General features: G+C 34.2%; 2 protein-coding genes across 22 annotated transcripts; one reads left to right on the plus strand and one right to left on the minus strand.

The window, feature by feature from the left end:
• Positions 1 to 23,535: 23,535 nt before the first annotated feature.
• EPB41L2 (erythrocyte membrane protein band 4.1 like 2) lies at positions 23,536 to 304,936 on the plus strand. Of its 21 annotated transcripts, none has more exons than XM_031964261.1 (24): positions 23,536 to 23,665; positions 145,222 to 145,700; positions 147,614 to 147,820; positions 182,393 to 182,494; positions 194,465 to 194,507; positions 220,061 to 220,136; positions 227,317 to 227,535; positions 230,803 to 230,890; positions 235,244 to 235,396; positions 235,896 to 235,993; positions 246,117 to 246,289; positions 254,964 to 255,130; positions 256,427 to 257,068; positions 260,005 to 260,037; positions 262,267 to 262,413; positions 263,836 to 263,937; positions 266,386 to 266,553; positions 267,760 to 267,813; positions 268,030 to 268,584; positions 270,671 to 270,793; positions 273,124 to 273,222; positions 274,551 to 274,631; positions 286,997 to 287,107; positions 303,597 to 304,936. In XM_031964261.1, the coding sequence occupies exons 2-23, from the start codon at positions 145,236 to 145,238 to the stop codon at positions 287,099 to 287,101; spliced, it is 3,900 nt and encodes a 1,299-aa protein (XP_031820121.1). In that variant the 5' UTR covers positions 23,536 to 23,665; positions 145,222 to 145,235; the 3' UTR covers positions 287,102 to 287,107; positions 303,597 to 304,936. The 21 variants fall into 21 exon arrangements, with proteins under 21 accessions (XP_031820121.1, XP_031820122.1, XP_031820126.1 ...); XM_031964262.1 differs by lacking the exon at positions 23,536 to 23,665 and adding an exon at positions 83,982 to 84,323; XM_031964266.1 differs by lacking the exon at positions 23,536 to 23,665 and adding an exon at positions 125,044 to 125,210 and having other exon boundaries at positions 268,030 to 268,356.
• Positions 304,937 to 315,096: 10,160 nt separating this feature from the next.
• Positions 315,097 to 331,233, minus strand: SMLR1 (small leucine rich protein 1). The gene is made up of 2 exons (XM_023503205.2): positions 330,992 to 331,233; positions 315,097 to 315,672 (listed from the first exon to the last, which is right to left on the minus strand). Exons 1-2 carry the CDS (start codon positions 331,116 to 331,118, stop codon positions 315,524 to 315,526), a joined length of 276 nt encoding a protein of 91 aa, XP_023358973.1. The 5' UTR covers positions 331,119 to 331,233; the 3' UTR covers positions 315,097 to 315,523.
• Positions 331,234 to 576,716: the final 245,483 nt, after the last annotated feature.

The following is a 576,716-nucleotide window of genomic DNA, read 5'->3' on the forward strand; positions in this document are numbered from 1 at the left end:
CACCACTCTTGAAAGAATTCCTCCTTTATCTTATCCCTTTACCCTCTTATTTCTTTCTAAGTTTAGGAGACTTTTATACCTAACTTGATATATATGTTATTCTCTCTTTAACCTAGTTCTGATGAGAATAAGATTCCTATTTTGCTTCCTCCCCTCCTTCACTGTAACTGTTTTTCTATTCACACCTCTTTGGTATGAGATAATTCATTCCATTTTACCTCTCCCTAACCAATTTTATTTTTTAGGATAATCTCATCATGATTAACTCAAACTCAAACTCTCTATCTATGAAAGAATATATTCTTTCAAACTACTCTAGTAATGACAACAATTTTAAGTTACAAATATCATTTTCCATGTAAGATAGTAAACATGTTAACCTTATTAAATCCCTTATGGTTAGTCTTTCATATTTACCTCTTTGTGTTTCTCCTGATTCTTGTATCTGAAAATCTAATTTTCCATTGAATTCTGTCTTTTCCTCAAAAGTGTCTGAAAGTTCTTTAATAAATCAAATATTCATTTTTTCTTTGCATGATTATACTCATTTGTGTTGCTATGATATTCTTAGTTGAAAATTTAGCTCCTTTGCTCTTCACAATATTATATTCCACTCCTTTTAGTCTTCTAAGATAGAAGCTACTAAATTTTTCATTATTTTGACTGCAACTCCACAATATTTGAAGTTATATTTTAGTCGCTATTTTCTCTTTGACCAGGGAGCTTTGGAATTTAACTATAATTTTCCTGTGAGTTTTCATTTTTGAAATGTCTTTCAAGTAGTTAATAGTAGATTTTTTTTCCTAATTCCTACATTATTCTCTGGTTCAAAAATTTCAGGGCACTTTTCCTTAATAATTTCTTGAAGTACAATATCTAGCCTCTTTTTTTGATCATGATGTCCTCCCAGATCTGTTTATCCACATCAGTTGGTTTTCTGAAATATTTCGTGTTCTCTTCTATTTTTTATTCTTTTGATTTTGTTTTATTCTTGATGTCTTATGAAGTCATTATCTTTTCCTTGACCAATTCTAATCATGAAGTTATTTTCTTCAGTAAGTTTTTGTGCCTTTTTCTAATTGGTTGACTTTCTTTTTAAAAATTTTTTGTATTATTCATTTTTGTTTTCATTTTTTTCCTCTCTCTCTCTTATTTGATTTTTAAACTCCTTTATTAAACTCCTTTATAAACTCTTTTTGGATTTGTGACCACTTTACATTTTTCTTTGAAGCTTTATAAGTAGCTATTTTGACTTCAATGTCTTCTGAGTTTGAACCCTAACTTTCCCTGTCACCAAAGTGATAGAGATATATGGTCAGATTCTTTTTCTGCTATTTTCTTATTTTTAACAGCCTATTTCCTGACTGTTAACTTCTTCCTGTTATTTTTCAATCATGTCCAACTCTTTTGTGACTTCTTTTGGTGGTTTTTTTTTGGGGGGGAGTTTTTGTCTCTGTCTCTCCCTCTCTCACTCTTTGGCAAATATCTATAATGATTTGCCATTCTCTGAGTGCTGAGCCTGGAGTTAAAAAGATGAATTTTCAAGTAAGTTTAAATCTAGTCTCAGACACTTAGTAGCTGTGACTATCTATAAAATGAGCTGAAATAAAAAATGGCAAACTTCTTCAGTATCCTTGCTAAGAAAATCCCAAATGGGGTCATAGAAAATCAGGATGAACAATAAAACTTCGTTAGAGTTGGGCTGTGCTCCTGAGATTTTAACGAGAATGTCTCAGGCTTCAGGTTTTTCCTACTGTCTTCAGAGCTCTATCTGGGAGTCTTTTTGGTTCTTCCAGTGCACTATGATCCAAGGCCAGGTGTGGTCACTGTTTGTCTATCTTACGCTTTGGTTTATGAGCAACCTCAATATCTCCTTTCTGTTCTTGAGCTGGGACCAAAAACCTCTCAGTGCTGCTGTCACAAATGATCTCATTCCCCAAGGGCTGGGAAATACACTAATTCTCCTGCATTCTCCTGGAACTGACCACAATTAGTCTTCAATGTTAGGGAACTGAAAGCAGATTGCACTCACAGATGTGGGCTTACACCTGGGTCCTGCATCTAATACCAGCAGAGCCCCCCCTCCCTGATACCTCCAGTCTTTCCCTACTTAGCCTTTTAGCCCCACCACCATGGGCAGGGCAAAAGTCCCAGACACCTGGGTTGCAGCTGTCATAGCTGTTCCTAAGGCTTGTTGTTTTGTTGATACAAAGGTATCTCCACTTTGCTCTGTCCAGAGTCTTTCCTAACATCTTCCCAAGTTGTCTTACACTAGACAACTGCTTTATTCCAACTTTTTATTATGTCTGCTATTATTCTAAAATTCAATTTGAGGCATTATTCTAAATTATTTGTGGGGAAATTCATCAGAGCCAGGTAATTTTCTGCCTTATTCTGCCATCTTTCCATGATCTTCCTAGTCTTTGTAAATCTTTAAGGGCTTCATAAAGGCTAACTATTATAGGTCTTGAGAACTTCAGGGAAAATGAAAATATTTTCATTTTTTATTTCACTAATACTTGGAATATTGCATAAACACCTTAGAAACACAACAAATTCACGTAAATATTTAACTGCTTATTTGGAAATGAAATAACATAAATATCTTCATTTCCCTCCCACCCCATAATTTTTCTCTAGGGATAGAATAGAAAATATGACATAAAAAATGATCTCTCACCTCACCGGGGCCCAGTGTGAAATCAAAAAAGCTGAATTCTGTGGTATATTTTTTCTGAGGGATCCAAATATTATTTGTGGAACTGTACACTATGTGTATTATTCTTAACATATTCAGAAATAGCCATGAAAATATCATGCATTAGACTATAGAAGGGAGAGATCTGTGTTCTAATCAAAGGATCAAAGATTCTGATGTATCTCATAATCTTAATTAAGTTAACAATCAATGAACATTTATTAAGTACCTATATGCTAAGCATTGTATTATCTTAAGTATACATTTTATATACTACAAATATATCTTTAGATGTGCATTAAATCATATTTCTCCTGAAATGATTTCGTATTCAAAGAATATTTTTAAAAGTTCTAGGATCAATCTGAGAACTTTTAACCCTATGGGAAATGATGTATTTTCATAGCCATGCCTTTTAAGGTTTAGACCATGAAAGTAGTGTTTCTAATGAACGTGTTTTCTTATATGTAAACAGCAGGATAACTTCTACTTAGAACTTTAATAGTTTACAGGTGTTTTGCTACTTTGCCTTCAACTTTTTGATAATTATTAAAGTACTCTGTTGGTTAAACAAAATTTCTCTCTGCTTAAATCTGATGTTGGGAGTCCATAAGTTGTTATACAAACGTATTTTAAGAAGCTATAAAAGGGCTGTTTAAATACAGGACTCTGACTTTTCTATGATATTAAGAAGAAAACAAAATTGGTGAATTTTTAAGCACAAAAAATGAAGAACACTGGCAAGATTATATTTCATAGGCATATCTTTCTCCAAATACTTAGAAATTGACCAGTGAACTTTATCTGCTGAAAACTCCTACTGACTTCAAAGAAGAATTTCCCTATGAAGAAGGGCAAAGATCAGTCTCATTTAACTGTCAAATCCTAGTCTATTTGTGACAAACAGAATTAAACAATTCAATTGGATTTGAAGTAAGATCAAGGTCAAGGATAGTCTTCACTCTTCTGAAAGAAGAAAAAAGATTAGATTTGTAGGTCAGAGAAATGAGGGATAAGCCTTTCCTTTGATCAATTTTTAAAATTCATTTAAATGCAATAGGCCCTTCTCAGTTGGAAGAGGGGTCAGCAAAAAGTGAATAATAAGTGATAGAGGTAATGGAATATCCTAAACAATGAGAGAATCCATGGATGAAAGAAACTGGGAAAATAAAAAAAGGAACTAGAGAAAAGAAGTGGTGGAAGGGAGATGTGTTGTTTGTTTTAGGCTGAGCAATATCTGAGTTCTGAAGACATGGAAAGAAAGGACTCAGAATACTGAGAATAAATAATAGGGAAGAGTTTTGAAAATGGGTACTTTTTTGTGCTAAATCTTTGATTCTCTCATTTTTTTTTTCTGCCAAAGGGCTCTTCCTTTGTAGCTTCAGTTTTCTCTCTACTAACCATGGGTTTTCATATTTAATTGTGGGGGTATCACAAATTATGATTTATTATCGGCCAGTGCTTGATTTGTATACCTATTTTATATATCTATATTCCTAGGGTGGCATAAAAATTTCTTCTGTGAAAAGGAATCACAAGTGGAAAAAGTTTAAGGAGCTCTGGTATAAATAACAAAACCTTGCTTGGTTTTTACAGAACTTTTGTAGTAGCTAATAAACTCATGAGGGAACTAGTTGGTACAGTGGATAGACATCTGGCCTTATTAATTGTGTGTCTCTGGGAAAATCACTAAGCCTTGTTGACTTCAGTTTCCTCATCTGTAAAATGGACTGAAGAAGAAAATGGCAAACCACTCAAATAGACTAATAGACTAGAGACAGGATGTCATAGACAGAGGCAATGTAGTGAATGCCTAATTTTGAGTCTAGTAAATGGTCTTTTAGTATGGTGAAGAAGAAAACCATGGGGGGAAGCAAGACTATGAAATTATCTTAATAAAAAATTCCAGGGGCAGCTAGGTGGCACAATGGATAGAGCACCAGGAGAAGCTGAGTTCAAATTTGACCTCAGATACTTAACACTTCCTATTTGTGTGACCCTGGGCAAGTCACTTGACCACAATTGCCTCAGGGGGAAAAAATTCTGCCTCTTTAGGGATATCTCTATTGTTCAAACATTTAAATATTTTATTCTGAAAAATTTTAGAGTTCATTTACTATATTTTTTATTTAGAATTAATTTTTCATCCGATGCTATGGGAATTCTCTTTATTTAAAAAAAAAATTCCCATTCAGTTAAAAAAATGGAAAAAAGGAAATTCTTTACTTTTCCAAATCTCTAATAATCATGTACCCCGTGCTCCTCTGGAAGGATAATGAGGATCCTGTGGCAGATGATATAGGAAAGCTTTCTTTCTTTTGCTAGGGTAGGAATGTTTTAAATCTCAGACTTTTGAAATCACTATTGCTAATTTCTTTGATTAGAGGTTCTGAGGTTTTTCAAAACTGTTTTCTTTCATAATATTTCATAATTTATATTGGTAATTTCTTTTCTTCTTCCTTTCTTCTGTGTATGTATACTGCATATGAATTTTATTTTAGTGATTAAGCTCTGATCATATGTAAACTTTTAAGGCACATATAAATGAGTTACTAGTATTATTATAATCTATGATACGTTATAGTAAATAGACTAAAGTCTGACATTCTTTCTGAGGCTTGATCTCAGAGGGCAAGACTGATTTACTTCTGTTGTGTGATTCAAAGATTTGAAAAATAATATATAAAACTGGTCAAGTGACTAAAATAATATAATTAATGATATATAATATAACACACGTACATAAATATAATACATGGGCAATTTCCCAGCATGCTTTTCTTTTAAAATTGAATGTATAAAGAATAATAGATTATGCATTCATTCCCTGAATTAGAGTGCTCTCTAAAACTGTCATTGGCAATTATGAAATATAGGCTTTTGTACAGGAAATTTGAGAGAACATGTATTTTTGAAAGATAAAAATTGCTTTGCTTTTAACACATTTGTTTTTCTTTTTAAAAAATTTTTTGCAATTATTTTCCAAGATGGTATTCATTTGGATAATAATTATAAACAGGTTGGAAATACAGAATGAAAAACCTTAAACACTAGGTAAGCCAGCCCCAATAAACAAACTCCACATTAAATACAATTGACATGCTTCTCATTTTGTCATTTTGAAGCTAACATCTTTGAAATGGTACACATTTTGGCATATGTTTTGAGCACATATATGTCTATGAATCTTTATAAGAGTTTATTTTGATAAAATTGGCAAAGGAAATATTTTAATGAAAGTCTTACAGTTGGAGCATAGGAATAGGAGCTATACTTGTGATTTCATTGGTTGGTGAAAACTTCCTCTAGTACTACAGGTTGATATCTTCTCTGCAATTTAGCAAGCATCAAAGAACACAAACATTTCAGTATACAAAAAGACCTAAACTGAACTCTTGTCATCTATGGATATATTTCTGTGTACATATGTATATATGTACATGCGATAAATTATACATACATATGAATAATATTAAAATTTAGTATTTATTCTGTTTGTAATTTTGTATACTTTTCCCCTTGTAGTTACTTTAAAATACTTTGTTAATGTTTTCTATTTGTATATCTAACATTATTCGCTAATCTATGACCCGTTTATACAAACTCTCCTTATTATCCATCACAGAGAAATCCTCTTTTTTGTAGAAAACATATATAATCCAACAACATAAATGAACATGTTGGCCATGTCTGAGAATGGTTATTTTATTCTGGAATTAGTTCTCTGTCAAGAACTAGGAGGCATGTTTTAATATCAGACTTTTGAAATCACTATTGCTAATTTCTTTGATCAGAGATTCTGAGATTTTTCAAAATTGTTTTCCTTCACAATATTTCATAATTCATATTGGTAATTTCTTTTCTTCTTCTCTTTCAGGCAGTCAAGGTTAAGTGAGCAGGCCAGGGTTCACACATTAAGTGTCTGAGGCTGAATTTGTACTCAAACCTCCTGACTCTATGGCAGGTGCCCTATCCACTGTACCACTTAGCTGCTCCATGGTTATAATTTCTTATGGTGCAATAATATCTCATTATACTCACATCCCACTGTTTGTTCTGTCATTGCCCAAATGGTGGTGGAAAAAGTAATTTCTTTTTTTCTTTTTCTTTTTTTTCCTTTTTTTTTTTAATCTCTCAAAACAGCCCAGAGATTTGATATGATGAGAACCCATCAATATTACCATTCTCTCTCAGGTGAAAACAGGAAAGTATAAAGAAAATCAGCTAAACTGAAGGATGATCACTCACAGGTTAAACTTGGAAAAGGAAATAGTGACAAGAGAGATGATTTTATTATGAGCCTTAGGATAACAAGAAAACTACTTCATAGGATTCTTGCTTATCTCATATTGCATTGTGCTGAGCTTTTGAAAAAAAAAGACCACCATGAAGAAAATTGTATATTATCTATCAACATATCTTTTAAAGGAAGAGTAGGTAGGGCAATTTTATGAACAATTCAGTAAGATGGCATATATATATAATAGACAGATAGATATACACATATATATATCAATATTCAATAACTTTCATGTCAAGGATGGTGCAAAAGACATTTGAAAATACATCTCAGGATTAAGTAACAAAAGACACCAAAATTTTATAAGGAAGAGAAGGAAAGGGAATTATTATTTATTAAATGCTGACTATGTATCAGATACCATGGTAAGTACTTTAGTAATATATCATTATATATAGCACACTATGAATTTGCAATTATCCTCTTTAAAAACTGAGAAAACTGAGTCAGACAAAGATTGAGTGCCTTGCTCAGTCAAACTATTGCTCTGCTTATTGAACTCTCCCTTCCTTCTTCCCTCCCTTCCTCCCTACTTTCCTCCCCACCTCTCTCTCTCTTTTCTCCCCCCTCCCACTCTCTCTTCTTCCCTCCTTTCCTCCTTCCCTCTTCCTCCTTTCCTCTTATTCTTTCTTCTTCCCTCCCTTCCTTTTATTCTCCTTCCTCCCCTCCCTTCTTCTTTCCCTCTCTCTGTCTCTCCCTTACTCCCTCTCCCTCCCTTCCTCTCTCTTTCTCTTCTCTCTCTCTCAGTTTGTCTCTCTGTCTCTCTCTCTCTGTCTCTGTCTCTCTCTTTATCTGTCTCTGACTCTCTGTGTCTCTCTCTGTGTGTCTCTTTCTCTTTCTGTCTCTGTTTCTCTGTGTCTGTCTGTCTGTCTCTCTTTCTTTCTCTTTCTCTCTCTCTCTCTCTTTCTCCCACTCTCCTTCCCCCTTCCTCTCTTTGTCTCTCTCTGCACACAATATATGTGTATATAGTGCATAATATACATATCATACAACACTGTTTACATATGTATATACATGTATCCATCTGCATCCACATACATGCACACATATGATCAAATATCGCACTCATCACAATTGTGTTTTATATATATATATACATATATATATATATTGCTCTGTGCATAAATATAGCATACACACAAATAAGTATACCCATAAATGTTTCATCCAATATATTAAGAATACTTTCTTTAAAAAGGATTTCAGGAGGTTATAACTCTAGAGATGGAAGGAATATTTTACAGTTGAGAAACCTGAGGATCAGGGACCCTAAATCATTTGCCCAGGATCACACAGGTGGTAACTTGATCAGTAGCAGCTAAATAGCTGCAGTGGCCACTATTCCCTTCCTCTAACCTTGTGAACTCCTAGATGACAGTGACTTTCTCCAAACTTTCCTGTCACTGCTTTCATATCATCAAACATTTTTCCTATTTTGGTCTGATTCTGTGGCAGGAGAAGTAAAGAGCAAAAACTGTAGCTGAAGAGATTGTTTCCAATTGTGGCTAAGAGAGGGGAAACTCATTAGAGAAAAATCTTATATGGAACCAATGCCTAAAGGACAAAATATTGTTATTTTCCTTGGCTCTCCAGCTTATGAAGGAATGGAAGGAAAAAAAAACCTCATGGGAAATCCACATGGCAAGAAGCATGGGATTCCAGGAAAAATACATAACTTCTAGGGAAAAGATAAACATTTTACCACATAGTCAAAATATTGACATTTGCAATAAACATATTTCTAAATTCTTGATTTTCTTAAAAATTCCAATTACATATAAAAGTAATAGCTCATATTAATATAACAGATGACATTTTGCAAGGCAATTTCACAACAATCCATTGAAATAGGTGATGCTAGTATTCTATTGTGCATATGAAGGGACAGCTAGCTGACAGTAGATAGAGCACCAGGTCTGGAGTCAGGAGGAAATGGATTCAAATTTAGTCTTAGTTACTATGTGGTCCTGGCCAAGTCATTTAACCCTGTTTGCCTCAGTTTCCCTATTTGTAAAATGAGTTGGAGAAGGAAATGGCAACCACTCCAGTGTTTTTGCCAAGAAAACCCCAAAGGAAGTTGTGAAGATTTAGGTGAAAGTACAACCTCAATCATGTAAATGAAGAAACTGAGGTTCAAGTTTATAAATGACAGAGCCAGGTCACATGATCCCAAATCTTTCTATTTTTCATAAGCTATAGTGGAACTGTTTACATATAGATGAAAAGACTTATGTTGTCATGACAAAGAGTTCCTGTGACCTTTTTTTGTGGCTTTGTCTTTTCCTTTCTCTGAAAGCTCTATTTCCTTATAGACCTATCACATCTATGGTTACTACATGTTATCTTGGTTCTTTTCATTATCGTTTTACCAAACACTGCAGCTGCACCTTCATCAGGTCATCAGAGCAAAAATCTAGGGCTGGAAGGGATCTTCAAAGATTATTTAGTTCAACCCTTTCACTTTATAAATGAGAAGACTAAGGTGACGATTGGCCCATGGTCAGACAGGTAGTAAACATCAGCAGAAGCATTTGACCACTGACCCTCTGAGTTCAGAGAAGCTGCTCTGTACACTGCGCCACATTCTCTGCTTTCATTTCAATTTTGTGAAAGTATTTCCCCTTTGTCACACCACTTCATCCAGCAGATGTTTAGATGTCCTGCAAAGTCAACAAAGCAGGCCAGGAAAATTTCTATAAGGCTTGGATGCTAAGCCTTTAAAGTAGAGCTTTTTTCTTTAGTTAAAAAAATGGTTTATTTTATTTTTATTCCTTTTATTTTTTATATTATTTTTTAGACCACTATGACTTCTCAGTGATAATCCTCAACCCTGCAATGGAATAAGAATGGTCAAGCAAAACAAATAAACACATTGGTTTGGGATTAAAAACATAAGTTTTATTCTGCACCTTACTTTCACCATCTCTTTATAGATAGGAAGGAGACATGCCAGATGTTTTCTCTCAGTTCCTCTGATAAATAGAAAAGTTAGAACTTGGAGACAGTCATGGCTAAATGAGTCATACAAATCAATAATTTCCAAGTCTTTTTGGTGGTGCATTGTATCAATAAAAAGTGTATAAGCACACATTACCCAGGTTCCTTTAAAACTGAGCTTAAGCTTCACTTGTATGAAGTTTTTCTTACTTTCTCCAGGTCCAAGTGCATTAACTGTATTAGCTATGAAGACAATTTCGAAAGCCTCTTAATTTTTTTAAACTATAATCTATGACCAACTATAATCATGACAATTATTTTCCTGCTACTGTTTGCTTTCTTTTTAAGGCAGAGTTTCCAGGGGTATAGGTCACTGACCAACTTGTTTTCTCCTTCAATTTACACACACCAATTACATATACATGTGCAGCCAGATTACCAGACATATATCCTTTGGGCTACTTGAACCTTACTGTCATCCAGACTTTGGAAATCTCTGCTCCTTGGAATTAAGTGGCAGCAGGTCATATTTAAAATGAAGTTGACTATTGATTCTGCCTTGGAGTTTGTTATTAATTATGGGTTGAAGAAAAAACTGGTAAAAACAAAACAAAGCAAAATAATATTTGTACGTTATTTATTCACACTAATAATGCAATGCATTCTAACATATGCCATTAGCTTAATAAAGAGTTTAGGATTGAATTGATACTAATAATCTTCTCCTAACTTTCTAAAGGGCAACCTGTTTTTGGGGATGTAACTTTATACAACTTTTTATAATGTTCCATATAGAGAATTAGTGTCCAATAGTGGGTGCAACCACAGTGGAGGTTAGGCAGAGCAGGATAGAGTGGGAAAAGTATTAGTAACAGAATTCTTCTATTCCTATACCCGGAGTCAGGAGACTTGTGTTGAGTCTCAGTTCTGCCACAGGTTAGCTGATTGGCTCTGGGAAATTCACTTTACTTCAGTTTTTACATATGTAAAATTACAGAGTTGGAGGTAGTGGGGTAGAGTGTTAAAACAGAAAACTTGGCTTCAAATGACAGTCTTACTGTTTACTCTGAATGTGTTTATTTCTCTAAGGTTAGATTTCCTTTGTCAGTTTGGTATCACTGATTATAGTTTTAGAGATCAATAGGACTTAATTACAGATTAATATGACTAGAACATTTTACCTCAATATCAGCTTTCATATCAATCAGTAAATAGATTAAAAATGATATATTGAATGTTCACTGTATGATACACTATAGGGCATAAATAGAGAGATAAACACATATAGGCATTCTCTTCCTCTTCTCTTCCTCATTTCCCTCCCCTCTTCCTTTCTGTCTCTGTCTCTTTCTCTCTGTCTCTCTGCCTGTCTCTGTCTCTGTCTCTGTCTCTGTGTTTCTCTCTGTCTCTGTCTGTCTCTCTCTGTCTCTCTCCTCAAAGATACTTAGGATTTAATCCTAATCCAGGCGTATGAAAAGTTAGAAATTGGAGACAGTATAAGGAGTCATATCAACCAATGATTTCCAAATCTTTTTGGTGGTGCACCCTATCAATAAAAAAGTGTATGAACATACAAATCCCAGGTTCCTTTGAGCCTCATCTTAAGCTTCACTTCCATAAAGTCTTTCTTGTTCCCACTAGCTTCGAGTGCCTTCCCTACCAAAATAAATGTAATTTTGTGTGTATATGTATATGTATATTATATTATATAATGTAAATACATATTATATATATCAGGATGTATATATATCACATATATTTTAATATAGTATGTATATGTTTATGTATTGGTATATGCATATCATATGTGCTTGTATATTTATGAATGTATATGTGTAACTATATGGAGAAATATGCTACATGTATCTACATGTAGATATCTCCATCTATCGATCTAACTAGACTACAAGTTTTTCAAGGTCAGAATCTATTTTACTTTCATTTTTGTTTCCCCAGATCCTAACACAATGCTTGGTATATAGTAGGTATGTAATAAATGCTTGTGGACTGCCACTTTCTACTGACTACCTGACTCCTCCCACCTAAACTTCCTTGGTGCTCTTGCCCTCTCTGTCATCAAGCATCTTGTAGGATGTCACCCCCTGCCTAGCTGCCTTAGCTCCTGCCTTGACTTCCATCTCTCCTTCTACCACCAATTTCTTCCCAACCTTTGGAGGGAGAGAAAACCAAGATCCACAATGCTGCCACAACAGTGCCAAACAGATCAAACACCTGTATCTGAAACCTGCTCTGTCAGAGGCAGAAGATCCTCAGCCCTTCTTGTCTTCAGGCACTTTAACTGGTTTCTTTATCATCTTTTGGTTTGGTGGGTACTACCCATCTTGAGGACCCCTGATGTAGATAATAAATGCTTCAGGTATTAAGAGAAGGAAGAAAACACTGTCTTTTTAACATCCACTATAATGTATGACATCTTTTAGCTTACCAATGGCTTTACCAATGGCTAGCCAACCTACTATTCTACCAAATTGATAGAATTATTTCATTTCTCCTAAAGGCTCATAGTATAACGATTTCTTTTACAAGCTAAGAATTGCTGCTTCAAATTTGATAACTTTTTTTTCAGTGTTCCAGTAGGCTTCTCAGGATATATGTGGACCACTCAAGGTCTTACACATTTTACAAGATGTAAATGTGACAACTGTCAGTCTGAAAGGGGTAAATCCTTATCACCTCATTTTCTATGACCTTCCCTTTATATCCTGTCATATAAACATAGTGAGTTGAAGAGACTCAGTGGATCAGGGGTTTCCTGATCAGCCCTTCGGTACACCTCCTTTTTTCTAGATGAGTGAACTCAAGGACCAGATTCAGTGATTTACTCAAGTCACAAAGGTGGTAAATAGTGGAGATAGGAGCTGAATCTTGGTTTTCTAACTCCTAATCTCACACTAGATCATGCTCCTTATGGATTAACTAACATCTTAAACAGATGACTCCTATTTTGTTCCTATTCTGGAGCATTCTAACCCTATTTTGCTCCTGAATTCTGGCTCTGCATCACCAATTACCTATTGGATCTGTCATCCTGGATGTCTCAACAGGATCTCAAATTCAACATTTTTAAACTAGTTTTTGATCTTTCCTCTTGAGACACACTTCTAAATTTTCCTTTTTTATTGTTGAGGACACCATGATCCTTCTAGTTAAAGAGATTCCCATCTTTGGAGTTATGCTTAACTCCTTCAGTTCCTTCCCTCTCCCCTCCTCCTTCTAGCTGGACAACATTTTCACATTCACTGTTTCCTTTCCACATACATAATCACCTCCTTACCTAGCAATAAACTATTACAATCGGGCTCCTAATTAGCCTCTCTGCTTCTAATCTAATCTCCTTCCTAATCCATCTTCTTTTTAAATCTTTGTATCTCTCACAGCTAGCGCTGTGGTTCAGATTTAGAAGTGTTTATTACATGTTTATTGGATGGAATTTAATTAAAAGATATGAAATGGGGCAATTAGAAAAAGGGAGACGCGAGATAAATCAAGAGTCACTGTATTCAAGAGAATTTGTAGGAGATGGTAGTCAATAGTGTAAAATACTGGAGAAAAATTAAAGAGACTGAAGAATGAAAAAAACAATTGTTTTTGGCAATTAGAAGGTTGCTGGTGACCTTTTAAGAATTCAGTTTTAGTAAGATAGGGGCAGAAGAAAACAGATTATTGGAGGTTAAATTATAAATAAATGGTGAGGAAATGAACTTTGTCCATGGAGGTAGACCTCATTTGGTGCTAGGTAATGAAGAGAGAAATCAGATGTTAAATCAAACAGCAGTTTTAAATGAAAGCTTTTTTTTTTTTTTCTATGAGAGGACTGAAGATAAGGATACAGTAGAGAAGAGATGGAAATTACTAGATAGATTATTTGTTGTCCTAAAAATAATTACCAAACTAGATCACCTTCTACTAAATTTTTTAAAAATAGAGGTCATCTGTTGTAAGCTTCTTCTTTATCCCCATTGTACTCTTTTAAACTCCTTGATATCATTTCTCTTTCTTTCCTCCTTTGCTCAGATCTCTGATGAAGTGGTCACTTCTCAACACAAACATCTTTATTTTTACCCTCCTGCAGTTTGTCTTTTCTTTAATTCCTTTTCTCTCAAATCCCTTCTATCAATTATAGGAGCTCAAAGATCCCATCACCTCAAATTAATGTTTTCCAGACAGAGACATAGAGAAACAGAGACAGAGAAACAGAAAAAGACTTAGAGAAATTAGAGACAAAGACAGAGACAGAAAGACAGAGCAGAGAAATGAAGAAACACACAGATAGACAAAGAAAGAGAGACAGAAAGAGACAGAGAGACAAAGAAACAAGGACACACACATGTATACACACACAGAGAATAGACATATCAACATCATTCTCTCTATTCCTGTTATCTCCTCAAGTCCTAATAGAATGAGGGTTGGACCAGATAGTTTCTAAAGTTTCTTTCTACTTTAAATGATCTTTTTTTGGCTTTAGACCTTTTTAACAGTAATTCAACTTATACTATTCTCTCTAAGATTATTAATCTTTTTTCAGCTGTCATCATTTTTAAACCTTTTTGTAGAATTTAATATTATTGATAATCTATTAGTTACTCTCTGTTTGCTAGGTATTTGTGAAATAGTTTTCTCCTGCTTCTATTTCTATCTTTATGAACAGTTCATAGGCTTTAAAATTTTTTTTTGTTTATTTCTGATCCCCTACTTTTAAATATTTCTCAAATATAGATCCTGGGTCCTTTTCTTTTCTCTATAAGCTTTCTAGAACTTGTTGATCTCATCAGTTCCTTTGAATTCAATTTTCTCTATGAAGATGATTCTCAAGTCCCAAATCCAATCATAATCTTTCTCTGACTGTTGAATGCCTCCAATCTCACATGCATCCTCAAATCCAATTGAAAGATAATTTTTTTCTTCACTTTTAAACCCAACTCTCCTTCTACCTTTCTAATACCTGTTGAGAATATGACCAGCCATCTAGTGAACAATATTTTCTTTTTTTTTTTTTTATTGTTTTTTTTTCTTTTTTTTTTTTTTAACGTGATAGTGAACAATATTTTCTATGTTATAGTCATTCTTTCTCATTTCCCATACCTCTATAACATCTCTTCCATACATTGCCTTATTTCCATTCACATGAACACTGGAGAAAGATTCAGATTGTCATGACCTTTGCGAAAACTAATAAAACAGCCTCCTGATTGCACTCTTGGCATCCAGTCTCTCTCCTTTCCAATACCTCTTTCACACTGTTGCCAAAATAATATTCCTAAAACAAAATAGTCTGGCTATGTCACAATCTAACTCAGAGGTTTGTAATCTCTAAGATAAAATATAAACTGCTCAGTTTGGCATTTGAAGCCTTTCACAATCTGGTTCCAGTTTATATTCCCAGATCTCTTACACATCATATCCATTTTTGCACTCTACATTCTCTGAGGTCGGCATTACATTTCTTGCTAAGTATTCTACAAGAAGCCTTTTCCAATTTTTTTCCTTGTTAGTGAAAAGAACTCCAATATGGAATTTCCTCTACCAATGCATATCAACAATAGTTCTGGAACTTAATAGTCTTAGAGAGCTGCCAGGGCAAGGAGAAGTTAATTGATTTGTCCGAGATGCCATAACTAATGTATATCAGAGTAGTCTCCTTTGACTTTATATCCATCATGATGCACGATTTTTTGCATTATATAAAGAGGTACTTAATAAATATTTGCTGGTTTATACTGGATTTAATTGAATTGGACTTGTACCATTTTATAGCTAAAAGGGACCTGAGTCATCCATCATCTCATTCAACTCTCATTTTACCAATGAGGGAACTAAAACCTAGAGGAGTTAAGTAACTGCTAATCACACTGCTAATAATTTTAGGAGGTGAAATTTGAAGTCAGTTTTTCTGACTCCAAATTTAATGATATTTCTACTTGGCAATTAGCAATGGAATAGATGGCACATGAGGTCCTTCACACCCAGCACTATGCCTGGGACAGAATAGGTGTTTAGTAAACACTTTTTGATTAACTGATTATGATAGAAAGACGGAATAATGGAGTAAAAAGGGCATTACACTTACACACAGATCATTTGACTTTTAATCCCAGATTGTAGAGGGCCGCAGATAGTGGGGAACTCTGGATTCCCAGAGGGAACCTGCTGACAATGTGTGATTTGGTTCCCCACTCTTCCTGAGAAGTCAAGGAGGATATGGCCACCTGTGTTCTACTTGAAGCAAGGGATACTTACAGTAAAGAGAGGCATTTACATAAAATAGCAGGGTGCTTATAGTTAGCACTTGCACAGTGTGCTGTGGTGATAGAATGGTTCTCTAGTTCACACATACATAGTGTGCTGTAATGATGTAATCATACCAACGTATTTAAGGGCTGAAAGTACTTGAAATAAAGACTCCATCTTTGACCATCCTGGTGGCTCTCCTGCCTCCTTCACACCTCCACTAAGACCAAGGCTGGTCCTGAGATCCTCCAGAAAGCTAGTCCAGACACTACATATGACAATGTGGGACACAAGAATCACAAGAAGCATAAGAAATAAAGAAGCAGCAGCACTTGAGAGCTGTTCATGAGTAGGATCCTCCCAGAGTTCTTTCGGTAACCTGTGGGAAAGGAAAGGGAAAAGAGACCTGGTAAGGCTTTTTTAGTCAGGGTAATTAAATCAAAGGACTGAGTCAGGAGACTGATGAAAGACTAAAATGCCTATTCTGACTACAATCCTCTTCTCCATTTGAAAGTTTGCCTCTATGACATCTCACAAGATTCAACATCTGATATAGTGCTTGCTGTTTGCACTCTCTAGCATGTGAAATCAGATATCTTAGCATGTGGAGTGAGATAACAGTCAATGCCTTACTGATTATGCTGTGGGGGAAAAATCCCGTTTCCATAAAACAAACAAACAAAAAAAAACCGGGGAATTGTTAATGCCTAAGTGAAGGGACAGGTCAATTCTGAGAGCCTCTACAGCTGTGGATCATAACACTTGAAGGAGTTGAAAAGAAAGCCTTTGCTGATGCAGGTGTTCCTTGTGGATTAGGAATGAAATAAATTGGAGGCAAGAGGGAAGAGAAGAGAGGTTAGAGACTGTAACTGCCTCTCAGTCTCCTTGTATCATCATCATCATCATCATCATCATCATCATCATCATCATCATCATCATCATCATCATCATCATCATCCTCCTCTCACATGAAGAAATCCATTCTACAGATCTGAGTTAGCCCTCCAGCAGCTACTGGAGGGTGGCTCCCATATCACAACACCAGATCTTCCAGGAAGACCCACTATGTAACATTGATGATGATTTTTCAAAAACTCACTTATCTTTTTTGAGTCTCAATGTTCTTATCTACAAATAGAGGATACAATTTAGCCTTATTTTGGTATTGCCTCAGAAACTGGAAAAGAATTTAGAGATTTTTTTTTTAAGCCCATCCCTACCTTCTACCCCCATTTTATAGATGAAACAATTGATCTTGGGTGATTAAATGTTGTTCTCAGATGTTCTCAGAGCAAATAGGAAAAGACAAGCTAGATTAGACTCTAGTTTTCCTCAGTCACAGATTAATATTCTTGTTTCTACATTATACTGCATTTTTATGTTTTGTAGGGTGGTTTAGAGGGAAGTAATATGTAAATATGATATATTAACTTCTCAGTATTGAATTCAAGCAGTCAAATCTGCTTAATGGTTGATTTAAGTAATGGCACATGGAAGATATCATTTTCTTTCATAAGGTCAATGATTAATTGTACAAATATTAGGCTGGGTGCTTTATGGGAGCTGACAGACTGGAGATGGATGTGTGGTGGACAGAAGGAGGGTGGAGTAGTCTATCTACAAAGATTGGAGGAATGGTAGGATAGGTGAGTGAAGATAAAGTATTTCAGTGTATATATAGATGGAGATATGAGTTTAAGGGTATTGGTTTTCTAGTAAGTTTCTTGGGTAAATGTTCTCTATGTGGGAGTAGCCTCTGGCTTTTTATGAACCTAACTCTTTTTGGGGACTTTGGTCTGGGTGTGACATCAGAGAAAAGATAATAAAACCAGTTGCTCAGAGGGCCTTGGAACTCTTCAAATAGATTTATTGGGAGACAGAAACAAAGAGGAAAAACTCCAAAAGATAGGGGGAAAGAGTCAGAAAGGAAAGCACTATTCTGTTTAGAAATAAACAGAGTAATTCCTCAGAAGTTCTCTGAATTCGTGAAATAGAGTTCAATCTAATGACCTTACTTCTATGGTCCTAAGAAATTAGGGGGTAAATTCACAGGGAAAGTTGATGCTTTAAGAGGGAAGACATGAGAACCTAATCTCTCCCACAACTCCTGGGATTTTGGGGGAAAATAAAAAAATTGTGGATTTTTCTTTTTGTTCCTTGTAGAGTTTTGGTACTTTTAACATTACACACACACACACACACACACACACACACACACACACACATACATACATTATTTTTCTTCTGGATGAGTTCAGCCTTTGTTGTTCTTTCATTCAGGATTCATGGTCAGGCCAAGTGGCCTTTGATAAAGTGAGTAAAGGGAAGAAAATGGATATAACCAATTAGTTGAATGGGAGAGAATATCACAGAAGGAAGGTTGAGAGAAAACAGGACCATTACAGTCAGAGCAGTAAAGGAGTTATGTTTGGTAGAGCGGGTTAAAATGGTGTTTACTATTCCCATTACCCTGGATAGGAACAAGCTAAGCTACACAGCTTGGGATGGAATTCTTCCTTCTTTCTCTTTCATCTTCCTAGGCAGGACAATAGGCACAGAAGCTGAGGAAGAAGCAGAGACATTTTGAATGGGAACCCAAAGACCTAGGTTTGAATATTGACTGACACTGATTCTGCAATTGTGGACAAATTTTGATCCTTAGTTACTTCACCTGTGAATGTACATAACACTTGTAACTACTTAACTCACCAGATTATTTTGAGGAAAGTGATTTGAAAAGCTCAAAATAACGAGTTATTATTTTAACCTTTCCCCCTTTTCTTTCCCTACCAAAGTCACAAAACTCGTCAAAGTCAGAAAGATTGGGTTATGTTCAGTGGTTAGAGAATAGATATATAAAAATTAGATTTTGGAAGGCTTTATAGATAATAGGACTTGATTTGAACCTAGAAAAATTGGCAGGATTTGGATAAAAAGAGGAAACTTTCCAGGCCGAAGAAGGTAAGAAGATCTGTGGAGGCAAGAAAATATAATAGTATAGAAAGAATAAGGTTCTTAGTAGGGGATGTTGTGAAATAAAGCTGAAATTAAATTGCAACTATATTTTGAAGAGGGCTTTTCTAGTCAGACTAGAGATTATAACTTTTTCCTGCCAATAATGGGGAGTCATTAAAGGTTAATAAAGAGGATTGATTGTGAAAGTGGTATGGTAGGAAAATTATGGTGGTAGTTTATAGGAGAGATTCAAGGGGAGAGGGTCCGAAGGTAGGAAGTCTGGTAAGCAGGATATTGCAATATTCCAGGTATGAGGTGATGAGGTGGAAATGATGAAGAAAATAACTCCAATTATGAGATCAAACTGGAATAGACAATGGAAGAAATATTAATCATGGACAGCTTTGAAAGCTTTCCTATCAAATGACAGTGAAAGTAAGAAATAAATGAAAGTTTAATCTGAATACTTAATAAAGAGGAAAGTAAAAGAATAAAAGGGTAGACAACTATTTACAAAGTAAAAATGAAAAGCAGTTGGAAAGGTCAGTGGACAAAAAAATTATTAAAATTATCCAGAACAAGAGAACTGTTCGGTTCTGCACACATATATTGTATCTAGGGTATACTGCAGCTTATTTAACATGTATAGGACTGCTTGCCATCTGGGGGAGGGGATAGAGGGAGGGAGGGGAAAAATCGGAACAGAAGTGAGTGGAAAGGATAATGTTGAAAAAATTACCGTGGCATGGGTTCTGTCAATAAAAAGTTATTTAAAAAAATTAATGGTCAGATTAGGAGGAAATCAAGGAGAAAAGTGCCCATGTAGGATACTGATTTGGTTTTTTTTAAAAATGTATTTTATTTATTTTATTGAATATTTCCCAATTACTTAAAAATTTTAACAATATTTTTTAAAATTGAAGTTCTAAATTATTTCCCTCCCTATCTCTGTACTCTTGAAAAAACAAGAAATTCAATATTTCTTATTTATATTACAAATATATGTTAAGTCATGTAAAACATATATCCATATTAGCCATGTTGCAAAAGAAATCACAGACAAAAAATAAAGCAAGAAAAAGAGTTTGTTTCCATTTGCATCCAGAATTCAATAGTCCTCTGTAGGGGGACAGCATTTTTCATCATGGATCCTTTGCAATTGTCTTGGATTGTTGTCTTGATCAGAGTAACTAAATGTCTTACAGTTGATCATCCTTGCAATATTGCTGTTACTGTGTGTAATTTTTTTTTTTTGCCTCTACTGTCTTTACTTCACATGATTTCACATGTTTTCCCAAGTTTTTCTGAGATCATGCTGCTTATCATTTCTTATATTTCTCTATAGAATGATTGCAATATTCCACATCTTGTTCAACTATTCCTCAATTGATTTCCAAATCTTAGCCACCAGAAAAGAGCTGCTGTAAATATTTTTGTACAAATAGGTCCTTTTCCTTTTTCTTTGCTCTTTTTGGTAATAATTTGGAGAAAGGTCAGCATTAGTAAAGAAAAGAATCTTTGACTTTGACTGAGGAAAACTCCATAAAATTTTTAGTTAAAGGAAGTCCTTAGCAGAGGTAAGTTTTTGTTAGAGTTAAGTGGTTGGAAACTACATTGAAAAAGGAAAAGGGATGAACTGGATAAGGAATAGGAAAGAATCGATAGGAGATAGTAAAATTTGTTATTGAAAATGAAGGTTCAGAAGATTTAATTTAGATAATTTAAATCTTTGAGGATATCCAGTTCAAACTCTTATTTCACAAATGGAAAAAAAAACTGAGAACAAGACACTTAGGCAAGGTCACTGTATAAATAGTTAAAAAAAAATAATTTATGGGACATCGAGGTGGTGCAGTGGATAGAGCACCAGCCCTGAAGTCAGGAGGACCTGAGTTCAAATATGATCTTAGACACTTAACACTTCCTAGCTGTGTGACCCTGGGCAAGTCACTTAACAATTGCCTCAGCCAAAAAACAAAACAAAAACAAAAAACCTCACATTTTAAAGTTTGTAAAGCAGATGCTATTATTATATCTAGTTTTCCTTACCTAGGTTATGTTACAGAGCATCTAAGGTAGCATTTGAACAAAATGTCTTTGTGATTTTAAAGCTCTTGTTCATTTCTAGATTCACATTTTTTCCCACTATACTGAGATGAACTAGGAACCTGGAGGAAGGAGTCAGTCCCAAAACATTTATTAAGTGACTACTATGTTCTGTTCAGCATTGAGGATCAAAATGAAAAGAAAGGCAACATTTCCTGCCTTCAATGAATTCTCTTTTAACTGGGGCAGATAAGATAAAAATAACCAGGAAAATTCAAGAGATAAACAAAGGAGATTGAAGGCAAATTCAGAGGAAGGTACTAGCAGCTGTGGGATATAGTAGGTGATCTGAGTCTTGAAGGAAGCCTGGAGGACTTCAAGAAGTAGAAGTAAAGAGAAGAGCATTTCAGGTATGGAGGACAACCAGTCAGAGCCAATGCATGGAGGCAAGAGGTGAGAACTGCAAATAGGCCTGATGTGGTTGTATGAAACATATAGCTAAATCCATATAGGTATATGGGTATGGGGAGGTGACAAAGTGATTAAAGTGCAAGGCCTGGAGTCAGTAAGGTTCCTCTCCTTGTGTTCAAATCTGGCTTCAGATACTTAGTAGCTGTATGACCCTGGGTATATTACTTACCCCTGTTTACTTCAGTTTCCTCATCTGAAAAATGAGCTGGAGAAGGAATTGTCAAATCACTCCAGTATCTTTGCCAAGAAAACCTCAAATGAGGTCACAAAGAGTGACACTTATAACAAAAGTATAAGAAGACTAGAAAAATAGGAAGAGCAGATAAATTTATTTATTTATTTTATTTTTTTTAAATTTTTTATTTAATAGCCTTTTATTTACAGGATATATACATGGGTCACTTTACAGGATTAACAATTGCCAAACCTCTTGTTCCAATTTTTCACCTCTTACCCCCCAACCCCCTCCCCTAGATGGCAGGATGACCAGTAGATGTTAAATATATTAAAATATAACTTAGATACACAATAAGTATACATGACCAAAACGTTATTTTGCTGTACAAAAAGAATCAGACTCTGAAATATTGTACAATTAGCTTGTGAAGGAAATCAAAAATGCAGGTGTGCATAAATATAGGGATTGGGAATTCAATGTAATGGTTTTTAGTCATCTCCCAGAGTTCTTTTTCTGGGTATAGCTGGTTCAGTTCATTACTGCTCCATTAGAAATGATTTGGTTGATCTCATTGCTGAGGATGGCCAGGCCCATCAGAACTGGTCATCATCTAGTATTGTTGTTGAAGTATATAATGATCTCCTGGTCCTGCTCATTTCACTCAGCATCAGTTCGTGTAAGTCTCTCCAGGCCTTTCGAGCAGATAAATTTAAATGTTAAACAGAGGACATCACATTTGATCCTAGAAGAAACAGGTATACAGCTGGAGTCTATTGTGGAGGAGCCTTACATAATTAGGAAAGTCACTTTGGTAACTCAAGGGAGGATGGATTGGAGACCAAGTGAGAGAGAGCGCTTTTGCCCTAGTCCAGGTAAGAGGGAATGAGAGCCAGAATTAGATAGATAGTGACAAACAGGAGAAATATCTTGAAGATAGAAGTAAGAAGCCTGAGCAGCTAGATTGGATACACGGGGTGAGAGTGAGAAATCAAGGATGATACATCCTGTGGTTCGCCTCGCAGCCTGAGTGATGAGGGCGATAGTGGTACCTTCCCAAATTCAGAAAAGGAGGCATGATCATGAATTCTGGTGTGGACATCCTGTTTAAGAGGTGAAACTGCAGCTCAGGAGGCTGAATGTTATAGAAATGGGCATCAGGAGAAATGGAGATAACTCCAGCTTTGGAAGGATGAAGAAATAAAGGGCAATAATAATAAAAAAAAAAGGCCAGAAGGGCGTATCCTATAAAAAAGAACATCCCAGGGAGTTGTAGTACCGGTGGAAAGGATACCTTTGGTACCCTGAGACTCGGATTCAGATTGTGAGCATCTCATTCCCTTTCTGCGAGGCTCGTTTTACTCCTCTGTAGAGTGAGGAGAGGGCTGATTCTAAGGTCCTTTTCGGCTCTAGAAAGCCTGCGATTTTTGAAACGGGGAAAAAAAGTTTGTGCCCGCGCATCGCAGAGCCTTGAACCGCCACGGAGGGCGTTCTGCGCGGAGGGGAACGGGCCGGGGAGGGGGGGGGGGGGACGCAGCCCCGAGCTCGGGCTCAGCCTGGCTCCGGGTTTCCGTGCCAGCGGCGCGTCCCGGAGGGGCTGGCGCTGGGGGAGCGGGAGGGGTTTCCGCTGCAGGGGGCGGGACTGTTGTGGAGGGCGGGGCCGAGCGCGGACTCTCCTGACGGCTCCAGCCAGGGAATTTCAATTTGAAACCTGCGGGTGGGAGGACCGAGAGGAGGAGGAGGAGGAAGGAGAAGGAGAGGCAGCGGGGCGGCGGAGCCGGGCGACTCGGGGCGCAGGGACTGGGCCAGCTCCCGGCAGGCATCGTGCGGGGTAAGCGGCCGGGAAAGGAGGGAAGAGCCGGCGCCGGGGCCGACTCGTGGCTCGCTTGCCCGGGGGCTCTGATTTCCCCTCGCGCTGCGGCCGGGAACGGGATCGCGGGCAGGAAGCTGCGGCGGCCGGACGGTCCCCGAGGGGGGCGGAGAGAGGGACGGCGGGGCTGACTGGGGGATGTTCTCGAGCCCTGTTGCTCCAGGCCGGAGCCGCCCCCCGCTTCCCTTCCCCGCTGCGGCTCCTCTCGCTCCCTCCCTCTTTGCCTGCTCCTCCGGAGCCTCCAGAGGGGGCTGGCGGCGCGCGTCTTTCAGAAGCTCGGGGGCGGCCAGGCGCGCGCGGCGGGCACCGGGGCCGGGGCACTGAGGGGGGCCTGCGGGCGCCCCGGAGTCCTGGAGGGGAGGAGGAGGAGCAGGGGGAGGAGCAGGGGGAGGACGTGCGCTGCGCCCCAGCCCCGGGTCCGGGCGCGGGCGGGGGGCGCCAGCTCGGCCCCTCCTGCCTGCGCGCTCTAGCTCCAGGCTCGGGAAGCCAGCAACTTGATCTCGTTTTGTGTGTGTGCGCATTTTTTGTCCCTTTTCTCTCTCTCTCCCCGTTTGGAGGGGAAACTTCCTTCCTGTGCTCCCCGCGTTGGCAAAGAATTACATCTGTATCTTCTTGCAACCCTTTCCCCCCCCCAAAAAAAAAAAAATCTCCCGCACAGGGCAGGCTGCACACGTAAGCGCTCTCCCCCTGCACCCTTGCACAGGCACACCAAGAACTTCCCTCTTTGCACACACACCCACATATACGCGAAAGCCCCTTGCTAGATGTGTAATCCACTGCGTAAGATATATGTATGTGGGCTCACCTCTGTGCGCGTGCAAGGAGATTGGGGGCTCACGTTTGCAAGGAAAAAGGGGGGCTCTTGTGTGTATATGTGCGTGTGTGTGCCAGGAGAGGGGGCTCTTGCGTGTATATGTGTGGATCTTCAAGGAAATGCGCTTTTCTGTGTGTACAAATGTGTGAGTGAAAGGGGGGCTTCTAAAGCTTGGGCCCAGGGGAATCACAGAAAAGAGGAGAGATACTGCAGAGATAGCAGCAGGAGCTGCAGCTGTTTGCCACCCTTCACCCGTGCCTTCCCCTAGCTTACTAGCCAGGGGACGGACCCAGACTCCCCTCCCTGGCTAGAAGTCTTTACTGCTTTGACCCTCCCTCACTTAAGACATAGCCAGGGGCTTCTTACTCTTCCTCAGTCCTTGGATGGAGATTAGAAGCAGCATGGGGGAAAGAGGTTGAAGAAAAGAACACATTTAAAACGAAAAAAAATTTTGTTTTTTAGGCATCCCCATCCTAGGAAGAGAGTTATAAAAGAAGACGGACTTATTTGAGGAGAGGGGATAGCAAAAGGGTTAATAATGGCAAGCTTTTTAAAGTTAACAGCTAGGAAGACGTTGGAAGGTCTGGGCTTGAGGTAGTCCGGTAGGAATTCTGAAATTGAAGCAATTAGTGTTTGCTTCATTTGGAGTAAAAAGAGTGGAGTTCAAATTCTCATTCTGCCATAGAACCATAGGCAAGTAAAGCTGTCTGTGGGATTCACTTTCGTTAGGAGGTGCTTTCCTATCTGATTCTAATTCTATATTATTTTCAATAATCTAAATTTTTAAAAAAATTTGTTAAATTTATCCTTTTCAGTCTTTATGTACTTAAGGGCAGTTTTATACCAGTCTGAGTCCTCGTGGATTATTTTCAGTCCAATAATCCCAGGATACCAAATTGGAAAAATGTTGTCCGCAGTTCTACTTGGTTTCCCAATAGCAGGGATATTTGACTGTGGTGGGGCATAAATCATTATGCTTCCCCAAACCGCCTGACCTCTTCTTGAGGTCAGAATTTTTTATATCTTTTATAAGAGTTCTTGCACAGAATAGTGATATTATTTTGGGGACTATCATGAGTGTGAAACTTTAATGATTTCATCATTTGTATTTGCAACAATCATAACTTCCTAGTTTTCAGCAGTACTTCCATTGGAAAAGGGAGTGCTTTAAAAGAGAGCATGTATAGGCCTTCCCCCCCCCCCTCCCCACTCCATCTGTTGATTTTCCCATTGCACCAGCTTCTCTTTATTGGAAAACCTGAGTTCTAGTCCTAGATTTATCATAAAGCTGTCTGTGTGACCTTGGGCAGTTATTAAACCTCATGTATGAAATGAGCTGATTTGGGCTGCCTGATCTCCAAAGTTCCAAGCTAACTTTTTTTTTTTTTTTTTAATTTTTACTCTAAACATTGTAGAAAGTGTAAGAGCTCTCTTTCTCTTACCTCCCCCCCTCTCCTTTCTCTCTCTCTCTCTCTCTCTCTCTCTCTCTCTCTCTCTCTCTCTCTCTCTCTCTCTTTCTACTCTTTTAACCTTTTTTCTTACTTACCTAAATATTTTCTTTTATTTTTCTTTCTTGTTTCTCTCTCTCTCTTTTTTTTTTTTCTAGTCCCTTCTTCCCATTTTGCTGTCTGAGTCTTCCATTTTATTCTAAGAATTATTAACGAACAGTACTTATGTTCTACAGCAGCTTTCATGAATTTGACACATGAGGGGAAACTGAGTACTCTGTACATGAGAGTTCTAATTCTTTAAACATTGTCCAGAGAAACTAATACTGCTAGATCCTATTCACTTTCCCTTTTCAGCCTATTCTCTGGGCAAAATCACTAGACTGCTGTTTGGGCTACTGGTGGGGCTGAATTGCAATGCAATCTTGAATTGTGATAAGAGCCAACCAAGCACATCAATCAGACTCTTAAGTCTGACACCAATTTGAATAGCTAGACTGTCACCTTTCTGTGCTTTGCTCCTATAGACCAACTTGAGACCCCACCCTTGCAAATCTCTCTGATATCTATTCTCAGTCACTCTTTTGGCCTGATTAGAGAGCTATGTATGTTGTAATACCTTGGAACAATGGAATGGATTTAGGACTAATTTAATCCTACCCAGGCTCACAGTCACTTCTTGGGCAGATTTCCCACTGAAGTCAGTAGTGGTCTTGTGTGCAGAAGGACTGCAGAGAACAAGAGACTGCTCATTTGGAGTAATGGGGAAGACAGTTTCTTTCCTTTCTAAAACATCCCCTTTTTAAGAATGACCTAGACATAATGGCTCTTTAATCTTTACCTCTAGTCCTGGTAGTTAGAGCACTGTGTGCAAAGACTTTCAATGGAAAATGTCCTGGTGGGTAACCAGCTTAGAAAACTTCTGAGATCTATGTTAGAATTGAGGCTAGTTTAAAAAAAAATTTAAAAGAACCAAATGGGAAAGTGGGAACATGGTCTCTTAAAGAGAGAATTTCAGCAAAAGAAAAGCTTGTTCATATAAAACCTATTGCTGATTTTAAGCTAAAGATGTAGTGTTGTATCTGTTTGCATGTGTTGTATGGAGAGGTATGTTTATGTGTATGTGCATATGCATATAAATATATGTATATATATATAGATATGTGTGCATGTTGATATAGGTATACATATAGACATTGTGTATATATACATGCACAAATCCCTTTAATGATATTATCCATAAAATTTCATCCCCATGAATAGTTGCTGCTTTTAGATTAGGGGTTGGAGAAGAATATTGAATGACCTTCTCAAAGAAATAACTTAGCAGTTATAAAAAGAGAATATTTAGCTACCCCTTTCTTCCTGACTTCAGTCAGCATTTATTACTTTTACTCTCATGAGACTGATTATGTATGGACCCCACTATTTATTACCCACAGAACATGGTAAGATAGACAAAGTTTTTAGGGTAGCCTTGACCTAGCTTCCGGACATGAGGGTGGCTTTGGGTTTTTGCATTTTCACATTCTTGTGGTTTGCTGTTTCCAAATTACCAGCTTTCAAGAAAGAGAGTTCAGAAAACTACCAAATTACCAGAATATAAAAATAGATTTTTAAAAACCAGAATCATGTCTACGTGTACTGCCCAACCACTTGCTTTCAACTAAAAATACTTGCTTGCAGTGATGACAAAGCAGTCCCTAACCAAAATATTTATTGGTAAAATCACTCTGTAATTAGTAATATTGCGTATCCTTATGGGTAACACCAGGTTCCCCTTTAAATCACTGCTATCCTGTTACTGTGGCTTGAAAGCTACAGAGTATGTATCTGTGACATTCTGTTCAGAAGGCTGAATGAAATTGGTCTACAAAGCTTAAGGAATGCAGGTTTTTGTCTTTTCATACAGCCAAGAACTGTGTATTTTTTAATTGTTTGACTTGGGCTCTGTCACCACAGTGGGAAAACAGGAGCAGATTTTCTTTACCCTAGAACTAAAGCAGCTTGTTTAAAAGCAATGTTTGTGAAACTTTGTGAGTGTGAATGAATTTCCAGTTTTTTAAAAGGAAAGAAAATAGATAGTTTGTAGTTGTCCTTTATAGCGTAGACAGTGCATTTGGCTTTACTTAAAAAAAAAAAAAAAAGTTATTATTTATTTCAAGATAATGGAAATGTGTCTTCCACCCTTTCATTTGGAAACTTATTTTCAGTGACCTTGTTTGTTTTTTAGATTTAGAAGGGCATAGCCACTGGTTATCCTTACCAATGAAAACAACAATAGCCAAAGAAACAAACAAACCTCAAATATTTATGCTGGAGCCTATAGTCAGTAGATATTAAATGAGTTTTGTTTTTACTATCCTTTCTCAACTTTAAATAAAAAATTTCAACCTGGAAATTGTGAGTAAGCAAGAGAACCTTACATATGTCCCTCAAAGTCCAAGGTGAACTTGGCATTCCATGCCAAATTTTCTTACCCCAGATCTCTCATATTTACTTCTTCTGCCTATTAATTCTTCTTTTCATCAGGTATTAGCCCTGGCCCTGATTTTTCCCCTTGGAAGTGATTTCAGTCTCCTTAAATTTTCATTCAAGGTTTATTTAGCCTTTCCTTCTTTCCTTCCTTCCTTCCTTCCTTCCTTCCTTCCTTCCTTCCTTCCTTCCTTCCTTCCTTCCTTCCTTCCTTCCTTCCTTCCTTCCTTCCATCCATCCATCCTTCTTTTTTTCTTTTCTTCCAATAGTTATTTATATTCATGTTTTATCTCTCTTTTTAGATTATAAACTCTGCTAAGTCTGAAACTCCATTTAAAAAATCGTTTTACTGTTTTGCCTCTAGTAAGAATGTATTAATAATAGCTAGTATTATAATTTTATGTTTTAAGATTTGCAAAACACTTATGTGAACTCATTTGATCCTTACTACAACCTTGGGAGGTAGCTGCTAACATTATCCCTATTTTATAGATGAAGAATCTGAGTTTGTGAAAGATTAAGTGACTAGCTCAGGGTCATTAAACTAGTAAGTCTCTGAGGGTGGATTTGAAATCTGGTTTCCCTAACACCTAGTCCAACTTTACACATGCATATCTGCCGTTTGAATGCTGAATTCAGTAAAGCAAACATGTTGAATTGGTTAAATTTGGACTTGATATATTTAGTGAAATGTCCACATTTTCACTTTGCTAACATCCTATGTCAGATATGTTATTTTGATTTCACTTCTTGTATGTTAACCTCTTCCAGAAGGATACTTCTATGATTAATTATATCTTTATTGTTTTTCAGTCAGTTTTAGTCATCTCCCAATACTTCGTGATCCCATTTGGGGTTTTCTGGCCATTTCTTTCTCCAGTTCATTTTACAGTTGAGCAAACTGAGGCAAATATCGTTAAGTGACTTGTTCAGGTTCACCCAATCAGTAAGCATCTGAGGACAAATTTAAACTCAGGGAGATGAATTTTCATAACTACAGACTCAGTATTTTATCTACTGTACCACCTAGCTACCCCCAAATTAATTTAGTTTTAGATTTCACTAATATCCTTAGGTCTTCTTCCAGATGGAAACAGTTGTTTTCCAAAGTTTCAAGATCTCAGAGCTGAAAAAAGTTTGGAAGTCATCTAGTGTGTTAATTTTTTATGGATGAAAAAAACTGAAGCCCAGGGAGATATTCCTCTAATTGTTGTTATAATTAGTTATAGTTGGCCAGACTTCTTGATTTTGAGGTCTCTGTTCTCATTAGGCTGTTTTAATTAATTGTATTTGCAGTTAATTTTCTTTTATAATTATATTTATTCCTATTAAATGTTATTTTTGTCACTGGCTACTCTACCAAATTTTCAGTTATACTGAATTCCAAATTTGTCCTTAGGTGAAACTTTATTGGTGAATGGTGATTGTAATTGGTATGGTGAATGTAATGATTGATAACTTTGATTGAAATTAATTGGACTGGCCTCAGGAGCAAATCCAGTTGGGTGTGTTTTAAAATAATTGCCCTGTCAATCTGCTGAAAACTAACATTTATTGAACATTTTTATTTTTTATGTAGAAGCAGAATTGCTGTGACTTGAAATGGCAATTTTCTCCATCATTTTTTATTTCCAAATAGAGTCATTTGTAAAGAAGAAAAAAAAAAGCATTTCAATAAAACCAACCAAAGTTGCCCCATTACAAATGATGTTGACTCTTAGGATTTTAGATAATATACTTATTAAAAATAGCCTTTCTTTGCCTGTGCTTTGTAGTGTTTGTAACATAAAAGTTTTAAAACATAAATAAATGTGCTTTGTTAAATATTGCCCTTATTTTCAATTGTGTGTATGTATGTGTGTGTGTAAGTTTTATAGAATATTAGGGAATTTTTGATTTATATGACATGATTGATGCCACTTTTCAAGTTTTCTCTACTTTTGTGGGCCATCCATCAATAGCATGCATATGGCAGAAATTTTTGTTCTTGGTTCAAATAATCCTATCTAGAATACTGTCTTGCATGTTCTAAAGGAAGATGTTAGATAATTATTCTTGCAATCTTATTATTAAATACACCCAAGCCCTTGTTATATTATAGATAAGAATGAAATGATTTGATGTGCAAAATTGTATTTATAACTTGTTGCTTTTATCATTAATAAAGGCACAATGAATAAAAACTATGAGGGGAAGAGTTTTACTTCTGTTTCTAGCCTTTTGAATATTGTTTTAAAATGTTACTTCTTTGAGGATAATCTTCTCTTTACTCAGGGTATAGAAAAAATGTTAATTGAATGTCTTGAAAAACTCTGACTAGTTTGTTACATCTTTTGTTACCCTTTACATTTGAGGAATATAGAGCTGGAAGGGGCCTTGTCATCTGGTCCAATTCCCTTATTTTTCAAGTGAAGAAACTGGTATATCTGAAATAGAAAACTCAGAGGAAATTGAGTATTAATTTGTAGGGTTTCATAGTAAATGGTAATAATAATAAAAAATAAAAAAAATATTCTCCCCTTGGTATCATGTCAATGACCAGTATTAGACTTCTCTGTACTTTGAAGACTTTTGCTGTGTCTGTTATAGATGTAAATTGAAGAGCCCAGGTTATCATCACTCTTTGTTGTCTTTTCTCTCAATTAAGGAACTGCACAATCTCTTCCTTGTTCCTTGAACCATTGTTGGATCATATATACCCATGTAGTTTCTTGCTTTCATTTGTTTCAGGACTAGATCATACTGGATGAAGTGCTTTAGTTTGCCCTCATAGTAATGTTTCTGCTTTTCTTGCTACAGGAGTTTTAAAATTTCATCATAGCTGCTCTCCTTGTCCTAGACAATAAAATCTTTTAACTTTTTTATTTCATTTTTTTTGAGGAAAACTTGTACAATGCTACTTCATCTTCAGTTTGGAACAGTTTTCCATATGGTTGTTTATCATTTGCAACTCTTATTTTGATAATGTTTTATTTTTTTTGATCACTTGCCTTTTGGAGAATGGCTCCTTTAAAAGAGAACTGATACCACATATATACATCTTGGATGGCTGATTTTAGTCATTGATACTTCATGCAAAATTTTTTTTCCATTCAGCAATTGATTTTGTCTTCATTGATTTTTGTGTGCAGAAGTTTTTTTTTTAATTTTGTGTAATGAACAATTGTCTATTTTGTCTTTTATAATTCCTCTAACTGGTGTTTGAATAAGAAACATTTCTCTAATTGTTATAAAAAGCACCCACTTCTGTTCTCTTAATTTTTTTTTATTGTTGTTATTCTTTATATTTAGTTTTCATATCCATTTTAAGCTTCTAGTATGTGGTGTAGAATGTTAGTATAACCTTAATTTCTGCCAAACTTAAATTTTCATGGTGTTATCAAAGGAATCGTTCCCCTATTAATTTATTTCCTCAGATTTATCAAACACATCTCAATGTTTCTGTCATTTGCTTATCTTTTCTCTTTCATCAATCTGCATCTAACCAGTGCTAAATCACTTTTAAAGATTTCTACTTTATAATCTAGTTTTAGGAATGATTATCTTAATGACCTTTCAGTTATACTTTTTATTTCTCTTTTAAGATTCTAGACCTTTTTTTCTTAGAAAAGGATTTTGTTGTTTTGTTTAATTCTATAAAGTTTCGCTTCTGTCATTTGTCTAAATATATGTTATGAGGAAATCATTTTTATTTTTTTACATGGCCCAACCATGAATGGTGAATATCTTTTCAATTATTTATCTTTCTTTGTTTCTGTAAAATGTTTTGTATAGTTATTACATGGGTATCTAAATAGGTTATAATCCTTGGTAGCATTGTTGTTTTGCATTTTTTTAGTTATTTTGATTGAATTCCTTTTTTGTAATTTCTGCTTAGGGCTTTTAAAAATACTGCATAGAAATGCTGATAAGTTTTGTGGATTTTTTTTAGTAGTCTGCTAACTTACTAAGTATTTTAATTGTCTCAAATAGCTTTTTTCTCTGATTTCTCTAGAGTTTTCTTCATATGCTATCCTGTCATCTATAAATAGGAATAATTTTGTCTCCTCTGCTAATATCTGTATCTTCATTTTGTTCTTTTACTTTTTTTTGTTATAGTTAATGTGTCTAGAACTAGGTCAAATTATAGTGGGAAATGAGGGAAATGTTTATTATAATGGTCATATCTATAAAGAAGGTTGGACACATGAGCATTGCATTCCAGACCTTTATCTCGGTTAAGAGTGTGTTTTAACTAAAATTGTTCCATTAGTCTTGAGGCAAGAAAGAATTTTTCATAGTCGAAAGTACAAAAAAACCCAGAACCTTGTGTTTTCTTCTCTTTAGTAAGTTTCATTCATATATTAGTTGTTGTTCGATCTGTTTTGTGTTGTCTAAACCTTTGATTTATAATATGCTTTAGTGTTCAGATGAAATGTATTAATGAGTATAGCATTGCTACTTCCTCCCATATCCTATACCCTCCATTTCAAAAGATCCTGATTCTATCATTTTTTCCACCAATCTAGACTGAATGCCTGCTACACTAGTTAAATTAATCATGTAAATGAGTTGTTGCACCTCTATTTCTTCCATCCCATTAAATTGCAGTATGCAAAAGTGCCACCTTTTGGTGATGAAACAGATAAAGCTAACAAGACCAGGCCTCTAAGAGACACACACCCCTTTGCAGGACTTTTCTAGTTTGTTCTATCTACCCTAAATGCGCTTATACTTCTATTAGTAGAGCTGCTGGGGACTCGGGGACCCTCTTCATGTCATGATGAAGACAACTTTAGAATGATAGCTAAGTATATAATACTTTAAGGTTTGCACAATTCTTGACACATCTCATTTGATCATCACTAATAATCTTATGAGGTAAGTGCTGTTATTTCCCCTCTCTTACAGATGAGGAAATCGAGGCAGAATTAAGAAGTATCTGAGGCTATATTTGAATTTTTTTTTTTTTTTGGCATTTCTCTCCTTTCTTTGGTTAAGGCATCAAAAAGATATGAATGAAAATATCATTTTGTTTCTTTTTTTTCTGTTTGCTGTTGTCTACAGTGTAGAAAGGTCTGGTTTTTTTTGTTGTTGTTTGTTTGTTTTTTTTGTAATTTCAACTAAATAGTGAAAAATTCTTTCTTGCCTCAGGGACACAGAGCCAGCATAGGGATGGAAATGAGACTGGGGCTTCTACCTTTAGATCCATCAGCCTTCTTTTTCTTACAATTCACACTTACTTGGTAGATAATGGAATTCCCCAATCTTTGCTTTTCTGAGAGGAAAAAAGTGGATGCTTGCTGAGCTTTGGGAAGTTGCAGTGCCGTCAAAGTCTGATTGCTCTTACAGCTGGTACATCTTTTAGTTAAGAAGGTGGGTACAGCAAGGGTTTCCCAGTTTGGAGACTTTTATTAATTGTCTTAATGATATTTGTGCTGTCTTTGCATAAACACAAACCCTTACTTCTTAGGTTTCAGAGTATATGGGGTGATCATGTACAATGTTGTCTTATAAAATTTGTACAAAATTGATAACTTATAAAATTCAATGAAAGAAGATAATATCATAGTGCCTGGTACCTAGTAGATGCTTGGTAAGTATTTATTGACTGCCTGTAAGGGAAAGAATTTATCACTTAGTATGACTTTAAAGTATGTAGTAAAGTGCCTGGCACATAGTAGGCACCTAATAAATGTTTATTCATTGATTGATATATCACCTAATGATCAATCTGCTGGTGGCAGTATAGAGCATTCTGTAGAGGCACAGAAGATAGAGTGTCAATCCTGGACTCAAGAAGAATTCAAATCCCACCTAAGAGACTTAACCAGCTGCCTGACATCACTTAATCTTTGTGTGCCTCAGTTTCCTCAACTGTGAAATGGGGATAATAATGGCAGCTATTTCAGAGGTAGTTGTGAGGATCAAATAAGAATAATATTTGTAAGTGCTTACCACCGTGCTTAGCGCATAGTAGGTGCTATATTAATGCTAGCAGTTATTAGTGAAACTAGGAAGAAGTCATTATTAGGAAACAATGCATTCACTTCCATAAGAAAAAGGAAATGGGACAGTGGCATAAACATTCAACTGTGTTTCATTTTTGTCCTTAGACTTGGAGTTCCTTTGCGTCCTGATGATCTTCCATCTTTTCTAACTGTTCCAAAATCTTGTAGTATGAATGCAAGTATAAATCCAAAAAAATTCTTATTTTTTAAAAAAGCTTTTTATTAATAATATAGTGGAAGAAATAAAGCATCGGGAAAGGTTACCATAGGAAGTGCTAAAATTGTTTTTTTTTAGACTGCTCTTGTGTGGTTGGCATGTTATAGAAAGAAAAAATCTTGAGTACATACACAAAATTAATGAAAGTACTTTTGAATAATCAATAAGCATATCAGTAAACTCCTTATCTTACTTTTTTAAGATTAACTTTATGTGCTTTAAATTGTTCAGAGATGGTAAATGTGGTTGCTTTCCTTTTATTTTCCCCATTTTTTCAACTAGAAAAATAAAGGTATGGAAGATATTCCTAGGTGTATTAAAGTCTGCAGTAAAGAGGTTGATTTATAAACCTGCATGTGTAGTACAGATGTGGCTCAAATTTCTGGCCACTTTTCTTTTAATTGAAGTTAACTCATTTTCAGCTCTCATGTTTCATTACATTCTTAATTTGAAAACCTGCTGAGCGGGCGCCAGGGATAGGAGTCTCTCCTATCTGTTGTCTGTTACTTGTTATGTTTAGTAGTTTCAGTCGTGTCTCTTTGTGACCCCTTTTTGGGGTTTTCTTAGCAGAGATACTAGAGTAGCTTGCCATTTCCTTCTCTAGATCATTTTGCAATTGTGGAAATTGAGGCAAATAGGGCTAGTCACACAGCTAAGTGTGTATATCTAAGTATATGGCCACATGGAAACTGGCAGGTTGACCTGGTGTATGTAAGACTCTTTATTTGTTAAATCTTGATGCTTTTATTTAAAAATGTTTTACTGATGCCTTCTTTATCTGTGATTTTTAAATTTTTTTCATTCCTCTCTGAATATTACCTTAGAAGAAAAGAAGCAATTATGCAATTGTAGTAGGCAGACAGTGTATTTAGCATTTTGCTTCCATAGTTCTTCTCTGTTCACTAATTTCATCCTTGTCTTTTCTGTGGGGTCAAAATTGTAAGGTGTTATTTGTTAGGTATTTGCTCATTTCTTACCAGTAGGGAGAACTCTTCCCTACACAGTCTCTACATCTGTAAAAAGAGAAGGTTGAACTAGAAAACTATAAATCTGTGCTCTGATCCTTGCATCTTGAAATATTTTATATTTACTAAAATAATAGATATTATAGAGTGCTAATTGTCATACAAGTAACTTGGATGCCATGGTTTGTTAAATGTTTGAATGCCATTTAGTCAGTGAAATGAGTTTTTTAAAAAAAAGTGGTATAACCCTGAAAGTTCATCTATGACCAATGTAATAATAATTGAAAACCAAAAAGTCTTGCTTCAAAATGAAAAATAAAAGTCTGTGCTTAGAATCCAGCTATTGTTTGTGTTTAGATTTTCCTCAGAACACTTTGTCTAATGACACTGTATTAGAGACAGATCAGCTGAAAGTTTTTCACAAATGAATTTTTGAGTCTTTACTTGAAGTTCCCCCCTGAAGGGTGGGAGATTTACTTATATCTGGAAGTATAAAGGGGAGAAATATGAATTCTTAAACAGTCTTTATTTAGGTGGGAAATGCAAACATCAAACAGTCCTAATTTAGGGAGAAAATGCAAGTATCTTAAACAGTCTTTATTTAGGATGGGAATTGCAAGTGTTTTAGTCTAAATTTGGGGAAATACTAGTATCTTAAACAATCTTAAATAGTGTGTACATGTATTAGTTCCACTCTTATGATCAAAATTTGAAATAATTTAATGAAGTAAGCGATTTGTCTGATCACTTGTTTTTGAAGTTTCACCAAAGCATTTTTAAAAAATTTGTGTTAATTCAAAGAAACATTTATTAAGTACCTATATTTATACTAGTGGAAATATTAAAATAAATTAGATGGGAGATTAGATTGGGAAGGAGCGGAACATGTTCCTTATAGGATGGTAGGTGAAAAAACATTCTTTTCAACTTGGGAGTTTAGGGAATCCTTGTTGAAGGTGTTGGCATTTGAATGAGAATTTCCCTTTAGTTTGTGAACTCTTTGAAGATTGGGACCTTGTTTTTTACTTAATTTGAATTTCTAGCACTTAGCACACTGTACATAGTAAGTGCTTAATAATTAAGGTTGATTGACTGAGGTGGTCCTTGAAGGATAGGTAGGATTGCTATAGACAGAGATGGGCTACATATGTAGGACAACAAATAGTTTGGTTTGGAAGGTAGAATACATGTATTGTGATTAAAAGGTTCAATTAATAGACAGATTTCTTATTACTTTTTTGGCATTTGATTCTGGTATAAAAATTTAAACTTCACAAATGCAGAATGATTAAAAATTAATGAATAATTAAATTAATTATGTTGGTTTTGGCATTCATTTTCCATTAATTCATTTTGAAGAAGTTAAACTGATTCTGAGTGATAGAGATTTCCATTGAAAATTATTTAGCAATATAGATGTATAGATATTGATATTGTTGTAAATTATAAACTCCTTGAAGACAGGGACTGACTTTTGCCTCTTTTTGTATCCCTAGTGCTTAAAGGCACATCGTAAGCACTTAATAAATATTTATTGATTTAATTGATTGATAATGGATTATATTGACATAATTAAATTGATAATGGATTGAAAGTGCTCTTCATTTCCACTTGATCCCTCCACTTATGCTTCCTTGTACTCTCTAGGATCTTGTGAATTGTTCCCCTTCTTCCCCTTCTACTTCCTGTCTGAAAATGTGCTCAGATAAGTTTATCTTTTTTTTAATTAATGCTTTTTATTTTAAAAATATGTGCATAATTTTCAACACTGACCCTTGCAAAACTTTGTATTCCAAATTTTTTCCCTCCTTTCCCCCACCCACTTTCCTAGATGTCACCTAATCCAATATATGTTAAGCATGTGTAATTATTCTATACCTATTTCCACATTTGTCATGCTGCACAAGAAAAATTAGATCAAAAAGGAAAATAAATTGAGAGAAAAACAAGCAAGCAAACAACAAAAAGGTGAAAATACTATGTTACAATCCACATTCAGTACCCTCTCTTTGTATGCAGATGGCTGTCTCCATCACAAGACCATTGGAACTAGCCTGAATCATCTCATTGTTGAAAAGATTCAAGTCCATTGATCATTGTATAATCTTCTTGTTGTTGTGTACAATGATCTCCTGGTTCTGCTCATTTAACTTAACATCAGTTCATATAAATTCTCTCCAGACTTCTCTGAAATCATCCTGGGGATTGTTTCTTATGGAACAATATCTCCTTACATTCATATACCATAATCAGCCATTCTCCAACTGATGGGCATTCACTCAGTTTCCAGTTCCTTGCCACTACAAAAAGGATTGCCACAAACATTTTTGTCCGCGTGAGTCCTTTCCCTTTCTTTATGATCTTTTTGGGATACAGACCCAATAGACAGAGACACTGTTGGATCAAAGAGTATCACAGTTTGATAGCCCTTTGGGCATATTGTTCTCCAGAGTGGTTGGGATCAATTCACAACTCCATCAATAATGTATTCGTTTTCCCACACCCCTTCCAACATTTATCATTATCTTTTTCTGTCATCTTAGCCAATCTGAGAGGTATGTTGTATTACCTCTGATGTGGTACATCAGACTTGTCTTAATTTGCATTTCTCTAATCAATAGTGATTTAGAGCATTTTGCCCAGAGCAGTTTATCCTGAAGAATTGATTTGTTTGACCCCAGTGGGAAGAACATTGGACTGGGAATTGCAGGTCCTCAATGAATTTGCTTTTTAAACTTTGACAGATCCCATAGCTCCTTTGAATCTCAGTTTTTCATTGTCTGTGAAATGGGAACAACAATATTAGCCCTGATTATTTCACTGGACTGCTATAATAATCAAATGGGCTGATATGTATGAAAATGCTTTTAAAATTGTAAAGTAAAATTAATTGTAAATCTAAGATGATCATTAATCTTCCATTAATACCTGGGGGGGAAGTAGTTTATAGTCTTTGTTTTCTATACTTTGCCTGATCTATTTAACCATTTATAAGATGGCTTATGTCCTCACTACTATAGAAGACATTCGCCTCCAGTAACCTTCCTCATTTTTGGATTTGCAGACTTGCTAATTTTTATTTGATTGTGACCTCCTCTCAATGTTTCTCTATACTCCTCCCTAACTTGAAGCTTTTCCTTCTCTTGAGTTTCAGAAGCCTTTTCTTTCTCCAGCTGTTTCTGTGTCTTTTTATTATTTCTTTCTTCTCCTAACCCATAAATGTGGATTAGATTTTCCTCAGAACACTTTGTCTAATGACACTGTGTTAGAGACATATTAGCTGAAAGTTTTTCATGAATGAAAAAGTCAAGACTTGATTGAGTCAAGACTCAGTCTCTTGAACTTTCATTTTTCTTTTCTTTTATCATCCAAGCTCTTCTTCTTCTTCTTCTTTTTTAAATAACTTTTTATTGACAGAACCTATGCCAGGGTAATTTTTTACAACATTATCCCTTGCACTCACTTCTGTTCCGATTTTCCCCCTCCCTCCCTCCGCCCTCTCCCCAAAGATGGCAAGCAGTCCTATACATGTTAAATAGGTTGCAGTATATCCTAGATACAATATATGTGTGCAAAACCGAACAGTTCTCTTGTTGCCCAGGGAGAATTGGCTTTAGAAAGTATAAATAACCTGGGAAGAAGAACAAAAATGCAAGCAGTTTACATTCATTTCCTAGTGTTCTTTCTTTGGGTGTAGCTGCTTCTGTCTATCCTTGATCAATTGAAACTAAGTTAGATCTTGTCTTTGTTGAAGAAATCCACTTCCATCAGAATACATCCTCATACAGTATCGCTGTTGAGATATATAATGATTTCCTGGTTCTGCTCATTTCGCTCAGCATCAGTTCATGTAAGTCTCTCCAAGCCTCTCTGTATTGTCCTGCTGGTCATTTCTTACAGAACAATAATATTCCATAATATTCATATACCACAATTTACTCAACCATTCTCCAATTGATGGGCATCCATTCATTTTCCAGCTTCTGGCCACTACAAACAGGGCTGCCACAAACATTTTGGCACATACAGGTCCCTTTCCCTTTTTTAGTATCTCTTATCCAAGCTCTTCTTATTCTGTTGATTTCCAAATTACATCTTCCTTAAATGGATCAGTTCCAAGTCTGGGTCTCTATCTCTGACCCATTTTCTTATTTCTTATCAGGCATTCATCTAAACTGGGTTTGAAATTTTAACCTGAATGGTTCCCCATGCCTGACCTCACATTTTTGCTGAGTGCTCCTTGGTATCTCACATTGCTGACTTTTTCCATTCCCTTGAGGGTTATTTAGAACATCACCCTGCTATGTTTGGATGATAATCTTGCATGACTAGTTTTCTCCTTGATAGTCCTGCTATCATTCTTCCTTCTTTCCTTAATCCATTCTTTGTATTACAAACAGGTTGATTTTCTTAAACTATTGATTTCCATACTTGAACCTGGGTTCAAAACTTTTAGTGGTTCTCTGCCCACTGTACTCTGATTCCTAATTATTTCTCCAACTTGACTTATCAATGGGGAAGCAGTGTGGTTTGTGTAATGCATTTAGTTGCTAAATTGTTCAGCAAGTGACAATGGACAAGTCACAAATGTTCTACCTGTAAAATGGGGTATGACAATATTTATAATACCCACTCAGCAGAATTTATTGTGAAGCTCAAATGAGATGATTCCTGGAAAGCATTTTGCAAACCTTAAAAGTCTCAAATAAATACTGTATTTATTATTGCCACTTCTGTTCTCTTAAAACAAGGTCTTCTGCATATCAAAATACCCGGGTTCTCCTACTTTTGCTACTTACTAACAATCTGACATTTCCTCATCTGGAAGTTTTGGACTAAGTGATCATAACTAACATCCTGTGACTTGAGACTTTTTGTTAATAAATTGATTTTTATAAAATATTCTTTAGCTTGTTAACTATGATTCTTTTAACCATGGATTAAATGGAAAAGCTAAAAACATTGTTTCATAGTATTACTAAACATAGTTTTTAGAATCCAAAGATTTGACTTATTGGATGTGTTGGATAGATATATTAAATAGATGGGGACTGATAGGATTTAGAACTGGAAGAAACTTAGATATCCTTTAGTCTAACTTCTTCATTTTCCAGATATGAAAATTTAAGAGAGACTTGTTTGAAGTAATAAAATACAGATGGTAAATAATTGACTAGTAGTTGTACTAGTAGTAGTAGTTTTCTTCAAAAGGTGCTTCTATTGTTCTTTCTCTTATGTTATACTTCAAAACCCTGGGTGGTAGTAATTATAAAATGGTGGCATTGGGGGGGATTAACTGGCATGCATGAATTGATAGGTTGGCAAAGTCTCATTAAGTACAAAATTGTCTTTACTAAATATTCAGTTTTCGGAACGCAGACTAGTAGCATATAGTGATAGAATGAGGATGTTTGGAAATGTTAGTACATTTTCCCTTTATGTCTTAAATATATGAGGAACATAATTACTCCAAAGCAAGTCTTCTGTAATAAACATACCAAGTAAGCATGGTGTTCTTTGTGACTGGCTTGAAAATTCACTTTTAATTTTCTCACCTGTACTCTGACATCGTCCAAGAAAATTCCATTACATTGTTTCATTTTAGGTGCCAGCTCATTGGCCAACTCTTACTCATATCCTTATGAAACTTCATCATACATCATCCATACAACCATCTTCCCTTCCTGTCATAAATTCTTTGAGGATTTCTTTAATTCCTACTCTTCTTTGGAGTTGCTGAAGTGTTTTTTGCAAATCTTTTTCATTTTTATTCTGTCATCTTTTTTCTTTTTAATTCATAAATATTCCTGGGATGATTTTGATGAGTTATATATCCTGCCAAATTTTCTTTAGGCCAAGTTTACTTTAAACTGGTCTTTGTTATGAGATACTATTGTTTGTAGTTATGTCATCCTCTTTCCTAAGATTTGCTAGAGAAATTTATATTCTAATCCCAAGTTATTTTTGGTGGCCATTTCCCCCTGTTTGACAAGTTAACCTAGATATTTACTAACCCCAATGCTTTTAGGCTTTTTTGTAGTAGCAGTTAATTTATGTTGCTTTAAATTCTGGATTAAAATTTTAATGATGGGTGTTGGGGTCATTTCTGTTGTTCACTTTTCATAGCCAATAGATTGCTTTAATAATCTGAGATTAGATTTTTACAAATTTTATGCCATATTTTTTCTTCATTACTCTTTCTCTTGTGTATTATAAATTTTGGTTTAAGCTGTGATGAGTTGATAGTCCAAGCATGGACAATTGACTCAGGGATAATAATCAATATGTCAACAATACTTCTTTTCTTGTCATTTACGATGTAGTCAATTTGTCATGACTCTAAAAGGGAAAAAACTAAAACTTTATAGGAGTGTGTTTAATTTTTTAAGCTCATTTTCTTGGACAGAAATTAGATTTGTATAATCTGTGGTGATGTGAATGATGACTTTTTATTTTTAGTTCACTTTGTACTTTATATAGTATCACTATTCGTCACTCATCCTTTTATTTTGGGATTCAAGATTTTTCTAAATATCAGTAAATATATCAAAATATTATAGATAGAAAATTGTGGGAGATTATTTTGAAACACCAGACCCTGAAATTATTTTTTTAAAACAAAATATTATGAGAAAAAAAATGTGAGCTCTGGATAGTGGCAACTCACTTTAATGGAAAATTACTCAAGCCTTAAGTTTAATGCTTTTTAAAGATTTACTAAATTCTTTTAAAGGGGAAATAATAATGCCACTGAAGTGGAAAATGTGGAAATATGTGAAACTTCCAGATGTTTGACTTAAAGTTGGACTCTGAAATTGCCAAAAGAGGAGGGGATATGAGGTGTAGTAGGAGACATAAAATTTCTGCCACATCATCAAGTTGACAGCAAAAATAAAGTTTCCTTTTCATTGATTCAGTGATGCTTCTGCCTCAGAAATTTTCTCATGTGGGAACTGTGACATTTCCATTATTACCTATCACTATTAAAACCCTATTCTATATCTGTCTCATGATATTAAGCAAGGAAAAGAGTTGACATTTTTTCCCCTATAAAATTCTAGAATGGGGGGGGGGGGAGAAGCAAAAAAAAAAAAATTCTAGATTGAGGGGAAAAAAAGCAAAAAATTCTAGAATACGACCACTGAGGTTAAAGCTGGAAAGGACTCTGAACTCATATTGTCTTAACATCATTTCTCAGTTGAGGAAGCCACGGTTGGAGTGGTTATAAAGATTGGCTTCAGGCCACATAGATAGTAAGTGAGAAGAGTTGAGATTGGAACTCAGGTTTTCTTACTACAGATTCTTCACTTTCCCACATGATGCTGATACTTTCTTCTATGCTGTCTGTGTGACTTTTAAGCAAGTAATTTACCCAACCTCTGCAAATTTTTCATTTAGAAGATGGAAAGTGCTGGATTAAATGGCCTCAGGCAACCAGGTCCTGTGGTTCTAAAGCTCCTAAGTCTTGTCTCATTACTTCTTTAGCTCTAGTTTAGGGAGAACCATTTCAGTTTGTATGGCCCTGCCAAGTTCCTTGAGGACGGTAGGACCTAATTAAACTTGCCCAGAAGTTTTCTGGCTTTAGGTCCTTTTTTGTTTTTCTCATCATATCAGTGCCCTCTAGAAGCTTGGGAAGACATGACATTGAGACTTGTGCTTATTCAGTTGTTTGATCCACAATTGGGGAAAATGGAGAAATCTTGTTTCAAGATTGAATAGAGCAAAGGGGACCCTAGAACAGAGGACAAAATCTTCCAAATAGCAACAATTTTAGATTTCATTGGTAATTAAATTCCTAGGAGTTTTAACCTCTGATAAACATTGATTAATTCCAAAATGCTTTATTGGTTTTACTTAAAGTGAAATTTTTTTTTTAAAGAGAAGTGCAAATTTCTCTTATCAGTAAGTTAGTATATATATATAGCAGGTAAAACCTTTATAGGATCAGAGATTTAGATTTGGAAGGAACCTTAGAGTTTGTTGAGTCCAACTTCTCTCATTTTACAGATCTGGTTACTGAGGTGGAGCCAGGTTTAGGTGGCTAGGATCATACTAGATAAACCATAGACTAAGGCTTACTATGTGCCAAACAAAAAGCAAGACAATAAAAAGCTCTTCTAGGAGTTCATATTTTAATAGGGGAAGATCAGCTAATAAATAAATAATTAAATAGATTTGTTAACTGCATGCTGTGTTCCAGGCATTGTGCTAAGGGCTGGTGATCCAAATAAGAAAAAGAGTTTCTGCCTTTGTGCTTATAGTCCAATAGGGGAAGATAAGACATAAAAGGAAGATACTGGGGAGAAGAGCAAACTTTTATGGTGGGCAAATAAGGGTTTGAACCAAGTTTGGAATAAGTGTAGTTAAGTATCTGAGAGTCACTTTGAACCTAATTTTTCCTGTCTCAAAGTACCTAGTCTATATCCATGACCCTAGTGCTACTTTAGTTGGTTGGAATGGTTAGGGAATGAGATGGTCTAGTTAATTTGTTTGTATCCTTGTTGACAATCTTTCTAATATTGTTACTTCCTGTAGTATTTCATATCCTTGCATCGTTGAGTTGTTGAGTATTTTGCTTTTTTTGGGGGGGAGAGGAGGGATTTAGGTCCTCCAGGCAGAGTTGTCAGTCACATGAGCTTCACAACCCTTCTGAGTATGGTCCAAACTAGATTGAAATGTAATTGAGAAATATATAACAAAATAAATTAAAATACAACAAAACATAGAAATTATATTTTAGAATAAGTCAACATAATGCCACAGGGATGCTTAAGTATGATTTATTGGCCTCTATTGATATTTGACTTTGGTGTACAACACTATTGCCTTAGATATTGATAGTGATAATGGCTAGTATTTATATATTGCTTTAAAGTTTGCCAATTAGGTGTTACTATTGTATCCATTTTATAATTGAAGGAACTGAGTCACACACAGAGAGTTTGGCTCAGTCATGCCACTAAGGAAGGGGTATGAAGAATATTTGGGACTTCCTGAGTTAGTCCTGTGCTCTATCCAGTGTGCTATCACCTTTGTTGGCCTGAAACTGTAGTTTCTGCAAGATACATGCTGGAATTTGTTTCTAAATCCCTGATTTTTTTTCTTTTACCATTTATCACTTTCTATTAAAAAAAATAGATTGCAGGAAAAAAATTCCTGATATTTGTGTGTTCTGGTATCTGGATTCAGCTAAAAGAAGAAATTTTATCTTACCATATGCAAAATCTCTAAGGAACATTTTATAACATTGAATAAAAAGGCACGTCAGCTGAAAAGATTTACTATTGAAATTTTTGGATTGGTTTCTCCACATATAATGATTATATGACCAGTTTGAGGAGATTTTCTATTTTTTGCTATATCTAGACACCCAAAGGGGAAAAATGATAGTTGCTTGAATAGAATGCCTCTTGGGTGGGAACTTTATTTGGTGACATGGGAATGACTCCAACATGTGTTAGGCAAAATAAGGCTTGTGATTTTGGGGGACTCAGATATCTTACTATGAATGAGAACTCAGTTTGTGTTTTATGATTTACTAAGGCAGTAAAGAGAGAACCTCTTCCTCTCCTACATAAAACCTTATTTATTTATTTGATTTTTTTGGAAATCAGACTGGACTGGAAAGTCTTCCGTAACTTGTAGTTGGATATATTATTTGTTTGCAAAGGAGAATTGTCTTCCAGATTTTCTAAATAATTCCATCTGTTTGATGGAGTGGACATGGTTATTTGTAGCCCTACATCTGGGATGTTTTGAGAAGATTTTGGAAAATGAGAAACAATGAAAGAAATTTCAATGATAATAATACTAGATCATTTTATATAATATTTTAAGGCTTTCAAGTCACTTGGCTCACAACCACCCAGTAAGACATACAATGTTAGTGTTAGTTAGATGGGGGAAATAAGTGATTAGAAAAATAATTGAGGTAAAATTTAAGACTAGAGGCTATATCTTTCAAGGGGAGGGAGGGATAAATGAGATTGATACTGCCTAAACAGCTTAAACTCAACATGTCTAAAACTGAACTCATTCTCTTTTCCTCTAAATCTTTCTTCTTTTCCATTAATTGCTATTACTGTTACATGTAGCATCATTTTCCCAGGCAGCCAAGCTTGTAACTTAGGTAATATCCTTGATTCCTCACTGTTTCATCTGTCCATATCCAAACCATTATTAAGTTCTGTTAATTTTACCACTCTGATGTGAGCCCTTATCACCTCACATTTGGATTACTGCAGTAGCCTGCTTCAAGGCTCTTCCCACTCTAGTCCACTTTCAACTCAGCTGTCATATTGATTTTCCTAAAGCTCAGGCCTACACATGTCATGTCCCCTTTGCCAGTAATCTTCAGTGACTCCCTATCACCTCCAGGATTAAATGTAAAATCCTCTGACATTCAGAGTCCTTCATGACCCTGATCCCCTCCTGTCCTGGTCTTACACTTTAGTGCACAAACTCTTTGATCTGGAGATACTGGTTTCCTTGTAGTTCTTCAAACAAGACACCCTATTTTCCAATTCTGCATTCTCTGTCCTCCAATCCTGGAAGTCTCCCCCTTCCTCTTTTTCCTTTCTTCCTTTTTCCTTTTCCTTTCTTTCTCCTTTCCCTCTTTTCCTTCCTTCCATCTATTTTCCTTGTTTTCCTTTCAGTCCCTGCTAAAATCTCATCTTCTCCAAGAGGCCTTTCCTGATTCCCCCCAATTCATTCCTCTTGTTTATCTCCAGTTCATTTTGCAGAACTTGTTTTTACCTAGTTTATGTGTATCCCCCATTAGATTGTAAGCTGCTTGAGAATACTTTTACCTTTTTGTTCCTAGGATCTATTAGCAGAGTCTTTGGCACATCACAGCTTCTTAATATATGCTTGTTAATTATGAGTCTCAGTTTTCACATGTGTAAAATGAGAAGAGGGCTATCCAAAGGATTCTCTTAAGGCTCAAGTGAAACATGCAAAGTATGTTTTACATTTTACATCTTGTAAGAATAGGAACTTGCCTGGGCCTTAAGGAAGGAAACTATCCCCACCGATGCAGGCCTCACATCTTTTCAGCTGATGCTGTTAGTGAGACATTAAGTGACTTGACAGCCGAGGCACAGCCAGTAGTACATCAAAGGATCATCGAAGCTCCAAGACCAGTTCTCTCTATGCACTATGCTGTCCTACCTCTCTTTTATATAAAATATCAATTTATTATAATTTTTGAATGTGTGTTTTGCCTTTTAAAAGTTTAGTTTGAACATATGAACAAGAATCGGGCTATTTCAGGGAATCTTTCTGTGAATTTTGTTGTAATAGCCTGAGAGTTAAGAGACTCCTTTCCTGTCTTTATGACTTTGGATTATTTATTTGACCACTTTTGATCTCACCTTCTCTCATTTACAAAATGAAGTGGTTAGGCTGTTTGATTTTTTTTTTTAATGTCTTCCCTTTACAGTTGATTCCATGATGGATGAGATTATTATGTTTTTTGTTTAATATTAGACTCTAAAACCTTTCCAGGATCAATGAACTATGGTTGAAATAGTTTATAGTTAAAATTCCCTTACTTGTCAAATCACTATCATTGTAGGCTGTGCAATAAAGGACTTTCAGTTTGCCAGAGTATGATTTCTAAAGTAAAGTTGTGAAATAAAAATGTTACAGAAGAAAGTAAAGAAAGGAGGTTTACTTTTAAACCTTTGCCTTAGGCTACAGCAGAGTATTCTACTAGATAAAGAAAGTCAACTTTGTAGTGTTGGATCAGCATGCTACAGGCTTGTTTCCTTAAGCTTTATTTCCTCTTATTTGAGTAAATAGTTGGGTTCCATCTAGTTGAAAAAGCATTACTTATTTTGTGAGGGATTACAAAGAAATAACATCAAAATGCTTTGTATTGGGTTTCTGTTAGAGTGGTCATTGGCTTTACATTTTTGTAGAGCTCTTTTCTAAACATGGTTAAAATAAATTGGATTTTTCTTTTCCTTCAGCATAATTAAATTGTCATTCTCAGAAGCTACAGTTCCTTTTAAATTTGGTAGTGGTTTTTTTGGGGTCAGAATCAGTATTTCTCAGTCATGTTCTATGCTTAAATAGTTATTAACATGGGGGTCTACTTTTTTGGTGATGGTATTGGCTCTGAATTGTTAATTCTTGAATTGTTTAAAGGCTTATTGAATGGTGGGCAGCCCCACAAATGATACAGCTGCATGCCAGACTAATAAAAATGAAACACTGTTCCTTAAAACCAATGGTCTTCGAAGAATAGAAGGCCAGATTATAGAATTTTGAAGGGGCTATGTTCCAAAGCCCAATTAAATGATTGTATTATACCCTTTTGAATTCCTTGGGAGCAATGACATTTTTTTCCTACTTCAGCGTTATGTATGGTTGAGTAGGGAAATAAACTCTTTCAGGATTCTTACTGGGTACTTTTAAATATCCATGAAAAATGTAATTTAAAAAAAAGTGTTCCAAAAATTCATGGGGAAAAATATTCTTTATTAATGCTTCAACTTTGAAGATAATGCACGTTGCCATAACTAGTGAATGAAGTTCTTTCTGTGAATTTTCCAGATGGTGGCAACCACAGGGAGATGTGATTCATGATTTCTTTCCCATTCAAGGCATTAATGAATTGTGAATTACTGTAATTTAAATCAATACTGCTTTGCTCGAATGAGAAAATTCTCTGATAGTAGAACCGTGATCCTTGTTTTCTGTTGTGTCAGAAAGAACAGTGTCTTTTCCGTCTGTATGTTGTTATTATAAGAGAAATCTATAAATGTCTGACAAAACAACAAATCCATCATGAAAGTAGTCTATACAAAATCTTTAAAAGGAATAATTAAAATTTATTTATTTATTTAAAAATTTCCCCTCTCTCCCTTAACTGTCTTCTTCCCCAAGCAATCTAAGTTATATATGGAGAGTTATTTTAAACATATTTCCATATTAGGCATGTTGTGAAAAAAAAATCAGGACAAAAGAGAAAAAACCAAGAAAGAAAAGGTCAAAATAATCTGTTTTAATTCACATTCAATCTTCCTAGTTTTCTCTCTAGACTGCATTTTCTATACCAAATCTATTGGAATGGTTTTGGATCACTGTATTGCTGAGAAGAGCCAAGTCGATATCTGATTGTCACACAATCTTGTTAATGTGTACAATGTTCTTCTGGTTTTGCTTACTTCACTCGGCATCAGTTCATGTAAGTTTTTCAGACTTTTATGAAATCAGTCTGCTCATTGTTTCTTATAGAACAATAATATTTCATTACATTCATATATCATAATTTATTCAGCCATTCCCCAATTGATTGATGGGCATCCACTCAATTTCCAAAATAATATTTTTAAAATGCAGGCAATTGTAGGTTTTGGTCTTCTGACTCTCAGGTGCATTGTTCTTTCTGAGTGCTCCTTACTATACTCCTCTTTCAGAGCAGGCAAGAATAGTTTGAAGCTAACATATCTGAAGAAATTTAAAAGAAAATTGAAATATATGCCTCACTGCTGATAACTAATTTAAAAAAAGAAGTCAATACTTAATTTTAATGCCATATAAAAGAGTATCAAAATTATTTTGTGTTATATTGGAAGAAATGGATATTGATCAGTATTTTTAAAAATACTTCAGTATAATGCTTCAAAGTTTATAAACTATTTCTGCTGAGGTGGGTTTGGTAAGTAATTATTATTGTTATTTCCATTTTACAGATGAGAACCTGGGAACTTTTTCTCTTCTTAATATACATAGATTTCAGTTGGAATTTTTTTTAATGGGAAATGATCTGTAGTTAAAGGCTTAACTGATTTGTAATAGTACTAAAGTCATTGAATTGTTCCAGAATGAAAAATAGGAATTCTTATATTCTGTTAAAACTAATTTTTTAGACCTTTGCTAATATTTATCACAGAGACTTAACTTTTTAGTCATCTGGATTTTCCTTATGTAATATATTTCTTAGAGTAAATCTTTTTTAAAATGACATTGTTGAGGATAAATCTTGTGCCCAATTGCCCTTCTTGATATTATTTCTAAGAATAAGAAGATAAAAATGGCATTAAAGAATTGAGAAATGTAAGCATTAAAAATAAAAACCCTTTTAATGAAACTTTGTGATAATATAACTTGGGGATGGAAACTTTAGAATTTAAGTCAATTTCTAAAAGTCATTATTCTTGCAAACATAAGTGGCACTAATTTTTCTCTCCAAGTGTATTTTAGAAATTTGAATCATATCTTTTTTTAATTTGGAATTTCATAGATTTAGAGGTAGAAAAGGAACCTGGAGATTTTGTCATCTACTTTACCTACTTTACATACATACAACCCACTTAACATACTTCTGAATTTCCTGGAGAAGTGATTTCTCATAGTGAAGTTACTAACAAGCATCACCTCTGGGGTTCTTTTCTTTTTGAAAAAAAAGTCTTTCTTATTTGGGGTCAGTGGGCCTAGGTTTGGCTCTGGAGAATTAAAAGCTCATTTTGGCCAGTGGGTAATGGAAAGATGCTTGGTTAGGTTGTGGTGGTTACTAATGAATTACATTTAAGAAGTGAGGTAAAATATTAGCAGAAAAGGAGGTAAACCAGCCATATAATGATAATTAGAGATAGTCAAGGAACAATCTTCATGCCCAGTGGTGACTGTAGCTTATCAGGAAAGCTCTAGGGAGACTCCCCATCAAAGGCAGTCTGCCCTATGTGTTGGGCATCATTCATGGGATTTATTGACCAAGCTTGGACATCACGTAACTTAAGTGTTCTTCATTTCTTCTTCTTTATTTTTCACAAAGATGAATTTTTTTTGACTTATGAAGATAATATTTTTAACATTATTATCAGTCTCCTCTTTGTTGTGGTCCTCCTCCTCATAAGCTAATATTTATATAGTACTTACTTTGTGCTTTATAGACATTATTTTATTTGATTCTCACAATACTTCCAGGGGGGTATTGCTATTATTATAATACCAATTTTACAAATGAGGAAACTGAGGCACAGGGTCACATAACTAGTAAGTGTCTGAGGTTGGATTTGAATTCAAGTCTTATTATTATTAGAATGTAGAAATTGCATGTGAGTTGTAGGGTAATATGACAAGGTACATTATTCTGCAAAGCATTATGGAATTATGTCCAAGAAATTACTAAATTGTACATAATTTGATCTGAGATAAAGAAAGAAAAGGGTATGGCATGTATAAAAACAATCCATTTCTTGTTGTGACAGAAAAGAACTGGAATCTAAGGGGATGCCCATCAATTGAAGAATAATTGATGCAATTGTGGTGTGTGAATGTCCTTGGGAAGATTTTTATGAACTGATACAAAGGAAAGTCATCAAAATCATTTACAAATAACAATGCTGTTAAAATCAAGTAGCTTTGAAATCTATAAGAACTCTGATCAACCCATTGCTTGTCCAGAGCACCAACAATTAAGCTTGCTGCCCACTTCCTGACAGAGGGACTGGATTTCAGGGTACAGAATGAGACACATTTTGGGACGCATGCAAAGACGATATTTCTTTTGCTTGACTGTGTGGATTTGTTATATGGTTTCTCCCACCCCCATGGTGAGGGTAAATGAGAGGGAAATATTTTTTTAATTAAACAAATAAAATTAATTTTTAAAAAGATTACATTGTACTCTCAAACATTTCTGACAGTACTGTGGTGATTACAGACCTTTGTCCAATATAGCAACTCATGTCATTTCCTTCAGTCACAAATATTAGTTCTTAATGATTTGACATCTTCAAACCAAATAAGAATGGCTCAAATAGTTCATTTCAATTTCAATTTCCCTATTAGATGTTTTTATTATGGTAGTCCCAGTATAGAGAATAGAGATAAAATAGAGAGACAAAAGAGATATCTTACAGTCTTACCCTAATAAAAAGAGAAGACTAAATTTTGATTTGAATTATAAGAATTTGTAGTCATGAGAGTGAAAGGTATAGTAGGCACTTTATTAGGTAAATCTTATTGATTAATTTATGTTGGAGTGATGTGTGAGAAAGTTGGGAAAGATGAAGCAAGTGATTTGAGTATCATGTTATAAGATTTTAATCTTTAGTTATTTAGGTATTAGTCATTTACTTGTTAGTTATTATCAAGTATCTTCTGGGCTAAGCTCAGGAGATAAAATTTTGGGAAAAATAGACCCCAAAACAAAAGCTGTTGCCCTTAAGGAACTTACAGTTTAGCAAGGGAAAATAACATGTAGAAAACAAAAAGAAACTGAAAAAAGGGAAGGAGGGAAGGAAAAGTACTGTTGGAAAAGTATAAGGGAGCAGAACCAGCCGGGTGAGAAATTCACTTCAATTCAATAAAGACATATTAGTCACCCATTGTGTGCCAAGCAATAGCCATATATTAATTGCCTACCATGTGCTAACTGGTGAGACAGTTGAGGCAAAGAAAGCTAGCTCTTGTCTAGGAACATATAACCAAATAGGGGAAGACAAACATAAAAGCAGACAGGAAGGGGAGGACCAGGAATATCTTTTCAGCAGCATTGAATCCAGAAAGAGTATAGCAGATGCAGAGTGGAGGGAGCTCCAAAGTCTAATTTCTCCCCTCTATTATCTAGGGCTGCACACTCCAGCCCTCCAATCAGAGAGGAGAGAGGCTGACCGAGATGGTGTCCGAGGCTTGCATTAGCAACACGGTGATGAGGTTAGATGTGCCGAGCTCTTTCTGGGAGAGAGGATTTGGAGTTCAGGTAGGACCGCTGGCACAGAGGGGAATGAGCAGTAATGAATTTTAGACCTAGGCCTAGGGGAATCATTGAAAAGTTTTTGAAGAGATTAGAGATATAATTCAGTGTGTGCTCATTGGATATATTAGGTGGACTGGAGCTTTTAACCATTAAGGGCTTCCGTTTTTTTTTTTTTTTTTTTTACACCTTCTTTCTCTGAGAGCACTGCTTATTACAGGTATGCCCAACGCAGCAATCAAGATTACTTATGCCAATTATAAGTGATCATCCTTTGAAGTTGTTTAGTGGAGTGTGAAGAATCTTTTGTCCCTGTTACTGGTGGGAAAGTGAAACCAGTAAGCAGGTTAGACAGATCCATTCTCGGTGGCTCTGGGATTTGTGTTTAATATCCATATGGAACACCTCCTTGTTCTAAAATTAGTGCATTTTCTCAGAGGGATCAGAACACCAGATATTCCTCGTAGGGAAATATGTTTAGGTATTTTAGAGTGGTTTTTAAAATTTACTTAAAATTGTGCTGTGTCTCTTGCAGGATGAGTATTTGATAAAAGTAAGATAAGATTCCTGTCCCAAAGACACCTTATAATCTTGTCGAGAGAGATAATGGTTCATGAAGAAAAACAAATCAAAATATGATAGACTTACATGAAGAGTATACAATTCTCCAAGAATACATGCCCTCATATGGCTTCACACTAATGTTAAGGATAAGTTTTTTCAGAGTATTTGAAAGTTCCCCTTTTTATTGATAATAGCTAGGTATTTATATGATATTTTAATGTTTGCCCCATGCTTGACATATAATATTCCATTTGATTCTCATAGTTGTGTGAGGTTGGTATTGTCATTATACAGATGAAGAAACTGAAGTTGAGATTAGTGGTTTGTCTAGGGTCAAATTACAAGGTGATCTCTAAGGAAGGATTTGATTTAAGATTTTTCCTGTCTCTAATCTAGCACTCTCTTCTTTGTTCAATTCTAGCAAATTGTGGCATGGTAGAATGTGTGCCAGTCCCATTCCAGCTTGGGCTCCTGCCAGCTTTAAAATGTTGTGATTTTTTTTTTTTTTAACATTTAATAGGTGGTTTAATAGCTCTTTTCAATGTTTTTGTTTGTGGGAGGTTAATTATCTAAGAGATAGTTTACAGGAGTTATCCTTAAAGTACTATTGATCAGCTATAGAGATGAGCCATTATTAGATAAGGATATTGATGAATATGTAAACTTTTGAGAATTTGGAGGTTTTAGAGATTTCTAATGATAATCCATTTTTTTGATCTATGATTTCATGGATATATGGAATTCTTGTTTTATATGTCAGTTCTCTGGAGTAGTCTGCAAAGTCTTAGAGATTTGCCTGGAATACTGAGATGTGACTTATCCAGTATCAGTTTATGACAGGAATGGGATTGAACTCAGGCCTTAATGAGTTCATGTTTATTTAACATTGTACACAAAGAACTTTCTCTCCAGCTGCTTTATAAGTTGTCTACTCCTTCATATCTTCAAAAATTACTTTTTCCGAGCAGCTAGGTGGCTCAGTGGATAGAGCACCAGTCCTGAAGTCAGGAGGACCTGAGTTCAAATCTGGTCTCTGACACTTAATACTTCCTAGCTTTGTGACCTTGGGCAAGTCACTTAACCCGAATTGCCTCAGCAAAAAAAGAAAAAAAAAAAGAAAAAAGAAAAAAAAGAAAAAACGGAATTCCTTTTCCCACTGATGGTAGAATCCTATTATACTTCCCTTTCTCCATACACACTTGAGTAGGCCAAAACCCATCCATTGTCTGATAACTTTTCTGACCTTGAGGCCACTCCCAAATTGTCTAGGTTGACATTTGAACAGTATGGATGATTTGTTAGCAGACTCCTGTTTACCAGATCAGTTTTCAAAATTTCTACCAGCATCTCCTCTGAGAACCTAGTGCTTCCTCTCCAGGAAGAAGTCTCTCAATATAAGACTTAGTCACAGAATTATGAGTGGGAAAGTACTGAAGGGGCCATTGAGTACAATGCATACTGTAACAAAAATCCCCAATTAGAAAACACAGTCTGGATAATCCTAATTTTTAGGAAATTTTCTTCTTAAGGTTAAGCCTAAATTTGCTTCTGTTTAACTCTCTTATTCTTAGTTCAGATGTCTGAAAGGTCTGAATAAACAAATAAAAATCACAAATCTTTACCAAACTGTTCCCACCAACCATATGTCTACATTCAGCATTATTTTAATATTATCATCATTATTCTTACCAGTAGCCTAGGTTATATAGTGAATTGATATATCTGTTCTGGAAAACAGATTTTAATTATGCAATTAAGGTAACTAAAATGCCCATAATCTTTGACCCAGAAATTCTAGTTATATATTCCCAATTTTGTTATTGAAAAAAAGAATTAATAGCAGTGCTTTTAAAAATAGTAGCAGTGTACTGGAAACAGATTAGATCATTATGATTTGGGAATGGCTTAAACAAATTGTGCTTTGTGAATGTATGAAATATTACACTGTTAGAAACAATGAAGATAATGAATATAGGGAAGTATGGAAAATTTTATGTGAATTGATGCAAACTGATGTAGGCAGAACCCTCCCCCGCCCCCAGTGACTACCACAATTCAGATGGAAGAAACAACTGCCATAAAAGTGTGAAATTATAAAATACAAATCTAGACCTGACATAGGGAAATATGAAAAGGTATCATTCCTATGTCCAAGAAATCCATAGAGTAGAAATTTTAAGTAATGTCAGATTTTTTGATTTGTTGATTGGTTTTGATGAATTTTTTTCTTTCATTCTTTATTAAAAGGGATGATTCACTGGAACTGGAGGTGGTGGTGCTGGTGGTGGTGGTACAGAGGTAAATGTAGGCAGTTCAAAAATAGAAGATATTATTAAAATCTCTTAAAAATAAATAACATGGAGAAGCATAGAATGGCTATTGGATAGCCATTCTTTCAGTAGTAATATTTGTTGATTAGTGGTTATCTTTTTTTATCTTTGAGGTCCCTTACTCTATGAATGAACCATGATACTACCATCAAATTTCTTTATTCAAACATGCCTTTCAAACATTTCAAAAACTGCCATATGATTTAAGCAGACGTCCAATTTCCTTTTCTTTTTCCACTCTATTCTATTTAAAGTAAATGTTCTAAGTATAATGATCAATATTATATAATAACATATTCCTTTCTAAGAATCATTGTGTGGAAATAAAGAATACTTATCAATATTTGGTCTAAGAGCTATTCTTTTAAGTTGTCATTTGTTTAATGTTATGTTTGGAGAAGAGTTGAAATGTGGTAGACTATATCCATCTTTTGGGTTTGTACTACCTGCTTTCTCAACTCATAGCAGCTTCTTAGAATCCTTTGTTAATTTACAAAATTTTAATTTTAATGTACAAAATTATTAGTTCAAATGGAAAATAATCTAAAATGTTTATGGCATCTCTGGTGGCAAAGAACTGGAGATTACAGGGTTGCTTATCAATTGGGGAATGTTGAACAAATTGTGGTATATGATTGTGATAGAAAACTGATGTGCTATAATTTATGATGAGCTCAATGATCTTAGAACATGGAGAGCAAAATGATTAGAATCAAGAGAAGATTGTGTATAATAATAATAGTATTAAGAATGACTAAGCAAACAAATCATTTTGACTTATAAATACCCAAATTAACTATAAAGGATATATGAAAAAAGATACTATCTGCATCCAGAATAACAACTGATGAATATATATATATATATATATATATATATATATATATATATATATACACACATATATACACACATACAGAGAGAGAGAGAGAGAGAGAGAGAGAGGAGAGAGAATGATTTTACACATTTATATCTATTTGTGTATAATGATAGCCATATCTAAGGTGATGGGGAGGTAGAAAAAAAGGGGGGGGAAGAAATTTACGAGACAATTTTGTTGTGTGTTTAAAAGGAATAGCAATTTGTACACAGTTGATTTGCAGTTTCATGTGCAATCATCTGTTTTTATTATCCTATTATAGAAATGTTTGCTTTATTCCATAAATTAAAAAATTAAATAACTTAACAAAGAATTCTTTGTTAATTGGAAAACTCAGATTGTAATGAAATCTTTCTTCATTTCCTACTGAGATGCTAATAATATTTTTCTCCTCCAAATTGACTTGTATTTATTTTAGAAATGTATTTTGTATACACACATGTGCAATATATTCATTTTATTATATAACACACACACACACACACACACATATATATATATATATATATATATAATATATATAAACACATGTATATTTAAATATACACTTCCATATCTCCTCACAATGGAAGTTCCTAGAGGAAAGGACAGTTTCATTTTTCACTTTGCTTAGCATTCAATAGATGTCTAATAAATGCTTGTTTGATGGATTGAAACCCTTCTCTTGGGCATTTAAGTCCATTTACAACCTGGTTCCAAGCTGTCTTTCCAGGGTTTTTGCCCATTTGAAGACCTTATCTTAAAAAGGCCAAGGTCTTCCATTGCATCCAGAGCCATCTCCAGTTGTCTTGATCTGTATCTTGCCACTGGACCCAGAAGGTTCTGGAGGGGAAAGTGAGACAGATGACCTCGAAGAATCCTCTCTCACTGAAATCCAATTCACTGGCATGTTATGGCATCACCTCCCCATGTCACAGCTCTCTTTGAGAACAAATTTTACAACAGTCCATTACTGTCCTTTACACAGTCTACTTCAGCCAAAGTGGCCTACTTTCTGTTCTCTTTTCAGTCTCCTGCTAAGGCTGTGTCCCCCCCCCCCCCATTTCTTCAGTGCTTTACCTTACTACCTCCACACTACCTCCTTTTGGAATTCCTAGCTTCCTTCAAAAAGTCTAGTTCTAGTGTTATCACCTATTGGTAGACTGGCTACCCTGACTTCCCTCCAGTTATTGGGGCTTCCCTCCTCCATTACTTTGTATTTACCTAGATTGGGTACATATTGGTCCCTTCCCCAATAGAATGTAATGTTCTTGACCCCTTTTCTCTCCACTTTTGGTTTTTGGCCTGAATCTCTGTGAATTTTTAATGGTTGCTGGAAAAGTGATTGAAATGGTGCTCTTTATTGAGCCCTATTCTTGCCACTTTCATTTAGTCTAATGCTCTGATACACTCTAATGATACCTTCAGACACCTGCTAATCTTATCCTATGGCTCATCAGTGAGTAGTAACCTTCTTTGATGCTCTAACCACTTCAATCAACATATTTCCTAAGCCTCCCTTGAGCTCTTGCCTCATGCTAGATAGAGAGAGCTTAACATCTCTTGCCACTGTTTTTTCACCTTTGGAAGTGTTGTTCTTAGATTTAATTGTGTGGGTTAATTTATCAGGAGTCTATATTGTGTGTGTGTGTATAATTATGTCTGTCTACAAATGCATTTTTACAAGGTGAGTCTAGTATAAGAATCATTATGTTCTTAGTGATTCAAATTAAGGAAATAATTTAATGGTAGGTAAGGTTTTGATAAATTACTTTATTGGAGATGCAGTATATATTTTATTATTATCAAAGTTTTTTATTTTCAAAAGATATGCATCGATAATTTTCAGTATTCACCCTTGCAAAATTTTGTATTCCAAATTTTTTCCCCTCCCTTCCCCTCACTCTCTCATAGCAGCTTCTTGAACAAATGGCAGGTAATCCAACATATGTTAAAACATGAGCAGTTCTTCTGTACATATTTCCACAATTATCATGCTGATGCAATATATTTTTCAATATATACTATTTGATGGGACAAGATAGTGTTCTTTTTTATGGTTTGCATGTAGGCTTTGTCAAGATTTAACTGAAAATCAAAGAAAAGTTTATGTTAAAAATGATTTGTCTAACTTTTTGCGTGTGAAAATTTAGGCTTAAGGAACAAAGTCTCAATTATTCAAGATCTACATGTTCAGGAATGTCTGTGCTAAGCATTTTTTGGGTGATTTAAAAAAATGTAACTTTAATAATAGGCTGCCTTAATTGCTTAAATAATTCCCATATTTTTTTTAAAAGTTATTTGTAAAGATAATAAGGGGAAGAGTTTGAGATTCAGTCATTTTAAGTGATTAACGATATTTAATTGAATTATGGAACATGATTTGTTATCCAGTTCTTACTCTTGTTTAAATCCTATGTATTGATAAAAGCATTAGAGATCTGCATGCAGTAGTTGGTTCATTTATTTTACCCATTGAGAAGTTGGTTTCATTATTCAATAGTATTCTAAGCGGGTAGGTGAAGCAGTGTCTAGAGAGGCGGGAAGCCTCAGACATTTCTTAGTTCAAATCCAGCCTCAGACATTTCCTAGCTATGTGTCATTGGCCAAGTCATTTAACCTCTGTCTGCTTCAGTTTCTTCATCTGAAATTTAAAAAAAAAAAAAAAAAAAGATAGGGATAATAATAATAATATTAACTTCCTTGGGTTACTATGAGGATAAAATAAGATATTTATAAAACACTTTGCAAACCTAAAGCACCAGAGAGTACCAGCTATTATTATGTATTATCTGTATTAGAACTCAATTAGACCCCTTTCTATGACACGCTTTTCCTCCTCCTTTTTTTTTTTTGAGGAAAAAGAGCTAAAACAATGAAATGCTAGTGCAAAACCTAGTTCTTGGTCATTGAGTTTGGCAACCCTACTCTATTAAAGAGCAAAGATAAAGTAATCTGATTTTAAATGTCAAAAGGATTTTCTGGTAATATCTTTATAAATCTTTTCTGGTAAAAATCTTTATAAATTCCAAACTACACTTCTAAAAGCTGAGGAGATTGCTCCTGTACAGGTGTGAAAGATCTTAAGTCCCTGGGCAAAGCAGCTTTTTTCTTTTTCTGAAATAAACTTGGAAGATTGAAATGAGATCCAGTAATGAAACCTTAGAAAACTCTAGAGTATTTCTGTGGAAGTAAATTGCAGAAAAGCTTGCTTATTAACATTTCAAAGGGTGGTGATAATTTACTCTGATGGCCCTTAGCCCAGGTGAAAGCAAAGGGTTTTTGCAAATGCTTTCTACTTCTGAGTAACACACCCTGTAAGGCTATTGAGAGGGAAAAAACAAATTATTTTTAGGTCTTGGGCTTACGGAAACTTTAAACTGGGCTGTGGTGCTGATCGGGTTTCAGAGAAACCCCGAGGACTAGTTTTAAATCAGTTATTTATCTGATAATTGCTAAATAGGGTAGTTTGGTATAAGAGGGGGGGAGGTGGTGAAGAAATCGATCTCTAATTTTAAAACTTGAACAGAAGAATAAAAATATAAAGAAGAAAAATATGTAAGCAGATCACCTGAACTGTTTCAGTCAGTTGCTTTTTCTAGGTTCCTCTCCCTCCTCCCCCCACTAGGGTACCAGTGGCTTTTTAACTGGTAGCAGCTTTTATAGGGCATAGGACATGTAGCTGATAAAGACCTTCCATATCATCTAATCCAATGGAAAGGTCCAGATGTTTGCTAGGTGATAGAAGTGAATGGAGGTCTTGCCAATCAAAGCCTTTTATCAGCTAAGTTGAGTTCATTTTAGTATGACAGTGAGTGTTTACTGTGTGCTAAAAAACTGGGGGTACAAATCTTGTAAATGTGGGATATGTACATTTATTTATCTTTGGGACATTCTACATCCTACAGGAAAAAGGGAAGGGAATAAATATTTATATAGTGACTATTAAGTGCCAGGAAATGTGCTAAACACTTTACAAATATTTTCTTATTAGATCCTCACAACAATTTTGAGAGGGAGGAGCTGTAATGAAGAAAAGAGGCAAACCGGATTATGTGACTTGCTTAGGGTAAACAGTGTCTGAAATTGAATTTGAATTTAGGTCTTCCTTATTCCACACCCAGTGTTGTATATTATGCAGTGTGCTACCTCCTTCCCCTAATAGCTCAGGGTTTTCCTTTCTAATTGGTGAAACAGCCTACTTTTGTGAACGCCATATAAATGACACAAATGACAATTTAGTGACTGTGACCCTTTCCCTTCCCTTTATGATTTAATATTAAAGATGTTGCCTTCACCTAAATCTCTGTCAATACAAAATGCTCAGAAATTGCACTAAGTTCAATCTACCAAGTGATACATTTTTAGTTCATTTTTTTTTCTTTTAAAAAAAAATTACCCTTTGAAACACTGCTTTTTTGTATGGTCTCTTTTGTTCTGCATTTCAGAGATTGGGATGTTTATACTTCAGTGCTTTCTCCCCTGAAGAACCAGTAGTCACACAGAGTAATGACCTGATCCTTCAGTGACAAATAATACCTGACCAGCAGACTGCCTGAGAATGGAAAAATGAATTATGTGTGCTTAATAGGAAAGGATGTCATATGAAGTTTATTTGGGTCACTCTTTTTTATGGAGCATAATAGTGATTCTGCGGTTCTGTTTTGTTTTTTTAAAATTAACAACTTAGAAGCTGGGACTACTTAAAAGAGATGTAGCTCCAGATATGCTTGACTATTGCCAGAGAAATGTGGAAATTTAGGCCATGAGCCGCAATGGCTAGAGTTCTTGTACTTGGTGTCAGGAGGACTTGCATGCACTTCTCCAACTAGATAATTAACCTCTTTGGGTTTAGCTTCCCTATTGGTAAAATGGGGATAATAATTGTATCTAATTCATAGATGTACTCACAACTATGTCAGCCATACAATCATGAGCTAATTCATTCAGGTATTTGAATGTGAGCTCTTTGAGAACAGAAGCCATGTTTTTGACTTTCTTTGTATTCTCAGTGTTTAATACAGTGCTTGACACATAGTAAAGGCTTATGCAGTCTTATTGACTCCCTTCCTTCCTTCCTTCCTTCCTTCCTTCCTTCCTTCCTTCCTTCCTCCCTCCCTCCCTCCCTCCCTCCTATGTGCTAAGTACCGGGGGGGGGGAGGGGAGGGGGAGGAGAGAAAGACAGAGACAGTTATGAATGACAGGCATGTCCCTTGTCCTCTAAGGAATAGGTACTGGGGCTGTTGTTCTTTGTACTTAGTTCTTGAAGAGGACTATAACATCAGGGATGTGGTGCCATGATATGTAAGGAAATTGAATGGACTTCAGTGAGGGAGGGCTGTGCAAGGGCATTTGCCTCACTTTACCCATCTGGGTCCAGGGGCCAGGTATAGATCAAGAAGACTGCAAATGGCTCTGGATGCAATGGGAGCTTAGGTCTTCAATAGGTTTCAGTTTGATTGAGGTCATACCATATGCACAGATAAATCTAATATAAGTAGAAGATAGAGAAAAACACCTATTTAGTAGCGAATATGCCATATGGTGTAATATGAGATTGAAAGTGATAAAGAGCTAAAGTGCTGAATGAAATCTAAGAAGAGAGAATCTTTTCATCTAGGATTATCAGAGAAGGGGTTCTAGGAGAAGTAGCAAACTAAGCTAATCTTTGATAGAAGATTAGGATCCCAGAAGACTTGAAAAACAAAGGGAATATATTTTAGTCATCAGGGACAGCAGACATGGAAGCCCAACGATGTGGCAAGTTTGAGGAATGATTTATGGTTCAGTTCAATTGAACAGTGCTTGAAGAGGGGGGAAATAATATGTAATATCTTTGGGAAAATGGAATGAATCCAGATGATAAAGGGTCTTCAGTGCTAGACTGAAATGTATTGATTTTCTACTAAAGGCAGTAGGGAAGTCATTGACAATTTTTGAGCAGGGTGTGATACTTAGCACCTGCATTTGTGCCAGAAATGAAATCCCTGAATACTTTCAAGAGGACATTAGTTGACCCTAGAGAGAATGACCTAAATGGATAAATTTGGTGTTGAGCCACAAAAATAACTAGAGGGCACTGAATATTAATTTTGTTTGCTGCATGATTTTGCTTTGTAGAAAGGCATTATGGTGTATGAGATTAATTAGTAGATCCAGAGTTAGGAGAGACCTGAGATTGAATTCCTTCTTTGATATTTACTGGCTATATATACCTATCCTTTTTGAGTTTTAGGAGTTTGTTATCAGCCTCGTATTTATGTTTCTTTTTGTATCAGAGAGTAATTTATCTGAGGAAGTGGTTCTCTCAAATTCAGATTACTCATGTTCATCTACCTCCTTCACACCTACCCACACTATGCTGCCTCTCTAAGAGTAAATTTTGGATTAGAATGAAGTCATACCTTATAATAACTCCTTATGCCATGATTTCTCAAGAGTAGTGAGTGTGTCTCAGACTTTGTTTTTTGATTCTTCAGAGGGCCAAAATACCTCATAAACCACTTGACCCATCTTGTCACTTTTTGCTCAGAAAAGTAAACATATCAAAATCGCTAAAAGAAAAAAAGCAACTATCAAAACGACCAGAATTTATGTCAAGAATAGTATTACTTTGGATAGTATAACTATATTGTCTGGCATCAAATGTCATTTATTATTCATTCCAGAAAAAATAAACACACCTTGAAATTATGAAAAAAAAGCACTGATGTATTATTGTCTTACAAATGATTGCTTGTACTAGTCCATTTCTTAGGTTCTTTGGTCCAGTGACAGTAGCAAAGGACAAATCTATTTTTTAAAGAGGGCTGTCAATTTTTAAGCTGTCATAACTAATGCCAACTTCACAAAAATATCTTTGAAAGGGGGCCTTCTGTTTTCTTGTATTCTCAGCATGTCAGTATTTGAAATGGACTGACTGCCAAAGGAAGAACATCTCAAAGGACCAATTTAAGCTTTTCTTTGGGGTGCATTTTGGAGTCATGTTGGCATAGTTAAAATTTTCATCTGTTATTTGGCAAGAAAACATGGCAGTAATAGGTTTTTGGCTCTTTGCTTTCCTCGAAAGGATGTCATGAGGCCCCTGGAGCTGGGTGTTGGACTTGGCAATTTCAGTTGGAGAGGCCAAAAGCTTTACAAATGCAGTTTCCTTGATTGATTGACCTTGAGGTTTTTTGGGTTTCTCGCCTTTTTTTCTCTCTCTCTTTTTTTCTTTTTCTCTTTCTCTCTCTCTCTCCCCCTTCCTTTCCTTTCCTTTCCTTTCCTTTCCTTTCCTTTCCTTTCCTTTCCTTTCCTTTCCTTTCCTTTCCTTTCCTTTCCTTTCCTTTCCTTTCCTTTCCTTTCCTTTCCTTTCCTTTCCTTTCCTTTCTTCCTCCCTCCCTCTCTCTCTCCCTTTCTCCCTCCCTTCCTTCCACTCTTCAGTAACAATTTTTTAAAATTTGTTTTCGGTGGATAGAGCACCAGCTCTGAAGTCAGGAGGATCTAAGTTCAAATTTGGCCTCAGATACTTAACACTTTCTAACTGTGTGACCTTGGGCAAGTCACTTAACCCCAATTGCCTCAGCCAAAAAAAAAATCCATTTTGGTTTTTCTTTTTAAGGAAAGAGCTATTTTATGATTTTATTTGCACATTGAGGCTTTTACTTTAATGGGTGTCACTTAGCATTTAACATTGTAATTACCTGATTAAAAGACAGACTCAAGCAACATTTGAAAAAATGATTCATGATTTTTAAAAATTAGGTAGACAAAGAATCTAATATTTGGAGGAAGTGAAATACTTTGCCATAATTTAGGAAGTGATTTTTTAAAAAAAAATTTCTTTAAATGACACTTTCTTAAATCTTTCAAATATTTTTTTAAAAGAATATATGATTAGTTAGAAAAGTATGCCTACTTCTCCTATGTTACTATCCTAAAATGAAATTTATTTAGGAGTGGTAGAGAATTGTTCATTCCTTATTAGTTTTGTGATGTGAATCTCTTCTTTGTGAGACTGTCATTTGTAATTGGGAGAGGCAGGTAGGAACAGATTTGTCATAATGATACTGTTAAAAAAAAAGGACTATGTTTAGAGGAAAGAATCTTTTTATCTAAGTGAAGATGAAACAAAGCAATCACTCAGTTTGTTTCATTTACTATAAAGACCTTCAAGATTTCCTTAAAGACAATTTGTTGTTTAGTTGTGCTACATGCCTAGACAAGTCCCTAACTTGCAAGGAGACTGTGTTACAAAAGTTGATTTATAAATCCAGCTTTTTATTTTTTTAAAAGCCTGGAATGCATTGCTTATAAAAATATTGATATAGTCAACATTCTCAAGCCTTTCTACAATGCCATTTTAAATCTATAACAGATGAAATGTAGTAGGGTACTAATAATAGAGCATATTTATTGATGGCGGTATAGCTTATTTAGTAGTTTCCTCATTATAATCTTTAAAGCACATCCTAGAGGTAGGTACTACACTTATGATATCATTGGTATAGATTCAGATTATAGCACCTGCTCTTTGCAACTTAGACTTAAGAGTTTTCCAGGACAGAGGTACCAAACACTTGGCTTACTGGCCTCCCATGACCCACAACACTCCCCTGATCTCACTGGCCTCATGTGGCCCATAACACTGCTGAGTGTAGGGCCGGAGCAGATTAAAATGTAAATAGGAAATATTTAACAAAATAAATACTATAAAAAAGTACTCCCTACAGCACTAAGAGAGTAAGTTACTTGCCCCAAATCACAGACTTAATAGATGTGTTTTAGATAGAACTTAAACCCAGGTCTTCAATTTAAGCTTCACAGCATGTTGGAGAAGTACTAAAAAAAGTACTACAAAACATAGACAATATTACATTTTAAAATTAAGTCTGCACACCACTGACAGGGATGCTTGTGTAAGATTTAGTAGTGCCATTTCTATTTGGATTTTATACTTCTGGCCTGCAGTACTGGAGCCTAGTGTTTGAGTAATTTGCCCATGCTGATAAAGTCAGTATGTGTCAAAGGTGGGACATGATCTTCTTGTCTTCTTGTCTCCTAGGCCAACTCTCTACCCATTGTCATATTGCTTCTCACATTATTGTAATTTTATGGGAAAAAACACCAGAGACTCAGGAATATGAATGTAATCTAAAGGCATGCCTTAAAATGTTGACCTAACTCTTTTTTTTTTTTTTTTTTTAATAGCCTTTTATTTACAGGTTATATGTATGGGTAACTTTACAGCATTGATACTTGCCAAACCTCTTGTTCCAATTTTACCCCTCCTTCCCCCCAGCCCCTCCCCCAGATGGCAGGATGACCAGTAGATGTTAAATATATTAAAATATAAATTAGATACACAATAAGTATATATGACCAAACCGTTATTTTGCTGTACAAAAAGAATTGGACTCTGAAATATTGTTCAATTAGCCTGTGAAGGAAATCAAAAATGCAGGTGGGCAAAAATATATAGGGTTTGGGAATTCAGTGTAATGGTTTTTAGTCATCTCCCAGAGTTCTTTCACTGGGCATAGCTGGGTTCAGTTCATTAGTGCTCCATTGGAACTGATTTGGTTGATCTCATTGCTGAGGATGGCCAGGTCCATCAGAATTGTTGTTGAAATATATAATGATCTCTTGGCCCTGATCGTTTCACTTAGCATCAGTTCATGTAAGTCTCTCCAGGCCTTTCTGAAATCATCCTGTTGGTCATTTCTTACAGAACAATAATATTCCATAATATTCATACACCACAATTTATTCAGCCATTCTCCAATTGATGGGCATCCACTCAGTTTCCAGTTTCTAGCCACTACAAAGAGGGCTGCCACAAACATTCGTGCACATACAGGTCCCTTTCCCTTCTTTATGATCTCTTTGGGGTATAAGCCTAGAAGTAACACTGCTGGATCAAAGGGTATGCACAGTTTGATAACTTTTTGTGAGCATAGTTCCAAACTGCTCTCCAGAATGGTTGGATGTATTCACAGTTCCACCAACAATGTATCAGTGTCCCTGTTTTCCCACATCCCTTCCAACATTCTGCATTATCTTTCCCTGTCATTCTAGCCAGTCTGAGAGGTGTGTAGTGGTATCTCAGTTGTCTTAATTTGCATTTCTCTGATTAATAATGACTTGGAGCATCTTTTCATATGATTAGAAATAGTTTCAATTTCTTCATCTGAGAATTGTCTGTTCATATCCTTTGACCATTTATAAATTGGAGAATGGCTTGATTTCTTATAAATTACAATTCTCTATATATTTTGGAAATGAGTCCTTTATCAGAACCTTTGACTGTAAAAATATTTTCCCAGTTTATTGCTTCCCTTCTAATCTTGTCTGCATTAGTTTTGTTTGTACAAAAAACTTTTCAGTTTGGTATAGTCAAAATTTTCTATTTTGTGATCAGTAATGATCTCTAGTTCTGCTTTGGTCATAAATTCCTTCCTCTTCCACAGATCTGAGAGGTAAACTATCCTGTGTTCCTCTAATTTATTTATAATCTCATTCTTTATGCCTATGACCTAACTCTTGATATTTTATATTTTATAGACTATGATCAGGAGTGAGCATTTCTTACATCTGCTACATATAGTGCATTAGATTCAATTCAATAAATATTTATTGAACATCTACTTTATGCCAGGCACTGTGCTAAATGTTGAGGAGACAACTAAGAAAAGCCCCTCTGCCTTCAAGAAGTTTACAAATGGGGGAATGCAGTGCCCAAAAGGAAGCTGAAAAGGGGGAGGTACAAAAAGATACCCTCCACCTGTGAAGTTGAAACCAAGCAGATCTTGCTGATGTAATGTGGAGAGTTAGCTGGAGAGTTCAGATAAAGAAAGGCTTTGGGAGGAGTTTTATGCTCTGCTCTGGAGCTTTCCAATAAGAGAGGAGATGAGGCTGAAGGAGTTGAAAATGTATTCAGTTTTTAGACTGTTTATGAGATTGATGGTGAAACTAATCAAGTAACTGATTAAAGGAATGAATCAACATTTGAAACTTTGTTTATATCTCTCTGGAATGTATTAATTGGTTGTTAATGATTTTATGGGTGGTCCCCAAAGGGTAAATCTGGTCTGTGTCAACATAATGCTTGAAGTTTAAGCTATGGGTAAACTATTATGCACAAGCATATTTGTCTTCGAAGATACAACTGGTTTTTTTCATCTTTAGTCATTTGGAGATATTTTACGACCATTTCCATCCCTTCCATTCTCAAGAAATAAAATAGAAAAGAGGATTTAAGAATTGAAACAAATATTGTAGTTAGAGCTTTGGCAGTGATGGGGGGCAGTGTTTGGGGGATCTACACTCCTTTCTCCCATTCTTCTCCCACCTCACCTCCCAACGTTATATCTGTTAGGCATGCCATTGGCAGCATGTTTTTGAATTTTCCTTGGAATGAGATGAAACTGGAGTTTAGGTTATGTATGATATAGCCCCATAGTAGCAGTAGAGTTTGTAGAAAGAAGGAAAAAAGGAGAAAAAAATCGAGGTTAAATGCTAAGCATTAATCTTAGGACCAGAAAGGGAATTTCACTGTAGCTTTTCATATGTTCTTTATGTTTTATATATGTATATATATATATATATATATATATATATACATACATATTATATATATATACACACACACACATATATGTTATGTACTTTTTATTTACTTGGCTATGTTCATGTTTCTATTGTCTTTTTTCTTAATCTCTCCTAGAAGAATATAAATGTTTCGGGGACAAAGGACTGTTTAAATTTTGTTTTTAATTTGTGATAATATCAATGTAGGGAACTTTTCTATGTGGAATCTCCCTTCATTGTTGCATATCAGCAACTTTTCTGTACCCAGAGGTTAAATGCTGGCTTGTGGTCACATAGCCCCTATGAGTCATAGGCAAGCCATCTCTTTGTCCTCTAACCCCCATTGTATCTCTTGTCTGAAACTTTGATTTTTGTAGCATAGGAACATAGGTTAAAAGCCAGAAAGGATCTTTGAGACCATTAAGCCTAGCTCTTTCATGTTAGAGATGGGTAAAGAATTACTTGTGTCTTAAGACAGGTTTTCCCAAATTACTTCTAGGCAATCCCATGCTCCATAGGCACACAAATGACATTTGTCAGTTATATGAGCAGCTAGGTCTCACATAACTGACAAATGTCATTTGTCATTTGTCATAACTAACTATGAACATGTGGTTGGCCATAGATAATCTGTGAAAGCAGATGAGAAAATTAGTTGTTACTTGTTGAGATTTTATCTTCTTGATGGCCTTTTTTTGTTTAACATTGTTCTTTCCCATACTTTGAGACTGTCATTTTCCAAGTGCCTTTTAAAATTCGATTGACTATAATATAGATTTCTTACATATGTATTTAATCAAGTCTAGTCACTTTTCCAGACTTGATATTCTCAAATGCCATTGTTATTTCCTTACATATATAGTCCTATGCCGAGGTGATAGAGTTCTACTCTTGACACAAATAAGAACTTATTATCATAGAAATATTGGCAATCTGTTCCATTTCACATTTATTTTTTTTAACATTAATCTTTATTTCCCACCCAGATATACTCCCTTTGGATTAATTCATCATGACTAATGATGAATGGACTAATTCAAGCTTGAATTGAAGATCTGGGTTTAAGTTCTGCCTAAAACATGTATACTAAGTCTGTGATTTTGGGCAAGTAACTTACTCTGTTAGTATTATAGGCAACTTTTCAATATCATAATATGCTTGTAGAAAAGGTGCTGATCTTCATTGGTAAGAGGGAATGTCTCTATACCAAATGAAATCACAGGTCTCCCCCTACTCCCATCTGTCCAACATTCCTAATTTTTTCCTTTCCTACATCTTACTTTTCCATTCCTACATCCCAAACATTCCTAATTTTTTTTTTTCTTAGAGAAAGAATGCTTAGTTTCTTTTCCAACCTCTTGCAATCTGGATTCCATCTTAATTACTCAAGAGAATTTGTTTTTCTCAAAATTATCAATGATCTATTAATTGCCAAATCCAGTGACCTCTCAGTACTCATCCTTTTTGACTTCTGGATCATATAAATATATTTCCCCTACTTGCAAATATAAGGCAAAGTTTTATTCAGATCATCTTCTCTCTCTATATTCTACCTTTTTGTTTCCTAATGATCTCGTCACTTCCTGTGGGTTCAGTTATTACCTTTATGTAGTTGACTTCCAGACCTGTTTAGCAATAATCTCTTCCCTTGAGAGATACTAACTGCCTATTGGTCATTTAGAATTGAATGTCCTTGAGGCATCTCAAAAACAGAATTCATTATATTTCCCCCTCTTCTGAACTTCTCAGTTTCTTTTTTAGTCACCTAGGTTGCAATCTTAGAAGACACTTTTGACTTGTCATCCTTTCTTTCAAAGCCAGTTGTGGTCAGTTTTGTTTCCACGATGTTTCTCAAATCTGGTCTCTTTTTCTCTAGGTCTTTCCTTGTTACTTTGTGCTTAGACTATAGTAATAATTTCTTATTGGTCTCATTTCCTCAAGTCTTTTCCTTTTCCAATTTGTCCTCAGTTGTTAAAATGATATTTCTAAAGGATAAGACCAATTTTCTCCTTCTGATCGTACTCTGATGGTTTCCTCATTCCATCCAGGATTTAATGCAGATTCCTCTGGCATTTAAAACTTTTTACAACCAGCCCCAACTTTAGTTTTTCCAACCTTACTGTTACCAGTCTGGTGTTCTATAGTTTTGCCAAATTGATCTTTTTGCTCTTCCTTACACATGATATTCTACCTCCCATTTCCTAACTTTTGAATGATATATCCATCATATCTAGAATGTACTCCTTCCTTATCTCTATATCTTAAATATCTAATTTCCTTTAAAACTTAACTTATATATCTCTTTTCTCACAAGGACCTTTTGTAATCTTACCCAGCTACTAGTATATCCCCTCCAAAATTGTTTAATATTATTTATACATCTTTAGTATATAGCATATACACATTATCTCCTCTGAGATCAAAAGCTGCTTGAGTTTTGTCTTTGTGCTCTTAGTACAGTACTGGAATATAGGAACACAACTTTTTTCTTCATTGAAATTTTCAGTCATCCAAGCTTAATTAAAACAAGTCCTACCTGTGTTTTAAGACTTCATAATTAACTTTTGTTGTTGTTACTTAATTTTTTCAGTCATGCCCAACTCTTCGTGACCCCATTTTGGTGTTTTCTTGGCAAAGATAATGGAGTGATTTGCCCTTTCCTTCTCCAGCTCATTTTACGAATGAGGAAATTGAGATCAATAGTGTTTAATGACTTAGCCAGAAGTCACCTATCTAGGTGTAGTAGCTAGACTATTAAATATAATTTATATTTGAACTCAGGACAATGAGTCTTCCTGATTCCAGGCCTGGCACTATTATCATACATTGTGCCACCTAGCTTCTCATAAGAAACTGTATGTACAGAAAGATACAGAATCATGATGAAAAAATTGTTCATAACTTTGTTAAATATATTTCTCCGTGGACAGAATTGGGAGGTCTATTTCATTTTGAGCATTGTGTAAAAAAAAAAAAAAAATCACATTTCTTATCAGTCATTTCTGGAATCAGTGTCCTTAAAGATAACGTAAATTATAATTGGTGAGGGAAGGAAGATGAACTTAAATCTGTAATGACTTCATTATTGTTCTTCAGAATGATACTAGCACTATGAGATGGGACATTTTGGCTCAGGAGACACTTCGTTTATCTGCTGTTAGTCACATTAAGTGGTTGAAGTCACCCTTAAGAGCCGCCTGCCTTTGGCAAACATTTATGTCTCTAGGGATTTGTGAGGTAATTGGTTGAGAACAATAGTCAGGAGGTTTACTGCCTAGGCAACAGCTGAGAATGGATTTGCACTTACTCCAGAGGGAGACTCGAAGTGAATCACTGTCTCATCCATCCTACTGTGTCTGGGGAGCTAGTGTGGGTCACTCTCAGATTCCATGGACTGAAATGAATTCATATGTGCCAGTGTGACACCCGTGTTTAAGCTAATAATATAGTTAACATGCTAAAAAGAAGTGTTTTTTTGTAATAAGTATTTGGAATGCCAAGAAAACCACTCAGGGAAGATGTTTATGCCTCATTTTTGAGAATCTTTGCTTTGCTCAGGCCTGTTAGAGGTACAAGGGATCCTTGAAATAAACTAATATAGATTTTAATTAGTCTTAGAAAGGAGGCATTGAGAATGTGAGCTGTGGAAGACAACAAATGACCACAAACAAGAGATGATGTGTATATATGTGTATCCATTTTGATGGAGATGAAAGATCAATTAGTGAAGAAACATAATTTGTCTGCTATATTATCCCTATTCTCAAGGAAATTGTAATGTACCTTTCAAGAGAGAGATTTATAAAAAATTAAAAATGTGAGAACTTGTTGATGGTGGTTTTTCAGTGTATGCCAGGAAAGTTTCAAATTTGATTTGAAAATCATTACAGAATCATTGTAAATGCTCAATGAAGTGACGTGATTTTTTCTAAAGCCTTTTAGAAGTATCTATCTGACAGTAATATGTAGGGAGAGAATTAGAGATGAACTGGGAAACCATTTCTATAGTTCAGGTAGGGGGCAATGAAAATGTAGATTAGTCTATAGTCTTAATAACAAAAATTAGATATGCTAGAGCAGAAGAAAAGAGAATTCTAAAATTGAAAGCCTAGGGAACTAGTGTAATAGTTTCACACTGACAAATATGGGGAAGTTAGAAGATCAGGTTTTAGGGAAGTATGTAAGAAAGATGATTTATTTGTTTTTGTTTTTGTTACTTAAATCACAAATTTATGGTGATAATAGCTTTGAGAGATCAAGGCTAAATAGTTCCCAAATTATAATAGGTGCATGACTTTTTCAGACAAAATTTTTCTGAAGCTTTGTTTCCTCATCTATAAATTGGGGACAATAATTCATGTTTTACTTACCTCACAGTATTGCTTAGAGGCAAAATTGAGGCAATGTATATAAGCACTTTGAAATGTATAAAAATGCAAAAGAAACTAAAGTTTTGAGGAGTAATTGAATTTTTCAGGGAGCAAGAATAGAGGGAGAAGAACTAGATTGAATCTTAGGCAGTTACATATATTGGACAAAAGGAGAATGAAGAGCTATCAGAAAGGTTAGGAGAATGAAACAGCATTATATTATAGTATGATGGGGGGAGGTAACAGTCTTGGAAGGATCACATCTGTACAAAAATATTTATGGTGTGGTAGTAGAGAATTAGAAACTTGAATGGGTTATTCTTCATTTGGGAAATGGCTGAACAAGTTATATGATTGTGGTGGAATACCATTGTGTGGTAAGAGATGAAGGGGATGGTGTCAGAGAAATCTGAGGAGACATATAAACTGATGTAGAGTGAAGTGAGCAGAACCAAGTGAACAATTTATACCTCAATAGCAAGATTCTAAAGATAAACAAATTTTAAAGATTTAAGAACTATGACTAACACAATGAAATATGCTCCAGACTTCCTGATAGGGATTCAGAGACATTTGTCTATGCCAGTGTTTCTTTGTGTCTTCATCTGTCTATGTGTTTATTTCTATCTATATCAACATACACACATATACATACATACTGTATTTTGGATATGGCCAATGTAATTTGTTTTGCTCACTGTTTGCAATAGGTATTTTGTTTATCTTGCTTTCTCAGTTGGAAGGAGGAGGGGAAGGAGAGGGAGAGGGAAAGAGAGAATCTACTCCTCTATAGACTCTGCTCTACAGAATGACTGTTAGAGTTGGTCTAAGCTGGTTTTTGTGTTTTATTCTTTTTCTATCTTTACCACACTCTCTATGACAAAAATTCTAGGTTATTGAAACTGTTCTAGGAAGTGGCCCAAGAAACTTCTGAGATGTAAACAGTCTTATTATGTGTCCCTTTCCTTCTGCCATGTACAGTGCTTTCCTCCAAAATCAGTTTCCTCTAAGTTGTAAGAGGCCAAATGTTCTTGGTGGGTACAGTACAAATTTCCCTTTCCTGAAAAGGAAGTCCTCTCTATATTTCATTAATTGAAGATTTAAATGGCTATTTACATTTGGTAATATGCAGACCAACTCATGGAGACCAGTCAGCTCACCCTGGAGGAAAAAAAAATCTTTTTCATTCTATAGATAGATATTTTCCATTGTGATCTTGATTCAGAATTATTGTTTTAACTCTCATGTTTGATATATTGGCTACAAGTATGTAAGGAATGTTTGGCCAGATTTCTCTTCCATATTTTTCATTTCTGCAGTTAATCCACAAGCATTTATTAAGTGCTTTCAATATGCCAGGTTTTTGGGATACAATGAAAAGCAAAAGCAAGGACCCAGGCCTCCAGGGACTCATTTTCTGATGGGGGAGACAAATAGCTGTGTATATAATCCTTAAATTGTTGGAGGCACCTCAGAAATCTTCCCCAGACCTTTAGTTTGTACAAAACAAAACTCTAGTTTATAGAAAAACTTCACCTGTTCTCTTTTTAGATATGAATAGCATTTTTTCATCATGAGTCCTTTGGAATAGTCTTGGGTCACTGTATTGATCAGAATGACTAAGACTTTCACTGTTGATCATCATTTCAACATTATTGTACACAATGACCTCTCAGTTCTTCTCACTTCACTTTGCGTCAGTTCATAGAGATCTTACTATGTTTTTTTGAAACCACCCTTCTTATCATTTCTTATGGTCCAGTACTACCTCATCACAATTTTATGCCACAACTTGTTCAACTATTCCCCAGTTAATGAGTATACCCTCAATTTCCAGTTCTTTATCACCACAAAAAGAGCTGCTATACATATTTATTTTTGTATATAAAGGAAATATTTTTCTTTGATGTCTTTGGTGTACAGACCCAGGAATGGTTTTGTTCAATAGATGCATTTTATAGCCCTTTGAGCTTAGTTCTAAGTTGTTCTCCAGAATAATTGGATCAGTTCACTACTTCATCAGTAGTTTATTAGTGTACATGTTTCTCCTCATGCACTGAAGCATTTGTCATTTCTAATATGTGTGAAGAGTTGTTTTAATTTGCATTCTCTAATCAATAGTAATTTAGAGCATTTTTTCATATGATTGTAGAGAGTTTTGATTTCTTCTAAAAACTACCTATTTTATCCTTTGACTATTTTATCAATTGGGGCATGGCTCTTATTTTTATAATTTTGACTTGATTCTCTCTATATTTGAGAAATAAGGTCTTTATTGGATGAGTAATAATAAATTATGATAATAACTTCATTTTATGGTATCTTTTAGCAAAATTTTCCTGGTTTTCTCTTTTAATTAGGTCTATCATTGCTTTTGTTTTTTTGAGATTATCTTGCTTTTTTTAGTTTAGCCAAAATTTATTAGATTCTGCTCCAGCTCTTCATGTCCATGCTTTGTGTCTTTCTGTTCCAAGTATGTCTTTTGTATACAATGTATTGTTGAATTCTGGTTTCTAATCTTTTCTGCTATCCATAATCCATTCATGGTTCATAGTTATTCATATTCATAGTTATGATCACTAACTTCATTTCCCTTCATCCCATTTTCCTCTTTTATCCTTCTCTCTTTTTTATCCTGTCTCTCCTGAAAAAGTCTGCTTTGCTTCTGACTACCACCTCCTCCAATCTGCCCTCCTTCTTTTGATTCCTTCCCTGATAGCTCTTATTTCCTTTCCCTCCTAGCTCCCTATTGGGTAAGATAGATAACTATATCCAACTGAGTTGTGTATCTTTGTTTTTCTCTCTTTGGATCAATTCCAGCGAGAATGAAGTTCAATCCCTCCCCCATTTTTCCTGTTCCTGTTTTTATTTTTCTTTTGAGATCATTCCAATATAATCTACTCACATCTACATCTTCTGTCTATATAGACTCCTTCTTACTGTTGGAATAATTTTAGAAATTCTTAGTAGTTAGATGTATCATCTATATAGATTGTACAGTTTAATTCCATTGTGTTCCTTATGATTATTTGTTCATGTTTTACTTTTTTTTTTTTTGGTTTACATCTTTATACTTCTCTTGAGTCTTCTGTTTGAATGTCAGATTTTCTATTCAGCTATGGCCTTGTCATTAGGAATGCTTCTATTTAATTAAATTTCCAATTTTCCTTCCCCCAAAGGAAATTATTCTCAAGTTTTGCTGGGGAGCTGATTCTTGTAATTGTAATCCTAGTTACTTTGCTTTGTGGAATATCAGATTCCAAGCCATTCACCTCTTTAACATAGAAGCAACTAAATCTTGTGTGATTCTGACTGTAGCGCCATAATATTGGAATGGTTTCTTTCTGGCTGCTTGCAATATTTTCTCTTTAATCTGGGAGCTTTTGGCAATAGTATTTCTGAGAATTTTCATTTTGGGATCCCTTTCAGGAAGTGACTGGTAGATTTTTAAAAATTTCTATTTTACCCTCTCTGTCTGAACTATTTCTTGAAATATGATGTAAAGCTCCTTTTTTTTTTTTTTTTTTTTTTGGGATCATGGCTTTCAGGTAGTCCAGAAATTTCTAAACCACTTTCCCTTAGTCCAGAAATTTCTAAACCACTTTGCCTTGATCTATTTTCCAGTATAGTTGTTTTTTCCAGTGAAATACTTCAAATTTCTTCAGTTTTTTTCATCTTTTAACTTTATTTTATTGTGGGTTTTTTTGGATGCCTCAGGGAATCATTAACTTCCAATGGGCAAAATTCCAGTTTTTAAGGAATTGGCTTTTTTAAAATAAATTTTTGTATCCTCTTCTCATTTGTTCAAGTCTGATTTTTAAGGAGCTCTTTTTTTCCCCAGTGAGTTTTTATTAGCTTTTTTTCCTATTTGGTTAATTCTGCTTTTTTGAATTCTTTTTTTTTTTTTCAATGAACTTTTGTGCTTCATTAGATTAATTCTGATTTTTAAGGTGTCATTTCTTGATTTTTCTGTGCCTCTTTTACCAAGCTGTTAATTCTCTTTTCATAATATTCTTGTATCATTCTATTTCTTCTCCCAATTTTTCCTCTATCAATCTTTATCTCTTAAACTATTCTAGGAGTTCTTCTTGGGCTTGTGTTTAGTTAGCATTTTTTTTTTTTTTGAGTTTTTGGTTGGTTTACATTGTGAACTTTCCATCTTTTGAGTTTATATTTTTGTCTTCCTTGTGTTGTTCAGTTAGCTTTTTTTTTTTTTTTTTTTTGTTGTTGTTATTGGTTGGTTCACATTGTGAACCTTTCACTTTTTTGAGTTTCTGTCTTTGTCTTCCTTGTGTTCATAGTAGCTTTTTATGGTCAAGTTTTGTTTTGTTTTGTTGTTGTTTGCTCATTTTTCCATCTGATTTCTTGACTTTAAATTTTATGTTAAAGTTGGGCTTTGCTCACCTTGGGGTAGAGAGGCACTATGTCAAACTTAAGACTTTTTTGTTCTGTCATTTTTAGAGCTGGTTCTGGGGATATGCAAGTTTTCAGTGCTTTCAGAATGGTAATCTAGAAGTGTTAAAAATAATCCCCAATCCCAATCCAGAAAAGATACTTTTGGGGAGAAAATGGGAGGAAGAAGAAGGATTTCACTCTTGGAAATTATATTAATCTAAATCCAAGAGCCTAAAAATAAGATGATGGAGTATTGTTGTTTGTCATTCCTTCTCAGAGAGGACCTTGACTTCAGGGATCAGCCATGATATGCAAGTGAATTGAATTTAGGTGACTAAGGGCTGTGCAAAATCATGAGCCTCACTTTTCCCTCCAGAGCCATCTGGGTCCAAAGGCCAGATATAGATCAGGGCTATTGAAGATGGCCCTGGATGCCAGGGGGGAGCTTGGCCTTTTAAAGCTAAGGACTTCAACAGGTCTTTATTTGCCTGAGGCCATACCCCTTTAGTGATTAAAGATAGGTAGGTAGAGAGGCAAAGAACGGCCTCTTTGACCTAGTCTAAAACTATGACCTCAACAATAAAAAAACCAACCTCCAAATAAATAAATAAATCTGAAAGTGGGGAAGACTTTCAGGGTTTCTGGCCAAAACAGAAATGACTGCTACAGTCATTCTGAACTTAAACAATGACTTAATTGGGGCTTGGCCTGGGACCTATTGTTGGCCAACCACTGGGAGTCTAATTGTCATTTAATTTTAAGGTATGGTGCTTAAGAAAGAAATTTAGCCAATAAAACCCAAGATATTTTGGGAGAATTAGTAATCCAAAAAAAAAGTTTTTAAGAGCATCCATTGATAAAGGTAAAAACATTATTAATGAAGAATTTAGAGGATTTGGCAATGAACTAATTTTGTTGGATGAGGTGGAGAAGGAACCAAAGCAAATTCTAAGATTTGGGTCTGGTATAACCGTGAGTACCTTTAACAGAAAGAGAGAACCACATCCCTTCCTAGGGATGTCCCTGTGTTTATACATTACTCTCTGGGTAGTACAGTGTCAGGACCCTCCCCTTAAATTGTGCCTCAGGAACACACATGATGGGAAATGAAGTTTTGGGTAATATTCACTACGCCATTACTTCTTCTTCTGTGACTTATTAGAAGGTCTTCTCAAGTTGCTATGGCTGGAAAAATTAACCCACGGTGTCTAGGTTGATGATGAGCTCTCTAATGTGTGTTTGCACCAACCCTACAATCCTGATTAAGTTTAAAAGTGGAAGTGAAACTTGCTTTCCTTTTGAAAGAGAACATTTAAAATAAGAACTTAAATTTAGGTAGAACTGACTTTGAATGGTAATAGGCACTGGTAATAATAGCTAGCATGTATATACCAACTGCTAGATTCTAGGCACTGTGCTAGAAATACATTTCATTTAATCTTCACAACAACCTTGGGAATAAGTGCATTATTATCTCCATTTTATTGACAAGATAAATAAGGCATATAGCTTATGGAACTTGTCCAGGATCACACAGCCAATGTCTGTTTTTTTTTTAACTAAGGGGAAAAATTAATAATAATAATAACTCTTTATGGTTATTAGTATCTTTCTAATGCAGGCATTTAGGGATCTGTAATCTCATTTTTTTGTTTTTTTCAGACAGTTATATTTCTTTTTTTCTATGGAAATAGTCAACTTTTAATGATCTCATGTAATGATATTATCTGATTTGCTTTAAAATTCTTTCTGGCCTAATTTTTCTTGGCAAGGTTTTATGAATAATTGCTTTAGAAAGAAGGTGTAGTGACTGTCAAACCCTGCCTGAAGTTGAGAGAAAATTTAACTACCATGGTGATGATGTCATAGTTCCAGACTATTATTTGAAATAGAAACATGGCTTGGCACTTCTCATTTTTTCTAATATTTTATTATCTCCACTGATGCCTTCTGCTTTTATGAATAAATTTCCAGATACTTGGATAACCACAAAGAAAGAATCACAAGATAGTAAAATATAGGTGGGACCCTTAGGAATCATCTAATGCTCTCCTTTTGTGTTAGAGACAAAGCTCAGAGTAATGAAGTAATTTACTTAAAGGTTCATTTAGAACCTAAATCTTCTTAGTCCTTCTACAGTATGCTTTTATTCACTGTTTCTGCCACCACCTTGTGATTAACATTATTTCATTTGGCCACAACAGGCATGCCTCATTATTATAACAACATCATAGATTTAGAATAGGCTTTGCTAGGTCAGCTAGTACTATTCTCTTATTTAAAGGATCAGGAAATTACAAAATGAGTAATTTTCTTAATTTTCTTCCTCCTTCCTCCCATCCTCCCATTTTGTGATTCTGGATTTTCATATTGATTCTGTTTAAAAAGAAGATATCCCTTTGATCCAACAGTGTCTCTACTGGGACTGTATCCCAAAGATATCATAAAAAATGGAAAAAGACCCCCTTGTGCAAAAATGTTTGTGGGAGCCTTTTTTATAGTGTTAAGAAACTGGAAACTGAGTGGATGCCCTTCAATTGGAGAATGAGTGGAATAAGTAAGAGTATATGAATGTTATGGAATATTATTGTTTTGTAAGAAATGACCAGCAGGATGATTTCAGAAAGGCCTGGAGAGACTTACATGAACTGATGCTGAGTGAAGTGAGCAGAACCAGGAGAACATTATATACTTCAACAATACTGTATGATGATCAACTATGATGGATGTGGCTCTTTTCAACAATGAAGTGATTCAGGGTAATTCCAATAGACTTGTTATGGAGAGTGCCATCTGCATCCAGAGAGAGACCTATGGGGATTGAATGTGGATCACAGCATAGTTTTTTCACCATTTTTTTTGCTGCTGCTGTTTGCTTGCTTTTTTTTTTTCTCCTTTTTTCCCATTTGATCTGATTTTTCTTGTGAAGCATGATAAATATGGAAATATGTTTAGAAGAATTGCACATGTTTAAGCCATTTTGGATTACTTGCTCTCTAGGGGAAGAAGGGAGAAAAATTTGGAGCACAAGGTTTTGCAAGGATGAATGTTTAAACTCTCTTTGTATGCATTTTGAAAAATAAAAATACCTATTATTATAAAAAAAAGCCAAGATATGTCTTTATTTTTTTAAATTCTTCTCTACCTTGTTTTTAATTCCTATGAAATCTATTCTTAATCTTGATATTATGATCTTAGAAAAGCCTTATTTAGATACTGTCTAGAACTCAAAAGTCTAGGTGGAAAGGTTTTTAATTCTCAAAGCTGAGATAAGTTTCAAATATGGGTCCACCTTCCACCCTCTACCCCCCCTCGCCATTTGCCTTTTTCTCATTTTATGAAAGCTTTCTTTTAAAAATCAAAATATATCTTTTAAAGAGATTTTAAAATTCCAAATGAGGAAGATGCTCCCTAAAATGAAAGTGGAGAAAAGGAGCACTCCTTTCACACATATACTGTGAGCCAATTTGGAGGTTGCTGTTCTCTAACCACAAAGTACTACAAATTGTTCAGGCCTTTTGGCAGCATAGAAGAAAATTGCCCTTTTTACCCTTTCTCCCACACAGTTAGAATTCCTCTCTGTAACCCAGCTTTTACAAACTCCTAGTTTCATTGAAGCAAAACTTAGAAAATTTCTCATCTAGGATCATGAAGGGACTTCATTGTTCTTCCTCGTATGAAAAATAAACTGTACAAGGAGACTTAAAAAGTACACTTCAGATTGGACAAGATATAAATATAAACCTGAACAGTTCTTCTGGTAATAAAAGTGTTTGCTTAGGGTGAGAAAGGTATAAAAATTGGTATAATTGATCATTTTCCTTCATTATATTAGTTTATTAATATTTAATTAATAATATGTAGAAATTGTTCCAAATCAATTGGTTCTGCTAATATGTTTCTCATGATTAACAAATACAAACAGGTAGTATTTAATTGATATTTTAACCTCAAGTTCTATGAACCAGAATATTCTCTTGAATCTTTCCAACATGAACCATAAGATTTTGGAGCCACTAGGTGGCACTGTGGAGCACACCAGATTTAAAGTTTAGAAGACTAGTTCAAATCCAGCCTGACAAACTTAGCTTGTGTGGTCCTGGACAAGTCAGTTCTGTTGGCCTCAGTTTTCTCATCTGTAAAATGGAAATTATAATAGCACCTGAGTTTTTTGAGGATCAAATAAGCTAAATAATTGTAAAGCACTTAGCATAGTACCTGGCAAAAAGCGGGTGCTATAAAAATATTGGCTGTTATTAAATAAATGTAATATCTTACCAGCCTTCCTACTCCACCTGTGGCATAACATCCTGGGCTGGTCTTGTCTTGCTGCTACTAACTTGTTTAGAAGGCTGGAAGGAAACAAGCCTTAAATTAAATGACTACTATGTTTGAGACACTGTGCTAGGCACTTTGTAAATCAAATAGGCATTTGATTTTACAGTCATTCTGGGAAATAAGTGTTAATTGTATCAACCCTGTTTTATAATTTAGGAAATAATGACTCTCAGAGTTTAAATGACTTTTTCAAGAGTCACATAGCTCAGGCGCATTAAGTTTCTGAGGCTGGGTTTGAACTTGTTCTTCAGTGCTGTAACCACTATGCCAAGTAGCTATTTGGAAATAAATTTTGGATCTATCATGTTCTACACTTAATTGTTTACTTTTGCAATGTATTTTTTAAAAAAGAAATGTGGCTTTATTTCTATATCTAAATTCTATATAACTTACCTAGTCAATATTGATTTGAATAGTGATATTGAATCTACATTCAATATAACTTATCTAGTAAACACTTAAATTTATATTGTCACTTTTTAGTTCTTCTCTTAAATCTCCATCCCCTTTTGAAGTCTTTTTCAAACTGTACCACCTAACATTCCCCTTTCACTAGAACTCTTTATCCACCTCTTGTCTTTTTCAAGTTGTTTTCCACTTATTAGAAACTAAGTTCCTTGATGATAGAGACTTGTTTGTTTGTACATGTGTCACCAGTCCTTAACACAGTGCTTAGGACTTGTAAGTGCTTAATAAATTATTTTTACTTCCTTTGGATTTTTTTTATCCATTCATTCTCACTTATTTTTCATTTTAAACAGTTAAAGAGTTGGCTCTTTTCCCTCCAGTTTTGCATTTTCACTTTTCATTATTTCCTTAAAAATTTTCCGTTTTTCCAGTCTTAATCAATATTTCATTACATTTATGTGACACAATTTAGTTAACCATTTCCCTATTGTTCAATTTTAGGTTACTTTAAAATTTTTTTTTTGTTTGTTTGGGAGGGGCAATATTACTGTCATAATAATGCTTTTTTCCCCCTTGCTGATGACAATTTTAGAGAACATTGCAAATGATGGAATTTTTGGATCAAAGATTATAATTATTTTTGTTACTTTTATTATGTACTATTAATTATTTTTCAACAATAACAGCCACCACCATAACAATGACAATAGCCAATATTTACATTGTGCTTACTCTGTGCCAGGCACTATGCTAAGCAACTAGGTTCTTTAAGTTCCATTAACAGTAAATGAGTGTTTTTCCCTTTCTCCATGATCCTTCCAGTGTTGGGTTTCATTTTAATTGTATTTTGTCTATTCAGTGACTTTATTTTAATTTACATCAGAGAGATGATTTCTTACCTGACAACTTCATGGAATTATGTGCTTTGATGATGTTTATCGTTTGATTAGACCATGTACCTCCTCTATAATGATTTTACTTATTTGGAGAGACTTGAAAGATGGGGTAACTTGGCTCATTAATATGTAAAGTGAGCAGTGAATAATTCATGTATATAATGAGAAGCATCAGTCACTATGTAGTTGATCTATTTAAACTAACTTAAACATCATGAAAATAAGTCTTTCCTTTTGTATTTAAATATGGACAAATGAGGTCATGTACCACCAATCCTCCTCAACTTGTGTCAAGCTTTTTTATTTGCACTTATTTTGGATAAATCCTCTTTAAGAATTTCTTCCTACTCTTCTTTGTCATAATAATTCTTGTTAATGTTTTTGTGATTTCATGACCTTTTGAAGATTCTAAGTCCTAGAATTTGAATTGTAACAGATATCAGAAGTCAGTTAGTCTAACCCTTTCATGGACATGACTTACCCTTTGTGGACATAATTGACAAGCGGTCATCTGGTCTATCCACAGAGACCCTTTCCCCCCAAAACATTAGAAACTCATTAACTTTCATTCTACTTTCGATCATTCTGATTGTGAAGAATATTTCCTTTATTTGGAACCAAACTCAGCTTTGAAATTTCTATTCACTCTAACTTAACTGGAGTTCTTTTTTCCTGAGATTAAGTAAAAATAGTCAAATTAATCAGTACCAATTAATCAATAAATATTTATTAAGTGCTTCCTACATTTCAGTCATTGAGTTAAACACCGGTACTTCTAGATGAGACCATTCAAATACTGTCATATCACTTTCTAGGATTTCTCTTCTTCCAAACTAAACATAACCAGTTCCTTCAATTGATCCTTGTTTGATATCTCAAGTCCCCTCCTGGATTGTGAACATAGTTTAAATTTGTATGTTTATATTGGCCTGTGATGAGGAACTTTATTTTTAACATTTTTTTTTTTTTTGGTGTCAAATCAAAGTACTGCAATTTACCTATTATATCAGTCAGAACAAACTTTTGCTTTCAAATCTGGCTTTTTATACAAATTCACGGACTTCCCAATCTGTGATCACATTGCTTATTTAATTCGACACTTATTAAATTATGACTGTAGTGCCCATATGGCCATTAGGTACTGGCATATAAAAGTTTAAAAATAAAAATCTTCCCACAGGGAGCTTATATTTTACTTATACATAAATAAGTAGATACAAATTATTTATAGAGGTGGGGAATTGCTAAAAGTTGGGTGGGGTCATTAGAGGTAATTAGAAAATAATGTGAAGCCAAAAGCTAGGATGATATAAATGAACAAAATATATTTATTTTAATTGAAAAAATATAAAACTACTTTATAGCAAATATGTAATACATTTGTATTATAATTTTTTTGTATTCTATATTTTGCCTTTAAAGAATTTTTATTTTAGGGAAGTGAACTATATTTGGAGGATAATCTACATTCAGAGTAATATAGTAACCTAACAGAACATTAGGTTCATACTTTCTCTCCATCTCTTCCTTCCTTCCTGCCCTGCCCCCTTTTCTCAAAATTGGTCCATGTTTAAGATATTAACTTTCTATCATTATTGGAATGGTCAGTAGCTGTTGGAGACTGAAAAGATTTCCTGTAAAATATTGGTTTCAATTCATCTTTACTTTATCTCCTCTTTATCAGCTCCCTAGACCTGGGCATCTGAATGCCCTTGGTTTTGTGATTAACTGCAGATGACTTTTTGCCACATTGGATGCCTTTATTTTCTGCATATGATTCATCAATGGGATTTTAAACTAAATGGGACACAGATGAATTCCCACTTTTCCAGCAGTCTTCCCCAATTTTCTATTAAATGGCAAGGTTGGCTTTATTTTTAGAAATTAAATAAGTCACGGTTCTTGAGCGCTCCTCCCTGCCCCCTCCGCCCCGTTTAATGTCTGAAGTGGAAGAATGTGAATGGATTTTTTGGGCCACAGTGGAAAGCTGAGCGAAGCCTGTGAATTCAAGTTCAAGAGGAGGTTTGCCAAAATGCCCCTGTCTGACCTGTAAGATGGTTCTCATACTGGGTTCTTCTGGGGGAGATTGCCAAGTTAAGAGTCTGCGTGTGGAGAGGGCTTTATTAGGATTTTTCAAAGGACAGTATTAGGTACAGATTTGTTCAGCTATTCTTCCCATTAAAAGCATATCAAAATTTGGATAGTGTGAAGATACGGACAATTGAAAATGAGGAAATTGTTCTCATGCTTGCTACTTATTGCCTCCTTAAAATTGTGAGTAAAATGGAAACAACTTTTATTGATTACAGATACTTTTAAAATTCTAAACACTGGTGTTATTTATGTTCTGTTTTAATTAAGAATTTTTGCTGATTCTTGTTTCTTATCTTGCTTTATATATTTTTCCATTTTCAAAGCTTCTTCATAGGAAAATGAATAAAATATTGAGTGTTTTGATTTAACAAAGTAGGAATTTGAAAGATGGGTGGGTCTTGGCTATGAATTGATACATTTTTTCTGTGGGGAAGAGAAGAGAAGGGAGAAAAGAGAAGTGATTAGAGAGAGAGAGAGGGAAAGAGGAAAAAGAGAGGGAGGGAAGGAAAAGAGAAGGCAAGGAAAGGAGAGAAGAAGACGGGAGGTGGGGAGGAAGGGAGAGAGAGGGAGGAAAGGGAGAAAGGAGGGGAAGGGAGGAAGAGAGAGAAGGGGAGAGAGGGGGAGGGAGGAAAGAGAGAAGAGAGAAAGGAGAGAGGAGAGAAGAGAAGAGAGGAGAAAGAGAGAGAAAAGAGAGAGGGTCAAAAGGACAGTTTCCTGTATGGCTGCCAAAAGACTTGAACAATTTGTAGTAGCTTGTGGCTAAAGAATAACTCCTCTTAGGAGAGAACAACAACTCCTGGATTGGCTCTCTGGTTATGTATGAGAAAATTCTATTTTTCCTTTTTATCCTTGGTAGATGTTTATAAAAAGTAAATTTTTAAAAAAATCTAAGTGAAGAAAGCCATAATTCAGCTTTTTAAAGTCAGGGTAGAATCTTAGGGCAACATCTTTTGAAGAAAATACAACTAGAACATACTCTAATACTTAAAGAGCCCAAAGAAAAACAAAACAAGACCAGAAACACAAAACAGCAGCAGCAGAACCCCAACAGATCTCAGTTTTTCATCTTGCTCCTGTTTTATTCACTAGTATAAGGTAGGACAATGTGTGTATTTCTAGTTCTGAGTTATGTTCTTTTCAATTGCCTGAGCTATATATTTTCGTGGATTTTTTTTTTACCACATGCATTTGATTATTCAGTGTGTCCTCTTTTTATTTGTTAACTTGGGCAAGATGTTTTGCATTGCTTGGACATTTAGAAGTATAATACAATATATGAGATCAATTAAAAAATTTGGAAGGCTAAAAATTGTTTCAGTACATATCTCACTGTGTGCAGTTAAATTAGTTCTGACACTTTTTAGGATGATGAGTTTTCCATCACTCTCTAAATGTGACTATTATTACTGCCATACATCCTGTTGTGTTTAATCATTGACAGGCTTTTTGTGTCTGAATTTAAGGAAGCATCAGGTAAACCTAATTTTTTTTTAATTTTTAATTTTTTTTGTTTTTGTTGTTGCCATTGCCTAGTTGAATTTTATTTTTTTTATTATAGCTTTTTATTTACAAAATATATGCATGGATAATTTTTCAACACTGACCCTTGCAAAACCTTCTGTTCCCAAATTTTCTCCTCCTTCCCCCCACGCCTTCCCCTAGATGGCAGGTGTTCCAATACATGTTAACATATATGTTAAATCCAATATATGTATACATACATTTATTTTGTTGCACAAGAAAAATCTGGTCTAGAAAGAAAAAAAAAACCTGAGAAGGAAAACAAAGATGCGAGCAAATGACAGAGAAAGAGTGAAAATGTGATGTTGTGGTCCACATTCAGTTCCCACAGTCCTCTCCCTGGGTGTAGATGGCTCTTTTCATTACTGAACAATTGGTAAGCCTAATTTTGGATGGCTTTTAAAACACTCCAGACTTAACTGTTATATTAGAACTCAGTTTTACTTTTGTAGTATCTGAAATATTTGGGGGCATCTAGATGGTGTAGTTAACAGAGTGCCAGATTTAAAGTCAGGAAGAGCTATCTTTATAAGTTCCAATCTGACCTGGGCAAGTCATGTTACCTGTTTGTCTCAGTTTCCTCAACTGTAAAATGAACTGGATAAAGAAATGGCAAACCACTCCAATATCTCTGCCTAGGAAACCCCAAATGGGTCATGCAAAGGTCTTTTTGTACCCTTTTTGTATAGGAATATGGTCCAAGGTCTTGGTGTTATGTGACTTTTCTTAAGTCTGTTTGTGCCCATGTATATGTACACACACACCCATACACACACACAATTCTTTTGCATACATTTTTCTACTAAGTAGAGACCATTTATTTTTCCTACAGGCTTCCCTCACAATTTTGTATTACTTTACTGATTTTTTGTTGTTGTCTTTTTTATTATCATTTTCCTGATACGCTATAATCTTTGTATAACTTCATTTGGTAAGTAACTCCTCAGTTTCCCCTCCTTTTTCAGCTCACTTTTAACACTGTATTATTCTATCAGAATATTCTATTCTATTAGAATATAAACTCCTTAAGGGCAGAGACAGTATTTATGCCTATATTTTTATTGCCAGTTTTAGCACAGGGCAACACATAGTAAAGAATGAAGTCCTTTCCTTTCTTCCTCCCTCCTTTCCCCCCCTCCTTCCCTCCCTCCTTCCTCTCCCTCCTTCTCTTCCTCCTTCCCCTCCCTTTCTCTTTTTCCCCCTTCCCCCTCTTTCCCCCTCTCTTCTTCCCTTCCCTTCCCTCCCTTCCTTTCTTTCTTCTGTCTCTGTCTTTCTGTTTGTCTGTCTCTTCCTCACTCCTCTTCTCTCTTTCTGTGTTTGGTTGCTCCCTTTCTTTCTCTCTTCCTTTTCCCCTCCCTTCCTTTCTCTATCTTCCTGGTAATAAAGATGCATTTTTTCTTTTTATCTCAGTATACTACTCTGGACTCTTTGGGGATAGTGATGGTTTTAGTAGGTGGTACTTCCTCCAGAGAAATACTCTTCCCCTGGGACACCCTTTAAATGCCTGATTGATGCTCTGTGGTCTCCTGTTTGTGACCCACTCTTATAAACAGTAGCACCAAATCCTAAGTGCTGCTTTTTGTTTCTCTCCTGAGAGTAACATGAAAGGCTTTTTAAGACTCTGATTCAACCTAGAGATAATTATGGGAAAAACAATTTGTTTATGAGCGAGGTCTTCCAGCAGCAATTCAGCAGTGCTTATCTCTCGTGGCCATGCCATGAGACTGGTTGCTTGCATATTGAACAAGCCTGACTGCACTGATATTTAAATGAATGAACAGATTGTTTTTAGACAGTAGCCTCTTATGACTAATGGCAATTCAAGGGACTCGCAAAATTGTTAGGGAACTGAACCTTTGAGGAAAGGCATCTCAGGTAGTGAAGTCATATTTTACTAAATATCATGCGAGTAAAGGAGAGGAAGCTGCAGGACATATTGTGATGGTAATGTGAATTCTTTTTACCACTTGTGGGTGGTTTGCAATTTCGTGGTGTGTGTGTGTGTGTGTGTGTGTGTGTGTGTGTGTAACAGAGAGACAGACACACCCACAGAGATAAAGAGGCAGAGAATTTATCAACAATCTAATTTCTAGAATTGCACATGTTTAACATATATTGAATTACTTGCCATCTAGTAAAGGGAAAAAATTTGGAATATAAGGTTTTGCAGGAGTGAATGTTGAAAATTATCCATGCATATAGTTTTGAAAATAAAAAGGAAAAAAGATCTTAATTTCTATATGACTTTGATGCTGGTCAGAGATTTCTTTGTCTCTAGATGATCAGGGATTTTGATATCCTTTTTTCTTATTGTTTTGTTATGTGTATTGAATTTGCCGATCCAATACAAGATTGGATTTTTCCTATTTGTTTCTGTGGTTGGAGTTTGGGTTAAGTTATTCAACTGACAAACATTTAACAAGTATGTCTTCTGGGCCTGGCCACTGGCACAAGAGCATCCAGTATAGTGTTCTGTTGTCAGAAAAGGTGCTGTGCTCAGTGAGCAAAGGAGAATTGATTTAGTTCAAAGGAAAATATGAGATGTGAAAAGTTAAAGAATCTACCCCAAATGTTCATAGAGAGTATTTGTGTCAGACCTGTGGCTAAGCACTCCAAGCTTATATTGATCTGACCAGCTACAATTGGGCACACTAACTTGACTCTTTACATAGGGATGACATTTTGGTCCTCTTTGAGAATGAAGAACAACCACCAAAAACCCAATAGATTCTGGTGATGTAAATCATTGGATTCAATGCCCATTTTTTTAGAATCTTATATTCTATTGAGAAAGACAACAGGTGTATACACATATATGCAGATAGAAAATAAATATGAAATGCATGGAAGATATTTTGGGTGGGAAAGCACTGGCAATTTGAGGTGCTTAAGCTATGACTTAAAAGAAATACCAGAGTCATTACCCCAAGTTTACAGATAGGAAAACAGAGAGTGATGAAGGTTGCTCCTCACTTTCCTGATTCTCTGGGAGAAGTCCTATGAGGTGGAATTCCTGTGGACAGTGATGAGCTACATAAACTCATTCTTTAATGATGAACATACTTCAATCCAGTCTTACCTATCCTGTTGCAATGATTCTGAAACTTGGTTGTCATTGATCAGACCCCATTCTCCTTCCCTGATGACCACTCCTTCATTCCCATCCTCTTCCTCCTGCTTTCCCAAACTCTCACTCTAAAGTTACTTAATCCTTCTGATTTGTTCTCTAGAATGCTTGCTTCATAAGAGCAAACTAGATTTCATTTTAAACCTTTTCCTTTTTTACTTCCTCCATCTTATATTCATTAATGACTCAGTTTCTGTGAGTACCCTTTCCATCACTCTGCACTTGGGTTATTCCTTACTCTTTATGGGTACTTCCAGGCTTCCTCTACTAACATCACTCAGTAAAGCACTCTTCTTTAGGGTACATTCAATCCATATTTATCACCCAATCAAGATTCTGCTTGACATGATCTGTAGACTTTCAGATTAATCTTTTTTTTTTCTTCAAAGAATTCAGTGCTTTACTCTTTATATCTTCCTTTCCACCCTTTTTGTCAACTCTTGTCCTCATACCAGGGAGCTTCAATATCTATAGCTGTACTTTCTGACAGTCGTAAATTCCCAAGTCCTCATTTTTACTCTTTTCCCATAGTCCTTCTCTCTACAGTAGCCAAGATAGTCATCCCCTTGATCTTGCTATCATCTCTTGCACTATCTGGAGCTGTTAGAATACATGGGAGCCACCTGGGATCCAACCCAGAATGGGTCTCCTCTTGTTAGAGGATGATACAATGAGATTGAGAGGCAGTTGTTCTCTGACCTCTCTGACTGAGAAGTCGTTGCATTGTCTGACCTCTCTCCTCTTCCTTCTGTCTCCAATTTATCTCATTCTCAGTCCGCAACACCTATGTCAGCAAAGGCTGCCCTGCACCTCATTCAGATGCTATGACCCACAGCTGTGGAGGCTCTCGGAGAATTGACCTGTCCCTTAACCATCATCCATAGATATTCCACTTCTATATTTATGAACTTTAAAATTCCTATTTTTAATCACAGTTTGTCATTTCACCTTCTCTGTCGTTCAATTGTAAGCCCCAATTTTGTGTCCTTTTTGTGACTTCCAATCCTTCCATCTCTCATTTTTTTTTTCCAGACTGTCTCCCATACTAATGACACTCCCCTTCCTGCCTTATCTTGACCTTTGGGTGAACCAGTTCAGCTCTCTTGAATAACTTGGTCCCTTTATATTCTATCCAAGATTTTACCCTGCCAAACTCTAGTCTTGGATCACTCTATATGCTTTGCTTTTGCTCCTACTTATATACTTTTGAACAAAACTAAAGAAAATCATGAAATCATGCTGTTTGAGTCCATTACAACCTTACACATAATTTCAACATTGTAGCAAGGAATTCTTTACATTTCCCTAATAGTCATTCTTCTACTCATTATAGCAGTTCTTCTAAACATTTTTATCCCTTCTCAAGCCTGTTACAGCTCTTTTGTGCTAAGCCCTCAACAAATAACATTGTTTCATATTTTACTAAAATAGCTGACACTAATTTCCAAAACCTCCTTCTCACCTCCTCCCCATTGATGCTTTTTGCAATCTGCCTTCTGACTTGTCATTCAACTGACATTGTGCTGCCCAGTTACCAATCCTCACTGAAATTGCCAAACCTAGTGGTCTTTTTTTCAACATTTATGTTTCTTGATGTCTGTCTAGCCTTTGACCCAGTTGTTCACCCTTTTTTTCTCAATCTCTCCTTTCTAGATTTTTGTTGTCTTACTCTTTCCTGGTTTTTCTGTTTCTTGTCTGATCCTTTTCTTTCTCCTTTGTTGGGTTCTTTCTCCATGTGCCCCATTAAGGACGAGTATCCTTCAATGCTTTATCCTAGATCCTCTTCTCTTTCCCATCTCTACTATTTCACTTAGTGATCTTATTCATTCCTATCTCTTCAGTTTTTATCTCTATGAAGATAACTCTTTGATTTAGCCCTAATCTTTCTCCTGAACTTCGTTTTACATCTTCAGTTGTTTATTAGACATCTTGAACTAGATGTTCATAGACATCTTAAGTTCAATATTCACAAAACTGAAGTTGTTTTCTTCCTCCCTGTGCTTTTCCCCTCTTCCAAGCTCCTTTATTATTATTAATGTATTATCATTATTATTATTATTATTATAGCCACCAACTTCCAGTCAGTTAGGCTTACAATATAGGCTTACATGTGCCAAATCATATTGTTTCTTTCTTTGTAATATATCTTAAATAGCCTCCTTTTCTCCTTCAGCATCATGATTCAGTCCCTCGTCTTTTGTCTTGATTACTGAAATAGCTTTGCCTTAAGACTCTAATCTAGCCTCAATTCTGCTGTCAAATTGATCTTCCTAAAATGTACACCAAACCATGTCATATCTATATTTAATAAATCTCCATTGGTTCCCTGTTTTGGGGTCAGATATAAAACCCTCTGTTTGGCTTTAAAAAACCCTTTGTAACCTGGTTCCTTCATATCTGCAGTTTTCTCATACTATAATGTCTGTGTACTTTGTGATCCAGTTTCATGTTGTCTCCTCCATTAGATGAACTCCTTTTGGAGAAGGACTATTTTTTTTTTTTTTTTTGCCTTTTCTCTGTTTCTCTATCCCTTAGAACACTGCCTTGAATTGTAGATGTTTAATTAAATGTTTGTTTACTTGATTTGTGGCTTGTCCCAGCTTATAAAGAAGAATATATCAGAAGTAGAATTTGAATCCAGATATTTTCACTGTGGAATCATTGTCTTTTCATGGTAAAATAATAAATTGGAGTAATAATTTTTTGATGTGGTGGATGTTTTTATTTTTTTTTTTGTTGGTAAGAATGATAAAAGTGTTACTTAATTTGAAAACTGCAACTGTCGAAGGAAAATATTTTTAAAATAGCAAAATTTTAAATTGGCATCTTACTGTCTATCAATAGCATTTATAAACTTAATCCCATTTAAATATACCAGTGGTGTTCAGTATTTGAAAAAAATTATATCATCAAATATTTAGTCAAATAAATACCTGATTCTTTATTGTTTTTTTTTTTGGCCAACTTGATAATACACAATTTTTGTGTATTACATTTATTTAAAAGTAGTACATTTGGCCAACTCTGTTTCTGTGCTTGTAGAAGGAAGTAATGTGGATAATGAGCCATTACCCACAATTGTATTATTTTATCCAATAGTGAAGAATGATATTCTAGAAAGATGCAATGACAAATGCCTAGGAAAAATGTAATTCTTAGAGTGATTACTTGTAAGGTGGAAAGAGTAGCATGACATAAATTCATGGAAGACTTACTGTCAGGAAAGGCACTAGAGCCAAGCTAGGGTAGGATAGTACCATTCAAAATAGAAAAAGAAGGTAACAGTGGACATTGAATCATGACAATGTTGGTTTAGATGAAAGTATCAAGAGTAATTCTGACATTTCAAGGCTAGGTGAATGGGGAAAATAGTGGTGTCATTCGCAGAACTGAAAGAGTTAAAGCAAAGGGAAGATTTTGGAAAAAAGACAGAGCATAGTATATGATTGAAAGGGGTTACTGGATTTGAAGTCAGTGACCCTGGATTCAAATCCTTGCACTGCCATTTATTATCTTGGACTACTTAGATTTTTCCCTAGGCACTCAATCAATAGTGTTCTAATTTACCTGATTGCTATAATTATTGTTACTATGTATTATTATTGCTTATGTTTTTATCTTTCTTTCCAGAATATAATCTCTTTAAAATATATCTCTTTGTATTCTCAGTGCATGGTATCTTGCCTGGTACACAATAGATACTTAATATTTGATGGTGAATTAACTTGAAAGATATTAATAGTAGGTAGTGTGATTTTTTTTTAAATTTCAGAAGAGATAAGGCATATGAGTCAGGAAACTGGAAAAAGGAAGAAATGCATGTTCTTCCTTTGATTCAAATGAGCAACTACTTACCTAGACTACAGCTCATGTGAGTACTTCCTTGCCTCAGTTTTCATCACAATAAATGGGGCATATAATATCTTCTTCACAAGGTGGTTGTGAAAGTGCATTTTTGAAAAGTCTACATATCTCTATGAGTATTTGAAATTCAAATTATGTTAGCCATAAAATTACAGAACTAATCATTTCTCTTGTGTTTGTTTATAAGTGTGCCAGATATTAAAAGCAAGACTAACAACAGCCATATTTTGACCTCTCAAAGTCTGGTCTTGTGGTTTGTATAAAATTTTCCTGTGTGCTTGGGTAATCCTTGTGTGGACACCATGTGGAAGTATGTGTAAGATTCCATTCTGGCCTACAGAAAACAATATGTTATAAGTTAAATAGCATTGGGTGGGCGCTGAAAGAACTGAGGGATTGTAACTGTCGAGTATCTGCCAACTGCATTCCAGGTTCAGTTCAGAGCCATGTTTTGAGATGACATCATGTTCTCATGTACCAAAACATTTCTCTCTTTTTCCTATATCTTCTTTTTGTTACTTCCTTTACACATTTTTACAGATTTTTACATGAGAGATTTCATTGAGAATATGTGATACAAAATTTAATTCTGATGGGTGGGGATAAGCTATACAGAATGTCTTTTTAAAACTTCACAATCCCAGAAATTCCAGTTTTAGGTTACTTTGGTTCAACAACTCCCAAGGGATTTTTGTTCAGCAGTTAGGGAGGGCATTTCAAACTGGGTGGGAAAAATAGCAGAAGAAAAACAAAATGTTGAGTTTCCCGTTATGCTCTTGAACTCTAGTCTGTGATGTACCAGATTCCCAGTAGAAAATTCTCAATTCCCAGTAAAGTCTCATTGAGGATGGAAATTAGTTCAAAGATTCAGGCCCATTGTTTAAGTGTTGACTTTATAAATAGTATGATTTAGCATAGCATTTTAGAACTGGAAGGACATAGGATCTCAGAGTCAGAGGAGACTGAGGCCATTTAGTTCAATACGCTCATTTTATGGAGGGAGGTAAGATACTCTCATTAAAGAATTTTGTATTTGTAGGAAGGCAGCAGAAAGAATATTGGATATTAATCAAGGTTCATTCAACCCATATTTCCATATATGTAAAATAGGAGTAACTAATTTTATGACATGCATAGTAGATAGAGTGGGCCTTAGAGTCCAAATGTCCTACTTTTGACATACATGTGCTAAGTTGTATGACCCTAAGCAATTTCACTTAAAGTCTCAGTTCCCCAAAGAAAACTTAGATTCTTAAGTTGCAGAGTAGAATCTGTAAGGAAAAAGTTATTCCCTTATTCTATGTTTCTTAAATTAATAAGATCACATTTTTGGATTAAAAAATAACACTAACCCAACAAACCTTAAAATACTATGTAAATATGAATATGTATAAGAATGTGTATAAGAATAATTGTTAAAAATGAGGAAACTGAGGTATAGGGAAATCTGTCTACTCATACATGACTGGTATAGTTTATCAAATTAACAAGTCCATTTTCTCATTTACCTTGCATAATAAATGTGATGATTACTAAAATTTATACATATTTTGAGATTTGCAAAGTACCTCATTGCATTTTTTTTTTTTTTTTTTTTTTTTTTTTTGCCTTTTGAGGTAGCTTGTTCAGGCTTGGGAACAAGATTTGAATGATCTAACAAAATGACTAGCACAAAAGGAAAGAGGATAGGGACAAAAGATACATGGTGTGTCAGCTCTTTCAAAAATAGAATTTTGTTACATCCAGGATCAAATGAGAGAGCAAAAAATAACATTTAAACAGGATTTTTGTATAATTTTTGTTTTCATGTTAATTTCCAAAAATAACTTTATTCCCCTCCTACTTCAAAGAGCCATTCTTTCTAATAAAATGTTTGAAAATATTTTTGAAATTTAAATTTAGAATTTAAGAAATATGACAGTTGAGCAAAAATACATCACTTGTAGTCTTACACACCTATAGAAAGGTGGGAGGAATATTTTCTTGTGTAAGAGCCAAACCTGTGATATTGTTAAATAATGTTGCAGTTTATTTTTTTTTTTTTAACAAAAGTTTTAAACAGGAAGCAACAAAGGGTTTAGGGAGATTAAGTGATTAAGTGACTGGCCCAAAATCACTCAAATAAGTAACTTCCATATCCAGTGTTCTCTGTAGTACATCCTGCTGCCTTCCTTCCAAATAGAATTCTACAAGGGAGCTTCCTCAATACAATGGGAATGTTTGATTAAATGGCCTCAGAGTCTCTTTTGGCTCCCAAATTAAGTGATAGATGATTTCCAATATTTTTCCTATGTCTGAAATTCTATGCTCGCTCATACCAGTTATAAAAACAGCATTGGAAACAGTGGTCCTGAATTTTTGAACTAATTTTCAACTGAAAGAGACTTTATTGAGAATTTTCTATTAGAGAATAACACACACTGAACTTCAGTAGCATAACAGGAAAACTCAAATTGATTGTTTTTCTTTTGCTAATTTTCCCATCTAGTTTGAAGCTCTTATTTTCTAATCTCTTTATTTGCTTAGTGAGTATCCAAACCTGGACTTAATCTGATCTGAAATATTAGGTCTAGGCCTATTCTACTAAATTCAGTTCAATTCAGTAAACATTTATCAAGCATGTAACATAAACTAGACATTGTGCCAAGTGCTGCTGTTTCAAAAAGAGGCAAAAGATAGTTCCTTTCCTTAAAAGAACTTATATTCTAATGTAAGTTATCTTCAAGTCTTAGCTAAAATGTTCCATCTTATTTAAAAATGTCTTAAGTCTTCCTTAACTTGACTGATTTAACCTTAACCTCTGACTAAGGTCAGAGTAATATTCCATTACATTGATGTACCACAATTTGTTTAGTCATCCTCTAATTGGTAGATATTTACTTTGTTTCTAATTATTTTCTGTCATTAAATGTATTGTTCTAAATATTATGATTTATTTAGGGTATTTCTTTTTATCAATGACATCCTTGGGATCTTTGGCTGGCTGTGAAATCTTTGGGTTAAAGGGTATAGGATTTTAGCCACTTTATTTGGATAATTCCAAATTGCTTTACAAAATAGTCTTATAATTTTGCAGCCTCACCAACAAAATATTTTTCTGTGCCTATCTTAATACAACCTCCCTAACTTGGACTTTATTTTGTATCATTACACCCTGATATTAGTTATTTGCAAGTCTTATATTTGATAACTTCTAAGATTTCTTCTAGCTCCAAGTTTGTGGGCCTAATGTCTTAATATTTCCCTACACAAACTCTTTATATTCCTAGTTGATAGTGAGTTTGATGAAGAAAATAATGATGGTGATGATGATGATGATATTCATAATCCTAGAATGTTCTCTTTCTTCTTTGCCTATCCTACTTCTACCCATCCTTAAACTTACAACTCACATCCCATGGTCTAACATCCACTCCAGTCATAGCATCAAAGAATTTGAAGCTAGAAGGGGTTACTTCCAAGAATTATCTAGCTAACCTCAGATTGTTGTCGTCCAGCCATTTTTCATTTAGGTGCAACTCTTTGTGACCCTATCTTGGGTTTTCTTGGCATAGATGCTGAAGTAGTTTGTCAGTTCCTTCTCTAGCTCATTTTACAGATGAGAAAACTGAGGCAAACAGTATTTAGTGCTTTTCCCAGGGTCACACAGCTAAAAATCTGAAGTCAGATTTGAACTGAAGGAGATGAGTCTTCCTGATTCCAGAGCCTGCACTCACTCTATTTACTGTGCCACCTAGCAAAAATAAGAGAGTTAGGATTCTTTGACTCCAAATCTAGGACTCTGATTGTTTCTTTCTCTTAAATTAAATCTTTGTGTGTGTATGTACATATGTATATGTATACATGTATACATATACACATATTTCTATTTGAATGGGGAAAATACTGAAGATTTTAGAAAGCAAGGGAATAGAATTATTTAAGTAATGTTTTGGAGGGGAAAATAATAACAGTAGATGTCCTAATTTAGAGGAGGAGGAAGTGAACTGGGTATTAGTAGGAGGTTACCACAAAATAGTTCATTGCTTATATATGCTGTTATTTTCTTAATATGGAAAGAAGTTATGTAATCTTTTAACATTTTCTGTGCTTACCTTATTATTTGGCTTTTACATAATAAAAGTTACCCAGCATTTACACAGCCCCTTAAGTTTTGTAAAGCATTTTACATATTACTTCATTTCTTTTTTTCCAGATGGAGATACTAAGGCAGAAAGAAATTAAGTGTCTTGCTCAGGATTACATAATCCGTATGAGAAATAGAGTTTGTTTAAGTCTTTTTGATTCTAAGTCCCATGCTATCCTAGTGGATACTTAGGTGACACAAATTTCTCTTTTCAATTGGATTATCAGCTACCTGGGGACAAAGATATTTTGCTTTTTTAAATTTCCATTTCTACTCTCACTACTTTGCACTGTCATGGAGTCTCACATGTTAGTTCAACAATTTATTGAATAGACATCTCTATGTACTTCAAGCTAAGAAAAGACATGTTCTGGGTCTTTTGAGGTTCTGCTCTCCAGGGAATATTTAGATGGTATTAGCAAAAAAAAGTAGGATTAATATATGCAATGAATTTCAAAATTAGCTGTCAATTATGCATATTATGTAAAGGGAGAAGAGGTACATGAAACATTGATACCCTTGCAAGCATATCTTGTGCTTTTGGGGAGGATATTGCTTTTACTTTATTTTTTTTTTGTGTGGTTCACTGGGGGAAAGCATCTGGTAGGTTATCTGCAGAAATTGTCAATTCCCACCCTTCTTTGGGGAGAAAAACTTCCTATGTAAGGAATGTCTAGTCTCTTGAAATGTGCAGGATGAGATCCAAGTAAAATCTGTTTGTACTTTTAATGGCTGGCAGATATTGGTGAGTAAGTAAAGAAAATCATGTAAAATTAGAAAAATAGTATATTCAGTATTCATATCTTGACCAAATTAATTGGGACAGAAGGTTGGGGGCGAAAAAAGGTTGAGAAAAGGAATTTTAAAAAGCAAAAAATAGCTGAATATTAGGATGGATTGAATCTGAATATTATTTGGCAATTGTATTAGAGTTAATAGTTTTTTTGGTTCCCAGCCTGAAGCTGTTCAGATAAAGGGTGGAGAAATCCCAGTGGAATGATAATTTAAGTATTGGAAAAGTATGAGGAAATCTAGTCTGGGTTTAAATAATATATCAAGAATGACCACTAAACAGTCCTATTTCTGGATGCCTTATAGTAAAGGACATAAAATAATAACTTGTTTCCTCATTTCTTACAGATAACTATCATCACTATATTATATAGGATTCTATTTTTCTTTATCAAGTCTTCTTTTCTTTTTCTTTTTAGGCTGATTTCCTGAAGTCATCTTTGCGTGAATTGTATACAATCTCTGGGTTTAATTATGTCTCATCTGTAAAGTGAATGCATGAGATAAAATTATTGCTAAATTCCTAAATTGTCTCTATGAATCTAATACTCAATTTTGGCTAATATGCTTTCTGCATACAAGTACTATAATAATATCCTTCTAAAAAATGCTAAATTAGAGGAGACTTTTTTTTCCCCTAAAGATTGACTCTCTTTATTTCACCCAGGCTAAAATTGCAGTATTCTTTCATGGCATAATACTACTACTGGTCATCGTGAGAACTTTGACCTTCACCTTTTTCTGATCTGGGCTAATTCTTTCTTCCTTCGCCAGTCTGGTGGCTCTCTATCTTTAGGGAGGAATTATTGTGATGGCATATTGGAGGTTCACTATAGCTCAGAACTCTGAAGCTCAAGGTATTCAATAGTCTTAGCCTCCGTGGAGGCAAGAGTCCCACCACTTGGCCCTGAAGAACAACTTCACAAAACTACATTGTTTTGCAAAGAACAGTAATAGAGCCTGTTATAATATAAAGGTCACTAGATTTAGAGTTAGAGATCTTGGGTTGATATCCTTGTACTTTCTACTTCTGTGATATTAGATATGATACAAAATTCTGGACCTAAATTTCTTCATGTACAAAATGGAGAGGTTGACTCCATCAGTAGTATCAAACTGAATTAAAAATGTGGCCACTAAATCACAAATAGGGATCCTTATCTGTAGCATATTGATTTAGACAATCTTATAATATTAACATATTTTATTATATTTTGCATTTGTATTATTGTATGTTCTATTGTATTTTTATTTAGTAAGATAATTCCCAATTATATTTTAATCTGATTTGGGCCTTACTCAGCTGGAGTTCCAGATTTTTCCCTCCTCCGGTGCTGAAGGAATGTAAGTATGCTTGTCATACGAGGCACAACTTGGTATGTTTAGCCTAGGAAAGAGAAGACTTGTGGACAAAGCATAACTGTTCTGACATTTGAAGGTCTTCATGCAATAAGGATTGGATTTATTTTGTTTGGCCTCATAGAGCAGCACTAAATATTGTAGGGCAGTAATTGCTAGTCAGAGGCAGCTAGGTGGCACAGTGAATAAAATGCTCAGCATGAAGTTGGTAAAACTCATCATTTTGAGTTTATATTCAGCCTCAATCCCTTACTAGTTGTGTAACCCTGGGCAACTCATTTCATTTGTTTGCCTCACTTTCCTTATCTGTAAAATCAGCTGGAGAAGGAAATGGCAAATTGTTCTAGTGTCATTGCCAAGAACACCCCAAAGAAGGTCATGCTCGAAATGAGTAAAGAGCAGATGTTAAACAGGTCTTCTTGGTGTTCCTCTTATCTCCTGACCCTAGTGTTTGCAATGACTCTCCTCCACATCTGCAACACTCTCCCTTTCAGCTCTGACTTCTAGCTTCCCTGGCATTCTTCAAGATTGCTTAAGTCCCACATTTTGCAGAAGGCTTCTCTCAGTTCTACTGCTAGTTCCTTGCCCATAAGATTACTTTCCATTTTATAATAATAAAAAACAAACTTTGCAAGTAGAATTTAAGTTTGCAAAGTACTTTACATATGTTATATCATCCTTACAACAAACTTTGTGAGGTTGGGTCCATTACTTTCCCCATTTTACAGATGAGAATACTGAGGCTAAAAGAGATTAAGTGAGTTGACAAGATGACACAACTTATGAATGTTTGAGGGCGGATTCCAAACTCATATCATCCTGACTCTTAAGTCTAAGACTGAAAGCCAGCCTCTGAGATATAATATCATATATGGAAATTGCTTATTTGCATGTTGTTTCTTCTAGTAGAATGTGAGATCTTTAAGGGCATGATTCTTTGTATTCTTCACTCGGGTCAGTACCTAGTAAATGTTTAATAAAGCATTGACTGACTCATTTACTCAATATGTATTGTTATAAAAACATTGTGAAACTGTTGAAGGGAGAGTTCATTATCAATAAAGAATAAAGAATACAGAAGATAAAATGGGTACTTTTGATTGTATCACATTCAAAAGTGTTTCTACATACAATACAGTCAGAAGTATAAGGGAAAGTTAATTAGGTAAAAAAAATTTTTGCACCAAGTTTCTCTGACAAAAATAACATTTATGACTGATAAGGAATTGATTTAAATATGTTAGAATAAGAACCAGGAACTGAAGGATAAGGAATTGTTATAACAAAAGTCATTACCCAAAAGGAAATGGTCAAAGATAGTTTCCCAAGGAAGAACTCTAAGCTACTTATAACTATAGAAAAATTGTCAAAATTGTTAATAGAGAAATGCAAATTAACATAATTAAGATTCAGCCTTATATATGTAAGAGTCACAAAGATCATGAAAATGGAAAATAATAATTGCTGGAAGGCTACAGGAAAATAAGCATATTAATATATTATTGGTGAAACTGTGAATTGTTCCAACTATTCTGGAAAGTGATTTGGAGCTAAACTCCAAAAGACACTAAAAGTTCATATTCTTTGACATTGTGATATCACTTTTACCCCCAAGAGAATCAAAGAAAGAACAAAAGGAACCTATATAAGCAAAAAACCCATAGAAACCTTTTTGTAATAACACAGGACTTGTAATTAAGTGGTTACCTAGGAATTAGGAAATGATTGAACAAACTACAATATGTTTGTTAATATACAATATATAAACTACAATATATGGATATAATGAATTATACCATTGGAACTGATGAAAGAGATGATTTCAGGGAAACTGTTAAAATTTATGAACCTATATAGTGCAAAATGAGGATAATTTATACTATAATAACATCATTTAAAAAAAAACCCCCAACACTTTAAAAGGCTTGAAATCTCTGGTCAGGTCAACCAGTCAGTGTCTAAGCATTGATGATGACAGAGATCCATCTCTTGATAGTGAAGTGTTGAACTAAGGATGTAGAATGAATCATATGTTTTTGGCCAGAGCCACTGTAAAGATTTCTTTTGTTTGATAATGCTTATATGAGGGTTTTAAATTTACTTTTTAAAATTTAGATGCAAGAAAATGTGGGAGGGGTCAGCAAATTGTGTTATCAAAATTGAAAAAAAGAAAGAAGTGAGGATTATTGAAACATTGATAAATGAATAAAAAAGTAAATGCAAAACAGATTGACAGGACATCTTTAGAGATAACATGCAGAATTCATTATATGTTTAAGAAGTAAAGCAAATCATTCATAATATTAGTTTCATAATATTAGATTTTCAGCTTCATATAGAGTTCTATTTTTGTTTTGCCTTGTATATGGAAAAGTTTGTCTTATTTGGTATTAATTAAATTTAGAATAGAAAAACAAAAAGACACAAAAATAAAGTGGAGACACACCACTAATGTTTCCTCTTGTCCTCCATATGGTGAGGATCAGAGACAAGCAACTTGTATTTGGAGTTAGGATAATTTCCATTCAAATCTTGCCTGTGACAGGTACTGCCTGTGTCACTCCTAGAAGTAGTTATGTTACATTGTTGGAGTGAGAAAGCCTTCATTGGGAACTTCGTATGGCAATGAAATAAGCTCTGGATATTACCCACTTCCCCCCCTCCCCCCCCAAAAAAAACCCAACAACAACCCTATAGTGTGAGGCAACTTATATGCATATTTTTGGTTTAGTTTTCATCATACTTGAGTTCTAACTTCCATGCTGATAGGTCTTATGGAAATTTTAGTTGTTATATAAAGGATTCCAGTAAATTAAGGGTAACTTTAGGAAAATATTATAGAAAAAGGAAAAACATTTTGGAGAAAAACTTCATGTATATGTCCATGCATGTGTGTGTGTATGTGGTGTGTGTATTTTAGACTAGATTTATTAATCATTATTTCCTCACATGAAACTGGGGCTGACTATTACATTAGCTCTTTGTACTTAACTGTGTCAGCAGTGCTATTTAAGGCCTTTATCCCAATCAAGGTGTCCTTGGATTGTACAGTAGCAGTGAGGTTCTGTACCTACTATGGTGATAGTACATGCATTGTCAGAGGCTGGAGTACAGAATTCTAAGGAGATTAATGGCTTTATATCAGATCTATTAGGGTGGATCCATCCATGTGAGTTGGTATTTCCTTCAGAGTACTTGGTTTATGTGATGTAGTATATCTTGATTTTATTGTTTATAGTTTTGTTGATCTAGAACTGGAAACATTCACAACCTTTCTAACAGGATGTCTGTATATCACAAAGGGGAAATGAAGAAGAGCATAGTTAGAGCCAGTGAGGACTTCACACAGCTATCCAGATGGTACAGATTTTTGGTTTCAAATATTTGGATAGACTGGGTGGATGGTTTCAAGTTTCCGGGCAAATTATATGGCCTTCAGTTTTGCTTATATAGACACAACCCTGGAGTTCTATGTAGCTTTGTACAAATGAAGTTTGAGGATAGAAGGAGTAAAAGTTATATATAGTATATATATTAGAATTCTTTTGAGGCTCTACTCAGCCATCCACTCACCACTTTGCTGTGGTCCTAATACTATGTTGAACAGGGTGGGGGGGAGGAGGGGAGAGCAAAGAACTGTGTCCTTTATTCCTGAACAGGATCTTTCTTGTTTTAGTAAAAATTGAAATATATCATCATTCGTGATTTTTTTTATGTTGATCATTTTTTTTATTCTTGATGCTGTTTTGAGAATTTCAGCTTTAAGGGGCAATGTGCAATAGGGCTGATTATGAAAGGGGAGAGGTTCTATAAGGAAACTCATATGTATAATTGATTGGAAAAGTGTATTTCACGTGATAGAATGATGTGTGACAAATTCATCCCTGATATATAAAAGTTGCTATGTAAAATGAATGTTACAAGCCTGTGTAAATATGAAAAACAAAATAGTGCACCTTGCGCTTAGTTTTCTATCAGGTCCATAAATGTTTATTGATTATTAGGAAGCACAGCTTCTTAACATCTAATATCTATTGTAGAATGGCATTGAGCCTATTTCATTTTGTATCAGAAAATGCAAATACCCAGATAGTCTTTTTAAGCAAAAATGTCAATCATTCAATTCAGTATAGAATTTCTTAGCCACTAATATTTGTAAAATGAAATGATTTGGCTGAATGATCTCAAAGCTTCCTGTAACTATAATATTCTATGGTCTTGCTTCAAAAAGCAAGTTCCTCCCTAGCTCTCATATATTTATCTGCTAAAATATCATGTATGCATTATTTTATGTCTATTTCCCAAAGATCTATCTAATACCTTTTCTTTCTAGAATCTTGAACCAAACTTCATCAGCAAAAGAGAGAGAGACAAAATTGGGAAGATGAAAATAGAGCTTATTTAGGGATTTACTAAAAGAAATTTTAAAGATGATGAAAACTTTATTATTTTATTGTGCAAAAATTTTATTCTTGTAACATGAGAACTGATAGCTTGGATATTTTATCAAATATTAAAAATGACCATATTTTGTACTTAAAAAATGAGGTCTTTCATGACTAGGATCCATTTTCTTTTATATGGAAAATACTGGTTTACATTTTTCAGTGTGATTTTTTCTTAAACATTCCTTTCCCCAATTCCATCCAAACATGAGTATTACAAATTTGATAAATAGTAGCAAAGATGGGCATTACTATGTCTAGATCTACTACTGTATTTTCTAAATCATAAAAATAATTCCTGTTATACAACTAGCAAGTGGCATAAAACTTACTAATAAGTACTTTCAAAACTCGTACATTTTATTTATTTATTTATTTTTAAAGGCTACAAGGCAGTGTGGTATAGTTGAAGGAACCTTAGGTTTGGAGTCAGAAAAGTCTTATATTCTATTTTCAGTACTTTCTTGGCTCAGTGACTACTTTGAAATAACGATTTAGAAAATTCTCTTTAAGCCTCAGTTTCCTCATTTGTAAAACATGGGAAATGCCTGTTATACCCATCTTACCTGATTGTTTTAACCCTCTAGTGAGGGAATATAATTGTGTATCTTGTCTGGTACATTATAGAAGGAATTCATATTTAAATATGTTGGAGTGAATGTGACCATTAAGGTCTCTTTCAGCTCTGAGATTTTGATATTCTAAAAAGTTTTGAGAATTAACACCTCCTCAAGATAAATAGAAGTACTATGCATTCATTACTTTTCATATAAGTATGAAAAATTGGTTTAAGAAGTTCCTGTAAAATTTACATTCATGTCATATTTAAATATTTTTGCTTTTATATTGACTTATAAAATATTTTTCTATATTCCAAAATGTTTTTTTCTAAGAATGATTTCAAAGCCATTTTCTAGCAAAAAAAGTTTTGAGAGTTTCACTGTATCATTAATTTAAAAATTAAATGTTTATGATTGTTCAATTTTTGGCATTATAAGTAAGTATTTATTAAGTACCTGTATTATGTGCTAGATCACATGCTAGGTGCTAGTGGTACAAATGACAATGAATGGCACCATCCCATTTACCAAGGAATTTAATAGAAAGAGGGTGAGATATTGAATTAGCAAAATCTGAATTTAAGTGGTATGTCTGATTTTGTTTTTTTTTAGTAGTATGTGTGTTTCTGGGCAAGTCACTTGAATTGTTCCTCATTTTGCTTATCTTTTAAGTGGGCATAATAATATGTTTAGTATCTAGAACCTAGGGCTATTTTGATGAAACTCATAAGGTGACAGGTAAAAGACTTGGAACTTGTCAAAGTTCTTTATAAATATCAGCTATTATCATTACTTTTTATTTGTTCTCCCACTCCCAACAAAACAACAACAAACTAATTCCAAAATATGTGTTTTATTCTTGGGCTAGTTTAGCTGGAATAACATGGAGGAAATGGCTATGGAAATCTGTTTTGTTTATCTTAATTTCCTGTGGACATTCTCCAACAGCAATATTGGAGCCAACAGAGTACACATGAAATCATGGGTTAGAGGCTAAACCACGCCCTTACAAAGAAGAAACTGAATAAGTATTCATGGAGTGAAGCCAGGATTTGATAGTCTGGCATGTCGACTTTCTAGTAATTGATGTTGTATTTTATTACAGAAGTCAAGCTGTAGGCTATCCACTCATTCCTCAGCTATTTACTGAGTGCTGTATATGATGTGGCTGCCTAATATTCTGCATTAATGCTCCATCACTGAAATAGGTCCTATAGGGTGTTCCCAAAGGTTCACTTCCCAAGTGAAGTTTTAAGCTTGATAGCTGACTCAAAAGTTTAATAGTTTAAAACTTCACCAAAACTTTGGGAACATCTTGTAATACCTACTTCAGTGATGAGGCATTATTACAGAATATTAGGCAGCTGCTTTTTTCAGTCTCAGTAAATTCTTGAGGAATGAATGGATAGTATATAATTTAAGTTTCTTAATTAAAAAAAAAATCCCCAAACCTAAACAAGATGAGATAAAAGCATCCTTTGAAAGCTTATGTAGAAATGCATAGATAGATAGGGATAATCATAAACAACTGAGTTTACCTTATGTTTAAAGTTTGCAAATGACTAAAGGCATATGTTTATGTAAATAAATGCATATAGTTAGATAGATAGATACACACAGTTCTTATTAGAGTCTAATAACAGCTTTGTGAAATAGGAACTATGATACAAGGAATGATCATTATCCAAATGATATTTTTAATATTTGGTCCTTTAAACTGGTTAGCAATCAAAAATTTGATTTGAAGAAAGATTAAATTAAAGCAGTAGGTCTTACTTATATAGGATATTTTTTATGTTTGCAAAGTACTTCTCAAGAATCCTATGAAATAGGGAGTACAAGTATTGAAAAATGAGTCTTTGAGAAGAAAGGAGGCTTGCTTGTTGTCATGTGGCCAGTGAATGTCAATCTGAGATTTGAAGCGAGGTCTCCTTCTGAGGGCAGTATGGTATCGTGGGAAGAGAAATGGTTAGAATTCTGAATGCTAGATCATGGCTTTGGCCTCTACTTGGGTACAGGATTTTGTATCTCTAAACCAACTGCAAAATTAGGAGTTTGGAATAATAGGTTTTTAAGGTTCCTTTTAGTTCCAAATCTATGATTATCACATTTCATATGTCAGAAAGAAATTTTGTATTCTCCAAATAAACACACTATTCAGGAATACTTACTGTAGAATAACTGATAGAACTCATCTCAATTTTTTTCAAAGACTGAGTGAATTTACATTTTAGAGTTTCAAGTACAAATGTCAATATTGAATATGAATGATTGGATATCTGAAAAAATGTTTGGTCTTTGATCCAGTTCCAGAGTAGCGGCTTCTAGTAAGTGGCTCAATAGAACACTCTCTCTGAACCTAGAGTCAGGAAGACCTGAATTAAAATTCATCACTAATTAGGTTTATGACTTTGGTCAGGTCTTTTAACCTCTGATTGTCTCAGTTTCTTCAACTGTAAAACAGGGATAATAATATAGGACCTATTTCCCAGGGCTCTTGTGATTGTCAAATGAGATATTTGTAAAGTGCTTAGTACTGTTCCTGGCACATAATAGGAATTCGATTAATGCTTATTCTCTTTCCTTCTTGTCAATTTTTTTTTTAATCTTCAAAAAAGAGTGCGATAAAAGACTTTCTATCACAACTACACACAATTTAATATTCTTACTAAAGTTAGTTTGAAAGACACAGCAGTTGAGTTTTGAGTAATCTTAATAAAATTGATTGTTAAAAGCATATGTTTAAAATTTAACCTAAAGCCTCTATTATATATAAAGAATCAGTTTTTAATTTTGTTTAAATTTTTTAAAGCCTGTTTATAAATGTAGGGTAGAGGAAAGAATGCTAGATCTTACTATGGAATTCTGGCTTTGAATTTGCTAGCTGTGTGATCCCAGGCAAGTTCCTTATCTGAATCTTTCTATCTATCAAATGAAGAATAATAATTCTTATACTTGGTATTTTAAATAAATCTGTTAGGTTAATAATCACAAGTATTATTATTTTTACTTTACAAATGAAGCTGAGGCTCTGAGAGTTGGGACTTGCTCATGATCCTACATCTATGATTTTATGAATTTATCTGAGCAGGATTTTAATCCAGGTTCCTTGGATCAGGTACATTTCTTATCTTTTGCAGCACTATTTATACATAAAGTAGTATTTGAACAAAAATACTATCCAAAACAAATTTTTTTCATTAGAATCTGTCAAACATTTATGCTGAGGTAGGAGAAATCAATAATTGTTAAGTACTTAATGAAAGATAAGTACAAATAAGTCTCCTTTCAAAATTTATGTTTTTCTAGGAATGAAGAAATATAAGGAACCTATTCATTGCTTTAGCAGAGCTTACATTTTAGCAGAATGTATGTATATGTATATATTATATAAGTACATGCATGAATATAGATATATTTTCAATATGCAAATTGATTTTAATTCACAATTTAACACCAAATAACTTAGGAACTGCTAATGGATAGAACATGAGGTCTAGAGTAAGAAAAACCTGAGTTCAAATCTGTTCTCAGACACTAGTTTGACTGTGAGCAAGTCACTTAACCCATTTGCCCCCTTTTCCTTATTTATAAAATTGAGATAATAGTAGCACCATCCTCTCTGGAATGTTGTGAGAATTGAATGAAATAGTAATTAGAGCTTAGCAGCAGTACCTGATATGTAATAAGTGCCAAATAAATGTTAACTGCTATCTTTGTTGTTATTGTTATTATTATTATTTTTGTTATGGTGATGTATGGGAGTCAGTTACTCACAAAGGATCCATGATTTCTTCTGCATGAGGGAATTCCTGAGCACAACCAGTCTATAATTTGGTAACTAGGTCTTGGAGATTGCCAGAGGCACAGAAGTTAAGTGATTTGTTCTGGCACATCCAGCTAAGTGTCAAATATAGTACCTATAGATTTCCACCTACAGGGAATCTCTCTGCCTTTCCACAGGAAGCCTTTCTCTAGTCATTCTTAATCATAGTGCTTTCCTTCTGTTAATTATTTCCTACTTGTTCCTTATAAAAGCTTATTTGTACATGTTGGTTTCCTTGCTCCCCAATTGATTGTGAGCTCCTCTAGAGTAGTCTTTTGCCTTTTTGTATGAGTATTAGTGCCCAGTACTATGCTTAATAAATACTTACTGCCTGACTCATTATTCAGTCCAAATCCCACAGACTGAGGTTGAGGTTTTAAGTGATCTGCCCAAGATCACATAGGGTAATTGGAATCAAATTCTACTGTCTCCAAATAGAAATTTTCTTGATTCTAACCCTGGCTCTCAAGCCACTTTGTCTGGTAGCTTCTTATGGAGCTGAGAGGTAATTTCTCTCCTTTGCTAGTTTTGCATTGATATTTGAAATTTGCCTCCAAACAAAAACATTTTAAACAATATTTTATTTAACTTTCTTTGACAGAACCCTATGTGGCTAGCAGTTTCTTATAATTTCTCCCTAGACTCCCATGCACTCTTAGTTCTATTCTCTGTTGATTTTTACTACCCTATTTCAGCAGTTTAATAGCCTTGTATGTAACATCCTAGTGGGGAACATTGTTCCCTTTGTTAGAGTCAAAGAAGTGCCTTTATAACTGGGCATGAGACATGCTGCAGATGACATTTTTGCAACTCTGAAAAATGTGTCCCTGTCTTCCTTTGTACTCTACTCAGGGCTGTTCTGAATGTTCAGCTGTATATGTTTAAATTATGGCATGGCATTTTAATGAAGTTGTAGAGGTAGCTTGACAGTGATGCTCATCTTACTTAAAACAAAGTGGGTCCTTTTTAAAAATTTTTTTTGACTTAGTGCATGCAGATGGAGCTTGTGTTCCTTCTTCATCCTAGTGATCTTTGTACGAGACTTCTTCATATATTTAGGCGTGGCCACAGATATTTGCTTATGTAATAGGAACAAGAGTTAAATTTGATTCATTTAACAGGAAAACATTAAGCTTTTCTCCAGAGTTGGCTTTTAAAAATTTATCATATTTGACTGTTAGAAGTAAGCTTCTTGCTTAGACTTTTGTTTTCAGAGTTTTACATATTCTAACAATATTTCAGGTGGCAGCTATATACATTCCAATTTAATAACCAGTCTTAGTCTTTTAATTAAGTGAAGACTAAAACAAAAAAAAAAAATCTGCTTGACATTTCCATCATGAAATCCAAGTGAAATTGGACTTTTAAGTTATAAAATATATTATTTAAAGTGAATTACTATAAACATACAGCACATTTGGAGAGGCTGGTTGATTTTGGAAAGGATACTAGGATCAGATCACTTAACATTGCATGGTAAATGTGTGCTTTGTGCCGATACATACTGCATGCAATTTACTCCAGAAATTTTAAGTAAGATTACCTTAATGAGGAATAACTCCTGTTAGGAAAATAATTGAATAATTGAATTCATCAGAAGGATCTTACTAGGGCTATGTCCTGAAAGTTATACCTTGGGACACCCATCATTTAGATGCACTTAGTGGAAAGGTCAAAATTAATAGGAAGCTTGGCAGCTTATTGCTTGTAAATTTAAGTAGCAAAAAAGGATAGATTAGGCATTCTGGATGTTCCTTGGTAGAATAATGCAAAAATATACATTATAAATAACAAGAGAAAGAAGGGAAGAGAATAAATGTTTATATTATAAATATTTAATTATAAACCACCCAGCCCAGTATCTGGCACATAATAAGTGCTGTATAAATATTAACTGTTATGATAATAGTACCTACCATGTGCCATGCATTGTACCAAATATTGTATAAGAGTTATCTCATTTGATCCTCAAAACAACTCTCCGGTATAGATACTGTTATTACCTTTTGAGGAAACTGAAGCTAATAAATGTTAATTCCCAGGTCTAATAATGTTTGAGATCAAATTTGAACTTGGGTCCTCCTAACTCCAATCTCAGTGCTATATCCTCTGTGCCACCAATTGCTCAGAAGAAACCAAACTGAGTATGTGTAAAACTTCATATAGTTCCTGGCACACAATTGGTGCTTAATAAATGTTTATTGACTGACTGACTGACTTTGACAAGTTTGAGAAAGCAAGTTCACTGATTTTCTTTTGTTTTCACATTATAGTAATTTCTGGGAGGAAAAAAAAAACATTCCTATTATCCCTCCTCCCAGCTTGTATCTTTCCTTGTGATAAATGAAATTAAGGCAGAATATGTTATATTGTGACTGTAAATGGCATTGCAGTCAGCATCCTGTCATCTGCCTTTCTGTAGTGATTAAGGAAGTACATTTCATCGGTTCTCCATAGCCTCTAGTGATTTCTCAATTATTCAGAGTTTGACTTCCTCTTAGTGATTTTTTCATTTACATTGTTAGAATCATGGGGTATATTTTTTCACTTCTTATTTCACACTGACTGCATCAATTCATAGAAATATTCTTCTTGCTTTCTCCATTTCTTTTATTTTCTCTTCATATACCAAATAACAATCTATTACGTTAATATACTGTGACTTCCTGAGGAAGTAAAAAACAAACAGATATTCAATATAGACCAAAATATTTCTAGAGCTACTTTTTGTAGCAACAAGCAAACAGAATAAACTTCGAAACAAAGTGGATACTTTAGGAGTATAGTACTTTTGGATTGGGAGATGATTCAAAAAGACTGATATACATGAATATAGTAGAGTATTATATAGTAAAAATGTCAAAAATATGAGAAATTCAGAGATACAGGGAAGATCTGAGTGAACTGGTACCTTATCCTCTGTAGTAATATTTTTGGATTAAAGGGTATGAAAATGTTATTTTTCTTGTTTAATTGCAAATTAATATCCACAATGTTTGGACAAGTTCACATTTCTGTCAGCAATGCTTTGGTATGTCTCCCTTACCAAAGCAATTCCAGTGTTGTTCCCTGTTTCCATCTTCATAAATATTTATTGGTTGATTTGACATTGAAATATTCCCAAACTTTTCCTAGAAACAAAGCACCCTCTTTTAAAACACCAACCTATTTCTTTTGATGTTTAATGAGTGTGAATCAGGGCCCAGTAAGTCAATTGATTAGCAATTTATAAAGTGCCTACCATTGCTTTTGAAGAATCAAGTTGAGGATCCACCCAGAGGGCAATAGTAGTGGATTTGAGCTGGCCAATATGAATAGCATGTACATCATTATTATCTTTGAAATATCAAGGACATTTTGAGGAAGGCCAAGATTTTAGTGGAAACCCTTGTAGTGAATTTATGAGAAGATATAGAGCAGGGTCTAAAATGTAAGAGCATTTGTGTATCCATTATGAATCTTCTGTATTATTAGAATGGATGGAGACAAAGTTTGTCTTGAAAAATTGTCTAATAATTAGAATTGTATTTAATTTGTTTTCAGTTCTCAATTATATCTCTCTCTCCAGCTCCTTCCACACCCATTAAGAAAGCAAGAAATATGATACCTTTTATAATATATGAAGTCACACAAAACATATTTCTACTTTAAAAAATATTTTCAAGTCTGGATATGGTTGGATCCTCCTCATTACTGTGTGGTACAGCATTTAATAAAAAAAAAGCTGGAGAGATATCTAGAAGCAAAGCAAAGTTTATTATACGATCTCCCGAGATCGGTCGTCCCACATGTCAAGCAGACAATCGAAGGGAGGAAGCACCGTAAGGGGCAGGGTCAACACTTTTTATCCCTAACGCAAATACCCCCTTCCACCACTGACCCTCATCCTTATTGGCTGAGGATCTTACATTCTAAACTCGGGAACTACCCAAGAAATTGAACTTGACCAATAAGTACATAGTTGCCCATATTTGACCTAAACAGAAAGACCACTGATGTCATAGGAGGATAACAAGGGGACTTAAGTATGCCCTTAGGGGATAGCAGGGAGGGAACTTAAGTATGCCCTTGACTTGATGCTTAAAGTCCTTCAGGCCTACTCAAACTTTGAAATAGATGAAGCCTTACTCGATTTTCACAACTGTCTTGAAAGATCTCACCTCATCTTGTTCATTACTAATTTTTGAGAAGATACTGAATGTCCATGTATTCTCATTCTCACTTGTTCCATATATTGACTCAATTACCATATAATCTTGTTTTTGCCTTTTATAACATTTTTATTTACTACTTTTACACTCTTAATTTGCACTCTTGTTCAGTACCATATCATCCCTCACCTGGACTATTGTAGTAAGCTCCTCATTGTTCTTCCTGCCCTTATTTTCTCTACATTTCAGACCATCCTCCACATAGTTGCCTGAGTGAATTTCCAGTAGGCTAGATCTGACTTGTCACCCTCTTCCTGCTATCAACAAATGTTAGTGGCACCATATTGCATACTTTAGGATCAAATATAAACTCTTGTGTTTGGCATTTGAATTTTTCCACAACCATTCTCTTTGTTATATTTGTAGTCTTCTTATTCTTAACTCCCCTGCAGATATTCTGTTGTCCAGCTACATCAGTCAATCTGCTGGTGCTCAAACTAACTTTTTAATTTCAAATTTTCACCCATTACATACTGTCTCCTTTTCCTAATAGGTGTACTCTTCGCACCTCTACCTTCTTAATTCCTTGCATTTTCTTTCTAAATTTTTTTTAAACTTAGTATTTTATTTTTCCCCAGTTACATGTAAAAACAATTTTTAACATTAGTTTTTAAAACTTTGAGTTCCATATCTTCCTTAAAGGAAGGAAACTTCATTCTCATTGAGAATGCAAGCAATTCAACATAGGCATATGAAGTCATCTGCATTGTTTCAAGATTTAGTTTAAATATCACATCTGATGGAGGCCTTTCCTTATCTCTCCTTCCATCTTTCCATTCTATTTTCCTTCTTGTCTATTTAGTTTCAGGGACTGTTTTATTTCTCCCCTCTTTTTCTTTGTATATCCTTTGTTTAGCACAATACCTGACACATAGTAAGCACTTCATGAATGCTTATTAGTTGATTTCGCCACATTGTGATGCAGATTCTTTAGGTTGGCCTAAGTGACTGCTGATTTCTGTTTCAACTCAGATTTTTCTTTTCAGGGTTTGAGAGTGAAATGTTAGAATTGTTTTTACTTTATTTTTCTCTTATGTTTTACAGATTTTTTTATTATCATCATCAACGGCAACAACAACAACAACAAACCCATTAACAAAGAACACACCAAATTTACTCAATAATTGACAAATTTGGTTGTATCTCTTACTAATTACCATAAGATTAAAATGGAAGAGAAGATTATTTTTGCAGAATCTTGAAAGCATAAAATGTATATTACTGGCTAGGTGAATTGTCATAGAGTCACAGGTGGGCTTCTGCCATTGTACAGATAGGGAAGCTGAGACCCAGAGAGACTGACACCCTAGTCGCTTTTCCCCTAGTCACATAGTTCCTAAGTGTCCAAAATGGATTTCAAATCTAGGTCTCTCCAGTACTTTATTACATTGGCTCTCAACTAGTCCAGTAAGCAAGATCTGGTTGGATGATGGAGATAGTAGGCATTCAGTGACAGGGAATGTTGAAATTTGGGGAAATGCTAAGGAAAAATAGGCTTAGCATCTTCCTCTATTCCTACATTCCCTGTCACTAGTTGCTTCAGAAAGTTCAGGAAGAAGATCCCAGGCAGTTACTGGTAGGAGGGAAAGTGTGTGCTAAGATGATTCTCCAATTCATCTTTCCCTTTCCTCATTGTCAGTATCTGTGTGGAGTGGAGTTTGTCCCCTAATTTGCTCAGTACCCTCAAATGTCCTATTGTGGTTACTACCTGAGATTAGGTATTTTCAGGAGAATGCTGGCAACCAACAGTAATAAAACAGCAAGAACTAATTCCTTGTCTAATGATAATAATTTTCTTATACTACATATCTTTGTAGGGGAAAATTACCTTAACAGCAAGAATAACTACTACAGTTAGTTTTGTCTCTTACAGCAACCTAACCAGAATTCCATATTTTATTTCCTCATTAAGCTTTAGCTGTGGGACTCATATTGCTAATGCCAATGTTCTTAATTCTCTTTTTTCTTATGTCTATATATTTGCTCATGAATATGGTATTATACAATTAGTTGTTTTTCTTTGCATGCTTATTTACTTGCTAATATAAGTGATGGTTTTGTAAGAAGGGAAAATGCTAAATGAAGACTTTTACAATAGATTCTTAGCAGTGTCACCTTTTGAAGAGATGATTATGTAATTTCCCCCCAGGAGATGGAAGAGGCAAAGATCACATATGGAGCCATATTTCTCTCCTTTAGTTAATGATGTGAGAATAGTATAACACGTACAGATGTGATGATATTGAAACAACATTGGGTAGTGTTGATATAAAGGCTTTCTTTGTTTAGTGGCTGAAAGGTCTTGGGGCATTATATGGTCCTAATAAAATATTTAATTGAACTTAAGTGAATACTTTGGCTTGCTACCAGATTAATCTTCCTAAAATCCTATTTCTGTCTTGTCGTTTTATCGAACAAGTTCTTTAATCTAGTTCTTTATTATCATTTAAAAGATAGGCTTCAGACTTCTTAATCTGACCCACAGTTGATTTTCATAACTCTCTCCTTCAGAAACTTCATCATCGTTAGCCATTTTGATTTATTGTTTCTTTATACAAATCATGACCTTTATACAAATCAGTTTTCATGTTGTACTCTTCATCATTTTGAACATCCTGCTCTTCACATACTTCAATTTATCTACTCTTAAAGGCCATCTTCATAAGCAGTTTTCTCCACAGAGCTTCATTCACCCTTGAAAATCTACTCTAATCTCACTTTTTTTGTGTGTGAACTATCATAGCACTTCTCACCCTGGTTATTATATTCTCAGCATTTATTTCTTTGTATTATTCTACTTGGGTGCCCCATGATATCATAAGGATGTATTTGGATTATTGAAGGCTGTGTAAGTGAAGCATAAACTTTAGCAGGGCCTACCTGCCAGACTAGAAGGCTGGGAATACAAGCCCAAAAACAATGTAAGAATGATGATGATGATGAAAATGATGATAAACTAGTTATCATTAGTGATCCAGCCTAACTAACTTTACAGACAGTTGCCCACAGTGTGATGAAATTTTCTAACATTCAACATGCCTTGTTTGTGGTTCTTAGGAGATTACATTCTAAGGACTGGTAGGGGACTTGCAAAAATGAGCTGTTGAAAAATATTATAGTAGCATTAGAAATTTATCAAGTCTCCATCCTCTTTAATTTGTTTTTTACTTCTAGATCTGTATTATTATCTTGAAACTTTCAAGTAACAGTAATACTACTAATTTTAAGAAAGACTATGTTTTTAATAGGTCACTGTGATCTGATAGTACCAATAAGAATTTCTGAAACTGGTCTGAAACTAAGGCTGCCAAATTCATTGTGTAATAAGTGGTAGTTAGCATACTGAATTGTTGATCTTTCCTTGTTGGCACAGAGATTTTACAGTTCAGCTTACCTAGTTTTTAGAAAATAGTCCAAGTGGGTCACTTACTAAGTAATTAAGTCTGATTTATTTCCTTCTATTGTATTTTTGTTAGCATCAGTTTTTGTTGGAAGAGGGAAAGAACTTTATACTTTTACTGAAAGAAACTTAATCTGGGAATGTTTGAGAATCTGTGACACCAGTCATAACCTGCAACTGTGCTGTACTCAATTTTTACATTTAGGATTATCAGGACCCAGATTTTGGAAAGATAATTGTGTGTCAGAAGGCACAGTGAAAATAAATCAGAGAAGTAGTTATTGGCTTAATCTTGACTGTGGAAGTAATATTTATATAGCAATGTTTATAGCTGTTTCTATAGAAACTTATTCAAGAGCACATCATTCGCAACATTTGGAGTTGCCTCTTAGTATGTTGGTACTGGGATAAATTTTCTTTTTTTTTTTATTATAACTTTTTATTTACAAGATATGTGCATGAGTAGTTTTCCAGCATTGACAGTTACAAGACCTTTTGTTCCAACTTTTCCCCTTCTTCCCTCCACCTCTTCCCCCAGATGGCAGGTTGACCAATACATGTTAACTATGTTAAAGTATAAGTTAAATACAGTATATGTATACATATCCATACAGTTATTTTGCTGTACAAAAAAGAATTGGACTTTGACATAGTGTACAATTAGCCTGTGAAGGAAATAAAAAATGTAGGCGGACAAAAATAGAAGCATTGGGAATTCAATGTAATGGTTCATAGTCATCTCCCAGAGTTCACTGGGTGTAGCTGGTTCAATTCATTACTACTCTATTGGAACTGATTTGGTTCATTTCATTGTTGAAGAGGGCCGCATACATCAGAATTGATCATCATATAGTATTGTTGATGTATATAATAATCTCCTGGTCCTGCTCATTTCACTCAGCATCAGTTCATGTAAGTCTTTCCAGGCCTCTCTAAAATCATCCTGCTGGTCATTTCTTACAGAACAATAATATTTCATAATATTCACATACCACATTTTATTCAGCCATTCTCCAATTGGTGGGCATCCACTCAGTTTCCAGTTTCTGGCCACTACAAACAGGGCTGCCACAAACATGGAATAAATTTTCTAATTTATAGTGGACTTACTTCATTACTTGAATTGATTTTGTTTCTTGTTTTTCTTGCTAATTTATAGTGATCTTAAGTTTGGACAAACTATCTGTATGGATTTGTCATGGTTTTATGGATCTAGATTGGATTAATTTAATGTAACTCAAGAGTTGTTTTTTTTAATTAAATTCTGCTAATCCAAATATAACTTATTACCTTTACAACTTGGACAATTTGATTTTAAGGAATTCCTTAAAATCTAATTATTTAGAACAATTTATTTTCAGGTTGTTTTTGTTTTGTTTTTAATGGACAATTTATTTAGATCAATTTATATTCAGGTTTTTTGTTTTGTTTTGTTTTCAATGGATCTCAAATTCTATTCTGTTTTTCTTTTTCCAAGTTTCATCTGCTCTCTTTTACCATTTGGCTGTGTTATAGTAACCATACAACTCACAAGTTCAGTTTTTTAAATGAAGCCAGAATTTGAGGAAGGAGAGTGTAGGCATCCACAAGACAGATACAAGGGACAGGGTGAGGAGGAAAGAGGGAGACATTACTCTTGTTTTGGCTGAAGAATTTTACTCTAAGGAGACAAATGCTCTTGGAACACTTAGAGCTGAAGTGGCAGATGTATTACAGCTGTGACCCTTTGGTTTTGTTCCAATGATAGTATTTGTGTGCGCTGTCAGGGAGCCTTAAAAGACCCACCCTGGAAGTGATTCAGTTTTATAAAGAGAGTTTTGTTTTTCTAAGGTTTCATGTGTTATCATGTGGTGGTAGTGATGTTGGTGATCCTCAGTCTCTAGTTTCTTAAATTGGCATTTTAATAAGATGCATGTTGCATGGGCTAAAAATATGATTATTATTTCTGTGTAAATTATATGAACCTGGGCTCCTGGCCAAGTCCTAAGTTATAAACCATAATGTGCAGCACATTCTACACACTGAAGGTAATCTCTGAATTACATTTATTATGTTATTTTGTTGATATTAAGGTCCATTTTTATAGTGCCTGGCACATAGTAGGTACTTAATAAAAGTTGATTGATTTCATTAGAATATTTAGATTAATCTTTTCTGAGATTTCATGTAATTAGTGTAGCAAATTCAGTGGTTCAGAAAATTTCATCCTAAATTTTAAGTGTTTCCCTCATCCCAAATTTAACATTTATGAAAAGAATTGTTCAGTTTAACATTGGATTTCTAAAGCTCAGAGCTATAGAGGTCATGTCATTCAGGCTATATCTGAACAAGATATCCCTTCATTAACATATTCAAAAATGATTATTTAACCTTTGCTATAATGTCTCTAATGATGGGGCAAAACCCCTCCCCAGACTTCCCCTTCCATTTGCACAACTCTTAATTATTTAAGAGATTTTAATTAGACTTGATTTTTTGCCTCTATAACCTTTGTCTGTTTCCTATTTCTGTCTTGGGGACCAAAAGAAGTTGTCTCTTTTCCAGTTAAATGAGATACAGTGCTGAGATACAGTGCCTACCACATAGTAAAGGCTTAATAAATGTTTGTTCCCTTTCCCCTTTTTCAAAGTGATAGAGCTTAAGATACTTGAAGAGAGCTATCAATGATGCTTCCTCTTTTGCTTTCTGTAAAACGAACATCCCTGGTATCTTTAACTGATATGGCATGATCTATGACCCATGTTCTAAGAGGTTTAATGAAATGGTTGTATTTACTTATTTACTCCTCCCCCACCCAACTTGTATTTTCATGCTAAAATTGGCAGATTGATGGGTATGCCACAAAAATTAAGGGAGAAATTCAAATGAAAAACCTGATGAGTTGAATGTATATTTTGTTATGTTGGGTCGCAGAAGAGGATTAAAGATTAAGGGTAAAGTAATATAATTTTTGAAAATTTCATTTCAAGTTTTTGGTTTAGGAAATAAGTTATCAACGTCCATGGCAAATGGACTAATTTATGGTTTAGGATTCCAGAATACAACTCTGAAAGATTTATGAAAAACTCTGTCCATCCTCAAAGAACTGATGGTGTCTGAGTATAGATTGAAGCATACTTTTAAAAAAGCTTATTTTTTAGAAGGTTTTGTTATTATTGTTGGTGTTATTTTCTTTAACAACATGACTAATTTGGAAATATGCTTTGCATGACTACACATGTATAGCCTAAATGGAATTGCTGACCTTCTTAGTAAAGAGGGTGGATGAAGAGGAAGGAAGAGAAAGAATTTGGAACTCATGAGTTTTAAAGTGGAATGTTAAAAATTGTTTTTACACATAATTTAAGAAAAAATAAAATACTAAGAATATAAATAATTTTAAAAATAGAATGTGGGGTCCTTTAGGATCCAGGGACTAACTTTTGCCTTTTTTGTACCATCAGCACTTAGCAAAGTACTTTGAAAATTGTAGGTACATAACAAATGCTTATTGGTTACTGACTGATCATCAAAGTGGCAAAATAGTTCAAGGAAAAGTAAGGGAGATTATGAGATAAGAATGAATAGGAGACTATGTAGGTAGATGGGACTGAAGAATAATTGTTAATAAAACTTTAATTTTTTCAACACTATACAGTGGCAAACAGCTATACATTGCTGGCTCCAGAAAGGGCATATTTAACTGTTAAATAAAAGTTTGCTAAATAAATATCTGTTGATTGCCATTTCTTAACTCATTACTATGTGTCAGATAACATGCTAAGTACTGGAGATAAAAAAAAAAATTGGCAAAAACAGTTCCTTAAAGAGCTTACATTCTAATGGGGGAGAAAATATAGAAGGTGTGGATTTGGGGGAAAAAAACACCCAAGGATTCTGAGATAGAAGAGTGAGGAAGGAGAGCATTCTAGGGAATATTTCAATAGTCTAGGCAAGAGGTGATGAGGTTACTTATAGTGGTGACTGTGTAGGGAGCCAATGGGGAGGTATCTTACTTAATAATGCGACTTGACAGCTGAATAGTTATGTGAGGCAAGTTATATGGGAATATCTATCTATCTATCTATCTATATATCATCCAAGGAATATTGATAAATCTGTGCAAATTCTTTATAAGTTGTGACAAAACAGCATATTTAGTATCATTTTTATTATGGGGGATGTATTTGTTCATCCTTTTGCTCATGTTGTATGTGTGTATATGTAAAACAAAGATCTTTGAATGCCTATTAATCTTTTAATTTTTGTCCGGTGAATTTTAAACATCTGGTATGGATCACAAGAGTTAGAAGATCCAGTTGTTTTAAATAATTGAAGAGAGATGGTGGAATATATAAACATTTGGAAAGTACAATGAAGACAGTTGTTTTTTTAGTTTACTTTTGTTTTGGAAATAGCCAATATGAAAATTTGTTTTGTTTGACTATACATTTTTATTTACAAGGGTTTTGTTTTACTTTATTTTTTTTTCAAAGAATTGGAGGGCAGGAAGGAAAGAAAATCTTTAATCTAAAAGATAAAATTAAGTAAAAGGAAGTACAAGGAGTAGCCTTTTTATTTATCACATTTGTTATTCTACAGTATCTTTCACTTGATTATACTTTTGCCCAACCACACATTCTTCTACATATATTTGCCCAAGTATATATTTTAAAAATGTGGTTTGGTGTTGATGAACATTTCTAGTTTTTTTAATGCAAGTATTTTTAAATTGGGGTTCTTGAACTTATTTAAAATATTTTGGTTACTGTGTCAACATGATTGGTTTTCTTTGTAGTCTCATATATTTTGTTTTATGCATTTAAAAACATTTTGAGAAGAGGTCTGTAGGCTTCACCAGAATGTAAAAGAAGTTTATGACCATCAAAAGGTTAAGAACTCTTGCTATAATTTTAGAGTGTAAGTGACCTTAGGGGTTTCTCAGTCCCTGCCAGTACAACAACAAGACTTTGTCAGGACCTTTCTTCCAAGCTGAAGAACCTTCTGGCAAAGTGTTGGGGAGGGACTGGATGTGTTCAGAGCATCTACCTGACCACCAAATTTGAAAGAGTTCATGACTTTGACCTAAGTCATGGAAGGAATGTTTCTGTGAAACCACAGATGTTCCAGGTATATTGTTGGTCAATTGTCCTTAGTGTATTTTTAAAGCTCAACTTTCTTGCAGCCCTTTCACTTCCTAATGAATAAAAAGTCATAGTTTTGGAGTTCTAATTCCATCAATGTTGTAGAACTTTTTAGCTTTAGATGATAAAGCATATATGAGTCTAGTAATATAGATATATAGTAATAAAACCCTAATTTTTCATATGGCTGTGTGCAGCTATGCAAATTAGAGGCTGGGAGAAATTTAACTGTGGGTTAACTGAAAATATTCAGTCAGTTGTACTGTAAGATGGTTGGTTACTAGGGAGGAGGATCAAGATTCTTCGAGCTCCTGACTGAGGACTTTTTTCCCCCACTGAATCTCAACTTCTGCTCTTTTTTCCATTCTATGAAATACAGAGGTGTTCTGAGATAATTCTTAGTAATATGCCTTGAAATTGTGATGTCAGTGCTTTTTTTCCTTTGTGGAATGGATAATTGCTTTTCAGATGGAGGCTTGATGAATAGAGGTGGGAAGTGTGAAGAGGAGGGAAGACTGAAAGAATCTCTGTCTTCCTAATTTTTCTCTTAGTGTCACTGATGACTTTTGTACTTACTCTAGCATTTTCCCAGAAATGGTCTGTGGGTTGAGAATGACCTAGCAGATTGCTGGTGACCCTCATCGTTCCCCTTTCCTGTTCCTGCCTTGTCTCTGTGTGCTACAAAATGGTGGGTGAATTAGAATGAATCAGAATAAAGAAATGCCAACCTTAAAATTTCCTATTGTAAACTGTGAAAACATTTTTACAGTTAAAGGTTCTGATAAAGGCCTCATTTCCAAAATATATAGGGAATTAACTCTAATTTATAAGAAATCAAGCCATTCTCCCATTGATAAAAAGTTCAAAGGATGTGAACAGACAATTCTCAGATGATGAAATTGAAACTATTTCTACTCATATGAAAGGGTGTTCCAAATCACTATTGATCAGAGAAATGCAAAATAAGACAACTCTGAGATACCACTACACACTTGTCAGATTGGCTAAGATGACAGGAAAAGATAATGACTAATGTTGGAGGGAATGGGGGAGAACTGGGACAATATTGCATTCTTGGTGGAATTGTGAATGGATCCAACCATTCTGGAGAGCATTTTGGAACTATGCTCAAAAAGTTATCAAACTGTGCATACCCTTTGATCCAGCAGTGTTACTACTGGGCTTGTATTCCAAAGAGATACTAAAGAAGGGAAAGGGACCTGTATGTGCCAAAATGTTTGTGGCAGCCCTGTTTGTAATGACTAGAAGCTGGAAAATGAATGGATGCCCATCAATTGGAGAATAGTTGGGTAAACTGTGGTATATGAATGTTATGGAATATTATTATTCTGTAAGAAATGACCAGCAAGATGAATTCAGAGAGGCTTGGAGAGACTTATATGAATTGATGCTAAGTGAAATGAGCAGAACCAGGAGATCATTATATACTTCAACAATAATACTGTATGAGGATGTATTCTGATGGAAGTGGATATCTTTGACAAAGAGAAGATCCAATTCAGTTCCAATTGATTAATGATGGATAGAAGCAGCTACACCCAGAGAAGGAACACTGGGAAATGAATGTGGACTACTTGCATTTTTGTTTTTCTTCTCGGGTTATTTTTTACCTTCAAAATCCAATTTTTCTTGTGCAACAAAAGAATTGTACGGATCCACACACATATTGTATCTAAGATATACTTTAACATGTTTAACATGTATAAGACTGCCTGCCATTTAAGGGAGGGGATGGAGGGAGGGAAGGGAAAAGTTGGAACAGAAGTGAGTGCCAGGGACAATGTTGTAAAAATTACCCATGCATATGTTCTATCAATAAAAGCTATAATTAAAAAAAATTTCCTATTGTAAGATTGAATGACTTGGAATCAGGAAGAATCATCTTTCTGCGTTCAAATTTGATCTCAGGTCACACTAGTTAAGTGATCCTGGGTAAGTCACTTAACCGTGTTTTCCTTACTTTTCTCATTTGGAAAATGAGCTAGAGAAGGAAATGTCAAACTACTTTGCCAAGAAAACGCCAAAAAGAGTCACAAAGAGTTGAATGTGACTGGAAAATGACTAATCTACAACACACCATATCAAAGAGAAAGGCAGTACTGCCTTTAAAAAAGGCAGTAGAGTTTATAGAGTCATAAGGGTAAGAAAACAGAATTAAGAAGAAAGAAAAGTACACATGGTAGAGTAAAAGATTGCCACCAATAAATAATTGATTCAGTGATAAATTGCTACTTAGTTATTTTGATACAATATATCTCATAACTTCATTTGAAATATGCTCTTGCTTTTTTATCATTCTGCTAAATTTGCCTTTCTCATTGCCTGCCACATTCTTTCTCTATGACTTGTTTTGTGGGACATCTTTTTTGCTTAAATATACAAAATAGTTCATTTGTGATAACCTTTTGCCTTTTATTTTGTAATTTTGTAAATATTCAGACAAAATGAGCCCTCTTCCCCATTTTAAAAGTTACAGTTTACTTCATCTTGGGCATTTTGCTTGTGATTTTTTTCTTTTTTGTAAAATCATTTTAAATAGAGCATTAGCCCTGAAGTCAGGAGGACCTGAGTTCAAATGTGATCTCACACACTTACCACTTCCTAGCTGTGTGACCTTGAGCAAATCACTTAACCCCAATTGCCTCAGCAAAAAAAAATAAATAAATAAACTTACCAGGTACATACTTCAGTGAAGTAGGCAGAGGTATATAGAAGAATTATTTTTAAACAAGAATGAAGTTATGCAAATTCAAATCTGAATATCTTATTGATGATGTAAAAATGTAATAGGACTTCTTGACGGAAAAAAAATACGTTTTGCTTCCTGAAATGTACCAGCAGAAGATTTTATAACATGTTAAAAGAGAAAATTAGTTATTTCTTAAGTCTTCTCTTATTTATGAGATAATAGGTTTGGAGAGCAAATTAAGTCCATCTCTTTTATTTTACAGATAAGGAGAATAAGGTTGAGAGAAGTTAAAATGATTTGTTTAAGGTCACAAAAGTAGTAAGTTACTGAGGTAGGAATTCAAACTCGGGTCTTTTGGACTTCCACATTTAGTGCTTTTATCTGCCTCAACCAAAGATTCTCTCCTCCCTAAAAATTGACTCCTCTTTTTTTCCTCTCCTTTTAATGGTAGTATATTTCCTTTGTTACAATCACATATCTACTTTTATTCAAATAGTCTTTAAGTTAGTATTAATTGATAGCAGTAGATTATATGTATCACCATTTACTTTTGATGTTATATATGTATATATATATATTATATATTTTATGCATAGTGGAAATATGGTGGATATACTCATACACACACATATATATATAGTGGAGATATCTATTGTGTGTATATGTAGAGTGGATGATATTTTAGACTTTGAGACTTTTTCACACTATGAGAGATCTTTGCTCTATAAAAATGACCTTTATGTGACTAAATTAATGTAAAAGTATTGTTTTTTATAGTAAGATGATTGATATGTATATGGTAGGTTAAAAAACAATTATTTAATTTAGAGGTTAAAATTGTTTCGACATCCAAGTGGTTCTTGTTAACACTGTGATATTAAAGTGTCTCATATGGTGGTATAGTAGTAAGGCAGTTGGGAATTAGCTACAGAATTTTAGGACAAGATCTTCGGGATGTTGGAAAACCATTATTTTGCAGACTAAGACAAGAGAAGCAAGGTGCCTTAAGTCACATAGCAAACTAGTATCAGAGACAAGGCTAGAACTTTGGGTTCTTGCCTCTGTTCAGTGTACTTTCTATAGGGAAGATCCAGGGGCCACTTTATTTATACCCATTGCTGCTGCCAGATGGTGAAATGTCTTTGATTGTCATCCTCCAGAAGCACAGTATCTTTCTGGGAGAAGTGAATGTGAATGAGCTGAGAGGAAGCGAATGGCTTATAGCCCACTAGTGGTGATGGTGGGAGTTTGTCCTAGACTTGTATAAAGCAACTAGAAAGCATTTTCTCAGCAAAAATGAGCTGTTTAATGACTAGAACCCCTCTTCCCCCCCCCCCAGTTATTGGTCTGCTATCCTGCATACCACAGAAGTAATCACAAATTTCTTTTTAAGTATCTTTTAAAAAATCAAAGTGGCAGAAAATTGATTTAGTGCCATTATCAAAAACTACCCTCCTCTGTATGTTATAAGGTGGTACGTAAATAGATGAAGTCCATTATTGTGGAGAATGAGGATGTGAAAGATGATTAGATAGTACCTTATTTACACATATTCATGGCTATAGGGTACATTTAAGGAACTAAAACAACTCTCCCCCCTTCAAAAAAATAAAACAAAGAACAAGAAAAGAAGCTGAACGACCCTCCATACTCACCCAAACAAATCAGAAAAAATTCCCTGCTGTAGTAAAATACATTACCCTTGAAAGGGGACACAGTTGTCCCATTCCAGCTGCCAGTGTTTTAGCTAACAGAAGTGATAACAGGAAAAGAGTGCTCTTTTGGACCCATGTGAATTTCCTTGCTGAGGAATGAAATGAATTGGAAGCAAGCTGGGGTTTTCCACTGAGCATGCCCTTCTCCAGCAGTGTCAGGGTTTGGGTGGGGTCTGTTGAGTTCATTAAGCTTTTCAAAGAGACTGCTGGATTTCCATCGGCTTGCCACAGTCCTCTAATAACAGGGAACAGCAGACAACTGACTTGATGTGCAAAAATAAAAACCACGTATGTATCTTTGAAGGGGAAATTTCTTTTAGAGGAAATTACTTTTGGAAGGTCTTCCTTTAGGAAGGAAGTTTGTTAAGGGAATTTGAATCAATACCCAGAAGGCTTTATAATATTGTCTTTAGCCCAGGGTAGATCAGAAGGGGGTGCGTTTTGTTTAATGGGAGAGTAGGTAAACATCTTGGTGGTGTAGGTCTGTTTGAACAGTTTTTATTATGTTTTACCATTCCTTTAGAAGCCAAAGTTATTTCATGCCACCTGTATGTGTGTAGATACAGATGGTAAATTTTTACTAAGTTGCTTTTAGGTATAGCAATCTTATGAAGTTTGATAAATAGTATATGAATGGGAATAACCTATCTGTTTACTTTATATGTTTTGTTTGCCATTTTGCAGTTGATTTTTCTTATGAATCTCATAAGTCATATTAAAAATATAGTACTTCCCGACCTCAACAGGTTTACTAAACATGTGCTGCCTTATAGAAAGTTTCTCTTTTTATTTTGCTTTAGATGAAAGGGGTGGGGAAGCAAATCCACAATAGCCAAACTGGGCTTTATGGTTATCTAAAACACTAGACAATAGCTCATTCAACTTTCAATCTAGCATACTAGTGACAATTATCAGTAACATCGGAGTGGATGTTTTAGGGTTGGGTATTTGTCACACAATAAGTGGGAAATGGGGTTTATTCTACCCTTGTACTTTCATTACTGAATTTCTAGTCTGTTCTTGATGAAGAAGCATGAATGCTATTTCTTTCCTTCAAGCTTGATCTCCCAAAATCTATAAGAGAGTTCGCTTGATTTCTGGAACTCTTGTCTGCATTTTATTTACGAATTCCATCTATATGACAGCCTTACTGTCATAGAGCCACATGTTGATAATTGTCTTCTTATCAAGACTGAAAGCACAACTCTTGCTGTGTTATATATATGTATATATACGGTTACTACCTGGGACATTGTTTATTGTTGTCACGGTAGGGATTTCTCCTGCACTGCTAAAATAATTATTGTTATTTTGTCTATGTATGTGGGAAGGAATTGAAGTCTTCCACATTTTTCTCTGATGATTGCCTATATGCTGGAATGAGTGATTCTCTGGGTTAGGGACTTTTAAAAATGATATCTCTGCTGACTGCAAAGCCAGCCCCCCAAAAGGTCTGTTGTTAGAATTCATATTGTATGAACATGTGCTAATTACACAGTGCTTTGCTGATCAGTAATATAATCTAGGACTGAGGACCTGATAAAGGGGATAGAAAGCTTGAGTTCTCTTGTCTTTGACATTCCAAGTTTTACTTGAGCCTTGAAAAGTTGGAGCCACTATCATTTAATAGATGTCTTTCGACTGCTACAAACCACAATTGTGTCATCCTTTATGACTTCCCCTCAAGAAGGATTCTGTTCTAGTTTTCTGAAGTGTCAACCAAACCTTATATACAAGTATTGCAAGGGAATTCCTTTGGCTATTCTAGTTACTAGAAGGTACTCAAGGTAGTTAAAGGTTGCTTTAGCATCAATAAGGTAATGTTGTAGTAGTGTTTCATTTCATTTTATTTTCCAAGTGCAAGGATGGAGAGAGCCCCTTGGGCATTCCAGATATGATATGTGTAATTTCATTACAATTATGGTGTTAACTTTCCTGCTAAGGAAAATTGCTGTTACCATTTTCAGACTTTGGAAGAAGATAACAATAGCACTCTTGTGGCACCATCTGCTGACTGACCAATGGTGTGGCATTAATATAGGAATCATCTCATCTTGAGGCACCAAGCTATAAGTTAAATTTGCATATTAATCTAGAACAAAAATTTTTTTTCTTGTCGTCATGAACCCCTTTTTTCCTAAGAATCCCTTCTCACAACAGTGTTTTTAAATGTATAAAATAAAATACAGAGGATTACAGAGGAAACCAGTTATATTGACATAAAGATGTGTTATTTTTCCCTATTCAAGTTCAAGGACCCTCTGAAATCTATCCATGCACCCTAAAGTGTTTTAATCTGAAAGAATTTGGCTTTGAACCTTAGCAAACTTTTATTTATTTGCTATTCCTTTAATTCCAAATCTCATTTAAATCCTCGGAAGAGAATTGGCAAAGATGATAAAGTTTAAAAAAGTGAATTGTTTTCTTAACATTACTGAGGCATTAATGCCCATTCACATGAGCTCCTGAGCTTAGGTAGCAGAGCATTTGGAAGCTTGAGATCTGTTGAGCTCTATTCAGCCTGGCAGACTTGTCATAGTGTGGGAAGTTGATTGGCTCTGACAGCCTTTTGTCATATGACCTCTTAAATTGTTGACTCTGCAGTTAGTACACTTATCCAATGCAGTTAACCTTGATGGATTTGTAGGGGGTTTGGAGAGGACCTTGTTAGCTACTACTAATGTTTATGAACTGTAGTATTTTAGATTTGAATTCAAACTGACATAGTGTGCTGCATTTTGTATTTTTGTTAACATGTTGTCATCTTGAGTGAATTGATGTTTCCTCTACTAAAATCCTACTTCCAGACCTCCTTGTGCTATAGAGCTGATTCTGTGTTCCTAAAGGCTATACCAGTAGATCTCAGGTTCTGGCAAACATCCAACTAAAAAAGACTCTTAAGAATCTAAAGACAATCTATATCTGTCATTCAAGCCTACTGTCTGTCTATGTCACCAGCCAAGCTAAGTTAGGGAGATGCTTATCTCTAGTTGGCTATTGGAGGATGGATATTTGTACCAAGTCATTGATCCTGAGCAGTTATTTGATCTGTCTTGATTTCAGGTTTCCTCATCTGTGAAATGAGGGGGGTTAGAGAGTAAATTTTGAGGTACCTTCTAACTCTAAATTTGTTATTTTGTAACACTATGATATGGAAGTTGTGATCTATGTCAGTAACAAGGAGTACTCATACAGATAGAGCCCCATTGTTTTTTGAGTATGTTTTAAATACTTTAATTCATATGCCCTGTCCCTAGCAATTTCCCTAATTTGTTTTATTTTGGACAGTGAAATAATATGGATCACTTTCAAGTCTATCTAATTCTACAAGTTAATTTTTAAATATGTAATTGGCTGATAGGGCAGCTATTTGGTACAGGATAGAGCTTCAGGACTATAGTGAGGAAGAGTTGAGTCCAAATTGCATCTCACTTACTAGCTATGTGACTCTGGGCAAGTCACTTAACTCTATTTATCTCAGTTTCCTTATCTGTAAAATGACCTAGAGAAAGAAATGGCAAACCACTCGACTCTCTTTATCAAGTAAATCCCAAATGGGGTCAGGAAAAGTTGGATATGACTGAAACCACTGAACAACAGCAACAACAACAAAAATTGGCTGATGCCTTTATTTGTTCATTATTTCAATTATTTACACATATATTCTAGAATTTATTAACTCTTTCCTCCACTCCACTTGTTCCGCTTTTCTAGTAAATAATAAAAAACAAGAACCCCAAAACAAAACAAAGCTTTCATACCACATAGTCCAGCAAAACTAATTCCCACATTGGATAATTCTCAAAATTTATGTCTTATTCCAAATTATAAATCTATTCCCTTTTTGGAAGGAGGCGAGTAGTGTGTTTTGATTTTAATAGTTGTATTGCTCAGTCTTATAAAGTTGCTTTTCTCTATAATTTCATGGGAATTTTATAAATTGTTCTTTTCCCTTGCTCTTCTCATTTGGCTATATACTTCAGTTTATGAAAGTTTTCCCAGTTTCCTCAGAAATAGTTCATTTTATCATTTCCCACAGAATAATAATGTTCTGTTAGATTTGTATATTATAATCTGCTTATCCATTCACTAATAGGTGATCCCTCTATTATTTTCCAAATTTTGAGGCTCATCAAAAGAGTCACTATAACTATTTTTGTATATGTATAGTTTCTTTTTTGACATATAGGTCTAGTTTCTGCTATTATTGAGTCAGAGAGTATGCAGATTTTTGTAACTTTTTTCCAAATTGCTTTTTAAAAAATTTATTTTATTTTAAAAAAGAGTAAGAAAAAGAAATATAAAACAGAATAAAGCAAAACAAAAGAGAACATTGTCATGTGCCCAGCAGAACATGAGAAAGAATTCAAAATATATAGTAAATTACCAGATCAAGAAAGTATATATATTAGTAGAAGAAATTATGTTCATACGTTTCTATTTTTTTCTCTACTTCCTTATAAATTGTCCTTTGGTTCTCTGCTGTACACCTTTTTTAGTTTATTCTTTTTGTTTTCCCCTTTCATCCCCCTCCTCATCCCCAAGCAAGTTACAGTTAAGAAAAGATATATTTATGTATACATATGTAGATATATACATACATACACATATTCATACACATACACCCCCAATATACACACACATCTTTTCTCTTCCTGCTTACTCTTTAATTAAATTCTACTCTATACCTTGCCTTGCTATTACTTAACCTCCCCCTCCTACGGATCCCTGTCTTGTCTTCTTCCTTCACCCTTTGCTTCCCTATCCATCCATCCTTCCTTCCTTATTCTTTATAGATTTTGGTAAGATGCTAATACCCCTCATGGTATATATGTAGAATTGCTTATTGAACCTATTTCAGATGTGAATAGGCTTTCAAACTATAAGCCCTCCTCTCCCTCTTTAATGCCCCTGGGTCTATTCTTCTGCATCTTATTTGTATAACATGATTGCTATTTTTACCTTAACTCTGCCTCAGTCTTTCTTTTGAGCTACCCTATTGTTGATGTGAATCTTAAATATATAATATACATTTTCCCATTTAAAAATTTATCCATGTTTAAATAGTTTGTTCATGTAAAGTTTCTTAAAATTGATCGTTCATATTCTTAAATTTTCTGTTAAATTCGGATTTGATTGATAGAAAGTCCTGAAAATCTGCAAATTCATTCAATGTACATTTTTTCTCATTCAAAATTATAAATAATTTTGCTGAATATGATATTTTTGGCCTCAAGCCTAGTTCTTTTGATTGTCAGTAGATATGATTTTAGAACCTGCTGTCTTATTTAGCTGCTGCTAAGTCTTGTACAGTTCTAAATGTAGTTCCAGCTTACTTGAATTGCTTTTTTTCATATTTTTGTGAAATTTTCTCTTTTATTTGGGGGTTTCAGAATTTGCCAATAATATTCCTCTGTGTTTTCCACAAAGGATCTCTCTGAGAATAGTGATCAGTGGATTTTCTCTATTTCTACTTTCCCCTCATGTTCTATTACTCCAGGACAATTTTCTTGGATTATTTCCTGCATTATCATGTCAAAGTTATTATTATTTTTTTTTTGGTCACAACTTTTTGGCAGTCCAATTATTCTTTTGTTTTCTCTTCTTAATCTGTTCTCTGGATCTGTCATTTTTCTTATGTTTTACATTCTATTCTATTTTCTCATTTTTTATCATCTATTTTGTTATTTCTTGGTCTTAAATTAGCTTCACTGACTTCCCTTTACTTAACTCTAATTTTCAAAGAATTATTTTCATCTTTGAGACTCTGTACCTCCTTTTCTAGTTGGTTAACTTTTTTTTTCATAAACTTCTTGTTTTTCTTGGATGGTATTCATTCATTCATTCATTTTAGTTTTACTCAGTGTCTCTCATTTGCTTTTTAAATTCTTTTTTGAGCTATAAATTCTCTCTGGGCATGGAGCCTTTCCTACTCTTTAGGGTAGAAGCTTTTTTTTTTTTTTTTTTTTTTTTTTTTTTTTTTTTTTTTTTTAAACACTTCAGTCTCCTCTGAACCTGAATACTAGCCTTCCCTGTTCTCATAGTAGTTTCTATAGTGATATTCTTTCTTTTTTGTTGATTCCTTTTTTTTTTTTTTTAAATAAGAGGTGTTAGTGGAAGCACTTCTAGGGTGGGGGGATAGTGCCTCTAGCTTTCCTTCAGCTCTTTCCTCTAACCAGAAACCCCAAACCAAGAGCTCCAATCTCCAAGAGCCTGCAGCCACCAGGATCTCTGCCCCTTTCCTTCTACACTCTCAAGTGTGGTTCCTTTCTCTCCCAGGGCTGGGTCTCTATAGCACAGCTGGGGCTGAAGTTCCTAAACAGCCACGGTTCCTTCAGTTTTCCCAGACTCAGACCCCAACTGCACATGCTGTCCAGGAGGTGAAAGTCTTGCCCCAGCTAGATCCAGCAAGGCTCAGGGCTCCTGACTTGGTGTTTCTGTGGAGCCAACCAGAGGTGTTTGCACTTTACAAGGGTTAATCCTGGCCTTGGGTTTTTCTTTAGATCTCCTCGGGGTATAAGAGGAGGACCCTCTTCTGCCCTAAGTCTTCTTGATTTTTCACCAGATTGTGTTTGTTCTAAGATGTAAATTTGTTCTATTTGTGGGGGAAATCTGGAGAGCTTGAAATTTTCCATTGTACTCCACCATCTTCCCAGAATCTTCCCAGGAACATTATATTGGTAAGATAATTGAAATGATGAATGGGACCTATACTCTGTTACAATAGCCTCATAATCTAAAGAGAAAACAAGGAAAGTGACCCCCACCACACTGGGTGAATTCTCTGCTATAAGACTTAAGGTAGAATATATACAAGAGTTGGCTATCAAAGATGGGTTGTGTGTTATCATTGAGGGCAGTATCCATATCAGTGAGATCACAGATTCAGTGGAGTAGTGATTGTTTTTTAAATAGTATTTTATTTTTCCAAATACATGCAAAGATAGTTTTCAACATTCACCTTTGCAATACCTTGTTTTCCAAAATTTTCTCCCTCTTCTCTCCCTTCCCATTCCCCGAGATAGCAAGCAACCCAATATAGGTTAAACATGTACATTTCTTCTAAGCATATTTCTGTATTTGTCATGATGCACAAGAAAAATCTGATCACAAGGGAAAAAAAACATGAGAAAAAAATAAGGAAACAAACAATGACATTAAAAAAGGTGAAAATATTCTGCTTTGATCCATATTCAGTCTTCATAGTTCTCTCTCCGCAGATGGCACTTTCCATCACCAAGTCTATTGGAATTGTCTTGAATCACTGCATTGTTGAAAAGAGTTAAGTCCATCACAATGGATCATCACATAATCTTGTTCTTGCTGTGTACAATATTCTTTTGGTTCTACTCACTTCACTCAGCATCAGTTCATGTAAGGCTCTCCAGGCCTCTCTGAAATAATTCTGCTGATCATTTCTTATAGAACAATAATATTCCATTACATTCATATACCATAACTTATTTAACTATTCTCCAATTAATGGGCATCCACTCAGTTTCCAGTTTATTGTCACAACAAAAAGGACTGCCACAAACATTTTTGCACATGTGGGTCCTTTCCCCTCTTTTATGATCTTTTTGGGATACAGATCCAGTAGAGATACTGCTGGATGAAAAGGGGTATCAATCAGTTTGATAGCCTTCAGCATAGTTTCAAATTGCTCTCTAGAATGGTTGAATCAGTTCACAACTCCAACAAACAATGTATTAGTGTCTTAGTTTTTCCACATCCTTTAAAATATCATTATCTGTTTCTGTTATCTTAGTCCCAAACTGAGAGTTGTAAAATGGTTGTTAAAGTTGTTTTAATTTTAATTTCTCAATAGTGATTTAGCTCTTCATCACTTCTTATAGAACAATAATTTTCCATTACATTTATATACTACTTATTCAGCCATTTCCCAATTGATATGCATCCATTCAATTTCCAATTCTTTCCAAAGTAGTGGACAGTGCTCTTTAAAGACAATGCCCTTGTTATAATTGCTTATAGCAGTTTTGCACTCTCCCCTTGCCTCACCCCCTCAATCTGTTATTCCCCTTATCTGAGCATTTAAAACTTTCTCACAATCTTGACTTCTGCTATTTCTAACTACATTTCATACTACTCCCTTTCCTGAACTCTTATGGACTTCTTGCAAATCTTCAAACTCAGTACTCTATTTCCCACTTAAATATATTCACATAAGCAGTTTTCCATGCCCAGAATAAACTCCTTCCTCATTATTGTCTCTCGGAATCCTTATCCTTCTTCAGCACTCAGCTTGGTTGCCATCTCTTCCACTTAAACTTCTCCTTTCCCCCTCACTTCCAATAGTTAATGTTTTCTCCTAATTTTCCTTATATTAGATTTAGTTATGTAGATACTATATTAATTCAACAGAAAATAATCTCTTAGAAGTCATTGATTTCCACTTTGACTTTGTTCCCATATCACCCAAAATGGTACCTTGCTCATATTGTTCATTTGTTTTCAGTCGTGTCCAACTCATTGGGACCCCATTTGAAAGGTAAAATTTCTTGACTTTAGTCCCTTTGTTCACTTTTAGCACTTTATCCACTATGCCATTTATATACATAAATGTTTTTGAAATTATTCTCAAATAATTCTTGTAAAAGGAGGGTATTTGTGGATATATGTAAAGAATCAGGAAAAATACTATTTTTAAAGTTCTAATAATTAGTCTATTTTGAGCAGTTTAATATGTGATAAACAATCTCATATAATGCTTTATAATTTTTTTTCCTACAAAGTATGAATGTGATATGAATAAATGCTTTTGAAGTTATCAAAAATGACATTTATTGATAAGCCAAGGAATTAGAGAGTTGTATAGGGTATTCTAATGAGAGTGACTTGTTTGCTCTTAAAATTCAATACATGAAGCAAGCATTTTCATTTCTCTCCAACGGAATATAATACACTTTCTTTCTCTCCAGTAGAATGTAAGTCCCTGGAGGATAGAGTCTTTTAAGTTCTAGTATGAACAAGGCATGATGCTAAACCAGGAAGATACTTAATTAAGATTCAATACCTAGTTAAGATACAAGGAAGCTTATTGTCGTGGGGAGAAAATGTACACATCTATAATACTAATCAGAATATATGCTTAAGAATAGCTACAAAGTGCTAAGAGATCCGAGGATTTTCCCTTCAGTTCTTCACTTGATGGAAATGGAGCAGATGTGATTTAGGGGAGAGGTAAGAACAGGAAAGGTGAAGAGGTCTTTGTTCTTGGGGTGACAAATTTTGTTCCCGATTTCCTCTCCCCTAGTGATTGGCTAGGAGGATGATGCTGAGTAGTATTGGAGTGTGTGTGTGTGTGTGTGTGTGTGTGTGTGTGTGTATTTTCTCCTTCCAGCTCCCTCTTCCCATATATTGCTCTAGTATATTAAGAGCCTGACTCCTAGTCTTCCAGACCATAAGCAGAAATAATTTCCTTAGTCTGCTTTTATGTGGGTCAGTAACAAGGAAGAATAGGTACTTGCCTTTTTTTTTTTTAAATAATTGATAGAAAGGAGAAAAATAAAGAAAAAATCTGCCAAGAATTTTTTAGCATATTGGAGTTGCTATAGAAAAATAAATTCTCTCCTTATATAGGTATGTTTAATTTCTTATCTCACATTCTGCAACAGACTTGCTTCACTTCGTTCTGCTGCAAAACCTTACTTATTTTGTCTCTTCCAGGTGATCATGGGGCAGGATATTGTCAAGTTATTTTTTATGAAGCTTTCTGATTTATAGTCTGATAGAAATTTCATTTCCTTGAGGAGATAGAGACAGTCTTAAATTATCATACAATAGGAATTCAGTTTCATTTCACACCTTTCCTATTTAATGACTGTGACTGAATTGGAATGGACATGATTTAGTCATGTTCATTTTGGGAGCTCATCTTTGTCCACAAAACTATGTGCTAGGGTATAGAAGTAACATTTTTTGTTCTTCAATGGGGCATATTTTGTTCTTAATTTTCTATTCATGTTTTCTTTCTCCTCAATAGAATATAAGTGCCTGGGGGACAGGGACTCTATACATTGTTTCTTTTATACTCTGTCATTTAGAGAAAATGCCCTTCTTTTACTGTTCATCCCAAACAACATTTCATCTGTTACCTCCATACAGTTGCATCGGTTGCTGAGTGAGAGAAATTCAGTCCATCCTCTCCTCTTCCTTTCAGAATCTCTAGTTTCTAACATTATGAGACCTTTCTTGACCTGTACAACTACTAGTATATTCCCTCTTGAAATTCTCATATTTAGTTTGAGATTATTTTAAATATGCTTGTGTTCTTATTGTCCCCATCCATAGAATTGAATTTTTTTGCAGCCAGGTTCCATATTTCCAACATTTAACGAAATTTCTAGGAGTACATGATACAATTCATGAATAGTTGTTAAATTCAATTGAATTAAAATGATCTCCAGTATCATCATACCAAAGGTGATTAGCCATCACTACAGTTTTTGTAAGCTCTGTTGTGTTGATTGATTGATGGTATATGTTTCCTGTAACTGGTCACATGGAGAAAGTACTTATTTCAATGCAGAGATAACCCTTAAGTCAGAAGTGTATCATTAAAAAAGGTATTTAATTTGGAGGAACTTTTAAAATGGAGAATCATCTTCATAATTTAATCCCAAATCATATATTTGAATTCAATCTGAGTGTTAGACTGACTCAGAGTGAATAAGACTAGAGGATTGGTTATCAGATAGCAAACTAATGGTATTATTTAATATTTAGCAAGTATTTTATTTAAATAGCTTTTGTTGGGGGAGGTTAAAGTATGGGCAATTCAAAATTCTTTTTTTTCATAATTATAACTTTTTATTGACAGAACCCATGCCTGGATAATTTTTTACAACATTATTCCTTGTACTCACTTCTGTTCCGACTTTTTCCCTCCCTCTCTCCCCCCTCCCCCAGATGGTAAGCAATCCTATACATAATGCAAAATACTTGTTCTCACATAGCATCTATATTTCTTGTGGAATGTTGGGAAATGTTAACTATTCCGAATGTGATGGACACGTTGTACAAAACCATAGCAGCAATGAATACCTATGGAGACTAGCTGATTTTACGCCGAGCTGTTGCTGAATGAACACTGGTACTCTCACTGTGACCATCTGGTTCACAAATGCACAATGGCCTTGAAAATAGAATTGAGGGTGAGGAAGTAGTTTGTCTTTTAACAATTCTAGTAAAAAATTTAATTATTGTTATTTAATTCTATAACAATATACATATGGACTATGTGGAAATGGGTTTTTTATAACTGCATATGTATATAACCTTTATCAAAGTGCTTACCTTTGCTGTGAGGTAAGGAAAATGAGGAAAAATTAGTAGAGAATTTGGAAATTAAAATTTGAAAAAAAGAATGTCAAAATTATTTTTACATTTAATTAGTAAAAAATAAAATATTAAACTAAAAAATCTACATGTCATGTTATCAATAAATTTTTCAATATTTCTCATTGCCAAAGTGAGAAGAAGCAGGATGTTCTAGTTAACAAGTATTAAATGCTTACAGTGTGTTAGGCACTGTGAAGCAATGACCATATTTAAAAAAAAAATGAAGAATGTTTGCTTTCAAGGAGCTTACATCTTACAGCTTGTTTAGACATCACTACTACTCAGTAACAGTGTCTGTGACTGGAGTGATTGTTGTTTTTTGCTGCCTCTGGTTCATATATGATGAAACTTCTCCCTAGGATTCACACAAGACAAGGTACCTGTGATACCTTGCCTGTGATATCTTAAATTAGATCCTTTTGAAAATAAGTACTTGAGTGTCTTTTCTTTTTGAGATGTAGGGATGTGGAATTTATAGTTCTTTTAATAAACATTAACTGGAGGTGTTAGAATTTTTCTCTTTCAACTGAGAGAATGTGAACATGTGGAAAAAATGACAAGTTTTCAAGACCTTGGTATTTAAAGACAGGTGTGCAGGGCATCTAGCCAGGTGATGACTAATGATTATGTGTGAATTTCCCTCATGAGCTTCATTATACTTATGGGTTCTTTTTCATTACTTTCTACACTTTTGCATAGAAACTAATATAACTGTGCTCTGAAGTTAATTTGATCCTTTTTGGATTTCTATTTGCCAGTAAAGTGTGACATACAAAATAAATGTGAAAAGTGTGTTGGAAAAACTTTTAAAAACAGAAGTGGTATCAATTTAATATTTTTCTAGAAAAATAATTCTCCAATGAATAAAGTGTTGGGCCCAAGTCAGGAAGACTTATCTCCCTGAGTTGAAATCTAGTCTCACAAACTTACCCTGGGCAAGTCACTTAACCCTGTTTACCTCAGTTTCCTCATCTGCAAAAGGAATGGAGAAGGAAATGGCAAACTGTTCCAGTGTCTTTGCCAAGAAAATCCCAAATAGGTCGTGGAGAGTTAGACAAAACTTAAACAATTGAACAACAAAAGAAAGAACCAGTGTCTCAATCCAGTTTTCTTTTTTTTCCTTTTTTGAATATGTAGTAACAATATAAAATTGATAGAGTAGGAATAACTAAAATATTTGAGCAATATACTTATTTCTCAGTTATCTACATTGGAGTGGCTCAATGGTAATAACAGCAGCAACAACAATGAACATTTATATAGTACCTATTATGTAGCATGCGTTATGTTAAGTGTTTCATAATTATCTCATTGGATTCTCACAACCACCATGAGAGTTAGATGCTTTTGTTATCCCCATTTTACAGGTGAGGAAAGTGAGGCAAACAGAGTGACTTGCCCAGCTAGTAAATGTCAGAGGACATATTTGAACTCAGGTGTTCCTGCACTGAGGCCTGGTGTTTTTGCCCACTACACCACCTAACTTTCTCCTAGTCCATTTGATATTGATTTATATGCAAATATCAGGGAGTATATTGGAAAAAATGTCTCTACATACATGCACACATATACATATAGACACACAAACACACACACAGTGCTAAAATGTCAGCGAGCCACCTTGATGGTCTAAAGTAGTAAGAGGCCTAGATCTGTTTGGAATTGGGAGTCTCCAGTTTCAGGATCTATCACAATACTTCATTGAGAATAATGAAGACATACTGAAGAATAACTGACATGGGGAGACTTAGGAAGTGGTCTGTCTTCTTCATGCCTTCTTGCTCAGAACTTCCATGTTCTTCCTTTGGTTGCTTAACAAATTCTTTCAGAGCTAGATCAAAATTGCTTCTTAAAATAGGCTTTTTACTTTACTACATTTCTTTTTTATAACTTGCTTTGTTTATGGGTTTTGATTTAGGCCGCCTCATTTTTAGAATGCCTAGGGATCAAAATGTAAGAACAGGTTCTCTGGTTTATTTTTTCTGACTTTGTATTCCCAAGCACTTAACATGATGCCTCCACATAATAGTCACTTAATAAATGCTTGGTAAATTGGTACCTTTATCTTTTCTGCTTTATTAAATTATTAGATTTTAAATGATTCTGTTGAAACATTTGTAGGATAATCAGAGTTGACTAATAATGTAGTGGTACTCTTCCAAGCCAAAAGAACTCAGTTGTTATATTTGTGATATTAGAGTAGAATGGAACCTTAGAGGTAACAAGTACCCAAAGCTAGATGTACTCTTGAGAGGTTGGGGTGGGAATGGCACTGGGAATTTTTTTTTAATAGCTTTTAAGCCTTTATCCACTGACCTTGAGGATTTGTTGCTTTTAGGCCCCATCTTACCCCAGTAATTAGTTCTATGGAAATTGGACTTTAAGCAAAATAACAATACAGGGGATTGTTGGATTCAAATAGAGCTGAGCCCGCTGGAGACACCTGGAGAAAGCTTGAAGACTTTAAGTGAAATTTTTTGGTTTGTAGGATATTGTAGGTGAATAGAATGCTGGGCCTGGAGTCAGACACATCTCTCGCTTCACACACTTACTAGGTGTGTGAGCCTGGGTAAGTCACATAACCCTCTATCTCAGTTTCCTAATCTGTTAAATGGAATTAATAATAGTGTGATGACTGCGCAAGCACCCCAGATACCTCAGAATCAGCCAGAGTCAGGATAAGCAAAAGCCCTTAGTCTTTATTCTTGATCTTTAGTGATAGAAGTGATAAGGATGGAAGCAGAATCTCTGTAACCGCCTTCTCCCTCATCTACCGCCAAAGAGTGACTCTGGGTAGTTTTACTCCACCCCCTAGTCCCTCCTACAATCCTCTGTATACACCAATCATTGAGCCAGCATAGGATAGTGGGAAGGGCCATTTTCCAAGCACATGCCCATCGAATATTGTCTAATTAGTAGTTACCCTCAAGTGCTCTGCAATCCTGACCTCAGTGCATCAACCCAATAGTTTCAACCTTCTACATAATAGCATTTACTTCCCAGGGTTTTTGGAAAGATCAAAAAATGAGATAAAAATGTAAAACTTCCTCTTCTCTTCTCCCTCCATATAGTCGAATGACAAGGTTTTATGTGATATGGCCATCATTAGATCTTGAAGCCTTTATGTGGTAAATATTTAAATTTGAGGTTGCTTTCATTTTACCCTGCCCATTTTAAAGACAGCTAATTAATTATATGACAGTGTACCGTAGGACTGAAAATTAGGACACCTGGATCCTCATCCCTGTTCTAACCAATTTATGTAATCTTAGACAAATCACTAAATTCAGTTTTACAGACTTTTAATAGATATTTCCTTTGCATTAACTAGCCTCCTATGACTGAATGTACCCTTTTTTGTTTCCATTTCACATAATTGTTTCCTTCAAGAAATGCCTCAAGCATCATTTTCTTCCTTATTGGTTCTCAAAGGCTAGTCCATAGACCCAAAGGCCCTTTTGTAGGGCCCACAAAGTCAAGATTATTTTTTTCTTGATACTGCTGATGTTATCTGTCCCTTAAATTATTTCTTTTTTCAACTACAGTATACATTTTTTGAGACTGGACTTTTAAAATATATTTAAACCAACACTGTTTATCTCAGCAGATTAGCTGTGAAGTAGATATAAGAGTCCTGCTGCCTTTTATTAAATAATACAGTAAAGAAATTTGCAAAAATATATAAAACAATATTCTCATTATTTTGTTTTTTGAACATATGTTTTATTAAAATGTTTCTTTTCTGTAATGGATTTAACAGTTGTAATTTCAAATATGGTAACTAATGTGGTAGCAAAAACTCAATCTAATATGGTAACTATCTAATGTGGTAAAAAAAAAATTCTTTGTGGTTCTCAGTAACTATCAAAGTGAAAAGGAATCCTGGGACCAAAAAGTGGGGTAGCTGTTGTTCAATACAGATCCTTTCTTCATCCATCATCCCTCTCCAACTGCTCTCCGTCCCAAACTATATTGTATTTAACTACTTTGCATTCATTTATATTTATTCTCTTTATATTCATGTATGCCCTTTTGTCTTTCATTAGAATATGAGTTTCTTGCCAGTAGAGAATTGTTTCATTATTTGTGTTTATATTCCTAGGGCTTAATACAGTGTCCTTGCATAAAGCACATTCTTAATAAAGAATGTTTGATGAATGAATGAATTTATTGAATTCTTACTATATGTAAAGCACTGTGATGGATTAAAAAAAAGAACACAATCCTTGTTCTTAATGAATTCATATTCCCTAAATAGGGAGTATAATACATGCAGGAAAGAGGTTGGTAATAGGACAAAAAGACTGAAGAGTCCTGAGGAGTTCTTGTGGATATATCAGGATATCTATCCTATAGCAGCATCTCACTACTGTTGGGGAAAAGGGCCCATTGATCAGAACGGAGAGAGGGGATTCTAGCTTTCTATCTTAGGTGTAGGGATAGGGATATAGCGGATAATGGATAGAAGGGGAGCAAAAGGAGGGATGGCACATTGTGAGGAAAGTTGAAATTAAATTTGACAGGTGGACAGGGAGAAGAAGTTCAGCTGTTAGCTATTGTTGTGGACCTCCAGGTGTACCAAATAGGATCAGAAATTGATTGATTTATTGCTTCCTTTGAGTAGGGATGCAAAAATGAAGTAATACAATTCTTGCCCTTTAAGAGAGGAGAGCCCACTCTGGAGAGGAAAGCAAACAAGAGATACTATGCAAATAATTGAATGAGAAGATAAATCATATACATAGAGAAAAATTCTACATTGATATGAGAAGGTGAAGGGGGGGAACATCCTCGTAGTTGATCATTAGGATTGGATTTATTGAGAAACCAATCATCTGTAAAAAATGGGAGTTGGTTTTGATTATTCTTCTCTGCCCATATAATCATGCTTTACTGGGATTCTTACATAAAATGGAAGCTCAACTAGCAGCTAAGCCCTTTCTCCATACAGGGACTTTATAAAAACCTCATTCTTCCCCCATCCCACCCCCAATCCTTACCTCACATTTTATGATTTTAAGACTTTTAGAAATTCATAAGTTTTTCCTCTTCCCCCAAATACTGGGAATTCCTGTTTAGAAATATTTTAGTCTATAGTTATTTTAATTTTTTTTGGAGGGAGTGGTGGTTCAATCAGTAGCTGATTTTTAAAAACCCCCAAAAACCCCAACATATTGAACTTAATAACTCGGTGATCAACCTCTCTTTTGAAGAAGAATGGTTTCATATTACAAAGCTGCCCACCTAACCAGTACTGTTATTTTATTAATGGAAACTTCTGCATGACTGAAGGTTAAGTGATGCATGCTTTTTCTCATGGTACTGTTACAATAATGAAAAACTTTTATAAGCACAGATGAAGCATGCTAACGTGCTGATTATGTTGAACCACATGATCTCCTAATGAGCTTGCTGTTAATCTCCAATCTTCTTTTTAGCTGATGATAATAAGACAAATGAAAACATAGGAAATACTTTACTTAATATATAACTATATAAATTATAAATTTTAAGGGAAAGTAATTAGAGATGAGTGTAGAGGAAAAGTCCTGGAATTAGACATTTGAAGACAAGATTTCTTTTTCTAGTCTGGCTATTCATACTTTAGACAAATCAATTATCCAGGCTTCAGTAAGAGAAAGGGGAGGGTAGGTTGATGAAATGATTGCTGAGATCCTTTAAAATTGTAGGATTTTATAGTCCCATGTGAAGCAACTAAATTTGTAACTGTATAGAATTATGGTTTCTTAAGCAAAACATAGTAACAATTAGGTTTAAAACTCCTATTCAGAAAAAGGCATTATATCAACAACATAATTATTGTGTAACCTTTATTATGTGGTGCTGTAAGAACCATGAAGATTTAGTTACTTATCTTTGACCTTTTTAAATGCTTTAAGAATTTGTTGCCTAACAGTAAAACCAATAGTTCAGGTGAAAATGCTCAAAATGGCAATTTTTTTTCATTTTGTATATGTTTGTGTCCTTGATTTATAAATATTTGGTAACATGCTTTTAAGATGAATTTAACCAAAGTTTCTTTGTATAGTTTTATGTTGTAATGAATTAGAACTCCTTTGTAATGACTTTTTTTTTTTTTTTTTTTTTTGCTTTTAATTAATATCTGGCCCAACTAGTTCTAGATCCTTAATCCATTAGCTCATTAATTCTAAGACTGAATAAAATCTCTTCACATGATTTTTCTTGTAATGTGTTAATCTTAAAAGTTAATCTTTTTCTTTGTCACTATTATGTTAGATTATAATCTACATTTATGAAAAATGGAGGACATAGTTTACAGTAGCACTAAACTGCTTTGAGAATGAATCAAGGAAACAAGCATTTATTAAATGCCTGATACTTATTATAGATATATACTTGTTATTACAGATATTATTTTATTATATCTTCACAACTACCTTGTGAAGAATGCTAAAATATTATTTTTATTTTATAGCTGATAAACTGAGGTTAGACAGAGGTTAAATGCTTTGCCCAAAGTCCCAGACTAGTGTCTCTAAAGTCGGATTTGAATTCAGGTCTTTCTTATTCCTGATTTAGCACTGTATCCATTGTGTTTCTTTCCTAAGCGCCCCTAAGAAAGGCTTTTAAAATACATATATAGATTATTTTTCTGGATGATAAACTGATTTCTAATAAAACCTTGATTGAATTATAAAATAACTTCACAGTTCACAGTTGTATGTCAACAAATATTTAATTAACTTCCTAGGCTAAAATAGATTTTATGCTATATTGCACACTAAAAGCAAATGACACCAGCATATATCTAACATAGCAGTAAGAAACTTGAAGACAGTATTTTAAAATATTTTGTTAAATTGTAATCTTTTTATGCATTATTTTTAGCCCTAAATTTGATAAATGAACTTAAGTAGTGGGGTTGTTGGTTATCAAGAAAATTTGGAACATTGTCAGATATTTAGATTTAGTGCTGCTTTGATTTGAAAAAGTTTTAAACACTAACTAAAACAGTGAGATGAGATTTTTATTGATATTTTATTGTAAGGCAAAATTGTAAATGAAATTGAGAGTTAGAACTGGATTCTCATCCTGGCTCTGCTTCGAAATTGACTTTGTATTCTGAGTCCAGTCATTCCCTGGAAACCTCAATACCTAGATATGTAAAAGTGTGAGTTGGTATGAATCTAACCCTCAAGGCCTCTTTCAGTTCTGATGTCCTTTGATTAAAATTTCCTTGGAATTACTTGCTTCAGCCTGAGACAGTTACCTTCAGACAATAGATAGCTAGTTATAACCTTAAGTGAAGTCTATTGTATTAGTACCTCCTATAAAAAAAAAAAATCAGGTTTGCAGAGTTAGTGATGACAGGAGGTCTTGGATTGTACTTTGCCATTTCTAGAATTGGCATAAATTGGAATAGAAGGAAGGATATTCAGGAATGAATTTTTAAATTTGATTTTAAAAAAATAGAAAATCTTTATTTTATTTTTATTAAACATTTATTAAGTGGATGTCATGTGTTATTCATAAGCACCACGGATACAAAGAAAGACAAAAAATAATCCTTGCCCCTCAAGAAGTTAGCATTCTAAAAGTGATGACAGCATGAAAACCTAAGTGTATATAAGATATGTATGGTGTGAAAGTTATGTTTCATTTTTTAATACTTTATAGCATTGGAGAATTTGAGTTTTGCTTAAAAACAGGCAGATTAGAAAATTTAAAAGTTTTAATGCTTGTATCATCAGCAGTAGAAATTTCAAGTTATGTTATAGAGACAGATAGGATAAAATTCTGATTTCTTTATAAAGACAAAAACACTGTTGCTATTGTTGGGGTGAATATGGGATGAAAGGAATTCCTAGTTCTGTAGTAATAATAATAATAATAATAATGCTAATATTTATAAAAATACTTAGTATGTGCCAGGAACTATGCTAAGCATTCGACAGTAATTATCTCATTTGATCTTCAAAACAATTTTCTCCACTTTACAGATGAGGAAATTGAGTCAGTCAGAGGTTAAGCTTAAGGTCACCTAGCTAGTGTCTGGGACTAGATTTGAAGTAAAGCTATTCTTGACTTCAGACCCAGCATTCTATCCAGTGTGCCACTAGCTGTCCTATTAACGTTTAAGAATTAATTTGTATTTATACAGAAGATACTCAGAGGAAGTATGGCTTAGTGGGTTGAGGCAGCCTGACTCTCAGTCACCAACACACCTGGGTTCAGCTTATTCTATCACATTTTATTTTATGAATTTAAAATATTATCCTGAGAAAGGATCTTTGGACTTCATCAGACTGGCCAGAGGAGTCCCTGACATAAACTGGTTTAAGAATCACTGCTCTAAACTATGGATACATAATTACTACCACTATAAATAATGTATTATTTTAAAATTTTTACTATCCCTTTCCTTAATGAAATTTTCCACATTTCTTCAGGAAATGGAGGAATGATATGAAATACTGGGGAGTTGTTTCCCAAATATCTGTAGTTTGCATCTGTAGGCTATGTGACCCTGGACACACTCAATCTCACTTAACCTCAGTGCTCCAGGTTACTGTCTGAGATTTTAACTATCAGACAACCAATCTGCATTTGTCAAGAGGATTTCCTCAATTAGCCATTCCTGAAAATCTTAGGTATCTACAAGAACTAAATAGTCACTCAGTAAATATTTATCAAGCCTCTATTGTGTGCTGACACTGTGCTAAGCTTTAAAGGGAATCTAAACTAAATGCTATATTTTAAAGATTCTGATGCTTTTTGTATAGTTCATGTGTGACAGTTTGTCCTTTTCAGAGTTGTTTTATATCTTCTTTACTCTTTTTTGAAGGATTACAGTTCATGCTCTCTCCATCCCTCTTTGCATAACCCTTTCCTTGAGATTCATGTTGAGAGCATATGCAAAGGTAACATACTTGTGCTTTTATTTTATCTTTAGTATCCACGGTGACCATGACTACTGAAGTTGGTTCCGAGTCCGAAGTGAACAAGCAGGCTGAGCAAATAGGATCAGGCGCTGCACAGGAGAAACCTGATGAAGAAGCATCAGAAAGTCAGCAGAATGCATCCTTGGAACCTGAGGAGGAAAAACGTCCAGTGTCCCCCACTGCCAGCAAAAGCCCCCGGAGTCAGAAGAAAGAAAAGGATCCTTCAGAGAGTCGGGGTATCTCTCGCTTCATACCCCCATGGCTTAAGAAACAGAAGTCTTACAGCTTGGTAGAGGCTAAAGATGGAGTTGAAAGGAAGGAACCCACTGAGGCTGTGGTTGAAGAGCCCATAGTAGAAAAAGATGAATCCCTTCCAGAAGAGGGGAGGGTAGCCAAGGGTGATGCAGAAGAAATCCTTGAGAGAAAACGGCAGGATGTTAAAGTTGATGAGAAAGATGAGAAACATTCAGTCAGCAGTGCTGAGACGCAGGTAAGTTTAAAAAGATGATTTGGAGCAAATAAAGGGACAGTTGAGTGATGTGACTTTAGAAATCAAACATTCAGAATTCCTCTAGTCTGATCAAGAGCATCCATAACACTTTGGGAACTGGTCTCTACCTGGAGACCCTTAAGAATAGGCTTATAGGATATAGGAACCTTAAAAATATCCATTTTAATTGCTGTATTCTGCATATCAGGGTTTCTTAAACTTTTTCCAATCATGATCTCTTTTTGCCCAAGAAATGTTCACATTCTCTTTGGGCATATAGTTAAATAAAATAGTAGGGACACAAATTAAACATTAACTGAAAATAAATCATAATTTTGCAACCCCTCACATTCAGTTCTGTGACTCCATGTGGGTTGTGACCTACAGTTTAAAAAACTTTGCTGAATATGAAATTAACTAGAACATGATTTAATTAGATTCACACAGCTAGAAACAAAAAGTTGAGGCTCTCAGCCTCAGTTTTTTCACCTGTGGAAATTAGGGGGATTGGTTGGATTAGATGGAAAAAAAAAAAAAGGTTGCCCTGTCTTTAAAGTTCATTCTAGCTTTAACTCCTAATCTGATTTCATTGGTTAACTCCCAGGTTGTTCCTATTTTACCTGTACCACTCAGTGGTAAAGGAAAAAGGAAGCATGGTATAGAAGAAGGGGCATTTATTGGCTCTGAAATTAGGATCCGTAAGTTAAAATCGTAATTAATCTTGGGCACTTCTTGTTTTTTTCATCCTAGACAATTCACTTAACTTTCTGGACCTTAATTTCTTATCTTTTATCTGTAATGTGAGGTTTGAATAGATGGCCTTTGAGTCTCCTGGTACTAGATCTATAATACTTTGAAAATAAAATAAACCTAGAGAGTCCTATTCTTCTTTTGTCAATTTTTTGACAATATATAAATTGAATGTCTTTGCTGTGTTTTGAATTAATTTTGAATTAATAGTAATTAATTATTAATTACTAAAGTAATTACTAAAGTAATTATTATAAATATAAATATATTTATAATAATAAATAAATAAAACTAATAAAGTAATAAAGTAAAGTAATTAATAAAGTAATAGTAATTAATAATAATAATAAAGATTTTAAAAATAATATTATTTTCAGTGGTTAACAACTACTTATGGTTAGTTTAGAGCAGTGGTTCTTTATTTTTTGTCTTTTTTCTATTTTTTTTTTCGCAATTATATGTGAAACAATTTTGAATATTTTTTCCTAAATTTTGAGTTCCACATTCTTCCCCTTTTTTCCTCTGACCTCCTCGTTGGGAAGCCAGCAATTTTATATAAATTAATATATGCAATTATACAAAACATATTTCCATATTAGCCATGTGAAAAAATACTGACCAAAACAGAAAGTTTTAAAAAGTATGCTTTGGTCTGCATTAGAACTCCTTCAGTTCTATCTCTCGAGATGCATAGTATTCTTTATCATGATAATAATCCAAAATATTGTTAGTATTGTTGAGATTAGCTAAGTCATTCACAGTTGATAATCATGTGGTGTTCCTATTACTTTATACAATGTTTTTCTGTTTCTGATCACTTCACTTTGCATCAGTTTTTATAAATCTTCCCAGGTTTTCCTGAAACCATCTTGTAGAGCTATGGCTTTTGACCTTATTTACACATGGGCACCTTTGGCAGTCTGGTAAAGCACAAGAACCTTTTTCAGGATAATATTTTTAAATGTCATAGCAAGGATTCATAGGGATTCATATAATATTGAAATCCAATTATTAGGATATTAAAATGATTTTTAAAAAGTTCATGTTCCCAGAGTTAAGACCCCCTGGTTTAAAGATAATTAAATTCATCAGGATTGTTATGTTTTAGGAGTTGTTTAACCTTTGTTATATAATAACAACTTGTCATATTGATTTCTTAACAGCCTGCTAAAGAAGATAGTAAAGAGATAGAAGTGGCAAAGGTTGAAGGAATCCAGGAAGACAAACGAGAAGGGGAAACAGCTAAAAGAGAAACTAAGGAAGTTCAAACTGCTGAGCTTAAGGCAGCTCAGAAGGTTTCCAAGAAGTTAAAAACCGTCCCATGTAAGGTGATGCTCCTCGATGGCACGGAATACAGCTGTGACCTAGAGGTAAGGAAGCAAATGTGGTATAAAGAGACTCTTATATGTACTAAGAAAGCAGGCATATAGTATTACAGTATTTGCTGGATGGCATAACAGATACAGTTTTGGTTGATTGCTCCTTTTTCCTTTTCTTTCTTTCTTTTTTACCCCCATACAAAGTCCTAATGAGCTGGTTTGGTACAAAGTCACATTCAAAGAGCCAGAGAGAGTGATAAGTTAGCATTTTCACCATGAACAATTAATTTTCTGAGCTTTAAGACATAGCTATAAGATTATCCTTCAAGGAGAAATTTCAGAGTTAGAGAGACTTTTTAAATTAATGCAGTTTGAAGCAGTGGAGCATCTTAATGTCTAAAACTGATAAGCACTAGCCTAGAATGGCAGAGTGTTCATTTTATACTGTTCAGCTAACGAAACTCCTATGCTTCCAGAGCACAAAATATAGGATTGGAATTAGTTCCAATTAAGCTACTTGTGGATTTAAATTTCTTTTTAGATAAAACAATCTCTTGTATTATTTGAAATTTGTTTTGCTTTATTTATTTTTATTTAGGTTTTCTAACATTTAAATATTATTTTTTCTAATTTGTTTGACTTTTCAGTTATTAAGAGCAGAAATTAAGCTATTGGGAAGAAAGGTGCATGTGATTAGCTGTTTTGCATTTTACTATTTGATCTACATGAATTATATTTTTTTCTTGGTATTTAAAACAAAAAATGTAAACTATATCCTGTTTAAATACTCCTACCATCTTCATTTTGAGATTGCAGTAAACTAGCAAAATGAGAATTTTAATTCCATTTTTGGATTGGTGTAAGGATGAAAAGACAAAAATATTTGTAAAGCATTTTGCAAATCTTAAAATACTTATTAATTGAAGCTATTAGCTAGAAGGGAAGCTAGGTGGCTCAATAAATAGAGTGATGAGCCTAGAGTCAGGAAGAGCTGAGTTCAAATCCGGCCTCTTACACTAGCTGTATGACAATGGGCAAGCCTCAACCATTTTTGCCTCAGTTTCTTAATCTGTAGGAAGAAGAAGAAAAAAAAAAGAAAACCACTTCAGTATCTTTGCCAAATAGGGTCACGAATAGTCATAAACAATTGAACAACAGCATGAGTAAGTTTAGCATTGTTCTTGTTGAAGCAAACTATGAGTTTTAGGACTCTGCGACAATTATAGGGAAAGATTATTGGCTGCTTTCTTCAATAAAATGTTTTTTTTTATAATTTTGATACTTTTCACATAGTACTAGGGAAAATTCAAGTAGTCTACCCATTTTCAAGCATTTGTAAAATCTGAGCTTTGTTCAGAAAAAAATGTCTAAAGTTTTCCCTAGCCTGCCCTTCAAATGATGAAATTTAACTTCTTGTCTTATACTCTTCTTAATTTTGATGAATTTTTCCCCTATTTTTAAACTCTCCCAAAAAGGTGCTCTATTTTCCTCCCTCTCTTCTTTCCGCCTCCCTCCCTCTCTCCCTCTCTTTCTCCCTCCTTCCCTCTCTCCCTCTTTTCCTCCCTTCCTCCCTCCCTTCCTTTCTCTCTCCCTCCCTCCTTCTCTCTCTATTCCTCCTTCCATTCCTTTCTTGCTTCCTTTCCTTACTCTCTTCCTTGCTCCTTTCCTTTCTCTTTCCCTCACTCCTTTCTTCTTCTTTTTCTCTACCATTAAAAATGTGTAGCATTTCACAAATGTAAGGAAGGCTTCATGTTACTGCCAAGGATATGGTTAGAATGCCACACTTGAGTGAGCTTTGATATCCTTTACATTGAAAGATGAATACATTCACCTATTAGGTAGGAAGCAGTCATAGGGCAGAAGTGATCAGAAGTGGGAGCTGGGTTTGGCAGATGTAGTGGGTAATGCAATGTACAAGTCACATATAGGAAAACCAGTTGGTATAGAGAAATAAATATACCAATCTGTTGGCTTTAGGGGTGAAGTTCAGATTCCAGGGTGTAAGACCAAACCATATATGATATCATATATCTGGTTTGTCTTATTGGACTTACTAAACCTGTGTCATTAGTGTTCATAGAGTCAAAATGTATAGGAAGTCATGGGGAGAATCTGAGTATGGCTCAGTGCCATTCTATAACATCTATTTAAATCTATTAAAATTCAAATAGGCAACCATCAGACTACTACAGAGTCTGTAGAAGTTTAGTACTTAAAAGAAAAATCTCTAGAAAAGTAAACCTGCATCTGGAGCCTGTCACGCTCCCTCCCTCCCAGAAGATGGGTAGCATGTAAGCATTCTTGAAATGGGCAGGTAAAAGCTGGCAGGAATGTTTTGTTCTAAGCGAGATCTCTGCAGATCCTTGTAGCTGGTGTTTTAAGCACAGCTGGAGAGCAGAGTGCTCTGGAAAGTCTTTCCAGTTCTATTTGGCATTGAAATCATAATTGTCTATATACTATTGTACTATTTTCAGACCATCCAAGAGAACAATAGGTGATGGGTAACTTTTTCTCTCTCCTTGGTTTGCTTAAACCTTTATTAAATGCCTCTTCTATCATTTTATATTATGAATGTGTATGTGGGAGAGAAATACTGAAGCTTTTTTCTTGTTTGCTTAACTCTTACCTTTTTGTATTTGTCTATCAGGGAGGGTAAAAAAAAAGGAATGTTTGAGATTTACTCAAAAAATAGAACTTTAATTGGCCGAAGAATCTCTAATCTCCCCAAATAAGATTGCTTTTGGAAAGTAATGCTTGACTTTTGTGATCTCATTTGGATTGCTTTTTTATAATTTTAACACATATATTAAATATTATTTATATATAACATACATATGTCAATATGATTATTTTCAGAATTTCTCAAAGTAAAGAGAGAACGTTTCCAGATGTGGAGTGTTGTCCCTGTCCTTAAATACACCAAAAATATTTCTCCTTTCCTTGATTGATTCATAAGCATATTTTTTCTGTTGTAACTATTAACTCCTTAATTTTGTTTGACAGCAAAAAATATATAGATAGTAAGCATAAAGGGAAGAAAGTACCAAAATAATCTCTTTATAATATGTTATATGGATTGATCAGCCTTGGTGAAGAGCCAAGGCTGGTACAGAAAAAGATGTCTTTGAAGTCACCATTGTTTTTATATAAAATGGAAAGTAGAATTTACAATCTGGCAATTGCCTTGGACAATTACTTTGATAGCAAAACTTAACTTCAACATATTAGCATAGTGCTTATTGTTGAATTTGAAGATTGTAAAGTCATATTATTTTAAAATCTTTTATTTCACCTTTTGTCTATTATCTTTTTTGAAAATGAAATCCATTAAAAATTGAACTTAACCATGATCAATGACCAAAAATATTTCCTAATGTCCTAGTGATATTGTTATTTTAACTTAGACAACTAATAGATGATGCTAAGGACTATCAGATTTGTCATTCTCTGTTCATTTAATGCAGACATTTAAGTTATATAGTATATTGAGTGTGCCTGGAGGATAAGAACTTCAGATCTTGCTTCAGACACTTAGTAGTAGTGTGACCATGGGCAAATCACCTAACCTGCTTTGCCTCATTTCCTCATCTATAAAATGAGCTGGGGAAGAAAATAGTATCTTTGTCAAGAAAACCCTTGATGGGGTCATGAAGAGTGAGATATAACTGAAACTACTGAAAAACAAACAAAAAGTTCATTTAACAAGAAAATGGATCTTAGGTTGGTTTACTTTTCTAGAGATTTTTCTTTTAAGTACTAAACTTCTACAGACTCTGTAGTAGTCTGATGGTTGCCTATTTGAATTTTAATAGATTTAAATAGATGTTATAGACTGGCACTGAGCAGACTAGTCTCTGATTACCTCAGGTTTGATGTTGAAACAGAATGAAGTGGCAGTTAACAAAAGCAGATTTATTCAATAAGAAAAGACTAATAAGCAAGGATCCTGTTGATTCAGCTGGGCATGAATCCTGCCTCAAAGTTGCTCAAAGTGGTCTATACATCAATCATTGAGGAGTCAGTAGAACACCCAGTGGCTATTTTTTTGGACTTTGATAACCAGGAAGCCACCTTTTAAAGGAAAAACTAACCTAAGTTGCATGAGGCAGAACCTGAAGATATAGCTATGTTAAGATACAGCTTCCTCCATAACAGGGAACCAAGACTGAGAATTATTGGAGTACTTTATTTAGTGAAATTACTACTGAACTTGAGCCTCTGGGAAATTGAATAAAATGAGAAAATAATTTTTTGTGTTAATCGATTTTCATAATGAGATTACTTTTCATCTCATTAATGAATTCAGATATCATTAGTAATATTGGTTTTTAGGAGTTTAACGCTTATCTTTGCTTTCTCAGTATATAATTCCAATTTTTGTTATACTTTTTGTATACAGTATTTGCTAAGCAGGATGTGTGTGTGTGTGTGTGTGTGAGAGAGAGAGAGAGAGAGAGAGAAGAAAAGAGTATTAATGTCCTTCAAAATATATGTACATAAACTTCTGTTACACAAAGGATGGTTAATATTTATATTTAAGAAAATATAAGAGGGTTTGAGGCAAGAAGAGAATCGAATTAGATTTTACAAAGAACTGACTTACTTAGCACACATTTTCCAAATTGTTCCATGTTTTGTGTCATGTGAATAGGGATCCATATACATTTTGATGTTAATGTTGTTTTTCTTTTAAAATGGTTAAAGGTTTATCTATATCACTTTGGGAAAGTTTTTATTATGAAAAGATGTATTTCCTTAAAAATTTCTGAACTTCATGTTATCTTGGAAAATATTTAGTTTCCACCAACTCATGGGACTATCTTTATATTTTGTTTCTTTGGCATTATATTTAAGTCCCCAAAATATTTTGCTCAAATTAATGTGGGAAATGCAGCAATTTTATACTTAAATTTTTTTGCCATTTTGAGGTGTATCTAAAAGAAGAATATGACATAATTTTTGTCATTTAGGAGTTTATAATCTTGAGGTAGGAGGAACTTTAATCCACTAAAGTTCTGTTCTAATGCATCATTCCGGCATGATGGTAATCCCTCATCCTTCTATGGTTATCTCAAGAGAGATATAAGCTGTGAAAGTTGCAGTGATTTCAATTATAGGTTGACTATCCTTCATCTAGGATCATCCTACTCAAGTTTGGGGAAACTCATCACCACAAGTGAGAAGTGAGTGCATTGAATTGAAACATTTTTTTTTTAGTTACTCAAATCATGGAGGGATAGTAATCAGCATCAGTAAAGGAAGAGTACTTATATTGTTGAAATCATTCATTAATGAATGAAATTCATTATACTAAAGATTAGGAAATACAAATGGAAGGAGAATATATTTATGAGGAATGTTGAAGGGAAGAATATTTTGGTTTGGGAAATCATAGGGTTTTGGTTCATGATAAATAGATGTTTAACATGCTCTATCCAGAAACATTGATTTGATGACTGTTCCCAGAGTAAAAGATGGAAAAAGAAGTATGTGCGTTATATGTATAGTGGCTAGGGTAGGTGAGTGAATGAATGAGATATGAAGCATGGCTTGATCTGAAACTGCCCACATATCTAGCTTTGTGAGTTATGCTTACTTACCTCACCAACCCTAATCAGGGTAGAGCCAGGCCTAAGTTAGGAGCTCCAAAGACCTTCAGGGCATGATCTCTGGTGGCTCAAGTGGTTAGGGGATTTCCGTGTCCTGGAAGATGACAAAAAAATGACTGGATGATAAGGTAATAAGCATAATTAAGTGCCTACTACGTGCCAAGCACTGTGCTAACTGCTGGATTGGATGCCTTATAGAACATGAAGCTGGATATGAATGTGAATCATAAGTTTTTGAAAAATTAAAGTACAATATATATGTATATGTGTATGTATTTGTGTGCATATGAAATAGAGAAACACAAAACAATGTACAATAGTGTTCATATTAAGCAGAAGAAATACCGTAAAATATAGTATAGAGTTGTGAAACTTAGTTGGCTTATGGTTTTTTGGCATTCTGTCCCCTTTTTTTAGATGAATTTGTAATTAAATTAACAAGTCTTTGTGAAAGGAAACAAAGATACAGGTACTGCTGGAGGGGAAATGCTGTAAAAGGAAAACAAATATGCAATCTGTTTGAAATCAGTCATACAAAGGACTTGTGGGACTAGTATGTACAGGAATGAAGTCATTGTTGACTGGAGTTTATTGGTTGAAGGCTTTATGGAAGAGTTAGCACTTTGAAAGATGGTAATTGGAGCTTGGTAGAGGTCATTCCAGGCAGAGGAACAGCATGAACAAAAGCTAGAATGAACTTATTTTTTTACGAATGACTGCAGATACCTATCTGGAGCATGAGAGACTAGCATGAGACAATTGGGTGAATAAAGCAGAAAGAGGTTTCCACTTCATTGGCAGAGTAATTTAAATTTAAAATGGATCTGAAAGTAAGTTTGAACCATTTGAATTTGAGTAGGCAGGGTAGCAAAATAATAGAAATCCTAAAACAATCTTGTAAACTAAGAAAAGCAGAGACTACTGATATATTTATGGTGTAGATAGTTTCAAGTCCTATAATAAATCAAAACCATGATTTGAGGTATAAAGCACTTTTAGTTAAAATAACAGTGTAGCAACATCTGGGGGATGTCCCATCAGCTGCATCATTCTTTTAGGATAAGAGAAAGGAGAAAGTTAGATGAGGTAGCAAGGCTTGGTCATGTGACTCTTGTCAATCTAGACAAGGAAAACCACTTCATTTTGGCTGTTTTGTCCTTTATGTCATGAATCTCAGTGGAAGGGGATAAGCTAGGTATCTTTAAAAGGTAAAATCTCTAGGTGGCAGAACTTAGAGTATGGTTCAGATCAACCTAAATAAGAATAAATATCAAGATTTAGGAATGTAAAGACATTAATAAAATTGTGACATTATTAGGATCATTAAAGGAATGGCAAGTGACTAACAATTCGCTATCATTGTATTAACAATTTCTGTCAATAAATTTGTTGTAGGAAGAATTTAAGGATAAACATTCATTATATAAAGATATGCATATCAATTGCAATTCATAAATATCTGTGTTATGTTTCATATGAACATTTTGAAATATATCCATTTCTTACAGCAGCATTTATCTAACTCAGTACTCTGTGTAGTGTAAATGGCAGATTAATATAATATTATTTTTTTACACTTAAGATTTATCAGTATTCTAGTATAAATGACAGATTAACATAATGCTAATTTTTTTATCCTTTATAATTCTCCAAGATAGTATTGATCAGAGTTTCTATACCTCTGTTATCTGGCTCTTTGCATCTCCTCCCCCTTCCCTTAGCTTGTCCTTTGGTTTCCCAATTCTCCACTCATATGAACTATCCTGTTTTGTTTTGTTTTTTTATAGGTTATGTTAGTTACATTGTTCCCTTTCCCTTGTACCTTTGTTTTTTCAGATCCATGCTTATCAATGCCTCTTGCAACTGCCTTACATACAGCATTTGCACCTCAGGTACCATTATAGATCTTGCTGATAAAAAGCTTACAAAAGAGATGAGTGTAGTATTAGTATGTGCAGGACTCCAGATATGACACCAGAGTGAGCATAAATTATATGGCATTTAATAAGGTATTGAATCGAAGGCTATTCTTTAAAAACTGTAGGACTTGGCCATTGGAACTGAGAATTATCAGAGCCTACAGTATACAATTCTGTGCTAACAAAAGAAATAGGGCATTGCTGACAAAAAAACTAAAAAAAAAAATTCACATTAACAGATTACCACATAGAGATCTTAAATAACTATAAATAACTGTTTGTGAAATATATTCTGGTCAGGTGGATTTTTAAAGAAAAATTAATGCCTGTATTATACATAATAGTCTCAAAATTGAGAAAACCATACTTTTATGAAGCAAAAATATATCCTTAATATCTAATTCTTAATAGTATCTATTAATATCTGTTCTAACAGTATTCTTATAATTCTGTTGTAATAATATTCTTAATATATAAACCAAGGCAGCATACAGCAAGGAAAAAAATTTAAAACTTATATATAAATGTACATAAAGCAAATTTTTAAAAATAAAATTCCTTCTACACCAGAACTATAATAATTTAACATCAACAACAACAAAAAATTCACTATTATGAAAATTTGAATTATATTAGAGGTGCAAGGTAAAATTGTCTTAAAGATAAAAATATCTATAACCACATCATTTCATTTGTAGATTCAGAAAAAAAAAAAAGATTTTGGCACTGAGTAAAAATTTTCTCTAAAGCCAAAAACTATAATTTTATGCAATAGGGATATACCAGTAGCTTTTCTAGAAAGTACAGGTGTAAAATGAGATTACCCCCTTTTTCTACTGTTATTTAACATAGTTAAATCTAGAAATTTGCTTTAATAATAGGAATAAGACAAGATAATGGAATTAGAGTCCCAAAGATAGAGAAAGAAGATACACAATTATTCCCACTTGCTGATAATATGAGGGTTCATATCCTAGGAAAAAACCAGACCCTAATTCAAAGTTTCATCAAAGTTATAGGTTTCAAAATAACCCCACAAAAATCATGAATATCATAATATAATAACAAAATCTTAGAAACAGTGGTAGAAAGGGACAATATATTTAAAATAATGATAGAATCCTAATATAGCTGGTAGTCTATCTATAAAAAGAAAGCATAGTCAATACCTATATGGATACAAAGGTCTCCTTAAAGAAATAAAGAACAATTTAAATAGTTGGAGAGAATACTCAATGTTCAAGGCTCAGTTGCCAATATATTTAAAAAGATCATATTTCCACAGTTAGTAGTGCTATACCAATTAAACTAACAATCAATAAAATAATAACAGAACCCATTTGGAAATTTGAAAGTTTGATAATACCAAAGGAAATAATGAAAAAAAAAGGAATGAAAGGCAAATAATAACTTCCAGACCAAATTATATTATAAAACAGCAGTCAATAGAATAGACAAAAGAGAATTAGAAATAATTAAACAATAATTCTCATGTTAAATCTCAAAACACAGATTTATTATTAAATTATTCCCTCATTGATATGGAAAGCTGGGAATACTAGAAAGCAGTCTGGCAGAAATTATGTTCAGTCAACATCTAATCCTGTCTTCCACAATTAATTCAAAATGAATAATCTGAGTATTAAAGATCACACCATTAAAAACATTAGAACAGAAACATCACACATCTTTCATATTACTTGTAGGGAATGAAATCTTAACTAAACGAGGGATACAGAGGTGACTAAAAAGATAAGATGTGATTTTTATTACATGAAATTGAAACAAAATTACTGTAACTAGGATGAGTAGGAAAGTTCTTGAATGGGGAAAAATTTGTAATTATCAGATGTTTCTAACAAAGTTCTATGATTCTGGATATATCAACAACTAATAGACTCAGGCTCATTACCCAATTTTTTTTAACAGTTAACAATCAAATTAACAATTTGAACAAACATTTTCTCTAAACTATTGCTAATTTTATTGTAATATAATAAAATACTCCAAATCATTAATAATAAAGAAAAATTCACATACAAAGCCATAAGGTTTTATTTTGCAATTAGCAAATTGGCAAAGATGATCGGTGATGGGGAGATAGTCAGTGTTGGAGGGATTGTAGAAAAAGGGTTTACATTAATGTATCATTGGTCCAGCTGGTACAGTGTTCCTGGAAATGAATTTGGAATTATACAAACCAAATGACTAATGTGGTTGGTCTTTATCCTTTAATCCAGAGATTCTAGTATTATGCATGTACCCCAAGATGGTTAGTGACCAAACACTGAAAATATTTATCAGGACACTTTTTGAGATTGTAAAGAATTGTAAATGAAGTAGAGAGAAGCCCATTCATTGAGGAATGACTAAGCAAAATGTGGTTGAATAAATATAATACTTAAGTAAATACTGTGATGTAAAAAATAAAATAAAATAATTGAAGCATTTTTCAGTAAACTGATTCAGATTATGAAGTAAGCAGACTCAGGAAAAAATATGCATACCTACATCAAAGACAGAAAATAATAAAGTGTGTTAAAATATGAGCATGTTTAGGTAATTCTTTTTATTATAAGTAAATTATCTCATTGATTTTGCTTTGTTTTGATAAGTTTCCCTTAATTCAGCTCTCCCTTACTTTATAACCTGAATCACTTTTACTTAAATGTGCCCCTTAGAGACCAATTTTTAGAGATATTCAGTGTTTGGCTTACTTTTAGTGTTCATTTACACAATTTTCATCATTGTGGGCATTCTCTATTTCTATTTATTTCACTCACCATCAGCTCAGTCATGTCCTTTCCATTTTCTAAAATTCCACAGAGTTTTCATTTCTATTCCCTTATTTTAGTATAGCCATTCCCTTATTAAGTGGCACCTAATTATTTCCAGTTTTTGCTACAACAAAAATTGCTGCTATGAATATTTTATATATACTGTACCTTTCTTTGTGACTTTTACTTGTTTGGATTCTATGCTCAATATACAACTGGCTGAAAGGGTATGTGTAACTTAAAGGCCCTTCCCTTTCAAATTGCTTTTGAGTGGCTAGATTAATAAATCATCATCAGCATTTCAGAGCACCTGCTTTCCATAACTTCTCTCATATTGACTGCCACTGTTATATGTCATCTTTACCAATTTTTTGGGTGTCAGAAGATATTCAAATTTTATTTTGCATTTCAGAATATTTCTTTATGGTCATTAATAGTTCGTAATTAAAAAAACTGTCTTTTATACATTTTTTGGTAGTTTTTTCCTTGAAGGATAAGGAATCTTTTCACAAAATGGAAATGATTTAACTTATAATTACTTAGTTTTATACAGGAACAAGTTTAACTTGCTGCAGAACATGTGTTCATTTGTTTATTGAAACAAGCATGAAATCTTCTGTATTTTTCAGAAATCCTCGAGTTGGATTCATTATGTTTTTCAAGGCTAGCTAGACATAGCTTACAGCTGTGCAGATGGAATTTGAATCCCAAATTTATCCAGTGGATATATGACATTTAGATACACTTCTTGAATCTTGTTTTATCTTTTGAAAATGGGGAAAATATCTGGCTTACAGTTGCAAGGATTAGTTGAGACAACATAGAACAACATTAGGTAAGTCTATTGTGGTTACTTCTAGCACCGCTACCACCATTTTGAGTGACCATCTACACACAAAGGAATTCAGCATACACTATAGAGAAGCAAGTGTACAGTTTTCTCCCTATTACCCTCTTCCCATAATCCCTCCCCAGAATAACTTGAAATCTACCATCATGCTGATGCTGATTAATTAAACTTTGGATACTCAACACCTTCTTAGCTCACTTAGCCTCTGCTTCCCTTTGATTGGAGACTTGGAGGATGGAACACTAAACTCTTCCCAAAGTCTAATCTTTAGAAAATTAAACATTTAAGTTTCCAGCTAACTCTCTACTTTGCATCAGCAGCTCTGTTGCTTTCCCTTTGGTATGTCATCTTCATCCCACCCCTTCTAGTTTTCTTTGATGTTTCTTTTCCTGTTTGATTGTAAGATCCATGAAGGGCAAAGACTGTTTTTTTTTTTTTTTTTAAATTTGCACTAGTAAAGTGAGCTCTTAATAAATGCGTATTGGAATGGAAAAAAAATGAATCCAGTCACCTCTTAATCTCTTTGAATGATAAATTACATAAATACCTAAAAGGTTTAAAAGAGAAGACTTCTCCATTTTAACAGTGCCAGCATGCCTTTTGAAAGACAAATTGATTTGCACTTAGAACACTTGGGTTCAAATTCTCCCCCAGCCACTTTTTTGAATCTCCTGTGTATCAGGATCTGTGCTAAGTGATAGGGGGATACAAAGAGAAGAAGGAAATTCTCCCTGCCCTCCAGAAACTTAAATTCTGAAGCAGCAAAAGAGCACAGGTACATATGTCAGTGCCTGCAAAATGTATACAGAATGAACACGTAAGTAGTTTGGGAGATTGGGTATCAGGAGCCAAGGACAGCAGGAATGGCTTCATGGAGAAAATGGCATTTGAGTTGGAAACAAGGAATGTAGGGAAACAAAGGATTCTGATAGACATGATTACCCTTGCCTCATGTCATGTGGGGCTCATTTATTTTGAAATTAGAGAGGAAGCATGATATAATGCAAACAACCTTTGATTTGGAGGCAGGAAAAAATGAGTTCAAATTCAGCATCAGACATTAGCCATGACTGAAATCATTTAACTCCTATTTGCCTTAGTTTCCTCAACTGTAAAAATAGGGATACTAATAACTCTTATGATACCAGGTTTATCATGATAATCAAATGAGGTGATATTTGTATAAGTGCTTAGCACAGTACCTGACACATATTAGGCCTTTTATAAAAGCTTTTGTCCTTTTCTATCGTCTTTCTAATTTGCAAAACATTAATTCCAGAGGAGAAGTTGTTAGTACTTGGATAGCGTCATAATAAAGCTAATAATGGTGGCAAATCTTGCTGCTGGGAATTTAATATTAAGGTTGTTTTAGCTAAGAATTGAGTATAATTAGATATACTTACTGTCATAAAAATGAAGTCAGAAAGCTCTGGGGACTCATTGGGTAACTTGGGAAAAAGTCACTTTTCCCCAAGTCACCTAATCTGCCTAGGTTACAAAAGAAGGAAAGAATACTTGCTATCCATATTATAACCTTTAATTTTTTAGCACTCATACATTCCCAGGATCTTATTTTTAACACTTTGCTAAGATTACATTTATGCAAAGCCTTACAAATACGACTGTATTTGGAGTTGCTCACATTTTCCTTTGTCATCTCAAAGTTATCCCCACGTGTCTGCATTGAGTGAGAATTGAGGGTATTGTTCCTGCCCACACTGGAATGTCTGCATCATTCCTATTGGGTGTTATGAATAAGGGGGAACAGTCATAATAGTGGAGGGCCTCTTCTCTTTTGTAATTCTTTGCTGGTAATAACTTTCCTCTGAAGAGTCTGTCTAAAGATCTCCTTGGATACATTGTCTAAAGAGACTAAGAAACCTAATTTGCTTTTGCATTTTGGATGAAAATTTTTTCTTCGTTTTTACTTGTTCAACATAATCATAACCTTTGCTGTAGATTCTAAGACAGCCCTCTGATTTTTTTTTTCATTCTTTCCACTCCTGCATTTCCAATATGTAAAATTATTTACTGTTTGATGCTCAGAGATTTCAGTGATTGGTCATTGCCTACAGGATAAAAATCAAATCCCATTAGCCTGCAAACTATAACCCTAAGCACATTATCTCTTCCAGTTCAGCTTGCCTTGGTCAATATCTTATGAACACACCTAAGATTTTCTTGACTTTTTTTTTGTTTGTTTACACCTCACCTTCTTCCAGTGTAGTAGAAAAATCACTGATTTAGAGAAAGAGAACCTGGGTTTCAGTCCTAGTGTTCCTATTTATTAATGATTTGGGCATGCCATTAATCCTTGTAGGCCTTTTTTCCTTGTCACTTTAATATCATGGGGGCGAATTAAAGGTATGATCTCTGACCCATCTTTGTTCTTTCTAGATATTTGACATATCTAGTAGGCCTTTACTAAATGTTTATTAGATATTTAAAAAGTGGATCCTGTCATATCTTAATCTTGTAGAGTTCTTTAAGATGGAGCTCAAACTTACCTTTCTCTGTGAATCCTTCCTTGTTTTACTCCAGCCTGCCATAATTTCTCCATTTTATAAATTTCTGTAACACTTGGCTGTCATGTGATTTAAGTTTTGGAAAGAGCATTAGAAGTCATTTTACAAGTGAGGAAACTGAAATTCAGAGAAGTGAGGTGATTTTGACCAATATCATACAAGTAATATGTTGCTATCATTTACTGAGTAATTAATCAAACAACAACTTGTGTCATCTTTTCTGTTGAAAATATTGAATGTTGAATGAATATCATTTGTACAGAAAACTTTTCTCTTGTCTTACTATCTGGGATGTTAGTTCTTTGAGGGCTGGGACAGTATGTTATTTTCTGTCTACCCTCTATCCACACATGAAATTTAAATGATTTTTTCTTAAAAGTAATTAGTAATTATCATTCTTATTTTATCCTAGTACTTCTTTACACATATAAAAATGTGAACTCATAGCTACTATTTCCTATGCTTCTTCACATTTTATTTGAAAAGATCAGAAAGGAAAAAAGTTAGTTTAATCTAACTCTTCTTCGATGTTTATGAGACATCTTTTCACCTACCCTTTCCTCCCCCCCCCCCCCCCCCCCACTTACTTTGAAAGAGTAGAAAGAGTAGCTGGTAAAAGTTTAGAGCTTTAAGAAGATGATTTATTAATTTAAAAGTGCATTAAGTACACTTGGAAAAGCAAAGGTAGTAAAATGGGTGGAGAGACCATCTTGGAGAAAAGCCAAATTCTAGTTCAAGGGTATTTCTGACTTGGTGACCCTGGGCAAATTACTTTTAACCTGTCAACGCCCCAGGCAAACCTGTAAGACTATAAATTTCAGACCTGCCTTGAGTAAGGGAGTCTGCACAGGATAAGCTCCCTCTACCCTTGAAATAGATTTAAATTAAAAATATTATCAACCTTTATAGTACTGAAAAATTCGGAGAAGGGACACTGTGAGTCAGTACACTCCTTCCATCTGCCTTTCCCTCAATTTCCTTTTTAATGTTCTCCCTTCTTTTTGGTGACTTTTCTGGTTTTTGTTTGAGGTTCCAATGTAAAAAGTGAGATATCAGAACAGCAGACTACACAAAGCCTATGGTCCCTTTGATCTTCTGGATCACAGGTGTTTAATACTAGAAAAACCGGACATATCAATTGACACCAGAAAAATCAAATTTTACTTTATCCTTACTTTCTTTGCCTTTTAGGTTTAAAAAATTGAATTGCATTTATTAAAACTGTGTCTGGTCCTTTGAAGTATGCTAAAATTGTGATCTTTCTAGTGTTAAACCTCAATCCTGAAACTTGAAAGGAGATTTTATATGTAAACATCATTTAGTCGATAAATTATTTGTATATCTTTACTTTTGCGCTTCCTTAAGTATCATGGATCTTAAAAAAAGGTATGTGGATCTTTTTGCTTGCAAAGATGCTTTTGGAATTCAATATTTGGAGGTATTTTGCTGTAAGGTATGGAAAAGGTAATAAGTCATGATCAAGGTTTTTAAAGAATTTTTCTTTACTCTTTTTTTCTCTTGAAAATATTATGAAATGATTTTAAGAATTTAAGTAACATCTCCAGATTAGCTGCATATTCATTTTTTTCAACTGAAGAATGTGACCCATATGATTATGAAAAAGATAAATACCCAATGCTGTTAGATCATATATTCATTAACAGAAGCTTTGCACTTATGCCATCATCTTTGCTCTCCCTCTCCCCTTCTTCCTCTTTCTCTCCCTCTGCCTCTTCCCTCCCCCTCCCTCTCCCTCTTTCTCTCTCTTTCTCCCTCTCCCCCTCTTTCTTTTTTTCAATTGTGCTTCTTTTCATATCATGGCCTTTTCTCAACAGGTAGCCCAAACCATTTTACTGAGCCTACTGTGTTCAGAACACCTCATTTCTCTTTATTGCCTCATTCCTTCTTCCTGTTATCTTTCTTTTGCTTTGCTCAAGAGAAGTCATTGTTATATATTCTCTTACTCAGCCTGGGAATCTCATCATGCTTTAAAAAATCTTTTATTTATGGAAAAAGGAGAGGAACTTGATGGGTCACAAGAATTTGAGAAATACTGCTATAAATATGTTTCTGTCTTGCCTTCAGATGCTCTCAGGAGAATAGGAGCCATATCTTTTGTGCATTCTTTACACGGCCTAGCATGTTGCCAGCACTCAAAAATAAACTCTCCAAGGCACAATATAAATATGTACAGAATGCATCATTCAGATTTACAGTGCTATAAGAATGTGTAAAATAGTGGTCCTTTGAGTCTATATAAAATAAATGTGTTTTTTTAAGGCTAGCTATGTGTATATGTATATATAGACGATATTTCTGCATATGCATATGTATAGTTATGTATATTTTTTGAGGCTAGCTACATGTATGTGTATTTATAGACAATGTGTATATAGACAATATATCTATATATGCATATTTATAGTTCAAAGCTATTGATAAATTCATTTCTATGCTAACTGATGCTCATCATTGCTGCTCAAGATGAAGCAGAATACATTTATATTTTCCATGCTGGTGCATAGTAATTGCTTAATAAAAGCTTGAAAGACAACATTTTAGTTTCTAAGTTATTGAATTAATTTAAATCTGGAAAGATCAAATCATTGATATCTTATCAATGTGTTATATACAGTGTAAAAGAAAAAAATAAGAATTCTTTTGTAAAAAATTTGGTATGGAAATGATTTTTCAGAGTTGCCAGCCTCAGGCATTTTCAAAAGATTTTTAAAAATTCACCTGTAGTTATTTTTAATCAGTAAGTATTTATCGAAGACCATTAGGTGCTTTTTTTTTTTTTTTTTTTTTTGCTACTTCTTTGGTAGATAATGAACGAAATATATTCAGGAAGTGCCAAAAGCCTTCAAATAGCTTTAAATTGCACTGAGACTTTTGGGATGCTCCATATAACACATGGGCCCTTTACTTATTACTTATGTTATTTTGTTGTCTTTTGTTTTTGTCTCCTTTCTTTCTTTTCTCTCTTCCTATATCTTATAATGAAGAATAAACAAAAGGAAAAAAAAGGCAAAGTAACCAATCATTTATCCCAATTCTTTATTATTTGCAAGAGAGTATACATGTAGTCTTATGTAGGGAATAGTTTAAGAGGGCTTTTTTGGGTTCTCTTAAGTGGGATTTTGGAGGTGGGATTCTTGTGAATATAGAGTTTTCATTGTGAAACCAATCTCCATTAAAACTAAGAGCCTTGATAATTTTCTAAGGCAATAGCATTAAACTCAAATCGAAGCAGATATTTCTAATCCATATATAAGGATGCTTGCTGGCTACATAGTGACTAAGTTTTAAAATATAATATTTGTTGTATTTTACTTATTTTGTTATATATTAATTATCATATCTTTATCATATGTTAATCTGATTTGAGCCTCACTTGAGAATAGGTCACTTGTTTGATACTTTTAATCTATAGAACTGAAAGAAGTGTGTGTGTGTGTGTGTGTGTGTGTGTGTGTGTGTGTGTGCCCTACATCACACCCAGACAACCCACACATACATTCTCTCCCCCGCCCCCATCTCTTCTCTGCCCCTTTTTCTCTCTTTGTCCCCTTCCTCCTACCCCAGTACTTAAGGTCTATAAGTCTAGCTTCGGCACACTTCATGGAGACTGCCTTTCATGAGAACTATACGGAACAGAATATAATTATTGTTCTACAATTCAGTTCCATTAATAGTGAAACACCTACTGTGATACACTATGTACTACCCTGGGAAAGATAAGTTTAGAGATCAGCATTTATTTAGTGCCTACTATGGATTAGACACTAGGGATATAAGTATAAAGATACAGTTCTTACTTGCAAGTAGTTTACAACTCACTGCGGGTGAGATATACATGAATAAATATATATACCTAGAAAGAAAATTTGGTTAAATACAGAGTACTTAGGGAGGCAGAGTGCCAGTAATTGGGAAATTCTTCCTATTGATGTTATGCTTAAGTTGTATCTTGAAGAAAACAGAGGAAGTGAGGAGGAACTTATACCTGGGGAAAGCACACAAGATGGAAAAGAAAGTGCTTTTTGTGAGAGAGCAGATTAGTTTGACTGGTACTGTGAAGTTCATAGAAACGGAAGTAGCTTATCATGAAGATGGAAAAGTTGGATGAGGTAAAGTGCTGAATAGTTTTTAAAGCAAGAGAGAGGAGTTGATGTTTTATCCTAGAGAAAACTGGGAGACTAGTGTTTTTTAAGTAGAGAGGTGATCACCCAAAGCAAATCACTTTGGCAGCTTTTGGAAGCTAAATTGGATGCCAGTTAAATGTCTGAATCAAAGGAGGTGGTTCTATGAATTGAGAGATGGGGTTAGAAGCTAGAGATGTTGTAGAAGGTGAAATAGGAATATTTGACAATTGATTAATATATTTGTTAGGAAAAATGAAGAGTTAAGGATGATACTAAGGTTATGAACTTGGGAAACTGGAAGAGTAATAGTGCTTTTGACAGAATTAAAGCAGTTTGGAAGGAGCTAGGGTAGATTTGAGTTGACAGATGAGATAAAATGGCAAATGCATAAGAAGGCACAAAATGGTGCTATGTGATGGAGGAATCAGAGAAGGTATCATTGATTTACTTGCTGTGTTATTCATATATGACACTCCTTCCATTTACATATCTTTTCTTGATTGTGGACTGTTTGGCATTTTTATCAATGGCTTAAGTAAAGGTATACATGACAAGCTTATCAAATTGGCACATGGCTTAAAGCATGGAGGGGTAATGGATTGTGTACTTGATAAATGTCACAAATGTAGCCAAAAAATCCAATCTTAGACTGAATTCTATAGTATTATGTTCAATTCTAGGCCTCATATTTTAATAAGGACTTTGACAAGCTGGAGAATATCCAGAACAGAGTAGGATCAAAATTGAATCTTAAGTATGCAGGTTTAGGGTTGATATGAGGAAAGCCTTTCTAACAATTAAAAATACTTAGATATAAATTGAGAAACTGCAGAAGATGATAGGTTTCTTCCTCATGATGGGCTTTTGACCATTTTTTGGTAGATATTATAGAGCAAGAGTTCTTGACCTATTTTTTTGTGTGTGTGTGTATCTACCACTTTGACAATCTGAAGAAGCCCAGAGGCCACATCTCAAGATAATTATTTGTTGGCTATATTCATAACTGAAGGAATTTTAGAGTTTTATTTAGAAGATAGTAAAAATAATGATGTCATTACTTTTCCTTCCAATTTTATAAGCAACTTGAAATCTATCTACAGATCAGTATTCTTCTGTAATTCTATGGTGATTGGTACTTGAGGTTAAAAAGAAAAAGAAAACAATTGTTATATCTTGTTTATCATTTTGCATTTTTAGTCAAAAATTAATATAATGTAAAGTAATTATAATAGACCACTTGTGGGCTTCATATTGTGTGTTTATTGTAAACGGGTAAGAAAAAGATATAAAAACATAACGTTTTAGCATCTTAAGTCTTCTGGAAAGCTATGTTTCCTTTTGCTTTTAAATGTAAAAAATTCAGTTCTATGAGAATATCTGTTAAATTTCATAAATTCTTTTAGGAAGGGAGACTAGATGGTATTTAATAATTACAATACAAGATGGTGATGGTCAATAAAATGGGTATTTTAGATGTGAAATGTTCAGTATTTTTAGAATAACATTCAATAATTAAAATATACATGTTTATTTCACAATATGCTTTGTGTCTTGTAATATATTTTAAACCTTTCAGAATATTTTCACATACACTCTTATTTAAGATCTTGATTACCCTCATGGAATGAAAAGATGGTAAATATAATTCCTTTTAGATGTCATTGCTACATGGTAGACAAATGATGTCCTTGATCTAATAGATCACTAGACAATTGAATGTTTTGAATTAATTTGCACTCCAGATTTACAAGGGCATTTTAATTGTCTCAGTTCAAATATTCCAAATGAGTAATGAAACTGCAGATATATGAATGGCATAAATGGATGAATGAAAAAGCAAAGCAAAACACTTATTAAACACTTATTATGCCTAAAATCTTGAGGATACAAATAGAAAAAACGAGGCAGTTTCACCAGTTCTCAAGAATCTCAAACAGGGAGAGATAACATCCGTAGTAAATTTCAGCTGGAGGTTACTTGATTGGTGACATATACATTTATTGTTATGCTATACATTGTCTCATCTTTTTAAGATCAGAATACCTTCAGTGACATCTTAATATACGGTTGTATGTACCTTACATATAAAATAAACTTTCTCTTTTATAACTAGATCTTTTTAACATTCATTATAAAATGTATATGCAAAAATGAATTGTTTCCTTTTATATCTAAATTATAGACTTTCCCCTATAGAAATAAGAGCCAAGCCCTAAATATAGCTTCCCTACCCATTACACTTGCTAACCAGGGGAAAAACCAGCATATTTCTAAGGAAAACAATTTTTAAAAATTTGTGAATATGTACACAAATTGTACTAAAAGCAAATACTGCCCAGTAGAGGTTCATAATGTTTTTTTTAAATAATGGATTAAAATGATTTATAATTAATATCTATTTTTAGGGTAATAGATAAATAATTGTAGACTGAATAAGTTCTTGTTTAAAAGATGATTCTATCTACAACCTCCTCCCCCCATCCTACTGCCGCCAATGTTGTTCATAGTTTTGAGGCAGAGTTTTTGCTTAGTTCAGATAATCTGTAGCTCAATTTTTGGAATAGGAAGAAAGAGAATTATCAGTTATATAGCTACTATTATATATTTGCCATATACTGTGCTTGCGATTTAGAGTCACTTGAGGCTCTGAAGCAATGTTAATGGATCATAAACTCTGTTTGTTGCTGCATATCAAAAAGATCTGCCAGTAAACCCTTGTGTCTGTTTTCTGAGAATCATTACAGTTAATTTTGGAGAAGGTCATTCCTAAATACTAGAAAGTTAACCAATAAGTAGTTAACTGTTTTCATCACAATAACCCAGGAAGAATTGGCTATTAAATTATACCTCACACTAGTAAAATCAGATCTTTCAATGCATTGAAGTTAAATATAAAATAGCAAAGATTAAACTAATGGGTATTATAGATTATAATCTGTCCAGAAGATCACATGTCAAGAGAAGCCACATTTTTCTATTTCATTGGTAATTGTCTTAGAGAATTTACTCTTTTTTTATAGTTGAAGATTGCAGACATTACTGTCTGATCATAAGGAGAATAGTCTTTACTCATATAATTAAGATATTTAATTTATAAATTCTGATTTTTGCAGATTTGGGACTTTCTATCTTTTTTAGTAGGAAGCTCAGCTCTTTGGAAAACTGGGTCATGGAATTGACATGGCTTCTTGAACATCCTTCCCTATTAAATAGAATTTCAAATTAGCTATGGTGGCTTTTGTGGCATCTGTTTCAGGAAATAAGGTTCTTCTTTCAGCTGGTTTTTTTTTTTTTTTTTTTTTGATTTCAGTTTTCTTGGCGTTTTTATAGATTGTCATTGAATTTCTTGAAGGTGCTCTGGAAAGTCAAATTTACTCTTTAGGGGAATTTTTTAAAGCATATATTGGGGTCTATGGCCTGTTGGGAATTCATAATCTTACATGGGGGAAAAATTATCACTTTCACTAACCTTTGATCTTTTATAATCCTACATATTTTATTCATTTAAAAATAATTCTGAGGAGGGGCCCATAGGCTTCACCACACAACTGTAGAGGTCTATCATATTCTCATTCTCTCTCTCTCTCTCTCTCTCTCTCTCTCTCTCTCTTGCTCTAAATTTGAAGGATCTAGTGTATGAAGGATACTGTCCCTTTTCCACATAGTGAAGAAGGAATCCAATATCAACATGAAGTCCAAAGTTAAGAAACAAGCAAATCTGTAAACACACAAAAAGGAACTGACTTATAATGACTCACTATGGAGACAGGGAAACTCAAGAGTCAAACTTAGGAGAAGACAATGACTTGAAAAAACCTATAAGCAAAACCTCAAAGAAAAAAAATAAATTAGACATAATCCCAGTAAAAATCTTGGAAAAGTTAAAGAAGGAACTAAAATTATTTTTTAAAAAAATTGAGAGTACTAGAAGAAAGAATGGGAAAAGTTAATTAACAGCATGGTTAAAAAGAAGTAGTATAAAATCTTATTGAAGAAAGTAGCACTTTGCAAATTAGAATTGGCCAAAGAAAAGCTAATATTTCCATGAGACATCAAGAAATAATAGAGTCAAAAGCCTGACAAATTAGTGAAAATGTAAAATCTTTCATAGGGAAAACAACTGCTCTGGAAAATAGATGGAGAGAGAGTTTAAAGTCACTGGACTACCTGAAAATATAAACCAAAAAAAGGGAGCCTAGAAATAATATTTCCAAGAAATGCTAAAGGAAAATTGCTAGGATATCTTAGAGATATAGGGCAGAGTTGAAGTTGGAATTCACTGATCATCACCTAAAAGAAACCCCCAAAATAATACTCCCAGTAATATTATAGTTAGAATCCAGAATTCCCAGGTCAAAGGTAATCATGATCTCATAGAAAGCAAGAAAATCCAGGATCATATCTGCACCATGATGAGACCAATGAGAAGAAGTGAATTGAAGGATTAATAACATTGTAAAGATTTTAAGAATTGTTAGTGGAGATTCATCTTGTTAGGAACGTATAATTCATAGAGTAACCCATGACAAAGGATGGGCAGGTAGGTTGGTGCAATATAGTAGAGAGCCTTAATTGCAAGTGTGAGGAGCCCAAACTTTTATGGGTAATGGGGAAGCTGTTGAAATATTTTTAGTGTCTTACTATGATCAAATTTATTGATGTGAAAGGTAAATGACATGGTGGGAATAAGGAAGAGACTGAATAACCAGCTATTTAAAGTAATTATGATTTGTCAAGAATGGTTTTACTTAGAATCTTTGCCGTCAGTGCACATGACTGATAATTGTACTGTTACTTTACTAGCAATTTGATGACTTGAGGACCCAAATTTTAAATTTTATGCTAATTGGGCAGCCATAGTGAATTATCATTTACAGAAAGTTCTTTGAATAAAAATCCAACATTTTTACACTCTTGAAAGGTACATAAGACATTTCTCCTTTACATTTACTTTTTAAAATTCTTTTGAATGATCCTATGTGTTTAGGGTTGTTTACATATTGACAATATACAGATTGAGGGAGCAAGGATAGAAGGAAACACATACATATACTTTTGATTTGTTTAAATTTTAAAATAAGAACTTGAAAGTACAATGTTTATGTTTAAAGTTAATTCACATTGGAGTGAAAAATTGAATAATTTCAATTTGTTGCACAATGCAACCTAGTAGCCATTATTTACTAGAAGCAGATGAAGATTTTGTTAAACTTCTTCCTATACTGCATTGATATTCCAATTGAACTTTTATTACAAAAGACATTTAAAGGAAGCCTGCAGAAATAAATTTTATGCACGGCTGAACAATTGATATGGATTAAAAGTGACAGGATGTGGTTTTTATTGTTCCTTACAGTTTTGTTAAATCAAAAGCAAATGGTTTTGTTCCTCATGTGTAGCTATATATGTGTATGTACATATACATACACATGCACTTTTGATATAAAAGATTGTTTGGATTTAAATATGAATACTCGTCCAATCATCCTACCATTATTAAACATGAGTGGAACTATCAGAGCATGACTAATTGGATATTCATCTATAAGACTTTATTATTTATGCTAATTAATGAGGTAATTGGTCTTTTTATAGCATATTGTCTCACTTTATAGTTTTAAGTAGTCAGTAGAGAAGTATCTCTTTTTCTTGAATTATTATAGTGTTAGTGTTGGAATTACTACTAATCAAGTACTTTGTGGTTTACAAAAAGCTTCATTTAGGAGAATCTTAAGAGTTAGATGCTACAATTACTGTCTTCTTTGTTTTATAGAAAAGGGAGCTGAAGCTCAGAGTTTAAGTACTTTTCCCAAAGTTGCAAACCTGTCTGGACATCAGTTGCTTGACTCAATTCAGTAGGCACCCATTAAATTCCTGATATTTTATACCCTTGGTGTCTTTTTTAAAAAATTACAAATAAAAGATAGTTTCTAAAATGAAGGAAGATAATTCTTTTCTCCTTATTTCAGCCTCTTTGATTCTCCTGTGTTCTCCAAACTTATGCTCTACCTCCTGCCACTAACTCTTTCCTTGTTTCTCTAGTTTTCAGACCCTTTCCTTACCCTGTTACCTTGTGTGTGCTTAAGATGTCCCAAAAGTCTGAGTGCAGGTGTCAGCTATAATTGAAGTGTAATAAACTACTTAAGCAGATAGAATTTAAGAGTTTCAAAGGCAGAGACCATTACTCTTTTATTTATTTATTTATTTATTTATTTTGCATTCCTGTGCCTAGCATATATAGTGCCTGAAACGTGATATGTCCTCCAAAAAAAATGTGTGATTGGTTCATATTCTACAATTAATTTATGTAATTACATACGTAAATACATGGATTCAGTATAATTTGAAAAGAGACAAATTACTAACAGCTAGCTGCATCCAGAAAATAATGCTTAAATTTTTAATCCTTTTGTAACCCTTAAATCTTGTTGCAAGTATAACTTATTATTGTTAGTTAATTGTAGGACAGTATCTTAGATCCATTGTGTTTTAAGTTACCATTTCATAAAGCCTGCAGTGGAAAAGTAAAGAGAAATTTTTCCACTAAATTTCTGAGATTGCTTTTAGAATTGGCTGAGATTTCTTCTAGCACTCCCCTGAATCTTTGGGCTAATTCAAAAGTTCTAGAGTAGAACTGAGGTGAACGGAAGTCTATTAAATACTTGGAAATGGACCTATGAGGGTTCTGACAGTTATCAGAATATAAAAAGATCTGGGGAGACAATTCAGTATTCAGTAGGGGCTTTAACTCCCTCTTCTCTCTCAATCTCCTTCCCTTTTACCACCCCACTTCTCTCTCTCTTTTCTTCCCTTCCTTCTCTCTTTCTTCTTTCTCTTTTTTCTCTCCTCTCTTGACCACCCCCAAAAAAACCCTAAAGCTGATTTAACTTGTTTTTAAAACCTCAAAGAAATTTCCTGATTCTTAGAATGCCTTGAAAAGACTGATTTGCAAAAATTGTATTTGTGGACAAAAGATTAGATTTGTGTGTGTGTGTGTTTTATATGCTTTGAAATAGAAAATTAACACTTGTTTTGTAAAAAGTTACCATGCTATGAGAACACGTTTCAGAATTACAGATTTGCTGTTGTAGTTCTGTCTTTAACAGTTTGGAGGCAGCTTTGTGTTTCCTAGTCTTGGGGGACCAAAACTGCACTTGTAATCTGAGCTTAGCTGCTTCTTGTTTGTGAGGGAAAATGCGATGCTTAGTTAGCTTGTTCAAGAATTGATTTTGGGGAGTTCTTAAAATATCTGAAAGTTTAAACTTCTCACTTTTTATCTATGAGTGTTCAACCCCTGTCTTGGATAGTGATGGAAGCCACTATCCCGGTAATTTATAGTTCAGCTTCTGCCAAAAGCAAATGATCTCCCCTAGTAGGCATTTATATTTTTTATTATGTTTGCTAACTATTTTGTGACCTCACCAAGTTCAGGCTGTCCCAAAAGTCTTAGTGTAGCTCTGTGTTTTAAAGTTGCACTAAGACTTGTGGGACATCTTATAAAAGCAAACAAGTTCCTAACTACATTATATTTTCATTTAAAGTCATTACAGAACATTTCCATGGTGGATCCATTGGCAGAATTTGATAACCCCCCTTTTAACTTTTTTTCTTGGAACCTTAAATCAGATTGAATTGCTATATCATATCTCCATGTTAACAGTGTGGCAACATTCTATTTCCTCACTGTTCTGTCCTTTATTGTCCAGACCCTATGGAAGAAAAAACTTGGTTTTTATTAAAAGCTTGATAGAAAGAAACAGTAAATTTACTGTGAGCTTTTCTTTTGTTTCCACCCCCTTCCCCCTTTTTATTACATTCTCCAAATACCGATAAATAAAAATTTTTCTGATTCACTGATGGTAATTTATGCTATAATAGGAATAGTAAAATAGTAGTGGTAATACTGAGGTAGTGTTGTGTGGTGCTATAAAAACTGGACTGGGTAGCATTCATAAAATTTAGGTTCTAGTCTATTCAATGTATATCATTAGACAAGTCACTAAACTTAGAATCTTTTACTTTTTCTCTATAATGTATAGAAATTGGATGATATCTAAGTTCCCTTCCAGCTGTAAAATGACTTGATTGTATTTTTATAAGTATGATAATTTCCCCATTAAAAAAAAAGATTGAAAGAGAAGTTTTTAAAAAACAAGCACTGGATAATGAAACTAGGTAAACTTTCAGGCAACACTTCTCGAAATGTACTTTGAAAAGAAGAAAAAAGATAGGATATTTAAAAATTTTTTAGAATAAAAGTGGAGAAAAGAATGCTTAATGTGAGTTTAAGAAGACAATGGGATAATCAGTACTGATCACAGATTGGTAGGAAGGAGGAGGACTATTGTAGGATTAATGTTGTTACCAGGACTTTTGAGATAGTCTGATATTTCTTGCTCAGTACAGATCCACTTGAATTTCCCCGCCTTGTACTAAATAACAGTGTCTCAGTGTTTTGTTTGCTCTGCACATACCTTTCTCCCCTTGGCCTTTCCTATTTGTATAGGATAGCTCTGAGTTAGTGCAGAATACATAGCTTGAAGATAGAGCTGTGTGTATCCCATTGTGAGCTTTCTGTCACTCTCCTCCTAACTGCACAATAACTGTAGTGTCGAAGGGGCCTACACAGAGACAGTTGATGGTGGTTTTATGGAATTGCAGTGGTGTGTGGCATCTGTAGAAATCTGCAGGCTAAGCAATTGCAGAAATTCCTCTAAGCCCAGAGGCCTCCAGAAATGCCATGTTTTGGCTCCCTTCACGAATGCCACAAATAACAGGACAGGCATGAAAGATTTCCCTCAAGCTTAGAGACTTTAGACTGCTGATCTTCACTGAGGCTGGCCACAGATTTAGCTGCCCTTTATTGAGAGAAATTGTTTTCTCAAAGAAATCTCGCCACCCCCTGGTGTAATTCCACAGCCTGGTCTAGAATCTCTCTCTGTCTCTGGCCTTGTCTCTCAGTCTCTCTGTCTGTACTTCCCTTTCTCCTCCCTCCCTCCTTTGTTTCGCAAGAAATAATGAAACTAGTGCCAAAAATCTGGTAGCCAGAAAATAGGAGAAAAGTTTGCTTTTTAATTATCCAGTCAAAACATAAGGAGTTGCCCAGTTTACATTGTGGGGAATTATTTTTGAGGTGAAAGGAGTGAAAGAGAGAGCTAAAAATATTGGTATTTGCTATAGGATGCAAGTTCTTTTGTGTTAGACTTTTTTAAGTTAATATCAGCCATATGCTCTATTTTTATTCCTTGAATTAAATTGGGGGGTGGGGAAGGAAGAAAATATTTCATTCATTGACACAATTGATTGTCTTTTAAACAAGTGTGATCTATTTAAAGCAAATTTTTTTCCCTGAAGTAATTGGAGTCAAGTGACTTGCCCAGGTTCACACAGCTAGGATGTGTTGAGTGTCTGAGGTCAAATTTGAACACAGGTCCTCCTGACTTCAGGGCCGTTTCTCTACTGCGCCACCTAGCTGCCCCTAAAGCAAATTTTTCAATAACACAAAGTAAAAACAAGGCCCTGCAGCCCCCTTCTCCCACTGGTGAGTCCTTTCTGGAACTCCCATTCTGAGGAAGTAGCCAAGCATCTTTCGTTCTCTCTTTGTTACTATGCCTCAGCAGTCCTTCAGGCACGAAGTAGAAGAGAAAATTCAGGTTAAACAACATGGTGATACACACATATATTGTATCTAGGATATACTGTGACATATTTAACATGTATAGGACTGCTTGCCATCTGGGGGAGGGGGTGGAGGGAGGGAGGGAAAAATTGGAACAGAAGTGAGTGCAAGGGAAAATGTTGTAAAAAATTACCCTGGCATAAGTTCTGTCAATAAAAAGTTATTATAATAATTTATTTTATTTTATTTATTTTTATTTGATAGCCTTTTATTTACAGGATATATGTATGGGTAACTTTACATCATTAACAATTGCCAAACCTCTCGTTCCAATTTTTCACCTCTTACCCCCCACCCCCTCCCCCAGATGGCAGGATGACCAGTAGATGTTAAACATATTAAAATATAAATTAGATACACAATAAGTATACATGACAAAACATTATTTTGCTGTACAAAAAGAATCAGACTCAAATATTGTACAATTAGCTTGTGAAGGAAATCAAAAGTGCAGGTGGGCATAAATATAGGGATTGGGAATTCAATGTAATGGTTTTAGTCATCTCCCAGAGTTCTTTTCTGGGCTGTAGCTGGTTCAGTTCATTACTGCTCCATTGGAAATGATTTGGTTGATCTCAGTTGCTGAGGATGGCCTGGTCCATCAGAACTGGTCATCATATAGTATTGTTGTTGAAGTATATAATGATCTCCTGGTCCTGCTCATTTCACTCAGCATCAGTTCGTGTAAGTCTCTCCAGGCCTTTCTGAAATCATCCTGTTGGTCATTTCTTACAGAACAGTAATATTCCATAATATTCATATACCACAATTTATTCAGCCATTCTCCAACTGATGGACATCCATTCAGTTTCCAGTTTCTAGCCACTACAAAAAGGGCTGCCACAAACATTCGTGCACATACAGGTCCCTTTCCCTTCTTTATAATCTCTTTGGGGTACAATCCCAGTAGTAACACTGCTGGATCAAAGGGTATGCACAGTTTGATAACTTTTGAGCATAGTTCCAAACTACTCTCCAGAATGGTTGGATCTGCTCACAACTCCACCAACAATGCATCAATGTCCCAGTTTTCCCGCATCCCTCCAACAATCATCATTATTTTTCCTGTCATCTTAGCCAATCTGACAGGTGTGTAGTGGTATCTTAGAGTTGTCTTAATTTGCATTTCTCTGATTAATAATGACTTGGAGCATCTTTTCATATGACTAGAAATAGTTTCAATTTCTTCATCTGAGAATTGTCTGTTCATATCCTTTGACCATTTTTCAATTGGAGAATGGCTTGATTTTTTATAAATTAGAGTTAATTCTTTATATATTTTGGAAATGAGGCCTTTATCAGAACCTTTGACTGTAAATATTATACTAATTAAAAAAAATAGTGATAATTAGAGACGGCACTACACTGTTAGGTGGTTGGGTTCTTAGCTTTGATACCAAAAAGCTATTTAAAAAATATGTAAGTTAAAAACTTTTCTGGGTCTTAGTTTTCTCATTTGTAAAATCGAAGTCTTGAACTAAATAAATTTCAATGCCTCAGTCATCTTTAAATGTTATTCTACAATCCTACTTACCTAATAATTTAGTATACATAATAAAAATCTGACTTCAAGTTGATTAATTGTCCTGGTCTTTATTTCCCTCATCTATAAAATGAGAGCATAATGACCAGATCATTTCAGTGAATCTTTACTGCTTTTTATAGGATTCTAAATCTGATAGACTGTGTGGGCTTCCAAGTAAAGGGGGAAAGAGGTGCCTGCCTGTTGAGAAGAGGTGCTAGAAGGCTGAAATTGCATTGAGTAAAGCCCGGAATGATTTGTACTTTAGTGTGCCCAGCAGGATCCTCCACTCAAATTCCATTTCAGTGGTTCATGGGGAAGTGACTCTGAGTTTTCTAAGCCTCTCCTCAAAGAGCACAAATTGTGGAAGATTTTAAGAACTTGGAAAAACCTCTTTTATGTTAAAGACTGTAAAGGACTGTATATATGTATATCCTTCAAGGATCAGTACATCTGAGTTCAGAGACCCTTCACCAGGGAAATAGTCCATTTTTTTTTTTAAGGTGGGTGGATGAGGGGAAGAGATAGGGATAGACCAAAGCTAAAATAATTTATTAGTGCAGAAAAGGCTTAAACTCTGTATTGATTGAGGAAGTATAACCTACTGATAAAATAAGTTGATGTACTCAGCATGCACTTTTTAAAAACGTTGAATCAGTATTTATTATTCTTTTAGTATCCTTTCTAAAATATGTGCCTATAGCTGAATTTGCTATAATATAATTTGACATAGTACAGATGTTATCTACCTAAGATAACATCTGTACTATGTCAAATTATCTACCTAAGATAGAATAAAGTGTTATTGTCACCTTTCATGTTATGGTTATTATTCCTTCATTAATGCCAAATTAATTATTCTGGTTGTTCTATCATGTCATTGACTTCAGTATTCATTTAACAATCCACTGAAACCCTAAACCTTTGTTTACACAAACTATGTCTTGACATGGTCTCTCCATCTTATACTCGTATGAACTCATATATTCATCTCAAATGATATTTATTTTTTAAAATATTAATTGAATGGTGTTTTGTGCTCATTCCTCTCAATATTACTCTTTTTTTCTTCTTCATTGGAATTTTCCTTGAGACCATCCTATAATTGTCTTACACCAATGTAGAATTTTATTTTTTTCCATGTAGAATTTTATTTCATGGAGCTAGTATTCTTCTGAACCAGTTGAAATATGTTCTCACCAAACTATAGGGTGTATGACATACCGGCTTTCTTTCTCTTTTCTTGTAAATTTAAAGATGAATCAGTCACTTCCTCTCCAGCTACATAAATGTTAATAGCTGTTATTATTTATTTATTACTTCATTTATGTGTTTGCTTGTTTGTCTGTCCCTGACTTAACTTAACTACTAATTGAGTTATTACCTTGAGAGAGGGGCTTTATGTTTTTGCTTTTCTTTTTCCCTCTGTTGCTTAGCATAGATAAATAAATCCTTGTTGACTTGATTTTCCCTTTAATTATAGTTGTTTTCTAGAACCATAAATTTTCTCTGTTTCTGATGACTGTAATTTGCATGTTCTCTTCAGAAATTCTTGGCAAATAATTAATTGACTATGGCTCTGAAGTCAGAGGACTTGGCTTCAGATCTTTCAACAGACATTAATGCCTATGTGATTTTGTACTAATTATTTAACTTCTCTGGGTCTCTGTGTTCTCATGTAAAATGAAGAGCTTGGACTAAAGGGACTTTGAGATTTTTGCAACTCTAGAGCTATTAATCCTATGAACCAAACCTTTAATTTTGAGTATTTTCTGTGTAAGACTATTTAGTATCATCTTAGGAGATACATAATTATGTGACTCATTACGTTTTTCATACTAATATAAGTGGGACCTTAAATTTCTTAAAAATACCTCTTAAGTATTAATCCTAAACACGTAATTGAGACAAGAGCTAGAATAACCTATTACTAAAGAAGAATTTCTTGGTTGCCTGGAATGCAGAAAGTGAACAATGATCCTTTTTTATATAATACAGTACTTGTAGTGTGCTTTATTATAATTGATGTTAATGTGTGACAAGGATGTAGGTGGTTTATTGAATTTCTTTTTTTATACCTCATTGCTATTTGTAGGAAATATCCTAGGTCTCTTCTTGAAATATATAAAACGGAGCTTTTACCAAATATTTGAGAGAGGATGAGTTGTTTTTTTTTTAAATAAAAAAATTGTCTTTACCCCTTACAATTAAATTAATGTATTTTGTAAACCAGAAAGTATTTTTAATCACATGTGAATGTGGAAGGCATCTTGCCATAGTTAGAGAATAGCTTATTGAAGTAACTTGCTGGTCCTATTCCCTGTAACATGGTAGGTACATCATTGAGAGTTTTCTGAAACACCTGGAAGTTACATGGCTTGTGACCAAAGTTATGTAATTATTCAGGTCAGAGGACACATTCAAACCGAGGTTTTCCTGATTCCAAGCCAAGTAGTCTGCACATTTTGTCATTTGGCCTTCAATTTTAATCATGTTAATTTGTAAGTTACATAAAAATTGGAAATATATTTATTATTAATTCATTTTCTTCAATTTAGAAGACTTGCATCAAGAAGCTGCTGGCGTTTGAAATTTAGCAGTCATTTGGCCTACCTGAAATTAATTTACAATTTTGATGGTGTGTGTATATTTAAACACACATATACAGAAGATATATCCTAATACACATATGTATATAAATCATGCTCTTCCAGTTCAACTCATATGATAAAGTTAACACATCACCTTTTGTGAGTGTTAACTGTAGTACATGGCTAAAATAGCCTAATATGGTATTCTTCTCTTGTTTACAGAAGATTCTGATGCATTTAAGCATATCTCTTTCTCTCAGGGTTTCTAGGCATGAATTTCTAACCTATGACCAAAAGAGCCAGTCTTTTTTTTTTTTTTTTTTTTTAAGGGAGAGATAGGGCAAAGTTGCCAAATGAGATACAGTTACCAGCTGCATTTCACTTGAAGTTCTGCGAAATTTGAAAATGAAATATTTTTAAGCTCTTACCAACTGTTGTAAGTTTAGGAAATATTAAACTTGATCATTCTAAACTGTGAACACTTGGATGAGAAGATCTCACTCATTTAAAAAAGTACTAGAGATTGTTTTCCTTTTTCTTTTTGGAGCCCAACAGTGTGTTTGTATAAACTCATTAACGAAAAGGAGGAGTGTGTCAGGCTTTACTTCTCAGTTGGATGTTCCCAGAGGGCACACATCTTAATTGGAAATGAGCTACCCCTTTGACTGTGTTCTGTCATTGATTGGACAATAAGCTTTTCTATGGTTGTCAAAGGCATTTATGTTCCTGTTGATAGCAGTCTGCTTAAATAAAACAACCTATTTGCCAACAAGCGTATGAAGAGTATATTAAATTCTTGAGAGGCAGACAGTGTAATACCCCATTCTCAATAAATTTACCCTGTTTGAATGAATAAAGGAGGTATATTGTTTTAACAGAAATTTTAAAGGGATATTTATAAATGGCTGCTTAAAAACCTTTATATTATGTAAATATGAAGAAAAAATTTATCTTCCATTTCCACTGAATATTGATGGATCTTCTTCTGCAGTCACATTGTCCAACAGTATTTTGCTTAGTCTTGAAAGAATGGGGGTGGGGAGAGAAATGTCCCTGGTGGTAAGGCTAGTACCAATGTCTTTGTGTTTTTATAACATAGAATAGTTTGGGTATTGCTGGTAGTAGTGAGTTAAGACACACTTTTGAGCATCTCTATCCTGAAGATCTTTCTTTTAAATCCTTCCCAAAACTCCTTACTGCTTCTGTTAATGAGTTCTTTTGGGACCTGTCTCTGGTACCAAGTAGATGAGGTACATTCCTCTAATTATTTTTTCATTTTCATATTTTCTGTTTTATAAGAAAAACTAATGCTCAGAATTTGTGTTTTGTTTTATGATGAAAACTAAAGTAAAAGTGAAAAGATGGGCCGTGTCTCCCTCTACTGTGTTCTGGAAATGACCACATTTGGAAAATTATCTTCCATTTTGTATGCCATGTTTTTGGAAGAATTTCCTCAAGTTCTAGTGCATTGAGAGACAGGGGCCATGATAGCAAAGTAATTGAAGGTCATGCTCCCAGAAAATCAAGTGAAGAATCTTGAGAATGGGAGATGAGAATGCTAAACCCAGAGAAGAGATATCTTTGTATGGTATGAAAGCCTTTTGCATGCATTTTAAAGAGCTGTTATACATAAAGGGGAATAGATTTCATCTTGGCTTTAGATTGTAGAATTAGAAATTGCAGAAAGGAAGATTTACATTTAATGTAATGAAATACTTCCTAATGATTTGTGTTGTTGGGGAAACTAAATGATGCAGTGGATAGAGCACTGGCCCTGAAGTCAGGAGGATCTGAGTTCAAATCCAGCCTCAAACTCTTTAATATTTAACTAGCTATGTGACCCTGATCAAGACACTTAATCATCCCAATTGTCTTGTAAAAAAAATTAAATTTAAAAAATAGAATAAAATGAAGTCTTAAAAATTTTTAGTGCTCTCCCAAAATAGAATGGGCCATTTTCTGAGGTTATGGATTATGCCTTCATTGGAAATCCTTAATTGATGATAACTAACAACATTAACTAATGCCCTTAAAAGGACCTGTGTTTGGAGCAGCTAGGTGATGCAGTGGATAGAGCACCAGCCCTGAAGACAGGAAGACCTGAGTTCAAATTTGGCCTCAGACACTCAACATTTCCTAGCTGTATGACCATGGGCAAGTCACTTAAGCCCAGATGCCTCAGGGGAAAAAAAAGGACCTGTGATTTTTTTTTTTTTTTTTAAAGGGAGAGATAGGGCAAAGTTGCCAAATGAGATACAGTTACCAGCTGCATTTCACTTGAAGTTCTGTGAGATTTGAAAATGAAATATTTTTAAGCTCTTACCAACTGTTAATATCAATTCAGGAGTTATTCCAAAATAAGGCAAATAATAACCCATTCTGTATGACCTTCATCCCTCTTCTAAAAATTAGGCATAGAAGATTCATACAGCATTCTGGAGACTTTCATTGGTATTTTATATCTCATAACCATGAAATATCAACGGGTCTTTGCGTTCATGTAATTTTCCATTGTTAAAGAGTTTTCATTTTCTGAAATCAATCTAGGCTGCTTTCACTTCCTTTTTAAAAACTTATTATTTATAAATTGATTTAAAGTTTATAATATTCTTGCTGTAAAGAGGCTGTGCCAAAAGTCTAAGTACAGTCAGACTTTGGGGACATTCTGAAAATATAAATTCAGTTTATCTTTCCAATTATCCTGTAAAGTTGGGACTGTAAATCCATATTTTACAGATATGCAGACTTGGGCTGTAAGAAATCAAATGAGACTTTGCTTCTGGTCCCAGAGCTAAATAGCAGATGAAACAGGATTTAAAAAATCAAAATATTGTGTCAAATAAACAAGTAAACAAACAAATTAAGTAATGCATGGATGAGTTGGCATTCAGTATTTTTTGTTAATCCAGTTAAAAATCTTAATTTTACACTTTTGTTAATGTTAAAATTTATAAGGAATGTAAGAGATTACTAAATGTGTTTTGTTTTATTTGTTTTCTTTTCCAGAAACGTGCTACGGGTCAAGTATTATTTGACAAAGTATGTGAACAACTCAATTTACTGGAGAAGGACTATTTTGGACTTTTATTTCAAGAAAATGATCAGAAGGTAAAATGAATTGTTTTTATTTTCTTTTATTTATCTCTGAAATAGTTTATTTTATCCTAAATAAGCATTGTTGGATTTTGTTTATAGTTCATTTTGTTTTTTTTAATTAAACTATAAAATGGAATATTTAAGGTGGTATTTATCATCAAAGATCAGAAGGAAGGATGCCATATGGTAGATGTGGTTATTTTGCAAAATTCTCTGCTTTTTCACTTCAGCCTCCTGGCTTCTCTGGCTTTCTTTAAGACCCAGATTAGATCCCACTTTCTGCAAAAGGCTTTCTTAGTCCTATACACTTTTAGTTCCCTCTCCTATTTGTACTGTATACATTTTGTTCAATCATAGTTGTTCAGATATTATTTCTCCCATCAGAATGTAACATCCTTGCATGAAAACTTTTCGTCCTCTTTTTTTTGGGGGGGGGCATCTCTTACTTAGCACAGTGCCTGATACATCATTAGTACTTAATAAATGTTCACTGACTGACTGGAACTAAGAACTAAGGAAGGGAATATTCTGTCATTCTACAAACCAAGATTTATGCAGGTAGCAAAAAGAGGGAGGGATAAAACAATGGATTAAAAAAAAAACAGGATACAAAAATGTCTTGGAAAAATAAGAGTATTGCATTGAATCTAAAAAAGAAAATTTAATAGGGATAAATGTAAAACATACGTGTAAGGTAAAAAAAAAAACTGACTTCACATGGAGAATATAGGAGGATATGGTTACATAGCATTTTTTCTGTAAGAGATTTGGGGATTTTAGTGGAAAAGCTAATACAGTCTTAAAACTGTGTTACAATATCTATGTCTTCAAAGAGTAAGAAGATAATTCATCAGTAACCTAGGAGACATCCAACCTTGCAGTTGCTGAATAGATTTAAGAGGTGTAATAAACTTGGAAAATGTATTGGAATCCATTAATTCATCTTCTTTTTTTTAAAACCCTGTGCAAATTAGATTTTATTAATAGGAATCAGAACCTGATTAAAACATAGATTGCCTTGGAATTTATATGATATAAACTGTGGTTTCTTGTACATCCCAGCTCCTGCTTAGTTTGTATAACTGAAATTCTTGTACTTTAAAAATCAGCTTTGAAGACTTGAGAACACCATGCATCCAATATGCAAACAAATTAATCTTTCTATGATTGGATTATTCTGGGGGATAAACCAGTCATATCTTCTAACTTAATTGCTGACATGCCCAAGGGATTCTGGGACGATAGGATTAATAGGGGATAGGGGAGCAGTTAGTGAATTGGCAGCTTTTACCAGATGGTAAGTAGAGATGTATGTGAGGCAGGTTCTGGATGATAGCCAGACCATGTTACCTGTGGAGCATTTCCCAGTGCAAGTGGGAAATTGGCTGGATGGGATAGGAGTAGGAGTGGGGTTGGATATAACAAAAGGCTGTAACAAAGTAAAATCAGGCTAGGGGAAAGTAGGGTGTTTAAAAAATCAAAAATCTGGGGAGGGGGCAGGGATTAGGAATAGGGATCTATAATTGAAGAAAAGAAAAAGAATCATTTATTGGGAAAAGAAATAAAGTCCAGCAAAGTTTCTATAAAGATAATAGTCTCTTGATAGTCTTAAGTTCCTCTCATCCTTTTTTTTAAAATTAAAGCTTTTTATTTTTCAAAACATATGTTTGGATAATTCCTTGATATTAACCCTTGCAAAACCAATCCCTCTCATCCTCAATGGAATGCTTCTCAACGAGACCTTGATACCCAGATAAAATTGAAAAATTTCTTAATAACTTCATGTAGAAACTGAAGTACAAGGGGAGCTAGGTGGAGCACTAGATAGAGCATTGCTCCAGGAGTCAGGAGCATCTGAATTCAAATTTGTTCTCAGACACTTATTAGTTGTATGACTCCTGGCAAGTCTTTTAATACTAATTGCTCTCCTACTCCTCCAAAAAAAAAAAAAACAAAAAACAAAAAAACCCCCAAGAAACTGAAGTCTCTGGGTACCTGTTAACTGTGACTCCAAATTGCTTTATTTCTCTTAGTTTTCATTTTTTTTTTTTTGTGTGTGTGTACGTATTAAATTTCCTACAGCTTGTTTGAAGTAGTTACACACACACACACACACACACACACACACGCGCGCGCGCGTGCACAGATGCCTCTACTTCCCATTTCAGTTAGGAAGACCCGGCTTCCAGATTGGTCTCTTCTACAAGCCAATCATGTGACCCTAAGAAAATCATATAACCCCTAGGTATTTTAGGTGTCTACTACTGGTATTGTTAGAAGTTATTTCCATGTTCCAGGACTTCCAGTGTTAGTGAAATCATGAGTTCAGTTGTTTTTACTATGTGCCAGGCACTACACTAGTTTATGGGGATACAAAGACATACATGAAATATTTCCTCCCCTTAAGGAATTTACATTCTATATTTCCACACAACTCTTCTGCCTTTGTTGTTGTTCAGTCATTTGTCAGGCACTTTGGACTCTTTACTGACTCCATTTGGGATTTTCTTGACAAAAATACTATAGTGCTTTGCCATTTTCTTTGATTCATTTTACAGGGGAGGAAAAGTAGGTAAACAGTGTTAGGTGACTTGACCAGAATCATATAGCTAGATATTGTCTTGAGTCTGGATTTGAACTCAGGTTCTCAGAACTTTGTCTACATACCTAGCTGTTTTAAATATCTGCCTACTAAAATTTATTAATATTTTCTTCCTTGACTTTTCCCCCTACATCTGTTAGAGTTCTGTATAGGAACTTATTATTGTGTCCATCTGGCAACATATTTAAGAAAGCTTTTTGTAACAATTTAAGGGGAAAAACCATAACATTTTCAACTGATTTGAAAGAGATTTAACAAACGTTTGTTTCCTCCCTCTCCTCTTTCTTGATTTTTGTGACTTATTTTTGTCATACCTGCCACCTGACTACTAACTGTGGGAGATATGGGATGTTAACTAGTAGGGATGAATAAAGCAAGCAAGATTTTTTTGAAGATAGTGGTAGGTAGTTGAGAAGCAGCCATTATATAAAAGGAGATTGAAATAAGAAAACAGGGATGAAAAGCAGGGTCTATCTTTTGGAATAGAGTGGAAGAATAGAATGCAATCACTTTTGAACATGTGCACATTTCCCTTGGTTCATGGAATAGATCACCTCTTCATGTGATATGGGTATGTGAAGGAGGAAATGGTTCCAGAGATGTGGAATAAGGAGAGATGTGAAATAAGGAGAGAAAAGAGCTTGAAGTGAATGGCCTCAGTTTTTTTTTTTTTTTTTTTTCAGTGAACTGAAAATTTCAGTATTAAGATGAAGTATCTCTAGATCATAAAAAGTACTACCACTTTCTAAAGGGTGAGATTTGTATTTGTTTTGGCAAAAGTCTGCTGTTTATCATTTTAGTTTATCATTTAAAAAAAAGGCCAACCAAGGCCGCTGTTGTTTGTATGGAGATTTTTCTATTGAAATAAAAATCTCAAGTCTACTTCTGATGTAACCAGAGCTCCCTTTCTTCTTTTTAGCTACACACTAAGTTGGAAGAGTTTCAAATCACACTGTGTATAAAAACACATCTATTTCAGTGTTAGATCTTTTTAATGTCTGTTGAGAACCATTATGTAAATTTTGCTATGGAAAATATCATATAAAATCTTGGTGGCATTGAACAGCAATGTTCTTCTCTGGAGGTGAATTCTATGCCTGTATAACTCATATTCATTTCTAGTTTTCATTAAGAATTTTGGACTCTCTTTAAAACACAGATGTTGCCTTGAAATTTTTTGGTATTGGCATTTGGCCTCATATACTATTACTGCATGGCATATTTGAATAAAAATTTATTAGAGGTGTTAGTTGATATTAACAGCTAGCTTTCTGTGAAAAAATAATTTTAAAACATTTAATAGTTATATCTTTTTTTTGGCAATAGACTAAAATTAAAAATTGAATACTCAGAAAAATAAGCTTTTCTTTGATAATGTGTTGCATTCATTGCAGGTAGGTTTCTTTTTACCTTGAAATACCAAAAGATTCAGTGAAATAAAACAGACCACATAGACAGGTGTACCAGAGGAGGCTTCCCAGTTCATGATATCCAAGAACACTGAACTATTAGCATTGAATTAGGCAAAAGGTACATTTTACCTTCTCAGTAAGATCCTTCTGTAATAACCTAATAATTGGGCCTTTGGTTGAGAAATGCCAGAATTGTCTGCTGTTAACCGAAGCAGATATATAGAAGTTATTAAAAATTATTTAATAATCTCTAATAGGACTTTCTTCCAGGAACAAATGTTAGTCACTGTTTCTCTCTACCTCCCACTCTTGATGAAAATTATACTATAACTACTTTTATTTTCCCTTTAGTTTATCTACTATTTTACCTGATCCTAAAAATTGTCTGCAAGTAGTATTTATCCTCTTGTGTCAGAACACTTAAATTTGGAGAGGTAAAATAAAGGAATTGGCAGAGAAATTTTCATTGTTTATGCAGAGGCAACAAGAAACATTATTTCATGGGACAGTTTGTCTTTTTTTTTTTTTTTCCAGTGAGCATAATTAGCATAAGTAAAAACACCACCAGGAAAATAATTGCAATTTATGTAGCAACATCTGTTTCAAAGTGCACAATATGGAAATTCCTTGAATTTGAGAAACTTCTCCAGATCTTGTATTGATATTTAAACAAAGGAAAGTACAAGGGAAGATAGAGAAAAATAAATTGAAAAGCAGTTATGTAGGTTATGCACAAGGAAATCCCATAGTTATATGTCATGAATATTTAAAATCTCTCTATATATACTTATTTCATTAAATACTTCCCAATTACATGTAAGAAATTTTTAACACTCATTAAAAAAAACTTTCTGACTTCCTTTTTCTTTCTTTTCCCCACCTTACCCATTGAGAAAGGAAAGCAGTATGGTATTGATTTTCCATGTGAAGTCATTTCAGAACATTATCATATTAAATCATGAATATTTTATTAAGGAAGTAAAAGAAGATTGGACATAGCAAGCACCTCGGATCATAAAACATGAACATAATCATCTTAACAGACTAAAAGTGATTAGTTATTGATATGGAAACTCCATATCACGTCTTTGTGTAGTAAAGTATCAACTTGTCATAGATTAAAGGTATGTTGAATCAACATACAATAAGAAGAGGCAAAAATGAGAACATAATTTGTCCTTTGTTCTGACCTACTGACCTACTGACTGGCTGAAAAAAAAACCCCATGAAATCGATAAAGGTAAAAACATGGCTGCTTATTACATATCACATATACTAGAAGAAATAAAAATGGTGCTTAAGTATCCATCATCTGGAAGAGCAGTTGGACCAGACAAAGCAAAATAAAAAGAAAATCTACTCTTAAGTGATACTGTTTTCAATGGAAGCTAAAGTATTAATTTTCAAGATATTTGTAACAGAAGATATTAAATAATTAGAAAAATATTATGAATGAAAGTATTTTTATAAGCATTTGGTTTTAGCATTTTTACCCAAAAAGGGGGATCAAGAAGACAAGGGAATTTTCCATCAAATGTACACTTTTTTATTTTACAAAATCTTTATGTAAATAATCTAATTACCTATCTATCTTTCTAACTTTCTATTTATCATCTATCTGTGGTTCATCAGTATCTCTCATTTGTCTGCTTATCTATCCATCATCTGTTTGTTTATTTATCTGCTTAAATACTTTTTAATGTATGCATAATCTATGTATCCTCTCATCTATCTACCTATCATCTTTCTGCCTATCATTCTCTCCCTCTTCCTCCCTCCTCTCCCCTGTTTCTCTCTTTCTCTCTCATCTGTCTGCCTATCTGTCATCCATCATGTATCCTTCTGTCCATCTATCTGGCTGAATTTTCTGTCAGTCTATCTCCTCTACTCCAAATAGAATCTGAGGAAACTTTTTCTTTCCTTTCCTAGTATTTAGCATAATTTCTGGAAGTGTTTATTAAATGCTTATTGGTTAATTAATAATTGAGAAGTTAGAGTATGTATCACAAGGGTATCATTAGATTTCATGATGCTTCCCACACTTCTGTCTTTGAAAATGCTATAGGGTATTTATATTTCTTAGCAGGAATGGAACATATTTCATGGAAGAAAGTGTTTTTAAAAATGGGGGGAAATTAAGGGAGCTAATTTGGACTCATTCCCTATAGTACTGCTTTTTTTCTCATCAGGCGCCCTTGAGAGTATTTGACCCTGTAGGAGGCAGGGTTGTGCCCATAATATTTGACTGGTTTTGGGAGTTGGAGTGGGAGCATTGTATGCACGACACACTTAAGTTTAATATGAATTATTAACATTTTTTTCACCACTTTCTTAAGGCTGGACAATCAGCAAAATAATAAATCATGCCCTGATTTGTAGTGTTTGTAGATTTCTGAGATGTCAATGCTCACACTGAAAATTTAACAATTAAATCTCTGTTAGGAGTTGGCTCCAGAACACCTCTGGGTGTGACAAGTGAAGAGGGGGCAAAGTTACCTCAGTCTTGGTCAGTCCTTTGTCTTTTGGCAGCCCCTTGAGAAGGGATCGTTCAGTGCTGTTGTAGAGGAATTTGTTTGGCTTTGGGACATAACTCATTGGATTTACAGCTCTGTAAATAAATACCCATTGCCAGACAAAAACTGTCATGTACATAGCACTGAAATTTTATGCCCTTCAAGGATAGATGACTGATAGTAAACTGTAGAAGGTGACATCTAGCGGAGATATCAGAATTCCCTGGGGTAATACAACAAATCTTTCCTGCTTGGATAGTTTTCTGCTCAAAATTTTATCATCTATAGGATTAGCATTATTTTTCACCATCCTATGTCAGACTGGTTTCTTCCATACCAACCTATCTGCTTAATTGAAGGTTTAGAAGTCTTATGTGTAGATCTTAATGGTCACTCTCTTAATTATTTTCCTTCCTGTGTTACTTTTCAGCGTCTCTGGGTTTCAGTTTTTTTCATGTGGATAATGAGGTTTGACCAAATGATCTCTAAAGGTCCCTTCCAGCTCTTAACTCTGTGGGTTGGATGATGGATGTAGGAATAAATAATTGTTTTCTCTTGGCCCCAGCTCTTTCTCTGATTCATATTTTCCTCTGCAGTAGTTGTCACCTCCTCAGATTAAAATACCACACATCCCAGCCTATACTCCTCCATATCTATACCCCCCAAGTGCAGGCAGTGCTAAATACTGAATGATGTTTTTTTTTTTCTTTTCCCTCATTCTTGTGCACTCATCACAACTGTCCATTTATGAGCCAGCTGTTGTGCTGGTCTGCAGCTGCAGGGTGTGGAGAGTGAATGCTAAGCCCTCTTCTGAGTGCAGAATTTGAGCTGGTCCCTAAGCCAGCACCAGGGCTCCCTTTAGAGTCTATCCCATTGACCTTTCACATCAGTAATCCATGCAGCTGGGGAGTACAGTATAACATAAAACTAGACTGAGTTCAATGGTGTGTTTATTAGGAATTTTAAACTGGCTAATCTAAAGTAGAAGGATGTCTACCCCTAGATCTTGGAAATATTTCACAAATATTCCCCAAAATGCAGGCCAACTAATGTTAGCAGAAGTAAAGTCCAAATGGGCTTTCATATGTTATTCCTGTTTTTAAATCATTTTTTCCTCTCCTGCTCTCCTACCCCAAAGTATAAATATGAATAAGTTTTTTTTCCTGCTACATTACTTTTGGAAGTTTATGAGAATTTAAAATTTTTCTTGTTCAATTTTTTTCTTTATAACTGTATAAATTTATATTTTAAACAGAAATCTCTTATATTCTGTTTAGTTGTATCCAGTTCTTTGTGAATGAGTGGAGGTTTTCTTTGCAAGCATACTTGAAAGGGTTTGTCATTTCCTTTTCCCGCTAACTGTACATATGAGGAAAATGAGGCAAGCAAGGTTAAGTAACTTGTTAGTAAGTTAAATAACACAGCTAGTAAGGGCCTGAGGCTAGATTTTAACTCTGATCTTCCTGATTAGAGGCCTGGCAGTGTGTCCACTCTGCTACCTACCTTCTCTTCTCATATGACCTATTTAAATATTTTTGCTATTCTAAAGCATAATGGAAAAAAAAAGATACAAATTGGATTTAAAATAACATAAACTACATGATAGCTATTCAAAAAGAAAAAGGAAAGGCCAAATTAAAAGACACCATTTTTGTTTTCAAAAGCTCTAACTTTCATTGCTATCCATGTTCCTAGGTAGTGCAGCTGTTGTGTTTACTTGGACAAGGCAGCATTAAAGAGTATTTAGCTGAATGTCAAGAGACCTTTGCTGTAAGGCTGGCTCTTTTCTTGACTTAGAAATTAACTAATCTCTGCCAGTCTTAATTTTCCTTATTTCCAAAATGAACACATAAGATAAGATTATTTCTTAAGGATCCTTCCAGTTACAAAATTCTACCTGTGATCCTTACATGTACATTCCTTGAGAGCTGGGGCCTACTCCTCTTTAGATTTTTATGCCCAGGATATAACACAATTCTTGGTTCTTTGATTATAGTTAATAACGTTTGGCAAAAAAGTACCGTATTAGCATTCCTTTTTCAGACACTGAGGTAAAGAAGTTCACCTTAATAAGATTTTTTGTACTTAGAGTAATTTACTAAGGAATAGTAATAGAATAAATACAGTGGAGAGTTACAAAGGGAGTAAAGAAGGAAGAAAAGGAAGGACAAGAGAAAGAATGAGTTTATTAAATACCTCCTTTAGATCAGGAGTTATGTTAAGTGCTTTACAAATATTTTTTTCATTTGATCCTTATTACAGCCTTATAGAGTAGGTGTTTTAATATCCACCTTTTACAAATGAGGAAACTGAGGCAGATGGAGGTTCAATGATTTGCTCCTGGTCACTTTGCTTGTAAATGTCTGAAGCTGAAATCTTTTTGACCCCAGGCCCAACACTTGATCCACTATACCACCTACCTGCCAAAACACAGAAAGGAAGGGAACCTATTCTTCTTACTTACCTGTGTGACCCTGGGCATGTGACTTAACTCTGGACCTATTTTCTTATTAAATGAGTTGACTGAGCTAAATCAACTCTGAGAACTCTTGTCTCTAAATCTGTGATTCTTTGAATTGAGATTTTGTGTCATCAGCATTTTTGAGATGTTCTTTGCTCAGTGATGTACCTAAAATGACTCTTCCTCACAAAAAAGGTTACAGTGTATCTGGGAAAACAGAACTAGTAGACATGAAATAGTATGAGATGTGTAATATATGTAAATCTAGATTTTCCAAAAAAGAGAAGAGAGAGACCCAAATATGGGGCTACTTTACTCAGAACATTATAAACAAGTTTGGGACTTGAACTTGTCCTTGGAAGATAGGGTTTTGGTTAAATGCAGGGGAGCAGGAAAGGCTTTTTTGGCAAAGAGGGATAGCATGGAGGTGAGAATGAGCATGGAATTTGTATTGATACCTAATACCTTGCATGGTTAGAACAGAAATTACATATAGTCAATACTGGGAAATAAGTTTATAATCAATATTGTGGTAAAGGGGAGAGTAAGAGTGTGGAAAGTCTTAAAAGCAAAATAGAGGAATTTTGATTAGATAGATTTATATTGGACAGACTTGATTTTAGTTTAAGCTTTCTAATTTTGAGATGTGGTGGTGAGAAAGCCAGGTGAAATCTCAGGTGACCAATCAAACATTGTCCTTTGGACAAGTTTTCTGTCATATAATATTTGGTTAAAAAAAGGATAGGATAAAATCTTTATGACTTAGTAGTTAGACTGAAAGAGTAGAAGAAAGGGATCTGGATAATATGAGACTTTTTATTCAGTTTACTTCAAACAGACTAACGATAATATAGGAAAACAATTCCTGATGTGTAGGGTGTTGGGCTTAGAATCAGGAACTCTGTCCTCATATGTAATCTGTGGCTCAGAGAGGTGAGTCATTTAACTTTTCTGAGTTCTAGTTTCTTCATCTGTAGGATGGATATTAAGAGTGATAAATGCACCTCTTTCTCACAGAGTTGTTGTCAGAATCAAAGTCTATAAAGTGCTTTGTAAATCTTGAATGGGAATAGTTATTATTCCTCTTCTTTCTTGCCCTCTTCGCCTTCTCCCTTTTATATCTCCTCTTTCTCTAGTACTTATTGTATTATAAGGAAGACTAAGATGAAAGGTAGGAATTCTGGGCTCAATTTTTGTTCTTCTAAATGTCATTTAACTCTATAACCTTTGTCTCTATTTATTATTTAGAAATTGATGGTAATAAATTCTGTTCTACAACCAGGCTTCTTGTTACCAAATAAAAATATATGAGAGCATTTGGAAGAAAATAAGAAACTGTATTTAAATATAAGTGGCTCTTTAAAATGTGATATAATTGATTTGTAGTTACATGTTTAGTATAGAAGAGGCATTATTGGATTAAGAGTCAGTCTCCAAGTTTGGGAGATCTGAGTTTGAGTCTCAGCTCTCTGATTATACTGGTAGTGTTTTCCAGGAAAAGCCATTTAATCTCTAACTGCACTCTGGCAACTCTAAGATTTTAAATTGCCAGGCAGTTTCACATCTTCTTTCATATACCATGTTTCCTCAGTGTAAATTCCCTATGGTGATGAAATCTTAGGTCTAGACTCAACTCAGTCCCCACCAAAACCATCTGTAGCTTCTGCTTCATAATTTCTGACTATTTATATGTGAAATTTTGTATAAAGCTGCCTTGCTGCTTATATTATTGGTGCCATTCATCTCTAAACTAGTGTGCCTTGTCTTAAGAGTCAGATGTGTTCGCCTACCCTCCAAAAATTCAATTACTTATTTTTGCATAGTTTGTCAAAGAATGTTGTATTTCATAACCAGTTTAAAAAGGTTTGGGAAAAGAACGATCAGTTCCAATCATTAGATTCTTTTTTAAACTTCACAAAATATAGATATTGTTCTATATGTGTATATACATATGTGATATAAAATGATATTTATATGTATACATGTATCTTAGATATTGTTTTCAAATAATTTTTAAAATGCTTTTATTTAGTAGAGGATTATCTACTCTTTTTTTCTTTTTATCAAACTTAAGATATAGTTATGGGTAGAGTCCTTGCTTCTCTTAATATGATATCTAGATGAGCGTTACATGGAGATTTACATGAAATTCAAGGACCTCTGCTATATCTGTTTCTTTATCTTATATTAATTTGCCACTTATATTCTATGGTTCAACCAAAGTTGGATGACATTAATTCCCCTAAGCATACTCTATTTACTTTCTTATCTTTTTATCTTGGGTCAGACCCCCATTTGAATGTGAGCTTCTTGAGGGCAAAGGCTGTCTTTTTGCCTCTTTTTCTATATTCAACTCTTTGCATAGTGCCTGACACATCTAGTCACTTAATAAATGTCTATTGACTGACTGACTGAATGTCCTTTTTATTGGCCTATTAAATTCTTAATTGCCCTTTAATATTTAACTCAGAAGCCTCCTATATGAAGCTTTCCCTCAGCTTCTTTTACAGGCATTATCCTTCCCACTTAGACTTGCTGCAACATGCAGGAAATTGTTTAATATTTTGCAGTACTTAATGATGTTTTGTCAGTTTTCTAGACTATCAATTTCCTAGGTCTTGTTTAAATGCTATATCTTCCCTAGTACATAGCACAAGGCATAGTGTAGTCTTTAATAAAATGCTTGAATGAATGAATCTGCAAAATTTAATTTATCCAAATCCCTCTATATTCTTTATAGTTAAATTTTACATCTTAGGCAGTTAGGCAACATTGAAAGAAGATGGCATAATTGTGTAATTATGAACATAATTTAAGCTGATGAACAGAAGACTTCTAAATGCTATTTGTTCTTCCTATAACTTATGGAGTTCATCTTGATTTGAACTTGATTAAAACATGCATGTACATATTTATGCCCTGGGCCCCACTGTATTTTATTCCCTTTTGTATTAGAATATCTAAGTGCTAATTTTTATTTTTTTTTATTTAAAGAGCTGGCTGGATCCTTCAAAGGAAATCAAGAAACAAGTTCGAAGTAAGTGTTTAACTACATTTCAGTGGCACAATTATGAACTTAATCCTCTTATGTATTTTACAACTTATAAGAAATTATATAAGAATCTAAGTGAGAATAATTAATAAAGTTATAAATATTGTCATACCTTATTGCAGTGTGATTCGGCATGTATGTTTTTGTGATTCAGCATTGTAGATTTAAAATGCAAATAGCTATATGTTTTCTTACTGTTGTTCTTTAAAGAAAAATACATATTTAACAATTGTATATGGATATATTGGGAAACTAAACTTGTCTTCAAAATGGCAGAGAGTGTCAAGTTGTGCTAATGTGATTTCAGCATATTGAAAGTGTTTTAAAAGAAACTTTTAAATTCTAGAGTTAAAATTGTCAAGAATTTGGAGCCAACATGGTGAAAGGTTTTGGTCTCTTGCTCTGGTCCTTCATTTGCTGGGTGCCATGTGCCACTTGGTCTGATGCTGATCCTGTCCCAGACCCCACAGATGCCCACTTCCCCTTTTTAACTGGCTTTTGTATTTGTGGAAACCACAGAGTGCTCTTGTCTAGATTCAGTGCTGATTTTGTCTTCCCCTCCTCTTCTCTACTGAGGGCTCACTTTATCCTTTGCTTGGAACCCCTTAGCTGGGTGGTGGATGTGAGACTGTTATAGGGGATGAATGCCCAATTCTTTTGCAAGATCCAGGAAGGGTAGGATCAGAGATGATAAGGAGCTGGTCTGGGTTATATGCTTGGGAAGGATCTTAGAGAGCTTAGGATGAGGAGTGGCAGGCTGGTATGGTAAGATTGGCAGCGGGAACTAAAAACACGATTCACAGTGTGTCCAACTATGGATACTCTTCATGATCCTGTTCTTTCTTCACTTTTTCATACTCATTCCATCAAAACACTTAAACACCACTCAGTTTTACTTCTTTCCACTTTTTTTAATTGTACAAAATTATATTCTCTGTATTTTTCCTTCATTTCCTCTCTTGTTCCTCTTTGTTTTTCTTTTCTTCAACCTTCCCTTTCTCCTTTTCTTCTCTTCTTACATTCTTTATCTTAGTTCTTTCTTTCCTCAATTTGTTCTTCCCTTTCCTGATCCATTTTGCTTTCCTTTTCCTATATTTTCTTTCTTTGGGTAGGGTTCAATATACTGTCTTTTCAACCTGAGTCAACCTCCAAACCCAAAGGGCTTAGTGGCCCCCATATCTCCAATTTGCTTTATCCCCATTACCCCTCAGAATGTCAGCACTTAAGCCTCCCCCCAGGAGCAAGGATTTTTAGCGTGTACTACCCCATAAATAAGCTTTTTTGATTTTTATATGCCCTTTTCCCTTTTTATTCTCATGACTACTTTTTTGACTTTGGGCATGCCAAATTTAAAATGTATACATAAATGCAGTTCTATTCTAATATGAGACTGGATCTCAGGAGAGAAATTATGACTGTATGGACATATCAGGGAATCATCTGCATAGAGATGCAGTTAGAATTGACATAAAATGCATAGAGAATTGACACTAAGGAGACATAAGAAAGGGCGATATTGTATTGAGGGAGTAAGGAAGGCTCAAGATAGAGCCTTGGGGGTGGGGGATTCTCACAGTTAATGGGCATAATCTGGATGGTGATCAAGCTAAAGAGAGTTTAGAAGTGGTTAGAGATATAGGAGAGAGAGGAACCAGGAGAGATGCAAGTTGTAGAAATGTAAAGAGATGACTTTATCCAGAGGAAGGTATTAGATAGGGGCAAAGGCTACAGAAAGGATAAGAATTAAGAAAAAGGCCATTAGGTTTGACAAGTAAGGGGGCAGCTAGGTGGTGCAGTGGATAGAGCACCAGCCCTGAAGTCAGGAGGACCTGAGTGCAAATGTGACCTCAGACACTTAACATTTCCTGTTTGACTATGGGCAAGTCACTTAACCCCAATTGTCTCCAAAAAAAAAAAAAAAGAGCAGAGAGCAGAGCGGGAGGGAAGAAGAGGGAAAGAGAGAGGAATTCAGGAAAGGAGAGAGAGATTACATAACAGAAATATGTAATGGTCAGTGCAATTGATAGAATGCTTGGCCTGGAATCAGGAAGACCTGACTTCAAATGTGGCTTTGGACACTTAGCTATGTGATCCTGGGCCAGTAACTTTAACCCTGTTTGCCTCAGTTTCCTTGTCTGTAAAGTGCACTGGAGAAGGAAATAACAAACCATTATCTTTCCCAGGAAAACCCCAAAAGAAGCCAGAGAATTAGACATGACTGAAATGCAAGCAAACAAGTCAGAATGCTTGAGTGAATTTTTCCACTAACAGCACATAAATAGTAAGAGTAAAGGTCTTGTCCTTTCACTAGTCTTGTTTTACTAAAAGTTAGTAAGGAAAGATTTGACTAGAAAATAGGACAAAGGAGCAAGAAATTTGAGTATAGAGCATAGTGTGGAGTTCAACTGATTCACCAAATGGCTGAGATAGAGAAAAGGATGTGATAAGTATACTTAAATTGAGTTGTTGACTTGGGGGAAAAAAAACAAAGAGAGGTTGGAAGTTATGGTGCTCATGAAGAACAAAAGCATAAATAATAGGGGAAAAAGAAATGATAAAAGATTTTGATCAGATAAATAAGTTTCAGGGTCCATGAACATAGGCATGGGTTACTTACAGGTGATGGCAAGGTCAAGGGTATAACTGTCTCTGTGTTATTATATTAAAAAAACAGTTTAAGGGAGAATTAATATGTATGTTTTAAATCCGTTAGTTTAAGGGCAGTAGCTGGGGAGAGAGAGTCAGCCAAGAATTCCATGAGTTATACTAGATGACCACTGTGGTTTCTTCAAACTCTGAAATTTTTGTATTTCTTGTGGATTGGTTTTTTGGCTCTTATTTAAATTATTTTTGTATGTCATATATTTCAGAGTTTTAAGTTTTCTATATTTTGGAAGACAAGATTCTTTCTGCTTATGAACTGCTTTTTTATGGTCTGGTTGTTATTGAAGTGTTCTGAGAGTTATTTTTAAGACTTTTTGCCCTTGTGGCTTGGCAAGAGTAAGGAAAGTAACAAATAGGATTTGACTGTTTCAAACAAATTTTGAGCCAGTTTTTAAAGTGATATTCTGAACTGTCAGGATCATGAAACCCAAGGAGGAATAGAGTATGTATGTTAGCTTTCATTTCCTGCTTGTTTTGAAATCTTAGTTTAAAAACTGCCCTTTAGTCTTTGCCCAGCTTCTGTCATCACAAATGAAAATATTCTTGGTTTAATAGTCAAGTAATAAAGGGTGGATATTTAAATTTTTGAGAGGTAGAATAGTTGGCACTCTACTTATGTTACTTAAATGTGTTGATGGCTGCATTCTTATATTAGTACATTATTTAACTGCATACAGTGTGCATGTTTGCATGTCCTTGTACTAATACATATTCTGCGTTTATATCTTCATTAAAATAACAGTTCAGGAATGTGTGAGCTTTCAACTTGGTAAGGCATGAGAAATTCTTCTTGACTTGAAAATATATTCTAAAAAAAGTAAGTAAATTCCCTGATCTAAACATGACTTTATGAATATGTTTATAAGAGATTTAGTCCCATGATTAAATCCTGGAATCCATCAGACAAGGGGAACATTTAAGTGTCTTGATAACTTTCGTGGAGTCAGCAAAGGATTATGGATTAATTGTCAGTGTGAGAAGACTGAGGTCATGCGTTGCTGTTTAATACTTATTTATACTTTGCATCTTAAAAAGAAATCCTTAGAACACAAGCCAGGTGCATTTCATTGAATTTTTCTGATTTGGACTGCATAGTGATAAAGAATTTGAGAATTGTGGCAGAGGAGTTACTTACCCCTCTGACATTCACATGCTAATTTGTTTACTTATCTAAGTCTTTAGGTTTATTTTCAGTGATTTCTTTTTTCTTTAGGGAAGTTCAGCAATTATTGCTTCCTAGATACTGTCTCAGAACCTTTCCTTTGAGTTAATCTGTTCCCATGGCTTCAACCATCACCTTACTTGGCATGACTTTATTTGCAATAAAATCAAAGGGTTGATTTAGGTAACCTTGCAAGATCCTTTTACTTTTGTACTGGAATTCCATATCTGTATTTCAGAGTTTGATCTCTTTTGAGCTCCAGCTCTATTATTTCTAGATTTTTTTTTGTACTTGCATCTGCTATAGCCTCTTCAAACTCCATGTGTCTAAAACTTAATGAATCATTTATGCTTCTGTTCACAAATCCACATCTCTCCCCCAACACATATAAACTGAGTCCACTTTTCTTTCTTCTATAATTCTCCAGATCTTGTCTGTTTATCCTTTGAAATCACACACACATGTTCCTTCCTTTCTATTCTTAATTCTTACTAATCTAGGTTCTATTCACTTTGTCTGATTTAATACAAAATTCTTATGGCTGTTTTATTTGACTTCATCTTTCAATTTCTTTCAATACATCTTGTCCAATACTAGTTAGAGAGATGTCACTTTCCTTGTGGAAAATTTTTTAATGGCTTCCCATAGTTCATAAAGTTCAGTTTTCAGCTTATCATTTGAAATCATCTACAATCTGATCCCAAACTACATGTCTTTGAACAAAGAACACAGGAAAGATTTTTGCAGAAAATTGTCTATCTATGCATCTGTACATGTACATATATAAATATACATATATACATACAAATACATACATATATATGCACATATGGATTAGCTGCAATGATCTTTATAATTAAATACAAATAATTTACTTGGTATAGCAAAATCCAGTCTTTAAGACCCTTCTTTAACAAGAAGCCTTCTAAAATGTATCAAAATGTTTCATAAAATTTTGTGATTATAAAGCTAGAGTGATAATTTTTAGTTAACATTCTTCCAAGAATTGATATCAAAGAAAGCCTAAACTGTCACAGAGACTGTCCTTTGAAATCCAAATTGAACAAAAATTTCTGATAAATGTTGAAGTTCTCTGGATATTTCTATTTGAAGATGAAATTGTATTTCATGATGCCACATCCCAGAAAACTTAAATAACTTCTCAGGAACATCTATAGTAACTCAAGATATCAGTCTAACAATCTAGAGAGGGACACTAAATAGATCAAGAACTAGATATTTTATTTTATGAAGTTGTGAAGGAACTAATCTACCATTTATCCAGTACTGACATTGCAAATGAATAAGAGTATGTACTCAGAATTGAGGGGCAGGAGATCATGGTGGATCATATTTGGGAAATCATGCAACACATTTTTGTAAAAGACATCAGAGGCTTATACAGAAAAGATAGAGTAAATGAATAGAATGCATGCTGTGTATCAAGAAAATAGAAAAAAAGAAGTAAATCTGCTAAGTAGCCTGACCAAGAATTGCACTGATTAAACCAGTGTAGGGATCACCCTTATTGATGACAGCAGAAACCTATTGACATGTCTTTCAGTGTTCCCCTTCATAGACCCTGTATTCCAGTCAGACGAGTGTTCTCATTTTGTCCTCAAATATACTCTACCTATTTCTGCCTTCTTCTAGGGGGCAACTAAGGGGCATAGTGGATAGAACTCTGTGCCTGGACTTGGGAAGATCTGAATTCAAGTGTGTCTTCCAGACACTTACTAGCTATGCAACTCTGGGCAAATCATCCAACTGTTTGCCTCAGTTTCCTTATCTGTAAAATGATCTGGAGAAAGAAACAGCAAACCACTCCACTGCATTTACAAACAGATCTCAAATGGAGTCATGAAGCATTGGGCCTGAATGAAAAACTATTAACAACATTTCTGCCTTCTTGCTTTTGCTTAAACTATTCATTCTACTCAGAATGAAACTCCACTTTATGGCTCTCATCTGGATTTACAATCCAAGGCTCAGGTTAAGTTCCATTCATTTTTAGGAGTTACTCTTTATCACTCCAGCAGCCCATGGTATTTTTTTCTAACTCTTAGGACATTGTCATTTTATATTCAATTCAATAAATTACTTTTTAGCATATTACTATTTGCCAGACCCCTATTCATTTCAAGTAGAAAAAATAAAAGAGAGTTAGTAACCCATCACCTCAAGGAGCTACTTTGTACTTAGACATTGAAGCCTGCATTATAGGTAAGTCATTACAATTTAGGACAGTGCTAAAGCTAATGAATCGCTCTTAATGAACCTCAAGAAGTAGCATCAAATCCATCCTCTTTGATGTATATATGTATATCTATGTATCTATATACACATATATATGTATATCAAAAAAGATGAATGTGTGTGTGTGGTGACTGTGATTGTAGTCAAATAATTTAACCTTTCACTGACTTAGGTACTTTTTCTATTTGTAACCTCTTTTAGCCTGAGAACTTTTATGTGACCCTAGGTAATAGGTATATAAGCTAGATGTATAAATTAAACATTTACTAATAAGAAATCATAATTTCACAACCTCCACATTCAGTTACAAAACTTATATGCGGTTGCAAATCACAGTTTAAGAAGCTGTGCCCTAGGCAATACTTTTAAGACAATATATTTTGCAAAACAGTTGCGATTTTGATCTTTGAAGATGGATAATACAATGTTTTATACATAAAAGATATTCACTAATTGACCCTAATTTTGATATTTAGATGATTTATAAATATTTGTAGATAACTTTAATGCCAAACACTAAAGCAAGCTTTAAATATGATTTAAAATTCACTGTGGTTAATGGTCTCCTTTTTTGAGAAAACTAATATTGATAAAGTTTTTTTTTCACTGATCTGCTTATCCTTTTGTCAGTAAAACAAATAAGTTTACTTGTATAACAAGTTCAGTTATATTTGGAGTATTTAATATATTATGGCTAGTAAATATAAGAACCCAGAAGCAAACGTTGATATTCTTCAGATGTTCTATGAATGATTAGTTTATTAATGTGATGTTTTGTTAACTACATTTAACTGCAAAGATTAGAGAATTGATCACGTACTCCTGGAGAATGAAGCTATTGAGGTCTTTCATTCAAAGAAGTGAACAAGATAACTCTAAGGAATCCTGACATTCAAAGGGAAAATCTCTGGAGACCAGGTGGTGAAGGCCTTTCTCATACTGATTTATCTACTTCCAGGTTCTATGTAATTCAAGGCCACAGAGCCCAGACCACCATAACTCTACTCCTGGAGCCTAATATCACAATGCTGCTCCCAGGAAAGTTTTCCATAAGATTACATTTTTGTTTAGAAAAATACTCCTTGCTTCTATTGTTCTATATGCTTTCTTGAAATGGAAGTTTATTGATATGTGTTTTAAACCCTTCCATATGTTCTGGTGTCATATAACTTTTTTTTCCTTCTTTTTCTTTATTTTGTTTTTTCCTATTTTGCATTTAAATTTTAAATAAATAAAAAAGTGGGAGAAAAAATACTCCTTGGTAAACTTCCTAATCAAATTCCTCTTACTGGTATCCAACTGACTTTCAGCTCATTGTAAGAAATGAAATAATAGGCAGAAAAATCATTTCATACTTTTCCCTGGTATAGCTACTTATTCTTGTATTTCTGAATTCTTTTTGCATGTTTGTTTTTATTTCTGGGTTAAGCTTACTAGAATATTTCACTAATATAGTTTCACAATGGAAGAATACTTTCAATATGCTGTATTGATAACTGATTTGTTAATATTATATTAATGTCAATAATTTCTTTGCATTAGGAGGAAAGGAATCAATCTAGCACCCTAATCACTTAAAGGGGATTTGATAAATATCAACAAGCAATTAAATATTCTTCTGACAGTCAGCAAGGCTATATCCTTAGATGGATGTAAATTTTGTAAGGATAGGGACTATTTTATTATTGGCATACTTGATAAAGATGAGATTCATATCCAAATCCCCTAACTACAAATTTCGTCATCTTTCTATTGCAGCATGTATTTGTATATACAGTGCTTTTGTATATAGTAAATGCTGAATAAATGTTTGTTGAATATAACTGTTTAATAGCCTTAGGATAGAGGCCAGAAGAGACCTGGAAAAGAACTTCAGTCATCTTATTACCTGACTGGACTACGTAGAAACCATTATATAAAGAAGATTGTGTTACTGAAGACTTTTAGAGAAAAAAAGTTTCTGTGACTTGATTCTAGTTATCTGTATGTATGTATATATATATATATGTATGTGTGTGTGTTTGTGGATACACACACACACATATATATGCATCTTTGTGTGTATTATGTATAACTGTTTCATTTGTTTTCATATGTGTCATATAAAAGATATATATATATATATGTGTATATATGTATATATATATATACACACACACAAAATTGCTAATGTCTAGATGTGACTGTGCACGCATGTAATATACCCATCATTTTCTTTATCTCTTAACCTCATCATATTTTGATTTGTTTCCAAGTTCCTTGTGTGTCTGTCATTTCTGTCCAACAAGTCTTTGTTGTGCTTTGGGGGCAGGGACTATATTTCATTTGAGCTTCTAAGGCCCTCTGAGCCAAGCACAGTATTTGCACAGCAGACTTTTAATAAATGTTTGTTTAAACTAATAAATATAAAAGCCAATGACAGAGAAATGGCCTCCTGCCAATTCCATATCTAAATGGTGAAGCATTTTGTTTCCCATTGGCACTATTAGCATTTCATGCAGATGGAAATCCCAAGAAGTCCAAATACTACATACAGTAAAGTGTGCCTTACAAGTCCAGAAAATAGCTAATCTACTGTTTGCTTTTAAAAGAGATTTCTGGATTTTTAAAAGGAATGTAATGAGGCTAGCACATAAAAGTTAGAACCAATTTTAGACTAACAAGGGAACTTACAGTCCAATACCTTCATTTCCCATGTGTGAAAATTGAGTCAGAGAGGTTAAATAATTTAGTCATACTACTCGTTAGAGGCAGAGAACAACTAAGAATCCATGTTCCCATTTTTTCTAGTCTTGTGTTCTTTGTATGCTTTGCCAATAAATTATAAATAACTCAAAACATTTGTACATGATCTGCCTACAAGAGATCTGACACATTCATAGAAGTCATTTTGTAGGCTCTCTTAAGGAATTCTGAAAAATACTGTGCTAATAATAAGGAACAAATGTTCCTTAACCTAAATGAGAGAAATATTATATATCTGTCTTTCCTATGGTTGCAGATAGCAGGCCATGTGTCTGTTTCTGTGTCTGCCTCTGTCTTTGTGTCTGTCTCTTCATCTCTCTCTCTCCCCATCCATTCTTCTCCCCCTCTCCCCCATTCCTTTCCCCCTCTCCCCCTTCCTTTCCCCCTCTCTCACCTTTTCCCCTCTCTCACCCTTTTCCTTCTCTCTCACCCTTTTCCCCTCTCTCACCCTTCCCTCCTCTCTTCCCCTCCCTCTCCCCTCTGTCCCTCCCTCTCCCCTCTGTCCCTCCCTCTCCTTCTGTCTCTCCCTCTCCTTCTGTCTTTCCCTCTCCTTCTTTCTGTCCCTCCCTCTCCCTCCTTCCCTCTTTCTCCTTGCCTTCCTCTCCTTCTTCCCTCCCCCCTCTTTTCTCCTTTCTCCCTCCCTCCTCTTTTCTCCTTTCTCCCCTTTCCTCATTCCCTCCCTCCTACCCCTCTCTTTTTTCCTCCCACTCCTTCCCCTACTCCCTCTTCCTCTTTCCCCCAGTCTCTCTCTTTCCTTTTGTCTGTTGTTCCTTGCCTTCTTCTCTCCTCTTTTCCTCCTCTTTCTCTTCCTTCTCTTGTCCCTCCTTTTTCCTATTTCTTCCCTCCTTTCTTTCTCCCCCTTTTCTACTCCTATCTTAGTTGCATAGGGCTAAGAATTGAGTGATGACCAGATTGACCTGAACTTGGGGAAATGAAGCATGTGGTAATGTGGTATTTGGGATCTTTTTCAGGAAGTGATTGGTAGATTCTTTCAATTTCTGGTTCTAGAATATTAGGCTAGTTTTCCTTGATAATTTCTTGAAAGATGTAGTATCTAAGCACTTTTTTTGATCATGACTTTTAGGTAATCCAATAATTCTTAAATTTTCTCTCTTTGATCTGTTTTCTAGATCTTTTGATAGTTCACATTTTCTTCTATTTTTTTCATTTCTTTGATTTTTTTCATTGTCCTTCATGCATCATGGATTAATTAGCTTCCATTTGCCCAATTCCAATTTTAAAGGAATTATTTTCTTCTGGGGATTTTTGTGTCTTTTACCATTTGGCCTGTTCTATTTTTAAGGTGTTTTTTTCCTTCAATATTTTTTCATTTTGTTCCTCCTTTTCCAAATTGTTGATTCTTATTTTATGATTTCCTCTGCTTTTTTTTATTTGATTTTTAAAATTCATTTTGAGTTCTTCTGGAAATTCTTTTTAGGTGTGAGATCAATTCACAACTTTCTTTGAGGCTTTGGATGCAGCAATTCTGACTTTGTTGTCTTATTTGAAGTTTGTATTTTAATCTATCTTGTCCACCATAATAACTTCCTATGTCAGTTTTTTAAATTGTTTGATGATTTTTCCATGCTATTTCTTGAATTTTAACTTTATTTTAAAGTTGAACTTTGTTTCTGGGGTGAAATGGGCTTCAGATATTTTGTTTTCAGAGCTATTCTGGAGTTTTGTAAGGTCCCAGTTTTTCCAAAGTCATATGATTTAAGGACAGTTGTGTTTACTACTCTCCTGGTCTTTAGGTGATCACAAGTACTCTCTTCTGCAGTGGAACTGTGATCAGGATTCCTGCTCCTGTGTAGTTACAAGCTCTGGTGTGCTCCTCCTCACCCTGCGACTGCCTCCCAGAACTGTACAACCCAGATATGGGTATGGGCAAAGCAATAGAGTCCTTTACGCAGTGCCAGCAAAGGGCCCCCCTGTCTTCTCCTCCTGACCAGCCATCTGACCCCTTTTAGTCTCTCTTTGAGAGCTCTGACAGCAGCATGCTGCTATACAGTCACCCCTAACCCCTGCTACAGTTTTGCTGTGGGGCATGGTCTCCTATGGCTCTGGATTGTGCTCTCTATTCTCATCCTGATGCAACAGACTTTTTTTGTTTCTAAACTGTATTGGTTGGGAGTTTTGAGATATTATTTAAAGTTGTTGGAAAGGAATTTTGGGGTGCCCAGGTAAGACCTTGCCTTTCTTTGGCATCTTAGTTCCAGGCATCTAATATTTGAAACTTTTTAACCCATCCAAATATCTTGAAAATCACCCTAAAAGCTGTTTTTCAGTGCCATATCCATCATCACCAAGTAGAGATAGGACTTTGATATGCCTCAGGCAAGGTTTGAAAAATGCATCACCTTTGTGTTACAAAAAGTAAACTTGTATGTATATTGTAATCCAGGGATCTTATCACAAAATTTAAAAAAAAGCCACTGTATCCCTTTTTTCTCATTGTTCAAATATTAAGAGAAATATTCTCTTGCTTCCCCATCTCAACACCTCCCCCAAACCTATTTTTCTTGAGAACTCCTGGTCTAAATAGTCAAATCAAAGAGGTAAATATATGTAGGAATAACATTGCTTAAAAATAAGTAGATAAATATCTTCTGTGCTCATACCCATCCCCATCTTGCCTTTGTGGACAGATGTGTATCTCAGTTCAAAATCATCTTTACTAGGGTGAAAATTGTTAAGATTTCTTTTTTTTCCCTTTTAAAATGTGAGTCTAAAAATTCACAATTCTTAGTGTGTCTTGTTTTTGTTTCTACATTTAATATATTAATCTTATCTCACCTCATTAACACTAATGGAAATTTTTCTTTAAATTCTTTCTTACCAAAATTGTTTTTTCATCATTCAGTTAATAGAATAAATAAATGAGAGATTCTTGTGAGGATGAAATGAACTGGGATAATGTCTACATATGGAATTGCTACTGGTCATCAGGTTGGTGTGGTAGATTGAGTGTTATCCTTAAAATTAGGGAGGGTTGGATTTGAATCCTGCCTCAGGCATTTAAAAGCTTATGGTATTGAAGACAGATCAGTTAAAAGCTCTGACAGTTAGTTCCCTCATCTGTAAAATGAGGATGAAATAACACCCCTTTCAAAAAGTTGTGAGGATCAAATGAGAGAGTGTAAAGCACTTTGCAAACCTAAAAGTACTAGACAACTGGCAGCTGTTAACAGTAATTCATGAGGACAGGAGCTGTTTTTGTTTTGTCTATGTCTCTAGCATTCAGTGTGGTGCCTGGCACATAAGAGATACAATAAATGTTTGTTGAATTGAATTGAGATATAGATATGGAATGCTGGATAGACAAAGCCCTGTACAATGTTGCACAGTTGGTGGTACAAAAATCAAGTAAAGGAAAGTAAAAAATGACTTTAAAAATATGGACAGAGAAACATTAAGTTCATAGAAGGTTTGGAAAAACAAAACCATACCAGAAGTGTTAAATTTCTTCTTGGGGATCAGTCTTATAACCACCCAAGAAAAAAATATTTTGATTTTTTAGGAGTGTTACTGAGTTTTTAAGATCTTCCTCCTTTTTAACCTTATCTTTAAACCCACATATTATTCCACAACTGTGAGCCGAACTATGGAAGTAACCTATAAATAGTAGAAAGACACAAGCCAGCCTTTATGTGGCTCAGACAGTGACCCTCCAGTATGGAGAGGATGAATCTGACTCCCCGGTGGGGATGACATGAATCACGTTAATTGTACAGTGCTGGGTTTTGCTTCGCATTATGAATGTATCTCACATTGTTTCTGAAGTATTTTTGAAGTAATAAGAAACCTCAACAAAATTCTGGACTTTTCAGCTTGGTACAGAATATCAAGAGGAGACAGAAAGTCCTTTTAGAAGCAAAATGTTTTCCAGAAAAAACTACTTTAATTCAACGTGTTCCCAGTGACATTATTTCCAAACAAGATCCTCTTTTAAATTCTTAATAGTCAATCTTTAATCATTTTTCCTGTTACTGTGGCCTGACTGGGTTAGATCGCTTTCCAAAAACTTTCTCAATGAATCAAACTTCTCTCCTTTTTTAAAATACCATCTTAGTTGTGGTTTGTTGAGAGTTTATTGTTTCTACAGAATTAAAAATCAATATTTAACAAAGAACGTGGAGGTGGTGGATGTGAACAAGTTGTGATGCTTAATAAAAAAAAATAATGAAGCTAGAAATGTATGAATGAAAAAATATCAGCTAAATGAAGAATGGAACAGGTGGACAGCATGGGTATTCTACTTTTATATGATGAGGTTAAGAGAAACTGGTTAGGTGGACTTGTAGAAAACTCAAAGAACAGTTACAGGGAAAAGAATTTCCCAGATAGTACAAGTTTGGATGAGTTTTAAACTTGGTTGAAGGGAATACTCACATTAAAAAGATTACATATCCATTTGAGTGTACTGACCAAATATTCTAAGCATTTCCCCTGTTTTCTGAACATATAAACTGGTTAGAGGTAAATGATAGTAAGAGGACTATTCCTGATATTCTTCATGACTATAGATGATCAATTTGCCATTTTTATTTTGAATATAGCATCTAAGATTCTTTAAGGGGTTGGTGACTTATCCATGATTATGTAACTAATACACGTCAGCAAGACTTGAATCTGGGTTTTCCTGACTCCATACTTGGCCCTATTCCCCTTTCTCTCACCTTAAAGCATGTGAGATTATTATTATTGTAATTATTAAAATGTAAAGCTTGGACTAGATTATCTCTTAATGTTATAAAAACTTAAGAAAGATTAATTTTCCCCCTAACTTTTCTTCTACTTAATGTTTTGGCCCCAGATATAATAAATACACACAAATTGTCTTTTATTCTTGGCTTTTTAAAACAACATTTCTTCATTTTTTTAATGGTTGGGCACTGTATTATTTTTGTCTAATAAATCTAGAATCAAAAGGAGTGAATTTCTTTACACTTTGTTCTTCATATTTAAGGCAGAGGTTTTGAAAGGCCAGTCTTATAGAAGTAGTCAGCATAAACAAAAGTCTATTCAGTTACAGTGTTGGGGACTTTGGGAAAAATGAGACTTCTCTTCCAATTTGTTTTTTTTTTTTTTTTGGGGTAGGGATGGAGAGGCAACTGAAGTTTAAATAAATAACTTGCCCAGGGTCATATAGCTAGTGTCTGAGACTTGAACTTGGATCTCTTGACTCCAGGGCTAGTACTTTATCAACTGAACCACCTACTTGCCCAACTTTCAATGTCTTTAAAAGTGGTCAGTGGAAGAAATAGCTAGACTTTGTTCTACTTGGTCCCACTGGGCAGAATTAAGACCAGTGAGATGAAGTTAAAGTGAATGAAATTTAGTCTATTTTAATAACAACAGTAGCAACATAAAGTGCATGCTATGTATTAAGCATTGTGCTGAGTGTTTTACAATTATTCTTTCATTTCATCCTCATAATAACCCTGGGAGGGAGGTGCTACTGTCACTCCAATTTTACACATAAGGAAACTTAGAATAAACAAAAAGTAAGTGACTTTCCCAGAGTCACACAGCTGAGCCTAGGCCTGACACTTCATCCACTGAAACACCTAGTTGCAGCATCCCAGTGGTTCTCAAAGTCTGGTCCAGAGCATCCTCGGAATCTCTGAAATCCTTTCAGAGTCTACAAATTCATAATTGGTTTTTTATTTTTAATATCAATATCTATAACTATAACCCACATAAACAAAAACTCTTTGGACAGATCCTCAATCATTTTTAATAGGATAAAGATATTGAGAACAAAAGTTTAAGGATCACTGAATCAGTAAAGCCATTCAACAGTGGACAGCTAAATGATCTGTTTATTCACTTATTAGGGATGTTGTAAGGGGGTTAGGAGAAAAGATTTGTTTAGAGGTTACACTCAGCAGCAAATGTTTGGACATGAGACCTTGCTAAGGACACCAAGTTAAGGTAAACATGTCCTTTTTCTTCAAGTTATTGCAAGGGCTATTTTTATGACTCACTTCATTTCATATTTTTTAAAATGTCACTGACAAATCTTCAGTTTTTTATCTAATTCTCAAAAGGTAACCAACTCTTTTTGGTCAGTTAAAGTCTATTTATTCCTCCTTAGAAGTTATATTTTCTTCACTCCTAGCCCAGTCAACTCCTTCATTTTTTTCCATTTGGCTTTTATGGTGGATTTAGTTGAAAATATGAAGTAATGCTCCAATTTTTCAGAAAGAGAAGGCATATTTTTATAAGCGAATCTTCCCCCCCCCCCCCAGCTTTTAGCTCTTAGATTCTCTGGTTCCCTTTATTACTCAACTCAACCATCACATCTTCCAGAAAGCATTTTATGGTATCCCTAGATACTAATATCACCCATTTTAATGTTATCTTCCACAATTCTATATTTACTTTGTATGTTCTGATTTACATTTGTTATCTTTTGAAAGCTTATTGACTACAGAGACTTTTTTTCCTTAACTTAACACAGTTCCTGACTAGCTTAATAAGTACTGGTGTATTGATTATATAGAAGTTCTGTAATTCACAAACCAGGAATTGGTTCATAAGACAGTTAAGTTTCTGTAACAAGCTTATTTTTTTAGTATACTTCTGTGTAAGAGTTAGGGGATATTTCCCTGTTAAAATTGGAATAACTTAGAACTTTGTTGTTGTTTATTTTGTTTTTTGATGTTGCATCTTCCCATTTTGCTCAGGCTAGAATGTCAGTGACTGAGCACTCTACTGATCTTCATGGGAGTTTTCTTTTTTGTCCTACCTCATTGCTGGGTTCAGATGGTTCTTTGTTCCTTAAGTGGTGACCTCCATTCCTTGGACTGGGGCTGGATTTGGTTCAGAATCTTGAATGCCTTTGCCTGTTATAGCTCAGAGCTGAGCTCAAGAGTTCCATCATTCTCATCCTTCAGTGGGACCTACACCTCTTGTCCAAATGTCTTATCACTGTTGGATCAAACTTCCTCTGTTGGCCTCAAAACTTGTCAAAATGAAAAGAAAAAAAAGAATAGAAGATGTCACCTCCCATCTAGGAAATTTTTCCTTATTGTATATGGGTAGTCCTTATACCCAACTGCTTTTTATGTTAAGTATTAAGTTTTTAAAAAAGGTTTTGTTAATTTTTTGATGGAAATGGAATAGAGTTTTTATAATCTATCACAAGTAATTGAAGGCTATCTGGTAATTAAAGAAGACTATTCTATTTTATGAACTCCTATTATGTTCTGATTGAAAAAACTAAAATTTATCTCCAGGGATGTGGCTTATGGAGAAAACAAGGCATGAATTTATAATCCAGCATCTCTGGTAAAAGGGGAAAGAACAGCCTCTTTTAAGCCTCTTTCTTCATGTGATTCCCTAGTCTGTTTAGACATGATTCATCTATTGAAAATATCAACTTGTTTCCAGTCTGGAGTTTGCTTAGAAAGAAACAGTCTTTAATGAATTACTCTTTAATTCTCAATTAAAGACAAGATTCTTCAGATGAGAGAGGCCCAGTGATTAGGAATGACACTGGAATTTCAGTGAATGAAATGAACAAATTCCATTTTAGACTAAGAGCTCGAGTTTATTTCTAATGTGTTAATGTGATGAAATAATAATTGCATTTTTTGAGGGAGATATTCATCAGTGAAACTGATAAAGCAAGGCAGATATAGAAGATGCATCTTTTTCTTTAGTTCAAGATCATAGATTGTTGTCTTCTTTTTATTTTTGGTTCTTAAACCAGTCTTTCTTTCTTTTTACATCTCTGTATACTGTTGCTAATCTTTAGCCCTTTAATTGATGATGGTTATGACAGATAAGCATTTATCTGTTCACATTTCATAGATCAAAGCTTAAGTTATGGCTTTAAAACGTTTCCCCTTATACTTTTTCATTTTATTGTAACTGTGGACTCTGAATTTATTGTATTTTTTTTTATTTGATGGTTAGGAAAATCCATTCTCCTTAAGAAAGGTTAGGATAGTTCTCCTCCCTTGAGATTGTGGCTGTGGTTCCATAATGTAAGGAAGTTGTTTCCCAGATCATTGTTAGGGTTTTGCTTCAGGCTAGCATATACAGAACAGCTGTTTTATTTTGATTTTACACTCTCCTATAGGATCTACTGGCCTATGGAGAGGGTAGATGTGGTGCCACAGTGATGAAAGGGAAGGAAACCTAGGGGTCTAGGCAAATGTACTTGTATCCAAGTGATAACTGCAGTGAATACTGGATTTGGTAACTTGGAGAATCTAACACTTGGTACTGTATCTAGCAGCAAGAAAGAGAGCTGAGGGATCAAGTTAGGGATATGTCTAGAAACAGAAAGGTCTGTTAGACCACACAGAGCAAAGTAGCAATTTGGCTAATTTTTAGATAGGTAAAGGAGATAGACTATACCGCACAGATGTGTGTGTATACATACAGGCATATATACACGCACACACATACACAGATGTATATATGTGTATACACTCATATAGAGAAAGACAGACAGACATATACAGGCACACTATTCCTCTGACAGGTAAGGAAGCTGATAGGCAAAGAGATTGAACAGCTAGACCACAGTTATAAATCTAGAAATTAAAGGAAGTTCAGAGGTCATCTTGTCCCCTTGACATCATTTTTAGAGGAGGAAAATGGAGCCTGTGAGGTTTTAAGGAATTTGCTCCTGGTCCACACAGTTGTTAAGAGGAGAGGGAGATTTGAACCTAGGTTCTTTGAATCAAGAACTCTTTTTTACTATACTTCTAGAAGTAAAGCCCTTTGACTGCCACACTGTGGGAATATCTTTCCATCTGTAGCATGTTTCAAACATTTAAATGATGTCTTGTTTTTTGATAATGGCATTAGGGTATTAAAATCAGTATTCCACATTTTGAGAGATCTTGCTTGGTATTGATTTGAGAGTGCTATATTATATTCCATCTTCTTCCATTCTTCCCCAAGAACTTTTTACCCCCTAAATTGGGAAAATTATTAAATCTCTGTTAGTATTAACAAGACAGAAATTCTCAATTACAGTTTGGCAAGGACAATTGAAAATTCGGGGGATGAGGAGAACGATCCTGAGGGAAATTATTTTAAAGGAAAACCTGGCTCTGTTTTAATCTTCAGGTGATTTAAAAAAATTTCCCTCAACAGCTGTAGGAATAGAGATCAAGACAGAAACTAAATATGTAATTCCACTGGTATTGGGAACTTTCAGTTGAGGAAACTCCTAATAAAGACTAGTATCTTCTTTTGCAGCTTATTTAGAGCATAAATGTCAGTTTTACTACCCATAACACCCTCCAGGAATCCTGAACCAGATTAAAGTTTAACCAAATGTGACAATTAACAAAATTTAACAAAACAAATAAAAATACAGTAAAATCTAATATGTGGTTTTCTAAATCAAATTTGTGCCCACCAGGCACTTTTTTTTTTTTTTTTAACAATTCAGTGACTTCTGTTTTTCATTTGAGTTTGATACAAATCTAGAGCCTTGAGAAAGGTTCTGTGTCTCAATTTCTGCTGTGTCTCAATCCACCAGAATGCTTAACTAATTATCAGTTTGTTTTCATCACTTCATTAATTCACTAACATTATATTGATATGATGATATGCCCCTTGAAAGTGAGAAAATGAATATTAAGATTTGCAAGTTTAGAGTTTTATAGGAACTATGATCTTACTTTAATAATTCATACTCCAGGAAAATTAAGATATTTCCAATGTTTCTTTTTGTAGACAGGCCACTAAAGAAATGATCTACTGTTGAAGATAAAAAGAGCTTCAGGACTGTGCGTGTAGTTTTTTACATAGATTAGAAACCTGCTTTAATGAAGAGGATGATTTGGGAGTTGACATAATTTTCTTAAAATAAGAGAACGCTTCTGAGGTTTTTGGTGCTTAACACTACTTTAGAGAAAAAAATAGGTTTCATTAATCCTCATGTCATCCAGTGTCATCCTATTAATTTTATTAGTAAACATTTTATCATAATTAGTATCAAAGTGAATGTTTGTTCATTCACTGGTCTGAATTACTACAAAGTTTCAGAAATTAATGAGGCTTTTACTGTGCATAAATTTTGAAACACATTCTATCTATGAGGTGTGTAGGTATGCTGACATCATCCTTTTCCCAATTATGAGATGATTGAGTACTTCAGGAACACTTTTATATCAGCCACTTTTAAGTTTTAGAGGCATCTGATTGGCACTGGATATTGGTATTTGGGTTGTTGGCTCTGGTTAAATATTGGATGCTTTGTAAGCAAGGAATGGAAATTTTCTTTAGGATATTTGTCTTTTATGCCCTTGACATCACTTAGTACCCTGTATCCTAAATAGGACTTCTCTCTGTAATATCTCTGGCAAGGGGACATCTAGTCTCTGTTCAGAGATCTTTAGTCATAAGTAACTTGCTCTACTGTACTTCTAAACAACTTGTTCCTCTGAGTAGCTACATGATGTAGTAGATAAAAGTGCTGGATCTCGAGTCAAAAAGACTGATCTTCCAGAGATCAAATTTGGCCTTAGAAATTACTAACTGTATGACCCTGGACAAATTGTTTAACTGTTTTCCTTCATTTCCTCATCTGTAAAATGATCTGGAAAAGAAAATGACAGACCACTCAAATATGACCACTCAAGTATCTTTGCCAAGAAAACCTCAAATGGGGTTGGGGTTCATGAAGAGTAAAACATAAATGAAAACTGACTGAACCAATAGCAACAATGATTAGAAAATATTAACTCATACCTGAGTTAAATTTTCTACCCATTCCTTATAATTCTGTCCCCTGGAACTAAGTAAAGCAAAACTAATCTCTTCCAAATGTCAGTACTTTAAATACTAATAAAATAGCTGTTTTGTTTCACCCTTAAATCTTCTATTTGCTGCTCTAAATAATCCTGGGATCCTTCAGCTAACCTTTCAAAGTGGGGATTTTGATTCTTCTCAAATTTCTTGGCTTGTCTTTCTAAGACTTTATCTTCACTTCAGCTCTGTCTTAGTTCCTAAACAAGTTATCATGATACTCAAAGTCATCTCCGTATTCTACAATATTTACTCCATTTAAGTCCTAGATGAATCAGTACTGGATTTTTTGTTCTTCATTGCTTCTTTGATGTTTCACATGATTCTCTATCTTCCCACCTCAGTCTAGAATGTTCTTCCTCCTCATCTCTGACTCCTGCCTTCCTTCAAAATGTAATTCAAATACGATTTTGTTTGAGATGCCTTTCCTGGTTGGTGTGCATCCCCATTCAGATACCCCCTCTCCAACTCCACTATTACCATCTGCTGAGATTACCTGCGATTTACATTGTGTCTGTACATATACTACCTCCTATTAGAATGTGAGTTCCTCCATGATAGGAAAAGTGTTTTTCTTTTTTTTTGGGGGGGGGGAGAGGGGCATACAGTAAGACATAATAAATGCTAATTGGCTGACTGAAATTTGTTAATCTTTAAAAACTACTAACTTTTCTCTATCTTTCATCCCTGATTCTGAAAACCTACTTATCTTCAAGAAAAGTTTCAGAAATATCAGATTTGAGTGAATCTTACTGTCTCTTCTGCTCATTGAATATGCAAACAAACCACAAAAAACCAAAACACAAAACAACTCCACACCAAACCCCCTTCAAATTCTAACCTGCACCTGATCACTTTAATTGCTTTCCATCTCATTTATTGATTGTTACTGTTTTCATTTAAGCCTACCATCTCTTCAGTGTGAACTTTATTTTCATGCCTGTGGCTTCTCTTCTATCTCAAACTATGACTAGTCTTTTTTCTTTAAAAGCTATTACTCAATTCATGAAATCATCTTACACTGTTTAATGCTTCTCTACCCACCCCCATTCATATTTTAGCTTTTTGAGGAGTATTGAACAATTCTCTTGTTGATACTAATATTAGAATTGGCACTCAGCATTGAATTTCAGATCATGCATGATATTTTTTCTCCTCAGGTCTTTATTCTCCTTGATTTGGACCTTTGATTCTCTTAATATATTCTCCTCCATTTGATTACATGACAATATATTCTCATGATAGCCTTTCTACTGTTCCTTTTTTCTTCCCTTTGTTGGTTGCTCATTTCTCTACTCCCTTAAAAGCATATCTTCTAGCCTCTTTTTACTTTTTCTACACATAATTTTCTTTGGCAAATTCTTTTATTTCTGTGGTTGAAAGATGCTTATTGCTATGATTTATAGGCTCACATAGATCTAGAATTGTAATGAATCTGGGAGGCTTTTTAATTTGACAACATCATTTTTATAAGTGAGAAAACTGGGGCACAGAGAGGCAAAATTTGAACCCAGGTCTCCTCACTCCAAAGTCATTGCTTTTTACTGTGCTATACTCCATTTATAATATCTATGCAGATATGCCCCAAATCTATATCCCTAGCACCAAGCTATTTGAAGAAATTTGGTAGAGTATTTCCTAATGTCTTTTAGATAGTTCTACATGAATTGTCCACTAATATTTTTAACAAACAAGTATGTTTGTAACTGAACTTTTATTCAATTCCCAATTCAGTCTTTTATCTTTCCATTCTCCCTTTCTCCATTTTTGTTGTATAACTACCTTCTTCCCAGTTATCTTGTAATCTTGGAGACAATGACTTCTAGAATAAGAGGACCTGAGTTCACATTCTTCCTCTTCCTCAGGGAAGAGTTCTCTCACTTATTACATGTGTAACTTTGGGAAAATACTTTAACCTATATGGAACTTATTTTCCTTATCTTTAAAATAAGCATATTGAACTAGAAGGCTTCAAGATAACTTCCAATTCTGTATATGCTCCTTTATATGAGCTTATTTATTTTCTTTAACTCATCTTCTCTCAAACATGTGATTTTTTGCCAGTTCCTATTTGGGATCACAGATTTAGAGCTCAAAGAAAATTAGAGTTAGAGCTCAAAGAAAATTAGAGTTAGAAGCTTAAAAGGACATACTTTCATCCAATACCCTGATTTTATGTGAAGAAATAGACCTTGAAAAGATCACACAGTTAATAAAAGAGAAAGATAGGATTTGAATGGAAGTTGTATGACTTTAAATATAGTATTTTTTCCCCTGTATGTCACATTGTCTTCTCTTTATTGATTTGAGCTTAGCAAATTTTCTTGTATTTTTACTTTTCATTGCAACCATCATGACTCAAGAGTCATATCTTCTCATTTAGAGTATTGAAATAATAATTCTGTACTCTGATCCAATTACTCCTTCACTTGGAACAGGTGTGAATGATAACTGTTAATTTGGATGGCGTTTCTCCTTAAATTTTTCATAGCTTTCAGTTGTTCAGTAATTAAGAGAATCAGCTACACCCAGAGAAAGTACTATGGGAAATGAGTGTGGACCACAACATAACGTTTCCACTCTTTCTGTTATTGTTTGCATGTATTTTTGTTTGCCTTCTCAGTTTTTTTTTCTTTCTTTCGAGATCTGATTTTTCTTGTGCAGCAAGATAATTGTATATCTATCTAAAGTATATGCTAAATCCTATATATATATATATATATATATATATATATATATATATATAGGATTTAGCATATACTTTAACATTAAAAACATTTCTCATAATACATTGGTTGAACTTTGCATTTATCCCTTTGGACTTAAGTGTCTTAAGTTCCTTAAAATAGTAAATTCTTTGAACTCTGTTTTTGATATATGCTGTCTCAAGCATAAATAGTAAAAAAAAAAAAAAAACCCTGATTACTATTTCATCGTACCATTGATTTTATAGTATCTAATAAACATCTATTTTCACTGCTAATTGCTTTTTTTTCTTATTTGATGTCATCCACATTGCAGAGAGAGGATAGTGACACTGAAGGAAGTTCTGGGTTTGAGAAAGAGATGACTTTCGGATTTTGCTTGACACTCCCTTTTTTCCCCTCTCGCCTTAGTCCTTATTTCCTTGAATTTTGTGCAATATTGATTTTTGGATTCAGATGGTAGTTAGATTCATCTGTTGCTCCTACTTCTATCTTTTTATTTATTCCTCTTGTATATCCTTAGTGGTGTCTTATCTTCCCCTCCCTTAAATATATATGGGAAGAGGGCATCCCAAGATTCTTCCTTTGTACTTTTTGTAGACTTTCTACACACATTACCCCTTGGCAAATATACTGACTTTCCTTTAAAAAAATAAATCTTTTTCAATCAAGATAACTCTTAGTGCCAGCAAGGTGGTACAGTGAATGGATAGAGTATTGGGCCTGGAGTCTCATCTGAGTTCAAATATGGCCTTTTGACACTTACAACCCGTGTGACCCTACCAAGTCATTTAATCCTAATTGCCTTGCAAACAAAAGAAAGAAAAAGGAAAATAAAACTTTCCTTCTCTCTCTCCCACCACCTCTGCCCATCAAGATTGTTAGAAAAATAAAACTCCTGTTAGAAATAAGTATAGTCAAGCAAAACAGATTTCTTCATTGGTCATTTCAGTTTATGAATCTGTCTACTAAGTTGTGAGTAACATATTTTATCATGAGTCCCCTAGGATCACGGTGGGTCATATATTGCTTCTGGTTCCTAAGTCTTTCAGAGTTTTCTGTCTTTACAACATTGTTGTTTTATAAATTATTCTCCTTCTTCTCCTTTGAATTACTTCATACGTTTTCCCAAATTCTCTGAAACCATCCTCAGTATCATTTTTCACAGCATAGTTAGTATTCTAACACTAATTTTAATCTAATTAGTTTAATTTATCATTAATTGATTGATTGATTGTGCTATTATAGCAAATATATAGCAAAAATTAATAAATTAATTAATTTAATCTAAATTCCTATAACTTATTCAGTCATTGACAACTTATAGTCTTAGAGAGCTGCCTAGAGCTTTGAGAGATGGTAACTCCCCTGGGATTACAATGAGTTTGAGATTTTGGTTTCCTGTTCTAATTCCTTCAATTTCTTTTTGTTCTCTTATTATTATAGCTAAATTTCTAGTATAATATTGAACAATAGTGCTAATAATGAATATTTTTGTTTCACTCTGATCTTATTTGGGAAATTTTCTAGCTTATCCCCATTACAGATAATGCAACCAATACAGATAGTTATTTAAATATTTTATAACAGTATTCATTAGAGAAATTGGTTTTCTTTCTCTGTTTTTGCTCTTCCTGGTTTTGATATCAGAAACATATTAGTGTTGTAAAAGGAATTTGGTAGGATACCTTTTTTGTCTATTGAAAATATTTTTTCCAAAAAGATTTGTAGCTTGCCATTTCTAGCTTAGTTTTGAGGAAGATAGTTGCCATAAGTAGAACCCACACATTGAATTATTGTTGAACTGTTAGAATCCCTTCTTTTATACATTATTTCTTCTTCACCTCACCTCTTTTTCCTCTGTTCTATTCTCTCTGAACTTCTTTATCATCATCATCATTGATATCATCCTCACTGAAATCATCACCACCACCATTAACAATTATATATCATTTGCAGGTTTGTAATGCCAGTTAAATATTTTATCCTCACAACTCTGGGAAATTAATGACTTTTTATTAGCCCCATTTAACAGATGAGAAAATTGATACAAACATATTAAATAACTTGCTGGGGATCATACAACTAGTAAGTGGCTAAAGTGGCATTTAAATGTGTTGCTTTCATATTCTAAGTTTTATACCCTATTTTAGGCTTTTTTAGAAACCTCTTTCCTAGACATCCATGTTGGTCATTTGTTATTTCCAGAATGGTTTTACTCATCAATATTTTGGAAATCTCAGAACCCCTTTTTCTTTTCTCTCTTCCCCCCTTTAATCTCTCACCTAGTCCTTAAGCAAAATGTGGCATCTGGTGATCACACCCATTCAGATTTTTTTTTTAAGAACAAAGTTCTAGAATCTATATCCTACAAATACTTCTAAATCATGTTAAGATCATACCAGGTTGTCATAAGAAATCTTTTTTTTTTTTTTAATAGCCTTTTATTTACAAATTATATGTATGGGTAACTTTACAGCACTGACAATTGCCAAACCTCTGGTTCCAATTTTTCCCCTCTTTCCCCCTCCCCCCTCCCCCAGATGGCAGGATGACCAGTAGATGTTAAATATATTAAAATATAAATTAGATACACAATAAGTATATATGACCAAACCATTATTTTGCTGCACAAAAAGAATCGGACTCTGAAATATTGTATAATTAGCCTGTGAAGGAAATCAAAAATGCAGGCGGGCAAAAATATAGGGATTGGGAATTCAATGTAATGGTTTTTAGTCATCTCCCAGAGTTCTTTTTCTGGGCATAGCTAGTTCAGTTCATTACTGCTCCATTGGAAATGATTTGGTTGATTTCCTTGCTGAGGATGGCCAGGTCCATCAGAATTGGTCACCATATAGTATTTTGAAGTATATAATGATCTCTTGGCCCTGCTCGTTTCACTCAGCATCAGTTTGTGTAAGTCTCTCCAGACCTTTCTGAAATCATTCTGTTGGTCATGTCATAAGAAATCTTAGAGAAGTGCTGATAAATTAACATAAGTCAAAACAGATTATTAATAAAGTTACTCTAAGTACCACTATTGTTTCTTGTTTGGTTCTGAGACTTTTTTGTAAATGGTATTCATATTTTGGCTTAATGAAGTATTTAGAATTGAAGTTGTAATTCTTACATGACTTTTCCCTTCTCTTTGGAAGTCATAAAAGGAAATCTATCTTCTGATCATTGACATTGTTAATGAACCTGCTATTTAATCATTACAGATCTTCCCTGGATATTCACATTTAATGTGAAATTTTATCCTCCTGATCCTTCACAACTGACTGAAGACATCACCAGGTACTTGCATTTTTAAATAAATTTCAATTTCAAAGTAAAGAATGAACATGTTTAATTCTGTGTAGTAGAGAATTAAGAATCATTTCAGGAACATTTTTTAAAAAGATAACTTTGTAATAGATACTTTTATTCTGAGATTTCTTTGAAACATAAGATAAAATAAATATTTTTAAATTGTTGAACATCTTAAAGCCTTAAAAAACAAATTTTTCTCTTTTTTATTATTATACTTTGTCTTTCTTTGCTATATAGTGTCATTCATTGTATTCCTGAATATAAATTCAAAGCTGATATTACAGATTGTTATTTTTTTTGCCAGACTTTTAATCAAGAAAAATATTCAAAGGTTTATTTTTTGGTAATGCAGTGATTTTTATTGCAAAATTAAAATATTATTACCTATATTCTAGTGGTATGTTATAGGCCAGGAATGGTTCAAATTAGGTGTTTTTTTTTTTTTAATCCTATAAAAGAGAAAATCAGTGGAGAGAGATAGTAATTTAGATATCTGCCATATGATCATTCAGAGATCTATGGACCAGTTATTATTTTCTAATTTTTTAATCTACTTGCAATTTGACAAGATGGTGATCAGGGAAGGTTGTAACATTTGTTTTTCTGGAGATTTAGATAGGATGGATTTTCATCAGTTTTCAGTAGCTTAAAAAAGTTAACAGTGAGGGAAGGGGGAAAATTACTTTATCTTTCTCAGTAATTTTTCCTTCCCTTTTAGTTTCTTCTTTCTGGTAAGCTTATTTTAAAAATTATGCAATATAAGTCATTTTTACAATTCCATAAATAAAGTATATCTTGTTTTGATATAGTAGAAGAATACAGGATTTGAAGTCAGGTGTTATGTACTTATGTATTTATGTGTGTTATGTGTGTTGGGTGGCTGGGTGGTGCAATGTATATAGTGTCAGGTCTGCAGTCAGGAAGACTCATCTTCCTGAGTTCAAATCTGACATCAGATACTTACTGGCTATATAATCCTGGGCAGGTCACTTAATCCTTTGTGCCTCTGTTTCCTCATCTGTAAAATAAGCTGGAGAAGGAAATGGTAAACCGTTCTAATATCTCTGCCATGAAAACTCCAAATAGAGTCACAAAGAGTTGGTAACATGTATCAATCTCAATTATCTGTATAAATATATTTTAGATAATATGTATATATATGTATGTATGTATATATATGTATGTATATGTATATATATGTGTATAATATATGTATATGTATGTATAATATGTATATATGTATGTATATGTATGTATAATATGTATATATATATATATATATATATATTATGTGTGTGTGTGTGTGCACATGCACACACACAAAAACACAAATACAATGTCTAGGCCTTTTATTCCAGTTCTTAGGGAACTCCCAGTGAGGAAACTCCTTCTACTCTCTTAGAGAATTGCCTGGTGCATTGAAAGAAAGGTTAAATGAATTGTTGAGGCTCACATCACAAGTATATGTTAGACATGGAACGTGAATGTAGTTCTTCCTGACAGCTGTGTGTGTTCTGTATCTGCTGTGCTCTCTGCTGACTTCCAGGCCAGCTTCTCCAGCTGCCTTTCAGACATCTCAAACTGGATGTCCTATAAACATCTTAAATTCATTATTTTTGAAGCCAAACTCATTATCTTTACCCCCCTTCATCCTACCCCCATTCTGGTCTTCTCTGTTACCATAGAGCAGGGGTCCTCAAACTTTTTAAATAGGGGGCCAGTTCACTGTTCCTCAGACTGTTGGAGGGCCGGACTATAGTAAAAACAAAAATTTTGTTTTGTGGGCTTTTAAATAAAGAAAATTCATAGCCCTGGGTGAGGGGGATAATGTCCTCAGCTGCCGCATCTGGCCTGCTGGCCATAGTTTGAGGACCCCTGCCATAGAGGGCCAGACCATCCTGCCAGCCCATCAGGTTTGAAAACTGAGTATTATCTTTAATTCCTTACTCTCTCACCTGCCACGTATTTAATCTAGTTGCTAAGGCCTATCAATTTTGCCTTTGTAATGTCTCTTATATATGCCCTCTTCTGATACTGCCACCATTCTGGTGTAGGCCCTTATCATTTCATGAATAGTTGGTCTACCTATCCCTATTCTAGTCCATTCTCCTTTCAGGCACTTAAGTGATTTTTCCTAAAATACATGTCCAAGCATGGATTCTACTTAATAAACTCATTGGCTTCCTTTTACCTCCAGGAACAAATACAGCGTCTTCTGGCATTCAGAGTTCTTCATAGCATAACCCACTTTGTACCTTTCCAGTCTTCTCACATGTTATTCCCTGACACATAATCTAGGGACACTGATCCTATTGGCTGTTCCACAAACATGTCTCAGCTCCAGGCATTTTCTCTGGCTATCCCTCATTCCTGGAAGGCTGGAAGACAGAGAGGAGCTATATATCAGTCTCTTGATATCATTTCTCTGCTAGAGAAGAAAAGGGTTACAACGTTTTTATTTGGTCTTGACTTACATGAGAATTTATCATTATAGTTGTGAATGGTGTAGATGTGTCTGTAGCAGCATAAATCAGCTGTTTTTGAGACTTTACACATGGCAAAAATTGTACAGGGAGAGCTAGTCTTATATAACAATTGCTTTCTAATCTTCTTTTGCCTGTGGGTCTTAGAAAAAAAAAAAGATAGCTTTACAAATTCACTGTAGATTCATTTGATACAATTTACTAAAGCATATTCCTACTTCATTTTGCTGTCAGATATTGGTGTGTGTGTGTGTATGTGTGTGTGTGTGTGTGTGTGTGTGTGTGTGTATTCCTCTCCAGGAGTATGTAGAAGGCTATGCATCTTGACTTTTTGGGCTTGTAGTTGAAGTAGGGAGAGATGCACAATTACTAATCCAACTCTGATCTGAATTTGCTTCAGCTAGTAAATAATGGCCTTTTTAACTGCATAGTAAGCTGTTGGAGCATTGAATCCGACAGGCTGACATGCATAGAATACAGAGCTTCTAAGCAAGAGTGCTTTTAAATAATAGACCTTAATTAGGCTCTGTAAAGCAACACACGCTCTATACATACACACTCCCTGCTGTAAATTGTTGGGGGATTAAAATGTCTTAGTTTTAGTAATTTTATAGTATCAGAGAGTGCTTTGGGTCTTCATGTAAATGGGCTTGAAAAGCAAGTATGTCAGCAATTAAAAGAGTTATAATCCTGAATGGTACATTGAAGGTCTGGTTTATTGGGCAAGGTCTGTGTAGTCCTGAAAGGAGTTACTTTCTTATTTGTCCTTTGTTAAATTATTAGATTCTATGCTTCATAGATCTATCTGTGTTTTTTCCAGTATAGATCACACCTTCTTTATGATGCACACCTGTGCGTCACCTGTGCCTGGCACCTCTCTAAATTCAGTACATTTTTATAGGATGGGAATGACATGTTGAATATGGACAGAATCCAGCAATTTAGAAAGCTTTTATGAAGGTGGGGTTAAGAGGATGGTGACTGCCTACTCAGAATTGTTCTTTATAAACATGATTTCGTCTGTGTGAAATTTTTATAAGCCATACAAATGTTTGGATTGGACTATTTGATGATTCTCCCTGTACGCAATATTCCACCTCCTGTTTCTCTTTGTCTTTGCATGTAATGTGGATCTGTGCTTAGCATCTAATTGTTAATAACTGCTTATTGAGTAGACATAAGAAAGGAGGAAAGAATAACTCTGGAAACTACAGAGAAAAGTAGTGGACTAAATGTAGAATTGCAACAATGATACCAAGATTGTGATTGTGAAGGGATTTATAGGAATCACATAGGAACAGGAAAATTGTGAAGGACTGAAGGTTTTGAAATTGTATCATTTTTCCTTAGGGACAAAGTCTTTATAGTGAGTGAATAATATGCAGAATCAGGCAAAGAAAGGGATTGTTCCTTGCATAGTAGCTTAGGATAATAATAACAAATACACTCTAATTGAAATATTAATGTTTTCACCCAACAAATATTTATTGCTCTATCATGAATAAGATTATTCAGGAAATGAAGGGAAAAGGTGCATCTGCTGTTAATCTGGTAGTAGCAGTAATAAAGTTAATATACAAATTGTAAGCTTCTTGCCTCTTTTTTATATTCCTAGGGGTTAGCACAGTGTTAGGCAGATAGGAGGCCCTTAATAAATATTTGTTGATAGACAATATTCTGGCCTATATCATCTATCTTCTGAATTGCTCTTATTATCAATTGCTTGCTAAACATTTCCACCTGAGCATTCTGCAGACCTCTAACATGTTTAAGATAGAACTCATATTCTCTTCCAAAACCCATCCTTTCTTCAAGCTTCCTTATTTCTGCTCAAGTATAGTTATTCTTTCAGAAATCTTGGTTTATAAACATGTAGTCATTCTTCCCCTTTCCCTTACTTCCATATAAGTCATGTGCCAAGTCTTTTCAATCTTACCTCCATACAATAGCTTTCATTTCTATTTTCTCTTCTTCATTGACAGAGATTGACCTCTAATTTAAATCCCTTTCACCTCTTAGATTTTATGCTTCCAATCTCTAGAATTTCTACAATCCATCTTTCACATAGTTTTCACATTGATGTTTTTAAATCATAAATTTAATTCTACTACTCCTGTACTCAAATGTCTATTCCATTGTCTGTCTGATAAAATATAATCTCTTTCTGGCATTTAAAGCTGTTTACAATATGGCCGCCACCAACCTTCCCATTCTTATTTCATTTTATTTCCTTTTATATATTCTCTCTTGCTGCCTGCCACCAACCTTCCATTCTTATTTTATTTCCTTTTATATATTCTCTCTTGCTGTCTGTTTGTTTTATTTGGGGGATTTTTATCCTCAGTGCCTATCAAAGTGCCATATATCTAGATGGTACTTAATAAATAGTTTAATAAATGGATCCAGTACAAAGAAAAATAAGTGTTTTGCTTTACAATAGTGAGAACCTGGTTGGATATTCTGAACTTTCAGTGGGTATTGTTTCTAGTGGAATAATAGGTAACTCATGAAAGTATTCTGTGGTTGAGGAGTGCTGCATTGTGAGTCAAAACATAGAGAACAATATGCATTCAAAATGGTTAACTATAGGTGTAGTGTTCTGGTTGGTTTTCTTGAAGTCTCTGGACCGCCTTCGTTTCAGCAAAGTAATCACCATGAGAATAGCCAGGGATAAAGTCCAAATTCTTTATTGTCTCCTTGCCCTGGGGTTTGGCTAGCTTTCTGGAGGCTCTTCAGACTGGCCTTGGCTCAGTGGAGGAAGCAGGAGAACAGGCCAGCCACCAAGGTGTTGAGAGATGGAGTGAACGTCTCTGGCTGAGTTTGTCCCAGTTTATATATGCTATTATAATTACATCATTGTAGGTGTGAATCTTGTAGAATTATATTAAGTCCTAAGTACATATATGAACTAGAGAACTATTAATCACCATGCTAAACTAGATAACTATTGTTTTATCAATTTCACTGAGTTAACACCTTGTAAGAATCCTGGTTTCAGAGTTCTGACCCATTATATATATAGGGTTATAATAATTATTATTTTTTTTAAAAGAGGTTATAGTAAGGGTAATTGACTGGGACAATAGTGGTAAATAGAGGGATGAGAAGTAGTAGAGGGAAAAAAGAAAGGTGATTAATTTAGGAAAATGAGGCAGAAGAGAAGGAAAGGAATGAAATTTTTAATTTAAAAAAGGGGGATCTCCTAGTTTAGAACTGAAGAGGGTCACATTGATTAGATCATTACATTTTGATGATCTCTGTGACACTAAGGGTAGCTTAGGATAGAGTGAAGTTAGTAGTCTCTGGGAATTGAGTTGTTTGAACTGGGAAACCAGCTTGTTTTGGGGTGTTTGTTCAGTATATATTAACATATAAGAGTTTTAAACTATGAGGGCAGGAACTAGATTGGAAAGAGAAAAATTGAGTCAGATGTTGTTTTCTTAGGAAGTTACTTGAAAACCAATAATTCATAGCACCTGGATTCTGACTTGGGAAAGTCTAGAAGTTGCTGTGAGTGGCACAGGATATACCAGCTTCTCCTTTTACATAATATATCAGGGATATGAAATACAGAGCAGTAAGAATTGTCTATAGAGCCTTAGAGACAGGGACGTTCCTGTTAGTACAAGAAGTTGGGAAAAGGAAGGTAAAGAGGAAGTTTTATCTTTCCTGGGAAGAGGGAGAAGCCTTTGTGAAAGCTGAAGAGGAAAGGGAATGAGAAGTAGGAGGATTGAACTGAATGGAGACAAAGAAAGTAAGGAAGGAATGGTGGCTGACATCTGAGAGATGTTAGTGAATTTGCAGACACAATATATAAATGTGCTAGCTAGATTAATGTTGGTGTAGTTCCTTCCTTCCTCCCTCCCTCTGTAGGGACTGAATTAAATGTTCATGTGGCACCAATTTAGTAGTAACACCCAAAGGTGGTGGTGGGAGGTAGTTGGAGATAAGGCACACTCAAAAGATATCTCACATATGTAGCATAGCATCCATTAGAAAAATAAGCAAGGGGGGGTTCAGAAAATCATATAATGATTTACATGAAATGATACAAACTGAAGTGAGCAGAAGCTGGAGAAGATCATATGCAATAATAATATTGTATGTTGATCATTTGTGAATGATTTAGCTGTCCTCAATAATACAATGAACTAAGACAATTGCAAAGGACTTATGATGAAAAAAAATGCTATCTATCTCTAGAGAAAGAATGGATAGAGTCTGAATGGAGATCTAGGGTTTTTTTTTTAAATAAAGTTTCTTTTTCTTTTCTTTTACAACTTGGCTAATATGGAAATATGTTTTGCATGATTACATAAGTATAATCTGTATCAAATTGCTTACTTTCTCAGAGAGGAGGGAAGAGAATGAGAGAATCAAAATTAAAAAAAACAAATATTTTTATATTTAATTGAACAAACTTATAAAGATTTTAAAACTGTAGTATCAGCTGTATATAATGAAATTTTACAGTTTGCATTTTGTTAATTTTATGCACATATAGCTTGTACGATCTGTAGGCCAAACACTCATGATGAAATATAAGCTTTGTCAAATTGATGTTTTGTCATAAAAATATTCACTTTACTATGAACATGTGTTCTTAATATTGTGATATTTGGAGAATATTATTAGAACTCTGTAGTACTGTGAAAATAAGTGATTTTCTTTTCCCCCCATAGATATTTCCTGTGCCTTCAGCTTCGACAGGATATTGCTTCTGGACGCCTACCCTGTTCTTTTGTGACTCATGCTCTCCTTGGTTCATATACACTGCAAGCTGAGCTTGGTGACTATGACCCAGAGGAACACAGCAGCGATTACATCAGTGAATTTCAGTTTGCTCCCAATCAAACTAAGGAGATGGAAGAGAAAGTAGTAGAGCTGCACAAAACTCATAGGTCTGTTCACTTTTGTGCTGGAGAGAGAGAATGATTAGGGTTAATTCTACTTGCATAGGATTAGCTTAACATCTAATTACTGACAAATGGGATATTTTGGCAGAATGTTTACATTTTACCTTAGGATAACCACTCTACGAATGTCTTAAGGTAAGACTATCTGACCAACTCCTAATGAATGGAGAAAAAAAGGTTAATGAATTTTTATTTTTTGAAAAAAGTTAACTGCATTTCTTCTTGTATTTTATGTATTCATTTATATATACCCACTAATTATGCTTATTAACAATAGTAAGTATTTAATTTTAAATTATTTATTAAATAGACAGATTATGAACATTCCATTTGGATGGGAATGGATGTGACATAATGAAACATAAATGACTCCAGTATATATTTGATGATCTTCTGTCTTGGCCAAGGAAAATCAGCTATAAAGATTCCTAAGGAAAGTTTTGCCTTACTGCCTTGAATTTTTGACCTTCGGTCCTTGAAGATGTTAACTAAATTATAACTTCAGGCAGAACCTAATGTTTATTTCATGGTTTGAAAGGTTTTAGATGATATGGATATAGACTTCATTCCAAGACCAATTTCATGAAATAGAGGATTCATCTCAGTAGACCAGCCATTAAATGATGAATTATTTGGGAATGGCAAAGGCAAATGATAACCTTTCTTTTGTTCCTAGAGTGATTGTGGAATAGTAGAAAATAAAGCTCAACTTTTAGGAAAACAATAATAATTTACTATAGATGCTCCAAATGTAAGATCTGTGACTAGCCAATTGGTATTCTTTTATAAGAAATGAATCAATATGATATGCCTGTGATCAATGAAACCAGAAGACAAAAGGAAGTTGTAGCTGAAAGAAAAAAATTCTTCACTGGCTCTTTTTGGAGAGTCACACCAAAGAGTTGGTTTTACTATATGTCTGAATGCAACGAGAAACAACACTTTGTTGAACACGCTTCCACCTTATTTTTCAGTGCTTATAATGTGCATAACCAAGAACAAAAGATAATTTGGATGAGATACTACCCCCTAACAAAAAATTGAGAAAATATCAATAACTTCTGATCCATGTCCCTACTTTCTCATCTTTATAAAATCTGAGAATGAGAATGATCTATACATGTAATAAGGATTTTAATGAAAATGAAAAAAGAAAAAGGCGGGTTATTTCAGTTTTTTTTTTCTTTCTTTTTTTTTCTTTCTTTTTTTTTTTTGCAGGAGCTCATATCTTTACAGTTACCTATTTGGCTGAATGATGTAGATTTATAAGGTCACCATGTGCTTATTTTTTTCTGAATTTTAAAAAGAAAATTAAATATGTTTCAATTGGAGTAAAATGTAGACTTATGCACATATTCATCTTTTTTCTGTCATGGTCCTCCATCAACCTCTTCTCCCTTGGCAGACTAATGAATTAGCCTTTGAACCTTTTTAAATGTATAAAATAAAATACACAGGACTACAAAGGAAACAAATTAAATTGGAACACCACCACCAAAATATTTTTAAAATGAGTTGGTTGGATTTGTCTTAAAGACTGAAGCAAGAAATCTTTCATGCATTTGTTAAGATTTTATAAGACTGTTTGATAAATGATACCTCTGCATAATAATTAACATCAAGGTAAACATGGCAAAGGGAGATAAATTCTAACAGATTTTTTTCCACAGTCATGGAGAATGAATCCAAATAGAAGACGTAATCATTGTAGAACATGGTGGAGTTTTCCAAATGATCCATTTTTGCAATTGATATTGTGTTGCATATTGTAACTATCAACCCCAGAATGATATAGTGCTTTCCTTATAATATCCACGAGTACTTAAAAGAACTTGCCCTAATAATCCATACATTAAACAATAAATAGGTTTCAACAGTTGTCATGTATCATGGAGTTACATGTTCTTTCCAATGAATAAGGAGATTAGGAATGTTGATATGCATATCTGAAACAGGCATGATAGATGGATAATTGAGTAGGAAGAGGAAATCCATCTGGATTGCAGTTGGGAATTTATCCAGTGTGTTTAATGATCCTGAATGGTTACCTGGTATGAAAACCTCTCCTTTTAAAGCAAATCTTTCCCCATTGATGTCATGTGTTCTGAGTCTTAGAGCATCACAATTTCAGAAGAATCAAAATTGAAGTTAAAAGAGTCAATAGTGAGGTACATATTGGGTGAAAGGTCACTACATATTTCCAACATTGAGTATTATAAAAATATGGAACAGAATAGAGAAAGCCTATTCACTGGAAAAGGAGGTTGGACCAGTCTTGGAGTAAGAAATAATAGATTGGCAAGCCCAATTTCCCCAATAGCCCCCCAATTTGTGGGCAAGCCCCCAAATTTCCACAAAATTGAAGACTTCCAACAATTGGTTGATCTCTGTGGAGGATCTATGAAAAGAGGACATCAGCAAGAATTCTATAGGAGGAAAATGTGTTGTTCTCCCCAAATGAGGTAGTCTGTATATCAGTATATATTAATGGATTCTTTCAAATATAAGGAATGCTATGAATTGAAGATTTGTAACCCTAGAAGAGTTGAAAAAAATTGTAGGTTTTTCTGGTTTTGTTTTTTATTTTGCTTTTAAAGTACACTTCAGCAAAGAGAATAATCTGTGGTAAATAACACTGGCATTTATTTAAGTTATATAGAATCCTGAATTTCATTTACCTATGATGTATCTATAATAACAATAACCTCATTTATATAGTGGTTTCATGTTTTCTAACTTTATCAGGTATATTAAATTTGTTCTTCAGAATTAGCTTCAAAAGAGCACTTAGCTACTGAAAACGTATCTCGAACAATACACATTCACTAATTTATCAATTATTTGTAATTTAAAAAAAATTAATGTGATCTTGCTTTGGGATATCAATGACTAAGTTTGTTATCAAATAATCTAATTGAGAATAAAGTTAAGGCTTTGGAATTTGTTTTCCTGGGACAGAGTTTAAAAAAAAAGTAGTCAGTTAAGTTGGACTTGGATGACTTAATGAAATTTTGTTTTTCCTAAGGCAAAACTAAAACAGCTTCTTCAGGCAATTGGGTGCATGGTCTTTTTTTTTTTTTTTCAATAAAAATTAAAACTATGTTTAAGGTGTCATATTAAAGGGAAAGAAGGTTAAAGGATAGGGAAAACATTATTTATATGTTTTTTATAAAATTGGAAAGGTTTTTGATCATAGATTTTATTCACATTTTTTCCTATTTATAAAATAATATTATTCTTCGTGATTCTTAGGGGCTTATCTCCAGCACAAGCTGATTCTCAGTTCTTAGAAAATGCAAAGAGACTTTCCATGTATGGTGTAGATCTACATCATGCCAAGGTATTTATTGTAAATATGTTTGTTTTAAGTTTTGTTATGACTGTGATGTTCTTAAAAAAAAAAAAAAGGTATTTCTGGATTTAACATCCAGCTCTTTATTGAACCTTTCCTTATAACAACAGCAACCAAAAAAAAAAAAAAAAAAAAAACACTTAAGCAAAACCAGCCAATACAATGATTTTATCTGAGATCATGTTAGTACCTCTCTAATCATCCACCATTTGGTGTAATCATCTATTCTCTAAATCTGAATTTGATCATTACAATTTCTCTGTTTTCATCTGGTTTTTATTTGTCTTATTGTATTTATTGTGTATATTAGTTTCTTGGTTCTGTTCTACTTGACCTTGCATAAATTTAATGCAAGTTTTCTCATGCTTCCCTGAATTCCTCATATTTATCATCTCTAAATAACAAAATGATGTTGCATTACATTCTTAAACTACATTTTTTACAATTGCAATCCAATCCTATAGTACTTGTTTTTCCCATGCTTTTGATAAGTGTGTTTGTATGTATATAGATACATACAAACATATATGTATATAAACATATGTATGTATAATATGTATAAACATAAATATATGTATATACACACACACACAGAGCTAAGCTTCTCTGTTCCTCCCTTCCTCTCCTGCCTTATTTCTCTTCTTCCAGTTCTTCCTTACCTATGTCTCTCTCCCTCTCCCCTTTTCCCTTGAGAATACATATCCAGTAATCAGGTATTTGAGTTTAATAACTTTTCTTGCATGAGTTACAAATTATTTTCCTTAATGATTGTATTATTTTGTAATTCCACTGACAATCCTTTTACAACATCATCCATTACTACCTTGTATCATCTTTGCCACATAATCCATTTTAGAAACTGCATGCTAATATATAATGTAGCACCCCACTCCTTAGGTTATTGTTTGAAGAGACAAAGGGTTTTGAGCTTTAAAGTAAAATAAGCAGGTTATTCCTCTTTATCCTCTTTGTTCTTCCTTTTTCCTCCTTCCTTCTTCTTCTTCCTCCTTTTCCTCCTCCTCTTTCTCCTTCTTCTTTCCTTTTTCCTCCTTCCTTCCTCTTTCCTCCTTCTCCCTCTCTTTTCTCCTCCCTCTTTTTCCTCTTCCCTATTCAAATTGTTTTTCTGAGTGGCCATAGTATTTAGAAGGGACCAAATCACTTTCCTCTTTCTTCTCCCTTGTTCTATCATATTTCCTTACTTTAAATCATGTTTTCTCTACATCTGTTCCTTTGCTGCAAGCCCCCAGTATTCTTTTATCACTGGCCTCCAAATTCATTTTTCCTGGTTCTCTTTTTGGTAAGTTCTTATGACTCCAGTTCTTGTATCATTCCTGCCTATTTGAGGCTGCCTTTGCCTTTTGCCCAGCCCTTATCTTTGCTCTACAGTTAGATCAGAGGTCAAAAATAAGTAATCATCATTATCACAGATATAAGTGCTCTCTAAAGAGCTTCTGGATATTGTGAATTAGCATCATAGAACTGTGGAAAGAGTAATAAACTTAGAATCTGAGGATTTGGATTTGATCTCTACTTTTAGTAGCACTGTGACCTACCTCTTTAGGCCCCGCTATCTTCACTTGTAAACTTAGGGAAACATCTGCCTTCCAATTTTACATTTGCAGTCCTATAGAAGAGCCTCTTTTCTTTATAGGATTAAAAAAAAAAACTTCTAACTTAAAAAAAATGAGAGTTGTATCTCCAGGTATGGGAAAGAAGACATTTAAGCAAATCTATATAAAAGTTTGATTCCTACTTGCCTTGTGACAGACCACCTCTTCCCTGTAAATTTTTGTTTTTAAAGGTGGGCCTTAATCTTTCTCTTTCTTACCTGAGTCAGTGTGGTGTGTGAAGAAAACAAATACAAGAATACTAGGGCTTAATTTGTAGAAACTAAAAATGAACATGTATAGAGTGCTTAGGGGTTCCTTTATACTTCATTTCATTAAGTTGTTTCTTTATTCCCTTTTATTCTAACAGTTCCTACCTCCCAAAGTCACTTATTAACGTAGAATAATAGTTTATAGGACCACCAAAGGTCAACAGAAATAAAGGAAGTTTACCTGAAATTAAATAATCCTTATTAATAAGTCAAATAACATCATATTGGACATTTTCAATATACTGAATTCATATGGAAATGGTATAGTACAATCCTTCACAAAAGGATTGCTTTCTTATTTGTGATGAGACCATATTTATCCCTTCATTCAACAAGCATTGAATACCTGTTATGGTCAGAGCACCATGCTAGATTTTGGGAAAGAAGTAAAGTTAATGCAAAATACAATTTCTACTGTTATGTAACTTGTGATCTGGCGTATACAAAAAGATACTAAAAGTACTTTAGAAAGTTGCAGGACAGAGAGCTCCCTGAGATGATAGTCTGTGTAGTAGAGTGGATGTCAGCAAGACTGGAAGAAGCTCCTTTCTAATTCTTTTTTTATTTTTTATTTTTTAATTTTTTTCATAATTATAACTTTTTATTGACAGAACTCATGCCTGGGTAATTTTTTTTACATTATCTCTTGCACTCACTTCTGTTTTGACTTTCCCCCTCCCTCCCTCCCTTCCTCCATCCCTTTCCCCAGATGGCAAGGAGTCCTTCCTATACATGTTAAATGTCACAGTATATCCTAGATACACTATATGTGTTAAAACCCAAACAGTTCTCTTGCTGCACAGGAAGAATTGGATTCAGAAGGTAAAAATAACCCGGGAAGAAAAACAAAAATGCAGACAGTTTACATTCATTGGAAGAAGCTTCTTAAAAGTAGATCTTAAATATTTAAAATATGAGTAAGAACTTAATATTTGCTTATATAATCATTTGCTTCAGTGGTCCCAGTGAATAATTTTTGGCAGCCTAGTTTGGAACCAAATGGCTTTGTACAGAGTCTTCTCTTTTATCCCTGCTCAGAGTATTTCTAGGATTTCTTAGTAATTTTCTGCCAGAAAAAATGTGAAAACACCATATGGATTAAATTCCTTCCTTCCCCCTCTCCAAAAAAAAAACACACACACACACAACACCAAAAAACTACTCAGATGGATAGTTTAGTGCATTTTAACGATGTATATGAATTATAGAAGTATAATTGAAGAGAAAACATTTAGCAATCAATAAATATGAAATGCCCTACCCTCCTCTATTTTTTAAAACAAACAAAAAGTTTTTTTCAATGTCAGGTTGAAATATGAATTTTAATTTATTGGATTAAGATTGAGACTAGTAATAGTTTGGGGATTTAGTTCATTTTGTATTTATATTGTACCAAATACAACATGTATCATGTCACTAATTGATTTTGAATATGTGATGGCTCTGGGTAATTTGGTTCAGTCTGTTTTTTTTAATGAAATCTAAGTCTCTATTGCTTTATGAAGTAATCATGAACTATGTATTTACAGGATTGTATGTCTTGTATCTCATATAATATTGGAATTGTTAGCGAGTTACATATGACATGTTCATTTTTGTCTTAATTTTTTTTCTACCTTTAAATCCTCCTGGCAGACAGATTTTTCAGATTGGCTTCCCTCTGAAACTTTTGTTTGGAAAAGGAAGGCAATGTTAGTGAACTCAAGAATAGTTTTCAAACCTTTAAAATGTGCCAGCCAAAGGAATGTTATAATGACAAGTGGATGTCAGCACTTATAATACTAGTCACCTGCTTGGAAGGATTTGGGGATTCCATTACACGAGGGGAAATTGCAACTCTCAGCTTGCCTTGAAGGGAAGTTTGGAATGAATGATTGTTTTTGCAGAATGTAATACTGAGATCATCTCATACCTGTCAGCCAAAATGATTCATTGGATAGTTGGAAAAAAAAAAAGACACTAGAAACCCTTTACCAAAACGACTTGAATTTAGAGTCATTTTTACTATCCTGCCATGGTAGACTAGTATATTCCAACACCCTCTAATCCCCTTCATTCCATTCTTGTCCCTTAACCCTTACAAAGAATTTCAATAATTCACTTATTATATGCCTCTTAAAAAGTATTGAGGGCTGAGATTGCATTACATCAGCTCCTTGAAAAATAAAATATGATCCTTGAAAATCGATAGATTCCTAGGATATGTTATGTTTTCTACAATTTCAGTCTATTTTTCTGTTCTTGCTGTTATTTTAAGGTGAAATCTATAAAAAAAAATCACCATTTCTGTTCTTGGCTTTAAAAAGCTAGTTAACCAAATGACTGTATATCTAAAGGAGATAATGTTTATAAAGGCACTTTACAAACCTGAAAGAATGATACAAATATTAGATATTGCTATTATTATTACTGCTATTTTTGTTGTTGTTATCAATCAGTATTTGATACTTTGTGTTTGGTAGGATTCAGAAGGTGTGGACATCAAGCTGGGTGTATGTGCTAATGGACTGCTTATTTATAAGGACAGACTCAGAATTAATCGATTTGCCTGGCCTAAAATCCTGAAAATTTCCTACAAGCGCAGTAACTTCTATATTAAAGTCAGGCCAGCAGAGGTGAGCAATGTGGAATCAGTCTTCCTTAATGTCTTTAATCAGTTAATTATGTATTTCTTAGTTTTAATTATTTTTATAGTAAACAAGATCTTCATATTTAAATTGACTTCTTTCTTACAATAATTTAAATCTAATGAACAGCTGCTCATTTCCCTAAAATGTTTTTTTTTCCCCTATGTTAATCCTTTCTCTAAATCTATTACTGTGTAATTAAAAAAGACATCAATAGGAAAGTTATGTGAAAAGATTGATAACTTCTAGGGGACACTGAAATGTTACAAACTTATTTGAGTAGGTTTATACATATATGAAAATAGAAAATTATGTTATTATTATAATGCACAAAACATTCATCTAGTATAATATTTCTATTATGTGGAAACCAGCATTTTTCCTTCCTCACGAAAGAAGAATTGCTACTCATAAAAACCTAGAAGCCCTGGTACTGGTCAGTAATGAACTTTTAAATGTGCTAATTTGTTTTGTGGATTCATTCCAGCTGGAACAATTTGAGAGCACCATTGGGTTTAAACTGCCAAACCACCGGGCTGCTAAAAGGTTATGGAAAGTGTGTGTGGAGCATCATACTTTCTACAGGTAATTTTAGGAGATATAATTGGTGGAATTTACTTTTTCAGAAAAGAATATCTGGGTTAGCTTAATCTTTCTTAACTATATGTGTATCCAGACATCTTTCATATTCAGTTGAATATAATGTGGGTATTGCAGTATATAGTGCATACAATGCTGATCCTAGAGTAGGAAGACTCATCTTCTGAGTTCAGATCCAGCCTCAGACTAGCTGTGTGATCCTGAGCAAGTCACTTAATCCTGTTTACCGCAGTTTTCTTATTTGTAAAACGAGCTGGAGAAGGAAATGAGAAATCACTACAATATCTTTGTCAAGAAAATTCCATATGAGATCACAAAGAATCAGACATGACATGATAGATACAACGAGTCAGAACAACAACAAAAATTCACAGTACTTAACATAAGTTAGTAAGTTTTTTTTAAACCCATAATGTTTGAATTACTGGCTTCAATATCCTAGTTCGTTGAAGGAATATCCTGAGGCCCAAAAGAATCTTTCTCTTCCCAGTCAGAAAAAAGCCTGACTATTAAATAATTAATTTGTTTGATAATGATGGTAAGTACTACTGCCATCCAGTATCATTTATTCAAGCCTTAGAATTTCTTGTCAAAAATCTATATAATACAGGGCAGCAAGGTGGTGCAGTGGATAGAGCAGCAGCCCTGAATTCAGGAGGATCTGAGTTCAAATCTGGTATCAGACACTTAACACTTCCTAGCTGTGTGACCCTGGGCAAGTCACTTAACCCCAATTGTCTCAGAAAAGAAAATCTATATAATTCTTCTAGAGTTATTTCTGAGGCACGTTTGCTCTGCCTCAGTAGATGATATAAAGTCTTAGATATTTTTATCATGGCTATACAGTGAAGAAGTAGTAATAACAAGATTTTTTATATCCTACTTCCCCCACCCAATGACCCCATGAAACCTGTTTGGGGAATTTATTTGTAAACATCAATTTAAGATTCCAAACATTAGAAAAAAATCTTTCATTTAAACATTTTTGGTAAATGTGATTGGACTTTTTATAACTAATAGAAATTTTACTTTTTGTGTTTTTTTTTTTAAATCAAAATTTTTTAAGGAAGCATTTAAAAAAAAGCCATGTATTATATTGTATTTAACTTATACTTTAACATATTTAACATGTATTGGTCAACTTGCCATCTAGGGGAGGAAGTGGAGGGAAGGAGGCGAAAAATTGGAACAAAAGGTTTTGCAGTTGTCAGTGCTGAAAAATGCATATATTTTATAAATAAAAAGCTATAATAATAAAAAAGCCATATATTTCTTTAGTACTTTTTACTTAAAGGCAGTTAAAAAACAAGTAGATTTTTCCATTAATATCAGATCCTGACAATACAATGCTACTTTCCCTGCACATGGATATATTTGCTATAGAGATGCTTTCTGAAAATTTTTAGTCATATTTTGTTGAACTATATAGAATAAAGAAACATGAAATTTGCATATTAAAACCAAATTGCCCTGTGTACCAAGGCATTAGTCAAGTTCTTACATAACAGTTTTTAAATGGTGGCACTAATATTAATGTATGAGACTGTGACTTTATTAATCAATAGGATTTTAAAATCTGTTTTGTTTCTTTTTCTTGGGAATCTTTAGTAATATTTACATTGCTAAACCTTATGCTACTTTAAATGTATGCCTTAAGAGATGAAATGTATACAAGGAGATTTCATTTTTAATGTCTTTTCCTTTGCTCTTACTCGAGGCATTTTTTTAAAATCCATATGAATTTTGGTCATTTTATTTTAATTTACTATCTTAGAGTAATTTTCTTACTGATAAATATATTTTATCAGACTATTTAAGGGCCTAAGAATGAAAGATGTTTTATCTGAAGAAAACAAATATTTTGTAATCCAGAAAGAATAAATATTATTGAAATATTTTGGTTCTGCTCTTTGTGTTTTTTAGGAAATATTTCAGGCAGATTTATATCATATTTGCTCAGCATATAATTTCATTAAAAAGCAGTTGCTCTGTTTTCTCTTATCTATTCCAACTGCTTTGTTCTTGTGTTAATCAGTCTATCTATTGATTCAAAGGTCTCTGGACACAAGAAAACACTTTGTGTAGTTGAGGCAATTTCCCTGGGCCTTGCTATGTCATTAGAAAATTTCTAGTCACATGTCTTAGTCACATTCTGGAAGTTTGTGCATGAGAATGCAATATCTATTGAAACAGGAAGCTTCAGAAAGCTTTTTAATCCCAGTTTGAAAGACTATAAATTCAATTGTCCCGAAGTTATATCTTTTGTGTTTTCTTTGTACAAGATGATGACTCACAACTTAATGCAAAGGTTTTCTCTTTATTTTTAGGCCTGAGAATAGATCTGTCATGTTTACAAAATGTCTTTTAATAAAATGCATCTAGACAGAATCATTTATAATATCCTATGAAAAGAAAATCAATTTTCTTATTTGCATAGAAGCAACAGTGTAGATTGTATAGGTTACTCCTTATTCTTATGGGCCTTTTAAGTCAAGTTTTGACCTGATTCTGCATGCTGGCTTGTGTAGGTTGTATAATACCTCCTTTCTCCATCATTGAAAGGAGTTCTTTATGTTCTTTTGTATGACCATTTTTCCTACTTAAACTATTGTAAGATTATACTTGATAATGGTAGGATTCCAATATTTAATGGTACAACTATGACTCAGAATCACCTGCTTCTTTCTTATCTTAATAGAAGAGAAAGAAAGGGAGAGAGAGGAAGAGGAAGAGGGAGAGAGGGGGCAGGGAGAGAGAGAGACAGAGGGAGGAAAGAGGGAAGAAGAAAGGGAGAGAGGAGGAAGAGGGAGAAGGAAGGGGGAGGGGGTGGAGAGGGAGAGAAGGAGTAAAGGAAGGAGGGAAGAAGAAAAACAGAGACAGAGAGAGTCTATGTAACAAACAAAAAGAAAAATTAAAATGTTTAGAAATGTTTTAGAATTTCCCATGTAGTGAATTTGAAAGTTATTTAGACTCAACAAGTATTAAGCACTTATTTTGTGCCAGGAACAAGTATTTGGAGATCTTTGTATTCCCCCTCAGTTCTGGAGCTTAAAAAAAAAAAGGCAAAAAAACCCCCCCAAACACAACACTTCTAGATGCTCATATATATGTTCACAGTCTTACGGAAGATACAGCAGGCCAACACCTAGATACAACCAAGATTCCTACAGGGTGACTTGAAAGTAATCTCAGAGGGAAATCTCTAACAGTTTGGGAGTAAGGAGGATGGAACTGGGAAAGATATCTTGCAGAAAGTAATGTTTGAGCTGAGCCTTGAAGAAAGCAAAGGAAGTCACAAGGTAACAGTGAGAATACAGTAACTCCAGGCATGGGAGGCAGCCAGTGACAAAGCTTGGAGTTGAGAGGTGGAATTTTGTGTGAGGAACAGAAAAAAGTTCTTCCTGGCCTTTATTATGTAAGTCCATTGAGTGCAGCAATTGTCTTTTGCCTCATTTTCTATCCCTGACATGTATCATACAGTGTGTGGCACATGGTAAGTGCTTCGTAAACGTTTACTGAATGAATGAAAGAAGACTAGAAAAGTAGAAGGGGGCAAGTTGTTGTGAAGGACTTTAAAAGCCAATTATGGGCTTTTTATTTGGTCCTAGAGTTTTTTTCAATAGAGGCATTATATGGTCAGACCTCTGCTTTGAGAAGATCCATCTGTTTGTCAGCTGTATAGATAATATAATGGGTTGAGACATTTGATATGAGAAGAGCAGCTAGAAGGAGCCTGTATGACTAAGAGGAGAGAAAGAGGCATATATGAGAAGTATTAGAGGAAGACTCTACAGGATTCAGCAGTAGATTGAATAATGGAAAGGAAGTTTCAGAGTGAAGAGTTGAGACTGACCATGAGATTATAACCTGTGAGGGGACCTCTTGATGGTAATAGATAACACGTGTAATAGATAAGTGGGAAGAAACCAGAGTTTTGGACATGTTAAATTCAAGGTATCTATAGGCAGAGAGAGAGATAGGAGACTGAAGATCAACAGAAAGGTTAAACCTGGATAAATAGCCTTGAAGAATCATCTGCTGAGAAATTATAATCAAATCCACGGAAACTGTTAAAATCACCAAGATATTATAGAAGAAAAGAAGGCGGCAAAGGAGAAAGCAGTGATTACTGGGGAAGATCTGGATAAAGAGCCAACCAAGGAGAGAAAAGGGAGGACAATCAGGAAAAAAAGGAAGAGGAAAAGGGGAAGAACCAGGTGATAGCAGTCCAACAAAAACATAGAGAAGAGAGAATAATTAGGGGAAGAGGAAGATTGACAATTTTTTGAGGCTTCAGATAGATCTAAGAAGGATAGGGTTTAAGATAGGTTATATACATAGTAGACAGTGTTCTCAAAAATTCAGCCATACAGTGGAGGAGAGAGATAAAGGATAATAGGTAACAGGAATAATAGCTAGCAAGGATGGATCAGGTGAGGACTTTGGGGACATGAAGGAAACCTGGATGTTTGTGGACAGTAGAGAAGTAGTCAGTAGAGAAAGATTCGAGATTAATGAGGAAGTGACAGTGATAAGGTACTTGCTGAAGAAGATTGAATGGAATGGGATCCCTTTGCATGTGGAGGGGTTTGCTTTGGCAAAGAAAAGACCATTTTCAACTCTTCATATCAAACTTAGATGGAGACAACAATAGTCGCAGATGGCAACTGAGTAATATGAGATGAGGAGGAAGAGAAAAGAGGGAAGTCTTAGTGAATGGCTGAATGGTCCCAACTTTTCCAATGATTTATAAGGTAGGATTCTCAGCTTGAAGAACGAGAATGAAAGCCATTGTGTGGGAGAGAGATTGAGAAAGTTTGGAAAATCTGTTGAGTCAGTGGGATAGCGAATCCATCAGGAGGTTTTAAAAGAATATCTTGCCACAATCAGGCCCACATTGAGATTATTTAACATGAATTTTTAGTGGACCTAGTCCTGATTTCATGATTTTCTCCTGCTGTATTCAGCAACATGAAAGTAGGAATGAATGCAGAGGATGATAAGAATACTCCAAGCCTGGGACTTGAAAAGATCTTCAGTAGAATTAAGGAACTGTGGAATTCAAGTATAGAGGATAGGATAAAATTAGATTCACTAAATGGATGAGATGAGGAAGAGAGGAGAGTATAGCAAGTGGAAGTCTGTGTGGCCTTGGAAAGATCTGAAGTGTGGAGGGGTTGGAAGTCATGGTGAGGAGAAGAAACAGAATTTGGGATTGAAATGCAGAAGGAAGGATGAGATGATAAAAGATTGTAATCAGATAAAAAGGAATTTTTGGAGTTCAGGAACTTGGGAGCATTTCATTTCTGTGTGATGAAAAGATCAAAGGCATGTATGTCTCTTTGTATGTATAGTTCCCTAGTGTGAGTTTAGGAGTTAGGGTAGAAAGAAACTGTGAACTAGATCCTGAATTTTTAGGGGAAGGAAGGAGAGTGTCCTGGGGGTCCATATATAACAGCTGGTGTCTTGATTGGATGATAAATATGAATTAAATGAACCTTGCCAGGAGTATTCCAAATCCCTCCAACGTGAGCAGTTAGTCAAAGGTTAAAAGACAATAAAATAGGAGCTGGAAAGAATGGCAAAGAAAAGGCCCTGTCTTCTGGATTGAACCAGATGTTTAAGATTGAAGTAGTGAGAAAAAAAAAAAAAACAGGTTTAAAAATGAAAGCAAATGTATTAACTGTTGCAGATATTTCAGAAGGTCTAGTGAAAGGGGATGGGTACTTCTAAAGTGGAACTTGAAGGAAAGAGTTGTAGATGATTGGAGAGAGGATATAAGCAGTTAGAAATGGGGTATGGAATTTATATAATAACAGCTCAAAGTTGAGAATTCAGTGGCTAGAAAGAAATGTGACGGAGGAGTATGCTAACCATTGAAGATTATATTCAGGCAGATTATTAGTTGCTAACTGTATGGCACTCTAGGTAGACCCCTATTTTATTTGATATAAAGAGATACTGTCTATATATATATATATATATATGTCATTTAATATATATATATATATATATATATATATATATTTCCAATAATGCAGATTACAGCCCATCTATGCTGTTTTGTCTTCTTCAGCTCTTGTCTATACTCTTAGAAGTTTTCTTTCTATCAAGGGCTTTCTTGTTCTTTTGACATTGTACATGGATGGATGCTGTTGTTGCTCTTAGTGCATCATAAGTTATCATTTCTTTTTTATAACTTTGTCATAAATCTCCAGAAGAGACATGCAAAAGAGAAAATCAGGACCTCTTTTGCCCTCAATGAACTAATTATCAGTGTGGGAGAAAAATGTAGGATGCTACTTTTCCTCAATTTTCCCCTCATTGAAATATGAGTTCTTTAGTCTTTTTAATTCTATCCCATAGAATAGGAAGATTCAAATTAAATCTTTAAATAAATATATATCTTTTTTGAATTAAAATTTTAATAAATTTAATGTAAATAATAGGTCTAATTTACTTTTTTTGGTCCCATTTACCTTTTTTGGATCATAAATGTGTATGCTGTTTCTTTGAGTTCTGTTTTTATTAATAATTGTTCTTCATGTTACAATTAAATACACTAATAAATTAGTAATCGTTGTCAAACCACTTTTCCTTAAAATAATCCCATGACAGTAGTATAAATATTACCACTAAAAAATGTTTCATGAATGAAGATAAATATGGACTGTTTTATGTTGACTGAGTCTGTTGAAAGTTGGTTAATATAAATTTTTGCATACCAATACAAAGAAACAGGTGATCACATGTAACGTAAGAAGAATCATCCAAATAGGAAATTGCCAGATAGTCTGCTTACTTTCCCCTAGGGAAGCCCTCATAGGATCAGTCTCTTGGTTACCCTTAGGTCCCCAACCATGGGGTCTAGTATGATTTTACATTCTTATCCATGCTTCTACTTCTTGAGTGTAAATCAACCAGATACCATGTTCTGTGCTTCGTATACTTTAAAATGCTACATAGACGCTATGGTTATTATTGTTATCATTATTACAAAATTAGAAGCCCAATATAGTAGCAATCACTCAAACTTGGTTTAGGGAGATATTCAAAAATGTAATTCAGTTTGTTCTAGTAACTGGCTTGATTTTGATATTTTGTTATTCTAGAGATTTTTTGACATTACATAGGATGAGCATGCTGAGTGTGTGGAAGGTTGCCAAGGGTAGCTTGGCATGTTGGAATATTCAATATTTTATTGGCTGGAGGCACTTTTTCATCATTGATGAAAAAGGCCCTAAAAGGCTTCTAAAATAAAATGGAAATGGTGCTAAAATCCTAATAAAGCTGGGTAGGATCCTATCATATAGACTACTTCTGAGAGGTAGGGTGACCCTGGACAAATCATTTTATTTTTCTGAGGTTAAGTTTTCCCATCTGTAAAAGGTAAATAAGAACGCCTGCCCACACACTGTTGTAAAGATCAAATGAGATAATGTAAGCAAATTATTTTATAACTGTAAAATGCCAATAACATGTTAATGATAGTTGAGAGATGAAGGAAAATGACTTGCTGCATTCTTTACATTGTTTAAAATGGTTGGCTAAACCCATTAGTTGATTGAGAAATTCAAGACCTGCTTTCAGGCAAATTTTGAATTTCACAGTTAATCCCTTTGGCTTGTTCTTGACCAGATTGTCATATCTGGTATTTACTAGTGCTTTCATGTTTGAGAAGTATACCTTAAGGTCACTCTGCTAATGTCAGATTTGAACCCATATATTCCTGAGTTTAGGTTCTGTATCCTGTCCCATTAAATCATGTTATCACAATGTGTTGTGATGCAGGAACAATGTTATCACAATGTGTTGTGATACAGGAACAACAATGAAGGATTTTGAATTTATATTCTAGCATTCCTGGTATAGATTGGCGAGATCACACAATTCTCATCTGCAGTAACCTAAAAGTTTTGGTTCCTTTTCCCATTTAAAATTGCATCAGTCTACATTGTTTCATATTCCACAGTGTTGACTTTATCATTCATTTTGTGAACCCACGGCTTAAGTGATGGAATTATTTTGGCAAGCTAAAATGTTAGTCATCTGTGCTGGTCTACTTTCATTCTGTTCTTTTTTCATGGGAAAGAATGATTCAGTGGAATAGTTCCAGTGAATTGGCTGGTCTTTTTGTAGAAGTATCTCTAAACTTCATGAATAAAAACTAAAAAGAAATTACTTGGTGATGTTATAGTTAAGAGCAAAGATTCAATCATTAGGATATAAAACCATAAACATATAAGACCAGTGTGACTATATCAGCCTTAGATATTTTTCACAATTCAAAGGAAAAAGGAAATAATGTTGATTTTTTTAAAATTGATTTTGTTAGAAGCAGATGGTACAATGGACAGAGTTCTGGGCTGGAATTAGAAAGATCAATGGAATATGGCCTCAGACACTATCATTTTTTCTTAATAATATTCAAATTTTTGCCCCCCATTCTCTCCACTTTCCCTCTTCCCGAGACAGCAAGTAATCTGGTATAGGTTAAACATGTGCAATTCTTCTAAACATATTTCCATATTCATCATACTATACAAGAAAAATCCGGTCAAAAGGGAAAAAAAAAACCATGAGAAAGAAAAAAAAAATACAAGCAAACAAACAACAACAAAAAGGTGAAAATACTATGCTGTGATCCACATTCAGTGTCCATAGTTCTCTCTTTGGATGAAGATGGCAGTTTCCATTACAGGTCTATGGGAATTGCCTTGGATTACCTATTGTTAAAAAGAGACAAGTCTATCACAGTTGATCATCAAATAATTTTGTCATTACTGTGTGCAATATTCTCTTGGTCCTGCTCACTTCACTTAGCATCAATTCATGTAAGTCAGATACCATCTTGTGGAACCCTGGACAGTGACCAGAACAGTCTGCCTCAGTTTCTTCAACTGTAAAATGGAGATGATAACGTTTAATTGGGATCAATGAGATAATATTTGTAAAATGATTAACCTAGTATTTGGCACATAGACTTTTAATAAAGACTTTTTATCTTCCTTTCTTACTGTTTTACTTCTATATGAGGGAAATGAGATGAGGGAACTGGGAATATTTGTTTTTTTATTTAGAGCTTTAGAGCACAATATTTGTGATTCTTTGTTTTTGTTTTTTTTTTTTTTTCAAAGAGTAATGTTTTTTTTTTTTTTTTAATAGCCTTTAATTTACAGGATATATACATGGGTAACTTTACAGCATTAACAATTGCCAAACCTCTTGTTCCAATTTTTCACCTCTTACCCCCCCCCCCCCCTCCCCCAAAAGGCAGGATGGCCAGTAGATGTTAAATATATTAAAATATAACTTAGATACACAATAAGTATACATGACCAAAACATTATTTTGCTGTACAAAAAGAATCAGACTCTGAATTATTGTACAATTAGCTTGTGAAGGAAATCAAAGATGCAGGTGTGCATAAATATAGGGACTGGGAATTCAATGTAATGGTTTTTAGTCATCTCCCAGAGTTCTTTTTCTGGATATAGCTAGTTCAGTTCATTACTGCTCCATTAGAAATGATTTGGTTGATCTCGTTGCTGAGGATGGCCTGGTCCATCAGGACTGGTCATCATCTAGTATTGTTGTTGAAGTATATAATGATCTCCTGGTCCTGCTCATTTCACTTAGCATCAGTTCGTGTAAGTCTCTCCAGGCCTTTCTGAAATCATCCTGTTGGTCATTTCTTACAGAACAGTAATATTCCATAATTTTCATATACCACAATTTATTCAGCCATTCTCCAACTGATGGGCATCTACTCAGTTTCCAGTTTCTAGCCACTACAAAAAGGGCTGCCACAAACATTCGTGCACATACAGGTCCCTTTCCCTTCTTTATAATCTCTTTGGGATATAATCCCAGTAGTAACACTGCTGGATCAAAGGGTATGCACAGTTTGATAACTTTTTGAGCATAGTTCCAAACTACTCTCCAAAATGGTTGGATTTGTTCAGATTCTTTGTTTTCAAAATTAAGTAACCATACTCTCTTTAAGAAGTTAGATGCTTATTCAAGAATTAAACCTTTAAATTTAACAAAGTTTTCTTCTGAATTATAGCTGCAAATTCTAAATTTATTTTATTTTTGTCCTGTATAGGCTTGTGTCACCAGAACAGCCACCAAAGGCTAAGTTCCTCACTTTGGGGTCTAAGTTCCGATATAGTGGCCGTACTCAAGCACAGACCCGACAGGCAAGCACTCTCATAGACAGACCAGCTCCATATTTTGAGCGTACCTCTAGCAAACGGGTGTCAAGAAGTCTTGATGGAGGTAAGAAAATAAGCAATTATAGAGAAGGAATTCTTGTCATTTTTTTCTATCATGACACCTCTGGCAATCTATTTAGCTCTGGAACTCTGTTCCTGAATAATGTTTTTAAAATGCATATAATAAGATATATAAGATTATCAAGGAAACCAGTTATATTGAAATGTAGTTAGCAACTTTTTTAGTTCACAGACCCTAGGTTAAGAACCTTTCTTCTGATAAGTATGTTAAACTCCATTATTTAAATAAAGGATTGGTTTTATGGTATATTATATATAGGTTACCACGTTGTAAGGAATTAGAAAATTATGAAATACATTAATGGCTCAAATGTTCATATATAATTGAGTATTTCTCATATTTCAATGACATATGATTTTTTTCTTTCTAGGGAGAATTATTGCTAGTCATCATTCAGTCTCTTTGTAATACAAATATGAAATTAATGCTAATAACTATTTCTAGTTGAGAAGAACTCTTCAGTAACCTAGAATTTACTCTTATTATTTTGGTTGCAAAATATTTTTCTTCTATGAGACTTCAGTAAATATATAAATAGTGGTACAATTTTAATTTTAGGCTTCCATATATATAACATTTTTCTGATAATTTAAAAGAAATTGACATGTTTGTAGTATGTACAACATATGCAACATATAAAGTCACAAACCTAATTGTACTATATATAGCTTATTCAGTAGTTTCACACCAAAATTTTGATGGATCAAAAAAGATATATGGATGACAATATAATTCTTGCTTTATATTTCTAGTCAAAAAAGTGCAGATACTTTAATGGCAGTTTTAGCTCTCTCTCTCTAGATCCATAATCAAATCAAGACTGCTGTTTGTATTGGATGGACTATATAATTCTGTTTCCCTATGGCTCTGCTCATCATATCCCAGAATATTCTTCCTTGTCCTCCCACATCTCCAGTGTGAAATGTCTCTGTATTAGAAACCAAGTTTCTCAAAAGTGAGGCTGACTCTGCTTTTCTTTTTCTAGCCCCTCCTCTGAGTGCCTGGAAAAAAAAAGCAAACCCTTGATTTTTTTTGTCCATTTATTTATCTATGTGGCTTCCCTACCCCCTCTCACTTTATCCTTTATCCTCTTCATTTTCTTTTCTCTTTTTCTTTTTCTTTTCTTCTCTTTTCTTGTGTCATATAGAAATAGGTTAGTATTATCTCTTCTATGCCTGAATAAGATGTGATCTATATAGATGATTTATTACCCAAAGAAACACAAGTTCCAAATATAGTTTCTTTTTTCTTTTTTTTTTCTTTGTTTATTTTAACACACATTGCTTTATGAATCATGTTGGAAGAGAAAAATCAGAACAAAAGGGAAAAACCATGGGAGAGAGAAAAAAGAAGTGAACATAGCATATGTTGATTTACATCCTGTCTCCAGTTCTTTTTCTGGATGTAGATGGCATTTTCTTTCCAAAGTCCATTGGAATTGTTTTGAATCAGTGAATCACTGAGAAGGACCAAGTTTTTTTTATACTTGATTATCACACATTCTTGCTGTTACTGTGTGCAATGTATTCCTGGTTCTGTTTGTTTTACTCAGCATCAAGTTCATGTAAATCTTTCCAGACCGTTCTAAAATCAACTTGTTCATCATTTTTTATAGAACAGTAATATTCCATTGCCTTCATATACCACAACTTACTCAGCCATTCCTGAATTGATGGATATCTACTCATTTTCCAATAATTTGCTACCTCAAAAAGAGCTGCTACAAACATTTTTTATCTATGTCCTTTTCCCTCCTTTATGATTTCCTTTAGATACAAACCTAGTAATGCCCCTTCTGGGTCAAAGGGTATGCACAGTTTTATAGCCTGTTGTGCACAGTTCCAGATTGCTCTCCAGAATAGTTGGATCAATTCACATTTCCACCAATACTGCATTAGTGTTCCAGTTTTTTCATCCCCCTCAATATTTATGATTATTGTTCCCTGTCAAACTAGCCAATCTGAGAGGTAAGAGTTGGTATCTCAAAGTTATTTTAATTTGCACCAAATATAGTTTCTAATCCATGAGAGAAACAAAAGTAGGATTGCTAGTCTCATTTTATAAAAATAATTGATTGCTGATTCTCACCAGAAGCCAGTTGACTTAGTAGAACTAAATCATTATAAATTTATTGTTTTGTAAAAGCACTTTTTTGATAACCTTTATAAAATATGAATAAAATTAGATTATTCATATTTCTCTAATGCTTTAATGTTTGCTAAGAGCTTTCCTCACCACATCTTGGTGGGGGACAATGCAAATATTATTATTCCCTTTCAAACCAAAACTCTTCAGAGTTTATGTAATTTATCTGATGGTCACATAGTAAGTAAATGTCTGAGATGGGATTTGAAATTGTCTTGAATCCAAAACTCTTAAAAATGCTTTCTCAATATGAAGGGATTTCCTTGCCATATTATATTAGCTCAGTTCTTAAAACATATGATGCATAAGGAGATTTCTTAGATCCTTAGTTGTCACAAAATATTAATAATCATTTTTGAACACCTACTATGTCCCAGATACTTGGTTAAACAATAAAGAATACCAAGTCAAATGAAATAGTCCTCACCCACCATTTTCAGTAGTGTACTGTTCCTAAAGTTCTAGCACAGAAATCATTGTAGAAACTGCCACTTATTTTTAATGAAACCAAAAAGTGTACAAAGATGATCTAGAATAAATGATCACACTCACAAATAGAATACTTTTTCTGTGTGTTTTTATATTTATTCAATAGAGAAGTTGTTAAACAATTCTTTAGTTCATCAGTTAAGATATTCTAGTACCAAAATTTACTAGCTCATATTGCACAAGCCATACAGAACGCCTACAGTATAAGAAATTATATTCTTTGAAATTCTGACTTAAAATGCTATTTATCCTGGAATATTATTTTTCTTCAAGGCTCATTTTAATTTTCCCATTGCCACCAACCAGCTAATTTTATAATAACAACATGCCTCCTATAAAGCACTTCTATTTGCCATATCTTAATTGATCTTTATGTGAACTTGTAAGGCAATTTGGGCAGCTAATGGTACTTATTTCTATTTGATAGAGGGGAGAAACTGAAACTAAATTAAATTAATTAATTTGCCGAAGGTCCCATCTCTAGTTAGTGGTGGAGTTTGGACTAAAATTTTATATATTCTGCCTTCTCATCCAGTGATCTTTTTACATTGCCATGATGATCAATATATCAGACCAGTCTTCTTGAAGCATATGAGGCATTTTAGCTCCTCCTAGGGAAGCCCACCATCTTGTGTGGCCAGTAAACACAGAGGGCCACAGTATATGTGTATCTGAAAACAATGAGTTTGCAGATACAAGCACCAAACATAACACAGTGGTTCATTCTTTTTTGCTCTATGTCTTGCATCAGATGGGGTGTGTTCTCAAAAAGGCTATTGTAGAAAACAAAATAGAAGGCTTTTCATGCAGATGTATGACTAGACATATAGTGAGCAATTTGGAGGTACACTTACCTTTCTTTTTCTTTTCCAAAATAAATTTGAACTGTAGGACTATTTACTATCAAGCACTCCCTACCATCACATTTATCAATATGTGATATGACATAGTACTTTTTTTTTGTTTTTCTTTATTTCAGAAGCATCTCTAATTTCCTCCCCATCGAACATCCTGCTTTTCTCCCCACATGAATTGGGATGACATTTTCTTGTTCTCTTGTCCTAGTTGTGCAATGCTGCCATTTCTTAAGAATTTTTTTTTCTGATTCCCTATTTCAATGGGAAGGAGTTTTCTACTTTTCTGAGGATTGGAGTCTCCCCATTGTGTGACCTGGAGCCAAAACCACCTTAGCTCCTAAGTGACTAGGGAAAAGGGAGTCTCTAATCTTTTCCTAAATCCTTTATATTCAGAAGTCCTGAAGCACCAGCATCCCTCCTTTTCTACTACCATCACCAGCCCAGCAGAAAGGAAACCAGAATCTTTCTTGGATAAGATTTTATTTGCATCCAGACCAACTTGACTTAAAATGAGCTGTCTTTCTAGGGCATTTAAAATTTTTTTTTAGGTTTTTATTTTCAAAATACATGCATAGATAGTTTTCAACATTCACCCTAGCAAAACCTTGTGATTCAAACTTTTTTCTTTTGTGCTCCCACCACCCTCTACCTTAGACAGCAAGTAATCCATTATATGTTATACATGAGCAGTTCTTCTATACATATTTCCAAAATTATCATGCTGCACAAGAAAAATCAGATCAAATGGGGAAAAATGAGAGAAAAAACTAGCAAGCAAACAGCAGCAAAAAGGTGAAAATACTATGTTGTAATCCACATTCAGTCCCCACAGTCCTCTCTCTGGATGTAGATGGCTCTCTCCCTACAAGTCTATTGGAATTGGTCTGAATCATCTCATTGTAGAAAAGAACCACATCCATCAGAATTGATCATCATATAGTGTTGTTGTTGCTGTCTACAATAATCTCTTGGTTCTACTCACTTCACTTAGCATCAGTTCATCTAAGTCTCTCCAGGCTTCTCTGAAATCAGTTTGCTGATCATTTCTTATAGAACAATAATACTACAGCATTCATATACCATTATTTATTCAACCGTTCTCCAACTGATGGCCGTTCATTTAGTTTCCAGTTCCTTTCTAGAGCATTTATTAATCAAAGTTCTATGGTTTCTATGTACCCAGGGAAATTTGATTTCAGAGGCATGTTGATATACTTTGGTATATTTTACCATTTGACTTTAAATATTAAATGATGACAAATATTTGTAACAAAGTTGTAAAACACTGTGTGGCTTATACATTGATTTGGGCCAGTAAGTAAAGATAAGAGGAACCTGAGCTTAAATGAATTGAGGCCAAAGAAAATTCAGCATTGACCCTGATGGTTTCCAAATGTTCTTGTAAACCAAGTAAACATCTTCTTAGAATCTAACAGATTAGGCCCTGGAACCCTATAAATGAAGAAAGAAAAAATGAATTTAGAATAAAAGCTTTATTTTTTAAAAAATAAGAATACAAAGATGATTTAAAATATATTCTGTTAGAAAAATAAATAACATTTTTGACATATTGCATTACCCATTCCCTGACTCATTTTATGGAGGTTCAATCAAATTAAAATTAAATACTTGAAGGCATCCTTGAAGGGAAAAACGAAACTCAAGATATGAGCTTAAATTGAGAGTTAAAGATGGATAAATCACTTCCCACCTCCTCATCCCCATCATTGTCACAGTGATGGTTTTAGTATAGGAGGATGGGATGTGTTTATGGGATGATGTGTTGTTCTCCTATCAGCATTAAATATATCTGTGTGTGTGTGTGTGTGTCTGTCGTCTTTCCCTGTCTCTTTCTTTCTCTGGCACTAGTCACTTACTTTGTGATTTAGAAGTGTAATTGTAGTACAGCTAGAGGCCCAGAAAACATGGTGCATAGGACCCTGATTTGCTTTAAAATAAAAATAGCATAATCTGCAGGGGAAAAAATGCTAACCTGGATTGGCAGAGAGGTTTCCTTATAGGGAGTTCTCAGTATCATTGAAATCACAGATAGAGTCCTTATCCCTATCCCTATGAATATAATTTAAGGAACAATTGGAGATGTTTAGTTCTGCCTATTACAGTGAGCAAATGACATAATATTTTAAGCCTCAGTGGTCTGTACAATAAGAGACATTAGATGTAGATGGCCTCTAAGGTCCCTTTGAATTCTAAATTTATAATCCTAAGAGAAAAAAAATTAGTATGGGCATGATAGGACATTGCTAAATTAGCAAGTGTCCATGTAACAGCAAACAGCTTGGATTTTATGCCAAATAAAGACCAGTTAAGAGACTAGAGATACTTGTCCTGGAGAAAAGGTGACTTAAGGGAGATATGATAGCTGTATTTCAAGTATTTGAAGGACTGTTATCTGGTTTATTCTATTTGACTCCAAAGGGCTGAGTCAATATGAGGGGGGGAGTGTGTGTGTGTGTGTGTGTGTGTGTGTGTGTGTGTGTGTGTGTGTGTGTGTGTATGGAGAGAGAGAAAATGTATACACACACACACACACAGAGTTCAAAGAAAAACAAAAAAAAATAAATAAAAAGTAATCTAACACAGAACCATAAGGAAAAGGAACACTTTTAAATGAATGAACTGGAAGTTTCTTCAAGGTCCTGACCTTCTAGCATGAGTCAAGTGTTTTTTGAGAGTTCAGTGTCTTTATAGACGGCTATGAGCTTGAAGGATAATATCTATTGGAAGTAATGGATTGAAGCAGATTTAGATTTGATTTGAATGAAAGCTTCCTAACCATTAAAGCTGCCCCAAAGTGGAATAGATTGGCTCCGGAATGCCAGCGGGAGTTATTCTTCTCCCCCCACTATGTTGTCATTCAGTCATTTCAATTCTTGTCTGAGACAACATTTTCTTGCCAGAGATGCTGGAATGTTCTTCCATTTCCTTCTTAATCTCATTTTACAGTTGAGGAAACAGAGGTAAACTCAGCAAGTAAATTGCAAATTTAAAAATTAAGTAAATTGCCCAGGGTCACACAGATAGTGTCTGAGGTCATATTTGAATTTAGGAAGATAAGTCTTTCCCATTCCAAGTTCAGAATTCTATCCATTGTACCATTTAGCTGCCCCACTGTAAGGGAAAGCAAATCAAGTTAAGTTTTAGAGAGGATTCTTATTAAAGAGTTTGTTAGATTTTATGATTTCTGTAGTCCTTTTCAACCCAAATTCTATAAACACTTCCTATTAGTTAATTGACCTCATTGTGAACAGAAATCGGAGGGTTTAAACTATCCCCACAAAAATTACTGCAGTTAAATTTATACTAGTCAACTTAATAAGTATTTATTGAACTTTGATACTGAATTTTTCTGACTAAGATGAGAATGTATTGTTGGAGGTTATAGTTAATTTTTTCAGTAATCTTTTGCCATGTGAAGGGGTAAAATACTTAAGGATGACCCACAGAGACAAAGTGTTTGAATAATTAAATAATCATAAATCAACTTTCGTAGTAATAGTTTTGGTTTGTCAGATGAATTCCATTTGAGAGCAGGGAACTCTTTTTTGGTTATGGGTATTGTTTCTAGAATCTTTACCCCCGTTCTGTTTAGAGTATTACCTACAAAATATGTTCTGATCTTTTTTTGTCCTAGATATTCAGCTAGTCCTAGAGCTCCTCCTATTGACTAGTGCTATAATAAAACAAATTAGACCTCCAAGATCTATTTGGATGACTAATGATGTTAATTATAGCATACTTTAAGCTCAACATATGTTTTAATGCTTTGTCTAGAGTAAAATCCATGTATCTTGGCTCCTCAGAATTGTGTGAAGTAGAGTGTGAGTGATTGATTCCATACGAATTTATTGAGCATTTAAATATGTATTAAAATCCCTTACTTCTAGAAGTATGCCTTTTATTGAACTTGGAGAGCAGACACATTATTTACGTGGTAGAATATATATACATATTGCTCTTCCTATAGGAGGAGACCCTTGACCAAAGCCTGGAAGGAAGCTAGGGATTCTGTGAGATGAAGAGGGGAGAATGTTCTAAGTATAGAAACAGATTGTGCCATGAAATGAAGGTGGAAGTTTGAATGGAGTGTGTGAAGAAGAAAGATTGATGAAAGCTATGTCATAAAGAGCTTTTAAATGCCCGGTTTAGGAGTTTGTATTTCCTCCTTGAAGTAGCTGAGAACTGCAGCACCTTTCTGAGCAAAGGAATGACATGTTTCTACCTGTACTTTAGAAGTACTACTTTATGAGCTTTGTGGAGGATGGATTGAAGAAGGGTGAGATTAGGGGTTAAGGTGACCAGGTAGGAGATGATTTAAGAACCTAAGCTAGAGAATGAAAGCTTGATCTAGTTTGATGTCTGTGTGAATCAGTGAATAATTTACAAAAACTTCCCCTATGCCATACACTGTATTAAGTGCTGAGGATACAAAAAGAGGAAAAAGACAGTCAATGAACTTTCAATCTAAAAGGAGAGAGACAACACATAAACAAATATGTTCAAACACACTACATATATAGGATGAACAGGAGGAATGCATTAGAATTAAGACAAATTGGAAAAGGCATTCTTTAGAACAGGGCTTCAGTTTCTACTTGTGTGTCTCTCTTTCTCTGAGAAAATCTTAACATGATCCTGTATGTATAAGTAGAGGTATACAAATCAATATTTATTTGATAATCATAACTTCGCCACCACCCACATTCAGTTATTGCATCCTCATTTGGGGTTGCAATCCATAGTGTAAGAAACTTTGTTCCTCAGCCTCACTTCTTAAACTGTGGGTTGTGTCCTCATATGGGGATGACAAAATCATGATTTGTATCAGTAAATGTTTGATTTGTATACCTGCTCTGCATAAAAATTTCTCATACATCAAGGTCTGAGTGAGAGTGGGAAAAGTTTAAGAGCCCACTGTAGAAGGTGGGGTATTTTTAGTCCAGATTTCAGGGAAACCAAGAGGCAGAAATGAATAAAGTCCATGCCTGTGTGTGTGTGTGTGTGTGTGTGTGTGTGTGTGTGTGTGTGTATTACCCTTATTTCAATTGGTCCTACATGCAGACAGATGTTTACAACTTCCTAAAGTCAAGCCTATGGTATTTTATACATGATATAAAATATAACTCCATGTTCGTCTTCCTTAGCACCTATTGGTGTTGTGGACCAAAAGGAGATCTCTGGCCCTGCTGGTGATGTTTCTGTTTATGGCCCTGGAGTTGCTGGCCAAGGCATATTTCAAGATGGAGATGGCAAAAGGGAGGTCAGAAGCCCAACCAAAACTCCACAGTTACAGTTTACTACTGAAGGAAAGGTATGATCAACTAAAATAATACAGTTTTTAAAATACTTTCTTATGCTGGAGACAAATATGTAATATTTGATATATCAGAAATCTAAGCATTTTGAGTTTACTACATTAATTTCTCTGAGAGAGATATCATTTACAGATATGCCAGAAGATTATAGATTTTTGGGTCTGTTATGATTCTTGACTCTTCAGGTAGCAATGTGTTTTATAAATTCTTACAAGCTTTAGTAATTAGATTTCTTCAGTTATCTTCATATACTTACTATGTAATTTGAGTCCTCTAGTGACAGACACCGTGATGGATTTTTCATCTGCATTGAATGTTGAGTAGATTTCAGAATTTCACAGGGCTAACAGTCATGTGTCTTTTTTCATTTTTCCCTGTGAATTAAGGCTGAAAATGTGATACATTGTTGGGCTTTGCCTCATGTATCATTTTGTATATATGCTTTTGAGTGCTCTCTGAGAAATGTTGTTATGGAGTTTATGAATTAGTTTACTTTAATTTTAAAGAGGGAAATTTTCACTTAGTACTTATATTTACTAGTTGTATTCTCCAAACTTAAATTTTTAACATATAATCCCTGAAACTGAACCTGTGTTTTATGGATGGCAGTTGGATGAACTGAAGAGACTTAAAAGAAATCACTTACTGAAACTAAAATGTTAGAATAGATTGTTTGACTGTACTTTCTAGTAGGGAAAAAATGAATTCCTTGCATTATAATTTCAAAGAATTTGTGATGATCTTGGTTTGTAAATAATTTGGTTTTGAAATATCAACAAACTATGTCAAATAGAACATCATTTTGGTATAGTAGGAGTTAGTACCACCTTCAGAGTTATCCAAAGCAGTCGGTCAGGGAAATTCACCATCAATCAGGTCTCTGAAATGGTCAGTCTCATCTTTTTTTATAGGGATGAATTAATTTGAATTAAATTCGACTTGTTTGTTTTGGAGGGTGAGTTTTAAGGGAATGGAAATTTTAGGACCGTTTCAGGTTTGACAGCCCCACCTGTTTGTTCTTCCTGTGCTATTATAAACGTTGGCTTTTTGACTAATGCTTTGAATCTCTATTGGTAACTATCTGTTGAAAGTAATTAAAGTAAGATTCAATGACTAATTCACAGTCACAAAAAATGGTTGATTTAAACCAACTATTGGGAATAGTCTCCATTCTGCTAGGTAAAAGTTTTCACTAACTATCCATTTCTTTTTTCTCTCCTCCCTCACCCCCACCCCCTATGCATTTCTTCCCCCTTATAAACATACATTTTATTTTATTTAATCATAAATAGTCCATTTCCATATACCCACCATCACCTCCCATCCACTGTGTTTCACCTCGATCTGCAAACCTATTGCCAATCCCTGAAATGGAAGTGCTTTCCGACATTTCAGAGGAAGACCTCTTTGGGGAGGTGGATCAGATCACTTTAGAGAGCTTGGAATTCAATTCTCTAAGTGAAACCTCAGGGCATGGTGATACTGAAGTATCCCCCCTTGATTCTATGTTGGATCTTCCCTTATCCCCAGCTAAACACTGCTGTCCTTCTCCAATCCATGGGAAAACTCTTAAAGGTGCTGACTACCAAGATACTGTGTTTGGTTACTTTTCATTCAATTTCTGCAAATGCTTTCCCACCAACTTCCCTTCACTGCTTGATGAAGATGGGTACCTCACTTTCCCCAGCCTCCCCAAGGTTTGCGTCTCCTTCCTCCCTGCTGACCTGCAGCATTATGTTCCTATCACATCGCCTTCATTTATTCCTTCTTTTCTCCTCATCTTTGGGCTGCTGCTTTCTGCTTTCCAGTCCGTTCCTTTCTCACTCACCTTTTCCCTTCCTCTCGCTCTATCTCTCTGCTACCTGGAGCCTAAGACAACTTCATTAAACACCTCTTATGACAATGACCTGCATGACAAAGCAGAGGAAGAGGAGGTGTGTAGCCCTGTTGTTTAATTGCTTCTACATAGACTGAAATTCATCAGATTGATGAAACCCACTGAATCTTGTTATGCTTCCTGACATCGAATATAAACTTGCTTTTGAACTCTCACAACTTACCTTCAGAAAAGTAGACCTTCATTATTTTCACAAGTAAATATATTCATGCATGAAAAGTAAATGGTAAGAAATATGTTGACTGCTAGCCTATAGGCAAAGCTACCCAGTCTATACAGTAAACCATGTAAAATATTACATGGTTTGCCAGTAAATTTGGGAATGCACCCATAGCCAATCTTGGTAATTAAGGAACAATAACCACAACAACAGACCCTTGCTTTTGCCTGAATGATATAAATTGGCTCTGTTGTTCCTGGAAGTGTTATTAATTCCTCTTAAATAGTCACAACCAATGAATGCTAGGTCTTTACAAAAGAAATTTGGATTATATGAAGGAGCTAAAATATAGATAGATGTTTGTTTAGTAGAATTACTTAGTTTCATTCTCTTCTCCCCAACAACCTCCTCCCTCCTTGATTTTTGAAGCATTTGTCTCCCCATCTTACTTAAGCTAAAAGTATAGCAGCCACTCGTGGGTTTGATCCCACTGTTGATTGTCATAGAAGCTTTAATGTGCTTCATTTATGATCTGGACTGGTTTGCCTAAGGCCCTAAACACTTCTCAGGAGTTCACCATATTGGTGCTAGTTTTGGTGTGAACACCTGCAAAGTTCTTAACTCAAAACTCCTGTGCTCAAGAAATCCACCAAGTTCATTCTCCCCAGTAGCAGGTATTCTCTCTCTCTCTACACAGACACACACACCACCCCCCATTTGTTCTTTTCTGCTACTGTTGGAAACTGTTATCTTTTGGGGCTTTAAAAATAATTGTAGCTATAATATTGCTTCCATTCCTATTCCCCTTTCTTTTGTCCATCTCTAATCTTTTAAAAGGTATGAAATTTAGAGTACGGTATTGATTTCTCTTAAATCTGCAAAATGCAATTGAAGCCATAATCTTGAAACATTCTAGTCCTTGTATAAATGAACTGTGGTGGATTTTAGATAAGTTTTTACATAAATCATCCATGAAGTTTAAAATTTCACTGTTGTATAGTCCAAGAAGGGGAAATGTTATATTGTAGTTATTTCCTTAGGAGCATAGGATTTTTTAAAAATAATAATTTAATGGTAATTTTACATAATGTGGAACATCTTAGTATTCTTACCTAGGACTGAGAATCCCCAATATTTAATACTTTATTGTTGGTTGACAATTTTTTAAATTGTCCCTAAATTAACCAATTTCAATTGTCAGAGAAATATAGCATGGTGCTTCCTTTTGATAAGTTCTGTTGGTAAATTTAGTGCCTTTATCCCATTGTTTACTATAAGCTAACAGTGTTTAATGGCTATGAAAAACTGGAAACATTTATTATAGACTTAAAATGCAAATGTGTACAGAATACTATAATTTGGAAATCAGTCTTGCGTACTGTGAAGAAAATAGTACTGTTGAAAGTCAGCTGAATGATTAACACAGAAATGTTAGTGATTAAGTGGTTACAACTAGGTGCAGATAGATCTTAATCTGATTTTTTTGGGGGGGGCAGGATTATTGGGCCTCAGTTTTTACATATGTAAAAAGACAGTACTACTTTCCTTATAGCAGTGTTGTGACCACAGGACAAACTATGCAAACTTCTTGAATCACTCAAAAGGTGGTGCTGTCTAAATTCATGGTCTTTATATTTGCCATTAGCCAGATAAATTGAGATTTATCTCTTCCTGATACTTCTGTATCTGAGATATTTTAGTACATTTTGATTGATAATCAATTATATAATATCTAGTTTTTACTTTTGAAAATTCTGGCCTCTTAGACTTTACTGTGTGCACTGCACAATAAATGTTGAATTTTACAATAATTAAGAAAATATTTCCATCCTTAGAGAATGAGGTGATGAAAACATATTATTCTATTGATGGTAAAACTAGAAAACTTCTCCTCTATACTTTTATTCCTCTTATCAGTCTCTTTTTTATAACGTTTATTTACACGAATTTCCAAATAAATCTCTTGGGAAGCTAGTGAATTTTTCAGATTTTTCTAATGTGTGGCATCATTAAAGTTACTAAGGTTTAAGATTATTTCCTCAAAGATAAACAATTTTTATGATATTCTTATTTGTCCTTTACAAAGGTGTAACTATAGCCTAACATTTTATTTAAAACTGGAAGCTTTTTGAAAAGATGAAAAAATAAGCAAGTATAAAGTGTTGTTTCTTTTTTTCAAATATTTGACAATACACATAGCCTTTTCCTTTGGGATAAAAATTCTAAATCTCAATTTTATTTCAAGTTATATATTCCCTTTAACTAGTTAAGAATTCTTAATTTGGACATTTGGAATTAGAACTGATTGAGGATTGTGGTATAGCACAAAGAGTGTTGGATTTGAAGTCAGAAGGCCTGAGTTTGGATCCAGACTCTGCCACTTAGTATCTGCCTGACCTTGGACAACTCATCTAAACTAATTTGGGCCCTAGTTTCATCTTGCATTAAAATTTTCAGTTCTAATGTCCAATGAACTATGCTGGTTTGTACTCTGTCCAATTTTACTCACCTATGGGAAAGTTATTCCAAAGCAAAACACAATTTGGGGGCTAAAAGAGAGAGAACAAGACAATGGAGCTTCCATCTTGACCATTTCACCCTTGCAAAAGATTACTTCAACCATTTGTACAACCACCATAGGTGAAGGAAGACCAGAGTGGCTTAGCGTATACAGCTGCTTCTGAGAATGAAACAATGCAGGTTGGTAAAGTTAGAACTGGGTATTTAAAACTTAAACAGAAGTTAGTTGTACCAATTTAGAAATCACACTAATACTTCATTTTTTCCTGGTCATTTGCTATGTGCCCTTTTAGGCGGGGACTGAAGAAGAGGAAACACATTTGGAGGTGGTGGATGCTTTTTGTTTTTCCCCCTTCCTAAAATTAGACATCTGATAGTTGCTGCTTGCCATTATTATTGTTTGGGAGACGCTTGCAGAGTTTATTTGTGAGTTTAGTTTGAGTGGTGGCTTTGGTTTTTGCTCACATTTATTTTTAAAATCTCAGATTATCAAACTGGCTCGTTTCTGGTGCTTGTTGATACATTTATGTTTATATTTGCCTCCCCCCCCCCCCTGTGTGTGATTTAATTTCACAGAAGAATTCCTTGAGAGTAGAAGGGGAAAATATTTATGTCAGACATAGCAATTTAATGTTGGAGGTTTGTATAATCTAAGAAACCCATTCTGTTTTTATGGCTGCCAGGCTGCAAAGGATGGGAGGTCACTGCAGGCTGGCTGGCAATCCTTCATGAGCACAGTGCATGAAATGCATGGGGAAGTGCAACTTGGGAGTGCATGGTGTCAATCTTGTTCTCTTATATTAGCTTCTAAGAATATATCTTTTGGAAGTTCTTGAAGTGGCAACTGGGAAAAATATCAACTAATGGAATTTTGATCAATAAGCTTTTTAAAATAGGATGTGGGTTTGTAAATAAACCTGCTTATCTCTCTACAGATTTCTGGATATAGATTTTAAAGTATGTTCACTTTCTGTTCCCATCAATACATATATGCTGTCTAAAATATTTGAAAATTCATCACTTTAACTGGTTGATCTTTGTCTACATCCTTCATGTAGAAACTTTGCAACTGGGAACATAAATACTTATTCAGACATTCTTTTTTAAGTCATGATAATTTATAAAATTTTATTGATTAAAAAGAAAAGAACTTATTCATCTTGCAGGGACCTCTGTTAAATTCCCTGTGTCACAGCAGAACTTAAATGTTTCCCTTCAAATTTAAGACAGTATGTGATGTATACAAGAGGTTTGCAAATCTAAGTAATCTGACTAATCTCTTTGGTTGCTTTTTGGCAGCTTTGATAATTGCTAGAAATGTATTTTTACATAACTTACTAAAATCCTGCAAAATGTAATGCGTAACATTGCTTTGAAGAAATCCAAGAAATGTGCCTGATCTCAAGCCACAGTAATTTTTCCATGCCATGCAAAGATGTTAGTTTTTGGTTTTGTTTTTTAGTTTTTAATTTTTTTAAAAATAGTGATATGAGTCCCTAAAACAGCTATTATGCTTGTGCATGAATGTGGATTAGCTAATTGGGGATATGCATGATGGTTTGCCCCTCTGTATGAGGAAGAGGGACTAAAGACATGAAAGAAAACAATTTGCTCCTTGAGTTTTGAAATTTAAGAATTCTTAAAGCTAAACTAAAAGCATTGTGCTCAATAGGGACTGTTTATTCCCATAAGTAGAATTTGCTGTTCTCAGGGTGAGCAGCTGTCAAATTAGAGCAGCTCAGTTTTTATTTTCCCTTGCCTGGTATCTTGTGATTATGACAGAATGCTGCTTGTATCCTTTATAGCCAGGGTATGTTTGCTTTTAGGCAGATCCCTAACTAAAATCCCTGAGCAAAGGGAGACAATAACCCCTGGCAGCAGCTACCTTCATAGTTTTTGTTCTTTAAGGTATCAGAAGCAGTATTTGGAATTTGGAGACTGCATAAATGCAGTCAACTCTTGGTTATCTTTTTTTTTTATTTTTATAAATTTTAAAAACTTGATACCATTCTCCAACCAACTGCACTTCTCTCCCTAACCTCTCAGTATATGATTGGAAACTTAAAATTAATCTTAAAAAAAGTGGAAAGCAAATCATTATGGTTGGAGAAAGGGAAGAAGAAAGAGGGGAATCATGACTTATTCCAATTTAGCAAAAAAAAACAAACAAAAAACCAACAAAAAACAACAAACCTTAATTCTTTTGAGATACTCATCCTCTTTAGCATAAGTAATCTAGAGATCATTATAATTTCTTAGAATACAAACATGGAAAATTAGAACTATCTTAAATATGAATGGGGACAAGAAAATTAGCTGTCTCTTTTTCAAATTTTCACAAATAGTATTTTATGAACAAGATGGCTTTTGAGACTTGGCATTTTTCTTGTTTTTATTTTTTCAATTATATAAATTTGCTTTGTTGTGTTTTTGTTTTTATTTTTCCTGCTGGGATTTTTCTTTTGTTTTTGTCCCTTTGGATTTTTTCCCCTTTTCTTTTTTTTCTTTTCTTTTTTTTTTTCTTTTTTTTTTTTTTTAACCTTGTACATTGCTAGGACCTGGATAAGACCCAGGACGACATACTGAAACATCAGGCTAGCATTAGTGAACTCAAGCGCCATTTTATGGAATCCACACCTGAACCACGCCCCAATGAGTGGGAAAAGCGGCGTATCACACCTTTGTCCCAACAGACACAAGGGGTATGTCACTAGATATTTATGAGCATGTGTTTCATTTGGGCCATTCATTAAAATTAAAACTTCTGGCCTGCTGTGTTGAAATCTCCATCAGGGAAGGTATGGAATGTTTCCCTTTCAATTTTTAAGTTCTAACAATTTATTAAAATACTAAATATATATTAACAATTTATTGTAGTCATAGATTCCATTTTTAGAATATGAGAGGATGGAGCCATATTTTTTAAAAATTCAATTAGTTGCAATTTGGTTTATCCGAAATCATTGAAATATGAATTAAATACTACAAGATATTGCAATGAGTATTGATGGTTTAGGTATGAACTTGGTTGCAGTAAGAAATCTAATAGTTAAAAATAGTAAATAAGAAATTTCCATTTTAAAAATAATATTCCTATGAATATCCCTCAAGCTAACAGAACTAATAAAATACAATTCTGTACCTGTTTATATTTTGAAATTGAGATTTAATGGTTCTGAAATAATTTCTGCCAAGATTATCTTAACATATTTGCCCATCCTTTTGTCCTCATTACCAAATAAGAACTTTTTAAAAGAACATTCTCTTCATTTTGTTTCTCTTTTGTTTCAATAGAATATAAGCCTGTTAAATATAGAGATTATTTCATTTTTATCCTTGTATCATAGCAACTATATTAGTGCACAATTTAGGGGCTCAATAAATGCTTTTGTAATGAACAAATGAGCCTCTATCTGTTCGATGCTGGACAACCACTTTGTTACTCACAAAGGACCTTCAAGGGCATAGGTATTACACTTGGGAAGGCAATGATTTATTAGGCCACTTGTTCTGATATTTTTTCTGTTTTTTTTAATATAATCTTTCCCCCAAACTCAGATTATTTAGTGAATTAGTTGTATTATGTCATGATTCAGATTACAGTTTACAAAATTATAATCTGTTATGGTCCAGGCATAAAAATGTCATTTTTGTTTATTTCTATATCTTAAAAACCAAAAAGTTTATGAACTATGTAATAGATGCTTTATGATGGGTTAATAGAAAAAAATTTTAGTTCAGATGTCACTCAATAAAAACAGTTGAACAATAATATTTCATTTTTATAACTGAAATTTTTTGAGATTCTAATTAAGTTGTAAGGCATATAGGTGGCTGCATAGAATAATTGTCTATGATGATTACATTTTTCCTTTCAGGTGCTCTAAAGTTGTTGATAAAATAGGTTCATTGTTTTTACAGCAAGATAGATATCTCTTGGAATTCGTAAATATATTATGTGATAGTATGCTTGTGTACTAAATTAAGAAGGTAGAAGAAATACCTTCATCTTCATTTCCCTGAAATGTTTGTTCTACTGATCCACACAATTGTTTTATGTCTTTGTTGTTATAGGTATTTTGTATTTGTGTTGTGTTAATTATGTTCACTGTTTAAAATAATAGAGAAAAGATCATCTTTTCAAAATGGATATTTTGCCTGTGAAGGAGAAACAACAGATCCCAGCAGTCCTGATTGTTGAAGAAAAAGTTCAGGAGACAGACAAGGTGTTCACCTTGCATCCTTGTATCTACCTTTGCTTTTTTTTCTCTTTTCTTTTTCTGAGCTATTGGAGGCTCTTTTCTGCTTCTTTGAACTTTTTTTTTTTAACCACCTTGGCATAGGGTTGGTTTTTGTTTTAATTTTTCCAAATTTTTTGTATAAAATTTTATTTTGATAGCTACTGTATCAAAATATGTCATTTTAGTAATAGTGCTCCTTGGGAATATGATTTTTTTTAGATCATGACATGTATCAATTGCACAAATGGCTTATCAATCAACATGGCATCCAAGGCAATTCCTGGATTTCAGTGAAGTTACTGGTCCTTGGAAAAGCATGACTTCCAATGAAAATGCCTGGTGTTTGTATAGCAGTTTCAAGTATTGCGTTGAAATTGTCAAAGTGTCAGTTGTGAATACTAAGAGACATAATTGTGTTTAATTAGAACTACACTATAGAGAATTTTTGTTAAATTAATAAAAGGTAGTGAATATACTATGGTAACTCATCAGACACATGAGCACCCCGGTTATGGTGCTTTTACTTTTCAAAAGGACCAATGCTAGTTGGTGTTAGAATTTTCTCTCTTTTTCTTATTTGTCTTGTGCTTTTTGTGTGTTTTATGCATTTCAGAGCAAATGTTTATCTTGTATGAGGGCATCTTGTGTCAGTTCACATGTTTTTTGTATCTGCCATTTATAGAGCACCCAATGGGAGGATGCAAAAGAAACAGCATAATCTTGCTTTTAGGGAATTTATTTTATTTGAAGGAACACTTGGTATTACTCAATTTCCCCTTTGCCACAGAGAAACTTCATTTTAGAAAAAGGGAGTAGTAGTATTGTATAGAAAGGGATTTTCTCTAAGACTGATTAGCTCACTTGGTTGGAACACTGCTAATGAGCACAGGATTCTAGATTTAATTCTCATGGGTTCTCTACCCTTCAGTAAACTAATTAGGGGGTTCTTCTGCCAGAGAATGCATTCGCACCTCAGAGAGGGCATTAACATAACTCCATTGAAAAGAACTCAGAACACATGGGAGACTAGTTTATGGCCAGTCATCAACTCTGAGTAAGTTACTTTCCTAGATAGTCTCAGTTTTCTTGTCCATAAAATTAAGGATTCTATGAATAATAGGTCTCTAACTCCACAGTTCTCAAATTATCAGTCCAACTTAATCTTTATATACAAAAAGGGTTAGTCCAATTTTAATGACATCAAAAGATTTTCATAGTGGCAATTCTTATAAGGATGATATTATAATCAAATGAAATGATAAAAGTAGGAACAATAGATTTTTTTACCTAGTTTGGGCAGGCGTTAGTTAATTTTTCAGTATTTCATCTAAAAGTCTTGTCCCTTTCTCTTTAACCACATAAAACATGGAGTTAAGACATAGGCATTTAAAAATCTTCATCTTTATTCTCTACAAATATAGAAATTAAATCTTTGTCATTTTTTTTTGTTTCTTTTCATTAAATAGATTTTTTTTCACTATTGTGGGTTTTTGTTTGAAACCTACCCATTCTTATATACTTAAAAGTTTTATCAGTACTCTTTAGAACAATGTAGGAGAGAGAGCATTAGAAATATAATTTATAGAGATGCTAGTCCTGGCATCTAAATAGCTAGGACCTTAGGAAAATATCCTGACAATTTTTGAACCTCAAAGTGTGAGGTTCATCTCTAAAAATAGGATAGATGTGATAACTTACAAATCTCCACCTTAGAGATGTTGCAAAGAAAGCATGCTGCAAATTATACAGTGCTAGGCAGATGTAGGGTTTTATTATTTATTAAAGATGTTACTCATTTTCTTCTTCCCCTCCTTGCTGGGTTTTAGAGAGATGCTAGCCCTGGCATCTAGATAGCTAGGACCTGCAAAGCTAATTTAGTAGTGTCTGCTGTATGGTACAGTGAAAAGAGTGTTATCCCTGAAGTCTAAAGATTTGGATTCAAATTATACTAGTGATATTTAACTGTTTTTATGACCTGGGGCAAGCCCCTTAATCACTTTGGACATTAAGCCCAAGAATTTGAAATGTGATCAATTTCATTCCTTTTTCAGAGGCACATAATTTTTACAACAGTTTTCTTACATAGTGGGCCATATTTTCTGAAATTCTGGGGATGTTGTTTTCCATTTGGGTTCCCAGAAGTTCTTTCAAATTTATTGAATGCCTACTGGGAGTGAATATGGAATGTTTGGGGACCCGAAAGGAATGTAGCCTGAGGTAGTATTCAAATTGGGACCTCATGGACTTGATCCAAGGGCTCTTAAGCAGGGGAGTAATATGTTAAGGCCCAGAGAAACCTTTCAAAATAAGAACTTCTTTCTTTCTGTTTTATACTGTTCTTTTTGTTTCCTGTCTTGTGTAACCTTTCTTTTCATAGGTCTGTATCCTCTCTTTCATTGTTAATTCTTTGCTTTCCCTTTTCTGACTGTTTAGAGCCTAGAAGAGGAGATAACATCAAGTTTATTTAGTAAAGAGGGCTTTTCTGCTAACACGAAAGCCACCTTCACATCTACCAGCATTCGGACAGCAGAGGGCTCTGTTGTGAATTATAGTGTACCTTCTGAAATGCTTTCTTCCTCGCCCTTCTCACAGTTGTTTGAGGTGCATTTTGCTTTTTTTCCTCCCTCTCCTGTTCTTTAAAGCCACATGTGAAATAATAAGATTTTTGAAGATTCACTAACTGGGGAAGAGGGTTTTTAATTAATGGAATATATTCCAGTTAGGAAAAATAGTATTAATAGCTATAATATGTGGGAAAAAAAAAGGAATTAGGCAGAGGATTGGGTATTTGGGTCTAGTGTATGGTTCTCTTCCCCTTGACAGGTGTTTGGGAAAACAAAGCATCTTCCAATGGTAGTATTCCCTTTACCTGTATCATGGCATCATGGCATCATTTCCTTGCCTTAAGAAATGAAACTGTGGCCCCCATACCACTAAGTTTACCTTTTCATTAGGTTTTTAAAAGAATGAAAACTCTTCCGGAAAAAAGATCCTCAAAATAAAAGTTTGCCTTTTATATGTCATATTTTAATGATTACAATAGTGAAATAAAGTTTTATTATTTTTTTCTAAAGCACCTATTAGATTTCTTGATTACTACCTACTTAGGGCTAATTGTAATTAAAAATTATTGTCTTTAAAGCTATTGGGGAGTGCATCTGAAACACTAAAAGATATTTTATTTTAATTTAGGTAGGTATCTGCATTAGAACATTATTGTTTAACCTAAACCTTCTAAGGTTCCTTTTTGTTCTTCTCTACTGAAGCCTGTATGAATTAATTATCAGATATGGAATTTAGTATATCCCCCTTTCAAATATTAGTGGATTTAGCTAAAACCAAATCAATATAAGTCATTTCTTAAAATAAGATAGCATTTCTTTAACTTTACATTCATTTAGGTCAGGATTCTTTAGGTCAGAGAAAATACAACATGATTGTTTCTAGAATAGTTTAGGGAAATTGTGAAGCTAATACTCTTCACAAAGCCTACCAGGCTTTGGTAGGATTTAATGTTGATGCTTCAACTTAAGATGTTAGAAGTGAAGAGATGTTCCTATAAGGTTGAAAGGGGCTTTGCTTAGCTTTGTTTTTATTTATTTATTTAAATTTTTTTTATGGGTGGGGGTAGTCAGTGAATTAGGTTTTTTAGGCTTCTAGTCTTATGTGGATTGCGCTTTGTGTGATATGAGCAAAGGGTTTCTGAAGGTATTGTTTCTATTCTGCCTTTGTTGTCAAATTTGTTTTGGTGGGTGTTGAGGTAAAGCATTATTGATCTTGTGTCCTTGGTTGCTTTTTGTTCCACAGAAACGTGCTCCCACAGCAGAAGGGCCTTGTTCTGGAGCCAACGATGCTGTTAAGGTTCTCCCATTTTTCCATGTTAATTTCCATTGCCTGCCATGTCTGATCACCCTCACATTTTTGCCCTCTTCCCTTTCAGTCAGCCCATCACAATCATCCTTGTTTTTCTTCATGACATGAACCTGCCGTCAGTTGATTTTTTGTTTTCATCTTTTTTTTTTTTTTTTGGTTTATTCATATATTTTGTGTTTTTCCTCATCCATTTTTTTTGTACAGAGTTCACATGAGACTCTGAATGTAGTGGAGGTGAAGAAGCAGGCAGAGGTTGGGAAAGAAGAGAGAGTAATCACAGAAGGCGTGAATGGTAGAGACAAAGTACCACCTGGGAGTGATTCTGGGGAGACTCGTAAGGTGGAGCCTCTGACACACAAGGACTCCCCCTCCCTGTCTTCGGAAAACAGCAGCAGTAGCAGCAGTGAAAGTGAGGAAGAAGATGTGGGAGAATACCGACCCCACCACCGTGTGACTGAGGGGACCATCCGGGAAGAGCAGGAGGAAAATGAGGAAGAGGTGGAGGAGGAGAAGGAAGAGCAAGCATCAAAGGTAGTACAGTGTATGGAAGCAGTGCCAGAAGCCAGCTCAGTAAAGCAAATCACAGTAGAAACAGTCCAGGAAAATGTAGTTTCCCAAAAGAGCTCTGGAGAGAAGAGTTTAAAAGAAGGAGATAAGCAAGACATAAGAGAAGAAACTGAGGAAGAACAGCACAAAGTAAACGGAGAGGTGTCTCATGTTGACATTGATGTTTTGCCAGAAATAATTTGTTGTTCAGAGGTAAATGGGAGTGCCAAATGGGAGATAAATTATAGAGCTATTTACCAAGTCAAAAACATCTACCTTTCTTCTTCCTCCTGTCCTCCCAGTTCTTATTCAGGGATTTCAGCAAGATTCAGATCCTTCTCTCTCTCTATTGGAAGGGAGAAATCACTGATGAGCAGGGAATTTCTACCAACTTAATTCATGGTTTCTAGCTTCTTTGCTGCAACTGGATCATCTGGTAGGGCAAACTTTGCAACAGCCATCATATTATGCCCTTTATTTTTTTCTCTTCCTCTTTCACATTAAAATTTTTCTTTGCATGTTCTAAATATTTCCAAATATGTCTTGTCTTTAGTCTCTGCCAATTCTTGACACTAAATGCTCCCTTTTTATTGGTTCTACAAGAAAATTGCTCTTTGTTTGAATGTGGAGAAATGTGGTCCAAAGAGTGAGTGGTTGCTTTCCTGTTCTTGCTGGGTTTGGCCTTTACAACTAAACCTTCTCACAGTCTTCAGTTCAGTATCAGATCTATCTCTTTTGTCTCCCAGATAACTACAGCATTATCAGTTGAGTGGAACCAGTGAGAGATTATTCAAGGGAAATAATTTTAAAGAGGGCAGCAGCTCCTATTACTACAGTACTCTGGTAGTGTCTCCTAGTACCTTTCAAAGCATTGTTTTGGGATGTCATCATGGTGTTTGCCTTTTTAAGGTTCTGTGAATTGTGTGGTTTGTTTAAGAACCTCCTTCCAGACCTCAGAGCAAACTGAGAACCTGTTAAATCAGAGAATCCCTCCTCACCCTTAATTCTGTTATACCAGCAATTCTGGATTAATTGCAGCAAGATTAAATGTTTTATGCATAATCCTTACCAGCTCTGTGCCTTTGTCTTTTATCCCCCATCACCATTGACTTCCTGGACTTCTAGTAATCCTGCTTTTGGTTGGTCCAAATTGTTTTGTGGTTAGAGGGGAATATTGATTATACAGGCTATCCATCTCTACATCCAGAGTTGAGTTAACAAGATGCTTGGATTTTTTTTCTTAAATATTTATAAACATAGCTTCCTTTTGTTAGGGGATATAATTCTTAATTCTTAATGAGGATTTGTGTGCTATTTCCTTTTTTTTAAGACTATGCTCTATCTCATGAACATGCATTTTGAGAGCCTATGATTTTATTTTGTGACATCATCATTATTATTGTTCTCTTTCAATATGTAGTTGTTAACATTTAAACAAACACAGCAGATAGGTCTTTGGGAATGTGATTTCCAAGAATTAATAGTGCTGCTGTCTTAATTTATTTTCAAGGATATATAGGCACTGCAGATCCAGAACTGAGTCCAACACATGCTTAAATTATGCCAACTCATGGGACCATTTTAAAGCGCTCTGGGGAAGAATTCTAGCTACACCTAATGCCAAATGGATATAGTAGCTTTCTTCTGATCCCATTTAAAATGTAATTGTTGTGATGTTGAGAAAACATAGCTTTTTTTTTTTCTTTAAACAAAGGACTCTGTGACTAATTCTCAAGAAAGCAACATTTTCCTCACTGTACCCTTTGTATATGGGAATAAGAAGAATTTGGGGAGAGAGCAAACATAAATCCACCTGAGCCTCCACACCATCTGCACGTGAATGCACCTTTATGCAAACTGTGATACAAGCAGTGAAATCTTTGTCGTCTGCCATATTGACTTCTAAAAAGTGGTCAGCTTATAGAACCATAGTGAATTATTGTGGATTTCATTCTGCATAAGTTCTTGCATTCTGTTATTACTTGATTAAGCCTGAGGGGTGAATCAAGGTGTGGTAGGTTTGACATCAACCTGAGTGAGAAAATGTGTTCTCAGTATAGTAGATTAGATGAGAAATGTCAAACCACTTGTTTGTTTGTTTTTTTCCCTCTCCCTCATTCCTATTTTGTTTCTTGCTGTATTGGGAAAGATGATTTGCTTAAATGATCTCCCTGCTGATTTCTTTTTTCTCTTGTGTGTGAATGCATGTGTGTGTTTCTTATGATTATTTTGGTGACTCCACTAAATAGCTTTACCTAATTACTTTAGAATTTATTATTTCTTTCCTTTTCCACTTCAGCCACCAGTGGTAAAAACAGAGATGGTAACTATTTCTGATGCTTCACAAAGAACAGAAATATCTACCAAGGAAGTCCCAATTGTCCAGACAGAGACCAAAACCATCACTTATGAATCTCCACAGGTAAAAAAGCAATAAAATTTGGGGGACATGCAGGAAGGGGGTAATATTTTAATTTCTTATACTTTATTTTGTCTTATTTTCTCTGCTTTTTCTAAAGGTTTACATGACCCTGTTGAGGCTATCTTTTAGTATCTTCCCTTTGATGAGGCATCTAGATGTGACGTGTCATTGGTGTCTGACTCAAATAGAAATGCATCACTGTGAGCCAATTCTGACTTGGGAAATCACAAATTTAATATTTCATTTTAATTTAATTTTTTTTATTTTTATTTATTTTTAAACATTTCCCAATTACATCTGGTGCTTGAGTACAGAAGACTTTCTGTAATATGAAACATTACCATGTACATGTATAGTTTGCAAAGTATGTGGTTTCAAACTTTAGGTTTTTCTTCAGGCAGTGTTCATGAAAATATCAGAAATTAGTGTAAACATGGCCTCCCTCCAGAGATACCAAATTTACGGAAGCATTCAGTATTTCAGAATATCACTATTTGAAGCATGTAAAACAATTGTTTAACCCTATAAGAAATCTTAAATTTCTGAGATAGTTAATTATTATGAGTGATCAGTTATATTTTTGTGCGTTGTTTGGTGTATATGGTATCTTAAATATATTAGTTTTCAAAATGCCATTCTAAGTATATATTTGATATTAACTACACAAAAAAGCAGGCCAAGATTTTAGGAGTTATTTTTGTTTGGGTAGAGAGAGAGGGGAGACTAATACAAAGAGTTTCTTTTCCTAAGAGCCATCATGAAAAAAGTTTATTTTGGCACAGTGTGTTTCTCCATTCTACCCATTTCGTTCATAAAGGATTTTAGTCCTTGCAGCCTTTTATTCTTTTCCCTGGTGTTGATTGTTTTTGTGAATGTCTGAGAATTAAAGTCAAATTAATTGAATTTAATAAAGTGAAGCTTACCAAATCTGATGAATCATCAGACTCAGCATGGTTTTCCTTCTCTTGTCATTACTAATGTCTTCTTGCCTAAAGTGAGTATCCCTCCCACTTTCATATCTTCTATTTCTCCTTATTATTGTATGGCAAAGGTCTGCAAAACAAGATCTATGGACCTTTGATGAGGAGTCCCCAAAATCCTTAAAAAAGGCTCTCAATGAAGTCAAATCAAACTACTAGCATTGAGATGTGATTTGCTTATTAAAATACTTTCCCCTTTTCCAACTAAATATCATTTAAGGCTATATTTTCTTAATATTCATTGACCACAACATATTGAATATAGAAGCAATTATTTTCTAATAAATTGGACATTAAAGCGATTTATGTAAAACAGTTATACTCTACTTTTTTATTTTGGAAAATATAGTTATTGTTTGTAAAAATATAATAGGGTCATGTCATATTTTTGTTGTTCTTTTTAAATGAGTATAGATATTTTCAAATTTATCAGTTTAAATTTCTACTATGATGACTATTAGTAGATAAGTTACTCAAAAGATCTTTGGGATCTTAAATAATTTTTGGAAGTATAAAGGGCTCCTGAGATTAAAGTTCAGGAATCATTATTATAAGGTGTTGACAGCTAGCTTGTATGTCAAATTGCTATTTATGTGACAATTATCATAGTATTAACTATATAGATTTAGAAGTAATGATGCAGATACAAAATGCCATCATAGACTATAACTAAGAGTCAAGTCTGATAGGATTTGGAGATTTGTTTGTTTGGAGTTATTTTTCTAGATTACCTCTCACTTGAGATCATTCCATTGCCACACTTCTCTGTTTAAGAGATATGTTTTATTTTAAATTTTCATCTAATGCAAGTACTCTCTTTAGTTCTCCTGGTCATATAATAAACCTTTTAATTTGATTTCTGAAGTTTCTTTCCATCAATTAAATTGGGATGTTTTTCTGGGCCTCAAGTATTCGTGAGTCTACAGCTACAGACCTATTTCTCAATCCTTGGATTATAGGACTGCCTATCTCAAACTGGAAGGGACCTCAGTTGTTACCCCCTCATTTTACAAATAGGCAGAACTGAGACTGAGAATAACTGATTTCCTCAATCCTTCAAAACCATCTCACTTTTATGAATCTTTTACCTCTAGGTTCTTTAACTGATCATCTTCCACTTTTCCTTTTTCTTCATTTCCTACAGTTTTATTTAATAAAACTGGCTTCTACCATATCTAGCCAGTGCCTTACCCACCACAAATGTGTATGTAAAGACATTTATTTCCATAGACTCCCTATGTTTGCAACAAAAAATAATCAGAGCTATTTGTTTGGTGGGGAGGGTTCTTTTCCTTGAGTAATACTTAAAGTTAAATTTTACTTTTTATTTTTTCTCAAAACTCTTTAAAGATTGATGGTGGTGCTGGTGGTGATGCTGGAACATTATTGACTGCACAAACTATCACTTCTGAATCTGTGTCTACAACTACAACCACACACATCACAAAGGTAATGCAAGTAAAATGAATCTTAAAAGATAGTCCTTTTATAATAATTACTTTTGTTCTTTACTTTTTCTTTACGCCCTTTTTGGGCTTTACTTCTTCTTTTCACCCTTCTGCTACATAACTTCAAAGAGATAATGCTAAGAAAAGTAAAAATATCCTGATCGCATTTTCATCACCTAAGAATTAAGGTTTTGAAATCAAATGCATCTATATCACTTAGAGAGCCATTCTGAAAGGGTGAGAGGAAGAAGATATTAAAAAGTACATTTGTTTATAATGTAGACAAAAATGTGGCACCATAGACTTTGTAAGTACAGCTTAGTCTCCTGAAGCATCTTAAGGAGGACGGTGATTAAAAATATTGCTCTAAATTTTAAATAATGTGTTTTTGATCATGTCATTTTGATTTAACTATCACTTTGTTCATCTGGTAAAAACCATTTACTATAAAGATTTCTTCCTAGTGTTATTTTCCAACTCTTTTTTTTTTTCTAATTTTTTTTTTTCCGTATCAGTGATGCTAGCGTTTTTTAAGATTTTAAAATATTCTTGGGCATTTTTTTGTCCCTCAGGCACATTTGCCAGGACTCTGTAACTTTAAAAAAGAACCCTCTTTCAAATCCCATATTATCCTATATAATGATGATTTTTTCACCAGAGATCTTTCAAAATGCTGCCTCTTATGGTTTCAGAAACCTGACTCAGAGTTTAAAGACACTTAAATATTTGTTTGCCTTTGAAAGGACTATGTGACATGGAGCTTTCTTGCCTGTAATAATATATCACACACTATTTTAAAGTAAGTAGATTAACAAAATCTCTGGAGACTAGTCCCTGACATATTCTGTGAACTTACTAAGACTGTGGACACTTGTGAATGTCTTCTCTCCTTTCCTTTTCCCTTTGCCCCATGTCCATCCATATATTAATACACATCATCTAAAAGGTGAATTGGATTAAAAACCAAAGTGAATAATTTTCTGAATCCCCAACCCATTACCAGTATTTTTTTAAAATACAATCTCAAACTAAGAAAAAGTTTACAGACAAAGCAACAACAAAAATAGCACCCTAGTTTATATGTTTATTCTAACTTCATACAATTCTGAGCAAGTCCTTTTTAAGACCTTCTTCACTTGGCACCTTATTCCATCTTTGGGGCACAATAGTGTTTTCTAATAACTTCAAATATAATTCACCATTAGCATTCTCCCAGTAGGGTTTTTGTTGTCCATTAATACTATACCAGATCCCATTTTCATATCTTTGATTAAATAGAATTATATTTTAGTGGTATTATTCTAATTTATTTTCCCTTATAACCTGTAGACAGTAAAAGGTGGAGTGTCTGAAACAAGAATTGAGAAACGAATTGTCATCACGGGAGATGCCGATATTGATCATGATCAGGTGAGTCTCATAGTGGTAGAAGTTGTATTTTACATGTGTATTCATATGGATTTGTTTGTGCTCCATTTTTTAAATAACCAATTATCAGAAAATCTTTGACTCAAAAATGCTCAGCAATAATACTCATATTTCATCAAGGATTTGTTGTGCTTACCATAGTGCCTAGCACATATCATGAAATAATGGCTCATTGATTGATTGATTAATGATCACTTCCTTCCCCTCAACTTCTTATAATAGAAGACTGATAAAAGTAAGTTCCTGTCAGAAGCCTGTTCTATAAAGCAAATATTTATCAAACTCTATTAACATAACAATTATAGTCTTGACATCTTTCCCAAAATACATATAAAAGAAAAGCAAAATAAAATGACTTTGAAAAATGAAGCAGAATATAGAAACATATTTTAGGTGTATAGCCTGACTTCTGTTAAGCTACGGATTATTAACTTTCATCATGGAAACCTACCCTCTTTTTCAGTCTGGTGAATCCTGTGGATTCCCCTGAGAACAATATTTTAAAAATATAGAGTTAAATACATAGAGTTATTAAGGAAAAATTATATTGAAATGTACTTAGGGGAAAAAAAGAAAAAGAAAAGAAAACAAAGTCATAGATCCTCGTTCAAAAACCCTTTAGTTAGGTCTTTCCTAATTTTTCCTTGAATCAAAGGCACATAGACCAATGCTTATTCTCACATTTTACTTAATTAGGCTACTTAGAATTTCAGCTTTATATAAAAAATAGTGTTTAGCACTGAATAAGTATAGGCAGAGTATGTTAATTTTTTTCCTCCGTTAACATCTGTATTTTTGAAGCCAGAATAATCTAGAATATATTTTTGGTTACTTCAGATTACTGTATTTATTTTTCTTTTAAGATAAAATGAATACTGTTGATTGAAAACTCCCTATTAGATTTTGTGCCGTTATTTTCATGGGGAAGTATTACTGGGTTGCAATAAGTTGGGAAGATCATTGTTTGTTGGTCAATGATTGACGTATCAAAAATGATGAAAGTCACCAGTACTACAAGAATTAATGGTAACCTATTCATGATTCTAACTAAAAATGGATATGAATGAGTGAAATTGGATTAGCTACTGGTGTGTTACTTAGTCACACCTATTTAAAAAGTTTGTTTTTAAAGGTATTTTTGTCCTCCTGAAAAAATATGCATTTCCCATCATCAGACATAACACTTCTGCACTTTGTTGTTGTTGTTAGTTTAGAAGGAAAAGTGGAAATGTAGTTAGCAAAAAAAAAAAAAAAAAGAAAAAAGAAAAGAAAGAGAAAAGAAAATAAAGTCATAGACCCCACTACAACAAACCCTGAAATTGAGGCTGGAAAAATCATTTTTATTTTAACTTGTAGCCACATGAATGGTTTTCAACAATTGGTATACTGGAGACATTTAAAGCAGCTGCCTAGGTGATGTAAATATTGAATGTGTATATTTTTAACTTGTTACATTTAGCTTTCTGTCTTGGAAAGGGAAGGAAAAGAGAAAAAATTCAAAACTCAAAATCTTGTAAAAATGAGTGTTGAAAACTATATGTGTAATTGGAAAAAAATTAGATACCGTTAAGTGAAAAAATTGCTACATTCAGAGATGGCTGAGCAATTTTTCAGCAAAATAAAATAATACATTACTTTACAGTAATTACTTTGTTATTACTTTATAGTAGTATAGCTTGGATCTGATACAAATCAGAGCTAAGCAGCTCTAAATGATTAGACTCTGACCTCAGAGGTAAGGGATTTTAGTATTTTTAGAATTATAATTCTTAAAGTTTATGAAAGCATGTATGTGTAATGATGGCTAGGCATGTTTATATGTATAATATATCAGATAATGCACAGACCATCAACAACAAATACATGTATGAGTGCCAACACTCTGATCAGAGCACCATGCTTAGCAATTAGGCTTATGTACGGAATTCAAATAAAACATAAATCGTTGCCTAACAAACCTAGAGAACTATAATGCATAACATCACACATGCATTAAGCATTATAGCTAACAGCTCTGCTAGGCCTTAAATCCACAGAATTTAAAGCCTGGAAGAGCTGTTATCACCTTGTTTAATTTGAATCCTTACTATAATTATAACATATCCAAGAAATGGTTGTCCAGCTTCTCTGCTCTAAGATCTTCAAGGAAGGAGAAACCAACACTCTTCTCAGTAACCATTTTTTGATACTCTAATTATTGACAAGTTTTTCCTAACATTGAACCTAAATTGTCTTTTCAACTTCTCCAACTGCCCCTGGTTCTACCCTCTAAGACCAATTAACAAGTCTAGTTCATTTTCCCATATGATAGACCTTCAGATACTTGAAGACAGATATGATACAATATCCTTTTTGAAGCTTATTTTATCCTTGTGTAATATGAACTCAATAGCTTTTACTCTTCTGGCCAACTTTCTCAGTACCATCAATGTCCTTCATAAACTATGACTCCTAGAAATAAATATAATACTGTAGATGATCTGTAATAAAGTTATAATACAATAGCATTAATACCTCTATTCCTGGAAGTTGTGTCCTTTTGAATATAGTCCAGAATTGCCTTAACTTTTTTGGCAACCACATCCTAGTGCTAATTCATATTGAACTGAGAGTCCATTAAAACCTTGAGATCATTCAATGTTACTCTATTAAATATTTTTAAAAATACCTTCCATGTTTAAGGTATTATGCTGAAACACTGAAGTTACACAGAATTCATATAAAACACAAATTGTGTCCTTCATTCAAAGAAAGATGCACAGTGCCCAATCATAGTAAGCCCTTAATTAATGTTTATTGATAGGGTAGCTAGGTGAAACAATGGATAGGGCACTGACACTCCCATCAGGAACTTTGCCTGAGTTCATATCCAGCAAGTCAACTTAATCCCATTGGCCTCCAAAAAAGTGTTGATTGATTGATATTTATCAGTAAGATCAAAACAAAGCTAAAAAGTAAAAAGAATAATGTTTTGATAATAGACTATAGAGTTGAAAAAGACTACAAAGACCATTTAATCCAACTCGGATTTCTAAAATGAGGTAATTGAAGTTTAGAGAGTTGAGGCAACTTGCCAGGATGATATAGGTAGTAAGGAGCAGATTTTGAATTTGAAGCCAAGCATCTCCATCCACCCAATGCCACGTGAATTCATGTTTACTTGAATTCTGACGAAGGATGCACCTTTGTATCTTTATAGAGAGAATGTTGTTGGCAATCATGGCAAAGATGGCCACCTCCCACTTAAAAAGATCAGATTTATCTGATCTAGGAGCTCTTCACTGCCTCATTTTGAAGAGATTTTAGCCACTGAGAAGCCAGCTGAGAAAACAGGATAGTTAATCAGGAAGGAAGGTTACTTAGGAATGTGGTATTTGGAGGAACCACAGAGTATCTGGAAGTAGAGTGATGGTCCTCATTATCAACTGTTATGAGATCAAGGAGAATGAAGTCAAGTTAGGGCCTGAGCCAGTTTCCTTAAAGTGGAGGGGAAGAAAAGTAAATTCCATGTGGTTGAATGAGCTTGGGTTGTGGGGTGGGGGAGAAGAACTGGAGGCAGCATTGAGCATAGACATATTTTTAAGCTAAAGTAGCATTTCTTTCCATTTTGGCAGTGTGTCCTTAAGAAAGGTATGGAACTGATTTATATGACCTATCAGTTCAGGTTAGCTTGAGTTGAGGATCCTCTACTTCTGAGCTTCATATGAGAGTGGGCCAGATTGCCCTTTATTTTTGCCAGCCCTATAGGCCAGTTCTGGGGTTGCTTCTGCAGTAAGGCTGGGAAGGAATTACTACTACAGATTTCTTTTCTTCCCCAGAAGTTGATTTCCCTCCAGCCCTCTTCTTTTACCCCTGCAACCAAACTCCTTAGATCTTTTACATAGCTCCTTTCCCACAGGAATTTTAACTCAGACATGATTTCAGCTGTAGTCTTTTTTGCCTTTTTTGGTATTGACATGAAAGTTCTAGTCTAGAATCAGTATTTTGCAACACATCTTGGCAAAAACAAAATATGCAGAAATCTAAAATGTAGATATTAAATAGTATATGAGAATAACTTTAATATTTAGAATTTGCTTTAATGAAATATTGGCATTAATTAGGGATATTGCTACTAGTATATGATGACATAGATCTCATTGTGGAAGTGGAAAGGAATACACAGGTGAGAAGAACCTAAGATATCCTAGATGCTCCATATTTCTTATAGAGTCATTTAGTCCAACTCCTTTTGTTGTTGTTCAGGCATTTTTTTCCAGTTATATCCTACTCTTTGTAACCTCATTTGGAGTTTTCTTGGTAGAGATGCTGGAGTAGTTTGCCAGTTTGTTTTGCCTCAGTTTTCTTATCTATAAAATGAACTAGAGAAAAAAGAGTTAAGTTACTTGTCCAGGATCATGTAGGTAAAAGTGTCTGAAGCCAGCTTTGAACTCATGAAGTTGTGTCTTCCTGACTCCAAGCCCAGAACTCTATTGCACTACCTAGCTTCTATCCAATCCCCTTTGATAGACAAATTCATTTTAGAAAGCAGTCATCCAACCTTTGCTGGAAGAGACAATTTTACCTAGAATGACAATACCTTTTCTTTTTTGGACAGCTTTAAATTGCTGTCCAATTTAAAAAAAATTTTTTAAAATCCTTTCTTAAATTGAGCTAAAATCTATATGTCTATACTTTCTACTCACTAGCCTTCCCTGAAGTTTTTTTTAAAGCCTTAAGCCCTACTGATTTAATTTTCATTTTAATTATAATGTAGCATAGGCTTTTTAAGGAAATTTAATTTTATGTTCTGTTGTGCTTGTCTGTTTTTGAAGGCCATAATTAAATGACCAAGCTGTTGAGAATTAAATGAGGACAGTAGTTTTCCTTTCATTGCTGATGTTGGGAAGATCAAATATTATCTCAAATAATCTCACAAACCTCTTTCCCAGATTATTTCTAAAACCTAAGGGGACATCATTAATGAACAAACACAATCTGTATTTGTTTTGTGATATATAATAAAGAAGCAGATTCTATATTCATTCAGTATTGTTATTGTTAAGGCTTCTGTCTGATTGTGGCTCCAGTTGAGGTTTTCTTTTTACGGTAAAGATACTAGAATAGTTTGCCATTTTCTTTTCCAGCTTATTTTTATGGATGAATAAAGGAGGCAAACTGTTAAGTGTCTTGCTCAGAGTCACACAGTAAATTTCATGCTGGATTTGTACTGGGGTCTTCTGGATTTCAGTTCTGGCACTCTATCTACAATACTACCTGGTTCTAAATAGCAGAAACCCATATCATTTTTTCTGTATTAAAATTTCAAAGTTTAATCAGGGAAGACAAGCATTACAGTTGATCTTTTCTCCACAGCAACTTGATGGGAAATAATCTAACATCCAAATTAAGTGCCTTTTGATATCCCAAACTCGATATGCTTTTTTCCTCCTAGTTATTTGGGCTTGGAAACATTGATTTCATCCCTTTCCCCTCATTCTTATTCACTCAGTATATCCAGCATCTCCCTTTCTCTCCTGACATAACCACTACTATGTTCACTCTCATGATCTTTCTCCTTAATGAATATAATAGATTTCTAATTGGTCTCTCTCCCTTAAGTATCTATTGCAATCTATTCTAAACTTACTTGCCAAAGTGATTTTCCTAAAGTGTAGATCTGCCCACATAATCTCCTACTCAATATTAAGTTGAATTATGAAAAAAACCAAATTATCATTCTTTGTATTTGAGTTGATGGTATACGTAGAAAACCCTAGATAATCAACAAAAAAGTATTAGAAACAATCCACAACTTTAGCAAAATTGCAGGATGCAAAATAAATGTACATAAATTATCAACATTTTTATGCATCACCAGTAAAGTCCAACAGCAAGAGATATAAAGAAAAATTCCATTTAAAATAACTGTTGAAAGTATAAAATATTTGGGAAATTATCTGCTAAGGGAAAATCAGGAACTATATGAGCAAAACTACAAAACACTTTTCACACAAAGAAAGTCAGTTCTAAGCAACTGGAAAAATACCAAGTGCTCTTGGATGGGCCAAGCAAATATAATAAAAATGACAATACTGCCTAAATTAGTCTATTTAGTGCTGTGCCAATCAAACTCCCAAGAAATTATTTTACAGACCTAGAAAAATAATAATAAAATTCATCTGGAAGAACAAAAGGTCAAGAATTTCAAGGAAATTAATGAAAAAATGCAAATGAAGGGAGCTTAGCTTTACCAAATCTAAAACTGTTATTAAAGCAGTGGTCATCAAAACCATTTGGTACTGGCTAAGAAAGAGAGTAGTCAATCAGTGGAATAATTTAGTGTCACAGGGCAAAATAGTCAATGACTATAGCAACATAATGTTTAACAAACCCAAAGACTTTTTGAATAAGAACTCACCATTTTACAAAAACTGCTGGAAAATTGGAAACTAGTATGGCAGAAACTAGGCATTGACCCACATCTAACACTGTATATCAAGATAAGGTTGAAATGGGTTCATGATCAAAACATAAAGAATGATAACATGAACATAGAATAGTTTACCTCTCAGATCTGTGGAGGAAGAAATTTGTAACCAAAGAAGAACTGGAGATCATTAGTGATCACAAAATAGATAATTTTGATTATATTAAGTTAAAACGTTTTTGTACAAACAAAACTAATGCAGACAAGATTAAAAGGGAAGCAATAAACTGGGGAAGCATTTTACATTCAAGGGTTCTGATAAAGTCCTCATTTCTAAAATATATAGGGAATTGACCCAAATTTTTAAGAATTCAAGCCATTCTCCAATTGATAAAGTCAAAAGATACGAACAGACAATTTTCAGATGAAGAAATTGAAACGATCTCAGTTATATGAAAAGGTGCTCTAAATCATTATTGATTAGAGAAATGCAAATTAAGACAACTCTGAGATATACCACTAAACACCTCTCAAATTGGCTAAGATGACAGAAAAAGATAATGAAGAATATTAGAGAGGATGTGGGAAAACTGGGATACTGATACATTCTTGGTGGAGTTGTGGATGAGTCCAACCATTCTGGAGAGCAATTTGGAACTATGCCCAAAGGGTTATCAAAACTGTAAATACCCTTTGACTCAGCAGTGTTACTACTGAGCTTATATCCCAAAGAGACCTTAAAGGAGGGATAGGGACCCACATATACAAAAATGTTTGAGGCAGCCCTTTTTGTAGTGGCAAGGAACTGGAAACTGAGTGGATGCCCATTCATTGGAGAATGGCTGAATAAGCTGTGGTATATGAATGTTATGGAATATTATTGTTCTGTAAGAAATGACTAGCAGGATGATTTCTGAGAGGCCTGGAGAGACTTACATGAATTTATGCTAAGTGAAATGAGCAGGACCAGGAGATCATTGTACTCAGCAACAGCAATATTATATGATGATCATTTCTGATGGACATGGCTATTTTCAACAGTGAGCTAATTCAGAACAGTTCCAGTGGTCTTGTGTTGAAGAAAGCCCTCTACACCCAGAGAGAGGACTACAGGAACTGAGTGTAATTCACAACATAGCATTCTCACTCTTTTTGTTGTTGTTTGCTTGCATTTTATTTTCTTCATTTTTTTTCTGTTTTGATTTGATTTTTCTTATATAGCAAGATAATTATATAAATATGTATGCAAATATTGGATTTAATATATTTCTACCATGTTTAACATATATTGGACTACTTGCCATCTAGGGGAGGGGAAGGGGGGAAAACTTGCAAGGGCTAATGTTGCAGAATTATCCATGCATATGTTTTGAAAAATAAAAATATTTTAAAAAAAGTTCAATTTTTATCTTCTTAAGGCCCTTATTATCTCTAGTTTTCGAATCTAAAGTTTCTCCCATTACAGTGTAAACTTCTTGAGGGTAGGGGCTATTTTTACCTTTATTTTTTGTTGGTTTTGTTTTGTAAGGCAGTTAGGGCTAAGTGACTTGCCTGGGCACTAGTAAGTGTGAAGTGTCTGAGGTTGCATTCGAACTTGGGGCCTCCTGATTCCAGGGCCAGCACACCATCTCACTGCCCCTTTTACCTTTTTACTTTTTACCTTTTTATTTGTATCCCCAAAACTTCACATATGTAATGTCATACAGATATGTAATATTTAATAAATGTTCGTTGACTGACCATCCTTCCTCAAAATTTTCAATTAGGATGACAACAAATCCACATTTTTATAGAATATAATTCTAAAATGCTGGTTTTATGAAAGGAAAATTATTGTGGTAGCCTGTGGTTTCATATCTGCCTGGATGCCCAAAGGAAGCAAAATTTCAATGTCTAAGTAACTTTCCGCCAAACAAAACTTACTTTGTTGTACATCATGGAACATGGCATATTTTTCGTGCTAGATGCTCACCAAATGAATACAAGTTATAATGTACTTTAAAGACTATTGGTACCTTTTGTGTTATGTTAGTCTGAGTAGTATAACAAAGCTATTTCTGTATCAAACAACAGCTGGACAGCTAGACACCAACTTTCTTAGGCCCCCTATCCCTGAGCCCCATGAAAAGTATTTATAGTTGTAAGATAAATTGTTGGATGTATCTGCCAAAGTACTGTAAATTTCACTTCAACAACATTCATTATATACCCACTACATAGAAAGCACTTAATTACCATGGAACTGATTTACAGGTCTCGGTTTCTTTATTTGTAAAGTGAAAGGTTTGTTTTAGATCTGTTCATAATCCAGGATCCACAAACCCACCCTCTCTCCCATCCCCACTGATCTATGGGCACATTTCAGTAGAGTTCATGAACTTAAATAGAAAAAAATGCATTATTTTGACTAACTTCCAGCTCAAATTTAGGATATTCTTCAATTAGGAATATAGGATACAAATATTCTGAAAAGGTATCCATAAATTTTAGACCACCTAAAGAAGGTCTTTGATCCTAAAAAGAGCAAGAAACACACACAGTGCTTATGCAGTATCTCAAATTCTTTGAAATATAAAAGTTTATATAGTAATGCTTTGGTTATATGAGACCTAAGATACAATCAATTTAAAATAAAAGAAACAAAGCATGCAGTAATACTTGACACTTTGTAGTTACTTTTATCCTTCCTTTTTTTTTCCTGTTTTACACACACACATACACACACACACACACACACACACACACACACACACTTTTTTAAACATATTGTCATTCCTATTCTAAATACCTTTCTCCTCCTAACTTTCCACTTCCTGCTGATAGCACTAAAATTTTAGTATGTTTAAGCTTCTTCCCTATTCTCAGTCAAGACTTTCCAACTCTTGTTTTTATTGGTAATACTCTTTGCACAGAATAACTCACAACTCAAATCATTGTGCAAAAACCAATTTTGGGGGGCATTAACCAGAAGCTAGTAGACTTATTGAAGTAACAACATATGGTATTGGTCATACTGTAGTGTTACATTTTGGATCCATGTTTTCCTAATAAGATACTATAATCCATTCTAGGTTGCATTTCTTTCCATCTGTAAAAATAATTTTTAAAAAATCATGAATTTTTCTCTTAGGTAATTTTAGCTTTACCATAAGAGTTCCAAAACCAATATTTTTTGTACTTCTCATGCCAAAAATCCCTCTCTGTGTGTGTGTGTGTGTGTGTGTGTGTGTGTGTGTGTGTAGTGTTTGGGGAATAGAGAATCTTTTAGTTTGACTAAGAGAGAGAGAAAGGAACCACATTTATAAAGAGGGAACTTCTAGATAAGAGACTTCATTTTTGCCAATACAAATCAATGCCATTCCTGCATCTTATGGGCCTAAATTTTGCCTTTAATATTGAGATATTACCCAGAGTTTCTCACGTGCAATATGGATCAAAGGCATAACTTGCCCGTCTGCAAAGATTGCATGCTTTTTATATGTGAGGATAAAGAACGCTTTTACTACTCAGCATTTTCTTAGAATGGCGGACTGAAAAGTTAGGTGTCTGGGAATGAGGAGAGTCAGATTTTAGTTCCCTCTGGTCTTCAATTTTTCTTTCTTTCATAGGAAAGAAATCACTAAGTTATTTCTTACTTTTGCCTTCTATTAATTCTATCCTGATAAACTGCCTCTCTGTTCTTTTCTGTATTTCTGCAATAAAGAGACTGGAGAGTAGTGATGGGCTGGGGGAGGTAAGCAGGGGAACAGATGTAAATAAAAAATTTTACTCGGACTTTAGTTAAATAAGAAACATTGACTGATATTATCACTAGAGGGCGCCATAATCCATTCTTTCCCTGTTCTATATGCACACAAGGGAATGAACCTTTCTATTTTGGAGAATTGTGGCAGCACTTTTACAATTGAAACTCAGCCGCCCATCTTTAAAAAAAACAAACAAACAAACAAACAAAAAAAACTTAATACTTTTTTGAAAAAAATAGTCATAGTTATTTCCCAATATTCCTGTACCACTCTCACCCCTAATAAAGTCTTCCTTGTTATAAAGAAAAACAATTAAATAAAACAGAACCCATTGCTTTTTGATAGCATATACAGCATGAAAAGTAGTCTAGTATAAAATAAGCCCTAGAGACTGAAGTCTTGGGTTTATATCAGACCTCTGATATTTACCATCCATGTCACTTTGGACAAAAATTAAATTAGTTCCCTCCTCTGTAAAAATAAAGTGGTTGGGCTTAGATTATTTTTCTTATTCTAACTATAATCCAATTATCCAGATACTTAAATCTATTCCCTACCAAGGAAAAGTAGTGGTATGTATATCATTGTTTTCTAGGACCAAGATTAGTTATTACATTCAATCTAAATTCAGCTGCCTATTTAGTTGTTTTCATTTAAATCACCATACTCATTTTATATATGATTCTCTTAGTTCTGCTTGCTTTTTTTTCCCACTCTCTATCAATTCATTTAGATCTTTTCATTGTTTGTCAGAAATCCCTATATTCATTATTTCTTATAGCATAGCAAATTAACCTTATTTTCTTTTACCACTGTTTTGATTGGCCTTTCGCCAATAGAGAGAAACCTACTTTGTCTAATTTATTTTTTTTTTTTGCTACTGAAAAAAGTGCTTCAATTAATGCTTTGGCATGTCTCTGTATTTATATTCACGTTGTTTGTCCTTTATTCTGGAAGAGGACCATGACATCAGGGAAGTGATGCTGTGACATGCAATTGAATTGGAATTAAGTGAGGGAGGGCTGTGCAAGATCACCATACTCACTTTCCCCTTCAGAGCTATCTGGATCCAGTGGCAAGAGACAGATCAGGATGACTGGAGATGGCCCTGGATGCAATGGGAGACCTTGGCCTTTTTAAGCTAAGGTCGTCAACAGGTCGTTATTTGACTGAGGCTGCACTCATTCATTGATTATGGCTAGGTAGCAATTGAGGTAAAAAAATAGCGTCTTTCATGTAGTGCAAAAAAAAAAAAAATCTAAATAAATAAATAAACCCTTACTAAACACTTGCTGACTGATTAGATAACTCTTTAAAATAACATTGGGGGGGGGTTTATGATAATGTTATACTCCTCAGCTCAAAAACCTTCAAAGACTTCCATGGTTTAAGTGACCAATGCCTGAAGCCTGATACCCAAGGTACTTCACAATGACCCTAATATGAATTTACAACACTTTTCTAGTATATATGTTCCATTTCTAATTTTTCAGTCCTGTTGTTGATCCACATTGCATGGGTAACATCTCAGTACTACAGGCAAATTTTTAGGACCATAAAATGCAGAAATGGCATTGATTTGTATTGGTAGAAATGAAGTCTCTTTATTTGGAAGTTCCCTCTTTATAGATCCAGTCCTTTTCTCTCTCTCTCTCTTCTAACATTCATACCTTTAGTCAAATGAAAAGTTTGTCTATTCCCCAAACTCTACAAATACTCTACTACACTTGTGCCCACTTTGCTTGGAGGGGGGGTGTTATTATGGATCCCTGACATCTCTGTAAGAAAGACTTCATATTCATATAGATACCAACAGATAGAACTTTTTCTTTTTGTCTTTGATGACCCTGGGGTCCATGCCATCCCTTATTACCAAAGGATATAAATGCTATTTGTTCCTGTTCATTCCTTTCAGTCATGTCTGACTGTTCATGACCCCATTTGGGGTTTTCTTGGCAGAGATACTGAAATGTTGTCATTTCCTTCTCCAACTCATTTTACAGATGGCATGGGTAACCGAGGCAAACAGAACTAAGTGACATACCCAGGAACCCACAGCTACAACTCAGGAAGCTGTCTTCCAATTTCCAAGCTCAGGGTTCTATTCATGGAGGTCCTTTTTAAATACCGTTTTCCAATTTGACTACTGAGTGAGCAACTAACTCAAATTATCGGTCTTTTTCCCTTGCTAGGCATTGGCACAGGCAATTAAGGAAGCCAAAGAGCAGCACCCTGACATGTCAGTCACAAGAGTGGTGGTGCATAAAGAGACGGGAGTTGAAGAAGAGGAAGAATAAAGTACGGTAAGAGAAGCTGCCAATTCCAGTCATTTTTATGACTCTTACTTTAGAACATGCTGGATTTAACTCTATTAAAAATCTGATCTTGCAAATTGACATGCTTGAGGGAGTTGCATTTACTTATGCACTCTTTGACTTGAGAGGTATTCCTACGTAATCCTCAAATCAAATAAGGCATTTCCGACAATTGTGTGAGTGTATGTAAGTGATATGTGATATGTATGTTTTTATAATGCTTTGTATGTATATGTATGTTTTTATAATGCTTTTTTAAAAACTCGTCAGCATAAAACTACTGACTTCACCAAAAATCCACTTTAAGTATGAGTTTCAACATAGTTCATGCTTTATTCAGTTAGACATTTTAAAATAAAGCAAGGTAAGGAAACCTGCCAATTCCAAGGTCATTTTCATTTCATTTCAGAAATGATGAAATCTGACATGCAAACACACACACAAATCTTTCCCAAGTATAGTGCATATGTCCTAGAAATTAATCATAAGTCAGTTTAGACATAAAATGCATTTGTGCAGGTGTGGTTGAAAGTGTCCATGACTTGGGAATAAAGACACAAAAGTCCTTATTCAGATTCTTCCATTATAACTGCCTATATAGCCTCTGGCTTGGTCTCTTAATCTCTCTTAATTGATTTTCTAAAGATGCAAAAATCAGGTTTGCCAGGAGACAATGAATATGAAAAAGGTTTTGAAAAGTGTTAAATAGTTTGAAAATAAAAAGCATTTGTTTACTAATGGTGAAAATCTAGTGACCATTTAGCACTAGTAAGACCCTGTCTTAACCTACATGACTTCCTAAAGGAAAAAAGGCAAGCTTCCTTAATGAATATTAAATATTACAGAAACTTAGAATGTATACAATTTTCCGCTTGACTCCTAGCTTGTTGTTTCAATGACGATCCATCTGCCACTTGAAGTAAGATACATCTGTGAAACATCATGTTAAAAATAAAACCACCTATGGCAAAATTACCTCCTGATCTATTTTTTAAATCCAGGTTTTTCAGATGTTGCATTTGCCAAAGGCAGGATACATCTAAGCTGACTATTTCTTCTCATGGATCACTTTCGGCTTTTCTGAATGCCTCCTTTTCCTTTGACATTTTACATCCTTCTTTCATAAACAATTTAATGAAAAATGAAAAAAGAGTACTCTCAGATTCTTTTCCTTCTTCTCCATTTAATTTTTCTTCAAGACTAACATTTTTCTCCCAGATGCATCTATTGTTATAGAACTGTTTTCTCTCTGGGTTTCTAAATTACAAAGAAGAAACAACAGTTGTTTTTTTTCCCTTTACTTCAGATCAGATAAATGTAAACAGGGTAGAGCAAGAGAATTATAAAGCAGAAATTATGTTCCAACTGAGAAGATCAGGGCAAATTTCTTGGAGGACCTTGGGGGTCACTTGAGGTGAGCCTTAAAGTAAGAGAAGGATTTTAACATTTAGTCAGCAAGCATTTATTAAGTGCTTACAATGTACCAGGCATTCTGCCAGGTACTGGAATAAAAAAGACAAAAATGAAAGCGATTCTGCCTTTTAAGGAGCTTCTGTTTTAACAGTATGATGCATTCTTAGGTATGTTCAGAGTTGTTGTTCTTTGTTTTCCTAAAACACCAATTACATCATGAGTGATAGCTTGACTTGTGCATGAATTGGATTTCAGTAAGGCAGAGTTCCTCAAATATAAAGTAAATATAATTTAATTTATGGAGGGGGGCACCAGTAAATAAAGGAGGAAATCTAAAGTTAAGGAAAAGTATTCTAGGCATGGGGGAATAAGAGAGGGGATGGTCTTTGTGAATATCATGTTAAATTCGGGAAATACTTAGTAGTCTGGTTTGTGATATAGAACATGTGTGGAGGTAGAAATATGAAATAAAGCAAAAAGAATTGGTTGAAGGGAGCTAAACTGGAGGGAGCCTTAAATGTAAGCTAAGAAGTTTGTATTTTATTCCTAAGAGATAGATTCAAAACTAAGCCCTCAGGGTTTATGTGAATAGAGGAAGGGGTTAATTCTATATCATCCTATTTCTTTAGTGATTGTTGATAAAGAAAACTGTGTCCTCTACCCCCCAAAAAATAATTAAATTAAGTAGCAGGGCTCTAAGCAATTAGGAAAGACTTTTTGTTATTGTTTAGCCTTGTCCAACTCTCTTTTTAAATAGTATTTTATTTTTCTAAATACATGCAAAGATAGTTTTCTCAATTCATCTTTGCAAAACTTTATGTTCCAAATTTTTCTTTCCTCCCTCTTCCCCCTTTCCCAAGACAGCAAGCAATCTGATATAGATTACACATGTATAGTTCTTCTAAACATATTTCTATATTCATCTTTCTGTACCAAAAAAATTTCAGATCAAGAAAGGAAAAAAAAAACATGCAAACAACAACAACAAAAAGGTGAAAATACTATGCTTTGATACACATTTAGGCGCCATAGTTCTCTCTCTGGATGTGGATGACACTTTTCCATCACAAGTCTATTGGAATTGCCTTCACCTCATGTGAAAAGAGCCATGTCCATCAGAATTGATCATCACATAATCTTCTTGTAACCATGTACAATATTCTCTTGGTTCTAATCACTTCATTTGGCAACAATTCATGTTAAGTCTTTCCAGGGTTTTCTGAAATCGTTCTGTGGATCATTTCTTATGGAACAATAATATTCCATAACATTCATATACCATAACTTACTTAACCATTCCTCAACTGAAGGGCACCCTCTCTAAATTTCCAGTTCCTTGCCACTACAAAAAGAGCTGTTCCAAACATTTTTTCACGTTGGTTCTTCTTCCTCTTTTTGATCTATTTGGGATACAGACCAAGTAGGGACGCTGGATCAAAGGGTATGCCCTTGAGAGTAGTTTGCATTGTTCTTCTGAATGATTGAATCACCAACAATGTATTAATGTCCCATTTTCCCATACTCCCTCCTGCATTCATCATTACTTTTTCCTGTCATCTTAACCAATCTGAGAGGTGTAAAGTGGTACCTCAGAATTGTTTTAATTTTCATTTCTCTGACCAATAGTGTGATACAGAGCATTTTTTCATATGACTAGAAACAGCTTAAATTTTATCTGAAAAATTGCCTCCTTGTATTCTTTGCTAGTCTCTTTCTTTGTGACTCATTTGGAGTTTGCTTGGCAGAGATATTGGAGTGGTTTGCCATTTCCTTCTGTAACTCATTCTACAGATAAGGAAGCTGAGGCAAAGAGGGTGAAGTGATTTGGCCAGAATTACAGTTAGTAAGTGTCCAAGGGCACATTTGAACTCATAATTTCAAATCCAGTGCTCTCTTCAATGAGCCATCTAGTTGCTCCACAGAAAGACTTTATAGGAATGTATAACCACCAGCCTTTAGACTATTAGAAAAAACTGTTGAATTCATCCACTTAGGATTAAACCCTTAAATAGGTTTGGTAAACTCTAAATGTTTTATTTAAGTGCATCACTCCACATTCTTCCCTAACGTGTACCTCCAGTTTTTCTGCTAATTTATTTAGACAGCTACTTCTAGGTAGCTCCTTTCTAACTGGACTTATAGCTTATAGCTCATGAGCTCATAGCTCAACTGTGGTTACAAAAAATAACAAAACCAAGGAAGGAAGACATCAGAAATGAAATAAAATTTGACCATTGTAGTTCAATACATAAGTCCGTCTTTCCAAACAGACACCGTCTCACTTCAAGGAAGCTCTGAACCTTATTTAAGGTATCTGGCTATTAAGATGTCGACACTCACTGTTACTCTGGCCTTTGAGCCAGGAGGAGAACAGTGCATGGAAAAACGAGGAAAAAGTAAATGAGGATTTAAAAGAAAAAAAAATCATATGGTCAAAGTTCTTGAATGAGAGAGAACATTAGGAGTCTCAGATGAGAAGATTGAAGCCAGAAACTTACCATGCAACTTTTTCAAAGTGCACTGACTCTAAATCTAGTGTTTTTTCTACTTTTCCCCTAATAAATTCATCCCTATATTCTTTTAGGTATTGTCATCAATCTACTATGATTTATCCCAGAAAAAATGAATTTAGGTGATAAAATAGTGCAATTAAAAATGGCAACAAAATCTTAGAATTTTGTCTACACTGGCTGGATTATTTAGTAGGGACTTTTCAATCCAGGGTCCATGCATTTTAATAATCTATTTTAATATGATTAGTTTCCTTTTGTAAACCTAAGCATTTTATATTTTATGTATTTAAAAATTATTCTGAAAAGGGATTCATAAAGACTTTACTAGGCTGCTGAAGAAGGGGGAGGATTCATGACATAAAAAAAGTTAAGAGCTGCTATTTTACAGACTGGTCACAAAAGCCTCACATTTTATGCGAAGGTAATTAAGCTTAGTTATGTCTTTGGCCATGGAATAGGAGGAGAGAGCCAAGAAGAGACAGAACCAATAACATTAATCCTGTTAGCACCATGTTTTAATCTACTGAGTTTATCATTCACACTTTCAAGTGAGTCCATCTAAGTCTCAAAGTAATCCAAAGAAAGGGTGAATAAATATCATAGGAACTTTTCCAGCCTTACCTTATCCAATAATTTTACCCTCTTTGTTTATCTAGGTTTTAACAAAACTTTTAATAAATTATATTTTAGGAATAATTACTAAAAAAAATAATCTATGATTTCATTGGTATAGGGAATTCCCAGGTGAGAAAACTCTCTAACAACATAAGGCTATGTTTTTACACACACACACACACACACACACACACACAACCTAGCTATTCACTTAGAACCTCTTTCTTTCCCCTGTCTATTGAGAAGTTCACATGTATCTCAAAAAGTGTTTTTGAAAAGAGATAAAAGTATTTTCTCCCTACTTTTTAATCCTGATATATGACCTTCAATGAATAACCACTAACTGAGATTCTCATCTGTGGGGCTTTTTTTAAGTGGTAATGTGCTATTTACAATTTACAATCTTCTAGACCTTCAACTTTTTCCATTTGCAACCCCTTTTCATCCAAAAATTGTTTTTGACCCAAGGCATGAAGGTATATAAAATAAAATGCAAATCAAACTTTACTGATAATAAATCATAATTTCATGATCCCACATTCAGTTACAAGACCCCATATGGGGTTGTGAACCACAGTTTAAGAAGCTGGATAGGGCATCAAGAAGTTAATTGCTTGCTATGACTGCTAGATATTGCAGTGGATACAGTTGCTGGGCCTGGATTCTGGAAGTCTCATTTTCCTGAGTTCAGTCTGTTTCAGAAGCTTAGTAGTTCTGTGACCCTGGGGACTTAATTAAGTCATTTTGCCCTTTTTGCCTCAGTTTTCTCATATATAAAATGAGCTGGAGAAGGAAATAGCAAACCACTCAACTATCTTTGCCAAGAAAATCCCAAAATGGGGTCATGAAGAGTCACAATTGAAACAGCTGAACCACAACAAGTCACATAGCTACTAGTATGTCTCAGATGCAGAATTTGAACTTGGGTCTCCCTAGCTTCACAGCCTAGTCAAAATCTGCCTCTCAAATACTAATTTGCTAAGTTGATTTCCCCTATTCTGTTGTATTGTGTGCACCGTGTGTGTGTGGGTGTGTGTGTGTGTGTGTGTGTGTGAGAAAGAGAGAGAGAGAGAGAGAGAGAGAGAAGTTTGAAGGAGCATTAACGCTGCATGAATTATCTGGAATATGATTTTCCAAACAAGAGTCACTTTCTTGTTCAAACCATCATTTCAAAAGAGGATCATATTAAAGATGCTTGAAAGTGAACCCACAAACCAAGTAGCAAATTAACATGAGCTATCTAACTGGTTTGACAGGAGTAAAGAATTATTTTGACTGAAGTAACTCTCACTAATCAGGAGATGCTCATTTACATGTGTGCTCTGATTAGCATTGCTTCCACCTTTGAGGAAAAGGGCAAATCTATTGATTTACCAAATGACTGTTTTCAGCTTATTAGCTAGGATTTCCTCCAGCTTGTTTGTATTCCTCCAGCTTTTGAAATTAGACTATGGAAGCTCTACTTTCAATACAGTTTTAATCAAATCCCAAATGAAGCCTGACTCAGTTTTAGAATCAAAAGTAAAAGAATAAGTGGAATATAGCTTTAGTTTTGTAGTGTTTTTCTCTCTCCTTTCCCCAGTTACTATTACCAGTTCCATTACTATAATGTTTTTGTTGGTTTTCTGGAGGTCTCTGGATCAGCCTTCTTTTCAGCAGAGTAATCACCACGAGAATATTTAGGGATAAAGTCCAAATTCTTTATTGTCTCTTTGCCTGGGGCCCGGTTAGCTTGCTTGAAGCCCTTCAGATGGCCCTTGGTCTCAGTGGGGGGAGCAGGAGGACACACCAGCTACCATGAGGCTGATGAAGATGGAATGAATGTCTCTCCTTGGCTCTGAGAGCTTGAACTTCTGCCTCCAGTCCTCTTGTCTTCTCCGAGTCTGTCTCTAAGCCTCTTGGTCCCCGAGGAGAGCCACCAGGAGCCTGACCGAAGATGGGATGTCTCTGGCTGAGTTTGTCCCAGCTTCATATGCTCTATTTTAATTACATCATCATAGGTGTGAATCTTGTAGAACTATATTAAGTACTTTTGTACATGTACTGAACTAGAGAACTATTAATCACCATGCTAAACTAGATAACCATTGTATTATCAGTTCCACTTAGCACTTTGTAAGAATCCTTGTTTCAGAGTTCTGGCCCATAACACATTACCAAGTGGAATATGATTTATATATGTATTGTATTATTATTATATTTATGAGATTTATTTATATGTCATTCTAGTGAAGATTGATATTCCATTACATTGTAATAGAACTATAAAACCATAATATAATATAGACAGGTTGCTCTCTACTGCTGCTGGGCAGATCTGAAACATTTGGGATACCAACTAGGCATTGAGCTTGAGCTGAGCAGGGATTATTATTGTGTTTTTAAAATAGTTTTAATTTCACTTTGTTTCCTTTGGGAAGAAGTAGAGGATGTAGCAAAGTATAGGATGGGAAGTACTGTACCGCTGAAGAGCAAATAATTAGTATATTGTGAAAATTATGCAAAAATAGATTTTGCCTTATTATAATTATAAAGAACACTATTTTAAAGTCAAAGTTGTTCCAAATAATAGTAAAGGTTACTGTATGAGCAGGCTACATAAAATCACTTTGATGTAATGGAGAGAGTGCTTGATTTGAAATCTGAATCTCAACTCAAGACATTGGAAAATAATTTAATTTCTTTGTGCCTCATTTTCCTCATCTGTAAACTGAGGAGGTTGGACTCAATGACTTCTAAGGACCCTTCCAGCTCTGAATTTACGATCTTATGGATTTCTGATTAGGTTCCCTATAATGGGATGATAACTTGAATTGGTGAAATAGTTGATCTGAACCTTCAATTCTATGACTGTATTTTAAATCTACAATTAGACTCTGAATTGTGCTGATTTATTTTCAATCTAGTCTTTATCATATTTGTAGGTGGCAATCTTTTAATATTCATCAAAATGAGGAAAATATGAAATTTGAAATGATTAAATATTGCATAGCAAATTGGGGCAACACATGCTTGTTAGAATAAAGTTGAAAATATTGACTAAAGGAAACTTTTGTCCATACTTTCCTTATTTTCCTTTTCCTTTTGCTTATAGGTAATTGACTAGTTTAAAACTTTTTTAAAAAATTGGCTATAGTTTTGTTTTTGAAAGTTCATTTTATATGTAATTGTGTAAATATATATATATATGTGTGTGTGCATGCGTGCATGTGTGTGTGTATGTGTATGAAAAGTTCATTTTATCTATGTATATGAGACATATTTGTGGGTATACAGACAGAATATAGAGGATGACATAATACTTGTGTAATTACTTAAGTACCATATAAATTATTTCAAACAAATTTTTAGTGATTTTAATAATTGAATAGTATCTTAGTGCTTTATTCAAAGTACTTCTCATATCTGTTATTCTCCTCTAATGCTAATAACAAGCCCATGAAATAATAAGGGTAGGTCTTATCTTCCTTTTTTTAGACAAGAAAACTGAATCCCAGAGAGTTTGTGACTTCCCTTGAATTACACAGATTGGACTACAACCCAGATATTCACTTAGAACTGCTCTCTTTCCTCTCTCTAATAATGCCTTTTCTCTACAGAAAAGTGTCCATTGAGAACAGTTCATGTCTCTCAAAAAGTGTATTTGAAAAGAGATAAAAATATTTTCCCCCTACTTTTAACTCTGACCATCAATGAACAATCACAGTTAGTGGTTCTCATCTGTGGGGCTTTTTTCAGTGGTGATACACTAAATAATTTTCTTATTATATTTATAGTTTTAAAAAAGTAAAGATTTTTGAGTGCTTTATTTTAAGAGAGATCCTTAAAAATCTGAATCTAGCTGAATTGACCAGCAGGGTTTCCAAAAATTATTTTCAAAGTGGATTCCTTTTGAAAGCTTTGCCACTTTGCCCAAGACTTAGAAGTAGCAGTCCCTTAAAAAAAAAAAAAAAAAAAAAAAAAAAGAACAAAAAAAAGGGACCTCCTGGAATATAGAATATATACAGTTAGTCAATGAAAGAAAGGAGAGAAAAAAAGATCTGACTTTCCCCTGTGGTTTTAATACCTTTTCTTCTTAAACAGACAAATTATAGATTAAAAAAGGGACAGAATGGGGAGAGCCTCAAAAGCTGCTTTTGTGAAGTCAGCCTGATCACATCAACTCTGTGTATATCCATTCCTGTGGAAAACAAAGACATTTTATTCTCTTTAGGGTAGTTTCTTTAACTCTCTCCACACATTTCTAGAATCCTGAAATTATCAACTCAAACCCCACTGTACAAGTGAGAAAACTGAGGGCCAGAGAACATAAAGGACTAAGACCACATCAAATGGATAATTGAGTGGCAATGCCAGAATTCAGACATTCAGATCTCAGTCATAAGTATAGATTTAGATTTTAAAGGAACCTGAACAGCCATCTAAGATAAGCACTTCGTTTTACAAATGTGGAAATAGATATCTAGGGAGATTATTATCTTTCCTGTGGTCTGTAAACTCATTTAAAAAATACTTAAATAATTATATTTTAATGTGATTGGTTCCCATTATAATCCTGCGTATTTTATTTTATGCTTTTAAAAACATTTTTCTGAGAAGGGCTCCATACATTCTATGCAACTACTTAAAATGGTCCATGCCACAGGGGTCCTCACTACGCCGCAGGCCAGATGCGGCTGCTGAGGACAATTATCCCCCTCATCCAGGGCTATGAAGTTTCTTTATTTAAAGGCCCACAAAACAAAATTTTTGTTTTTATTATAGTCCGGCTCTCCAACAATCTGAGGGACAGTGAACTGGCCCCCTATTTAAAAAGTTTGAGGACCCCTGGTCTATGACATAGAAAAACAAATTAAGAATCCCTGGTCTAAGGTCACACAGTTTAGAAAATGGAAGAAATAGGAAGAACTAGTCTTTGGATTCCAAATATGATTCTTTACACTGGAAGACACCAGTCTTTATTCCCATGCCAATTTTCTTTCCTTCCCAAGGAAGATTGTTCAGAATGATGTTTTCACTGATTCTTAATCATTCATATAGAAGGATCTGGATCTGCTCATTTCAGATGACAGGCATTCTTGCATGCAGGATCCAAAATGCCATTAAACTCACCTGTTTTACCCAGTGTTCCATCATCTATGCTCAAACCACCATTCTAGGAGTATTTATCCATGGGTGCAACTAGAAGTTGGGAGACAGAGGTTAAAATCCTGACTCTAACTTATCTAAATTAGTCATTTAGCCTTTCAGAGCTTTAGTTTGCTTACATGTCAAGGAAAATTACTATTCCATGTTCTGTCTACTTCATGTTATTTTTTGAGAAAAGCTCTAAGTCGTAAAGCACTGTGTCACAGTGAGCTGCATTCTTTTGGTCCGTGCTTTTTGGCTAACTCGCCTCACTGTGTGCCAAATCCCTTTCTATGGCTATTTGCCAGAGATTTCCATCTTATGTACTGAGAAAATTAAATACAGATGTAGTATGAGAGCTTAAAAGGAAACTGGCTACTAGCTTTATTGATGAAGAAGTTGATCCTAACAGGGAAGAAATGGATTGAAACTTGACTTGAATCGTCATGTTTGCACAGCATCCTAAAGGGGGAGATAGAGACAAGGGAATATTATTGCATGATAGTCACATTTAGAAATGTTTGCCTATGAAGTTGGGGGTATGGAGTTGGGGGAGGGACGGAGAAAACTAGGTCATGGAAACAGTGTTGTTTTTACTGGACCAGAATTCAAAGTGATGCAGTATATTCTAACATCTGGGCTCTCACCTAAGAACAAGAGAAGCCATATGACCATGCAGATGTTGGTGAACAGTACAATCATGTTAGATTAATACATACTCCATATTAAGCTAAGATAATTAAAGTGTTTCTTCATTTCCTATAGGAAGAAATACAAGCTTTAAAAATGATAAGAATTGATGAAAATCCTAATAGTACTCTTAGGTGAAGAAAGCAAAGAAACTTACTTATTTTTACTTTCACATATTGAGCAAATTCAGATTGTTTTTCTCCTTCATTGAAATAAGAAAATATGAACTAAGGCTAAGGAGAAAATCACTGGTCTTAAAGTCAGAAGATGGGAGTTTGAGTTGGCCATGTAACTTTAATTGTATGACTACAGGCAAGTCACTCAATCTTTCAAAAATAATAATTTCTTCAACTGTAAAATGAACAAATAGGTTATTCCAGGTGATTTCTAACATGAGATTCTAAGTTTTTAGTTTATGGCTTCCTATGTTGCATGCATTCCACAAAGGCTTATCACTGAGGATTTCATTTATTTAGAATTGCTCCACTGATATCCCTTATTGTCACATTATTAGATATTGTACTTAAAGATGAACATCTATATATGTATATCTGCCTATTTATAACCATGTATAAATATATATATGTGTGTGTATATACATGTATTTTTGAAGGTATGTTATATATGCACACATATATGTATATGCAATTTCATAGCTCTATTTATCAGTCAACCAGCATTTATTAAGCCCTTACAGTATGCCAGGCATAATGCTAAGGTGCTGTGGATACAGATACAAAAATAAGTCTCTGCCTTCAAGTAGCTGACAGTCTAATGAATACATAACATATTCTTGTATGCTTTACATGTCTTTATATACACATTTACACATAAGGTAACCTCAGGCAGAAAGATACTAGATGCTGAGACCTAGCAAATGCTTTTTGAAGTTGATATTTGAGCTAAAGCTTAAAGTATACCATATAACCAAAGTGAAAGAGATGAGGGTTTGCATTTCAGGCATGGAGATTAGTTACTTGGTTGGTTGTTTTCCTTCATGTTCTTAAAACGATCAGAATAGAGAATGACCAGTATAAAGGCACAGACACAAGAGATGGAAAGGCACCTGTGAAGAGCAGATAGGCTAGTGTGCTGAATTGTAGAGAATAGAGAAGGGAGGAATGTGCAAGAAGAATAGAAAGGAGCCAGTTGTGAAGAGTTGTTATTATTGAACAAAGGAATATATTTTTGATCTTAGTGGTAATGGGGAACCACTGCAGTTTAAAAGAGATATTGTCTGGTCTTTCCTTTAAGAAAATCTCTGTGGTGGCTATATGAAGGATGGAGTTAGGTGATTGGGGGAAAAACCAAACAGTAGGCTGCTGTATTGGATTGTCTAGATAAAAGATGATAAGGACCTGACTCTCTGTGGAGAAAAGGGAATTTATTCAAGAAATTCATGAGCAGGAACTAGTCAGCCTCTCTCCCATTCCTGACTCCATTGACACAATAAATTAATGTTTCATCTAGAGTAATTGGGGAATGTAAAGTTCTGACCATTGAATATTTTGATTTAATATATGTTTATTTAATTATAATAACTATTACTTTTAGGTACCCAGATGAAAAAGATTTATAATGAAGCATTAAGACAACCAAACATAATTCCATTAGTGTTTGAGGGTTCTTTCTCAATGTTACTTATTTTTGCATACATACATATATGCATGGATAAAAAGTATATATAAAATCAGAACAAACATTTTGCTTTGGTTATTTGAATTCTGGATAACCTTTTAATTTGCAATTATGCTTTTATCTTTCCCGACATTCCATTTGGCTAAAGTCTTGTCCATTTTCATTGCACATTATCACTCTTCCATTTTGTACTCACACAGACTTTTCCTTTGTCTTCATCATCTCTCCTGGGCTTTTACAGTGTCATCTTCAATGGTCTCTTTTGGTTCTAGGTTCCCTTATCTCCAGCCCATTTTCACAGAGCTACAAAACTGATTTTTCTAAAATATAGATTGGCCATGTCACTCACTTTCTTATAAAGCTTCCTGTGTAGTTTATAAATGGCCTAATAATTAACACGAAGAAAACACATGTACTTCATCAGACAGCACCACACCATTCATATGTTCAACAGCTGATTACAGCAAATAGAGAAATTTTGAATGCTGTGGATAATAAGTGCATTTACCTTGGCAGTATACTCTCCAGGGATGGCCGTCTTGATATTGAGGTTGACACACACATTGCCAGAGCTAGCTCAAAGTTTTGGAAGTTTCAGAGGAAAGTATGGGAGAGGAGAGGACTGGCTACCAAACAAGGTCTGCAGAGCCATTGTGCTAATCTAATTTTGTGTGCCCATAAAACCTGGACAGTCTACCAGCTCCATGCCAGGAGAATGAATTGCTTCCATTCGGATTGTCTTAAGATTTTTTTTTTAACTTTTTTTTCCCCCTGAGGCAATTGGGGTTAAGTGACTTGCTTAGGGTCACACAGCTAGGAAGTTTAAGTGTTTGAGGTCAGATTTGAACTCAGGTCCTCCTGACTTTGGGGACAGTGCTCTACCCACTGCGCCACCTAGCTGCTCCATCTTAGGGGGATTTTGAAGATGACCTGGGAGGATAAGATACCAGACACTGAAGTCATTTCTTGAACTAAACTGACAACTATTCAAATAATGCCACAGAGATTGCAACTCCATTGTACTGATTGCATTGTTCGAAAGCTAAAAACATTATTTTATGGAGAACTCACAAAGGGCAAATTCTCATGAGGTGGTCAGAAAAAGTAATACAGGACACTTTTTCTTTCTCTCTTAATCACAAGATCATTAGAGCCATCTGCACCCAGAGAGAGGACTGTGGGAACTGAGTATGGATCACAACACAATATTTTCATTTTTTTGTTGTTGTTTGCTTGCATTTTGTTTTCTTTCTCATTCTTTTCCTTTTTGATCTTATTTTTCTTGTGTAACATGTTATTTGTAGAAATATGTATAGAAGAATTGCAAGTATTTAACATATTGAATTACTTGCCATCTAGGGACGGGGTAAAGGGTGGAGGGAACACAAGATTTTACAAAGCTGAATGTTGAAAATTATCCATGCATAGGCTTTGAAAATTAAAAAAAAAAAACTTTAATAAAGATATGACCTACACTCCAAAAAACAAACTTTAGAATTGATTATACAACATGGGACACAGGCAGGAGCCTTCCCAGAATGGTGTGCTCTTATCAGAAAAGATCCTGTGTTCTAGGAGCAAAACTGAATTGAATTAACTCAGAAGAGCAAATTAATGTTCATAGGGACTGTTTGTGTCCAACTTGTGCAGAGCATTCCAAGCTTGTACTGGTCTGATAAACCACATCCAGACACACTATAATGGGACTCTAACATTGTGATGTCATTTTGGTCCTCTTCAAGAATGAAGGATAACCACCAACCAATGTTTCGTATTTAAGCCCTTTTTATATTCTAGTTCCAAACTGTCTTTCCAATGTTTTTTCACATTATTTGCTTTTAGTTTCTACTATTTTAAGTTCTAAGTTGGTCAACTTGCTGTTTTCATAGGGAACATGCTCTCATCTGCCTCCATATTTACCTGTTATTATATACCTTTGCTCTGCCCCCAAGAGAATATTAGTTTGCTGAGAACAGGGATGGTTTTTGTTTTTGTTTTTGTAACCCTAGCATCTAGCTCAATGACTTACTCTACATAAAGTAGATGCTTAATAAATTGATTAAAAGGTGATCTTGTATATTTATGGCAAAGTAGATTTTTAAGCCTATTAAAAGTCTGTACCTTCTTTTTAATGCCTTGTTTATTGACCTACTCAGAACAAGCTTTGCATCATATAATGCGGTAGAAATGCATATTTGTAATAGGGATTCTTTATAAAATAAAGCTGCTTCTCTAGTTTGGGAGGCTGTGTTAATCAGAACTTTATTTTCTTCTGTCTGTGAAGAGACTTAGAGCTGTATACTGACAACATTCATATTTAAGTATATTCAACAATATATTTTACTAAATAAAGCAAATACTACTAAGTCTGAGGAACCAAAATAGCTTGTATAACTAAAAACAGAAACCTTATATTGGTTAAGTTTTAGCATTTATTTTTTCTCTTGTGCATTTCATCTACTTTCATGATCACAATCACATCTCCTATAGCCAAGCCTTAGCTATTATTCTGTCATTTTTATTCATATTCCACTCTTTGTGACTATATTTGAGATTTTCTTGGCAAAGATATTTCCTTCTCCATCTCATTTTATAAATAAGCAAACTGAGGTAAGTAGGCTTAAATTACTTACCCAGGGTCACACAGATAGGAAGTGTTGGGGGCCAGATTTGAACTCAGGAAGATCAGCCTTTTTGATTCCAGGGCTTGCATTCTATCCATTGTATCACCTAGTTGGCCATCCAAGATTTAGTCCAATATTTACATTACCCAACTGGGCAAGCTTAGAGAATAAAAATGTTACTTTGTGACTTTTGCAAAAAGTAAAACTACCATTTTTGACTACACTTTCCATTTTGATTCCCTAATATCATCCAAAAGTAAGTATGTATCAGATTAAACCAAGGTATTTTTTCCCCTTTCAAATTTCCCAGTTAGTTATTAGGAAAGCATTCCCACTGACTTGTCTTTCTGAGTCCCATATATAATATCGTGGAATTATTTTAGTTTCTTTCTTGTCTTGAATTTTCATATTTAATCACCAAGTTATAGTTTTTTTGCTGAAGTGTTTCTCAGATGTGCTACTTCCCAGTTCCTACTGTCTTAGGACCTTGTCATTGGTCCAGCTGTAAAAAAATATAATTGGCCTTCATATTCTCTAGTCATCCTGTTTGATTATAAAGATATAGTTAAATCATTTGTTAAGTGCATACTATATGAATTTTTTCAGATAATGTCTGAGTTTTTAATTTAGCTTTTTAAGAAGAACTTATTTTGGAATTTGGAAAATGTGGCTTCAGGTTATTCCTGTCAGCCAAACAGTAATAACTCCAGAAGACACAAGTAGTAGTTTATTTAATAACAAGAGAAAGTAAAAACAAACTTGTCTGGTCCCCTTTTAAACAGAGTACAAAGTGGGATGGGGCTGACAGTGCAGGCAGAGCCTTAGGTTATAGGGGAATGGGAAGGTTTTGTGGAAGAAGTGGAGGATAGTCCACTTGCCCAAATGGGAGTGACATAAGGAGCTGTAATGGAGCAGGAGGACTTGGGAACTGTTGGATCCTTGGAGGAAGGAAATTTTTCTACTCTGAAAAGGTCCTTGCTGTACAAATAGTCTATTAGTCTAGGCTAAACTGACTAGAGTCAGTTTGTAGCTAACTTGGGCTTCAAGGGCACACTGAGTTCAATTGTTGAAAAAAAAATTTCAAAAAAAGTTAGCTTTAAGGAAGCTTCACCTCTAGAAAACAGGACAACTCAAAAAAACAAGTTCAGGGGCCTCCTTCATATGCCTATCCATATATATATATATATATATATATATATATATATCATTTTGGACAAATCATTTGACTTCATGGTACTCCAGACAACTATCTAAAACTAAATTGTAGAACTGAATTACTTACCTGCTTTAGGGAAAGTTCCCTTACCTGGGAATTCTTTGTGCCAAATTAAATCATAAGCCAAATCCCCATTGCACTTCTTCCCTACCAAACCCCCCTCCCAAAACCCCAATATCCTGATAACAACATGGTTCTGTCTATTTTTTGTCTCTCACACCCCCAATAGGTACGTTTTTTGCTATTGAACATTTATTACCACTATTTACCCCATTCTTCTTCATCTGGGAAAGTCCTACTCATCCTTCAAAGTTCTAATTAAACATTAACTTCTTCACCATTCTCTGAACACCCAGTAAACTACTTTACCAAGTAGTCTAAAAGTATTTAAGACATGATAATATCTGCAATAGAGTTATTGAAGTTTGCTGATTATTTTGAGTATTTGAATATTATCTCTAAAAAATAAGTCTTTTGGGATCAGAGGTTATATTTCATTGCTAATTTTATAGTCGTAGTGTTCTAGAACATTGCTAATTAGATGTTCAAAAGTTATTTCTTTTAATATTGAAATCTGATGTGTTGATGCCTTTGTTTCCTGAATAAAATTGAATAAAATTTACCTCTGTCTTCTTTTCCAGAAATGTTCTTTTCAAATTACATTCAACTCTGTGAACATGAAGAATTTCTGACCAATCCTAGTCTTGATACCACACCACTACTCCAATGAATTTATACCACAAGCGGTAATAATGACCAGGCACCTGAAGATTAAAATGCCAACACCAAACTTTACCATAACATCTCTGGTCTATACTGTTTCCTGACATCTTAATTATTATTCATCTTTTTTATTTTGTATAACCACTTCCTAATATTGTTAGTTTTTATTTTATTTTTATTTTTCAAAATTTAGGATTTGTCTTTGACTTTGTGTACAACTACCTGCTAATTATGCCTGCTTTCTGATCAAATGATAGTGAACAAAGCCAGCCTCAGCTGTCAGGTGCTGTTCACTTGAACAGGTGCTGTTGTACAAAAAAGGAAAATCTTTGACTAATTTAGATAGGGGATTTTCCCCCTGACTCTTGTCAACTGAAATCTTACTGGAATAATTTACAGATTTTTCAGATTGAGGTCAATATACTGCCTAAGATAATATTACAAAGTAGGGTTGTTTTTTTTTTTAATTTCCTACATTTTGAAAAATTTTGGTCATGTTTGAGAATTTCTCTTGAGATATATTTTATATTGAGCCCTCTTAACTCTTTCATTCCAAATGCTCTTTACTTTCATCAGAAAGTAAGGGACAGATTCTCCCGATTAGAGAGAGTTATGAAGGAGGCCCATGGGCACTGTTCTTGAAACCTTGTTGTATTGCAGTGCAGATAATAATTTCTCAGCTGGTTCTCAGACTATCAGTCTCCTGAAACATTCCAGAAGAAGGAGGGAAGGAAGGAAAGACATTTCTTCCCTCTTATTAAAAGATATAGGCAGCTTAAAACCTTAGTGCTTTTCTCTTAACAAGTCCAAATTTCAAAATTTTCCATTATTTGCACCCTCGTGTAGAATGCTTGCTTTTTATTAAACCTCATTCATTGTCTACATGTTTAAAAAAAAAACTGACCCTCTTTTGTTGCTGAGAAGGTAGATGTGTTTCAGTTAGTGTCTGAAGATTCATGCAGGTTTTAAAGGATGCTGAGGGAAAGGGATAGGTGCTAGGATGGTTTTTTTGGTGGTGATAAGAAAGCTACACCATTTGAAGCTATCACCAGAGACACCAGAAAGGGGACTTAAGATTAACTGTGTTGAAATTTCATTTTATTTTTTGTTGTTGTTATTTTGTTTTGTTTTGTTTTTGGCTGTTGACTCTGTCTGTAGTTACAATGCCAGATTAGATTTATAGCAGCTTGAAATTGTATTAAGGTGATATTTTGCTTTCTGTAATACTGTTATAAAATAAAATTTGTTTATTCTCTAAGTTTGTCATCTCTCAATCTAAAATGTTTGGAAAGGAAAGAGTTGGTGTTTTTTATCATCTACTCTGAAAATCTATCTCCTAGGGCTTGTAATGATTTTATCAAATTACTGCCATTTTCATACAAGCCAAAAGCTTATAACTGCCACTTTCATTGCCAAAATTAGTTGTTTGATTAATTAATCTGTATTAATTTTCACTTGCTTCAATGAACTGGAGCTCTCCTTTCAGGAAGAACTCTATTACTAAACTCTTCAATAACTTTGCTTTAATTCCTTTGAAACGATTTCCATAGGTGATCATCACCTATGACAGGGGATCACCTGACTAGTTACTCCATAATAGATTGTGATAGAAAGCCATTTCACAATGGATCATGTGAATAATGATAGGTTCACCACAAATATTTCATTTTCATTCCTCATTCTCATTGAGAACAATTTCTCAGCTCCATCCTTCCTATATTGTATGGCTTGATTGTTTTAGACAAATTCTCACAGAGATACTAAAGTTTTGTTTGTTTATTTCATTAGAAGGCTGTCTGAATAGGAACAATTAATTTACTTAATTTCCTTTGGATTTAAAAGTTTGAGTAACTTTTATTATGATAACAAATAACATGGGGAAAATTTCATTGTAATGTCCCATTACTCCTTTCCATCATTACTTAAGATAAGTTTGGATATTTAGCATCACTGGGCAGTGTATCAAATGTGTCAGTTTTTATTAAATTAGTATTCCTCATGTACTTGGGAGATTTTGTAGTGGTAGTAGTACAAAATGCTTTACAGTTATCTTATTGTATCCTCAGATATGAGGGGGAAGAATTCTGGGAGGGAGAAGTTGTTATACTCATTTTACAGATGAAGAAACTGAGACAAACAGACTCACTTCTCCGTGTCAGATAGCTAATAAGTATCTTGAGGCTTGATATAAATTTGGGTCTTCCTGGTGCCTCTAACTGCCTATAGTAAAACATTTCCTTCATTTTCTCTGAGTTTAAAGTCATTAAAAAAAAAACCTCTTAAAAATTTCCCTAAGAATCAAACTTCAGGTTCACCAAACTTGGAAAATATGATTAAACTTAAAGTCATTATATAAACATACTTCTAAAAGATTGCCACTTATGGAAATATATGTAAAAACAAAACAAAACACAAAGTTTATTTTGGCTTCTACCACAAGTGTTTATTTCATTGATATGAAGTGGACCTATGTATATTAAAACTTATGGCATATACTACATAAGCCTAACTTTTATGCCTCCAATAAGATCAAAAAATGAAATCAAAGTAGTTAACCTTAATGTGAAATTATTTATGAAAATATCAATCAAAAGCAGTGTTGATGATGTGTTTAGAGCTAAATGACATTAACTTTCCTCATTTTGTGGATGAGCTGAGGCCCAAAAAGGACTCAAGAAAGTAGTAAGAAGTTTATTTAAGGTATTAAGACGTTTGCTCACACAGGTAGTAGGTTTAAACTGACATCATATAACAAGATCTAGTGGTCTTTTTGCTGAGTTCCATGTTCATGATAGGTCATATCATTAAGTTTTTTTTATTTCATTTGATTCTTACAGTATCACAAAAAGGCAGGGATATCTATGTTTTTCATGGCCTGTAATAGCTTGAAAGAAAAAATGATGCAAAATACTTAATCTCTTGGTTTTCATTATTATAGCTTTAGAATGTCCTTTTGATGCGGCCTAATATTTGTGAAGACACAACCCACTAGCATTTAATAAATGCATGAGAACTCTAGATTCTTTTTGATGGACAGAAAGATGATGTAGATTGAGGCATATTTTTGCTTAGATAAAGCCAATGCAGAAAATTTTTTTCTCGACTATATATTTGTTGGAAGAATTTTATTTTTACTTTTCATCAGGGGAATTAAAAGAAGAGGGAGAAAGTTTTGTTTTTGTTAATGAGAAAAAAAGAAATTTAAGGGAAAAAAACCCCTCCCAAGATTTATAGGGTAATAAATTTTTCATTGTTAGCAACTAATTGCTTAGGGCTTTTTGGCCAGTTTCTTCCACTTTCTTATTTCAAAAATCCACTGAAATATAAATTCATACCAAAAGCAGCTCTTTTGATTACTGTGTATTGATTTTTTGAACTTTGCATTCCACCACTTTGATATAACATATTATTTACATACATGAAAATGTTGCTAATGACCCAATGTCAGTGGGACTGATTGTACTTTTGAAAAGTTCCTATAGTAGAAGACACGGGTTTGAACTGATCCAAAGGAGCAGAATAGAATGCTCAACTGGATGTCCGAAAGTTCAGAGTTCACACCTGACACTTCCTATTGAGTATTCAACCATAAACAAATCATATGACCTGAAAGCTTTGATAAGGCTCTAAAATGGGGGAGTAAAAGTAAATTAAAAGTGGTTTATATAAAAGTGCTTTGCAAACTTTTACTCTCTAAATTTCATTTATACACCCTTTCAAAGGCACATGCACACACATACACACACATCCATTTTACCTTAGGATTATTGTCTATGGTCATTGGAAAACATAGTTTAGAATCCATGACTTCATGGACACTGTGGTTTAACCGAGCCAATAAACCAGACAAGAAATTATTATTTCTTCTATATTAGTCACCTAAGAAAGTCATATGGTTGACTTTTTGGCTGGTAAAAATAGTAATGTGTGTTCAGTGTGTTCATTCATTTCTGACTCTGTGACCCCTTTTGGGGGTTTTCTTGATAAAGATAGTGGAGTGATTTGCCATTTCCTTCTCTAGCTGATTTTACATATGAGTAAACTGGGGCAAATAGTGTTGACTTGCCCAGGGATACACACTAGTAAGTGTGTCTGATTTGAACTGAGGAAGATGAGTCTTTCTGACTCTCCACCAGGTGCTCTATCCACTGTCACCTAGCTACCCAAAAATGGTACCAACTTTTTATGTCATTTTACAAATGATGAAACCAAAGACTTATATACATAATACTAGCAAGTGTTTAAATAGCTTTTTAAGTTGCAGAATGCTTAGAAATAATAAATTATAGCTATATTCTCAATTTATTATGTTACTTTATAAACTTCACAATAACCCTGTGAAGTAGGTATTATTATTACTCTCATTTCACAGATGCTTTTATTAGTCTCATTTTACATTTTATCTTGTCCAGGACATAAGGCTATTAAGTATCGTAGACTAGATTTTAACTCAGTTCTTTTTGACTCCAGATCCAGCACTCAATCTACTCTGCCACAAATGTAAGTGACCAAATGTAAAACTCAGTACTTTCAACTCCTCTTAATTAAGAAATATTCTTCCACTATACCACACTCCTCTCATGAGGAGATTGGCGATTAGGAGCTTTGATCCCTGAAATGACTTCTGGGAGCTTTATAAAGTTAGAAATTTGTTGTATACTCATCTAAGTAATGTTTTCCTTTTGAGTAAAATGATATTTTCAGTCTTATCAATTTCTAGGCATTTGATTAAGGAATAAGGAAAATACCATTGTATGAATTCTAATGATCCCCACTGTTAGCATTACAGCATTAATGATGATGGCAGAAAGCAGTAGGGAGCACTTTGAGGAAGCAATATGAACATCCTAGTAAAATCTGACACTGATGTTTAAGGCATCAGATTTTCAAGGCCCTTGCAGGCAGGCTTATTAAATATAGGATCACTACCTTCCCTGATAACTTGTTTTGTCAAAGCCTTGCAGAGTTAAATTAGGATTACTTTATTTCCTGAGTATAAGCCTTCATATTTAATCTTTAATGGCTTCTAAATTACAGCTAGAAAAGGCAGAAAGTCTCAACCTGACCAGACTAATAGATATAAAATAAGGCTGTACAGCTTTTTGATGAATAACAAGTAAATGTTTCAGGAACCATGTCCTGGTTCAATTTCCTATAGCCTTGAATTCATTAAAATTGAGAATTTATCTACCCTATCCATGAACTTGAAGTTTCTAAGTAGTCGTAATAAGATTTAGGTTTGCTATAGGAGCTGAGGAAGATGAACTCCAAAATGCTAACTGGCCTGAAGTATATTTTGTCATTGGGAAGAAATCAATTCATTAAAAAAAAAAAAAAAAGGCAAATTAGCCATTTAAAAAGGAAGCCTATCTTTAGGGGTATTCTCATAGAGACATAACTATCAGTTTTATAATACTTCCTTTCATATACTCTATGGCTTGGCTAAACTGGCCTTCTTACAATTCCTTGTATACAATAATCTATCATCTCCTACCTGTATGACAGTTCATAAACTGATTGTTTGAATCCCTAGCTTCCTTCAAAATTCAAATCAAACATTTCTACCATATTCTGCCTAATTTCCTAATTCCTTCCAACTACTAAGACCTTCCAAAATCATCTCATTTTTGGTTTACATTTTCTTCTCTTAATAAAATATATGGTCATTGATTTTTATCTTTGTATCTCCTGTACTTAGAGAAATGCCCAGCACTTAGTAGGAACTGAATAAAATTTTGTTGAGTAATATTTTAGAGATGAAGAAACTGGGCCAGAAAATGACTCACTCAGAAGTGAGTTTGTATCAAGCAATTCATACTTCTAAAATATCACTTTTTTGAAAAGTAGCATAACTCTAAGAAAGTTCATGACAGTAGAATATTTTTGTTGTTGTTGTTTTCCCCTTTGAATATCTTAGTGATTAGATTTTTACTTTTAAATTTTTCTCTTCAGTACCTAGTGCACTATGTGGCACATAGTAGATAGGCATTTACATGTTTGTTGAGACTATAACAAGACTTCAAAAAGTTCTTCATTATGACCTAATAAGATTTATGCAAGGGATGCAAGAATGATTCAATATTAGAAAAACATAATCATATTAAAAACAAAAACCATATTATCTCAACAGATGCAGAAAAAAGCCTTTGGCAAAGCATAAGACTCATGCTAAAAACCCTAAAAAATATAGGCATAGAGGGATTTATTTAATTTTTAATTTATAGAATAAAAAAAACATTTCCATAACAGTACAATAAAAAGATGATTGCACATGAAACTGCAAATCTACTATGCACAATTTACTATTCATTTCAGCCATAGAACAAAATTTTCATATTTCTTTTTTCTTCTCTCCCCTCTCTCCCACTCTAGAGATGATTACTGGATCTTTTTGAAAATATCTAAAGTATCTAATGCCAAAAGCAAGCATTACATATAATGTGAATATACTAGGATTCTTCCTAATAAATGCAAAAATAAAGCAAAGGCTTTTCCTTCTTTTCGTACTATTTTTCCTACTATAATTTGGCATAGTTTTAGAAATGTTAGTAGAAGATAAGAAAAAGAAATTAAGAGGAAATGAAGATAAAGAGAATATAATGCCATTCTTATTTGCTATTGATACCATGTCATACTTAAAAAATCCTAAAGAATCAACAAAAATATCAATGAAGAAAATAACTTTAGCAAAGTTGTTGTCTACCAAAATAAACTATCAAAATCAACAGCATTTCTAAATACAAAATCTAAGATGCAATCATAGGAAAATCCCATTCAAAATAAATACAAAATGGAGAAAATATTTGGAGATCAACCTACCAAAGAATATAAAATATTTATATGAACTCAATCAAAAGAAATAAGAACAATTTAAATAGTTGAACGGACTATTCAGCACGATTGGCTGAGCTGTACCAATACAATAAAAACGAAAATACTACCAAAGTTAATTTGTTTTATACTATCCAGCCAAACCACCAATTTGTATTTTGTAAAACTAAATAATTAGCAAAATTTACTTGAAGAAACAAAAAATAGAATATCTAGGCAAATAAAGAACAAAATAAGAACAAAAGAGACTAGCATGCTTAGGCTTTAAACTATATAAAGCAGTTACCAAAACCATATTGGTTAAAAAAATAGATCAATGAAATAGAATAGACAAAAGAGAATCAGAAATAATGGAGTTATTCAATAGTCCAGAAATTCTATGAACTCCAAAATATAATTTGGAAAACATTCCTTATTTTGATAAGAATTTTTGGGAAGCTAAAATATATTCTAGTAGAAATTGGGCTTACATCATAATCTTATACCATTGTACAATAACTTTAAAATAGAATCATGACCTTACTATTCAAGATACTGTAATTCCGGAGAAACTGAGGCAAGAGAGATGAGAGAGTTTTTAAAAATGTATTTGAAAGGGAGAGATTGTGCTGGGGGCATGATGCCCCCAGGGCTGATGTCCAAAGCATCCATCAGCAAAGGTGAGTTCTCAGTCATATTTATACACAGTAGCTAAACAAAGGCAGGGGGGTGGAGTCCAAACTCTGGTGAATGAGAATCTCCAGGCAGGAGCCATCAATCCAGATGTGTCCTGTTTAAAGCCAGGAAGTCTGGACTCCTCCTTATCTTGAGTTTACATATTGACAGTTTATTACCTTTGAGCAAGTAGCCCTGAGTTATATCAGTCTTAATGAACCTGAGTGGGGAGGGGTTGCAACTAAAGGGATTGAGGGAGAGCAATTGGCAGAACAACAAAAAAGAATTGTGGCACAACAATACCATTTTTTAAAAATTAGAAAAATCAATTATATAACTTTCATAGCTATCAGTTAAAGATACTGTCTTAAATCAAGAATGAGAATAATAAGTTTGATTACTTGATCAATTGAAATGTTTCTGCACAAAATCATTGAATAGTATTGCATTGTTTTTAACTACTATTAAATGGGAGGGTCTTTATATCAAACTTTTCAAGCAAGGATTTTGTATCCAAGATATGTAGACAATTCTTTATCTGTATTTGTATATGTATAAAGACTAAAATGTTATTTCCCAATAAATAAATAGCTAAAGGTTAGAATCAAGTAGTTCTTTAAAAAATTGCAGCCATAAGAAAGAACTTTCCAAATCACTAATAATAAATTCAAATCAAAATGATGTTGAAGTTGCAAACCAACACCAGTAAATTGACAAAGATGACAAATGATGGAATTAGTCAGTGTTGGAAAGGTTGTGGGAAAATAGGTGTACTAGGACATTGCTGATATATCAGTGAGTGAAAGTTGCAATTTTCTAAAAATTTGAAATTGCCTAGACAATCTTCTACTAGGTATATATCCTAAGTAAGTTATAACTAAGGAGAAAATCTCTAATATATCAAAATACTTATTTATTTTTTTGAAGCAAAATGCTGGAAACAGACATCCAACATTTGACTAGACAAAATGTGGCACATAAATATAAAAGAATATTAATGAATACAGAGAAGCATGGAATAATTTACATGAACTAAAGAATAGTAAAGTAAAAAGAGCTAAAAAAAAAAAAAAAACACTACCACCAACTAAATGCAATGATGACAATTATGCAAATCAACAACCAGGAACACAAAAACAATGAAAAGAGAATGTTGTGAAGTGACAAAAATGAGCATGAAGCCAAAAAGAGTGAGAAGACACCTCCTCTCATCCCTTTGTAGTGGTGGATAAGTCCACAGGTTTGGAACACAGCATATATTTTCAATTTTTTTGATGTTTCAATAAGTTTTGCCTATTTTGTCTCTTCCTCTTTGTTCTTTCAAAATATTTTAGTTAAATAGAATGGTTCTCTAGGAAACGGATACAGTTATGGAGGATAAATTTAGGGAAGATAAATATTAAATACATAATCAAAAATTTATTTTTAAAAAATGCTAGGCAGCTAGCTAGTACAGAGCACCAGCCCTGAAGTCAGAAGGACCTGAGTTCAAATTTGACCTTAGACACTTAACACTTCCTAGCCATATGACCCTGGACAAGTCATTTAACCCTAATTGCCTCCACAAAAATAAATAAATAAAAATGCTTGATTGATTCATTGACTAAAACAATTGACCTAAATTTCTGAAGATTCAGTGTTAGCCAAAATTTGCATGAAATTAGCTGGGACAATGGATAGTGACACTGTGAAAGGGGATTTGAAGTATTGGTTGAAGAGTTTAGAATGATATTGAATGATAAGAATATAATAAGAAATTGCCTATCTTTTGAATAGAAACAGGAAAATAAACTTGAGAAAGGGCATCTAGTGATAAATGGATTAATAGTCCCAATCCAGTGAGGAAGTGGACATAAAAGAAAATTCTTTGATTCCAGAACCAATTGAATAGTCAGAGCCAGATAGAAAGCAAGCAAAATTCTATGCATAGTCAACCACCATGATAGGAAATAAGAACAGTGGAATGTGGAGATGACTGCTCTAATTTAATTTATCAAGAAATAATATCATTTGATGATGATGATAAACTTAAAATTTGTGAGACTTTTCCCACCTTACCCAGGTCATTTTTATGAATTTTAAAATAGCTGCTTGAAAATTTGGAAAGCGTTTTGACCTCACCAATTCATCCTAAGCGACATAAGAGTTCTTATGTTTAAGAACTATGAACATCAAAGGCTATGGAATGTATATGTAGCTGCTCCCTCCCTCCAATAGTTTTTTCAGTGTGGTCCCTAAGTACTTTGCATAATTGCTTATGGTGATTACAAATAGAGATAACAATGGAACATTTTGGATTTACTTGCTTTTCATTGAAAAATGGTGGCATTTTGCTGCTTATAGTCTTACAACAATAAAATATTTATGAACTGATTTCAGAAGGAATTGTTTTTCCTTGTTCAGTATGAGACTAGAGAAAGCCAGATGTCATTTGAAACCATAAAATTAAGCCTATTGCTGGGAAAATATATTTTAAAAACTTCTGTTTCATCCCAGTGGCCAAGGTATACCTTGATATATTTTCCTTGCCCTGTCAGAGGTGAAAATTTGATATACATATATGAAAATTAAGGAATGGGCTTCCATTCTTCTTATAATTTATATTGGAAACATAGTAACACCATGACTGAGCTACAGGTTTGGCTGGCAGCTGTTTGGAATAGGAATAAGATGCTATCTTCCTTGCCTTCTGTTAACGGAAGCATTTTTAAATAAGCTGATTTCCACCAGGGGCTAAAATGAGATCTTTCCCAGAATTGAAAGAATATTGCTATTCCTTCCATATGGCGTGAACACTGTTATTCTAAATAACCCTAGTCTTAAAGCCTCAGTAGACATTTTCATTGTAACCCAGCATTAATAAAACACAGAAATGAGAATTTCCAGTTTAACAGTGAGTTTTATATTATTCAAGAAGTGTAAATGGGGACTAATTGCTCAGTGGATATATTTGAAGAATGCACCAAAGGACAAAAAAAACCATATCATATTATTAAATACTCTTCAATTCCCTTCCTGCTCTAAAATTCTATGACTCCATCAGTTACTATTGGGATAAAGTGAGACTAGAGATTCCTCTCAAAATGATATTTCTTCTCTTTTGTAAAATTACTGTCATCCTGAGACTCAAAACCCTTGTGACCCATGTTACTGAAAGCCATGTCAGAAATGTAAATAACTTTCTCAACCAGTCTAATGAATGATTCATTGTACAAAGCTTGGATTGGGTTGAGATTGACACAATGGCAGCATTAAAAAAAAATCCATTCAGTGGTAATTAGAAAAATTGTGAGAAGCTTTCAATTCAATAAATTCAGCTCACCAATTCTATTCAATACATACTATATGCTAGCCACTCACCAGCTGCCATATTTGGAATGAACCTTCCAGATTTTCTATTTAAGAGGCAGAACTTCTGTTTTTCCTCTCATGAATATTGTGGGTGTCCTGCCTTTCTATCACCAATCCTCAAAACATGATAACTTCTCAGGTTCCCCACAAACTTTAGGATGCTATGATTTGGGATTGGATTATCACATACTGGAGACTACATTTAACGAAAGTGATCCATTTACTGTGGAGAAATTTCACATATTTTGGGGAATTCCTTTATTTTTTCATTGTTCTAATTTATAAAAGCACAAAGGAAAGGGGTACATGTAGCAAGATTGTAATACTGCTATTGAAATAAAATGATATTTGATAGAAGTTTAACACAGGAGAAGAAATGTCAGGTCTGGCTTTGGATATGGGTTTTTCATGAAATTTTCTGACTTTGTCATCTTTTGCAAGATATTTGATCTTGCTGTCACATTTTCTAAACAAGTAAAATCAAAGTAGTATGTTTTGCATCTTTTAGATAATGAAAATATTAATTCAAGAATATATATATGTACATATGTATATATCTGTATATGTGCATATATATATATATATATATATATATATATTTTAAAAAAGCACCATTGAGACTCTTCAGCATGAATAGTATTCTGTAAATATTGTGTATAATTACACTTGTCCCTGGGAGTTATAAAACCACCAAACTCACACAGTGTACTCATTAGATGTTTTCTTCTCTGGAGCCAAGTATTGAAGAAAGAGGGAGAATTCTTGTTAAAAATTCACACTGTATTTTAGTAAACCACTGTTGATGATGAATCAGGAAATCTGTTGTTTAGCTGCATCTCCCAGAAGATAAAATAAAACGATGAGGCTCTATGGATGACAGTTGCTGTGCATGTGCTGGTTGGCAAATAGGACAAATCTCTTTCCATTCTGTTTCCCTCGAGGTTTTGTTTTATATACTTAGATGTCAGCAATTTGTTGCTGGTTATCTGCCAGTCTAGCATGCATCCCTTTAAACGCATTTTGTTTTTGTGGCTGATCTCTGAATGTCATGTTGCTTCAGTTTCTGGTTCTGGAGATAGTCATCTTGGTTAATGTCTCGGGGATCAGAAGCCTGGGCCACTTCTGCATTAACTGTAGAGAGGGAATCGTCCTTGTTACCTTGGAGAGAACAGAAAGTGCTGGCTGAATCACAGAGCTGAGTTGCTAATGACTAAGCAGATAGAATCCAGACATGGCTGGTCCTGAAGTTCCAGGTCAGAATTATGCCAGTGCCTGGGTCTCCAGAGCATGCTCAGGCTTATTATGCATCCTTAACATGCTGAAATGGACAAATTGGTATGCTGTCTTTCCCTGCTCTCTTCATTCCCTCCCCATTCTTTCCCAATAGAAATTAGTCACTTTTCTAAAGAATGGGCTTGAGATTATCAAAGACAAAAGAACTGCTGTTTACTAATTGCATTTTATGTTTGTTAGAATTCTTTGCGTTATCAAATGACATTCAATCCTGCCTGTGCATATTGCATTTGTTGATAACCAAATTTCCCCTGTCTTTTAACCCCCAAACAAATCATTCAAGCCCTCTCTCCAGTCCTCTAGTTTGATCATCACAGATTGTATTAAAATTATTAGCTCTTCCAAGACCTTTTTTTCTTCTCAGCTCATCTATCACAAATTCTTCACTTTTCCCCTTCTTAAATACATTTCACCTTTATCATAGAATATTAACATATCATAAAATATTAACATACAATATTAACTTTAGGTTAATCCTGATGTTTATGTTCAGGACAGAATTGTCCTGCCTTCCAACAGCCTACGGATGAACTCAAGAATTGCTGAAATTGCTGAAAAACATAAATTTTTTAAAAAAGAAATCCTGATAAGGTGAAGTTTGTAGGGCCAATTTTTTGAAGGTTCAGGTTTGTTTTTGTTTTTCAAAGATGATTAATTTTTTTTTTTTTTCCTGATCTGGCTTAGTAAAAAAAAAAAAAAAAAAGCTTAGTACAGGAAGAATCATCTAAGGTAAGCACTGAATAAAGGGGCAGGGAATTAAATGACAGATATTAGGAAGACTGCCCAAAGAGTGAGCCTATGTGGAAAAGGAAGAATAAGGTCAAGGGCATTTGGCTAATTAATCATTTATAAAGCATTGATAATACAAGCAAAATTTAAAACCTTTTCAAAGGCAAAGGAGTGGGAGATATTGTTGCACATAGAGAATCACAAACAGGTCACTTTGGCTAGAATGTAGATTATAGAAAGGAAACTAATGTTAATTAAACAAAGGAGAAAAGGCAAATTAGGAAGGAAACTGATGTTCATTAAACAAAGGAGAACAGGTAAGTTGGAGCGGTTTTGGGAAGGACTTCTCATGCAAACTAAACAAGTTTGTATTTTAGCCTAAGGGCAATTAGGAACCACTGGAGTTTCTTAAGAGAAGAATTTTTTTTTTCCCCTTTCATTCCATTTCTTCTTTTACAATATGAATAATATGGGAATATGCTTAACATGATTGCGCATTAAAACATATCAGATTGCTTGATGTCTTGGGGAGGGGACAAAGGAGGGAGAAAAATTTTGAATTTAAAATCTTATAAAAATGAATGCTAAAAATGACATTTACATGTAATTGGTAAAAAACAAAATACTATTTACCTAAAATAGAGAAGTAATATAATGTGTCCTAATCTTTAAGAATATTAAATCCTAAATGTGTATATACATATTTATATGTACATATATGTATGTATATACATATATATGTACATAATGTACATATATACATATGTAAATGCCTATATATGTATTATACACACATATCTATATCTATATATCTGAGTATACACAAACAAATTATTTATTATTCAGTCATTCAGTTGTGTCTAATTCTCTGTGATCCTGTAGAACATGTTACCTATGAGGTTTTCTTGGCTAAGATACTGTATGGTTTGCCATTTCTTTCTCTAGTAGATTAACAGAGATTATGTGAGTTTCCCAGAGTCACAAAACTGGTGTCTGAGACCAGATTTGAACTCAGTATCTCCAGGCCTAGTACTGTATCCACTGAACAACCTTGCTGCCTCCATATATAATATTTATAGAAATATTAATAGTATATGGATATAATAGAAAATTATTTGCCATAATGAAAATGAAATAGTTTCAGAGAAAAAAAAAGGAAGACCTACTTGAGCTGATAGAAAACAAAATGAGTTGAACCACAGGAACAATTTATACAATGACAACATTAGAAAGAAAAGCAATTTTAAAGCTTTTAGAGTTGTGATTAATGTTATGATAAACCTACATCTAGAAGATTGAAGATGAAACATGGTACTTACCTCCGGCCAGATAGATGATAAACTTAAAATGGAAAAAGATATATATTTTCAGGCATGGTTAATATGGGAATTTATTTTGCTGGATTATGCATATTTATGATAGAGGGTTTTAGTTTTTCTTTTTTTATGTTTTGTTTTGATCAAATAAAGTGGTGATATTATGAATACTTATAATTTTTTTAAAGCAAGACGATCGAGGCCAGAACAGGGATAGAATTTGCATAAGTAGAGAGATGTTGTAGAGGTAAGACCTACTGATGGAATGGGGGTTGGGCAGGATGAAGGGATGAGAGACAGCAGAGAGGAAACAGGGTGACTCTAAGGATAATTTTAACGGCTTTTCTTGCTCTCTTTGACATTGTTCATTGATTTTATAAATACAAGGAGAAGCCTGAAGTCATCTTAATCTGAATATGAAATCACCAATCTAAACTTTGGAGACTAAAAAAAGGAAAAAAAAGAGAAATGCAGCATCAAAATTTTAATTTCCAGACAAAAAAGCTCTTTGTAAAACATGTCAGAAAAGGCACCTCACTGTGAATCTCATCTTCTCATTAGCAGATTAAAATTAATTCATCTTCAAGCAAGTCATAGAACCACTCACTCACTCCCATGTTTCTTATAATCTAGGACATAGAGATTGTTCAATTCATTTCAACCTAATGATTTTGCTCAATCCTACAAGGGTCTAAGCTCCAAAAAAGACTGAACAATAAACCAGCCCTGCCCTCAAATCCTGACCAATTTAAAATTTATTATTTTATGATTTTATTAGAGATTGGTAACTGATTGAATGAAGTGGCTAGAGAAATGAAAAGAGCTTTGAACTCAAGGATAAAGAAAAAACAGCTTAATTAATCATTTAATCTTAGGACCTCTTGTTCTTCTGCTATTAAAATGAAGAAAATCAACAAAATATTTAAAGGTTCTTTCATCTCTGGTGTCTATCCTTTGGTGAATTTATTCTTAGAATGTAACATAGTACCTGGTACATATTAGGCATTTAATAAATGTTAATTGAGTGATTGATGGATTTCAAGGTAACAGGGAATTATGAGATGGTGTAGCCCAAACCAGAAGTATAAATGCGAAGGGATTCAAAATCTAGGCAATTTAGGCAAAGGCACAATGGTAGGAAATAGAATGGGATGTAAAGGGACAAGATAGTAATCAGACAAAGTCTAAAGACATCAACAAATCTTTTTCTAGTAGTCATTTTATGACCAACCAACTTTGTGCAAAATTCTGTCAGGGAGATGGAAGAAGAAAATATAGTTTCTGTTTATGGAGAACTTTGCCATGGAAACATGACTTATATGCCTGACAATAATCAGAGAGCAGTACAAAAGAGTATGTATAATCTTTTCCATGTTTTATGTAGTAGATTTCATATTTAATATCAATATAGTGTTTTCTGTATTAACATATATACCTATTCAATGTAGTACATTGTATTATAGTGCTAGATATGATTTGATAGTGTGTTATACATACATATATACACATGTGTGTGAATGTTTATGTAAATTGTGTGTATATGTCAACAAAATACATATAAAGGTAAAATTAGCTTTAAAATGGTGTTCTCAGTAGTAATAGGAAAATTAAGAAAAGGGAAGAGTTTTGGGGAAAAGATAAAGTTCAGTTTTTGAACAATTTTTAAAATGCTGTCTTTAAGATGTCTATGAGACATGTAAAAAGGTTTGCCTTGATAAGGACAACCTTATCATGGAAAGCAGGGTGAAACAGGGGATATTGGCAAAAAGCATCTGCGTGATATGAGATGAGGATTAAAAAATAACAAAACAAAACAGGAGACAAAGTTTTCAGCTGAGAGGGTTGGGGAAAATGGAAACATGAGAAGGTTGAGGATGGATAAAAAGATTTAGGAAAGACTCTAGTCAGTAGTATAGTGAATTAATTAGGGAAGTGTAAAAAGATTATCCTGAAGCAGAGAGGACCCAGTTGAAGTTATTTAATAAATTTGTAGTGGACACAATCAGCACATTTTTGTGATTTTCTCCATGGGAGTTAGCCTTAGGTAGATAGTTGGATTCTGAATTTTGGGTAGTTCAGATGGGGAGCCAGGTCTGGAGAACTGAAGAAATGGTTTTACTCCCCTTCTTCTAAGGCAAGAGATGAGGTTGACCTGGAGACTATGTATATATGTAGCATATGTATAATGTGTATATTATTTATTGTGTTTATGTGTAATGTGTAGTTATATGATGTAATATTTGTGATTTTATGTTTGTGATTCATGTGATTCATATACACATACATGCATATAGTTATGTATATATGTATTCATATATAAGTATGTGTATATGCATGTATATGTGTATATATATATATACATGTAGGACATATCCTATGTATATATTGAGTAGTATTGTATATGTAAGACATATCCTATGTATATATTGAGTATTATTATATATATGATCACAGGGATTTCCATTATAATTTTCTTTTAGAAATTATTATGATTAAGGATAGAAACAAATTTTATTCAAAAATCCAATGCAAACTCCTCCCTGCTCTTGAAACCTGATTCAGAAGTGGATAAAGGCAACGGAGTTGCCAAATAGTATCTGGTCTTATGCCCAGGAGTCTCCTCTTGTCTCTTTTTGACCAATTGCCAGGTCCCATTACCATCTCTGACTTGGGAACTCTTGAAGCTGCTGCTATTTCTGCCACCACTACCTAGTCCTACCATTGATATTTTATCCATGTGGACTCCAGGCCAGTTTCCAGCCCAATATCATAGATCTTTTTGAACTCTAAATTGTTTGGGGCTGGAAGAATGTCCCACTCTGACCTTCTGTTGGCTCTGGCACTCCAGAATTGGATTTGAGATATTTTTGGAGGGTAATATTGAATGGGCTCAGTTGAGTGCTTTCTTCACTCCATTCTGCCCTTGGTTATTTACTAATATTTAAACAAGTGCTTAATTTTATATTTAAAAAAAATCATGATCTTAGAGATTTCTAGGCTTAGAGTGATGGCTCCTTAAAAGTTTAGGCATCTTGGGAGCATTAGGAAGGTGCTGTTATTATCTCAGTTTTATGGATGAGGAATCTAAAGCAGAAAGCAGTTAAATGACTTGGCTAGTGCCAGTGGGCTAGTATCTGAGACGGGATTTGGACTCACATGTTCTTGACTTGAGATCCAGCTCTTTTATCCACTGTGCTATCTTACTATCTCTACATATGTTTTTATGCAGCAGAAAAACATCTCATGGGGAAAAATTAAAATTTAATGAGAATTTATGAGAAAGGAAACAGGAAGTAATGGGAATAAAAATACCTCTTGATCAGAAACTGGAAGAAAAAAATGAGAATATAAGGCTTTTGATCTATAAGCGAGGAATCCAAAGGAAATAGTTTTAAATAAGGGATGAAGTAAGATCCTATGCTGAGTAGGAGAAATTGCAAAGAGGCATGGGAAAACTGAGGAAATAGACTGTTTGGGAAATGTAATAATTAATAAAAGGAGAATAAAAAGACCAACTTATATGTTGTGATGGATCAGAAGTAAAATAGATTTGGAGTGAGCTCTGTTATGCACAGCACAGCTATGATTTCTTACATTGCTATTTAGTAGTAGAAGAGTAAGAGAAGGTAAGGCAGATTTGGCAAGATATGAGTAGCAATAAGACAACGGGATAAGGAATTCATGTGTAGAAAAAAGCATGTGATTGAACTGGTTAAGTATAGGATTAAAATTGAGAAACCAGAGTAAGGATGATGACCTAGAAAAGCTCCAAAGTCACAGCAAGCACAAAGACTTGAATCATAAGGGGAAGGATGAAGAAATGGATTAAGTGGAATAGGATGATAAAGGGCTTTGAAATCAAATTTTGAATATGATTGTTTAGATTTCATGGTGACAGTACCATGGAATACATGATCTATCTAAAATTTTGGTAACTAGGTCTCCATTACTCTTTTTGGTCCTTATTTTGTAGCACTCATCATTAAATGAATACCTGTGTTGAAACTACATGCTATTTAAGAAATAACTTGACACATTGCCCCCTCTTCCCAGTCTTTTCTAAAAGCCTAATTCCCTTTAAGTTGTTCAGCGTTAAGAATTAATGATTCTCAGCTACTATGAGAGCCAAGTTATATTTATTTATATCGGTATATTGTATATTTAGATATACAAGCCAAGGACTTTTATATTTCTGTACTCCTAACCCTGGCCAGCTAACCCTGGCCAATATAGTAGCTAGAGTATTGGGCTTAGAGTCAGGAGAACTTGAGTTCAAATCCATTTTCAGACATTTCCTAGCTATGTAACTCTGGGCAAATTATTTAATGCTATGTGCTTCAGTTCCTCATCTGTAAATTGAGCTGGAGAAGGAGATGACAAACCACTTCAGAATCTTTGCCAAGAAAACTGCAAATGGGATCACAAAGTCATTCTATATATTACATGACTAAATAACACCACAACTCCTAAACAACCATCCCCCAGATTCCATGTACTTCATGGAAATACTTATTCAGTATTGATTTTAACTTTGCATTTGTTCATGCCTTGTTCCACTGATGAAATCTTTATTTATTCATGTGTCTGAGTGACAGATCAACTATTCATATATGTCTATAGCAGTGTTATCTATTTTAGAGAGTAAATTGCTGAAGTTATTAGCCTTATTCAATGCTGAACACAGCTCCATATTCACACTGTGATGATGATTACTAATTGTGGACTTCTTTGATTCTTTAGTAACCTTTAAGATGAGTGTTTTGATTTTTTTTAAATCAAGATCTTAGATGTTTTGGGATGGTAGCAGGGTACAGGTACAGGAATCTTGGCAGCATTCGAAAGAATGGTGGACCAAATATAGCTTTTGCATTTATTGGTGAAAAGGTTTGGTTCAGGGACTTTTTAAGCACTCAGCATTGCAAACCCAAAAGCTACTTCATTCTACAAGGCAGATGGGTGGGAGCAACAGTGACAAGCCCAGCAACTCATAAAATTAGCTTTCTTACTCCCTCCCTCCCCCAAAAATTAATTAATTAAATATTTTCTGTTTCCTAATTAAATTTACATGCCTCATTAGCTCCTAAGATTTGAAGTGGTAGGATTAATGTTGAATAATTATACTGTCTTCACATGCTTCCTATCAGACCTTCAAATGCTTCGCCTCTCTGGTCTGATGGACTTGGACATACATAGAGGAGAGAGACAGGCTGTTTTCTGGTTAGAATTCAAAGCTTCTGTGTTTTGTGCTCCCACCCGAAGCCATCAACTTCTTCGACAAGCCAGCTAATCTTTCTATGGCACACTCTTTACAGTGACAAAAAGGGGATGATTGCACTTGTCACAACCCTGTTTTGAAGATTAACAAGATAACGTTTGACCATCTGTTTGAGATCCTGAAATGGAAGGTGCTATATAGAGATACAAACTGGTGATATTTTATTTTAGGCTGAATGATCTCATTTGCCCTGAGACTGAAGAAGCTGTTACTTCTTGCCTTTAGGGAAAAGGTCCATAAAGCAAATGGCAGTTAAAGCTTTATATTCTTCCAGAGCCTTCAGATGAAGGAACCAGTAAGCCCTAGTCCAGCTTATGGACAGGCTACTTATTAATTGCATAATGAGAATAGTTTACAATCACACCACCTCACATCCCTTATCTCACTGCTAACACCCCACATGCCAGTTTTCAAAGGCCTTTCCATCAGCCAATTTTCTTATATACATAAGTCTATGCATCTGAAGGGGAAAGGATGCTCAAAGACTATTTAACTTGACCCCTTCCATTTATATATGAGGAGACTGAACTCCAAAGAAAAAGTTTTTTCTCCTGGTACAAGAAGTAAAAAGGTAGAACCTGGCCTTAAACATAGATCTCAAACATCAGTTTATTCTAGTGTTTTTATTACAATATTGTGCCATGTATAAGGATGTTATTTTAAGAATTTGGTCAGGGTTCTTAGGGCTCATCTTGCTTTGGGAGAAAGTTGAGAGAATAAACATAACACCTCAGAATCAAAAAGTCTCAAAGTTGCAATGGATCCTAAAAATTGCCTAATCCAACCCCTAAATCTGCTGCATCTCCAACAGTGGGATGGAAATCCCTTGGTAGAATCGAAACTCTTTGAAAGGAAACAGTGATATTTCTTTGTATCCCCAACACTCGTCACAGTTCCTAGCACATTTATAGTTATTCATTTGTGTCCTACTCTTCATGTTCCTATTTGGGATTTTCTTGGCAAAGACATTAGAGTGGTTTGCCATTTTTTTCTTCAGCTCATTTGACAGATGAGGAAACTGAGGCAAGAAGAAGAATTAAAAGTGACTTGCCCAGGGTCACACAGCTTATGAGTTGCTGAGACTAGATTTGAAGTGGGGTCTTCCTGACTACAGATCCAGTGCTCTATTTACTGGGATACCTAGTTGCTCACTAAGAAACTTCAGGTGCACATTGTATGCACATTGGGCTCAATGGTCTGGATTATCTCTTCTTCCTCTCAATTTTTGATCCCAAGATCTTTTTGATTTCATTAGAGTTGTGTGGTTTTATGGAGGAGGGCATAGAGAGTAAGAAGATATAAAACAGTGATAAGATAGAATGTCACTCAGCTCCAAGGGTATTTCTCAGCTTTTTGGAAGGCTCTACTAACTGAAGGCTTAACTCTAGCCTGAATGGATTCAAGATGGAGAAAATGGGACCATTCTGATAGTCTCTTTGACTTGGCACCTAACTGACCAAAGCTCTGCAATGGAGGAGGTTGTCTGCCTTTATCAGTTTTGCCAGATGCCCCTTTTCTGATGCTATAATCCTAAAGGTTACTATCCTCAGGAAAAATGAAGCTCTAGCCCTGATTATGGTAGACAGATAGGGACTTTGGCTTGAATAGATATACTCAGTATACTCAGTATGAAAAAATAGCTATTTTACTCAAAGAATTGGGGTCCCTCATTTGCTGAATTTCTGGCTAAATCTAGTTAAGCCCTACATTACTGAGAATGACAAAGGCACTGAAAGCAGAGGCTTGTGAGTGAGTCTCAATTAAGAAACAGAGATGAAGAAACCTAAAGGGACCCAATGATTCTTGAGAAACAAAAATGAAGATCGTAGAGAAAGGGATGGAATGCTTTAAGGAGTAAAAAGTTACTTCTTGAGCATTTCGTCACCCATCTTGAGTTCTAAAAAATTCATTAGCCATTCACTGAGTATTTACAATGGGCAAAAGTCCTGTGCCAGATTCTAGAGAAAATGCAAGGAGACAATGCCATAGTCATTAGTGGAATGAAACACATAGCCTATATATACATACACACACACACATACACACACATATATGTATAATACTAAATTGAATACATTGCATGACTTAGGGACTGGACCTGTGATTTCAATTAATATAAGGAACTTCTAGAATATGGAAATTCCCTCTATTAATTAACCTTCTCAACAACTTATAGTCTTAGAAGAGGGGTTATTACCACGGATTCTATGAACTTTTTTGTTGGAAAAAAATGTTTTGATAATTTAATTTAAATATAATTTGTTTCTGTTGTAATTTCCTGTATTTTATACATTTTAAAACATTTTGAAAAAGGGGTTCATAGGTTTCATCAAACTATCAAAGGAGTCCTGGACACAAAAAATTGAGCACTAAGAGTCATACAGCCAGTATGTGTAAGGGGCAGGAATTAAACCTAGATCTTCTTGGCTCTAAACCATGTAGCTACATGGCACCAGGCCTGGAATCCTGAAGACCATTTTACCTCAGATACTTAACTGTGTGATCCTGGGCAAGGCACTTAACCTCTGCTTGCCTCAGTTTTCTCATCTGTAAAATGGGGGTGATAACACTTCTTAGGGTGGTTTTGAGTCAAAAGATATGATATTTATAAAGTGATTAGCACAGTGCCAGTCACATATTAGGCACTATATAAATATTAACTATTTTTACCCAAGACTGGCTCTCTAACAGTGGCATGCTGGAGCCAACTCATATGACTGAGCCTGAATATTAAATGTTTAGTATGAACATTTACATACCGGAAATCAACAAATGTTGCAAATTAGGGATTGATTTATTGTTTGGTTTATTTCTATACTTAAGGAAGTGATGGAGAAAATATTCATAATGTAAATTAAATTTAAAAATATGTTCTTCCTGTCCCTCCACTCATCCCTTCCTGGAGAGTCAGCTGTTAAACACTTATCAGAATATCTCTGCTCTATCCATCATACCATACTGCTTCAGTCAAGGAATAATGGAATACAAGTAGAGTGATATACCAGTCCAATGTAGAGGCATGGAAGACTTCCTGAGGGAAATGGAATTTGAGTCGAAATATTTTAATAATTTTTTTTTTTAAATATAAGAAAGGGAAGACACGAGACAAATTAGGGACAAAAAGTCTGATTTAGCATTTTGGAATGAATCACCCATGGTGATTCACCTCAAGCCAACAAACTGCTTGGGTCTACTCAGTAAGAGAGAAGGGAAGACGTGGCTCTGAGTGCATAGCATCTTTGGCCATCATGCATCTGAAACGCTGATGCACTGATAGTCAAGATTTTGGTGACTCCATTCTGGAAATAGTTGCTCTGTTGACTTGGCAATCCTCTGGCTTCCCTGCTACTATCAGGTACCAGGCTTTACCTTGAAGCCTCAGTTCAGCATTGAAATCCACACACTGGAAGTGTCCTCTTCCCCATCTCTCTTTGATTGGAAACTTCCTCCCAGAACTTCCAATTAAGAAGGGCAGCTAAGCTAGGGATATCTCATTCCTTTCTAGACTAAATTCTAGATTTTCTCTGCTATGCCCCTTGACCATTATTCTTTGCCCTATTATTTATCTTCCTTTTTCTATGTTGTCTTTAGACATTCGAATGTAAGCTCCTTAAGGACATGTACTATCTTTGTTTCTACTTATAACTGTATACCCAGCACTTCGCCAAATGTGCTAAGATATATTATAAGTACTTAAAAATACTAATGGACTGCCTGCCTTCCTGTGACTTTCCAAAGTGAGCCAAGGCCTCAGGAGCTCAAGGAATAAAATCTCTTCCATGGGGCCAGCCACATCATCAGTCAGGCACAGGTCTCACATCTTAAGCCTGGATGAAGAGTCTTTCAGTATTCTTGGCCAAGCAAGCAAGAGAAAAATCCTCAGGTTTGTACAAGGACAAGAGTAGTGTTATCAGCAGTTCACCCCGCCTCTCCAGGCAGCCCCATACCCCATAGGTCATGGACACCTCTGATAATTGAGATGTGGCACTCCAGTGGTAGCACTATACCAACCAAATGAGACATACAGTGTCTATCTCTAGCTCTTATAGATAGGAAGAGTTAATAATTCAAGCATAGCCCCCAGGATAAGGAGAAAAATCAGTTAGGCTAATTACTCAGCAAATCAATTAATTGGCAAACATTTAATAAATCTTTATTATTTACAAGGCACTGTGTGAGGTGTTGAGCATACCACAAAAAAGCACAAAAAATTCCTTTCTTTGGGGGAATTAACTATTTATTTGAACCAGGCAATAGACATGTGTGTAGGTACATTAAAAAATACTTTGTTGTTCTTCAGTCATTTCATTTGCATCCAGCTATTCATGATTATGGAATTATCTTGGCAAAGATACTGGAGTGGTTTGCCATTTACTACTCCAGCTCATTTGATGGATAAGGAAACTGAGGCAAACAGAGTTAAGTAACCTGTTTAATAACATACAAAAATACACATAAAACAGATAGATAAATAAATACAGAAAGATTGAGGAAGTGAGATGAAAAGGATCTGACTGTTTTCCCTGAGTTGCAGTAGTTTCAATCCTTAACCCTTTGCCCGACCTTTATTTAGAGGCATCACACAATACTTTTCCTATTCATTCTGGATAGAGTCTGGAGTTTGGAAGAAGCCCTAAATTCAAATTTAGTCTTATATACTTACTAGCTGTGTGACCCTTAGCAGGTCATTTTACCTCAGTTTTGCCAAGTGTAAAATGAAGACAGTAACAATACTTTCAGGGTTGTTATGAGCACCATGACAAGTTTATAGTTGGATTTAATCATTCCTTCCTTCCTATCTCCAGCCTGCTTTCCTTCTCTTTCCTTCCTTTCTTCCTCCCTACATCACTTTCTGCTTTAGTTCTTCCCTTCCTTCCTCCCATCCTTCCTTCTCTTCCCTTCCCTTTCCTTTTTTATTTTCCTTTCCTTCCCTTCCCTTTTTCCTCGCTTTCGCCTTCCCTTTTTCCTCACCTTCGCCTTCCCTTTTTCCTCGCCTTTGCCTTTGTCTTCACCCCTCCCTCCCTCCCTCCCTCCCTTCCTTCTTTCCTTCCTTCCTTCCTTCCTTCCTTCCTTCCTTCCTTCCTTCCTTCCTTCATTCTTATTAGCAACTTAAAATACTTACTATTGTCCACAACATCCTAAAGGGACTATGCTTTGAGTATTTTTAAGAGGTAATGTCTAAATAAAAGTACAGTACTCTCATGGGAAGGTAATATTTTATATTGCAGGATTTTTCTCCCATTATATTGCCTAGATTCTTAGTAAAAACTAAGATTCAATGTCATAAGAAGAGCCTGTCTGTATGAGCCCCAATGCCCTGGTGTCACACTGAATTAGCTGACCTATTTTAACCATCACATAGAGATCATTGACCTTGAAGTCCATGGTTTTTTGGCATGTTGCATGCCTTATTTAATGCTTGGTAGGTTTTCAGAGAGGATGAGGGTTTTTGTATTTTTTTAAATCTAGCCAAAGAGTCAGCTGGAGAAAAAAAAATATGGGACAGATAAAAGTATTGTCATTGACTATGACATGTTCATCCTTTATATCATTCCTTGGGGCCATCTAGATGCAAGAAAGATTGGGCTACACATGAATGATAGCTCCTATTTTAGTAACTTTGAAAAAGAGACTTAGAAAAGAGACTGTTTGCCCTGTGTAGCTGTTGAATTGATTTGGAGGGTTCTGAGGGGGAAATGACTGGTGTTTTCTATTTTCTATTCCCTTTTCCCACAATTCTTCTCCAGGGCTCAATGATAATGAATGTCTGTATGGTCAAAGAACTAATAGGTTGGTCTTGAAAATGATGATGCCCAAAGTGGCCTAGTAAGAGGAGGTGGCACAAATATCACACACAGTTTGATTGCATCAGCATGGGTCATTCAACAAGATAACTGTATAAATGAGATAAAATGAAAAACAAAGGAGATATTTGAGCATATTCAATGTTATATTCAATTATGATTCAATTATCTGTATTATTCATCTCCTGATATGACTTGAATTCAAGTTTCTATTTTGTGCTACAGAATCAAGTAATTAAGACAATTCTTATATTCCTATGTCAGGTAAAGAAATATAATTGTTCACTGGGAGACATCATTTGGATTAAGGAAAGTGTAACACTTTAATGACAGATTGCCCATATTAGAAAGTTTTAACAGTGATAACCTCCTAATCTTAAATCCTTAATGTTAGCAAATTATGACCAAAATGGTAACATTATATATGCACATATGCACACAGACAGACACACACATATATGTATATATATATATATATATATATATATATATATATATATATAAAAATTTGTTTGTATTAATGAAAGGTTTGAACAGAGAGTCTCCTGGAGCCTGTGAATAGACTTAAAAGAAGTCTATGAATCTGTTTACAAAAAATTCCATCTTCATTTCAATATAATTGGTTTCCTTTGCAATCCTATATATTTTATTTCATCCATTTAAAAACGGGGTCCATGACACAAACAGGATTAAGATCCTATATATTAGAGGTATTGTGTTTTAATGGAAAGAAGTCCAATTCTTCCATCAGAGAACCTGGTGAGTCAATCTCAACCCTAATGCTTACAATGCTTACTTGCAACTAAGGCAATTTCATCATTTGTAAAATTAAGGTTTTAGATTAGATGGTCTTTTAAATCCCTCCCAAATTTGGGATCCCATAAATCAATATTTATTATTATTATTATTATTATTATTTTATCTTAGCATACCAAATCACAGTTATAGCCTTAATTACAATGGGATAAATAGTCATTTTCAATGCTGGGATATACACACCTGTGCTTTGACCAAAAACAACTTATATTGTCTAGGATTTGTGTTTTAATCATAAAATTCCCTTCTGGTTTGGGAGATTTAGAGATTTATGGCTTGTTCTTTCTGTTTTCCTTTGTCTCAGCAGTTAATGAATCCCTACCATAGTCCATCACCTTAGGAAATATATTCTAAAATAGGAGTTCTTAACCCAACTCTGAGAACCGTGGATAGATTTCAAGGAGTATAGATCTTGATGGATCTGGGGGCAAACAAAAAAATTCTCTTCATTTCAATATAATTAGTTTCTTCTGCAATTTTATGGACTTTATTTTAGGTACTTAAGTTATTCTGAAAAGGTGTCCAGGACATAAATATGTTAAGAAATCTCCTGTTCACAATACTATATGATGACCAGTTCTGATGGACCTGGCCATCCTCAGCAACGAGATCAACCAAATCATTTCCAATGGAGCAGTAATGAACTGAACCAACTATGCCCAGAGAAAGAACTTTGGGAGATAACTAAAAACCATTACATTGAATTCCCAATCCCTATATTTATGCCCACCTGCATTTTTGATTTCCTTCACAAGCTAATTGTACAATATTTCAGAGTCTGATTCTTTTTATACAGCAAAATAATGTTTTGTCATGTATACTTATTGTGTATCTAATTTATATTTTAATGTATTTAACATCTACTGGTCATCCTGCCATCTAGGGGAGGGGGTGGGGGGTAAGAGGTGAAAAATTGGAACAAGAGGTTTGGCAACTGTTAACGCTGTAAAGTTATCCATGCATATAACCTGTAAATAAAAGGCTATTAAATAAAAAAAAAAAGACTTTTAAAGGATATGTATATAAAAAAAAGAAATCTCCTGTTCTAAAACTCTTAAAAGCTGTTCCATTAAATTTCTAGATATTCTGAAAAAGGGCTTAATGCAAAGTAATTGTAAATCAAAGTAGGTATTGTAGATGCTCTTTGTCCTCAGCCGGGTGAATTGCTTTGGACTGATGTCACTTGTCACTGAGCAAAGCTCACCGCCCCGCTCCCCCCTCCTTTGGAATAATATTTCACTTACACTCCATCAATTTGATCCTGAAGTAAGCAATGAGAAGGAACAGCAGTACAGTCACTGGCAGAAAGATCCCAGAAAACAGGAACCAGCCGGGGAGTTCTGTCATAAAAGCTGCCACTGGAGACCTCATAGCTTATGGCCTCAGCATCTGCAAGCCAGAAGAGCTGAGCCCAGGACCCAGTCTGTAATGGATAGGCTCCCTCAGTTTTAGGCCGGGTTTCCTCTTAATGCCCTCTCCAACCTTTGCTTTATAGATCTCATTGTAGCCTTCAGTGGACTTTGGCCTGTTTGAATAGCCCCATCATTTCTAAGAGGAATGGGAGTGGGGGAAGTTACTCTGTAACTCAGCTGTGAGTTTTAGTATTGAAAAACCTCAGGATTTCCCAGGGCCATGTCCTTTATCTAATGAAGAGTGGAGAGGAAGAAGGGAATGGGGGATGGGGAGGTGGGAGGCAGGTATTGTCACAGGCATCCAGAGATTCCTTTGTATTGTTAATCTAGGGGAAAAAAAGAGTTACCTACCTCAGTCTATCAGTGGCATTATTAGTTTTCAGGATAGAAAGTTTTTCCCCCTCTCTGTTATAAATTTCAGAACTAAAAATACATAAAGGATCCATATTTTTCCATCTAAACTTTTTATAAAAAAAATAAGATATTCCTATAGACATTCAAAATTTAAATCAAGTTGTGATTAATCCAAGAGAATAGAGAGATAAAACCAGTAACATAAGCATATTTATATCTATCTCTTTATGTCTATCTATATATGTATTGTATATAAACTATATATTATATTTAATAACATAATAACAATACACAGATAGATAATACATTTTTTTCCACAATCAGGAACTATCTTGTTTTTATTCTTTTCTGTGAAGCTACCCTAGTCAGGTAAATGATGAAGTTTTAATGTTTCACATTCATTTTTTAAAATTTTGAATTCTAAATTCTCTCCTTCCCTCTAGCTCCCTAGTGCTAGTGCCCTTTACCTAATGAGAGTGAGGATGAATTGGAGAGGAAGAAGGGGTAGGGAATGGAGAGGTGAGAGGAAGATAGAAGGTGAGCAATATTATAACTATTATACATGTGAAGGTAAGCAATATGATATCCATTATACATGTGAAGTCATGCAAACTGTATTTCCATATTAATTATGTTGTAAAAATAAAGAAAAAATTAAATAGCTCTACTTCATTTTAACTTTTTTTTTTTAATTTTGAGAAGTTTTTTGTGTCTGGGATTTTTTTTTCTTCTTTTCCTGATTACCTTGACATAGTGTGGTAAAAGTAAAAGATAAATTGTGGATCAGAGGACCTGGGCTGTAATCCCACTTCTTTCCTTTATTACCTGTCCAACTTTAGGAACGTGACTCAATTTTCCTGGGCTTCCCTTCATCTGTAAAATGAGGAAGATGGATGAATTAATCTCTGTATTAATATTTATCAGACTGATATTTACCAGAATTCCTTCTCCCCAAAAAGAAATTCATTTTTCCTAAAAGATACTTTTACATGTTTTAATGCATCTTTCTAATCACCTAAGTACATTAAAAAGTCCCACTCACATGGAACTGGGTGTCTTCTGACATAATCAATGTCTGACACCAAGGGATCATTACACCTTACCCTGCTGACTCCACACAAAAGAGACAGTTGGGTCTAGGGAAACCAAAGTGCCACTATATTCTATTGTATATTCTTGCTATGCTAGGACTAAATAAATCTCCTTTTGTTTATTATTAACTCATTCTTTTAGTCCCCAAATCAAGTCCAAGCTTATAGGTTAATATTGATATTCCTGTCCTTAACAGTGTTTGAAATCTTTTCTAGCTCAAAGTCCTATGACTCTTTTCCTCTTATCAATTAGTTTGGGTTGGACTTCACTCTCAGGTTTCATCCACCTCAAAAATGTAAGAAGACGCTTCACAACATATAACAAACCTCAAATAGATAAGTCCTTAAATGAAAAAGGTCAAATTATTTTAAAAATAGAGCCAAAGGAAAGAAACAACTTCAAAAGTACTGAATGTATAGATATCCACTCCTTCAGATTTGCTTCAAATGTTGACTTTTCTATATAACTATCTGTGGGGAAAAAAAAAGCTAATATAATTTGTGAGATTTGTGCACTTTCATTTTCAATTTTTAGAACTTAAAGTTCCTAGAAAGTTAACAAGGTTCTTTCTAATTTCTCTTATCATTGATAAGGATAGAATTTATAAACAAATATTTGTGTCTAATGGTAGCAACCTCTAGCAGGGGTCCTCAAACTTTTAAATAGGGGGCCAGTTCACTATCCCTCAGACTGTTGGAGGGCCAGACTAAAGTAAAAACAAAAACTTTGTTTTGTGGGCCTTTAAATAAAGAAACTTCATAGCCCTGGGTGATTGGAATAAACGTCCTCAGCTACTGCATCTGGCCCATGGCATCAGTTTGAGGACCCCAACTGGGGGGTGATGGAGGGAGATAAAAAAAAGAAATGAACATGATAATTTTATTATATATCTAAAAGGAAGAGAAAGTTATACATAAAAGATTTTGTTTCATGTGCAATCATCTTTTTTATTATTTTTAGAAATGTTTATTTTATTCCATAAAGTAAAAATAAGAAAAATTTTAAAATAGCAATAATTCATTACATGTATGAACACAATCACTACCGGTTGAAAAAGAAGAGGAGCTATCAGATAGGGGAAATTTGCATCAAACAATTGCTCAAAGTTTAATGTCAAAGATATTTGTATCAACTCACCGTTTATGTGACTAAGAATAATCATTCTCCATTAGATAAGTAGTTACTGGAGGAAGACATACATTTTTACAAAAAATTCAAGCTATCAACAACTTCATAAAAAGAATTCTCCAAATTACTAATAGATATTTAGTAAGATTTACTATGTTATAGGCAGTGTACTAAGGGCTGGGAATAAAAATATAATCAAGCAAAGTCATTCCTAACTTGCAGGGAGCTCCCATTCTAATGGGAGAAGATAGCAAATGAGAGTCAGGAAACCATTATAAAAAAGGAAACCAGAACCATTCTAAATTCTAGATTCTAAAGAGTAATTATTAGAAGAGTAGGAAAAAGTGTGACAACATTCATTGTTTCTTTCATTAACTGTTCCCCATACCTAGACATTCTTACTTCCTTCATCTCTATTTCCTGTGACTTTTTTCAAATTCTACCTTCTATAGGAAATTTTTTTCCAAATCCCTTTCAATTTTAGTGCCTTCCCACTACTGATTATCTCCTATTTATTTCATATACAGCTTGTTTGTTTGTTGTTGTTTACATGTTTTCTCCTCTGTTAGATTGTGAGCTCCTTGTGAAAAAGGATTCTTTTTTTTTTTTTTTTTTTTTTTTTTGTATTCAGAATGACTAGCACAGCACTTGGCTCAAAGATGGATAATAAATATGTGGTGAGTTGAACCTATTTGGTGAATTCAATCCAATAATTTTTTCCATACCGGTATAGAAAATATTATTGGGTTGAATTCACTTTCCTTTCCAGTCATCCAGATTCAGGTCCTCTTGCTATACTTCTAGCCTGTACTCTTTATTGGCCTTTCTATTGCCTATCTTTCTTTCTTTCCATTTATCCCTTTATGTGACTGCAAATAGTCCATAGTCTTCTTATGTCTATGTCTGTCCATAGTCTTCTTAATAGTCCAAAATAATCTTCCTAAATATACACGTCTGGTCATATCACATTCCTGTTAAAAAATCTTTAATGGTTCTCTACATTTAGGATAAACTACAAACTCCTTAGCCTGTCCTCAAATGATCTCCATAATTTGACTCCAATTTCCTTTTCATTGTTTTTCAAATAATTCCCTTTATGAAGATGTGATGACCGCATATTTTAAAATCAGCTGGAGTCAGGAATTCAGGTTAAGGGAAAATCTTCAATCTTTATTCTCAGTAGAGGTGAAGAAGGATCAGAGGTGAAAGGGGATCATAGGTGAAGGGGGGTTCACGATCACAATGTGTGCAGCTGAGTCAAGAAGCCAGCCAGACCAGAAGCCAGCCAAACCAGAAGCCAGACAGCATTCTTTCCCCACCTCTCTTCCTGCCCCTCTGCCTCCGCCCACCAAAATCGTCATTTCCTATACAACACATCAGGACTTGCACAAAGAGTGGGGGGGGGGGGCATTCTTTCTCCAAGGATATATATTAATAGAGTATTGTCCAATTAGTATTTAGCCTCACATGCTTGGGACCTCAGTGCATCAACTCAAGCTTCAGCCCATTATATGAAGAGGTTTTATATTCTAGTTATACCCCATTTGGTAGGCTGTCCTCTATGACAGAAACGAATTCCCTTTCAATCTCTTGAACTGCTGAAACTTCCTTTTCCTTTATGATCCAGCTCAGGTATTACTTCCTCTATTAAAATTTCCTTGATTCCCCTCTCTGAGAGTGACAAAAGTAGAGAATGAAGGCTCCATATGTAGCATTCAGAATTATCCAATCAGTTATCTGATGTCCCCAAGCTGCAACAACTTGGTCCCATGTGTATAATCTGGATCCCACCTCCCCCAACAGCACTCAACACAGATCCACTCTGTAGAAAGCTTGGTTGGCATTCCTGTACAAGTAGGCAGTTACATGTCTCAGGAGTGGCATCTTAATTTCAGAACACCCAATTTAACACAGCAAGGGAGGAAGTCAGCATTTATTGGACTTGTTTGCAATCTGGAAGGCGTATTTTTTTTCCCTTTTGATTTTGCTTCATTGAGTGACATGGCTATTAATACTCTTGAGTGTATTTCTGAGAAAGCAAGAGTTCTGGAACTTGTTCAGTCTCAACCAGATATTGATGTTTAAAGTTTCAGTCTCCTTGGTACACAACTGAGCAGATGACAGAACTAGGAAGATAAATGGAATTTCCATCTCCTGAGAGAATGCATCTTATGTTCTTTCTTCTAGCTAAAGCATTTTGATGATGCTGGAGCTTATTTGGAAAGGTTCTGTCCTGAGAGTTCAGTAGGGTCAATATTTTATCCTTAGGTCCTCTGGAAGTAGAACTGTTAGGGATCTCCTTAGATAGCCATAAATCAGCAGTTCTAGGACATGTATGCATACTTTTTCAGTTAAAGCCTTGAATCCCAAACCTTTCAGATTTCTGTAGATCAGTCATTCTCAAAGTTTATATAGTATACAGAGTCCTGGAAGTCCCCAAGACCTTTCAGGAAGTCCATGATGTCATAATAGTTTTTATATAAAACTAAAAATTTTAATTTCAAATACAGAAAATATGGATATAACCTACATAAAACAAAAAACAAATTGGCAGGGGGAGTCCTCAATAATTTTTAAGAACAAAAAGATATCAAAAAATTTGAAAACCACTATTTGTTCAGATGATAACTACTGAGTATAGCTACTGTGAACGAATGGAAAACTTTGAAATGCTTTGTTTATTTGATAATTTACCAAGTCTTTGGCCTGAAATCAATCCGGCTATTAGAATAAGTCATTTTTATTCATGGCATTGTTTTTCAGGAAAAGGTGAGAATACCCATTTTTATCACTTGCTGTTCAAATTTGAATTGAGTAAGGGGTCAAACTATTCCTGCTATTCTCTTTCTTAATAGATGTCAGCTTTTTTTATTTTTAACAAAGAACCAAAATATAGATAGATGCCTATTGGGAGAAGAAGAGATTGAAGGAAAATTTCATTGCTTTTTTCTTCATCTATTTTTAATTCTTTCTAGTCTAGCTTCTGACCCCATCATCCAACTGAATCTACTCTCTCCAAAGTTGCTAATGAGCTCTTAATTGCCAAATCCAATGGTCTATTTTTAGTCCTCATCCTTCTTGAAGGATGTGAAGTAATATTCTACATGCAGTATTTAACTCTGTTGATCACCTTCTTATCCTTGATATACTTAGAAACAGATATAAAATAAAAACTAAAAAAAAAAACCAATTGTTTTACTTGAAAAACATTGTGGATGTTAGCACCATTTCTTCTTGTAATTACATAAAGGTCAAATCTAGTGCTCTTTTCTCAATCCTTATTCTCTTTGATATTGCTTCATACTTTGACACTATTGATCACCCTTTCCTCCTTGATACTCTTGATATGGGACATCATTCTACTGATTCTCTTCCTACCTATCTGAGCACTCTAAGTCTCCTTTTTTATATCCTTATTTGTTTATACCCTCTAACAGCATGCTGTCATGGGCCCTTTTCTTTTCTTCCTCTATGCTATTTCACTTGGTGATCTCATCAACTCCCATGGATTTAATGGGTTTTTCTCTTACACACAATTCTCAAATCTACCTATCTTGTCAACTTCTCTATTGACCTTGATCTCACATCTTTCTCCCTTTTTCCCTTTCCTTCTTTTTCTTTCCTTCCTTCCCCCTCTTTCTCTCTCCCTTCCTCCTTACCTTCTTCTAACTATTTCCATATTCATCATGCTGTTCAAGAGAAATCAAATCATAAGGGGAAAAAACATGAGAAAGAAAAAAATAAGCAAATAACAACAAAAAAGGTGAAAATATTATTCATTGATACACATTCATTCTCCATTGTTCTGTATCTCTATCATTTACTTGTTGATTTAGTTACACGCACTTCCTTGTTGTTCTACAGTTCTGGGCATCAGGCCTTACAAAAACAATCAATGAGTTGGATTTGGCCAATAGTCTAGAGTTTGTTTACTTCCGGTTTCCAATCATCTCTTTTGGGCAATCATAGAAGACTGGAAAAGTAAGAGGGGGAAAGCTATGAAAAGCTTTGAACATTTATTTGTTTCTGTCTTAGATGATAGAAAGCCATTAGAATTTATTGAATGGAGATGAAGATAATATGCTCAAATGTACACTTTCAAAGATCACCTTATCAGGAAATAAATAATCTATGAACTATTGCAAACCTTTATGCATTCCATTGTACACTGATCCAGTGCCATGTTCTCTTTGTCATTCCATTTTCAGACTCTGGACATTTTTAGTGACTATATTCCATGTCTGGAATCCCCTTCCTTCTCATCTCCATTAGTTTCCCCTTTCTTTCTTTCAAGTACTAATTAAAAATCTTACTTTTACCAGAAGTCTTTTCTTGAATCTCTCTAATGCTAGCGAGTTCCCCTGTTGATTATCTCCAATTTATCCTGTATAAAGCTTATCTGTACAAAGCTGTTCATGGATGAGGTTTGGAAGGAATCCATATTTATGAATGAGATAATTTATTTCCAAGGAATACTTTATTTATTTTTCCTTAAAAAGGAAACCTTTTAGCCTATATTAATTTTTTTCTAAATACATATAACTAAGAATGTAATTTGATGCCATCTCTAATGTTAGATGAAATATTCAAGCTTTTTTTCTATTTTTTATTATAGCTTTTTATTTACAAGTTATATGTATGGGTAATTTTTCAGCATTGACAGTTGCAAAACCTTTTGTTCCAATTTTTCCCCTTCTTCCTCCCACCCCCTCCCCCAGAAGTCAGGTAGACCAATACATGTTAAATATGTTAAAGAATATGTTAAACACAATATATGTATTCATATCCATACAGTTATTTTGCTGTACAAGAAGACTCGGACTTTGAAATAGTGTACAATTTGCCTGTGAAGGAAATCAAAAATGCAGGCAGACAAAAATAAAGGGATTGGGAATTCTATGTAGTGGTTCACACTCATTTCCCAGAGTTCTTTTGCTAGGTGTAGCTGGTTCAATTCATTACTGCTCTATTGGAACTGATTTGGTTCATCTCATTGTTGAAGAGGGCCATATCCATCAGAATTGATCATCATATAGTATTGTTACTGAAGTGTATAATGATCTCCTGGTCCTGCTCATTTCACTCAGCATCAGTTCATGTAAGTCTCTCCAGGCCTCTCTGAAATCATCCTGTTGGTCATTTCTTATAGAACAATAATTTTCCATAGCATTCATATACCACAATTTATTCAGCCATTCTCCAATTGACGTTTGTCAAACACTAGATTATTAAAGTTATTGACTATTTTGTCCTTTGAACTTAACCTATTCCACTAATCAACTAGTATATTTCTTAGCCAATACTAAATGGTTTTGGTAATCACTTTGTTATAATATAATTTTAGATCTGGTACAGCTAGGTCACCTTCATTTGATTTTTTCCCATTAGTTTCTTGACCTTTTGTTTTTCCATATGAACTTTGTTGTTATTTTTTCCAGGTAATTAAAATAATTTTTTGGGACTCTGATTGGTATAGCACTAAATAAATAGATTAGTTTAGGTAGTATTGTCATCTTTATGATATTTGCTCTCCCTATCCAAGAACATTTCATATTGTTCCAATTGGTTAGATATGACTTTATTTGTGTGGAAAGTGTTTTGTAGTTTTGCTCATATAGTTCCTGATTTTCCCTTGGCAGATATTCCCAAATATTTTATACAATTGGTAGTTATTTTACATGAAATTTCTCTTTGTAAGTTTGTAAGTGAATTTTGTTAGTGATATATAAGAATGCTGATGACTTAAGTGGGTTTATTTTGTATTCTGCAACTTTGTTAAAAGTATGGATTATTTCTAATAGCTTTTTAGTAGGATCTCTAGGGTTCTCTAAGTATAACATCATATCATCAGCAAAGAGTGATAGTTTGGTTTCCTCATTATCTATTCTAATTTCTTTAATCTCTTTCTCAACTCTTATTGCTGAAGCTAGCATTTCTAATACAAAATTGAATAGTAATGGTGATAGTGGGCAACCTTGTTTCACTCCTGATCTTATTGGGAATGGTTCCAGTTTATCCCCATTTCATATGATGCTTACTGATGATTTTAAATAGATGCTACTGATTATTTTAAGGAAAAGTCGATTTATTCCTATACTCTCAAGTGTTTTTTTTTTAATAGGAATGGATGTTGGATTTTATCAAATGCTTTTTCTGCATCTATTGAGATGATCATATGGTTTTTGTTAATTTGGTTATTGATATGGTCAATTATACTGATAGTTTTCCTAATATTGAACCAGCCCTGCATTTCTGGTATAAATCCTACTTGGTCATGTCGTATTATCCTGGGGATGATTTTCTGTAGTCTTTCTGCTAATATTTAAAATTTTAGCATCAATATTCATTAGGGAGATTGGTCTATAATTTTCTTTCTCTGTTTTCAACCTACCTGGTTTAGGTATCAGTACCATGCCTGTGTCATAAAAGGAATTTGGTAGATCTCCTTTCAATCCCTATTTTTTAAAATAGTTTATATAGCATTGGGGTTAATTGTTCTTTAAATGTTTGGTAGAATTCACATGTAAATCCATCTGGTCCTAGTGATTTTTTTCTTAGGGAATTGATTAATAGCTTGTTCTATTTCTTTTTCTGAAATGGGACTATTTAAGCAATTTATTACCTCCTCTATTAATCTGGGAAGCCTATATTTTTGGAAGTAGTCATCCATTTCACTTAGGTTATCAAATTCATTGGCATAAAGTTGGGCAAAGTAATTCCTCATTATTGCTCTAATTTTCTCTTCATTGGTGGAAAGTTCTCCCTTTTCATTTTTAAGACTAATAATTTCATTTTCCCAGATTTACCAAAGGTTTATCTATTGTATTGGTTTTTGCATAAAACCAACTCTTAGTTTTATTTATTAATTCAATAGATTTTTACTTTCAATATTATTAATTTCTTCTTTTAATTTTAGAATTTCAAGTTTAGTATTTGATTGGGATTTTTTAATTTAGTCTTTTCCTAGCTTTTTAAGTTGTAAGCCCAATTCATTGATCTTCTCTTTCTCTATTTTATTCAAGTCTCTAAAGTTATAAAATTTCCCCTTATTACCACTTTGGCTGCATCTCACAAATTTTGGTATGATATTCCATCATTGTCATTTTCTTGGATGAAGTTATTAATTATGTCTACAATTTGCTGTTTCACCCAATCATTCTTTAAGATGAGATGATTTAGTTTCCAATTACTTTTTTGTCTATTTATCCCTAGCTTTTTGTTGAATGTAGTTTTTATTGCATCATGATCTGAAAAGAATGCATTTACTATTTCTGCCTTTCTGCATTTAATTTTGAGGTTTTTATGTCCTAATATACGGTCAGTTTTTGTATAGATTCCATGAACTGCTGAGAAGAAAGTATACTTCTTTCTGTCTCCATTCAGTTTTCTCCAAAAATTTATCATACTTAATTTTTCTAACATTCTATTTATCTCTTTAATTTCTTTCTTATTTGTTTTGTAGTTTGATTTATCTAATTCTGAGAGTGCAAGGTTGAGATCTTCCACTATTATAGTTTTGCTGTCTATTTCTTATTACCACTCTCTTAACTTCTCCTTTAGGAAGTTAGATGCTATACCACTTGGTGCACATATGTTTAGTGTTGATATTGCTTCATTGTCTATGCTACCCTTTGGCAAGATATAGTTTCCTTCCTTATCTCTTTTAATTAGATCAATTTTTGCTTTTGCTTTATCTGAGATAAGGATGGCTACCCCTGCTTTTTTGACTTCACCTGAAGCATAATAGATTCTGCTCTAGCCTTTTACCTTTACTCTGTATGTATCTCCCTGCTTTAAATGTGTTTCCTGTAAACAACATATTGTAGGGTTTTGACTTTTGATTGAGTCTGCTATCCACCTCCACTTTATGGGAGAGTTTATCCCATTCACATTTATGGTTAAAATTGCTAAGTCTGTATTTCCTGCCATCTTATTATCCCCAGATTATGCTTTTTTTCTTACCTCCCCTTCCCCCCTTCCCCCAATATTAAACTTATGGGCACCACTTGCCTCACACAGCTCTCTCTACTTAGAATCCATCCCACCCTCTTTGAATCCCTTCCCCTTTCTTATACCTTTCCCTTATTACCCTTTTCCTTTTCCCTTTTCCTCTCCCACTTCTTAATGAGGTGAGATTTCTCTGTAAATCAAATGTGTCAATTATTTTCTCTTTAAGGCAACTTTAATGAGAGTAAGATTCACACAATTCCCTCAGATATGATAGGTTTCCTTTGCCTCTTCCTGGGATGTAGTTTCCCTTTTTTATCTTCCTTCCCCCCTTTTTCTGTACTATTGTCTTTCCATTTCTACTTCCCTTTTTAATTTTATATCAGTAAAATCAAATTATACATGTACTCTTTATGTATATCCATAACAGAAATACAGTTCTCAAGAGTTCTTTTTATCTTTTTCGGCTTCTCTTGAGTACTATAGTTGGAGGTTAAATTTTTTATTTACTTCTGGTTTTTTCCTTAGAAACCCATGGAATTCATTTGTTTCATTAAATGTCCATCTTCTTCCCTCAAAGAAAATGCTCAGCTTATCTGGGTAGTTTATTATTGGCTGCCAATATAGTTCTCTTGCCTTTCAGAATATCAGATTACAGGCCCTTTGATCTTTTAATGTGGAAGCAGCTAGATCTTGAGTGATCCTTATTGTGGCTCCTAGGTATTTGAATTGTTTTTTTCTCACTGCTTGTGATATTTTTTTCTTAGTCTGATAATTCTAAAATTTAGTCACAACATTCCTTGGAATTTTTATTTTAGGGTCTTATTCAGAAGGTGTTCGATGAATTCTTTCAATGCCTATTTTACCTTCTGATTCTATTACATCTGGGCAGTTCTCTTTGATGATTTCCCGTAAAATTGTATCCAGGCTCTTTTTTCATCATAATTTTCAGGAAGTCCAATAATCCTCAGATCATCTCTCCTAGTTCTATTTTTCCAGGTCTGTTGTTTTTCCAAGTAGGTATTTAACATTTTTTTTTCTATTTTTTTCATTTTTTTGGTTTTGCTTGATTCTTGATGTCTCAATGAATCATTCATTTCTATTTGTTCAGATCTGAGTTTTAATGAGTTATTTTCTTCATTAGCTTTGTTTTTTACTTCTTTTTGTAGATGTCCAATTGAGTTTTTAAATGAGTTGTTTTGTTCGATGAAATTTTTTTTTCCATTTCATTAATTTTTTTTTTTTACTGAGTTATTTTCTTTTTCCAGTTCATAAATCTTATTTTCAAGGGAGTTCTTCATCTTTTCCAATTCACAAATCCTACTTTATTGGGAGTGCTTTATCTTTTCCAATTCACAAATCCTAATTTCCTGGGAGTGCCTTACCTTTTCCAATTCACAAATTGTTTCCCGGCACTCCCTGAGAGTTCTTTACCTTTTCCAATTCACATTTCAGGAAGTTTTTTTTCTTTTTTTCACTTTATCAAATTTTTCTTTAAGTAAGTTTTATGCCTTTTCCGTACTCTCTTGCACAGCTTCTCTTTCTTTTCCCCATTTTTTCCCTACCTTTCTTTTAAGATTTTTTTTTTATAATTTCTCCTAGGAGAGCCTTGTGTGATGGGGATCAGTTACATCCCCCTTTGGGGTTTTATCAGGAGACTGTCTGCTATTAGTCTCCTCAGGGTTGAAAACCTGTTCTCTTTCTGTATAGAAGCTATTGATGGTCCTTTGGCTTTTTTACTCATTTCTTTTTAAAGCCCTTAGGGTTTGCCTTCAGAGCAAGGAGGTTACCAGCTTCCTCTCCAGAGCAGGGATAGGGATATGGACAGCAGCTGTCCTGCGAATGGGCTGCAAAGAGTGGCTGAGCTGTGGAAGTGCTCTGGGAAAAGCTTCACACTGGAAGTGTCTCTACCCTGGGTGGCACAGGGAACTGGGGAAGTGCCCTGCTAAAAGCCCCATTGTGCAGATTAATGACTGCCTTGGGGCTAGAGGCTGAGCAGTGAAAGTGTCAGTTTCAGGCAGAAGCTCACATGGGGATTAGCAGTTGCCCTGAGAAGCGCCCTGCACCTTACCAAAAGTATCTCTGTCTGGGGAGCAGGTGCAGTCTTGCTATGGAAGTTCTATTGCCCCAGGCCAAGCACCCTTCTTCCCCTCCCACCCCCCCCCAATGCAGATTAGAGGCTGCCCAGGGCTGAGCCCCTCTGCTGTGCAGATTTGTGGCTGTCCTGGGCAAAAGCCTTGTGCTATAGTATGCGGCTGTAACAGCTGTGTTGTTGTCTGTGCTCAGTCACTCACTTCCAGTTTTGGGTGGGTGTAGCCAGATCCTGTTAGAATCTGGCAGTTTTTTGAGTACACTCTACCTTTGGCTTTAATTTCTCCTCTGGTCCATTGCTTTGCAACCAAAGAAGAGCAGCCAACCTGTGATAGAGTCCTCCATGTAAATTTTCCAGCCACAGAGACTGCCCCAGCCCTGGTCTGGTCAGTATGCTAGCCTCTGGTTCTATCTCCCTGCTTGCGCTGCTTGCTCCTGCCAATCAGGACAAACCTTTTCTGGTGATCTTCCAGATTATCTTTGGCTAGTAAATTGTACTTCCAATCTTTGTGAATTTTAGCAGTCAAGCATTATTTTTGAGGCTGGATTTGGAGTAGTGAGGGTATGAGCTTAGAATGTTGCGTGTGTCTTCTTTGCCATCTTGGCTCTGTCCTCTATTCAAGCTTTTTAAATATAAACTAATACTTTTTTAAACTCTTAATTTTATTTGGAGAAAAAAATTCTGTAACATCAAAATACTAAATCCACAGACATTATTTAAGGCCTCAATGTTTTTAGCCTAGAAAAGAACTTGCCTGGGAAATTCACATGATCATACTTCCATGCAGGTTTTCCTCAAATGTTAGTCTGACTTTATCGCCTCTACCCCCAATTTGATAAGTTCCAGTGGCTCTCTATCATCTGTATCAAATAAAAAATCCTTAGTTTGATATTCAACACCTTCAAAATCTGTATCCTTTCTGCCTTTCCAGTTTTCTTATATTTGATTCTCCTTCACATAGTCTATGATCCAGAAACACTGGTCTCCTTGCCAATCCTAACATAAGATACACTGTCTTCCAACTCTACACATTTTTCTCTGGTTTTCCTCCATGCACACAATTCTCTTCTTCCTCATTTCTGCCTCCTACCATCCCTGTTTTCCTTCAGATCTTACTTAAAGACTCATTCTCTGCAATAAGCCCTTCCCAGGCCTCCTAAATTTCATATTTCCACCAATTTATCCTGTAATGTTCTGGTTGGTTTTCTGGAGGTCTTTGAACCAGCCTTCTTTCAGCAAAGTAATCACCAGGAGAACAGCCAGGGATAAAGTCCTAATTCTGTATTGTCTCCTTGCCTGGGGCCGGGATAGCTTGGTCTCAGTGGAGAAAATGCAGGACAGGCCAGCCACCAGGGTGGTGTGAGATGGAGTGAATCTGTCTCGCTGAGTTTGTCCCAGCTTATATGCTCTATTATAATTATATTATCATACATGTAAATCTTGTTGAATAGGTGTCAATCTTGTAGAACTATATTAAGTACTAAGAACATATACTGAACTAGAGAACTATTACTCACCATGCTAAACTAAATAGCCATTGTCTTATTAATTCCACTGAGTTAGCATCTTGTAAGAATCCTTGTTTCAAGTACCGAGTTCTTAACCATAACATTATCCTATATTTATTTTGTATATACCCATATTTTTATATGTTGCCTTCCCCATTAGACTGTGAATTCCTTGAGAGAAGAAATTGATTTTTGCCTTTCATTTTAGTTTCAATCTTTAACACAGTGTTTCAAATAGTAGATACTTTTAAAAAGCTAGTTTGTTGGCTAAGTAATTGACAGTAACCAGCAAGATTCATTTGCTAAAAAAGTATCTGTTTTCCGATGAGCACATTAACATTCACTTTTACAGTCTGTATTAATAGGCAGTATTAACCTACCAGTCCATCACTGGAACAGTCTTGTTTTGGTAGTTACATGAAAAAACAGATGTTTATTTGTTTTTTCTTTTTTTTAAGGACACACAAGCTCATTTTCATGGCTACTGGAGGCAATAGTGTGATTAATGTAGGTTGTCAGCAATACAGGTTTAATTTGACTTGAGCGAAAATAGCATCAATACACATCACCCTTTGCCATTCATTCCTACTGAATGACGATTAATTTACTCTCATTTCGCCCCTGAATGCTATCATGCAATACTGAGTTGTAGCCATCTGGCAGTCCCATTTTCTTTTCTATTCCCCCTAAAAAAGAATGAGAAATGGGGAAATTCTTGTCATGGGATTACATCCAATTGCACTGTCTCTGTTTTTATCTGGGAGAATGCAAAGTATATGTTCACTTCTAACATGGATTTCTAGAGAGACAAGTGCCTGCTTTGTCTTTAAATGACTGCAGTTTGGTTGCAAGCATTGTTGTTGATGCTAAGGTTGAGCAAAAGCACAATCGATGTGGAAGATACTGCTTAGCAATGTCAGTATATTAGATATGAATGGGAGAAGACCAAAATATAGGTGAAAGGTGCCAACAGAGGTTAGACTAAATTTAATTGCTCCATCAGATAAATGATGAAATATTTTTAAAAGAAGAATGGAAAAAAGAAACAACATAGTTAACACTGGCTCTTTGAAATGTGAAGAGCCAATGTTAAGCATCTGGTCTGGGAGTAATTCGAAGTACAAACTCATAACAGGCTAGAGGATTGTAGTTCAACCTGCCTCATAAAAGAAAACAATTTTTTTGAAAGAAATTAAAAAACAAGAAAACAGGAATAGCTCAAGGATATCATAGAACAGAGGTGACCAACTTGAGATCATAAAACTTATAAAACTCCTGAAACAAGCCAGAATCAGGTAAAAATAAAAGTGGAAAATCAACATAATATATAAAATTATAAGATAACATAGATTAATTTATGTTTTTCTAAGTTAGCATGTAGCTTATAAGGATCCATTTAGATTTGAGTTTGACATCATTGTCCAGAACCAGATAAAGATGCAATTGGAAAATGATTAACATGATAAATAAAAAGATACTGTAGATGGTGTTAATTTGTCATTTTCTAAGTCAATATGCAGCCCTTCACAATCTGTTCAGATACTAGTTGATGGTAGTAGTAGAATTCTACAACCACTATTGAACAATAAATTTTAGAAACGCACACATAGAACTGAAAAGCATCACAAAGGCTATCTAATCTTAAGTTCTTATTTTCACAAAATCACAGAATTTGATGTGTTGGAAGAGATAACAAAGGGATATAATCCAAGCCATACCTAAACAGAAAGCCCCTCTATGTGACATTTCTGACAGTCACCTTTCTACCGTTTATAGATGAAGAAACTGAGGCCTAAGAAAATTAAATAATCTAACTTACATCATGCAGGCATGATGATTCCATTAGACCTGAGTTTTAAACTTCTATGTCAAGAGTCAAGGCTCTGTCCACTGTTCCACAGTCCTGACCAATTGATAATGAGAGATCCTTCTACAGTCCCCTAACAACTCTATTTAGAAGGCACTTGCAATTGGGGTTGAATCAAAAGGGGCAGCCACCAGGCTTCTATTCTGTGGAACTATGTGTATCCTGGTGGGCATAAATTTTATTTACACATATTAGATTTTGCAATTTACAATGTCTCAAGTTTTTGACTAATATTGTGTTTCATCCCTCTTGTTATACTTGATGACTTTTGTCCATTAGAATCAACGATTATGGTACTTTTATTTTTTTGGTTATTTATAATTCAGTGAGAACATTCTTAGATGTTGCTGCTCATTAAATTTCAGTTTTTAAAATGTGATTTTCTTTTGCAGTTTATATAATAGTTAGCATTTATATAGCACTGCACATATATTTTCTCTTTTTAATGCCTATATAACGCTTATTGCCCCTTTTACAGAGGAGAAAAGTGAGACACAGAGAATCAGCAATTAACCAAGGCCACACAATCTGTGGCACTCAGGGCTTCTTGGCTAGAAGTACAGAGTTCTTACATTTTCAGTCACCTAGTCTCCATTAGTGCATAATCCATAGTGGGTGCTTAATAAATGTTTACTGGACTTAATTGAATCATGATACTGATATTTTTCTAAAATCCACTTTGGGGTATTAGTTAATCTATGATAAATTTTTAGCTAAAGTAAGCAATAAAGGTACAAAGGGAATTGCAGGAGTGAAGGGTCACAGGGCACAGTAGAGAATGGGGAGATAGGGAGAATCTTATGGTAAAGAAATCATGTAATTGTGGAGGAGATCTTAAAGTCACCTAGCTAAGGCCCTCTTTTTACACATGCAGAGATTGGAATCCAAAGAATTTAATTGACTTGTGAAGTTCACATAAGTAGGTAGCAAAGCTAGGATTTAAATTAATCAGTGCTTTTTCCACTGTATTACATAGTAACTCAGTGGATAGAATACCAGGTCTAGAGTCAGGAAGCTGTGTGACCCTGGGCAAGTAATTTAACCTTGTTTGCTTCTGTTTTCTTATCTATAAAATGAATTAGAGAAGAAAATGATATATCACTCCATGTCTTTGACAAAACAAAAAAAACAAATGGGGATCACAAAGAGTGGGACAAGATTGAAAATGACTAAACAACAACAGAAAAACACAGATAATTACAGGATGCATTTCCTTTACTTCTGAGTTAAAAAAATACGAACATGCTTTGAAAATATGTTAAAGCAATATCAGTATCATATCCCTCTGATTGAGTTGCTATGATTATAATAATCTAAGCTAGTTAAGAGTAGAGAGGCTCAGTGTACTAGTTTGTTTAGTAGGTAATGAATAGTAAAGCATAAAAATCCCTTCCCTCCCTTATTAAAAAAATTTAAAATGGTAATTATATGTGTGCTCCCCCACTTCCATGATGCCAGTATTAAGTAGGCCAAAAAGTATACAGCATTATTCAATTTTAGGTCATTTTTAAAACTTTAATTTGTATTAGTATTCTAAAAATGAGACTGGTCTACTAACAATATTATTGGTGGGTCTGAACCATATCAATACTGACATTCTTGCTATAAATGATAGGAAAAGGTTTCTAGAAGTTGCAGTAAAATTGAATTTTAAAAAAAAATCTTAGTAAGTGTGGGGGATCTCAAAGTGATTGCTCTTTTATTATTATTGCCCTTTAGATATGCAAAGTAATGCTATTTTATTTGTGGATGAAATGGCAGAAGCAGGAAAAAACTTCATGACATTTAAAAAATCTTGGTCTCAAAAAAAAGCACTGATCCTGAGAAAGAAAAATAAGGTAAATCACCTGTTGGTTAATTCTGAAAAAGCTTTCTTGCTGTTGTATCTCTAATCAATTAGTAGTGTAATGAAAGTTGCATAACAGAAGTGAAGGAAACATGTCTTTTTCTGACACCTGAGTTTACAACTAAAATAGCATTCATATGCTTTCATGAAGTAGTCAAGTATCATCTCAGACAAAAATTTTGTCTCAAAGTGTCGAAGTGATGCAAAGTATCAAAGTGATGCATTGAGATGGTTTCATATTTCATCTATCTGAAAAATAAATTTCCAATGATCCATGTAGCTAAAATTAAATAAGGGTTATTTGTGGGTTCTCAAGAAAGGAAAATGTTACAAAATGAGCATTTTAAATAAATATTAGAATTTGAAGGAAATATCATTTTTTAATGACTGAAAACTTTTGGGAGGAATTACAAGTCAGACAATAATTAAGGAAATATAAAAAAATATATAAAATATGTTCTTTAAAATCTACAAAATTGTGCAATGTAACATGTTATTCAGGATCTACTTCTTGGATTCACATTTGTATTTTTTTAGAGCATGGAGAATATTTCCATTAAAAGATCTCTATAAATCGAAAGTGATACCAGAGTCCAAACACAGTGTCTGACTTTAGTTGAGTTACTTAAGCATAATTTTGTTTGTTAGAGACGAATTTTAAAAATATAAAACTGATTCCAATGAAAACAGTGAATCATAGACATCTAAAATCACATTTGAAATTAGCACATCCATTTACAAAACTATTTCACCCATTTTTGTAATTTTAACAGAAAACAACCCCTATTTTCTATATGAAGTAAACTAATAGTTGACTTTGCAATCTGCAAAGCACTTTTAATACATTCATTTGATCTTCACAATGACTTTGTGAGATAGGTGATATTATTCCTTTTTTATAGATGTGAAAGTGAGACTGACTTGCTGATAGTGATAGTGAATATATGTTGAGGCAGAATTTAACAATTTTAAGTATCTCCTGAGAACAAATTCAGCTTTCCCCCCATTATATCACAATGCCTTTCCCATTATTGAATTAATGCTTCAGATCAAGAACCTTTTTACTGGGTTCCTACAAAAGAAGAAGGCACCCTAAATATAACCTATGTAAGGCCCCCAAATTGGAGCCATCTCTATAGATCTTTCCCCTTAGAATTTCCAAGTTTCATGTTGGATCATTCCAAGAAGTGACTTATTAAAGTTCACAGTACTCTGTGAATCCACTTTAAAACTATAGCTCATGAATCTTCAATGTGTATTCACTTAAAGTATAATAGAGAGGAATATACTCGAGTATATATATGACAATGGCAACTTATATACACAATGCTGCAGATGTTGAAAGGTATCTACTTTTTATGATGTCTTCATATTCTCTAAGCTTCTTTACTGGACTCCCTAAGTGTAATCATCTCTTTAGTTCAATTCAACTTCTATAACTAATTCTCTCTTGAATCTATTGCTAATTCTCCTTTCTGTTACCAAGTGTTACACATATTGAGGCTATCTCAATTATTTCAAAATTTTCTGACTTGTTGGGTTCAAGCTCTCCCAACAGGTGAATAGTAGATCTGTTATAAAATGCTACAACCCAATGGATAAAGGGGAGAGAAATTCTTCCATTGTACCAGGAATTGAGGAAAAAATAGAATTTATCCACAAAAGTCTAAGTTTTCCTTCCATAGCTGGTTTTCTTCTCTGCTGCCAGGAGACACATTTCTTTGAGCCATTTCATGCCCCATTCATTCCAGAGCTGGCAAAGGCAACCAAGACTGTGACAAATCTTCATCTAACAAATGGCCAGCTGTCTTTTCATTTCACTAAAGAGAATTTCTTCACAACTCATAAAGGAGTAACACAATGAAAGCTTTTCTTTTAAGACATTAACACCTTATTGTATGTAGCTGTTTCCTTCTTTTTACTTTCTGTGATTATATTAACTAAATTTGCTGGAAATTAATTATCAGTACCACTCTGATAATCTCCTTTCCTCTATTCCTCTACCCCCATCTCAAACCAAAAGACCTCAGCTTTTTTTTATTAAATAAGTAAAGAAAAAAATGAACATTTGAAAAATTTCTGCAATTGGGTTTAAATTTGTTTTACATATTTTATTGTCTCTATTTTTAAAATGAAATAATATATCTTTATGGAGAAGAAATACATAAATGATTCACTGGAGAAGCTGAATCAACTAAAAGCAAAGAATGTAGAAACATGTTATTTAAACTGTCTTTACATTTTTTGCATATACATACATAAATACATATATAAATACAGAAACATATACACACATATGTAGAGAAGTACATTATAAAAATACAAATCCAGAAAACATAATTCATTATATTGGTCATCAAAATTCACTAAGTATTTTTTTGATTTCTATGAAATCAATGATGTAGTAGCATTAAAACTAATAAATTGAAATAAAATATTTAAATTATATATGTAGAATATATTGGTAGGGTTAGAAATTTTTTTCAGAGAAATTGGATGCTTTTTAAATAAGCAAACACAAACTTTAAAACCCAACAATCATAGGTCTGTATCATTAAAAGAACTGCTTGTATCATATAAGATTATTTGTAGAATTCTTATGTATAAAAATGTATCACTGAGAAATAGACATATTATTGCCACCTGCAGCTATTAATATGGGTGAAATGATATTTGGCAAATTGTATGTGTGGGAAGTTAGAATAGTTCCACCTGCAGATAATAAAATGGAAAAAGGAATATCCCATATATCTGACTTTGCTTTGCTTTCCAAATCTGTACTGTAATAGATGTAGTTAAAGATGTAATCATTTTATTACATGTTAGGGAAAATTAGGTATTTTATAATTCTATTGATGACAATGCTATATTATGAAAAGTTATCAATACAATTGACTAATTTTTTAATGTTTTTGTTTTATCAAATAGTATGCTTACAACTCATACTATTTTATTGATTTCATGCATGATAAATATTTTCTATTTTCTCAGTTTTATTTTATATATTTGTGTTTGTCTTTGTTTTTAAAACGTATATCTTATATGTAACATTGTAGGATTTTGTTTTCTTACCCATTCCATTGTTCTTTTTCATTTTATTGGATTATTGAATTCATTCACATTTAAAATTATGAAAGTTAGATTTATATTTTTCTCCATTTGTTTTCATGCTTACCCCTAATTTACATTTTCTCCTTTTCCATTGTAAATACAATATTGTTTCTCATCTTTACTTTAATCATCTTTTTTTAAAAGTGTCCCTATTCCCAGTAGTTATCTTTCCCTCCTCTCTGTTTTCTCTCTTCCATTTAAAAAAATCTCTTTCCTTTTAGAATTTTGTATATTAGTGTATTTTCTCTCCTGCTTTTATCTGTTTAATTCTTCCTTTCTTTTTCCCTCTCCCAAATAGTCAAGTTGATTCTCTATTCCTTTTCTCCCCTTGTCCTAGTCTTATTTATTAGTTTCTTAAATTTGACTTTTGTATACCTTTCAAGAGAAGATTTCTCTTACTCTCATTGTTATCCATCCTCTTTGTCTATTCAAGACCCTCTTTCTCTGGTTTGTGATTGCCATACTTTACAAATCCCTCTCCATTCTTTGCATTCCTCATGGTTCTGAAACTTTTGGGATATCCATTCTGGATTCTCACTTTTAAAAGTGCCACTGTCTTGTTGAGCTTGCCCGATAGATTTCTTCTTTTTGTGCCTTAGTGCCAGAAAAATACTATTTCTGCTGTATTCAGAGAGGATACTGACCTATGGCCAAACCCTGTGTCTCTTTGATTATGTAGCTCACCTTTGACATATGCTCTTTCTTCTTACTTACATCATAATTTTTCTCCCTGAATCCATGCTCTTCCATTTTTCCAAGTTCAATTGACTCCAACAATAAACTTTTCAAGCACTAAATTCCCACAGACAACAGCTACCACACAATCCCCATCTTTCACCAAGCATCTCTACTCATAATAAAATTCTTCAGCCGAAATTTCTCCCACTATCAAAACAAAATGTCTCTTTTTCTCCTGTTTTTCAAATCTTCTCCTCCTTCCTAATTTACTTCTCTGTAGGCTCTTCTTTTCTTAAGAGACCACCCTTCACTGCTAATTTTTGATTTAACTCCAGGCACATCACACATTTCCTTCCATGCACCTTTCCATTTTATAATGTAGTCCCACAAAAGACATTGACTCACCCATGAGTAAGATGTTGTTACATTCAGTACATTATTCCCTGGATCTGCCAGCATTTCTACTTGACTTCTTTCTTCATCCTGTCTAGTTACATATATCTAGAAAGAAGCTCTGTGACATTTAAAAGGTTCCAGAGACATAATTTCAGGGTAATAAATATTTTTATTAATAATGCTAGTATATTACTGATAAAAGGTTCAGTGATATTCTTGAATGCTAAAGATGAATCAAGGCAGTGAGCTCACAGTTTATATGACTTTAGAAGAGTGGGTATTCTGCAGAATAGCAATCAGCTCTCATTAGTTAACAATTAATGAGAGGCGAGATAGACTTATTCTAATGAGGAGCTAGAGGATGTGACTTTAATTATGTCATTTCTTTCAAACCATTCTCAAACTTGGGGAATCTAAAGAAAGGATCTATATCCCTCACTCAAGCCTGAATAAATCAGGGGGGTGGGGGTGGAGATGTCAGGTGATGGGTTTGAGTTTCACCTTAGATTAAATTTTTTGTAATGTTGGATAGGCTAGATTGGAGAGAATGTTAATCATATTTACTATCATCAGTTCTGTCCTTTAGAGATTGAACCTTGAAATGAGGACTTTAGAAAAAGGGAGAAAACTCTGCATCTTCCCAAATCATAATTTCTCTCTCTCTTTTTTTTTATTAGTACTTTCTTTGCTGTCACTCTGTTGCTGCAGCTATTCTTGCTTCCTGCATTTTTTTATGGTCTGAGGTTTTTGAGAAACAAACTACCTCTTCAAGTATGATTGATTTTTTATGAATGTTTTGAAGGCTTCTTTATTTATTGAATTATTCATCTTTTTTCCTTTATTATTAAGCTTAGGTTTACAGGATAGATCACTATGGGCTGCATCCTGAGCTTCATTGCTCTCCAGAATTAATTGCTCCATTCCTTCCAATATTTTCTTGTGGGTACAAAATAGTCTTGTATTATTCAAAATTCCTTTCATTTTTATTTGAATGTCTTTCTCCTGGTGTTGCCAAACTGTCCAGTTCCAGTTGAATCCCTAGTGGTGCAGCTCCTTCTCTCCTATTCCAACTCTCCAAGAAAAAAAGGGGAAAAAGTGAAAAACAGCATGCTTCATTCTGTACTCAATCAAAATAATTTCTTTCTCTGTTGGAATTGGAGAGTTGCTTGTTTCATCCTGAAGATCCTGAAGATATCTTGTGGTTTACTGACTAGGATCATGCCTTAAACTCAAATCACTTTGATTTTCATTGATTGACTAACAATAAGTCCCAGGCCAAGCCCTTGGTCATTGATTGGGCCCTGATTGGCTTGCAATTAAGTATCCCACTGCATTCAGGACCATCTGCAAGTCATCCTGTTCTATATCTTGCCACTAGATCCAGATGGCTTCAGAGTCAGAAGAAGTGATACAGGTGACCTTGCACAACCCTCCCTCACTAAATCCTATTCATTTGCATGTCATGGCATCCCTTTCCTGATATTAAGGTCCTCTTCAAGAACAATGACAAAGAACAACAATAACAACAACAAAAGCATCAACTTTCTAAAAAGTTTTTGTACAAACAAAACTAATGCAGACAAGATTATAAGGAAAACAATAAACTGGGAAAACATCTTTACATTTAAAGATTCTGATAAAGGCCTCCAATATATTCCAAAATATATGGAGAATTGGCTCAAATTTATAAGAAATCAAGCCATTCTCCAATTGATAAATGGTCAAAGGATATGAACAGACAATTTTCAGATGAAGAAATTGAAACTATTTCTAGTCATATGAAAAGGTGCTCCAAATCACTATTGGTCAGAGAAATGCAAATTAAGATAACTCTGATACTACTACATACCTCTAAAATTGGCTAAGATGACAGGAAAAGATAATGACAAATGTTGGAGGGGATGTGGGAAAACTGGGACACTGATACATTGTTGGTGGAACTGTGAATGAATCCAACCATTCTGGAGAACAATTTGGAACTATGATCAAAAAGTTATCAAACTGTGCATACCCTTTGACCCAGCAGTGTTACTACAGGGCTTATATCCTAAAAAGATGTTAAAGGAGGGAAAGGGACCCACATGTGCAAGAATGTTTGTGGCAGCCCTTTTTGTAGTGGCTAGAAACTGGAAACTGAGTGTATGCCCATCAATTGGACAATGGCTGAAAAAATTATGGCATATAAATGTTATGGAATATTATTCTGTAAGAAATGTAAGGATGATTTCAGAAAGACCTGGAGAGACTTACATGAACTGATGCTGAGTGAAATGAGCAGAATCAGAGATCAATAAACTCGGCAACAAGAAGATTATACGATGATAAACTCTGATGGTCATTGGCTCTCTTCAACAGTGAATTGATTCAGACCTAGTTTCATTCAGTAATGAAAAGAGCAATCTACACCCAAGTTGAGGACTGTGGACCACAGTCATAGTGTGGACCACAACATAGAATTTTCACTCTTTCTGATGTTCTTCTCTCCATGCTCTTCCATTTTTCCAAGCTTCAATTGACTCCAGCAATGAACTTTTCAAGCACTAAATTCCCACAGACAACAGCTGAATTTTTGTGAATTCAACAGGAATTTTTTCCCAGTTAATTTAATGTTTGCTTGCATTTTTGTTTTCCTTCTCAGGTTTTTAATTTTTTTTCTTTTTAAATCCGATTTTTCTCATGCAGCAAGATAAATGTATGGATATGTAGACATATATTGGATTAACATATATTTTAACATGTATTGGAATATCTGCCATCTAGGAGAAGGGGTAGGGGAAGGAGGGGGAAATTTGGAACAGAAGATTTTACAAGGATCAGTGTTGAAAAATTACCCATGAATATGTTTTGTAAACAAAAAGATATAATAATAATAATAAAACAACGTTCTCCTGGTCTCTCATAGAATTCATTGTTTCTAAATTATATTGTTATTTTTAAGCACTATGTATCTTATAGTTTGCAAACTCAGATTTTTTTTCTCTTTCTGGGGATGATCTATGTACTTCCAGTTGGCATTTTTTTCCCTGTGTTCAGAAATTGTAGGAAGTTTTCTAGATATTTTTTCTTGCTTATCATGTTCATTTTTTTTTAACTTATCAAGTTCTTTTGGAAACCAATTATCTTTGAATTATCTCTATATATCCTGTCTTCAAGATCAGTATATTTTGTTTGAATTGAGAACATTTTTCTTTTAATGTTATCATTTTTCTTCTTTCATTTTTGTAAAGTTACATTTCCTATCATTTATTCTCTCTTTTGATTCTCTGGTGAGACTTGCCATTACAACTTCACATTTATCTATTCTACCAATTATATTTGCTGTGCAGCCCACACTGCACAGCAGTGTCTTCTCATAATTCAAATTTCTCTTTTAGTTTACTTAGGAAAAAACTGTTGTGGTTCCATGTTCTCCTCATATTCCAGAGTCCTCTGTCTCATCAAGTGTTGAGTAATTTTCCTTTGTTTTCTGTTATTCATTCCATAGAATAACAGAACTTGTTTTCTGGATCTGAAGGCTATATTTCCTTCTGCTATTAATTTTTTCCCAGTTAATTTATCTGCTTCTGTTAAAAGTCTTTGATTTTTTTTCTTTCTGAGATCTTTAGTAATTCCACTCCTTTTCTCCCTTCTTATTTTCCCTAATTGCTCAATTTCTGACTCCCTCCCATCTGTTGGTGTTTGCCTTATGGGACTAGATCTCAAAGTATCTCAATCTCTATCCTGTACAATTCATGTTTTACCAGCTTATATCTCTCCCCAGATGGCTTTTTGAGGAAACAGAACTAACTCCAGTTGGATCCTGGACTCTTTTGTTCAGGCTTAGGGGAGTGTATGTAGAATAGCCCCACTTGATACCTCTTTGATTTAATGGTGTCCTGCCCTGTTTACTCTGTTCCTAGCTTGGTCCAGTGATTTAGAGCACTGTCAGGTTGTATATAACTGCATCCAGGGTTGATTTCTGCAGTTTGCAGTTTGCAACCTAGAGGTTCTGGCAGATGGAGGAATGGGGATTGTTGAAATGTAAAGCTGAATTCTGTTTGGTTTTTTTTTTTAATTTAATAGCCTTTTATTTACAGGTTATATGTATGGGTAACTTTACAGCATTAACAATTGCCAAACCTCTTGTTCCAATTTTTTACCTCTTACCCTCCACCCCCTCCCCCAGATGGCAGGATGACCAGTAGATGTTAAATATATTAAAATATAAATTAGATACACAATAAGTATACATGACCAAACCGTTATTTTGCTGTACAAAAAGAATCAGACTCTGAAATATTGTACAATTAGCTTGTGAAGGAAATCAAAAATGCAGGTGGGCATAAATATAAGGATTGGGAATTCAATGTAATGGTTTTTAGTCATCTCCCAGAGTTCTTTCTCTGGGCGTAGCTGGTTCAGTTCATTACTGCTCCATTGGAAATGATTTGGTTGATCTCATTGCTGAGGATGGCCAGGTCCATCAGAACTGGTCATCCTATAGTATTGTTGTTGAAGTATATAATGATCTCCTGGTCCTGCACATTTCACTCAGCATCAGTTCGTGTAAGTCTCTTCAGGCCTTTCTGAAAGCATCCTGTTGGTCACTGAATTCTGTTTTAAGCCCAGTATGAATTCTGCTCCATCCTATTTCTCTAATCTCCTGAAGAAATGTCTCTCTCTCTCTCTCTCTCTCTCTCTCTCTCTCTCTCTCTCTCTCTCTCTCTCTCTCTCTTTCTCTCTCTCTCTCTCTCAATATACAGTACTGTTATGATATTGGCCACTAAGGATCCAAAAAACCTTCACAATCTGGAACCTTGATCTCCAAATACTAGAAAAAGGATGGGGGTGGGGTTGGTTGGATTTTGTTGCAAATTGATGAGTAGATTTGGCTATTGTAACTTTATTGTTGACAAATATAGTGGGTCATATGTGAGAGAGTGTTGAGTGTAAATGAGATTACTTCATAGTTGTTGGTTTTTTTCAACCACCTTTTGGGTTGCTAGTGTTTTAGACTATCAGGACAACTGAAGTTGCTTTTTCATTAATGGATAATTACTGCCTTGAAGAGATTTGAAGCATTATAGCAATCCCAGAATAAGTATGCCTCATTCTTGTTGGTCATGTGATCTGCACTTAATTGACTAAAAATGAAAAAGATATGATCTGGGAGAATTGTAATGGGCCCTGCACTGACAGAGCTCATTTGATGTCCAAAAAGTAGATCTACAACCAATAGTGAAAATGGAATCTTTAGAAAATGGATAATGGTAACTTCACAAAATCAATTATATTGGAAAATAAGAATTTTTCAAGTTGTCATAAGAATAATCGATTTAATTTTTAAAAGTTTATTAAAAGGAAGGCTTTTGGTAACATTGTGTGATAACATAAGAGCGAAAACATGGGACATTTTTATGTTATTGCAAATATACTGATTTTATCATACCTAAGTACTTTAAAGGATGTTCAAGCTAAAAGAGAATGCCATTTTTCTTAGTCATAATAGTAAAGATAAAAATGTATTTTATAACTAAAATTTCATACTGAAATTCTGTATTTGGTGGACATGTGTGAACATGTATAAACATACACACAATAGCACATAATGATTAGCATTCTCTTTTTTCTCATTTTCTCTTACTAGTTTTCCTAGGTGCCTTTGCGGTATAGATGTGTAGGAAGACTTTCTGTGATCCTGCTCATGGCTAGTGTATTTTCTTTAAGATTATCTTCCATCTATTCTAAATTTATTTTTAGATAAATAATTGTCTACATGTTGTTTCCTCTATTAGAATATGTGTTTGCATCTATGTTGCTAAGTATGGTGCTGGCACAAACTTAGCATTTAATAAATGAAATTAAAAATAATATATCAATCAGTTAATTAACTGATACACACCATTTATAGTACACGTCTATGTACTTTTAGCTGTTTTATGAGCAATTAATGCAAGATTCTCAAATTTATAATCGCCAAAAAGTTATTGCATTTATGAAAAACAGTATAATGAAAAGTAAACTCATTTATACATTAACAGAATTGTTTTTATTATTTTATAAGTTTAAGAATGAAAAATTTAAGTTATTATCCAGTCGTTTTTCAAACATCTACAACTCTTTGTGAATCCATTCGGTGTTTTCTTGGCAAAGATGCTGGACTGGTTCATCATTTTCTTCTTTAATTTACTTTACAGATGAAAAAACTGAGGCAAACAGAATTAAGGGACTTGTCCAGGTTCACACGGCTAGTAAATATCTGAAGCCAGATTTGAAGAGTGCCCTGACTCCAAGTTTGACATTCCATATTGTGCTACCTAACTGCCCTAGGTTTAGAATTGTGAAGAATATAATTGTAAAGGATACCAATTAAAGAAATCTATATTTTACTCTATTTTATTATATTTAAAATTAGTTACAAAATTTTAATAAATCCTTAATTTTATTTTAAATAGGCTATATGCCAAGAAAAATCTATGGATTGTCTTTTGAAAGGTAAGGAGCATGGTAATTTTTTGTGTGTATGTAAAGAAGGACATTATTGCATAAAAGGCCCTACAGTTTTTCAGGAAGTGTTCTAGGTGTTAGGGATATAAGTATGAAAAATGAAACTATTCTTACTATCAATGAGCATACATTCTAATAAGAGAAACTCTGAGTAAAAATAAAAAAAATTACAGTATAAATATACAATTAATAAATAGAAATATAAACAAAGCAGTTTGTACAAATATATACAAGGTATTCTGAAAAAGAGGACACTAGCAGTTGGAAAATATGGAAAAATGTTTTACAGATTTATGACGCTTAAGTTATATCTCAAAGGATGAAGGCTCAGGGAGGCAGAATTAAGAAGGTAATGCATTCGAGGTATGGAGAATGGCTGATGCAAAGATATAAAGATGAGGTGGAATGTTGTTTGTGAGGAAAAGAGAGAAAATCAGTTTGGGTAGATCACATTTGGGAGAGTGAGTACTATTTAATGGAGCTGAAAATATAGTTTGGGGTTAGGTTGTGAAGGGCTTTAAAAACTAAACAGAGAAGTTTCCATTTTATCCTAGGGTCAATAAGAAGCCACTACAGTTGGTTAAATAAGGGAGTGACCTGGTCAGAATTAAGTTTATGGCAGCACTGAACAAAATGGCAGCATGGATTGGAGTGGTAAGAGATTTGAAGAAGGAAGAGCAATAGGAGGTTGCATTAAATTAGGTGAGAGATGTTGAGGGTCTTAACTAAAGTGGTGCTTGGGTGAGAAAAGAGATCAGATGGAGAAATGTTTTAAAGATAGAAATGGCAAAATTTAGTAACTGTTTGGATATGTGGAGTGAGTAAGAATAAGAATTTCACTCATGTGGAGTTATCAAATAGGAAATATTTGAAGAGAAAGTAGATTTAAAGGAAAAGATACAGATTTAAGTTTTAGCCAAGTTGAACTTAAAATGTCTATGAGACATTCAGTTTGAAATGTCCAACAGGCATTTGGTGATGTGGGGCTGATTCACAGGGGAAACAGTGGGGTTGGATATATAAATCTTGGAGTCATCTTCATAAAGATAATAGTTAAACCTTTGATTGGTGATGAGGTTATAAGAGATATAATTTAGAGAATAAGAGAAATTTAGGACAGAACACTGGAGAAAAGCAACAATTTAGGTTAAGAGATGTGGACGATGATCTAATAAAAAAGGAGTGTGAGGTGCTTCTTTGGAGGGGGACAAATAAAGAGAGGAAAACTGTCATGAATACTCAGAGAGGATTAAGATCTGAGAGGATAGTGTAATCAATTGTCTTGAACACAACTGATAGGTAAATATTAGAAGTAAGGTGGAAGAATATGGGTGAAATGAGAAGATGTAGAAAGACTGGTTGCCATATTATTGGAAGGAGTACAGGTTTTTATAACATCACTTATCCATTAAAGTGTATAGATGTTAGATATTATTATTATTTTAGGTGTTGCTAATATTGTTGGCATGATTCATCCAATCCTATAGTAGCTACCTTTCCTAGTTGTTCTTGTTAATAAAATCTCTACAATCCTAGGACCATCTGTGACGTTTTATGAGCTATGATTGTGTTGCCAGGAGGAAAGAATGGATTTCATAACTTTATAAAAGATATATTAAGCATACACTTCATCAAGTTTTCTTGGATGAATAAAATGGAGATCTAGTCACAAATGAAGCATTCAAATTGAATGAATCCCTACTGAGTGCCCTCATTTTTTAAAGTACATTATCCCTTAGAAAGAAATGCCTTTTTATGAATACAAAGCAAAATTATGCAAACACAAAGTTGTCCCTACATGAATATTAAGGAAAATCTGCTTATTATAAATGTGTGTACTCCTAACCAGGGCAAGGAGCTTTGGCAGACTACTTCAATTAATGACATATCCTCAGGCTGAAGACCAATGGATACTGGATCTGAGAGAAACTCAGAGACACAATGTTTGCCAAGTAGATGCAAACTATGAAGGCTGTTGGCAGATCAGGAAACAATCCAACTTCCTGCTCCTCAAGAAAAGGCTCAAATGGCTTCTTGATTCTATTAATTCCTAAGGGCAGCATAAACTTTTTGGTGATTTCCTGAAAGGAAAAGATATAGTACAAAATATTATGGGTACAAGAGTAATCTGGAGGGTCAGGGTGTAAATCTATTCGTGAATTACAAAATTACTGAAATCTTTCTTTCTGCCAACAAAGAAACTTAACCAGAATAAGCCTATTGTATCACCCTTAATGACAAATATCATGGCTCCTTGAATACTGCTCCAAGAGAAAAAGAAATATTCTATGGCTTCATTGGAACTTTAGGGGATATTCTAATTAGAACAAAAAAGGAGTTAAATTCTATTGTTCTATTATAACCTGAGCAGGGAAGATATAGTGAATTTCACTTGATTTTGAAAATGTCCCATTGTATTATACATTAAGGCCAGTGTGGGTCTCCCATCCATGGCCTTCCTTCACTATCAGCATGTGCATCTTTTTATCTTTTTCCACCTACTCTTCTGGTTCTGTTTTCTTTCTCCCTGCTGATTTTCTGTGTTACATCATCCTTTCTGTATTTTTTATTACCATCATGTATCAACGTCCTGCTGTTTCTCCAAAGCCCTCCCACAGCATTTATTGTCTAGTATTCTTCACCAATCAGGGTATCATCAGAGACAAACACAACTCTCTGGGGTTCTACAATAATAGGCTCCAATCAAAGATGTTAAGAGAAATGTGCTCTGCAATTATTTCCATTTGTTCCTGGTGGTTCCATTCTCTTAAAAGGGAAACATCCTTAAAAGGAAATGAACGGATTCATCTTGAACCAATTTCCAGTTTGGAAATCCAAAGCAGAAAAGTTTCAGGCTAGTATCAAGGTATTGAATTGTGTATTGAAGAGACACTTAAATCAACCTTCATATCAGTTCACATTTTTATTTTACTTCATTGCTGGAAGGGGTCTCAGAGGCTATTTAGTCCTTTTATTTTATAGATGAAGGAAATAGAGGTTCAGGTTAGTTAACTGACTACAGCATCTATTGGGGCTGCAATAAATGGGAAGCACTTCTTAGCTAATTCAGTTGTAATGGTGTAGAGCCATCAGTTGTATTATGGAAAGAGAACTAGATTTCAAAACTGATTTCTACTAACTACTTCTGAAAAAAATTAGTCACTTGACTTTTGGGGTTTCAATTTCTTTGCAAAATGGGAATGTTGGACTAGAAGTAGGAGTTTTTAGCCTTGGATCCACGAACTTGTTTGTTTTTTTTAAATATTTTGATAACTGTATTTTAGTATATATTTTTTCATAATCCTATATATTTTATGCATTTAACAATGTAATTATGAGAAAGGGACTTGACTTTTCCATATTACCAAAAGAATCCAAGAATCTTTGGACTAAAAGATCTTTCAGTTCTCTTCTAGTTTTAAATCATTTGGGTTTCTATAAGCCTCCTTTTGGAAATCTATATTTGATGGAACACCTAATTGTTAAGGGCAAGATATGATGCAAAGACAATCATAAAAATATTATTTCTATCTTGAGAAGTTTACTTCTCAAATAAATACCAGTCCACAGTTAAATTCATTTAAAAATATTTTGGAATTGGAAATATGAGGCACACCAATTTTTTTTTCAATTTTTGACCTTTTAATTTAAAATTTTGAATTCCAAATTCTATTACTCCCTTTCTCCCTCCCCTCAACCTTCTCTGAGATAGTAAGCAATTAGATATAGATATGTATGTGCAATTACATAAAACACTTCCATATTAACAATTTGGACAAAAAGACTCAAAAAACAAAAAGAAAAAAAGAGGGGAAAAAGTGAAAAACAGCATGCTTCATTCTGTACTCAGTCAAAATCATTTCTTTCTCTGGAGGCAGATAGCATGCTCCATCATTGTCCTGGATCATTGCATTGCTGAGAATAACTGTCATTCAACAGCAACAGTTCAATGCAGAACTGTAATTCACAATTCTTTATTGAACTGTTGCTGTTCTGTATATAATGTTCTCCTGGTTCTGTTCACTTTGCTATTTATCAGTTCATATAAGTCTTTTAGGTTTTTCTGAAATCATCCTGTTTGTAATTTTTTATAGTGCAATAACATTCTATTATAATTATATACCACAAATTGTTTAGCCATTTCTTAATTAATGGGCATCCTTTTGATTTCTAATTTAAAACAAAAAAATTGCTACATATAACTGAGAAAATAAAAATCATAAATAAATACCAAAGCAAAAAAAGAAATTAAAAGGGAATGGAGGGGAGTTTTGTGGAAGCTGCAGACACATGAAGTCCAACAGACAACACAGAAAAATTTAGAAACTCAGAAATGCATAAAATGAAATACAATATTATATTATGTCAACATATTTTATTGTTTGATATTATAATAATTTAGACTACTTCTCTGCTACAGAAGAGCATTAAATTTTATGTAGATTGTCCAGGTTGTGAGAGTATCATGCTCCCAACTTCCATGATGTGGAAGGGATAATTGTACACTCTCTTGTAATTGTACCCTAAGAAATAGGTCTGGTCACCTTGCCCTAGTTACAGTTCTGGTAAAATAAAATTAGGCTAGATCACAAATAGTATGATTATTTTTTTAAAAAAAGTATTAATTTTTCGGTTTCCACCTTGTAGTATGTCATGTTCTTCAAAGTCAGGGATATGGCAAATCTGGTACAAATTGGAGCACCAGCATCAAGTAGACTTCAGATCATCCAGGTATTTCACCTGATAGATTCTGAACTCTACCTTGATTTGTTTCAAAAACTTTGAGTTCCAGATTCTCTCCTTTCCTTCTCACCCCCAGCCCCTTTTAGAAGTCACATGCGAACTTATACAAAATATTTCAATACACTACAATACAAAATAAAAGTCATATTGTGAAAGAAAACATAAATCCCTTCCCCCCAAAAAAAATCCTCAAGAAAAAATAAAGTTAAAAAAAAGCATACTTCTATCTGTATTGGACATAATCAGCTCTTCCTTTGGGTCCTATTTAATTTTTTATACTGACCTGTGATATACTGAAATCATGATGAAGAAAGTTGCAATGTGGAAATTGATAATTGTATAGCACTGTTCTTCTATAGCACAGAGACAATTGAATTTGGCACCTAGTTAACAAAAATAATCAATTAAAATGTTAAAGATCCACATTTAAAATGAGTGCCTTCTTAGCCTAGCCATACTTTTTCCTTATTTCTTGAGACCCCTACCTCAATCAGTGGACTCCCCAGGAGCAACACTGATGTATATTGTGCATCACCTTCTCTGAACTCACTCTTCAACACCCATTTGTGACTGGATTCCAAAGGTCAGATGACTACATGTTTTTCCTCAAGGTTCTATTATTAGGCAAACTTGAAGGGCTGGGATTTCTAATGCTTTTTTCTCATGAGCCCCCATCTGTTGTATCTCCATTCTACAATATCAATCAGTTGACATTAAATAGCTTTTATAAATGAGTATCTTTTGAAAAGATAAAGATAGTAGTTTCAAAATTACCAGCCAAGTCAATGAAACTCAACTCAAACCAAGGGGCATATTTTCCTCTCTCAAAACACACATGGTAGGGAGAGTGTTTGCAAATTTAAAAAACAAAGGGATTCTTTTCCTGGTTTAGGGGTCTTTTCCCCTTCCTGAAGCTCCCATTTATCTCAGAATGAAATGTTTCCTTGCTTTGGGATGCTCCTAAGAAGATATAGTGCCTCAGATTATAGTCCAATCTGGGTCAAGCAGGGCACTCATCTGCTATGTCAGCTCCTCACCAAATTTGTATTCTGCTGTAGCTATAAGCTCTGTTAGTCTCCATTACCTTCTGATTCTGATTGCAGAGGGGCCTCCTATCAGATGCCACCTCTTTTGACCTTTTGACCACAAAATAGATTGCTGTGGTGGAAAATAAGACTTAACACTGCCTCTCCAAAATTCAGCAGATCACAGTAGTCTTTCTCTCTCAAAAGTCACTAAGGAATAGAAGGCAAGATTGTCTATTCAAAATGTGTATATGCACATTTAATTCTGGCTTAACCTATCTTGTGCCATCAGTTCTTTTGGCCCCTTAGCCAATCAGAAGACAATCTATAGTACCAGTCATTTGGCCAGAAGAAACCTCATCAAGCTTTCAAGTGTTCCATTAAAACCAGACAAGAATATTGAGCCTTCTCTGAAGTGCCTTTCATATGGAAGTGTCCTCCTATCATAGATTTCTCAAATGGCCTCTGAATTATAGTAGGGGAAGGAGGTACTCTCAGAGTATTACTTTAACATAGCTTTCCTCTTCCAAGTAGCTACATCAAATGTAATAAATCCTTTGAAGTCCAATCTGCTCACATATTTCACCTTGAGATTGAGAATCTCTCTACCCCATGAACATTTCCTGCTACTTATTTTAAGTGAAACAACTGCTGGTTATTTCCCTCTTTTTGTCTGGTGCCCAGGTTCATTTAGAGAATTCATGATTATTACCAAGGCAAGTAAAATGCATCACCAGCAGTCAAATATTAAATACAAAAAGCCCTTTAAAACTTTCTTCTTTATTTTTTGATTATAAGATTGTCATCTCTTTTTATCTTGACTCTGTTGGGCTACAATGTTTGTTCTTTGTCTCTTTATATTTTTATTGAAAGATATTAAACCTCATGTGGCTTTGCTTAAGAAGGAGTTTTCCTTTATGATAAAATTCTGTTACCTAGATATTAAATAATTTCAAGTTCTGTTATTTTTATAGTCACTAGTTGCCCTCAGCTGATGAAGAAGACTGTTTTGGATACAGTAAAGTCTCTGATATGTTAATTTTAGCAAATGCCCAGAAATATAACTAGATATCAAAGCATGTATGAATATTTAACAATAGGAAGAAAAGAGAATAAGCAAAATTAGCTATATAGCAATAATAAAAAATAAACAAATAAATGAATAGCTAACATTAACTTATATGCTAGGCACAGTTCTAAGAAATCTACAATTATTGTTTCATGTGATCCTCACAAAAAGGTGTAATTATTGTCCTCATTTTATGGATGAAGAAACTCAGAGAGAAGTTAAGTGACTTGTCTAGGTGAATTTGAATTCAGGTCTTCTTGACTCCTGACATTGACTCTTTCTACTGCTTGCTCTTTTTTTTGGTCTTCTGAAATAATCCTGTTATTCATAGATTCAGTTGGCTTAAAACAGTTTATTTGGGGCATGTTTCATTGGCCAATTAAAATTTTAAAAACTACAAGATTATTCAAACCATGTAGGTGTGGTTTTTTTGAGATAAATTACAAATGACTGAGATTTATTATTGTGCCATGATATATATATATATATACATATATATCATTGTAGCACAGTTTATATTCATGTAAATATAACAATTATTCTTGTGTAGAACACATATGCAATTATCATGCAAAGACTAAATAATTTTGTTTACCTCTTTATATTTAAAATATGAAACACTACTATTTTAACAACTACTAGCATTTTCAACATTTCCTTTTTCTTTTTAAATTGAAGCTTTTTATTTTCAAAATATATACATGGATAATTTTCAACATTTACCCTCACAAAATCATATGTTCTAAATTTTTCCCTCCCTTCCCTTCACCTTTTCCCCTAGACAGCAAGTAATCCAATATAGGTTGAACATGTACAATTCTCCTATAAATATTTATACAAATATCATGCTGAATAAGAAAAATCATATCAAAAAGGAAAAAAATAAGAAAGAAAAGAAAATGCAAGCAAACAACAACAAATAAAATGAAAAAACTATGTTGTGATCCACATTCAATTGCCACCATCCTCTTTCAGGTGCAGATTACTCTCTTCATCACGAAATCATTGGAACTGGCCTGAATCATCTTATTGTTGAAGAAAGACACATCCATCAGAATTGAGTATCATATAACCTTGCTGTTCCCTTGCATAATGATCTCCTGGTTCTGCTCATTTCACTCAGTATCAGTCTCTCCAGGTCTCTCTAAAATCATCTTGCTGATCATTTCTTATAAAACAATAATATTCCATAATCATATCTTATTCAGCCATTCTCCAATTGATGAGCATCCACTCAGCTTCCAGTTTCTAGCCACTACAAAAAGGGCTGCCACAAACATTTTTCCACATGTGGGTTCCTTTCCCTCCTTTATGATCTCTTTGGGATATAAGCCCAGTAGTAACATTGCTGGGTCAAAGAGTATGTACATAGTTTTATAGCCCTTTGGACATGGTTCCAAATTGCTCTCCAGAATGGTTGAATCAGTTCACAACTCTACCAACAGGTTTTTTTTTTTCCTTCAAGAAAGAAGTAAAGGTAGAGGACCAGCTTTGGACTTAAGAAGAAATAGATTCATATTCTGCCTAAGCAGTACCTATGTGACTGTAGGCAAAACACTTAATCTTTCAGTGCCATAAGTTAATCTATTATACTGACAATACTTTATATATGTATATATTTATTATATGATATATTAATTCTATAGAATATGTATTACATATGTTTTATATATATAAACATGTACATATAAAATACACATTATAGATATGTATTGTTGTTGAGTCGTTTTGCAGTCATGTCCAACTATTTGTGACCTCATTTGGGTTTTCTTGGCAAAAAATAATGAAGTGGTTTGCATTTTTTCCTCTACTCATTTTTCAGATGAGGAACTGAGGCAAATAGGATAAAGTGACTTGCCCAGGATCACACAGCTAGTGTCTGAGGCTGGATTTGAACTCAGGAAGATAAGTCAATTCTATTACATAGACTATATTATATAGATTTTATATATTATGGACAAATTCTGATCTATATCAGATAAGAATTGTTATGCATTGATAAATGAAATTTCTACACTTATTTCCTAATAAAGCCAACAATAACAATTTGTTAATCATTTACTGTGTATCAGGAGCTGTGCTAGACATCTATAATTCAAAAACAAGAAGTTTGTCCTCAAGGAGCTGACATTCTATTGTAGTAAGAAACATGATCACATTCAAATAGATATAAAATATACACAAAGAGTAGATACAAAGTTATTTCAATGTCTTTTTGGGAGATACTAGCAACCTACTGGGAGGGAGGAATATATATATATGATGAATATAAAGGTTTCATTTGGAGGTGGCCTTTGAATGGAGCCATCAAAAGAGCTAAGGATTTTAATAAGCTAGAATGAGAAGACTACATTCTAGGCATGGAGGACAGATGGCAACGGCAAAGATTTGAAAAATGGAATGTTATATATAACAAATAGCAAAATCATAAATACAACCATTTCTCTTTATGATTATTCTCACATAACTTTATAATCATTTGAGTGACAATATTTTATAATTTTAAAAGTATTTAATGTATTTTCTTCTCTTTGTACTATTCTCCCATTTCTTCTCTCCTACCTACGCAGAATGCCATAATCTCTTTTTCTTTTTATAGTGGATGTTGGTATAGTAGAAAGTATTTGGGAGCAAATTAATTAACTTGTCTGAACTTCAGTTTCTTTATCTGTGAAACAAGATTGACTAACTGGTGCTACTTATTTTACATAATTGTTTTACAGACTAAATTAGATCACATTCACAAAGCACTTTATAAACATCAAAGTGATGTATAAATGTGAATTATTATTGTTATTACACACCCAATAATAATAATAATAATAAAGTCTTTTTTCTGTAACAGAAGGAAAGACATTTGTGCTAAGCAATACTAATACTTGATGTAAGTTTTTGATTAGAATTTTTTTCTGTCTCTATTAGTAGACTTGACAGCTGCCAATAAACATAGGTTCTGCATAAAAAATGTCTTTAGATGCCTGCCACAAAAGATTTATGAATGTAAACAATTACTAATTCATGGAATCATGACAGACAATTGATTTATTTAGAATTTGGGAAACCTTGTTTGTTCTTTGCAATCTGGTTGTCTTCCTTATTAGAATATATGCTCCCTGAGGAGAAGGATTGTTTTGCTTCATATTTTAAACAAACACCAGGTACAGTACCTGGCACACAGTAAACAATACATATTGACTGACTGACACACATGATCATGAATTTCTCTAACTTGTCACAGTATTTTCATTTTTGACCAATGCTATGTGATTTTAAAGAATTTAAAATTTATTTAATAACATTTTAATAATTAAATTCTTTTATCAGATGACTGAAATCAAAGCAATCTTTTGTCTTATTTTAATTAATACAAATTAGTAAAAGTAACTCTGAAATCCATTCTGGCACCTATATTTGTCATGTCTGTATTAGTTAATCTAATAGTATGAAAGAGCTATTTTGATTTCCCTAGTATAAAGTGACTTTCTCCTTTTGAATTCCATAACTCTAAAATTTAATGAAATGAATGGGAAAGGAAATTAGAGTGTCCAGAGTCCTGTGGAATAAGTCCATAGAAAAAAGCTGCAGAAAAACTAAACAGCAATCTATCTATCTGTAGCTATATCTATATATATCTATTTATGCCTCATACACATTGCAGAATATATGTATATATACACACATACATACCTACATATACAACATAACACATATACATATACAATCTTTATCATATATGTAAAAACATTCATATATACACATACACTACCTTTCTTCAATAATATGGTATTCAGTTTATATGTATATGTATAAACACATACATGCACATACATAATATGGAATTCAAATCAAAAGTATTTAAACCTTTAGATGAAATATTAATTTCATGAAACTGGTGTAAAGTGTATAATCAAGAATTGAATAACACTAATTTCATTCAATAGTATAAACATTCAATACGTATATATATGTATGCATATATATCAATTGGTAAATATCTAAATTACATAAAGAGAGAATAGTACTGATTATGTCCTTCACTTATATTTCATAGAATTCATATTTAGTATACAATGCATCCTATATTTGAACCATCATATGTATATAAATTCCCACAATATTTTGGTTTTATTCTTTGAACTGAGGCATTATTACATGCAAAGCTGAAACTGTGTACTAATTGATGACCTGGAGAGGCTTCATCATACATCAAATAAAATAGTTTCAGATTGAGAAAGGCTTCCTGGGTTTTAATCAAACGTCAAAGCCATATACTGACTGTTTGACTCTTGGCACCCTGAACAATGTTCCAAGACTAGAAGTTACCAAAAAAGCGCTGTCCTACATTGATAGGGGAGTTCCTCTCTTGAAGATTCTTACACCAAAGAAATCATAGTTGGGCAAGAGAAAAATGGCAGTTGACTTTTAAAGTGTCAGGTTATCTAAGGGTGTGTTTTAAAATAATCTGCCTTATTTTAAATGTTCTCAGTGGTTGAGTTCAGGTTCTTTAATTTGGCATTTGACTTAAAAGCATAGGAGACTATTGCCTAACGTGACTAATAAAAGTTATTTTTATGTTGTGTTTTTAATAGATGTGTCAAATAACATTTTAAATGGTTAGCAGCATAGTTGGCAGAATGTTTCAAAATTAGTATAAAAAAGTTTCAGTGGCATTTGCAGTCTTTAAACTTCTTATACTCTTAAGAGTCATAGGCCCAGTCCTGGATAAAATTGTAGAGCAGTTGAAGTTTGTATTTGAGGTCTTATGATCAAAGAATATAGACTTGAAAGGTATTGAAGATTATCTACACCAAACTCCTTTCCCAAATCCTTTTGATGAAATTTAATTCAACAAAATTTTTTGATTATTATGATCCATGATGTATTTTATAATGTTATATGAAAAGTCATATATCCCTGAAGACTAGCTCTGTGAGGGTAGGATGAATTGACATTGTAGGCCAATGTTTGGAAATTCATTATTGCTGCATAAGCAGTAAGCAGTGAGGTTCTCTGTAAGCAGAATGTGAATATGATACAACTAAGCCAGACTTCCCCTTCTTCACAGGAATACAGAAATTGGGAGGAAATCATTTGAGACAGCAACACTTCTGGAGAACAGAGATCCTAGAATCACAGGACCACAGATTTAGAAGTAGAAATTATTTTTGAGCCCATTAGTCCAAGCCACTCATTTTACCAAGGAAAAAATGGAAATACAGAGGTAGAGAGAATGTGATTTTCCTAGAACTAATATGTATTTGAATTCAGGTCTTCCTGATTCTACAAAGTACTCTATCCACTATTTCAAAATGATTCAAGCTATTTCCAGGGTGCTGGGAAATATCATTAGAAACCAGATTCTTTGTTCCTTTCCATCCATTTCTCCTTGAGAATAATGGCACAATCATTAGCCATATCACTGAGTAGTCAGAGGCCCAGTGACCAGCCACTGCATCTGTGGCTACCGGATTCAGTTTCTTCCTTGTCATAACTGCCTTTAGTGGTATGTCCCATGATTCAAAATTGATGTCATCACTAGAAATCCAATCCAAGATTGTGTCCTCTAGCTATCCTTGAGAAATTTTGGGTTCTTCTGCTGCTTCTATCTGATATTCTGTCATGGATGTGAAGTAAAAGTCTCATTTCCTCATCACTCTTCCTGCCCTATTGATCACCCCAAAGCTACTTCTGTTAAAAACAAAACAAAACAAAAAACTCCCTCCTCAGTGCTGAGGGCAATTTGCTGCTGGCGATATCTCTCTGGCTCTGACAGATTCCCTCTTAACTGTTATCTCCCTGTCACCTTCCTCTGGAAGAGGCATTTTAATATAGAGGAAAGAATATTGGCTCTGACCTGAGTTCACATCTCACTTCTGATAAGCACTGCCTATGTGATCTTGGGAAAATCATTTTATCTTCTTGGGTCTTAATTTATTCAGCTGTGAAATAAGGGGGTTGAACTAGATGGATGATGAGGTCCTTTTCAGTTCTAGACCTCTATCATATTTCCTTGGGGAATGTTGCATTCTCTACTTATGAGATTAGTGGAAAGAAATGGGAATGTTTTTCATTGTGAAGAGAAGACTTAGGGATACAAAATAACTGTATTTGTAGTATTTGAAGGGTTATTATGTGGAAGACAACTTGTTTTTCTTGGATCCAGAGGGTGGAAGTAGATACAATGGGAAAAAGTTGCAAATAACGAATAAATTTAGACTTGATATAAAAAAATTTCCTAACAATTTGAACTATCCAAACGAGAAATGGGCTGCCCTCTGCTGGTAGGTGGGTCTCTCCTGTTGGAGGTCTTCTGGTAAAGACATTCATTGAGTTTGTTGTTGGACCATTGAGGGGACTCCTCTAACTCTTAAAACTTTGTAAATGACTCAGTAGTGACTTTGTCTCTCCTCAGCCTTTACTTACCAGAAACCCAGTTAGAAATAAGCCAACATCTCATCATAAGCTCACCAGTGGCATGTTGGTATAACTCTTTATTTTGTGAACTCTGTGGGTATAGAAATAAGAGTTTAGACCAGAGTTTAATACAAAGAATATAAAATAATATGTAGAATTTCTCTAACTGTTCTTGTGAAAAGGATACTGGATTGTAGTCAGAGGGACTGTGTTTAAAACCTGGCTTCATTGTTTATCCCCTGTATTACCTTAGATGAGTCAAGTAACCCATCTAATACTCAGTCTCCTCATTTGTAAAATAGAAGGTTCAACCATTTAACCTCTGAAGTCCCTTTTAAGTATAGTTATATGATCATACAATCATCATTAGCAAGTAAAAAATTAATCAGTTAAAATGATGTTCTATTACTAGTTGTGACAACTTTGATGACTGACATCTTTATATTCTAATCATATTTGTTGGAGACGGATTTTAAAAGGAAAAAATACAAAAGATTTCTCTCTCGAAAGGGATCCTGAGTTGGGAGAGGTTCCCCAGACAGGAGAGCATGCCTGTCTTAGTTAAATATAACTTTAATATATTAAGTTTTTGTCTTTTAAAAAATGTTACTAAAATTTAGGAGTTGCTTTGAAAATATAGTTGTGTTCTGCATCATCATGTAAAAGATATAATAGAAGGATAAGGTGACCTGAATGCAGCTGGGACAGGTGTGGGCAGATGACTCCCAGGTGGCAGGAAAGATGCTTTAGCTGTCCTACTTTGTCACAGGAATTACTTGAGGTTGTTAATATGCCCCACAGAAATGAGAGGTAAAAGAAAAAAGCCCATTATTAGCTCACCTTTATATATCAGTAGGATAAAAATCAATGAAGATCATTGAGCTCAAGGCAAATACTTTGCAGAGCAAGCAAATCATGTAGCTTTTTCTTTCTTTCTTTCATGTTTTCTATTTTTATGGCCACCGATGTAATGGATTTCCTCTTCAGATTCAGGAGAAAAGGTTAGTCATTGATTCCCACTAAAACTATCTCTCTGAAGTGATCCTTATTATTTAATTTTGTTTCTGTGGCCAGGGCATGCATGTGAGTGTTTTTTCAAAACACACTAGGGACCTTATCTTAAAATTTCAATTTAATTTTTCCTATTGTCTTGTTGAAAATGAGAAATATTTCTCCTACCCCACTTTCATATTATTTGTTGAAAGAGTGAAAACCATAACTATTTGACTTGGTATCAGGCTCAGAATAACTCCCCATTTCAATTTACTATACCAATTTGCACTCTACTTCTACACCTCCCCAAATAATATACTGTATAACATTTTCAAATTAGATTAAAGTGATTAATGAAATGTCTTTATGTTTTCAGCCTTCACATTTGTAAAAATACTATTTTTCTGCCAAAAATTACAGCAAGCATGTGAATTTCAGCAATATGTACTTCTACTAGACATCAGTGATGATTCTTGAAACATTATATAATTAATGAGAGGGCAAGTGCTCAGATGGTTGGGTAGAGTAATCTGTGGAAATAAACATAAAACCTGCCAATAAAGGAATGCTTTTTCTAGGGGAAGACAGATATCAGTGAAACTGAGGTTATAAATCATGTAACATTAGGACTATGTAATAATTGAAAATAAAGGAAGTCAATGAAAGAATAATTTTCATTAAAGTGATTGATTGTGAAATCTTTCTTCATTTGTTACATTTTTGGAACCCACTCTAATATTCTTTTGCTGGTTTTAGATAACATGATTGCAGTGAAAATATAAAATGTAGTCACTATTCCCATTATAAATTAATATTAGTATAAGAGATGATGGATTTGTTTTATTTTATTTTATTTTATTTTTATTAAATTTTTTTTATTGACAGAACCCATGCCAGGGTAATTTTTTACAACATTATCCCTTGCACTCACTTCTGTTCCAATTTTTCTCCTCCCTCCCTCCACCCTCTCCCCCAGATGGCAAGCAGTCCTATACATGTTAAATAGATTACAGTAGATCTTGGATACAATATATGTGTGCAGAACCGAACAGTTTTCTTGTTGCTCAGGGAGAATAGGAGAACCTGGGAAGAAGAACAAAACTGCAAGCAGTTTACATTCATTTCCTAGTGTTCTTTCTTTGGGTGTAGCTGCTTCTGTCCATCCTTGATCAATTGAAACTAAGTTAGATCTTATCTTTGTTGAAGAAATCTACTTCTATCAGAATACATCGATAGATTTGTTTTAAAAAAAAGTTTTGTTTTGATCTGAAGGTTTTTGAAGATTAAAATTCAATTTAACAAGCATTGCTTCCATGTCAGTCATTTGCTAGATTTTAGGAATAAGGACAAATGAAATAATCCCTATACTCAGGGAGTTTACGTTTCACTGGGAAATGTATTATTTTCAGATTAAGAAATCATGCTTTTTTCATTTTAATAGTATTTTATTTTCCCAACTACATGTGAAGATAGTTTTCAATATTCATTTTTGTAAGACTTTTGAGATTAAATTTTTTTTCTATCTCACAGTCCCCTTTGCCTCTTCTGTCCCCCAGATAGCGTGCAATCTTATATAGTTATAGTTTATACATATAAATATATATAGTTATATAGTTTATACATTTACAATCATGTTTAATATATTTCCACATTAGTTATAACATGAAAGAAAAATCAGAACAAAAGGGAAAAGCCATGAGAAAGAAAAAAAAACAAAAAAGGTAAATTGAGGATCTTTCAATCCACATTCAGTCTCCATATTTCTTTCTCTGAAAGCAGATGACATTTTCCAAACCCAATTTATTGGAATTATTTTGGATCACTGTATTTCTGAGAAGAGTTAAGTTTATCATAGTTGATCATCACACAATTTTGTTGCTACTGTGTACACTGTTCCCCTGGTCCTGTTCATTTAACTCAGATACAGTTCATATAAGTCTTTCCAGGCTTTTCTGAAATTAGCCTGCTAAGAAATCATTTTGGCAAATTATGAAATAGATGCAATTACTATTACCATTTTACAATAGAAATAGCTGAGACTGAAAAGGACAAAGACTTGTCCTGGAAAAAGCTAATCACACTTTTGAAGCAGTTTTTCCCCACCTGAAGGAAGGTGGAAATTTTAGAAATATTGTGCTAGTTATAAATGTGGAAATTTTGCTTTAAAGGGGGGTGGGTGGGAGAGGTTCACTGAGTAATGCAGGAATAAGGAATCCTAATTATTAAGCTTTTCTTGAGGTTTATTGAGTTCACCAACAGAGAAGCCTGATCAATTGTGGCAAAGATTCCTCAAAGTTTATTTGGAAGTTCTTCAGTCCTTCAAAAGATCCATAATTTCCTCAGGGATAGATATGATCTCTATTTATGTAGATTACACACTGAAACCCTCCTATTCCTTTAGAAGTCATAGTTATTTTAAGATTATCCTCATATTGCTCATCTTTTAGATGATGAGACTCTGAACTAGGATGGTTCTCAGACAACCAAATAGTTTATTGTTAGGTCCAGATCCCAAAATCTTCCACCTTGGTAGGATCTGTTTAAGTTCTATTGGAATAGCATTGTTATTGTTGTTGTAGCATTAAAAAAATCCAGGTCCCTTCCTATATCAGGATGATGTTTCAGAAGATTTTGGTTACAGAGGTAAGATATAAAAGGGAAGCTGTCCTGTGGTACAATAGATCTTTTTCTGAAAGATTTCTCTGAAAGATAAATGCCATATAAATAGAAAAATGGTTTGAATGCAATGAGATGATTCAGATCAGTTCCAATCATCTTTTGAAGACAGGCATCTATACCCAGAAGGAGGACTGTGGGAAATGAGTGTGGACCACAACATAGCATTTTCACTCTTTCTGTTGTTTGCTTGCATTTTGTTTTCTCTTTCTCAGTTTTTTTCCCTTCTTGATATGATTTTTCTTGTGTAGCAAGGTAACTGCATAAATGTGTATACTATATTGAATTTAACTTATATTTTAACATACTTAACATTTACCTGCCATCTAGAGGAGGGGGGAGTGGGAAGGAGGGGAAATTTTCAAATACAAAGTTTTGCAAGGGTCAGTGTTGAAAAATTACCCATGCATATGTTTTGTACATAAAAAGCTTTAATTAAAAAAAAAAGGAAAAAAAAAACAGATTGGATGACAGTAAGAACCAATAGCCAGTATGGATATCCTAAGTTTGCTCTAGATTTGTGACACTGAGGTCCAAAGATAAAAACAGAGAGTCTTAAAAAATGGAACTAAAAGCAATCAACAATCACTTGAAAAGGCTCAACATTACTAATATTCAGGGAAAGGAATATTTAAACAATTTTGTAGTGTCATCTTGTACCCATCAAATTGGCAAAAATAATTAAAAGCAAAGAAACAATGTTAATGATTTTATGGAAGAATAGATTTTTTTTTAATTCACTGCTGATGAAAATGCAAATTTGTAGTTCTGATATTATCCAAAAAATTTTACAAAGATAGTCATAGCCTTTGATCCAATAGTTTAATATTTGAAAATCCTTTAAGGAGAATTCAAAAAACAAATAAAAAAGAGCAGTTGTTTGAAGTTTTTCTTTCTTTTTTAATAGCAGTATTATATATAATTGCAAAATACCAGAAACAACTTATTTGTTCATGAATAGAGTAATTGCTAAATAAATTATAGAGCATTTATATAATGGAAGAATGCAAAATTAATTAAAGCCAACAATTGATCCATCTACTTCCTTTCTCCTCAATCACCAACTTCTTAAGTCTCTATAAGTCTGGCTTTGGACTACATCATTCAACTGAAAGTACTCTCTCCAAAAGATGTTCTAATCACCAAATATAATGATATTTTCCCAATATTCATCCTTCTTGACATCTGCATTCTTTGATACTGTTGGTTACTTTGCTCTTTGATATAGTAAGTTTTTGTAATATTTTTCTTTCCTACCTCCCTTTCTCCCTGACTTCTTTTCAATCTTCTTTGTGATGTCTTCTTACAGTTCATGGCTACTAATCACCATATATCCCCTATCCCCCAATAGTCTGTATTGGACTCTCTTCTCTTATCTCTCTATACTATTTCGTTTGGCGATTTCATCATCATCCATAGATTCAATTATCATCTTTATGTAAATGACTCTCATTTAATTACTCTTACCATCTCTCAACTTCATTTCTTTTATCTCTAACTCCATATTGACATCTCAAATTAGAAATACCATAGGCATTTTAAATTCAACATGTCCAAAATAGAATCTATCATCCTTCCCTCTAAGCCATTTTTGTCTCAACTTTTTTATTATTGTCAAGGTCACCACTACCTTTCAAATCACCTAGAATTGCACCTTAATTGTCATTTCAGTTCATCAAGTGGCTTTCAGAGATTTCTCTTTTAGTCTGAAGATGATTGATTTGTGCTCTTGCCTAAAATGTCAAATCTAAAATGTTGAAGTATTCTTGACCTCACCCTTAGAAATGAAAATTCTTTGAGGTCAATGATTTTATTTAATTTGTCTTTGAATCCTCTGTAACTTGAACAATACGTGCCATAAATAAGTGTTTAATAAATTATTTTTAACTGAATTATATTGAATTACATCAATCAAAAAACAGATGCATGTTCCTGAGCAAGTCATTTAATTCTTCTGTTGCTCACTTTCTTCATCTCTAAAATAAGGGGGTTATATATGAAGATCTCTGGGGTCTCATCCAACTCTAAATTGATGATTCTTTGAATAAATATTCATTGAATACTTTGTGCTTACTTAGCTCTGTCCTAGGCTCTTTGAAAAGTTTAGAGTAGAAGATTTGTTCTCAAGGAACCTAAACTCTAATTGAGAATATAAGATGGAGATTCAAGAAACAAACAAACAAAAAAATTAGAATACCAGCAAGCAAACAGGATCACATGATTTGGAATTGGAAGGGATTTTATTAGTGATCAAGGAACTTGAAGTTTGTAAAGGGATTGTCCCTAAGGTTACATATGGAATTATTAGCAAAACTGGGACTCAAACAAAAGATCTCTTACTCTAATATAGTTCTGATATTTCTGTAGAAATCTAGTGGAGAGAGAAAATCAGTGAAGCCTGGAATAATCAGGTAAAATGAGACAAGCTAGGTCTCCAAGAAGGCAGGATCTGGATTAGTGCAGGATCATTTAGGTGAGCAAGGCAATAAAAGTCAAGGGCCAGAAGCAGGCATGAATGTGGGATTGTGACCGTTCTCCTCTGATTATAGCAAAGAGTAAATGTTTTGGAATAATACCAAAGAAAACTGTCCATCTGTTTCATGTTAGCCAAAAACTGTCAGACTCAATTTGTCAGGCTTCTGTCCCCACCCTTATTCATGTAAACACAGGAGATTCAGACTTCTCAACTGAACCAATTAATCAAATTATAAACTAAGTACAAGTAAGTCTTTAATTAATTTGGGAGGAGCCAAGTGCTTTGATCAGAAATTCAGGAAATATATTTTAATTGGCCAAAATAATCAGACAGACTTCTAAGCTTGACATTTTAGAAATATGCAATCCAGAAGCAGGCTAATTTTGTGGTAGAGCAGCTCTAGCCAAGTCTCTTTTCTCCCCATCAAACCCCCCAGCCACCTAGTGAGCTCAGGAGATCTTTCAGAGTCATCAGAAATTCCACAATTGACTTATGGGTGGTAGTAATGCCCATAAAAGACAACAATGGTGTCCTGAAAGTATCTGCACTAGTAACTAAGAGATACATGGAGAAAAAAAAATAGAAGGGAAAGGCAGCATCTCCAAGGCTCTACAAAGACACTAACCCTAAGAGTCCAGAAGAGAGCCAGCCATACTCAAAAGGAACTTCAGATAGACTCCCCCTACGGACAAAAAGACTCCCAGTAAGCAGATGTATTTACCACTTTGACTATAAGTTTTCTTTAAAGGTGAACCTATTCTCTCTAAGCATCCTTTTTTTTTTTTCCAGTTAGGAGAGTCTAATTCTATAATAACTGTTCCTACTATACCTGCTTAGTAAGCCCATTTCTAAAAGTTAATTAAGTTAGTTAGGCAGATAATCAATGAGCAGTAACCAGAAACCTCAACTCCTCAACATTACTTTTAGAACCCTGAAGGAAAAAGTAGTCAGATGGATTTCTCCATGGGAAGAGTTTCAGAGTAGTAGAGTTACCACTTAAGAACAGACAGCTCTCTCTCTGACCCAGACAATTTTCAATTTCTATTTTATAGTAATCATGAAACAAAAGGTGAGGAAATTCATGCAGTAAGGTAAAACAAAAGGATAAAAATTTGTGTCCAAGTTTTTTTTTTTAAACATACGTAATAGAATTTAATACACCTTGAAGTCAGAATCTGTGATCTGGGCAACTAATGTCTTCTCTTTATGTCAGGTCCAGATCAACAAAAATGTCACTTCTCTTCATTTGGTTTCTGATATACCGATAGACACTTTCTTTTATTAACAAAAGGGCATTAAGTTTAGGCTTCTTTGGAGAATGGCTTCTTTGGAGAATTAAAGACACACCTTTTCTTACAATGAAATGAATACCATTTCTTCCTACTCCAAGAAGATTTTTTTAAAGTTATCAGACCAAAGATATTGTACATTAAATCTTAATTTTTATAACATAACGAAGGCTCTAGTACTTGTGGCTTTTTATAGTAGAAGTGTCAGGGAAGAAGAATTAACTATCTAGTTGGAGATTGCCAGAAGTCATCTATTATCATTGCATTTCATGGCTATATATCATAAAATTTTATCTTGATATTTTGTTCTTGACTGTGGATAGCTGGAGAAGTACTCTTGATATGTAGCTTTTTCATACATTTTATCTAGACAAGACCTGTTATTTCTCTGCTTTAACTGTGACTGCTGAGTTGCTAAAGTCTGTAAAAGTTAAACATCTTGTTCTCTAATCATGTCATAGATCATACTGTACTTTTATTTTAAGATTTTCCCCCTATTTCTCTTGAGAATTTATTTCTCCCCTTAAATGTCCAGTTTGCTTAATGCATTTATGTAATATCTTAGTTTCCTGCCTCACTAGATTTCCTTGCTCATATTTTTTACCTTATAAGTTATTGGTCTCAATTCAATTTCAATTCTTCAAATTCAAATGTAGTTTGGATGTTCATTACAGGACATTTTACAACAAAATGCTGTATGCTCTATTCCAGAATATGTTATGATATAGAATAGCATCACTCATTATAAACTAATGAATCCTTTAGAGACCTTCCATGTCTTTTAAAAGACATTATTGTCATTAAAAAGCATTATCAAGAAAGTCTCTTAAAATATTATTTGGTGTTAGATTTTCAGGAAAGTAGAATGCTGTAGCAGAAAGAAAATAAGACTTGAGAACTGTGAGACCAGATCTGATACTTAGCTCAGTCACTTTGGGCTAGTCATTTGACCTCTCAGACCCTTTCTTTTCTATTCTGCAGCTTAATTATTATACCAGCTATGTCACAGCATTGTTGTCGAGAAAATTCTGGGTAAATATTAAAACTTATAGGAATGTGAATTCTTATTATTATCTTTTAAAGTGTTTGAAAATGTATAATGTCCTATATATTAATTACTGAGATTCAATGGAACAAAGATTTCATTAAGGCAGTTTCCAACCATGGATTTTCATACAAATTCTTTGAACCACTAGTTCATAAGAAATTATTTGGGGATTTGTTAAGAGTAACAGAAATTTCAGATATATTTTGCTCCTGGAAATGTTGAGGATTGAAACATCAATAATGGCAAGAGAAATAATTCATTATTTTATTGTCTAATGCATCTGTAACTCACTTTCCATTTTCATTGTGCCATTTTCATTCAGGTCCTATTGCATTATGATTGAATTGTAATAATATTTCAAACACTTCAAAGGATCTATAATAGAATTAGTTTTGGTGCCCATTTTAATGCTACAAATGGCAGTCCATTCAGGACTATTCATTCTGATACTTGTCCATGTACTTTTACAAAATAAGATCAGTTTGTAAAAAGCCTTGAAGGTCAAAGTATGTTTATAACTCAATATTTAATAGGGAATCATATATTATTACATATATGTATATATACATTCTTGCTCTACACTCTTACTTCATGGATAAGAAGCTGTTACCTGAAAATTGATTCATGCCAAGGATGTTCCATTGGGTTTTTAGATGGGATGGGTCCATGTATTATCTCCCTCCCTTCAGCTTACCCTCTCTAATTTCCATTACCTAATGTTGCCCGATTAATTATGCTAAAGTACCATGATTATTTCATGACCTGAAAATTTTCAGTAACTCTATTCTTATTTTCCCATACCCCAAAAGGAATCTGCAGATTTAGCCAAACTGAACTCTTTATTATTCATTAAATATAACTTATGTTTTTGCAGCAAACACTGTGCCTTTAAAATATCATTCCATCTACCAAGAATGTTCTAAGCTCCCAACATCTTTGCCTCTCAACATCCTAGTGATCTGTCAAAGCCTATTTCAAAAGTCCAGCTTTCGTTTCTGAGATACTATAGATGATACTATATAGAGATACCATGAGATTTCATATATATATATATATATATATATATATATATATATATATATAATATAGAGTCACAGAATTTAAGAGCTGAAAAGGCTTTTATGATCATCTAGTTCAATCCATCCACAAAAAGAATCCCCAGCATAACATATTACATAAATGGCCACCCTGCCTCTGAAGAGATCCAAAAAGAGAGAAGCTACTACATCTTGAAACAATTTATTTTACTTTGGACAGTTCTAACTATACAGCGTTTTTTGGATTGATTTTTTTTTTCTTTTCTCTCCACGGCATTCATCTCAAATCTGCCTCTTTGCAAGAGGCCATTCTCTTGGTTCACCACTCTAGAGGCAAAAGGCCATGTCTAAATCCCTCCTTTATATGATAGTCCTTGAGATACTTGAAGACAGCTACTCTGCCAACCCTGAGCTAAACATATTCATACCCAGTGTTTTGAACTATTTCTCAAATGATATGCCCTCAAGGCTATTCCCTATGTTGATTATTCAGCTCTGGGCATTCTTCAATTATTAACTTCATTCTTAAACCATCATACTTAGCATTTAACACAATTCACCAGATGAGGTTTAAAATGAGGGCAAATTGCAGTGGGAATATCATCTCCCTGTTCCTGGAAGTTGTGCTTCTTAGTTCATCCTATGATTATCTTATCTGCCACACCACAATGCTGACTCATGTTGAGCTTACAGTCCATTAAATTCCCCAGATCTATTTTTCTTTTAGAACCATTGTCATCTAATACTATCTCCTCCCTCTTGCACTTATGAAGCCAATTTCTTGTATTACCCTAACATGAGACTATATACTTATTACTATTGAATTTCATCTTATGAGCAATGTTCTAGCCTGGAGGTTCTTAATCTTTTTTTTTTCCTTGCTAGATGCTTTTGGAAGTCTAATGAAGCTTTTGGACTTCTGCTGAGAATAATGTTTTTAAATGCATGAAAGAAAAGACATAAGATCACAAAGAAACCCAGTTGAATTAAAATATACTTATCAGAATATTTTAAAACTAATTCCAGGTTAAATCCTGCTCTAGATACCAGGGTCCTTTTGGATCCGACTCTGTCGGTGTGTTAACTTTTGCTCCTAATTTATTATATACTGATTCCTATTATAATTATTTTTGTTATATTATAGCTCTCATACTAGATTTTCAGCTTCTAAAGGCCACTCACCAGATCTAATTCAGCTTTGTCTTCCACACTACATTGAACAAAAATAAGCATTCAATAAATGCTTGTTGAAGGAATACATGAATTCTCAATCTATTATTATTTTTTTTTTGTCAGATGGTTATGGCAGGAAAGTCTAGAGACTATGAATTCTCTCTTTTTCAATTTCCATTCAGGTCAGAGTTTTTTAAAGGTCTGAAAATAAAAATCATATTAATATAAGGGAATAGAAAAAGCTGAATTGGAGCAAAGCATTTGGTTTATTGAGGTTATATAATGTCCATGTTATAGAAGTTTTCTCTAGATAGACTGACACAGTCCAGGGACATATCCCTGCTAGTGTATTTGTTGAACTATTTTATATATTATTTAGTTAGAAGCTAGAGTATACATTAAAAAAAAACCCAACAAGTTACATAGTAGAATGCTTAATTTGCTATTTTATTTTTCAGTTGGACAAATCTTCATTAATTACTATATGTAACTATTATATCTGTGTGTTTTAAAGAGAGACTAAATATAGCTACCCTTGATATCATGACTCAGCCTTAAGTTCTATCAACCTAAGAGACAATATCTTGCATAAAGTAGGTACCAAATAGCAGTTGAACTGAATTGATTTGAAATTAACTGAATGATAAATGGTAGCCTCAGGTCATAGAGCAACAGCAGGATGGGGCAGTTGAAGAGATAGACTGTTTTCCAGGAATGCTAAAGGAATGATTAATTCTTTGGCAAGAATCCCCTGTGGTCCTCCTGCATCTTAATGCCTTTTGTCTCAGAATATTCCTGCACCTCCCCACCTCCATGCCATAGTTCTCTTTGAGAATGAAGGACATGGGCTTATATCCCAAAGAGATCATAAAGAAGGGAAAGGGACTTGTATGTGCACGAATGTTTGTGGCAGCCCTCTTTGTAGTGGCTAGAAACTGGAAACTGAGTGGATGCCCATCAGTTGGAGAATGGCTGAATAAATTGTGGTATATGAATATTATGGAATATTATTGTTCTGTAAGAAATGACCAACAGGATGATTTCAGAAAGGCCTGGGGAGACTTACACGAACTGATGCTGAGTGAAATGAGCAGGACCAGGAGATCATTATATACTTCAACAACAATACTATAGGATGACCAGTTCTGATGGACCTGGCCATCCTCAGCAATGAGATCAACCAAATCATTTCCAATGGAGCAGTAATGAACTGAACCAGCTACGCCCAGAGAAAGAACTCTGGGAGATGACTAAAAACCATTACATTGAATTCCCAATCCCTATATTTTTGCCCACCTGCATTTTTGATTTCCTTCACAAGCTAATTGTACAATATCTCAGAGTCTGATTCTTTTTGTACAGCAAAAGAACGGTTTGGTCATGTATACTTATTGTGTATCTAATTTATATTTTAATATATTTAACATCTGCTGGTCATCCTGCCATCTGGGGGAGGGGGTGGGGGGTAAGAGGTGAAAAATTGGAACAAGAGGTTTGGCAATTGTTAATGCTGTAAAGTTACCCATACTATAACTTGCAAATAAAAGGCTATTAAATAAAAAAAAGAGAGAATGAAGGACAAACAATAACACCCCCCAAGTTTTTCCTGAATATATTATGTTTGTCTGTACTTTGAAATTGTTATCTCCTTGAAGGCAAGAAATGTTTTTTTTTAATTTGCTTTTTTTAGTATCCCCATTATTTAGCACAAATTTTGGCATACAGTAGGCATTTAATAAATGCCAGCTAACTGACAACTGAGTGTGCCATATAAGCCAGAGTTCATATCCAGTGAAGTTCACAAAGTTAAGGGTTGGGTTAGCACTATGAATCCAGAGTACCAGGCTGAAGTCAAAGAACAGTGTCAGCTAACTGTAGAATCCAAGTAGGTGAGCTGGAACTGGTTTATAGAGAGACTGGTCAATCTGCAGGGAAAGTCTGACATTCAAGATAGAAACCAGTCTCAAGGAAACAGATGGAGAATGGACTTAATAGGGAGAAAATGGAAACAGTGTCTCAGGACCCAGGATAGACAGGTAAGTCTACATAGCACAGCAGAAATATGATTTGTGATACAAAGATAGAGAGCACTTGCCCTCCGCTCTGGTTTTAAACAGTGTACTTAGTAGTGAGCAGCCAAATGGTGTCAGGTATGGTATGACCTGCTCCACCCAGAGAGAAAATTTCAGAGGCGTCTATCCATGGCTGGAGATTTTGACACCAGCAAAAAGGTGGGATTTCTGGGAAATTTTTTTTTTTTTTTTTTTAACAAATCTCACATAAAAAAGTCATCCAATCCTTCCTTCTGCTTTTAGAAAATGCAGAACATTTTTGTAATAGGTATGGGCTTCTCACATTCTTGGCCTGTGAATATGTGAACAAGTTCTTTTTGACTTAAAAATTTTAGAGGCGTTATGGATAATTTTATAAAACATAAATTTTTTTCCAGTCATTATGACAGGTCTTTGGTCTCTCATCCTGCCATTTCTGGATATTGAATTCATGGTGCCTGGTTATAATTGGGAAAATTGAAGGGAAAAACTTTTCTTGGCAAAACTACAATGATGATAATGGCTCTTATTCACATAATGTGACTTCATTCTAAAGCCCTTTATTTTTCACAACAGCTCTGTGAGATAGGTATTGTAAATCTTATCCCCATTTTACAGTTGAGGAAATAGAGATTCTGAGAAGTTAAGTAACTTGTATATGGTGATTCACCTAAGCAGCAGAAATGTAATTCAAATATATACTTATATAAGACAATGTGTCTTTGGACTTTGAGTCCAACACTCTCCCGAAGCCACCAATACCTCTTTTTCTACATTCTAAGAATCCAGATGGTTTTAGAATGATATTCCGAATAACTCATTTTTTAAAGAGTAAATGGAATTAGCATACTATAATAGATAGAGAGTTACTGTTAAAATCAGGAACAAAGATCTGCCTTCAAATCTTGTCTCTGACACAAATCTTGTGACTTTGGGAAAGACAATCAAACTCCCTGAGCTATAGTGTTGTTGTTATTGTTTTTTAATCTGTGAATGAAATGGAAATAATGATGCATGTGCACCTCACCTCACAGAATTACTGTGCTCTCAAATGGGATAATATGCAATGCTTTGCTAGCCTTAAAAATTAATACAAATGTCAGTTCTCATTAATATCTAAACTGTGAATTTTTTCACCATGCTTATTATGATTTTATCTTAAAATGTGTGATATATTTCCCTAAGTAAAATGTAAATAGTATAAAAATGTATCATTTACTTGATTATTATGAATAATATCAATCATTATGTTGTATTATAACAATAAAAGGTAGGACATGGAGTGCTGAGAAATACTCTCAGATTCTAATAAAAGTATAAAATAGCTTTCATTGTCATTATGCATAGCATAAAAAAGTCTTGGATTTTCTAGGCAGAAGAATTGGTTTGAATATCAACTCTGTGTGACTTTGGGCTTGTCACTTAGCTTTATAGGGCCTTGGTTTCCTTATATATAAAAGGGAGAACTGTATTAGAATGATATAGAGGAATCCCTTCCAGTTTTAAAGCTTACCATAAAAATGGCCCGAGGACATCTCTTGGTACATCCCTATAATATTCTTTGCTGTCACCCCTTCTGCTGCTATCTGCCTATCATCACTTCTACTGTATTCTGCCTGCCTCTCATTATTTTTTTATTTTTAATGCTCATTGTTCTTTTTATTTGTTGTATTCATAGAACTCACTTTTTATACTTATAGACAGTTTATAAAAACACTCTTTGCCTCTATTTGACACTTCCGTCTCATATGTCTTCAATAAAGAAGACTTTCTTAACAGTAGATTACTCCTGAGCATCACCTCAACAAGTTCCTTTGTGGAAAAAAACATAGGGATATTATTGACAAACTTCCTAAACTTCTAATTTTGCCTTGCTATTACTTAACCTCCCCCTCCTATGGATCCTCCCTTATCTTCTTCCCTTCCTCTTTATTTTTTGATATTTTGGAGGATGCTATACCCTTTGTGATATGTATACACACACACACATGAAGTATATATTTATATGTGTATGTGTATGTGTGTGTGTGTGTGTGTGGTGTGTGTGTGTGTAGTGTTGCCTATTTAATCCATTCCTGATGTGAGTAGGTTTTTTGACTTATGAGCCTTCCTCCTTCCTCTAATGTGACCCTATGTCTATTTTTCCTCTGAACTTCATTTGTATAACATAATTATTATTTTTGCCTTAATTCTGCCCCAATCTTTCTTTTGAGCTGCCCTATTGTTGAGGTCAGTCTTAAACATTATAGTATCCATTTCCCATGTTAAAAAAAAGAAAACAATTTGTCCTTGTAAAATTTCTTGAAATTAATCTTTGATATTGGCTCTTATGTTTTAAATTTTCTATTAGGTTCAGATTTGGTTGATACAAAGTCCTGAAAATCTGCAAGTTCATTGAATATCTATTTTTTTCTTATTCAATATTATGGATAATTTTTATGGGTATGATATTTTTGGCCACAGGCTTAGTTCTTTTTATTTCGGTAGATAATGATTCCAGGACCTGCATTCTTTTACTGTGACTGCTGATAAGTCCTGTACAATTCTAATTATAGCTCCAGCATATTTGAATTTTTTTCCCTTGTTTCTTGAAAATTTTTTTCTTTGGTTTGGGGGTTTTGAAATTTGGCAATAATATTACTATGTATTTCCACAAAGGATCTTGTTGAGGTGATGATCAGGGGATATTTTTCTATTTTTACTTTTCCCTCGTGTCCTATCACTCCAGGACAATTTTCTTTGATTATTTCTTGCATTATTATGTCAAGGTCCTTTATTGTAACAACTTTCAGGTGGTCCAATTATTCTTACATTTTCTCTTCTTGATCTGTTCTTCTGGTCTATTGTCTTTCTTCTAAAATGTTTCACATTCTGCTCTTTTTTTTTCATTCTTTATAATCTGTTTTGTTATTTCTTGATCTCTCATAACTTCATTGGCTTCCCTTTGCCTAATTCTAATTTTCAAAGAGTTATTTTCATTTTTGAGATTCTATCTCCTTTTCTAGTTGGTTTAAGTTTTTTTTAAAAATAATCTTCTTGTTTTTCTTGGATGGTTTATACATATATATGTATACACACACACACATATTAGTTCTTCCTCATTGTCTCTCATTTGATTTTTATATTCTTTTTTGAGGACTTCTGTAAGTTCTCTCTGGTCAGGGAACCATTTCAAATTATACTTTGGGATAGAAGAAGCTTTTTTTTACTTCAATATCATTCTCTGAAGACAAATCTTGGTCTTCACTGTTTCCATAGTTTCTATTATTGGCTCCTTTACTGACTCATTTTTTAAAATAAATCATATTAATGTGAGCACCTCTAATCATAAAGTGGAGGGGATGATGTTTCTGTTTTCACCTCAACTCTTCCCTCTGACCAGGACCCCCAAACCAAAAGCTTTTCCCTCCTGCAAGTACCTGTAGCCAACAGCGTCCCTGCCCCACTGCCTCTGCATCCAAGGGATGTGCCTCTGCAGTAATGCTGGACTTAATCATTTGAGGTTTCCAAGGTCTTCCCAGATTCAGAGCCAACTCCTCACACATTCCTGGAGGTGAAAGTTTCTGTAGTTCCTGCTGAGGTTCCAGCCAAACCCAGCTAGCCCCAGGGCTCCCCACTAGGTGTTTGTATGAACTAGTCCAGAGATGTTTGCACTTCACAAGGGTTAATCCCCGGCCTAGGTAGGGTCTTTCTTCAGATCTCGGATTGTACAAATAGGACCCCAGTTCTGCCTCAAGTCTTCTTGATTTTTCACCAATCTATATTTATCCTGAGTGAAAATTTGTTGTATTTGTAGAAGAAATCTGGAGAGCTTGCAATTTATCAACCTACTCTGCCATCTTCCAGAATTCTCTCCAGCATCCTATGTTTAAGAATTTCAGTCTATTGGATTTAACATATATTTTTACCATGTTTAACATATATTGGATCACATGCCATCTAGGGGAGGGGTGGGGAGAAGGGGAGAAAATTAAAACATAAGATTTTTCAAGGGTCAATATTGAAAAAATTTTCCTTGCATATGTTTTGAAAATAGAAAAACTTCAATTAAAAAAAAGAATGTCAATCTAAGTATCAAATAATAAAGATTTTAGGGACTGAGATAAAGAATGGATTTGTGATTTCACTGCATAGATAATTCCCAGGTGAGCAAATTCCCTTTACCAATGCAGATAGACACTTTCCCTAATTTAATAAATCTTAGTTGCTTGGAGCACTAAAGATTAAATAATTTCCCCAGGCTTACACAGCCAATATGTGTCAGGACTTATATGCAAGTCTTTCTGGTCTGCTCTGTGGGGTTCTTCATCCACTATGCTATGCTGCCTCTTAATCAAGTCTTTGGTGTAATGAATTTCCTCTTAAGGATATGTGGATTTTAATTATTTAAGAAAGTATCTGGGCAGCTAGATGGCACAATGGATGGAGCACCAGCCCTGAAATCAGGAGGGCCTGAGTTCAAATTTGATCTCAGATACTTAACACTTCCTAGCTGTGTGATCCTGGGCAAGTCACTTAATCCCAGATGCCAGAAAGAAAGAAAGAAAGAAAGAAAGAAAGAAAGAAATTATCCTTCTGACTTTTCAATAAGACATATCAGAAACATGTCTTCACTCAGGACAGAAGTTATTTTTTTTTGCTTTTAATAGTTATGGGAATTTTGCTCTGTGACCTATTCAAACATAAAAAATAAAAACCAGCACCCAACTATAAAAGTAAATGATTTTTTTCTGATAAATATTGAGTTTCATTGCTCTAGTAGTTATTTATTAAAAGTCTTTGTATCATATCCCTGAAAAAGAGAAGGCAAATCAGTTTCAAGCTAACTGGTCTTGACTTTATTCCATTTGCACTAGTCTATTTTTGAATGCAACTTATGTTGCACTTTACAGTGTATCTAGGTTTCACATCCCAAAGGTCTTATAGCTTTTATAAAGATGTCCTTAGTCTTACTTATTACTTCTCCTTCCTTCACTAGGTATTTAAACAATTTCATTGTGTTTATATATTTCTCCTGACACTGGATAACATTTGCCATATATGGATGATGCTAAATGATCTTGAGAGTTCTTGTCCCTTATCAATTTTCCCCGGGTGGCTCAGCCCTATTCCTCCTTTAAAAGAAAAAAAAAGTATTCCCTAAAGAATTTGTTTTCTAAGTTTTATAGAAAAGAGTACATTGTTATCTATTTTCAGCTTCTCAAAAGTTATTTTTTTACTCTTGAAAAAAAGATCTCTATTCACCCTACATTTAACCCTAGTAATGTGCAAGAATACACATTCTAAATTTAGATTATTTATTTGGAATGGGAAGAAATCAGTGTTTTGTAAGAGTTTTTATAAGATTGTTTGCTATGGTCATTGTCCTCACATGACCTCTGACTCAGAAGAGTTGAAACTATCATTTTGAAATTGCACTGCTCTCTGGAATCATTTAAAATATTTGTTAGAAGAGAAGACATTGTGGGGAGGATATCTACTTTCATGGCTTCAACCTCAACCATCTTTTCAATGTAGGTGATTTCTCCAAATAGAAAATTCTAGCCCTAACATCTCTCTCAAGCTCCAGTCCCATATTTCCTATCGTCAGTTGGACCTTTCAGCATGGATGACATGTCTCTACTTCAGACTTATTCTGAATTCCACATTGGGCTAGTTGCAATTATTATGAAGTATTTCCTTATGTTTCTCCTCATAATCTTAATATTTTGTAGGGTAAATGCTTATGAAGCTGATAGAAGAATATCTCAGAGAAAAGGAGTATATACTATTTGATATTTTGCTTGTTTCTTTGAACAATGTGAATATTAAACATTTCTTTCTAAATTATTTAAAATATGCAAGTAGATTTGATATAATACACTGTTTTACTGGAGAAATATGTGTGTGTATGTATATATGTACATATAAAACCTTAGTAATTTACTAAGATAAATGATTAAAAATTCTAGGGGTATGTAGAAACCAACATAATTTGTTTGGCATTCTGAAGTGAATTAAATATACACACATATACACATACAATATTAATATGAATTTTAAAAAAATCCTACCCTCTAGAGACAAGATTAATAAGTCTAACATGTTTTTCTCACAACAATCTTTCAAATACTTTAATATAAGATATGATAACAAAACATAATAAATCCTCTTTTCTCAAAACTAAATATCCACAGTTCCTTTAATATCCCCTTTTACTGCATGATCTTCATAACCCTTAATAGTGCAATTCTAAGGGTTTGGTTTTCTTTTGGCTTTCCTTTTGTGTTTGTAGTTATGTTTTCTATTGAAAATGTTATGTTGTGTTATGGACTAGATTGTAAACCATTGTACATCTCAATAACAGAGAGTGTCTATTCTCTGAGCAATGGAAGACTCCACACCTGCAATGAACCTTTGACTTTTATAATATCTTGAATATGTCTATGGCAGAAATCATGGGGCCCTGAAACAAATTGTTTCAGAGGTTAGGGAGAACTAGGTGGCACTGGGCATGAAGTCAGGAACTAAGTTCATATCCAATCTCTGACACTTTCTACCTGTATGACCCTGAAAGTCACTTAATCTCTAGCTGCCTTAGTGGCCTTAATTGTAAAATACTGATAATAATAGCACTTACTGCCCAGGGCAGTTGTAAGCATTAGATGAGATAATATTTATTTGTAAAGCATTTAGCATAGTACCTGACACACAGTAGTTAATAATTACTTTTTTCTTAATTTCTTTTTCTCTTTGCTTTTTCCTCTCTGTTTTCTCCTTCCTTCCTTCTTTCCTCCCTCTCTTCCTTCCTTCCTTCCTTCCTTCTTTCCTTCCTTCCTTCCTTCCTTCCTTCCTTCCTTCCTTCCTTCCTTCCTTCCTTCCTTCCTTCCTTCCCTCTTTCGTTCCTTCCTTTCTTTTTTCCCTCCCTCTTTTTCTTCCTACTTTCCTTCCTTTCTTGCCCCTTTCCTTCTTTCCTCCCTCTTCCTCCTCCTTTCTTCTTCCAATCCTTTCCTTCTCTCTTTTCTTCCTTCTCTCCTTCATTCTCTTCCTCCTTCCTTCCCTCTCTTTCTTCTTTCATTCCTTTCTTTCTCTTGAAGGAGCAGACATGAAGGAGATAGGTTTATTATCTGTTATGAAAGTCCAGTTTGTTTTGCTGTCCAAGTTGAGGATCATTCTAACAGGGCTGGACAGAAGGTTGCCTGAGGAAAAGTGCAATGTTTTTTGAAAGAAAGAGATTTTTAATCTTTCAGACCCTTATGGTAATACTTATTTAAGATCTCTAGATTCTTCTTAATAAGAAGACCTTAGCCTGAAAAACTGTCAAGGACAGGATGATTTCGTCATCTATAGAAAAGACTCAAGTCATCAACTTTCTTTAAGTAGGAATGTCTACAACCTGATCTGTAAAATGAACTGGAGAAGGAAATGACAAACCATTCCCATATCGTTGCCAAGAAAATTCCCAAATAGGGCCATGAACAGTTAGGTGCAACTGAAATGATTCAATAAAAATAACAATACCCTCAAGAAGTTTACATTGTATGAGCGTATTTGTATTCTACTGGGGAGCTTATAACCTCAATGAATTGGTTTGTTAGATGGAGGGATTTATAATTATTCTAAATATTTAGGTATTGGAACAGAGCTTTGTTTTTGTGCTCTAGGCAAGGGATTCCTGTGTGTTACTGCTTACAAAAGGCAGCTTTCACTATAACAAATGTGATTAAAGAATTATAAAATAAACCTCTATTGGTCATAGAGAACAGAATTTTCTGCCATTAAAAATAATTGCATTTGTAAAAAGTAATTCTTAAATGTTTTCTTCTTTTTGGTGAGTGGCAACATGACTAAGTGGATAAAGAACTGGTTTTGGGGTCAAGAAGGTCTGTGTTCAAATCCAGTTCTTGAAACACAACTGACTGTGCTACCCCTGGACAAGTAATTTAACTTTTCAGTGCTCTAGCAATTTTTAAATTCTATGAATTGCATTTATAGTTTCTTCATGAAGGAATTTTGGGGCCACTTACCAATAAAATCCTAAATTTAGATATCCTTTTTGTTAAATATGAATTGTTATCAACTTTCTGATAATGAATCTCTCATAATTTAGGCTAGTTCTGACAATACAAACATGAGATTTTACTCAAGGTTTTTCCAGCTAAGTAGAATCTACAAAAGATTACAACAAAAGAGCAATTTTTTTTGAAAATCCAGGGTTTCTTTCACATTCTAATGAGGCATGAGAAGAGATTGGGTTCAACTGTTTTAATAATTATAAAAGAAATAAGATTATAAATAGTAGATATTCTTGATGTAGAGAAGGGTTAGTCATTTCCTAGGATGTCTATTTAGGTGGGGAGTTAGGAGAGCCCTGACCACTTAGGACCTGGATAGTTTTATATGAGGCATCTGTGATGAGCAGGAACCAAACAATATAGAGCTGTGTGAGAGTAACCCTAAGGAGGGTAGAGAGTGGAAGATGCCTAATTGAGAGAGCACATAACTGAGGTAATAAGACCAGATCAAAGGTTTGGAAAGAAATTAAGGTCTATAGGGATTAACAGCTAGATCTGGGATTCATCTAGTCTTCTGATTCCAAATACAATGTTCTTTCTTCTGTCTACCTCTGGTTATAAAAAATCTCTGGGAAGAGCATTGCAATATTCTGTGTGGAATGTTAACACCAATGGGGAATCTCTGAGGCAGCTGTATGCTAGGAATGGGATTGGCAGGGAGGGCAGGCAGGGCATGTGCCAGATGGAGGAAGGAAGGTAGGAAGGGAATTGTACTGGATTGGTCTATGATGCTTTCCCTAAAGATAAATGTTATGGCTGGATTTATATGAAGAGCAATATTTAAAAATGATTTTATGAAATATTCTCAGTCTAGCCAACTAGGTATAGGATCTGTCTCTTTAATGATAACTGTGTTAGCCAAGCCTCTGGGAAAGAAACTCTCTTATAATTAAGTCATCGCTGTTAAAAATTAAAAAAAATTCAAAAAGCCCTTGAAATACCATAACCTCCGTGCTTCAGCAAAAATACTTCTGAACATAGTTTTTATTTGTCATGACCTGCTTGGGGGTAAACAGTACTGCCTACTCTCCTCACCTCCCTCAGCTCCAACAAAACACAGGAGGGCTCCATAATTTTCAGCTTATGATTGATTGACTGATTGTACTTTAGCATAGATGAGTTTGACAATGTGTTAACTCAACCAGCCTTTTATCTCTAATAACAGAATGAAAAGCTGTGTCTCTTGTTTTGGCAGCTACAAATGGGGGGAAGGGGAAGGGAACAGGGAAATGAGGATGGAAAACTGAGCTCTTCCTCAGGAAGATGGAAGGAATGTTAGATTTCCTAACCTAGGAAAGATGTTAGATTTCAAGTCTGAGGATCTGGGATTTAATTCCAAATCTGACACAACGAAGAATATGACCATGGGCAAGTGACATTGCCCCTAGGGACCTCATTTTCTTGACTTGTCAAATAAGGGCATTGGATTGAACAACTTCTAAGATACCTTTGGATTCTGAATCTATGGCTCAGCCCGTTTTTCTGCAAACAAGATTCTTCTAAAATATATTAGATCAGTTTTATTGTGGAACTTAGACGTCTTTAGTAATTTATTCTGTAAAGCAAAATATATGTCCACAAATGTAAGTAACCTCTAAACAATTTCTGCCATTTGGGGTTTGTCTATTATCTCAAGGTTAGATATCTCAGTTGTTTGTGAGTTCTCAAACAACACAGGGAGACTTTAAAACTATCATTTGTGATGAATGACATAAAAACAAAAACCATATCTCTGCTTTTCCTTGAGCTTTCTGCTAGCAGAGTTAATCAATCAGTAACACAGGGCTTAGGGTTTCTTTGGGGGTAGTTTATGGTTGTTGTTCAGCAACCATAAAAAGGACAAAATGAGCAGATGGGAAGTCACACATTAAAGCTAAAATAACACTGAAAATAACTTGTAAGAAGTGTACAAAGTTAAGCTAGCTTGGGTAAGGAGGGATAAGGTGGAGGGGAGGTGCCTTTTATTGTCTGAAAGCAATTGTTGTTCTGGTATGATATGCACTATGCATTCATATGTTCTTGTTTCTTCAAAACATATTTTCAATGAGTTTCATCTAGATACCAGTGTAGTGAAAATATCTACAAATAATCTGTCTAATAGACAAAAACTGTTATTAAGAAAAGTTGAAAATTCATAGAATTTGTTGGGTTAAATGCAACCCTAGAGGTCATCTATTTCTACTTCCTTCCCTGATTCTATAACTTAAGTATCTTCCCAAAATACACATGCGTGTGCGCCACACATACACACGATCATCATCATCATCAACAATGCCAGCAACAATACTCAGCATTTACATGGTACTTCAAGGTTTGTAAATGCTTTGTGTATACAGAGTATCTCCAAAATCTTATGCAATTCAGAGCTTTCATAACCTTATAATTATTAAAGTTAAACGAGTAAATAGCTACTGTGTTTTAATAGAATGAGTAAATAGCTAAAAGCTACTGTGTTTTAATAGTTTAATGCACCAAACTGCACTAAGACTTTTGAGATGACCTGTTTTTCATTTTGTCCTTACAACAATTCTGGAAACCATTATTATCCTCTTTTTACAGATGAAGAAATTGAGGTTGAGAGAGATCAGGGGTCCCACAGTTAGTAAATGTCTTAGCAGTATAGAACTCAAAATTTCTTGATTTCAAGATAACTTAAAAGATTGAAGTTTCCTTGAAACAAGGTTGTTTATTCATGTAGAGAATTTCCTAATATTAGTTTAAATGTTTTACCCAACATTATATGGCTTACTGAGGGGGCTCATTGTTGATCTGGGGAAACTTGCTGCTTCAGGCTTTTCAGCAGAATGGATGTTGAACGCTTTGGATTTTCTTTGAGCTCCATTTTGATCCTCTACCTTTCTCTTGCTCTTGAAGTATTGCTTTTTTAGTATTGTGGGAATAGAAAAACAGAAAATCTATTTTTGTGAAGTCTCTATCATTTGGTGTCCAGGTATTATTGCTAAATCAGATGCTTATATCTTCATGGTAAATTTAAAACAGAGCACTGAGTTTAGCCTCAGAAGATATAGATTTGCTTATCAGGAAGCTAAGGAGCTGACGAGAGAGCATATGATCAGACGTGTATTACTTAGCTTACTCAGAGTTGTAAGTGTAATTTTAGCTAGGTCTTTTGCAGTATTTTGTCTCTAGAATTTTGCTTTTATTCTTCCTTTCCAGTGAGACATGAGTAGATAAATATCCAAATTAACTTTCTGTCTTGGCTTCCTCCTTTGCCAAAGGATGGAGTTGCAAGAGAGTCAAAGACGATCCCTCAAATTTTCTGTGGCAGAGGGAGAAGATGGCTATTTTTCCAGTAACCAGAAGAATGTTTGTAATTTTGTTTTTATCTTCTCTCTCTCCTGTCTTCTGAGAATTGTAAGATCCACGTGTCTTTTTTGCTGAGACAGGCTCTGTTGACTTCAGAAGAGACATTATTAACTATGTGGCTTCTTTTAACAGTTTCTATTTCCATCATTAAGTATAAGTTTTGAAAAATTAGTATGTTTGTTGTTGAATTAATAGTAACTTAACTTACATGTGTTTGGCAGATTGATATGTGCATTATTGAACTAAAAATTATACCAATACTTTATATTCCTTACATATCTCTTTATGGAATAATTTTGCAGAGTTCAGCTTTGTCAAAGTTGCCTCTCTCACTTTCTTGTGTAACCTTGTTGAAATCAATTAACTTCTCTCAGCCTCAGTTTCTTTATCTTTAAAATGTGGTCATTCAATTATTTGATCTCAAAGGTCTGATATTCTATAGCTCCATAAGAAAGAGGAGGGCATCAAAGTAAACTTCTACTACTTTGTAATTTTGCTTTTGATTATAATAGCAACTTCCTGTTTCTGCTCTCTCTCAACATTGAAAATTCAATGAAAATCATTTTCAGTAGGTTGCTAGTGCATGGCCTGAACCTTTAGATCAATGTTATTATCAAGAATACTGACTAGACCTGGATACAATTATCCAGTTTATTTCCAGTCAGGTCAGCCAGATAGGATGTACCCATTCTTGATAGGATCAATGTAGCTTCATTAGCAGGAAATTCTCATGTATTGTGGCTAGTCTTGATGTCTACATCTCCTGGCTGCTAATGATCACAAAGCTTTTCAAATATGTTTGCAGGATTCTGAATGGAATGAAGTTGACCTTATGTTATTTACAAAGATTTGGGGAAAGAGATAGATGAAGGAAGAGGGAAAGGAGAAAAACAGACCTGCAATAAAAATAAATTAGCTTATTAAAAACTGTCATGTTTTTTAAAAGGCTTCTTTTTGTGGGACTCTGAAGAATTATAGAGATTTTATGGCCTAATTTAGTTCAGCATTTCGGATTTTTAAAAAAGCCTTGGTAAGGTATTCTCAAGGCATTTCTAAAAAGGGAGTTTTTGTGAAGCAATTTTTTGATCAATCGGAAAGATTAGTTTTGCCCAAGTTTAACTAGGTCATTCTTTTTCTTCTCTTCTGTCTCAGCAAAAAACATACTGTAGCAAAAGGTAAAAAAGGCACCAATGTTGGGTGTTTGGAACTTGGGAGTTACTTAATTGCCTTTTATTTTGAACAAATAGCAACCAAAATAATAATAATAGCTAGTCAAGGGTTAGTGCACAGGGACAGTGTTATAATTACAGTAGACCCTTAATAACTCTAGTTTTGTATTTCCAAAAGGTTACAGGATCATAGGAACAAAGAATTATTGATTTAATGTTGGAGGGGACCCCAGAAGTCATCTGTTCCAATTTCCTCATTCTCAGAGAAATTAAAAGACTTGGAGAAATTCAGTTTGTTATTTGGATTGTAATAGTACTCAAACTAAGAATTGGAATGTCCTGGAATCAAGGAACTTGGATTTGAATTTCTGCTCTTCTGTTTATTATCCTTAAAAAATAGAGACTGGTAGGGCAATATATAGAACCCTGAGCCTGGAGTCAAGAAGACCTGAGGTCATATGGAGTCTGAATGCTGATGAAATGATGCTATTTTCACAGTTTCTACTGTTTTTCTTTCTTGTGGTTTTCCCCTTTTGTTCTGATCCTTCTTTCATAACATGACTAATGTAAAAATATCTTTACTATGATTATAGATGTATAACTTATATCAGATTGCCATCTTGGGGAAAGGAGAGGGGAGGTAGAGAGGGAGAAAAAATATAAATAAAAAACAAAATAATATAAAACTAAATGTTGAAACTAGCAAATAAAATTTTCTAAAAAGAAAAATCACTTACTAGCTGTGTGACCACTTAGCTTCTGTTTGCTTTAGTTTATTCACCTGTAAAATGGGTATAATAGTAGTTCTTATTTTGCAAAGTGAGGGTGAAATGAGGTAACATTTATAAAAGGTGCTTAGCAAAGCGCCTAATACATAGTAGCTGTGCTATAAAAATTTATTCTTTTTTCCTCTTTTTTTTTTGTGAGCTCAGGACAAGTCATGTGTATTTTCTGGAATTTGGTTTTTCATACCTATAAAATATCTTGACTCTGAAGGTTACTAGAATACCTCTTATCACTAAGTGCTATTATCTGATGACCTGATAATTTCATATTTCTGTAGTACTTTATGGATTACAAAATACTTTCCTCAACAAAACATCTTGCTTCATTTTACATGAATGCCTTTTCTCATATTCTGTATTCCAACAAAATTCTGCTAGTAAGTATTCAATGATTTCAGGTTGCTGTCTCTTTCTTTGCATAATCTATATATTATTTATGGGTCTTTATCACAATTGCCATTTTAATAGACACATCTTAGATCCCAGGATAAAGTTATGTCTCAGGGCCTCAAGGATGCTACCAAAGAGTCAGGAATATTCTCTGATGACATCAGAACAAACTTCTACTGATGTATTTTCCCTTTAGGTTATAGAGAATCAATTTAGTTGCCCAGTTTCAAATAGCTTTTGGAGAGGGGAATTTCTAAGTTGGTAGAATGATAATTGTTACAAAACATAGCGCTCAAATTCTGTGACAATCTTCTAAAACCTTAAAAGAATAATAAGATTTATATGGGGAGTTTTCTGGAGAGAATCAATATGATGGAATCATAATTTGTCAACTTCTGGATTACAGTATGGAGAAAAAAAAGAACCAGGATTTAGGAAAGTTGGGTTAGGAGAGTAACAACAACAGCAAATACCTCAGAGTAGGGAAGAGGAAATTTTATGATTATCTCTGATGAAGCAGATCTCCCCATCTTAGCAAAAGACCACAGGTCCTTGCCAGCTAGCTAGATATACCATAGGGAAGGGAGTAGACAAGAGAAGGCTTGTTGAATTTGAGTGGACCTTTGTTGGAGTGGGCACTGGTTGAATTCCCACAGCTACTTTCTGAGACAAACAGGGAGGGGCATTGATTAACTTGTCCTTAAGTGGGCCCTTGTTGCAGTAGGCCCTTGTTGAATTCCTTGAATTAACAAAAATTATCAGGACCCCATAGTTACTGTATCCAATCTGAAAGCCAAGCTATAGATAACCCCTGAGCTTATTTATTTATTTTTTCCTATAAAAGAACTTACTTGTACCTTTTTCTTCATTAACTCCTTTTTGGAAATGTAGCCCACTAGTCAATGATTTAATCTTCTGCCAACTCCTTTTAGGAATTAGCATCATAATAACTATTTCATTAGGAATTTAGCCTGCTTTAATGATTTCTTCCTCCTTATTAATCCTTATTATTAATCACTAAATTCCCCTTTGGTACTTAGCTGTCAACAGCTAATAAAACCTTTACATCTTGATTTGGAGACGTTCTAAGTCCACAAATTCTTTTAATATACTTCATGACACTGGCCAAAATCCAAATGTATTTTTGGGGTATAACCCTGTACCTTATTACCCCATTAAGTTTGTAAAGCACTCTATTAAGCATCTTCATATCCCTTTTCCTATGTATTTCCCACTTTGTTATGTAAGGAAGTCAGATATTATTATGCCCAATTAACAGATGAATAAACAGTATCCTGGGTATAATTACGTAGCTACTAAGTGTTAGTGATAGGCTTCAAACCTTGATATTATTCAGGTTGAGTGCTTTCAATCCAGGGATCCTCAAACTATGTATGGCCCACCGGCCAGAAGCGGCAGCTGAGAACGATTATCCCCATCACCCAGGGCTATGAAGTTTCTTTATTTAAAGGCCTATAAAACAAAGTTTTTGTTTTTACTATAGTGAGGACCTCCAACAGTCTGAGGGACAGTGAAATGGTCCCCTATTTAAAAAGTTTGAGGACCCCTGAATTCGATTGTATGGCCTCTGGGAAACTAAGGTTTTGGGGGGTTTTGTCTTCCTTTTTAAAAATTCTTGCTCCATGACTCTTGTACTTGCTTTGTGTGGGGGCCATTACCTAACGAAAATCAAGATTGTTGTCCCACAAATATATGTCTTATTCAGGAGCTATATGATAATGAATTAGTAGCTTGTCCATGTTGACCTATCCCAACTTCAGCCATTCACATTTTAAATTCTTATTTCTTTGGAGAGAGAGGCATTCTTGTGATAGTTAAGCAGCTTTTTGAAATAGCTAAATCATTTATCAGATAATGGTTAAGGAAATGTAAGAATGATTCTGTCCTCAAAAGAGTACACAGAATAGGAACAGCAGTTCATTTTAAGTTATGAGTCCTTTGTGAATGAACTAGGTTTCAAAGGGAAATTTGAAAGTTGAGTGGAAAGATTTTGAGCAATGTAAGCTGGACAAAATAAATTATCCTAGTTCAGGTATGTGATGTTGGGGACACTTTGAAGTTAAAAAAACAAAAACAAAAATACCCTTTCATCTAAGGGTTGCTTTTGAATAGTCATTTTCTACACTGTTCTCTCTCTTTCTCCCTCTGTGTTTGTATGTTGTTGTTGTTGCTTAATCTTCACTCTCCAAGAGGACATCAGGGAGGGGATATCATGACATGATTTAAGAGAGGTAGGGCTGTGCAAAAAAGGGCTGCCTCACTTTCCCCTACAGAGCCATCTGGGTTGGGTAGTAATATACAGATCAGGATGAGTAGAGATGGCCCTGGATGCAGTTTTTTTGTTTGTTTGTTTATTTTTAGGTAAGAATTAAAGCAAAAAATGGCCTCTTTTACCCAGTTAAAAAAAAAAAAAGCTAATCAGCTCCTCTGGGTTTCTGGCCAAAACAGAAAAAGTTATTTACATTTACTCTGAGTCAATCAGAGCCAAAATAATGGTAGTAAGGCTAAACCTTAAAAAAAAAAAAAAAAAAAAAAAAAAAAAAAAAAAAAAAAAAAAAAAAAAAAAAAAAAAAAAAAAAAAAAAAAAAAAAAAAAAAAGAGGGAATGTCTTTACTACTAAGAAAGAAGTTCTACCTTTAAAAAAAAAACAAACTCCAGGGCTATAAGGTCAGATCAAGTAACGGAATCCCAGTTTTTTGGCCCAAATAAAAGGAATTTAAATGATAAAGAATAGGTATCCTAGCTTGATGAATATAAAAAAATTCAAAAAACAATAAAAAATCTGGATCATTAGTTTTCAAAGGATATAGTACTTGTTTTGTGAGATTTTGCAATATATTTCTGCAGAAAAAAGAAAATTTATAATTTTATCTAATATGTATAGGATTTGGTGCTTAAAAATTGAAAAACTTCATCACAGAAAATGAAGTAATCTTGTTTTTTTTTTTTACAATATATAAACAATGCCCTTGAATGAATTATAAAGGAGCTCCAAATAATAGCTCCAAGAGGACTTTTAAAAAGTCAGTTCTGGAACCAAGTAAAAACCCAGTTCAAAGAACCTTCAATCAGATAAGGTAAGTGGAAAATACACAAAATTGCACAGGGGGAAACTGAGAAACAGAAGCAATGTGGAGCTAAAAAAGTGAATACTCCCTCATATAACCCCCAACACCTTCCATACTGAGAGGGGCTAGGAATTTAAGAGTACAGTTGGGCAGATAGACCACAAAAACTGTTTTATTGAAATACTCCCACCACCATTATGGACTTCAAGATGGAGCTACCCTAGCTCCATTGTTAATGTGGGCTCCTTCATGGAAACCTGAATGCCTTAGCTCTAGGGAAATAGAAAGTCTGTTTACCCTTTTTCTTTTTTGTTTCAGAAATTGGCTTTGTCTTTATAAACAGTATTAGCCACAGGCTTTTGCTAGTTTGGGTGTCGGGCTTAGAAAAGCATTTGGGAGGAAGTAGAGAAGAGAGATGGATGTACCACATGGTTGTTGTGCTAGAATGCTGTCAACTCAGAGGTTCTCCCTGCTCTCCTCCCCATATATACACATGAAATTGTCTCAAGGGATCTATAATTTTGTATTTGGAGATAGAGATAGATACAAACAAATGCATCTATATATACATGCATATATAGGTTTATATTTAGGTTTATGCACATTTATAGAAGTATAAATATCTCTATAAATCTGAGAAAACTGTTAGTACAGTGGAACTAGGTCATTGGTTCTCAAACTTTAAAAAAAAATCATACTACACTATTTTTGCCATGAGAAATTGTGGCACACTGAACATTAGCAATACTGTGGGAGAGTGGGGAGACTTACACATGCAAAATTTCCCTTCAACAACTAACAGCCATTTTGTGGAGCTCTTTGTGAGTGAGGTTAGTTATAGTTTGAGGTTAGTGAGTATTTAGTTATACATATATATATATATTATATATATATACATACATGTATATATATATGTGTGTGTGAATAAATATAAATTTACATATATAACAATAGATACATATATCTGTCTGGATGTAAAATTATAAATCTTTTGACATAATTTCCCAGAGTTCTTATACTGGGAAACTCATCTATGAAATGAGTGGTGGTAGGGCAAATAAATAGTTGTTGAACAGCTATGAATATCATATCATCCCACTTCTGTCACAAATGTATATTTACTGTAAATAGTGTACATACTATGCTAAATATTCTCTTCACAAAGTAAATATCCCTTGTCTATTATATATATATGTATATATATATACATATATATATTTGCTAATCTCAAAATTTTAAAAGAGGTCAGATCTCAAATTCAACACAAAGCTCAGTGGACCCTACTCCCATATTTTTTTTAAATTATTAAATTTTTAATTAATGGAATAAAACAAACATAAATAAATAAAACAAATCTACATGGTTTTTTTAAGTTAAAATATTTATTTGATCTTATAAAAATACAATAAAAATTGGATATCTTATTTCATGTTGTATTTTTCATGAAAATAATTTGCTTCATTCTTTTTTTTTAAATTTTTTTTTATTTAATAGCCTTTTATTTACAGGTTATATGCATGGGTAACTTTACAGCATTAACAATTGCTAAACCTCTTGTTCCAATTTTTCACCCCTTACCCCCCCACCCCCTCCCCTAGATGGCAGGATGACTAGTAGATGTTAATACATTAAAATATAAATTAGATACACAATAAGTATACATGACCAAAACGTTATTTTGCTGTACAAAAAGAATCAGACTTTGAAATATTGTACAATTAGCTTGTGAAGGAAATAAAAAATGCAGGTGGGCATAAATATAGGGATTGGGAATTCAATGTAATGGTTTTTAGTCATCTCCCAGAGTTCTTTCTCTGGGCGTAGCTGGTTCAGTTCATTACTGCTCCATTGGAAATGATTTGGTTGATCTCATTGCTGAGGATGGCCAGGTCCATCAGAACTGGTCATCATAATAATATTGCTGTTGAGGTATATAATGATCTCCTGGTCCTGCTCATTTCACTCAGCATTAGTTCGTGTAAGTCTCTCCAGGCCTTTCTGAAATCATCCTGTTGGTTATTTCTTACAGAACAGTAATATTCCATAATATTCATATACCACAATTTATTCAGCCATTCTCCAACTGATGGACATCCATTCAGTTTCCAGTTTCTAGACACTACAAAAAGGGCTGCCACAAACATTCATCTACACGGTTTTTGAACAAGTATTAAGTTAGAAGGAAGGCAAATCTGGTAGCTAGGTGGTACAGTGGGTAGAGCAGTTGGTTTGGAATTGGTGGAGTGAATAAAACCCCAGCAAAAGGCCATGTCCCTGCTAGCAAACTAGTATCTAAGTGGCCTTCCATAGGAAGGGACATTGATAGGATTGTTTTGACCCCACAGTTATTAGATACAATCAGGAGATCAACCTATTAATGTAAACACCTGAGATTATTCTGTATAACTTGCTTTGAACATATCTTATTTTAAGTCTTTTTCTATAAAAAAGATTTTCCCCTTGTAAATGACATGTTTATTAGGAACTTTGCTTGCCTTATGGAAGCTGTTTATTATTCCCATCTTTCCCTTTGTTAAGGATGAGTTCTGTTAGGTAACTTAGCACATCTAATGTGTCTTCCCCCTTCTTAATTGTGAGTTCTTTAGGAACTTTGCCCACTTACTAAAGATCATAATAAAACCATTCCTCTTAAATGGAAAATAGGTTTGAGTCCATGAATTTATTATGGATGACTCCATGCATTTTTGATTTCATGAACCTTATCAGAATCAAGAAGAATCATCTTCATGAGTTTGAAACAGGTCTGGGACACAAATTGTGTAATTCTGGACAAGTCACTTAACTCAATTTGTTTTGTTTCCTGATCTGTAAAATGGTAAACCTCTCTAGTATCCTTGCCAGGGAAATCCCAAATGGGGTCACAAAGAATTGGACATGATTGAAATGACTGAATAACAACAAATAATAATAAGTTTTTTAGTGTTATATAGGATGGTTTGAAATAAGGAAGATACTTTGGAATTAGGGAGAATACTGAGAAACTTGCTACAGATAGAACTATTGAGGTGGCTTTAACTATTGAGATTGCTTCGTTAGTATTTTAGTGCTAAGCGAATAGTAGCATCCTATAGCAAGTACCTTAAGGGATCTGTAACAAGCATCTTTTCATGAAATATAAACTAAAATGAGATCAAAAGAAGGTGGACTGCTGATCATTTCCCCTATATCTAGAAATCATTCCCCATTTTACGATAAGTAAAGGTGGGGGTCAAAAAATGAATTGCCCTGCTTAGGGTGAAATGTTTGACAATCAGCTTCTTTTAAAAAATGTACACAGGACATACTTCTAAGTTCAATGTATGTAAGTAACATTTTCTCCATCTCTTGCTTAAGGCTACCTAAATAACAAAATAACAAATCAAATACACTCTGTAATGTTTGATAATTTTTAAGATATAAATATTCAAATGAAAGTTTAACTATGGAACTAGCTCCAGCATACTGCTGATCTCAAAATAGAATAACTCCAATGGAATAACTAACAAAATATTCTATCCCTAATACCTTTATCAGGTGAGAAGAATCTCCACTGAAATCAATCAAAGGTGTGAAACTAAAGTATTCCCTGCCATATGCTATATCTTTTATTAGGTATCAAGCCAGTTTAGAACTCAGCATTTGAGTGTCCGACAAATTACAGAAAATAGCAAGTTTCAGGAAAACCTCTAAGAGAAAATTGCTTCGGGGCCCTGGGGAGGAGGAGAATATCTTTTTCCACCCATCTCTTTTGAGAAGATGATCCACCTTGTGAATTTCAAAAAGTCTGGAAGATTTTAGGCTTACCATCAGCATTCCAGATATGTCCTTGGAACAGTCGATAACAATCTTTTCATTGGAAGTCAAGGACAAACTAAATATGCCGAGGAAAAGCAGCTTTAGGGTTCTACTGGGTCCTGGTAGAAAGCTACACCATGCCTCAGGGGATTTCACGAAGATCCCACAAAATTGAGTAAAAGACTTAAAGAGCTGTGAATTGTTCTTTTCCAACACACCTTGCCATGTGCTGAAGTCTGAACATATTTTCCCTTGAACCAGTTTTTGGGTGTGTTTACATCAACTATTCTATTTGTTTAGTTGCTTTTAAAGTCCACTCTTTTAAAAAAATAAATTGAATAGCTTATTATTTTCAAAATACATGCAAAGATAGTTTTCAACATTCACTCTTGCAAAACTTTGCATTCCAAATTTTTCTCCTTCTCTTCTCCCACCTCCTCCCCTAGAGAGCAAGTAATCTGATATTTGTTAAACATGTGCAATTCTTCTGAACATATTTCTACATTTATCATGCTGCACAAGAAAAATCGGATCAAAAAGAAAAAAAATGAGAAAAAAACCAAAAAGCAAACGAACAACAGCAAAAAAGGGGAAAAACTACATTGTTTTCCACACTCAGTTTCCACAGTCCTCTTTCTGGATAAGGATGTCTCTTTTCATCATAAGTCTATTGGAAATGGCATGAATCACCTCATTGTTGAAAAGAGTCATGTCCAACAGAATTGATTATCATATAACCTTGATGCTATGTACAATGTTCTCTTGGTTCTACTTACTTCATTTAGCATCAGTTTTGAGTCTCTCCAGGCCTTTCTGAAATCATCCTGGTGATCATTTCTTATAGAACAATAATATTTTATAACATTCACATACCATAACTTTTTCAATTATCCCCCAACTGATGGGTATCCACTATTTTCCAGTTCCTTGACACTACAAAAGGCTGCTACCAGGCCCACTCTTCAGGGCCCCATTTGGGGTTCTCTTGGCAAAGATACTAGAGTGGTTTTACCATGTCCTTCTCCAGATCATTTTACAGATGAGGAAACTGAGGCAAATATGGTTAAGTGATTTTTTAAGGTCACCCCACTAGTTAGTTTCTGAGGGTAGATGGAAGATGAGTCTTCCTAATTCCAGACCCCCAATTCTGTCCACTATGACATAGCCACCCCATGGTTCTTATCATATCATCTTAGTAAATACTTGTTTCTAAAGATTATATATATTAATAATTGCTACCAAATTGTAATCAATGTGCACAGTCAATGCAGAATGTTATAACATTACAAAGACATTTTACAACCCCACAGGTGTCCCTTAGACCCTTAGGAAAGTAGGAGCTGCTGCCTTTTGGGGATCCAGACTTCCAATGAGAATGGGGATTGAGAGAATAGTGTCAGCAACACTTTACATTGCTTTCAGATCAATACTCTAAAGATACCCCTCTACTTGTCAATGAATTTATTTTTAAAAATTTAAAAATTATTTATTTAAATATTTGACTTCCAAATACTATTCCTTACTTCCTGTCTCCTTCCCCTGCACCCCTCCCTGAGAGGGTAAGCAATCAGATATAAGTTATATATGAACAATTATTTAAAACATTTCTGCATTAGTCATTTGTACAAGAAGATTCAAATAAAAGAAAAAAATGAAAAAATGAAAGTGAACAATAGCCAGATCAGTTAACAACTTCCATCAACAAAATATTAATGTTCTAGTTTGCCCACATCCCCTCCTATATTATTGTTTTCTCTTTTTTGTCATATTAAACAACCTCAGATGTGTGAGGTAGCATTTTAGATTTGTTTTAATTTGTATTTCTCTGATGAATAGTGGTTTAGAGCATTTTTTTCATATGTCTATAGATAATTTTGAATTCTTTGTCTGAAAATTGCCTGTTCATATCCTTTGACCATTTATCAATTGGTGAATAACTTGTATTTCTATAAATTAGACTCAGTTCTCTACATATTTGAGAAATTAGGTCTTTATCAGAGATACTTGTTGCAAAATTTTCCTCCAGTTTCTCCTTTCTTATACTTTTGATAGAGTTGTATTTTAATTTTAATTTTATATAATCAAATTTATCTATTTATATTTTGCTATGCTCTCTATGTACTATTTGGTCCTAAATGTTTCCTTTTTCCATAAATCTGACAAGTAAACTATTCCATGCACTTCTAATTGACTTTATAGCATCACCTTTTAAATGTAAATCATATATCCATTTTAATCTTGCCTTGGTATATGATGTGAGATGTTGGTCTAAATCTAGTCTCTGCTATACTGTTTTCTCGTTTTCCCAATGGCTTTTGTCAAATAATGAGGTTTTCTTCCAAAAGCTTGGATCTTTGGGTTTATCATATACTAGATTACTATAGTCATTTACTATAACATATTTTATACCTAATCTATTCCATTGATCTAGCACTCTATTTCTTAGCTAGTACCAGACTGATTTGATAATTATTGCTTTATAATACAATTTGCTATCCAATATGACTAGGCCACTTTCATATTTTTTATTGATTCTTTTGATTTTCTTGAGCTTTTGTTTTTCCAGATGAATTTTGTTATTATTTTTCTAGCTCTATTTTTTTTTTTTTTTTGTTAGCTTGATTGGCGTGACACTGAATAAATAATTTTGGTAGAATTGTTATTTTTATTATAATGGCTCAACTTACCCATTAACAATTAATATTTTGCAATTCTTTATATCTGACTTTATTTGTGTGAAAAGTGTTTTATATTTGTGTTCATATAGTTTAGAATTATTTTGCTACATGATCTTTTTTCAGTCAAAAAAACACTTAGTCGCATTTTTTCCACTTGGTAGTTGTACAATTGATTTTTTGAAGAGATCTAAGACTCCATAATTATTTGTACTCAATTTCATCTTAACTATACTTAGCCCAACATTCTAATCTCTCCTATTTTTTTTATTCTGTTTTATGGAAAAAATGAAGAATAATTTAGTACTAGGACCTGAATTCTAGTCCTAATTGATTTCACATACTTGGGCTTTTATTATGTGTGTCCTTTGTACTATAAGCACCTGTAGATACCTCTATATATGATTATATATATGAAGCCTATATTGTATGTGATATGATATATTGTGATTAACATACATATATGTCTGTATATAAATATATTTATATATAATGTATGTATAAATGTATGTGTATATATATATATATATATACTTATGGGTATATGTATATATGTATGTGTATAAAATCTTCCTTTATAAGAATGTGAACTCCTTGAGAGTTTGGATCATTGTACTTTTCTATTTGTCTCCCCAGTGTTAAAGAGTGTTTGATACATAGTAAATTCATATGTATTTACACACATATATATACACACACATACATACATACATGCATACATACATACATATATACAGTTCATATTATTTGGGATATTGTAAAAAGAAGTCTTTATTTTAAGTAACTATTCAACCTTCAAATAAATGATTTATCTAGGAACTTTTTTGTGGTTGTTATGAAAACTAGGGACTATCTGTATTATTTTGTATTGTTATTTTACTTATGTTAGAATATCTTGTCTCTTTGTTGTCTAAGTTTATTAATTTATTAATATATCATTATATTAATATTTATTATATTTATTAATGTATTGTTATATTGATGTGTAACAATATATTACTTTATTATATTTGTAAGTTTTTAAAGTTTATTTGTAAGAGTTTTTTTCTATACTCTGAATCCTACGTTTTTTTTTTTTTAAATAAACATTCTAATGTTGCACTTTTTCTGTTCAAGGTACTATGTGAGAGGCTAGGGACATGAAAATGAAAGATAGCAGTCATTTCTGCTTAAATATTATAGTTTAATAGCAAGAATAAATACTAAACCATTAAAGTAGAATATGATAAGTAGTAAGGAGAAATCTGAAATAAGTACCTCAAACAATTTAAGAAATAATTAAAAAATTAATAAAATCTCTCTTTGGAGACAATTCAAATGTACTGCTTTTCAAATGTTTTAGTAAAATAGGGTTGCTATAATTTTTTGACTGATTGTTTTATGAGTAGGTGACTGAATAAAATGCCTTGTAGTGCCAAAGGACACAAAAGAACTTATTTTTTTTATTCCATTAAAAACTAAGAAATAACTATTTTGCCACATTAACTTGTAGTGTATAAAATTGACTTGGCAATTTTATTTAATTTAAAGACTATTTTACAAGTGTTTTATATAAAATCATATTGTAGAATATTCATGTTACTGTTGAATTTTTCTTGGGAAATTTGTTTTAATATTCTGGTTCTTTTCAGATATGACTATATCAATGCTTCTAATATATATATATATATATATATATACACACATAAATATATGAGCATTCTTATATATGTATATACATATTGATATAAAATATCAAGATTTTATAGCAGTATGAATTCTGAGGAATCAAGAAAGGTTATAGAGGAATAGATAATCTGAGGTAAGACATGATGGGCAAGATAGACTTTATCCTGTGGATTTACGGAGGCAGTGCATTATTGATATGGAAGATGAAAAAGTTAGGAGTCTTACTCAACACCCAAATCATCTACTAATTTTCTGATTAGGACACTCAACTTGGAGCAATTTTTTTCCAAGACCAAGAGTCAATAATACGTCTTTATTTACAGAGCACTATACCTAGAGAAAGCTATCCCTAAACAGAGCCAACTCAAAGTCATTAGAGATGAAGATTGAATAGTAAATAACCAGATGGTGAGGAGGAGGAGGAGAAATAGCAAAATGTGGGGAAAGAATATCAGACCAGAAGTCCAGAGAACTGGATTTAAGTCAGTACTGATGTGTGTCATTTTACATATTTGACTTTGCATTTCTTCATCCTTTAATGGAGATTAAAATTATACTAAATTTCCTTAAAAGTCTCTTTCATATTAAAAAAAAGTATGTGATTCTAGGGACGTTAGGAGCTGTCATTTGTCATGAAGAAAGAAATTCCATGTGGTTCTGAGCAAACTGAGAGGCAGAGGGGTGAATCTTGGATGATGAAGCCAGCCCAATATGGTGGAGCAGCAGAATAGTTTGATATACAATTTGGGTTTATTTGAGGATGTGACTAGAAAAAAGCAGATTCCGTGTGTGTGTAGGCACTTTGAGTATTGACTTAATCAAAACATTCTCTGCAAGGCACCTGCCCATTCCAGTCTTTATAAGAGCACATCAGACAAGGACAACCCTGAAAAGCACACTGCTGGCTGTATGATATTTTGCAGAACATATGTAGCTTGTAACAGATATGGCTGTTCTTAATGTTATGCTATTTCTTTGACCTTTTCTCTATTGCAGTACAGAATAGGTTGCTGTCCAAGTGAGAGACAATGAAGATAACCATGTTATGATGTGAACAAGAAATGTCATTTATAATTCCTGGGATGTGCTTCAATTTTCCATGTTTTTCCTTTTCTTTTTCTACATTTCAACATGCTAACTCACAGAATTGGAGGTGCAGTAGTAGCATTTTTCTGGGTTTTTCAGGAAGATTTTAAAAAGAGTTCTTTTTTCAGTAGGATAAAAGGGAAAGAAAGAGAAAGAAGAAACCAATTATCATCGACCTTGGGCTTTCGAGCCTGTTCAATCAAGGTAGTTTGTAACCTCAAGTCTACCCTCATTAGCTCATCATTTGAGATGCAAGTAGTGTCTTTTATCTAGCCCAATCACCCCAAAGTCTTATAATTATCCCAGCTTGCATAACACACACACACACACACACACACACACACACACAGATTGATAGATTAGTATATTGCATGTCTCCTAAAGAAGCAATTAATTTATTTGCTATTTAGTTTTTATTTCTAAGGATTTTTTGTCAATAATTTTTAAATTACTGAAATATTTTCTTCTTTTGTCTTTGAATTATGAAAGGAAAGAATATATATTTTTCTTTGTCTCAAACTCTAGACTTCCAACAGAACAAGATAACATGAAAATAATTGACATTTATAGATCTTTACTATTTAAAAAATGTTTTACATTTGTTTGAGCCTCATAACAACCTTGTGAAACTGGGCAGATATTACCATTTTTTTTAACCTGAATTGAGATTTCAATTCTGTTAAGAACTCCCTCATCTAATGCAGAGCTGCAACTTTTAGGCAATTTAAGAGTTTTAGAACTGCCTGAGACACTTGGAGGGCAGATTATTTGCCCAATGTAGTACAGTTAGAATGTTCAGAGGCAGTCCTATTTTTCATCTCCTAGAGAGAACTACTTCTCTTCCATCCTTTCCCACCTCCACTCCCATTGTATTGTGATAAAAAATGAGCATCAGAAAGAGAAATTAAATGACTTCCCTAGAGTAATATATTCATCAGTCAAGCATTAATTAATCACAGATCATGTACCAGATTCTTTGCTCAACACTGAGCATACAAAGATGATAAAGTTCTCAGTGAGCTTACATTCTCTTGGAAGAGAAGAAATAAACTTAAATAAGTATGTATACTATACTCATTCACACACACACGTATATCACCCTCCCCCAATGAGCCTGGAAGAGTAAGGCTGATGACTTTGTATAGCTCTGTCTCACTTAAATCCAAATCATTCGTAAGTCAAAACATCACCCTCTTCATGCCATTAGTCCTCTTCAAGAAAGGAGAAAAACCTAGGAGTAGAAGGGACTCTAAGAGGTAGAAATAAGAAAGGAGAACATTGCAAGGAGATAGGGCAAAGCCCTGCAGACAGAAAATAGCTTCAAACAACATGAGGAATGATATATGATAAAATGACATATGATATATGATGTGAAAGGCTTTAAATGTCAAACAAAGGAGCTTATATTTAATCACAGAGACAACAGGGAGCAAATGGAGTTTATTGACTAGGGAAGTAACATAGTCAGACCTTTCCTTAAAAAAAATTGATGGATGTGGGATATAATTGTAGTGGGAGAGACTTGAATTAGGGAAACCCATTAGGATGCTATTGCAATAACTCAGGGAAGAGGTGATGAGGGCCTGAACAAGGATGGTAACCACATGAACAGAGAGAAAGGAATGACAAATATATTATGTGGAAAGATGTTACAAGATTTGGCAATTAAATGCATATATGGGGTAAGCAAATGTGAGGAGTCAAAGATAATGCTGAAATCATAAATATGGGAGACTAAATCAATTATTGGGGTCACAATCAATAATTATCTTGCAACCTTGATCCTTTTGTGGATAAATAAGGTCCATTGTTCCTCCTTTATGTATTTGTTTGTTTATTTATTTTTAAAGTTTTTGTTTTATTTCTTGTGTCAGAATTTCCTCTTGAAAGTTCAAGTTTTTCTCTCTATTTCTAGGTCTATGAGTGTCGCTAATGTAAGTGTCAGTATTTGGCACTGCCCCAAGGATAATGATTACTTCTTTTTTAAAAAAAATTCTTTTTAATTTTTCAAAAATTTATTTATACATTTTTAACATTTACTTTTATAATATTTTAATTTTCATTCTTTTTCTCCTTCCTTTTTCTCTTTTCCCCTCCTCAAGATAGCAATTAGATATAAGTTATAAATACAATCATATTAAACATATTTCTTTATTAGCCATGTTGTGAAAGAAGAATCAGAACAAAAGGGAAAAACTACGAGAAAGAATAAAACAACAAAAAAGTGAAAATAGAATGCTTCCATCTACATACAGGTTCCTTAGTTCTTTCTCTGAATGATTTTCTATCATAAGTTTTTGGAATTATCTAGATCACTGTATTGCTGAGAAGAGCAAAATCTATCAAAGTTGATCATCTGCACAGTGCAGCCATTAGTTCTTAAAAGCACTCTAGGTCACAAGGCTCAAAATATCACAGTTAAACACATCAAACAGTGGATATAGAAGGGGCTCACGTTTGCAACACTTGCTAAATTACTTCCCCTACTTTGCCAAAGGACTCATACATTATCTAGGACTTCTAATCTTGAACTAAGTGGAATACTTTTAAGAACAAGTAATCCAGAGGTGGGGAGTAAGCATTTATGTAGTGTTTATTTCCAGACACTGTGTTAAGGGCTTTACAGATATCTGTTTTGATCCTGAAAGGTAGGCTATTATTATCTCCATCTTACAGCTGAGAAAACTGAGGAAAACAGAGTTTGTATCTTGCCCAGTGGCACACAGCTATTGAGTGTTTGAGATCGGATTTCAACTCAGGTCTTCTAGAATTTAGGTCCAGCACTATATACATCATATTATTTAGGTGGCTCCTGATTATTCTCCAGTTCCTATAGTTCTTTTTGGCTTTTTTCAGGGAGTAGTCACTTCATGCATTTTATAGAGTGCCCTTCATGTCTGTGCCCCATATAGTTTAGTTATTTTGCTAACTTTTCTCCAGCAGATGGCAATGGCCACCTTCCACAGGCAACCGGCTCATATTATGGAGAGAGAGCTCACTTGTATATGTTTCAACTCTAAAACCCTAAACAATAGTACTTTAGATTTTTTGCATCCTTTTCATACACCTGAGTTGCATAATATCTGACATCCCTTTACAAGGGCATCATAGTAGCCTTTTAGAGTGCTTCCTTCTTGGACTGCTAGAAGTCTAAGGTTTCCATCAACAGCTCATGATGAATCATTTGTTTGTTTCCTTTCTTCCAGGTACTTTTCTCTTTGTTGAAGAAGCTTCTACTAAATCTTGAGGATTGCAGGGGTATTTTCACTTTCTCCACATTTATTTTTCCATCTTGATTTTACTAGGCAGCTTATCTGTTTTATTCAAAGAACATTGGGTCTGCTTTGAGAAAGGGCTCCCAAAGCAGAAGTTTTTATCCTTTGTTATTTTTAGGAACATCTTTGAGAAATAGTGGTTCTGCAGTGCTTCATGTCTTGTAATCAGCATAATGTCAATTGCAAAGGGTAATACTAGTAGGGTATATTATCTAAACCATACTATCTATAACATCCATAACCATCTATAACAGGAGTTTTCAAAAGCTATGGACCTAGTTGGCAGTCTGGTGAAAACAATGGACTCCTTCTCAGAATAATATTTTTAAATGCATAAAATAAAATATACTTCAGTAAACAAGGAAACTAAGTATTATAAACTAATTATTATAAAATACATGCATGCATCTATCTATTTCTTTGTCTGTCTATGCATCTATCTATCTCTTTGTCTATGCAACCATCTATCTATCCATCTATCTAAAAATTTTTGATCTCAGTTAAAAACTAAAGAAAGAGGAAAAATGAAGCTAGTTTTATGGAGTAATAGTAGGGGATTCACAGCAGTATCTACTAAATTATCATTTGACTTCACCTTTACTAAAGTGAAAGAAGGGAAGTGAAAAGAAAAGAGAGAACAAATTCAAATAATTCATTTGTTGATTTCTGATACTTTTTCACTATTGTACTGAGTAGTTCTGATTCTTCTCTGAAATACTTGGGAAATTTTTTCCCATTATTAATAATTCTACAATTCTGAAATAGGAGTTTTTCAGTGACCTATTTTGCCCCAATTTCACATGTTTTCTAGATAGTTTTAAAGAATAATGATTAAATTCTCTGAATGGTACCTCAAAGACTATCTGTATATTGGGGATAATCCATGCCATGATAGTTTTCTTTGACTATGAATAATTAGGAGTTGGCAAAGCAATATCTCATTAATCAGGATCTATTGACTTTAGAACTTCTAATTAATTCAAAGAATATCAAGGGAATTCATGAAAAAAATGCAAAAGATGATGGTCTAACCATACCCCATACCTAAAACTTAGTAGCAATCATTAGAAACATTTGGTAGTGGCTAAGAAACAGAGATTAGTGGAATATGTTAGGAACCTAAGACACAATAGTCTGTGACTATAATAATCTACTGCTTGCTAAATTCAAAGACTCCAGCTTCTTGGATAAGAACTCTCTATTTAGAATTGACTCAAATTTATAAGAATTCAGCCATTCTCCAATTGATAAATAGTCAAAGGATGTGAACAGACAATTTTCAGATGAAGAAATTAAAACCATTTCTAGTCATATGAAAAGGTGCTCCAATCACTATGGATAAGAGAAATGCAAATTAAGACAACTCTGAGATATCACTACACAAGTCTCAGATTGGCTAAAATGTCAGGAAATGATAATGACGAAGGTTGGAGGGAACATGGGAAAACTGGGACGTTGATACATTGTTGGTGGAATTGTGAACGGATCCAACCATTCTGGAGAGCAATCTGCAACTATGCTCAAAAAGTTATCAAACTGTGCATACCCTTTGATCCAGCAGTGTTACTACTGGGCTTATATCCCAAAGAGATACTAAAGAAGGGAAAGGGACCTGTATGTGCAAGAATGTTTGTGGCAGCCCTGTTTGTAGTGGCCAGAAACTGGAAACTGAGTAGATGCTCATAAATTGGAGAATGGCTGAATAAATTGTGGTATATGAATGTTATGGAATATTATTGTTTGGTAAGAAATGACCAACAGGATGAATACAGAAAGGCCTGGAGAGACTTACATGAACTGATGCTCAGTGAAATGAGCAGAAACAGGAGATCATTATACACGGCAACAACAAGAATATACGATGATCAATTCTGATGGACGTGGTTCTCATCCACAATGAGGTGGTTGAGGCCAGTTCCAATGATCTTGTGATGAAAAGAGTCATCTACAGCCAGAGAGAGGATTATGGGAACTGAGTGTGGAACACACCATAGCATTCTCACTCTTTTTCTTATTTGCTTACATTTTGTTTTCTTTCTCATTTTTTCTTTTTTGATCTGATTTTTCTTATGCAGCAAGATTATTGTATAAACATGTTTACACATATTGGATTTAACATATAATTTAACATGTTTAACATATATTGGACTACTTGCTATTAGGGGAGAGAGTGGAGTTAAGGAGAGGAAAATTTGGAACACAAGGTTTTACAAAGGTCAATATTGAAAAATCATCCATGCATATGTTTTGAAAATAAAAAGCTTTAATTTAAAAAAAGAACTCTATTTAACAAAAACTTTTGAGAAAACTGTAAAATAGTATGACAAAAACTAAGCATAGATCAATATGTCACATCCTATAGCAAGATAAGATCAAATTGGATTCATGATTTAAACATAAAGAGTAGGGGCAGCTAGGTGGTGCAGTGTGGATAGAGGACCAGGCCTGAAGTCAGAAGGACCTGAATCTCAGGCACTTAATACTTTCCAACTGTGTGATCCTGGGCAAATCACCTAAGTCCAATTGCCTTCATTAAAAAAACAAAACAAAACAAAAAAAACAAACCATAAAGGATGATACTAAAAGTAAATTAAGAGAGCAAGGGATAGTTTACTTGTCATATCTTTGGAGAAAAGAGGAATGAGGAGTTTATGACCAAACAAGAAATAGAGAACATTATGAAATGCAAAATGGATAATTTTTATTGCTTTAAATTAAAAGTTTTTTTTCACAAACAAAACCAATACAGTTAAGATTATAAGGGAAGTGGAAAGCTGGAAAGTAATTTTTATAGTCATGTTTCTAATAAAGGGCTCAGATACACATGCACACACACACACACACACGCACACACACAACTGAAGAATGATAAAGAAAATAAAAAAGGAAGGATGCTTCAATCTGCATTTAGATTCCATAAATTGTTGCTCTGGAGATAGCAAATTTTTTTTATCATAAGTCCTTCCACAGTGTCTTATGTTGCTGAGAATAAGTCATTCATAGTTGATCATTTTGTCTTATCATATAGTGTTATGATTCTGCTTATTTCACTTTGGATTGGTTCATATAAATCTGAAACCATCCTTAATCTCTTTTGTGTCACAGACCCCTTTATACTTAAATCATGTACCTATTTTGACAATATTTGTTTTTATGAAATATTTAAAGATTAATAGACTGGATTTATGAATATCTGTAAAGCTAGGATAACTTTTGTCCTTCGTTCTGTAATCATCTGTTGGTTGGTTTTCAAAATGTATAAAGAAAGATGATTTGTATCCATAAATGTGCCTAAAAGATATTCTCTTTCCGTCTCTGTCTCTTTCTCTGTTTCTCTGTTTGTGTGTGTTTCTGGGAGGGTAGGACAATGTCCTAACAGTAGTGCCCAGCACATCCATGCTTATTCCATTTCAGAACTCAGAGACCCAAGTTTTAATTGTGGCAGCCTTCTCTGAATTACGTATGATGCTGGAAAATTTCCCACAAATGCTTGTAGGGTCAGAGATTTACAATTGCAAAGGAATTTAGAGATTATCTCATTTTACAGATGAGGAAATTAAGACCCAGATTTGAACCTAAATCCTCTGATTAGATCCAAAATCCTTTCCATTATACCGAGCTTCTATCAGGTTCATGCTTTGTAGCTGCCTTTCTTAATTACCTTGGCTTACATTAAATATACTCAAAGATGGCATCTTTGTCAGGCAAGCAGAAATCATACTCTGAATGAAGGGACACAAGTAAATGATCTTCTAAATATCTAGTTCAGGAATTCTTAACCATTTTGGGTTTCCTTGACAAAGATACTGGAATGGTTTCCCATTTTTTTCCTCTACTTCATTTTATTACATAAAGAAACTGAGACAGAGTAAAATTATTTGTTCAGGATCACACAGTAAATGTTTGAGGTCAGATTTACATTCCAGGTCTATCACTCAATCCACTTACTTACAAAAACTGTGATCAAAATTTTTGTATTCCACCATGTTTATTCTCTGACTTCAGAGATGAAATTATATTAGTTAGTCGGAAGTGGAATCAAAACCTTATGGAAAGGCCATGTGAAGGTCTCAAGAGCCAGAAGAGACAATAACATGAGAGTTGATTAATCACTTAAGGCAAAAACATTTGCAGCATCTGAAGAAAATGATATGCTAATTAACCCAAATTCCCTGTGCTATAGTCAATGAAAAGAAAGTTGTGTTTTTTTTTTTTAAACCTCAAACCTAGTTTCATATTCAAATAAATCTCTGAGCTGACAGATGGGAGTTAGATTTTCTATATCCCAACTGAATCACTGGTGAACAGTTATGTCTCAAAAAAAACCCAACCTGTGTATTGTTTAATTGGCTCTGCTTATTATTCAGTTACTTATTAAGAAGATAAACTATTAATAGTTTAGACTGCTAACTTTTAAATTAACCTCATTACTACTGCAAGATGGTGATTCAGAAAAGGGCATGAGCTCAGCCAATGGACCAATATATGTTTTCTCCTTAGATACTGGCAATGTTTCTGTTTTAGAAGATATAAAAGTATATTTGTACTTTGAATGACATCAAGATGTGTGGAAGAATCCAAAGGAAAAGTAAGTAAATGAAAAATCCACTTGCTAACAAAGTAAGTAAATGAAAAATCCTCTGCCATGTACTTACAAGCTTTCCACATCAAGCTTACATTGCTGTTGCCTTAAATCTATTAGCTCAATATTCTCTGGGGTCTAATTCCTTTGAAATGAAAATATAGGCATTACTTACTATACATTTATTTTTTTTCAAAAATGCTTTGTTTCTTTTAAAAATCCACAAAACTCTCTTCTTATTATTACAAATGAGATTTATGAATATATCTACTATATAAAGGAATTATTTTTTCACTTCAAATTCATGGCAAAGTAGCATAAAAATATCTTTTGTCTTAATTATTTTTTTCCTAATTGGATATTGGTACTTCCTGAAAGGCAGCTGCAGTGGATAGAGAACTGACTGGATCCAATTCAAGATTAGGTTCAGACTCTACCTCAATGGTGTATGGCCCTATCCAGGTCACAAAAAAATTGAGTGCCTTAGTCAGCTCATGAATTATGGAAAGTTCCAATTTTTATTGAAAAGAATATCTTCACCCTCTGCAACTGAATGAGAAATCTAATACCCGTGCCTTTCAGAATTTCCTGAGGACTTCGTTCAGGGCTTCTCCTTTAAACATCTTATGAAAAGAAGATTCCAAAGCTCTCTGAGGAAGCTCTAAATTCTGATTATAAATTTCAGACTTCTCTGGATTATTTTCCAGAGCCTTGGAATCTAGGTTTGGGATAGGGGATCGAAGCTCTAAATTCTGATTATAAATCTCAGACTTCTCTGGATTATTTTCCAGAACCTTGCAATCTAGGTTTGGGATAGGGAATCTTCTCTTTTTAGGGAAGTGAAGGAATAAGAGCCGTTTGAAAGGGAGTGTGATAGGCAGAAACAACTCTACTTTTGAAGTGAGATGATCTAAGTTCAAAATCCAGTCTCTGTCATTAAGTTGTTGGTCAATCATTCAGTTGTGACTGACTCTTCAAGATCCCATGGACCAGATGGAGTTTTCTTGGTAAGCATACTGAAATTGTTTGCCATTTCATTCTCCAATGGAGTAAGGCAAACAGATTAAGTGATTTGTACAAGCTCACACAGCTAATAAATGCGTGAGACTGCATTTGAACTCGTTTCCCTAGCTTCATTTCCCCAGTTCTCTATGTGCTAAGTGATGATCTAGCTAACTACCTATGTGCAAATTACTTGGTATCTCTGCATCTCAGTTTCTTCATCTGTAAAATGAGAAGGTTAGGCTGAATAGTTTCATATTCAATGAACAAGTGTTTTCTTTATACATGGGAAACACTAAGGTGATTAATTAATTACATGTACTTAGGCATTCATGATTTTTTAGTAAGAATATTCATAGAGGAGAAATGGGGAAGAAGACAGATTCCCTTTTTTTTGTAAAAAATATTTTATAAAAAGACATTTTAATTCATTAGAAAACACATTCTTTAAATGGTCAAAGGATATGAAAGACAATTTTCAGATTAAGAAATTAAAACCATTTCTAGTCACATAAAAAAATGCTCTAAATCACTATTGATCAGAGAAATGCAAATTAAGACAACTCTAACATGCCATTATACACCTCTCAGACTGGCTAAGATGATAGGAAAAATAATGACGAATATTGGAGGGGGTGAGAGAAAACTGGGACACATATATTGTTGGTGGAGTTGTGAACTGGTCCAACCATTCTGGAGAGCAATTTGGAATTATGCCTAAAAGGCTATCAATGTGCATACCCTTTGATCCAGCAGTCCAAAGACATCATAAAAAAAGGGGAAAGGATCCACATGTGCAAAAATGTTTGTAGCAGCCCTTTTTGTAATGGCACAAAACTGGAAACAGTGGATATTCATCAGTTGGAGAATGGCTAAATAAGTTATAGTATATGAATGTTTATGGAATATTACTGTCCTATAAGAAAGGATCAGCAGGATGATTTCAGAGAGGCCTGCAGAGATTTACATGAACTGATACTAAGTGAAGTGAGTAGAATCAAGAGAACATTGTACATGGCAAAAACAAGATTACATGATGATCAATTCTGATGGATGTAGCTCTTTTCAACAATGAGGTGATTCAGGCCAGTTCCAGTGGTCTTGTAATGAAGAAAGCCATCTACACTCAGAGAGAGGACTGTGGGAATTGAGTATGGATCACAACATGGTATTTTCACTTTTTTGTTATTTACTTGCATTTTGTTTTCTTTTTCATTTTTTTTCCTTTTTGATCTGATTTTTCTTGTGCAGCATGATAACTGTGGAAATATGTATAGAAGAATTGTACATGTTTAACATATATTGGATTACTTGCCATCTAGGCGATAGGGTGGAAGAAAGGGAGGGAGAAAAAAATTGGAACACAAGTTTTACAAGGGTGAATGTTGAAAACTGTCTTTGTATGTATTTTGAAAATTAAAAAGCTGTTATTTAAAAAATATGTCAAGAGGATTATGAAAGTTTGGGTTTTGATGGGGAGTGACAGTCTTATCTAAAATTGTGATTTCAATGTAGAGAACTTCCACTGATGAAATTCCTTTTATCCATAGACATGAGCTGTTCTTTTATAGCCTAGTTTCAGAGAATTGCTGAGGAACAATAAATGGTTAAATTCATTGGAATATAGCATTCTAGATTAATTATCAAGCAACTGTTTAAATGCCTAAAATAACATTAAGGGGCTCCTGGAGGCCTTAGAGTTCAATGGATCTGCCTTTTTCAAATGAGGAAACTAACTTAGGGCATATGCCAAAAGCCACAGAGGTATTAAGTATCAGAGAAAGGACTGAAATCCAATTCATCAAACTCTTTCCACTCTAAAATACTTATTTCTGGTTTCATATTTATAATTTCCAAAAAGAGGATTTGAATCCAGGATTTCCTGACTCAAAGACCAACATTCTACCCATTCCACCTTATAATGGGACAATACAACTTAAATTTAACTTGTAATAGTATTGTTATGGAATTATGGAAAGGGCATTGGTATTGGAGTCAAAGAACCTATGTATAAATCCTGACTCTAACGTATGCTACAAGAGGTTATCTATAGTTAATACTATGTATTATCTTGGAAAAACTACTTCCTTGGGCCTTAGTTTATGAGGAGGTTGAACAGGTCCCTAAGCGGTCTATGATCCTATGATTTTGACACTACAAAATTAAGACTTTAAATTTCCCAGGCTAATGCATGCCAACATTATGCTTTTTGTTTAGTGACTTTTCATGATCCTATAAATCATAGTATGCCAAGCCCTTCTGTTCTCCATATTGTCCATGAAATTTTCTTGGCAAAGTTACTGATTCACCATTTCTTTCTCCAATGGATCACTTCTTGTCTGAACTTTCCACTATCACCTATTTGTCTTAGGTAACCTTACACAATAAACCTCATAGTTTCATTGAGTTTTGCAAGCCCCTCTGGCATGACAAGGCATTGATCCAGAAGGGGAAAACTATACTTTTCCTCGGTCGAATCTATGGAATTCCGTTAAAAATAAGAGTTCTGGAACATGCTTCAATTTTGGAGATTCATAGCAAGTTTCTTTTACTTGTCTTTCTGCTAACAACATGTCTCTACATCTCCTGTACCTAGGCATTGAAAACCATAACTTAGGACTTTTGTGTATTCACAAAGTGTCCTAAATGATGCTCAAGGTCATGAAGCTCAGAGCCCCCAAAGGCGTTTGTTTGAATGATGCCCTCCTGCTAGGGATGGAAGCCTATAAAGTTTGCATTCCCCCCCCCCCCCAAGGTTTGTAAATGAGCTGTTGTCAAGCTGCCAGGGAAAATTAACAAGATTTAAATTTTGCCATAAGAGTGATCAGAAATTCACACAGCTGGTAATTAAAGCAGTCCTTGCTCCTGGTGACACACGCTGCATGACAGACTGGCAATAATGTGGCATCCATCCCTTCCTGTCTTTTTTTATTTACTTAAATGTTTCAGGAGGCTCATTCTACCACCAATTTGAGTGAGTAATATTCAGTGAAATTCTAGGAATAAGATCAAAGTGCTACTTAATAAGTTAGGAAATGAATAATATTTTTCTAAAACCTTGAGTTTATAATCGGTTTTTGTTGGCATTATTGTTTTAGGAAAGTTGTTTATGAATGTTGAAAAATAAAATGGCCCAATGAATGAAAAAACTCTTGTATTGTAGTAGACATAGAATGGGATTGAAATCTCCCAGCCATGGGCTCCTAGCTCACCTCTGACACTTACTCAAGGTACCTTGCACAGAGAAAGTGCTTAATAAAGTCTTGTTGACGTGATTTGGGTGATCGATTTACCTGCTCCATTTCCTCATATGTATTGGTATAGGAAGACTAATAGCCTTTATTTAATAGTTACTGATGATTAACAAATACTACTACCACTAATAGCTAACATTTATATATTATCTCACTTCATCCTTACTATGATCCTATTCGGCAAGTGCTTTATTATCCCAATTTTAAAGATGAGGAAACAGGCTATCAGAGGTTGAATGACTGGCCCAGAGTTATACCAGTAATTGTCTGAGGTTGGAATTGAACTTTGTTCTTTCTGACTCCAGGCTCCTACCCACTGTACATCTAGCTGCCTTATCAAATAAGATATGTATACAGAACTTGCAAGCCTTAAAGCCTATATCAATGTCAGTGACTCATTTGTCACCCTGTTTCAAGGGTCAATAGTTTTTCATTCTGTTTTTCAGGGGAATTGATGACAACCCCTTTACCTGCTAGAATCAATGAAGAGATGGCAATAACTTAGAATGTGAGCTCTTGGAAGTAGTGAATATATATATACATATTACATATATAATATATATTGAAACATATTTTATATATTATATATATAGATGGAAAGTATTAGATACAGAAAGATTGCATTAACTCAACCTTTATTACTACTTTAAAGATCAGACCAGGATGGTTAACCTTCTGCCTTATGGTTGTCATCCTCCATTGTGGCTGCTGACCTTATTCATTTAAACAGGAGAGAAAAAAAGGGTTATGGGAAACAATGGCAGTTGCCTGGGCCCTTGCTCATACTAGTTATCATAGCTTTACTTTCAGTTCAGTTCAGCCCTACTGATATGAGGCAGGGCAGAAAGGATGAGAAAAAAATGTAGAAAAATGAGGAAGGACTGAGCAAGCTAGTTTGTACTGAGTTGTGAAAAACTATTATTAAATTTTCAATGTGAATTCATATCCTAGAAATCAGTAAATAGAGGATTAAATCATTGTTTTGATGAATTCTAAATTTAAAAAAAGAATGAGGGAATGTTAATAAAACAAATTAAATTAAAAGTATGTTGAGTATTAAACATTTACCAGCTGACCCCTTAGCAGGGTGAAGGGTAAGGTGGTGAGTTTCATAGTTTTGGATGGGGAAGAAGTGTGGGTATTGAATAACTATGTAGAAATAAAATAGTAAGGAGGGAATTTAATTTCCTCTTTTATTTGCTTATACTTTATATTTTGAGTAGGTTATAAGGAAAGGAGAGAGAGTAGGAGCAAAAAATGAAAGTTTTCAGTATAATAAGTCTTCTGTACTGGAGGGAACCTTGGAGATCATTTAGTCTTGTGGGAACTATTTTTCAAAAAAAAATTTTGATTCCTGAATCTCAATATAATTGGTTGGGAATAAGGAACATGTGAGTTCAAATCCCATCTCAGATTCTTATTAGCCTTGTAAACTTGACTGAATTCTTAGCCTCAGTTTTTCATTTGTTAAATGAAGGGAAATATAGTGATTTATCCAAGCTCATGCCAGGAGTAAGAGGTACAATTAGGATTGGAAGCAAGAACTTCTTTAAATCTAGTGATTTCATTATACTGGATACTCCTAACAAGTTATGTAAAATTAAGAGTTGTCATATGTAGAAATAAAAGTAGTCACTACTCTATGATTATGCATATCCACATGCACAGTGCCTTTTGTTGTAGCTCAGTAGTTTTGCACAACAGGAACTGAGATGGATTAAGAAGGAAAGAAAGTTATCATGTGAGATTATGGGCAAAAAAGTGTGTGTATGTGTGTGTGTGTGTGTGTGTGTGTTTTAAGATTATTAGATGAACTCTGGTTCTAATTTGCTCTCTTCTCACTTTATATATACTTCATCAATTTCCTTTGCTATAGCTCTAGGTGGCTAGTTTTGAAAGTCCATTTTATAAATTGGAGACCACTAACTTTTTTAAAAATTTGCCTGATTAATACTGTAACATCTCTTCTAGAGACTTGTATATCTATATAAGGCTCAAATTTGCTGTTCTTTGTTATAATAAGTCAATAAGCACTTCCATCTATTTCCTTTGTTTTCAGTTGATAGCATTAAATGTGAGATTGAAGTAGCATGTGCATATGCTTTAGAGCAATAAAGTCTTGTTAGTTAGCTATGCAGAACAAAGAATCTTTTGTCAGGCCAGATAAGCTAGTACAGGTATAGATAGAAGGAATGAAAGAATTCATTTTGGGGCATAAATAGTTTTTAAAATTGTTTTAAAAAAATAAATGGATCTTTCTTTCTCTTGCCAAGCAAGGTTCCATCCTTGTTCAACTTCTCATATAAAATCACAAAATAATGTGTTTATGTATGTGTGTATAAATGAGTAAATTTATAGTAAAACAAAATTAAATATAGTGATTTCAATCTTCTATTTATTTAACTACTGATTCTCCAGGAGGAAATAGTTTGTTTCCTTGTAATTTTTTGAGAACTAAAAAACATAAAATGATAATCCCTTGCAAATGATAATTTAACTGAAATGAAGACACTGAATCTTTTGAGAAACCAATAACTAATAAGTATTGAACAATGTTGTTCAATCATTGTTTAGTTGTGTCTGACTCTTTGTGATCTTGTTTGGGGTTTTCTTAGCAAAGACTGGAGTGGTTTGCCTTTTCCATTTAATTTTACAGATGGGAAGATTTAGGTAAACATGACTAAGTGACTTGTCCAGGATTCCATATCTAGTAACTGAAGCCAGATTTGAACTCAGGAAGATGTCTTCCTGAGTCATCAATAGGTATAGTTTTTCATTTATAGATATTACCAAATGGTACAGTGTCTCACTCATTGCAGAGGACATGGCAATGTAAAGAAAGAATCATATGCTAAACTCCAATATGGAAATTAACATTTGCACAAGATGTTCCTAATGAAAATCACCCATAGGGCTTATCAATACTGCTGTGCACTTCTTAATCGTGGTCCTTTCCTTTTCTATCCAAAATACAGTATTCAACACACACAGTGTTGGGAAGCTCAGAAACCTTGAGACAAAAGAACACCACTCATCTTCTTTTTCTGCTTCAGTTGGTACCTTTATTAGCCCATGTCAGCTAGTTTCAACTTTAGTATAATGACAGTGGTAGCAACTGTCACAGTTAATGCTGAAAAATAGTGACCATTTAAACCTGCCTTCTGATGGCCATACATTATTTGGGGGTGGTGTAGGATGGGCAATCTATTTTTTTTTTAAAGAATGCTTACCTACATTGCTTCTAAGTCTCACAGTAAGAGTTCTTTGATCCCTGCCCCCTTTTTCCTTTTTGGTTTTTCCTTAGTGAAAAAATATGTTTTCATTACTTTAAGAAAGCTCTGAAATCATTTGGAGCTCAAAGAATTTCATTATAATTGCTAGTTTAAAAAAAACACAACAAAACACAGCCTTTGAATTAACCTAGTTAATTGTACATTAGTATTTAATAGTTTGATTTCCTTTCATACTCCAATGCTTCAATTGTTTATTGCAGGGATTATTAATTTTTCCCCTTTCATGAACTCCTATGACAGTCTGATGAAACCTATGGATTCTTTGTAAGAACAGTATTTTTAACTGCATAAAATATAAAACATAAGATTCCAAAGGAAATTAATTATATTGAGATACAATTATTAAGGGAGTACAGAGGACAGAACATCAAGAATAGAGTTAGTAAGACCCTTCTTTGAGTTCAAATCTGGCCTCAGACACTTAATAGTTGGATGATCCTGAGTAATTCACTTAACTGTGGTTGCCTCAGTTTCTCAACTATAAAATGAGCTGAAGATAGAAATGGTAAATAATTCAGTATCTTTGCCAAGAAAACTCCAAACAGGGTCACGAAGAGTTGAGTATAACTGAAGCAACTGAACAAAAACAGTAATACTTATTTTTTAAAAGTCCATGGATTGTAATTTAAGAACCTCTTCTCTAGAGGAGGTAGAATTTCATGATGAAATTGAGTCTTCCCTTTGGTAAGTGAATGAGTATTCCTTTTGGTAAATACAAATCTCAACCAATCCATGCCTATGTGACTTTTGTCCACATCTTTCAATAAACCTAGACATAACTAACATGCTGAAGGCCCTTTTCTAATGGAAGCAGTGGGTTGTTTTTTAGTTATTCTTCCTTCTTGACCTAAGCTAGTACAGTTAAATAAACATGGCATGGTAGTCAGTAAACTATAACAGTGGAGTAAATTAACCACAAATAAAAGTATTTGAAATATGTTAAGTCTTAATTAATTCAACTCATAATGAAATCGGAAAATTAGGTTAATTGCTTTTTCTATTTAACCAAAACTATCCAAAATTTTGTTAATCTAGTCTTCTGTCTTACTATTAAGTAAAAGATAGTGAATATTGTACTCAAACATGAATATCCTTATAAATCCTTCAATTACTAGATTTTTTTGTGGGTCAGCAAAAATTTTAATTCATAGCTCAATATTTCTCTAATATACTTCTTTTATCAGACAACTAGAGGACATATTATTTAAAATTACTTACTTAGTATTTTATTTTCTCCTAATGACATGCAAAAACAATTTCCATCATCTGTTTTAAAATTTTTAGTTCCAAATTCTCTCCCTTCATCCTTACCCTTCTCATTGACAAGATAAGCAATTGAGATAGAGTATACATGTATAGTCATGCAAAACATATTTTCATATTAGTCATGTTATAAAAGAAAACAGACATGTTATAAAAACAAACAGAAAAGATTAATAAAGTTAAAAAACATGCCTCAATCTGTATTCAGAGGATCAGTTCTTTCTCTGGATTTTTTTTAATCATAAGGGGAACATATTATTTTAAAGTAAAAGACATTTAATTAGTAGCAGTAGATCAAAATAAATGACAATAAATATGTGGCTTAATACCTATTATGATCTAAGTAATTTTCACAATGGAAGTGGGATAAAGGATATATGCAGGAAACACTGATGGCTAGGGAACTTTTTGAAGTAAACATGTATAAGGATACATGGCTACATCTACTATATCTCCTAGGATGATTTTATAAGGTAAAGTACTTCTCTACTTGCTATGCAGCTTCCTCATTTCTGCCAATGTCTTTTAAGCAAATATTACTGAGAAAGAAACTAGCGTATCCTCTTTAACCTGCATTCTATTGCTCTCCATAGGTATCATCATTTAATTCTCTGTTCTTTACTATAACTTGTTTGTCTTCAGTCTTCCTCCCTGAAGGAAGAGGAGAAGACTATCTAGTTGATCCTTTAACTCAGTTTCAAATTCTATTTCAGCTTTTTGTGATGTAAATTAAAATTATAGCCAACCAGAGAATTGATATCAGAATCCTCCTACACTGAAGACTTATAGACTCCCTCAGTATAAACTCTAATTTGAGCTTTTAAAAATTTAAATATTCTAATTTAGAATCCAGATATTTTTCATTGGATGCATGCTGGATAAATCACTTAATTATATTAATATGTTATACATACTCATTTTTATATTGATTCATGTTATACACATTAACATTTCATTTTCCTATTTTTCCTTTTTTCACTTCTAGAATATTTAAGGAATTATTAGGCTCAGAAAAACTCTACCAACCCCCAAGGTGTCATTCAGTCCTTCCCTTCATCTTTATGTGTTATTGACTGTGGTTATAGAAAATCTATCTTATTTCACAGATCCTCTCAATATGAGTATTCAACTTGCATTTCTCAAGTGTCTGCCCTGTGTTCAGAGAAGGCCTCTGGGGTAAGGTAAATTAAAACACATAATTCTGCCCTTGAAAACTGATGATACAGCAATGCAGACAAGGCATATCTATATGAAACAAACAGACAAAAATCTGAGTTATCATGTAAATTTCTTTTTTTTCTCCTTTCTCTTTTCCTCTGCCCAAAAGATGGCTACTAGTAGACACAAATATGTGTATGTATGTAAAAGTATCATTATTTATATTCTTCTATTTATCAGTTTTTCCTCAGGATGCAAATGGTATTTTTCTTTATATGTCCTTTGTATTTAATTTGGATATTTATAATAGTCAAAATGACTTATTTTCTGAAGGTTTTTTTTTTAACAATATTGACATTACTACATATAATGTTCTTTTGGTTCTGCTCATTTCATTCTTTATTATTTTATGCACAGTTATCTGTTTTATCATTGAGCTCTTTATTTCTCATAGCACAGTAGAATTCCATTACAATCATATGTCACAACTCATTCAATCATTCCCCAGTGATGGGCTATTTCTCATTGTTCAATTCTTTGTTACCACAAAGACAGCTGTTAAACATTTTAAAACATATTGGTTCTTTTCCTTTTTTAAAAAATCATCTTTGGAAATAGAACTTGTAGTTATTGCTGGATTAAAGGATTTCTTTTGAATTACCACAATTCTGTTTTGTTTATACAGTGCAACATCAAACGGTTCCTACCCTCAAAGTGCTTATATTGTAGTGGAAAGAATACATCATATGTAGAGATAAGTAAACACAGTCATTTTAAAAGAGGAAGAAACCTAACATCTGAAGAGATTGGGGGTAGATCTAAAGGAAATAATAATTGAACTAACCACTGATGGAGGCTAAAAAGGCAGAGCTGAGAAAGTAGTATATTCTAGTTATGGAGGATAGCTTATACAAGGAGATGGGGATGGGAGATGAAATATTGAGAATAGGGATCAGGATGTAGACTCTTTTGGCTGGAACATAGAATGAAATGGGACATTAAGAAATAGTTCTGAAAAGTTAGGCTAGAGTAAAATTGTAAAAAGCTTTGAAATTCAAATAGCAAAATTTGTATTTAATAATAGAATTGAGTCAGGGGCAAGAGGGCTTTGTGATGCAATGGTTAGAGAGACGACCTTAAAGCCAGTGAATGGGATAAACTGAGTGAAGACCTCTCATGGAAATGTGGCTTTAAATTATGCCTTAATTGTGACTTGAGAATTTGCAATAACAAAATAAGCTATAGCCAAAAAGCTACAGATGTTCAATTGTCTTGGATGAACACTTCTCCTTCTACTTCCCCCTCCTTAATTAGTATTTAAGTATTTTTTAAAGGTGATGATGGCTTTGGGAATTTTAAAGTAACAGAATTCTCTCATCCAAGAATATCTGCTTGTATAGCAGTTCTCTAGAGAAATTTAAATGAAAAGCTTGTTATTTACTAATATTCTTTGGTTCCTGGAATAGTCTTCTATGTTTAGACTGTAAGCCTAGATTCTCCTAGACAATGGAAGAAAAGGTCAAGGTGGGATGGGGGGCTTCATATCTATAAATCTTGTGTTTTGCTGTTTGTGCTTTGCACTTCTCCACTGACACATTCTTGTCTCTTGGGAGTTGCCCTTTCTCACAAGATCATAATAAATCTTTTTTTATTTTTTCTTAACCTTGAAAGTCTCTAATTTGGGTAAGGATCACTATACCACACAGTTTGGGGGCTTGTTCTTGGATAATTCCTGTTTGTGAAGGATCTCTCCTGTAATGAATCCTTGGGAAGGCACCCTCCAGAGAGTTCTCTGGTGGTCCTTGGATGTGGCTTGGGAACTCCGCTCTGATTGGGTGAGATAAGAGATATACTCAGGGAAAGCAAAAAGGGAAGTGGGCTAGCAAAGATAGAGGATTAATATAATCAGGAGGTAAGTCAGCTGAGAAAAGCTCGCAATGAGGCGGATAATTGAACAACTCAGGTAGGGCAAGCAACTGGTGAGGGGGGGGGGGAGAGACTCTAAGAAATTAGATCCATAAGAGGACTTATCCTTTGCCAAGAACTGGTGAGCCTCCTGGGTGAGTGGGATTGGGATTGCGAGAATTTATGCAGTTAAAATCTGTAAAAGGATCCTATTTCCATTTGGTACTGAGAAATTCTAAGTGGTTCAAGTCCTTAAGGATTTTTCCATTTTCTTTTGATAAATTTGGGTGAGTCCTCCATCAGAGAAGATAAAAAGGAACCAAGGTAGCTGGCTCTAAAAAGCTATCTAGGGTCCCAGGAAAATAGCTCTTTAGAAAGAATTGGGATGAAGTACTAAAATGTGTTGGAACTGAATATTGCTGTTTTATTGCGCAAAGGCCCAGCTCACTTGAAGCTGGGTGTAAATTCAAAAGAGCCTTCAATACCCAGTTGGATAGCTCCTAAGGCTCAGCTTCAGAACTCCTCTCCTTGCTGCTATTCCAGATGGAGCGGAGATCAGGATAGTATGAACTATGCTTTAACATTTTGTCAGCACAGCTGTAGATATGGTATGAATTTTGTGAAATTTGGTCCAAAGTTATTTAGATACTGCCTATATTCTTAATCTTAAAGTTTGTATTGTTTTCTCCCGTTAACAAAGAAGTAAAAGCAAGAAAATTTGGTTTATAGGGGTATGTGTAAGTGAAGAAAAAATTGTATGTGAAGGGCTTGTCATATATCCAAAGTAAGAAGGTATTGAGGAAGTGTTCCTCCAGAGGGAAAGAGCCTGGCTCCAAAAATATTCAATTTCATTTTTAATGAAAGACACCAGTGGGAAAACTGAGATAGCTTTCTCCTGAACTCTGTTGTTTAAAGAGGGGTTAGTGGAATAACATTGGAACAAATTGTACCTAAGTGTGAATTGGTAGAGCGTATTGATTTTGATTTTTAAAAAATTGATATTTTACTTCTAAGTTTTATAAGAAATAATGGTGAATGATTGCAAATTGAGTGGAAATTCCATACATCTGGGCATCTGTCCTCATTAGGGAAAGTAGAAAGGATGAATCAAATTCTTAAGAAATGGATTGCTAATTTGATGTTAGAGAATAAATTGCTTTGGACCAAATGTTTGCCTGTTTTTTTGTTAAAGAATTAGAACTGACCCCAGAAGTGATCTGGGACTTTACCCATATGAGATTGGTTTATTTTATTTGGGAGGAAAAAGGAAAAACCCTCTATTGAAACAAAGATTAAGTTTTTAAAGGAATTATATACTGGCAGTGTCCTCATCTGTTTTTGCCCTTTAGAAACAAGTATTGCTGATCAGGACAACAGCTTTGAAGTTTGCAGTACCAGCAGAGTGGATGCTTACCAAATTACAGAAGAAGCAGAGTGGGGAAGGACTTTACCAGACATTTCAGATGACTTAAGACTGCAGTCTGGAGATTGAAAACACTTGGCTTAAATATGGAAAAACCTCAAGAATGGATTGTTCAGGACAATTTATAACCTCTAAAATTAACTTTGCAATTAGGAATGTTTTGGTCAAAGGGGAAATTAATTGTGCTTAGAGGAATTTTAACAGTATTGGTGTTGTACCTGTCATTTATATTTCTAGAAAAGTTTTTAGTGATTCCTCAATTGGAGAAAGTTGAATTAACATTTTTTTAGGATAAAGAAATTATTAATGTTAACTGATAGGCTTCTTAAATGTGAAATTAGAACAGTATATTCTATATTCCATGTGAATTTTAATTGGTTGCATTGAGTCACTTTAAAACTGTTCCCATTGTTTAGGGAGATTCTGAGAACAATGGTCTATGTCTTTGTTCCTTTGAACATGGTTAATATCTGAACATGTTTATATATATGTATATATATATATATATACACACACACACATATATATGTGGGTTATTTAGCATCTTAAAGTAAACGATTTGTGTAATATTGAATTTAAAATCTATATACTTAGATATGAAGATAAGTTGTGAAGTTTCTAGGATGAATCTCTTACTGTTATAAATGTAAGCTTATAATCAATACTTATATAGACTATGTGATCCCTGAGAACTAAAACACCTAAAGCTTTGATTAGTGAGACTTGCTATTTGTGATAAAATCTCTTGGGACTGATATTATTTGGAGTTTTGAATTCAGGTATAATTGTCTGAAGGATCATCAGCCCAGTTATCCACTATCTGAAAGGAATATGCCCCAAGCTATTTAGAGGAATGTGATCCTGAATTGTTACAGGTGGAAGTTACTGTCTGGGCAAGAGTTGAGAAGACAACCTTGGCTTCTGCCAAGTGTGATATTTCTGACTCAGTTTCCCAGAGGTGTTCCTTTGAATAAAAACCCATCTGATTATTCCTGAGTCTGGCTATAAGGTGGAATTGTTATTGCATATAATTAACTAAGGGTGCTTTATCCTGTCATGTATGTGCTTTCAGGCTGAGGCCTGAAGGACCAGTTTTTAATTAATTATAATCATGTCCTTGCTTTTTCCACTTATAGCAAATTTCTATAATCAGGGCAAGTGGTCAGTAGAAATTATGAACACAATTTGAGCATGTAAGATCTTGCAGTTTTGTATCTAAAATATATATGCTCATTTTATCCTAAATAAGTAGGTATTTGGCCTAGTCCATCTATCTGTTGTTAGATGCATATATTTGTCTGGTTTTTTTAGCATTTTGTTTTTGCTGACTTTTGTGATAGGTATTTTCATTTGTGAAAGGTTATTTTCTCCAATTACTGGGGATACAAATGGTTTGGGTGATAGCTCCATATGGAAGCTGGGGGTACAGAACCCCAATTTTATGCTGAATAGACTCATTAGACTCCAGGCCATGGTTGAAATAATTATTAACTAGATGACAAAGGCAATAGATTTGTTAGCAGACCAGGGTCAAGTTCCCCTATGAGGTGGAAGAAAGCCATCGTCTGGTAGATTGACCAGAGCTAGCTAGAACAAAGGCAGTGTGAGGGAGAGAGAATATCTTATAATGGGCTTGGTCCCATTTAGCATTGCTTTTCATGATAAGCAGATCTTTTATGGGAAGATGTTGGGGTTGCTAAGGAGCAAACTGAAGAGGGTGAGTCAGGGAGCCAGGTGGTGACCAAACCTGCCTAATGGCAAATATATCATCAAGATAGTTTGGAAAGCTTAACTTCTTAACTTATGTTAATAAAACAGTTTGGGAAAGCTAAATTCCCATTGAGATTATTGAGTCTGTCTTTGAAGATGCTAACTAGATTAGAGACAGGATGGAGGAATTAACAATAGACTGCAAACATTACTGGTCAGGATGACAAAGATTAAACAACCTGGAAGGGGAGATCCAATTAAAAGTATTTAATGGAGTATTAAAAGGACAAGGATGGACCCCAGTAGAAAGGGGAAAAAAAGCAACAAACCAGGTGACTGAAAACAAGATGGTTGAGGGAATGTTTCAAGAATGGTGTGACACTTCTTCACAGGTTAGTAAAGAGGAGGAACTGAATGGGATAAACTGAGTGAAGACCTGTTATGGAAATGTGTCCTTAAATTATGCCTTAATTGTGACTTGAGACTTTAAAATAACAAGTTGAGCTATGATAAAAAGCTGTAGGTGTTTGATTGTCTTGGATGAACATTTCCCCTCCCATTTTCCCACCTCTTAATTAACATTTAAATACTTTTAAAGGCAATGAAGGTTTTGGGAATTCAGGTAATAGAATTCTTTCATCCAAGAATATCTGCTTGTATAGCAGTTCTCTGGGGAAATTTAAATTAAGAATTTGTTATTTACTGATATTCTTTTGTTTCTGGGATAGACTTCTATGTATAGAGTATAGGCCTGAATTCCCCCAGACATTGGAAGAAAAGGTCAGGGGGGGTTTTAGTCTATAAATCTTGTGTTTTGCAGTTTGTGCTTTGCACTCCTTCACTGACACCTTCTTTATTGGGAGTTGCCCTTTCTCACATGATCATAATAAATCATTTTTTTTTTTTACCTTGAGTGTCTGATTTAGTTAAGGTAAGAGTTACTCCTATACATCAACATGTGCAAGATACACTTTTAAGTTTAAATTTCATTATTAACATTTTCTCCATCACTTTCTTATGTTTCACAATTGATAAAGTCAAATTAAGACTTTTTAAAAAAATATTTGCTAATTTCCAAAATGTAAATGACCACCCAAAATTGAACAATCTCTCTCATGAGTTAGTGCAGATCAGTTCCTATAGACTACTCCTGTGAATTTCTAAGGAAGATTATTCAGTGATGGTGGGATCCAGAATAGTTTGGAAGGGGCAATTTAGAACACAGAATATGTTTTCACTTTCTCTTGGTCTAGTGCATAAAGGAACAGTACTTGAAAAAATAGACTGGAATTTAGTATCTTCTAGATAAAACCAGGGCAGCTAGCTAGTGGACCTGAAGTCAGGAAGGACAAAGTTTATATCAGACACTCTGGGTAGGTCATTTAATTCCACTTTAACTCAGATTCTCAACTCAATAACAATATATAAAATCAAGTATTTGTAATAATAACTGTTTAAAAGATATAGGACAAAGGGAAGAATATTAAGGACAGAATGGGACTTTCAGAGGACAAGGAGAATATGTACTCAGAAAGTAAAAATCAGAGCAGAAATGAGAGGTAGAGGAAGGGAGGGCTTTTTTCTCATTGTATATAAGCAAGGAGAATTCACTGTATATGCTCAGGAAAATAGAGGATTTTTTTTACCATTGTATATGATGAAATAAATAATATGAAATATGTTCCTTCATAACAGTTCTACTCATCACATCACAGTAGTGACCTGAGTTCTCAAGGATTATGCTACTGGATCACAAGCTCTGGCAAGCTTTTCAAAGCTGTAAAACCTTCAAATGAGGTCTGACAATAAACCATATATCTGTCAATCTGAGAATCAGTCCAAGTTCAGAGAGGCATACCACTGGGTTGGCCCCTAGGTAACTAATTCTTTTGGCTACAACAATTCCCGGTCCTTTATGAGTTGTGGGAAGCATTGCCAAAGGGCATCCGCCCCTGCAAAATCATAGCTTTTTGGAAGGATCAGATTGATGCTTATCATTTAAAAAAATAAATTGCTGTTAACTTTGTAGACATTTAACAACACTTTGTTAGGCAAATTACTCTTAGAAATGTGATTTACAGAGGAACACACTGGAAAGCCGCAAATATAACTGTTGTCATAGTAACTTGCAGTTTTGAATGTAGCCCAATGTGTTAAAGTAATGAGATACTGGGAAAATATGTTGAGAGTATGGAGTGAGGGTAGACATATTTATTGCTTTTGACATGCAGTTGCCCTGACATGAGATTTATCATAAACATATTTTAAAAGAAAGTAGATGTCTGGATTTGAATCAGGTAGCTTTAAGCTTTGTGGGAATGGATTAATGCCTGTGCATATGAATTACTAAGAGTGGAGTTTTTGTTGAGTTGTTTTTTTCAATCCTGTTGGGACTCTTTAGCCTTTGCTTTATCTAAGAAAAGCTGAGAGTAGAATGATTTTTCCAGAGAATACTTTAGATCTGATGTTTGCACATCAAGAAAATCTTTTTAATATTGTTTTGGGAATTTTACTTGCATTAGGGAGAATGGAAAGTATATTCCTTTTTTTTTTTTTAAGGACATAATCATAATGAGAGAGATGATATTGACAAATGAAAATCAATAAATGTTTTCCACTAAACATATTATACCTCAATTAAGTTCTTATTTTGATGTCTTTTCAGACATGAAGCTGACCCTGAGTCTGAGTTGGCTGGGCCAGCAGAATGTAAACTTTGATCAAATGGGAGGAATGTAATTTATTGTTAGAAAAGATGGAAACTTTAGGGATTGATCCCCTCAGCATAGCAAATAGTTGGGTCAGCAATGAGCTACAAGGAACTACCAGGGATTAAAAAAACCATAAAATAGGGGATATGAAAGACAGGGAGAATTTTGCAATGACCTTCCAGGAGTGTGCTATGTATGTGTTCCTATCACAACCAAGAGCAGTTATTATGCACACAATGAACATTAGTTTTCAACCTAAAGGAGTAGAGAAAGAGTTAGAAGAATGAAACTTTACTTTCCGGGTTACCAGGGGAAATGGATTGTGGAAGAAATATTTCAATGAAGAAACAAAGGGGTGTGTGATGGTAGTGGTGGTGAAGTTGTATACATAGGGGCAATAGGAAATCCTTACCTATGTCAGGAAGCTAGAGGAGAGAATAATATGACACAAAAAAGGAAGGAGCACTGAACATTTGGAACTTGGTAAAAGATATGGAACTTCCTGTGAAGAATGGAACTGGATCACGTTAGAGGGAAGTAGGTATTTATGTTAAGAAAACCAAGACCCAGCTTTTGGGATAAGAACTTACTGTTTGATAAAAATTGCTGGGAAAATTGGAAACTAATATGGCAGAAACTAGGCATTGATCCATACTTAACACCGTACACCAAGATAAGGTCAAAATGGGTTCATGACCTAGGCATAAAGAATGAAATTATTAATAAATTAGAGGAACACAGGATAGTTTACCTCTCAGACCTGTGGAAGGGGAAGGTCTTTATGACCAAAGAAGAACTAGAGATCATTACTGATCACAAAATAGAAAATTTCGATTATACCAAACTGAAAAGTTTTTGTACAAACAAAACTAATGCAGACAAGATTAGAAGGGAAGCAATAAACTGGGAAAATATTTTTACAGTCAAAGGTTCTGATAAAGGCCTCATTTCCAAAATATATAGAGAATTAACTCTAATTTATAAAAAATCAAGCCATTCTCCAATTGAAAAATGGTCAAAGGATATGAACAGACAATTCTCAGATGAAGAAATTGAAACTATTTCTAGTCATATGAAAAGATGCTCCAAGTCATTATTAATCAGAGAAATGCAAATTAAGACAACTCTAAGATACCACTACACACCTGTCAGATTGGCTAAGATGACAGGAAAAAATAATGATGATTGTTGGAGGGGATGCGGGAAAACTGGGACATTGATGCATTGTTGGTGGAGTTGTGAACGAATCCAACCATTTTGGAGAGTAGTTTGGAACTATGCTCAAAAAGTTATCAAACTGTGCATACCCTTTGATCCAGCAGTGTTACTACTGGGATTATATCCCAAAGAGATTATAAAGAAGGGAAAGGGACCTGTATGTGCACGAATGTTTGTGGCAGCCCTTTTTGTAGTGGCTAAAAACTGGAAACTGAATGGATGTCCATCAGTTGGAGAATGGCTGAATAAATTGTGGTATATGAATATTATGGAATATTACTGTTCTGTAAGAAATGACCAACAGGATGATTTCAGAAAGGCCTGGAGAGACTTACACGAACTGATGCTGAGTGAAATGAGCAGGACCAGGAGATCATTATATACTTCAACAACAATACTATATGATGACCAGTTCTGATGGACCAGGCCATCCTCAGCAACAAGATCAACCAAATCATTTCCAATGGAGCAGTAATGAACTGAACCAGCTATGCCCAGAAAAAGAACTCTGGGAGATGACTAAAAACCATTACATTGAATTCCCAATCCCTATATTTATGCACACCTGCATTTTTGATTTCCTTCACAAGCTAATTGTACAATATTTCAGAGTCTGATTCTTTTTGTACAGCAAAATAACAGTTTGGTCATGTATACTTATTGTGTATCTAATTTATATTTTAATATATTTAATATCTACTGATCATCCTGCCATCTAGGGGAGGGGGTGGGGGGGTAAGAGGTAAAAAATTGGAACAAGAGATTTGGCAATTGTTAATGCTGTAAAGTTACCCATGCATATATCCTGTAAATAAAAGGCTATTAAATTAAAAAATTAAAAAAAAAAAAAAGAAAACCAAGAAATGATGATGTGCTTATAAATAAGACTGGTAAAATGTTTGTTAATTAAGTAAACAATAAGTACTCATGAGCAGTACAAAGGTGGCTTTTTGTTGACTTATTGTAAACAACATGGAAGTCTACTGACTTCAAGGACAATACAGCCAGGATATAGACAAAGATCTTCTGGTGATTTATTAAACCTGATACATATTACCTAGTCCTGTATTATATGGGGACCAGTTATATGGGGACCAGTGATGGTACCAGAAGCAATCCAGAAAATTTTACTAAACATTGTGAAATTGTGTAGATTTTGTTGTTATCTCTATTTATTGCTGGAAGAATGAGGGTGATTTAGAATGGAGATGGATTTGGGAAGTAAAGGAATGATTCGAAAATAATATTTTAGAAAAGGATTTGGATTTTAAACCACATTGCAATATATAAGAATGGTGGCTCTTAGCTGGAGAAGCAGTGAATTTAACAATGTTGACCATATAGTCATTTTCCCTTTTGGAATTTTTTAAATTTAGTTAAAATTTTTTGAATAAAAATAGAGTGATAGCAGGGAGAACTTGAAATTATAAAGCAAGCAGCAAACTTTTTCTCATTATAATGCTACATTACAGTATTATAGTGCTTGGTACTTTGTAAATCCATTGCAAATGTTGATGTTTATTAGATTTGATTTTTTTAAAAAAAGTGCATGATTGAAATGTGACCGTGCAAGGATATAGCTTATCCTAAAGTATAAGGAAGATAAAACAAAAGTGTGTGAGTAGGAAAATCATTGTTTATTAAGAAGATATATATGGAAATTCAGAGACCCAAGGTAGGGCTATATGGAAAACTTTTAAAGTGAAGACTGATGGAGAGAAAAACAAATGAGACTGCTATTTGAGGATTGTATTCTATAGACTTCCTGGATGGAAAAAAAGAATTAGATGAGTTTATAAAAAAAGATCAAATACATATAGAAACATGATAATGAAGTGATAGCAGACTTAAATTATCAAGATTTCTGCCAGATTTCCCTCTCTCTGTCCAAAGCAGTAACAGAATGACTGAACAATTAAAGGTTATGTTAATGACAATTTCATTTTTGTAGAGGAGAAAAAAGCAACGTGAGGACCTGCTGTTTTGGGTTTGGCTCTGATCATCAAGAAAAAATGGTTGCCAAGGTAGAAATGGCAGGAACTTTAGAGAAAATGATCACTTTTAAATGGGATTTCAGATAAAAAGAGAGGAATTCTAAATATAGTCTGAGGTCATCTCAGTATTAGTGGGAAAGGATTTGAAGGCATTCAAGGGTAGAAGCCAATGGTCTGATATTCTTTAGTGGATATTGACCCAAGGGGGAATAAAAAGCCTTAAGAATGAAATTCTAAAGACAAGTAGAAGTGATTCTGAGGCAGAGAAAAAAAAAAGAGAGCTGACTAAAGAACTCAATTTGGCTCTACAGAGACCTCATCAAGTGACTCTGACTTTTAAAAGACATATATAGAAAATAGAAACACAGGTTTTAACTAAATATGAATACCAGAGAGTAGTATGCTATTATATGAATAATACCAGGAACACTAAATTTTAGTATGAGCTAAGGCTGGGGATGAATGCAAATGACATCAGAAACAGCTTTTTAAAGAACTACATTGAGGACATAAGATTCACAAGCAAGAGAATCCTTGCTGGGTTTATGACAGGGAATGGAATGATGATAATAAACAACAGTGGGAAGGTTAAACGATTCAATTTTGATTTTCTATGAAGGAGAATGATTCCTGAACTGGGAAGTACAGGACGACAGTGGTTAAGAAGTTAAAACTGAGAATGAGTAAAGTTAGAATATATATATATATATATATATATATATATATATATACACACATACACATAAGGATACCTTCTTAATAAATTCAATTGTTTTTAATGAGCTCAAGTTACCAGTTGGGGACAAACAATATCCTAGATTATTGAAGGAACTGGCAAATGTGATTTTTAAGTCACTTGGTCTGGAAAGGATGAAGGAGAACTTCAGTTTCTCATCTGTAAAATGGGTAATAATAATAATACTTTTACTACATACTTGCTAGGATGGGAAATGAAGAAAGAACTTTGCAAAAAGAAATACTATTTAAAAATGGGTGATAGTGATGATGACAGTCATGACCAACAGCATCACTCTCAGGTAAGAGAAGAAGAGGTGGGATAAGGTTAGAAAAGTAATCTTAAGTACACCTGGTAGAGGAAAAAGGAGAGGTAAATTTTGATGGTAATGAGCAGGAAGAATCCCTGTGGCCACATATTCTTTGGCTGGTTAGATAAGGGATATGAGTAAGTTAGAAAAGGTCAATCAAATATTCTTCTTCCCATTTTCTCTGTGACACCTAATGTTTTAAATATAGTGCACTATTCAACAGATATCAGTTAACTGATTAATTTTTAACACTTTACATAAGAAGCACCACCTGACCATAGTATCCTTCTAAATGACCTCGTTTATTGTACTGTGATAAATGTGCCATTTGCCATCAGCAGGGTTTCCTTTTGAGCTATTTTGGGTGGAAAACATTTCAAGAGTTTTCCATCAGTGAAAAATACTGAAATTAAAATATCTTAATAGCAACAAAAAAAATCTCTATAATTCTCTTAAAAGAAATTGCAATCTACCCTGCTGGTTGTAATCTACATTTGATAAGAGGAGTTTTTCATATTGATGAGATTACAGATCCTTCTCAGGATAAGAAAGTCTTCTATTCATAATAATAGTTAAATTTATTTCAATTCTTATTAATTTTCTCCTTTGGTTACAAAACCTAACTTTTGTATTCCAACTGATTCACAAAAAAAACCCACAAATAATTTGCAAAATTCCCAAATCATTGAAAAACAGATGATTATATATTCTTCCATGTCTTAATAAAGAAGTTGCGATAATCAATTACCATTCTGCAATGATCTCATTTTCTTTTTGGTTACTTAGATTTCAGACTATGAAATTCAGAAATATTTGCATTTATTGCATTGTACAGTTGCTACAAATCTTTCTCTCTTCAATCTCTTCTACTCAGGCACTGGGGAAATAAATCATGTTCACTTGCAGGAATCAGGGAAGATTATGAGTGTCATGATTCATGTAATTTGTTGGGGGAGCAGAGAAAGACCTGGAAAAAGACATGGAAACCAGAAAGATAAGGACTCTGGAGTTTTTGTTCTCATCCTGATTGAAAAAGATAATACTGGAACATAAAAGAATCTGAGAAACCAAAGCCCCCCTGAAAAATGCCATGATCTACAGCATACAGGAAGAGTTACTATTCCCTCTACTCTTTTTGTATCTGCAAAGACCTGTAATCAGATAACACTTGAAGGAAAGGACTTTCACCAAAGGAAGCTACTATTTTAGGTGAATTTTCTCTCTCCCTTTTATTATCTTCCTCTGCAATTTCACCTTCCTGTCAATTTCCTTGTCAAGAATTTAGACACAATTCATATTTACATAACTATAGTTAAAATAATATCAAAACATAATCATCTAGAAGAGAAATAATTAACCTGTGATTCACGAACTTTAAAAAAAGATTTTTATAATGGTCTTTTCAGTGATTGATTTCCTTTGTAATCCTATGTGTTATATTTTTTCACATTTAAAAATATTATTTTGGGAAGGGATTTATAGGCTTTAACAGACTGCCGAAGGGGTCTATGATTTAAAAAAAAAAGAACTTTTAATATAAAAGGAACAGGCTTGCAATTAGACCTGCAATAATATTGCAGGTGTTACTTGGTGCTTTATAATCTTATTCTCTACTTATCCTCTATTCATAATGTCAAATGAATTGTTTATCCTTCCTTCTCAGAGAGGACCATGACATCAGAAAGATGATAGCATGACATGAAAGTGAATTGGATTTCTCCTCCAGTGCAAGATATTGATCAGGGAGACTGAAATGGTGCTATAAGCAAACAAATGGTCTGCCCAGTCTACAGTCCCATTTTGGGGACGAATGGACCTTGGCAAAAAAAAAAAAAAAGTATATATACAAATATATAAATACATCTATGCGTTAAGGATGGCTTGCTAGTAAAGAATTTGAAATAGACTAAGGTATTTTCTCTCCCTCTTTTTCTGTCTTTCTGTATGTCTCTCCTTTCTTTTCCTCTCTCTCTCTCTCCACATGTATACATGTTAGTATACCATGAATGACTTCATCTGTGTATATTTTACATGTGCACATGTTTATAAATAAATAGCAAATATATATGTATATATACATACATATACAGACATGTAAATGTGTATATATATATATATATATATATATATGCTTTTTTTGCCACTAGATTTTCTGGATGGGGGGATATAAGCCTAGAAAAGTTTAAAAAAAACCACTCCTTAATATTCTGGCCCTCCATAACATAAGGGCCTCTTACACAAGGATGGCACATTAATCAAGATATCACAACATGATAGGAAAATTTTTTAAAAATAGTCAACAAACGTTTATTAAATTCTTATTCTGTGCCATCTACTGTTGTAAGTCACAAATTTAAAGTTGTGACTTGAACCCTGTAATCAGGTGCCATAAAATTTCTCCCTTGGCTCTGATATAGAGAACCTTGTCCCTCTACCTAATATTTCAATGTTTGAAATCATTTTGGCCATTGGTGCTTATTTTCTCTTGATCTTATAATCATGACCTTAAAAAATATCTGCATTCATAATTTTTATTCAGAATGCCTATTATAACTCACAAATGCCATTTTTTCCTTAGAAATTCTCTCTCTCTCTTTTTTTTTTTTTTTTTAAGATAGCATTCACTTCACTTAGGAAAAAAGGCATTTCATGTGTTTAATCTATACTGGATTGTTTCCTTTCTAAGGGAGGAGATGGGGGAGAGAGAGAGAAACTTGGAACACAAGGTTTTGCAAACATGAAAGTTGAAAACTATTTTTGCATATATTTAGAAAAGTAAAAAAAAATAGCTATAAAAATTAGCAATTTAAAAAAGCAAGAAAAAAAAGAAAAAAAAAGGCATTTCCCACTGGATGGCTTTCTATTTTAAAACTCATAAAGCCATTTTTGTCTATAATGTCATCATACTGTAGAATCTTTAATTTTTTGAAAGTTTTATATAATAATGCTGTTATTCAATAACTGGATAAGTTAACCAGCTATATTTAATGTAATTCCTACATTGTTTTTTAAAATAGGACAACTCATGTTTAAATGAGAATGCAGATCAATGTAATCAAAAATACATCTGTCTAAAATTGCAAAAGGAACTATGTTTAGAATCTAATTATCTTTTCCTGGACTTAGTGTTTATCTTCTGAAGCTCTGAGGGCAGCCTCAATTAAGATTTTTATATGTTATTATTTTAGTTCAATAATAGTGTTAAGTTATAATACAAATGTTAAAGACATTTAAAATAATAAAATAGCATTCCTCCTAATTTTAATTATAACATTTCTTTAAGATAGCTTTAGTGCTGTTATGTGAATAAGAATAAAGGCCAAAAGGGAGAGAAGGGAAAAGGAATATAGAGGCTTAGATAAAGCACCTACTATGTGCCCATGCCAGGTTCTATGCTAAGTGCTTCACAGATATTATCTCATATGATCAAAAACACTTTCAATTAAATTGTCCTTCATTCTCCAAGAGGACCTTGACATCAGGGAGATGATGCCATGATATGCAAGTGAATTGGATAAGGAGATCTGTGCAAAGTCACCAGCTGCAATCTCTCCTCTAGAGCCATTTGGGTCCAGTGGCCAAATAGAGATCAGAATGACTGAACATGGTCCTGGAGACAGTGGGAGACCTTGGACTTTTAAAGTTAAGGTCTTCATGTAGTGGATAGAGCACCAGCTCTGGTCAGGAGGATCCGAGTTCAAATGTGGTCTCAGACACTTAACACTTCCTGGCTGTATGACCCTGGGCAAGTCACTAAACCCTAATTACCTCAGCAAATAAAAAAAAAAAGTAAAATTAAGGTTTTCAACAGATTTCAGTTTGACTGAAGCCATACCCATTCAGTGATTAAGGCTAAATAGCAATTGAGGCTAGTCCAAAAAAAAAAAAAATCTGAATATAAGGGATGAGTTGCCTGAACAACACATATTGGATGTGGAAGTGAACTAACAATATTTTGTGTTGTAATGAAATAAAATTTACACAATATTTAAATAGTCTCATTTTTTCCTGATATGCATAATTGTTATTAGGTAACTTGATAATTAGCAGAAAGGAGAAGGAGTTTGTATAAATGAATACAATTGGTATTATTTTTACTTAGCCAAACCAAACATTTCTGAAATCAGAAGAGGGAGAAAAGTTAGAAGTAGAACTGCAAGTTACACTGAGACCCTGGTGAAGGTTTTTGAATCCAGGAGGTCCCAGGTAGCCCTTCATATTTTCCCACCAGGAGAATGCTTCCAGGGCTAACAAGGGAGAAATTAAACCCCAGATGTGGTGCTGTGGTTGAAGGAGTTAGGAGCTTATGTAGGGATAAGAATGTTTTTCTTTATTTATTCTATATATTCTATTTCAATTTAATAGCTTGCTATTTAATTTGTAGTTAGTTGTTCCCTAGTTTGTGAGTAGACTGTGCTGGAAAGGGGGTTGTCATATTTGTATTATTATGATTATTCCAAGCATCCCAGTATATCATAAATAGCAATGGAATTTTAGAGTTGAATAGCAAATTAACTTTGGTTCCTTCAAATAGATAATAATTGAGATACATATGTTTAAAATTTAATTTTTCAAATATATTTTGGTTAATCTTGTTAAATATTTCCCAATTACACATAAAATCTTTTAACATTCTTTTAAATTTTTGAATTCAAAAACTTTTCTCTGCTACTTGCCCCTATAATTCTCATTGAGAAAGCAAAAATATAATATCAATTATAGAGTGAAATCATGTAAAACATATTTTCATATTAGTCATATTGAAAAAGATATACCTACAAAACACAAGAGTGAAAAAGGATACTTAAATCTGAGCTGACTTGAATTCTCTCTTAAGAGCTGAATAGCTTTTTTTTTTTTTTTAATTTTTTAAATCATAGGTCTTTTGAAATTCTCTTGGTTCAGTCTTAATCAGAGTCTGTAAGTATTTCACACTTAATCATCCTTATAATACTGTTGGTAGTATATACAATGATCTTTTTGGCACTATTCTCTTCACTATGCATCAGCACATAAGTCTTACTAGGTTTTTTTCTTTCCTGAAATCATCTTGCTTATCATTTCTTATAGCACAGTTCCATCATAATCATGTACCAAAACTTGTTCAACTACTCCCTTATTGATAGTCATCTCCTTGATTTCCAATTCTTTGCCACCCAAAAAAGAAAACAGTTACAAATATTTTTATACAATTAGCATCTCCCCCCCCCCCCCCCCCCCTTTGAACCTATTAGGATACAGACTTAGTAACAGTATTGCTGGGTCAAAGAGTGTATAGTTTTATGATCTTTAGTATTGATCTAGAATGACTGGACAAGTTTACAACTCTACCACCAGTGCATTAGTGTCCTAATTTTCCTCTGTCTTCTCCAGCATATATCATTGTCCTTTTATGTCATGTTAGCTAATCTGATAGGTTTAAGGTGATTTCTCAGAGTCACTTTAATTTGCATTTCTCCAGTCTATAGTGATTTAGAGCATTTTTTCACATGACTATTCATATTTCGATTTTTTTCTTCTGAAAACTGCTTAGTCCTCTCCTTTGACCATTAATTAATTAAAGAATGATTTATTTTTGTAAATTAGACTCAGTTACCTATATGTTTGAGAAATGAGACCTCTTAGAAAAATTGCTATAAAAATTTCCCCTAGCCCCACTTTCCTTTTTTTCTTCTAATTCTGGCTGAATCAATTTTCTTTATATAAAACTTTTTATATTTCATGTAATAAAAATTATCTGTCTTGCTTTTTGTGATACTCTCTGAATCTTATTTAGGCATAAATGTTTTCTGCATCTGACAAGTACATTTTCTTATGTGTCCTTAATTACTTATGATATCCGTTTTTACGTTTGTCATTTCTCCATTTTGACCTCCTTCTGGTATAAGGTATTGGTCTATGCCTAGGTTCTGCCAAATCGCTTTCCTTCCGGTTTTCTCAGCCATTTTCATCAGATTGTATGTTCTTAGTCCTAAACTAGAATCTGCATTTATCAAACATTAAATTACATTATTATTACTGTATTTTGTGCACTTAATTCTACTCATCTGCCACTCTATTTTTTAGTTAATCCTAGACTGTTTAATAATTAGCACTTTGCAATATAGTTTGAAATCTGGAACTATTAGGCTTCCTTCACTTTTTTTTTTCATTGCTTACCATGCTATTTTTATCTTTTATTCTTCAAGATAAATTTTATTACTACTTTTTCTAGATGTTTAAAACAATTCAATAGTTGGTTGATATGTAGATTAATTTGGATAGAAGTGTCATTTTTATTATTGGTTCAATGTAAGCATGAGCAATTGATATTTTTCCAATTATTTAGGTCTGATGTTATTTGTGTGAAAAAAAATTTAATTGTATTCATAAAATCCCTGGGTTTGTTTTAGTAAAATATTTTATATTTTCTGCAGTTAATTTAAATGGAATTTCTCCTATCTCTTTGCATATTTTGTTGGTAGAATATAGAATTGCTGAATTTCTTATATTTTCTCCTTGTTTCTTTTTTTACTTTCTTATGTTTCCCAGGAGTCTTATATTTTAGATAAAAATTTTTAAGTCAGATCCAATCTTTTAATTAGGAATCCTTGAAAGTCCTCTATTTCATTAAATATTAATTTCCTCCCCCCCCCGGAAAGATCATATTCAATTTTGCTGGTTATGTGATTCTTAGTTGTGATCCTTTTCCTTCTGGTATATTATATTCCAAGCTCTCAATTTCTTTAATGTGGAAGCTGCTAAATCCTGTGTAATCTTGATTGTAGCTCCACAATTTTTGAATTATTCTTTTTTGCCTTCTTGTAGCACTTTCTCCTTGATCTCTGAACTCTGGAATTTGGCTATGAAATTCCTGGGAATTTTCATTTTGGGATCTCTTTGAGGTGGTAATTGGTGGATTCTTTCAACTTCTATTTTGCAATCTGGTTCTAATATATTGGGTAAGTTTTTTTTTTTTTAATAATTTCTTGAAAGATATACAGGTTTTTGGTGTTAAAAATTTTTTTTTTGAATCATGACTTTCAGGGAGTCCAATAATTCTTATATTCTTTCTTCTGGATCTATTTTCTAGATCAATTGTTTTTCCAATGAAAAATTTCATTCCTCCTCTTCCTCCTCCTCCTCCTCTTCCTCCTTCTCTTTTTTTTTCTCCTACTGGGCTTCAATACTAGCTGGCAATGGGAGCAAAGTCTTGAGGGGAGTGGGGGTGAGGGTGAGGGGAGTGGGGAGTCCCTAGGAGGTAGGGACTTGCTCAGACTGCTCACTTGCTTAGGGAGCTGCTGGTTTGCAGGTTTGGGGCCTCATTGGTTTGATTACCTTAAATTTGAATCCTTACTGCAAGTCCCCTGCTATGAAGCTGCCTACTCCTACTTGCTACTGCTACACTTGGATCTCCCATATCTTTTTTGATGTGTTGATTAGCTGCTCCCATTCTCCTTGATCAATTATGGGGTATTTTTCTAGATATTTGGAGAGGATTTGGGGAGGGCTTCTGAGGATTCCTTTCTTACTCCACCATTTTGACAACAAAAGTCACAAACTTTTTTCTGCATATATTCATATAATCACGATTTTTGTTGTTTTATTATGGATATGGTGAATTATACTGATAGTTTTTCTATGATTGAATCAGCCCTCTATTCCTGGTATAAATCCCACTTGGCCATAACGTTTCATTTTTATGATATATTGCTGTTATCACCTGATTAATATTTTATTTTTTAAACCTGTATATTTATTTATTTATTATTATTTTCATAATAGATTTTTATTTTCAAAATACATGCAAAGATAGTTTTCAACATTATTTCTTACAAAACCTTGTGTTCCAAATTTTTCTCCCTCCCTTCCCACCACTTCCTTCCCTTAGACAGCAACAAGTAATCCAATATAGATTAAACGTATGTAATTCTTTTAAACATTTTTCCATATTTATCATGCTGTATAAGGAAAATCAGATAAACAAAAATCAGATAAAGGAAAAATAATAAGAAAATTCATCAGGAAGAACAATAGGTCAAGAATTTCAAGGGAATTAATGAAAAAATGTAAATGAAGGTGATCTAGCTGTACCAGGCCTAAAACTATGTTGTAAAGCAGTGATCATCAAAACTATTTGGTACTGTGTAAGAAATAGTGTAGCTGATCAGTGGAATAGGTTAGGTCATAGGAAATAATAGTCTCTTAGATCTGTGGAGAAGGAATGAATTTGTAGATAATTTTGATTATATTAAATTAAAAAGTGAAGTGAGTAGAACCAAAAGAATCTTGTATACAGCAACAAGATTATATAATGATTAATTCTGATGGACTTGGTTCTTTTCAACATTATGTATATTTTTCATAATAGCAGCTTCTAATGTTATTTATTAGTCCACTTTTAACTTTCAATTTTATTAATTTCTCCTTCAATTTTTGGATTTGGGTATTAAATTTTTTTTTCAGTTTTTTATTTCGAGATTTTTTTGGTTGTTGTTGTTGTTCAATGTCCAGATCATTGATCTACTTTTTCTCTCATTTACTGACATACCCATCTAGAAATATGAAATTTCCCCTATATACGGTTTTGGCTGAATCCCACAAATTTTGGAATGCCATCTCACTGTGGTCTTCTTTAATGAAATTATTGATTGTTTCTGTGATTTAGATTCAATTCAATAATTCTTTAGATTAAATTACTTAGTTTCCAATTAGCTTTTAATCTATACTTCCATGGCCCTTTATTTAGTATAATTTTTATTGCGTTATAGTCTAAAAATGGTGACTTTAATATTTCTTTATTAGGTTGTAAAGTTTTTATATCCTAATACATGGTCATTGTGAAAGTATCATGTTGAGCTAAGTAAAATATAAACTCCTTTCTATTTCCTTTAAGTTTTCTCTAGAGGTCTATCTTATCTAACTTTTCTAAAATTCTATTAATTTCCTTTACTTCTTTGAATCAATGTGAAGAAAAGTGAAGTTCAAGTATTTTCAGCACCTCCCCTATCGTTGCCTTCTTTATTGGAAAGCTTTCTCAAGTTCCTCTTTTACCTAAGATAATATTCCCTATTTTTCCTCTTCCTTCTCCCCTTTTCTAGAACATACTTCTTTCTTGCCTGTCAGTTTTATATATTATCCCAGACTTATTGATTCACTACCATTGTCTATGTAGAGTCTCTCTAATTGCCCCAATAATCATAAAGTTCTTAGAAGTTACAAGAATCATCTTTTCGTGCACTTGTTGTTTAGTCGGTGAGTTGTGTCTTACTCTTTGTGATCCCGTTTAACGTTTTCTTGGCAAAGACGCTGGAATGGTTTATCAATTTCTTCTCTAGATCATTGTACAGATGAGAGAAAAGAAATAAACAGGCATAAGTGATTTGTTCAGGGTCTATATAAGTATCTTACAAGTGTCTATGGTTAGAATTGAACTCATTTTCTCTTGACTCCTGTAGTCTGTCTACTATACCACCTAACTGTTCCATCATTTTCCCATATAGAAGTATAAAAATATACTCTTATGGAGTCCCTTATGGTTTTTTTTAGTGTTTATTTTTTATGTTTTTCTTTGGTCTTGTATTTGAAAGTCAAATTTCCATTTCAACCCTGGTGTTTTTCATCAGGAATGTTTGGAAGTGTCTTGTTTCATTAAATATCCTTTTTCCCCCTTGAAAGATTATGCTCAGTTTTGGTGGTAACTTATTCTTGATTGTAATCTTACCCCTTTTGCATTATACAATATCATTCCAAGCCCTCTGCTCCCTTAATGTGGAAACTGTTAAATCTTGTGTGCACTTGACTGTGGCTCTATGATGTTTAAATGATTTCTTTCTGGCTTTCTCTTTGACCTTGGAACACTAGAATTTGGCTATAATATTCCTGGGAGTTTTCATTTTGGGATCTCTTTCAGATGGTGATTAGTGGATTTTTTCAATGTCTATTTTGCCCCTCTAGGTTCTATGATATTGGGAGAGTTTTTCTTAACAATTTCTAGAAATATAATTTCTAAGTTCTTCTTTTCATAATTGCTTTCCAGGAGCCCAGTAATTCCCCCCCCCCCATTTAATGTCCTTGTATTTTTCCAAATACATGCAAAGATAGTTTTTAACATTCACCTTTGCAAAACCTTGTGTTCCAAATTGTTTATCCCTTCTTTTCCATCCTCCCCTCTTCCTTAGACAGCAAGCAATCAAATATAGATTAAACACGTGCAATTCTTCTAAACATATTTCCATATTCATCATGCTGAGCAGAAAAATCAGATCAAAAGAAAAAAATATGAGAAAGAAAAACGAAAAGAAGCAAAAGATAATAGGTGAAAATACTAGGCTTTCATCCATAATTCTCACTCTAACTGTGAATGGCTCTTTCCACCACAAGTCTATTGGAATTGCCTTGAATCACTTCATTGTTCAAAAGAGCCAAGTCCATCACAGTTGATCATTACATAATTTTTTTTGCTGTGGACAACGTTCTCTTGGTTCTGCTCATGTTATTTAGCAGCAGTTCATGTAAGTCTCTTTAGGCTTTTAAAAAACCAGTCTGTTCATCATTTCTTATAGAACAATAATATTCCATTACAAATATATATCACAAATTATTTAGCCATTCTCCAATTGATGGGCATCTACTCAATTTCTATTACAAAAAAGGAATGCTATAAATATTTTTTGTACATGTGGATCCTTTCCCCTTTTTTATGATCTTTTTGGGATACAGACCCAGCAGACACAATACCAGATCAAAGGTATGCACAGTTTGATAGTCCATTGGGCATAGTTCAAAATTGCTCTCCAGAATGGTGGAATCAGTTCACAACTCCACCAACAAAGCATTAGTGTACAAGTTTTTCCCACACCCTCTCCAACATTTATTATTATTATTTTTTTCTGTCATTTTAGCCAATATGAAAGGTGTGAAATGGCACCTTGAAGTTGTTTTAATTTGCATTTCTCTAATCAATAGCAACATAGAGGGGATGGCCGTGGCCATGATGCCTGCTACCAAAGCAAATCTAACAAATAGAGATTAGAACAGACTGATACAAAATGTAAAGAGGCCAATATGAATTGGTCAGCAATTTAATAGATTTTCTTCACAGGACAGGCCCCATAAATAAATAGCAGTTAGGTCTCACTGTGCTAACTGTCCTCCCATTATTCAGAAACCTTTAAAAACCTGACTATCCACAGACACAAATATTCAGTAACAATAGATGAGCAGGTAAATACTTGTTTGCCAAGTATTCAGGATATAATAATTGCATATAACCAGGTTGGAAACAGCAGAGTATAACATATAACCAGATTGGAAACAGCAAGGTATGACATAATTGAATTGCATTAACAATTTCTATTGACCATTGCTCTGATTATAGAAATTAGTTACAGGAGAAAAAATGCAGGGATGCAACCATAACATAAGCAGTTAAAACTTAACTTTCAGGCAAAATAGGCTAAAATAGTTTTGATTCATTTTTACTCCAGTTAATTGTCCCACTAACTCTCAGAGGGTAGAGCTTTAAAACTCCCAAATGACATTAACTATAAACACAAGGAATTTTATTTCCAATAACAAATTCTATTAAGCAAAGTTTCAGATAAATCCTAAACAGATATTTACCAAAACCTTATATTTATAACAGTAAGAATTTGTCTCAAGGACAGAAGCAGCTACACCCAAAGAAAGAACACTGGGAAATGAATGTAAACTGTTTGCATTTTTGTTTTTCTTCCCAGGTTATTTTTACCTTCTGAATCCAATTCTTCCTGTGCAACAAGAGAACTGTTCGGTTCTTCACACACATATTGTATCTAGGATATACCGTGACCTATTTAACATGTATAGGACTGCTTGCCATCTGGGGGAGGGGGTGGAGGGAGGGAGGGAGGGGAAAAATAGGAACAGAAGTGAGTGCAAGGGATAATGTTGTAAAAAATTACCCTGGCATGGGTTCTGTCAATAAAAAGTTATTAATAATAATAATAATAAAAAGAACAGAGAAAAAGAAAAGAAAGAGGGGAAAAAAAAGATAAAAATAAAAGAATTTGTCTCAATAAGTTCGCTTCTTTCATATTTAAGTAGATGTTTCCTTAAGTGAACATTATACATACAAATCATCTTGCTTTTAAAATATCCAATACATAGACAAATATTCCAAATTGCATATTGTCCATAACAGAAACATTTTCAAAAGGACAAAAAAAATATTATTTTCAGAGGCTTTTTAAATGACCTCAGGATGACCCAATACAATCAATTAAAATGTAGATAAGAGTATTCTATGCAGAATATCCTAATATCACATAAAAGAATTTAAGAGGCTCTTAAAACTATTAAACTTTTAGAAATACCATAATCTCATATTGATAACGGTAATAAATATGTTTCAGTAAGTTCACAAGTTATTTTTCATATTTAACAGAAACATTTTCAAAAGGACAAGGAAAAACTATTATTTTCAGAAGGATACAATCAATTAAACTTATACAGAATACCCAATTCCACATACAAGAATCTGAAAGATTCTTTAAAATATCCTTTAAACTTTTAGAAATAGCTCTATCAATTTATAGATCAGTCAATTAACTTAAAAGCAGGCCTATCTCTTGAAATCATTTGCCAAAGCAAAGGCTCTGCGGAAAGAGACTGGAACCCACTTGGTGGGAGGGAGGATTCCACACGGTTGCCCTTCTCCCCACTCCACCTCCTAGAGGAAGAGGGCAGGGAAGTTGAGCTAAACTAGGCTAACTAGATGCTCCATTGCTAAAGTAGCAGAGAGCAGGGGGTGGGGTGGGGTGGGTTTAATCTTCACCTTTGAAGACAAAAGATCCCTACCCCACCCAACCTTTAAAGTAGCAGAAAGCAGTGGGGGTGTGTGTGTGGGGGAATTCTACATGGCCATTATTCCCAATGGACTTTTCCTAAGCTCCAATTTTGGCCAGAGTTGGAGCCTTTAGGAAGGTCAGACCCTTCTTTACCTAATTAGAGGCACCTTTCAGGAAAGTTAACAGAACTTCACTCCAACAAGTTCTTAAAATCTTACATTCAAAGATAACCAAATCTAGCCTGCAAAGGCAACAGTAAAATTATTTCCCACAATTTAAAACTTCCCCAAAGAATACTCAGAACAAACCTGACATGCAAAGGCAATAGTAAAATTATTTCCCACAATTTCAGAATCATCCGAAAATACCTAATCAGATGTTTCTCTAGCCAGAAGTCAAAGCAATTAGAATAAACTCCTTTTGTTCTTCATAGGCCTTATCTAGGCTGGCTCAATTCAAGCCACGCCTGAATTTTAAACTACTCCAAAGAAAAACCGGAGTGCCAGTTTTTAAAAGTTTAAAATCACAAGCAAATTTTATACTAAGTACAGTTGCAACATTGAAATAACCTATTCCCAAATTTCTTCTTAAACCTTTAGAAGAGCTCTTAACCAACTGGACAGACAAGTTACACAGAATACACAGACATGGACTACGCAGTCAAAACATGTAACACACAGACCAGGGGCTACCTGGAAACCTTAGAATAGCCCTGAGGGAAGCTGTTAGCTCAAGTCTTCCCTCCCAGAATCCAAAGGAGCTTTTTTAGGCTTTCAAGCATTTGGTGCATTTCTCTGCCTTCAAAACCAGAGCCAGATGGTGTCTTAAAAAGACAATACTCTTGAATGCCCAGAGTTGTGCCAGCTGGCACATAGAACCAGATAGTCTTGGACACCAGATAGTGACCCTGTGTCCAGGGACACCACTCCCAGAATTTATGCTTCTCAGTCTTTCATAATTCTGGGAATCCAGATGCTAGCACAGACAGACAGAACAGAACAGGTCCTAGGACATCCAGACTTACTCTCCCATGGCCAAAATGGAGTGTCCACCATTGGGCTTCAGGCACAGTTGTGGCTGGAAACTGCTCTTTCCTGGAAGTTCTGGAAAAAAATCCAGAGGGCCGGCCTCTCCAAGCAAAGAACCCAAATCCCCAGCCACCCTGAGGCCCAAGCTGGAAACCCGAAGGTCTCTATTCTCTAATCCTACGCATTTTCTAACATTTCAGTGGGAAGTCTCCAAAATGTAATGCTGGAGAAACCAAGGCAAGATAAAATTTTATTGAAAGGGAGAGATTTACTGGGGCCAGATGGATCCTTGGTTTGGTCCCAAGGTTGAATGAGACTATTGTCTCCAGGAATCCAGCAAACAATGTGAGTTCTCAGTAATATATATACAGATGGCTCAGACTCAGGGGGTAGACTGAAGTAGAGGGGGAGTCAGGGTGCTGAGAGTGGGAATGGGACTCTGACAGGATAAACCTCTGGAGATGGGATGACATAATAGGGAGAGGCACCCCGGACATGGGGACAGGCATCTTGATAAGACTGGGTCTGATATTCTAATAGCTTGGGATGGGGAGAGGCATTCTGATATTCAAAACAGGGGTCCTCAAACTTTTTAAATAGGGGGCCAGTTCACTGTCCCTCAGACTGTTAGAGGGCCAGACTATAGTAAAAACAAAACCTTTGTTTTGTGGGCCTTTAAATAAAGAAACTTCATAGCCCTGAGTGAGGGAGACAAACGTCCTCAGCTGCCACATCTGGCCCATGGGCCATAGTTTGAGGACCCCTGTAATCTAAAAGATAAGATCTTTTATCCTTATCAAATATTCTGATTAAGAGGGAGGGGTAGTTTCTCAGAACTGAGCAGAACAAGTACAAACTGAGGCAGAACAATTAGGGAAACCTAGGCAGGACAATTTAGGGAAACTGAGTCAGGATAATAAAAGAGAACTTTGGCACAACCCTACAAAAGAACATTTTTAGTGGATCACAAGATAAAGTATAGAGGTAAAACAGTAGAAAAGTTCAGTAGAAATGTTTTATCTTTTAATAAAGAGAATTTTCTTTATGTTCATTCAGTAAAATTGAAATTGATTTTAAAGCATTCATTAGAATTTAAAAAAGCAAATGTCAAAAAAGATCAATTTAGGAGTCATCTGAAACAGTGGTGTCAAACTCAAATAGAAATAGATTCTTGTCACTGCCAAATTGACTTAGGAACCATAAATTAACATTATTTTGTATTGTATTTTTATTTATATTGTTAAACACTTCCCAATTACATTTTAATCTGATTCAACAGCACTTGGGAGTTTTTAGGCAGTGAATCCTGACACTTTTGATATAAAAGATCATCAAGAATAACCCCTACAGTGATATAAAAATATTCCCTCTGCAGAGAATAATAATAGTTTATGACAAAACCCAATAATAAAAAGATCATAAAAAGATGCAATTTCCATCTACATAATCATATTTTAATCTGATAGCCTATCCCCTTCAGAAACAATTGCGATTTTCTTATGAAGGGCCATATTCTCTGATTAATTGGCATGGTAAATGCTATATTCAAGTCAATGAGAATCCTTAATTGTAGATGGTCAATATATAATAAATCTGGCCTGCTCTCTATAAGGGTGAACCATTCAAACTATTGGCTCACCATTGCCCTAAAAATGAATTATAAATACATACTAGATAAATTTAGGATATCTTGAGGGAAAATGCATGCTACAGGAACAAGGCATTTTAACTATACTATTTACTCTTTAACAATAAATTAAAGACTTATTTGAGGTAAATACATTATTATGATAATTTCTGTTATTTAGTACTGTTTTGATAAGCACTTTGGTGTAGATGAAATCACAACTATTCTGTTGATATTGATGAGCATCACAACTATGCCTATTTACAATTCTGTGTTGATAAGTACCATAGTATTGATAGTTAAGGTGGATACTGAAATGTCAAAAGTATGGACTGTGTATTAACCCTGGAAGGTATGTGACGTCATCTGAAGGTAGCTAGTAATATTGTAAAACTAGTTTAAAGGGTATATAAATCCTGGCAGTCAGATTAATAGAGGGAGATTGCAAAGCACATTTTTCACTTGGCCTTGGATATTCATTCACACTCTTGGTATTCACTGGAGCTATACTCCAACACTTGGGTAAAAGAATAGGGACAAATTGTTTTATATTATAGAACCCTCAATCAATATTATTCTTATTGTTATATTGTATTTTAAAAAAAAATTAATTAATATTTTAAACACATTGATTTATGAATCATGTTGAGAGAGAAAAATCAGAGCAAAAGGGAAAAACCATAGGAGAGATAAAAAAGCAGAAAAAAGAAGTGAACATAGCATATGTCGATTTGTACTCAGTCTCCTTAGGTTTTTTTTTTTTTTTTGTTTTTGTTTTTTCTGGAAGCAGATGACAGTTTCTGTCCAAAGTCTGTTGGAATTGCTTTGAATCACTGAACCACTAAGAGGTGATCTCGTACATACTTACTGTTATTGTATATAATGTATTCCTAATTCTGCTTGTTTCACTAAACATAAGTTCATGTAAATCTTTCCAGGCCTTTCTATAATCAGTTTGTTCATCATTTTTTATAGAACAATAATATTCTATTCCCTTCATGTACTACAACTTGTTCAGCCATTCCCCAATTGATGGGCATCTACTCATTTTCCAATTCTTTGCTACCACAAAAAGAGTTGCTACAAACATTTTTTGCACATATGGGTCCTTTTCCCTCCTTTATGATTTCCTTGGGATGTAGACCCAAGAATGGCGCTGCTGGATCAAAGGGTATGCACAGTTTGATTGCCATTTTGGCATAGTTGCAGATTGCTCTCCAGAATGGTTGGATTAATTCACAACTCCACAATTCACAACACACAATGTATTAGTGTCCCAGCTTTCCCACATCACTTGCAACATTTATCATTACCTTTTCTTGTCATCTTAACCATTCTGAGAAGAATCTCAGAATTGTTTCAATTTGCATTTCTCTAATCAATAGTGATTTAAAGCACTTTTTCATATGGCTGTCGATGGGTTTAATTTCATCATCTGAAAATTGTCTGTTCATATCTTTTGACCATTTATCAATTGGGAAATGACTTGTATTGTTATAAATTTGACAGTTCTTCATATATTTTAGAAATGAGAACCTTTATCAGAAATACTGGCTGTAAATATTTTTCCTCAGTTTTGTACTTCCCTTTTAATCTTGTTTCTGTTGCTTTTGTTTGTGCAAAAACTTTTTAGTTTTCCATTTTACCTTTCATAATCTTCTCTAGTTCTTCTTTGGTCATAAATTCCTCTCTTCTGCCAAGATCTGATATGTAAATTATCCCTTATTCTCCTAATTTGTTTGTGATATCATCCTTTGTGCCCAAATCATTTATCCATTTTGACTTTATTTTGATATGGAGTGTGAGATGTAGGTCTATGCTGAGTTTCTGACATATTATTTTCCATTTTTCCCAACAATTTTTGTCAAATCGTGAGTTTTTATTCTAGAAGCTGGAATTTGGGGGTTTATCAAACTAGTTTTTATAGGTCTTGATTACTGTGTTGTGTGTATCTAATGTATTCCACTGATTCACCACTCTATTTTTTAGCCAGTACCGAATGATTTTGATGCTTTATAATATAGTTTTAGGTTTGATGCTGCTGAGCTACCATTCTTTGTATTTTTTTTTCATTAATTCTCTTGATATTCTGATTATTTGTTCTTCCAGATGAATTTTATTATTTTTTTTTCTAGTTCTATAAAATAATGTTCTGAACAAATTAACCAATTCAGGCAGAATTTTTTTTGTCATATTCTACATTAGTGTTATTATTATTATTTTATTAATCATTGTAACAGACCTATCTCGGGCAAAAGTAACTTTTGATGAAGTTATTATACCACTAGGATGCCTATTATAGGCACTATAGGATCATATATTATAATCTGAAGAAAATCTTTTTTTGTATAAATGAAAATAGTTCAAGAATTTATAACATAAATATAAGGGGCTGAGCTGGGATTCAAACAGGTTTTTAGAACTGAAATATTGTATATTTCCTATTAGTCTATATTGGATCTTTCTATAATACACAGTGCTGTTAGAAAAATGTTCATTTATGTCTACCTCTAACATTAGTTTTATGGCTCTTGGTAAATGGGGACTACTTCAAATAAGGATCATATAACTATGAATATGAAGCTAGAAGAGTCCTTTGAGATTATTTACTCCAACCTCTTCATTTTTGATTGTGGGAGAAAAAAATTATTAATAGACTCCAGAAGTCCTTGGATCAAATGACTTAGAGCTGAAAGAACCGTATTTATTTCCAGTCCAACGTTTTCATTTCACAGATGAGGAAACTGAGACCCAGATAGGCAAGCACCATGACCATGAAACAACTAAGTGGTAGTCAGGATTTATATCGTGTACACGTTTAAAGGGATCAACTGGTCCCTGCCCAAATTGATTTTTCTCAGCCCAGGATAATCTCAGATAAAGAGGCACAAAATCAAGTATAAAAATATGTATCTATATGTATATCTTCACATTTAATTTTAGCCTTGGAAGTTATTTCAACCCCTTCATTTTTGATTATTACAGAAAAATTTGGAGACTATAAACATCCTTTGAGCAAATGACTTATTTATATCAGATATATGTATATGATCATCACATATATATGTTTATTTACATATATACACACATATACATGTATATACATATACACATATACATCTATATACATGGGGCAGATGAAAAAGTGTTACCTTCTCAACTCTTATTCCTTTATGATGAAATATGTGAAGTTTACCTTGATATTATGATAAGGACTGGCCACTTTTGGCTATGCTCCTGGTCACCTTTAAAAAACTAGCTTTTTAAATTCTGTTGTTGACTAGAGAAGAAATTTCCAAGAGTGGGACTCCTGGAAGAGAGCTGCTGGGTAGCGAGAGCCCAGATGAGCAACTTGTCCAGCAGAGATGCTGCACCCAGTGAGATGTACTAATAGGATTTCCTGAAGTGAGGAGAAAACATAAAGGCGAAAAGTAGTAGAGCTAAGTTTGTTTTGCCCATATGTACCTCATCAACCTTACTACCAATTCACTTTAAATGTCTACACATTTTTTCCATGAATACTGTATGTATTTGTTGGAGAATGTGCCTCAGGTTTATGGAGGAATGGCCTGTAGCTACTGTATGGCATTTTTTTTTATTGAGCTAATCAAGTCTGTTGGCTGACTCCTGTTGGTGTTTATGAGCTAAAAATTTTAGGAATGGAGATGTGCAAAGTATCCCTAAAATTTAGGGATTCTCTAAAGGGGAGGACCGCTGGGGTCTTAATTTGTAAACCTGTGAATGCCAAATTGGGGAACTAGACTCTGTAGGGGCTGGTGTATAATGGAGAAACTAAAATTACAAAGGAGAATTCCTGATTCTATTTAATTGTCTTTGGGGATTTAGACACTTAGGGAAAGTGGGTAATTAGCTACATGCATGCCTCATTTGATCAAAATTGAACTAAATTTCACCCTGTTGGTCTAAAAGATCTGCAGCAAAGGCAATCGTTTAGTTTCTACTTGGTGATCTGGTTTAATATATGACCTTAGTCCTACTTTGTGATGACCCAGGACTATCTTAGTTTCCTAAGATTTCTGGGGAAGGGGATATAATCTGAAAATTCTATGACCCTTGCCAGTGGGAGCAACTCCCTGGTCTGGAATAGGATTGATTTGAATCTAGCATTAGGCAGAAACTAAACAGGGTACAATTACGATTCACTTTTCTGGTTTTGATTCTCAATACCTTTTAGAAATATAATAGATGATCTGGTGAGCTCTAGTTCCTTGAGGCTGACACTGAAGCAGCTTCTCTCTTAGAATTTGATCTTCCATCTGATTCTCAGAGCTATGGATCACACATGAAGAATATGTAGACTTTCTTGGGATGTTCTCCAAAGGGTTTTATGAAAAATAAGAAAAAAGGTTGATGGTTTTTATGGTTGGCTTTATCAATAATGAATAATAATACCTGACATTTATATAATGCTTTAAGGTTTATTAAACACATTATCAACTTTATCTCATTTAATCACTGATTTTAATGAGTTGAGTATAATTGGGCCAGACTTCTTGTTGCATATTGTGATGCTTGAATTTTCATGACTAGAAATTCACTCTTTTGTCTTCAGGCTTCAAGAATTCTATTAAAATACAGAAATAATTACTTTAAGCAAATTACCAGTTGACGTATCAGTTGGGGATCAGTTGATAGTAATAATTATGGTAATAATAATAATAACTAGCATTTCTATTTAGCTATAGAGAATACTTAAATTGTTAAGATTTATTGTTGGCTGTAAAAAATCCAATTTTATTTACAAAACACATTACGTATATCTTATTTTTATCTACACAACAACTCTGACAGATAAATGTTATTCCCATTTTACAGATGAAGAAATTGAATCAGACTATAGTTAAATGACTTGTTTATGATAACACAGATGGTAAATAAATTTGAGGCTAAATTTGAACTGACAGTTTTTGGACTCCTAGCCCACTGTTCTATTTGTTCAAACACCTAGCTCAGATCTACAAATAGAGGGTTAGAGAAGAGAAAGGGGAATTGGGATGGGAGGAGGTTGGAATCTGGGAGATCCAGAAAGAAGAGAGGGCAGAAGGAAAATGTAGAACCTAGAAGAAACTTTACCTACTTTTCACAGTTTCTTTGGAGATAGGTTCTATATGGGAACTGAGCAAATACATAAACTACCACTACTTGTTTTTATTTGCTTTTAAATGCTACTTAAGTTTAAGAGCTATTTAAGTTTTTATCCACTAATTGTAGAATCAGTCATGTCTTAGAAGGGACCTTATAAGTCATTTAGTCTAACATTCTTATCCTATACATAACTAAACACAGAGACTGGGTTGGGGGATATATCCCTGAGAAAGTTTCTTACTACACATTTGAAGGAGATACAAAGGGAGGCTGTAGAATAAATCATAATTTTAGAACTGGAAGGAACCTATACTATATGTAGACCATACTATGGAAAGCTTCTTTCTAGACAATTTGGGAGGAAAAAAAAGGCATGGTTCCTATCTTTTAAGGACTTGGATTAGTTGTGGAATCCAGTGAAAAGAATTTCACTCATTTGTTTTTATTTTATCTGAGTAGCACTCAGAAGAGTATTATATATGAGTAAGAAAGTAATTTCTTATTTTTTAGTACTCATCAAAATAACCAACCAGGGAGTTCTGTAAAGATAGGTATACCTTTTTTAGGGGGAAAGTTCACACAGATTTCATTGGAAAATACACTTGTTAATAGAAAAAAAAAGAGAGGGAAAATTACAAACTTTATTTAGATCAAAGATCAAAATTAGAAATTAGTTTCAAGTAATGGTTAAGATTTGCATTTTAGCAATGATCAGGTACTGTGATTCTTTTGGGTATAAAAAGAAAAGGATATGGTGGTGAGAATTACAAACCATTTCCAGAAAATCAGTAAAGGGACATTTTTCAATTAATTTCATTTTATGTTAGCCCCTCCCCAATACCTCCATTTCACCCAGGGGGATGTGAATTTCTGCTTTATTGAATAGTGCATCATCAGAATTACGGAGGAAATCAAGAAAAGAAAATTCTCTGCAGCTGTTGAAAAAGTAGAAGACCTTGTCAAGATTTATTGTTAGCTGTAAAAATCCAATCTTAGAACCTTCAATATCGAAATGCACTGATTATCTCCTGGGCTTTTCTTAGGATTTAAGAGATCCCAGCTTTTCAATTTCATCTCCTTACCTGCCACAATCTTCAAATATTGCATAGCAACAGAACCTTTGAAACCCTTGGTAAATTGCAAGTGCTGGGCAAATGGAGAGGACCTTTAAGAATATGTGCTTCCTGATTTAATAAACCGGAATTAAACATCCCTGGTATTAGGATTCATATGGTTTGAGGACATAAATCTTGAGATAGAAAGGGCCCTCTGTAGAGATCATCGTTTTTTTGTTCTATATCTTAATATATCTGGTCTTAAGAATTTTAAATGATAATGTATATATTTAAGACTATGTATATAAATATACATGTATACACATGTTACTACATACTCAACCATATACATATGTTTATATATGCATATATCACATATGCATGTATGTATATTTGTACAAAAGTATATATATAAAGTATATATATAACTCTTTTTTTCCTCTCTTTCTCTTTGTTCTGTCATTGTAGAGTCCTGTCTGACTCTTCCGGACCCCATTTGTGATTTTATTTGCTAAGTTATTATTAGTGGTTTGCCATTGATTTTTCTAGCTCATTTTGCAGATGAGGAAACTGAGGCAAAGAGGATTAAGTGACTTGTCCAGGGTCACAAAGGAGAGAGACTTAAACAAAGTGGGGGAATTTCCAAGATGTCTTAATCCTCTTTGGATCCTCCACCTGAAGAAGCAAAGGAACAGAACTAAAATTACTACACAAGGGAGCAAAAGGCCTGGGCTTTACCATCCATAATTACTATAAATTTAAAATACTGAAAGTTTCATGGGAAGGCAGATTCCCTTTTGTATAAACATAAGTATATTTTGTTCTATACATTTAAGATATTTTATAATAAGACTAGAAGACTATATTATAATAAAACTATAATAAGACTCTTTGTGGGGTAAAACAGGACTCACCAAAATGCTGGGTGTTGTCTATATAGCAATATTTTGTTTTTCTTCCTTATGATAAGAATTCAAGCTACAAGATGGTGCTGAATCTAGAGGATTGTAGTGTCCTGGGGAAATGAAAGACTTACCAGAAAGGGAAAATTCCAATTCTAATTCTTTTTCTTTTTATTATGATTTTAGCTTTTACACAAAATATTTACTTCAAAAGGTATGGCCATAAATATACATATAGGCATAATACATCCCCATTCCCCCTTTTTTCCAATCCTTTATACTGCCTCAGTCTCTGAAGAGAATAGAATTTGTTAGATTCATAGTTTAGCTCATCAGTACCAAGTTTAATACTCCTTGGAATTCTATTGATTATGTATGGATTACCATGATTTTAATATGTTTTCTGCATTATTTATAGATATATGTGTATTTTCTTTGTATTTTCTGAATTTAATGTAGGGTGTAGTAATCCTTTTCCTAGTATATATGAAACTAGGATTTCTTTTACCTAGATAAAACCTATAGCCAAATTATCAGAGCTTTCCCAGAGGAAACATAGGCTGGTATCGATATTTGCCAAAAAGATACTGCTTTATAGCACTGACCTCAAATATTTAACCTGATACTTATAAATCTAAGGTTTTGGAGTACTGTGTCATGGTTCATATTTAATTTTCTGAATTAGGTATTTAAAAAAAATCTTGACTATGTCAAGTTGTCTTAAATTAATACCTTATTTCAAAGAAGCAGAGACAGTAACTAAAATATGATATAGACCAGGGCTTCTTAAACTTTTTTCACTCATGATCCTTTTCACCCAAGAAATTTTTACATGTCCTCAGATACATAGGTATATTAAATAGGTATATATGTCAAACATTTACTAATACTAATTTACAATTTTGTGATACCCACATTCAGTTATGTGACTGATGCAGTTAGTGGTAGTGCAAAGAGTTGTCGGAACTCCCTCTGATTGACACAGGTCCAACAGGTCTATTGAAGAATTCACAAACCCAAAAGGTCTGACTGGCAAAAGGGAAGTTTATTGTGTTGGCACTGAGAAGCCAGCTTTGCTAGGAAGGCAGACTTCTTAGTGACAAGGTCTTGGCAGAGAAATAACAAAAGGTTTTCTCTGAAAAAAGGGTCTCTTCACAGTGGGCAGGAGTCCTGGTAGGCAGCTGTGACAAGAGAAGTCCCTTGACAAGATATAATCCTGCTTTAGACATTCTGCAAGAAAATGAATTTAAAAATTGCCTTTTTTTAATAAGAGATCTGAGACTGGGGTTTCAATTGAATGAGATTCCTTCAATGTTGTCACTGCCCCCAGGCCTAGATTTCCAGTTGAATGAGACCACTTAAGCTTGGGCTAAGTAGGGGTGGTCCTAGACTAATTTTCAATTCAATAGAGGGTGCAGCTAGTCCCACCAAGATAACAGAATGAAGCCACTTTATCTTGATTCCCTGAGGCAGGCCTCTCTCAGAGGAGGATTTCTCAGCATTCACCCATGGCTCCCCCCCCCCTCCACCCCCCACAGTCAGGGAGGACAGATTCAGGCTTTCCTCCCCATCCCCCACGCCCACCCCAAACTCCATATGGAGTAGCAACCCACAATTTAAGCTTTGAAGTAGACAACTATTGGGTTTAAGTATTAAAGGATCGAAGAAACTTTCCTCAACTAAACTATTTTATAAATTGTGTTGTTTTCCCTCTTTGTACCTCATTTTCCTTATTTTTTTAAATGGAGAGAGAAATACTTGAACTTGCCTATCTCACTAGAGTGTGGTAAGGATCAAATGAGATAATATATATGAAAGAACCTTGCAATCCTTTAGCCCTATGTAAATGTAAACTTTTATTATTAGACACCATATTTACAAGTTTATAAAGAGGTTTTCTTTTTTTAAGTGTTAGTGAGGCCTTTTGTTTTTATATCACTATCATTTCCCAATATACTATCCTTCCTTCTCTCTGTTCCCAACCACAAATTTCTTCCCCACTGAACTTTATCTCCTAACTTAGGAAAGGAAAAAAGTCAGATAAGCAAAGGAACTTAATGCTTGACTAGTTCTGACAACCATTGTGACATTCTGCACCAGTAACCCTAAACTTATCTATTAATAATCGATTCATTTTTCTTTTTGGGGTGATATTAACACCCACTCTATTGAAACCTTCCTCCAGTACTTTGTGGTGTTTATGTGATCCTGGGTTCTCAATAATTTTGCCAAATCTCCAAGTTTCTCTCAAGCTGAAAAAGTACAAAGGGCCAGAGAGTCATCCCAGGGGCAACATGGATAAAGTCTGAGAAGTTCATTACCAAAGGATTGTCCATTAAGTGATGAATTGTTTGAAACTAATAGAACCAACCACTATAGTGTGCAAAGGTGATGAAGTATTTTGATAAAAAAAAAAAAAAAGTACCCTCACTGATGAAGTCTCACATCCTTGAAGTATTGAAGGAAGTATTAATGGCTGGAAAGATGGTGGAATAGGTTGGTAAATTTCAAGCTCTCCAGATTTTCCCACAAATAGAACAAATTTGTGCCTCAGGGTGAACATAGATTGGTAAAAAATCATCAAGAACACTTGGGGTAGAACAAGGGTCCTTCAGGTATAACCCAAAAAGATCTGAAGAAAGACCCTGGGATGGGGATTAATCCATGTGAAGTGCAAACACTTCTGGGCTAGTTCTGCAGAAACATCAAATAGGGAGCACTGGTGCTAATTGGGTTTGGCAGGAAACTCAGGAGGAACCATAGAAACATTCACCTCCTGGACAGCGTGTGGAGTCAGGGTCCGAGTCCTGGAAAACTAAGGGAATCTGTGCTGATTGGGAATGCCAATCCCAGCTGTGTTGCAAGAATATGACCCTGATGAGTAGGAATCAACATAATTGTGAGAGCAGAAGACAGTAAGGCAGGAATGATGCTGGCTGTGGATACTTTATAGAGGGTGGAACTTTTGATTTGGGGTTCCTGGTTAGAGGGGAGAGCTCAAGTGAGCTAAAGGTACCATCTTCTCACCCCCACAGTTAGAGGTGTTTATACTAATACCTCTTATTTTAAAAAATGAATAGAACCTCACCATAGAAACTTACTATGGGAATGGAAAAGACCACAGTTCATCTTCTGAGAAGGACACTAAAATAAAAAAAAATATTTCTACCCCAAAGAGTAATGTGAAATGGCTCCCTGCCCAGAGAGAATTGATAGAACTCAAAAAAAGTTGAAAACTCAAATGACAGACATTGAGGAAAAACTAAAACTAAAAAATAAAAACAAACTAAGAAAAACAAAAAGATTATGAAAAAAATTAAGCAACTGAAAAAAAGAGATATAGAGTCTTAAAGATGAAAATAACTCTTTGAAAATTAGAATTAGGCAAGGATAAGCCAGTGAAGTTATGAGAGACCAAGAAATAACAAAACAATTATATTTTTTAAAAATTATAACATTTTATTTTAAAAATATATACATGATTATTTTCAACATTCACCCCGTTTTCTAATTTTTTCCCTCCCTTCCCCCTACCCCTGGGTCAACAATTGATCCAATATATGTTAAATGTTTAATTCCTCTCTCTATATTTCTACAAATATCATGCTGCACAAGAAAAATCAGATTAAAAAGGAAAAAAAAATGAGAAAGAAAACAAAATACAAACAGCAAAACAAGTAAAAATACTATGTTATAGTCTATATTCAGTTCCCACTGTCTTCTCTCTGGATGCAGATACCTTTCTTCATCACAAGACCATTAGAACTTCTCTGAATCACTTCATTGTTGATGAAAGTCATGTCCATCAGAATTGATCACCATATAATCTTGCTGTTTCCATGTACAATGATCACCTGGTTCTTCTCACTTTATTTAGCATCAATCAGTTCATATAAGTCTCTCCAGGCCTCTCTGAAGTCATCCTGCTGACCATTTCTTATAGAACAACAATATTCCATAACATTAATATACCATAATTTATTCAGCTATTCTCCAACTGATGGACATCCACTCAGTTTCTTGCCACTACAAAAAAGGTTACCACAAACATTTTTGCACGTGTGGGTCCCATTCCCTCCTTTGAGATTTCTTTGAGATACAAGCCCAGTAGAAGCATTGATGAATAAAGGGTATGCACAGTTTGATAGCCTTTTGAGCATAGTTCTAAATTGCTCTCCCAGAATGATTGGATCAGTTCATAACTCCACCAATAATGTATCAGTGTCCCAGTTTTCCCACATACCCTCCAACATCATCATTATCTTTTTGTCATTTTAACCAGTCTGAGAGATGTGTAGTGGTACCCAGAGTTCTCTTAATTTGAATTTCTCTGATCAATGTGACTATCATATGACTAGAAATGATTTTAATTTCTTCATCTCAGAATTGCCTGTTAATATCCTTTGAATATTCTTTAATATCAATTGGAGAATGATTTGAATTGTTATTAATTTGAGTCAATTCTCTATATATTTCAGAAATCAGGCTTTTATCAGAACCCTTGAATATAAATTTTTTTCCCAATTTATTGCTTTCCTTATAATTTTGTCTGCATTTTTTGTACAAAATTTCTTAACTTAATATAACCAAAATTATCCATTTTGCATTCAGTATTGTACCCAAGTTCTTCTTTGGTCACAAATTCCTTTCTTTTGTTCTTCTAATTTGCTTATAATATCACTTTTTAATATCTAAACCATGAACCCATTTTGATCTTATCTTGATGTAAGGTGTTAGGTGTCGGTCAATGCCTAGTTTCTGCCATACTAATTTCCAATTTTCCCAACAGTTTTTATCAAATAGTGAGTTCTCTATAGTTCTTAGCCAGTACCAAATGGTTTTGATGACCACTGCTTTATAATATAGTTTTAGGTCTGGTACGACTAGGTCACTTTCGTTTGCATTTTGCTTCATGAAATTCTTGAGCTTAAAGCATATAATAATGAATGAAAATATAGAACAAAATGTGAAACATCTTAGAAGAAAAGCAACAGATTCTGAAGAACAGATCAAGAAGAGAAAATATAAGAATAATTGGATTGTCTGAAAGTTTTGACTAAAAAAGAACCTTAATACAATAATTCAAGAAATAATCCAAGAAAATTGTTCTGGAGTAATAGAATGTGAGGGGAAAGTATAAATGGAAAAAATTACCAATTACTACTTCAATAAGATCCTTTTTAGAAAACATATAACAATATTATTGCCAAATTTTGAAATCCCAAATCAAAGAGAAAAATTTGGAAGCAACAAGAAAAAACCAATTCAAATATGCTATACAATTAGAATTGTACAGGACGGAGCCACAATAAAAGACCACAGATCATATAATCATATTTACTGACAATCAAAGAACTAAGTCTGTGGCCAAAAATGTCATATCCAGCAAAATTACCTATAATATTAAATGAGAAAAAATGGACATTCAAGAACCTGCAGATTTTTAAGACTTTCTATGAAACAAATCCAATCTTAATAGAAAATTTAACATGAGTCAATATCAGAGATTGATTTCAAGGAACATAGACAAATAGTTTTTTTTTTTTTTTACATGGGAAATATATGCCATTGTGTTTAAGACTGACATTAGCAATAGGGCAACTCAAAAGAAAGATTGGGGCAGGCTTAAGGTAAAAATAGTAATCGTGTTATATAAATAGTGTGTTGAGGAAGAACAGACATTAGAAAGGGAAGGAGGGCTTGGAGTTCTGAAAACCTACTCACATTGGGGATGGGTTAAATAGGTAACACTACATATATTCCATGAAGCATATAGCACCCTCCAAAATCTATCAAGAAATAAGTGGGGAGGAATGGGTAGACAGGGAAGCAAAAAGTGAGGGAAGAAGACAAGAAAAAGGGATCTCATGGTGGGGGAAGGTTAAGTAACAGCAAGACAAATTAAGGAGCAGAATTAAAGCAAAAAGTTTAAGCAAGGATAGGAAAGATGATGTATATGTGTGTAGGTGATGGGGTGAGACATATGTGTCTATGTATGTGTATGTCTATATTTACATATGTATATATAAATAAATATATGCTTTCTTAACTATAGCTTTCTTAGGGGTGGTGGAGGATGAAAGGGGGAAAAAGAATAAAGTAAATAAGATATAGCAGAGAACAAAAGAACAATTTATAAGACAATAAAGAAAAGATGGACATTCGAATACAATTTATTCTAGTAAATAAATATATATATATATGTATATATACACACACACACACACACACACACACACACACACACATATATATATATATACATATACACACACACCCCTATATATACTTTTTTTGAACTTTTATATATTTTGAATCCTCCCTGATATTCTACTAGGCAAATGACAGTTTTCTTTTGTTCTGCATTCCTTTTCTGTTTTTTTTTCTTATTCTGTTATTTTTTAAATAAAATAAATTTTTTAAAAGAAGGAAGTATATATGAATGATTACTTTGATTCAGTCTCTAAGATTTCCAAGTAAATCAGCAAGTTGTGTTGTTGTCTGGAGATGTGAGTTATATAGACATGATCACTGTTTGAATAAACAAAAGTCAAGCCATAGTAGTTGTCCATCAGTCTCAGAATTTCCTCTGATATTAATTTCCTCCTTTTCTATTTTTTCATTGACATAAAATGCCCCCTCTACTACCCCTGTCCCTTTCCCTCCCTCTTCTCTCTCTTTTTTTCTGTCCCTCTTTCTGTTTCTCTCTCCCTCTCCTTGTCTTTCTCCTTCCTCTGCCTTTTTTTTTTTTAAACAGAGACTAAAGGAGTAAAAATAAATAATTCAACAGCCATCCCTGCCACCTCAGGCATGATTTAGGGTGCCCTTCACAGATAAGGTAGCATATTTATCATGATATACTGGTGTGTTATGAGGAGTAGTTTATCATTTTTTACTTCAAGAAAGAATTTAAAGTTAGCAAAGTAAAATAAAATGTAGACAGCCATTGAGATACCATAAGTATTAGAGGAACTAAAAACTTTCAACATCCAAACAAACAAAAAGAAACAATTTTCTTTATATTGTGTGTAAAACTACAAAATACCTCAATTACTACTATTTAGATTTTTTTCTGGTTTATTAAGTTTTTTTAAAGTAAAATTTCACTGTCATCTTCTAAGAAAATTGTTTTTTGTCTCTGGTAGAATTACTTAATGATGATACAACTTTGCAAAATTCAGGATAAAGTAGGATGAATTGATGGAATTATAAATCCCAACTTTGTGTATGATAAGAATAGTTCCAAGGAGGGTTATTAAACCTTGTATCTCTCATCATAGTCTAAATTATATAGTAATAATAATAATATATTACATGGAACAATGAAACTTTGTCAGCAAAATTCACAGCAAAAAGCAAAATGTACCTTTCTAGTCTTAACTTTCAGTATTTCCTTTCACACTATATGTATTACATTCTAAATAGTTTAATAACGGCAAGATACTTTATAGTGTTTCCAAATCAACAAAGGTTCTACAATTCCATCCTCTCATTGAATCTTTGTAATCATCCTATGAATTAGATACCACAGACATTATTAATATCATTTTGCAGATAAGGCAACTGAGACTAACATCACACAGTGAGCACATAACAGAAATGAAATTCTTACCAAGGTCTCTCCTGCCTCCAAATTCCGTATTCTTTCCATTGCTCTACCTTACCTATTAACCTGAAGTTGGAAACAGAACATTAGCCCCAATATGACAGTTCTGAAAATCATATTTGCTACGTTAGAACTAAATATCATCTGACTGCTCAGGACAGACATCAAAATAATTAAATTGTTCCTCAGAGTAATATAAAGTGCTACAAGAATAAATTGGTTTTGAGTAAAAAATATTTCACTATTATACATTAAAGAGCCTAAATACCATTTGAAATGAACAATAGTTGATATCTATATGTTTTATATACATTATCTCATAGGATCTTTACAATAACCATGAGGTAGGTTTATTATTGAAATTAATACTCACATTTTACAAATGACAAAAGTAATTTCAGAGAAGTTGTGTGATTTGTTGCACATCACACAGGTAATGAATGATGAATTCAGAACATGAACTCGTCTCAATTGATTATATGTCCAGTTTTCTTTCTACTATTTCTAGCTGCTTTATTAATTTAAAGCCACAAAACTCTTAAATAAAATAGAATCATTTGAAGTAGTGGACCCAAACCATAATGAGCAATGCATCTATGTCAATGTGGATGTAGGTATTCAGTGACAGGCCCTTGGCATCTGTTCAATAGATAGCTTTCTGACATTTTTATCAGGAATTTGTCATAGAATGATTTTCAGTTATACAAAGGAAACAAAGTTGAGTGATAGAGCTAATATGTTAGATGATGAAATCCAGAAAGATTATAACAGAAAAGAATGATTCCAAGTAGAAATAATAAAATTTAATAAGGCTACACACACATACACACACACACACACACACACACACACACACACCTATAAATGGACTTCCTTATCATTTGAAGTTTTCAAATAGGTGGAAAACCACTTGAAAGGGAAAGAGTTTGGAAGAGATTCTTGTTCAGTTATGAATTAGAAGGACATCTGAAAGACCTTTAATTCTGAAATTCTATATTTTTTTCTGAGGCAATTGGGGTTATGTGACTTGCCCAGGTTCACATAGCTAGGAAGTGTTAAATGTCTGAGTTCAGATTTGAACTCAGGGCCTCCTGACTTCGGGAGGAGTTTCTATCATTTTTAACTGGTACATTATAAGTTTAAATATATTCTTATGAGATGGCTGGGGATTCTACATGTTATCTATGACAAAGTTTCTATTGGAAAAATCATTCTAAATTCTAAACTACTAATTTGGAAACACATTTTGATGATGATCCATTCTTAAATTAATAGTTATTTTAAAAGGCTTGTGTGTAAAGAATTCAATAAACAAAAACAAGGCTGACTGCAAAATTGGGAAGTAGTCAACATTAGTTTTGTTTTCTATTCACATTCAGCACTCCTCTTTCCTCTCACCTTATTTCTGTAACCTCTTCCCAAGTGTTTTGTTTTTAATTTCAACATGGCTTCCTTCCCAAGATCTATCCAAATAATTTCTGGCTAATGTAGTACTATTTTTAGAGGTATTTAATTTTTAATTAGGGATGGTAAAAGGCAGCATTGTATAGTAGAGAGAGCACTAGTTTTGGACTCAGAAAACTTGGGTTCAAACTAACCTCTTTTACTGACTACAGCAAGTCATATAACATCTCTAGGTCTTAGTTTTTTCAGCTATAAAATGAGAGGATGGATTAGATGGTCTATCAGCTTCTTTACAACTCTAGATCCATGATTCTGTGAAACCAGAAAAACCTTCAACACCCTAAAGGAATTTAGGCATTGATGGATTATGGGAAGTGAATTAGAAAAAGAATTAGATAGGGGTGCCCTATATCCCTAAAATCACATTATATTTATATAACTCTCTATTTTGCCTACTTATAAGACTGATTGTTAAGAAAGTCATGGTTTTGGATAATGATTGAAGCATCCTTTAGGAAAAAAGATAATAGATTTCTGATTTCTTCCTGCCTATTGCCTATTAAATAAAGTCCAAACACCTCAACACAATCTTCCTCAACCTAACTTTTCATGTACCTTTCCTCTTGTATTCTAGGCCCCAGTCAAAATGGGCTATTTGCTGCGTCTGATGATGTCCACTACTTTCTTGGTCCCCTGCCCAAACTAGTGATATTTCTTATAATTTGCATATTTTCTTTTCATCATCTTTCCTTTTGAAATTGTAGTCATTCTTAAAAGTCCAAGGTAAAAAAAAAAGTGACCTCCATGTTGTCTTCCCTAAGGCTCCTCCTCCATTATTATTTTAATCTAATAATGAACTCTCTTAAAATCTTGCTTGAACTTCATATGTTCAATTTTCAGGTGGTAATTAAGTGTGTTAATATCTAAGGTTTTATTCTAGCCTGTATAGGCTGGAAAATAAGTCTATGTCAACATCTGGCTATATATATATATATATATTTATGATATAGAAATCAGCTAGTCCATACCCTCAGTTTACAGAGGAGCAACTAACATAGTTGTATAATACTTGTCTGAGGTGGCAAGTAGTAAATAAAAGAGCCAGAATTTAAACCCATAACCTCCACTCTAAAACCACTTTGCTTTTTGCTATGCAACCCTGCTTATTCCCTACATTTTCATTTTACTTTGTTATTAAATATTATGGTGAGACAGCTCAGCCATTCTTTGTGATATCAGATTTAACAATTAATATCTCTTCTTGATATGGGAGACCTTATTTAATCCATCTTGTATAATGGGAATGTTTACCAATGGGTTTGAAGGGCCAGTTATGTATTATAAATAGGCTAGGTCCTACCCTCGTCACAGCTATGATCCTCAATGAGTATGTGGATGAGATTATAGAAGTGACTTGATGTTTGCGAATAGGGTCAATTCCCTTCAATTGAAGACTGACTCCATCAGCGTTAGAATTGGAAAGTAAGATATCGTCATACCTTTGAGTTGAGAAACAACCTTGGGCTCTATCAAGAAGCCACTGATTAGGAGTTACAATCTGATTTGAATAGAAGGCTCAGTGGATAGAGTGCTGAGAGCGGAATCAAGAAAATCTGAGTTCAAATCCTGCCTCAAACGCTTACTTGTTGTGTAACCCTGGGGATGAGACTTAGTTTCTGTTGGTCTCCATTTCCTCATCTGTAAAACGAGCTGGAGAAGGAAATGCCAAGCCAGTCTAGTATCTCTGCCAAGAAAACTCCATGATATGCCATGGTCCACAAAGTCGCAAAGAGTCAGGCAGGAGTGAATGGCAACAGCAAGAGTAGGTAGGTCTCCAGACAGGTCTTCCAAAGTCTTAACTCTTGATTTAGTTTTTTTCTCTCTTCACTTCTGGTTGATCACAATAAAGGAACAACTTCTTCATACCACTCCAAGGTTGCTCTCTGTTCTGGCTTTTTAGTTTCCCATGGGCAGCAATAAATACAAAACTACTCTTCTGAAGGATTGAGGTGCAGGAGATTTAAACCAGTAGTATTTTCTTCCTTTTTCTCTTATTTTTCTTCTCTTTTTCTTGGACTTGGGAAGTCCTGCAGTGTCTAGGATAGCAATTGTTTTTGTTTTTTAATTTTATTCTTATTTTTGTTTCCATATTCTTTCCCTTCCTCCATTCTTTCTCATACCCATTATAAATGCAAGAAATACAATATGCAACATATATATAGAGATAGAATAATACAAAATACATTTTCACATTAATCATATTACAAAATTTTGAAACACAAAAATTAAGGGAAAATGTAATAATTATATAACATAAACTACATAAAAATCTGCACTCTATCAGTTATCTATCTGGAGGTGAACACAGTTTTATAAGTCTTTCAGTGTTGTAATGGATAACTGTATTATAGATATCAATTATTAAGCCATTACTATTCTATTTCTCAGAAAAATTTGTGTCCTATATTCTTTGGTTAATATTAAGGATTTCATATCAGGAAACTCATGAGATCTAGGTTCAACCAATCTCTGGTATTGACAGGTCCAGACACTGACAGCCTCAATAGAATTAGTACCTGCATGACTCTTTAATTCAAACCAATGACATCATGTACAAAGTCCTCAAGCTTTGCTCTTGAGTTGGGTTGGGTTAGTCTTTTAAGCAGCTATTCACAAAGGTTGTTCAACTCCATAGTACAGCTTTCTGATGTGTGTGTGTATGTGTATGTTTGTGTTTGTGTATGTGTGTATGTATATAATCAAAGGAAAAGAAAATTTGTGAACAGTTCAAATTGAGGCTTGCTCAATATGCAGGATTATGAAAATACCAAATATACTTTTTTTTCTCTCTTTGGTTCCACCTTTCCTCCTCACAAATTTGTATTAAGGGAGAAATAATCTTCCTCCTCCTTCCCCCTAGCTTCACTGCCTTTCTGTACAGTTCAATAACCAGTACAAAAGCTTGGGTTTGTTGACCAGTACTTTAAAAATCACCAATAACACTGATTAAATAGCCTAAGTCCCAAATAGAAATTAAAATATTTAGTTCTGGCTGAAGAATCTGGGAATGAACAGTGGGAAAAGGGGAAGTAGAGGGATTAACACTGAGGAGAAAGGAAAACTTGAGTCCTCCAAAGAGGGACTTAAAGAGGGAAAGATTTACTGCTTCTTCTGCTTACTTGTACCTGGATCAGAAACATGTCTGATAGCTTCTGGAATTCATGATCTGAATTCCTCCAGGACTTTACTTCTTCATCATCTTGTATTATACAAGACTAACACATTCTGCCCCTCTAGTAATCTACATGGCCTCTCTGCTTACTAGTTTAGTTGCTATGCTGTTTCTTGATGAAGGTAGTTAAAATTGCCTCATCATTATATGGCTACATCAGCATCCATCTAAATTAAATATCATGGGCATCTGGGAACTTTGGGTAATCTGTGCCAGGTTAAAAGACAAGGAAATATTGGACATTTTGTCTCACTGCCTATAGCAGCTAGGTCTCTGGCTCTTAAGCAAGATTTATATAGCCATGTTTCAGTGGGCATGACAAAAAAAAGTAAGAGTTACATTTAGGAATCATTTTTGAATACATTTTTCTGTATTGATCTAAAATTTCCCCTGGCAGTTTATAATTTATATCTTGAGAGTTCTCTGTAAATTCTCATTCCCTTTATTTATTTTCCTCTGTTTCTTTCTTTCTTTCTCATCTTTATTTTGTGGGATTAAATTTCCAGGTGCTCTAATATCCAATGCCTAGATCCTGAGAGTTCTGGCTTTCAATAGATTTGAAATACAGGCAAGCTTTGTAGGAATGATAGAGGAAAGGAGAGTTTCCTTCTTTTTTTTTTTTTTGCAGGAGCTGTAACAATGGTATTCTTCACTGCCATCACCAAAATTGAACCATCACAGAACAATAGCTCAAGTTCAGTCATGTGGTAACATTTTTCTTTGAAAATGTTTTTTGCTGCTCCTCCTCCTTTTGTTTGATTTGTATAATTACCATGGGACTTTTGGGGGTCTTTGCAAGGATCCACTGAATAGTCTGGCTGCCACACCAGACTGCCTGGTGGGAATCTGATATCCATTGAATTGTCTGGCACCCCCAGACAACCCCAATATAACTAACCCATTATGATTATTAAAACACTCATATCATAATGGAGTTCCATGCTTCTATTTCTGGTACAATTAGTTAGCCCTTGCTTAGGGCTGGGTGGGGAGGAGGAAGCTTGGAGTTCCCTTGGTGGGAGAATTTGGAATCCTACAGTATGGTTACCTCTGAGTCTTTCTTTCATCCCAATATGTGGAATAAAATTTTTACCAGGTCCTTTTTTAATTTTGGTGGATTCTCATAAATTCATCCTATTTGACCCCTTTCTGAATTGAATCACATGCATGAAAGAATTTTTCCTTCCTTTTCAATAAAAAAAATCATAACTTTCCAGGGATATTCTATAAAAAGGTATCAAGAGAATGAGGGTGTCAGGAATTAGTATATAACCCAATTCCCTATCCCTAACCTAATGTGAAAGAAGTAGAGATTGTAATAGAGGTCCAATAAAAACTATCTCTTCCTGAACATTGGAATTGCCCAAATGACTAGGCTTTTTAACTGTCTGAAGCCCTTCTGTCATAGCATAATCCATTAGAGGTTACCCTAGTTTTCCAAAATCCCTACAGTTTTGATAGCTTTTCATAAGCCCATTTTCAACTAATAATCCCTTTTCAATCAGTCTCCTCTAGAAGACTGTAAATTCTTTGAAGTCAGTTGAATCACATGAATGAAAGAATTTTGCTCTCTTTTCAAGAAAATTCTAAAGAATTTCAATAGCTATTTTGGAAAGAAAATGGATTTGAAGCCTTAAATATGAAGTTTTTATTTCAGATAAGAGTTGAGAAAAGAATTCAAAGTAATTCACTGTTAACATCACCTCATTGACTCATTGCTGTTTCCATGGTTTTTCCACACACAGTTTATTGCCCCTTCCCCTTGTTCCACTTAATCCACCTCATTCAACTTAGCCTTCATTAAGCAACCACAGCCTTAGTGGCTGATAATAAGTATATTAATACTCTTGGGTGTTGTGGTAAGAGACTTATAGCATTGTTGCTAGTAGACTTTCCCCTGAATAAAGAACTGACTCAGGGAATAGAAAAATCTTTGGTTTTCTTCTGAGGTTTGTATTTCATTGCTGGTGATGAGGTTCAAGAAATTCTGTATAGTATATTTCATTGCTTTATGGCTGGCAAACTTTCAACTAATATGTAGGACACTTTTGAAATTATCTTATCATATGTGAACTTTGTTTAAATATTTGCCATTTTCTCTGTTCCATTTGCTATTGACCTAAGGAATAATAAATGGCAGTTTTTAAGGAGGCAGCTATGTAACACAGTGATAGAGCATTGGATGGGAAGTCAAGAAGACCTGAATTCAAATTTCACTTTAGACTAACTTTAGGATCCTGGGAAGATCACAACTCTGTTTGCCTCAAAATATCATTTACCTCTCCGGATTATTGTGAGGATCAAATAATATGATATTTGTAAAGCATTTAGAACAGTGCCTGGAACATATTAGGTGCATATAAATGTCAAACTTTCCCCCTTCCTTAATGTTAACTGTCCATGGTACATCCATTTATTCAGTAATGGGCATTTCGATCTGAGTTCTTCATGATTGGAATGATTGGAGGGGATTCTTATTCCCAATTTGCCTATAGAGGTATTAGAATTAGAGATAGAAATAGATGAGTTGATCTATTTATGTAGAGATAGAGATCTATATATAGATTAACTATAGATTATCTATAAACACATATATATGCATATATGAATATATAGATAATATGTAAATTAAGTATAAATAGATCACATATAAATAGATTTATATCTCTCAATATAAATAGATAGACCTATATCTATATAAGTAGATCTATCTATCTGTCTGTCTATCAATCTATTTCCATGATATTTGAATTTAAACATTAAATCTTAAACTATATCAAGACTTTTGGGACACCTTGTATTTACCACATATAACAAGTTAGCTTGAAATAGCTGTGGGAAGCCCAGTGCTATTGCACAATACCTTAATTACAAAAGGAAAAAAAGAATCAGAAAAATGAACTCAAGAAAATAAGAGAGGGGAACCTTTCCCAGAAGATAATGTAGAGTTGAATTTACATTGGCTTGTCTGAGAATCAAATACCAGCATAATAACTCAGAGACACTGTGAGTTCAGTTCTAGACCATGACAATAAAGTGAATATCACAATAAAGTGAATCACATGATTTTTTTGGTTTTCCAGGGAATATAAAAATTATGTCTACACTATACTGGAATCTATTGTGTACAATAGTATTATGTCTTTTAAAAGTACATAATTTAATTAAAAATACCTAAGTGTAAAAAACAAAACAAAACAATAACAATGAACTCCTGCTAATCATAATCTGAGCCTTCAGTTAATCAGAACTTTTTTTGCTGGTAGAGGGTCTTGCCTCACTAATTTTTTTTTTTTTTGACATTTTCTCTCTTTTTTTTTTTTTTAAATTTAATAGCCTTTTATTTACAGGATATATGCATGGGTAACTTTACAGCATTACAATTGCCAAACCTCTTGTTCCAATTTTTCATATCTTACCCCCCACCCCCTCCCCCAGATGGCAGGATGATCAGTAGATGTTAAGTACATTAAAATATAAATTAGATACACAATAAGTATACATGACCAAAACGTTATTTTGCTGTACAAAAAGAATCAGACTCTGAAATATTGTACAATTAGTTTGTGAAAAAAATCAAAAATGCATGTGGGTATAAATATAGGGATTGAGAATTCAATGTAATGGTTTTTAGTCATCTCCCAGAGTTCTTTCTCTGGGCATAGCTGGTTCAGTTCATTACTGCTCCATTGGAAATGATTTGGTTGATCTTGTTGCTGAGGATGGCCAGGTCCATCAGAACTGGTCATCATATAGTATTGTTGTTGAAGTATATAATGATCTCCTGGTCCTGCTCATTTCACTCAGCATCAGTTCATGTAAGTCTCTCCAGGCCTTTCTGAAATCATCCTGTTGGTCATTTCTTACAGAACAGTAATATTCCATAATATTCATATACCACAATTTATTCAGCCATTCTCCAACTGATGGACATCCATTCTTGCCTCACTATTAATGGGTCCTGACTTATCAGGGTGGTGGCTGCTGAAGGTTTGAGTGGTTATGGCAGTTCTTAAACTAAGACAACAATGAATTTTGCAACAACAATTGACGCTTTGACAAAAGATTTCTCTGTAGTATGCAATGCTGTTTGATAGCATTTTGTCCATAGTAGACCGTCTTTGAAATTTTGAATCAATCCTCTCAAATCCTGTCAAAGCTTTATTAACTAAGTTTATATCAAATTCTTCATAGGGAGGTCCAAGGAGAGGGAAGGAGACAGGGGAATGGTCAATGAGTTGACTAGTAAGAACACACATAAGCATTTATCAATTAAGTTCTCTGTTTTATATGATCATGGTTCTTGGTGCCCCAAAACAATTACAATAATAACCTTAAAGAACACTGATCACAGATCACTGTAACAGATATGATGATGAAAAAAGTTTGACATATTGTAAGAATTTCCAAATTGTAACATAGAGACATGGATGTGATGTCTCATGCTAGTGATATGAGCACATGCTAGTGGGAAAATGATGCCATTAGACTTTCTCAGTGATAGAGTGGACACAAACTTTCTATTTGTAAAAAGAAAAAAAAAAGCATTATCTGCAAACTACAATAAAATAAAGCACTATAAAATGAGGTTTGCCTGTAAGAGTCAGACCAAATAAATAGTAAAGTATTGTTAATATCGAATTTAAACTTGAACTTTTTAAAGAGCTGAGGATAAGCTCAAATGAAGGTCAACCAAATTTAATATAGTCAAATTAAGAAATGACATAATATGTCTTTTGTACTTACTTTTGAATATTATTACTATTTTGTTGTTATTTAGTCATTTCAATAGTGTCCATCTCTTTGTGACTTCTTGTGGGGTTTTCTTGGCAAAGATATTATAGCAGTTTGCCATTTCCTTTTCCTACTCATTTTACAGATAAGGAAACTGACACAAACAGGATTCAGTGATTTTCCCAGGATCACATAGCTACTAAGAGTCTGAGGTCAGATTTGAATTCAAGATGAGTCTTCCTGACTCCAGACCCAGCACTCTATTCACTGTGCCACTCAGTTGTCCATTTCATTTATTCATTTATTGTATGTATTAGTAATTATAATAATGACAGCTAACTTTAGATTTTTTAAAAACATGCTATTTCACTGATATTTTTTGAGGGTTTTTTGTTGTTCTGTTCTATATTTTGTATTGTTGGATTTGTTTCAGTAATCTGTATATCAATAGAGTCCTGACTCATTAACATAAAAGATGTGGGAACCATTTTGAAGGTTTTTTTCTCAAATTTCCTCTGGCTCATGAAATTTGCTCTGTCAATATCCGTATTTAATTCATTTTGTTTTCTGCTCTTTTGAACACACATAGGCCAGCCAGAGATGAAGTTAAAAAAATATGACATAAATATATATCATTAAAAAAACTCAATAAAAATGAAGAATGGGTTTGTATTTTTAAAGTTTTTAATTATCAAGAAAATCTCTTCATTGTTCTAGAAAGATAGTAGGCAATCCTTTCTTTCAGTGCCCTCTTTCCTCCTGGATCCAAATAGTCCACATGACTCAAAGTATCATTAAAGGAATATGATTGGGTTTTTTTCTTAGTGTGCTTTGTCTCCCGATGTGTTAATTTTTCTAGAACTACACAAGATACATTTTAAGCTATGGCTGCTTCCCAGTTGTTGCCATTTTGATGTCTTCATTTGGTATCTACTCCACATGGGGCATGGCGTTCTCTATAAGAATGTTTATGATATATGTACAACTTTTTTTTTTCTATGCTTCTTTCTTGTGTGGACATTTCCTTATATCTGGAATTAGAACACTTTTGTGGCCCATTTATGAAGAGGAAAAGTTATTTACCTGCTTACTAAGGCTATACTGATAAGTTAATTAACAATTTTTGTTTTATCACTATGAATAAATATTTCCATTCTATAAAATATTGAGATTGTGAAGTTTTATATTCCCATTCTTTGTTGTTTAAATTTATTATATGCCTAAACATGTAACATTAATTCCCTGTGCTAGAAATAAAGGCAAAATTTAAGTAAGAAACCAAACAGTGGCTGTAAGTAGTAATTTTAATCATTAAAAGAAAGCTCTGATGCATTCACAAAATCCTCAATTCATCTATTCACTGAAATTCCTTTTATATTTTTAGCTCAAGACTTTATAGTTGGTTAAACTGCAGCTATCTCTGGGACAATTTTAAGTTACTCTTAGAAATATATACTTCTATATGAATGAAAAACACAAGAGCAGATTCTAGGGGAAGGTTGGGTAAAGCCAACCTGATAGAGAATTCTGGGTCCATGTGGGAGAAAAGAAGGAAAGGAGAACGAACAAAAGAAAGAGATAGGAACAAAGAGAGAAAATTTGTTACTTCTCTAGAGCCAGCCTCATTCTCAATTTCCAGTCTTGACTTGCTAAGTCAACATTATCTTCAAACCAGTTACCCCCTACAAACCTGTCCTTGGTTATGTGATCTACAGAATTTTCTCAATGACTTTTATGAAATCATAGATGGCATATTTAACATCCCTGCAGTCAAGATTTCCACAATCTAATGAACTAAGGTTATGGATGAGGGATATTGGGGAAGAAGAATTAATAAGACTGGCAATTGACTTGATATGAGGTGAGAGAATGGTAAGAAACAAGGTTGATTTCAAGGTTTTGAATCTTGCTGAGAAGAATAGTTATCTCATTAGCAGGAATATTGAAGAGTAGTTGATTTTGAGAAAAAGATAAGAATTTCTGTTTGAACATGTTGAATTGGAACTACTTCTTATGCATCTGGTTATGCAATAGACACTTGGTTATGTGGATTTAAGAAAGAGAAAGAGAGAAAGAGAGAGAGAGAGAGAGAGGCAAAAAGTGTTGAGAGCTTTTTCTAGGAACTTCATGTAAGAATTTCCTTTATAAAAGATGAAATTTATAGTAAAGTTCTAGGGAATTGCCTAAAGCACATAAGATTTAGGTTATTCGCCCACTTGTTTCACATTGGTAGTCAAAGGTAAAATTTGAATCTGTGTCTGATTCCAAACCTTACACACTAAGCTTCAGGTATCTCTTTATATACATATATACATATGTACATACATGTATATACATATATATACACACATATAAACACAAACACACATATATACATATAAATACACACATACATATAGATAATTAGTAATCAACAAATATATGATTGACTATTAATTCCAATAGAATTTGAACTCTTTGAAGGAAGAGACAATTTTTCTTTGTATTCCCGGTACTGTTGAATTCATTTGAATGAATTGAAGAGTGTATTGACATTTCAATTAGTTTTAAATGCCCTTTGTGATGTTTTCCTACATTTGAACATGGTAGGTTGATCTGTTTTAAGGCTTATTTCTGCAAATGGACTGAAATGAATCTGATAGATACATTTTTAAGACTAGGAAATACTTACTTTGTAACCGTTCTTCCTCTTATTAGAAATCTTATTAGAGATCCTTGGAGTAGAGAGAAGATGGGGGCTTACCAGGAAGAAAGTCTGGTTGCCATGGTGACCATGTGGCACATTTTTACCCTGGGCTGAGAATACAAGGTGGTTTCCAAACAACAGTGCAGCATCTGAACTTATATAGTGAGAATAAAAATGCTTTCAACAAACAGAAAAAAATCATTTCTCCCAGGCACTGGCCCATAAATTTGTCAACTAGTTTTCTGGACAACTAAACATCACCGTTGAATATACATGTTTGGATAAAACACCATCACCTTATCTAACCGAACACAGAAATCATGATGATTAATATTTTAGAGATACTTTTCTCAGCAAGCCCTAGAAGGATAGTATGTTTGGTAGATCAGATTTCTCTTTTTCCCCCCACCCCACCACTTATTATTTCAACAAATTTGGCAAGAAGATCTCCTTATGAAAATGCATTAATTTATGCATTATACACATTATGTATTAATTTAAAAAAATTAAAGGATAAAATGACTTGGAAGGTAGGAAAACTTTGGTTCAAATTCCACCCTGATCCTTATTGGCTGTGTGATATGAGGCAAATTCCTTAACCATTTTGCAATTCAGTCATCTCTCTAGGTCTCATCTATGTTTTGTAAATTTTTGTAAGTTTATGGCAATAAAATGCAACATTTCATGGCAAAATTTATAAGCTTTAATTTAAAAAATAACCCATAACTTAGAGATTTCTTTCTGTGCTTTAATAACTACTTCACTTGTGGTCTGCTATCTCTCCCGTCATTGTTGTTGATCAGCTTCTTAATGATAAGATCCAAAGTACTTTACATTTATGATTTCATTTGAGCCTCAAAACAACTCTATAAGGTACTATAGGTATGTTATCTCTATTCTACAGATGTAGAAATTGGCTGAGAAAAGAAAAGTTACTAATGGCTAATAAGTATCTGAGGCTGGATTTGAATTGAGGTCTTTTTGATCCTAAACTAGGAGTTCATCCCACTATATTATGATAACATGCCTCTGATAATTAATCAATGCATTTCAAATTCAAAATATTGATATGACCTTGTTAATCAGAGACAAGGAGAAAGGAGATTCTAATGTTAAGTATTTGGAAATATTCCCTAGTGATATGGCTAGGTGAATGAGATTTGGGACAGGTTTGGGGGCTGGTCAACTCCCATCAGATGTGATTCAGAAATCTTTTACTCAGCAATTATTAATAAGTAACTATTAAGCTCAAAACACAATGGGGGAGATGAATATTAAATATTGATCACAAAGAGAAAAGTCCTTCCCGTACTTTTCAGTATTAAAGAAGAAAATGAATAATTTTAGTTTGAAGATTAAGTGACTAGTGTTAGTAATTATTATTTTATAGCATTAAACCCAAAATAAATTTTAACACATATTGTTAAAATTATCTAGAGATAATTTAATATGTGAGAGAGACAGAGACAGAAATAAAGAGAGACAGAGAGATAGACTTTTAAATGTTACCTCAAATTGCATTGAGAGAGAGAGATGCCTGAGAACATGAAGCAGACTATGTCATTCTGGATATTTATGTTCCTAGGTTAGAAAGGCTTGGATATTAGATCAATGTCAAATTGATAAGATAGTTTTTTTCCCCCCAATCTTGCTTATAACCTCACTCCAATAACTTTGCCAAGAAAATGCCAACTGGGGTTACAAATAGCTGAACATGACTGAAATGACCTCACAGCAAAACTCCCAGACAACCTGCTCTACTCTACCTGCTCACAGGCTTTTCATACTCATGACTCTCCTTCAGGAATGCGGTCTGAGCACAAACCCTCTCCATGCTCTTTGGTGTCTAGATGTTCCCTCCGCAAGCTTTATTAGCTCCATGTGGCTCATTCTGCTTCCTCCAAATCCCTGGCAACCTGAGCCAGAATTTTATCTTCAAGCTTATTAAATGTTCACCATGTGCCCACAAAATGACACCACACCAAGCTCCTGCCCTCAGGGGCTCTGTCTTCTAAAGACTAACACCTTTTATCTTCTAGAAGTCAACCTCCAATTGAACCTGAAACAGCAAACTGGCATCAAGCGACAGAGACTATAAGGACCTGTCTTCATTATCCCAAATGTCTCAGGGTACTGTTTTTCTTAAAAAAAAAAATTCCGATCTCAGTTTCCCAACTTTCCAAAGAGCCAGTTTAAACTCACTCTCAAATTACTAATCAACTGCAAGCTTTGAAAGGATGTGACATTTTAGAAAAGAAAATAATATGAGACAGACATTTGCCTTATTTAAACCCTGTAATACTGGTGTGTGTGTGTGTGTGTGTGTGTGTGTGTGTGTGTGTGTGTGTGTATGTATGTGTGTGTGTGTGTGTGTGTGTGTGTGAGAGAGAGAGAGAGAGAGAGAGAGACAGAGAGAGAGAGAGAGAAAGAGAGAGAGAGAGAGAAAGAGAGAGACAGACAGAGACAGAGAGAGACAGAGAGAAAGAGAGACACACAGAGAGAGACAGAGAGACAGAGAGAAACAGAAACAGAGAGACAGAGACAGAGACAGAGAGAAGAGAGAAGGTGGAAGGCAGGGAGGGAGGGAAAAATGGAGGGAGGGAGAGAAGGAGGGAGGGAAAAAGGGAGGGAGAAAGAAGCAGAGACAGAGAGACAGAAATAGTCAAAGATAGAGATAGAGAGGCAGAAAGACAGACAGAGAGACAGTGAAAGACACACAGGGAGAGAGCAGAGAGACAGAGACAGAGACATAGAGAGAGAGAGAGACAGACCCACATTGGGTTGAAAGCAGATCTTTTCACTTGATAATTGGAAACATTTTACTATCCTGTGACCTACAAGGAAAATATGCAAAGTAAATGAAAATTGGTAGAAAATGGACTCTGAGTAATTCTTTCTCAGTTTTTTAATCTATAAAATGAGAAAATTGTATTAAATCTGGAGTTATTAACTGGGGGTCAATGGATTCCAAAGAGTCCATAGATATATTTCAAGAGGTCTATGAACTTTGATAGGGAAAAATATATATATATATATATATACCTTTATTTTCAAATAACCTAACTGAAACTGAACATTTTTCCCCTCATAATTTATAAACATTGTTCTGAAAAATGCATTTCACCAGACAGCAAAACAATACATAACACAGAAAAGATTAAGAATACCTGGATTAAAGAATAGTACAAATTATTCTGTGATTCCACAAGTTTTGAATTTCAGAGAAATAAGATGTCAGATTATTGTATGTTCATTTTGGCATATGGAATTCAGAAACAAATTCAACAAAATTTCTACTCTGTATAGGTCATTGTGCTACTTCCTGGGGCTACAAATACAGCCAGAGGTAAAATTTGCATCCAAATCATCTGAGCCAATGCATTTTCCATTTTACTAATCCATTTCTTAAAGAAAATTATATTCTAAAAAGCGGCACTAGATAGGCACAGGAGTAAGGTAGAATGTGATTTAGGCAAAGGAGAGATTTAAACAAAGTGCTATTATTAAGTGCTTCCTATGTACCATACATTATGTCAAATATTGGGTATACAAAAAATGGTAAAAGATAGTCTCTGTTCTTGAGGAGCCCATAATCCAGTGAGGGAGAGGTCACTGTCAGCTAATTAGTATGTAATGTTTTTAGTAGAAAAGGGCATCCAAGTTGGATCTTGAAGGAAGAGTATTTTTAATGAGAAAAGTAAGTGGCATGTCTGAGGTATCACCTGAGTAAGTGCATGGAGCTAGGAAATGATAAAATTAACACAGAATAAGACTATTTATGCACTTTGGTTGGTTAATAGAGTATAGGAAAGGGAGCAGAGGGAAAAAAAGCTAGAAAGATAGATTGAAAACTGAGATAAATGTCCTTAAATGTCAGGCTAAGAAGTTTGCATTTTATCTGTATTAATGGGTAGCCATTGAAGATTTTGTATAAGAGAGTAGTATGGCCAGACCTAAACAAAATTAATATTTTTAGTTGCTGTTGTGAATTTCCTTGTAGATAGTAAATACTTCATAAATTTTTGTCTCCCCAGGTTTTAGTCTTCTCTTCCTATAAACATCACTTTGCTTTTGCTTATCTATGTACATACTATATCTATACAATATAAAATAAGCTTCATGAAGGCAGGGACAGTTTTGTTTTTGTCATTGAAAGCCAATGCTTTACAGTATATAGGCATTTAATTTTTGCTCAATTACATTGAATTGATGAATAATGAATGACAAATTGGAGAGGGGAGAAACTAGAGATAGAGAGATCAGTAAGGGAAGCTATGAAGAGGAAAGTTCATGCAATAGTAATGATATCCTTAACTAGAATGGAGAAGAAAATGGATGCAAGATATGTTGCTAAGGCAGAATCAATAATTTTGGGCAATTGATTATATATGAGGATAATTGTCTAGCTAATCCTGCTTATTTGATATAATCAATTATCAGATTGAGAACTCATCAAGGATAGGAACTATACTTTGACATTCTTTGTATCCCATTGCTTGGCTCAGTGCTTTGCATATAGTAGGCACTTAATAAATGCTTATTGGATAATTGACCTTATATAGTCATGGCACCGTGGGAAAAAAGATATCTTGGTTTCAAAAGTGAATTGTGCATTAAAAGTATTTATGTACATATATACATAGGGCATCTAGATGGTACAGTGAATAGAGAGAGACATGACTCTGAACAGATCACTTAACCTTGTTTGCCTCAGTTTCTTCATCTGTAAAATAAGCTAGAGAAGTAAATGATAACCATCCAGTATCTTTGTCAAAAAAAAACAAAAAACCTCCAAAGGATTTGGACACAATTAAATGTTTGATCAACAATACATTGTGTGTGTATGTGTATATCTATATGTGTATGAATAACCTATTTATTTAAGAGCAGGATGTTTGCATTGCCCTGTTAGCAATGAAAAAGATTGGACTTATTGTTTTCTTTTCAAAATTTTAGGTTCAATTTCTCCTCTAAAGGTTCAAAATTCCAGTGTAGAAGCTGTCCCAGGGGCTTTCTTTGTAGCTTCTCTCTGCCAGGATGATTCCTTTCTTAGCCAGATCTTACAGACCAAATCTTGAAAATTCTCTTATTTCCCATTTTTTGCTTTATTTACTGCTATTCAGGTTATAGGGCCTTGAGATTTGACCTCCCAACTTCTATATATCAACAAAAGAGACTAAGCATAAAGTCTCTTGGCTGGTTTCCCTTAGTACAATGTGTTCTCCCTAATACTCTTTTCTTCATATCCTTCTTATTTCAGATTAGCCTTGTGCTGTTCAAGTATTTTCCCTTTGCCCTTATGTTTTCATTGTTGCTACTGCTTTTCTAACTCCTATCCTGTTTTGTCTGTCCAATTTCTTTCCTCTTCCTTTGACTTCTATTTCATTTATCTTTTGAACAAATCCCAGTTCTTTTTATGTTCAGAATTCTCAAACTTTTAGTTCTTGGGATCCCTTTATACTCTTAAAAATGATTGAGTTCCCCCAAAGAACTTTCTTTTATATGGGTTGTTTTTATTAACATTTACTATATAAGAACTGAAGACATTTTGGTTTTATTGTGACAATCACTTTGACTTTGTAAATCTCCAAAAGAATTTTGGCAGCACCCCAGAATTCTGCATACCATGCTTTGACAACCACCCTTCTATATTTCAGTTTCTGAGACAAGGAGTTGGATGCTGAACCTCCTCAATTCAATTCACATCATTAAAATTTTGATCCTGTAGTGTAATGGGCTGAGGTTTGAGTTGATGCACTGAGGTCCCAAGTACGTGAGGCTAAATAGAAATTGGGCTATACTCTATTAATATACATGATTGGATAAAGAATGGTCCCTGCCCACTCTCCGTGCAAGTCCTGATGTGTTGTATAGGAAATGATGATTTCGGTGGGTGGAGGCAGAGAGAGAGGAAGAGAAGCTGGGAGAGATTGGGCCTGGGTTCGAGACTCCGAGCTCCTGGTTGTGTGGCTGCTGGTCGAGCTAGCTTCTTGACTCAGCTGCACACATTGCTATCGCTGATTCTCTTCCACCTACGATCCTTCTTCACTGAGAATAAAGACTGACGGTTTTCCCCTAACCTGAATTCCTGACTCCTGCTGATTTAAAAATACATGATCTTCACACTGTAGGTGATGGGCATTCACTGAAGGTGTTTGAATAAAGAATGGCCTAAGGAAGTAGTGCTTTATGAAAAGTAATCTGATCATGGTGCTCTATATGGACTGAAGGAGACTATAGGCAAGGAAATGAATCAGAATGGTATTAAAGTATCTGGGCATGAGTTAATTCAGGATTGAATTTGGATGGCTGAAAAAGGAATGGAAAAAAACGATATTCTAAAAGTAGAAGAACCTGCAGGATCAGGCCAGTGAAAACATCAATATTTCTTCAAATTAATAATTGATAATAGGAATATCTCAGCTGAGTTCTCATGATACACCCACGTTGATCTTTATTACCATCAAGCAGTGGGGCTGGAATAAAAAGTGCCTATCTCAAGCAGCAGTTGGTATCCATGGTACTAGCCCCCTACTTCTGAGTCCTAAAGGATGCTATCAGCATACTTTCTAGAGATGGACTTGGCTAAATCCTGCAATAAAATATGCTGATCACTGGCTGTTTCTTTTCATTTGTTACCTCAGCTGCAGATGGGTTTATGAGTTTTCAGCTATTTTAGAATCATTCTATGCCATGTCTCTATCTAACAAAGCAAATGGGGGAGGCCCCAGGCAGACCAAAATAAACTGAAACAATCAGAGCTGCTAGAATCACATTATATAATTACAAATAACTCTTCATTTTTTTCAGAGTCCAATTAACCTGGCTTTTCTCTCTCTCTTTCCCTTTCATGCTCTTCCTTCTTGCCACCTGGATAGTCTTAATTCTAATGCTAATGAGGACCTGTAAAAGTACTGAGTTTGTAGGGAACAGAATAATGTAGGAAAAGGAATAAAAGACAGAAATTGAAATACATCAGTTAAGTTCAAGTTTTTGGTCATGATCCTAGTTTCATATCTATATACTAAAATGAAGTTTGAATGTCTCTGAGAACTTAGTAAGTTCACTCTTTTGAAAATAAGGCCAGAATGAGAATATTATCCTCTTATAGAAATGACAGACAGAGGGTTAAAACTGGATTTCTCTTCTTCCATGCTTTTTCTCATACATTTCCTTCTGTCTGGAATATTCTCCTTTTTTTTTTCCTTTGCCTGATGACTTCCTTCCAAAGGCCTCTTCAGGTGTCAAAAGGTGTCTCAAAAGAATTTGCAAGCTGGGATCTATCTCTAACTCAAGGGGCAAAGTCTATTATAATTGTAACATCAATCACAGCAGGCTAAATTCCAAAAGAATTTAGCAAAGGATCAGGAGCAAGAAGATAAATTTATAGGAAAAAGTTAGAGAGACCAGACTGCTTCATGTCACTGATATGCTATGGCTCACAGGTAGTGGTGAGGAGTGGTCTGTTAGGCACCTCATTATTGTCTCAGAAATTTTGTTATCACTGACCAACAGATTGTTATCTGACAGCCAGCAATGTTTGCAGAACTATAACACTCAAGGCCAGCAGACCTCAATTTTATGGCTACATCTTCCCTAAAAACTAGGGGAAGAAATATATAACTACATTACTCCCAAGGCCAGGTGGACTTAAGAGTTATGCTGCATTTCCCCTAGAAGCTGCACCCCATCAATATTTCCCATTTGGGCTCTGCAGCAACAACTCATAGGGGAGAAGGAATGGTGGTTTTGAGGGATAGATATAGGGTACCTAAATGAAATTAGTGTTAGGTTTAGAGTACAGGGAGTCAAATAGAGCTCCCTTGCAACCCCATTGGATTCGGCACAAGGGTACTGAGTTAAATGAAGTCTAGTGGAGGTGCGAGAGTCCCCAATAAAGGAATTTATTGGCCTGAAAAGCTAGATTGATAAAAGGTTTATTATGGGGTTTGGAAGTGAGGTGAAAGTATAGTTAAGGAAATAGGTAAAGATAAAGATAATAAGGGTACCAGATACAGAGTTCCAGTGGACAGAGAGTCCTGACATGCCAGGTATAAGGCTAGCATGTTTGGGACCTCTGCAAAGAGGGGGTCCCAGCTTAGCCCTTTTTATAATGGGAGATTTAGTTAGAGGGACCTGTGGGCCCCAAGTTGGCTGAGATCTGGGTGGGGCTGGGATAGGTCTGGATCTTCTATTGGAATTCAAAGGGACCAGGATTTGTGAATCAAAAGGTCCTTGATTGATAATTACATTAACTAGGAGGGATTGGGAATCAGAAAGAAAGGAATAAGTCAATTCTTAAAGGGACCACACCTGCATCATTCTCCCCTCAAGCAGTTGAAACAAATTCATTTAAGAAAAAAAGACATGGGGCAAAGTCTCTTATTGAGGCAGAATTGAAGATTTTCTCTTTCAAGGATTTTCCATATTTGGGGGTCCCCTCTTCAGTGGGAGCACCTTCATGTCTCTATGCACTAGATATTTTTTACAGAGAAGTAGAATTGTCAGTTCATTTGTGCCTGTCAATCAGTGTCATGTAATTTCAAGTATAGGATGGCGTCATGAAGATCTGGGTTTGACTCCTATCTCACACATAGCTGTGTGACCTTCCGTAGTCTGTCTTTTTAATTTCCTCATCTGTAAAAAAGAGTTGGATTCATTGACCTCTAAGTTCCCTTGAAGTTATAAATATATGATACTATGATCTCCATTGCTTTTTTGAATATCTCCTCACTAATGATGAAGTCCTGAATATTGTTTTGAAACAAGGGAAATGAAAAAATTGAACCCTAAGGCAAGCAGGCAGAAGTTTCTGATAGACATTAATTTAGTTCCATGGTCCCACCCTTTGGAGAGGTGGTCCTGTCTGAAATCCAAGTTGTGTCAAACCCCTGAGACCCACCCTCTGTAGAAGTTTCCAGCAGTCTCTTATTCCCTGTCAGTAATCTCAGTCGTGCCGCTGGGGTTAAAATTTCCCTATAAAACCTACTTGCGTGTCATCCCATGACTGCTCCCCTCCTTTGGGTCAGCTCTTCACAGCATTCTGCCTTGCAATGTCTTTCCCCTTCCCCTTCCCCCATGCCAGTATGCTTCTCAACTTGACTTCTCCTTATGGCTAACCAACTTAGAACTTTTATTATTCTAAGGCCCTTTCAGAATTTAGCCTGTCAGCTAAGGATGTCCCAATCTCATGGGATGCTTCCTTTCTACTGGGTAATTGTGAGTTCCATTGAAGAACTTGTCTTGCATATAATCTCCCAATTTGATTTCATATTTACCATTCCCAATGTCTATTGTATCTCTTTATTTTGTCTGTAACCTCTTCCCCTAAATAAATCTACCTTTTGCTAAAGAGAATGGCTATTGTGAATGCTTCACCTGACCGAAACCCAACTTTTGGTGCCTGCCATCATTTGGTGACAAATACCACAGCATAGATCACATCACTAAAAATGAGGTAAGAAAGCCTGAGGCTATCAAATGCTTAACAGAGCAGGGTGTTTCCCACTCAATCTAGCCCCTGCTCCCAAGGAGCTTCCATTTTAGAAGTGGAAGATAGCTGTGGAAAGCAAGGGGCAAAGAACAAAAGATTGTTTTCAAATTTCAGGCCACCAGCCCTGATTACAAAACCCAGTTCCTACCCCTAAGGAGACACATTCTACACATTCTTTTAAGGGCGACAACCTCCACTTTCCCTGTGAGTTTCAATTTTCTAATTTAAGTTTCATTTCTCTTAAATTTAATTTTTATAACTGTGGACACCAAATAAATGCCCATCCATTTCCCACAAGAGGAAATGGTATTCTATCTCACTATAGAGACCCTAGTATGAATGTAAGTCTGATCTTTGCTGCAGGAGCTTAACAACTAAATTTGTGGAATAAAATCTCCTAATTTTAATAGCCCCCAGACTAGTTCTTGGACTACCCTCACTTCTCCTCAGGATAAAAATTGTGTTAGATAATAAAATAAAATAGACTCACCTAACAGATTTCAGGTCTGTGGCATCCTCTTCTCCTCTCTCCATGCCCTCTTTGATTATTCTGGCAGTGTGTATGTAACCTTCCTGATTAAGACTAAGTAGCACTTGAGGCAAAGAATCTCCTCTTTCATCTAGTCCCTTTCCACCACCTCCCTCCTTCTACAAAACAATCAAACAAACAAATAAATAAATAAATACATAAATAAGTAAATAAATCTGGGAGGTTAAGATGCTCAGGGTTTGCAGCCAAATGATCCAAAAATGATCAGATTCTCCTTGAGTAACAACAGGTCCTAGCCCGGATCCTGTTTGATTCAGATTGAATCAGTCATTTCTGCCTTGGTCAGGAACCCCAATTTATTTATTCATTTATTTAGGGTTTGGATTTTTTGGGACTGGGTGAAAGAGAGGATTCTTTGCCTCAATTGTTACTTAGCCTTAATCACTAAGTGGGTGTGGCTTCATACAACCCCAAGACCTGAGAAAGACCTTAGTTTTAAAAGGCCAAGGTCTCCCATTTCACCTAAGGTCATCTTTGGTCCTCCTGATCTATATCTGTCCTTTGGACCCAGATGGCTCTGGAGGGAAAAGTGAGGCAGTGATTTTGCATAGACTTTAGTCAGCTAAATCCAATTCCCTTATATGTCATGACATCACCTCCCTGATGTCATGGTCCTCTTGGAGAAAGAAGGGCAAACAACAACAATGTGACCTCAGAATAACCAATCATCTCAGTGGGATGGAGGTTGGGAATGGGAATCTCCTAAGGGGACTGTTTATTATCAGAAAAAAAAAAAAAAAAAACATCAGAGGGGTTTATTTCTTTTGCTCTTCTCTGCTCTTAATGAAATTTGTGAAATTTCCAGATGTTGATTTAAAAAAAAAAAGGAATGAATATTATGTAATTGAAACATAAGGATGAATTTTATACTTATTACCCATCTCTAGGGAAACAATTTACAAGATTTAATAAAAATCTGTTGTTATATATTTCAGTGTTGCCACTTGTGTATGCAATTATTGGCAGTCACTAATGAACTGCTAAAACAGATTTGTGTTAAAGGGTTAGCAAAATAGTGTGTGAAACCTGCCTGAAACCATGCTGAGGCAGCCATTTATGTTTCTGCTTAACAGTTATTGTCTCCCAAATATGAATTCAATTTCAGAATATTTACTAATCCCTACTATGGGCAGAGTATTGTGCTAGGCAATGGGAATGTTAATATGAGACACTATACAATCTTCACCTTCACAGGGCATATAATTTAACAGGAGGAATTAAGACATCTACATAAATAACCTGCAATACAAAGCAATAAGTGATAAATGCAAAAGAGAGTCTAAAGTGTTATGAAAAATTTGAGAAATATATTTGTGTATATATGATATATATATATATATATTAATAAAGGTGTAGTGAAAGTGTATATACATCTACACACACATTTTCTTTCTCTCGCCATCTGTGAACTCTCCCTTGTACTTTTACAAAAATGGAGCATTTGCTACTGTACAAAAATCTCATAAAATATAGAAAAGCAGATTATATTAAACAATTCCTTACTGACTATAACATATAAAATTTTAGCCAATAAACATTAAATTCAACCTTGAATTGAAAATAAGTATTTTAATATTAAGGAGTTTGTAAGTCAAAGAACAAAATATAGAAATAATAGAAAATTTCAACAAAGTAAATGATAATGAGACAACTACTAAAACTTTTGGATATAGCTGAAGCAATTCTCAACAGCTAATTTAAATTCATTCATTGAAAAAGAGAGAAAGAATATTTCAATAACTTAAGCATGCACCTTAAAAATTAGAAAAGCAACAAATTGAAACCCCCCAATTAAACACAAAAATACAAATTATGAAAATCAGAGAATTGTTTTTTAATAAAAGAAAAAAATCGCATGGAAAACAAAACTAAGACTTATAGGAAATTTAAAAAATAATCACAGAATTGGAAGGAAATAAAGGCAATTATTAGAATCTCTTTTTGTTCACTTCTATACCACAAAACTGATAAATGAAATGTACGAATATTTACAAAACAATAAAATATACACATTAATAGACATTGAGAATATAAATAACCCAAGTTTAAAAAATAATTGGAAAAAAGCATAAAATGAATCTCAAAGATAAAACTAGTTGGAAGAAAGAATTTTACCAAAATCCATATAAATATGGTACAGCTCCCAAGCCAGGGAAGGCACAAGCAAAAAAAGAAAACTATAGGTCACTTTAACTAATGAATATTGATACAAAATGTTAAATGAAATATCAGCAAAGAGGCAAAAGCAACATATGAAAAAGATATGCTATGGTGGATTTGTGTCAGGAAAGGAGAAATGATAAAATTTTAGGAAAATTATAAGCATAAAAGGCCATATATCTTATGATTATATCAATAGAAAGGCAGGCAAATCAATAAAATTATATCAATAAAAGCAGGAAAAAAGCTTTTGGTAAAATGTAAGAATCATTTCTTAATAAATGGACTTAATATTAATATTGTAAGGAGTAAGGAGTATGAATCTAAAATCAAGACCCAATATCATGTATAATGGAGAATGAGAGAGCTTTCCAATAAAAACAGGGTAAAACAAGAATGTCAATCATCAGCATTATTTTCTCTATTGTAGAATTGTTAAACTGTAGCAATAAGACAAGAAAAGAAGAATAAAAAAATAAACACAGCAAAGAGAAAAACTGTTTTGGAAATAGTATTTAGAGAGTTTACATAGAAATTCGTCTGAAATCAATTGAAATGACTTCAACAAAGGAGCAAAACAGCATAGAGACCAACCAAAAGACTATTGCAATAATCAAAAAGTGAAGTGAATCACATTAATCATAGTCTTTTCATATATCATTAATGAAACCTCACTTAAAATACCTCATAACTCTCCTAAGATACAATAATTATCTAAAATATCATCATTATGCAAATTAGTACCTTCTCAACTCCCTCAGTTTTCTTTCTCTTCTGAATGGAGGAACTGAAGAATGGAGTGTTAAACTCTTCCCAAAGCCTTTATAAAGGGCTCAGAACTTTCAGGAATTTAAAAATCATGAGTTATGGAGTTTGAATACTTGTTTTAGATCAAAAGCATGTTTATCCCCTAGCTGAGATAGACTGAAGATATAGATTAATGATTTGGGAGAAGTTGATGAACTAAGAAACTAAGGGATTTCAAGGGACATCAGCATTCTGAAGTCCGCAAGTCTAAGGGCAGAAGTTGGTATAGAGAGGAAGACTTTAAGCAAGATAATAAAGTCTTTGAGAAAGAGAGTAGGTTTGAGGGTCTGCCTGATGACAGATAATAATAGGAGAGTGCTTTTTTTATCTCTCTCTATATATTCATATATACAAACATTTATGTATATGTGCATATGCTTATATACATATGCATATATTTATATACACATATAGATATCTCACTCCAGTAAGATTATATATATACATATATGTATGTATGTATACACACATATCTATCTATCTATCTATCTATCTATATGTAATTCAGTGTATATAGGGTGATAAATCTGTTTAAGGATTGATAATCATGGAATTGCCAATCAATCTGATGAGGACCCCAAATAATAGGATGACATTATAAAACATGTTTTCATTTATAGACATCAGAGTGATACTTCCCAATGAAGTGTGAGCATGACTACTATTGCCTTACTGATGGGGTGAAGAGATGGGGCTGCCTTCTTGATGCTGGACTGACTGAGCCTTAGAGAGACAGACAATGTTCTTGAACTCTAATCTATTTAGAATATTTAGAACCTATTTAGAATAGGAAGGGAAAACTTTGAATGATTCTGAAAACAAGTCTTTAGTTAATGAAGGAAAATTTCCAGATCAGTGCTTCATAAGTAATTCGAATGTGAGAGGTTCCCAAATGTGAGTGTAGAGATTGGTACATTGGTTCTCAAAGTATAGTTCATAGACCCTTGAGAGCCTCCCAGACCCTCAATAGTTCCAAGATGTAAAAAATATTTTCATACTAATGGAAAGGTGTTATATGCATATTAAGATGCTCCTCTTTTTTTCAGCTACATATTTATGTGAAGCTGTTTTCTTTATATAACTGAACCAAAAAATATTAAATTCCAAAATAGATAAAATAATTCATCTGTCTTCTATTGTCAGACACTAAAAAGATTTGCAAAATTATGTAAAACAATACTTGTCTTCTCCCCAATTTTTGTTTTGTTTTTATTTTTCATAAAAAAGGTATTAATGTATAATGGGTTTATCATTATTTTAATGAATTAATAATTTTTTAAAATAAGGAGTTTTACCTTCAAATAGGTAAATGTTGATGGGTATAATATTCATGAAAGAACTCTTTGGAGTCCTCAATAATTTTTAAGAATGTAAAAAGATACTGGGATCAAAAAGTTTAAAAACCATTGCTTTAGGGAAGTAGATATTCTGATGCAATATACTTCTTGGAGTAAGATGAGAATCAATCATTTATGTAGATTTAGTAATGCATCTTGTGGTAATGCAAAGTCAGTGAGTTCTTTCAATAGTAAAGGTCCAATGGTAAAAAAATATCCTCACTTTTATTACTTTTTTTCCTGATTTATTTTGCTTTTACATCACTTTGATTTCAGAATGTGCCTTTCTTCCCTTCCTCTCCTATCCATTAACAACTAACAAAGGTTTTTTTTTTTTTTTTTAATAGCCTTTTATTTACAGGATATATGCATGGGTAACTTTACAGCATTAACAATTGCCAAACCTCTTGTTCTAATTTTTCACCTCTTACCCCTCCACCCCCTCCCCTAGATGGCAGGATGACCAGTAGATATTAAATATATTAAAATATAAATTAGATACACAATAAGTATACATGACCAAAACGTTATTTTAACAAATATTTTAAAAAGAAATAAAAAACCCACATTTTAGTAAGAATAATCTACACATCAATAGTATATACAACTATATATTCCAACAGGAGATTGTTGACTTAGCAGCTTCTAAAGGATTTTGATCTTCAAGAAGGTGTTTAAATCCCTGGGGTGATACTACCAGTTTTAAAGTGAATTCATAACTTATGTGGGAAGCCATATTTTCATGATTCCAAATATATAGAAGGAATGTAAAAAAAAGAGGTCTAAAAAGGACAATTTTATTACCCAAATGGGGGTCCAAAGAGTACAATTTTATCTAATAGATAGAATTCCATAGAGACACTGAATGGATTATATATTATGTTGGTAGAAAAGGAGTGATTATAAGATGAATTTTTTATCTTGATAGCCTGTACTCTTATAACTGGTATAATCAAAGTTTGTTGAAGTGAATTCTAAAGAATAAGAAGTGAATTTATTAAGGCAAAGGACAGTAGTTGATCACATCTGCAGAGAAACAAAAAGTAGCTAATGTAAGTTAAACTACAGTTGGGATGCTCTAATATTTTTGGTTCTAGAGAAGAAAAGATTATCCAGAAGGAGAGGGTAGTCAAAGTGTGAAATACTGCTGAAAGTTGAAAGAAGAGAATTGACAAAAATTATAGTTGGTGATAAGAAAGTCATTCATGATATTAAAGCAGGAATTCTCAAGTTTTTTTTTTTTTTTTTTTTTTTTTTTTTGGTATTCTGAACCCCTTTGTCATTCTGGTGGAGTCTATGGATTCCTTCACAGAATAATCTTTTTAGAGCATAAAATAAAACAAAAAATAAGATTAGAAAAGAAACCAACTATTCTAAAACATGGAATGAAATATATATATTTTTAAAAACCTACCAAGCAAAGGATATGAATAGGTAATTTTTGATTGAAGAAACTGAAACCATTTGTAGTCACATGAATAGGTGCTCTAAATCACTATTGATTAGAGGAATGCAAAGTAAGAGAACTCTGAGGTACCACTACATATCTCTCAGATTGACTAAGATGACAGGAAAAGATAATGTTGAATGTTGGAGAGAATTGGGACAACTGGGAGTTGTGAATGGATCCAACCATTCTGGAGAACAATTTGTAACTATGCTCAAAGGGTCATCAAACTGCATACCCTTTGATCCAGCAGTGTTACTACTGAGCTTATATCCCAAAGAGATCTTAAAGGAGGGAAAGGAACCCACATGTGCAAAAATGTTTGTCAGCCCTTTTTGTAGTGGCAAGGAACTGGAAACTGAGTGGCTGAATAAGTTAGGGTATAGAATTCTTCTATAAGAAATGATCAGCAGGATGATTTCAGAGCAGCCTGGAGAGACTTACCTGAACTGATGCTAAGTGAAATGAGCAGAACTAGGAGATCATTGTTTGGTAACAAGAAGATTATACTAAGATCAGTTCTGATGGACGTGGTTCTCATCCATAATGAGGTGATTGAGGCCAGTTCCAAAGGTCTTGTGATGAAGAGAACCATCTGTACCCAGAGAGAGGACTGTGGGAACTGAGCGTGGAACACAACATAGCATTTTCACTCTTTTTGTTATTGTTTGCTTGCATTTTATTTTCTTTATCATTTTTTCCTTTTTGATCTGATTTTTCTTGTACTGCATGATAATTGTATAAATATGCATACATATATTGAATTTAGCACATATTTTTAAACTTGTTTAACATATATTGGATTAATTGCCACCTAGAGGAGGGGATGGCTGAAAGGGATGGAAAATTTGGAACACAAGGTTTTACAATGATTAATGTTGAAAAATTATCCATGCATATGTTTGAAAATAAAAAGCTTTAATTAAAAAACAAACAAACAAAAAAACTACTATGTTCAGAGATGCCCTGAAATCTATTGACTCCCTTAAAATGTAGCTTTAATAAATGTTAAGCATTAAAAGTCAGGTTTCAGGGAGTTTAAGAGATAGAGGAACTGATGATAACAAAGGTGAATGCTTTTCTCAGCAGGAAAGGAAATGAAAAAGAGGAATAGTTGGGTCAAAAAAAGTTTTTTGTCTATTTTTCATAGAAGAAATCTGTTCTTTTTTGTAGATGGGAAAGAAAGTAGGAGTGAAGGTGAGATGGATAATCTCTAATTCTTTCATAGCTTTTCTGTGCATCCACTAAAGCACAAAAAGTTTACAAAATCCATTTGTCCCATAAGAGCTAAGCAGGGGCAGCTGGATGGCATAATGGATAGAACACTGGTCTTATAATCAGAAGACTTATCTTCCTGGGTTGAAATCTAGCCTTTGATACTAGTCTATGATCTTGGACAAGCCATTTATCCCTTTTTGCTTCAGTTTCCTCTATAAAATGAGCTGGAGAAGGAGATGGCAAACCACTCTAGTATTTTTCTTTGCTAAGAAAACTCTAAGTGGGGTTACAAAGAATAAGAAGACTGAAACAAGTGAACAACAATAACAAATAACTAGTGGTGAGGAACTGAATATTTTCTCTTTAGTGAAACCAAGGAAACATTGGTTATTGTAAGTAGTGGTAATAATATTATGAACAGAAAAATAATTGTACTTTCTTAATTCAGAATTTTAAATTCAGATTAGTGTTAGGCTAAAATCTAATTTTGCATGAATATGAAAAAAGTCATTAGCTAAATAAAGTAATAAGGTAAGTAAGATTGCAGAGGAAAAATGTCTAATGTACTTAAAGACAATTAATAAGCATTAGATTTAGAATAAGATTTGTATTTGAATCTCAGATCATTGGGTGATTTTGGGCAATTCACTTAAATCTTAGTTTCTTCATCTGTATGAAGCAATTGAACTATAAGATCTTTCAGATCTTTTCCATCCCTATATCTCATAATCCAAATTAAACTATTTGTAAAAAAGGCTTTGACAGTCATTTTAGTAAAGCTCATTTATAAACTGATCGTGTGCTAATAGAAGAGATGCTACTATGTTTGTAAAATAAGGTTTGGCTGGACCTCTTCTTGGCAGCATCAGACATTCTTTTCTGTTATTCTATGTTCTTGAAAGAAATAAATTTATATTGCTTTAGACATGTACTGCCTCTTCATTAACTCAAACTGACCTCCAAATAATTCTCAGTTTGTGAAGTTTTACTTGATTCAAAATTTTAAATGGATATGCACCTAGGTGATTAATGTTCTGGAAAATTGTTCTCATTTGAAAAGTGTCTGTTTCAAGTAATAGTTTTTGTTTTAATTTGTTGTAATATAAGTGAGAATTGTAAAGGAGAAGGGAGAGAAAGGGAGCCAGAGGCAGCAGTAGCAGTAGGCTTACATCTGAAGAGAGAAAAGCTGAAGGCAATTACATTTCTAAGTATTATGTTAATAACGCAAAGTGTGTTTAATAGTCAAAAACAGTAAACCAGCAGACGGGGTTTAATTAAAGCTACACATTATTTTTCTAAATTACCTACTATTTAAATGAGCAGCTGTTTCATGGCACCCACAAATGAAAAATGTTTTTGCCTAAAACTTTCTAACACTTGTCAGCCACTGATAATGTAGATATTTGAACAATAAGTTGCCCAGAGTTCTGTGAGTTTTTTTGGATGGCTATAGAGACAGTGCTTTGTTACTTAAGTAATGTGTATAATGAGTCAATTCCTCCAGTAAAGTATCTTATTGTTTACTAGAAAAAGATCATATATTTAAATTAACTTTTAATTAAGTTATTATAGGCAGCTAGGCTTGAAATAAGGAAGACTCGAATTCAAAACTATTCTCAGACAATTCCTAGATGTGTGACCCTAGGGAGGTCACTTAACTACCATCTGCCTCAGTTTCCTCATCTGTAAATGGAGGTTGATAATAGCACCTACCTCCTAGGCATATTGTGAAGGTAAAATGAGAGAATGTTTGTGAATATTTTGCAAACCTTAAATGCTATCTAATTGCTAGCTGTTACCATAATTATTATAGATAGTTGGTCAGAGAGCCAGAAAAACTTAAATTCAATCTCTTATATTGGCTCTGTGAAATTGAATGAATCCCTTACCCTCTGAGTGTCACAGGCAATTGCAGTAAAGATGCTAATATGGTTTGGTAGGGGAAGGTCCTTAGGAGAACTTGGGATGCTCAAGAACTCATAGGCCTAGCTGGGTGAGGAATAGAACTGTTATGAGCTGGGATTGGCTCTGAAGAAATCTGGGTAATTTAGTGGTTCTTTCTTAAGGAGATTTAGGGACAATCATGGATGTATTCTTGAGTTCTCACTCAAGAATCACTTGTAAATCAACTCTTTAATGCTTTCATGAGGCAAGAAGGTATTGAGTTATAGCTAAGGAATGGAAACTTCACAAAGCAAGACTGAGTTATTTACTTTTATGTCACAGAGCCTACACAGTAGTGTTTTACCTGCGAAAGGTACCATACATATTTATTGTAAAGTATAAAGTGTAATTTCTGATCTCTCTGGACTCTTTCCTTTCCATCCTTTGCATAGCTTTTCTTTGTGATTCTCATTAGGACCCTTTAAAGTTGTCTGTATCCCTCTAAAGTGGTACAACTCAGAACTGGACCAAATAATTAAATTACTCAGTTTCTAAGTTGTGCCTAGTCACTCAGCACCCTAGTACACTGTCTAAACAAATCAGTCTTTTTGTTCTTAATGTGAACCAAAGTGTCAAGTGTATATCTTGTACAAGAAAAACACGATCGGAATTTCAACAAGTTGCTAGGAATATCCTCATATTATCTTAATAAATCAATTCACACTAAGTTCTTAATGACTAAAGCCTGGCTTAACACACTGTGATATTTGCATTATAAAAGAAGGTCCTGTCAACTCCAAGGATTGAACTCTATTTAAATTTTAGTTAGTATGGCATCTGGTGAAGAAAACATTTTTGAGCAGTTTCCCAGATCTTCCCAAATCATAAGTCAGTTCTGACTAATGCTCTATTTCACTGGCAGGGCAAAATTCTACCTATTTTCCTCCATAGAAATACATTTCATAAACATTATTCTGAAACTATTTGTTGTTAATTTTCTATTATTGTATTCATTGTTGAATCTACTTATCTGAATGCACTTACTATTCCTGGTAATATCAACAAGAATAGCAAAGTGAGGAACTATATGAACACAATTACAAAATAATTTCCACAAAAATAAAATCACATCTAAACAACTGGAAAAAATGTCAAGTGCTCATGGGTAGGCTGAACTAATATAATAAAAATGAAAATATTACCTTAATTATTCTACTTATTCAGTGTCATACCAATCAAACTTCCAAGAAATTATTTTATAGAGGTAAAAAAATAATAACAAAGTTCATCTGGAAGAACAAAAGGCCAAGAATTTCAAGGAAATTAGTGAAAAAATGCAAATGAATGTGGCCTGGCTGTACCAGACCTAAAACTATATTATAAAACAGTGGTCATCAAACCATTTGGTATTGGCTAAGAAATAGTGTAGTCAATAAGTGGAATAGGTTAGAATAACAGGACAAAATAGTGTATTTTGACTATAATAATGACTATAGTAATCAGTGTTTGAAGACTAAGACCAAAAGGAGAGACATTATTGTGCTTTTTTTTCTGGAAGATATATTAGCAAACCTCTCTAACTATTAACAAGTATATTGAAATAATGCTCCAAATCACAAGACAAATTAAAACATCCTTGGTTTCACCTCATACAAAGGAAATTGGTAAAAATGACAATAAATAGAAAGAGGCAACACTGCAGACACTGTTGAAAAATAAGCACATTTATGCATTGTTGTTAGACTTGTGAAATTCTATTCTATTTTGAAAAGGATTTAAAATTATGCAAATAAAGAGGCTAAAATGTCTAAATCCTTTGACCCCTAGCTTTCACTACTAAACTTAAAACCTAAGGATATAATTAAAAAGAAATGCCACAAATAAATCAAACCATTTATAGCAGCACATTTTGTGGTAGTAAAGGATTGGAAACAAAGTAGATTCCCATTGATTGGAAAAAAGTTAAACAAACCATGGGATATAAAAGTAATAAAATATTACTATACTCCAAGAAATGATGAATAAAACAAATAGAAGCATAGAAAATGTTATATGAACTAATGCAAACTGAAGTAAATGAAGTCAATGACTGCAATATTGTAAATGGAAAGAATAACAGCAAAATAATCAGAAATCAGTTTTTGAAATGACAAAGAACAATCTCAGTTCCACAGAAGAGATATGAGAAGATATATCCTCTAACTACTTTTCAAAGACAGAATATCCACATGCATACACTATTATTTTGTCATGCATTAATTAGCTTGAATGCTTTTTTTCTCTTCCTTTTTCCTCTTATTTTTTCATGGCTAGCTGGGAGAAGGGAGAATAAGAAGGATACAGGATGAATTGAGGCTTTGTAGAAATAAAAGATATCAACAAAATTTTAAATTAAGAATGACACAGATTATAAACTCATTGATGGTCATTCATGCATATGTCTTGAAAATAAAAAGCTTTAATTAAAAAAGAAAAAATATCCATAATTTTTAAAATAAGAAAGTTAAAAATTGTTCATTCAAGTAAAAACACAGAACTATCTTCACATAGTTATACTGTAATACTATCTTCATAGGTTAAGGCTTAAATTTTCATTTGGCTATAAAGCAGATTTCAGGGTTGTTTCACGGACACTGTTATTTTTCACCTCTGTTCTGCACTGTCCAATAAATTCCCAGTCTCTGTCTTTGGTAAAATGAGTCAGACTTGGGATCATCATTGGTGCATATCTTCTCTAAGAGTATTTGAGAGGTTGCTGGGAACTCCTCTCCTTGTTTCCAGATAATTCTAGCCAAAAGAACATGAGATTTCTAGAGCTGTCAAATTCATATAAGTTCCCTTATTGTGAATATATCCATCTCAAGATATATAAATATTTACCCAAGATTGTAAAAAAAATAAACAGAAAAAGGAAAGCCTAAATCCAGGTTCAGTCTCAAACAGGTGGCACATGTACTTTATCTGACATATCTTTGTGGCTACACAGTAATTGGAGTAGAATTACTCATGAAGAGTTTCATGAAGAATAGCTTGAAATAGTCCTGAAATGATCCACAAATAGAAGGGAAAAGAACACTGAGAATGTGATCACTTTATTTTTTAAGACTCCACTGAGTCAAGTTTTCCTCCTTAGCAGCCAATAAAGGGACTGCCTTGTCATTTCAAAAGTCCACAAGATCTTCAGTACTGAGTCACACATGGCCAGAAGCATCCAGCAACAGTAGCTTTATTCATGCCCAAAAATGGCTCTTGTTACACCATGAATCACCCTCTAAGAAGACTTTATCATATATATTGCATAGTTCCAGTGATGTAGCATTTCTTCATTCACCCTCCATTATTTCATATTTTTTCACTCATATCTCGATGTAATAATGCTTTAGAATCTCTTGGTATTCTTATTTCTTTCTTATGATGTAGCTTCTTTAATATAAATATAAACAGATGATTTTAAATTAACTCCCTTTTTTAAATTCTTCAAATAAAGATTGCCAGTTTACAATAGGCTAAAGTGAAAAGCCATCAAGGGATCTGGATTAAGAGTTAGGAAAATTATCACTTATGATCCTGAATCTATGACTAACAAGATATGTGACAAACTTGGACAAGTCACTCATCCTCCCAGATCTCAATTCTCTCATTTGTTAGAAAAATGGATGGGATTAAATGATCTCTAAAGACCCTACTATCGTTAACATCATATGATTCTGTCATCAGGAAAGGGAAAGTAATTTATATTTCTAAGTCATTATAACAATTTCTATTCTCTAGAAGAACTAATAGACATTTTTTAACTTTTTTAGAATCAGAACACAAGTGGATGTGGTGGAGTAAGAGGACTTGGATTTAAATCCCACATCAGTCACTTACAACTTGTATGACCTTAGACAAATCACTCAACCTTACTGAGTTAAGACCTTATATGTAAGATGAAGACATTGAATGAGAAGATCTGGAAAAATCTTGAGGATCCTTCTCATCTCTGAATCTACATGTGTTTAATTTCTGATGCTCTTTAATGTTTCTGGAGTCATTTATAAACCTACTTGCTTCTACTCTATCCTAGCTACAAATCAATTATTTATATTGTATATAATTGTATATATTTTTGTATATAATATTTTTGTATTTATAGCACTTGTATATAAAATATATAATTTACACTATATATTATATAAAATATTAAAATATAATTTTTTTAAAAAATAAAAATATATGTATATAAAATATTTTTTAAAATTTTGTATATAATCAAATATAAACCAATCCCTTTTAAACCAGGTTTTATTTATAATGAAAAGCTTGACACAGAGAAATTCTGAGAAAACATAACTCCTTTCCTTAATGTAGTAAGGTTCTATGGATTTAGAATACTGTATACACAATCAGTTTTGATTAGGGTTTCACTAAATTGCTTTTTTTCTTCTTTATTTTTCTTTCCTCAATATCAGATATGATTCATTGAGTCAGGGCAGGAGGAAATATTTTTAAAAATAAAGGTAATGTAAATATAAAACGTCTCTCTCTATAAATATAAATATATACATATATGTATATATGCACAAATATACATTTAATCTGGACAGTAACTAGTAATTTACACAATATCCCACAATATTTGACTCATGTATTTTTGTCTAGTTTTCCAGTGCTCTTAGGCACAGAGATCACTGTAGATTATTTTCCTTCATTGCTTTAATACTCATGGGACAAATTTAAATGGTTTGATAAAATTCAAGAGATTTCTTCAACTAAAGCAAAATTAAAGAAAGAAGCAGACCTACTTTTGATTTTCATCTGTTGGGAACTCAAACTATATCAATAGATTACTGTGCTCTGGAGATTATCAGTGACAGAAAGGAATTAGTTCTGTAATAATCACCTTTACCCACAGAAACTTGCGGCTTTCAAGGGTCATACCTTTTAATTACACATTGCAAAGCACATTCATCATGCAGTTTGCTGAAGGTGGGAAAAAAAAAGATATAGCCTTCTGGGAGATAAAATATGCAATGGAAAAATCCTTAGACTTAGGAGTCAGCAACTCATGAAGCCCAGCTCTTCTATTTAGTAATAAGTGAACTTTATTAAATTACTTTACTTTCTTTGAACCTCAGTTTTCTCATCTGTTATTGATGGTAATTGTACTTATATTATATCCCACATAGGTTTTTGTGAGAACTCAATGCCTAATGTGCTTTGAATGTGAAAAGATGAAATGGAACTGGCATACTGCTTTTCAAAATTAGGGAAACAGCCTAATACCTTTGAGAAATTTTGACAATTTTCATTAAAGATTGAAATTGTGGTTCCTTTATCTCTTGTTTTTTTTTTGGGGGGGGCACTCTTCCCTTCTCAACATTATGAAAAGTCAGTAGGTATTTTGTTTTTGTTTTTGGATGGATAGGAAGGGACCAGTTATAGGACAGAATGACCATTGAAACTGGAATAAGAAAATCTGAGTTGTAATCTTGATTGTTCCTTACAATAATTACAGTCAGTCATTCCAGCATGGTTTACACTGGCTGCTTTGTTAAGAGGGAAACACATGAAAGATCCTGAGAATTCTATTTCTTCCAAGTTTGGTAACTGAGGGAGGTATAAGGGGATCAGAACTGGAAAGTGGAATTGCTCTGGGGGAGTTTCCCTGATCCAGGGAGTTTTAAGATATCTTTGAAGAAAGATGAAGGAAAAGAAGAGGTGGGGGAGAGACAGAGAGAGAGAGAGAGAGAGAGAGAGAGAGAGACAGAGAGACAGAGAGACAAAGAGAAGCACAGAAACACAGAGACAGATAGTGAGAGATAGAGACCAAGAGAGTTAGAATGAGGTCCTCAAGGGACTTCCGGCCAAGATGGCAGAAAGGAGGAACACATCTGTGTAAGCTCTGAATTTTCTCTCAGAATTCATTTCATGACAAGCCTCGGAATTAATGCTTGATTGAAAAAAACCCCACAAATAATTACCAAGAGAAGATATCCTTGAAATTCGCCAGGAAAGGTCTGTTTTTGCTTGAGGGCAGGAACGGTTTTAGATCTGGCACAGGCTGAGGGCAGGCAGTGGCAGAGAGAGCCTGGCAGGCAGCTCACAGCCGAGCAGACCGGAGCGGGGTGGGGTGTGATCTCAGCCGCCTCTGTGGGGAGAGCTTTGCTACAGGATTGAATGCTTTGCCCTGGCAGCAAGCCAGCAGACAAGCAGAGAAGCTAAAAACACAGGGGTGAAAAAATACAACCCTGAACAGTAGGAGTCTCTCAGGACCTGGCCACCCCTCCCCCACAGTGTCTTAGCACGCTCTTGGAATCTCAGAGCGCAGGCACAGCACAGCCATCACTGTCCAGCTAGTGCCTTGCTGCTCCCCCCCCTCTTCTCCCCTACAGTCTGTAGAGGAAGCTCGGTAACCACCCAGCTCTCCCCCCCAAAACAAACAAACAAAAACAAAAAACAAAAAAACAAAAAACAGAGTCCATTTGATTTTTTTTTTTTTTGCTAGTTTGTCTTCTTTGATTCTTCCCTGACAAAATGAGCAAAAAATTTAAACGGACCTTAACCACTGACAGCTTCTATATAGATGGAGAGAAGACTTTAAACCCTGAGGAGACTAAAAACAGACTGTCTCCAGGTGAATCCCCAAAGGAGGATATGATCTGGTCCTCAGCACAGATGAATCTCATAGAAGAAATTAAAAAGGCTCTCACAAGAGAGCTAGAAAAAAATGGGAAAAGGAAAGGGAAGCTTGGGAAGAGAGTCTGGAGAAGTCATCCTACTCATTTAAAGACAGAGTGGATAAAGAAATCAAATCCTTGAAAAATAGGATTAGTGAAATGGAAAAATAAAATAGCTCTCTAAAAAATAAAATTGGCAAAATGGAAAAAAAAATTCCATAGAACAAAACAACACACTTAAAAATGCAATTGGAAAATTAGAAAAAAGATATAAAAATAGTGAGCGAAGAAAATACTTCATTGAAAATCAGAATTGAACAAATGGAATTGAATGACTAGAGGAGACACCAAGGATCAGTCAAGCAAAACCAAAAAAATGAAACAATGGAAAAAAGTCAAATACCTTTTTGGGAAAACAATAGACCTGGAAAATAGATTTAGGAGAGACAATATGAGAATAATTGGACTCCCTGAAAAATATGATGAAAAAAAGAGCCTGGACACTATTTTCCAGGAAATTATCAAAGAGAACTGCCCAGAAGTCATAGAAACAGAGAGTAAAATAGAAATTGAAAGAATTCATCGATCACCTACTGAAAGGGACCCTAAAATCAAAACACCAAGAAATATAGTAGCCAAAGTCCAGAACTATCAGACAAAGAAAAAAAAAAACTGCAAGCGGCTAGAAAAAAACCAATTCAAATATAGAGGAGCTACAATAAAGATTACCCAGGATCTAGCAGCATCCACATTAAAGGTTCGAAGGGCCTGGAATATGATATTCCAAAAGGCTAAGGAACTTGGTATGCGACCAAAAATAACTTACCCAGCCAAAATGAGCATCTTTTTCCATGTAAGAAGATGAACATTCAACAAAATAAGCAAATTGCACCTATTTTTGATGAAAAAACCAGAACTTAACAAAAAGTTTGATCTATAAATATAAACTCAAGAGTAACATAAAAAGGTAAAAAGAAATCTTGGGAACTATATTTCTGCTATAAAGATATATAAAGAATACATGTATATCTTGTTCTAGAAACTAGAGGTGGAAAGGAAATTGTACCAGAAAAAGGGTAAAGTGGGGGTACTACATCTCACAAAGAGATAAAGGAAACCTATTATATCTGAGAGAAAGAATGGAGGGACATGAATATAGTGTGTATCTTACTGCCATCAGAATTGGCTTAAAGCAAAAAATTTTAGACATATTTGATTCATGGTGAAACTTCTCCCACCTCATTGAAAAGTGGGAAGCGAAAAGTGAAAAGGGAAGGAATAAGCTAAGTGGAAGGGAATACAGAAATTGTGAGGAAAAGGAGTAAGATAGGGGAAGGAACTCTATGGTGGGGGGAGGGCTGTGAGAAGCAAGTGGCGCTCACAAGTTTAATACTGGGAAGGGGTTAAGGGGGAAGGAAGGGAGAAAAGCATAAACAGGGATTAACAAGATGGCAAGTAATACAGAACTGGTAATTTTAACCATAAATGTGAATGTTGTAAATTCCTCCATAAAGAGGAAGCAGTTAGCAGAATGGATTAAAAGCCAGAATCCTACAATATGGTGTTTACAGGAAACACACCTGAAGCAGGGAGTAAAGGTAAAAGGTTGGAGCAGAATCTACTATGCTTCAGGTGAAGTCAAAAAAGCAGGGATAGCATCCTGATTTCAGATCAAGCAAAAACAAAAATTGATCTAATTAAAAGAGATAAGGAAGGGCACTATACCTTGCTAAAGGGTAACATAGATAATGAAGCAATATCAATATTAAACATATATGCACCAAGTGGTGTAGCATCCAAATTCTTAAAAGAGAAATTAAGAGAGCTGCAAGAAAAAATAGACAGCATAACTATAATAGTGGGAGCACTCTCAGAATTAGATAAGTCAAACCACAAAATAAATAAGAAAAAAGTCAAAGAGGTAAATAGAATACTAGAAAAGTTAGATATGATAGATCTCTGGAGAAAACTAAATGGAGACAGAAAGGAGTACACTTTCTTCTTAGCAGTTCATGGAACCTATACAAAAATTGATCATATATTAGGACAGTAAAAACTTCAAACTCAAATGCAGTAAGGCAGAAATAGTAAATGCAACCTTTATAGACCCTAATGCAATGAAAATACATTCAATAAAAAGCCAGGGGAAAATAGACCAAAAAAATAATTGGAAACAATGAGCCATCATACCAAAATGTGTGGGATACAGCCAAAGTGGTAATAAGGGGAAATTTCATATTTCTAGACACCTACTTGCATAAAATAGAGAATCAATAGAGAGGTCAATGAATTGGGCTTGCAACTAAAAATGCTAGCAAAGGAACAAATTAAAAACCCCCAGTCAAACACTAAACTTGAAATTCTAAAAATAAAAGGAGAGATCAATAAAATTGAAAGTAAAAAAAAAAACAATTGAATTAATAAAACTAAGAGTTGGTTCTATAAAAAAACCAACAAAATAGACAAACCCTTAGTAAATCTGATTTAAAAAAGGAAAGAGGAAAATCAAATTGTTAGTCTTAAAAATGAAAAGGGAGAACTTGCCACAAATAAAGAGGAAATTAGAGTAATAATCAGGAGCTACTTTGCCCAACTTTATGCCAATAAATTCGACAACTTAAATGAAATGGAAGAATACCTTCAAAAATATAGCTTGCCCAGATTAACAGAGGAAGAAGTAAATAGACTAAACAGTCCCATTTTAGAAAAAGAAATAGAATAAGCTATTAACTAACTCCCTAAGAAAAAACCCCCAGGACCAGATGGATTCACATGTGAATTCTATTAAACATTTAAAGAACAATTAACCCCAATGCTATATAAACTATTTGAAAAAATAGGGATAAAGGAGTCCTACCAAATTCCTTTTATTACACAGACATGGTACTGATACCTAAACCAGGTAGGTTGAAAACAGAGAAAGAAAATTATAGACCATTCTCCCTAATGAATATTGATGCTAAAATCTTAAATAAAATATCAGCAAAAAAATTACAGAAAATCATCCCCAGGATAATACACTATGACCAAGTTGGATTTATACCAGGAATGCAGGGCTGGTTCAATATTAGGAAAACGATTAGCATAATTGACTATATCAATAACCAAATTAACAAAAACCATATGATCATCTCAATAGATGCAGAAAAAGCTTTTGATAAAATCCAACATCCCTTCCTAATAAAAATACTTGAGAGGATAGGAATAAATGGACTTTTCCTTAAAATAGTTAGGAGCATATATTTAAAATCGTCAGTAAGCATCATATGCAATGGGGAAAAACTGGAACCTTTCCCAGTAAGATCAGGAGTGAAACAAGGTTGCCCACTATCACCATTAATATTCAACATTGTATTAGAAACACTAGCCTTGGCAATGAGTCGAGAAAGAGATTAAAGGAATTAGAGTAGGTAAAGAAGAAACCAAACTATCACTCTTTGTAGATGATATGATGGTATACTTAGAGAACCCCAGAGATTCTACTAAAAAGCTATTAGAAATAATTCATAACTTTAGCAAAGTTGCAGGATACAAAATAAATCCCCATAAATCCTCAGCATTTTTATATATCACCAACAAAATCTAACAGTAAGAGATACAAAGAAAAATTCCATTCAAAATAACTGTCAACAGCATAAAATATTTGGGAATCTATCTACCAAAGGAAAGTCAGGAAATATATGAACAAAATTATAAAAAAACTTTCCACACAAATAAAGTCAGGTTTAAATAATTGGAAAAATATTAAGTGCTCTTGGATAGGACAAGTGAATATAATAAAGATGACAATACTCTGTAAACTAATCTATTTACTTAGTGCTATATCAATCAGACTTCCAAGAAAATATTTTAATGACCTAGAAAAAATAACAACAAAATTCATATAGAAGAACAAAAGGTCGAGAATCTCAAGGGAATTAATGAAAAAAAAAAATCAAATGAAAGTAGCCTAGCTGTACCTGATCTAAAACTATATTATAAAGCAGCAGTCACCAAAACCATTTGGTATTGGCTGAGAAATAGATTAGTTGATCAGTGGAATAAGTTAGGTTCACAAGACAAAATAGTCAACTATAACAGTCTATTGTTTGTGAAACCCAAAGTTTCCAACTTTTGGGATAAGAATTCATTATTTGACAAAAACTGCTTGGAAAACTGGAAATTAGTATGGCAGAAATTAGGCATGGACCCACACTTAACCCCGTATACCAAAATAAGATCAAAATGGGTCCATGATTTAGGCATAAAGAATGAGATTATAAATAAATTAGAGGAACATAGGATAGTTTACCTCTCAGACTTGTGGAGGAGGAAGAAATTTGTGACCAAAGCTGAACTAGAGATAATTATTGATCACAAAATAGAAAATTTTGATTGTATCAAATTAAAAAGCCTTTGTACAAACAAAACTAATGCAACAAGATTAGAAGGGAAGCAACAAACTGGGAAAACATTTTCACAGTTAAAGGCTCTGATAAAGGCCTCATTTCCAAAATATATAGAGAATTGACTCTAATTTATCAGAAATCAAGCCATTCTCTAATTGATAAATGGTCAAAGGATATGAACAGACAATTTTCAGATGAAGAAATTGAAACTATTTCCACTCTTATGAAAGTGTTCCAAATAACTATTGATCAGAGAAATGCAAATTAAAACAACTCTGAGATACCACTACACACCTGTCAGATTGGCTGAGATGACAGGAAAAATAATAATGAATGTTGGAGGAAATGCGGGAAAACGGGGCACTGATACATTGTTGGTGGAGCTGTGAACGAATCCAACCATTCTAGAGAGCAATCTGGAATTAGTTATCAATTCCCTTTGATCCAGCAGTGCTACTACTGGGCTTATACCCCAAAGAGATTTTAAAGGCGAGAAAGGGACCTGTATGTGCAAGAATGTTTGTAGCAGTCCTGTTTGTAGTGGCTAGAAACTGGAAAATGAATGGATGTCCATCAATTGGAGAATGGTTGGGTAAATTGTGGTATATGAATGTTATGGAATATTATTGTTCTGTAAGAAATGACCAGTAGGATGAATACAGAGAGGGTTGGAGAGACTTACATGAACTGATGCTAAGTGAAATGAGCAGAAGCAGGAGATCATTATGTACTTCAACAACTTCTCTCTGTTCTGATGGATGTGTTCTGATGGAAGTGGATTTCTTTGGAAGTTAGATCCAAGAGATCTAACTCAGTTTCAATTGATCAATGATGGACAGAAGCAGCTACACCCAAAGAAAGAACACTGGGAAATGAGTGTAAACTGTTTGCATTTTTGTTTTTCTTCCCGGGTTATTTTTAACTTTCTGAATCTAATTCTTCCTATGCAACAAGAGAACTGTTCAGTTCTGCACACATATATTGTATCTAGGATATACTGTGACATATTTAACATGCATAGGACTGCTTACCATCTGAGGGATGGGATAAAGGGGAGGGGAAAAGTTGGAACAGAAGTGAGTGCAAGGGATAATATTGTAAAAAATTACCCTGGCATGGGTTCTGTCAATAAAAAGTTATAATAAAAAAAAAAAAACTTACTGGGTCCAGGGCCTGTGCTTTCTCAGGGTAGTGGACACCAAGAATGGCAAATAAAACAGTATAAAACAAAAAACAAAAACAAAACAAAACAAAACAAAACAAAAAAGAATAAGACCCTCAAGAGCTAAGCCAGAAAGAATCAGGGACATAGGGACAATGAGTGAAAGGAGGAAGAAAAAGCAGGGCTGAAAAAAGAAGGAGATCAAAAAGGGCCATCAGCCTTGTTTAATATCTTGGAGCAATAAATTCAAGCTGAACTCCATGGCTGTATTCATTTCTTTAAGAACTGTCTGCTTTCTCCCTACCTCCTCTCTTGGTTCATGTCTATTAACAGATGTTGTTACATAATCTGCTTACTTCTTTAACTCCTATAATATCCCAGTAATTTTGAAAATTTGCTTCAACTCTAAAAAGGCCAGGAGTTACCTAAACATAAATTTAAACTAAGGCAGAGAGACAAATTACTCTTTAACCATTAGGAATTTTCCTAACTGGGGGCTTTTAGTGATTGCAATTTACTTCTAATTTTTCATTCTTGGGATTCAAGAAGACCTGAATTCAAATTTGACCTTATAAGGACTTGGAAATTGAGTGGATGCCCAGCAGTTGGGGAATGACAGAATAAGTTATGGTATATGAATGGAATAGAATATTATTGTTCCATCACAAATGAACAGGTTGAGTTCAGAAAAGCCTGGAAAGATTTACATGAACTGTTGCTGAATGAACTGAGCAGAATCAGGAGAACATTATATAAAGTAACAACAAAATTATGTGATGATCAGCTATATTAGACTTGACTCTTCTCAAAAATGTGGTGATTCAAGACAATTCCAATAGACTTGGGATGGAAAATGATATCTGCATCCAGAAAGAGAACTATGGGGACTCAGTGTGGATCTAACGATAGTATTTTCACTTCTCCCTGCCTTTCTTTTTTTTTCCCCTTTTGTTCTGATTTTTTCACACATGACAAAAATTGGAATATATTTACAAGCATTGTATATATTTAACCTATATTAGATTTCTTGCTGTCTTGGGAAGAAGGGAAGGGGAGGAGGGAGAAAAACTTGGAACACAAAATCTTAGAAAAAATAATGTTGAAAACTATCTTTACATATATTTAGAAAAACAAAATACTATCAAGAAAAAATGAACCTCATAACTGAGGCTACTCAGTAACCATGTAATCCTGGGCAAGTTACTTAATGTTGTTTGCCTCAGTTTCTATAACTGTAAAATGAAGATAATAATTGCACCTACCTCTTGGACTTGTGAAGATCAAATGAAATAACATTTATAAAACACAGGGTCTGGAACATAGTAGCTGCCATATAAAGACTTGTTCCCTTTCCTTTCCCTTCCCTCAATGTAAGATAAACTTCATAAATCAGCAAAGGAGATGAATTAGACTTATTGTTACTTCCTTGAATATGTGAATATAAGTTGTTATAATGTAAATATAAGTTGTTATAATGAGATGTGTCTGATTAAATCTCTAGACAAAGAACAGGAAAAGTCAGTGAATATCAGCTGTAGTAAACCATTTTCTCCTCTGTTGCACCTACATCTCTCAGTGTTATACTTTTTTGATTTTAGGCAAACCATATTTTCTCTCAGGATAAATTTCCTTTTCATTTATAAAATCAGAAGAATTTGATTAACATCTACCTCTAGAGCTATAATCTTATGACTACAGAACCTGGCATATTTGGGAATTGTAAATACTAAGAAGGCAAATTTGATGTCTGTAGCATTTATATCAAATGCTACAAATAAATGTAGCATTTATATAAAAAACATAATAGATAGTTTTGATGGTGAAATCACTGAATAAAATATATCAATTTTCAATTGAGGGGATTCTCATCAATAGAGGAACAGCTGAACAAGTTGTAATAGAATACTACTATATATAATAATATATAGTCTATATAATACATTATAATATAATAATAAATAGTATATAGTAATATAACTATAAAATGATGAACTAAATGCTCTTAGAAAAACCTGGAAAGACTTACATGAACTGTTATAAAGTGAAATGAGTAAAACTAGGAGAAAATTGTACACATTAACAACAATATTGTAAGATGGCCAATGCAATAGAGTGATCCAAGACAATTCTGAAGGATTTAATGATGAAAAATTCTATCCATATCCAGGGAAAGAACTGATAGAAACTCAATACAGACCAAAGTATATTTTCTACTTTTCTTATTTCTTTTAAAATTTTGTATATATTTTCTTTTATAGCATGACTAATATAGAAATATGTTTTGCAGAACTATACCTGTAAAATCTATATCAAATTGTTTACTTTTTCAATGAGGGGAGGTGGGAGAGTAGAGAGAATTTGAAATTCAACTTTAAAGACTATTTTTGTATGAAATTGGGGAAAATAAAATGATAAATAAAAATTGTTTTGCAGTCATATGAACTAGGCACTACACTCTCTATAATAGTCTCTATGTCTACTCCCAGTAGACACAGAGACATATCATAGTGTGCAGACCATACTGCTTTAAGCCTACCTTTATATGATTTCTTGTTTTCTCTTTCCCTAATTATTTTACATATATCCCTGTAGAAGAGAGAAATTTTGGTAGTTTGATAAGAAGAACTCTATTAATGTGATTGTGTTCTGTAAAATTTATGATTTAGAATTATGAGTGGCTAAATGCAATAACTTCTTTTCCATATAAATTTAGAATAGGGAGTTAACATATAAGTAGATATACTTTGGCCTAGCAAGGATAGGAGTTTGTTGAAATAATTGTTGGGCTAATTATGGTTGAATTAGTTTGGAGTCATAGTGGATAGAGTCAGGAAAATTTGAGTTTCAATCCTATGACAGCTATTTATTGGCCATATAACTTTACAGAAGTCACTTAACTTTTCTCAGTTTTCTCACTTTAAAATGAGAATAATAATAGTACCTACATTATGGTGCTCTGTGAGAGTCAAATGAAATAATATGTGTAAAATCATTGATAAACTTTAAATAGCTACATAAGTGTGAGTGATGATGATGAAGATTTGAGAAGCACATAAGACTGACTGGGAATTAGAGGTTTTAAATTGTTGTAATAAAAATGCTAAAGATCAGAAGAAAAAAGTTGTATAGACAATAGTCAACTCCCTGATACTTCTCATCTCAGGTAGACCCCCCAGAGTATGAATCTTTGTTCAGTATGTGGTCTTCTTGTCTTTCTCAACCCTAGAACTTAGTGTTATGTAGACATCTTAATGTGAATCTAGTCTGGCTTTTTGGTTTTTCTTCCAACAACACAGAGTATTGCTTCCTTGGTCTCAGGTGGAAATAACCCTCACCCATGGAATTGTCCAAACATCACCATGTACCAACTAATCCTCAAGAATTATTGGATCAAAAATGGAAATGTTCTTAAATAACATTTTGGAATTGTGAAAAGTACACATTAAAACTGTTATCTAATTGTAAGGCATTCAAATAAGAGGATATCCACTGTATTAAATTAATATCTATGGGCATTGATGCACCATGACTTTTTATTCTTGTGGCATGAATTCATGGAAAGAAATGTGGATAAAATATGTGAATATTTTGTGAAATGTGAAAATATATGTGAAAAATAGCCTAAGACATTTTATGATCATGGTAGAAGGATGGTTTAATAGGTTCATTTGTACTTGAGAAAAATATTCTGCAATTTAGGTGTGAATTTGCAGGTACAACTGGCTGGCCCAAGCAAAATGATGGAAACAATTTGATTATGTGTGGAGATACATCTTAGAAGCCAAGCAAGAAAGGTAAGATCACTTTACTCAATAGTTGTTTTTTTTTCCTGTTATCTACAAGGATAAGCTAACCAGTAAACCCCAAGATATCTTTGGAAGGTTCAGCAATCAAAAAAAATTTAAGAACCTCTGCAGATAAAGGTGCACAGAGGAAAGAGGAAAATGAAAAGGAAGGAAGGAAGGAAGGAAGGAAGGAAGGAAGGAAGGAAGGAAGGAAGGAAGGAAGGAAGGAAGGAAGGAAAGAAGGAAGGAAGAGAGGTGAGGAGGGAAGAATTGAGTTTCCCAACTGACTAGTTTCAGTTGGGTACTCAGCATGTCAACTGTAATTACAGAAGCTGTTGTCATTCATTCTTTTTTTTTTCCAGCCAAAGAAACATTTCTTTATTAAAAATAAAATAAAAATAGTAACACCTGGGTCTCATTTTTAATCTGAAATCTAACCTCCCTTTCCCAAAAAGCTAATATACTTTTTTTTGGGTTAATCTCTTCCTTTTTTATTATTATAGCTTTTTATTTACAAGACATTTGCATAGGTAATTTTTCAGCGCTAACAGTTGCAAATCCTTTTGTTCCAACTTTTTCCCTCCTTATGACTACAGATGGCAGTTTAATTTTTAGTAAAAAGATAATGATGATGGCTTATGGAAAAACGACGGATGTGAGAACTTTGTTATTATTTTTTCCTATGCTTGCTTTCCTAGTGAAATCCCTCATTATTTATAAGCTACCCAATTGGAATAACTTCTTAAGTTGTCTCTTTGCTTCCATTCTATCTCAGGCAATTCTGGCAAATATCCCTTATGAGCAGATCATAAGACTTCCTTACTCAAATGCCTTCATTGTAATGTGTTGCTGCCAACTTCCATCTACCAGGCTCATTCACTTCTCCATTTCCCTTTGGGTGATCCTTTCAATCTCTCTTCTCTGAAGATTGCCATTTTCCTTGACATCCAGCCCTCTGACATCACTGGAAGAACATTAGCATTAAAACAAAAGACCTTTGTTTCACGGGGAAGTTTTTTGGGGATATTAAAATAACTTTATTATTCCCAGAGGCAGTCCATCTCACTCTTCTCTTCCTATTGGATTCAGTTATTCAGTTAGTCAACAAGCATTGATAAAATGATTTACTATGTACTTGATACTGTGCTAAGTGCTGGAGATATAAAACAGTGGAAAAAATAGCTCTTACCATAAAGAAGCTCACATTATAATGGAGGAAATGTAAATAACTATGTACACACAAGATGGATGTCTATATGTATGTAAATATGTATGTGTATGTATGTATAAACATATTTTCTGTTTATATGTAATACATAAATGTATAGAGAGTAGATGCAGTGCTTCTTCAAGCTCTATTTACTGTTGATTGAATGAACTCTAAGCTTTCCATTTGACTGCCACTGTCTGAACAATTCATTTAATTTTTCCCATACATATAGTTAGAGCTTTTTGAATGATGGTCTTCACATAGAAGGTGCTGCTATAATCCAAGGTTTGATTGCCATAACATACTTCACTCATAAACAGAGGTATCTGGAATACCTTAACACTTACTGAATAATATTCCTTTGCCTTTGTTCTGTATTGGAACTCCTTGGTGACAGTGACAACTATCTGTGGTCAGCTGACACCTGCCTACTTTATATCTGCCTTGATGTTAATGATCAATGGGTTGTCAAATTGAGTGTTATTTCCTTTTTTTTAGTTGTATTTTCCAGTGAAATGTGATGATTTTTTTCCATTCATTTCTACAAAATTTTGAGTTCTTAATTTTTCTTCCTCCTTTTCCTACTCTCCTCTTCCTAAAATAATAAGCAATTTGATAGAGATTATATATGTGCAATCACATAAAACATATTTACATATAGTTACAGTTATGAAAGAATTAGACCAAAAGAAAAAACCAAAATGAAGTGAAACTACTCTGCTTCAAAATGTGCATTCACAGTCCATTTAGAGCTCTTTCTCTGGATGTGGACAACATTTTCCATTATGAGTGCTTGGTAATTGTCTTGGATCACTGTATTGTTGAGAAGAGCTAAGTCACTCAAGTGTTTTTATACCTTTCAAGCAACTTTAATAATTTTAAAATATCCACAGGAGACACTTAGTTGCAGGGGAGTTTTTAAGGCAGGTTTTTTGCTTTCCAGAATTAAATTTTGTATAGTAAATCCCAGCAAAACAGTGGGAGACCTTGCATTCTCTTCATCCTTAGGAAAATTATGTGATGGTAAAAGTATCATCTGAGAAACTATAAAGTGCAGTTGATAGAGACAATCTTGAAGCCAGGAAGAGGTTAGAATATCAACAGTAGTATATATTTGCAAAAAACTCCTGGGCAAATCATCTAACCAAGGAAATCCTTGGTACTTATGTTAATTATTCTCTCAAAACTTTTCACATAGACAGGTAGATGATTCAATGAATGGCATGTTAGATCTATAGTTAGGAAGATCCAATTTTAAATTTAGTCTCAGACATTTATTATTATATGACTCTGGCATGGTTACAATTTCTGTCATTCTTAGATTCCTTATCTGTAAAATGGGGCTAATAATAGCACTTCTCTTCAGGATGTTGTTAGGATCAAAGAGACAATATCTAATAATAGCTAACATTTATATAAGGGCAGCTAGATGGTGCAGTGGATAAATGGTATCAGGTCTAGAGTCAGGAAGGCGTCTTCCTGCGTTCAAATCTGACATTGTATACTTATTAGTTATATAACCCTAGGCAAGTCACTTTATCATGTGTGCCTTAGTTTCCTCATCTGTAAAATGAACTGTAGAAGGAAATGAAAAACCACTTTGGTATCTCTGTCCAAAAAACTCCAAATAGGGTCATAAAGAGTTGGTAATAATTGAAAACAATCAAACAGCAATGCTTCTATAGCACTTATTATATGCCATGCATTGTGGTAGGTGATTTTTAAAAAATATATATTATCTTACTGATCCTCAAGAAAATCCTGAGAGGTACATGTTATAATTATATTCATTTTACAGATGAGTAAAATAAGACCAACATAAGTTCAGTGTCTTGCCCAGAATTACAAAGCTAATAAATTTCCAAGGCTAGATTTGAACTTAGGTTTTCTTTTCTCTTGGCCCAGAATTCTATTCCCTCTGCCATCTAGCTTACTTTATTTGTAAAATACTTTGCAAATTTTGAAGAATTAAATATATATTATTTATTATGTAATAATAATTATGAATATTATTATAATAAGAAAGTAGGTATATGGGTCTACCAAATTAAAACTAAATTCCTTTACCCATCATTGAAAGCCCTCTAGAATCTGGCTTACCTTTCTAGTCTTCTTTCAATCATTCTCCTTAATTCATTCTTCTTTTTAGCCACACTTATGAGATAACTAATTTTGTTCTTCCAGAAGAAAAAAAAATACAAATTACTAAACTTGATTGTGATTCTGTAAGAGAGGGGCCCTTCAATGATGGAGACTCTTAATGGAGGTCTCTCTGTTCTGTCAGTAAAATAGTTAAAGAATTACAGACCTAAATTACTAATAATTTTATCTTTCAAAAAGTAGGCAGAGGAAGTGATGAAAGCACTCTTTTTCTGAATTTTCACCAAGTGAAGAAACTCTGATTATTGAAAAGAAATGCCACAGAATCTTAGAGTTTTTAATAGATACAACAGAGTTTGTTATAGGTGTTATTTGGCATATACCACAATATTTAGCTTAGTGAATTCTAACAATCTCAAAGTAAAAAGGACTATTTGAGATTCCCTTGGCCAGAGACTTTAAAAGTGATATTAGCTATGGAGGATAGAAGGTTTTTAAGAATAAACTTCTGCTTGAATAAAAAAAAAAGAACTGAATTTCTGATGAATCAATTCAAAATTACTTCACTAAAGAAGAAAATGAAAACACTAGCAAACAAATAAAGTAGCATGATGACATATTTTAAAAGCAAATATATAAAAGATGAAAAAAGGAGGTAACTAAAATTAATATAAAAAAACAAACTTATTCTATGAGAACCTTGGAAGTACTAAAAACCAGAATTCACTAAAGCCTTTAATAAATACCTTTTGTTCATTCCTTTAGTCATGAATGAGTATTTATGATCTCATTTAGAGTTTTCTTGGCAAAGATACTAGAATAGTTTGTCATTTTCTTCTCCAGTACTTTTAGCAGATGAGGAAATTGAGGCAAGCACAGTTAATCCCTTGCCTAGGGTCACACAACTAGTAAGTATTGGAGATTGGATTTGAAATCAGGAAGATGTGTTCTGACTCCGAGCCCTGCACTGTGTGCCATTTAGCTGCCATTTGATAAATGCTATAGTAAGCTAAAAAATAAAGTGGCAACAGGATTTTTAGCTATGTGGGGTGAAAGGGAGAAATGAGAAGAAAGTGACTGCTGGTCATGATGGACAGGGGCAATGATCACTGATCAATCATTTATTAGTCATCAAGGGAGCAAGCTTGCATTTCCAAAGAATATGTGCCAGATTTCTCAAAGAGGACCAAAATGACATTATTGTGTTAGAGTCAAGTTACAGTGTATCTGACTCTGGTTGATCAGAGCAATATGATTCAGTATGCTCTGCCATACTGGACACAAATAGTCCATATGAACATTTGGAGTAGCTTCTCTAATTTTGCACATCTTGTTTTTTGGGGGCTAATTCAGTTCTGCTTTGCCCATGGAGCATATTACCCTCTCAGATGAGGGCATGCCATGCTGGGCAGTTCTATGTCTCTCATATCATATAATCAATTCTACAGTTCTTAAGAGAAACTTTGAGAGTGTCCTTGTATCACTTTTTTCTGACCACCTTGTGAGTGCTTGCCCTTATAACCTCTACATAATATAAATTTTTTTTTGGCAAGTGTACGTTTGGCATTCAAACAATGTGACCAGCTCAAAGGAGGCAGTTTAGTTTGAGAAAGGACTTCAGTGTCTGGTATCTTACCCTACTGGACACTGTACTAAGTGCTGAGGATACAAAGATACATGAAACAGTTTCTGCCCTCAGGAGCTTATAGTTTTTAGGAGGAAACAATATGTTCACATATAAATAGAGATAAAATAAGAATATATGTAATATATGCAAGACAATTTGGTGGAGAGAGATTAGCATCTAGGCCATTAGCATCAAACTCAAATAGAAACAGATGCCTGAGAGCTGCAAACAGACTTAGAAAACCACAAATTAACATTATTTATGTCATATTGTATTTTGGGGGCAGCTAGGTAGTTCAGTGGACAGATTGCTGGGCCTATCATTTTTCTGAGTTCAAATCTGGCCTCAGACACTTACTAGCTATGTGACCCTGGGGAAATCACTTAACTTTGTTTGCCTCAGCTTTCTCATCTCTTAAATGAACTGGAGGAAAAAAATTATGGACCACTTTAATATCTTTATCAAGAAAACTCAAAATGGGGTCATGAAGAGTTGGACATGACTAAAAACAAAAACTATTTTCATTTCAGAAAATATTTCTCAATTACATTTTAATCTGTTTCTTGCAGAACTCAGGAGTTTTGCCAGAATAGCTGGAGGCTGCCTACAGGCTCTGAGTTTTACATCTCTGATCTAGAATGTAAGAAAAGATTCATGTAAGGGGTACATTTGAGCTTTGAAGGAAACTAGGGATTCTGAGAGGTAGAGATAAAAAAGAGGGCATTCCAGGCATGGGAATAACCTGTTTAAAGGCATTGAGATGAATAATGAATATTTCATGAAAAGGAATAGCAAGAATGTCTGTTTGCCTAGACCAAAGAGTGTGTTAAAGAGAGTAATATAAAATCCTGAAAAGGCAGGTGGGAGGCTAGCTTATGAATGACTTTAAATGTCAAACAGAGGAATTTTTATTTAATCTTAGAGATGATGATAACATTCCAGTGATTCTCTATTGTCTCCAGGATAAAATATAAAATCCTTTGTTCTGCATTCAAAACCTTCTGTGACTGAGCCTCTCCTACCTCTCCAATATTTTAATACATTATACACCCTATCCCATACATTGTTTGTGATCCAGTGACACTGGCTTTCTTAATCCTCCCATCCCCCCAAACTCCATTTCCTAACTGTAGATATTTTCTCTGGCAATCCCCTATGCATGATGTTCTCCCTCTTCATCTCTGCCTCTTAATTTCCTTCAGATCCCAGTTAATCCCTCCTTCCACTGGTACTTTTCTTGAGACTTCATCATTCTGGTGCTTTCCATGTGATTATATCCAATTTATTCTATTCTCAGTTTATTTGTACATAGTTCATTGTGAATTTTTCTCATTAGACCATAACATCCTTGAGGGAATGGACTATGTTTTGCCTTTATTTACATGTTCAGAACTTAACACAATGCCTGGTATTTAGTAAATATATAATAAGTGTTTAAGATTGACTGATTGACATGAAGGAGGGAAGATGGAACTAATTAATTTTTCTATATTTTTTTGTTTTCTTTGTGAAGAAAAATTATATCTCCCTTCAGTTTTGTAGACAGAATGAATTACATCCAGGGTACTGGAAGAATCTGCAGTTATGTCTGCTAACCCCAGTTTTTTACACTGCGGTTTGTGATACCATATGGAGTCTCATACTTGAATGTATTGGTCACAAAATTATGATTTATTATCAGGAAATATTTGATTTATATAACTATGTACTTAGGATCATGTAAAAATTTCTCAGGTGCAAAAGAGTAGGTAGCAAATGGAAGATATTTAAGAATATACCTGTAGGTCTTTAAGGAATGTGGCATGATAGCACATATTTGAAAAATGGCCACCTGAAAGAAATTTTAGATTTTTTTTTTCTGTTTGGATCCAGAGGCAAAACTACATATTTTTTGCCTCTATTTGTCTATTTCTGATGAACTTCTATAATAATTTTTTTTTGCTGAGGTAATTGGGGTTAAGTGACTTGCCCAGGGTCACACAGCTAGGAAATGTTAAGTATCTGAGGTTAGATTTGAACTCAGGTCCTCCTGACTTCAGGGCTGATGTTCTCCACTGTATCACCTAGCTGCCCCAATAATTTTTTTTAATTTTGATTTTTTGTTTGTTTATCACCTCATTTCCTGAAAATATCCTTCCCTTTTTCCTACCCTGTGTCCTAAGAAATTATTAGAATCATTTGAGTTGGATTGTATATGTATTGTTCCATACCCATAGTTTCCAAACATTGCAAAGAAAGGAGAGGTACATTTTCTCATCTTCTCCAGGGATCAATCTTAGGTATTATCACTATATGATATTCCCCCCACCTATATTTTGGATTGTTCTTTTTATTTCCATTATTGTAGATTTTACATATGTTGTTGTCTTGGTTTTGTTTACTTACTTTATGTCAATTCATATGTGTCTTCACTTGCATCTCCAAATTCTTCATATTAAGTGTTTCTTATATCACAATAATATCCTATTACAATATGGTTTTAGTTACCCTCACTTAAAGGATATTTATTCTGCTTAAGCTCTTTGCACCTACAAAATGCATAATCATGAATATTTTTGTTTTTTGTCGGATCTTTCAGATACCTAACACTGCAGTTGAATTTGAACTCAAATTTGCCATCTACCTGCCCCTTATTTCCTCAGTTTGTAAAACTAGCATTGAGATCTCTGAGCTTTAGAGTATAGACAGTTTAGTGACTTTTTTTTTATTTTTAATTCCAAATTATTTTCCAGATTAGAGATAAGAATAGTGAGCTAGAGAAGGTACTTATGATTTCACTGGTACTTGAACTGAAATGCAAAGCTATCTTGGCAGAATGAAATGATGGGAAAATATAGTAAGATGAACTTTTATAGGAACAAATGTTAAATAGTGTCCTAAAAAAGGCACCTCATATAAAACAAGGGGGGGGGGGGCTTGCGCAGGAGGCTAAGTGGTACAGTGGATAAAGCACTGATCCTGGAGACAAGATGACCTGAGTTCAAATGTGACTTCAGACACTTAGTAGCTAGATGACCATAATTAAGTCATTTAACTTCAATTACTCTCCCGCAAAAGGCATTTAATGAATACAAGTTAGAAAAAATGACTTAGCCAGATACAAAAATGAATTTCATTATTGTGTTTCATTTTTCTTGGTATTCATAAAACACCCAAAACATCACAAGCATTCGATAAACATTGGTTGGGTGAATGTTGAAAAAAGATAAGAACTCTGTTTTGAATCTTGCCCAAAGCTTGGAGTCGATTACTATTTAAACTAAACTCTTCCCTTAGTGTTTTGTAATTAACCAATCAAAACCTATATGGTGTGTTTTTCAAGCAAATATTTATAATTCTATTAATTTTCTAATTGTATCCCATTGGAATTTTATTTATTGCCTCAATTAATTTTTTATAAAATCTTTACATATTTAATTTGAAATGTAGTCCTCAAAGTTTAATGCAATATTTCCAGGGAGGCCTAACAAAGAACCACAAAATATTGCAGATTCTCAAGAGGAGAATACAGTAATGACTTTGCTCATTATATTTTGATATACTCATGCTAATGTAATCCAACAGACTGTCAGAATACATGAAAAATTATAGTGTAGTATAAAACATTCTTTACTAAGAATCTTATGATTAAGAGGTCATAAGACCAGAATTTATGGGCCAGCACTATCACTTATTAGGTGTGTGGCTTTAGGCTGTGCGTCATGTAACTTGTTAGCCTCAGTTTTCCTAATTGGGCTAGATTGAAGATTCCTAACTTTTTTTTTTAAGTGGATCATGGTATGACTTCACCAAGCCAATGGACTCCTCAGAGCATATATTTTAATACCTAAAAAATAAAAGATTACAAGGAAAATCAGTTCTTTTGAAATAATTGTGCGAATATATACATGTTCACACATGTATACATATATATGTACAACATATTGTTTATATTATATGTGGTGAACATACACATGCATGTATACACACATATGTGAATATACACATGTATAAACATATAAATGTATATGTATGTATATATATTTATACACACATTCCATGAAATAATCCCTGCACTAATAATTCTCATCCCTGGACTACTGCAATAGCCTGCTGGTTTTAGGTCTCTCCTATAAACTTCTGCCCATTCCAATCCATCTTCCACTCAGCTACCAAAGTTATCTTCCTAAAATATAGATCTGAATATGTCATCTCTATTCAATAAACTCTAGTGGCCCTCTATCATCTCCAGTTTTGAATAAAAAAATTTGACTTTTCAAGTCCTCTTAACTTGACCCCTTTCTATCTTTCCAAGCTTTTATACACTTTACTCCCCAACATGGTGACATTGGCTTCTTTGTTCTTTCTCATATAAGACACTAATCACATTTCTTAGTTCCACACTGTTGTCCATACCTGGAATTCTTTCCTTCTCCCTCCTCGTCATTTCCTGACTCCCCTGGCTTCTTGCTAAAATTGTACTTTTTGTAAGAAGTCTTCTTTAAAATTAATTTAGTTTAATTTAATTTAAAACTAAAATAAAATTAATAAAAAGCCTCCTTTAATTAATTTATTAAAACCAATTTTAGTTTAAGTCCTTCCTTATATTGAAGATCTCAAATTTATCCTGTCTATATCTTGTTTATATATAAGTATTTCACAAGTTAGATTGTGACTTTAAGAGTTGTTATGGTCTTTTGTCATTACTTGTATTCCTAGAGTTTAGCATAATGCCTGGAACATAAGCTTAATAAATATTTATTGACTGATTTACTTACCTGAAATTTGAAGTCAGTTTTCTTTAAACTGGAAATGACAAGATTGTATCAGCTATCTCAAAGAACTTTTGTGAGGGTCAGATATTACAGTTTAATGGGATAGAGAACTCAACTGTATTATTATAAGAATCTAAAAAGGACTCATTCATCTCAGTAATTAACACACACTAATCACTTATATCATGTTTACTTCCTCCTACTTGTTACAAATCTATTGTTTTTAAAAGTCCATAACTATTTTATAAATCTTACACAGAGGCCTAAATAACACTTGCAAGTGCAAGTACATAGCTCTACTCTAAAGTTAGCAATCTATTATCAAAACTATTTATCTCATTGCTAGATGCAGTGTTTAAAAAATTCAAGGCATCAGAGGGGGGAAAGGGAGGGTTATTGTGAAAAAACTAGGGAGCTTTATCATCAGGTTTCACTACATAGCTGATCTAAGCTATAATTTCAAATGTGCAAAGTGCTTGGAGGGTGGGCTATTTATAAAATGGTTGTAGGAGAGAGGACTACCCACTATAGGACAATAAACCTATTACTTTATAGGCAATTTAATGAAGGGGAAAAATGTTCTTTATGCTACCTCCACTGAAAGGAAACACAAAAGAAATAAACAAATACTTTCTTGTCCCATGTACCCATTAAACCCTATGTGAAGATTTAAGTCAATGGTCTTTTCTTAGTCTTCACCTTCCTTGACATCCCTGTAGTTTTTGACTCTGTTGACATTCCATTCTCCTGAAGCATTCTTTCCTTCCTTGGCTTCTGGAAACAATGCTCTTTCTTGGTTCCTTGTTAGATTTCTAACAATCCTTTCCTTTTCTTCCTTTTCTCCTTTTTGTTCCCCTTCCTTTCTCCTTTCTTCTTTCTCCTCTCCTCTCCTCTCCTCTCCTCTCCTCTCCTCTCCTCTCCTCTCCTCTCCTGTCCTCTCCTCTCCTTTCCTTTCCTTTCCTTTCCTTTCCTTTCCTTTCCATCTATTTATCTAGATAGCTATGTAGTAGTAGCTATTAACTAGATAGCTATGTATCTATCTGATGTTTTCTTTGATGATCTCATCAACCACTATGGATTAGATTTTCTTTTCTTTGTAGATGACTCCCAAATCTACATATATAGCCATTTTCTCTTTTCTAAACTCTAGTCACCTGTCCTCTCTTACCAAATGCCTATAAAAATTTTTACCCGAATATCTTGTGTAGACTATTTGTATAGACTGTGTCAGAGCATTCTGAGCTTGTATTGGTCTGATCAGCCAAAGTTGGATACACTGTAATGCATATCTAACATAGAAATATCATTTTAGTCCTCTTTAAGAATGAAGGACAAGAACCAACCAACCAACCAATCAAACTTAACATGTCCAAAACATCTTCCTATGCTTTCTCTAAAACCCCTTCATTCTTCAGATTTCACTATTTCTGCTGTTACTCCCTACTATCATTTCAGTGACCAGATTTGGACACTTGGAGCTTTTCTTGTCCTTCAACCCACACCTAATCAGAGTCCTCTTATCAAAAATAAGATTTTCTCTTCCATCCCCTTCTCTCTATTCATACAGATTCTATTCTAACTTATTTCATCATTATCTCTTGGTTGGCTAGTTGTAATATTCTTTTATTTGGCATCCCTTCTTCTAAACCCTTTCCTTTCTTGCCCTTCATCCACATAGCTGCTAAATTGATATTCTTAAAATAAGGATCTGACCATGTTACTCATATACTCAAAAACTTTAATAAATCCAATAACTCCCTATTGCCTCTAGGATAAACACAAAATCTTCAACCTGCAATCTAAAAACCTGCCTTTCCCAAATTATTTCATCTTCTAATAATTGTTTCATTATCTGTTCCAGCCAAACTGCTTCTTCCCCAAATGATAAACTTTTTTTTATATATGACATTCTATCTCCCATCCTCTCCCTCTACACAAAAGGTCCTCATGGTGTTCCTCTCCATCCTTACGCCATCCTCATCAAATTCCAAGCACACTGCAAAGCACAGACCAAAGGCTATGTTGCATATGAGCCTTTTCTGAGCCTCCCAGTTATTAACTTTGCTTTTCTATTAAATTGTGCCCAAATTGTGCCAAGCATAAATATAACCAGACTATTACATAATTGGCGATGGATTCTTGAAGAAAAGGTTTTTAAAGTTACTCTTAAAGGACCAACTATTTTTACAGATGCATCCAAACACAATATTTGTGCTGTATACTCTCGTGATTTAACTATAAAGAGAGTAGTCAGAACTCCTTTTCAGTCCACTCAGCAGAATGAAATGTATGCAATCATTCTAGCTCTTATTATCCAGGAGATATAAATATAATATCTGATTCAGCTTATTCAGTAGGTGTAGTACAAAGAATTGCCACAGCCCAAATAAAATTTGTAGCCTCTAATATATATCAGCTCTTTAAGAAACTTCAAGAGCAAGTGAGAAAGTATCCAGGTAAGATTTATATTTTGCATGTCTACTCTCATAGACTTCCAGGTCCTATTTTTGATGGTAATTCAAAGGCAGATAGCCTTCTAACTATGTTGCTCAATACTCCTTTATTCCAACAAGCCCAGGAATCTCATTCTAAATATCATCAGGCTGCTCGAGCTTTACGTTTACAATTTGGAATAACAAGAGAGGAAGCTAGGAGCATAGTAAAAGCCTGTACGGCTTGCCTTCCTTTCCACGCTCCTACACTGCCTCCAGGGAAGAACCCTCGTGGTTTGAGACTCAATAAAATTTGGCAAATGGATATGACCCATTATAAATCTTTTGGTTGCCTGTCTTTTATCCACATTGTGGTAGACACCTTTTCAGGATTCACTTTGGCAATACCAGCCGCAAAAGAGACAGCCCGAGTGGTCATTGAATTCCTCATACAAGCATTTACCATTATGGGTGTGCCACAAGCAATAAAAACAGACAATGGTCATGCATATACTTCCAAACATTTTGCACACTTTTGTGCACAGTATAAGATTTTACACACCATCATCATACCTTTTAATCCTCAAGGACAGGCAATAGTAGAGAGGAGACATTAAGATGCTCTCCAAAAACAAAAGAAAAGGGAGCCACAGGTAACCTTAGAGAACTTCTAAATCTAGCCCTTTATACTATTAACTTCTTTGATTTTTGACAAAGATGCACTGGCTCTGGCAGACAGGTTTTATAACCCACTGGAAGGGCAGTGTCCAGTGTGAGCAGCTCCACTATCTTTAGATAATCACCAGGTGATGTGGAGAGAGACCAGATAGGTTAACTGTTTGGGGTAGAGGGTTTGCTTGTAGCTCTACAGGTGGAGAAGGAATCAGATGGGTGCCAACAAGCTATATTTGCCTTGTCCATTGTAGAGAGATGGATCAGACCCTTGAAACAAAGGAGAAGACCCAAGAAATATTGGGTGGTTCTGTTTCTGATTGTGCTCTCCACTGAAAGAGGGTGGCAGTTATGGCGTTTGACTCATGGACATCAAAAATTGTTGGACTTCAAAACCCTCAGGAATCATTGGATTCTCTGAGATATGATAAGATTGTTGTAGGACTTGAAAACCCTCAGGAATCATTGGATTCTCTGAGATATAAGATTGTTGTAGGACTTGAAAACCCTCAGGAATCATTGGATTCTCTGAGACATAAGATTGTTGTAGGACTTGAAAACCGTCAGGAATCATTGGATTTTCTGAGAAATGATGAGACTGTTGCAGGACTTCAAAATCTGCTGGAATCATTGGATTCCCTACCACATAAAAGGACTGTTGCAGGATTTCAAAAACTTGGGGGGATCATTGGATTCCCTGACATGTGAAGCAATGGACAATAGATTGGTTTTGGATTTATCTCTTGGCTGCTGAAGAAGATGTATGTGTGACTGTTGTTTACATACCCATACCCTTCTTCTAGGATTTCTGGAAATCTTTTATAACACCATGTTGATTTATATTGTTTGTTATACCAGTACTTGAGTGTAAAATTCATGTTTGTTACACCACATCGAGCCTGCACTGACTGTGGGGAGAGTCATCACTAATAGCCTCTGTGTTATTGCTATGTACTTGTGTAATACCTCCCATGATGATGGGTTTGTGCATACCTGTTTCTAATAAGACCCTTCAGCCCAGAAACCCACTAGCAACCCCCACTTCCCTTTGGTGCTTTTCATCTCCCTTCCTGAGATGTCAGGGAGGGTGTGATCATCTCCTTTTTAGTGCTTTCACCTCCTTTCCTGAGAAGTCAGGGAAGGTGTGATCACCTCCCCTTGGGGGCTCTCACCTCCCTGAGAAGTCAGAGATGGCATGACCACCTGTGTTCTAAAATAAAAGAAAGCGGGAGATATAATGGGCTGAAACTCAAGTTGATGCACTGAGATCCCAAGCATGTGAGGCTAAATAGCAATTGGACGATACTCTATTAATATATGCTTGGAGAAAGAATGGCCCTGCCCATTCTCTGCACAAGTTTTGATGTGTTGTATAGGAAATGACGTAGAGACAATTTTGGTGGGTGGAGGGAGAGAGGCAGAGAGACTGCTGGCCGGGTTCTTGTTGTGACTGCTCTCACTTCGTTTGCCATCCCCCTTCATCTCCACAAAGAATAAAGATCGAGAATTTTCCCTTAACCTGAATTCCTGATTCTGGCTGATTTTAAAATATGTGGTCATCACACCCTAGAAAATAAGTAATTCAATATAAATTAAGCATGTGAAATTGTTCTAAACATATTTCCACATTTATTAAGCTGCATAAGAAAAGTCAGATCAAAAGAGGAAAAATGAGAAAGAAAAAATAAAAAGTAAACAACAACAACAAAGGCAAAATACTATGTTGTGATCCACAGTTAGTTCCTATAGTCCTCTCTCTGGATGTAGTCCTCCATGACAAATGTATTGGAATTGACCTGAATCACCTCATTGTCATCATATTTATTTTTAATATATCCATCTTATTACCTACCTGTATGAAATTCTTTGAAACAAATATCTAAAAAGAAAGAAAAACAAGGGCAATAAAACTAAGGATTATCAGGCATTTATTTTTCTACTATTTCTCCCTTTCTACTGGAATTAAAAAAAGATAGAAAAATAAAGAACTCATAAACATAGTCAAGAAAAAACATCCCACATAGTTACAATCAAAAATGCATTTCTTATCATCTGTTATGAAGTGAGCAGAGTTCTTCCTCAGTCCTATGGAATTGGGATTGATTATTTAGTTGGCCACAGATCTTAAACATTTAAGAATTATTCATTTTTATGTTATTGATGTTATGCTTTATGTATATACATTATATATGTATGTACATATAAATATATATGTATATATATATATACTGCTATAAATAATTTCTATACATATAGGACCTCATCATCTTTATTTGATCTCCATGGAGTATAAGCCTAGAAGTTGTATAGCTTTCTCAAAGGGTATACACTATTTAATAACAGTGCATAATTCCATATTGTTTTCCAGAATGATTGAACTGATTCACAGCTCTACCAGCAAGTATATCAATACTGTGCATGATTTCCCACAGTCCCTTCAACATTATCATTTTGTTGTTATTGTTATCTTTGCCAGTGGGTATGAGAAAGATTCTGTGTTGCTCTAATTTGCATTTTTCTAATTAGTGATTTAGAGCATTTTTTCATATGGCTGGGTTTCTTTCCTTGAGAACTGACTGCTTAAATATTTGTGGTCCAGAGGCATGATCAGACTACCAAAAGGATCCATGACTCAAAAAAACCCCCAAAAAAACAAACAAACAAAAAAAAAACAACTAACTTAAGAAACTCTTGTTAAAGTTGTTTATGGGAAAACTATCACATCCTAGAGTTCTTAGAATTACTGTATTGTATGACAAGCTATAAGCAGGAAAATCCCAGGGTGATCACTTGTGAGAGTGACTTATACCTCCAGGAAATTCTTTACAAGGTAGTATGGCAATTAGAAAGCACTTAATAAATACTTGTTGCCTTCCTCTTCATAAAAATTCCAGATTCTTTCAAGAAAAGACTCTGAATCAATGTTAATCTATTTCTTACTCCCTTGAAGAATCTTATTGTTTCCAGGAAGGAATTTGTGATTACAGATTTCAAGAATAGGGCTTATTATTATTGCTACTTATTGTTTCAGAATTAGAAAAGAAAGAATTGTAAAGTAATCTCTTAGCAGCTAGCAGGTGATGCAATGGATAGGATACTGCACTGGAATCAGGAAGACCTTGAGTACAAATACTGTTCCCCATACTTATACCTATGAAACCTGGATGAGTTGTAAACTTTATTGTTCTCAATTTCTCTGTAAAATGGCACAATAATAATACTTGCCTCACAGACTTGTTACAATGAAATGAAACAGCATATATCATGAAGTGTTTTGCCAACTTGAAGTGCTATGCAAATACTAGCCATTATCTTTTCTATTCTTCTAGATGTCACTTTTCCCCATAAGGATCAATCTCTAATATTGTTGTTTATTTAAACTTTCAGCATTATATCATCACTCTATATCTACAGTAGCATATCTGGAATAGTTAGGTTGCATTATTAGACTCTGTATCACTAATACTTAGCACAATTTCTGTCACATAGTGCTTAACAAACGTTGTTGACTTGATTTGCAACATATTACAAACTATTGGAGAGAAGAGATGAAAGTGAAGGGAATATTATGTATCAAGCACCATGTTAAGATTTAGATTTAGAGCTTCATAACAACCCATGGAAGTAGATGCTATTATTATCCCCATTTTACAAATGAGGAAACTGAGGCAAATGGTTCAAATAATTCGCTCAGGGTCACATAGCTAGTAAGTGTCTGAAACCAGATTTGAATTCATCTTTTTGATTCCAGATCTAATACTCTATCCAATGTACTCTTTTGCCTCTTGATCACTGAAGTATTGAACATATAGCCAAGGACTATTAAAAAATCTTTAAGAAGTCTTCCAGTAAAATGAATGGATGCCCATCAAATGGAAAATGGTTGGGTAAACTGTGGTATATGAATGTTATGGAATATTATTGTTCTGTAAGAAATGACCAGCAGGATGATTTCAGGAAGGCCTGGAGAGACTTACATGAACTGATGCTAAGTGAAATGAGCAGAACCAGGAGATCATTATATACTTCAACAACGATACTGTATGAAGATGTATTCTTATGGAAGTGGATTTCTTTGACAAAGAGACCTAATTCTGTTTCAATTGATCAATGATGGACAGAAGTAGCTACACCCAAAGAATGAACACTGGGAAACGAATGTAAACTGTTTGCATTTTTGTTTTTCTTCCTGGGTTATTTTTACCTTCTGAATCCAATTCTCCCTGTGCAACAAGAGAACTGTTTGGTTCTGCACACATATATTGTATCTAAGGATATACTGTGACATATTCAACATATATAGGACTATTTGCCATCTAGGGGGCAAATCTAGGGGAGAGGGTGGAGGGAGAGAGGGGAAAAATTGGAACAGAAGTGAGTGCAAGGGATAATGTAAAAAAAATTACCCTGGCATGGGTTCTGTCAATAAAAAGTTATAATAATAATAATAATAATAATAATAAAAGAAGTCTTCCAGTGTGTTGAATAGTTTCTCTTTGAAGGATTTATGAAAGGATATGGTTAGGTATAACACAGGATGAAACACACATAGATGGATTCAAGACTATACCGTTGAAAGTAACAGTCACACCAATGAATTTATTGCAACAAAATATCACATACAATACTTAGAAAATCATAGGATATAAACAATGGACCTTGAAACTATTCATGAAACAATGGTTTGGTGGGAAGATAAAGAAATTGATAATAGACATACTTGAGCTTCCAAGACACAAGACATTCAGTTTCTCTATTGTAGAGGGCTGGAATTATGCACTGAGATCCAGACTGCTGAGCGCTTGAGGCTAACTACTGATTGGACAATACTCTATGGACATATGCTTGGAAAATGGTCCTTTCCACTATCCGTACTGGCTCAATGATTGGTGTATAGAGGATTGTAGGAGGGATTAGGGGGTGGAGTAAGACGAGCCAGGGACACATGCTTGGTGGTAGATGAGGGAAGGTGGTTGAGGAGATTCTGCTTCCATCCTGTTCAATCCTGAGTCTGGGGACAAGAATAAAGATTGAGTTCTTTTGCTTATCCTGATTCCAGCTGATTCTGGGGTGTCCTGAGTGCTAGCGTGGTCATACACTCTAACTGTAAAATGGAAATAATAAGAACACCTCACCTCATAGCATATGTCTGAAGATCATAGGATTAGGAAGAAGACCTAAATTTGAATCCTGTCTCAGACATTTACTAAGTGACCAGGAATGGGTCACTGGACTTCTCTTAGCCTGTCTGCTTAAATATAAAATGAGGATAATACTAACACTTACCCTTCAGAGTTTTTGTGAAGATAAAATAATATATTTAGGATTCTTTGCAAACCTCAAATGATTATATCAATATTTATTGTTAGCATTATCAATTATTTCTAAGCAGGAATCATATCTTCATTTTAAATGCTTACTTTCTCATCATTGTTTTGACATTATGTGAATAATCTAACACTCAGTGAAGGTGTCCTTCCATAAAGTCAGGAGAAGGAAACAACCAGGATTTTGTAAACTCTACATTAGACATCTTTTCAGTCACATAGTAGACTTTTTTTTTTTTTACATTTCTTCTTTTTTTTTATTTAATAGCCTTTTATTTACAGGATATATGCATGGGTAACTTTACAGCATTAACAATTGCCAAACCTCTTGTTCCAATTTTTCACCTCTTACCCCCCCACCCCCTCCCCTAAATGGCAGGATGATCAGTAGATGTTAAATATATTAAAATATAAATTAGAAACACAATAAGTATACATGACCAAAACATTATTTTGCTGTACAAAAAGAATCAGACTCTGAAATATTGTACAATTAGCTTGTGAAGGAAATCAAAAATGCAGGTGTGCATAAATATAGGGATTGGGAATTCAATGTAATGGTTTTTAGTCATCTCCCAGAGTTCTTTTTCTGGGTATAGCTAGTTCAGTTCATTACTGCTCCATTAGAAATGATTTGGTTGATCTCGTTGCTGAGGATGGCCTGGTCCATCAGAACTGGTCATCATATAGTATTGTTGTTGAAGTATATAATGATCTCCTGGTCCGGCTCTTTTCACTCAGCATCAATTTGTGTAAATCTCTCCAGGCCTTTCTGAAATCATCCTGTTGGTCATTTCTTACAGAACAGTAATATTCCATAATATTCATATACCACAATTTATTCAGCCATTCTCCAACTGATGGACATCCATTCAGTTTCCAGTTTTTAGCCACTATAAAAAAGGCTGCCTCAAACATTCGTGCACATACAGGTCCTTTTCCCTTCTTTAGAATCTCTTTGGGATATAATCCCAGTAGTAACCCTGTTGGATCAAAGGGTATGCACAGTTTGATAACTTTTGAGCATAGTTCCAAACTACTCTCCAAAATGGTTGGATTGTTCACAACTCCACCAACAATGCATCAATGTTCCATTTCCCATCCCCTCAACAATCATCATTATTTTTTTCCTGTCATCTTAGCCAATCAACGGTGTGTAGTGAGTATCTTAGAGTTGTCTTAATTTGCATTTCTCTGATTAATAATGATTTGGAGCATCTTTTCATATGACTAGAAATAGTTTCAATTTCTTCATCTGAGGTTGTCTTTCATATCCTTTGACCATTTTCAATTGGAGAATGGCTTGATTTTTATAAATTAGGTTAATTCTCTATATATTTTAAATGGGCCTTTATCAGAACCTTTGACTGTAAAATTTTTCCCAGTTTATTCTTCCCTTCTAATCTTGTCTGCATTAGTTTGTTTGTACAAAAACTTTTCAGTTTATATAATCGAAATTTTCTATTTTGTGATCAGTAATGATCTCTAGTTCTTCTTTGGTCATAAAACCTTCCCTTCACAGGTCTGAGGAGGTAAACTATCCTGTGTTCCTCTAATTTATTAATTTCATTCTTTATCCTAGGTCATGAACCCATTTTGACCTTATCTTGGTTCGTTGTTAAAGTATGGATCAATGCCTGGTTTCTGCCATAGTTTCCAATTTTCCCAAGCAATTTTATCAAACAGTAGTTCTTATCCCAAAAGCTGGGATCTTTGGGTTTTCAAGACTAGGTTGCTATATTTGTTGACTGTTTATCCCTTGAACCTAATCTATTCCACTGATCAACTAATCTATTCCTTAGCCAATACCAAATAGTTTTGGTAACTGCTGCTCTATAATATAATTTTAGATCTGGTAGCTAAGCTACCTTCATTTGATTTTTCATTAATTCCTTAAATTCTTGACCTTTTGTTTTCCATATAACTTTGTTTATTATTTTTTCTAGGTCATTAAAATAGTTTTTGGGACTCGTTGGTATAGCCTAAATAAATGATTAGTTTAGGTAATATTGTCATCTTTTTATATTTGCTCGCCTATCCAAGAGCATTTAATATTTTCAATTGGTTAGATCAAGACTTAATTTGTGTGAAAAGTGGTCTTTAATTTTGCTCATAAAGTTTCTGATTTTCCCTTGGCAGATAGATTCCTAAATTTTATATTATCAGTAGTTACTTTAAATGGAATTTCTCTTTGTAACTCTGACTGTTGGATTTTGTTAGTGATATATAAGAATGCTGATGACTTATGTGGGTTTATTTTATAACCAACAACTTTGCTAAAGTTGTAGATTATTTCTAATAACTTTTAGCAAGTCTCTAGGGTTCTCTAAGTATACCATCTGTCATCGCAAAGGTGATAATTTGGTTTCCTCATTGCCTATTCTTATTCCTTTAATCTCTTTCTCAGCTCTTATTCCAAAGCTAGCATTTCTAATACAATATTAAATAGTAATGGTGATAGTTGGCACCTTGTTTCCTCAGATCTTATTGGGAATGGTTTGCAGTTTGTTTCCATTACATATGATGCTTACTGATGGTTTTAAATAGATGCTGCTGATTATTTTAAGGAAAAGTCCATTTATTCCTATCTCTCAAGTGTTTTTAATAGGAATGGATGTTGGATTTTATCAAATGCTTTTTCTGCATCTATTGAGATGATCATATGGTTTTGTTAATTTGGTTATTAACATATAATTATATTGATAGTTTTCCTAATAATTGAGCCCTGCATTCCTGGTATAAATCCTACTTATCATAGTGTATTATCTTGGGATGATTTTCTAGTCTTTTTGCTAATATTTTATTTAAGATTTTAGCATCAATATTCATTAAGACCCTGGTCTATAATTTTTTTCTCTGTTTTCAGCCTACCTGGTTTAGGTATCAATTACCATGTCTGTGTCATAGAAGAATTTGTGGGACTCCTTCATTCCCTATTTTATCAAATAATTTTATATAGCATTGGGCCAATTGTTCTTTAAATTTTGGTAAATTCAATTAAATCCATCTGGTCCTGGGATTTTTTCTTAGGGGAGTTGTTTAATTGCCTGTTCTATTTCTTTTTCTGAAATGGGACTATTCAAACAATTTACTTCCTCCTCTGTTAGTCTAGAAGTCTATATTTTTAGGTAGTCATCCATTTCATTAGGTTATCAAATTTATTGGCATAAAGTTGGCAAAATAACTCCTTATTGTTCTCTAATTTCCTCTTCATTGGTGGAAAGTTCTCCCTTTTCATTTTAAGACTACTAATTTCATTTCCTCTCCTTTTCTAATCAGATTTACCAAACATCTATTTTATTGGCTTTTCATAGAACCAACTCTTTAGTTTTATTAATTAGTTCAATAGTTTTTTTACTTTCAATATTTTTAATTTCTCCTTTTAATTTTAAATTTCCAATTTAGTATTTGATTGGGGTTTTTAATTTGGTCTTTTTAGTTTTTTAGTTGCAAGCCAATTCATTAATCTTTTCTTTCTCTGTTTTATTCAAGTAAGCCTCTAAGGATATAAAATTCCCTCTTATTCAGCTTTGTCATCCCACAAATTTTGGTATGATGTCTCATCATTGTCATTATCTTGAGTGAAATTATTAATTGTATCTATAATTTGTTCTTCACCAATCATTCTTTAAGATAGATTGTTTAGTTTCAATTACTTTTTGGTCTATTTCCCCTAACTTTTTGTTGAATGTAGTTTTTATTGCATCATGATCTTGAAAAAAGCATTTACTATTTCTGCTTTCTTGCATTTTAATTTAGAGGTCTTTATGTCCTAATATTGGTCAATTTTGAATAGGTTCCATAACTGCAGGAAGAAAGTATATTCCTTTTATCTCCATTCAATTTTCTCCAAAGATCCAACATACCTAATTTTTCTAATATTCTATTTACTTCTTTAATTTCTTTCTTATTTGTTTTGTGGTTTGGTTTGTCTAATTCTGAGGTGAAGGTTGAGATCTCCTACTATTACAGTTTTGTTGTCTATTCTTGCAACTCTCTTAACTCCCTTTAGGAAGTTGGATGCCATACCACTTGGTGCATATATGTTTAATATTGATATTGCTTCGTTGTTTATTACCCTTTAGCAGGATGTAGTTACTTCTTATCTCTTAATTAGATCAATTTTACTTTTGTGATCTGAGATAGGGATGAGCTACCCCTACTTTTTGACTTCACCTGAGCATAATAGATTTTGCTCCAACCTTTTACCTTTACTCTATTGTATCTCCCTGCTTTAATGTGTTTCTTGTAAACAACATATTGTAGGGTTCTGACTTTGATCCAGTCTGCTATCTGCCTCCTCTTTATGGGGGAGTTCATCCCATTCACATTTACGTTAGAATTACTAAATCTGTATTTCCTGTCATCCTAACCCCCAGATTATGCTTTACTTATTCTTGCCTCCCCAACCCTCTTTCCCCTTTTAAACTTATGTACCCCTCTTGTATCATGATGCTACCCTCTTTATAATCCTCCCTCCCCCTTTGGGTCTTTCCCCTTCCTTCCCTTATTACTTTTTCTTTTCCTTTTCCTCTCCCCATTTTTAATGGGAGAGAATTTTCTCTAAAACAAATTCAATTATTTTTCTTTCTAACTCTGATAGAAAGATTCACACAATTTCCTCCCCTCTCTAAATTCCCTCACATTAGTTTTCCTTTGCCTCTTTGTGGGATGTGGTTTCCCTCTTTTATCCTTCTTCCCACCTTATTCTGCCATCATCCCTTTTCCATATCCTACTTCCCTTTTTATGTTATATCAATTTCAATCAAATTATACATTATTCTTTTGTATATCCACAACAGAAATACAATTCTCAAAGATATTTTACCTTTTCTGCATCTCTTGAGGTTCTATTCTTGGAGATCAAATTTTTGTTTAGTTCTGGTTTTTCTTCAGAAACAAATGGAATTCATTTGTTTCATTAAATATCCATCTTCTTCCCTGGAAGAAAATTCTCAACAGCTGGGTAGTTTATTCTTGGCCTCCCAAGTTCTTGTGCCTTTGAGATATATATTCCAGGCCCTTCTTTCCTTTAATGTAGAGGCAGATCTTGGGTGATCCTTATTGTGGCACCTCAGTATTTAAATGGTTTTATGGTTTTTTGCTTTGTAAAATTTTTCCTTAATCTGATGGTTCTGAAATTTGGCCCAATATTCCTTGGGGTTTTATTTTAGGGTTTCTTTCAGAGTGTTAGATGGAATTCTTTCAATGCCTATTTACCTTCTGATTCTATTACATCTGGGCAGTTCTCTTTGATGATTTCTTGTAAAATAGTATCTAGGCTCTTTCATCATAGTTTTCGGAGTCCAATAATCCTCAGTTATCTCTCCTAGATCTATTTTCCAAGTCTTGGTTTTTAAGTAGATAATTCATGGTTTTCAGTTTGTCATTTTCTTGTTTTGTTGACTGATTCTTGCTGCTCAATGAATCATTAGTTTCTATTTGTTCAGTTCTAATTTTTAAAGAATTATTTTCTTCATTAGCTTTTTACTTCTTTCTGTATATGTCCAATTAAGTTTTAAATGTATTGTTTTGGTCTGGAATTTTTTCCATTTCACTAATTTTTTTTTTAGGAATTATTTTCTTTTTCAATTCCACAGATCCTACTTTCTTCGAGTTCTTTATTTTTCCAATTCACCAATTTTGTTTCCTCACTTCCTGGAATTTTAACTTTTCAATTATATTTCAGGAAGTTGTTGCTCTCTTGTAAGGCTTCTCTTTCCTTTCCCCATTTATCTTCTAACTCTCTTTTGGGACTTTAATGGTCTCTTCTGTGGGAACATCATGTAAGGAGGACAGTCTGATGCATTTTGCTGTTTGAGGTGTCTTCAGGTTTGCTGACCTCTTTTTTCTGCATAGAAGCTGTCTATCATTCTTTTCATCTTTTATTCATGTTTTAAACCTTTAGGGTATGTCTCCTAGGCAAGGGGTTCACTTCCTCTGAGAGCAGGGAAAGATGTAAACCAATTTCGCTCTGAGGTATGGGGTGCTCTGGGTGGAGTTTTCCCTTCCCCCAACAGGAAGTGGATTCAACTGGCGAGCTATCAAACTGTTAGTAGGGCTAGTGGGTTGAGGGTGCCCTCGGCAGGAGACTAAGGGTAAGAGTCACTGAGGCAGGGGCCTCTTGTGGGACTGTGGTGTGCAGCTGACCGCGGACCGCGGACCGCTGGGAACTCTGCCCAGCGTCTCTGCCTGATGATCGGCCCTGGAAGTTCTATGGCAAGCCGGCCCCCACTGTGCAGATTAGGCTAACCCGGGCTCGTCCTCCTGCTGTGCGGATCCACAGCTGCCCCAAGGAAAAGCCCCACACTCGGGTTGGGGCTGCGAGCTTGTGCTGAGATCTGTGCTTTCACTTTCGGTTTGAGGCTCTCCTCGGAACCTAATTTCTCTCCCTGTCTGCGCCGATCTCCCCCCTGGCCCCGGAACCAACCTTTTTTGGCGAGACTGCAGATTTTCTTCGGCTGGTGAGTTGTTCTACTTCTTATCTTTATGAATTGTAGCAGTCAAGACTATTTTTGAGGCTCGATATAATATTGATAAAGAGGGTAAGAGAAGAGCTTAGAAAGTCGAGTGTGTCTTCTCCGCCATCTTGGCTCCGCCCCCACACATAGTAGACTTAAAGCTGTAAAAAATATGATATCATTGTATTCAGTATTTACAATTGTTGAGGGAAATAATATGATTTAGTAAAACAAAAGTCAAAAAACAAAAGAGTTAAAGTCAAATCTTCTAATAAGATATATCAGTTCATGCATAAGAGATGTCATCTCTTATGAATATATAAAAATCATATAAAATACCTTGAAAGGTGCAACAACAAAAACAACTTAGTTTGATGGCTTTTTCTGATTGTTAATTTCAAGCAAGGCATAGAAAAAGGATATGCAGGTCCACTAACAGTTGCTGACTTTTTATAGAGGTTTTTTTGGCACTGAGTCCAAAAGGACATTTCCTATAAAGAAAGAGTTGTTAACTTGGGGTTTGTAAGTTTAATTTTAAAAGTATATTTTGATTACTGTATTTCTGTATAAAGGGTTTTCTTTTTAATCCTATGAATTTTATTAGATGTATTTAAATCATTATTCTGAGAAGAGGTCCATAGACTGTCAAAAGACCTCATGACTTGTCTTTTTGAGGCTCCTTTTTACAGTTTATATTATGTTGATTAAAGGCCCTTACACACTGAAGAATCTCCTGAATAAGGTAAATAATCATACAAAATCTTTCAACTTAACTCTCTAAATAGGAAAAACCAAGGTTAAAAATGTCTGTTGTACAGACTATAATATGGTATTGGATGGACAACTTATAATTAGCCCATCACTTTATATATCTTGGATAGACACTATAGATGAATAAGGAACTGGATTGGAAATTCAACAAGATGGTGAGAGAGAGGAAGGGGTTACATGTCTGAGAAAGTATGCAATAATCTTTCATGACTATGATTCTTTTTGAAATAAAGAGCCATATTTTTAAAAATCAAAATTTATCTGTGACTGTGGTATAAATTTAAAATTGTGAAATACAACAATTTTGAATAATTAAATTTTAGGTCAAGCATAGAGCAATGGAGAGATTCATTATGGGTTCATGTAGGTTCAAATACATTCTTAATGATAACAAAGAGCCAGAAACAAAGCTGATGCCCACCTATTAGGGAATAATTGAATAAACTATGATATATAAATATTGTAGAATATTATTCTTCTCTTCAAAAAATGGTGAACTGAGGATATCAGAGAAGCAAAGGAAGACTGAAGTAAGTATGAATGAAGTAAGAAAATATAAAAGGAACCAGGAAAACACATATAATAAATATCAAATGATATAATTAGAAACAACAATGACAACAGTAAAAAAAACAGTTATGATTTTAAGGACCAAGAAGACTTGACCCTAGAGAAGAGCCAAGAAAATTCACCTTCATGTATTTTTAGCAAAAGTATATATTGAATACAGCATCCATAATCAAACTCTGTTGATACAGATTTGCTTTTTGCACCTGTTTCTTTGAAAATTTGTTTTTGCATGGGATAGTTTCCTGACAAGGAGTAGGGAAACACTTCAGAAATGAACAAAGCAAAGAGACCTCTTAATTATTTTTTATTTTTTTGCTGAGGCAATTGGGATTAAGTGACTTGCCCAGGGTCACAAAACCAGGAAGTGTTTAAGTGTCTGAGGTCACATTTGAACTCAAATTCTCCTGACTTCATGAGTGGTGCTCTATTCACTACACCAACTAGCTGCCCCGAGATCCCTTAATTTAAAAAAATGGTATTTAAGAAATAGGGAGACTATTATACAATAGATTTGCCACATCAAGTAGCTTTTTTATATAACACTGCAGAGAAAATGTGTGATTTGGCTTTATAAAATGGCAGACTGAAAAAGGAAGCTATGTGGTTATATTTAAGTATATATTTGGATCATAGGATCAGTGTTAGAAGAAACCTTAAAAGTTATATAGTTCAACCATCATCTTTTTCCAGTGAGGAAACTATGCTCCCATGGAGGTGAAATGACTTTGCTCAAGCTTACACAGATAGTAAACTCAGATGTTTTGCCTTCTGATTTAAGTCACATTCTACTGTACTTTACTTCATCCAGTTTTAGAGTGTCTTCTTTCTTTTTCAATACTCAAAGTTGTCAGTTGTGGGAAAGAATAAATGAAATTCCAGTTTATTTCAGTGATTTATAGAGAAATAGAGGAAATATAGCATAATGGATAATATCTTTTATTAACATATCCTTAAGTTGGTTATTATTTCTATCCATTTAGAAACAGTTCATATTTCAGGAAAATATATAGGATTTTGAATTGATATTTCCAAAAGCTTTAACCAGTAGCTTTAAAGGGGGGTAAAATAGCAATTTTTCAAGGCAGAAGTTATCTTCTTTAAGGAGAAGAAAATATCTTTTTACTCTTAGCATTAATTTACCACTTATCTTAAATCTACTGCTTTAACTAATCTTTATCTGTTATATTAATTATATTAAATTCACCAATAAAAAAAGACATTTGTATAAGAGCATGTGGATAACTATTCTTTGATAATCCCCATCTTCAACTCAGCTATCCTTTTTTTTTTTTTTTTTTCTTTTGCTTTGAATTTCTTCCATTTGTCTTTCTAACTGATTCAAACTATTATATAAGCTCTTCAAAACAAACAGAATTCTGGGCATAGACTACTCATGAAAAAATGGGCTCCAAACCCTTCCCCAAAGAAAAACAGAACCTTTTGTTTTACATGCATCAGGAAGATCTGTTCAATACCCTGGTCCAAATCTGGTTTAATCCAAGGGCACAGAAGCATTACACTCCTGAGATGTCTTTTTTTTTTTTTTTTAATTTAATGCCTTTAATTTACAGGATATATACAGGTAACTTTACACATTAAAATTCCCAAACCTCTTGTTCCAATTTTTTCACCTCTTTCCCCCCCCAAATGGCGGGAATTTAGATTTAAATTAAAAATATAACTTTGAAAAAAGTATACATGACCAAACATTATTTTGCTGTAAAAAAATCAGACTTGAATTATTGTACAATTACTTTGAAGGAAATCAAAGATGCAGGTGATAAATATAGGGACTAATTCAATGTAATGGTTTTAGTCATTCCGAGTTTTTTCTGAAGCTGTTCATCCATTACGCTCCATTAGAAATGATTTGGTTGATCTCGTTGGAGGATGGCCTGATCCATCAGGACTGGCATCATCTAGTATTGTTGGGAAGATATAAGATCTCCTGGACCTGCTCATTTCATTAGCATCAGGGGTAAGTCTCCCAGGCCTTTCTGAAATCATCCGTTGGTCATTTCAGAACATAATATTCCAATATTCATATACCACAATTTATTCACCATTCCAACTGATGGACATCCATTCAGTTTCCATTTCTAGCCACTACAAAAAAGGGCTGCCAAAACATTCGTGAAACAGGTCCCTTTCCTTTTATAATCTCTTTGGGATATAATCCCAGTTAAATGCTGGATCAAAGGGTATACAGTTTGATAACTTTTGACATAGTTCCAACACTTCCAAATGGTTGGATTCGTTCACAACCACCAACAATGAATCAATGTCCAGTTTTCCCAATCCCTCCAACAATCATATTATTTTTTTCCCGTCATTTAGCCAATCGCAGGTGTGTGGTTTCAGGGCTTAATTTTGATTTCTTTATTAATAATGACGGAGCATCTTTTCATATGACTATAATGTTTCAATTTCCATCTGAGAATTTTCTGTTATATCCTTTTGACCATTTTTTCAATTGGAGAATGGCGATTTTTTTAAAATTGATTAATTTATATTTTGGAAATGAGGCCTTTATCAGAACCTTGACTGTAAAATATTTTCCCATTTTTGCTTCCCTTCTAATCTTGTTGCATTAGTTTTGTTTTACAAAACTTTTCAGTTTGATAATCGAAATTTTCACTTTATCAGTAATGATCTCGTTCTTTTGGTCATAAAATTCCCTTCCACAGGTCTGAAGGTAAACCATCCATGTTCCTCTAATTTATTAATAATTTCATTCTTTATGCCGGTCTAACCCATTTTGACCTTTATCTTGGTTGCTAAATGGACGGCCTGTTTCCCATATTAGTTTCCAATTTTCCAATTTTTATCAAAAAGTTCTTATCCCAAAAGCTGGGATCTTTGGGTTTTAAAGACTAGGTTCAATTTTGTTGACTGTTTTATCCCTTGAACCTAATCTATTCCACTGATCAATAATCTATTCCTTAGCCAATACCAAATGTTTTGGAACTGTGCTCTATAGTATAGTTTTTAGATCTTAAGCTAAGCCACCATCATTTGATTTTTTTTTATTAATTCCCTTGAAATTTTTATTTTTGTTTTTCCAAAGAACTTTGTTTTATTTTTCTAGGTCATTAAAATAGTTTTTGGGAGTCTGATTGTATAGCCTAAATAAATAGATTATTTATTAATATTGTCATCTTTATTATATTTGCCCCTATCCAAGAGCATTAATATTTTCCAATTGGTTGATCAGACTTAATTTTGGGGAAAAGGGTCTGTAATTTTGTCATAAAGTTTCATTTTCCCTTGGCAGATAGATTCCTAAATATTTTATATTATCAGAGTTACTTTAAATGGAATTTCTTTTTGAACTTGACTGTTGATTTTGTTAGTGATATATAAGAATTGATGACTTATGGGTTTTTTTATAACCCGAACTTTGTAAAGTTGTGGATTATTTTAAAACTTTTTAAGAATTCTGGGGTTCTTAAGTATACATCATGTCATGAAAATGATAATTTGGCTTCCTATTTTATTCTTATACCTTTAATCTTTTCAGTTTATTATAGCTAGGTTTCAAAAATATTAAATAGTAATGGTGATAGGCAACCTTGTTTCCCCCAGATCTTATTGGGAATGGTTGGTTTGTCTCCATTACATATGATGTTTACTGATGGTTTTAAAAGTGTGATTTTTTGGAAAATCCATTTATTCCATACTCAATTTTTTAGGAATGGATGTTGATTTATCAAAATGCTTTTCATCTATTGGATGATCATATGGTTTTTGTTAATTTGGTTATTGACATGGCCAATTATATTGATAGTTTTCAATAGAACCAACCCCTGCATTCTGTATAAACCCTACTTGATCAAAGGGATTATCTTAGATGATTTTCAGTCTTTTTTAATATCTTATTTAAGATTTTAGCATCAATATTCATTAGAAGGGTCTATAACTTTTTGTTTTCAGCCTACCTGGTTTAGGTATCATCCATTTCGTTAAGAAGGAATTTGGTAGGACTCTCTTCATTCCTATTTTACAAAAATTTATATGCGGGGCAATTGTTCTTTTAAATGTTTGGTAAATTCAATTAAAATCCATCTGGTCCCGGGATTTTTTTTAGGGGTTGTTTAATTCCTTTCTATTTTTTTCTGAAATGGGATTTCAAAATTCTTCTTCCCTTTGTCTGGAAGTCTTATTTTGGAGGTAGTCATCCATTTCCTTAGGTTATCAAATTTTTGGCATAAAGTTTAAAAAATAACCCTTTTTTTTCAATTTCCTCTTCATTGGGGGAAAGCTCCCTTTTATTTTTAAGACTACTAATTTATTTTCCTCCCTCCTTTTCAATCAGATTTCCAAATTATCTATTTTATTTTTTTCATAGAACCAACTCAGTTTTATTAATTAGTTCTTTTTTTTACTTTAATATTTTAATTTCTCCTTTTAATTTTAAATTTTAATTTAGTATTTGATTGGGGTTTTTAATTTGGTCTTTTTAGTTTTTTTATTGCAAGCCCAATTTCTTAATCTTTTTTTCTGTTTTATTCAAGTGTCTAAGGATATAAAATTCTCTTTTACCGCTTTGGCTGCATCCCACAAATTTTGGTATGATGTCTCATCATTGTCATTATCTTGGGAAATTATTAATTGTATCTTAATTTGTGTTCACCCAATCATTCTTAAGATGAGTTGTTTAGTTTTATACTTTTTGGTCTATTTCCAACTTTTTGTTGAATGTAGTTTTTATTGCATCATGATCTGAAAAGAAAAGATTTACTATTTCGTTTTTGATTTAATTTTGAGGTCTTTATGTCCAAAATGGTCAATTTTAAAGGTTCCAAACTGTTGAGAAGAAAGTTATTCCTTCTATCTCCATTCAATTTTCCCAAATCCAACATACCTAATTTTTCAATATTTATTTATTTTAATTTCTTTCTTTTTGTTTTGGGTTTGATTTGTCTAATTCTGAGGTGGGTTGGATCTCCTACTATTACAGTTTTGTTCATTTCTTTTGCAACTTTTAACTTTCCTTTAGAAGTTGAGTGCCATACCACTTGATATAGTTTTAATATTGATATTGCTTGTTGTTTATTTACCCTTTGAGGATGTAGTTACCTTCCATTCTTTTAATTAGACAATTTTACTTTTTGTTGATCTGAGATAAGGATGGCTACCCTTTTTTTGACTTCACCTGAAGCATAATAGATTTTGCTCCCCTTTTACTTTCTCTTTGTCCCCCTTTTAAATGTGTTTTGTAAACAACATTGTAGGGTTCTGACTTTTGATCCAGTCTGCTATCTGCCTCCTCTTTATGGGGAGTTCATCCCATTTCATTTACGGTTTAGAATTATAAATCTTACCTGCCACCAAAACCCCCAGATTTGGCATTATTCTTGCCTCCCCAACCCTCTTTTCCCCTTTTTAAACTTTAAATCCCTTTTACAAACTTATCCTTTTAATCCCTCCTCCCTTTGAGTCTTTCCCCTTCCTTCCCTTATTACCTTTTTCTTTTCCTTTCCCCCCTTTTTAATAGGAGGAAATTTTCTAAAACAAATGTCAATTATTTTTTCTTTGGGAAACTTGATGAGAGTAAGATTCACAAAATTTCCTCCCCCTCTCTAAATTCCCTCAGAATGATAGTTTCCTTAGCCCTTTGTGGGATGTGGTTTCCCTTTTTTTCCTCCTTCCCACCTTATTCTGCTATCATCCCTTTTCCATATTATTCCCTTTTTATTTATATCAGTACAATCAAATTATACATGTTTCTTTTTGTATATCCACAAAGAAATACAATTTCAAGGTTTTTTATTTTTCATCTCTTGAGTTCTTTCTTAGATCAAATTTTGTTTATTCTGGTTTTTCAGAAAAAAAATTATTTGTTTCTTAAATGTCCATCTTCTCCCTGGGAAAATCTCAGCTTAGTGGGTAGTTTATTCGGCTGCATCTCAAGTTCGGCCTTTCAGAATACTATTCCGGCCCTTCTTTCCTTTTGTGAGGAGCCAGATCTTGGGTGATCCTTATTGTGGCACCCGGATTTAAAAGGTTTTTTTTTCTGCTTGTAAAATTTTTTCCTTAATCTTATGTTGAAATTTTTGCCCAATATTCCTTGGGGTTTTTATTTAGGTTTCTTTGGGTGTTTAATTCTTTCAATGCCTATTTACCTTCGATTCTATTACATCTGGGGCAGTTTCTTTGATGATTTCAAAAAGACAGGCTCTTTTTTTTCATCATAGTTTTCAGAAATCCAATAATCCTCAGATTACTCTCCTAGATCATTTTCCAAGTCTTCTTTGCAAGTAGAAAGGGTTTTTTCCAGTTTGTCATTTTTTTTGTTTTTGCTTGACTGATTCTTGCTGTCTCAATGAATCATTATTTCAATTTGTTCAGTTCATTTTAAAAATTATTTTCTTCAAACTTTTTTTACCTTTCTGTATATGTCCAATTGGTTTTTAAGTATTGTTTTGGTCTTGGAATTTTTCCATTTACTTTTTTTTTTAGGAATTATTTTTTTTCCAATTCCAAATCCTCTTTCTGTTTCTTTTGTCTTTTTCCAATTCACGGATCCTACTTTCTTGGGATTTTTTTTTTCCACCAATTTTGTTTCCCTGCATTTAGAATTTTTAATTTTTCCAAAATTTTTTCGGAAGTTGTTGTTTCTTGTAAGGCCCTTTTCCTTTCCCCATTTTCTTCTAACTCTTTGAGTTTTTAAGTCTCTTCTATGAGGCTTATTTAAAGGAACGGTCTGATGCATGTTTGTGTTTGGGGTCCTTCAGGTTTTGACCTTTCTTTTTCTGCATAGAAGCTGTCATTGTTCTTTTCACTTTTATTCATGTTTTAAAGCCTTTGGTGGGTCTCCCAGGCAAGGGGGTTACCAGCCCTCTGCAGAGCAGGGAAAGATGTAAACAGATTTCCGCCCGGGTTGGGAGGCCCGGGGAGAGTTTTCCTTCCCCAACAGGAAGTGGATTCAGCACCCGAGCTACAAACTGTTAGTAGGGCTGAGTGGGTTAGAGATTCCCTGCCAGGACTATTAAAGTGTCCTGCCCCAGGCCGGAGCCTCGGGGACTGGGGATTAGCAGCGGCGAACGGACAGCCACAAATTCGCCCAGTGTTCTGCCTGATGAAATTGGCCCTGAAAGTTTTCTGGGCCCCAAGCCGGCTCCCCCCCGGCAGATTGAGGCAACCCCCGGCCTCCGCCTGCAGGATCCAACCCCCAAGGAAAGCCCCTTGCTGCGGGTTGGGGCTGGCGGGCCAGCGAGATTTGGCCTTCACCCCGGTTTGAACTCCCTCCTCGAACCCATTTCCCTGTCTGCCCCGATTCCCCTGGCCCCGGAACCAACCTTTTTTTGTGAGATTTTTGGTGGTGATTGTTCTCTTATCTTTCAATTGTGAGTAAGACTATTTTTGAGGCTCGATATAATATTGATAAAAGGGTAAAGAAGGCTTAGAAAGCGGTGGGTGTCTTCTCCCCATCTTTTCCCACCCCTCCTGAGCATGTCTCAAACACAGACTGATGTATTAGAGAGCTCTTCCCTAAACAAGAACCTTAAATCTTGGTATTCTTTAGAAATCCCCAGTATTGGATAATTGTCAAACAAAAGGATGATGGGAACCAATTAGAGATATTTGCATAATAGGTATATTGCAGAAAAAAAGGCTCAGCTATTTTGAGTCTCCTACTACTAAATTTTATGATGCAATGATTAGGGGTAAAAGAAAAAAGCTGTCTTTATTCTGTGTTTTATTTAAAGATGATGAAAGACTGTTATATATATATATATATATATATATATATATATATATATATATGTAAAGACAGTATTATAAATACTTTCATAGCAAGTTTATTTATGTTTCATATGAAGAATCTAAAAGTATGAAAGGTTTGCATCACTGAATTTTTATTGATTAAGGCATTCATCCTCATCCAGCAATGGGGCCAGAACAAAATCTCAGTTTAAGAGATATTATCTCTTATGCTTTGCCTATTTAGCTGGCACCTTCTCAGAAAAATGATTCAGTTTATAACTTTCAAAAGAATACATACTATGCTAAAAGTATATTGTTTTTAGTAGAGTCATGAAACCTATCTGAAGATAAGAGAGAATTTGTCATTTCGTTTCCACTGCCCCTCTGGCCCCTAGTTCTGATGTAGGAACTTCAAATAAGAGCTGGTAGGGAGGAAGGGTTAGATCAAAAATGGACATTTGAAGCCTAAATCCCAAGGTTCAATTATTGAAGTCAGAACATTGCAGAGCTAAAATCTAATTTTCCAGTTGCATCCAACCCCTACAACACTCATGGGACTCTCAGTTATATTTTCATGGAGTTTTACATAAAGATCCAGGGTGACATAAAGCCTGAGGAAAATAAGTTTGTTCTGATCTTTAGAAGATTAGCTTCAGAGCTTTTTTGGCTTTCCATCTCTGGCTAACATCTGTTTCCATATAAACTGTTCATTATAGAGAATGTGTTGCTATCCTTGCCTTCTGTAATACTTCCCTCTCCCCACCCCCTCCCAGCAAGCTACATCAGGAAGGCCACATCACCTCCAGCATGGTTTCAAACCAATAGCAGAATCAGGTGTCTGAGATTTGTTTTAAATTCAGGAGCAGTCACATGAACAGCTAATAGCAAAAAGCAGAAAAATTGAAAATCTGTGACTGGATGTGTTTGAGAGAAGTCACAGTGATGTTTACCTAGAGTTTCACAGATTCTCTTTTAAGGAAATTAAAATAGCATGATGTGAACACAAGGGATAAACTTTATAAGTCTTCTAGGAAAAAATACTCTTGACAGCTGGATCATTTTAAGGAGAGATATTGGAAAACTGGTGTGGAACCAGAGAAAGGTGCCTAGATAGGGAGGGGTCATCTGTGTTAAAGAAGGAAGAATGGTGAAAAACACCAAACAAAAGAATTGGTCATGTTCAATTTGGAGGAGAGAAGACCTAGAAGGGTTAATAGTGAAGAGACATAATAGCTATTTTCAAATTTGTAGGATTGCCATGTAGAAAGATTAGTTTTCAGTTCAACTCAACAAATACTTATCAAGCACCACTAGCAATTGCAGCAATATCTTGCTCATGGGGTCCATAGAAAAGCTATGCTAGATTCAACATATTCTTTGAGCACATATTTACTCAAAACCACAGCTCATGAAATCCCATTGATGTATTTACTTTTTTTTTTTTAACAAGAGATCAAAGAGATATTTAATGGGGGAAAAACATTAAATTATAGAACATTCTCTCCTTTATTCTAGTGTGGTTTCTGCAACAAAGATATACATGTCATTAGTGCAAAGAGTAGATATGGAAAGAAATTTTAGAATAATATTGAGTCCCATCCTTTTATAGTTGTGGCAAATGAATCCCAAAAAGAAGGAACTTTTTCAAGGTCACACAAACCTACAGAGTATCTTTCTTCAGCCTTTGATTTCACATGTTGAAAAACATGACAGAATGTCAGCTGAGTTTTGGTCATTATGTCCATAGCAGGACAAGGGTGAGAAATAAATCTATATATGTATCAGTGTTTCAGGCTGTTTCCCTTATCTGTCTGAAGAGAAAAAAGAGTATTTACATTCTTGAGTTTTGAGAACAAGGGGAAAGACTGGTAAAGGGAAAGATAAATGGAAAACCCTATTATTTGCTGAATTAAAGCATTTCCGTGCAGAAAGAGGGAAGTATTGGTAACCTGAAAAACATGGGTTCTAGGGCTGACATTAAGAAAGCAGAGCTGAATTTTGTTAATTTATGCTCATTTTGTTGGGCTACAGCATATGCTAATTTGGTCACATCAAATAATTTCTTAGCATTGTATGTAGTATGCTGTAACATGCAGTAACAGCTTTGAACTGATTTTATATATGCTTATTTCCTTGGTAGTGCTGCCTCAATACTGTCTTACATTACTAGTTATGATCATCTTAAATTCTTTCATTCTGTTACCTGATATATTTTTTTATGCTCTTGGGTACTTTCTCATTGATTACATAAATACTTTCAGCTAAGAAGGCAGAAATCCTTCAGAACATTATATCAAGATGCTTTCCCCAATTTACCACCATAATTTGGGAATGGCAATCAGCCAATTCACTCTGAAGTAAAGAGTCCTATCTTAACTAACCTTATGGAAACTTATCATCACTATTAGCAATACAAGTTTATTCAAAGAATCCTGTAGGTAATCCACTACATTGTACTACCATGTCTATCACATTAATTGAATCCAATTGAACCTCTGAAGAAAACTTTCTATCATATATTGAAACATGGATTAGAGAATTAGAAGTCCTGGCTCCTGGGTTTTACTTTTGGGTTGGCTATTTTTGTCTACATGAACAGTGAGAAAGTTGTTGAAACTCACCAATTAGAAATTGTCCTCAGTTCCTTAATTTCACTAGCTAAAATCTCTGTTTATCCCTTCAGCTGTCTTCCTAAAAATACTTCAGTTGAAAAAACAAAAATTACTCCAAAAGTTCCTTCAGAAAAACTTTTCCCCAATTCATAAACTTTTTGTACTCCATTGATCTATGAATTCATCAAGGGATTCTCAAGCTAAAAAATATAATGATTATTTGAAAAGTTTGACATCATTATTACTTGTTTATTAGCTTGATATGTGTGATTTATTTATGTGTATCATTGATCTGTTTATATCCGGGCTGAAAAAGGGAGACCAATAAGTTCTGGAGAACCAAATAGGAGAGTTGGAGGATATTCAAGTGGCTGGGATTTATTGTGCTTATGAAAGATAACACAGATACTAAATGGGATCATAAGAAGAAAATGTTGTCTATTTACTCTTTTACTCTCACATTGACTGGGGGTTCATAATTCCATGGATTATAGTATATAATTAGTACTATCTTCTAATGACACATGGTTCATCTTTTCAAAGAAAAAGGTCCTTCCAAAGAAAAGGAGGGAGAAGGAGAGGAAGGAAGGAAGGAAGGAAGAAAGAAAGGAAGGAAGGAAGGAAGGAAGGAAGGAAGGAAGGAAGGAAGGAAGGAAAACAAAGAATTATACTTTTGGCTTCTAGTACACCTCATTTTCCAGATAAGGAAAGTGAGGCAAAAAGAGTTAAATGACTCGCTGAGGGTCACCCAGCTAGTAATTGTCTGAGGCCATATTTGAACTCAAGAAGATGAGTCTTCCTGATTTCAGGTCTGGTACTCTACTTACTAAGCTATCTAGCTGCCCTCAATAACTGTTAATGTAACTGTAAAATTACTGTCAATTTTAAATATCATGTAACAACAGAATCATTTATCAATATGAAACAAATAATAGCCAAAATATATGAGAAAACCAATTCTCTCTGTTTATAATGCATAGTAGAAATTCAGATATCAGCAAAGACTCTTCAGTGTGAAAGGATTTTTAAAAAAATATTTCGAAAGAATAGAAAAACTTAAAAAGTATGTCAAGAATTTGTGTCATCCAGTATAAATGAGTATCCTGAATCTCAGAGAAAGAAAGATTTCTGTATGTGCCATAGCTATTATGTGAAAGAACCAGGAGCAAGCCTAATGCCTCTAAATTCAATACTGCTTCTCTATCTATTATGATATCCTGTCTCTTTGTGCTTAGTTATTGTCTTTCCAAGTATGTCTTCTGGGTGTAGAGAAAAGGTGATTACTTTTTTATTTGCCACTGAGCCACAATGCTTTATATGTAGTAAAATACTGAATGAAATTATTGTAGGGATTATGGATAAAATACATATCCTTAACAGTCCTAAATTTACAATCTAGTTAAACTTTACATATCTTACACTTAAACTTTACATATCTGTGTAGTAATTATTACTACACAGGTGTTAGATAAAGGTGTTTGTTGAAAGACAAGTTCCTTAACTCAAAAGTAACTTAAGAGGTAGCTAGAGTTGGTAGAGTTCTTGGTTAAATATTATCCCAGGTAAGCATTTAATAGCTATGTAATTCTTGGAAAGTCATTCAACTTCTCTCATCCTTAACAGTAAAGTGGTTATTATAACAGCATCTACCTCTCAGGATAGTTTTGAGAATCAAATGAGGTATTTGTAAAGTGCTTAGCAGAGTGCCTGAAATATAGTAGGCACTGTATAAATGCTTATATTTCCCTTTCTCCCCTTTTGAGCATACCACATTTGTGTCAGACCTAAATCCCTGAGAAGAATAGTTTTTTGTAAAGTTCTCCATTCCTATACTACCAGGATTAAAGACAGGTTATTCATGCTTCTTTAAATCTGCCATTGATAGATTGACACCCACTCCAGAATCAAAAGCCATAGATCTACATTATCCCATGTACCGGTGTGTACTTGACCAACTCCTCATAGCATGCCTTCAGGGCAGTGTTCAGCTCAAGACTCTGCTCAATTCAGGCCATGCATTGCTAGCCTATTAGCACATTCACTCACCCATTTCAAGATCACCCTGGTTTACCTTGACCAGTATCTTATCTTTTTCATGAAAACTATTCTTTCTTCCAACTTTATCATTTCTGTCACTTGCATTACCTACATACAGTCCTCCATATTGAAACTTATTATTTAGCCCTTAGTTCTCATCTCCAATCAGTTACAAAATCCTGAGATTTCTACTTTTGAAATAGTATTTTCATTCTTCCTCTTTTCTCTATTCCCATTGCCACCAGCTTGATTCTAAATAATATCAGCACTTGCCTAGATGATTAGAGTCATACTTCCATAGGTCTGATTCACTGCCTCTACTGCTTTTCTGGCTCATTAATTTTTTTTTTTCCTTTTCCTACCCCATAACTGGGGGTATCTCCAATATTTTATTCTTGGCCTTTTCTTCTCTCCTTTTTTTTTTTTTTTTTTGTGAATTTGGTCCTTACATTAAATTCTATTATCACCTCTCCACAGATGACATCCAAATTTCTATCCTTTCCAATTGGAGGCAGCTAGTTAGTGCTGTGGTTGAGTGTTGGAGAGAAAGATCTATATTTAAAGCCTACTTCTGACACTTATTAGCTACATTAATCTAGAAAAGTCACTTTAGCCTCTCTCTGCCTCAAGGTAAAAAGGGGATAATAATAGTACCTCTCTTACAGGTTTGTTGGAAGATCAAATAAGGAAATATGTGTAGCACTTTGTAGACCTTTAAAATGCCATAAACTATTGCTTTTTAAAAAGACTTCCAACCCCTTAGCACAATATGTAGCACAAAGTAGACACTTCATAAATGCTAACTGCTCCCAGATTCTCTCCAGAACCCTAGCTCTGCATTTCTAGCTGCCTGCTAGTCACATCAACTTGATTGTCTTCTTTGCAATATAAACTCAAGATGCTAAAAATGGAATGTTTAATTTTCTTTTAAAAGAAATTAGGGGCATCTAGGTATCACAGTGGATGGGACAGCAGCCCTTGAGTCAGGAGAACTTGAGTTCAAATCCAGTCTCACATACATATTAGCTGTGTGACTTGGGCACTTTACTCCAGCTGGCTCACAAAAAACTCAACCACCAAATAAAATTTAATCATAAAGTTAATAACAAATATGAAAAAGATTGCATATGGAACTGTGAATTTTTGCTACAAATAATTTGTTTTTTTTTAAAGAACTGAGTTTGACAATGTAGTAACAAAATTGCTTTGTGAACCCTTTTGAAGTTTGGGTTTTTTTTTTGTTTTATATTTTAAATATATTTTTTACTTGTTTTAAATTTTTAAAAATGAATTTTAAAGGTTTTCCTGATTTTCTCTTTTTTCTCCCTTCCTCCCTCCCTCCCTCCCTCCCCCACTTATCTCTCTTTCTTTTCTTTCTCTCTCTTTCTTTCTTTTTTCTCTTTCTTTTTCTTTCTTCCTTCCTTCCTTTCTTCTTTTTGTTCTCCCCTCACTCTCATCCTTCTTCTAATAGAAGTTATACCTTGTAACAAATAACAATTGAGCACACCAAATCAATATATTGATGGAGTTTGAAAAACCCATGTTTTCTTCTGAACCTGTAGTCCATCCCATCTCTACATATGGGTAACATAATTTGTCCTCTTAGTCTTCGGAAATCAAGAGTAGTTGATACGTCTATTGGAGTTCTGAAGCTTTCTGAAGATATTTTCCTTTACATTATTATATTACTAATAGTATTATAATTTACACTATTATATAACCACATACATTGTTTTCTTGATTCTCATTTTGATTTATAAATTTCTGTGCATATACTCTATGTTCAAACTGAAGTTAAATTCATGTCATCCTACATACATGTCCTACATTTTCTCTATATATGCTTTTTTGGGATACTGTTCCCTATACTTCTTAGCATCACTCCCTTCTCCCACATATACACATCCCAATCTTCGACTATAAAACTTTAACTCAAATATCAACTCCTCCAAGAAGTCTTCTTGGTTCCCCACATTTAGTAACAACATTTTCCTCCTTAAATCCCACAAAATGCTTTGTACCTGTCTTATGTGTTCATATAAATAGGTAAGGAATATATAATTTCCTCAGAAGGAAAGAATTCCTACTGTTTAAATTTTCTCCAACTGATGTTGGAGTTGTTTATGACATTGATATAGATATAGATATATAGATGACTTATAGATACATTATAGGGTAGAAGCTCTTAATGTAGGTTTTTTTTAATAATTATTTTTAAAAATTATAATACAATTATTTTCTTTTGTAATTACTTATCTCATATTATGCCTTTAAATTTTTTCTGACAAAAGATTCTTTTTAGACTTCACTAGACTATCAAAGGGGTCCATGCCACAAAAAGGTTAAGGATTTCTGGGCTACATAAGTGCTTGAGAAATCAGTCATACAAAGCCAGGACTTATCATATTTATGTATTCTATAATGTATAAATTTATAAGCAAGGTCATTTACAAAGTCCTTCATTTGCTTTTTAAGGGTTCTTAGAAATTTGTCCCTTTCTTGGTAGTGTTCTTACATTTTGCTTACCTTATCATGCATAATAAAGTCATGATAATGGCCTATTTAGTATTCATTCCTTAGACATGGTCTCCTTTCTCTGAACCATTGTAATGGTGGTTCCTATTCCTGAAATGGCCTCCCTTCTCATTTCCATTTCTTAAAAACCCTAGACTTCAGGCTTCCTGGCCTTCCAGATTCAGTTCAAATCTTACCTTTGCAGAAAACCTTCTTGGTGTTCTAGATGATGATGTTCACATTCCAAGATTACCTCTTCCACCTATCCCCCCCCAAATCTGTATTTATTATTTAAGATCAAGAACAGGTTATTAGGGGTGGTGACATATTCTGAACAAAGTCAAAGAGGGAGAGAAGTGGAGAGAAGACAAGGAGAGTGATTCATCTGTATCTGGGGATTGATCCTGATTTCTGAGTCTTGGTCCAAGGTACACAATGAAGGATACAAAAATGTGGTGTTCCAGGGAACACAATTTTGACCAAGGGGTGACCGAAGTTACGCATCCAACCAAAGGAGGGGCTGCAATTGTTGGATCAGCAGCACCACTGCCTTTTATGGAACTGAAGCAAAAAAGTTGGATAAATTCCATTTCACTCATTTTAGCTCTTATGAAACATTCTCAGAGTTAGAGTCTTTGTGATAAAGAATGTTCATCACCTTTCTAACTCCTTGTACTTTCCTTCTAGTTTCTTTGAATATGCATCCAACTTGTAAGCTGCTTGCTCAAGAGCTGCTACTTGCTTTTCAAGTAAAATGATCTGATCCAGATAAAGTTGAAGTGCTACATATTTCTGATTTAGATCCTTTAGGATCTTCTTATGCTAAAAGATATGTTTGCTGGAATATCTTTCATTTCCAGAAACTTTAAACTGTCTAATTTGTTCATATTTTCCAGAAGTTTATAGTCTTCTGGTGGCTGTCAGCTTGCTAGTCATGTACATGGCCATCTTGGAGAACATGAATTGCCACAGCCCTGTGAAGTCTGTCTGCATCATCTAAATTGGGGAAGGCAGGAAGGAGGAAAGGATGGGCATGGGAGAGGAGAGGGAGACAAGGAGGAAATGAGGGGGAGAGAAAAAGGAAATGAGAAAAGAAGTGAAGCAAGAAGACTTCCCATCTACTTTTTTGTATATTTCTAATATACCTAGTAATTTATGTGTTGTTTCTCTGATTAGAAGATGAGCTCCTTAGGGGTAGTTAGTGTAGTGGATAGAGCACCAGTCCTGAACTCTGGAGGACCTGAGTTCGTTCAAATGTGGCCTCAATCACTTAACATGGCCTTAGGTAAGTCAATTAACCCAATTGCCTCAGCAAAAACAAACAAACAAAAGATGAGCTCCTTGAGGGTAGGAATTGCTTTAGCTTCCTTCCCCCCCCCCCCCAGCATCCCATGGTTTTTGCAATGCCTGGAACATAATAGGCATTTCATAAATGCTTATGATTGACTGAATTTTTATTGGTCTATATATTATATCCCCTTTAAGTTCCATAAGAAGCCAGTATAGTATAGTGAGTAGATCACTGTCCTCAGAATCAGTAAGATCTGAATCCTACCATCAACAAGTACTTGTTAGCTGTGTGATGCTAAGAAAGGTATTTAATTTCTCTGGGCTTAGTTTTCTCATCAGTAAAATGAAAGCACTTGGCCTCAATGATCCCTAAAACCTCTTGTGTTTAAATCAGACATCCTTTGACAGCAGAGACCATGTTTTATAGAAATCATCTCTCTTCCAGCATCTAGAGGTTAGTTATAGAACATTTATTGACTACTATATTTATTGAGCAGAGTACAGAATTAATAGATATTATTGATTTGTTTTGAAGTTACAAGAAGGAAAACTTATTTTATAAGGTATTACTTTCCTTGTCACTGGAGGTTTGAAAAAAAGAGATTGGATGACTATTATCAGAGGAGTTTTACAGAATGAATTCCTGACTTGGAGAAGGAGTGCAGTTTGGTGATTCCTTATATCCCCCTCCAAAAATGAGGTTTTATGACTCTCAGGCAGGATAATGGTAGTTGAACCAACACATTCATTTTCCAGAAGGGGTAACTAAGGTGCCCAAGGAAAAATGACTAGCCTGACTCTGTGGAAATAATAAATAATAAGGGAGGATCTGAATCCAGATTTCCTATTTCTGGAGTCAGTGCTTTTCCCATTATACCCCATAGCCATATCCTTGTTTAAGACAAAAGATTGTTTGGACCATTGGGTCACATCTGATTAAAAAATGCAAAGAGAATAACAGAATCCCTTAACAATCCTACAAAGATTCCTCTAAAGATTTTAAAATGGGGTTCTTAATTTGTCTTGTGGCCCTCTGGCAGTCTGTTAAAGGCTATAAATCTCTTCTTAGAATATTGTTTTAAAATGAATAAAATCAAATCTTGTCTTATAAAGTAAACCAATTAGAATAAAATATTTATCAAAATATTAGAAAAAAAGTTTATGGTGTCAAGTTAAGAACCTTTGCCTTAGATAAAAATCTACTTGAACAACTCAATAATCTTTGTCCCTAAAGTTTATTAAAGATACACTCTATTTCCATGTTGAATGCTTAACTGAAGTAAGTGGTCCAAAAAACAGATTTTTATTGAATGGAAGAACTAGGTTATGAGGAAAAAAATGTAGACCAACATAGAAGATAGTAGCTATGCTGTTTATAATAGCAACATAGAAAGCTGGAACCAAATTACTTCTCCCACCAATGTATAATTTAGCTTGGTCAGCTCACTGCTTCAGGGAGACAAGCTGCTAATTGCCTACACCTTGGCAGTGACCTTAAAAAAAGTGCTATGCCACTGAGAACAACTGAATTAGTTGTATCTGATTTATTACATCATCTAATTAGATGGCTCTTTGACTCAACAATATTCTAGTTTAATTGAGCAGATAGACAACGTGCCATAATTAACTAAGACACCTGTCATCATATGGAGAGAATCTAAAGGTTAGCTTTTAAATATCCAGGCTTCAAGCTGTGACATCCCCATCATTGCAAAAGGCATATTACAACATACATACACTAACCACTCTGTGGCTGGATTTAGATTTCCCCAAATGTATTCAGCTGTGGGAATAGCTTAATCAGCTTTTTGCTTCTTACTATGGTCAACTACTTCAATAGAAGAACAGTGGTGAACGTTTGACCTGCTTATTTAACATGCAATTTTGCTGGAAACCAGACAAAAGTAACGTTCAAGCTCTTGCCACATTTACATAACCACTGAGAATTCTTCTCCCACCCCATCTTTGCCACCTTACTACTTAAAATTAATGTGCTTTGTTTTTGCAAGGTCCAGTGATCCAGTCCTACCTTATACTATTTTCTAATTAGTTTACACTTGAATTTATATAATGAATTCTATATAATGTAATATATTTGATTCTTTTAGCAGTTTTGTGAAGTGGTCAGGGGAAGGACTATTAGCTCATTTTACAGATAGGGAAATACTCTTGGGAAAAAAGCATAACTGTAAATTCTGGGGCCTAAATAAAAATTTCAAAAAGCCCACTCCCTACTTCCTTTTTTCATATCCACAAATTATTTGCAATGCAATGAAAAAGGATCCCCTTCTTTCCTTTCTTATCCTCACCAACTTCAGATTCTCTAGATGACGTGTGGCAACAATATATAAAGGTAGGATAGATTGTTAAATTTTCAGTGTAATGCTTTGTATTTCAGAAATCAACAAACTATAAATCAGGGCTTGATTGTTGATGGCTGTCTAGACTTAAGAAAGTGAGGAAGAAAATAATCACGTACATTTAATTTAAAAGTGTATCATACATAGGAGAGCTTTCATTAAATATTTAGCAGCATCCCACTGCAAAAAGTATAGTTGAAGACATTGTTTTTTCCCAAAGTCAGATTATCAATTTAATTCAATTTGACAGATAGTTATTAAGTACCTGCTGTATGCAAAGTACCATGCAAGGTACTGAGAGTACAAAACAAAATGAAGACAGTCTCTTCCCTGAAGCATTTTATTCTTCTTTTAATTGAAAACACATTTTCTAACAACTCGTTGTGACCTTTTGGTATTTTTTGTCCCATTCTCACTTTGGGTTATTCCCCATCACTTCACCACTAACTTTCTGCTTCGTTACCTAGCTGGATGATTTTGAATATTCTTCTCACTTGTCCAGCCCTAAAAAAAACAGTATTGCAATAATTAGGATGTGTAGAGAGGCTCTGTTCAGTAATAATTTAATGTGTCTATTACATGCAGAGCCCTGTACAAGGAGAAGAGACAGTCTAACAACAAAGGCACAGATATATTTAGAGTTATACAAAGCCTTTCTCATGAACCTGGGAGATTGCACATGTTCATATGTACCTATCTCATATCATGCTCACTTTATATCATAAGAGGAAACTGAGATGTTTTGTTATGGGGGCTCTTTGTTATATCATGCTGCTTCACAGATAAACTATACTATATTTCTATCCCCCAAAGGTTTACAGTCAGTCAATAAATCTTTTATTATCTTGTGTTATGTCCTGAATAAAATATTGTGGTCCCCCCATCCCCTCCCTTGCCTTTAGGACTGGGGGAATTGAAACCTTGAAGCTCTGGCCACTTTATATTCCATTGTATCATAAACTTCAGGTATGTTTTCTTGATCCTTGCTAGGATAATCCTCCCTTTGAGTGTTGCCCCTCCACCAAACCCAAGCTGTCTCTTGCCCTGGACCTTTATCTTGACCTTTATCCTGTCAGGATTAAGTTATGATCCTTTCCTGGAATTATGGCTTGTCTGCTCACCCAGAGTCCTCGCCCTGCCTTATCTGCCTTTGCTTCTCCTATATGCAGGTTATTCTGTTTACAAACCCTAAATAGCTATAAAAGTTCCCTGCTTCAGTTGCTCAGGGCCGAATAATATTTGAACATGAGTTTAATTCATTTGGCTAGACTAAACACTCCACAATTAAAAGATTAAAAACTAATCTCTGTCTTGCCTCAGTTTCTCTGATATTACAGTATGTGTTAGCCATTATGCTAGATATAATGTGGCTTTCAGGAAGCAGTGGGGGAGAGGGGCTTCAGAGAAGACAAAGACACAAATAACTAATGGGAAATAAAGCAGAAACAGAATAAAGATTGCTAGATAGAATATTGAACAGAGCACTGGGCTTGGAGTATAGAAGCCCAGAATTGCAATCCTCTCTGACACTTATTAGCTATGTGACAGTAGAAAGCTCATTTAACTTCTTTCTGCCTCAGTTGCTTCATCTGTAAAATGCAGTTGGATTCAATAATTTTTAAGGTGTCTTTCTGCTCAAAATCTGTGATCTTATAATAAATCCCACTGAGAGATAATAGCTATCATTCTGTACTGGTTGAGAGTTCCTATGAATTCACTTTTGACATCCTATCTTACTTTTTAAAAAGTATGACTTTGGGGGGGGGATACTAATGAAAGTAATTATTCACAGAGTTAGGCATGATATTAATGACAAATCTAAGTATCATAGCCATGTGTACTTGTATAATATGTCATATGTGTACGTATGTATATATCTAGTATATATGTGTATGTAGGCATTCAGCAAATGTTGAATTGAATTGAATATAAAAGTAGACACTGTTTTTCTATAAAATTAAAAGATGGATATTTGGTTTTAGAATCTGATCAGTTGCAACTTTGTTCATCTTTGGTACAGGAATTATCTCCTGTATAAGTTATTAAATGTTTTTCCATTACATTTTTCTCTCATCCTCTACAATTTTTCAAATATCCATTGTTTAATTCTATGTGTACTTAAACATTTATATGACAACTGTAGTTTTTGCATATCCTGTAAGCAACACAATGCTAAGTCAGAAAAAAATTACTTTTTTATGTTCCCTTTGGGACTACCTTTTACTTTTTTTTCTGTATGTTTTAAATATGTTTCATTGCATGCTTTTTTTTTTTTTTTTTGCATCTCTGGCATTGCCCCCTACTCTCAACTCCCTATTTCTCAATTCCAAATTCCTCTCCTATTAAAAACAAGCAAAGAACAAAACAAAAACTATAATAAAGCAAAATAAGTCCATAAATTGGTTGTGCCTGAAAATGTATGTCTCATTCTAGATCTCTGGTTTAAAATCTGCTAAGAAATGAGACATTACATCATCACCTACCTTATTGAACACTTGTTGATCATTCCATTAATAAGAGTTCTTAAGTCTCACAAGGTTATTTTCTTTTTTGATGTTCTATTTATTGTATAAATTACTCTCTTGGTTCTATTCACCTACTACCCTTTCTGTCTTTCTGTATGTATTCCAGACCTCAGTTGAGAGAGGCTGAGTTAAGGCAAACAGCATATTTCCTGGCATTTAGCAGACAATAAATGCTTTTTGATGCTAGGGGAAATTGGATTTAACTCCTCACATGTAAATTATGAACATAAATCATAAATAATAAAGCCTCAGCTAATGTATTAGACAGCAGCAGAACTTTAACTACATGGAAGGAAAGGGTTAAACTCGAAACAGCTTTAAATGCATTTCCAGGATTTATCATGGATGGTCCTTTGTCTCTGGATTAAATTAGTCAGACATCATGACATTCAGTAGGGAAAGCCAATTGATTTTATGGCTATTATTTTTGTCTACCTCATCACACTCATCTGTTCGTAGACATAAGATTTAAAACTGAAAGGGACCTTAGAAATCAATAATCCTATTCTTTCATTTTAAAGATGAGGAAAATGAGGTCCAGAGAGTGGATATGCATTGCTCAATTCAACAAACATTTATGGACCATCTGCTAAGTGACAGAGAAGACACAAAGGTGTAAAAACATATGTTGCCTGCCTCCAAGGGGCCTACTGTCTAATCTAGGGAGGGGGTACATCCAGATAATTGGGACTTGAAGGTTTTCTTCCATTTCCAATTAAAATCCCTCTTTCTACAGAGAATCTTTCCCAACTCCTCTGACTATCCTGCATATAATTTGCTTAATAATGATTTGCTTACTTGTTGTCTCCCCCATTGGATTGAGGACAAATTTTGTCTTTTGCTTTTCTTTTTATCCTCAGTGTTAAGTTCAGTGCCTAGCACAAAGGAGGTACTTCATAAATGCATATTGACTGAGAAATGACTACCATATTAAATAAAATGTGGTGAATGCTCACAAGATACATATCCTAAGAATAATTGCATGGTTTCCTCATGAAAAACTTATGAGGTAAATATTCAGAATATCAGCTTCATTTGGAAGATGAGGAAGCTGAGAATCCAGAGGTTTTCATTAGTTTGACTAGGGTCATACATTTGCAAGAGTGAGAGCTAAGATTTAAACTCCGCTTTCCTTACTGAGTCCTGCCCCAATTCCCTGGGTATCATGCTTTCTCTCTGCATAGCAATAGTGGTGCTAATAAACACAGCAGCTATCTGCCTGCTCTGATTCTGGGGAACCACACAGGCCGCTCTGATGTGCTGTGGTCTGTTTATTTCCTGGCTGTAAGTAGGCTTTTACTGCTGTTCCCTTTAATTTATGCTTCTATGAGAACAGATGTTAGTCCTGCTGTTTTAATGCAAAGCACATGGTCATTAGTATGATCATCATTCAGTATTGATGCATAAATATGACTCATTGCATTTTGCTTCAATCAAATCAGTGAGACCTAGAGCATATATTGACTGAAGTAGTAGTAGCCTGTCTTGTAGCATCTAGGTATTGGTTGTGATGAGCAGGCTAGGGAAGCAAGATGTAATAACTTCTTTTATTCAGTTCCCAATAGCATTAAATTCTTTAGAACAAGGTAAGATGGGGGATCATGGTAACCGTGATGTCCAGTCATCTGGACAATAAGGTTTTCTTCAAATAGTGGTTTCAAATCAATCAATTAGCATTCATAAATTACCTACTACATTCCAGATCAGGGATACAAAGATATTGTATTGTACATATGTAGGCATACAAAGGTGAAATCACAAAGGTGATATCATAAAAGGTGATGGGAGGGGACTCATCACTACTAGAGACAATCAGGAAAGACTTCATAAGCTGATTCTTGAAGATAACTAGGGACTTTAAGAGGCAGAAGTGAAGGGTATATTCCAATCAAGGAAGATAACTAACTAGTGCAAAAAGATGGAGATGGAAAATGCAGTGCCATGTATGGGGAATAACTATGATGTTTTCTATATCAGTTTTCCTCATTCCACTTATGTTTAGAGAAGAGGGATTGGGAGTAGAAAAAAGTTTAACCCTGATCTATATGGTTTTTTTTGTTGTTTTTGAAGCTTTTTCTTTTCAAAACATATGTAAGGATAATTTTTCACCATTGATCCTTGCAAAATCTTGTGTCCCAATTTCCCTCCCTCTTCCCCCCACCTCCTCCCCTAGATGACAAGTAACCCAATATATGTTAAACATAGTAAAAAAATATATATATATCCAATATAGGCATATGTATTATCTTTCTGCACAAGAATAATCAGTCAAAAAGGAAAAAAATGAAAAAAATATTCAAGCACACAACAAAAAAAGTGACAATGCTATGTTGTGATCCACACTTAGCTCCCACAATCCTTTCTCTGAGTGTAGATGGTTCTCATCATCACAAGATCACTGGAACTAGTCTGAATCATCTCATTGTTGAGAAGAGCCACATTGATCAGAATTGATCATCATTTAATCTTGCTGTTGATCTCCTGGCTCTGCTCATTTCACTTAGCATCAGTTCATGTAAGTGTCTGCAGGCCTTTCTGAAATCATCCTGCTGGTCATTTCTTACAGAACAATAATATTCCATAACATTCATATACCATAATTTATTCAGCCAACCTCCAACTGATGGGCTCAGTTTCTAGTTTCTTGCCACTACAAAAAGGGCTGCCACAAACATTTTTGCACATGTGGGATCCTTTCCCTCCTTTAAAATCTCTTTAGGACACAAGCCCAGTAGAAATACTGCTGGATCAAAGAGTATGAACAGTTTGATAACCTTTTGAGCATAATCCCAAATTGCTCTCCAGAAGGTTGGATCCATTCATAATTCCACCAATAATTTATTAGTGTCCCACTTTTCCCACATCCCCTCCAACATTCATGATTATCTTTTCCTCTCATTTAACCAATCTATGAGCTGTGTAATGGTATCTCAGAGTTGTCTTAATTTGTATTTCTCTGATCAATAGTGATTTAGAACACCTTTTCATATGGTTATAGATGGTTTCAATTTCTTCATCTGAAAATTGTTTATATCCTTCAATCATTTATCAGTTGGAGAATGGCTTGAATTCTTATAAATTTGACTTAATTCTTTATGTATTTTAGAAATGAGATCTTTATCAGAACCCTTAAATGTAAAAATATTTTCCCAATTTATTGCTTCCCTTCTAAACTTGTTTACATTAGTTTTGTTTGTAAAAAAAATTTTAGCTTAATATAATCAAAATTATCTATTTGGTCTGATCTATAGTTTTGTTTTCTTTTGGGGCTTTTTTGGACTAGACCTAGAAATTTGTGGGTATAGAGATAGTGAAGATGTCCCTTTACCTCTGAATTTATTCTCTTAAGAGACTTGCCTTGAGATAGATTGTGACTTGCACAGGATTACATAGATAACAGTTGCTATTTTTTCAGACATTTCAGTCATGTTTGATTTTTATTATCCCATTTGGAATTTCTTAGCAAAGATACTGGCATGGTTTGCCCTTTTCTTATTCAGCTCATTTAATAGATGAGAAAATCAAGACAAACAAAGTTAACTGAGTTGTCCAGGGTCAAACAGCTAGTAAGTGTCTGAGGCCAGATTTTAATTCACAAAGATGAGTCTTTCTAATTTGAACTCAAGTCTCATTGAGTCTGAGAGCAAATGGGCTACTTTCATGGATTAACTAAAAGTCCTAATTCCTTGGCCTGATTATTAAGGCTCTTTAAAATTAGAAGAGATATGCAGTGCTTGCATCCTTCACCAACTGTTGCTGAGAGAGGGTATTTAATAAACTCTCTCTCATTGATGTGTCTAAAATGAGATAACATATAAAGTGTGTTCAACTCTTGAAATATTATATTGTAAATATAAAATCTTGAAATATTATATGTGCTAGCTATAATTATCCCTTAGCCAAACTGACCTCTGTTCCATTCAGGATATGCCATCTTTCATCTCTATACTTTGGTATTGACCATTCCACATACATAGAATGTTTGTTGTTATTGCTGTTTTTTTGTCCTTTGTTCTCAAAGAGGACCCATGACATTAAAAAGGTCATGTCTTGATTTGCAAATGAATTGGATTTAAGTGAGTTAGACCTGTGCAAAATCACCAGCCTCATTTTGTCCTCTGTAGTCAATCGTCCAGAACTAGAAGTTATTCCTTCAGAAAAAAGAAGGAAATGCTAAACCACTCCAGTATCTTTGCTGAGAAAACTCCCAAATGGGGTCAAAAGAGTTGACCCTGACTGAAATGACATAACAACAATTCCCTCTTTACTTTCATGTGACAAAATTTCTTTCTTCCCTTAAGATGCTGCCATGGCAATATGTTCTGAATGAAAATTTTCCATGCTCCCAATTGTTAGTTTTCTCCCTCACAAAACTTTGTATGTATGTACTTATCCATACTGTCTGTCTGTCTCTCTCTCTCTATATATATATATGTATATATAACATAGATTTTATATATATATATATATATACACACACATATATCTATATATGTAGGTATACACACACATACACATGCACACACACATACACATGCACACATGCACACATACATACATACACACACACATGTGTGCGTGTGTGTGTGTGTGTGAATTGTTTTCTCTCCCAACAAGAATTTAAGGAAATATTGATTCAGTTTTTGTATCTGTGTCCACAACACCTAGCCCACTACCTGGCACATAAGTAGATGCTTAAAAGATGCTTATTATTTAATGGATTCAATGATTACTGAACTGTCCACTGGTAAATAGAACCATCTGGAAACTGACCTCTATTAATTTAAAGAAATGATTTGCTCATAAATTAGGCATTTAATCAGTGACTTATACATTATGAAGGAAATTCCTATCTCAATGACAAACATACAAGCACAGGAAAATTGAAATCTATGAAGTACATGTACTATTAATGAAAATTCATACCTTAGTACAAACATAAAATTCAAAATGATTTTAATGAAGTGAAAAGGGGATTAACAATATTCCTAAAAGTGCAAAGGTTCCCAGATACTTCTGGAAAGGGGATGGCAGGGAAGACCAATTGATACCTATCCTAAACTCAGTAGGACATGGTATTCTGGAGGATTTAAATTATTTCATTGCCCATGGGGGAGAGGGAGGGTGAAGTAGCCAAGCCTCTTTTTTTCTTAACTTCAGGGGCAAAGAAACAGAGATTAGAGCTTCAAAGCATCTACTTTTCGGAATTTCAGTTACAACAAGCTTCTATTGTTCTGTTCAATCAGGAGGAAAAGAGAAAGAGGGTAAGAGAAAATCCCCCGAAGACCTGAGATCATACCTACACCTTCAGGTCCATCAAAATTACATTCTAGGATCTGTGCACAATTCTCAACTCCTCTTCAAAGATCTGACCATATCTCTTCTATATTGAACTTTGTCATTTCTGAAGTACATTGGAGCTGGTTTCCTTCTTCCAAGGGAGCATCCCTTTGAAATAAATGGGTCCTAATTTAGCTGATAAACAGGCTTTGGTTTCTTAGAGACCACTCTTTCTAATAGTGATGGTGTAAAACCTTCAATATTCTAAGGATTTGTCCCATAAGGCCCTGATACTACCTCTGTGAGTTTGATAAAATTCATTAAACAATATGTGAACTGATTTGCTGAAATCCCATTATGACTTTATAATTCATGAAAAATATTTTAATGAAATAGTCTAAGGCTCTTCAACTTTTTGAGAATCAGGGTATAAATTTCTACCCAAGGTCAATGTATTTTTGCTTTTCCAGATGTTTCCATGTATGTTCAATATAAATGACTTTAAAGATTTTCTGTTTCTGGCCTCTTGTCATCAACATTTAAATCTTGTCTTTTGCTCTTTGTCCTAGTTAAAGATTAAATAGAGTCAAAAACAGACCAAGATTTTAAATAGAAAAAAAAGTAGTAATTTTGGAAAAACTAATGTAAAATAACTGATCAAAGTACATTCAGATGAGGGCATATTCAACTCCATATTTTTGAGGTTATGAGTAGAAACTGTTCAAGTTGCTTTTAAACCTTATATTCTGGAAACAATAGTTTTTAACTTGACTGACTGAAACAATTAAACCTAAAAAGTCAGAAAAATCCAAGATTTAAAAAAGAAAAACTTTAAGAAGTTGTTAATATAAATATTAATGTTAACTCATTAAATCATCTAATAGTGTTCAGAAAAGGGATGAATGAAAAAAAATGCCTGGATACCAAAAAAATTCACTGAGTTTCATTTAAGGGCAAGCTGAAAGGAAAGTAAACAGCCTGCATAAACATTAAAAAGAGACTGAATTCATAAGATGTGGAGTGTTTAGAGGGTCAGATTGGGAGGAGATTTGAATTCAATAACCATTCATTAAGTTCCTTGGATAAAGTCTCATCATCTCCAGTTTGTACTATCACAGTAGGCTTCTGATTGATCTCTTACTTAGTCTCTCCCTGTTCTAGTCCATTCTCTACCCACATAACAAAGTTATCTTCCCAAAAGTGCAGGTCTGAAGATCTCAGTCTTGAGATCAATAAACTCCAGTAGCTCTCTATTATCTTCCGAATCAAAAACAACGTTCTCTATTCAGTTTTTAAAGCCCTTTAGTACTTGAAGCCTTGTTAACTTTCAAGTTGTCTCATACTTTATTCTCTTCCATATATTTTACCATCCAGTAACATTGGTTTTCTTGGAGTTTCTCCCACACAGCATCTCCTGATTCTATACCTCTTAAATGGATGTTCACCAAGTTTGGAATGCTCTCTGCCTTCACCTATACTTGATAGAATTGGTGAACTAATCTGGCTTCTAAGAAAACTCAGCTCAAACCACACCTGCAAGAGGCTATCTCTTCTGCTCCTCACACAACTTCTAGCTCCTTTCTTTTAAGATTAACAGCGCTCTTATTTTCAGAGTTTGTTATGTGGTAAACCATTAGTACATGCCTGTTAACTATGCTACTTACAAGGCAGTATATTTGGCACTGAAAATTGAAAGAGAGAGAGAAAGAGAGAGGAATAGGAATAAATAGGAGAGAGAGAGAGAAGAATAAGAGACAGAGAGACAGAGAAAGAGACAGAGACAGAGAGATAGAGAAACAGAGGAAGAGAGAGAAGGAGAGGAGGGAGGGAGGGAGAGAGGCAGAGAGAAGGAAGGAGAAAGGAACTGAGGGAGGGAAAATCATTCTCTATCTTTGAGGCATTTACAGTCTGTAAATGTTATATAATTCTTCAAACTTCTTCAAATTTTATACTATGCTTTTAATAAGCAACTGTACGGTATAGTCCAATGAGTCCTAGATTTCAAGTTGGACAGCATCAACTTAAATCCCAGTTCTGTTGTTATCTGTATGACTACTATGTTACTTTACTTTACTGGACATTGGTTTCCTCATTTGTAAAATGATGGAAGCAGACTGGATAACCAATGAGGTCTTGTGCAGCCCTAGATCTATCATCCTTTGATCCATATTTCATATCTATATATTCATTTTAATTGTTCTATTTCATCGAGTTTTCCCCCTTGCTTTGAGTTCAGTGAAGCATATTGTAGTCTTGTAATGAGAGCTAATATTACTCTCATTATCTTCCTCTTTTATCCTGTAAAGAGATTTCATATGTACCATACCAGAAAGGTTTAAAAGAGATTCAATATACTTTAGTCCATAATAACTGCTGTTCTTATCTGTCAGCATATAATGTTGGTCACACAATGCACAGTTAGACAGACACAGGGTTTCCAAATGTCACAGAGGATTTTAAAGGCATGAATTTCACAAAATGAAAAAAAAAAAGTCACATCAGAGCCCCGTTGCTTGGGAGGTTACACCCAGCTATGCCTGGTGCCTTTGCTGGCTGGAAATTCCTTTCACTAGTCAAGGGTGAATGTGTTTGAGCAGAGTGTATTATTAAAAACATCAGGGTGACAAGGTTCAGCTAAAACTATAGGCAGAGCACACCTAGAAAGAAGGAGAATATTCAGTATAGTCATTCTCCCAAAGCTTAACTTTCTGATTCAACTCAAAAATTTGACACAATAATGAGATACTATTAGCCTAGAAATACAATTGACACTATCATTTTTCACTAGAGAGTGGAAAAAATTGTACATGGTTTAAATATTTAAGTCATTTTCAGGGGAGGAATTGTAATTTTGTTCTTTGGAGAATAGGTCAAAAAAACTTGAACTTAGAATTATTGTGCCTACCTAGATATTATTTTCTTTTAAATTATTTTTATTTCATTAAATATTTCTGAATTATATAAAAATTTGAGTTCCAAGTTCTCTCCCTCTCTCCTGCTCCTCTCCCCAACTTGAGAATGGAAACAATTTGATTTCGATTATAAATGTGAGGTCATGTAAAACATATTTCCACATTAGCTGTGTTGCAAAAGAAAATAAACAATATAAAACAATAAAAATAAAGAAATTTTAAAGAGTATGGTCCACCTTGTATTCAGAATTGATTGATTCTCTTTGCAGGTGGATAGCATGCAATTTTTCTCTTAAATCATTGTTTTGATCAGAGAAGTTATGCTTTTTGCAACTAATTATTTTTACAATATTGCTGTTACCATTTATAGCTTTCTTCTGGTTCTGCTTAATTCACTTTTCAAGAGTTCATATAAGTCTTCCAAGGTTTTCCTGAAACCATCCTGCTCATTATTTCATATAATACAATAGTATTCCATTACAATCATATACTATTATTTGTTCAGCTATTGCCCTAACTTTCTGATTAGGTCATTTCTTCAATTTCCAATTCTTTTTCACCCCAAAAAAATACTATAAGTATTTTTGTACAAATCAATATTTTTCCCTTTAAAAAAATCTCTTTAAAGGTATATACTGTTGTGATATGGAAGCCATCTGTCAGTGGCTGCTGGAGGTCTAACTCATATCTGTAGAATAGATCTCCCCATGTGAGCAGATGATGACGATGATACAAGGAAACTGAGAGGGAGTTGCATTCTTTGACCTCTCTCCTCTTGCCTCCAATTTATTTCATTCCCAATTCACAAGGAACATATGCATTAGTAAAGGCTGTTTTGTAACTCCTTCAAGTGTTATGATCCACAGCTGTGGAGGCTCTCCAAGAATTGACCTGCCCTTTCACTTAGGCATGGTCCTTAACAATTCCCTGTTTTTTGTTTTAGGAAAGTGTGATTATTTCCCCCCCACAGCATGGTCAGTAAGTTTGTGTATTAGCTGTTATCTAAGTCCACATGCTAAGATATCTGAGTCCACATGCTAGGCACTGCAAACAGCACTACAGCAAATGTTGAATCTTGTGAGATGTCATGGAGGCAAACTTTCAAATGGAGAAGAGGATTGTAGTTAGAATAGGCATATTTCATAAGTCTCCCATCAGTCTCCTGGATTGGCCCTTTGATATGCTGGCCCATTTAATTACCCTGACTAAAAAAGTCTTATCAGGTCTCTTCTCCCTCTCCTTCCCTGCGGGTTACCAAAGGAACTCTGGGAGGATCCTACTCATGAACAGCTCTCAGGTGCTGCTGCTTCTTTGTTTCTTGTGTTTCTTATGCCCCACATTTGGTGCCATATGTTGTGATATGGGAGCCACCTTCCAGTAGCTGCTGGAGGTCTAACTCAGACCTGTAGAATGGATCTCTTTATGTGAGTAGATGATGATGATACAAGGAGAGTGATGTAGAGGGCCGCAGATAGTGGGGGAACTCTGGGTAAGGTATAAGACCCTTCACCCCAGAGGGAACCTGATGACAATATCTGGTTTGGTTTCCCATTTCCCTTTGGTGTTCTTACCTTTCCTGAAAAGTCAAGAAGGCATGACCACCTGTGTTCTATTTGAAGCAAAGAATACTTACATAAAGAGCATTTATATATCAATACCAGGGTGCTTATAGTTAGGCACTTGCTCAGTGTGATATGATGATATAATGGTTCTCTAGTTGGCACATGATGTGCTGTAATTATATAATCATACCAAGGTATTTAAGGGCTGAGAGGACTGGAAATAGAAACTCTCCATCTTTAACCATCCTGGTGGCTCTCCTGCCTACTTCACTCCTCCACTAAGACCAATGCTGATCCCGAGATCCTCCAGAGAGCTAGTCCAGACACTATAATATACAACTTGATGACCCTTGGACATAGTTCCAAATTGCTTTCCAGAGAGGTTAGAGCAGTTTATAGCTCCACCAATAGTGTGTTAATGTTCCAATTTTCCCACATTCCCTCTAACATTTATCAGTTTACTTTGTGTCATATTAGCTAATTTGAAAAGTATGAGGTGGTACCTCAAAGTTGATTTAATTTGCATTTCTCTAATCTAAAATGATTTAGAGCATTTTTCATATGATTTGATTTCTTCATCTTAAAATTGCTTATTCATCAACTTTAACCATTTTTTTTTCAGTTAGGGAATGACTTGTATTCTTATAGATTTGATTCATTTCTTTATATGTTTGGGAAATAAGATCTTTATCAGTGACACTATAAAAATTATTTCCTAGCTTTCTGCTTTCTTTTTAATCTTGATTGCTTTGGTTTTGTTTGTGCAAATACTTTTAAATTTAATATTGTCAAATTTTTCTATTTTACATCTTGTAGTCATAAATTCTTCCCTTATTTATAGATCTGAAACTATTCCTCACTCTCCTAATTTGTTCATGATATCACCTTTTATGTCTAAATCATGTATCCATTTTCATCTTATCTTGGTATACAGTGTAAAATATTGGTCTCATAGTTTCTGCCGCACTGTTTTCTAGTTTCCCCAGTAGCTTTTGTCAGATGGTGAGTTCTTGTTCCAAAAAGCTTGGGTCTTTGAATTGATCAAATATTAGATTACTAAGGTCATTTACTACAATGCCTAATATGATCCATCACTCTAGTTATTACCATACTGTTTTGATATTAACATTTTATAATATAGTTTGAGATCTTGTGTTGCCAGGCTACCTTCCTTCACATTTGATTAATTTCCTTGATACTCTTGACATTTTCTTCTTCCAAATGGATTTTATTGAAAAAAATTTTCTAGCACCATAATTTTTTGGGGGATAGATGGATTAATATGACACTAAATAAATAAATTAAATTAAGGAGAGTTGTCATTTTTGTTATTTTGGCTTAGTCTGCCCATGAGCAATTGATATTTCTTCAATTGTTTAGA

This window comes from Sarcophilus harrisii, chromosome 4 (assembly GCF_902635505.1).
Source record: "Sarcophilus harrisii chromosome 4, mSarHar1.11, whole genome shotgun sequence".
NCBI classification, from domain to species: Eukaryota; Metazoa; Chordata; class Mammalia; order Dasyuromorphia; family Dasyuridae; genus Sarcophilus; species Sarcophilus harrisii.

Excerpts from the sequence above, each read along its gene's own strand:
- EPB41L2 (XM_031964261.1), top strand. The coding sequence starts at position 145,236 with ATGACTACTGAAGTTGGTTCCGAGTCCGAAGTGAACAAGCAGGCTGAG. Across the intron at positions 255,131-256,426 it reads AGTTTACTACTGAAGGAAAG|TCCATTTCCATATACCCACC; the intron begins GTATGATCAACT and ends AATCATAAATAG. Across the intron at positions 260,038-262,266 it reads AAGAGGAAACACATTTGGAG|GACCTGGATAAGACCCAGGA; the intron begins GTGGTGGATGCT and ends GTACATTGCTAG.
- SMLR1 (XM_023503205.2), bottom strand. The coding sequence starts at position 331,118 with ATGAGGTCTCCAGTGGCAGCTTTTATGACAGAACTCCCCGGCTGGTTC. Across the intron at positions 315,673-330,991 it reads CAGGATCAAATTGATGGAGT|GTAACAAGGACGATTCCCTC; the intron begins GTAAGTGAAATA and ends GTTCTCTCCAAG.